The sequence below is a fragment of the Mytilus edulis genome, chromosome 7 (genome assembly GCF_963676685.1).
Source record: "Mytilus edulis chromosome 7, xbMytEdul2.2, whole genome shotgun sequence".
NCBI lineage: Eukaryota > Metazoa > Mollusca > Bivalvia > Mytilida > Mytilidae > Mytilus > Mytilus edulis.
Window position 1 is genome coordinate 91,648,063 of NC_092350.1, and position 562,834 is coordinate 92,210,896.

At 33.2% G+C, this 562,834-nt stretch overlaps 15 protein-coding genes and 5 long non-coding RNA genes across 39 annotated transcripts in view; 10 read left to right on the plus strand and 10 right to left on the minus strand.

The window, feature by feature from the left end:
* LOC139482458 (uncharacterized) overlaps positions 1–4,921 on the plus strand; it is a 7,086-nt gene extending 2,165 nt beyond the window's left edge. For both annotated transcript variants that reach the window (XM_071266357.1, XM_071266358.1), the window contains 2 exons: positions 2,186–2,352; positions 3,192–4,921. In XM_071266357.1, the coding sequence (XP_071122458.1) occupies positions 2,186–2,352; positions 3,192–3,412 (388 nt within the window). In that variant the 3' untranslated portion in view covers positions 3,413–4,921. The remainder of the gene's footprint in view (positions 1–2,185; positions 2,353–3,191) is intronic.
* The window catches only part of LOC139482471 (AP-2 complex subunit alpha-2-like), a 171,817-nt gene extending 152,077 nt beyond the window's left edge, over positions 1–19,740 (plus strand). Inside the window, exon 24 of the transcript XR_011654869.1 lies at positions 19,692–19,740. The gene's annotated coding sequence lies outside the window, so the exon portion shown is untranslated. The remainder of the gene's footprint in view (positions 1–19,691) is intronic.
* On the minus strand, positions 9,451–65,132 carry LOC139482473 (dihydropyrimidinase-like). Of its 16 annotated transcripts, none has more exons than XR_011654873.1 (17): positions 64,979–65,132; positions 61,296–61,624; positions 34,247–34,341; positions 30,784–30,857; positions 29,262–29,372; positions 25,971–26,135; positions 24,874–25,016; positions 24,431–24,499; positions 23,049–23,169; positions 19,389–19,545; positions 18,295–18,436; positions 17,808–17,891; positions 16,736–16,915; positions 15,617–15,703; positions 13,871–14,060; positions 9,728–11,951; positions 9,451–9,625 (listed from the first exon to the last, which is right to left on the minus strand). XR_011654873.1 is itself a non-coding variant. In XM_071266379.1 (16 exons), the coding sequence occupies exons 2-16, from the start codon at positions 61,608–61,610 to the stop codon at positions 11,866–11,868; spliced, it is 2,019 nt and encodes a 672-aa protein (XP_071122480.1). In that variant the 5' UTR covers positions 61,611–61,624; positions 64,979–65,132; the 3' UTR covers positions 9,451–11,865. The 16 variants fall into 16 exon arrangements, 8 of the variants coding, with proteins under 8 accessions (XP_071122480.1, XP_071122479.1, XP_071122484.1 ...); XR_011654872.1 differs by having other exon boundaries at positions 9,694–11,951; XR_011654871.1 differs by having other exon boundaries at positions 9,660–11,951.
* A 16,552-nt stretch (positions 65,133–81,684) lies between these two features.
* On the minus strand, positions 81,685–92,114 carry LOC139482476 (molybdate-anion transporter-like). Its single transcript, XM_071266387.1, has 2 exons — positions 92,018–92,114; positions 81,685–84,037 (listed from the first exon to the last, which is right to left on the minus strand). The coding sequence occupies exon 2, from the start codon at positions 83,979–83,981 to the stop codon at positions 82,617–82,619; it is 1,365 nt and encodes a 454-aa protein (XP_071122488.1). The 5' UTR covers positions 83,982–84,037; positions 92,018–92,114; the 3' UTR covers positions 81,685–82,616.
* Positions 92,115–92,347: 233 nt separating this feature from the next.
* On the plus strand, positions 92,348–106,365 carry LOC139482477 (tRNA (guanine-N(7)-)-methyltransferase-like). The gene is made up of 6 exons (XM_071266388.1): positions 92,348–92,518; positions 94,558–94,682; positions 97,730–97,914; positions 98,342–98,455; positions 103,439–103,540; positions 106,024–106,365. The coding sequence occupies exons 1-6, from the start codon at positions 92,406–92,408 to the stop codon at positions 106,171–106,173; spliced, it is 789 nt and encodes a 262-aa protein (XP_071122489.1). The 5' UTR covers positions 92,348–92,405; the 3' UTR covers positions 106,174–106,365.
* An 11,215-nt stretch (positions 106,366–117,580) lies between these two features.
* On the minus strand, positions 117,581–368,342 carry LOC139482485 (uncharacterized). The gene is made up of 2 exons (XR_011654881.1): positions 367,330–368,342; positions 117,581–118,789 (listed from the first exon to the last, which is right to left on the minus strand). It is a non-coding gene; the product is annotated as an uncharacterized lncRNA (long non-coding RNA).
* On the minus strand, positions 120,963–195,267 carry LOC139482551 (uncharacterized). The gene is made up of 18 exons (XM_071266464.1): positions 195,162–195,267; positions 194,142–194,240; positions 193,279–193,377; positions 192,394–192,536; positions 191,193–191,294; positions 178,307–178,396; positions 175,245–175,320; positions 166,723–166,965; positions 165,761–166,249; positions 163,344–163,450; positions 160,589–161,042; positions 132,993–133,765; positions 132,280–132,310; positions 131,131–131,402; positions 127,504–127,531; positions 124,496–124,822; positions 123,375–123,674; positions 120,963–122,375 (listed from the first exon to the last, which is right to left on the minus strand). Exons 1-18 carry the CDS (start codon positions 195,265–195,267, stop codon positions 122,041–122,043), a joined length of 4,074 nt encoding a protein of 1,357 aa, XP_071122565.1. The 3' UTR covers positions 120,963–122,040.
* LOC139482487 (uncharacterized) lies at positions 203,637–226,930 on the minus strand. The gene is made up of 4 exons (XR_011654883.1): positions 226,525–226,930; positions 208,114–208,254; positions 204,579–204,602; positions 203,637–204,169 (listed from the first exon to the last, which is right to left on the minus strand). It is a non-coding gene; the product is annotated as an uncharacterized lncRNA (long non-coding RNA).
* Positions 276,996–283,227, minus strand: LOC139482484 (uncharacterized). The gene is made up of 4 exons (XR_011654880.1): positions 283,155–283,227; positions 282,215–282,284; positions 281,413–281,458; positions 276,996–277,129 (listed from the first exon to the last, which is right to left on the minus strand). It is a non-coding gene; the product is annotated as an uncharacterized lncRNA (long non-coding RNA).
* Positions 288,071–295,535, plus strand: LOC139482481 (low-density lipoprotein receptor-related protein 4-like). Its single transcript, XM_071266392.1, has 5 exons — positions 288,071–288,162; positions 290,362–290,530; positions 291,952–292,167; positions 293,397–293,506; positions 294,062–295,535. The coding sequence occupies exons 1-5, from the start codon at positions 288,102–288,104 to the stop codon at positions 294,373–294,375; spliced, it is 870 nt and encodes a 289-aa protein (XP_071122493.1). The 5' UTR covers positions 288,071–288,101; the 3' UTR covers positions 294,376–295,535.
* LOC139482459 (very low-density lipoprotein receptor-like) lies at positions 305,004–319,133 on the plus strand. 3 transcript variants are annotated; one of them, XM_071266359.1, is made up of 6 exons: positions 305,004–305,370; positions 306,165–306,377; positions 311,943–312,052; positions 313,229–313,492; positions 316,006–316,077; positions 317,600–319,133. In XM_071266359.1, the coding sequence occupies exons 1-5, from the start codon at positions 305,297–305,299 to the stop codon at positions 316,053–316,055; spliced, it is 711 nt and encodes a 236-aa protein (XP_071122460.1). In that variant the 5' UTR covers positions 305,004–305,296; the 3' UTR covers positions 316,056–316,077; positions 317,600–319,133. The 3 variants fall into 3 exon arrangements, with proteins under 3 accessions (XP_071122460.1, XP_071122461.1, XP_071122462.1); XM_071266360.1 differs by lacking the exon at positions 305,004–305,370 and adding an exon at positions 305,403–305,434; XM_071266361.1 differs by lacking the exon at positions 305,004–305,370 and adding an exon at positions 305,489–305,498.
* LOC139482462 (tRNA (guanine-N(7)-)-methyltransferase-like) lies at positions 329,322–340,165 on the plus strand. Its single transcript, XM_071266362.1, has 6 exons — positions 329,322–329,422; positions 332,473–332,597; positions 334,492–334,676; positions 335,744–335,857; positions 337,326–337,427; positions 339,764–340,165. The coding sequence occupies exons 1-6, from the start codon at positions 329,343–329,345 to the stop codon at positions 339,905–339,907; spliced, it is 750 nt and encodes a 249-aa protein (XP_071122463.1). The 5' UTR covers positions 329,322–329,342; the 3' UTR covers positions 339,908–340,165.
* An 89-nt stretch (positions 368,343–368,431) lies between the features above and the next one.
* LOC139482478 (uncharacterized) lies at positions 368,432–422,174 on the minus strand. Its single transcript, XM_071266389.1, has 15 exons — positions 422,082–422,174; positions 421,076–421,177; positions 410,877–410,966; positions 406,604–406,679; positions 399,624–399,866; positions 390,299–390,787; positions 387,876–387,982; positions 382,360–382,813; positions 376,907–377,679; positions 376,230–376,260; positions 375,055–375,326; positions 374,221–374,248; positions 371,835–372,161; positions 370,370–370,669; positions 368,432–369,029 (listed from the first exon to the last, which is right to left on the minus strand). Exons 1-15 carry the CDS (start codon positions 422,172–422,174, stop codon positions 368,695–368,697), a joined length of 3,720 nt encoding a protein of 1,239 aa, XP_071122490.1. The 3' UTR covers positions 368,432–368,694.
* Positions 422,175–440,744: 18,570 nt separating this feature from the next.
* Positions 440,745–449,979, minus strand: LOC139482488 (uncharacterized). Of its 2 annotated transcripts, none has more exons than XR_011654884.1 (3): positions 449,826–449,979; positions 441,428–441,451; positions 440,745–441,016 (listed from the first exon to the last, which is right to left on the minus strand). It is a non-coding gene; the product is annotated as an uncharacterized lncRNA (long non-coding RNA). The 2 variants fall into 2 exon arrangements; XR_011654885.1 differs by having other exon boundaries at positions 449,809–449,979.
* Positions 449,980–480,143: 30,164 nt separating this feature from the next.
* Positions 480,144–492,250, plus strand: LOC139482480 (low-density lipoprotein receptor-related protein 4-like). Its single transcript, XM_071266391.1, has 5 exons — positions 480,144–480,383; positions 483,192–483,360; positions 484,732–484,947; positions 486,044–486,153; positions 486,746–492,250. Exons 1-5 carry the CDS (start codon positions 480,323–480,325, stop codon positions 487,171–487,173), a joined length of 984 nt encoding a protein of 327 aa, XP_071122492.1. The 5' UTR covers positions 480,144–480,322; the 3' UTR covers positions 487,174–492,250.
* A 1,719-nt stretch (positions 492,251–493,969) lies between these two features.
* On the plus strand, positions 493,970–498,646 carry LOC139482482 (low-density lipoprotein receptor-like). The gene is made up of 4 exons (XM_071266393.1): positions 493,970–494,382; positions 496,057–496,228; positions 497,065–497,277; positions 498,320–498,646. Exons 1-4 carry the CDS (start codon positions 494,322–494,324, stop codon positions 498,327–498,329), a joined length of 456 nt encoding a protein of 151 aa, XP_071122494.1. The 5' UTR covers positions 493,970–494,321; the 3' UTR covers positions 498,330–498,646.
* A 1,797-nt stretch (positions 498,647–500,443) lies between these two features.
* Positions 500,444–502,008, plus strand: LOC139482486 (uncharacterized). The gene is made up of 2 exons (XR_011654882.1): positions 500,444–500,557; positions 501,731–502,008. It is a non-coding gene; the product is annotated as an uncharacterized lncRNA (long non-coding RNA).
* Positions 502,009–516,643: 14,635 nt separating this feature from the next.
* On the plus strand, positions 516,644–521,555 carry LOC139482463 (tRNA (guanine-N(7)-)-methyltransferase-like). Its single transcript, XM_071266363.1, has 4 exons — positions 516,644–516,829; positions 517,257–517,370; positions 518,460–518,561; positions 519,686–521,555. Exons 1-4 carry the CDS (start codon positions 516,659–516,661, stop codon positions 519,827–519,829), a joined length of 531 nt encoding a protein of 176 aa, XP_071122464.1. The 5' UTR covers positions 516,644–516,658; the 3' UTR covers positions 519,830–521,555.
* A 5,570-nt stretch (positions 521,556–527,125) lies between these two features.
* LOC139482464 (uncharacterized) lies at positions 527,126–532,564 on the minus strand. The gene is made up of 2 exons (XM_071266364.1): positions 532,227–532,564; positions 527,126–529,267 (listed from the first exon to the last, which is right to left on the minus strand). Exons 1-2 carry the CDS (start codon positions 532,459–532,461, stop codon positions 528,933–528,935), a joined length of 570 nt encoding a protein of 189 aa, XP_071122465.1. The 5' UTR covers positions 532,462–532,564; the 3' UTR covers positions 527,126–528,932.
* A 1,346-nt stretch (positions 532,565–533,910) lies between these two features.
* On the minus strand, positions 533,911–550,168 carry LOC139483500 (uncharacterized). Its single transcript, XM_071267522.1, has 5 exons — positions 550,088–550,168; positions 548,376–548,406; positions 547,457–547,728; positions 546,629–546,656; positions 533,911–534,062 (listed from the first exon to the last, which is right to left on the minus strand). Exons 1-5 carry the CDS (start codon positions 550,166–550,168, stop codon positions 533,911–533,913), a joined length of 564 nt encoding a protein of 187 aa, XP_071123623.1.
* Between the last annotated feature and the right edge of the window lie 12,666 nt (positions 550,169–562,834).

Here is a 562,834-nt window from a genome sequence, read left to right on the forward strand (position 1 = left end):
TCTTATTTTGACGGCTCTGATTAAAATATCGTAAATGAAGCCGGCAAAATAGCTTATTTCTTATTTTGACGGCTCTGATTAAAATATCGTAAATGAAGCCGGCAAAATAGCTTATTTCTTATTTTGATGGCTCTGATTAAAATATCGTAAATGAAGCCGGCAAAATAGCTTATTTCTTATTTTGACGGCTCTGATTAAAATATCGTAAATGAAGCCGGCAAAATAGCTTATTTCTTATTTTGACGGCTCTGATTAAAATATCGTAAATGAAGCCGGCAAAATAGCTTATTTCTTATTTTGACGGCTCTGATTAAAATATCGTAAATGAAGCCGGCAAAATAGCTTATTTCTTATTTTGACGGCTCTGATTAAAATATCGTAAATGAAGCCGGCAAAATAGCTTATTTCTTATTTTGACGGCTCTGATAAAAATATCGTAAATGAAGCCGGCAAAATAGCTTATTTCTTATTTTGACGGCTCTGATTAAAATATCGTAAATGAAAATAAACTCATCATAGATAACAGGACTAAATTTTGTATATACGCCAGACGCGCGTTTCGTCTACAAAGCCGACATAATAGCCTATTTCTATAGAAATGGTTATTTGACCGGCACCAGCAATATATAGTGAATATGTTGTTGGTGCTGGAAAAAATAGAAAATAAGTCAGTAAGCAGAAGCAAAATTAAAAACTATTTAGTTTACACAAATAACTATAATATGTTAAATTTCACTATTCACAAATTAACAAATTCACTACATAGCTGGTGCTGGCAAACTAGCCATTTCTATAGATAAACTCATCATAGATACCAGGACTAAATTTTGCATATACGCCAGACGCGCGTTTCGTCTACAAAAGACTCATCAGTGACGCTCGAATCCAAAAAAGTTGAAAAGGCCAAATAAAGTACGAAGTTGAAGAGCATTGAGGACCAAAATTCCTAGAAATAGGCTATTTTTCTGGTTTGAATAAGGATATTTTAATCAGAGCCGGCAAAATAGCGACTGCAGTTAAATATGTTCCTGTTAGAACAAATATTGTTACATCCTGTAATCCGTTAGGAATATATATACTGTATTATCGGTCGTCCCACTGTCTATATCACTCTGTTCAGCTCTTAATATTATTCCGTATCATGTCTTTGTGACGTCAAATACGTTGACCCGGCCTTAATAACTTTGACCCGGACATATCAGCGACGTCATAATGTTTGAACCGACGTTAATAACTTTGACCCGAACTTATCAAGTCATCTTTTGTGTGCTGGTGAAACAAAGAAAACACTTCTGAAACACGCAAATATAGCCCGATAAATCGATTATCAGATTATCTGCATATTGATATTGTAAAATATCAGCTGCTTGACATTATATGAAGGCTTTTTGATCTCGTTCGCTACGCTCACTCGACAAAAAGCTTCATATTATGTCTCGCAGCTGATATTTTACGATATCAACATGCAGATAACCTGATAATCGGTACATATTTCTTCCGGTAATAAAATATTCAAGAATATTTATTCCTCTTGAAACTAATTTATAAGGTAAATTTATTCCATGGCAGTATCATTGCTAGTGAAATAGTAATCCACAAAAAAAGAATGAGGAATTAACGAGGAATAAAGGTGACACGGTAGTATTTGAACATTATGATTGAACAAAAAATACAGTACAAAATGTATCTACTGAATATATTTCCCCAAACTGAGGCATAGTGAATCAGGTGTAGAACAATAGAAATTTTACATACAGGTAAAAATGTGGTTTTTTTTTTAATTTCGTATTCACTGCGTGATAAAAAAAAAAGCCATAAAAGCACAAGTGGCCTTAGGTTTATAAAGATAGCAAAAAAGTAAACGGTCATCATACAAGTTATTTTCTGAACATTATAATGACAGTACTTCAGTTAACTGTGTATGTAGAATTTTGTGCAGTGGCAGAAAGTGATGAAAATTCTAAAAAGGTTATCCAAGGCTCCGTGTTGAAGGCCGTACATTGACCTATAGTGGTTTACTTTTTTAAATTGTTATTTGGATGGAGAGTTGTCTCATTGGCACTCACCACATCTTCCTATATCTATCATTATCGTTAGGGACCAGGAAATACTACCGTGCCACCTTAAAGAGGAGCCAAACTGAAATGAGGTAAACTTTTAAAAGATATTTCCTTTACATTTTCAGTTCTATTGGTGCTTTCGTAGGACTTATAATAGGCTCAATAATCTTCTTGGTATTTATAATTGGTGTCATTGTGGCAATTTGTGCTTCCTGTACAAAGACAGCTGGACAAAGAGGAAGGGTCGTGCATCCAAACAATGGAATAGCAGTGATACATGCTAATACAAATAGTACGTATATATTATTGTGTTCCACGTAAAATGCTAACCTACTCACACTACCACGGAAAATTGCAATTATAAAGCGTGTGCTCTTGTACTTCGACCCTCAATTTAGATATTATTAGTTACATAGTGTGTTAGTGACATAACATGATATATACGGGGGTTAGTAAATTCCATATGGGGTGAGAGCGAAGTACTATTACACGGTACAGGGCAATCAAAAACGTATATAATTAGAAAAAAAAACGGTCGACAACCGGGAATATTTTAAAACGAAAATTTGACATTCAACATACATGTGTTTCTTCGTCATAATTCCAACATTTACTAAATATGTTACCATGTTAGTTACTGCAAACTTTAATGCATTCTGATATGTATAAAGTATGTTTGGAGTAAATCACTCTTGACCAACTTTGTTGAGACTATTTTGATGAAATTGAGCGGTTATGAAATTTCAGCTCAAGTAAAGCTTGTTGAAAGAACATACACATTAATTTGAGTCAGGCGTTTGCTCGACGAAGACGAAGTCTCTATGGTTTTCAAGTACTTTTGATATTCATATTAACAAATTGGGGTCTTATTCTTTATATCAAATGGCAGACTCCATTATTATGGTAAATTATGTACAAGTACAAATGATGTAAAAGAAGTAAACGATTTTAGAGTGACTATAGTATATTGATTTTTATTGATTTTTTTTACTTTTATTAAGGACTTTGCAAGATCCAAAATGATAGTTATGAATACCTTGATACTAAAAAATAAATAAAAAAGAAACAATATTTGCAATTCCAAAATAAATGGTCGATTCTTAGTATATATATGTTGATTTTTAATTCCAGTTGGTGGACAACAAATGTACGCCACACCGAGTGCCCCGCCACCTTACATGTTTGGAGGCTATAGAATGGGATATCAAACTTCATCTGTATTAATGCCACCACCGCCACCAAGTTATACGGCTTTGGATCAGACCAGACCGCCACCACCACCAACTTATTCATCTTTAAATTCGTCAATCCCACCACCAACGTTACCACCAATACAACAAAGAAATAATTGATATACAACATTCTGTTTCCCTGACAACAGTAAACTGATCATAAAACCATTGGTTCATATGAACTTGTCAATGGTTTGTCGAACATTGCTACTAACTCCTAATTTTTCGGTATATTTAGTGTCATCGGCCATGAACTTGGTTTGTCGAACATACATACCAACACCTCATTCTTGTATAGAAAGTGTCATTGGTCTAAACTTGGTTTGTCGAACATTCGTACTAACAACTCATTCCTGTTAATCGGCCATGAACTTGGTTTATCAAACATACATACCAACACCTCATTCTTGTATAGAAAGTGTCATCGGTCTAAACTTGGTTTGTCGAACATTCGTACTAACAACTCATTCCTGTTAATCGGCCATGAACTTGGTTTATCAAACATACATACCAACACCTAATTCTTGTAAATTCAGTGTCATCGGTCTAAACTTGGTTTGTCGAACATTCGTACTAACAACTCATTCCTGTTAATCGGCCATAATCTTGGTTTGTTGAACATACATACCAACTTGTTAACAACACCTCATTCTTGAATAGTCAGTGTCAGTTTTCTACAGAACTAGTGTGTGTGTGTGTGTGCAAGTGTTATATGCCATCAACCCTACCGACTATAATTATTTATACATTTAAAATATGGCCCTAAATTTGCATGAAATAAAGGCAACTGAACATTAAGCAAGCGGCAATCAAACAAAACATTTGAAAAGACAAAAAAAATATTGTCAATCAAACGCAGACCGTTTACTAAACAGAGTGAACGAAATACAATGTAGTTTACTAAAGGAATGACTGTAATATTTTTTCTGTCTATGAAGAAATAATATAAAAAATTTGGTGCACACTGAATAACGCGCGTAGCGGGTTATTTAACAGTGTGCACCACATTTTTTATGTTATTTCGAATAGACAGAAAAAATATTACAGTCATTTCTTATAATTTAATTCTAAATTCCATTTTAAACCGTAGGAAACCATGAAAAAACGTTGATGACGTCACGGTCACATGACTTAATTATGTCTATGGGCTCATAACAAAATAACGTTAGCCAATCAGAAGACGCGTTACATCCAAAATTAAATTATTTTGTAATATTCATTTTTTCAGTGTTCTGGGCCTTTTTCACAATCCAAACACATCACGTCCTAAGTATCCAGGTGGTCTCAATTATAAGACGAACTACTATATCACTAGAATGTCAACTCAGGTTAATAGATTGAGTCCCGCATGTGACAGGTACCATCGGCTCTAAATGATGATTGAATAGGATTGTCAGTTTTCCTACCGAAGGAAGGTTCTCGGGTGATTACTCCCCCATTATAAACTGACCACCAAAAGATAGAACAATAGTGATGAAAGTGGCGTTAATCACCAATCATGCAATCAATCAATCAGTCGATCAACATAAACATCAACCAAATCATTCCTCAATCAATTTATTGTGATATTTCACGTTTTGATAAAAGTGTGCATTGTATACATTCAGTATTAAAGTTTTGAAGTTTTTATAGTTACGTTTGTGTCATCATCTGATTGGGCGGGGCTTATCTGTTGATTTGCATAAGGGCAGTCAATTTGAAGACTTGTCACGTGATAAGGAGGATTGTTGTGATAGTATACAATATATACAACATAAATGCATACTTATAAAAGAAGAAGATGTGGTATGATAGTCAATGAGACAACTCTCCAAAAGAGACCAAAATGACACAGAAATTAACAACTATAGGCCTTCAACAATGAGAAAACCCCATACCGCATAGCCCCGAAATGACAATGTAAAACAATTCAAACGAGAAAACTAACGGCCTTATTTATGTATACTGTATATCAATGTTTGTGTAAAAACAGAACAAAATAATGTTCAAGGACAATAACTCATAAAAGGAATTAATTGACAAGTATGGCCATGTTAACTTATTTGAAGACCTTATTGAGAAAAATATCTTGGTATTTTATGATATCTGTAAAAACAAGAGTGCACACACTGAAATGTCTCGCCTTATGTACTAATCATTGATATTATGTTGAAAGTCCTAAATATAAAGCTTTATTACAACTGTCACATAAACTTAACATTAACCAAGATAGCTAAACAAAGACCAATGAACCATGAAAATGAGGTCAAGGTCAAATGAACCATGCAAGGCAGACATGTACAACTAACAAAGCTTCCATACAACAAATATAGTTGACCTACTACTTATAGTTTAAGAAAAATAGACCAAAACACAAAAACTTAACACTGTGCAATGAACCGTGCAATTGAGGTCATGGTCAAATAAAACCTGCGGGACTGACATATAGATCATAATATATTTCCATACACCAAATATAGTTGACCTTTGGCATATAATATTAGATAAAAAGACCAAAACTTAAAAACTTAACTTTGACCACTGAACCATGAAAATGAGGTCAAGGTCAGATGACACCTGCCCGCTAGACATGTACACCTTACAATCATTCCATACAACAAATATAGTAGACCTATTGCATAAAGTATGAGAAAAACAGACCAAAACACAAAAACTTAACTAAAACCACTGAACCATGAAAATCAGGTCAAGGTCAGATGACACCTGCCAGTTGGACATGTACACCTTCCAGTCCTTCCATACACCAAATATACTAGCCCTATTGCTTATAGTATCTGAGATATGGACTTGACCACCAAAACTTAACCTTGTTCACTGATCCATTAAATGAGGTCGAGGTCAAGTGAAAACTGTCTGACGGGCATGAGGACCTTGCAAGGTACGCACATACCAAATATAGTTATCCTATTACTTATAATAAGAGAGAATTCAACATTACAAAAATTCTGTACTTTTTTTTCAAGTGGTCACTGAACCATGAAAATGAGGTCAAGGACATTGGACATGTGACTGACGGAAACTTCGTAACAGGAGGCATTTATATACAAAGTATGAAGCATCCAGGTCTTTCGCCTTCTAAAATATAAACCTTTTAAGAAGTTAGCTAACGCCGCCGCCGGATCACTATCCCTATGTCGAGCTTTCTGCAACAAAAGTTGCAGGCTCGACAAAAATGAAATGGATAAAAATCAATTCGCGCATATTGATCAATTTGCAAATCTTATTTTGCTGAACAAATTCGATTCTTATAATTTCTCTCCATCTACTATTGCTTCTTCCAAGGACAAGAACTCCCATCAGTGATAAAATTGACAATTCGTCCAGGGTTATGAATTTGCTCATTTTAAATGTCCATTTTGGTCTAGTTGTTCAAGTAAATCAGCAAAAAACTCAAGAGCCTGAATTGCTCACCTGTAATATTTTGCTTATATTTTTTAGCAATGATTATTTATGCTTTCAATATATATTCAAGATAATAACCGAAAACTGCAAAATTACCTTAAATGATAAATTAAGGGGTAATACACATTAAAATTAGTAAGATCATATTATAGAAAGCATATATACTAAGTATCAAATTGGTTATACTTAAACTTCATCAACAAGAGTGCACACGCTGAAATGTCTCCCCTTCTTTACTAATCATTGATATTATGTTGATAGTCCTAAATGTACAGCTTTATTACAACTGTCACATAAACTTAACATTAACCAAAAAAAACTAAACATTGACCAATGAACCATGAAAATGATGTCAAGGTCAGATTAATCATGCCAAGCATGCATGTACAGCTAACAATTCTTCCATACAACATGATAATAGTTGACCTATTGCTTATAGTTAAAGAAAAAATACCAAATCACAAAAACTTAACACTGACCAATGAACCATGAAAATGAGGTCAATGTCAAATAAAACCATGCAACTGCCATAAAGATCATAAAATATGTCCATACACCAAATATAGTTGACCTATTGCATATAGAATTAGAAAAAAAGACCAAACTCAAAAACTAAACTTTAACACTTATCTATGAAAATGAGGTCAAGGTCAGATGACACCTGCCAGTTAGACATGTACACTTTACAATAATTTCATACACCAAATATAGTAGATCTATTGCATATAGTATAAGAAAAAAAGACCAAAACACAAAAACTTAACATTGACCACTGAACTATGAAAATGAGGTCAAGGTCAGATGACACCTGCCAGTTGGACATGTACACCTTAGTCCTTTCATACACCGAATATACTAGATCTATTGCTTATAGTATCTGCGATATGGACTTGACCACCAAAACTTAACCTTGTTCACTGATCCATGAAATAAGGTCAAGGTCAAGTGAAAACTGTCTGACGGGCATGTGGACCATGCAAGGTACGCACATAACCAACTATAGCTATCCTATTACTTATAAAAAGAGAGAATTTTACATTACAAAAGATCAAGTAGTCACTGAACCATGTAAATGAGGTCAAAGACATTGGACATGTGACTGATGGAAACTTCGTAACATGAGGCATTCATATACAAAGTATGAAACATCCAGGTCTTCCACCTTCTAAAATATAAAGCTTTTAAGAAGTTAACTAACACTGCCGCCACCGGATCACTATCCCTATGTCGAGCTTTCTGCAACAAAAACTATATTGACCAAAAAATTTAACATGAAAGGGGACATACGGATGGACGGACAAACGAATGGAAGCACAGACCAGAAACATAATCCTCAAAAATGGGGCATACGAACTGCATTTTACCCCTGAGTTCTATTTTTAGCCATGGCGGTCAAATTTGTTGATGGATCAAAACTTCGGATACAATTGATAAACTAAATACCCTAAGGAACATTCAGTTAAAGTTTGAAGGTATTTGGTCAAGTAGTTTCAGAGGAAAAGATTCCTGAAATAGTGTATATGAACGACAGACGACGGACTCTAAGTGATGACAAAATCTCACTTGGGGACTTTGGGCTCAGTGAGCTAAAAACCAAGACATTCTATTGGCAAACTCCCCATTATTCTGATTTTTCTGATAATATCGCAAGAGATAGACCCTAACCTGCTTATCATTTTTTACCCCAGTCGGATTTGCTTTCACTGCTTTAGTTTTTGAGATGAAAACCAAAAACTGCTTTAACCAATGTTAGCAGCAGTTATATAAAAAAAGATATGGTATGGCTAATGAGAAAACTCTACATAAGAGACCAAATAAACTCATCATAGATACCAGAATTAAAATTTTATATTTACGCCAGACGAGTGTTTCGTCTACTTAAGATTCATCAGTGACGCTCGAATAAAAAAATGTTTAAAAGACCGAAAAAAGTATGAAGTTGAAGAGCATTGAGGTAATCTATTCCTGAGGTAGAAAAGCCTTAGTATGACACAGAAATTAACAACTATAGGTCACCGTACTGCCTTTAACAATAAGCAAAGCCCATACAGCAGTCAGCTATAAAAGGCCCCGAAATGACAATGTAAAACAATTCAAACGAGAAAACTAATGGCTTAAATTATGTACAAATGTAAAAATGAATGATTCATGTTAGATAAAATATTGAATACCCTAAGGAACATTTAGGGAAAATTTGGCTCAGTAGTTTCAGATATTTTTATACCCCTCCCCCCTTTCATTGGTTCCTCTGTCTGTCCTGCTTCAGGTTAAAGTTTTCGGCCAAGGTAGTTTTTGATGAAGTTTTGATGAGCAAGTCACTGAATCCTTGTTAAAACACTTTTCAGGTGACCTGTGATGAGGTTTAATTTTTGCTTCTATCCAAAATATTTTTATATGCGAACGGTCCAATCATCCAATGTTCTCACTTTTTATCTGGTTCAACCAATTCTGCAGAAATCACCTTTCAGATCTGAAATGTTTGTTTCTCTAGATGCCATTAACTGCAGACAAAGAATGAATAGATATAAAATATTTGTTGTCCCTAACATTTAAACTATTGCAAATTCAGAAATTAATGCAGGTATTTATTATTGCGATTTTGAGAAAAATCCTGTTTAATTCATATAAAACATTATAAAATGGGAGTTTAAATTATTTCGTTTACAACTCTGTCGCATTTTTTGCACAAATAAAAACCTCCCAATAATTTCTGAATTTACACTTCACAACACCCTTTATTTAAAAAGAAAACAAGATTTTCTCTTAATATATTTATTATTATTACTTGGTATAAAGAAGACAATAACAGATTGTAACATTTATAAACTGTAGGCAGTGTCAATACATCAAAAGCTGTCGTACAAATACCAGGTCATGGTAGCAACATCTTAAATATCAGAGCTTTTAAAGATAGCAACATAGTAAAAACAACTTACCATGATAGTAAAAATAGTTAGTTCCAGACCTTACCATGATAGTAAAAATAGTCAGTTCCAGACCTTACCAAGATAGTAAAAATAGTCAGTTCCAGACCTTACCAAGATAGTAAAAATAGTCAGTTCTAGAGAGTATAAAGATGGTAAAAAAAGTCAATTCAAGAGTTTATTAAGATAGTAAAAATATTTAATTCAAGAGCTTTTAAAGGTAGCTATATAGTAAAAACATGATGGGTTGTCCAGCAAATACCAGAGGTTCACGTGGTAGCAAGGGCATTTACCATATTTGTAGCTCCATAAAGCGAAAGGGCGAGGTGAGGGGACGAAGCAATCAGCCCCTAAATCTGCCTCTGATCAACATAGTCAATATAAGGACATTTAATGGTTACAAAATCTTTAATACCAGAGCTTATGGAGGTAGTGATATAGTAAAAACATAGTGGGCTGTGCTTAAAAATAACAGAGCTTCTCATGGATAGCCACAGTAGGCACAGTAGGCAAATTCCACAGCTTCTCATGGGCTTTTAAGACATATTCAGTATATTGTGATGTTGTTTTTAAGATTGATTTCAAAAAGTATTTCCTTATTTAGCTTCTAACAGAAATGCAGAAACTATGTCCAAGAATGATGCTTCCCTACTTCACTTTTACAATTCAACAGACAGTTAAAATTAAGAAATAATTCATGGGGGATGGAATATATCGTGATTTTACCACGGGTTGGCCCTGTATGACAAATATTTTACCCTGAGCGATAGTGTATTTTCCCGTAAAATGCTCATATTCTTACGTCATCGTTCTATGACGTCGGGTATCTCATTCATAAAAAAGCATATGACGTGGGAGTACGATTGGAACAGCTTGACAATGTATTCATATTTTACCACGGGTGTGTACTCAAAGCATTTGAAGGACGTCATGTTAGAATGATTTATAACAATTTTTCAACTTAGACAAACCACCATCTGTCAATAACTAATTCTATGTAAACCAAATGACATGACACGTGGACTTGACACAGGGAGATGACACAGGGAAAATAAAGTGAGGTAAAAGTATGTATCATTTATGTTGGACACCAGAAACCATGGAAACACACTTGAATACCTTAGCTGTAAATAGTTAGAAACCTGAGTAAAATATAACCTTTAACCTTACAAAATATGGTTCACCTTGAGATGGTTCATCTTGAGAATATTTTGTCAGACACATATAAAACATTTCAGAGGAGTATAGGTTTTTTTGACTGCATACAGAAGATTAGATTACCTAAGTACCTAAACATGTGCTAAACAAAAACATAAACTACATAATTTGCAACAAATGTCAAAAAATATAAATGGACTAAGTAACCATGCTGCATTAACGTAAAACATATACTACTGTTGCATTCTCACAAGACTCACAGCCATAATGGTGAGCAATGATTCTAACCCAACTATTTCACACATTACAATAATTTTATGATGACTACACCAGTTATTTATAACAGATAGTATTTGACATTCATAACGTAAATTATAAAAGAAAAAAAGTCATATTAAAAAATAATTACATTCATACTCAACATGATGTTTGCTGTATAACCCTAACCCTATAAAGATTAATGTCTCATAATTTAATATTTGATTTAGAGATTATTTTTCAAAAAGTTTGCAAAATCAGAGGTCCTAAATTGGGGGTATTTGTTTTTCTGTATTCTCAATGAGGTATATCTATTTCTTCTGGGTAATTTGCTGATTTAAAAACAAATTCTCTTTGTAAATGCAATCCTTTCCTGTGTATATCTAAATATCTTATATAGTCATAACATCTTGATCTGCATAACAATTGTGGCCTAGTTAAAGTAAGATCTAAGATAAACATATCCTTGTAAAACAGGTGTATTTTCTATGAGATACACACATTCTGGTAAAACAGGTGTATTTTCTATGCGATACACACATCCTTGTAAAACAGGTGTATTATCTATGAGATACACACATCCTTGTAAAACAGGTGTATTATCTATGAGATACACACATTCTTGCAAAACATGTGTATTTTCTATGAGATACACTCATTCTTGTAAAACAGCTGTAAACCAGATTATCATATTCTATGAGATGATGATAAACAGACAACTAAATATGGAGATACACAATGATAACAATGCAGCAAACTGAAGCAGTCTTCAAATGTTATAAATAAAAATGTCAAGAAAATGCTGTAGTTATGTCCCTTGATAAAGGGAGATCACCACAATCCTGATGATTTTCCTCCTGGAGGGTTTAATGACCTAGTTGTTGACCTTCTTGGTGATTTCTCATCAATTTGTTGACCTGAAAAAAACAAAAATAAATGCAGAAATTCTAAAATATACTAATGTTGCCTTTTAAGATAATTCTTAAATATTCTAAATTCTTGTTCTTCTGGTTACAAGGTTCTGGTGTTTACACTTTGGTAAAAATCTGTAGAAAATGATAGAATTTGGTTCAGTTGGAGAAGGAAGTAAAATTACAAAAATATTGAACTTCAATGAAAGTTCAAATGGAAAGTCCCTTATCACATGTATTAAATATCAAAAGCTCAAAGACAACCAATGAACAAAAAATAACTATTAAACTCCTGACTTGATACAGACATTTCCTAATGCAGAATATGGTAGGAGAGTTGGGAGATATTTTTTCAAAAAATCTATTTTAATTACTACAGCCTAACCAAAAAATGCTAAGTTCTCTGCAACGTTTTTGTGATTAGGTTGCTGTGTGATTGATAGGTTCCTATATCCCATATATATATGTAGGACTCTGAACCGCGATGGTTACACTGAGGTCAAATGGTTTGACTCTGAAATGCGATGGTGGCATTAAGACGCTAGCTTATTGGCGAAGTGCGATGGTGGTATTGCTGAAGTGCGATGGTCTACTCAAACTACATGTTCAATGCTTTTTATTTCAATGTAGAAGTCCATGTGTATGTAAGAAGTAGTTTTGCAGGTTTTAAGATGATGATGAGAGGCTTATAAAATTTAAATACTACGACAAATGTGAGGATTGGTGGATAGCTATAGGGTATAACGTAAACTTCTGTTGAGATTTTTTTCTCGAATCTACAAAAAGATCTTTTTAGCGTATGGTGAACCGCGATATTCTCTAAATACAAAAGGGTCCGCAGACAAACTCTCCGTATAATAAATTAATAATTAATAATATTACTGTAGGTAAAAAGAGGATATTATAAGAGGAAAAAGTTAAGATAAAATCTTCATGCTAAATTATGTTAAGTCCTACATATATATATAGTCAATATCCATTGAGAAACATCACTTATATACTGTGGATTACATAGGTTCCCATATCCCATATATATATATAGTCAATATCTATTGAGAAACACCACTTATATACTGTGGATTGCATAGGTTCCTATATCCCATATATATATATATATATATAGTCAATATCCATTGAGAAACACCACTTATATACTGTGGATCATAGGTTCAGGTAAACCATGAATTTAACTGTGCAAATTTTCTATAGGTTGTATGCCAACTTTGTCAAAACCAAAAATATCCATGAAAAGAAAATTTTTCCTTAATTTCAGAAAATTGCTTCCAAAGAAAAAAAAAGAAAAAAATAAATCTCTGTCCTATAATATGTGCTAGACGTGGTGTCATTTCTAATAATTGACTGAGGTAACAATAAACAATGATAAAGGTGAAAACATCGTGGAGTTATTAATCATAAAAAAAAAAGTTTTCCAGATCATTGAAATGTGAGAAAATAAGGATTTTGCCTATATATGGGTACATTTATATAAGGGCTATTCCAATAAAATGTATGAGAGAGGGTAGGAGGAAACTTCAAAATATCCCTACAACCAAGAATCAATTTTTAGATAATTTTGCATATATACTAGTAATAGGTGCATGTTGAACAAAGACCCATGACCAACATTCAATAATAAATTGATCGATTGATTGTTGGTGATTTAACACCACTTTGAAGTACAACTATTTTGTGGTCGCCAGTTTTTATTGGTGGAGGAAGCCAGATTGCCTGGAGGAAAACTGACAATTCTAGTCATTTAAGATTTGAGTCAATTGCACCCGCATGGGCAGGGTTCGAACTCACAAACTAAGTTTCGACTGGCTATTGATTACATTCTCAAGACCCATGAACCACATCCAATAATTAAACTTCCATTCCTACCCTCCAACATAGATTTTAATGGAATAGCCCTAATTGTTATTTACCACTTAAAGAGAAAGTGGAATCTTGTAAATTACGTGCTCCACTGCTGGTCATGGGTCGACCGTGAAATTCAGCATTGTTTGGTATTATTGGGTTGTCTGCTACTATCATTTTTTCTGACATCTGTGTGGCTGTAATCTTAGCCACTGGGCCATCATACGGTTCTCTTTCCACTTTACATGGCTTCGTAGTCTGAAAGGAAAATAGAAAGTCAATATTTAATTTTCAAGGTCATTTGTTAAAGTTTAACTAACATATTGAATGGGGGCCGGGAGGTAGAAAGAAGTAAAATTAAAAACGAAAAGTATTTTTGTGTTGCTTTGTGAAAAATATATTGTATTGGCAAAAGTGGTGACGAAAAAAATAATTGACCAAGGGGTAACCCTGGTGTTTGGCCCCTTTTCTCTTAAACGTTTGAACCCATAGCCACCAAAATCAATCTCAACCTTCCTGTTTTGGTAAACAACACTGTGGTCTAGTTTCATAGAGATCCATCTTCTTGTACTCATGTTTTTGTCAATCCTTGGTTTTGGCCCCTTATTCCTGTAGGGTTAGGGCGTAACCCCCAAAATCATACAAATATTTCTTTGAGGTATGGATCCTTGTGGTACATTTTTGTAGAGATCCATACACTTATACACAAGTAATTGTCTTGAAACCAGAAAATTGCTTGTTATAATTGGCCCCATTTTCCTTCTTTGAGCCTTGTTGTACTATTTTAAAGAGATCCATACACTTTTAATCAAGTTGTGTCTGAAAGTCAAACGTCTTTGGAAACAATGCAACGTCACCATACAATTATAAGGCTGCCAATATTTTGAAATCCTATAAAATTTAAGACATAACACTTTTTCTCTCTCTAATCCTACTGAACACAGTTTTAGAGTTACCTACCCTTTCTCTCTCTCTAATCCTACTGAACACTGTCTCAGAGTTACATGGAAGTGGTATAAATCTTCCCATTCCTTGTGTTACTAAGAGTTACCTACCCTTTCTCTCTCTCTCTCTAATCCTACAGAACATGGTTTCAGAGTTATCTACCCTTTCTCTCTCTCTCTCTAATCCTACTGAACACGGTTTCAGAGTGACCTACCCTTTCTCTCTCTCTTTAATCCTACTGAACACTGTCTCAGATATGGGACAATACCCCTAATGCGCCTTGAAATGAGGAACACAAAAGTCACATGTAAACAAAAAATCTCTGTGTAGTGATATTTGACACATTTCTATGATAAACAAATGACTGAGCTGAACCATTAGTGTTAATTTAGAAAGTAGGGGAACACAGAATAAATGTGTAAAAACCATGGAGCTATTAAATGTGTTCAAAGTATTAAAATTTCAAAGAACTTATTGTGTTAAAAATGGGATTTTTTACCATGAGGAGCCACATCGCAAAAGGATTCTCGGGGTTTGCTAAATTACGGAAAAATGAATCACACTTCGTACCCCGAAAATTTAACCACATATGTAAAAATGTCTCAGCTTCGAAACAAGCCATCATACATATACAAGTTTACGATATGGGCTGAGCAACAGAAGAAAACGTTACCATTACAGCCTATGGAGAAACAATTGCGCATATTGCCCCAGTTACATGGAAGTGGTATAAATCTTCCCATTCTTTGTGTTACTCAGAGTTACCTACCCTTTTTCTCTCTCTCTATAATCCTACTGAACATGGTTTCAGAGTTCCCTACCCTTTCTCTCTCTCTAATCCTACTGAACACAGTTTCAGAGTTACCTACCCTTTCTCTCTCTCTAATCCTACTGAACACTGTCTCCGAGTTACATGGAAGTGGTATAAATCTTCCCATTCCTTGTGTTACTCTCACCTATAAAAAAGTAAAATAAAGTGAATATTTATTGCATACAGAGAAATTATTCATGTGTTGTCAGACCATTGGCTTTGGGAAAACTCCTTTGAAGTATGAAATCTTTAAATGTACAATCATTTATATCAAGTTACATGTTTATCATATTTATATAAAAAAGAAGATGTGGTATGATTGCCAATGAGACAACTATCCACAAAAGACCAAAATGACACAGACATTAACAATTATAGGTACTGTGAATTCATTATTATTCGTTGGATACCAATTTTCGTGGGTTTCGTGGGTATAGGTGAACCACGAATTCAAATGTTCAACGAATAACATATTTTCAATAGGCTGTGCATACAGATATTAGTAAAACCACGAAATTAAACATCCACGAATATGCACGTTTTCAGCAATCCACGAAAATTGATACCCACGAAAATAAATGAATCCACAGTAACCGTAGTTTATTTTTATTTTTTTGGCTTTTCTAGGCCAGTTTATGAATACTGAAGTCAGTTGGATGTGATCTTATTCCTTTTTAGTCTGGAAAAATATGGTTTAATCAATAGCTGATATTGTTTTTGTACACATTTTCAGGTATTGCTGGTACTCTCAGATAATTACTTCATATATATATATATATATATATATACATATATTTGATTTTTCTCTTTATAAGTCTTTATAAAACTTGATACATGTTTAGACACACTATTGATAAGACTGTCAGTTGAAATCTAAATGTCTTCTGGTTATTGTGTATTGTTTCATTGATGCATTTCACATTTCACATTTCACAAAACATGTCATTCCCTCAAAGATATTGAAGTTTACAGCTTTATTGAATACTAACCTGTCCCTCATCTAAAACAACATGGCCTTTTATCATGACATACTCTGCAACACCATGACATAACATTCTCTCAAAGATATTGAATAATACTAACCTGTCCCTCATCTAAAACAACATGGCCGTTTGTCATGACATACTCTGCAACACCATGACATAACATTCTCTCAAAGATATTGAATAATACTAACCTGTCCCTCATCTAAAACAACATGGCCGTTTGTCATGACATACTCTGCAACACCATGACATAACATTCCTTCAAAGATATTAAAGTCTACAGCTTGATGATGTGTCTTAGCACTGATTGTTCTTGAAGCATTTGGATTCCACACAACAATGTCTGCGTCTGATCCTACAGCTATACGTCCCTATGATAAATAAGTTCTAGGTTACAATTAAAGTGTTTTGGGTATCTGTTGAGATAATATTGAAAATGTAAATGGGAAATGGGGAATGTGTCAACCTGACCAAAGAGCAGGAAACAGTGCACTGTCCCATTGGTAATCATACCACTTCTTATTCTTATATATTCTGTAAAGACAGAAATTTTCGTTGAGGATTTAATTTCGTTTATTTATTTTAAAGAACATAATTATCCATGAATTAAAAAACCTACAAAAATTGAACCTACATATATTCCTTCCATTTACTGGAAACCACGAAATTAAATCCCCATGAAATCATATACAGAGATAAAACCACAAAAATGTTTACCCCAACAAAAACTAATGTTTCTAAAGTATATAGATAAGTTTCATTTTAAAATTATTTGAGATTGGGTTATCTCCCTTTACACAGGCTAAAATTGTAAATTTCTTATTTTCCAAACAGAATTGTATGTGTTGCACTGACAAGTCGGAAAATCTTAACTATATGGTAGTGATCATCAATTATGCAAGGCTTAAGAAATAGTTTGAGAATGTGTCCATGGGACATTGATGATGCCGCTATTGCATAAAACATAATACAGTGACATAACTAGAGAACTGTTGTAATGACACTACCCAAATTCTAACTTAATCAATGTATTTATGTATAAGTTTCATAACATATTGGATAAGGGAATCTTTAGTTATAGCATCAAATGATGATAAACTTTAATGCCCACTCTGCTACAGGAGGGGTGTAATAAAAATACTTAATGCATAGGTCATATACATTGAATTCAGCTGATTAATTAAGTTTGTTTTTTAAAGTAAACCCCCAATTTTGCCATAAAGGGAAGTAAGTCTTGCTCTCATTGCATCAATAGGAACATACCTTTTGTGGATAAATATTAAATATTTTAGCAGCATTAGTACTAGTTACAGCTACAAATCTACATGGATCCATTTTACCAGTATGCTGAAATAGAAATATAATGTTTTCATAATGAATAAAAATATGCTCTGACATTACAAAAGTATACTGTAAATTCAGAAATTATTGCAACGTTTTTAATATTGCGAAATTTGTGACAGAGTTATAGTTGCAATATTTTATTTTTAAACTTGACTTTTAAATATTTTATATAAATTTAACAGGATTTTACTATAATCAATGTTTCCAAGGGGCATAAACTAAAAGTAAATGATTGACATTGATTTTCGAAACTCATCACTTTATATTCTGATACTGACTTCACCAGCTCTCGCTCTCTCTCTCTCACAGATACAAATACTGATCGAGGATGCAGAACGAGGTCAGCTTTATCTATTATCTAAATCTACAAATGTATGAATTGCTTTCATGGTAACATAGTACCTACCACACCCTTCTCCCAAATGACAGACATTCTATCTTCTACACCATTTACTCCATTCGGTATTTTTCTAAAATCGTCTTTTCCTAAAGCTTTCTGATCAGCATTAAATGTACAATTATCTGTCCCCGTAACTTGTAAATCATTACTGTAAAATAAATAAAAAACAAAACATTTGTTTGAAAAACAACCGATGAAAATCCCTTTTGTTTTTTAACACTTGCCTGTCAGACCAAATTTTTTCAAAAATAAATTTATGTCTTATACTTATATATCAAGTTGTTTTGCTGTATATTAGTGTTTTTGCCACCTTTCGGATACCTTGGATTTTTTTTTTTTTACTTTCAGGATATTTCTTTTTGTTGTTATATTACCATGATAACTAGCTCCTTCAGTTCAAAGTTACTAATAAAACCCCAAAACTTGGAAACTTAAAATGTAAAATTTATAATTAACCAAAGGAAGATCACATCAATAGATATTATAAACGATTCCCCAAAGTTCATGCAAATTGGTTAAAGTGTTTTTAAATTAATGTTCAACATGTTGACGACAGACTGACAAACAAACATAAGATTAATATATGGCATGGCCAAAATAAAACGCTGAACGTTGACCATTTATGGCCCTTTCTAGTCTGTTGGATTGGTAAGGGACATAACTCAAGAAGATAGTTAGAGATAAATTAAAGCCTTTGTTAAGGGACATAACTCAGGAAGATAGTGAGAAATTAATAAAATCCTTAGCCAAGGTACATAACCCAGGAAGAAAGTGACAAATTAATAAAAATCCTTGGCCAAGAGACATAACTCAGGAAGATAGTGACAGATTCATAAAATCCTTGGCCAAGGGACATAACTCAGGAAGAAAGTGACAAATTAATAAAATCCTTGGCTAAGGGACATAACTCAGGAAAATAAAGACATATTATTCAAATCCTTGGCCAAGGGACATAATTTAGGAAGATAGTAACAGATTAATAAAAACCTCAGCCAGGGGACATTACTCAGGAAGATAGTGACAATTAATTAAATCCTTAGCCAGGGGACATAACTCAATCTACATAAGATTCTTCATCCATTATCTATCTGAGTACTTACTTTGCTAACAAATCCATAAGATAGCCTGGTGTTGTAGGGTCCGGCCGGAGTGGTGGTCCCATCACATGACCAGCAGCGTGTCTCCAACATTTATTCCAATAGTGGGTTCCGTCTGTTCCTAAACTAGCAGCTATTGGTTCACCAAATACAACTTTACCTGTAAGATATTAAAGCTCAGGTTTAATTTTTTTATTACACTTAACCTTGCATCCCTCCCTCCAAAATGAAAACCAATATATATTGAATACAGTAGTTAATTTTAAACACTTTCTTGTCTACTGTGGATTCAGTTATATTCGTTAGTACCAATTTTCGTGGATTCATTTATTTTCGTTGGTACCAATTTTCGTTGAAAGAAATTCGATTGAGGAAAACTTACATGTTTGTGGATATTTAATTTCGTGGTTTTGCTGACGTATATATGGATACAAGCCTATAGAAATATTTGTATTCATTTAACATTTTGTTTTATGGTTCAGCTGTTCCCATGAAATCCACGAAAATTGGTATCCAACGAAAAATAATGAATCCACAGTATTAATATGCAATCTTTTTTCAGACATTTTTTGTTTGATTGAATTATAAAAACTGATATTACTTTTGGAGTGTCAGGAAATGCTGAATACAAATAAGAAAATAAGAGTTTAAACATTTGCAAAACCTTTCTCCCCAAGCATAATCTTGACAGGAACTAAAGCATCATAAACAAGAGTGCACACACTGAAATGTCTCGCCTTCTTTACTAATCATTGATATTATGTTGATAGTCCTAAGTATAAAGCTTTATTACAACTGTCACATAAACTTAACATTAACCAAGTAGCTAAACAAAGACCAATGAACCATGAAAATGAGGTCAAGGTCAGATGAACCATGCCAGGCAGACATGTACAGCTAACAAAGCTTCCATACAACAAATATAGTTGACCTATTACTTATTATAGTTTAAGAAAAATAGACCAAAACACAAAAACTTAACACTGTGCAATGAACCGTGCAATTGAGGTCATGGTCAAATAAATCTGCGGGACTGACATATAGATCATAATATATTTCCATACACCAAATATAGCTAATCCTTGGGAAAATAAAATTACATAAAAAGACCAAAACTTAAAAACTTAACTTTGACCACTGAACCATGAAAATGAGGTCAAGGTCAGATGACATCTGCCCGCTAGACATGTACACCTTACAATCATTCCATACAACAAATATAGTAGACCTATTGCATAAAGTATGAGAAAAACAGACCAAAACACAAAAACTTAACTATAACCACTGAACCATGAAAATGAGGTCAAGGTCAGATGACACCTGCCAGTTGGACATGTACACCTTCCAGTCCTTCCATACACCAAATATACTAGCCCTATTGCTTATAGTATCTGAGATATGGACTTGACCACCAAAACTTAACCTTGTTCACTGATCCATGAAATGAGGTCGAGGTCAAGTGAAAACTGTCTGACGGGCATGAGGACCTTGCAAGGTACGCACATACCAAATATAGTTATCCTATTACTTATAATAAGAGAGAATTCAACATTACAAAAATTCTGAACTTTTTTTTCAAGTGGTCACTGAACCATGAAAATGAGGTCAAGGACATTGGACATGTGACTGACAGAAACTTCGTAACATGAGGCATCTATATACAAAGTATGAAGCATCCAGGTCTTTCACCTTCTAAAATATAAACCTTTTAAGAAGTTAGCTAACGCCGCCGCCGTAGCGGCCGCTGCCGCCGTAGCCGCCGCCACCGCCGGATCACTATCCCTATGTCGAGCTTTCTGCAACAAAAGTTGCAGGCTCGACAAAAATTCAGAATTTACAGTAACATTTCAGATATTTACAGTAACATTTCAGATATTTTCTGGCAGAAAATTAAGAATTATTAAGAAACTGGTATTGCAGTTAATCAAGTCTCTTTCCAGAAGTAACACAAGATGACATTAGTGATTCAAATGTGGAGAAAATGTGTCTCCACGGTTGAACACTATCTGGTGACTTACACATAGATAGAAATAAGATACAAGTGGTCAAATCTGAACAGCAGTGAAAATTGCTGAATAATCATTTGTCTAAAATAAGACAGAACCATTTATCTTGTTGCTGACAAACAATAACCCAATTATAATTAATTAGTAAAAAGGACATTTATGAGTGATGGATGTATCACATAATCACAGGGAGGTTGATTCAAAATGTTAGAATGTCTCGATTTGTATATATGGCCCTTAAGGCCTTATGTGAAAGATAACCAGTATTCGTTAAACAGGAAACTAATGACCAATAAATCTAAAAATGCATTATACCTAGAAATACAAAAATGTGGTATGAGTGCAATGAGACAACTCTCCATCAAGGCTCAATGAATGAACATTTGACAATTATAGGTCAAAGTACAGCCTTCAACACCGTGCATTGGCTCACATAAACATTACTAGTATAGCTGTGCACATGAAGCTTGATACCAAATTTCAGGATTTGTTTTTAGATCCTGAGGAAAATCTTTCCAAAATATTGTAGGACAGATGGATGGCAGGAAAGACAAATGTAAACCCATAAACCCCAACCTTAGGAACAGGGGTATAAAAATTCACCGTTAGAAAATAAATAGTAGTTCAGTCTAGTTCTCTTTAGACAGGTTAAGCCCAAAACGGCCATGTTTTCCTCCCTTCATCTGTTACAACATCGACTGTTACCTTCTCTCCTCGCCTCATTGATGACCTTCCCAGCAGTTTTACTCATCACCTTGACGATATACAAAGGACAGTTTGCCTGATTTGCAATAGCTATTGCCCTCGATGCAGCTTCACCTTCAACCTAAGAGTCCAAGGTCAAAAGTTCAATTTTTATTGTAATACAGGATCACTAATGTGTTTAACCTTGTGGCAAGAGAAGTCTATTTTGAATCATTTTTTCCAAAATTAATTGTCTACTTAAAGCTTCTTGAAAGCCAAATGGTTTTGTTTGGTTTCATTTTATCTACAAAAATTAGCTCCAAAATAAACTTCTCTCAATTTCACCAATGCAAACAGGACTCATGCTATTATCAAAACCTTGTTACATTGCTGCCACCAAAATTGTTACATGTTTTAACATAATATCACTATAATATCGAAGAAGTAAAGAGTATAAAATACACTAAAGCTCAGATGAATATTCCATTTCTTCCTGCCTACCTTCATTAACCTGTTTCTTTCTACACGAATTTAGTAAAAAGACATTATGGTCCCAAAATTGTATTTTTTTCTCATTTAAAAGATAATGTATGTTAAAGTCTTATAAATAAAGACAATAAATGGTATGTCTAATCTATAGGATGGTTGCAAGGGTAAAAGAAGAAAAACGAAAAACCTATCTGAGCTGAAGTGTAAATAAGATTGCATGAAGACGATCATATTAAATTCAAGACGCCATTTTTAAAGTGCATTTTGGGTATTTTCAAAATCTAATTTTTAATCATGGCAATTAACAACTACAATTTTCATCTTTAAAGAAAATTAAATTCAGAGACAAAAAGGAATCTAAAATAAAATCACTGATCATGATTTGGCCTGGCAATCATGAAATTTTATTAAACTTGGCGGATAAAATTTACACCAATGACCATATTCGTGCAATCTTGTGTACAAGCATGCAAAGCTTGCTCACCTTGTCGACGAGCTTTAGTGACGACTTTAGCGGCAGATTTACTCATAACATGAACAATATATAACGGACAGTTAGCCTGATTGGCTAAAGTAATTGCTCGATTGGTAGCCTCTGCTTCAACCTAAACAAACAATAATCAAATAAAACAATAAACTAAATACATATAGAAGTGATACTGTAAATTCAGAAATTGTTGCGTGCATTTATTATTGTGTTTTTGTCATTTTAGTCTAAAATGCTATTTTAATTTTGCAACATTTAGAAAAAAACTGTTTTATTCATATTTAAGGCCCTTTAAAGCTTGCTGTTCCATGTGAGCCAAGGCTTGAAGGCCGTACCTTGACCTACATTGTATAATGGTCTACTTTTATAAATTGTTACTTGGATGAAGAGTTAGTCTTTTAATCACTCATACCACATCTTCCTATTTATATAGGAAGATGTGGTATGAGTGATTATGAGACTATAATATTATATAAATCTTCAAAATGCAAGTTTCAATTATTGCAATTACAACCATGTTGCATTTTTCGGAATAATATAATTATCACAATAATTTCTGAATTTACAGAACAAGCAATCAAAATAAAAACATCGAGTGTCAAATGAAAAGCACAGAAATGTATTAGTTGTTCATGTACGTTATTATGTGTTAAACTTCTAACTGAAGGATCTGGCATGCAAATAGATATACTAATATAACAAGAGGCCCTCAAAAGCATGAATCCCTCAACTGTACTTTGTTGCTTTAATCTTTAATTAATTACTATTTTTGCTTTTCCATATATATTAATGAGTGGCTTAAAAATGCCATTTGTCTGTTCTTTGAATCTCATAATTTTTTTAAGCCAAAAAAAAGTATTTAATCCCTATCTTTCATTATCATGATTATAGCCATGCATAGTGACCATGTTTCTCAACGTACAAGGAAATAAAATACAAAATTTATTCTAGAAACTCTGAAACTCATTCAACTTAAATTTGGCTGAAAACGAATTAGCCGTTTCTAAGAAGATTTTTTTAAAGTAAGCAATCAGCAGTTTCTAAGAAAAAGACTGTTTTAAAGTAAGCAAACTAGATGAACAAATTGTGAAAAATTGTCTTCATAGGATAATACTTCCTGAAGTGGTCTGTTGACAATTATTGTCATTGAACTATTTTGTAGATCTTAATTCGCTGAACATATTTTGAAGTTTGGACTGGTCAGATGTTCTGTTAAATTTTTACTTTTATTGGAATTAGTTTATTGTCAGCAAAGTTCTTTTTTTTTTGGCTTTCTATAAAGTATGGTTCTCAAGCATGTACCTGATGGAAGTTATCTGAGAGACATGTGTTGTTCTATATTTTAACCTTCCGACAGAGACATATTTTAACCTACTGACCTCTTCAGGACGGCACATCTCATGAGCTTCTGGACCTGTTATACCGTGCTGGATCATTTCTGAGGATTTCTGTAAAAAAAAAATACAATCTGAATTTCCCAATTGTCAAATTATTAATGTGCAAATATATATAAGATATTTATACCGCAACCATGCAGTCAAAAGTTTTTAGAAAATAACAGCATCGTATCAGGGTTAAAATTTTGTTTATTTCATTCCAGTAAATCTTGCATTTTTACTTGTTCTATACATCTAAGAAATAATTTCATTTTCTGAGACAAACTCTATTATTTTTTATATAATTTTACTGGTCATTCAGTCCAGCAATGCATAATATATCACTTAACTAGACCAAACCAATTTTTCCTGGCCTTTGACCTATGACTGGCAACCTTGTGATTGAGTGCTCATGATAAGCTTTTAAATGACTGATTCTTAATTACCTCTGCTATTAAATGTCCATTTTCAGCATGCACCATACCCAAGGCACCTAATTCTCGACATCTCTTAAATACTTCATATAGTTCGTTATCTTCTAACATAAACACATCTTTATATGCCAGGAACATTTTAAATGAATTTATACCTGAAAAAAAAAATCATTTAGATAAAATGAATTATAATGAAAGCTTTCTTATCCATTTTTGATATAGCAAATGTACACTAAAATTTACACAAGTCCTTTCAATTATAATTGGTGCTGGGCAAAGTTGCAGGAGAAAGCAGTTTAAACAATTGTGACTCCAACCTATTTGTGATGGGCACCAGTGAACATGTAAACCACCCAACATTGTGTTTGTTACAAGTCAGAAGCCTGTAATGCAGTGGTTGTCATTTATTGCTGAATATCATATTTATCTCTGACTCATTGTTTTAAATTGAGAATGGAAATGGGGAATGTGTCAAAGAGACAACAACCCGACCATAGAACAGACAACAGCAGAAGGTCACCAACAGGTCTTCAATGCAGTGAGAAATTCCTGCACCCGGAGGGGTCCTTCAGCTGGCCCCTAAACATATATACTAGTTCAGTGATAATGAACGCCATACTAAACTTGTACATAAATCAGCCGTTTCTTTTCTCATTCAATTTGATTTACATTTGTCATTTCATTGCCTTTTGTTACTTGTTGTGCAGTATGGGTTTAGCTCGTTAAAAATTTCTCCATGGCCTCACCTTACAACACTCCTTAGTTAGAACCCTGCAATAAGAGGTGGTGGATGTTTTATCTGTCATACCTATACTGAGGTTTTGTAACCTATTGTTATTTCATCTTTCATCAAACAGTACCACAAACTCTTAACATTTTACACATCAGATACCGAATAGCGGGTTATTTTTTGCGGGTGTAAAATTTTTGCGATTTTCATTGAAAAAGGTGTATAAAATATTTTGGCGGATTCAAATATTTACTAATACCTTTTGCATGTACACTTTTAAATTGGCGGAATTTATTTTGGCAATTTTGTTCAATCTCCTAAAATTAGCAAAAATTTACACCCCGCGAAAATAATCCGCTGTACGGTATGTTATAAATACCTTTTTCTTTACAAAGTATATCCATTTCTTTGGCGACTTCTGGACTCCACCATGTGACACATGAATGTAAGGCGTAGTCACAACATACTTTACTGTCGGCCCAATTCCTCCATTTATCATAGGCCTCTAATAAGGAGACATTCTTCTGGTCCAACACAAAATCAACTGAAAAAAACAGTAATTTTTTGTCACTGGACTCAAACTAAAGGCACTGTGAGCAATACATTCATAATGCAACACAACTATAATTTGAATTTGAAATTACATAAGCTGTTATAATTTTCAGATACAACATGTACAATGTATAACTCCAGAAAACTGACCAACTTTTTCCCTTTTAGTTTGAATGAAACAGGAATTTTCTATACTATCATGTTTGGATATTGGTTAATGAAAATATATTTCATAATTATCTTTGTCAAACAGAGGAATTATATGAATATATCGACAAAATTTATTATCAACAATTGAACATGTAAATTTTCCCTTTAATCCCTCTGCTTAATAGTTTTTAAGATCTGAAGAAGACAGGGTGTGATACTAAAAAAATAGGGCAATACACAACAATGCAATGACAAATGATTGGTGGTTAAACACGACTTTCAGCACTATTGTGGTTGGTTGATTTTTATAAGTGGAGAAAAAAGCATCTTATTATTAAACAAATTAATCTAAACATAATTGTTTTTACAATTCAATTATGTTTCTTCCTGCTTCAATGCCTGAGAAAGTTTCCTTTTTGATGGAGAAAAAAATTGTATGTCAAGATAAATATTTTTCCTATCTGCGTTATACTAGCAAAATTAAATCATTGCAATATTTAACCAATTACTTTCATTTATACTGCACTCGTTCTATTTGAGCAGTCAAAATGCTTTGACCGTATATTTCTATGTCATATACAGTCACTGACCTGATATCACTTTTCCTCGTGAATATTTAAATAGAAATTGTCGAAATTATGTTTAATTATTCATACGACCTCTTCAACCTGTTCTTGTTTTCAATGTAAACAACGATGATTTAACGACTCAAACTTGTTTCTTTTGCAATTTTTGGGAAAACATATTTCACTTTTTAATATTTTTTTGTTTACAACCTATAAATCATTATGTTTTATGTTTACTGTTGATATTTTAGTCTGCAACGAATTTGTTCACCATTGATTGCGGTAATGATCGATGTACATTTCATCGTGTTTTATATTTCTCCGTCTGTGTGATATGAGGCCTTTTTAAAGGGGAATTTTCCCAATATTTAAATTAAAAAAAATAACATTAACACAATAAACAACAATTGAAAATATTTTTTTTTTAGATTGCAGTATAAAGACAATAATTGTGCATTGACTTGACATATCAATGATATAAGGATTCGGCCCGAAACGGGGAAAATGCTCGGCACAGCCTCGCATTTCCTCGTTTCTAAGCCTCATCTTTATATCGTTGATATGTCAAGTCAATGCACTATTATTGTCTATCTAATAGCCCAAAGATTCAAGAATATACCATTTATTTCATTTAGTTGATTTAATGTCCATATAAAAGCCGGAAATAGAAAGCCTACACAGAAGGTATCCTTACAAAAATATTCTTTAAATGACATACAAAATATTGTTTAAATGACATAAAATAAACTTTAATCATTTCAGATTTCCAATAATACTCAATTTGAAAATCATTTAAGGTGTGTCATTATATCAAAAAGAAAATGTACAAAAATCACTTTAAGTCAAGTTAATGTGAGCACACTATGAACATGAACAAATGCTTGATGTTTAAAATTACACAAAAACAAATATGACTTGAAATTTTATGTACCATGGTTAATTAAGCATTTTTAAGGGAACATGCCCAAAAACTAAAGATGTCCTATAAGGCAAAATTAGTTCTGTTTTCTGTCTCTGTATATTATGTATATAAAAATAAAATAAGATGTGTTATGATTGCTTAATGTTTGGTTCAGCATTGTTGAAGTTCAGACTATCTCCCTATAAACATGACTTGAAAAATTAAAAAAAAAATTATTCTACCTAGCTACCCTTTTTATTGGGAGGATACAAGTGATTTTTTTTTAGGGGGGGGGGGGCTTTTGCATCAACATTATGTTATAGTAACAATACAAATATGTGTGTTCTGTATGCAATAAGATGCCAAAATGAAAAGATTTATATTGAGCGCTTCAAAAGAAAATTCATAGGGAATGCATGTTATATCCACATTATATTTGAACTTCTTTTGCTTTCTCAACCAATAAAAACTGCATGCTGTCACGAAATAGCTTGAAAGTGACTAACACCAACAATCTATCAATATATTTAAACTTTGACCAACAAACAATTGAGATCAAACACACAGTTGTAAAGAGGGCATAACCCTAGAACAGTAAAAATTATGTCACTAAAATTCATACTTGATCTGTGATTTGTGGTAATGAGCATTGTGTATAAGTTTTATATCATTGGGTTGAGGCAAACTAAAGTCAGAGAACGGAAACAAAAAAAATCACCAATTTTTCTATTTGTAAAGGGGCATTTCTCTGGAATGGTAAAAGTGACATCACCAAAATTCAAACTTTACCTGTTTTTTTGTGGTAATAAGCATTGTGTATAAGTTTTATAACATTTGGTTGAAGCAAACTAAAGTCAGAGAACGGAAACAAAAAAAATCACCAATTTTTCTATTTGTAAAGGGGCATTTCTCTGGAATGGTAAAAGTGACATCACCAAAATTCAAACTTTTCCTGTTTTTTTGTGGTAATAAGCATTGTGTATAAGTTTTATATCATTAGGTTGAGGCAAACTAAAGTTAGAGAACCCAAACCAAACATTCAGCAATTTTTCTTATAGTAAAAAGGAATATTACTTGAACAGTAAAAGTGAAGCCACCAAAATTAAAATTTTTTCTGCGTTTTGTTGTAATGAACAATGTGTATAAGTTTTATATCAAAAATATATATATAGCAAACAAAAACAATTTTGGGAACTGCAGGCCTAGTTACGGAAATACATGATGTACAGACAGACAAGCTAAGGATAAAACTTAATGCCCACTTCGCTATAGGCATAATAAATTAAAAACATATATATACAAGACTTATACATGTTATAAAGGCCCAAACTCCAAACAGCATTATCGTTTGGGTCATACTTCCCTTTTAAAGAAGTGTAGCCAGATGTCACCACTGTTTCAGAGTTTGATAAAGGCCAGAGGCTCCTGACTTGGGACAAGCACAAAAATGAGGCGGAAAGTTATGAATCAGTTTAGAATTATAGAATTCTACATGACTTACTGATCATGGTGGTACCTCCAGCCAAAGCTGCCTTTGTTCCACTGTAAAAGTCATCCACAGCATGTGTACCCATAAACGGTAACTGCATGTGTGTATGGGTGTCAATGCCACCTGTAAAATAAAAAATAAATATTGTAAATTCAGAAATTATTGCGATGTTGTATGGGTGTCAATGCCACCTGTAAAATAAAAAATAAATATTGTAAATTCAGAAATTATTGCGATGTTGTATGGGTGTCAATGCCACCTGTAAAATAAAAAATAAATATTGTAAATTCAGAAATTATTGTGATGTTGTATGGGTGTCAATGCCACCTGTAAAATAAAAAATAAATATTGTAAATTCAGAAATTATTGCGATGTTTTAATTATTGCAAAAAATGTGACAAAGTTATTAACGCAATACTTCAAAATTTCAAGTTTGGCTATTAAACAGTATTTCTTTTCAAAATCGCTAAAATTAAAATTGCATTTTTAATACATGTAGTCTTAAATGACAAAATCGCAATTTATAATGCAGGCAAATTTTTTTTTAATTTACAGTAGAAAAGGATCATGTGAAATGGATACTGATTGTTATGAATTCCTTGTATACACATGTTAGTTTTAAAACAAATTCTGGATTCTGAATGGTGTAATATTGGACATGTGACTATTAAATGGAGACAGGTAAATTCTGAACTTATTCTGAATGTCTTTTTGGGGGATTTTTCATCATAAAGCTAGAAATGCATTAATCATGTTTATAATATATATAGCAATCATAGAGCAGTGTAATTTTAATGACTAAATTATTCCGGCTAAATCTAAACAAAGGAGTAGGGTAAGGACCGATTTTTGCCTCAAATTTCAGGTTCATCTGACGAAAGATTTTGACCACTTTTTAAACACTTAAGTGTCTATTTCATTTGAATCAATTAGTTTATGTGAAAGATTTTAACTGATTTAGTCATTAAAAACGATCCGATTCAAGCTTAAATATTAAAAATCTACCAAATATGCCGATATGGTTTTTGTCAAAAATGAAAGTGGCCGCATCCATGTTCATCCTCAACCTTTATATATGTTATGTATTATCATGAAATACAACTTACATTTCAATATTAAGGATGAACACGAATGCGGCCACTTTCGTTTTACACGAAAACCGTCTAAAATTTAACTAAAATGCTAGAATTGTGAAGATTTCAGTAATTTAGCATGACTTAATGGTGCTAGTACCCGATATATGTGCATTGTATTGTCAAAAACAGCCCATATTTATGTAGCAGAAGCATTCTACTGTCCAATAAATAACTAAACGTTTACATTTTAACAATTTTGTAAAACTGCCATATTTGTGGGCCAAAATGGGGTCTTACCAGAACTATTGAAGCAAAGGGCAAACTTACTCCTTTCCATTAAACTTCAATGGTTCTGGCCCCTTACATGGTATAACAAGTTTGCCCTTTGCTTCAATAGTTCTGGCCCCTTACCTGGTATAACAAGTTTGCCCTTTGCTTCAATAGTTCTGGCCCCTTACCTGGTATAACAAGTTTGCCCTTTGCTTCAATAGTTCTGGCCCCTCCAGGTATAACAAGGTTGTTGCCAATTTGTCTAAAAAATAAATATATATATGTTATTCATGGTTATGGTTATGTTTACTATCTAGCTTAAGTTTAAGGGCACAGTAACCTTCTGTTCTTTTAGTGCACCCTCTGCCTTTTGAGTCCTGTCCTTTTGAGTGCAGCCATTTTGAATTCGGCCCTTTTGAATCTTGCCATTTAGAGTTTTAGCCCTTTTGAATCCTGCCCTATTAAGTTTTAGTGCAACTTTTGGAGTCCTACTCTTTTGAGTCCTGTCCTTTTCATTTTTACTTTGTAAAAAATTATTTAAAAAAAAAACAAATTTTACTTAACATGCTTAAAGAAAAAGATAATTAAAACACAAAAATACTTTAAATTGAGCAAAATATTCATTATCTATAAATATATGCACGACCAAGTTGTTCAACCAGATATTGTTTTAAATGAGGTGGAAAATGTCTAATTATCTCAGTGGATGAAAATAACTTGACCTTTTAATTTGATATTAAGGTTAAACAGTTTAAGTTGGCTCTAGTTTGACAAGACCACTGGATGTTTATTTTTCATAATTTTTCAAATGCCACAAAATTGTCTTCACACATTATAAATCTTGTAAAACAAAGAGATGTGGTCTGATCTACTAGTCTAATTGACATGAATTCAAGCAACTATAGCTCAGTGTTACACCCTTCAACAAGAGGAAAACCCACAGCCTATGGTAAGCTATAACCTGAGACATGTACAGGATTCGTGACATCATCAGAAGCTATCCAGGACAGATGGTTTTATTACTGTTGTGTAATATCATGAATATTGTCACTAAATCCCTTCAACTTGGAGGAAAACCAACACCCTATGGTAAGCTATAACCTGAGACAGAATTCATGACATCATGGGATGATATCCCTTCAACAATGAGGAAATCTCACAGCCTATGGTATTAGTTATAACAGGCCTTATAACCTGAGGCAGAGTCATGACATCATCATTGGACAATATCCAGGACAGATGGTTTTATTACTGTTGTGTAATATTGTCACAACATCCCTTCAACAATGAGGAAAACCCACACCCTACAGTAAGCTATAACCTGAGGCAGAGTCATGACATCATCATTGGACAATATCCAGGACAGATGGTTTTATTACTGTTGTGTAATATTGTCACAACATCCCTTCAACAATGAGGAAAACCCACACCCTACTGTAAGCTATAACCTGAGACCAGAGTCATGACAGATTTCATGACATCATCGGATGATATCCAGGACAGGCTGGTTTTGTTACTGTTGTGTACTATTGATTTTGAGTCATGTCTGTTATTCTACAGACAGACTATTGATTCAGACTGGAATAAAACTGCACAGGGATTCCATCCCATATATATATGCCAAAGATGTAACAAGTTCTTAAAATATGATATTGCATTCATTTGGTCAGCACAATTATAGACTAGAAATTTTTCTGAATATTATATATGTAGTAATTTTATTGCTCATTGCATTGAACATCAATAGCAACCAGCCTCCAGGTATAGATTATGATGTCATGAATATTTACATCTGGAAAGTTGGTTCACACAAATTATTTCCAAATTTTGAGGCATTTATTTAACATGCCTTTTGTACCATTCAAAATCATTATAAATTTGAGAATGGAAATTGAGAATGGAAATTGGGAATGTGTCAACGAGACATATGGTTATATATCATGTATACTATCAACTCATGTTATATTCCATATTTGAGCTGTAATTTTTTATGTTTGATCATTTACCCATAATTATGGATCCTCTATCTGGATAAGAAATGTTTGTAAATTGTAATTTAATTCTATGAAATAGATTATCTTAGAAAATGTGAAATGTTGAAAACACTTTTTCTATAACATAGGCTAATCCATAGGGACCATGCCCCTCTTTTATGGGGAAAATTTGGTGAATTATATAGGGAATCACTGAAGTATGACTGTAGCCAGTCCCCCCTTATGGAAATCAGTGCCCCTCTCTTATAATAAGTTCTGGAACTGCCACTATATAAACAAAGTATATATATATATGTACTTGACATTGTACACATGTCCCTCTAAGTTCTTACATGTTGGTTATTGTGGGGTTTATGTTTTACTTTGATATATGTACATGGTTTTTTTTTTATTACATATACATTTATACCTCTTTGAACTGTTTTATCTTTTACCATGATAAATTGAACTATTAAGATTGTAAATTAACTATGTGTAAATATTTGTTTTTGATTGTATAGTATATGACTGCTTCACAAAACTTATACTAACAACTATTTCTATTACAAAAAAAAAATTAAAATTTTCAAAAGAATGTGCTGTGCTGATCACAACACTATCTATACAAAATATATTGTACAGAACTTGTTATGCATTGATCAAAACATTATAATACAGAATAAACATGGACTTCATAAAAAATTTCAAGCATTAGAAATTATGAAAATTCCATACTTAAAAATTATAATTCCAAGTTGAAATAATAGCCTGTTCTTACTCTTTTTAAACAAAGAATTTAACATTATGATTGAATATATACAGATACACATTTCAGAATGAATCTCTTGAAGAATAATCAGTATTCAGTGAAAAATCACCAACCAGAATGATTTTTGGCCTTTAGTAAATTGTTGTCCTTTTTCTGCCTTAAGTATGTTAAGAGGATTGCAGTGAGAAAGAATTTTTCTCATTATTGAAGCTGTACGCCACGCAGCCGCCTTTAATTTCTTACATCCACTTCATTTGAACTTGAGTGGATAGTTGTCTCATTGGCAATCATACCACATCTCCTTATATTTATTTTGATTCTATGTGTACTCCGACATAAAATGTGTTCACAGAATATCATGCTACTAAAATTTTAAATAAGGAGAAACACTTTTTATAAAATCCTCTTATATATATATACAACTAAAGCCAATTGTCATAGTTTAAACCAGTTGGACTGAAACCCCAAACTATTTTAGATCCCAACAAACATATTTTGTCTTATGCTGTTGGCCAAATAAAGCAATATATAAAATAAGTTGCCAAAATGAGGTCCAAATTGGTCAGTTATCTATATTCTTTATGATAATAACTACATGATTTGTTTAGAACCTTATCCATCATGTCCATTAGAACCTTATCCATCATGTCCATTAGAACCTTATCCATCATGTCCATTAGAACCTTATCCATCATGTCCATTAGAACCTTATTCGTCATATCCATTAGAACCTTATCCATCATGTCCATGTGTTCCATATTTCTTATATGCATGTTCTTAAACAATAAGATGTGATAAGTCTAATTGGGTACAAATGTAGGTCATGTAGGTCTTACAAAGTCCCGCATATTATCAAATAAAGTTTAATTACTTATCTCCTACAACCGAAATTATTCAAATAGTCCTTACTTGATAATTCCATCTTCTATATAGATATCTGCATCAAATGACTGGTCATCATTGACAATACGGCCACCTTTTATAAATAGCCTGGACTGGGCACTCTGAAATAAGTAAATATATATTTAGTATATTTATAAAACAAATTTTCATCATTGACAATACGTCCACCTATAATGGATAGCCTGGACTGGGCACTCTTATACATATATTTATTAAACAACTTTTCATCATTGACAATACAGCCTGCTGCAGAAAATATAAAAGGAAAAAAATGTGTCCATGAAACACAGATGCCTTTGCTTGATAATTCTGTAAGTTTTTAATTTACAAAGGGACATAACTCATGATTATAAACTGCTAAAAAGTTTCATAACATTTGGTTAAAGCAAACTAAAGTTAGAGTACAGAAACAGCAAATTTTGCAACTTTTCCCATTCTAATTGGACACCACCCAAATTCATACTAGACCTGAGTTTGGTGCATGGTACATGTAATTGGTATTGTTTATAAGTTTCACAATATTTGGTTGAGACATAACTCACTAAGTGGTGAAAGGGACACCACCAAAATTCAAATTTGACTTGACAGTGGTGGATCCTGTGAGTGAGTGAGAACTTATCATAGAAAAGTGTGTGGTAATGCACATTGTTTATATCTTTAATAACATTTGGTTGACATAAACTAAAGTAAGTATTGCCAATGTCTCTATACAACTTTTTAAAAATTTGTCATTCGTTAAACATTTAATTTCGTTGTTCACCCAATGTTGTGAAATCCATGAAAATTGGTATCCAACGAATAATAATGAATCCACAGGATTATATATATATATATATATATAGATAAATGTAGATTATTTTTTATAATTCAGCACACAAACATTATTCAAGGGAGATAATCCAGTCCATAGATATGACTGCCATTTAATCAATGCCTTTATTTTGGATAGGATACACAATACATTGGAGTTACTACACCAATATTGACTTAAGTAATACCAATGTTTACAAGTCTGTCACAAGTTTGAGTAAATACAGGAATATTTAAATCTAAAATCCTTTGATAAAAGTTATACTGTAGAAAGTGATACATAATTTAGGGTCTAGGTGTAAAAGATTTCCTTCCTGAATAAACTTGCATTAAATGATTAACATTTACAAAAGAATGTCTGCTTAAAAGTCTGAAACTGAAGTATTTCAAATAACAAACTTGATTTTGGGAGAATTCAAAAGATTGCACAGGCTGTATTAATAAGTACTGTAAATTCAGAAATTATTGCACGGTTTTTATTATTGCGAAGAATGTGAAAGAGATGTAATTGCAAAATGGCATTTTGAAATATTATATATGAATTATTCTCAAAATAGTAAAAACTAAAATAGCATTAAAGTCTAAAATGACAAAATCGCACTAATCAATGCACGCAATAATTTCTGAATTTAGAGTTCTCTGTGCAGTCATGCAAACCATGGTGGTGGTTAAAAGGGAGTCAAACTCATTAAACCCTCCTTTTAAGGTCTGCTTTTCTCAATGTCCAGTGACATATATTTCATATATAAAAATTGAGAAAAGAAGATTTATGTTTTACTACATGCAGGTCACTAAATGACCTTGAATAGTTCTTTCATTTGTTTATGTTATAGAACCCTTAATGTGGCCTAGACATACAATGTTTTACAAAAGCTAGGTACATGTATAATTGTGAAATCCTTCATCAAGTGTGTAGGTTTGTTTTTTTAAATTGTTCAACAAAGAAAAATGAAGGGGTCAAGGTTGCGGAGGGTATTGTCACCAAAAAAAACACTACAGTGTACACCACAGTAAAATCATCAATGTATGTGTGTTGATGTAACTAAGTGTTGCTGTCGAAAAAGATAGAACAAAAATTTTCAAACAAATAAACCAGAAAGGTTTAATATTTAATTGCAGTAAAATGCATAATACATTCATAAATTTTCTTTTTATATTACTAGACAAGTAACTTGACCTTGACCTTTCTGAAACCAGGAAGCCATTACAAAAGTTGGGACTGCAGACAACAAAGACAAAACTTACAGTATGATGCTCACAGCCACAATTATGCCATGTGTCTGCTGAGCCTTCAGGGGCCTCTCTGGTGTGACTACACTCCATGTCGTCCTGACTCCCCAGACAACTGGGTATGTCAGTAAACTCTTTCCCACGATTGACAATTACTTTAAAGCAATGGGTGAAGTCCATTTCATGTCTAGAAATCCAATGCAACGTGATCCAGACTTGTGAATGTTACGTAATAGTTTAGCATAATGCATTGACATCTTCGGAACAAAATTATTGATTTAAATTCTCCGAGTTTCAATGAGACTTGCTGCTGAATCTGCCCACTACATGACAAAGATGGAGTTGTGGGAAATAACAACTTGAAATTGAAGTAGTTTACATGCATTAGTCATAGAATTAATAAAAAATAAATTAATCCATTCATGGCTACATTAAAGCTTTAAACAAATCAATATTTAACCATAACAGTAAGCTTACTTGTAATGCAGATTTCTGAACAATGCAGAAACTGAGCTGATCATTAGTCTTGCCTTTTTAAGACTAAAAGGTCAAAAGGTCAAATGATGTCAGAGAATGATTAAAATTTGATAGTATATATCCATCCTCTTTTGAATATTTTTTTTGGTTCTATTAATTATAAAAATCCTCTCTGATCAAGACACTCAAATTCCTCCAACCACCACCCCCATCCCCCCCAAAAAAAAATACCCTCTGAATAAAAAAAATCTTTTCCCCAAGTTCAGAAAAACAAATGTACAGACACTATCAAAGAACTTTTTAACTGGAAATTAAAAAAGATCAACCACAGACAAGATTGGGAACAGTTTATATGACCAAGTGAATAAATCCCTACCACTTTCATTATTGGTCAGTGGAAACAGCATATTAGTTAATATATATTTTGGTAGATTGTCTGTATAGCAACTTTTTTCATTTGATCAAAACTGATGGCAATGGAGGATTAGACAACAAAAAAGCCTCTGGCATAATAGTCTTAATTATAAGCATAGTGATTCTTTGGTGACATTTTTATGAAATATTTGCCACTGTACATCAAGCAACACATTATCAATTAATTGGTCTTAATCAGGCCATACTTGTTATATGTTCACTTAAATAGGATACATTAAAGTCACATAATTATCTGACTTAACATAGAAATTGACTGTAAAACTTATTCACTTGTAAATACATTTGTAATAGTAACCTGTATTTTGTAAACAAACCAAACATAAACGATATTTTATCCAGGTGACAAGATTTATATAAAACACTATTTTAGAGGTCCTCCTGTATTTAAACTTCCATTCAGCATGTTCAGTGTCATGTTTTATACAAGTTTGATTATGTACACTAGCTATATAGATTAAACAAGGTTCACTGAATAAATACTGTATAACAGACTGGGAACATCAACTCTATATTCTGAGGAACTCTAAATATCAGGGTTTTAATTGTGTCATCTAATATATTCAATGTCAGAAATACTAAAATAAATAATACCAGGCTGTTTCCCCTTAAAATAATGTCTGGTAAAAATATTTGCAAAATGTCCCGCTGTTCAAAATTTTCATTTATGTAGGTGTTTTGAATATAAAAAAAAGAAAAGAAAAAAAAGGTGATTGTCATAAGACAACTGTGCTTCACAAGAGACCAAATGACAAACAGTTTAGTGTTACATCTTTTTTTACTGAACCATAAAATTGAGAATGGAAATGTGGAATGTGTCAAAGAGACATCAACCTGACCAAAGAGCAGAAAACAGCGGAAGACCATCAATGTGTCTTCAATGCAGCAAGTAACTCCCACACCTCATGGCTTGCTTCATGTAGCCCCTAAACAAAAATGTATACATTTTTATTTACGGGCTAGCTAAAGTAGCATAAGTCTGCATCCTGGTACAGGATTTTCTCATTTGATCTGTTTCTGCGCTTTGGTCGAATTGTTGTCTCTTTTGACACATTCTCAGTTTTATCATAAATATGCATATGAGACAGGAACGCAAGTAATCAACTATATGAACTATGAGACACCAAAGTCTGATCATTTTTTCCATTTTGCATATACCCCCCCTTGATTAAGGTATCACAAGATAAAATAAGAATTCTGTTACTATTTTTGAAACCACAAATCATTTTGACATATAAATGTATAATATATAAATAAGTACAGTTTTGTGTCTACCTTGTATGATTTATAGGATGTATAAGCATGTCAGTCATGTCAGTCATATCGGTCAACCTACAAATCTGACCAACATTCAACAACATACAGTAATTACTAAATGTTCCAAGACTCTAGAACAGTAAACCCCCCCCTTTACCACCAAAATTCAAACTTGATCTGTGTTTTTTGGTTATTAGCATTGTCTTTTAAGTTTTATAACATTTGGTTGTGGCAAACTAAAATTCGAGAATGAAAACCAATTTTGGGATGTACAGACATATGAACATGCAGACGGACAAGGGTAAAATCCACTAGGGCATGGGCATAAAAAACAGAAAACATCAAAATATTGGGTGCATAATAACGTTCTGACATAAAAAAAAAAATCAATTTCAAACTTTAAATTACTGCTTATCCAAAACTCCTTCAAAATTGTAAAACTCCACCTCCCATTTCTTTAAATACTATTTGTATACCTCTTATCTCTTAGTATTACATAATTGACAAATATTTTCTATCTGCCTTTAATAATTATGACTCAGTCATTGTCAACTTCCATGGCAGATTATAAGAACACTTTGAAGTGTCTGCAGGGACAGGGTTTGGTGCACCTTGAGACTTTTTGAAGTTTTAGTGCCAAAAACCTACAACAATTATGATGCACAGACCTGCACTACTATTTTGGTGCATTTTAAAAGTCATGCTGTTTTAGATGGTTGAATTTAAATAATAGAGAAAATAAGTTGTTACACCATTTAATAACCCAAGTTGCATTGTTTTCGTCATAGGTTAATTTTTTGTGCAATGTTCTCTTAAAACTTACATTTGGTTGGATTTTCAGAGTTACCTTTAATAAAATAATGATGTATTCAGACCTAATTATTAACATTTTTACTTAAAGTTGTAAATTGCCTATATATGTAAGTTTATTCTCAAGTCGATGTTGATACATGTACATACACTAAAATCCAAATTTTCTTCTCTTTTTCAAAATTCTTTTCAAAGTAATCAGAAGTTAAAATATTTTGAAAAAGTAAAAACATAATAATAAATGCATTTAGAGTTTGTGGTCTTTAATCAGTCCAAACATCTGTATATTGAAGGATCAGATTTCATCTCCAAACTGAACTCTTTCTTTTCCAATGTCATATGAGTACACAATCAAACACATTTAAAATACATGCCATTACATATCTACAATCTTCAACCTGTCCAATTACCCGCCTAGTTTATTTCACTTGCATGCAATTTATGTAATTTAAAACAAACAATTATATTAAATGACCATTTAACTTTTTAAAATATTTGAATTGAAAAAACAGCTACCCGACAGGTGTAAAATGTTATCTTTATAACACATAGATTTTTAAAGGCCCCCTTACCTGTTCGTTTGTACCATTCTCTTCCTCCATTTTCGATAGTAAAAAATATTTGGTAGAAAATCGAAGCCACTTAATCAATGTACAGGTAGATAAAATAATTTCCCGCTTTTTATATATTCCACACTTCAGCAAACTTTCTAAACAACAAAACTATCTGGAAACTTGTTAAATGTCTACCTGTGATAGGGTACGACCTTGGGTGTACCATATATTCATTCAGTTAAAAGTATCAGTAGAGTAGAAGTCACCAATGTGTGACAACATGCCAAAGGCTAAACATAACTTAAATGAAGGAGATGTATAACTGATATCTTATGTGTAATCCAAAACTTGACAGGATTATAACTGTTCACCTCAGAGGACCAAAGAGGAAAACATCCACTTGTACTGAATAACTGGTTGGGACCACTGTAAATTTTTCTAGATATTCATTAACCATTACTTGTAAGCTAGGTGACCCAGGCCCATAGCCAGGAATTTTCCAAGGGGGGGGGGGGTTATTTGGACTCACAAACTCGACTTTAGCAGTCACAATTCAAACAAAACGTTGACTTTAACAGTGCTTATTTGTTTTCAAAAGGGGGGGGGGGGGGGCGTCCGAACCCCCCTGGCTACGGGGAAGGGGGCCCCTTCAGTATGTCAGGAAATCAAATTAAAAGATTGTTGTAGTGTTGATTCATTATATTAAAAATATTTCAGTAACTGTTCACATACTTTTTGAGGGATGCCAGATGCAGATTTAGCCTTCACACTGGATTTTCTATGTTTGCAACCTACTTGGTACATAATATACATTTTCAGGGCCTACATCCAGAGGATTTTCAGGGCCTACATCCATATTGGCAATATTAGCATAAATAACTAAATATAATATAAAGCAACAATTGTATAGTTACTTTTTTTCAAATTTCAACAGAATAGTTGTTTATCAATTAGTTTGCGTTGGTTATGAGTTTGTAATTAGATTTATAATATTTAAGTTCATATTTATAAAGTTTATTGAAAACTAGCTTTTCAATTATAATAAAAAGAAGATGTGGTATTATTACCATTTAAGAGACAACTCTGCACATGAGACCATTTATGACATAGAAGTTTACAACCTTCAACAATGGATAAAGCCTATACAGCTAATATAGCTATAATAGGCCAAGAAATGACAAATATAAAACAATTTAAAGGTGAAAACTATTACCCCTACACTACCCCGATTTATTCGCCTTAATTTATTACAGGTAATTTAATGCAGATGATTTGTCATGACATGGGGTTAATGAGGTCGTAATGAGGTGGTTATAGGTAGACATTTATATATATCTTACACCTGTGATCAATGATTAATTGTAGGTATTTAATGCTAACCTCCAGCACACTAGGTTGCAGTCTTGTTATTGACTGCTTCATTGGCTTATATGCAAAACAGCAAACAGAAAGTAGAAAAAAACATTTTAACATCAGGGTTTCTGAACTTTTTTTTAAATATAAATATATATTTTTAATTCAGCATTTAATAACAGATTAATTTGAGTCCAGCAAAAAATTGACTTTTTAATTTCACTACATGTTTTGACATGGAATTGTAATACATTTTTTGTACAAGACTGGTACCAATAGGCCATATCACTTCAGCCATGTTTTGTTGGTGGAGGAAGCTTGAAAACCAACTATCCAAGGTCATTTGTATTGACAAAGCTTTTGAGTTAGTTAATTAACACTGAAGATGGACTAGTTATGACAGACACCACTTGCCACTCAATGCCGGAAAAATAATAGGGTTTTATTATACCATACAACTTAACAATGATTCTTTATATTAATTTGAAATTATACATGCATATATATCTGACAAAAAGAAGGCATGACCATGCATTTATTACACCAGTCATCTTTGTGATGAGAAAACATTAATGCTAAATTCAGAGGAACATATACCTTGTAAAGATGCAGCTTGGGACAACAAGAATACACAAATTGTCCTGATAAGAATATATACATGTACATTATTGTACAATGATTATACATGTACCCGGACTCCTAATTCAAGTTATTATAGCTTGGTCATATTGCAGGCTACAATGTATTTTACTGCATGTAAAGACATCATATGTGAAACATGTGTATACACTCACTATGATGATAAATGTTAAATTTCTAAGACAACTCTGTCATTAAGGCTCCATAGAAACAAGAAACCCGATCTATTCCCATATATCTAAAGTTAGGCTCCATAGAAACAAGAAACCCTACCTATTCCCATATATCTAAAGTTAGGCTCCATAGAAACAAGAAACCCTATCTATTCCTATATATCAGAACTACAAGAATCATAAAAGTCCTGCCGTGAAGTACTTCCAAATAACTGAGATATAGATAACAACAGTGCACTTTAGATAAAGAAATAAAAACCTTATGTAAATAAAGGCATGTCTTTTGTAAACATTTAAAATGTGGATAGATTAAAACCTTTCTATAACCAATTTTAATTGACTTTTTGAGCCTATACTTATAAGAGTCAAATTTCACTTTTTAAATATTGTGTAGGATTAATATCTGATGTCATACAGCTGTTTAGTAATTTGACATTATTTCCAAGTTTTTAAAAACTTTAATAAATTATGAACAATTGAGTTTTAATCACACTAATATAATCTACAAAAGTTAAACTATATTGTAATTAAAAGCATTTGTATATCTGGCTATCAGTTCTTACATACTGAAGGTGTAAATTATGGTCTCAAAGGGAGATAATTAAAACAGAAAATCATTTTACCAGATGCTTTTTAGTTATACAAATTGTATAGCCAAATTAAATGGAGGTGCTCCTAATTAAAGGAGGTTCATATACTAAGAAGAAGAATCCAAATCAATTTGAAATTAAAAATTAGCCATACAAAGCTGTAACACATTTAGAAAAATATATCCAGAGCTTAATTAACAGATAGAAATATGAAATGAACTGTTCAAATAATAATAAGAGGCATGAAAGGGAACGAAATCTGTATCAAGTTTTTTCTTTTAATTCTAACATATTTTAATGCTAAAAAAGAAACAGAAATACCGTTACGTTTCCGATGTTAAACCTGTTATTAGGGATACTCAAAGTCTCATGACAAAAGAGACTAGAAGAAAGAGAGAGATATCTGCGAAAAATGCAGGAAAATAAAAAAAAATAACAATTTTGAGTTCATCAGTACATTGGAATTTATATATATTTTTTAAATTTATTTTTCTACTGTTATTGGGGACTTCATCTCTTTGTCAAGTCCCCTTATCAATTTATATGCAAGTACATCTGTACAATTCAACTTTTTAAGTCTTTTTTAAAAATCTCTACATGAAATATAAGAAGATGAGGTATGAATGCAAACTGTTATGCAATGAGACAACTTTCCACCAAAGCTACAATGTTGTAGATTCTAGCAAATATAGATTGCAGCTAGTAATAGCCAGTTCAACATGTTTTATTTATATCTGATATAAATAAATCTCTGACATCAGAAGTCATTTTAAGTGCTTTTAATTATTATTAACAAAGTTTTCCCTGTGCTATAAGAAACATTTTTTCAGATAGCATCTTCCTGTTCTAATCATGCTAATGGCTTTAACGTTAACAAATCCTATGAAATGAGATCTAAAATTTCTTGTTTTGGCAAGACTACATATTTTACACCTACATGTACATGTATTTACTCCCCTTTTTCTGTCCATGTACATGGTATTTATGCTTAACTAGAGTGACATTCTGAATGTATATATATATGCCTGTCCTACTTCAGGAGCCTACAATTCAGTTGTTGTTGTTTGTTACTGTGTTGCATATTTGATTTGCATCATTATTTTGTACTTAAATTCAGCTTTTGAATTGTTTTATAGTTGTCATTTCCTGGCCTTTTCTAGCTGAAAATGTGGTATAGGCTTTGCTTATTGTTGAAAGTCATATGGTGACCTATAATTTAATTTCTTTGTCATTTGGTCTCTTGTGAACAGTGGTCTCATTGGCAATCATACCACATCTTCTTTTTAATATTCAAAGGTACAAATAGTACAAATGTAGAGGCATCTTTCCCTATATAAAGTAGTTTACATCTTATTTCGACACAAGGTCGTCCCATTATCCATATTTATCTGGAGTAAAAAGGAGGGTTCTTATAATTAACTCACCATTGTTCCTGTCTGATCAGTATGATAACTCAGTGTACTGACATATTGATGTATATGTGTGCTTACATGTACATGTACATTATCAGGAAGTAGTCAAATGTAGCTACTGCTTATGTCTTGTCAGAAAACAAGGTCAATGTCATGGTTGTTTCCTAGCAAGTGTTTTATAAAAATCTTGATTATGTGCCTCCCTCCCTTTTGTGGTAAAAACTTGGTTGATTGTTTTTAGGGAATCACTGAAGCATAACTGGAGCAGGCCCCTTCTTAGACAGTCAGTGGGCCCCCTTATAAAAAATTCTCCACAGACACATGTATTTTTTGTACATATGTGGCTATGGTGAGCTAGATTCCCCAGGGCCTAAATGTACTGTATTTATAACTTCTTACAGGAAACAAAGCCCATATCGCATAGTCACCAAAAAATATTCAAATGAGAAAATTTATTACAAGTTTTATGTACAGAATAATGAACGAAAAAAAACAAATATGGAACACAGCAACAAACAACAACCACTTAATAACAGTATTTGTTCCTAAGGAAAAATGAGTATAGAATATTTGTTCAAATTATATATAAAAGGAACAGACATTGGCCTTGTTGAAAACAAAGTTTTCAAATGAACAAATATATGCTGACATGCAGCCCAAGATTTTTGTGGTGATTAAAATGAAGAGCATTAACACTTACTGATCATTTTAATTTGTTGATGTTATTGGCCTACTATCTTATTATAAATGTACTTGTACAAATGTATTCCATCCATATGGCATATATCACCTTTTTTCCATTTGTACATACATGTAATGTACATGCTGTTACATACTAAAACAAAATGTGAAATATCCAGCAGATTATGTAAACCAATTATCTTCTGCATAAACAAATCATTGAAATATATTTCTTATGAAGAAAGAATGCAGCACATCTGTTTATAAACCTACAGTACTCCACACTCCAGGGACACCCATCACGTGGTGTATACCAGATGTAATCTGACAGTATTAGTTCTGACAGTAACAATGGTGAACATGGCAGAATCCTACTTATTGTCTAGATAATCCACAGTTACAATATAGCAACAGGTACCACTGATATAAATAAGTCCTTGGAAAGTACAAATATAAACAGGTGTCAACAACAGAGTCTACACAGAGAATTATACTAGATTCTAAACACAATCGAAACAGGCTAATCTGTCAAATTCATTGGGTAAAGGGGGGATCAAACCGTGCTGTATTTCAATATAGAATATTTCCTGATTATTTTCACTTTATCAGTTTATCATAAAAAAAAATCTACATGTTACACATGTAACTGAGGTATTATTTAGTGCAATGACTTTAATCATATTCTACGCACCAGCTGTTTGCACCTTGACTCAAAATTCACATCTTGTATTATTTTTTAAATGAATGAATTCAGAATAATGAGCATAATTACTAATATTACATGTTTCATGTTTTGCAATATATAGAAAGTGTAAACTAATATTACAGTTTTATGAGTATACATGGTATATAATAGTATAAACTAGTGTTGTCAACGGTTAACCGGTTAACTGGTTAATCGGTCGAACGACCGAATACCGAATACCAAAAACGCTAACCGGTTAACCGGACTTTTTTTCAATTTTGATAGATTTTATATAAATTTGTATTGAAATTATTAAAAGGTTAGGTTTTACTTTATAAAATGTCGTCGTGGTAATTAATTTGACTGTAAATTGATTGCTATTGTTAATCCCATCAACATAAAATTAATTAGAATTTGTCTCTCAGCTCGGGGCAGGATCTTAAAGAAACATTATTAGTATACTTGTTTTTTTAGCAGTAACTCTAAATCAGTAATGCGATTAAATTTGACGATTCATTATTTCGTTTATGATCTAATATTGTGTAAACCTACATCTAAATGTGCAACCTCCGTCGTGCAAGGCTAAATCTTACTTTAAACGAAATTCTAACTCAAAAATTGTGAAATGCAAACCAATGTGAATGTGCTCAATGCATACGTGATAGTACGAGTAACATGCAAACAAAGTAAAGAAACAGGCCGTGAGGTGACCTATAGTTGTTGATTTCTGTGTAATTTTTATCTCTTGTGGAGAATTGTCTCATTGGCAATCATACCACATCTTCTTTTTTATAATTAATCACTCAAAATGAAACACTCCACATCATTTTCGGAGACAACAAGTGAAAAGGAAAGAATAATCATTTTCAAACATATTCAATTCCACGACAAGTAGTTGTTTTAATTTTATTTTTCAATCTGAGGTACAAACGCTATATATATAGTTGATACGGTGTAGTTGCTTATTAAAAGTCAAAGTTCGCAAGAATCCTCACAGACAAGCCTGATAATGCCAGAGGAAAAACTTCAATTCTAAAGCATAAATTTATGACTTGGATGACAGGTTGTCAAATTGACACTCATACAACATCTTATATCCATGTGTAGGGCACTATTGATAAGGCTTGCAAGCACCAACTCAAACTACCGGTTAACCGGTTAATCGGTCGAACGATTATCCGAGTAACCAGTTAGGCAAAAGTGTACGATTTGACAACACTAGTATAAACCAATGATATTAATACACCCCCAGACATGTATCCAATTTCACTTTATTTTCTATTTTGTTAGTTTGAGGCTGACTTTTGTCATGTGTGTACAGACATTAACATTTAAACTTGTTAAAGATGTAAACGTTTCTTCCTGAATTCACAGGAGCAAATTGACACTAGATCAAATTTCCATTGATGTGAAATTATTTGAAAACAGGAAATGAATCCTACTTCAAAATATAAATAAACTTCATAATTCATAACTTGTTAAAGGGTTGTATTTCATAATACCTTGAAAAAAAATTTAACCAAATTCAATAATTGAAACATAAAAAGTTTGAAATGCCATTTTTCACATTTAGTTACATGAGTAATAGAACCATGCAAATTTACCACCTTTAAAAAATATCAAGGTCATATTCATAAATTTATAATTGAACCAGTTTCCCAGATGATCCTACAGAGAAATTGATTACCCCATTACAATATTTAAATTATTTTGTATATTTATACAATCCTTCCCCTCATGGGGCTATTCACTGACTGGTATAAAACCAACATCAGAGAATATTGATTAAAGTCATAAAGTTACACAGGGGTTTAGATAACAGAGATATATACATAGCCTGGGGTCCTGGCCAATCTTGTCAGTATAGCCAGGCGTGTATCAATATACTGCCTGTCAATGATTGGTTAATACTAATTTTGTCCTCAATGTTTGTTTTACATCTGTATCCAATCAATTCTTATTTAACATCAATTAGTAAAAATTAGACTGTAATTATTTTTCTTTATGAATTGATGTATAGTGTTATCATATCTAATTAGTAGTATGATGATAATTAGTAAGCAGAAAAGGGTTAATTCTTATCAGCAATCGCCTGGTGAGAAAGTTAAAAGTTTAAGATTTCACATGTCCAAGGTGTCAATTGGATTCCAATTGTGCTGATTTACATCAAACATCAAAATTTATGCAAATATTTATTCAGCCTCACTTTAGATTCAGAGTCAACTGGCACTGAATCGATCACATGGTATTTGTTCCCCACCTGGCCCTTACGACGCACAGCTAGATTGGGCCGGATCCCAGGCTATATATACAGAGCTAAATTGGATGATTATCTATGCAATTTCATATATCCTGTGTATAAATAAAATAGAACAAATTTTTGTTTCTGGTTCTGGAAAAATCTGTATGTACTTAGAGAGTCCAGACTATTAAGAGGATTATAATTTTTTAGTGTACAGTCATGTTTTAGATCTTTGCAAAAATATAGAATTTGGACAGTGATTTCTGTTTCAATAAAATAAAAAAATAAAAGTCAGCATTTCTGCAATGTGCAATCTATATAGTTTGTGAATTTGAAAGTCTTGCATATTATGCATATAGAGTGACCTGCCGCCACATTTAACAACTACTCCATCATTTGTTCATGTTACTGTAGAATATATTGGTACTTTATTTTGTATTCATTACATGTAAATGTATACCTATATAACAATGACTTTCTTCTTTTAAAATCTTACATGTAAATGTACATGTATACATGTACTGAAAAATATACATGTATAACAATGAATTTCTTCTCTAATAATCTAACATGTAAATGTTTATCAAAATATTAAGGGATTTATTTACTCAAAAGTTTATCTTCATAAACTAATACCTGATTTTTAACTTAACAAAAAACTACAGTTTATTTAGAATAGGTATGGCTGTGTTGACATTTTTGTGAAAGATTAAATAGATAATACCGAAATAATGAAGTGTTTGATCGCAAGGAAAGGCTTAATGATTATCCGATTAATATACAGAAGTTAAGCTAAAATTACAACTAATTGTAATTTAATCGTTTTGGTCTTTAATCATATACAATATATGCCTATTTTTAAATTCTTAATTTAATTGTTCACTAGGTTGAATTCCCACAGTGGGTTTTAATATCATAGACATATTATTATTGCCTACATTTTCATTTTTAGTGAAAGTTTGAGAATCTACAGCAACTACTTTTTGATTTGGGTAGCCCTTTACCAAGCTCTTGTCTGGAATAATAGTCCTGAGCTCCATTCAAAAGTTACCTCTCAATATATCCCTGATTATTCGGGAGACCCAAAACAATAATTTGAACTGATACATTTTGTATTTTAATATTGTATTGTGTATTTTTGTATATATGTTATGTTTGTCACAGATCATGTTTTTGGTTTATATGGTAATAAAATTATTTGATTTGATTTGATTATTATTATTGCTTTGATTCCTCAAAATAGACTTGCTATTTTTGTTTGCCATCATAATATTTTCTCCTCCTTTTTCCAACTTGAGTAGAAATAGCGCACGTCATAATTAAGCATGCAGGATAACTACCAAAATGACATGCTTGCAATGTGCACTGTACATCTTGGAATCAAGGTATCACATATACAAATGTACATGTATATAAATTAATTGATAACTTTGATGAATAATATTATACATACATATATACATCCATCATTCGTAATAACATATATGCATCTGACATTGTAAATATATGTATTTTAATTTTGAATATTCAAATTACAAATACATGTAGAACAAACGATTGTGCATTGATAAAAGGAAACTAGAAGCTCTATTGATAGTCGACTTTATTATTTACAGATTTTTATAGATAGAACTTCTGATTCCTGTTTATATACATGTACATGTATATGCTTACCTCGTAGTGTTAAAGGAATATGTACATGATTATGCTGAAACTCCTGTACATGTATATATATATATTTGCATTGTTATGATATTGTAATTATTGTATTTATTTATGTTGGCCTGATTTGTGTTGTGTGGCCTGATAGTTGTTTACAGAATAATCTTAGAACTGTGCAGTTTAGAAATCACTGGAACAATTACAGAATGATTGGAACTTTCCAGAATGATCCTAATAAAAGATGCGTTATATAAACTTCTACATTTTACTAGAAACTTCCGTTGTAACTTTCTAGGATGTTCCCTTATAGACTGTTCTAGAATCTTCCATGACAACTATATATATACAGACACTAAAGTTAAACACACTCTTGGACTTGGACTTAAACATCAATAGACATTTATATTCATAGCATTTGGATTGACACTTTAATTCTACAAACAACATCATACTGGATTGTGACCGTAGTAGTGAACGTAATATTCAGATTGGATTCCGAAAGATATCGGGATACAGACAAAGATAAAAGATTGGACTCATATTTTGACAGTTAAGTTGACAGTAATATTTGTGTAATACTTCTTGTAAACTTTTGTATAATAAATATTGTTAAATTTTATTATTGATTTGTGTCTTTTGTTGGCTACAATTTAAAGGCGATTTCTGGCCGTAACAGCATGTTTTTATTAAGGCCAAATAAAAAAGTATGTGTGGTTCCAGTTACATCTGAAAAAAAGTTAGGGTAGGTAGGTAGGGATTTTTTTTTTGTAGGAGCATTATTCTGACTTAAACAGTGCTTGATGAAAAATGACAATAAAATCTTTAGGGTAGGCTATTTTTAAGCCGAATAAGCAGGGACGGTAGGGTTACTGGAACCACACATATATCTTTATTTGGCCTAAAGAAAAATACACCAAAGTAAAAAAATCAGCCAAATAAATATGATTTCTGGACTTTTTCTTCAAGCATGTGCATTATGCAACTACACAAAAAAAAATGTACAATGTAAAACCAATTATTCTGAAGGTGGAAACTTTAATATAAACACACACACACACACTCACTTGTTTAGTTTAGCCTTTAATATGACCAGGCATAGAATTACATATTCTTTGGAACTGTAAATTATTCAGACTAAAAGAGCAGTCAACATAAATAATTGTACATTTATTAGCATAAAACCTCTATCACTGAAATATGAAATGACATTAATTTCTGATAAATTATATGCTAATCAGCCAAAAAACCACTGTGTAAGTACAGTACAGTCATACACTGTGCAAATTTACTAATCAAATCCAATATACATTTCTGTACTAAACAATTAGCATTTTGATTGGCATGAAAAACTGGCAGCATCTAAAATTAAAACAATGATTCACTCCGAGATTCGCTCATGGTCTTGCATTGGTAAATAATCTTATTAATTCAAATTTATTTGAGCTCGAAACAGTAACCTACCTGCAAATGAATGGGAACTTTCTTTACTGGCGTCCGGTTCATTTCTTTCGCTTTCTGATGGAATGATGTAAATTTTAGGTCAACTATTTCTGATCAATAAACAAGCTAAGATGCTTTGTAACACGTGTGAGAAGATGTAAATTTCACAAAATCAATTCCATCAATAAATTAAAAATTCACAATTTTCCGCCACTATGTCTATGTACATGTGTTGTACAAATGAAACTTCCCTTTCATAAAATTAACATAAACACACACTTTTGTCAAACGATCTCATTAAATAATAATGTATCCTAAAGATTAGAACTACAGAATTCCAATCGCCGGTTTGTTGGCAGTTTATCTCAAACGTGAAAGCATCAGTCGATGGGAATTACTCATGCAACAGTTTCGGCCCGGCGACTAGCATAGAGAAAGTGTATAAAATCAGGAATGTCTCGGTGAATGGTTTTACGGAAATTATAAACGCGGACGTCCAAGAAGACACGCACCTGTTAACTTAACGGGATAATTGAATTGATTTGGACAATGACTTTTCTCTATTTAGACACCATGGGCGGATCCAGGTGGGGGGGGGGGGACTGGGGGGCCCGGGCCCCCCCTTTCGTGGGAAAAATTTGGTTGATTATATAGGGAATCACATATAGGCAGTCAACAGCAACCATAGAGCTGTGTCATGTGACAATTGTCAACTATGGGTTCACATCAAATGTGGTAACATTAGTCCAGAAGATTATAACAAACTGAGTAAATGTGAGAACATAACATGGTCATGTCCAAAATGTAAAATAATTTTAACTGGTACAACAATCGAACAAAATAAGCATACAGAAGCAATAGTAAACAGCAAAAACAACAGCTTAAACACCTCCAGTACATCAACCGGAAGTGATAGATCAGAGATGAATAATGAAAATGATAAAGGATTACTTACCATACTTACAATGAATTGTCGTAGTTTGCGAAGTGAAGCTAAACGAAACATGCTCCAGACAATAATTGAAACACATGAACCACACATAGTTCATCTGCAAGAAACACATCTTGACAAAACCATATCAACAGCAGAAATATTAGACCCAGAACAATATGAGATAGTCCGTAAAGACCGAATAACTGAAAAAGGTCATGAAGGCGGCGGCATAATTAATGCTGTACGTAAGAACATTGTATGCAACGGAGAAGACACACTAGACACTAACTGTGAAATAGGATGGACAAAGATACAACTGAAAGGATGTAAAGCCCTCTACACTGGCTGTTATTATCGTAAACCAGATAATGATCCTACACCATTACAGAACTTGAATACTTCAATTAGTAGATTAACGCATAATAATACTCTGCCTAACATAATACTTACTGGAGACTTCAATTTACCAGATATTGATTGGGATGAAGAAGACTCAAATGGAGGATACACCATCAAATCAAGCCATAACTATTCCAACGAAATAAACAAACTAGCATTAGACATTGTTGAGGAACACTGCTTGCAACAATGTGTCACAGAACCAACGAGGGAAAAGAACATTCTAGATCTTGTTCTCACAACTAATGAAAATCTGGTACAGAAAATGAGCATTACTGATGGAATGAGTGATCATCAGATGATAATTACAACTGTCAATGCAAGACCAAAGGTAATTAAGAACAAGCCCAGAAAAGTCTATCAATATAAGAAGGGAAATATGGAAAAAGTTCAAGAATATTTGAACAGCAAATATGAAAATTTCAAGGAGAAGATAACAGAAATGAACATCGAAGAGTACTGGACTCTATTTAAAACTCACCTTTTTCAAGCAATGGACCTACATATACCATCCAAAAATCTGACATCGAGATTTAACCTACCTTGGGTGAACCAACACATCAAGAAGATGATACGTAAAAAAGAACGACTATATAAAGTTGCAAAGAAATACCAAACTAAAGAGCACTGGGATAAATTCAAGCAATATAGAAAAGCAGTAAAGACAGAACTTGATATATCACATAAGAAGTATATATTTGATATGTTAGAAGTAAGTCCATCAACATCAGAAGCTTCAACAAACACACAAGACCAATACAGAATAGGGAAAAAATACTGGAAATACATCAAATCTAAAAAGAGAGAAACAGTGGGAGTATCAACACTCAAAGTTAATGGAGAAATATTAGACAACAGCAAAGGAAAAGCAGAAGCACTTAATGCACAATTTCAATCAGTGTTCACGATTGAAGACTTTCAAAGCTTCCCTAAGATAACTGAAAATGAAACATCAAAAATACCAAGTCTACACATTAGTATAGAAGGGTTAATCAAACTATTAAAGGGAGTGAACCCAAGCAAGGCAAATGGTCCAGACAATATATCGTGCAGAATATTGAAAGAGTGTGCAGAGTCAATATCACCATACTTACAGTTAATCTTCACCAAAACACTAAAAGATCAAAGCGTACCACAAGACTGGCTTATTGCAAATGTCATCGCACTATTCAAGAAAGGGGATAAGAGTCAACCAGTCAACTATCGACCAGTATCCTTGACATCAGTTCCATGTAAAATAATGGAACATATTATATTTAAACACATAATGAACCATCTTGAGAAGTATAATATACTTGTGGACTTCCAGCATGGCTTCAGAAGCAAAAGATCGTGTGAGTCACAACTAGTCATAACAGCAGAGGATATAACCAGAAATCTGGACAATAACCAACAGATAGATATGCTAATATTAGACTTTAGTAAAGCATTCGACACAGTACCACACCAGCGATTGTTGAAGAAACTAGCATCATATGGTATCGATGGAAACATACTTGCATGGTTAGAAGCTTGGCTGACACAAAGAGAACAACAAGTCACACTGGAAGGAGAAAGATCAAGTACTGCTAAAGTAACATCTGGCGTACCACAGGGAACAGTGTTAGGACCATTGCTGTTTCTCCTATACATAAACGACATCGGGAATGACATAACATCAAAAATTCGCCTGTTTGCAGATGATAGCCTACTCTACCTAGCAATCTCGTCAAAGGATGACTGCAAACATCTACAAGAAGATCTCGACAAAATGGTAAAATGGACAAAAATTTGGCAAATGATATTCAATCCTTCAAAATGCTATGTCCTTACAATAACCAAAAAAAGGAAAACCATCAACTTCAACTACAACATCAATGGTCATATCCTGGAATCAGTTGCATCAAACCCATACCTAGGAGCTGAACTCACCAACACCATGTCATGGGACAAACAAGTTAACAAAGTTGTCACCAAAGGAAATAAAGCACTAGGCTTCATACGAAGAAATGTTAGATCATGTCCAGAGGCAGTTAAAAAAACAAGCCTATCTTGCCCTTGTCCGACCGCACCTTGAATACGCTTGCAGCGCATGGGACCCTCACCTACAAAAACATATTTATCAGATTGAGATGGTCCAACGCCGTGCAGCACGCTTTATCAAAAGCAATTATTCAAGGGAGCCTGGAACAGTAACAACTCTTCTAGAAGAATTAAATCTAACACCACTAGAAATAAGAAGAAAAGTAGCACGTATAACACTCTTTCATAAAGCCATCCATGAAAGAGTTGCTATACCTATTCCAACGCACATTATAAAACCAAGAAGAACGTCGAGACTCCACCAACCGAACACTAAAAGATATGTACAAATCAGGCCAAACAAAGATATCTACAAATACAGCTTTTTCCCTAGGACCATCAGAGACTGGAATAAACTACCAGATGAACTATTAGAGATCGAGAGCAGTGAGGAATTCAAGACCAAACTCACCCAGCTCCTCTGTAGTGGCTAGCAACACAGACAGTCGATACTGGTAGAAAATGTTTTTAACCTGCACCTGTATATAAATTTTTAGCACAATTTTGGAACCATTGTTTGTAAATATAGAAGTTTATTGTCATGTTGGAGGACGTCAAAAGTTAAAACTATACTTGAGTGATGGGTCGAAGTACCCTTTTCGAGTGACGACATAGCTCCGCTATGTCGTAGATGTAGATGTAGATGTCACTGAAGCATGACCGGATCGGACCCCCTCTTAGGTCAGTCAGTGGGCCCCCCCTTACGAAAAGTTCTGGATCCGCCACTGGACACGATGTTTTTCTAAAACAATTTTTTAAAAAGACTCACATTATTCCAATTAAATATTTGAAAATGATTATGGATGTCATTTAACAAAATAAAAAAAAATAAAAAATCAGGTGAACTCTGAAACTAAAATTAGAATCTATACTCAATGTTAAAACTGAAATAACAATATTTCCACTATATTTAACTAGCCCTCGTTTAAAATTATTAAAAACATGACTGTTATAATGTCAAACTTGTGAAGAAGCTTGGGGCTCAATTGGGTTATTCTAAATTTAAGATTTTGAACAACTTTAAAATAATATTTTGGTGTTTAGAACTGCCGCGGGTAAGCGTCGCGGTTTTATGGATTTTCGCACCGTTTTAATGGTTTTAACACGGACATTTTTCAATTATGTAGACTCAAATTTGAAACCCGGGTAAATAAATAGCACCAATGAAAAACAGATGTTTATAATACGGTGACTAAAAAGCCGTTCAGGAACCACAAGAAGTCATCTAAGTTTTTTGGTTTTGTTTGCTACAATTCCATTTCTTTTATTTCTTTCATACTTACTTATCTGTTGACCGAAAAGCCAGCATACTGATTGCCCTTACTCTGCAGATGTCAATATATTATAATAAAAAAAACCTCTTAGTAATATTAGTAATAGCAAGGAAGTATTCATTTTACTTTCATGGTAAAAGCAGTGTAAAATTGTTAAAGGGGTAAAATTGAAGATTTTGTTTTAGGGGAGGGACATGTAGTAAGTCTACGAGTCATTTCAGGGGCGGATCTAGGATTTTGGAAAGGGGGCGAAGCTTTTGAATTTACCAAGCGGAGCGAGGCGAAAAAACATTGGGACCTTTTGGGGGCTAAAACATAATCGGTTCCTGACTTGGGGAATGTATATTTTATAGTTGCTGTAAGTGTAGGGACTGGATTGGATATTTTGTATTCCGTATTCTCCTTATTAATTGTCTATTATTAAAAGATAGTATGGATCCAAAGCTATGTACTGATATTTGATGTGGGACTTGTCAGTAAAAAATAGACATTGAAAATTCTTATCTGTTGTATGTTAAGTTTGATGAGTTTTATCACTTAGTTTTGCAATTTGAATAGGGACTTTTCGTTTTGAATTTTCCTCGGAGTTCATGAAGTATTTTTGTTATTTTACTTTTTAGCACATAGTCACAGTTTTGTAAACAAGATATAAGTCGGGCTATTCGATGAAATTTACAATACGACCGACACAAGTCAAGAAAGACAAACAACTAAAATGAATGAGTTTGAAATGACAACAGGTCTTGAAAAAAGTATTCAATATATCAGTTCGGCGAAACAGACATTCCAGTCAGATATGCAAACCCCCGGCCCCCCCAAAAAAAATGACGCCCATTTTATATTCATCATGTTTATTTAATATGCTAAATAATTCGGTTGGAAATTTTCGTTTCTTAAAATAGCAAAAAAGTGGACAAGATTATTGTTTTCGATACGGCCAGAATTTTTGTTCAAGGTAAAAATCAGAGTCAGATTGTTCTTCTCTCAAATATCTCAGACTGCCTCCTCGAATCAAATGGTTCATACCTTAGACTTTTGCTGAGTTCACACGTAATTCGAATTCGATTCGCATTAACTAATTCGAACTAGTTTAATTCGCATTCGAAACGTTTTACGTCCTAACGTCAATTCTAATTCGAATTACAATTCGCGTCAAATTCGCTCTACTGTCCAAACGACGCTAACTTTTAATTCGTATTAACAAAAGCGTATTTCTAATTCGAATTCGGTAATTCGAATTAGCCAATTGCGTATCAATTCGAATTTAAAAAAAGAAGAGTGTGTGAACGCGATTAGCGAATTCGATTCGCATTCGATTCGAATTCAATTCGAATTAAATGTCCGTGTGAAAGAGGCATTGAAATCTATCTAGAGCTTTTACTGACTGCATGGCGATCATTATTCAGCTAAATTATATTAAAATAGGCTGGGGCGTTTTGGGTTTAACATATTTTCGTGTGTAAAACTTATTGCTGTGGAACTTTTGTTCATGAGAGTGTAATAGAGTTGGTGGAATTGTGAAATAGAAGTCAATACGTTCTTGCTCCATCCTGAAGGTGTCATTATTGTCATCCTCAGCATAAGTAATGTGTTACTGTAATTTGAATTTTAAAATGAATGCACTGGTCAACTCCACAATAGCGAATCACAAGACTTTGACATAATCAATAATATATATTACAGTAAATACGAGCGAAAAATATCTGTATACAAGTAAAGAATTGTCGCATACAAATTAAATACACGGGAAATGGCAAACTTCACGAAGTCTTAGTCTGATTAATCATTAAATTTTACAAATAAAAAAGTCCAAGCAATGGGAGCGTTCGCCCTCTACGTCCCCTCTGACTCTGTCACTAATTTTACCACATGCTATTTCCGTTCTTTTAGCGGTATTCAATATATTTTTTCTGAGTAAAACAATATTCCTATAGATATGGAAGAATTTGGATACTCCTTATTGAAGGAGGAAGACATAAAAAAGACAATCGAACTATCGGACTTTCAAACGCACTAAATCGGAGCCTGAAAGACGGACAAAACCAATGACCAACTGATGATTGAACAAACCTGAATAGAGTCGGGCTCCTAAAGTTATCATATGCTCCGGGAGGGTAACTTGACAATTCAATATTCCTGCTACACTAGTTAAAAACAACCGTCACTGAATTATAAGTTTATCAAATGCAAATGGTTTGTATTCAAAATCAATCAAGTACATTTGTAAATAAGCATAGCTTTTTTTAAAAAGAAGATGTGGTATGACGGCCGATGAAACAACTCTTCACAGGAGACCAAATGATACAGAAATTAAAAACTATATGTAACCGTACGGCCTTCAACAATGAGCAAAGCCAATACCGCATAGTCATATATAAAAGGTCCCGAAATTATTCAATCGACTGTCTCGATTCTAATGGAACCTATGCAGTCAAATTTGTTTCCAATTTCATCGTCTCAATACCTAGGGAAAACGTTTTATTCAGTACATTTTATTATATAATAGTTAAATCAACTGAATCGTGAAACCAGCTTCAATAAACTTGTATATCCCATTACTATACTGGCAAAACACCTATTTAAAGGCCCAATACATGTGACACAAAACTGCCTGACCAAAACTATACACATGTATTTACATGAGTATAAACAATGCTCTTTTTTCTTTCTAGAAAAATGCCTCATGCATACAACACAAAACTGCCTGACCGAAACTATGCACATGTATTTACACGAGTATAAACAATGCATGTTATTTTAATTTTGATACAGTGTTAAATTAGGAGGTTTATCTCGAGGGAAAAAGATATCGAAACCAGATGTTCACACCTATCATAGCATGCTTCAATTGAAATGCAATCTTGATATAGACAAACAACCATTAAACACTTATAACTGTATATGAGCAATAAGTTTGTCAAAGAGAAACTAATTAGTTCCAAACGCATTCGTCTCATTCTGCAATTTGAGGCAAATTAACGCACATATTTATTATACACTTCAAGATTACGTAACAACGGTGCAAAGGATAATTAGTTCGTCTGGGTGTGTAGAAGTCTGGCCGTAGCTAAAAGAAAGTAGAGGCAGATTTAGGGGGCGGGAGGCTTTTGTTGAAAAAATTTGGTTGGTTATATAGGGAATCACTGAAGCGTGACGGGAGCGGGCCCCCTAGGCAGCCAGTGGGCCCTCACTTATGAAAATCTCTGGATCCGCCACTGGAAAGGTTTTCACCGGCTATAGACCGGCACAATTATAACCTTTAATGTCCACCCTTTCTAACAACAACCCAGTATCTACACAAACATAGGCAAATAAAGTACTCAAAGAATAGATTCAGAATATATGCGAAAATGTATGCCGACCTTTATCCTTAGAGCTGTTATTTTGCCTTATAAACCGAAGCCTTTATGATTCAGAGTAGTCTGAATACATGTAGTGGTCGTCGTTGGTTCATGTCGGACATATTTGTTGTTTGTAATTTATTTTGTTGTAAACAAGTAAGGCCTTTGGGCTTAACGTTTGAATTGTTGCACATTTTTCATGTCTGGTCCTTTTACAGCCGACTGTACCGTATAGATTTTTATTCACTTCATTTGAACTATGGCATTTATTGTGTCATTGCCAATCATATCCCATCTCCTTATTTTTATTATGACTATACAAAATCTAAACTAAAATTTCAAAGGAAAAGTATGCTATAAAAGGTCCTGGTTGATAAAATATTGTTTGTACCCCAAAATGAAAATAACGTCACGTCATTGGTTGAATTTCCATTGTTTAGGACGTTTTAACCAATCACGACGTTTTGGTGTACACTTTTGAAAATATTACCCAGAATGCATTAGATTCTGAAACGGCGTCTTAGAGAGAAAATCATCGATCTTATTTGTGCACACCTTAAAATCATTGTTACCACAGGGTTTAGTAGCGACACAATATTGGTATTTTGCAATAGAAATAGGAGATTTTCTTGAAGAACCATCAGGGAAAATGATTTCGAGAACTCTGTTTTCATTGTATGACGTTTCTGAATAATAACTAAGGGTATTTGCATACAAATGTCGAATCATTTACGTACATATTATGAAAGATTTAAAGGGCAATCTGGATCATGATATTTCAACGAAAAAGCAACGATTGCATGTTTTTTGTGTTTCCTAAATTTCCGCAAACGAAATATTGAAGTTGATTAAAACATGTGTTATATTGAAAAATTGTATAAACATAAAAACTAGGTTTAATTCGAGGCAACTTTTTCTGTTCAGAAAAGATTGAAAATATTTAGGAATTCTTGCTTAATTGAATACCAGATGTTACCCGTTAAAACATGTTCAATCACATTAATATTTGTTAAAGATTAGCTGACAAAATATAAATAAATATTTTCAAATCCTAACGATGAAGCAACTGACAATTGAAAACAGTTACCGCGGTAACGAACACATGTAGTTATCTGTAATCAGAATGAGATAATACGTTTTCAACGGGAAATTCAAACAAAGTGTAGTTACAATGCCAATCCACTATAGAACAGAACAGAACATAACAGAACAGAATTTTATTTCCAATTAAGGGGCATACAGAGCATACATGAATAAGGAAAAAGAATATTGATTTGCATAGATACATAGATACAAACATTTTTTTACATACAGTTACAATACAATTACTAACTCATATTCACTTTAATAAATTTACCAACAGCATTAAGGACCTGATTGTCTTCACAGTTTAATAAATAAATAAATTTATGCTGATTATCAATTATAGAAAAATTTGGAATTCTTTGACAACCAAAGTCAAAGAGAGCATCTCTATCTGATTCAAAATTTTCACAGTTAGTTAAAAAATGGATTTCATCTTCAACACAGCCAGAGGAGCATTTTTTCTTTCATTTCGTGGAATATTTGAAAAACGACCAACTTCAATTTGAAGCTTATGAGCAGAAATACTTAAATTGCATATAGATCTTCTTAAATCAAAGTTCTTAATTAAAGAAATATAAATTGTGTGCATTCGCAACACCCTTCCACCGGGTACCACCTTTATCAGGAATGATCAAATCTAAACATTTGAAAGTCATGAATCATTTATGCATTGATATGACGAAACAATATAACTGACAAAAAGGTCAAATTCAAAAATCATAAAATACGGACAAATCACTGCCGTATTGTTTATCATCTAGAATCTATAAACAATCCCGACGGTGCGGATTTGTCATGTAATTTACAACTTAATAAATCAGAGCTGACCACTTTTAACTGTTTTTTTTTATTGCTTATCTTTTCCTAAAATAATGTATGGCATTGTTTTGTACCTCCATTCTCGTGTAATTGTGTAACATTGCCGTAATAGTAACTGAGGTATTTATAAAATTTTCATAAAAACGTGTTCATCCAGAAAAAGAGGACTTTCAAATGCAACGAATAAAACCATCAAAACAAAGATGAGTATACATGTAACAAGAAGTCAGCCCATTGCCTTTTTTTCTAGGTCATTCATTGACATCACTGGCACATCCTTTTTATTTCAATGGAAAAAAACAGAAAAAAAAATAAATAAACAAATATCAAAGAAGAAAAAATTAAAAACAAACAGATAAATATATACACGGCGGGAAAGCGTTTTAGCAACGACAAATGTTATTTGGCGCGACAAAGCAACAAAAGTTTTAACCAAAGATTTACATGTTTGACCCGGCCATTGACATAAATTTCTTCCCATTGATATATTATCTCCGTGAAATTGCAAAACATTTATAAATTACCAATTCCCCCCCCCCCCCCCCAAAAAAAAATATCCATACCAACAGCATATGTGTATACCTTTATAATTATATATGTAATAGTGATACTATTTATACTGGACCGAGTCTGATCATGTATATATTTGACACATACATGCATGGTACAATAAAAAAAAATATGTAAGACTTACTCTGTCACTGGTATCCCACGCCATAGCTTTTACTTCACTGGCTACACTTGGCTTCATCACTTCTTCCACAGGAACGGGCTCTGGTTCTGTCTTCGTTTCTGGCTCAGGCTCTGGCGTTGGCGTCGCCGTGGCATCCTCTGTCGTCTTCTTTTGACGCCGTGGCGATTCCTTACCTAGTTCCAGAGTTTTCCCATCAAAAGCATCAGGAACACTGCCGAACATTGAATTAATTACCCTGACTTTAGTCGGGTGTGGGTGTGGCGCGAAGAAATCAAAATCCGGCTCTGGGGAGGGGATTTTTCTTTCTCGAGGCATTTTTCTTTGTGAATCTGAAAGTAATTTCAACATTGTAATCAGCATTATAATTTGTATTGACAGATTGGTGATTTTAAGACCAGTCCAATTCATAATTAGCGGATTATATAGTTTATTCCTGGGCCATAACATGTTCAATGTATTTAATTACATCAGTAAAATCGTAAAAAATCTTATTTTTCTCAAAAGCATGCAGTTGCTTTCATACAAATGTTGATGCCATATCAGGGCCTACTACTAACTTTCAGACAATTGAAAGCTTCTATACCAATGACATAGTGTCATCCTAACTCTCCTTCCAAGTCACGATTATAATAGTTAACCATTATAGGTCAATTATGTACGGTCTTTAACACGGATCCTTGGCTCACACCCAACAGCAAGCTATAAAGGGGCCCCAAAAATACTAGCACGGTAAAACCATTCATATGGGAAAACCAACGGTCTAAACTATATAAAAAACGAGAAACGAGAAACACTAATGAACAACATAAGCAAACAACAACTACTGAAAATCAGATTCCTTTCTTTATATTGATGTCAACATGAGAACTCTTAAAATGCCCGTCTCCGAGAGGCATAGAAAGAAAAAGATGGACTTATGTGTTGGCAGGTCCAACAAGTTTGAAGACATGAGTACGTCAATAAGGCAGCAACCCAACGTCGAGAAATTTCTTTTTTTCCCAAACGTTGTATACATATTGATTGATTGATTGTTGGTTACTTAACGTCAAGTGGCAAATATACCATGCATGTTCAGGAAGGGAACAAGTTAACAATAAATACAATAGGTAGGTCTTGTCACAATATAGGCCATTCAGGATGATGGTCGGGAAAATTTGGACTGCCACTGGAAAATGAGGGTATATTGGATAGGGACAGAAATTTTGCCGTTGTATAAATATGATTTATTATAAGTTATGATTGCTTATGATTATAAAGTAGGGTAGTGACATTTTTATATTTTTATTTGATATTTATGTTCTGACGCTGATCGTTCAGATATATCGATTTAGCCTAAGTTGTCAACAATCGGACGGTCCCCGATAAATATATACTACCATTTGATTTATAACAGATTATAATACCATGTGGTACGATCACGTGACCGTCCCTGACCGTATGGTGAACTTCCTGGATCGTAAGCAATGTTTGTCGTAAAGATGCATGAAATAATTGCCACTGAATGTTTAGCAAGCAACGATCAATCATTTTTAAAATTTTAAGTTTTACTTTTCTTGAATATTACGATTAAAAATCGAAATTTTAGAATAGGCAATCTCATCAGTCTTCTCGCATAACTCGAAATTCGAGAACAAACGAATCTTAAACTGGGATAATAGGATTTATAAAGTGCGTACAACTCTTGAAAGAATAAACAAAATGACGGATTTTCAAGTAATAGAATCGCGTCCTCTTGTTCTTCAAAATTAGAGGTAATAAGCGAAGCAAACTGCTGAATTTTTTTTCACAAATTAAACAAAAGCCCACGCATATTTACAGCAAAATGCCTTGAGTGTGCAGGCAAAGAATATCTTTGTTTAGCTTGCTTGCTATAGCTGAACCCTTAACTCATTGTTATGTTAGGCATACTACCCTCCTTTATGAATAGACTAGTCCGACAAATAACCAATCAATCTGTTTGTAGGACTACAATTCTCCAATAGTAGTTTACTGGCCATCTTGCTAGCCTACTGCAAGGTAGATGTTTAAGCCGAGAACGTGCATAACGTGACAACGTTATTTGAATATGTTTTAATCAGTGTAGGATTTAGGAGGAGGGCAGGTTGCCCGGTCCCCTTTTGTGGTTGATTTTATAGGGAACAATAATTTACCACAGGTCAATATAAGATATGTTATTCTCCCGATCTCAGCTATTACAACCGTATTATAAAGGATTAGGAAAGTGTTATTGGACTTTTAAATATTAGTTCTTAGAGATCTTAGTACTTTTGATCTGTATGAAATATTATTTTGCCACAATGCAATGTTTTCTCTTTATCCTTTTCTACTCGTGTACTAGGTTTGATACGATGTGTAACCTAGCTCTTTCTCAGGTTGAGATTTTAAAACAGAATAAAATAGTATTCAACAAGAATGTCATACTCGCACTACCATTGTCTATGTTCAAGTAAAAGAGGAAGAAAAAGTGTTTCTATAGAATAAGATAAAATGTAAACATGCATAATGCATGTGCATTTTCACTGAATCAATACAAAATTATGATTAAGGGCCATCTGAAGCCCGCCTCCGGATGCGGGATTTTGTCGCTGTGTTGAATACCCATTGGTGGCCTAGGGCTGTTTTCTACTCTTGGACACAGTATCCGTTTCCTTTCTCAACTTTATATATACAGTGTAACCTGCCTTGTTCGACACCTCAGTATTCCAAAATCCTGATTAAACCGACACATTAGAATGGTCCCAAAATATATGCCTTTCCTTGCAGAAAAAAAACTGAGTATATTCAACTGTACTAAAATATCAGTAGCTTTGCAATCATATGCATTTGAAACGTTTTTATTATACAACTAACTAATATGCCTCTTCAAAATGAAATTACTGTCACTATAAATTGAAGTAACTATAGTTATTTTCGTTTCATTTGAAAAATTATACCATTTTTTTAATATGCACACTTTCTGCAGGCGACGAATTTTGTTTGGGGGCATCGTGTCCGCTCCTGAATAAAGTAAACTGAATTGTATGAATATAAATACAGAACAATCTCTGGTCAGGGGTACATTTAAAGAATAAGAATAAGAACTTAATTAGTTTAAAATCCAAACAACAGGATTGTTACTTAATGAAAAGAAAAAAAACCCAAACATATAAATTACAAACTGAAGATAAATAGAAAACAATACAAACATGAAGCATTCACAGAGACATAAACCCAACAATACAAAAAAAGACAAAACACATGTAGTACTTCTCAAGCTGTATACCGTGTACTAGTATATGTAATGATAAATATATATTTGTTGTGATTATTGACCGTTTATACTGTTTGTGCAGCTGGTCGTTAAGAATTTGTAATATTGATAAATATATATATATCATTTTGACTTAGTAAATCATAGCTATCCTACTACGCCGTTTCGTAACATTTGGTAGTAGCTATGGTGATTTTTGTTTTTATAAAAAAAAAATACATTTACCATTTCGACTGCACGGTACATGTAAAGCTAGTGGGGTTAGGATTCTGGGGATGGGATAACTTCAGCGTAATGCATATAATTAAGATCAAAGATAGGAGTAACAATGTTTGGAAATATTTGCACTGGTGCCAGAGATATGTCATTGACTATTGTCGGTGGCTATTGTCTAGGACAAGTGACCAGAAATATAGAACCAAACAAAACTGACCTGACTCACTGAAGCTGTTGATAAGTGGTTGAAGTTTAATCTTCGTTCCAATCTATAGATGGATATTTGCTGTAGGACATGTAATGTTTCAAAACATCCGACTCATGCAATGCTTGATTCAGCTGTGAATATGCATGATAAGGGCCGAGTGATGCTGACTAACTGTATGCAATACACTCGATAAAATTACACAAAAATCAATAACATGTAATATATTCTTTTAATTTGCATAAAACGGGTCTAATTAATTGTTGTGCATCGCCTTTTTGAATTTATCTAGTTTTCATATTATCGGATTTTTAATAATAATTAATGCGATCTAATTCATTGTCTGGGAATGCAGGATGTTTTAACTGCTCGTTAGAGAAAACTGTTTGCCGACAGAACAGATGGCGCAGTCAATACAGTACTTATCGCGATGAAAATATATTTCCAGATGGTGCCCTCAATAATGCGGCAAATTTGAACGCGCCCATAATTAAGTTTTCTTTTCCTGTCTTTAATTGTTTACATGTTTATCATATACGATTCAGATTTGATATATGATCATATATATATATTTATATATATAAATTGATAACAAATTAATTTGGATAATGAATAATGAGGATCCCAATGTACTATTTGCATTTTATAAATATATAGAAGATACTAAGAATTGAAGGACAACTTAATCTGCAATAACTAATTCATTATAACTCTTTAATATGAATTTGGATACCCTGTTAAGCCTGCACAGATCATAAGAAGAATTTCAAATTCTCTGGCACCGTCCCTTGATGATCCTTGCTGGCTGGACACAGAATCTATAATCTTAAAATATGTTTTTAGAATATATTTTAATAATTTAGAAGTTTGACTCATCTGCATTAAGTACAAGTAGGGACTTCCCTTTAAGCACCGACTCTTGGTGCTTTCTGCAGATAAGTCATATTAAATATCCTTTATTAAATATACTTGTTATTTGCAGTATACCACATAGTCAAATGTGCGAGTGCTTAATTGTTGTTTTTTTTTTGTTGTTGTTGTATTTTTTATATTGAGATTTCTCCGCACAAACTACTAATCCCTCATGTTTGTCTTTTCAAAGTGAAAATACACTTACCGGGTGCACTTGAGTCAAGGTCAACATAGTATTCATTGAATAATAATACATTGATACTATTTTGTTGAGTGTATTTTCTGTGGTATATTATATTATTTTATTATTTTTATAACACTTGTTACATATCTTTTATTGTTTGTGTATTGCATATGTTATTGTTTATAATAATATTGTCTGTATGCTATATGCCCTCCTGGGGCCCTAATTTGGTAAATAAAAATATTCTATTCTATATACTAGTATCTCCGGGATGTAAATGTATGTATGTATGTGTTTGCCATGTATTTAAACTTCTATAACTAACTAAAAATTGAGATAATACAATTGAGATATTGTTCACGTGCATATTCAAATTCTACCTCAGGCAGGCCCGGTTGTACTTTTTGCAAATTACTTTAGAGTTAACTTGAAATAATGACAACCATTGCCTTGTATTATACCAAAATTTGGCTTCATTTAAGAATAACGGAGGGCGGTGAATTAAAACAATATCGTTTAAACAACGTTTTACTTATCAAAGCTTAAAATACAATACGGCTAATTACCTGTGTACGTTATTTCATTTGGCGACATTTTGTCAAACATTATATGGTTGTCTTTCTGACATTATTTTAAATCTCAATTAACCCCCCCCCCCCCTTTTTTTTTAAATTTTATTAATTTTGTATTTGCATTAATTGTGTCATAGATCACATGTATTCAGTGTAAAACTATGCATGTTTGCTTGTTTTTGACAATATATCTTTTGATTGAGCCATTCCAATTGATATTCATATACACACAGTATATGTCTTTCTATGTTGAGATGTTACTCTATTGTTTCAGGTAAGGGTGAAGGTTGGCGCCTATTAAGACGATTAAACCTATGGAACGCCGTAACTGCCTTATCTTAAAAACTTTTATAATATGATGGTACTTTGACAGTATACGAAGGTACTTTAACATTATATGATGGTACTTTGACAGTATACGAAGGTACTTTAACATTATATGATGATACTTTGATAGTATACGATGGTACTTTGACATTATACGATGGTACTTTGACATTATATGATGGTACTTTGATATTATACGATGTTACTTTGACATTATACGATGGTACTTTGACATTATATGATTGTTCTTTGACATTATACGATGGTACTTTGACATTATATGATGGTACTTTTTCATTTTGTAAAGACAAAAGGAATCATGGGAAATTAGAAAAAAACAAGAATGTGTACCCAGTACACGGATGCCCCATCCGCACTATCATTTTCTATGTTCAGTGGCCCGTGAAAATGGGAGAAAATCTCTAATTTGGAATCAAAATTAGAAGGATCATATCATAGGGAGTTTCAAGTTGATTGGATTTCCACTTCATCAAAACAACCTCGACCAATCTGAAGCGGGACGAAGGGACGAGCGGACGGACGCACGCACAGACCAGCAAACATAATGCCCATAAATGGGGCATAAAATCAAAATTCAAGAATCACTCATGTTGAGTGTTCTAAAGAAGGTTGATTTGAAGCATGCGTTTGTACATTTTGAAAGAGAAAAGATAACACCAAACATTGTGCTTATGCTTTCGAGCTTTTCAAAAGCTTACAAAACCTTTAAACAGACTTATTAAGAAGGGATATATCTTATCTTATCTTATCTTATCTTAAAGTTACGATACTGCTGTCAGGTCATTAAAGATTGCATATTTTGGCTTTAATATTGATTCACTTATAGGGTCTTTGCATCGAAAATAAACACATTTAAAAAATAACAACAGTTGTTGGCATGATACGGGTTATGTTCTTCTCATATATTTTATGATAGTATGATACTAAATCCCTAATGGGAGGGATTGTGCCTGATATTCATATGATGAAGACATAATCTTTCAATCAGTTTAATTGAGGTCTGGAGCTGGCATGTCAGTTAACTGCTAGTAGTCTGTTGTTATTTATGTACTAGTATTATTGTCATTTTATTTATTTTCTTTTGTTCCATCTTCTGACATCGGACTCGGACTTCTCTTGAACTGAATTTTAATGTGCCGTATTGTTATGCGTTTACTTTTCTACATTGGCTAGAGGTATGGAGGGAGGGTTGAGATCTCATAAACATGTTTAACCCTGCCGCAATTTTGCGCTTGTCCCAAGTCAGGAGCCTCCGGCTTTTGCTAGTCTTGTATGATTTTTAATTTTAGTTTCTTGTGTATAATTCGGAGTTTAGTATGACGTCCATTATCACTGTACTAGTATACATATTTTAAGGGGCCAGCTGAAGGACGTCTACGAGTGCAGGAGTTTCTCTCTACATTGAAGACCCATTGGTTGTTGTCTATTCTATGGTCGGATTGTTGTCGGATTGTTGTCGCTTTGACACATTTCCTTTCTCAATTTTATTCAGCATATGTTAATTGCCAAAGGCATTAGAGTACAGAGATGGCGTCCAAGAGACTCTATGCAACGTTAAGATTCATCTGGAGCTTAAACAAGGAAATCGGGAAGACGAGTTTATAATGTAATGGGGCTAAACCACTTGTGGCATATAGACACTAACCATAAGCTTGTACGCTGGCGATTCATAATAATACGTGGTGTTGATGGTTTAAGCATATTGACAATGTTTCTTAAATGCTGTGATAATAACACGTCTCTAACAGTCTTAAACTGTTTTTGTCAGGTGTCCCCAACTTCGGTGTGCCTCTAGGGGTTAGATCGGACAAGAGACTTGAAAAAGTGTCAGTTGCAGACTTTATAGTCAGTGAAAGGGGTGATGGAAGTATGATAACAGGCTTGAGTAACCACAATCAAGGGTTTGAGAGATTATGGAGGGACATATTTGAGGGTGACCTATGCTATTATTCTATTATATGGAAGATCAAGATATTCTATAACCATTCAACCTTCAGCATTTAGCAGCTCTACATTTCCTATATATAGGGGAGATAAACAGAAAGCTTCAACGGTGGAAAACAGCATGGGCTGGTCATAGGATGCGTACAGTTAAATCGTCTCCTTTGATTTTGTGGTCATCTGGCCAACTTCAAAATCGAGAAGGCATACAGCTTAGTGAAACCAAATTACTGGAGTATGGACTTGAATGACATATTAAATCGAATAACACAGAAGAAGGGGACCGACCAATATTTGCTCCAATTAGCCATTTCATCACAAGCATTGAGAGAAGTCAACCGTTCTCATGAAAACTTTGAACTAAATGACTATTTCAAGTTTTTTGGAAATTATTACAAGAAATTATTTGTTGATAAATTAATAACACAAGTTGATCTTTAAAATTTCAGCATCGTATAGTTTGTAATAGGCTGTGTTGGCCAGGATGCACTTGGTCAGAACCTTGCTATGAACATTTCTATGAACATTTTATTTTATTGTTAAAGATATTTTCCACAATATCGCTAACATAGATTGTTTTTACCTCAATTTTGACTGACAAAATCAGAGTATGGATTCACTCTATGTACACACTCGTGCTCATTTATGAGCATAATGTATAGCACATGAAAGCATACAAATACATGTACAACACTGTGTTCACTGAGTCTTCTACGATTACAGCAATCATATTACAAAGTGAACTACATTGTTTCAGAAAAAGGAGAAGGTTTGGTACCATTAAAACGTTTAATGCCGCTGCAAATGTTTGCATCTGTCCTAAGTCAGGAATCTGATATACAGTAGTTGTCGTTTGTTTATGTAATTTATACGTGTTTCTCGTTTCTCGTTTTTTATATTGATTAGACCGTTGGTTTTCCCGTTTGAATGGAACATGTGACACTAGTAATTTTGGGGCCCTTTGTAGTTTGTTGCTCGGTTTGAGCCAAGGCTCCGTGTTGAAGGCCGTACATTGACATTATAATGGTTTACTTTTATAAATTGTTATTTGGATGGAGAGTTGTCTCATTGGCACTCACACCACATCTTCCTATATCTATATACACCATTGTACATAAAGTTTAGGTTCATACATAATTTTTTGGTTTATATCAATCAACTCAAAAGTTGTTTGTTTGCATTTCCATTAAACGAAATCATCCCCTGCCACTATCTATGATGGAAGAAATTTGGCAAAGTTACAATTATTTTACACCATATGTGTAAAAGTCAACAAATATCTGAAGCCTAGGTAAAAAGATAGAAACATGCTTGAGACAAGTTAACACTAAAACGGTAATTTGACCTGACGGTCACGACACACATTCTGGCAATACACTCATGTGCCATACATCTAAAGTCTAGGCCAAACGACAAGTAAGGTGTGGCCTGGACAAGTGTCACTGAAAAGAACGAGAGAGACTAAAACAACATGTCTCTCTTCATCAAATGAAAGACATAATGGAAGTCAAGTTCATTGGGTCAAGGTTTTTTTTAGGTTAGGATAAGTGGTGATATAAGCTTACCCCACCTTTGCTTGTGATCTAAAAGCATACTCAAACATACAAAGTACAGCTGTATCTCTTTATTCAAGAAACTTTTTAACAACTTCAACTAAAGCTAATTAATACAAACAATCAAATATTGTCTATGTACAAATAATGTGCTCCCCAACAAATAAGGGAACTTCCATGAGAAGACTATACACAAACCTTCAATTTGTGTCCATAATACTATGAGGTAACTACATCAAAGACCCGATGATATTCAATTGGGTTCAGCAAACTAATTATAAATAGTGTAAAATAGATCAATCTAATTAAAAACCGATCTCTCATCGCTCCTGTTTCTGATATGTCGCGTGGGAGCCCAGATCTCTCATCGCTCCTGTTTCTGATATGTCGCGTGGGAGCCCACGCGACATATCAGAAACAGGAGCGATGAGAGATCGGTTTTTAATTAGATTGACAATAGATGCACTTGTTGACCCTATATTGCATGTAGGTTCTTCCTATCAAATTTTAAGTCTATTTATGACCATTGAACTCTGGTCTTGAAATTCAATAAGGTTTTCCATTTTTGTGTTCAAAATGTTGTTGTTCTGCATGTAGATAAGCTTTTTCATATTTTAGAAGCTACTCTAACATGCTAGTATGCCTGAAATGTTTTCATGTGTGCTTTATATATATTTTAGTTGTGCTTCAGCTTTTGTTTGTTTAGATATGTATTTTAGTAGTGCTTTGCATAATTTTCAATGTGCATATGCTAAAATCCTGTCTGCATGTTTGTGTGTTTAAATGGTGTGTTTATGTTATTTATATTCGGTAAAAAGCTCTTAAGAGCTTATGTTTGTATTCTAAAATCAAAATAAAACTTTCGTATTAGTATTCGTATTCGTATTTTCATGGAAAACAAGTTCAAGAGTATTAGACATTTCCGAGCGAGATAACCCAAGTTAATTGTTTAAGAAATTTATAAAAACTCTGATACATTTGTGTAGTTTTAAATTGCTCGCCGAGATATATTTGTATTATGACACATGATATCTCGTATGTGCATGTATTTAAATAAAGTCTTCATAATTTTGGTAAATTGTCATAACATTGGTTTTGCATGAATCTGTGTTATTCTATTGTCGATAGAACTTTCAATAAAAATTACCACTTTTTATTTCTAAATAATGAAAGTGGGCAAAGCAGAAACTTTCATAAAGTCAACCTTTCTATTATGTCGATTTATTTGTATACTGAACATACAACATCTGTCGAACGGAGGTTTGGAGTTTGCATTTAAAAATGCAGTTGACAACAGAAAACTTTAAAATCTATAAAAATTTAAACAATTAGATTATTTTCTCATTTTCCAATCTTATCTGCTATGGAAAAATTAACTGCGGCGGTAAATGGAATTTTTATGATTTTTTAAAGCATCAACCCATAGTCAAAGGTACAATATCCACAGTAGAAACATAAGGGAAAAAGAATGAAAATATGAATGTTATTTTTAAATGTCTATTGACAACAGTTAACGCTGACTGAAAATTATTTTTTTTGAAGAATGATATATTTGGAAATCCTTCTAAAAGTTCACTTACTATGGATTTTTTTTATCACATTTAAGGTTAAAAAGATATATTAAAAATCATAACAGGTTATAGGTGTTTCCCGTTTACATCAATGATAACTATTTATAAGATTTATCAATGATATAGCATTTGTACTGATTAATGTAAAAAAAAAGTTATAAATGTCTTTCATTCTTGTATGCTTGAATACCAATTTTGATGTTGATCTGGTGATATAAAAATGTAAAATCAAAATTTGCAGAGGACACCCGAGCTACTCGAAATTGACAAAGCAAAGGTTAATGTTATTAAGTACCATCGTATAATGTCAAAGTACCAGATAAGAGTGCTGAATACAATACTGGTACCCTCTGGTTGGTTCACCAGCAGTGACATCAACCAAGTGGTTCACTAATGATGGTCAGTGTGCTACGTATCGATTGGTTCACCAACAGTGGCATCAACCAAGTGGTTCACCCATGATGGTCAGTGTGCTACGTATCTATTGGTTCACCAACAGTGGCATCAACCAAGTGGTTCTCCCATGATGGTCAGTTTGCTACATAGTGGTTGGTTCACCAGCAGTGACATCAACCAAGTGGTTCACCCATGATGGTCAATTTGCTACGTATCGGTTGGTTCACCAGCAGTGACATCAACCAAGTGGTTCACCAATGATGGTCAGTGTGCTACGTATCGATTGGTTCACCAACAGTGGCATCAACCAAGTGGTTCACCCATGATGGTCAGTTTGCTACGTATCGGTTGGTTCACAAGCAGTGACATCAACCAAGTGGTTCACCCATGATGGTCAATTTGCGACGTATCGGTTGGTCCACCAGCAGTGGCATCAACCAAGTTGTTCACCCATGATGGTCAGTTTGCTACGTATCGGTTGGTTCACACGCAGTGACATCAACCAAGTGGTTCACCCATGATGGTCAATTTGCTACGTATCGGTTGGTCCACAAACATTGACATGAACCAAGTGGTTCACCCATGATGGTCAGTTTGCTTCGTATCGGTTGGTTCACCAGCAGTGACATCAACCAATTGGTTCACCAATGATGGTCAGTTTGCTACGTATCGGTTGGTTCACAATCAGTGACATCAACCAAGTGGTTCACCCATGATAGTCAGTTTGCTACGTATCGGTTAATTCACCAGCAGTGACATCAACCAAGTGGTTCACCCATTATGGTCAGTTTGCTACGTATCGGTTGGTTCACCAGCAGTGACATCAACCAAGTGGTTCACCCATGATGGTCAGTTTGCTACGTATCGGTTGGTTCACCAGCAGTGACATCAACCCAGTGGTTCACCCATGATGGTCAGTTTGCTACGTATCGGTTGGTTCACAAGCAGTGACATCAACCAAGTGGTTCACCCATGATGGTCAGTTTGCTACGTATCGGTTAATTCACCAGCAGTGACATCAACCAAGTGGTTCACCCATGATGGTCAGTTTGCTACGGATCGGTTGGTTCACCAGTAGTGACATCAACCAAGTGGTTCACCCATGATGGTCAGTTTGCTACGTATCGGTTGGTTCACAAGAAGTGACATCAACCAAGTGGTTCACCCATGATGGTCAGTTTGCTACGTATCGGTTGGTTCACCAGCAGTGGCATCAACCAAGTGGTTCACCCATGATGGTCAGTTTGCTACGTAGTGGTTGGTTCACCAGCAGCGACATCAACCAAGTGGTTCACCCATGATGGTCAGTTTGTTAAGTTTACTGCGTAGTGGTTGGTTCACCAGCAGTGACATCAACCAAGTGGTTCACCCATGATGGTCAGTTTGTTAAGTTTGCTGCGTAGTGGTTGGTTCACCAGCAGTGACATCAACCAAGTGGTTCACCCATGATGGTCACTTTGTTAAGTTTGCTACGTAGTGGTTGGTTCACAAGCAGTGGCATCAACCAAGTGGTTCACCCATGATGGTCAGTTTGCTGGAAACACTTCCCAAATCTTTTAATAATAAAAGTATCTATAATACTAAAATAACGAGGTCCAATATAACGAGGTCCAATTTGTCAGCCGTCATGGGGTAAAAACGACAAATCTAAGACTTCAACTTTCTTTATAGCGAATGGTGTAGATTTAAAATTACACCAATCCAGACCCTTTTGTTTTCCACATAATTAATCATTGCCAATAATTAACAAATTCCGGGTCGAATCCGATATCGATTCCAATAGTATATTCACCTGTTACCTATACCTTATCTGTACGTTCCGCATCTGACAGGCTAACCAAACGGTGTATTTAGGATTTTCCTTTATACACGGGTCATAATCACAGGGTTGTCTACTAAATTCAATCATGTCACGGACCCGCGATATCACGGATGTGTTCTAGTAAATATTTGTAATTTAGATATACTTGAAATGTCTGAAAATTGGTTTCATTTAACTTGAGGTATTTTTTCTCAGGAACACTTATCTCACTTTTATTAAGGGCCGCACGTAACTACATTGATGCAAATGCCTCGATCATGTAGGCAATTTCAAAACCAAATGCTTGTCTCCATATCAAATTGTGTTCACGGCAAGTGCCTTGCAAGAAGCAAGTTCTGTTCTCCCTTAGACACAGTCCCTGATTTTTCGGGATCAATGCGTCTTATTAATTTGTCTTTTGTTCATTGATTGCCCTTCTGTATTCTGTTATAGTGTGGCATTCCTTTTGTAATTTTGTAATTTTGTTATAAACTTGATCATAAGTTTAAAAAAAAAATCAGAAGCCACAGACTTAACTATGTGAATTACATTTTTGCTTTATCATGCATATTGGTCTTTTGAGGTTGTCCCTAGAAACTTAAGTCTTGCACTGAATCTATACATTTTGAGACCAAAATGTTGTCAAAAATTATTAATACAGAACTTTTCAACACCCAGGCGAGGCGAAAAATTTTTGGGACCCTTTAATGCAGAAAAATATTTTTTTTCGGTTTTCGGTCATAGGACGGTTTAAAGAGGAGCTACATGTAAACAATTGATGAACGTAAAACTATTAATACTTGAATCTTCTGAATAGAGTAAATCATGGTTAATTTAATACATAAACAACACATTTTTGAATTACAGAATTTATTCCACATTGACCAAAATCTGCTCTTCGGGTCTAAGCAGAAACGAACTTCTCTATTACTTTGTCAACATTCACACTGAAATCCCGATCAATATGCAGTAATGCTAGCGATGATAACCTGTCGTTGTTCATTGTTGATCGTACATTTGTTTTCAACAGACTTAATACACTGATAGATCTGCATGGCAGCACTCGCGAGATGTTATAAACCAGCGTGTTCTCCATCGAACGACCTCCCGATTGAAATTGTCCGCCAAATACATGCCAGGTCATTTTGTATGTCTCAGACAATATGGAGAATTATTCGTTGGTTAAATTTCCTACAACACGAGGAAGCAGATACGACACAAAGAAGCTATTTTCTGATAATACCAGACACCCTCTACTCTCCAATTCAATTTATCATATGGTCTACGTGTGTGAACGCAAACTATAATGAGACTTTCCAATGCTGTTTTGGCGTGTTTTCAGGGTGATTGGCTTTGGTAGTCTGTCGAATACATCGCCTCGGCATATTTTCAATAATATCAAAGAGGGGGGGGGGGGGGTAGGAGGGGTCCTGATCCCGAAATCCCGGATTTAAAAACACGAAATCCCAAAATCCCGGGCTTAAAAACACAAAATCCCGAGGTCCCAAAATTCGAAAAAAGAATTACCGGATCCCGAAAGGGTCAATCCCGAAATCCCGAGCTTAAAAAAAACACCCGATCCCGGAGTCCCGAGAAAGGTCCTATCCCCCCTCATCAAAGGGTTTCGATAAATCTAATGGTCGATTGGTACATCGCATCGCAAACAGATAAGCCATACTCTGTAAAATGTGCTCCGAAACTACACGTCTTAGACTGAGTATAATAAATTCAAATCTGGTAAAAGATACAAGTTACTGTCCAATTTTTACATGATCTCCAATAAAACGTTTATTTTGAAATGTCGTTATTTAATGACAGTTCATCAATTAAATAAGTGACAACATATGTGTTTCCTTTAACCATAATTAATTTATAAATTTTTATTTTGGCATTTTTTTTTTTGCTTGCCGAATCGATGTGCACGCAACTGCGTGTTGGCGTATAGGGAGCTACGCGCCTGTACAACCAAACTTTAATACTGTGTATGTATGCAATACATGTACATTTTGTGTATGTGCAGTTCGGAATATAAAAGATTCATTTCTGCAGAGGATGGTGATTAATTCTCATTACATGGTACATAATGACTTGACTATACAAGAGTTATTTATAATAAACAATCAATTTAAAAATAACTTATGACAACCACATCATTTGGTCTCTGATGGACAGTGGTTGCATTGCCAATCATACCATATCTCCTTATTTTTATACCATGACAACCACATCATTTGGTCTCTGATGGACAGTGGTTGCATTAGCAATCATACCACATCTCCTTATTTGTATACCATGACAACCACATCATGTGGTCTCTGATGGACAGTGGTTGCATTGCCAATCATTCCACGTCTCCTTATTTGAATACCATAACGACCACATCATTTGGTCTCTGATGGACAGTGGTTGCATTGTCAATCATACCACGTCTTCTTATTTGTATACCATGACAACAAAATCATTTGGTCTCTGATGAACAGTGATTGCATTGCCAATCATACCACATCACCTTATCTTTATACCATGACAACCACATCATTTGGTCTCTGATGGACAGTGGTTGCATTGCCAATCATACCACATCACCTTATCTTTATACCATAACGACCACAGCATTTGGTCTCTGATGGACAGTGGTTTCATTGGCAATCATACCTCCTTATTTTTATACTGTGACATCAACATCATTTGGTCTCTGATGGACAGTGGTTATATGGCAAATCATACCACGTCTTCTTATTTGTATACCATGACAACCACATCATTTGCTCTCTGATGGACAGTGGTTTCATTAGCAATCATACCACATCTACTTATTTGTATACCATGACAACCACATCATTTGGTCTCTGATGGACAGTGGTTTCATTGCCAACCATACCACATTACCTTATCCTTCTACCATGAGAACCACATCATTTGGTCTCTGATGGACAGTGGTTGCATTGCCAATCATACCACATCACCTTATCTTTATACCATGACAACAAAATCATTTGGTCTCTGATGGACAGTGGTTGCATTGCCAATCATACCACATCACCTGATCTTTATACCGTGACAACCACATCATTTGGTCTCTGATGGACAGTGGTTATATGGCAAATCATACCACGTCTTCTTATTTGTATACCATGACAACCACATCATTTGCTCTCTGATTGACAGTGGTTTCATTAGCAATCATACCACATCTACTTATTTGTATACCATGACAACCACATCATTTGGTCTCTGATGGACAGTGGTTTCATTGCCAACCATACCACATCACCTTATCCTTCTACCATGACAACCACATCATTTGGTCTCTGATGGACATTGGTTTCATTGGCAATCATACCACATCTCCTAATTTGTAAACCATGACAACCACATCATTTGGTCTCTAATGGACAGTGGTTTCATTGGCAATCATAACACATCTCCTTATCTGTTTACCATGACAACCACAGCATTTGGTCTCAGTAAAACAGACAGTATAAATAACTCTGATGGACAGTAGTTTCATTGGTAATCATACCATATTACATAATTTGTATACCATGGCAACCACATCAATTGGTCTCTGACGGAAAGTGGTTTCATTGGCAATCATACCACATATACTTATTTGCATACTGTGAAAACAACATCATTTGGTCTCTGATGGACAGTGGTTGCATTAGCAATCATACCACATCTCCTTATTTGTATACCATGACAACCACATCATGTGGTCTCTGATGGACAGTGGTTGCATTGCCAATCATACCACGTCTCCTTATTTGTATACCATAACGACCACATCATTTGGTCTCTGATGGACAGTGGTTGCATTGTCAATCATACCACGTCTTCTTATTTGTATAGCATGACAACAAAATCATTTGGTCTCTGATGGACAGTGGTTGCATTGCCAATCATACCACATCACCTTATCTTTATACCATGACAACAAAATCATTTGGTCTCTGATGGACAGTGGTTGCATTGCCAATCATACCACATCACCTTATCTTTATACCGTGACAACCACATCATTTGGTCTCTGATGGACAGTGGTTGCATTGTCAATCATACCACGTCTTCTTATTTGTATACCATGACAACAAAATCATTTGGTCTCTGATTGACAGTGGTTGCATTGCCAATCATACCACATCACCTTATCTTTATACCATGACAACAAAATCATTTGGTCTCTGATGGACAGTGGTTGCATTGCCAATCATACCACATCACCTGATCTTTATACCGTGACAACCACATCATTTGGTCTCTGATGGACAGTGGTTTCATTGGCAATCATACCACATATACTTATTTGTATACCATGACAACCACATCATTTGGTCTCTGATGGACAGTTGTTATATGGCAAATCATACCACGTCTTCTTATTTGTATACCATGACAACCACATCATTTGTTCTCTGATTGAAAGTGGTTTCATTAGCAATTATACCACATCTACTTATTTGTATACCATGACAACCACATCATTTGGTCTCTGATGGACAGTGGTTTCATTGCCAACCATACCACATCATCTTTCTTTCTACCATGACAACCACATCATTTGGTCTCTGATGGACATTGGTTTCATTGGCAATCATACCACATCTCCTAATTTGTAAACCATAACAACCACATCATTTGGTCTCTGATGGACAGTGGTTTCATTGGCAATCATAACACATCTCCTTATCTGTTTACCATGACAACCACATCATTTAGTCTCAGTAAAACAGTCAGTATAAATAACTCTGATGGACAGTGGTTTCATTGGTAATCATACCATATTACATAATTTGTATACCATGACAACCACATCAATTGGTCTCTGATGGACAGTGGTTTCATTGGCAATCATACCACATATACTTATTTGCATACTGTGAAACAACATCATTTGGTCTCTGATGGACAGTGGTTGCATTAGCAATCATACCACATCTCCTTATTTGTATACCATGACCACATCATGTGGTCTCTGATGGACAGTGGTTGCATTGCCAATCATACCACGTCTCCTTATTTGTATACCATAACGACCACATCATTTGGTCTCTGATGGACAGTGGTTGCATTGTCAATCATACCACGTCTTCTTATTTGTATAGCATGACAACAAAATCATTTGGTCTCTGATGGACAGTGGTTGCATTGCCAATCATACCACATCACCTTATCTTTATACCATGACAACAAAATCATTTGGTCTCTGATGGACAGTGGTTGCATTGTCAATCATACCACATCACCTTATCTTTATACCGTGACAACCACATCATTTGGTCTCTGATGGACAGTGGTTTCATTGGCAATCATACCACATATACTTATTTATATACCATGACAACCATATCATTTGGTCTCTGATGGACAGTTGTTATATGGCAAATCATACCACGTCTTCTTATTTGTATACCATGACAACCACATCATTTGCTCTCTGATTGAAAGTGGTTTCATTAGCAATCATACCACATCTACTTATTTGTATACCATGACAACCAAATCATTTGGTCTCTGATGGACAGTGGTTTCATTGCCAACCATACCACATCACCTTTCTTTCTACCATGACAACCACATCATTTGGTCTCTGATGGACATTGGTTTCATTTGCAATCATACCACATCTCCTAATTTGTAAACCATAACAACCACATAATTTGGTCTCCGATGGACAGTGGTTTCATTGGCAATCATAACACATCTCCTTATCTGTTTACCATGACAACCACATCATTTGGTCTCAGTAAAACAGACAGTATAAATAACTCTGATGGACAGTGGTTTCATTGGTAATCATACCATATTACATAATTTGTATACCATGACAACCACATCAATTGGTCTCTAATGGACAGTGGTTTCATTGGCAATCATACCACATATACTTATTTGCATACTGTGAAAACAACATCATTTGGTCTCTGATGGACAGTGGTTGCATTAGCAATCGTACCACATCTCCTTATTTGTATACCATGACAACCACATCATGTGGTCTCTGATGGATAGTGGTTGCATTGCCAATCATACCACATCTCCTTAATTGTATACCATGACAACAAAATCATTTGGTCTCTGATGGGCAGTGGTTGTATTCCCAATCATACCACATCTCCTTATTTGTATACCATGACAACCACATCATTTGGTCTCTGATGGACAGTGGTTTCATTGCCAATCATACCACATCTCCATATTTGTATACCATGACAACCACATCATATGGTCTCTGATGGGCAGTGGTTGTATTCCCAATCATACCACATCTCCTTATTTTTATACCATGACAACCACATCATTTGGTCTCTGATGGACAGTGGTTTCATTGGCAATCATACCACTATTTATTTGTTTACCATGACAAAAAAATGTTTTGGTCTCTGATGGACAGTGGTTTCCTTGGCAATCATACCACGTATACTTATTTGGATACCATGACAACCACATCATTTGGTCTTTGATGGACATTGGTTGCATTGGCAATCATAACACATCTCCTAATTTGCATATCATGACAACCACATCATTTGGTCTCTGAATGACATTGGTTTCATTGCCAATCATACCACATCTCCTAATTTGTAAACCATAACAACAACATCATTTGGTCTCTGATGGGCAGTGGTTTCATTGGCAATCATAACACATCTCCTGATCTGTTTACCATGACAACCACATCATTTGGTCTCTGATGGACAGTGGTTTCATTGGCAATCATAACACATCTCCTTATTTGTAAACCATGACAACCACACCATTTGGTCTATGATGGACAGTGGTTTTATTGGCAACTATACCACATCTCCTTATTTCTATACTGTGACATCTTCACCTTTTAATACTGCATCTTATGTCTAAACAGTTTAGTTTTAAGGAAAATGTAATTACACAAAATGTTTGTCAACAGGAAATCCTCCTCCCTTAATTAAGGAAGGTGTAATTTATGTATTCTTTTTTTAACTAAAAGCTAGCTTTTAAGCCACAGTTAACATGGATAAGGCAGAGTTCTTACATCAATTTCATAAAACAGCCTCAGAAGCCAGAAATTTGGAAATTCCATCTTATTTCTATAATGTATATATTTATAAGAAGATGTGGTATGACTGCCAATGAGAAAACTCTATATCTAAGTAACAATTTGTAAAAGTGAACCATTATAGGTCAAAGTATGGTCTAGCTCTTCAACACCAAACCTTGGCTCACACTGAACAGCAAGTTATAAAGGGCTCCAAAAATTACTAGTGGAAATCCATTCAAACTGGAAAACCGACAGCTGTCTCATGTCTAATCTTTATAAAAAACAAGAATCACTTGTGAACCATATTAACAAATGTTATGCATTGTATAGCATCAGATCCATATATAGCATCAGATCCATATATATCATCTGATCCATATATATCATCTGATCCATATATATCATGTATTCAACACAAATTAAATCTTAGAATTTTATTTGTTTACCTCATCACATTCAAGAAATACATTGTACTTATGGCATTATTATGATGCTAAAAATGTAGTAGGGAAAACACTTATATACATGTAGTGACTTAACAAATATATATTGAATATCTAAAACTCAAGTTTAAATACATAATTTATTAGACATATAAGTCATATACTTGTATATACATATTTACATGATGGTGTTTATGTAAATCAATAGCACTTAATTACAATGATAAATTCTTTCCTATTTAAATATAATATTATTTTCCTTTTGTCATTCTTTCCAAAAATACATTATTTGGTTAAGAGGAGCATTGAGGAGCAAGTCATGAGTTTTGTTGTAATTATATTCTGTTTTGTAAGAAAATCCTGTAAGGACCTAAGAGCTAGGGTTCCGCAGCTATTTCTTAACATGCTTACTTAATTAGCTGATTTATTTTTAGACTTTGGAATAGAGACCTTGACATATTCAATAGCATCCTTCTCGTTTGGACCGTAGGTTGATCTCTAGATGTTTTTTGGGGGGAGGGATTAGGTTGTTGTCTCACTGACATGTAGGTAGAACAACACACCTCATTTTTTACATACATTAGTCAACAATTCAGCGTTTCCTTTACATACATCTAACTATAGATCAAAGTCTTCTGAATTCAGTTTAAAAATAAAACGACATGATTTGAATTATCAATCTTTTTTTATTCATCATATTCATTATAACTAAACATTACCAAACTGCCTTCATTTTTAAATTAGGGATTTTTTTAAAGAAAAACTATGAAGACCAAATACCCTCTTAACTCATACATTTGTCATAAATATCATTTTATATTTCCCATTTCTAAGTTTTTGTTCTTGAGGCCAGACCAAAAAATATTTGTTGTTAGTCATAACACCTTTGAAGTCAAATTGACCAGACTTCAAAATATATTAACAATATGATCTGTTTCCAGCCAGGCCGCTTCCTGTTGTAGGCCATCATGATTTTTAGACAATGTATGCAATCTAAACCCACTTAAAATAGCTAGAAACAGTAAAATAACACAAATAACAAAGATCATTCGGTTTCCATGTTGGAAAACATCTTCATGAAGCAACATCAAGACAATGCAAGCAATGATATTGATCGGAACACGGAACCAGTTAATTATGCTCCATCTATGTGTATCTGGAATGATATGACTTCGGAGGAACCCCATGGATGGGAAGTACAATCCAACTCCGACCTGGAACAGAATCAAAGCCGCATATGATAAATCATACATCTGATGGCTAGGATTTGTCGATATCACTAAAATCAAATTGGCGATGAAAGCTATGAATATCGACGCTAATAATAAAATTGATACCGACAATTTCTTCTTGGCAATTGTGATTTGAAAAAACGCTTGCCCTATCAAAATACTTATCATAAAGCTTGAAAACACAAGACCCAATGATGGATTCCCCGGCTCTAAAATAGGAGTCCATAAGAAAATTGTTATGTAAATGACACTTTCATACAGCGATTCCACAGCCCCAATCATGAATATTTCCTCGACGGTAACAATTTTTCTGAATCCTTCACCACATTGTTTTCTAAATTTAACTTTTGTAACGGCACTATTTTCGTTCCAGTGAGTGAACACAATTATACCGGCCATAATGAGAAATGGAACAGCTAACATGTAAGGTGCTACTGGTCCTAGTCCAAACCACTCTGATACTACATTTGTTGTAATACCTGCAATAACAGCCATTACTCCATTCCAAAATGAGGCTTTAGCAAAAGTAACAGAAATCCATTCTTTAGGAAAATCATGTGTTTCTAAATGTTCATGCACATACCAAGCTTCAAATGCACTGAAGAGAACAGACGTCGCCAATCCTCCCAGAATTCGTCCGATTATCAAAACACCATAACTTCGAGAAAGTTTGAGGAAACAGGATAATGAGTAGATGACTGTGAAAAATAAACATAATTTCTTGCGACCAAAATTATCTGCCGCTATATGAGTCCAGGTACCGAAAATCACTGATGCGGCAAATCCAAACACATAAAGAACAGCAATCTGAGGTTCCTGGAACCCGTAATAAGAATATAATTTGTATAAATAAGGACCTTGTAACCAGTCAGCAAACATGGCCAACAAATAGGCAGCAAAGTACGTTCTCTGGAACTTGAGGAACTGAGGGTTGTTTCCCACAGATTCATCTTTCCTTGCTCTATGGGCCAAAATCTGTAACACGGTGCAGACCCCACACAATGCTAGGAATGAGAACGAGGTAAATGCCAACATAGTCATTGTTACACTTTTCAAGTCACTTCACCCTACGGTTGATATCTTACATCTTTACAAGTCTGAAAATAAATAAAATAGAAGATAAAAAATATAACTGTTTTTTTTATTTACAAGAAAACCTAGTTGGATACCAATTTTCGTGGATTTCGTGGTAACAAGTTAACCATGAAATTAAATGTTCAACAAATGTCAAATTATCCATATAGGCTTGTATGCAGACCTCAGCAAAACCACGAAATTAAATATCAACACACACAACTTTTCCTTTGAAAATTGGTACCCATGAATATAAATCATATATATGTATTTTGGTGATATTATACAAATATCATGCACGATCAGTAATAACTATTTCATAATATTACATGCATGTCCATTCAGAAAAAAAATCTGTAATAATTGTTGTATTTTTTCTTGCACTCTCCACACATCACACATTTGTCACAAGAGTATACAAATAACTGTCATTAACAAATGTATCAATGCATATATACATGTATGTTAGGGGTACCACAATTTCCTTAGGATTACAAGAACTAATTTTAAAATATCCAAGGACAAATTAATTTGTCCCAAAAACATGGTGTTACATACTCAAAATAATATTAAAGTATATAATTTTAAGATAATAGTAACTGCGGGAATAGATACATGTACTAATACGTGTTAGCTTGCTTTCTTTATGAAAAGTCATATATCTGAAAAATTTGGGCATGAATATGTTCGAGAGGGTAAATTCACCTGCAGCTGTGAAAAAAGGCAAATTCATTTGAAATTAGGAAAAAATGTTAGAATATAGGTTTATTGAATATAATGCACATTTGTACCCATATGGGTTGAAGGCATACATAAATCAACATATTAATTTTACAATACATCATACAGAAAAAACCAACAAACGAACCAAACATTATAGGCGAGTGGCTTATTTCAAAAAGACGCTTAGTTAACGACTTTAATGCACCCACCTAACACTCGGCTGTAATATATATCATTCGAAAGCTGTTAATCTGTACTTTCTGTTTTGCCCGGTCGTAAAAAAATCGTACGGTGCAATTTTTGTTAAATCAAGGTCAAAGGTCATGGAAAAACATTCCAATTTTTGCGATTACTAAATAAAACGCCATTTTTTAATTCTTGTACCATAAAATTTTCCAATAGATCATATGAACTTTATGGAACATGATACATAATTTCTAAATCAAACAAAAAATACGAGATTCGATGCGCAAAATTTCCCGAAAATTGAAATTTATCACAAATCCTAAAAAAATGAAAAATTATTCAAAAAGCAAAAAATATCTTGGGGAATCGATATTTGTGTGCTAAAAAAATAGATCAATGTATATGTTTTAGGTCAAGGAATATTTGTTTTGTAATTTTAAGATGCAATTATAAATTATTGTTGATGGAACAGCCTTCTATTGAAGTGTTTGCAGTTGCCCAAAAATCCGCCATCTGCAAATAGCGATCATTTTGTTAATCTATGTTAAAATAGCACATCGCTAATTGTGAATATCAGGGAGGAGAATGATTTTCTATAATAAAAGAAGGGGTATTTAAAGTAAGAAAAGAATATATGCGAGGTAATTGAGGTTAAAATATGTTTTTTACGAAGTCAAACTTTTTTACTTTTTGTAATCATGTTTAAATGCAAACATTACTTTGCGACTAAATCGTAGGCAACATTGAAATAAGTGACCTTGTTTAGAAACACTTGGTTGTCTAAAGCGGGATGTAAACAAACTAAATAAAATGCGGCTGCTTCTTATTTAGTTTAAAATCATGTTATAGTAAGTCATATTAAATGTGTTTAGAAGTTGAATCGTTTTAATTATTTGAATACAAGATGCTTTGAGTATTTTCTACATAAGCTTTAAAAATACAAATGCATGTCATTGTGTATGTAAAACACTATAAGCAGTTGTGAAATAACAAAATGAAAAAGTTAAATACCCTTCCTGACCTCATAAGATCATTCGCTGTTTTAGGAGTGTTCGTTTTCATGGTATGCTGTGTTTTTTGGATGTTGTTCGTCTCTTGGACTTTATTTTTATTTTGTTCATGGTTTTAATTAACTTTATTTGATTCATGGTTTGAGATGTTGATTGTCCCTTTGGTATTATTTTACTTTAAAGACATTAACTTGCAGTAATGAAAATCGGCCAAAAAAACACCTCAAAGTAAAGTGAAGAAGATTAACGCAATAACACAAATATCCGCGAGAATAACTTAATTTGCTCACGGTGATATATATATAGAACCAAATCGTTATCATGATACATTTAGCTACACTGATCTATAATTGTTAAACCTTTTACTACTTGAATAGTGACGAAATATATCAAAGGGACATCAAACAAATAATTAAAAACGAACTGACAAAGCCGGGCAAAAAACGAACAAGACAAGCAACAGTATGCAAAACACAACATATTAAACTACAGATTGAGCAACACAAACCCCTCCAAAAATTTTTTGAGTGAGCTCAGGGGCTCCCAAAGGGTAGGCAGATCATGTTCTACATGTGACACCCTTCTTAGTTTAAACATATTTATTTATAGTGGATTGGGAAACAAGTTTTGCAACTTAAATTATTCGCTTTCCACTTTGCGGGTGCGAGTGCTGCCTTGTAGCGGCATTAGCCTGCTCTTTTTCGAAATCTACAAAGGTGTGTTTAACGTGCAAGAGATATGGCTCTCTCTTAACACTGGTTAGCCTTTTATCGTCCCCTTCCGACGGACTTTCATCGTTTCCTCAAGACCATACTGACAAATGGTGTCAAGGAAGAGCCGAAAATTCAGTCCCTGAAATTTTCATCACGGAACGGGAATCGAACCAGGAACCTTTGTGTTAGTAGTCCGATGCAGTTACCACTACACCACGGCTCTCTTTTACCCGTCTTGTGGCTCATGTATTTCCTAACTCGGTGCCAAGCCTTATTCGGTTGGTGACATTCATGGCAGAATTGACGGCAATTTAGTTACGTCGATGGAACTTATCAGTCGTCATCTGGCGAAACAGATATCTCATAATTGTCAACCAACTCGTAGTGGCGTCCATGAAATTTTGAAAGGGATGATTTCAACTTTGCATTTGAACTCTGGTATAAAACATGTTTAAACCACCATTTTTCTTCAAATGTCCTGTACCAAGTCAGGCATATGGCAGTTGGTATCGAATAATCTGTTTCTTTGTATGTTGGCGTTTGTTTTTGTAGCAGTTCTGTGTTTCTGTTATATCGTTGTGATCCTCTTATAGTTGATGCGTTTTCCTAGTTTTTGCTTTGTGACCCGGATTTATTTCAGTTACTAGTAAATCGATTGATGACCATTGAATAGCGGTATACTATAGTTGCCTTTATTTCAGAGGAGTTGAGGCTCAATGAAATCGGTCTCCTCCTTTAGTAGTATAGATATGCAGGCGTTGCTATAATGTTGTTACATAGAAATGAAAAGTTTATAATTTGGTAGTAAGGGGTGTTTTTATGGGTTGTGTTATGCTCATCTCTTTTGTCGTAAAACTTGTTCTCAACCAACCCTCATCATCGATTTCAAGATACGTGATAGAGTAAACTATATTTGTTGAGTCTTTTATTTTAAATTTCAATGGAAAATACGAGTCCAACATTGTCACAAATTTTACACTATTCAGTGAGATGACATCATCTATATAATGGAAAGTGAAGTTTCAAGATAATGATAGCTTCTTGTCAGTCGTCATCAGAAACTTTTGCATGAAGTCATTCTCGTATGAAAAAACTAGAATCGTTGCGTATTAATTGATATTTTTTCTTCAGAATTATTCTTATTTGATGAATTAATGCATGTAAACAATAAACAACAGAATTTAAGCGATCAAGTAGTCCAGTTTTATAATGTGTTTACTATTTTTTGAAATTCTTTGAAATTTAAATTTTCATCAATTTATTTTCTTTTTATTTTGGTCTAGATTTTCAATTCACATTAAATAAATAAAAGGTCTTTTCACTACATCAATATTTATAATGAAGCTACAAATCAAACAATTAGAAAAGTCGAAATAATATTATGTTTATTTCAGTCTGGTAGTTACAATGCAGATTGCAATCTCTTGGTTTCACCCCCTTTATTTCAAGCAATAAGATGATTCGCGCACATATTTTTTATTCTAAATTTTTCAGATTCTTAAGAATTTGTTTATTAAATCTTATATTGACCACATACAACATGTACAATGTTTAAATAGGAAGAAATGCTTAAAAGCTGTTTTTTCGCAGATGGCGGTATTTTGGGCAACCGTATGAGTTGTTATGATTTGCTGTTTGATTAGAAGTAAGCATAATTTTAGGAAATTTTATGATGTCAAAAACTTCTTTGATAGTCATTACAGGGTTTTACTTAGTTTTAATTGATTAACATTTGCACCAGAAAGAAAAATTTGGGTTTTCACACATTTTGTTAACTTTTACTCGAATTTCAGGAAACATGTGCTCTCTGTCAAACATGTCAAAAACACGCTTTAAATATTAAAAAATGCATTTGAATAATGACTGTTAATCTCTCTGCTAAAAGTTTAAATTGTTTGCATATGTGAATTTAGTATATAAAAGTCATATTATGCAATCAGCTGAAATCTTAGAAAATATGCACTTATTCGTCCTTGACCTTTGATCTTGATTTGGCGGAAATTGCACCGTACGATTTTTTTACGACCGGGCAAAACAGATAGTACAAATGTGTAGCTTTCAAATGATATATAATTTAGCCGTGTGTTAGGTAGGTGCATTAAAAATTTAATTTTATGGTTAAAGTCACTCGCCTATTATATACATATATATATGTATCTATCATGCAGTTGTTGAGTCCACCCTCCTCAGTGACCATGACTTTTTAACAAATGAAGCAGCATACTGCATAATTGACAGACACGAAAGACATAAAACCAATTTATCCAAATTATCCATATTATCTATATCGGAATAGATATTTCTAACTTTTTGCAAAAATTCAAATCTCAAATCTTTATTTTTTGTACATGTACATTTTATGTAAATAAAAAATGCTCTTCATCATCTATTTTATTTAGACAACAATGTTGACATAAACGTTCTTCTCTTTTTATATTTTAGTATCTACCCCTTTCAATTTCCAAAATATGGTCACTCACCCTTATATACAGTATGCAAAAAATACACTGGCTAACAACCAATCAAAATCCGGCATTCTTATATAAGGTGTAATTAGGACAGACAAACTAGGATCTTTTAAGTTCTAGGAAACTGGGAATTCTAGTCAAATTGGCACCTGGTCAAATCAGCATCTAGTCAATTTGGCACCTGGTTAAATCAGCACCGATGAAGTCATTTCAGAAACCATGTTTAGATATATGTTTTTTTCAGTATTTTAAGCAAAAAGATTAAAATCAAGAAGGGGTTCAAATATTGATTGTTTTCATTTTTTGGGGTTTTTTGTATGGATTTTTTTTCCGTTCAACTAAAATGTGTTTTCAACATGTTCAAGGAGCTTCAAGGTATTGGATATTTTTGTGCATGTTTCAACCAGTTGAGCATTTTGCGGTTTAATGCTGTTTGATCATAGTGTTTACTGAAAAACCATATTAATTGCTAATTATTTCATGTATTTTGCATACGAGTTTGATAAGTGATGTGAGTGACTTGATCATACATGTTACGTAGTTTTCCCTTTTTCTAATTTTCTCATCTGACATAATTATGATAATTAAAGATCATTAAACAACAGATTGATTTTTGTTATTTCTTTGTAGAAAAACAGCAATAACTACCTGTAGTTAAAACAACAAAAATGTTATAATTACATAATGTATGTCATGTATGTTATTGATAAAAGTTTTAATTAATTGAAAAGAAAACTAATCACAACATGGATCATAGAACAGTGGCGGTCCAGGGGGGGGGTTCCTTATTTTTGGATGACCAATGCATTTGAATGGGGACATGTAGTTGGAACCCCCCTTTTTAAAATGGCTGGATCCGCCCCTGTAGAATATTGAGAAAACTTTAAACAATAAATAATGAATTCATTTTTAACAATGCAACAATGATTAAATCCAACCCCCAAAATAATAAAAAAAAAATATAGAATGATCTTTTATACCATTGTATACATCATTACATTTTTAAAATTATTATTATTTTTGTATGTATATAATTTCAGAGACATACATGTACATTTCTATGGTATATTATATCATATATTATTGGATGCTGAATAGACTTTAAATGAGTGTGGATTTGACTAGATGCTGATTTAACCAGGTGCCAATTTGACTTGTACCAGGAAAGTGGCTATGGCATGTGGATATTATGGGGACGAAGTCCCCTATTACAGAAGAAAATTAAAATAAAAAAAAAAATCGGGGAAAATTTCCCGAATTTTTCATTGTACTAATGAACTCAAAATCGTTTAATTTTTTTTTTGTCGCACAGAAATCTACTTCCGTTTCCCGTCTTGTTTACATGAGACTTTGAATAAAATGTATATTTATCAGTCTAAGAAAGGAACTAATACTAATTCATTTTAAATAAAATGTTTGTTATTAAAAAAACGTTACCTGATGACAGCGTTTCTTTGTTTAAATGTACATTGATGAATATGACGTCATAACTTAAATAACGTCACAACTAAAATCCCTAACAACAGAACCAAAATCAGAAACGTTACGGTATTTCTGTTTCTCTTTTTAACATTGTTGATTAAAAAAAAAAAATCATAGACTTCGTCCCCATACACCTTATCGCTATTTGTCCGCCATTACTGGATATTACACAGGTTCCCTTAAAAATTTGACGTCACAAAACAAAATATCTGACGCCACAATGGAAAAGTGATTGTTGTATGCGTCAAAAGTTCAAGCGGCTGGGTCAGCCAGGATTAGCAATAAGGTGTATTCACAGGTAATTCCTGCCTCATATTATACAATACATTGTGACGTCTTCAAAAGATAAGGGTCACAGCAAAAATAAAAATAAAAATAGGCTTTCACATCAAGAATATTTGGACTAGATCACCAGGGTAAAATAAATCATTGTCAAAAGTGACTTCAGCTGTTAAGTCCACAGGCACTTCCAATGGATAGAAACAAGTGCCTGTGGTTAAGACTTAACCACAGGCACTTGTTTCTATCCATTGGAAGTGCCTGTGGACTTAACAGCTGAAGTCACTTTTTGGTTAAGACTTAACCACAGGCACTTGTTTCTATCCATTGGAAGTGCCTGTGGACTTAACAGCTGAAGTCACTTTTGACAATGATTTATTTTACCCTGGTGATCTAGTCCAAATATTCTTGATGTGAAAGCCTATTTTTATTTTTATTTTTGCTGTGACCCTTATCTTTTGAAGACGTGACAATGTATTGTATAATATGAGGCAGGAATTACCTGTGAATACACCTTATTGCTAATCCTGGCTGACCCAGCCGCTTGAACTTTTGACGCATACAACAATCACTTTTCCATTGTGGCGTCAGATATTTTGTTTTGTGACGTCAAATTTTTAAGGGAACCTGTGTAATATCCAGTAATGGCGGACAAATAGCGATAAGGTGTATGGGGACGAAGTCTATGATTTTTTTTTTTTAATCAACAATGTTAAAAAGAGAAACAGAAATACCGTAACGTTTCTGATTTTGGTTCTGTTGTTAGGGATTTTAGTTGTGACGTTATTTAAGTTATGACGTGAATATGCTTTCACTTAAATAATCTGTAATCAGCAAACCATGAAACGCAGACTCATGGGAGGTTCAAAATCTAGGTTGTTATCAATACCAAGGGAAGTAATCAGGACGAGTTTTAATCGAAGGATCAATTCACGAGAGAAGCTCTACTGTGATAGTCGAGTTGACATATTTATAGACCCTCATTGATAGGATTTCAACCTCCTGTGGTTTTTTTAACTTAAGTCTGCACACAGCCACAGGAAATTGTCTTTTTCAAGTTTTTGATACAGAAAACAATATTTTTTTCTAAATCACTATTCGGTTAACTTTTATTGTGTTAAGATACGTGAACAATGGCTTACTCTGACAACTATGATTTGCTGGCAGATCTATTAAAGGGTAAAACATATCCTGCTGCTGGTTGCCAACAAAACGGAAATGAAACTATAATGTTCAGACAAAATTAAGTGTCAATAGTCCGACCATACATTATTCCGAACAAATAGTTTGTTATAAGTAAACAAACTTTTAGATTTGTATATTTCGTTTTATATAAAAATACGCACAACAAAATTTATATTTTTATTTTTAATATTCAATAATAATTGTATTATAATTTGATTTCTATAGTCATTTGATTTTGAAAAAAGTATGATCAAGAATGGAAGGCTTATTTTAGCATCACCACTAAAAACCAAAAATATAAACAAAAAAGTACCATAAACACACGTGGATTTCTAAACTTTTTACATGATTGACTGCTCTTCAAATAACACAACAAACATGACAGCCAATCTTCCAAAAAAGAAATTTTACAGACAAAGAGCACATTCTAATCCTATGTCAGATCACAGCGTTGAATAGTTAGTTCATAATTTAAGCTTTATCATGTACTCTGTAACTGTTTAAGAAAAGAATTTTATCATGTTTATGATAATATTTCAATAGGTTGTAAAAAAAAATTAAAAGTTATGCTCAATTGCCAAATTTAATTGGCTTTTTATTCAAGAAAACCCAGAGGTATTGAAAAATATTGCTATTTACATAAATAAATGTTTGGAACTGAGAAAACTATCAATATACATGATATAGTATAGCTATTGTTTTATTTAAGATGTTGAGAATATTCACCTGTTAATAATACATTGTAATAGATATATTGTTATGCCTTTTTTTTTTTTATGTATTTGGCTCTGATCTGGCTGTAGATTAACATCTAAGAAATACAACGTAGTTAAATTCATATTTATGATTTATGTCAACATTATTGTAAGAGGGGGGATAGGAGGGGTCCTGATCCCGAAATCCCGAACTTAAAATAACGAAATCCCGAGGTCCCGAATTTAAATAAAGTAAATCCCGACGTCCCGAATTCCGAAAAAAAGGATTCCCGGATCCCGAAAGGGTCAATCCCGAAATCCCGAGCTTAAAAACACCCGATCCCGGAGTCCCGATAAAGGTCCTATCCCCCCTCTTGTAACAAGTTATAAAAATCATTGTAATCATGTTAATTGGAATAAAAATATCTTATCTTATGTTGTGAAATTTAAATAGAGATATATATACAAAATAGTTTATGAGGCTACCTTACAGCATGTACAGTAAACCTGCGTTTAAGCAAAACTCTGAAACCCATTGTGGATGTGTGATTGTCATATGCTGCCCAGACTAGTTTAAGTAAAATTTGGAGTCCACTTCTACTGAGTCAATGAATCATCTTCCACGAAGATCTAGCAACACACAGTCACTGGTGTGGTTGAGTGGGCTTCCCTGAAAGTAGACATTAGGTGCGAGGTCTGGATAGCCAGTAAAGATCTTTAATAAAGTGACCCATCATCAAATGAGTGTCATAATGCACTAATTGGTGTACTTTCGTGATGAAAAACGGTTTAAATCTTACAAAATGACCTGAATGGTAATTTTATGCAATTGATCATAAAATGTTCACTTTTGTATCTTAGATACCTTTTATCAGTTTGCTTCACTAGTGCCTACTTCGATTTGTCCAACTTGAGTTGACTTGAGTTAAAATATCAGTGCTGATGTGCATGTGCACGACATTTCCAAATTGAAGTCAAAACTCTTCCATAGATTTGACTATCACAAGGGAGGTGAAAAAAATTGTTTCTACTGAGCGTTAAAATAAAAATAATAAAAAACATGTTTCAGACAGAAAAGTCCTGATCTTGTATGCTTTTGAAAGAAAAAAAATTGATAGTAAAAGAAATCGTGAGAAAAAAATGTTCTGAGTTAAAAATTTAACTTCTGTTTTCTGTTTTATTTATTAACATCTGACACCAACAGTTGATACACACATGAACATATCAGCAAAAATAAATTCCCCTTGACCATGTTGACTGCCTCTTTCTTTGGCTGTATTTTGTCAAAAAACAGTTATTTTGTATTAGTTTTAATTGTTGCAATAATTTGACACCACCTTGAAACTTGACTAAACCTTTCCCAACCCAGGGTTGATGTGAAGCTTACTCGGGTAGGTTCAAAAGGTAAAACTTAGGACGGAAAAGGGGGGATGTTTGGTTGTCAGTTGAGTAAACTAGACAGACTCTACTAATGGAGTTGGACAATCAAAGTAGGCCTAGATTTTATTTTGATTTTATTATTAATTTTATGACATAGAATTAAGTACACATTCTTAAAAATTACACGTGGTTGATCATGATGCTTCTTTTATAATTTGATTTATATTGTTAATCATGTTAGTTGTTGGTTCATAAATGTCCAGTGGTTTTGTAATTTTAGATAAATGTTTTATTATTATTATGATGTTTTGGGAGGCGACTTTCCTGATATGGAACTTGCGCCCTTAGATACATTTTGTATACCACGTAACTTATATATTGCACTTTGATATGTTTAATGTACAACTTGTTTTATTTTGTAGTCCTTTGAACCCTGAGAGTATGGACTGGTCAGACATTTACCCACAATTCTCTAGTAAAAATGGAGGTGATGAAAATAAATTGGTAGAATTTGCAGACATAGGTTGTGGATATGGTGGATTATTAGGTACTTAGATATAAATAAATTATAACCCAGTGGCAGATCCAGAACTTTTCACAATAGGCACTGACTGCCTAAGAGGAGGCCTGCTCCAGTCATGCTCCAGTATTTCCCTATATACAATGTAATTTTCCCCAGAAAAGGTAGGGCCAGGGCCCGCCCCTTGACACACACTCCCCCCTTAATCTGCCTCTGTAACCTATAGTTGAGTATGAAAACCAAGAGATGTGGTAAATATAACATTAATGGTACCAATTTTGCTGCACCAGATGCACATTTCGAAAAACTAAGGATTTTCTTATCCAAGGAATAGATTACCTTTATAGCCGTATTTGGCACAAATTTTTTGAATTTTGGGTCCTCAATGCTCTTCAACTTTGTACTTTTTTGGCTTTACAATTATTTTGATCTGCGCATCACTGATGAGTCTTATGTAGACAAATGCGTGTCTGGCATATTAAATTATAATCCTGGTACCTTTGAGGCCAAAATATCTTAAAATCCAATGCTTATTTAAAGGATGAAGAGCTATAAACCAAAAAGGTAAAAAAAAGTATAACCAAAGCCAGACAAGGAATCAGAGATTTGCATGAGGGAGATACATCATACATTCCTTAATTTTAAATAATTTCATAAATTTTGAAACCGCAAATTTTAATAACACAATTTTTTCATGTAAGTACCTAAGAACTTAGACTTAGCTACTCGTATAGCGGTTTATTTTCGAGGATGCAATTTTCATTGAATAAGGGAAATTTTTAAATACATTTTGTACTGTCAAGTTTTGGTAATCAAAGAGCAGATTGCTCTGAGGGATATGATTGCCATTGTTTCATTGACACATGTATGTATACATGTAGCTGGATCATATTATTTTCAAAACTAAGTCAACTGCACATGTATGTAAAATGTAATTTATGTAATCTGAATAGTTACAAAATAGTCAATTCCGGATAAAAGTGTATGAACAATGTACTTAAGCCTAAGTACTGTGTTTTATTTTTGAACTATCAATTCCAAGTTTACTTTCCACAGCAGTCACTGAGACTCAGAGTGAGAGAAGGTATTTCACTTTGTATCTTATAACCTATTTTCCTACGTAACGTTAATTCTAGGAGGAACCCCATTCCTAACTCTTTAAATATTTAATTTCCTTTGGGTTTATAATAGTGATCATGACTCCTTTCCGTACACATTCCTCGGTTTAAATTGCGATCGTTTTTAATATAATACTACGTTTATCGACAGAACGAGCTAATACTCGACGATCCTCGACGTGTGATTCAAAATTCAAGGGAGACAACTCGAAACGATAATATGGAAGACTCCATTTCGACTGAAGGGGTGTTCTCGTTACAACTTGACGATGAGGAATATATTTTTTTCATTTAAATGATGCATCTATAATACTAAAATAACGAGGTCCAATTTGTCATCCGTCATCGGGTAAAAACGACAAATCAGAGAATTCAACTTTATATATAGCTAATATAGGACAATGGTGTAGATTAAAAATTACACCACTCCAGACCCTTTTGTTTTCCAGATAATTAATATTGCCAATAATTAACAAGTTCCGGGTCGAATCCGATACCTATCAGTGGCGGATCCAGAAATTTTCATAAGTGGGGGCCCACTGACTGACCTAAGAGGGGGCCCGCTCCAGTCACGCTTCAGTGATTCCCTATATAAGCAACCAAATTTTTTCCCAAAAAGGGGGAGGGGGCCGGGCCCCCTGGCCCCCCCCTAAATCCGCCTCTGCCTATACCAATAGTATATTCACCTGTTACCTATTATCTTATCTGTACGTTCCGCATCTGAGAGGCGCACCACAAAAGTTTAACGGTGTATTTAGGATTTTGCTATATACACGGGTCATAATCACAGGGTTGACACTACTAAATTCAATCATTGTCAAATTGTTCCCTATTGTAGTATTTTAATCAGTAAGACTTTCTAAGATAACAATACGACTCTACTAAAAATCTGGACTTAATAAAGGCGTATAGGTACAGTTTTCAATTTGTAAGCGGGAATGACGTAAAACAGCGAATCAAAGAATTCAACTTATTTATAACTAATATAGGACACTGCTGTTGATTAAAAAATACTCCATTCCAGGACCTTTTGTTTTCCAAATAATTAATATTACCAATACTTGATAAGTTCAAGGTCGACGGGTTCACAAAGAAAGAGTTTGAAAGCAGAGAAAACTGTGTATCTTATTATAATCGGCATGACTTTATCAGATGACAATACCAATACTAAAATAAGGCTTACGCATAGTTATATACTTTAATCCAGTCACGGACCCGCGATATCACGGGTGTGTTCTAGTATGATTTAAAATTATGCAACAACAATAACTCGCAATAGCAGACATACATAGAAAAGATCCCATGATTTATAAATTAATAAATTGAGTGGGGAATCCAGAGCAACCATTCAATCTTATTAATATAATACCCCTTGAAGTCAAGAAAAGTATACGCATGCGCATAATTATCAAAACAAACCCTAAAAATGTTTATTAAACGACCTAGATGGTTCTCTTTTTATTTATGGAAGTAACAATCTCAAATATTAGTTTCATAACGGTAACAAATAAGAAAAACTCCACTTCAGTTCTTATATGACAGAAATAGATTGATTGGAATTCATAGAACTCTCGCATTTTTATCAAAACTGGGGAATTCCCTCTGACGTGTTTCTAAATTTATAAAAACACAATATATATACTGCTTAATTCTGATTTTCCGTGTTGTTAAAAACACGCACATAAGTCAAGAGAAATGTCAAACATGGAGATTATGAAAAGAACATTATAGTAAAGTTGTTAAAGTTCAATCCCTTTGTTTGCTTTTACCTTTTAAAGCAAGACGATCATAAGAATCTGAGATGTTCCTTAAGGTTTAGAATAAAACGATTGACGTGAGGGCAATGCTCTGAGCCACCGGTACAAGTCTATAGATTGCTTGAAAGCAATCGTATCCCAAAAAACTGTCATTAAAAACATTATTTATTTGAAAAAGGTTAAATTATTTTGTTTTCAGTCGATTTATCTCCCATGTTTCCTGACACTCTGATGGTTGGCATGGAGATCAGAGTTAAAGTTTCAGATTATGTTCAAGACCGTATCCAAGCTTTAAGAACACAAAACACTGAGAAGTACCAGAATATAGCATGTATTAGAACAAATGCCATGAAATATTTACCTAATTTCTTTAGAAAAGGACAAGTAAGTTTCTTTATATAAACTAGTTTCATTAAAACTATATATACATTGCACCTTAAAATTATATATTAAATAAATATAATTAAATATACATTGCACCTTTGAATTATATATTAATTTATAATTATAATTAAACATACATTGCTCGTTAAAATTATATATCAAATAATTATAATTATACATACATTGCATTTTACAGGACTATTATATATAACATACCGTATAGCAGGTTATTTTCAAAGGGTGCGAAATTTCAAGATTTTCATTCACAGTTTTTATTTTGGCAGATTAGAAACTTTTATCAATACCTCTGCATGTACACTTTTAAATTGGCGGAATTTATTTTGGCGATTTTATTTTATCCACGAAAATAAGGGAAAATTTACACCCCGCTATAAAGATCCACTATAAGGTATTCTTTATTTTATAGTTAAAGAAAATGTTTTTCTTGTTTCCTGATCCACATTTTAAAAGGACTAAACACAAGTGGAGAATTATAAGCCAGACCTTGTTAGCAGAGTATGCTTATGTTATAGCTGTTGGGGTAAGTGACTACTCACAGACCAATCACATTCAAGTATTTGTAAAAACGAAAAATTTGTAAGGGTTCCGCGGAACCCAGTGTCTCGCCTACTTTTGCTGTTAATCGCAGACTCAACAAAAATGATGAAAAACATCAATAAAAATTTCCCTCTTGATACTGTCTTTTGATTGAAAGAAGCTTCCAAGTTTGGTAAAAAATCCAGGATAGTTTATGAATCTAATAAATGTTTTATAAACTTTAACTGCAGACTGTATGTAATGTCAACTGGAAGAAAAACTAAGTCCATTTATAAGTAAAATACGGAAAAGTGGAAATTTATTTTTACAAAATTTTCTTCTTGATACTATCTTATGATCATAAACAAGCTTCTGTCAAAGTTTGGTACAAATCCAGGATAGTTTATGAAAGTTATTAAAATTTAAAAAACTTTAACCACAGAGTGAATGTAATGTTTCCTCGCAGAAAAACTAAGTCCATTTATAAGTAAAATACGGAAAAAATGGAATTTTATTTTTACAAAATTTACTTCTGGATACTTTCTTATGATCATAAACAAGCTTCTGTCCAAGTTTGGTAGAAATTCAGTATAGTTTAAGAAAGTTATTAAAATTTCAAAAACTTTAACCACAGAGTGAATATTTGTGGACGCCGCCGACGACGACTGAATGTAGGATCGCTTAGTCTCGCTTTTTCGACTAAAGTCGAAGGCTGGACAAAAATCATTCAATATTATAAATACAGTAATTATCAAAGAAATTGCAACTCTAAAGACACAAATCACAAGGGCATCTAGAGGGCAACATGCAGTCTTTAACAATTTACAGGTGTATTTGTCTTTACAATAATACCGTCATTGACCGTGTATAGTACACAGTTATGTATAGTACGCATCCCCTTTTAATCTAAAAATAATCTTGAAAAAAAAGTTAGTAAAAAAGAGGTAAAAAGATAAGATAAAATAAAATAACAGTAATCTCTTGTATGAAACATTCACTGATATTACAATTTCTCTAATTTTATGGAAATATATCCCTTTCCGAACCCGTTGTATAAAAAAATTTAATCAATGTGTGGTTGCCGATGATCTCAGAAGATGATTGGCTGAGTTTAAGGGTCATAACCTTTCTCAGCTCACTGAATGAATGTTCTAACAGGTGTTAATGAAATTGACAACTTCGTGGAAAGTGGAAGGCACTCTTAGGGGATTTTTGTTTAGAAAAAAGGAAAATTTATCTTTTAATCATTAGAGAAACAGATTATTACATAGTTACGCGTGGATTATCGGATTTAACCAATCAGACTTTAAAATTGATAATTTAACTATCTCGATTGGATAAATCCGATAATCCACTGGTATCAATGTAATACTCTATATTTATCTTACCTCCTATAGATTTATAGAGATATGATTGGTAAAAGGACTACACATAGTGACTATGTATATTTGATATAGGGTGTCCTAAAAATTATAGGGTTAGTTACCGTATAGGGCTAGTAAGGAGTTACTTGCCTTTCAACACAAAAAAAAAGATGCCACAACCCTTTATAAAAACAACACGGTGTAACCTTGTTGAGGAAAAATCTGAATGGATTCAACAGACGAAGAAATTGATGATGAAAGGTTGAAATAAGTTCATAAAACATAGTTAAAGCTAACAAGTTGTAATTGTTGGCATTATGGAGTTACTTCCCTTTCAAAACAAAAAATAAATCTGAAAGGATTCAACAGACGAAGAAACTGATACATGTAATGAATGATTGAAATAAATTCATTAAACAAATTTAAAGCTAAAAATTGTTATTGTTGGCATTTGTTTTCTGTATAGACAAATGGAAGTAGGATCTGAATACTTGTGTTGAAGACTTGATCACTTTGAAAGGCCGCTAGTTCAAATACAACATGTGAAGATAGTCATTAAGATAAATTTGTTACATGGTGTGCTAGTGACATCCCCATACGGAATTTACTGACCCCATATATATCGTATCAGGTCACTAACACCATCATGTAACTAATAATTTAATCTCCCATTTTTTTTTAGCTCACCTGGCCCGAAGGGCCAAGTGAGCTTTTCTCACCACTTGGCGTCCGTCGTCCGTCGTCGTCATCGTCCGTCGTCGTTAACAATTTACATTTTGAACTTCTTCTAGAGAACCACTGAATGGAATGGAACCAAACATGGCATGAATGTTCCTTATGAGGTGCTGACCAAGTGTTGTTACTTTGTAGCCAATCCATCATCCAAGATGGCCGCCAGCGGGGGACTTAGTTTAACATAGGACGCTATAGGAAATGCATACAAATGACTTCTTTTAGAGAACCATTGAATGGAATGAAACCAAACATGGCATGAATGTTCCTTATGAGGTGCTGACCAAGTGTTGTTACTTTGTTGCCGATCCATCATCCAAGATGCCAGGCCGCCAGCCGGGGACTTAGTTTAACATAGGACCCTTAGGGAAATGCATACAAATGACTTCTTTTAGAGAACCACTGAATGGAATAAAACCAAACATAGCATGAATTATCCTTATGGGGTGCTGACCAAGTGTTGTTACTTTGTAGCCGATCCATCATCCAAGATGGCCGCCAGCGGGGGACTTAGTTTAACATAGGACCCTATGGGAAATGCATACAAATGACTTCTTCCAGAGAACCACTAAATAGAATGAAACCAAACATAGCATGAATGTTCCTTATGGAGTGCTGACCAAGTGTTGTTACTTTGTAGCCGATCCATCATCCAAGATGGCCGCCAGCCGGGGACTTAGTTTAACATAGGACCCTATGGGAAATGCATACAAATGACTTCTTTTAGAGAACCACTGAATGGAATAAAACCAAACATAGCATGAATGTTCCTTATGGGGTGCTGACCAAGTGTTGTTACTTTGTAGCCGATCCATCATCCAAGATGGCCGCCAGCGGGGGACTTAGTTTAACATAGGACCCTATGGGAAATGCATACAAATGACTTCTTTTAGAGAACCACTGAATGGAATGAAACCAAACATGGCATGAATGTTCCTTATGAGGTGCTGACCAAGTGTTGTTACTTTGTAGCCCATCCATCATCCAATATGGCCGCCAGCAGAGGGTCTTAGTTTAACATATTACCATATGGGAAATGTATACAAATGACTTCTTCTAGAGAACCACTAAATGGAATGAAACCAAACATAGCATGAATGTTCCTTATGGAGTGCTGACCAAGTGTTGTTACTTTGTAGCTGATCCATTATCCAAGAACAAGGCCGCCAGCGGGGGACTTAGTTTAACATAGGACCCTATTGGAAATGCATACAAATCACTTCTTCTAGTGAACCACTGAATGGAATGAAACCAAACATGGCATGAATGTTCCTTATGTGGTGCTGACCAAGTGTTGTTACTTTTTAGCTGATCCATCATCCAAGATGGCCGCCAGCTTGGGACTTAGTTTAACATAGGACCCTATGGGAAATGCATACAAATGACTTCTTTTAGAGAACCACTGAATGGAATAAAACCAAACATTGCATGAATGTTCCTTATGAGGTGCTGACCAAGTGTTGTTACTTTGTAGCCGATTCATCATCCAAGATGGCCGCCAGCAGGGGACTTAGTTTAACATAGGACCCTATGGGAAATGCATACAAATGACTTCTTCTAGAGAACCACTAAATGGAATGAAACCAAACATAGCATGAATGTTCCTTATGGAGTGCTGACCAAGTGTTGTTACTTTGTAGCCGATCCATCATCCAAGATGGCCGCCAGCCGGGGACTTAGTTTAACATAGGACCCTATGGGAAATGCATACAAATGACTTCTTTTAGAGAACCACTGAATGGAATAAAACCAAACATAGCATGAATGTTCCTTATGGGGTGCTGACCAAGTGTTGTTACTTTGTAGCCGATCCATCATCCAAGATGGCCGCCAGCGGGGGACTTAGTTTAACATAGGACCCTATGGGAAATGCATACAAATGACTTCTTTTAGAGAACCACTGAATGGAATAAAACCAAACATGGCATGAATGTTCCTTATGAGGTGCTGACCAAGTGTTGTTACTTTGTAGCCCATCCATCATCCAATATGGCCGCCAGCAGAGGGTCTTAGTTTAACATATTACCATATGGGAAATGTATACAAATGACTTCTTCTAGAGAACCACTAAATGGAATGAAACCAAACATAGCATGAATGTTCCTTATGGAGTGCTGACCAAGTGTTGTTACTTTGTAGCTGATCCATTATCCAAGAAGGCCGCCAGCGGGGGACTTAGTTTAACATAGGACCCTATTGGAAATGCATACAAATCACTTCTTCTAGTGAACCACTGAATGGAATGAAACCAAACATGGCATGAATGTTCCTTATGTGGTGCTGACCAAGTGTTGTTACTTTTTAGCTGATCCATCATCCAAGATGGCCGCCAGCTTGGGACTTAGTTTAACATAGGACCCTATGGGAAATGCATACAAATGACTTCTTTTAGAGAACCACTGAATGGAATAAAACCAAACATTGCATGAATGTTCCTTATGAGGTGCTGACCAAGTGTTGTTACTTTGTAGCCGATTCATCATCCAAGATGGCCGCCAGCAGGGGACTTAGTTTAACATAGGACCCTATGGGAAATGCATACAAATGACTTCTTTTAGAGAACCACTGAATGGAATAATACGAAACATGGCATGAATGTTCCTTATGAGGTGCTGACCAAGTGTTGTTACTTTGTAGCCGATCCGTCATCCAAGATGGCCGCCAGTGGGGGACTATTGAATGAAATTAAACATGTTCCTTTCCTTATAAATGAGGTTGTGTTGTCACTTTTAGCCAAATTTTATATTTTTTTATATGATTTCAAAAACCCAAGTAGAATCAGGTGAGCGATACAGGCTCATAAATTGTTACAATAAATGCTACAAAGATTTCAGAATTTACAACATTTGAATTTTTTAAAGTACATGTTTTGGGCCTGTTTTACTTTTTAGGGTATAGTGTATACTATAACAGATGTTAAAGATCTACATGATTGGATGGTCAGCCATTTTGATGAGTTTCCATTGTTTGAAAGAATTCCTGATACTGAATTGGTAAGGTTAACTTTTAACTCAGTGCTAAAATTACATCTTCAAATATAAAAATCTGTTTTTTTGTAAGCAAATCCAATTATGTTTGATAGACTGTCCAATGTTTAATTTTGTTCCAGTGGCAAATAGTTCATGAATATTCAGGACAAGACACTAGTAAAAGAAAAATTTTATTCATGACAAGATACTAGTTTGAAAAATAAATTTTATTCAGGACAAGGTACTAGTTAAAGAAAAATCAATTTGAGATGGAAAAAAAACTCAAGAAAGATAACTGCTGAAAAAGACGGATCAAAAACAGTTACCTCTTCTTCCTATAAACTCATCATAGATACCAGTATTAAATTTTTTTTAAGCCAGACTCATGTTTTGTCTACAAAAGACTTATCAGTGACGCTCGAATCCAAAAAAGTTAAAAAAGGCCAAATAAAGTACGAAATTGAAGAGCATTGAGGACCAAAATTTCTAAAAGTGTTGCCGAATAAAGCTATAAGATTGTAACATAAATATATAGCAGGAGAATATAACTCTGACAGCAATTATAAATTATATTTTAAACAAAAAAGTAGGCATCTGAGAAAAATGTATAAATAGTAGCAATTTCTATGTTATAAGTTGTTTCAGGAACCATGTCTTATACCTGAAAAGATAGTGTATTTTATACGACCGCAAAAATTTAAATTTTTCGTTGTATATTGCTATCACATTGGCGTCGTCATCCTCCAAATACTTTTAGTTGAAATTTTAACACAAGGTTTATGACCACAAAAGGAAGGTTGGGATTGATTTTGGGAGTTTTGGTTCCAACAGTTTAGGAATAAGGGGCCAAAAAAGGGCCCAAATAAGCATTATTCTTGGTTTTCGTACAATAACTTTAGTATAAGTAAATAGAAATCAATGAAATTTAAACACAAGGTTTATAAACACAAAAGGAAGGTTGGGATTGATTTTGGGAGTTTTGGTCACAACAGTTTAGGAATTAGGGCCAAAAAGGGGCCCAAATAAGCATTATTCTTGGTTTTCGCACCATAACTTTAGTATAAGTAAATAGAAATCTATGAAATTTAAACACAAGGTTTATGACCATAAAAGGAAGGTTGGGTTTGATTTTGGGAGTTTTGGTCCCAACAGTTTAGGAATAAGGGGCCCAAAGGGTCCAAAATTGAACTTTGATTGATTTCATCAAAAATTGAATAATTGGGGTTCTTTGATATGCCAAATCTAACTGTGTATGTAGATTCTTAATTTTTGGTCCCGTTTCAAATTGGTCTACATTAAAGTCCAAAGGGTCCAAAATTAAACTAAGTTTGATTTTAACAAAAATTGAATTCTTGGGCTTTTTTGATATGCTGAATCTAAACATATATTTAGATTTTTGATTATGGGCCCAGTTTTCAAGTTGGTTCAAATCAGGATCCAAAATTATAATATTAAGTATTGTGCAATAGCAAGAAATTTTCAATTGCACAGTATTCAGCAATAGCAAGAAATCTTCAATTGCACAGTATTGTGCAATAGCAAGCAATTTTCAATTGCACAGTATTGCACAATAGCAAGAAATCTTCAATTGCACAGTATTGTGCTATAGCAAATATTTTCAATTGCACAGTATTGTGCAATAGCAAGAAATATCTAATTGCACAATATTGTGCAATAGCAAGAAATTTTCAATTGGAGTTATCTTTCTTTGTCCAGAATAGTAGTTGAATCATCTTAAATCATTGTTTTATACAATATACAATGTATATTCACTTTTACTACCAACTGATAAATTAAAACAATATTTACCATTCAGTGATAACAAACACTTTATTTTACATTTTAATATTTTATGATGTATTTAAATGAGTAGTTATTGTTGCAAACTTCATTAGGAATTTGAATTGAGATCAGTTTTGGAAAAAGGGAAAGGGGGATGTGAAAAAAAAATGGGGGGGGGGGGGGGGTTTAAATTTTTCTCATTTCAGATTTCATAAATAAAAAGAAAATTTCTTCAAACATTTTTTTGAGAGGATTAATATTCAACAGCATAGTGAATTGCTCAAAGGCAAAAAACAATTTTTAAGTTCATTAAACCACTTTCATTCTGTGTCAGAAACCTATGCTGTGTTAACTATTTAATCACAATCCAAATTTAGAGCTGAATCCAGCTTAAATGTTGTGTCCATACTTGCCCCAACTGTTCAGGGTTCAACCTCTGCGGTCGTATATAGCTGCGCCCTGCGGAGCATCTGGTGTGTAGTTTAAGATAAAAAAAATCACCTGTTTGCTCAACATGTGTTGGAATTGACGATGTCTATTGTTTGGTCACATGGTGATGGAAGTCACATGCCAGATTCAACTAATAACTGAAACTGGAATAATAATAGGAACTGGACTATTTAACCACAATTTTATGGAGGACTAGCTAGACATAGTTTGATATAATAAGGAATTCTATGTAATAATAATAGCTATAAAATTAAATTTCTATGAATGTTTTGCAGGAGTCTGACCAAGTTGTAGAAAAATTGTACATCAGCACAGAGGAAGGTCAAAAGGTGACAAGAAACAAAGGGGACAAATTCTTGGCAGTGTATAGACGAATTGTAGATCCTTATCAACAGACAGACAAAAATAACATGGATAATTCATAACAAAGGGAGATAATGGGACAGAAATATCAAATTATGAATACTTAATCGGTGTTATTACAGAAATTGTGTCATTAACATAAATTATTATGATTTACTGTCAACCTACAAATTGTAGAGAGTGAATTATTTCAATTACTTTGTAAGAAGGCTGAGAAGTAAAACATGTGAAAATAAAACATTCAAGTGAAGGTCCAACTTTGATCTTTGTATATATGCATACATCATAAGAGTAATTTAAGAGAACATTTTTAGAAATACAATTTGGTTAGAACTATTCTAGAGGCTCTCAAGAGTCTGTGTTGCTCACCTGTGTCTACTGTGATTTTGGAAATCATGTAATATAAGGTTAAAATCATAATAACTAGAATAACATACCCTAAAAATGATTGAGACCAAGTTTGGTTTAATTAGGCACAGCAGTTTAGTTATAGGCAGGTCATCACTTTGTAGTGTAATTAAAGACCCCTTATCATTATTTAAATTAGTTTTCAATTGAACATTTTAAATTTGCTCATAGACTTTTCTGGGCCAGAAGGAGTGAGGGAGTTTTTCTCATCAATTTTCAAAAGAGGGACGAAAGATACCAAAGGGACAGTCAAACTCATAAATCTAAAACAAACTGACAACGCCATGGCTAAAAATGAAAAAGACAAACAGAAAAACAATAGTACACATGACACAACATAGAAAACTAAAGAATAAACAACACGAACCCCACCAAAAACTAGGGGTGATCTCAGGTGCTCCGGAAGGGTAAGCAGATCCTGCTCCACATGCGGCACCCGTCGTGTTGCTTATGTGATTACAAATCCGGTAAATAGTCTAATTCGGTAGGTCAAATTCATGAAAGGGAAGGGGATTGTAGTTACGACGTGAGGAACATATCCGATATCATTTGTGAAATGGTTATTCCATAACGGTCAACCAACTCGTGATGGCGTCCGTAAAATTTACGAAGGGATGATTTCAACTTCACCATTTGGAACTCTTGATTTAATAGCTTCCTTGTGAGCAGTAACCCTCTATCAAGAAAATCATGATAGGAAATGCAAGCACGGGAATATCGTATCAATTGAGAGATATATACCCCGTATGCAGGTGCTGCTGGAATGTTGCTACTTAGAAATGGAAAGTTCACAATTGGAAAGCTGAAATCATCCCTTTTGTCGTAAAGTTTTGTCTTCAACCGACCCTCATTGTCAATTTCTAGATGTAAGTCAAGATATGAAGCTGACTTAACTGTATCTGTAGTATCCTTTATCTCCAATTCGATGGGATAGATGCGTTCCACATAGTCACCAAATTTTGAATTGTTTAGTGAAAGAACGTCATCTATATAGCGGAAAGTAGAGTTAAAGGATATTGCTAACTTCTTATCTTTCTTCCTAAGAAGTTCCTGCATGAAGTCAGCCTCATAATAATAAAGAAACAAGTCAGCAAGTAGAGGGGCACAGTTTGTTCCCATTGGTATGCCGACAGTCTGTTGAAAAACACGTCCTCCGAACGTAACAAATATGTTGTCAATCAAGAAATCAAGCATCTTGATAATATCGGTTTCAGAGAATTTTTTGTTTGAATCAGAGTGATTCTTTACAAAGTAGGATTTATCCCTCCCTAAGACAAGATACTTGTATCTACGTTGGCCATTCTTTTTTATGAAGCAAAGTAATACCAACTCTTTTAATTTGTCTTTAAGTTTGGAATGTGGAATACTTGTGTAAAGAGTAGAGAAGTCAAATGTTTTAATACTGTTACAAGATGAAAGAGAGTTAGATTGTATGTACTCTAAAAGATCTTTGGAATTTTTAAGTATCCACATCTGATTCACGCCACCTCTAGAATAGGCAGTTTCACAATAACTTTGAAGCCCGTCTTTGATTGCTGATAAAATGGATGTTAATAATTTAGAAAGAGGTTTTGTGGAGCACTTGGAAGACCCAGCAATATACCGCTGTTTGTAAGGACACTTATGTAGTTTAGGTATCCAATACAGTGATGGAAGATCCAGTTCTTCATCTTTGGTTGAAATACCAAAGGAACAAAGAACAGACCTATGATTATCCAGGATTTCCTCTTTGGTAAGTGTCGTGAGGGTATATGTTGAGTTTCCAAGTGAATTGTCTATACCTAATTCGTTTATCAAGCAATTAATGTAATGACTTTTACAGACAAAAACGATGTTATTTGGGGCTTTGTCTGCGGGGACAACAACATATTTATCATGGAGGTCGGATAGGTGTTTAGCAACATTTGGGTCTTTAAAAATTGACGTAGCATGGGCATTGATGGACCCATTCAGTTTCTTAATTCTGATTTGTATTAAGGACCTCACTGCCTTTATCCATTCGGATAGAGTGTCTACGTCTTCCTTCTCGCGCTTAGCCCATTGCCTGGCATAATCCTCGACTGAATCCATCAAAATTTTAAAGTTGTATTTCCAATTGATGGATTTAGGCTCACGATATTTCGGACCTTTCGATAACACGTTTCGTAGAGAAGTGTTATTAACAATGTTAAGGTCACCGGTAATAACGTGGCCAGCGGGATTATATGTGAATTGGGAACTAGCACAAGTGCAATCAGGAGGTTTAGACTTGAAGTCGTCAATATCGAGATCCTGCAAAACGCGTTTGTAATTGAAAATTTTAGTTGCAATAGGTTTGGTATAGGTATAAGAAATTATTGGTACAGACTGGTCTTTAAAATAAGGAGGTATTTTCGATTGAACTAATTTATGATGAAGGATATTGCCAAGGTTGACGCCATCGAGACCTTTGTTGGCAAAGGAAAGATTTAGAAAATATCTTTTCTCTTTTTCATCTTTTCCAATGCGAACTGGCTTGAAAAGTCTGTGACTTGCAATATCCGAAATTATAGCTTGAAGTTTGTATTGGTTTGAATGAGGGTTTGTAACAGTGGATTCCAAACATAAATTGAACAGAGAATGAAGTTTTGAAAGGGGTAATGAATAAAGTTTCGTGCGAATGTGATGAATACCTAACGGTTTTTGTATGAATGGCAGCAAGTCATTAATAGAGACATCATGCAGAGAGGGTGATGTATAATGACGATGACCATGACTGCGTCTACGTCGAAGAGTCGAGTTGAAAATATTCATCACATTCACCGAGTTACACGAAGGACTAGATAGAATACCTATACCATCAATTTTGTCATTGCAGCCATACGGTGTTGCAGTTCCCAATTGTCTAATCCAGTAGTCTTCTTTTTGTCTACGGAGAGTCGTTGAAAGATTAGGATTGTTAGAGCTATGGTATATCTTTTCGATAATGCGAACTGTCATAGAAACGATGGAATGATCGGGCTGATTGAAATGCTGGTATAGAATGTCGTTAGCATTGAGGTTAATGTCTGATCTATGACCGCACATCCGTTTGTTTAGCCTTCCTTTCGTTTCACCGACGTATACCAATCCGCAAAGGTTGCACTCTAATCCGTAAACGACATTTATCGATTTACAATTCAGATCATCGTAACTTCTGGTAAAATATGACTTCTTGGTCAAATTGCTAGTGAATTCAGCATCTGTAATTAAAATAGCACAAGTTTTGCAGCCTTTGGTCTCACATTTTGAAATGCGACAGTGTTGTACTGTGTCATCAAAATCCAAAATGTCTTTAAGGAGAACTGAACATGGCTGTATATGTGTAATGTTGCTGCTGTCACTAGGACGATGATCTGAATGAGTCGTGTTTGGGATATTTGTCATGTCTGGTGATGAGGGGACACCTGCCGTATCAGACGACACCGTGTCCATGGTGACGTCTGTTTCGGACCTTTTTATACTGGGCGACGTCCGAGCCAGTTTCCTGTTAGTTCTTCGTAAGTTCATGCAATTGTAGTTTTGCTACTGGGCGGATGATGTCCTCGGGGACAAAATGTCCACCAGCAGAGACATCGACCCAGTGGTAATAAAAGAGGGACGAAAGATACCAAAGGGACAGTCAAACTCATAAATCTAAAACAAACTGACAACGCCATGGCTAAAAATGAAAAAGACAAACAGAAAAACAATAGTACACATGACACAACATAGAAAACTAAAGAATAAACAACACGAACCCCACCAAAAACTAGGGGTGATCTCAGGTGCTCCGGAAGGGTAAGCAGATCCTGCTCCACATGCGGCACCCGTCGTGTTGCTTATGTGATTACAAATCCGGTAAATAGTCTAATTCGGTAGGTCAAATTCATGAAAGGGAAGGGGATTGTAGTTACGACGTGAGGAACATATCCGATATCATTTGTGAAATGGTTATTCCATAACGGTCAACCAACTCGTGATGGCGTCCGTAAAATTTACGAAGGGATGATTTCAACTTCACCATTTGGAACTCTTGATTTAATAGCTTCCTTGTGAGCAGTAACCCTCTATCAAGAAAATCATGATAGGAAATGCAAGCACGGGAATATCGTATCAATTGAGAGATATATACCCCGTATGCAGGTGCTGCTGGAATGTTGCTACTTAGAAATGGAAAGTTCACAATTGGAAAGCTGAAATCATCCCTTTTGTCGTAAAGTTTTGTCTTCAACCGACCCTCATTGTCAATTTCTAGATGTAAGTCAAGATATGAAGCTGACTTAACTGTATCTGTAGTATCCTTTATCTCCAATTCGATGGGATAGATGCGTTCCACATAGTCACCAAATTTTGAATTGTTTAGTGAAAGAACGTCATCTATATAGCGGAAAGTAGAGTTAAAGGATATTGCTAACTTCTTATCTTTCTTCCTAAGAAGTTCCTGCATGAAGTCAGCCTCATAATAATAAAGAAACAAGTCAGCAAGTAGAGGGGCACAGTTTGTTCCCATTGGTATGCCGACAGTCTGTTGAAAAACACGTCCTCCGAACGTAACAAATATGTTGTCAATCAAGAAATCAAGCATCTTGATAATATCGGTTTCAGAGAATTTTTTGTTTGAATCAGAGTGATTCTTTACAAAGTAGGATTTATCCCTCCCTAAGACAAGATACTTGTATCTACGTTGGCCATTCTTTTTTATGAAGCAAAGTAATACCAACTCTTTTAATTTGTCTTTAAGTTTGGAATGTGGAATACTTGTGTAAAGAGTAGAGAAGTCAAATGTTTTAATACTGTTACAAGATGAAAGAGAGTTAGATTGTATGTACTCTAAAAGATCTTTGGAATTTTTAAGTATCCACATCTGATTCACGCCACCTCTAGAATAGGCAGTTTCACAATAACTTTGAAGCCCGTCTTTGATTGCTGATAAAATGGATGTTAATAATTTAGAAAGAGGTTTTGTGGAGCACTTGGAAGACCCAGCAATATACCGCTGTTTGTAAGGACACTTATGTAGTTTAGGTATCCAATACAGTGATGGAAGATCCAGTTCTTCATCTTTGGTTGAAATACCAAAGGAACAAAGAACAGACCTATGATTATCCAGGATTTCCTCTTTGGTAAGTGTCGTGAGGGTATATGTTGAGTTTCCAAGTGAATTGTCTATACCTAATTCGTTTATCAAGCAATTAATGTAATGACTTTTACAGACAAAAACGATGTTATTTGGGGCTTTGTCTGCGGGGACAACAACATATTTATCATGGAGGTCGGATAGGTGTTTAGCAACATTTGGGTCTTTAAAAATTGACGTAGCATGGGCATTGATGGACCCATTCAGTTTCTTAATTCTGATTTGTATTAAGGACCTCACTGCCTTTATCCATTCGGATAGAGTGTCTACGTCTTCCTTCTCGCGCTTAGCCCATTGCCTGGCATAATCCTCGACTGAATCCATCAAAATTTTAAAGTTGTATTTCCAATTGATGGATTTAGGCTCACGATATTTCGGACCTTTCGATAACACGTTTCGTAGAGAAGTGTTATTAACAATGTTAAGGTCACCGGTAATAACGTGGCCAGCGGGATTATATGTGAATTGGGAACTAGCACAAGTGCAATCAGGAGGTTTAGACTTGAAGTCGTCAACCTTACCATAAACATGGCCGACATGGCTAACAAGCAGACCACCTGGAATGCAAGCTTTGTCTAATTTCTTTCTTATAAACAGAGAAAATCTTGACAGGAACAGATATGTTTAAATAATGAGATCTACCTATTGTCAGTTTCATAAAGACTGTTACACGACCTGTTACACTGATCTATGATGGAATAACCGTTTCACATATGATATCTAATATGTTCCTTACGTCGTAACTACAATCCCCTTCCCTTTCATGAATGTGACCTACCGAATTAGACTATTTACCGGATTTGTAATCACATAAGCAACACGACTGGTGCCACATGTGGAGCAGGATCTGCTTACCCTTCCGGAGCACCTGAGATCACCCCTAGTTTTTGGTGGGGTTCGTGTTGTTTATTCTTTAGTTTTCTATGTTGTGTCATGTGTACTATTGTTTTTCTGTTTGTCATTTTCATTTTTAGCCATGGCGTTGTCAGTTTGTTTTAGATTTATGAGTTTGACTGTCCCTTTGGTATCTTTCGTCCCTCTTTTACAAGAGTTATTACCCTTAAACAACTATTTTTACCAATTTCTTTTTTAAAATCTTGAAAATTTTAATAGATGAAAAGAAAAGTTTAACAACAACATTGATCAGCTTATATGCTCAACATGTTCAAAAGGAAGCATAATAAAATACCACATTTTTAACTCACCTAGCCTGAAGGTCCAAGTGAGCTTTTCTCATAACTTTGCGTCCGTCGTCGTTAAATTTTACAAAAATCTTCTCCTCTGAAACTACTGGGCGAAATCAAACCAAACTTGGCCACAATCATTATTGGGGTATTTAGTTTAAAAAATGTGTCCGGTGACCCGGCCAACAAAGCAAGATGGCTGCCATGGCTAAAAATAGAACATAGGGGTAAAATGTAGATTTTGGCTTATATCTTTTAAACCAAAGCATTAAGAGCAAATCTGACAAAGAAAGATTTTTGATCAGGTCAAGATCAATCTACCCTGGATTATTCAGATGAATCGGAGAACCTATTATTGGGTTGCTGCCCCTGAATTGGTAATTTTGAGGAAATTTTGCCGTTTTTGGTTATTATCTTGAATATTATTATCGATAGAGATAAACTAAACAGCAATAATGTTCAGCAAAGTAAGATCTACAAATAAGTCAACATGATCAAAATTGTTAGAGGACCACTTAAGGAGTTATTGCCCTTTATAGTCAATCTTGAACAACTTTTCGTCATTTTTGTAACTTGTACAAAAATCTTCTTTTCTAAAACTATGGTCCAAATTTAACCAAACTTGGCCACAGTCATTACTAGGGTATCTATTTAAAATAAAGTGTCTAATGACACCACCTACCAACCAAGATGGCTGACATCAGTAAATACAGTAACAGGTGAGCAACACAGGGCTGAGGCTCTTGAGAGCCTCTAGTTTGAATGCAAAAAATGAAAATTCAGTTTCAATGGATATGGTGCACCCCCTTTTTTAAATCAAGTTTTTCTGAATTATAAAATTGGTTGAAAAAATGAAAACTAGAGGCTCTAAAGAGCCTCTGTCCCTCACCTTGGTCTATGTGCATATTAAAGATTCATGACAAAATTGTGTTTTGGTGTTGGTGATGCGTGTGTAGATCTTTCTTTATTGAACAATCTTGCTGCTTACAATTATCTTTATCGATAATGAAATTGGCCCAGAAGTGACATTAGAATATATTTTGTAAAAGTTTACAAAAATTTGATAATTTATGAAAATTGTTAAAAATTTACTATAAAGGACCATTATTCTTAAGGGGTCAATTGACCACTTTGGTCAAGTTGACTTATTTGTAGTTCTTACTTTGCAGTACATTATTGCTATTTAAAGGTTATCTCTATCTATAATTAATATTGAAGATAATAATCAAAAGCTGCAAAATTTTCCTAAAATTACTAATTCAGGGGCAGCAGTCCAAGTTGCCCGATTGGTCTGAAAATTTCAGGGCAGATAGATCTTGACCTAATGAACAATTTTATTCCCGGCAGATTTTCTCTAAATGCTTTGGTTTCAGAGATATTAGCCAAAAACTGCATTTTACCCTATGTACTATTTTAAGCCATGGCGGCCATCTTAATTTACAGGCAGGGTCATGGGACACATTTTTTAAACTAGATACCCTAAAGATGAATGTGGGCAAGTTTGGTAAAATTTCAGAGAAAATTTTTGTAAAAGATTTACAAAAAATTGTATAAAGGGCAATTACTCCTTAAGGGATCAACTTGTCATGTTGACTTATTTGTAGATCTTACTTTGCTGAACATTATTGCTGTTTACAGTTTATCTCTATCTATAATAGTATTCAAGATAATAACCAAAAACTGCAAAATTTCCTTAAAATAACCAATTCAGCGGCAGTAACCTAACAACAGATTGTCCGATTCGTCTGAAAATTTCAGGGCAGATATAGATCTTGACCTGATCAACAATTTTACCCCATAAATAAAGGCGACAGTAGTATACCGCTGTTTAAAACGCATAAATTCATGGACAAAAAACTAAATTGGGGTAACAAACTAAAACTGAGGGAAACGCATTAAATATAAGAGGAGAACAACGACACAACATTAAAATGAAAAATGTCAGACTTGCTCTAAATGCTTTGGTTTCAAAGATATAAGCCAACATAAACATTTTACCCCTGTGTTCTATTTTTAGCCATGGCGGCCATCTTGGTTGGATGACCAGGTCATCAAACAGTTTTTTAAACCAGATACCCCAAGGATGATTGTGGCCAAGTTTGGTTAAATTTGGCTCAGTTGTTTCAGAGGAGAAGATTTTTGTAAAAGTTTACAGACGCTGTACGATGGACGCCATTTTCATTTACAATTAACAAAATTGTGGCACAAATGCATAATAAATGTAAGATTTGGGTCTATTAAGTTCAAGATTTTTTATTGTTTGCCTGTAAATAAACTGTGACAGGCATGCTAACCTTGCAAGGTATGCACATATATACTAAATAAAGTCACCTTAGTATGTATAATTAGAGAGAAAGTAACATTCAAAAAATAAAAAAAAAACTATTTTTCAAGTAGTCGCTGAATCATGAAAATGAGGTCTTTTGTATCTATGTTCGCTATAGATAGCAGATATTGTTGGCTTGTGGCAGACAGAAACTTTATAACATAAGACATCTATATACAAAGTTTTAATCATCCAGGTTTTCCACCTTCTAAAATATTATCTAAAACTGACACTATCAAGATACTTGATTTTTTGATTGACAACATATTTGTTACATTTGCAGGACATGTTTTTCAACAGACTGTCGGAATTCCAATGGAAACTAATTTTGCCCTCTTCTTGCCGACTTGTTTCTTTATTATTATGAGGCTGACTTCATACAGGAACTTCTTAGGAAAAATGATAAGGAGTTATCAATATCCCTTAACTGTATGTTCCGCTACATGTATATAGATGATGTTCTCTCACTAAATGATACAAAATTTGGTGACTATGTTGACCGAATCTATCCCATCGAACTAGAGATAGATGATGCTACGGATACAGGTAAGTCTGCATCATATCTTGACTTACATCTAAAAATTGACAATTAGGGTCGGTTGAAAACAAAACTTTACGACAAAAGACATGACTTCAGCTTTCTAATTGTAAACTTTCCATTTCTATGTAGCAATATCCCAGCAGCGCCTACATACAGAGTATATATCTCCAAATTGATACGATATTCACGGGCTTGTGTTTCCTATCATGATTTCCTTGATTGAGGATTGCTGCTCACAAGGAAGCTTTTAAACCAAGAGTTCCAAATGGTGGAGTTAAAATCATCCCTTCATAAATTTTATGGAAGCTATCACGAGTTGGTTGACCGTTATGGAATAACCGTTTCACAGATGATATCGGATATGTTCCTTATGTTTTAACTTCAATACCCTTCCCTTTTCACGAAGGTGAACTACAAAATTGGACTATTTACCGGATTTGTAATAACATAAGCAACACGATGGGTGCCACATTTGACGCAGAATCTGCTTACCCTTCCGGAGCACCTGCTATCACCCCCAGATTTTGGTGGAGTTCTTGTTGCTTTGTTTTTAGTTTTTTATGTTGAATATATAAACATGTTCACATAAATCCAATAGACATAGAAAATAAATAAGTTAAAGAATAAGTGGAAGAAAATGAAATAAATAGGAAAACACTGTTGATGTAGTGGGAGGCATGAGGGCTCACAATATAAAAAAGAAGATGTGGTATGATTGCCAATGGGACAACTATCCACAAAAGACCAAAATGACACAAACATTAACAACTATAGGTCACCGTACGGCCTTAAACAATGAGCAAAGCCCATACCGCATAGTCAGCTATAAAAGGCCCCGATAAGACAATGTAAAACAATTCAAACGAGAAAACTAACGGCCTTATTTAATTTTAAACAATTAACGGAAAACAAATATGTAACACATAAACAAACGACAACCACTGAATTACAGGCTCCTGACTTGGGACAGGAACATACATAAATAATGTGACTGGGTTAAACATATTAGCGGGATCCCAACCCTCCTCTAATCTGGGACAGTGGTATAACAGTACAACATAAGAACGAACTATAAAAATCAGTTGAAAAAGGCTTAACTCATCTAATGAACAAAAAATACAAGTGGCACAAACTTGTTTAACCCCATCACATTCTTTATTTGTCTGTCCCAAGTCACGAGCCTGTAGTTCAGTGTTTGTTGTTGTTTCATGTCTGTCTTATTTGTTTTTCGTAAATTATTTTGTTATGAATTGTGCCGTTGGTTTCTTCAATTGAATTGTTTCATTTTTGTCATGCCAGGGTCTTTTATAGTTGACTATACGTTCTTGGTTTTTATCATTGTCGAAGGCCGTACAGTTGCCTGTAATTACTTACATCTACTTTATTTGACTTTTGGCGGATAGTTGTTTAATTGGCAATCCAATCAAGTTTCCTGATTGTTATAATCATATGATATTGGCGATGAAAGGAAAAAGTTAAATTTTTCAAAAATGACAATGAATATTGAAATTTATTTTTTTACGCACTTGATTCCCCTAAATAAAACTAACGTACAACATAAAAAAAAATCTTATAGCTTAGTATTGAACCTCATTTTGTTCATCGTTTTACAAAAAAAATGAAATAACAAAAATACCGAAACGTTCCCTTATCAAGCTCATCAAATGGCAAAATCAAAAGTTCAAAGACACCAAAACAAATGGATCACAACTGTCATATTTTTGACTCGGTTCAGGTATTTTATTATGAAGAAATGGTGGAATAAACCTGGTTTTATAGCTAGCTAAACCTCTCAATGGTATGATAGTCACATACAGGAGCTTTTATATGGACAACTATGTTTTGAACAAAACAAACAGACTTGATAGATAAGAAGGTAAAAAAAAGGCAAGTACATTGTGTTATAATCTTAATCACTATAAAATAAAAAGAAAAATATGTCAACAAAGAAAAACAATATGGCATATAGACCAAAGCACATAAGCAAAAATGAAAGACATGCATACAAAAATGACAATAGCACAATAACACAATGTGCGATGTTTTAGTACCGAGCCACACCACAAGGATATAACCAAAACAGCATAAACATGATACATTAAAAGTAATTTACAAAGACAAATACAAGAACACTATCACACATATTTAGGATGATAAGCAAAATCAGTAACTAAAATCTATACTCCAAGACCACCATGTATTATTTGTGGAGTTGATAAGGAATATGTATCAAGAATGTCTTGGTATCTTAAAATTGATTTTAGAAAAAGACTCATTAATTAATGACAATCGAAAAAAATGTGTAAAGATAAATCAAGTAGGATGTTGTATAGCATTGCGCTAAAACACAAACAAACAACACATGGTGCAGATAGCATGACTTTGTAGATGCCCTACATTTGATCGGGTGTAGGTTCATAAATGTTTGTTTGACATTTAATATATTCTCAAAACACTTTCAAATATTTGATTATATTACATATGGTGTAGACTTCTCCTGTTTTCATTGGATATTACGATCATGTGCTACAAAGGTTGTTTTGTAAATCTGTTTCTATTTTAAAGTGTATTGATGGTGTTCAAAATTACTATACGTTATGACGTCACATATAACAACAATGGCAGAAGCACAACTGCAGATAAAAAGAAAATGTGCAAGTTTGTCAGAGGACAACATCTATGGTATGATGTTAAATGCTCACGCTAAAATATATATTCAATCAATTCAATTGAAATATATATTGTCATATAAACTCTGAACAATAAGTTTGTGACAAATAATAATAAACATACACAAAATACATTTAACAAACAAAACTATAAAAGCATAAAAAGAAGAATACAAGAATGCTAACGCACCAAGCTGTGAAGTTGTTGGAAGACTATTTATATTTTCACTGGCATGTTAACAATCTTTAAACAAACAACTTAAAATACACAGAAAAAAAACATTTGAGTCCATTTTCATAATACATTATTTAAATATGTGATACATTAAAAATTCGGTTTTCTGATAGATGAAAGATAGGTTCGTTGAACAAAACAGAGGCGTTATGTCAAATACAAAAAAAAGTTGTGAAATACCATGTTATGTAGAAAAAAACTATATTTACATAATAAGAAGCATGTCATTGCATTTTTGTTCAAAACTATATGTATGAAGAGCCCTTTTTATTTACAAATGTACAAAAAAAAGTAGCTGCCTGATAAACTCCATTCACAACAAGCTACTGTCAAAAATTCATAAACACTTTAAAGACACGAAAACAGTCTCTTAATTAGTTATTTCTTATATACATACTTTATAATTCATTAGACTTACAATTTAGACCTACATTCACTATTAAGGTAACATTTACCATCTTATGAGATAAACATAAAAAGCTATGACTGAAATTAAATTTGTAATAACCTAAATACAGTTATCACTAGTATATTGTATCAAGCTATGACATTACCTTGCACTTTGTAAATACATGTGTTTCACAAACCACGCCTCTTTTGGGATATATACTATTGCTAGATGTTTTGTTTACCAACTGGTTTCCAGATATGATATGTATGTTGCATCTCAAAGGAACACAACTTGCGAACTTTGCCAGTATGAATGCACCTAGATAGTGGCCAAATTGAATATGAGAAGGACCAAATGTTAAGTAAGAGGAAGTACATACTTTCAGTATAGGTTTAAGTTCTTGGAAGTTAGAGGCATATATGTAGGATTCAAATCTATGGCGGGTTCCAAATCTATGGCAGATTCCTAATCTATGGCAAATATGACGTTACAAACGCCAAACAACTCAAATCTATGGCAGATTTTTATTTTCTCCAAATCTATGGCAGATTTTTGTTTTCTCCAAATCTATGGCAGATTTAGTAATTGCGTAATTTTCTAGGAAAAGAGCAAAATATAACGTCACAATAAAATAACGCTGACTTCAGCAAAGTTGTTGGCTCTCCAAACTTTCCTGAAGTACTGTGTTTAAAAAACGCAGGAGAACAAACTTTCCGCTTTTCCCCTAGAACAATTTGCAGATGTGATGTTTTATCCATAGGAGGAACAATATTTAAGTGATATACCGTCCGAATCCCACGATCAAGAAAGGCACAGCTGCTTTTAGAAGTGGATATTTTGGAAAAGTAGTTATAGTAAACATCTTAAATGTAGCGTGTACGGCTGGGAAAGTATTCAAAGTGAGAAATTGAAATTACAAATCGTCAACAGTTAAAAAAGATTGATTAAAGCTGAAATAAATATTACGTGAAAAGTCAAACTGTTATTTTTTTTTTCTGATTTCTGTATTATAGGATTTTATGGTTGACATTACAATTTGGTTGGCCATTATGTAATTTGTATTTCCCAAATGATTATAGACATGCTCCCGTTTACGTACATTTTAACTTATTTAAGACAAGTCGTTGATTGTATATATATGTACTGCCTAGTTGTACCTTTGCACAAAATCTGCCATAGATTTGGAAACAACAAACATCTGCCATAGATTAGGAAACTACAAAACTTGCCATAGATTAGGAGTTTTTTAAATCTGCCATAGATGTGGGATAGCATGACGTCAAATCTACCATAGATTAGGAATCTGCCATAGATCTGGAATCCACCATAGATATGAGTCCTACATATATTTTATATTTATACCTGTCAACCTCTGAAACCTTCACAAAGAGGGAGATCTGCCCCTAAGCTATGACAGCTGAGTGGGATATTTTGCGCTAACGACATTTCATATGACCTGTTTATTTATTCATCTACAAAACACATATAAGAGTTAATAGATACACTTAATTTCTTTATATAAGGTTATATCTTATATTAGTTGTGTAGTTTGTTTCTTTACTTTTTTTTTTTTAATATTTGACATATGCCTCCCATCAGGACACCTTTGTAATAAGTTATCTCTATTTCAATTTTTCCATATTGTCATAGATGGTGCATTATGTGTATGCACATTCACTTTTCATTAATTTTGGTTCAATACATTTCTTATAAATTTCATTTCAAACATTTAATAAAAGTATAATTCTTTAAAGTGATTTTTAAAATATTATGATGTTGTGTCCTAAGGCATACAAATTTATTTAAGGTGGTACCTAACACTACAGGGAGATAACTCTGTAAAATCAGCTAAACGTTTTAATTACGTTGCGTTGTTAAGGGAACATTAAGCTTTTCAATGTTCAAAATTAGTGTTTTTGTCAAAGTGCTAAATAACCAGTGTAATTTTCCAGATCAAACGGTTGGTTAAAATGTTTTGAAATTTTTATATTTTTGTAAAAGGGTCAAAGTAAATACTTTGTCAAAATTTTATGAAAATTTAACGAGCAAAGGTGTTGGGTACCATCTTAATTGCCATTTTTTTGTTATTCTTTGTTCGATTTGTATTTAATTTATATTGCTTTATCAATTTACATTATTTTAAGAAGGATAACTAAAAACAGAATCAAACATGGGAAGTAACTAGAAATTTCTTAGAAGTGTTTTTAATAACACAAAGCTTAATTAGTACGATGTTTGACACCCTAGCTGTCAAGTGAAGCTATTTACTTTCACATGGTCTGTGATTTAAATGTAACATAACCCTCATCAGTGACACAAAAACGGAGTAAATGATGACTTGTCTTTCAAGGTTAAAATATCCAAAAGAGGAAGATTCTATACTCCCATACGGGAGATTTCCCGAATTTCGCCATTTGAGCGGGAATCTCCCGCTCAGAACCAGAGGGTTGGCAAGTATAAATATCAATATAAATATATATCGCACAACCAAATGTTATGAAAAAATAGTAGTGCATATGAACTTTCCAATTACTGGTTTCCAATAATCATATCAAAATACATTAGAATTATTTTCTTGAATAGAATATGTCATGACTGCTTCATAATTATCATATCTGTTTAGGAACGAACACTCGAAAGGGGATTCGTGTTTAGGAATGAACACTCGTAAAAGGGATTAGTACATATTTTTCCTTGCCATGTATGTCACTCAAACATGAAACATGAAACAGTAGTATACTGCTGTTCAAAAGTCATATATTGATTTAGATAAAATCCGTCTGAGTTACAAACAAGAACTAAGTGATACACATCAAGTTTAAGAAGAAACAACAGAAACACTGGACTGCAACAAAACTCCATCATACATAATATAATATAATATTAAAAATGTCACTACTATATTGTGATCAATTTTAGTATAATAGATGGTTTAAGCGACCAAATCATTGAACATTGGATCGACTATACCTCCTCCAAGAAATTGTTTACAGGTGTGTGTCCTAGCTGTCTTAACCTCGTTGTGTAGTGTTTTTTTTCTGAAGGTAATTACATTTATCTTATTTCAGGCATTTATAAAAGGTTGCCATATCTCTGCTCGTTACGTCAGTCTTTTCTATTTGATCTGCTAGATCTGCATAAACTTCGTCTTTTCGTAGGGCTTTGATATATTCATTAAAGCCCTGTTCATTTTTACGTAAAAGCATATCCATTAAATTCCTGTTCTTTTCTTGTGGGGTTTTACCAGATTCTATCTTCTTCCCATCATCAACTGACACCACCTCTTTTGTTATTAGATGATCTACTATGCTCTCATGTTGTATATCAGTGATAACCTTAAGGTAATTCTTCTGTAGTCGAACTTTATACAATGGAACATTCCAGTCTGATAAGCCTACAAAATATCAAGAGATTTTTTTTCTTTAGTGCTATTTACCTTTGATGACTTGTGATGAAGGTAAACACATGTACAGAAATACGATTCGGACACATGCTGTATTCATTATGGTTCACAGCACTGGATGGAAACCACAGATGGACTTTAAGTTACCTAGGGTATCATCAACGCATTCGTTAGTACTTCGGTACTGACATGATTTATTACAAACCTTTCTTAAATTTCATCAGAAGTCACATTTGACTGATTCTTACAGGTACTTAATGAACTGCGACTTCTTTATAACTGTAAAAAAGAATCTTCATCTCAATGTCTGAGATCATAGTGACATAACACAAACTGAAATTCGTCCTGAAAGACTCATATTATATACCAGTAAAAAATAGAAAACAACACGTTTAATAATTTCAGTCGTCCGAAGCGCTTTCTGGATTTATCTTTGTAAGGAAAGCTTAAAGCAAAACATTTGATATCCGAAGATGTACAAGTACCGAAACTGTTGAAGGGCTATGTGACAAAAATACCTAAAACAAATGCCAAATTCTTCTCAAGTTCCTTTTGTCTGAGTGTGTTGAAACCTTAGGTTCTTAATAATTTCAAAATTTGTAAACAGACAATTTTAGAAAGGTTTGTTGAATCATGTCACTACCGAAGAACTGACTACTGAGGTGCTGATACTCTCAGTAACCTACATTGGTATGCCAGAAAAGTGGTATACTTAAATAAATACGACGCATATGATCTGCTAGATAATCTTAAGAATTAGATACATCATATTTATTTTGAATGAATATGTAACACAATTCACAAATTAAATGATTTGAAAATGCCTGTACAAAGTCAGGAATATGACTGTTCGTTTGATGTGTTTTATCATTTGATATTAAGGGACTTTCCGTTTTCAATATGCTTCGGAGTTCAGTATTTTTATGATTTTACTTTTTCCCAGTATAAAACCTTGTTTTCTTGTGTTTATAATCAACCCTTCAGCCATACCTGCTATGTCAGTAGATGTTGATGTTGTATTTTGATTCATTTCGTCTGAATCACATTTCAAATCATGAGCGATATCTTCGTATCCATAAATACGTAATCCATCTATGAACACACTGTAAGCAGGTTCTCTCCGTTTGCTCACGATATCCAACAATGCTTTGTTCTGATCATCTTGTCCTGCATGCTGTTCAATACGGCGTCTGTCATCTACTGATATCACCAGATGTGTCATCATATAGTCTAAAATCTGGGTGCTTTGTATTTCTTGTATGATTCTGTTTTCGTGTTCTCTGATTCTATCTGTAAATGAACAGACCAGTTTAATAACAAAGAAGTTTCGTGGATCTTCAAGTAAAACAATGCTTACAATCATCCTACATTGCTTTTGTTTATCAGATGTTGTTGCCCAAAAAAATATCATTTTATATGAGAAAACTGCCACGAAACATATACACAGATTAAATTCGAAATTCAAAGTAAGGTGTCTGATCTATGGTTGGGTTGTTGTCTTTGGGACACATTTACGATATCCATTCTCAATTTTATTGCATAAGAGGAAAAACAAAAAAAATGTCAGTATATTATATTGATGTAAATCAATTTTGAAAGAATACATGTAAAATTATCAGTATATTATATTGATGTAGATCAGTTTTGAAAGAATACATGTAAAATTATCAGTATGGAGTGGACGGTTGACAAAAATACCCTTTCCAGTTAATGTATTTGTTTTTGTTTTTCCCCCTCCTTTTTCATGCAGCAAGTGATTTCGGAGCTGTCATCACTTGGCGTTATTGAGCAAGTATTATGCAATTAGTAACCAAGGTATGGTTTAGCAATAACTTAATACGTCAGACAATAACGGTAGAAAAGTGATTGTTGATTAACCATACGGTGAGGTACAATAGACCAACTTTGTTTTATACATTTCCCTGAGTCTATGTAATTTCGTTCAACAAACATAACGTCATGGTCATTGTATAATACTAGGCAGCACTATTTTAAAAATAGTGGTTTAGCACTGATTTTATATATTTCTGTTATGAATCTGTACTGAATACCTGATTTAAATCATACCTTATAGTGTATTTTTCATTTACAGACCGTTCATATAGTATTACCTGTAACAATTTCTACTTCTTTAAGTGTATTGGGATCAACATCCTTTACAACCTCCTTTAAACACCTTGCTCCTTTACCAATATCTACAAAAACTTGCTCAAGAACACGTAATGTTGGTTTCACGGTTCTGTCTTTCCTCCATGTAAACAACACTTCTTTAGTCTGTGCTGGCAAATCACGATCACATTTCTCTTTGATGGTCTCTAGCTCTTCTACAGACAGTCCAAGTTCTATTCCTAGTTGAAAGACTATCTTGCCAATCAGTGGTGCTAATCTATCTACAATTTCATCTGATGGAATACAGTCTAGAATATCGTCAGGAATACCTGGAATAAGAAATCAAATATATCTAAAGATAATTCGTTAAAACTAATCAAAGACACAAATTGCAGTGTTACCCTGAATGCTTTTTTAAACAATGGAATATTGTTTATCTTGGACAGTAAATGCGTGTTATGCTTGTGAGAACTGAAGGGTAGAACTCATAATTGTTTCTCAGTCACTCGATGTACGATGTTGTTCCATACTTAATATGCGGACCCGGTTTGTTTGCATTCAAATTCCAATGTCGTCAAAATCACGTGATGCATTGATTCGTTCTACCCAATCAATTTGCTCTATTGTCAATTAGGTGATTTTTTCTTTTTCTTTTTTTTTTTCTAAGTCAATTATATTATTTGTTTGTGTGATATTGCTTTGAAATTGTTTGCAATAATTTGGTGGTTTATTCAACAGGAAAACTCATTTTTAGCCATGACATTCGACATTAATCAGTGTCAATGGAATTTTGTATGAATATTTCACTACGGTCATCATTGTCAGAATATTGATCTTTTTATATTGCATCAATCTATTTTTTCTATATTTCTATGAAAAATAAATGTAAATCGTTTTTCATTAACCTAATCTATATTCCTGATAAAAATTATAGCATGAACATCGTTTTTTCATATTTTCCTTCCATTTTGGAGGGTTTTTTTTCGCGGGAAAATAGCGTAAGACGTAAGGTGCTTGTCATTTTTGAAGTTCATAAAAATACGACTTGCTTGACCTGTTTTGTCTGCCACCAGATCGATGACGCTGAATGGAATGTACACAAAGCAGTGGAGGCCGGAAGTGGGATTTTGCGAAGTTCTAAAATATTTTTAGGCATTAGGAACTAAGGTCTGAAACGGCCATTAGAAAATTGGCATTTTTGAGCGAATAATTTAGAATTACAATAAAAACAGATCTTAGTACACAGATGCCCCACTAGCACTATCATTTTACATGTTCAGTGGACCCTGCAATTGGGGTCAATACTTTAATTTGGCATTAGAATTAGAAAGATCATATCATAGGGAACATGATTGTGTACTAAGTTTGATTGGACTTGAACTTCATAAAAAAACTACCTTGACCAAAAACTTTAACCAAAACTTTAACCTGATCTTCGCACTATTTTTTCTTTGTTTAGTGGACTGTGAAATTGGGGTCAACACTCTAATTTGGCATTAAAATTAGAAAGATCATATCATGGGGAACATGTGTACTAAGTTTCAAGTTGATTGGACTTGAACTTTATCAAAAACTACCTTAACCAAAAACTTTAACCTGAAGCGGGACGAACAAACGGATGGACAAACGGACGCACAGACCAGAAAACATAATTCCCCTTCTACTATCGTAGGTGGGGCATAAGAACGTTGGAAGTAGCGTAGAGATGCCAATGCGTAGTTTCCCTTGTGATAAGTTCTAATAAATACCGCACGAACCAACAAGATTACTGATTTTAGACTACGGTAGGATGTCTGGAAAAATGTCCAATCATAAAGAATAACAAATTGAATGAACCCTGAAAATGAGATTAAGTTTAGTCAGACATGTATACGTTACATTCATTACACTTACCAAACATAGTTGTCTTGTTGCATAAATAGTATTTGAGATACGAACTTGACCAAGTAAGCATAAGCCTGCTCATTGATACATTAATAAAGGTCAAGGTCTGGTGATGGATGTCTGACTGACAACAAGACATTCAAAGGAACCAGTTATATATAGTATTACTTATCATAAGAGAGAATCATTACTGAAACATCCGTTGAGCAATGAAAATGAGGCAGATGACGATAAACATATACAAAACATGAACTTTGTAACCTAAGGAATCTGGGTCTTCTACTTTCTGAAATATTAAGCTTTACAAAATAGTTAAAACGTCACCAGATTGTCTCACATTCTTCAACTTTTGTCACAAGTGAGACAAAAATGACAAAAGACACATTACAGTACACAAAACACAATGTAGTATGATCATTAAATTCACAATTGCTTAGTTTATATGTTTGTGTTACAAAACACTAAGCTCCAAAGTTCGAAAAATTGGTAAACACATTTGGCCCATGTAATAGATTTGTCTATCTACTATTATTCAGGCTTTTAAGATTTTAAACAAAACAATTCATAGTAACCGTATGTTCTATAATTAGCCATATCAGCCATGCTTGTTGTCAGAACAACATTTATGCTGCATACTCAATGAAATATTCACACTAGGTTTTGTCAAAATTGGTTCAATAGTTTCTAACGATGTGAATATCTTTATGAAAGTAGTCGACGGACACAGAGAAACTTTGATTGTTTTAAGTAATTGGAATAAATTCAGGAAGGCAGTCATAACTTTTCATTTTTACAACCAAATCACGCATGGAAGATAAAGTTCTGTAAATATAGTGATTATGTTTTCATAAGTATGTGTTAACTGCTTTGTAATAAAAAAGATACATAACTATATGATAAAGATAATAAAATTATGATTACTTAATCCCATGAAATGTGAAAAATCCAGGTTGCACAGTTAGGTAAAAATGAACCAAGATAACCTTTTGTTTTTGTTAACTTCCCTTAATCCGATATTGTACCAAGGTAAGCATAATATTATGATTTTTTTACGATTCATAATAGTAAGATTGTTTTTTTAAATATAGCATGCATAAGCAAAGCCTTTAAATATCAAAATACTTACTAGATTTCACTTGTTTTCTCTGACGTACCTGGAAATATTATCATATTAAACATCAATTTATTTCAGGGTGGTGAGTTCAATCTAACATTGATCAATGTTATGTGGAAACAAGTTCCTACAGTTATAACAGAAGTAAATGGTCCATATCAGAATCTAAAGACATGTTCAAATTACTCATTGGGTATGACGGTTTTGATCAACGATTAGTATCATATAAACTTAATCAGAGCAAAGATTAATGTAAAAAAGTATAACAAAAATACTGAACACAAAGACAAATTCAAAAACAGGACGTTCATCAGAAATTTACATATTTAAACGATACTATTTAACTGAACAAGAGTGCACACGCTGAAATGTCTCGCCTTCTTTTCTAATCATTGATATTATGTTGATAGACCTAAATATAAAGCTTTATTACAACTGTCACATAAACTCAACATTAACCAAGAAAACAAAACATTGATCAATAAACCATGAAAATGAGGTCAAGGTCAGATGAACCATGCCAGGCAGACATGTACAGCTAACAATTCTTCAATACAACAAATATAGATGACTTATTGCTTATAAATTAAGAAAAACAGACCAAAACACAAACACTTAACACTTAGCAATGGACCGTGAAAATGAGGTCAAGGTCAAATAAAACCTGCGTAACAGAAATATAGATCATAAAATATTTCCATACACCAAATATAGTTGACCTAATGCATAAAGTATTTGAAAAATAGACCAAAACTCAAAAAATTAACTTTGACCACTGAACCATGAAAATGAGGTCAAGGTCAGATGACACCTGTCAGTTAGACATGTACACCTTACAATCATTCCATACACCTAATATAGAAGACCTATTGCATAAAGTATAAGAAAAACAGATCAAAACACAAAAACTTAACTATAACCACTGAACCATGAAAATGAGGTCAAGGTCAAATGACACCTGCTAGTTGGACATGTACACCTCAGAGTCTTTCCATACACCGAATATACTAGCCCTATTGCTTATAGTATCTGAGATTTGGACTTGACCACCAAAACTTAACCTTGTTCACTGATCCATGAAATGAGGTCGAGGTCAAGTGAAAACTGTCTGACGGGCATGAGGACCTTGCAAGGTACGCACATACCAAATATAGTTATCCAATTACTTATAATAAGAGAGAAATTAACATTACAAAAAAATCTGAGCTTTTTTTTCAAGTGGTCACTGAACCATGAAAATGAGGTCAAGGACATTGGACGTGTGACTATTGGGAACTTCGTAACATGAGGCATCTATATTCAAAGTATGAAGCATCAAGGTCTTCTAACTTCTAAAATATAAAGCTTTTAAGAAGTTAGCTAACGCCGCCGCCGCCGGATCACTATCCCAATGTCGAGCTTTCTGCAACAAAAGTTGCAGGCTCGACAAAAAGTGAAAAAAAGCCAACAGCGGCCATATTCATAACTCGGTACACGCATTTGTCAGGAGACGTAAGTGTGTTATAGCCAATTAAACCACTCACTTGTAAACAAAAAAATTAAAAACTAACAAAAATATTGAACTCCGAGGAAAATTTAAAGAGGCAAAATCAAAAGCTCAAACCCATCAAAAGAATGGATATCAACTGTCATATTCTTGTTAAGGACATTTTCTTATGTAGAACATGGTTGATTGAACCTGGTTTTATAGCCAGCTAAAATTCTCACTTGTATGGCACTCGCATCAAAGTCCATTATATTGACAACGATGCATGAACAAAACAACCAAACACAATCGTAAGACAGTTTTTTTGTAGTTAAAGTGACACCATTGGGTCAGTAACGGGACAGGTGTAAACAGTCACCTACATAAATATTCAAACAAAGATGCCTAGAAAAAAAGATAGTAGATACTAAATTTTAAGTTTCACAATAACAAAATGGGTTTAGTTATTTATAGCACATAAAGTATATAGAAGTTACCCCTTCTCGTAGGTAAAAACGAAGGAAATATAATTACATAAAAGCTTTTGTGTTGAAATAAAACCTCACGACCCTCCTGGACCAGAAATGTCCAACGCAAAAATCATTTCAAACATTCGTCAGGGAATCCAAAAAACCATTTGTCTCGGTTCCAATTGCTGCTAAGTGTCAAAGTGTAATGCTGACTTAATTAAACTCAGTCCATTTATCAGTGAAATACAGAATTTTTCGATTTTTTTTCTTTATATGCTACTTCTTGGTCAAGAAGTTTAACTTCTGTCTTAGTTTTATGAAGGCTTACACACTTAGCACGGTAAACAAAATCCCAAACTGTCTGTAAATGTTAACTGAAAAGTAAGACCATCTTTCAAAAGGATACTGAAAATGAAAATATATTTCCAAAAAATTGCATCAGACATTTTCTCTTACTGGTAATCACTTAACGCGTCTGCCAATGTTTCATAAAATTCTAGGTAGGTTTTACAATGTGATGTATCATGTTGATGTGAAACAAACTTTAACCCTAGACTCTATATACTTATTAACTGTTAAAAGTCTATTTATCATGACGCAGTGGGTGTCAAATTCATGCTTATCGATTTGATTCAAATTATAAAATATGATTTACAACTACTAATATGTATATTTAGATAATAAAAAAGTCCTAAATAAACAATTCACAATGCATGGAGTCGATAATATGTATAAGCCATTCGTGTGTATTCTAGTCTATATGCCATCTAATTAACAATTAAAGTGACCTTCTAAGATTGCTAACGTTGATATAACACCTTATCAACATAAGTAATGATATAAATAGAGAGATAGCAAACTTAAATAATTGTTTTTTCTGTCTTTTTGTAAAGGTTAAAATATATGATAATCATCGTTTTTACCTTTATAGAATAGGTCAATCAAATTATTCATTGTTTCATGTTGACATTATTTTCATTATAATAACTAAGAACGCATTATTAATGCAAAACCCATCTCTAGCTAATGGAATAAAAAAAGGTCAATTAAATACGTAATCCAATACGGGTCGAGTTATCCACAAGCGAATAATTTATTAGCTTTGTTTCTTAGCTTTTTTGACAAAATTGACCAACAATGGCTACTAAAAGCGAATAGTTATTTCACTCTTTCATTTTCATATGTATTCCCTCGTAGCTAAAGCCACTTTAATACATGGAACAACGAAAACAAAAATTTTCCAAATTTTGCTCTAGATACTGTATGTTGGTCATTTACAAGGATCTACACTTTATAATATTCCAGGACGGTTTGAAAAAGTTAATGATATCTAATGAAAAACTTTAAACACAGACTGAACTTTAATGCTTACGTTGCCACCGCCGCCTTAACCGGAATCTAGGACTGCTATGTTTCACGTTCACGAAATTAATTTTGTAGGCTCAACAAAAATCTGATGGTAGTATGTACAGAAAGTGAGTCATATCAAAAATCATAAGATCAAAGGAAACATGCTATCTCGAGATAAATAAAGGGAAACTGAAGTAAAATTAGATGATACACAATATCAAAACTAGAATCTATAATTTGAAATGACGTTGCATATGTCTCTATTAGGTCTATGTTAACCTTGAAACCATAGAATATACCAAATATATAGAAAGAAAAATACAATTGTGCCAGTCCATTGCAGTAGTTACTTACCACACATAATGTATGTGGTGTTATTTCCATTTCTCTCAATCCGTTTTCCAATTCTGTGAATGTTATGTCATCATTCTCTTTCAAATGCATCAGTGTGAAAAACTTTACAAGCTGTGCATTTCCTGGGTAGTTGTATTCCATATCACGCCATACGATCTCTCTCATTCCAAGATGGAGAGCCAAATCGTGAAGCATGCGTGTCTCACAATTAACAGACAGCCGGAGCAATTCTTTGTCACTTGGAATCTGAGATAATGCATCTTCACTCAAACCTAAACATGATTTAAAAAACATAAACTTTGTGAAGATAGAATGTTAGTATACTGATATATGACGAGATAAGTATTCAACATCAATAGTTATTGGGTACGCAATATTAGCAACATATGCAGTGACCTTATTCTAATTTCTGAGAAACTATGTTCACAAAATACACCTAAATATATTAATTTTAATGTTGCACATAAATCATTTTGTGACAGCAACCGTAGACAATTAACTTATAATTGTTCTGAGATATACTTTAATAATTTACAGCAATTAATCTTGTAAATCATATTTTTTTAAATTGAAAGTTACTAATACATGCACCTTTTGAAAAGGTTTAAGTGCCATAAAAACCTTTAATCCCGCTGCAATTGGTTGCACCTGTCCTAAGTCAGGAATCTGATGTACAGTAGTTGTCGTTTGTTGATTTGGTTCATAAGTGTTTCTTGCTTCTCTTTTTTTTATATAGATTAGACCGTTGTTTTTTCCTATTTGAATGCTTTTACACAGTCTAGCAATTTTTGAGGCCCTTCATAGATTGCTGTTTGGTGCAAGCCAAGGTTCCCTGTTGAAGACCGTACCTTGACCTATAATAGTTTACTTTTATTAATTGTGACTTGGATGTAGAGTTGTCTCATTGGAACTCATACCAAATCTAACTTTGGTAATTGTAAACTCAGATGGTAAAAACCCATTACTTTTCCACAGATGTTCCAATCTGATATATATGTGAAATATCATTATGTTGAAAACAATTATCAGCACTAACGCATGTCAGTAGCATGGTTTATGACATGAACTATGAAATTGGATATTTTCATAAGTTAAATGTTAACTCTGGTCAAAAATAAGCAAGTGCAGACAGAGAAATAATACATTTACCTGGACAATTGGCATCACACTGATTTTGTTCCTGTAAAATAGAAAATAACTCTACAATTCAAGTATTTGTATAATTCCATGTAAGCAACCTACTTGCTTATCGGTCCACAACAAATATTTCATTTTAGAGAATGTGTGAAATTAATGACAAAGCACACATGATAAACAAAAATACAATATTGTCAAATGCTAAAAGTTACCACAAGCAATGTCAGGTAAATATTACAAATATCAATCTGCTCCTCTATTTTACACTGAAAATGGTTTAAATAAAGAGATGTTATAGCAACATTAGCATCAGTTTGACCATCTGTCATTCGTCCTGTGCTGTTTAGTTACTATCATACCAACATCAACAAGTTTGTACAAATATAAATTTGTCTCTGAATGTATGAATAAAGGCAACAGTAGTATACCGCTGTTCAAAACATTTTTACATAACAACTTTTAGAGCTTGATATATATTTTTCTAATGGTTGAAGGCCTTACGGCGCCATATAGTCGCTGAATTCTACGTCATTTTGGTTTATGGTGGTGAGTTATCGCATTGACACTCATAAAGCATATCTTATTTCTTATAAAGAGTTGAAAGTTTGAATGTCTAACATTTGAAAGCAAATTCTGAAATACGGGAGCTTAACGACATATGCACAGGCTTAGAAATTAAATTATAAATTGCACTCATTGATGTACCAGTAAAAGTGAATACATACCCTTTTCTTGTTCCAGATACTCCAGCTATTTTTGATGTTTTCACCGTGTTCACAAATACATTCCTCAGTGTCTGAAGCCATCTTGTTTTCCGAAATGAAACATTTTAATTTCGAGCAGGAATACTCGGTGTGGAAGGGTAACTTGCTGCTGGCTTTACAATGGATGGAAGACTGATAAAATTCGGAAATTCTCTCTAAAGTAACAAACAAACAATCCCGGACACCAGTGGCTATATCAGGTATTATCAAACCCTTTGAGCGCTTGTGGACTAGGTGCAATATGATCTTATTGCCTTCTACACAGACAACAATATCATGCTCTTTATCAAATGATAACCCGATAAACCCAGAAAACATAAGTTTCCTTCCATCGTATTGCTTTAATGTCCACATACTGAGACAGGCGCATATGAGACGATTTGGTAAAGCTGGAGGTATAATGGTTCCTTTGAAAACAAAGGCCAAACTGAGAGTCCTTTCTGGCGTACATTCTTGTGTCAAGTAATCTGTCTCATTTCTTTGTGTTAGCATACAGGGTACAAAGAAGTTTTCTATTTGTAGGCGACTTCCGGTTTTTGTATCATATCTACGCTGTTCAGATACGATATCTAGATGTATCAGCATATCAAATATGTACTCTTTAAATGGTAAAATCTGACGGAATTCTTCTTGCTCCCAAATCTGGTAGAGGTCTACTTTTTGTATCATTCCATTTTCAGACATCTTTTTGAAGGTTTTCCTTGTTTTATCTTCTTTTGGCCAGAATTCCACATCTTTGTTATGAAAATAAACAAATGTTATCATAAGACATGAAATAAAAGTCAAATATATTGATAAGGCTCACCTAGCGCAGCACAGGAAAACAAACTAGTCTTGTTAATTGAATTAAATGTCCTATTGCAAAACAAATTTTTATTCCTTATTATGTATTCAAATCATTTGAGTATAAAACATGAATATTTTGCATTTGGAAAAATATTACCACAAACAATTTTGAAGGGTTCTGCGGAACCCAGTGTCTCGCCTACTTTTGCTGTTAATCGCAGGCCCAACACAAATGAGGAAAACAATTAATATAATATTCCTCTCGAAACTATCTTTTTATTATTAGAAGCTTCTGTCCATGTTTGATAAAAATCCAGTATAGTTTTAAAAAATGTTTTAAAAACTTTAACTGCAGACTAAGTTATGTTAACTGTAAGAAAAACTAAGTCCATTTACAAGTAAAATACAGAAAAGCAAGAATAAAATTTTAACAAAATTTTCTTCTAGCTACTATCTTTGGATAATAAACAAGCTTCTGTCAAAGTTTGGTATAAGTATAAATCCAGGATAATGTCAGATAGTTATTAACATTTTAAAAACTTTAACCACAGAGTGAATATAATTGTTTTGTGGCAGAAAAACTAAGTTCATTTGTAAAAAAAACAATGATCATAAAGAAAAAGTATTAAAATCACAAAAATACTAAACTTAGAAGAAAATCAATTTGGAAAGTCCATGATTACATGGCAAAATCAAACAATAAAACACATCAAAAACAAAAGCTTCTGTCCAAGTTTTGTAGAAATCTAGGACAGTTTAAGTTTTTGTGTGGACGTAGCGCGTCTGGTGTTTAAAAATATTTTCTAACCTGTTACCTTTGGATGGCTATTATTTGTTTGTTTCTCTGTCCTTTATTTTCTCCCATTTATCTGTTTATTTATTGTAACCCTGTCATGTAATGTTGTCATTTTAATGTTATAATTAACACTGCCATTAAAGCTCGTTTCTTTGTGTGTTACGTTTCGGTGTTGTTTCGGTGTTGTGTCTCTGTTGTGTCATTGTTCTGAATTTTGAATAGCGGTATACTACTGTTGCCTTTATTTATGAAAGTTACCGAAAATTCCAAAAACGTTTACCACAGAGTGAATATTTGTTGAGGACGACCACGACAACGGAATGTAGGATTGCTATGTCTCGCTTTTTCGACAAAAGTCCAAGGCTCGACAAAAAGGCATGCACATGTATTCAATAATGTGTGAACATGCGTTTTGCACGACCAACATAAATGACATTGACGGAATGTGGTTTGAATGTATCGTTCAATCAAAACTGCTCCTTTTCGTGATGGAAAATTGAATTTATTTAGTAATGAAGTCTCTAACCACCTTTTTGCATTTTTCTGATTGATTTTGTTGGGTTTAATAATCATTGTTCAGTCGGGGCACTTAGCGAACTCCATAATATTATGGAATTGGCTAAATTTGACTGCTTTATGAAAAGCCATAATATTATGAGATTAAATAATATTTCCAGTAATATTATGTGTGTCCATAATTTTGAATATTATTGAATTTCATAATTATGCATGAAAAAATAAAATTTGATGTGTCCGAAAAACAATGTTTTGGGTACTGCTAACAAGTTCCGTAATTTATTAATCTTGAAATGCTATTTTTATAATCATCTATTGATTATATTCATCCGACAATCGTCGCCTTTCTCGCGTCTTATTTAAAATGCTTTCGTCTTCAATGTCTTTTATCTAGAACAGTATTTTGTACAAGGGAGACAAATCGTGTCGTCTTATAAGCCATATTTTTGTTAAGTGTATTATCGTTCCTTAAACAATGAATAAATCGTGTTTTAGAAAATAAATGTAGAAAATAAGTGTGTCAGTTGACCTCGTTTTCAATACATAAGTTTTATCAAGGGGAAATGTTATAAAAAAATAGTACACATCCTTCAGACGTCTTTATAAATTATAAATGACTATGTACACAATAGGTATAGAAACACATTACTTTCACGTGTTTATATGTCTTGATTTGACGAAATTTAATTAATGGTCAGATCCACAAAAACTCATTACATGCAATTGTTATTGTTTCAAATTCAGTTTATGTTGCAGACCGTTTTAATGTTGCTTATGTGTATTTGTGTATATTGGGTAAGGTGGGTACATTAATTCGAATACACATGCATACAACGTATTTTTTCTGTCACCATCAAATTTGAAATGTTTCTTTTCAAATCCTTTAAAAATAAAATTGTGTCTGTAAAAGAAAAGTCTCTTGTGTTGTCTTACATGTAAATAAAAATTACATCTCGAGACATCAAGACAGAATTTAAATCATAATCTATAAACATAGGCAGGTAGAAATTAGATATTCATTTTGATGTATTACCAATAAATATTTATTTCGACGTCGGTCAATATTTGATGATAGATACACCTGAGTATTTAAAACAGCACTATGACATGTATGATTGTTATTTTCCTACATAACACGTTGCATATCAAAATTCAGTTATTGTCCATTTCACTTCTATATATCTGCAGAAAAAAATTCTTAAAAAATTAAAATAACATATTGGTTCTTGAGAACCACAAAATTAATTTATATACAAGTATAAAAACAGCAGAAGAAATAAATTGTAAATATTAAACTATTTCAACGCGAAGCAAGGTCATATGTAATACAATATTATTTAGTTCAGCAGTATCATTAATTGGTAAGAAACAGATGACATAATTTACGTTTGATATGAAAATTTATACACATTGCAGAATGAACTCATAATATTAATGTCTAGTTGAAATTATATCACAACGTACTAATGGGAGTGCAACCTGCCAAAATAATCTTTTGGAAATAAATTAAGATATAAGTACTGTATGAAATGTGGATGATGACTTATACATGACGACATTTATAATAGACTTTTATTTTTGTTTGTTAATATATAATATTAAAATCGAAAAAAAAATATTCTATTTCTATTTATCCAAATTTATTCGTTGACTTCTTTACACATCATACTAGTCAAAACACGAAGTTTGTTAGTCAAAATATAATATAGAATAATATAAATAAATATATTAAATATTTATAATATAGAGATTTGAACACTCCAAACAAATATCAATCACTACGTGTTAAACGCAATTCATTGAATGGTAAATCAGTTGATTCAAACAATAAAATATAATATAAAAGCTACGAGAAATGTTGTATAAAGGTTTAAAAATTGTTCTATTATCTCGGCTAATATTCTAAAACTATAACACCTGTATTCCTTAATTTCCGAATTAAGGAAATTTTTTTTTTTATTGAGAGTAATGACTTATTGCTCCGGATTCACAATAATATGTCCGAGTAGGACGTCATGTCTAATTACATAAAATTGAGATCGAAATAGGGAATATATGTAAAAGAGACAACTCCAGCCAGAGAGCAGACAACAGACTGACACTTTGTGAACTAGCAAGACTTGAATCCTGGTGAACATTTCAGACTAGTAAAAAGCCGGGTTGATATGGTATTATCGTGTTTTGTCGTAAGGAAACTGTTTGTTCTCCAATTTAAGTTTAAACGAGTGAATTCATATAAGATATATGACGACGTCCCATTGAATTGCTTTAAACTAATACAATAATAAATTACATATATGAATGTTACTACCTATTAAGTTTACAAAAATGTCGCGCTTACAAAATACTAAAACAATATAACCACTCTCTGTGAAAGATGGGCGACAGATTCCAGAGGGACAGTCAAACTTATAGATCGAAAATAAACTGACAAGGCTATGGCTAAAAACGAAAAGACAAACATTCAAATAATAGAACCCAATACACAACACAGAAAGGTAAAAACTGAACAACACGAACCCAAACGAAAACTGTGGATGATATCAGGTGCTCCGGAAGGGTATGCTGATCCTGATCCACATGTGGCACCCGTCGTGTTGCTCATGTTATTACAAACCCGGTAAATACTTTAATTCGGTATGTCATATACGTGAAAAGGAAAGGGGATTTTAGTTATGAAATAAGGAACATATCCGATATCATCTGTAAAACGGTTAATCCATAACTATCATTTATCATCTACAAAATACCACATTTAATAACATGCATACTCTATCGACACCATTCAAATTCTCGTTAATGGTCATCTTTGAAAAACTAAAGCTAATGATTGAAGAGTTTTGAAGAAGGCTTATTTTCTTTGGTAAAGTGCTAGTATTACACCATAACGAATATTATGGTACACCATAATTTAAGATATATTATAAAAATCAATAATATTATAAGATAGCATAATGTGTGGATTAATATTATGAAATCAAATAATTTTGGAAATGCTTATAATGCATCAAGAAATTAAAAAATCGATCATATCGTAATAACGATTTTATTGGAATATGTTTTTGTTTCGGTAGACATGTCTACCATGTGGTGATCTCATAAAATAAACACTGGCAATGTTTTGAATTTGACATAGGTAACAATTTATTTAAAAATAAACCATTTATCCTCCATTTCTTTAAAAAAAATCGTAACTAAAAAACAGGCAAATGATACCCAGAGGACATAAAAACCCACAAGTCGAAAATAAACTGACTAAGCCATGGCTAAAAAAGAAAAAAAAAACACTCTGAAAACAGTAAACATTACAGAAGAATAAAAAAACGTAGACAATTTCATCTAACATTTACAACATACCCAATTCAATAACCATTCTCTATCGATGTACTCTTCGATTCTATTATATAAGTGCATTAATTTTAAAGCAATGTACTGATTCGTTCATTCAAATAAAGCAGTCAATATAAAAGTTTCGACACTATTCAAACTCTGGTTCATGGACATTTTTATAAAACTTAAGCTTATGATCGAAGAGATTTGAAGAAGGCTTATTCTCTTTGGTAAAGTGCTACCCAAAGTATTTTTTCGTGAAAGCAGCATACCATCCGTATATACATTGGACATCCGTTCTGTCCGTACATCTTTTTTTTTCATCCGTTAGGCGTCCGTTCGTGCTATCCGGTAAGGTGTGATATGCAAAGTACGAGAAACGGAAATGTACCGGACAGAACGGATGTCGAACGTACATCCAACGGAAGAGTATCACATAAAACGCACACCTAACGGAAGCGTACCGGATAAAACGGATGAACAATATATACGGAAAAATAAAAGGCAACAATAATAATACATGTACATCGCATAAATATTCAAAATGTTTAGGTGTAACTGTTTTTGGTTTATATTTTTCAAAATACCGCATAAGGTCAGCGTCTGAAATAAGAGCTGCTTGATTGTGAAGAATCGTCCTTATTTTAAGGTTGATTATGAATAATAAGAATTCATGAACCTTAAGAAATCTGACATACCAATAATTGGCATTTCTGACACAAAAATTTCAATTGGCATATATCCGTTTCAGATCCGTTGATCATCCGTTTTATCCGTTATACGTCCGGTAGAAGTCCGTTTCTCATTCGTTCAACATCCGTTTTATCCGTTATACGTCCGGTTGAAGTCCGTTGGTGAGTTTATCATCCAGACCACCAACAGATGTATAACGGACACGTAACGTATACAAAATGGAAACGAAACGGACGAGTACCGTACAAAACGGACGCTTAACGGACGTTCAACGGACATTTTATCCGTTGGACGTCCGTTCAACGTTTTGAATATGCTCAAAATTTTCCACCGGACAGAACGGACGTCGACGGATAAAACGTACGCTTAACGGACATGCAACGGATATGGACGGACGTCTTACGAATAAGAACGGACGTCTAACGGATATGAACGGATTGAAAAAAGGTTTTCCGTTAGGCGTGGGTTCGAGCTATCCGGTAAGATGTGACCCGTGCTTTTCTTGCATCCTTATTTGCAACACACTATAAAACACGTTTTTACATTTCTAGCGATAGACTTTACATCTACAGCGCTTGAATTTACATCTTCAGTGCTACACTTTATACGGATTTGGCTATACTTTTTGGACCTTTTGTATTATAGCTCTTCATCTTTTTTATAAGCTTTGGATTTCAAATATTTTGGCCACGAGCATCACTGAAGAGACATGTATTGTCGAATTGCGCATCTGGTGCAAGAAAATTGATACCGTTAATTTTATTACTACCACTGGGTCGATGCCTCTGCTGATGGACTATTAGTCCCCGAGGGTATCACCAGCCCAATAGCCAGTACTTCGGTACTGGCATGAAAATACGGATTTTTTATGTGTTATTATTTGCTATTACAAAATGATAGAAATTGTTATAAATTAAGGAATGTATCTCCCTCATGCAAAGCTCTGATTCCTTTCACGGATTTGGCTATACTTTTTGGACCTTTTGGGTTATAGCTCTTCATCTTTTTTATAAGCTTTGGATTTCAAATATTTTGGCTACGAGCATCACTGAAGAGACATGTATTGTCGAAATGCGCATCTGGTGCAAGAAAATTGATACCATTAGACTTTACATCTTCAGCGCTGGACTTTACATTTCCAGCTCTTGACTTTATATCTCCAGCGCTTGACTTTACATCTAGATCTCCAGCGCTTAACTTTACATCTCCAGCGCTTGATTTTACATCTTCAGCGCTAGACTTTACATCTCCAGCGCTTGATTTTACATCTCCAGCGCTTGACTTTACATCTTGAGCGCTAGACTTTGCATATCTCTAGCGCTAGATATTACACAGCTCCAGCGCTAGACTTTACATCCACAGCGATAGACTTTACATCTACAGCGCTTGACTTTACATATCCAGCGCTAGACTTTAGATCTCCAGCGCTGCATGGAGTTTACATTTCCAGCGCTTGACTTTACATCTCCAGCGCTATACTTTATACCTCCAGCGCTTTACTTTACATCTAGATCTCCAGCGCTTAACTTTACATCTCCAGCGCTTGATAGTACATCTTTAGCGCTAGACTTTACATCTGCAGCGCTTGGTTTTACATCTGCAGCGCTTGACTTTACATCTCCAGCGCTAGACTTTGCATATCTCCAGCGCTAGATTTTACACATCTCCAGTGCTAGACTTTTCATCCCCAGCGCTAGACTTTACATCTTCAGCGCTTGACTTTACATATTCAGCGCTAGACTTTAGATCTTCAGCGCTTGACTTTACATCTCCCGCGCTATACTTTATATCTCCAGCACTTTACTTTACATCTAGATCTCCAGCGCTTAACTTTACATCTCCAGCGCTTGATAGTACATCTTCAGCGCTAGACTTTACATCTGCAGCGCTTGGTTTTACATCTGCAGCGCTTGACTTTACATCTCCAGCGCTAGACTTTGCATATCTCCAGCGCTAGATTTTACACATCTCCAGTGCTAGACTTTACATCCCCAGCGCTAGACTTTACATCTTCAGCGCTTGACTTTACATATTCAGCGCTAGACTTTAGATCTCCAGCGCTTGACTTTACATCTCCAGCGCTAGACATTACATCTTCAGCGCTGGACTTTACATATCCAGCGCTAGACTTTACATCTCTAGCGCTAGACTCTATATCTCCAGCGCTACACTTTACACATCTTCAGCGCAGGACTTTAAAAGACACTTTATAATCTGTGTGAGACCAACAGGACTTCGTACTTTAGAGCCTCTAGTTATTTATTATAAAGAAATCGCATGTATAGGCGCACCTGTATTCTGGTTGATATTCGAATGCGTTACGGAGAATATATCTCCCAATTGAAACTATATTCCGAGCTTGTATGACAGTTATGAATATTTTTATATTTTTCTCATAGTATTTGTTATATGATATATTTTATAACAATTGCATTAGGATTTTTTGTAATTTCACATTTAAATTTGCAAAAGTATCATCTCCTCTAAAGCAGTGACATCGAATGTTTGCTTATAACTAAATTTTTTATCCAATATTTACAACATTTATTATAATTTCACAACATTGTTTTCGCTGTAATAAAAGCGAACTGTTTACGTCTGCAACATTAGACAGAAAATTTCACACTAAGTTAACCTGATTCCCAGAGATGATAAAAACAATGTAATTAAATATCCACCAGCTGCATTTGCAGACGACTATTATTTGAACTCTTAATGACTAGACTGACCTACTGAAGGTGTCATAACATTTAGGAATCCCATTAAGATTAACGTTCAACTTTCTACACTGTAATAAACTATTTAAAAAATACTGTTATTTTTAAAAGAAATTGTAACTTTGTTTCAACATAATTCATATAGTACTGAAAAATAACGATTAGATTAATTTAACTTGCAAAATTATATTAAAGTAAAACTATAAAAACGAGTTCTACTCTACTTAAATTCAATCATACTCCTTAAAACTATTTAAAACTATTAACTATTGTTTTTCAATAATTTAAAACTACTTAAGTTAAGATATCTAATCGGTCCTACTAAAAAGCGTCGGGAGCGCCCGGATGAAGAAAAAGCGCCCGGGAAAAAAATTAGCGCCCGGGGAAAATATATAGAGATGAATGTTTCAATTTTAACAATAATATATGAATACTATTTCGAAAAGATAATAATGGATCACAGTTTATGCTGAAGATTTATAAATCGTTAAACACCAACAGATACGTTTCTCAAATTTCCCAGATTAATATTAATTTTATAAAATTAAAAGAGTTGCACATTATTTAAGAACGGTAAAAGTAATTGAACAAGTGTTCACCATGCAGTTGCGAATATTAGACCTCGGGCACTGATTTTTTTAAAACTAACTAAATATACGTTTTGATCGAGGACAATATCGTTCATGATTCTTCTATATACTTATATTTACCAACTTATATACAATTTTTAAATCTAAAATGTAAAAGTGCAACAACACTATCTACACACTTTAGATTTAGCATCGTAAATATCCCCATTTATACGGGTGAAACGCGGAATGTTTTTTTTTTTCATTCAGGAAATCACTTATTCTCCCGGGCCTTTTTTTCTTCCTCGGGCGCTTTTTCTTTTCTCGGGCGCTCTCGGGCGTTCCCAAGCGTTTTTTAGTAGGACAGATCTTATCGTATTATTTATTTATCGTAGGACATGTAGAAAAAAATCCGTCCTTTCGGATAAGTAGTTTTATACATATCACCCCAAGATTATCCTAGTAACGTGTCGAGTAACGAGTAGCAGCACAAAAGCAATTAAATGGTGGTGTCAAACTGTCAAATCCAATGTATCTGTGTTTTCCCCCAAAATGTTTTTATACGGAGCACTCAGGGGAGGACTAGATAACTTCTTGAACACCGAAAAATATATTAGAAAAAAAAATGAATAAATGATATGTTTTAGAAATTGTAATCACAATGACTGACATGCTTGAAATCCTAAATTGGATGCGAAGTTGCTTATTATTTTTTTTTCTTCAATTATACCCCACCCCCTTTTCTTTAAGAAATGAATATATTTCATAGATTAGACTACATCCATTTTTTGGGGGTAAAATATGGTTCTTTAACTCCTAACATTGGTAGAGCCTTCAAACACCAAACCCTGGATCAGTGCATTTAGTCTGTTATGATTATGACAGAAGACATGCAAAGAAATGACTAATGACCAGTGCATTATAGGATTTACATTTTTCCTTTTGGTCAATCATCTTGCAGGGTCCAAACGAGTTCACCTGTATGTGTGCCATTTGTTTTCTTAATTTCTTTATCAGCTATTGACTTGGTATCTTCTTATCAAATAATGTGTGTGAAATTTACATCTCTTTTAGATATATATACTTTTCTATGTTAAACTTATATAGTTAGGCACTTATGTTGTATGTTTATATCATTCGTGGTTTTTTTTTAGACATTTATTTCTTCCATTAGTTCACTGTTGTAGCCTAAACATATATTCAAAAGGCTTAGTCTAAAAAATCAAGTTAAACCCCATCATGAGTTGAAACATCAATATATATAGTCTTAGGTCTCTACTTTTTATATTTTGTTGTAAGAGATGTATAAATACTCTGTCACACCCGGTCTATGTTTAAGTTAGTTTTTTTTCTGTTTGTATCGATCTGATGAGATAAGCCATTTTCAACTGGCTTCTATAGTTTGTTCATATGTTAGAAGGTTGAGCGCTCACAAACATGTTTAAACCCGCCACATTTTGTATGCGCCTGTCTTTTGTCTAGAACCTGCAATTTAGTGGTTGTAATGGTTCATGTCATTAATTTTTGTTTTTCCCAATTGATTTGTGAATTATGCCGTTATTTTTCTCAATTTAATTGTTTCACTTTTTATTTATGTCGTGTACTTTCATAATCGACTTTAAGGTATCGGCTTTTGTCATTGTTGAAGGTCGTACCGTTACCTCTTATTGCTAACATCTACTTAATATGAACTTTGGTGGAAAATTGTCTCATTGGCAATCATACAACATCGCCTTATATTTATAATCTTAGGAAAGGTATAGGAAATTGGAAATATATATGCACGCCATTTAATAAAATTCATGCTAGTGCTTTATTACAGAAAATAACATGCAAAACATTAAACGTTTGAAGTTGTAAATTGTGTTAAAGCTTGCGGAAGAATATCTGAAAAACGTTTTACGACACTCCCGGTAAGGACCGGTAACTCTGTATTTTTTGCGGGAAAATATGAATGGCTTCTCATATCTAATCTTTCAGAAAAATCGATTTCTTACAAAAGAGTGTCCACCATGCACTTACACTGCACTATTAAAAGCATAGTAGAATATATTGATATACAAATGGATGAAGTATAAAAAAAGAAGATGTGAAGGTATGATTGTCAATGAGACAACTATCCACAAAAGACCAAAATGACACAAACATTAACAACTATAGGTCACCGTAAGGCCTTCAACAATGAGCAAAGCCCATACCGCGTAGTCAGCTATAAGAGGCCCCGATAAGACAATGTAAAACAATTCAAACGAGAAAACTAACGGCCTTATTTATGTTTAAAAAATGAACGAAAAACAAATTTGTAACACTTGAACAAACGACAACCACTGAATTACAGGCTCCTGACTTGGGACAGGCATATACATAAATAATGTGGAAATTATATATACAGCCCTTGGATGGTGTAAACTTTCCAAAAAAATTGTATAGTGTACTGGTGTAATGGTGTAATGGTGCTGTGGTGTATGATGTAAGGGGAATGGTGTAATGGTGTTTGAGGAATGGTGTGATTGTGTAACGTGCGATAGGGAATGGTGTGAATGATGGTGTACGACATCTCATTGGTTGAAACGAATTTCTTTTTATTTTATTTTTTCGAATTGTAAACATAAACAATAATAATAATCTTAATATTTGAAATTTAATTGCATTATGGGTAATTTCGGATCGTGTAGATAGAATGGGGAATGGTGCATGGTGTAATGTGAAAGGTGTATGGTGCAAAGGTGTAACGTGTATGGTGTAATGCTGTATGGTGTATGGTGTAATGGTGTATGGTGTAACGTTAGTGGGAAGTTTACACCATCCAAGGACTGTACATGTAACTGTTATATTAATAATAAAATAACAACAAACCAGTGCATACTCTGTGACGTTTATTATATTAGTATAATAGTCCCAGGTATACTGATTTGTATCTCAACAATATCATAGTTATTACGGTGCGGTTGAATTTCCTGTCATTTATTTATCATCCGCGCAAGAACTTGTCTCATAAAAAAATATACTCTGTACATTAAACTCAGTTTCAGGTATAGCAAATGTACAGAGGTGTGATCTTTTTCTGTGACATCTGCTTTTGACCATCCACAAGAACTTGAGTCATCCGATGTTCAGTACTTCAGTACTTTGATTAAGTTGGAAGTTTTCAGTTCAAAATCGATTCATGAATTTTTTTGGTGAAAATAAGATTTTTGAAATATCAATTATTGCAACAACAGAAATCGCGTAATTGTCTTCAATAGTTTTAATAAGAACATAACACTTTGTAAATATAGGACCAATTGGCCTATTATTTTCCTTATTACAGTGTATCCAATTTAATGATATACATTGCCTTGTATTGTTTCTTGTGTTCGTCCGGAACCATTCTTGAACTATTTGCCACTGGAGTCCAATCAAATCGTTTCCTTTGTTGACTAGTATATATAAATCGATTGAAGCTTGTTTATATCAAGTGACTAATTACATGTAATATTTTTTTTATAAACTGTAGTATCAAAGCTCCTCTATGCACACAAGACGTAATTTATAATAAATTATGGACTTCTTTCAGTAGTTATTTTATATCTATGTTAATCTTTGGTACACCATTCTTACATGTCAGTCCTCTCCCACCATAACACCACTCGATTTTGGTTAATAAGTTGAAAAGTTAAATTTCGTTTATTGTAAGTGTAATGTATCAAGAAAACAAAGACGGGTTCAAACAGAAAGGTTTTGAAATCAAAGATAACTGTGCACCTTAAGATCAGCATGGGTTTACATGTATTAGTCGTCAATACGTGTACTTAAAGTCCAGTCTAAAAATAAGCATACTAGGTATTTTGATTCAAAGACGAAACCACGATGTCTAGTCTTACTAAAAAATATAATCAATATTCAAACTCTACTTATGAAGATTAAAACAGATTATATACCCATGTCATATCTTTTACCACTTAATCATAAAAGAATCGAGTCTTGTCATTGCCAGTGGCGATCTATGATAGGGCGTGTGCAAGATGTTCACCCCCCTCCTTTCATCGAAATAGACAGAAAATAGTATGGTTCTCACAGTTATATGTATCTAAAGGATAAAGTTGTCCTTCACCTAGCTCCTCTCGCCGGTATGAATTGTCTTTTGGGATTTACACTCCCTTTTCACATTTCATGGATTCTCCCTGATTGTACCAACTATTGTACAGAAATGAGTTAAATCAGTCTAGAAAATACTTAAGGTGGTATGGGAGTCTAAATAAAAATGATAGAATTTGTTCGTTACTTTGCCAAAACGTAGTATCTATTGATACATGTCGAAAAATATAATAAGAATGATAAGTCAACGCGCATTTTCTCAAGCTACAGGACGGGACAAAATGACACATTTTGTATGGATTATACAGGAAAAAACACCATTTTGTGATTAGAAACTAAACAAAATGATAGAATTATTAAATACTTCAGGAAAATATAGTTTTCAGACACTGCTTTAAGAATATCAAAAGAAAAGATAGGGTCACCGTACTAAATACAAAATAGGAAAATTCCATGAATCCTTCAGAAAATGCACTGTTTTAGAGATACCTCCCCCTAAAATGCCAATTAAAAAAACCTAAAAACAAGCCAAAATAGTTAACATTTGCAAAAATATTAATATTTATAAGTTCTATTCTTATAAATTGGCTCTTATAAATGAAAATTCACATTAAATATCTGCATTCCTGCATCAAATTTTGCTATCTTGATGGAAAATCTAGATCTTTGGTTCTCTGTTTTTTACAATCCAAGATGGAGGAAGACACTAATACCACCTTAAGACTAGATCATATTTTATTTAAATTTTCTCAACTTGTAATTTTTTAAGAAAAATATGTATAAGGTTTTCAATCAAATTAGTATTATCACAACTGCATGTGACCATGATGACTTTGTGTACTTTTGAAAATATTACAATTACTGTTACACAGTAGCATATCAGATTCCTAACCATTTATATCTATAGATGAAGGCTATTCATTGGGGAACCGTCGTGTAATGCATTAAATTTTTGCTCGCGTAATTAACATAATTTAAAGAAAGATGTGATATTGTAATCAATGAGTCAATTTTTCACAACAGACCAAGTGACACAAAAATTAACAACGTAAGGTCACCGTACGGCCTTCACTAATAAAAAAATACCAAACTGCAAAATCAGTTACAAGGCCTCGAAATGATAGGTAAAACAATTCAAACAAGTTAACAAACAGCCTGACTTATGGTTTAATTGGTGAACGACAAAAAATGAATTATACTTCATATGAAAATGCAATATTTTGATGGCTGATACGAGGGTGTTAATTTACTCTATCACATGAGAGTGACAATTTTTTTTTAATGTTACCTTTTCGTCTAGAAAATCGATAGTTTAAAGGACAATGGGTTGAATATACATCAAGTAAATAAAAACAACGCTAAAGTTCCGCTACGTTTTGACTCAGATTTTATCATTTGACTGTCAATCCCCCCCCCCCCCAAAAAAAACCAATACCGTTCCTGTTTGTATGGTTTAACACTAGTAATTTTAAGGACATTTTATAGCTTGTTGTTCGGTGTTAGCTAAGGCTCCGTGTTGAAGGTCGTACCTTAACCTATAATGGTTTACTTTTATAAATTGATACTTGGATAGAGAGTTGTCTCATTGCCACTAGCACATGCCACATCTTCCTATATATATGTATACTATATAAATAGAAAAACTGATTACCAAAACAAGATGAATAAAAAATATCAAACAAGAATTACAAATACATCATTTAGTGAAATATTCCATGTGGAACACCTAATAAAATTATTATTTAGCGAAACAATATTGGGAGGAACATATATTATATTAATTTGCATATAGGAAAACACATCAACTTAACATTGAATACAATGTTTCTTTTAGGATTTTATATTAAATGGTCTTCAAGTGAAATGTGCCAATTTTCACCATTGAAGTGTTCTGTTAGGGGAACATACAAATATTACACTAAGAACACATTTACATTGTACAAGTTACAGTTTGGTAAATAATTATCTAGGGAACCCACACACCTTTTAAAAGACACATATTTATGGTAAACACATACATGTATCACTTAAAAATGAAGCGATCCCACATAACCCGTTATTTCCTGAGAGACGGACAGAGGTAAAGGAACATGGGAAGGGAAGCGGGGGTTAGCGGGCGGGCAGTTGGGGTCAAGGGATTAGGATCTGGATGAAGAGAAGAGGTAAAAGATGAGATATTCTGGTGAAAATGATTTGACGGATTTTCGTATAGGGGTTAAGAAAATTGAAAGTAGGAATCATCCCTCTTTTCTGTAACGCCAAACGTATTTTTTATAAATAATTTAACGACCGAAAATAGCAGATTTTATATAAACATGTACATACATGTATGTTATAAACATAAACATGTTTACCCCCGCCACATTTTTGCGCCTGTCCCAAGTCAGCAGCCTCTGGCCTTTGTTAGTCTTGTATTATTTTTAATTTTAGTTTCTTGTGTACAATTTGGAGTTTAGTATGGCGTTCATTATCACTGAACTAGTATATATTTGTTTAATAGGGACCAGGACCAGGTGCGGGAATTTCTCGCTACGTTGAAGACATGTTGGTGACCTTCTGCTGTTGTCTTTTCTATGGTCGGGTAGTTTTCTCTTTGACAAATTCCCCATTTCCTTTCTCAATTTTATGACTTCCTCAAGTTTTATAAACAAAATGGAAAACAATTTTCATGCAAGTAACTTTTGTAGATTTGTAAATTAAAATTTTACTACAGTTTGGGGATTCCGGAGTGGAGGTGGGTGAGGTTCTAGGGGTTGAAACCCCCTCCCCCTTTTTTTTTTTTTTTTTTTTTTAACTATTATTGCATTTGAATTGGGACATATGTTGGACCCTTTTTTTTTAAATGGCTGGATCCGCCTCTCAAGTATACGTTATGTTAGGTTTCATTGCAAATTTATTGTGTAGCATTTTAAAACAACATATTTTTTACAACCTTGATAATATATGTCAAAGTTCACCAATATTTACCGCAGATAGAAAAAGGCGCGTTGTTGAAACAATCAAATGTGATTATCAAACAAGATAGGAATGTTAAAGTTGGGCTTGTTGCTAATTAGAATAAACAGGCTGGGAGTTCCGATAATAAATCTCAGACAAACGCTCCAACTAGACTGTCAACAATTGAGATTTCCTGTCGAAATAATTATCCGCTATACTAAAGAAGAAATGCATGTGTTGGACGTTATAAAATGCGAGTTTCATTTTAGTATACTAGCTTTATACATTTTTTTTCTAAAACATTATTATATTACTACATATTACTTTTAACTGATTCGCTGTAATTGATTGTTATTTTCTTTACGTCCAGTCACAAATATTTCGAACATGTTCAGGACAAGAACAGATAAATCATAAGTACAACATGTAGGTCCTTTATGCAACTGTATGGAGTTTAAACATCACGATTTTAATTGTTGTGAAAAAATTCTGACTCTGACCATTTAGATATTGACAAATATAATGTCTATCAATATTAGATTAGAATAGTATAAAGCATGACATTATTCTCATTGGAAACTTTAGAACTTAAAATTGGGAATGAAAATTGGGAATGTGTCAAAGAGACAGTAACCCGTCCTAAGAGCAGAAAACAGCACAGGGCCACCAATTGCATGGTCTACAACACAGTGAGGAAATCCCACAAGTGAGGTTTTGCTTGCATCTAAACAGTATGTTTGTATCCAAGTTCAGCAAATATGAAATTTAATAAAAAAAAATCTCCGAAACATATAAAGGAACCAAAATAAGTAGTAAAAAAAACCCATACTAAACTAACATAGGCCAGAAAATCCCGACTTAGAATAGCCGCACAAATGCGGCATGTATATATATAATGGCAGTCAGCAGGGTTAAAGAACATCAGTTGTTCGACCTGTTAGTCAAATGCGTTTTGTTTAAATATACTTTTTCACTATTTTAGTCTTTTGGAAAATGTTGTTTGTGCTGTATTTAGACCTTTCTACAACGAAATTTGGTTTACATGCACGAGTATAAAAATTGCGGTTTTTATCCAACGCAATCATAGGTTTGAACGTAGTTTTGAATTTAGACTCGTATAAATCTATATAAGTATATATATATAACTCGTCTAAACATCAACCCAACAATGTTAGATCTGTAAACTTGCTTTCGCAAATTTTTTGTTCTTCCCTCGCCGGGACACCCAATCGCCCCACTGTTGCCGTCCTGCTAGACCTCAATTTATATATAACTTCTTTAGTGAAATCTGACCCCCCCCCCCCCCCCCCCCCCCCATGTATACATGTACATCTATTCTATGTGGAATCAACAAACACACAGCAATATGCAAAGTAAAAAGAAGTCCGGAACCGATCTTAGAATAGGTAACACAAGAATATTTTAAGACACATTCGAAAGGCGGCTATTGTGATTGTGTCAGCTCGACAGGGACACATTCAAATGTCTGAATGTTGCAAAACTGCACGAAAAACGTATCGCATGTAACACACCCACGAAGAGGCTGCCCATGACAACGGAAATAAACCCTGGTACTGAAATGTATAAAAACTACAAAAAGACAAAGAGTACACAAAACAACATTAAATACTGAGTAACAAAACACCTACAAAAAAAAACCAACAGAAAAGTAAACAGATGAATGCATCTCTCACTAAAAATTAATTGTTTAGCTCTACCAAGATTTATTCTGAAAGTTGTAGATTTTTTTTGGGAAAAAAAGATCGTGGATTAAGACTTGTGCCTGATCAAACATATAAATTGAAAATCAGTATTTGCTGCTTTTCCGCTTGACAGGTGTAAAAGAAAATCTTGTCTGCCAGGAGTCAGAATAATGTATTCGAGTAGAAACTCTTCAATTTCGAACTTTATTCGATCGTCACTGATGAGCCTTTTGTAGACGAAACGCGCGTCTGGCTCAAATACAAAATTTAAATCCTTGTATCTACGATGAGTTTATTAGGCTTACTGTGAGTACTCTCATATTTGTACTTAAGTGTCTATTTGGTTTTGTTTGGGATGTACAAGTACCTGGACACGTCCACGTGTATTTTCATGTAGTATTTGTATCTTTAATCATCTGTCGAGTTAAGACTTTCAACTGATTTTTATAGATCGTTCTTATGTTGTACTATTACACCACTGTTACATGTAAGGGAGTGGGTTGCGATCACTCAAACATGTTTGACCCCGCCACATTCAGTATGTATGTGTCTCTCCCAAATCAGGAGCCTGTAATTCAGTGGCTGTCGTTTGTTTCTGTTCCATATTTGTTTTTCGTTCATTTTTTGGTACATAAATTAGGCCGTTATTTTTCTCGTTTAAATTGTTTTACATTATCATTTTGGGGTCTTTTATAGCTGACTTTGCGGTATGTTGACCTATAGTTGTTAATTTCTGTGCCATTTTGGTCGTTTGTGAAGAGTTGATGCATTGGCAATCATACCATTTCTTCTTTTTTCTATATTTGCCTTGTGAACTAGCACGCTTAATAAACTGACCCAGTGCGTCATTGTAGTACAAAGTTTTGAAAATTTTCAAATCTCATATATCAATTTCCGTCATAAGACGGCATGCTGGACTCATTCGTATCTTGGACTGTTCGCATTCGGGATGCAATCTGGACTCAATCGGCAAAAAAACAGCAATGGTAAATCTTTCTAGATCATGCCCGTTCCACATGACACTGTCTAGAAAATAGTTATCAAAGACACAAGAATTATAGTTTTTTAAGGCAGACGCGCGTTTCGTCTACATAAGACTGATCAGTGACGTTCAGTTCCAAATAGTTATAAAGCCAAACAAATACAAAGAAGAAGAGCACTGAGGACCAACAATTCCAAAAAGTTGTGCCAAATACGGCTAAGGTGATCAATTCCTGGGATAATGAAATTCTTAGTCACAGATCATTGTTACGATTTTGATCATCGCGATACTAGAGAATTTGTCACGACATAATAACGATTGTAATTCGACTAGACAAAATTGATTGAGACTTCCCGAATGTTAAGGGATGCACCTAACTCTCGGGGTGCTTGTCCAAACTCTCCGATCCGTAGGAGTCTGAGTGTTACGAACGTATACTACAGCGTTCAGGCAATAACAGGACATTCCATATCATTGAGGATGGTAATCCAACTTTTTAACTTTTCGAGTCTTAGCGCAGTCTGATCTCAAACGGGAGCAATAATCGACACTGTGTAAACCCCGCTTTAAAGATCATAGAACGATTCTAGCACGCTCATGCCGTCCTAATAACGCACGTCTTACGACCTTTCTACGTTTATACTACGACCATTTTTACTTATAGCCATGCTCGGGCTCATTCTCATTGTCAAATAAAGCATGTAAATGCTCCCCAGGTTTTATTCGTCTGTATATAATTTGGATCTAATGTCGCTAGTCTCCAACAGCTCAGCCATGCTTGACACATTTGTATCATCCCACTATTAATTGTTCAATAAAATATCTTCATTTGATCTTGATAGATCAGCAATATACGTTGTGATAGGTTAATCCGACATCTCATCTGGATCAGGATTCGTATCAGAGGCCCCACTGACTCTACCTCTATCCATATCATGCACAAATACAAAATATTGTAGATTTTGGTGGCCTGTCTGTGTTGTTATCGAGAATTCTACGTATAAATGAAAATAAGGAGGAATGGAACAGTATTTATATTGACTCCGACAACATGATATTGACGTTATTATATTACCGAGAGCGTAGTAAAATCGCCATATGAACATGGTAAGATCGTGGAATGATCGTGATAAAATCGTTCTTTAATCGCAGAAGAAACGTGCTAAGATCGTTTTTTAATCGGATAAAGTGTGGTATAATCGTAGTAAGAACGTGATGAGCGTAGCAAGATCGTGATTATCGTAGAGAGGTCACAGAACAAGCGTGGTGAAAACGGGGTATACTCTTGGCGGAATCGTTGTAGAAAAGTAATGAAGTCGTAGTAGCATCGTGAACACATCCAAAATTTACATTTTCATGCCGCCCATACCGCGACCTCAACACGATCTGAATACTTTTTATATCGCGCTGATCGTGGTGCGATCGCGGTCTAGTGTGACTTGTTCATAAGATAACAGCGGGCAAGCTGAAGAGATGCCGTGCATTTACATTGATACATGCATGTATACATTGTATATTTAGTATTGACCATTTACTGAAATAACTATCTATTCTGTCTTTTTGGAACATTACCATTCAACTTTCATTGTAATTCTTTTGCACTATTGGGGAAGTTATATAATATAAAACATCGTAAAGCTTAAATTATAGCTGTTTTGATTTTAGCCAGTGGCTTTATCTCCGAAATCTAAAAATAACAGGAAAGACGAAAACACCTGTTATATTTACCTGAATGTGTGATCTTGGATTGGGTATAATTAAATAAAAAGACACTTTTCTATTATTACTGTTACTATTACAAAATAGAAAAGAAATGAATTTCATCTTCAAATTGGTTGCAGTTAATCTTTCTTCTATATATATTGGCATTCTAAGATATCTTCCTTTTTCTATTAATAAATTATGATCTCTTATTCTAGTTTTGTTATTAGTTTTCTAAATTAAAATTTTGAGTAAGTTAAATATTTTTCATTTGTATTATTTAGTCTTACAAGATTATAAATAGTGAGTTTGCTGTTATCCTTCATATCTTATCATTTACTATCTTTTCATAAAAATCCTTCAATTTTAATTTTATTTGTTCTCTAATAGTTTTAGTTATTTTATGAGAGGAATATTTCTTGAAAGTGTCTAAATCCATACCAGTTTCTTCTGATACATGTTTTACATATGAGAACCAACTGAAGAATAAATTCGCACATAGTCTAAGCTTTGAGACAAAATAAATTATTCCTTTACAAGAGGAAAAATGGCATGAGAATATAAACGTATACCATACAATATAGATTGAAATTTAATATGTAGCTCCAGGGGAAGTCTCTCAAGACCAGCTCTTAGATATAGGAAGATGTGGTGTTCAGTGCCAATGAGACAACTCTCCATCCAAATAACAATTTTAAAAAAAGTAAACCATTATAGGTCAATGTACGGACTTCAACACGGAGCCTTGGCTCACACCGAACAACAAGCTATAAAGGGCTCCAAAATTACTAGTGTAAAACCATTCAAACGGGAAAACCAACGGTATAAATTTGATGAAACTATGCTTAAGCCACGTGTATATTTACAAAATTGTAAGTGTGACTTTTTAAAAGGTGGTTTGACATGAAGTGAATCAAATTATCAAAGGGTATCAAATAGTTGCAGGGGCGGATCCAGCCATTTTAAAAAACGGGGAGGGGGTCCTAACCCAGCATGTCCCCATTCAAATGCATTGATCGTCCAACAAAAAAAGGGGTTCAAACCCCCGGACCCCCTCCCCCCTCTGGATCCGCGCCTGAGTTGCCACTGACACATTGAGTCATTTTAGTTTCATGCTCTCTTAATCAACTCAAGATCCAGAAAACTAGTAAATGGTACATATAAGACTGTACTTTGACCTTCAATGGTTTATCTTTAAAAAATATGACTTTAATGGAGAGTTGTCTCATTGGCAATCATATGTTATCTTCTTATATCTATAAAGGTCATGATACAACTTTCAACTATGAGTAAAATTCATGCAGCATAGTCTGCTATATGAAAGGCCCCGAAATTACAAATGATAAAACAATTCAAACGAGATGCATTATGATTAGTTTGGGTTTTTTTTCAATCCAAGAAAATATGTATAACTGTGTATATAAAATTTACAAATTGCAAATATCTCCTTTTAAGCTCACCAGACCAAAAGTGACAAAATGAGATTATTTATTAAACTTTTCTCATCAATTGTCGTCCTTCGTCCGTCGTTGTCGTCTGATAGCTTTTACAAAGATATTCCACTCTGAATCTGCTGGGCCAAATAAAACCAATTTCGGCCTAAATCATTATTAGGGTATGTAGATAAAAAATTAATTCCGATGCATATGACCACTCTTGTGCACCGAGATGGCAGTCATCGCTAAAAATAGAACATCGGGGTGAAATGCAGTTTTTGGCGTATAAATCTCCGAAACTAAAGCATTTATAGCAAATGTTCGTTCAGTCAAAAGTTATCTGCCAATGCATTAGACAACCCGTTGTTGTGTTGTTTCCCCTTGAACTGATAGTTGAAAGAAAATTTTGCAGTTTTTGGCTATCATCCTGAATATTACCATGCATGAAGAAAAACTGTTGACAGCAAACTTTTTCAGCAAAACAAGGTCTACAAAAAGTAGTTATTGCCTTTTACAGTTAATTTCCCACAATTTGTCTTACATTTCGGTAATCCTTTGCCAAAAAATTCTCCTCTGAAACTATACTTGTCCAAATTAAAACAAACTTTGCATAAACAATCCCTAGGGTATCTAGTTCAAAAAAATGTATCCATTGACCAAATATCAACCAAGATGGCAGAATGGCTAAATAGTAAATAAGCGGGATGCAGTGTTTGATTTATATCTTTGAAACTTAAGCATTTAGTCATAAATAAGATATAAATGAGAGAAACTGAACAGACTTAAATGACCGCCAATATAAGATAAAAAAAAACATATCTGTTTTTGTCATTAATACTTTTCTCGTCTACTATGTTGAAGTGTGTCTTTGTCTAATATGATATATACCAAGATGAGCAACACAGGCTATTTTGAGCCTCCAGTTATTATTAAACTGGCGTTTTTTTGGTTTGTTTTAACTCACACAATATTCCGGGACAGTAGTGAAAATAGAGGTAATTCGAATCTTTCATTACAGTGCAGACAATGAATGAATAAATAAAATTGAAAGACTTTGTCTAGCTGCAATATTCCTTTTTTTCCTCTTTCAGTATGCAATGCTAAAAACTCGACATGCAATATTAGTTAGGACTTCGATATGGGGAAAATATCACTCACCTCAAGTTCAAGAAAAACAATTTTCACTGTGTAAGTGATTCTTGATGTTGAAAGATCTCAGAAATCGTGAACTAAACTTTATCTTATAAAAAATATGTTGTATGATTGCCAATGAGACAACTCTCCACAAGAGACCAAATGACATAGAAACTAACAATTATAGGTCACCGTACGGTCTTCAACAATGAGCAAAACCCAAACCACATAGTCAGCTATAATAGGTTCCGAAATGACAAATATAAAACAATGCAAACCTAAATAACGTACAAAAATGAACGAAAAACAAATATGTAATACATCAACAAACGACAACCACTGAATTACATGATCCTGACTTGGGACAGCTTGTTTGTAGTTTTTTTGTGTGATGAATGCAATAATATTGAAGGTTGACTTGTTACTCATTTTTTTCCTGCAGGAAATATTAATTCTCTTCCGTATTATTAGAATAAAATTAAGCAAAAACTCCTAGAAAAGTTTCATAAATTAATTGAACATATGAACAATACTGCTTATGTTAAAAGAAGGATTACAATACATGTATTGCAATACAATTAAATGTGTCATGTCATGTTCAAACCGACCCGTCAGTTTCGTGCTGGCATAGACATCTTTCGTATGAGTGATATTTTTCGAGGCAATTAATAAGAACTATTACATTAGCAGATCCAGGGGGAGGGGGTCCGGGTGTTTGAACCCTCCTCTTTTTTTGCCGATCAATGCATTTGAATGGGAACATATAGTTGGACCCCCCCCCTTTTTTGTCCTGAGTTTAGGACCCCCCTTTTAATATGGCTAGATCCGCCCCTGTTTTATATGTCAGAGGAAAGACTGTGGTGCTCGCGGAGTCATATTAAGTTTTGTTGACTATTTAAATCTACTTGTACATTAGCACGTAAACAAAATACAGCGCTGCTTCCCAGTTTAGTTGAATATGCCATAACATTAGTCATATAATTCAAACAAACGCGAGAAGAAAAGAGTTCTAGTATTTCACAAGCTTTTAGCATTTATTATAAATTTAATTTAAATTCCAGCAACCTTTCACGTTGAAGTCCGTGAAAGTAAGAAGAAGGGGGATAGGACCTTTATCGGGACTCCGGGATCGGGTGTTTTTAAGCTCGGGATTTCGGGACGTCGGGATTTACTTTATTTAAATTCGGGACCTCGATCGGGATTTCGTTTTTTTAAGTCCGGGATTTCGGGATCAGGACCCCTCCTATCCCCCCTCTTAGAACATACGAAAAAAAAAACGAATTTAACATTCAAACAAACTCATAAATTTGTTGTGAGTGTTTTTCTATTATATAGACTTTTTCAAATGATTAATTTAGTTTTATTTTATTTTGTTTCGTCGATTAGTTTGTTTTCCTTCAGAAGCATATTAACAATTAAAGTTAAAACAAAAATAATAATTTATAACTAATATCTACGCTTGTGTATTGTGATGCGTTGTCTGTTTTCAAAGTTAATCTCTAAACTTTTATCACAAAATATTATATATTAAAGTGGCAAGTGCAATTTGAGGGATCAGCGTACCAATGTGACCTCTGTTTCTAGCTTAAGAGAAATGTCTAATCGTTGAACTATCACTAGATATAATGAGGTTTCCTGATGCACTAGAGCCATTAAAAATCAAATACCTTGTTACTGCAGCTTACAGTACACAGATGTATTAGTATCGTATTTCACTTCATTGATAAAACACAATATTTTGTAGCTTAGACGATTTATAATTACACAGTTTATATATCTCTGCAGATTATAATGTATTTATAGCACACATATGGAAACAGATACGCATACGTCAATGTGATTGCATCAACAATTTGTCAATAGTTGTATTTATGTCCTGCAATTATACTATCTAATATTTTTCGATAATTAAAATACGAATCGAATATTTCCGCTTAGCTCTCATTTAAAATTCTCCCAAACAGAGGTATGCCATGAACAAGATCAGTTTTCAAAATCTTACATTTTAAGCTAATCTAAGTCATTCCCTCACCATTTATACCGTCAGAGCATATATTTTCATCAGCAGGACTGTTAGTTACAAATAAAGTTGAGAATTAGCCTCATCCCAGGCACAGTTGTCAAGATACTACTTTTAGATCAGACAAATTCAATGCACCTTATGTAGACCCTCAGAAAATTATTAAAGTCATCAGTGATCATCAGTTAGTTCAAACATCACCCCTTTGCTGATTATTTTAAAAATGTGTTTTTTACCGTCCCTTAATACTGTTGTTTGAGTAATATTTTTTTCTATAGATATCACTTAATTACTGGATTAGATAGTTGTAAGTTTACATAATAAAATAAGAACATGTATGTCATGTATTAAATAAGCTTTTAATTATGATTTATATGGTATATAATTCATATTATCTAGTCCATTGTTATAATGTTGAGGGTTTTACGTTTATAAGTCCATCAATTCTTTATTGAAAAGAACTTTACGCCCATATGAGCCAATGGCTTAAAACATTATACATAATATACAGTTTACATATATAAAACAATGAAAAAGACAACGACCCACAATACATAAAATGGATATAATTTTGTGTTTCCATTTTGTAAATGTTTTACCGAGCGAGTACTCTTCACCGAGGTAACATCCCTTCATGTTATTATATATTTTTTTCCATTGTATTTAAGAAAACAATAAATAGATTTCATTTGTCTCCCTTTTTTTGTAGAGAATCAGTTTCAAAATATAGTTATCTCCCATCTTAAATTTAGCCTGTTAGTCAAAGGGAGACAACTTTAATTTTCCACAAAAATTACGGAATTCCATAATATTATGGAGTTCGCTAAGTGCCCCGACTGTTGTTATAATGTAAGTGATTGTTTATTTGAAGGCAGATAGTCGTTATTTAACCAATATATGGTTGTTTTCATTAAATTTCAAATTTCGTAAATATTCAATATATTGGGTAGAAGACAATCGTATAGCACTGATGCAAGTGATGACGAATGTGTTACCATTATCATATTATGGCATTTACCTTAATATATTATGCCAAGTTTCACTTCAGAGTTACAAAAGATGATATTTAGCAGTCAATTGTTGTCTTTGATACTAATGCTATGTTCATTTTTTTAGTTGTTTTTTGGGGTAAAGTTAATTACTTCAAGTATACTAGTATTCTAGTGGAAACTTTTTTTTAAGAGTTTGACTTGATCTAAATAAGACATTCCATTCTTTTTGGTAAAGTTCTAGTTTTATTTTACAGAAATTGTATGTGATATTTCAACAGCTGATTACTGGATTAATCGCAGGCAGTGTAATTCTAATAGATAAATAGGATATTAACTTTACAAGGAATTTATGTTCCATTGTTAAGGTTTAGATTTATGGATGAGATTTCTTTCCTCCAATACAACTAGAAAGTAAGTAGAGTTACATTTTTGACATTGGCAAACAATACTCCCTTAGGTGTAAGAGTTGCGGTATGAATATAACAACGACATATTGTCTCAAAACATAATTGTGTTGGTACTAATAATTTAAAACAGGGTAGGAATACTTGCATTCTAAAAGTTTGGTGAAGCATTGTTTTAATGAATTTTGAATTAATAAATTATGTAGTTCTATACTTATACCTAAATATGTTAGCATATTTATTATCTGTTTCAGTTTAAGCTAACAAAACTTTTTTTCTTCAAAATTTGCAATTGTGTTTTTACAAAACAAACGTTAAACATGTTAAAACAGATTTCTTTTTTCAAAATTTTTAACAACAGAATAAAACAAATGTGTGCACTTCAAAAAATATTAACGCTGTGAGGAAAAAAGTATAAATGTTTTTACTAATTATAACTGCTCATAAAAGCTCTGACAAACCAACAAGAACATTCGTACAGGGGTTTCATTATCTTTCATGTTGACCGGTACATTCCTATTTGTAGGTGGTACTTTTCAATGTATTCAATGAACATCTTATATAAAAATTCCTGAATTTAGGCGGTTCTTATCAGTAGCATAAGAGGGTAAAAGTACCAGGTACCGCCTCTTAGTGAATGGTCTGTTCGTATAGGGCACCGTTCAAGCGTCCCAAGTGCTTTTAAAAATGGCTGATAAACAATATTTGGACATTGTTTTTTTAACCAGCAATAGCATCACTACTCAATGAAAATATATACACACCTGTAATGAAAGATCTCATAACTTCCACCATAAGAAGGGGACTTATGATAACATTATCTCTCAGCTGTGGATTATCAAAATAAACAATCTTCCCAAGAGAGTGTTGATAATGAAGGAAATCAGTCAGCTGCTCAGGAGACAGGACAGACACCTCGCTGATGGCATTTAATTCTTCAACTTCAACCAATGACATAATTTGTTTTCCTTCTGCTACTAATTCGGCAATCTCGAGCTCTAGTGGTACACATGCATTTGGCATTCTCTCTCCCCAACATGGGTGGCTGAATGTTAGCTCTGTGATTGTTTTCTTTAGAACTTCTATTTCTGGGTCACCTTGATCTTTGGCATTGACAAATATTAGAGGCTTGAGGACCAGATGATGTTGTCCCTCGTGGTCTTTAAACAACTCCTCAATTCCACTGTAAAGTTCTTCACGTCGTGTATCAACATTCTCCTATTAAAACATAAAGAGTTGCCATATACATACATATAAATGAGGCTTAAAGAGTATGTATTGCACACGATGGAACAATCCAACTAGACTATCATTAGATTTATCGCAAATTTTCAGAATAGATTCTTCTACTCTTAAAAGGTTAAATTACTCTAGGAATACTTACATTCTCAAAGTTTTGTTAATCATTGTTTTAATAAATTTTCAATTAAGAAATTATGTAGTTCTATAGTTGTATGCTGGGTCAATGCCTCTGCTAGTGGACTGTTAGTCCCCGAGGGTATCACCAGCCCAGTAGCCAGTAAATCAGATTTTTTTGGTGTTATTAAAATTTGCTGTTACAAATTGTTAGAAATTATTATAAATTAAGGAATGTATCTCCCTCATGCAAAGCTCGGATTTGGCTTAACTTTTTGGACCTTTTGGATTATAGCTCTTCATCTTTTATTTAAGCTTTGGATATTTTGGCTACGAGCATCACTGAAGAGACATGTATTGTCGAAATGCGCATCTGGTGCAGGAAAATTGGTACAGTTAATGTCATTACTACCACTGGGTCAATGCCTCCGCAAGTGGACTGTTAGTTCCCGAGGGTATCACCAGCCCAGTAGCCAGTACTTCCGTACTAGCATGAAAATACAGATTTTTGTTTGTGTTATTAAAATTTGTTGTTACAAATTATTACAAATTATTATAAATTAAGGAATGTATCTCCCTCATGCAAAGCTCTGAATCCTTTCACGGATTTGGCTAAACTTTTTGGAACTTTCGGATTATAGCTCTTCATCTTTTATTTAAGCTTTGGATTTCAAATATTTTGGCTACGAGCATCACTGAAGAGACATGTATTGTCGCAATGCGCATCTGGTGCAGGAAAATTGGTACCGTTAATGTTATTGTATCTAAATGTAAATCTTTTAAAATATTAAATTTTTTTTTTGTTTAAACTAACAAGACTTTTTTTTGTGATTTTACAAAACGAACATTAACACAGACATCTTTTTCAATTTTTTAACAACAGAATGAAATAAATGTCTGCACTTCAAATTTTTAACGCTGTGATGAAAAAGGAACTATTTTGACTAACTGCACATAAAAGTTCTGACAAACCAACAAGATTAGTATAGGGCACTGTTCAACCTCTCTGATGGCATTTAATTCTTTAACTTTACCAAATGACATAATTTGTTTTCCTTCTGACACTAATTTGGCGATCTCGAGCTCTAGTGGTGCACATGCATTTGGCATTCTCTCTCCCCAACATGGGTGGTTGAATGTAAGTTCTGTAATTGTTTTCTTCAGAACAATCCAACTAGCATATCATTAGATTTATCGAAAATTTTCAGAGTAGATACTCTTCAATGTTAAATTACTCGTTTAACCTAGCTCTGATAGTTTTAAAGACAAAAGTCTGAAATTGTTACCAGTTGTTAAACATTTAATTCAAAGAGAAATAAAGTGATCTGACTACTATATTTGTTTGAAAAATAAACTTGCTATTGCATTTTTTGTTTGTTTTGTAATTTACACTGTATAACCAGCTTTTGGAAACACTAGTAAAAATAAGTAACATTATAATGAATCGTCAACAAATCTAAAACAGGGCTATTAATAGTATAGTACCCAGTACCCAGTATTTCGGTATTTGCGTGAAAATACGGATATTGTATATTTTTAAAATTGTAGTTATAAAAGATTAGACTTATTAAAAAAAAAAAGAATGTATTGTCCTCGTGCATTCATTCTACAGTTTTGGCTGTATTGTTGGTCTATTTTATTTGTGTATTATGTTTTGAACTTTTAAACATTTTGTCCTCTTGCATCCTTGAAATGTATTGTTGAAAAATGCATCTTTGCAGTACAACTAAATGCTAAAGTTTCTTACTGACAACATATTCGTTGAAATAAAACTTACTCAAATACAAACTAACTTTAACATATAAACTGAGCAATTGTTGTAGTCAATAGACCATTACTGAGAATGGTGTGGCCAAATGAGCTCCATGAAAATGAGATATATCAAATTGAATATTGATTATTTACCTATCTACTAGTGGTTCTTCATATTTTCTACTATATTTAATGGCCCCGTAATATGATCTTAAGTGTACTACCTACAAATCAATAGGGATCTTATTCTTTCAATTTGTAATTTCACAACAATGCAGGTCAAGTTGCTACATATGGTCATGACATCATTATATGTAAGCATAATATTTTATTAGGCAAATTTGTACACACTATTAAAGTATTACAAATAGCAATAACTCACTATTAAAAAGCTAACAAGATATTGCTTACCCTTGATACTTTATCCTTGTGAGTGGCAACAAACAAGATCTTAGGAATGCCTGCATATACAACCTTACAATAGGTCAGGATGGAATTAACCCAATATTGCAAGAATACTGCAAAATAAAATCAAATCGGTTGTAAAAGAAGTATAAAAAAGTATATACATTCTGCATTTTTAAAAGTTGTGATCCTACAAAAGTTTTGCATTGTCTTTTGTCTTGTAAACCCGTTATTGAAAAAAATAATGAAAAAATTAAAAAATTACACCTGCTATATCTAAAACATCTATAGCTCTACCTCAAATATAGAAAATGTCAGGTTAAGGTTCTATAATCAAATTTGACAGCTTTATTTGCATACATTAAATTTGACCTGTTCAAACTCGACCAAAACACTACATTACCAAAATGGATGTTCGAAATTATTTTTACATGTAATTTCATCCCCCTACTTACTTTTTTTATGCATAAAATATAAGGAAATAAATTTAACAGGTTGTATGGAAACCATTTCGAAGTTAAACACTGTCCATATTTGGGTCTATATTTAACTGTGTCCCTTGACTTGATAACAGATATTTAAGCAAGGTAATATAGTTGATAAGTTGTATATACATTTCCTAAGATTTTTTTTTTTTTTTTAAGAAGTCAAAACGGAAAACAAAAATATCAAGCATTTTTTCAAGAATTTGATTTTATTTAAATATTTCCTATTAATTTTGACTAATTTTAATCAGTTCTAAGAATGTAACATTGTATATAAATATTAAATTCTATGAAATAACTGGAAATATGGATACAGAATGTGGGTTTCTAACGATATATGTTGTTCAGTACAGATTCAATAATACTTAAATCATGTAGTGAACAAAGTTCCATAACTCTGGAATTATATCATTTGAAAATTATATAAATCAAAAAGAAGCTTTATTCGTTCAATTAAAACATGCGTAAAAGAACTGATAAAAAGAAAATTTGACTTTTTTATGAAATGTTGATGGATCAAACTACAATATTTCATATGCTATGATTTGTCTAAGACAGGTTAATATGAAAGTGTTAGGTTTTGGTTCAGGCAAAGCAACACCTTCAAAATACCAACGTAATGATCTTTAGTCTTTGGGTAGATATTTTGAGAAATCAGTATTTTTTTTAAAATTATCACCTTGCTGTTATAGAAAGATATAAAGATACCCTACTTGCATTATCGGTCAGTTAATATGGCCAACATTAAAAATATCTTTGTTTCCCCTCCCCGACTGAGGTTATCAGGGTATGGGTAGGTAGGTAGGCAAATTATTTTATTTTATTTCTTGATATAATTTTTCTATATTGAATTCAAAAGGCAAGATAAGTCAAGAAAAGTGGGGTATTCCCTGTATTCATTGTACACCCCAGTTTTTTGGTGTTAAAAACAGTATACAGGGACCTCCTTTTTCTTATGATTCATTTTATGGTATGAATTCTACAAAAACACACATTCTTCATGTGATAACAATGTTTAATGAAAGCAAGTATTTAATTGCTTAAAAATCAAGCTTATTTCAAGTCTAATTTGATGCATAACTCACAACAAAACAATTCCTGTGTTCACCAATTCATACCTTGATCATCAATTATGAGATGACAAAAAGATATGTTAATGACTTGGAAATTAAAATTTAATGAATGAAAATTTTCAATAGAAGTGAACATAATTCAGTTATGTTCAGTTACACCTGGATCATGCAGCTTGGTCAATTAATTCCTAAACAAAAGATTTGTATGTTTTTCGAGTTCTAGAAAAAACAAGGCTTCACATATATGTTTTGTTGTTCCTAGAATACTTGAAGTATTTACAAATTCAACTCATGCAGTTATAACTTAAAACGTGCCCTTTTGTAAATTTCATGCCATAAATTGAAAAGTAAAATCACATTTAAACTGGTCTTGTTTACACCAGAAATCAGGGAGATTCCCTGAAAGCAGGGAATTCACGTATCCAACATTTTCTGACTTGTGTCCAACCTGTTCGAAGTCGAAGACAAAGTAGATTGATTCAAAGCACGATTCAGACCATTTTTACTCAAAGATTTTATCCTTTAAACAGGAACAGAGGTAACAGACATAGCCAATCAAGGTGCACTCAGTTGGTTGAAAGATGCTTCAGATGTTTAATTTTCAAATATCAAATCGTGTGGTAAGGCATTATGTTTGTTATCTTCCTTGATTCCGAATCATATAGACGCTCCAATGCAAAAATGCCTTGATTTAAAACGCTTGTTGAATACAGCATCGGAAAGATATCACCAAAAACCAACATAGCAAAAAAAAAATTTGGACAAGAATGGCCAGTAATATTTTTCGAGTCGCGGCTATTTTTCCGGGTCGGTGGTGGAAGGGGAAACAAATAATATTTTATTTTTGGCCTAACATGCTTATTACCTGCTGGAGTTGGCGTCATGTGTTGCCCTGGAAAACACATCACATCAGGGACCTGTTCATGCAAATCTTTGCTCCCATCAAATACTACAAGAAACAATGCACGAAACGTCATAAAGGTCTGGTGTGTTGTTAGATAAACATATTGTCCACCAAAGTCCCAGAAGATAAGACGTCCAACTTTCATCTTATACTTTCCACTTTTGAGGACCTTTTCCATTTTCCTTCTTATTTCCTCTTTAGTCATTCTTGTTCTCATTTTCTTTTCCATCTGTTTTACCGTGAGAGGCACATTGGAGGATTTTTTAGGTGGTAGAGATTGTGCTGTTGCAGCCTGCTCTGAGTGCAAAGAGGAAAGTGTGGCTTTGGTATAACCAGTTGGGCTTGTATCTGAAGTTTTGTTGAATTTTACGGTTCGTTCACTTTCCTCCTCTTCTTCCAGAGAGGTCATTAATACTTTATTATACACAACATCCAGGGCATTATAAGAGTCTGAAATTATATTTAATACATCATGAGCAATCCAAAACAGCTGCAGACTGTCAAAACCAAGTAAAGAATGTAAGAAAATTAGAATTAAGATAAATCATATCGTATCAGGTGTAACACTCACATAATGCTATTAACATATTTCAAAGAGAGTCATAGTTTAACTGATTGATTGATGACACTATTGATTATGGAAAATAAATGTTAATTCATCGCATAATTCTAACATTTAAATTCAATTTCAATATATAAAATCTTAACATCCTTTTAATAAGATTAATACTGATGTTAAGATTTTCATACACAAATAAGATTTTATATTGAATTAATATGGTGCGTGAATAGAAGGCACAAAATAAATGGCTACAGTGTGCTACTATTAATTCAGTGCTTTAACATGTCTGCTGATGGTGCAGTTAACAAAGTAGCGCCTTTTTAAAATGTGGTCAGAAATTTCTACTGATGCCTTTTCTCACCTGGATCAATAAGAATCCACCCTTTCGTCTCAATGTCAAGGCCACAGCGACCTTCAACAAGAGAAATGCCGTCAGTTGGATGTCGACCATCTGGTATCATATCTCCAGTTAACAGCTTTACAAGACTCGATTTCCCAACGGAAAACTGGCCGGTTACCATGCATCTCATATCAAATGATTCATAGCTGCCCTTCCCTAATAAACGATTTAACATGGCAGACTGTTGCCATTTTCCGATGGATTCTGAAAAAAAAATTTAAATTTAAATTTCGTTATGTTTGAGAATGAAAATGTATGCATACACACACTCGAAGATAATTTGAAACTGGACAATGTCAAAGACAATTTTTCTTCATCTTGAAAAATGTTTTGTTTCAACAAATTTATCTTAAGGCGAAGTGTACATAATTAAACTACACAACAGATTTTTTTTTAAATATCACTTATGGATTCTGCTTGTAAAATTACACCAGAAAATAAAAATAAAGGGGGTAACCATTTCCATTTTTTAGATAGCCTTTGCAATTAACAGCATGACGCGTCAAAAATACAAAGGATATATAGGGAAAATCAGCAAAATCAGCAGATATTTTTACATTATCAAGATCTTCTATTTTGTTGGTCAATACATTTTTTTTAAAATTGATATACGTTTCAAAAATGAATGACGAATCCATCGGTGCAAAGAAAGTCCTTAGCAACCGTGCTACTTTTTACGCTACTCCTTATTGAAGTTTCTTTTTTTGGCCGGAACATTAAAATTATGGCGACGTCATTATCTACAGTTACATCGCCACAACCTCTACGTCGTAACTCTATTATACTGTGCAATGTCGTAGCAATGTGACTGCGAGTGTATTACCCATCTTCATATGTATTACAAATGATCTAGTGTTATAAATTGATAAGGAAATAAACTAACTAATTTTAATTAATATTTGCCAAAAGATGCAAGTTTGCAATTAAATATATCGCAAATTACTGTAGACTTTAACTTCATCTGTTCTATATTAGAGTGGTTTCCGCACCTTTTTTAATGCTTGCATGGATTGTTAAAAAAAATAATGAATCAAATATCGAGTTTGAATTTGTCCTGGTATACACAGTGTTGTCAGAATAAATTGATTGGTTTGAATATTAGGATCGGGTATACACCTCGTTTTAAATCTCACTTCTGCATGTTTGTATTTAAAAAAGTAGACCTATTTTCTGCATATTTTCATCTTCGTCATTCCTGCATGGTTTTAATTTGAGGATTTGGATACAATATATTCTACATTTTAAACCTATTTCATAAGTCTTGTTTACATGACGCACTTCTGCAAAAAAAATATTTTATTCTACAAAATTTCCCGTCTCGATCACTTTCCCTTTCTTTAACTAAATGACAAAGAATGATGCAATGTTTGCTGAATGGAGTTGTAGTAACATAAAAAAATATTTGTTTGTTCCATGCATTTTTTTTTAAATCCACATACACGGATTTAAATTGATTGATTAATTGTTGGTTGCTTAACACCCAGTAGAAAATATGTCATGCATGTTCAGGACGAGAACACGTTAACAATAAATACAACAGGTAGGTTTGGTCATAAAAGAAGTCATCCGGGGTGATGGTCTGGAAAATGCGGGTACATTGGATAGGGACAGAAACTTTGCCGTGCAATAGGCCACCTACGGCGGTACTCTCAAGGAGTTGTTGGAAGGGTTCTTTAAGTGCAAACAGCATGGCCTTCTCTTTACACAATGCATCCGATTTAGCATCCTCATTCTGACCGGACGTGACTGCAAACTTAATCCATCCTGCACAGTCAAACGGACCCCCACTTCGGCAAGTATTTCACTGCCGGTTGGGAGAAAACCAAAGTGACCATATTTCATTTCCCCAGTCATCCGTGGGGTAACACAGATTTAAACAATGTCTTTCAAATGTCCAGCCTTTAGTGTTCCTAAATTATCAAGGTTAATCCAGAGAAGCGCTTTTTATACTATATTCTATTCATTCATAATCTTGAATTGATACTTGAGAATAAAATGTTACTTCAGGCACAATAAAAGACAACAAATTTTGCTATTTTCTCAACATTGGAATTTGATAAAGAAGAAATGACATGTTATCATTTTATCTTACATGTGTACTTTCAATTTCAATTTGATTCTAAATTTAGATTTAGTTTTCCCATAAATTGCTGATGGAATAGAAGAGACCTTTTTATTTTCTACCCATGTAGAAAAAGTTGAAACCTGGGAGCAGAATAACTAAGTTTATACTTATTTTAAGATAAATGTATGATTGAGACAACTTTAACGTGACAGAGAAGTTATTTTTTTAGCTTATTTGTTTATTTTTTGTTTGTTTTTGTCTTTGTTCTTCGAACTTGAAAGTGTTGCATTAGTGGTCAAATTATTCTCTTGGTATCGTCTTATTTTTGTATGAATATAAATCATGTCCTAAAAATTTTAATTACACAAAAGACAAACATGTTAACATCTTTTTAATTCAACAATTAAATTCACATGTCCTTCATCAATTATTCGTAATATTTACCAAGTTTACGATGAGTACTGTGTGTTTTTCGTTCAAAACTATGGCTTTTTAATACGATATTGTAGGGTAAATACAGGTTTCATTTTAATTAATTTGATATCAATAGAAGTAGAATTATTACATGTTTATTTGTTTTTTGTTGATAATTTTGTTGTTAGACGTTTTTACTTTCTGTTGATATCATAAAAACGAAATGCCTTCTTCTACGCGTCTAAAACAAAAACAGTGTATTAAAGTCAGGCTGCACAAAACAATAGAATACTTTGATTTATAATTGGAGTAATTCAGATAATTTCTATGAGGTTTTAAGACAGCACAGACGTGTTGTTGGATTCATGATAGACCGCAAAAAATAGTTTCTCTTTCGTGTGTCCTTTCTTGGGAGTAAGGAAGATAACTTGCGTATCTAATGACGAACGTTTTTAATCCCGTATTCTGCCAGAGGCCTGCAATTACGTACACTTCGCCTTAAATAATACAATTAGATAATGATAAATATGTATTCTTGTGATACAGGAGATGTGTGATATACAGCAATGCCTTGTGACATATTATCTATAAAGCCACAGTGGTCTTATTCTTATGATACAGGAGATGTGTGATATACAGCAATGCCTTGTGACATATTTCCTATAAAGCCACAGTGGTCTTATTCTTATGATACAGGAGATATGTGATATACAGCTATGCCTTAAGATATATCTTCTATAAAGTCACAGTCGTCTTATACTTATGATACAGGAGATGTGTGATATACAGCAATGCCTTGTGACATATTTCCTATAAAGCCACAGTGGTCTTATTCTTATGATACAGGAGATGTGTGATATACAGCTATGCCTTGTGACATATTTCCTATAAAGTCACAATAGTATTATACTTATGATACAGGAGATGTGTGATAAACATCAATGCCTTGTGATATATTTCCTATAAAGCCACAGTGGTCTTATTCTTATGATACAGGAGATGTGTGATATACAGCTATGCCTTGTGACTTATTTCCTATAAAGTCAAAATAGTGTTATACTTATGATACAGGAGATGTGTGATATACAGCAATGCCTTGTGACATATATCCTATAAAGTCACAATAGTATTATACTTGTGATATACAGCAATGCCTTGTGACATATTTCCTTAAAAGTCACAATGGTCTTATTCTTATTGTACAGGAGATATGTAATATACAGCAATGCCTTGTGACATATATCCTATAAAGTCACAGTGGTCTTATTCTTATGATACAGGAGATGTGTGATATACAGCAATGCGTTGTGACATATTTCCTTTAAAAGCACAGTGGTCTTATTCTTATATCACAGGAGATGTGTGATATACAGCTATGCCTTGTGACATATGTTCTATTAAGTCACAGTGGTCTTAATAGCCTTAATTTGAAATTTGGTGCCAGTAATTTGTCAGTGTGACGATGTAGAAGTCTGTTAATGTGTTGATTTGTCAGTAAGATGATGTAGAAGTCTGTTAATGTGTTGATCTGTCAGTGTGATGATGTAAAAGTTTGTTAATGTGTTGATCTGTCAGTGTGATGATGTAAAAGTTTGTTAGTGTGTTGATCTGTCAGTGTGATGATGTAGAAGTCTGTTAATGAGTTGATCTGTCAGTGTGATGATGTAGAAGTCCGTTAATGTGTTGATCTGTCAGTGTGATGATCTATAATTATGTTAATGTGTTGATCTATCAGTGTGTTGATGTATGAGCCTGTTTATGTGGTGATCTGTCAGTATGATGATGTAAAGTCTGTTAATGTGTTGATCTGTCAGTCTGATGATGTAAAGTCTGGTAATGTTTTGATGTATGATCCTGTTAATGTGATAATGTGTCAGTGTGATGATGTAGAAGTCTGTTAATATGTTGATATGTCAGTGTGATGATGTTGAAGTCTGTTAATATGTTAATCTGTCAGTGTGATGATTTAGAAGTCTGTTAATGTGTTGATCTGTCAGTGTGATGATGTAGAAGTTTGTTAGTGTGTTGATCTGTCAGTGTGATGATGTAGATGTATGTTAATGTGTTGATCTGTCAGTGTGATGATTTAGAAGTATGTTAGTGTACGTGTTGATCTGTCAGTGTGATGATGTAGAAGTCTGTTAATGTATTGATCTGTCAGTGTGATGATGTAGAAGTCTGTTAGTGTGTTGATCTGTCAGTGTGATGATTTAGAAGTCTGTTAATGTATTGATATGTCAGTGTGATGATGTAGAAGTCTGTTAATGTATTGATCTGTCAGTGTGATGATGTAGAAGTCTGTTAATGTGTTGATCTGTCAGTGTGATGATATAGAAGTCTGTTACTGTATTGATCTGTCAGTGTGATGATGTAGAAGTCTGTTAATGTATTGATATGTCAGTGTGATGATGTAGAAGTCTGTTAATGTATTAATATGTCAGTGTGATGATGTAGAAGTCTGTTAATGTATTGATCTGTCAGTTTGATGATGTAGAAGTCTGTTAATGTGTTGATCTGTCAGTGTGATGATGTAGAAGTCTGTTAATGTATTGATATGTCAGTGTGATGATGTAGAAGTCTGTTAATGTATTGATATGTCAGTGTGATGATGTAGAAGTCTGTTAATGTGTTGATCTGTCAGTGTGATGATATAGAAGTCTCTTAATGTATTGATCTGTCAGTGTGATGATGTAGAAGTCTGTTAATGTATTGATATGTCAGTGTGATGATGTAGAAGTCTGTTAATGTATTAATATGTCAGTGTGATGATGTAGAAGTCTGTTAATGTATTGATCTGTCAGTGTGATGATGTAGAAGTCTGTTAATGTGTTGATCTGTCAGTGTGAGGATGTTGAAGTCTGTTAATGTATTGATCTGTCAGTGTGATGATATAGAAGTCTGTTAATGTATTGATCTGTCAGTGTGATGATGTAGAAGTTTGTTAGTGTGTTGATCTGTCAGTGTGAGGATGTTGAAGTCTGTTAATGTGTTGATCTGTCAGTGTGATGATATAGAAGTCTGTTAATGTATTGATCTGTCAGTGTGATGATGTAGAAGTTTGTTAGTGTACGTGTTGATCTGTCAGTGTGAGGATGTTGAAGTCTGTTAATGTATTGATCTGTCAGTGTGATGATGTAGAAGTCTGTTAATGTATTGATATGTCAGTGTGATGATGTAGAAGTCTGTTAATGTATTGATCTGTCAGTGTGATGATTTAGAAGTCTGTTAATGTATTGATCTGTCAGTGTGATGATTTAGAAGTCTGTTAATGTATTGATATGTCAGTGTGATGATGTAGAAGTCTGCTAATGTATTGATCTGTCAGTGTGATGATTTAGAAGTCTGTTAATGTATTGATATGTCAGTGTGATGATGTAGAAGTCTGTTAGTGTGTTGATCTGTCAGTGTGATGATTTAGAAGTCTGTTAATGTGTTGATCTGTCAGTGTGATGATTTAGAAGTCTGTTAGTGTGTTGATCTGTCAGTGTGATGATTTAGAAGTTTGTTAGTGTGTTGATCTGTCAGTGTGATGATTTAGAAGTATGTTAGTGTACGTGTTGATCTGTCAGTGTGATGATGTAGAAGTCTGTTAATGTATTGATATGTCAGTGTGATGATGTAGAAGTCTGTTAATGTATTGATCTGTCAGTGTGATGATGTAGAAGTCTGTTAATGTGTTGATCTGTCAGTGTGAGGATGTTGAAGTCTGTTAATGTGTTGATCTGTCAGTGTGATGATATAGAAGTCTGTTAATGTATTGATCTGTCAGTGTGATAATGTAGAAGTCTGTTAATGTGTTGATCTGTCAGTGTGAGGATGTTGAAGTCTGTTAATGTGTTGATCTGTCAGTGTGATGATATAGAAGTCTGTTAATGTATTGATCTGTCAGTGTGATGATGTAGAAGTTTGTTAGTGTGTTGATCTGTCAGTGTGATGATGTAGAAGTCTGTTAATGAGTTGATCTGTCAGTGTGATGATGTAGAAGTCCGTTAATGTGTTGATCTGTCAGTGTGATGATCTATAATTATGTTAATGTGTTGATCTATCAGTGTGTTGATGTATGAGCCTGTTTATGTGGTGATCTGTCAGTATGATGATGTAAAGTCTGTTAATGTGTTGATCTGTGAGTCTGATGATGTAAAGTCTGGTAATGTTTTGATGTATGATCCTGTTAATGTGATAATGTGTCAGTGTGATGATGTAGAAGTCTGTTAATATGTTGATATGTCAGTGTGATGATGTTGAAGTCTGTTAATATGTTGATCTGTCAGTGTGATGATTTAGAAGTCTGTTAATGTGTTGATCTGTCAGTGTGATGATGTAGAAGTCTGTTAGTGTGTTGATCTGTCAGTGTGATGATTTAGAAGTATGTCAGTGTGATGATGTAGAAATCTGTTAATGTATTGATATGTCAGTGTGATGATGTAGAAGTCTGTTAATGTATTGATCTGTCAGTGTGATGATGTAGAAGTCTGTTAATGTGTTGATCTGTCAGTGTGAGGATGTTGAAGTCTGTTAATGTGTTGATCTGTCAGTGTGATGATATAGAAGTCTGTTAATGTATTGATCTATCAGTGTGATAATGTAGAAGTCTGTTAATGTGTTGATCTGTCAGTGTGAGGATGTTGAAGTCTGTTAATGTGTTGATCTGTCAGTGTGATGATATAGAAGTCTGTTAATGTATTGATCTGTCAGTGTGATAATGTAGAAGTCTGTTAATGTGTTGATCTGTCAGTGTTAGGATGTTGAAATATGTTAATGTGTTGATCTGTCAGTGTGATGATGTTGAAGTCTGTTAATATGTTGATCTGTCAGTGTGATGATGTAGAAGTCTGTTAATGTGTTGATGTATGATCCTGTTAATGTGTTGATCTGTCAGTGTGATGATGTAGAAGTCTGTTAATGTGTTAATCTGTCAGTGTAATAATGTTGAAGTCTGTTAATGTGTTGATCTGTCAGTGTGATGATATAGAAGTATGTTTATGTGTTGATCTGTCAGTGTGATGATGTAGAAGTCTGTTAATATGTTGATCTGTCAGTGTGATGATGTTGAAGTATGTTTATGTGTTGATCTGTCAGTTTGTCGGTATATCCATGTGTTGATATATGAATCTGTTTATGTATTGAAATGTCAGTGTGATGATGTAAAAGTCTGTTAATCCGTTGAAAAATGAATCTGTTAATATGTTTATTTGTCAGTGTGTTGATATGTTTCCATGTTGATGTACGAGTCTGTTAATGTGTAGATCTCTTAATGTGTCCCTGTGTCAATGTGTATAAAGCTTTCAATGTATTAATATGTCAGATTATCAATTTGTTAACTGGTCAATATGTCGATATGTCTATGTGTCAATGTTTGAATTTGATACTCTTTTGATATGTTGATCTGCCAATTGATTATTATGTTGATTTTTTAATAGGTCAGCTGGTCAATGTGTCTATCCGTCTATGTGTCAATATCTTTATATTTATATGTCAAAAACTACTTATTCTGTATAATCCAGTTGAGCCAATGGCTGGATTTGGTTGTCAACTGAACAGGTTGAGAATGCTATATAAATCGAGCGAGAATGAATTTAAGTTTATAGTGATCTGAAATCAACAGGTTGAGGAAAGAATAAATAGGACGAGAATGAAAGATGTTCTTTTTTAGATTAATATGATCTGTACAATCTAATGATCTGTAATCAATCAATCTTCGTCAATTGCCTACTTTACTTTTCCCATTATTTTTTTTTATTTTTACATTATACGCAGATATCAAGGTTTCCATTCATTAGAATTAAGTAACTATAAATCATTCCAGTGTTCATATATTAGAAATAAGTAACTTTTAATCATTCCACCCAGTCTATACAACAATTAACATTAATTATAGACTTGTGTAATGAAACAGTAGGAATGATATTACCGCCATTGTAAACAGACATCGAGGTTTCCATACATTAGAAACAAGTAATTATTATTTCAGCCAGTATCTGAATAATTAATATGATATTATTACCTCCAACTACTGGTGCTGCAGGTTCATGTAAATGGGTGTCAGGAGTAACTTCTGGAGAGGTCTTTGACATGACGGTCTACAAAAGAAAAATATGCTATAGTTATCAAAGGTACCAGGATTACAATTTAGTACGCCAGACGCGCGTTTCGTCTTCATAAGACTCATCAGTGACGCTCATATCAAAATATTTATTAAGCCAAACAAGTAAAAAGTTGAAGAGCATTGAGGATCCAAAATTCCAAAAAGTTGTGCCAAATACGGCTCAGGTAATGTCTGCCTGGGATAAGAAAATCCTTAGTTTTCGAAAAATTCACAGTTTTGTTAACAGGAAATTTTTAATGACCACATTATTGATATTCATGTCAACACCGAAGTGTTGACTACTGGGCTGGTGATACCCTCGGGGACGAAACGTCCACCAGCAGTGGCATCGACCCAGTGGTGTAAATAGTTATCAAAGGTACCAGGATTATAATTTAGTACGCCAGACGTGCGTTTCTTCTACATAAGACTCATCAGTGACGCTCATATCAAAATATTTATTAAGCCAAACAAGTAAAAAGTTGAAGAGCATTGAGGATCCAAAATTCCAAAAAGTTGTGCCAAATACAGCTTAGGTAATCTATGCCTGGGATAAGAAAATCCTTAGTTTTCGAAAAATTCAAAGTTTTGTTAACTGGAAATTTGTAAAAATGACCACATTATTGATATTCATGTCAACACCGAAGTGTTGACTACTGGGCTGGTGATACCCTCGGGGACGAAACGTCCACTAGCAGTGGCATCGACCCAGTGGTGTAAATAGTTATCAAAGGTACCAGGATTATAATTTATCATGCCTCATGTGAAAACTTGTCAAATAGCTTTATTGAAGGATTTACAGTGACCTATTGTTGTTAATTTCTGTGTCATTTGGTCTCTTTTGAAGAGTTGTCTCATTGGCAATCGACACCACATCTTACATCTATCATAAAGTCCTTGTTTTGCCACTGACAATAAAGATTGTAAAAACAATTTCAAATTTTCCTTATAATTTGCATATAATGTTTGGAAATGCACAAGATCAAGAAATACACACGTCAGACAAATTATTCGGACAACCAGTCATTCTCGGGAAGGTGTGAATAAAAGACCACAGACATGGTTGTTACTGCGATTGGGATCATCAATCTGAATAACTAAAATAAGTAACGACAAATAAAATTTTACTAAAATTTTGTAATATTCTTTCTTTTTCAGATAATTTATATAGATATAGGAAGATGTGGTGTGAGTGCCAATGAGACAACTCTCCATACAAATAACAATTTAAAAAGTAAACCATTATAGGTTAAAGTACGGCCTTCAACACGGAGCCTTAGCTCACACCGAACAACAAGCTATAAAGGGCCCCAAAATTACATGTTTATTTTCTTTATTTATTTTGATTTCTTTCAGAAGCAGCTAGTGTCAAATTCAAAAACAGTAATGGTATCAACCAAAATCATAATGGAGAAAATGCATAATTTCTTAAAGTATGTGTTTCTATATTTCTTTTTATTTCTCCAATTGTTTAATTGCAAAAAAGCACAAATTCTGGTGTAAGGCTGTTTTCTGATTTTTGCGATACCATGTTTATTGCTTTAAAGGTGTCAGACCACTTATTGGAAATAGTTGTCTATTACAACAATTTTTTTCAACTTTCACAGCTATATAGTTATCAAAAGTACCAGGATTATAATTTTATACGCCAAACGCGCATTTCGTCTACATAAGACTCATCAGTGACGCTGAGATCAAAATAGTGAAAAAGCCAAACAAATACAAAGTTGAAGAGCATTGAGGACCAACATTCCAAAAAGTTGTGCCAAATACGGCTAAGGTAATCTACTCCTGGGGTAAGAAAATCCTTAGTTTTTCGAAAAATTCAAAGTTTTGTAAACAGAAAATGTATAAAAATGACCATATAATTGATATTCATGTCAACACCAAAGTGCTGACTACTGGGCTGGTGATATCCTCGGGGACGAAACGTCCACCATATAATATTTTTACATAAGTATAACCTCATAGAAAACAGGTGTATACTGAATTGTACATTATTATCTTTCTACCTGCCAATTCTAATTCATGCTTAATGTCTTGTAGTAAAATACCAAATACTAATGACCAAAGGTAACTACTAAACATAGCCCCTGGTTTTTCTGGAAATCTTAAATAAATAAAGTATGGAGCGCATTAATCCTAATTTTTTAAATGCAAACTCATAAGCAAGTATTGTAAATTATGTCTAAAAATGGTTTAAACATATTTCTCTTTCACCCAAAGTTTTATTTATGCAAATTTGTTGGTTAGTTTAAGCAAACAATGACATCAAAAGCACTATATTTTTTTTAGCGAAGGACTATTTTAATATAGAAATTTACAATCTACATTTGAGTGAATAAATTGGAGGTCTGACATCTTTACCATATGTTTAATCGCCATGCCCACAGTAATTGTTTTTCCTTCTATACATATCACACGTGAGTAAAATTTAAGCACACTGCCTATTTAATGATGATGTTATTTACTTGTTTTTGTATGTAATTTAAAAAGGTTGTGCAGGAAAGTTAACGTTACTGAGTTTACTCATTTCATAGAGGTTTTATCTATGTAGGCGAATTTGTCTACTTGCGTGATACTGAAAGGTTTAATATATATACAGGTTGAAAGCATACTAAACATTTTGTGAACAAGTGCTTTTTTAATAAATGATTATTATATATTTGCATAAACATGTAAATCAACCTTTCTGCACAGAGATACATAGTATGTCTACATAAAAGAAGATGATGTGATGTATATACCAGGAGACAGGAAACTAATGACACAAAAAAAAAACCCAGATGAGACACTGATTTCAAACATTTGTCTTTCAACATCTATATTAGGCAACAGGCTTGGAATTGTCAACTAACCAGGTACATTGTTAACTGACAACAAATACTACAATGACATTGAAAACTACAGGCAACCGTTGTGTCTCTAACAATCTGTGATTATTTGTAAATATCTCTTTTTAATTATGACAGAATATTTACCTTTAGGAAGTCCATTTCTTCTTTCTTCTTTCTTTTTTTCTCTTCAGAATCAACGCTATACATTGTTACCATATCATAAGGAGTCTTACCCTGGAATACAATCAAATAATCTTTCATCAATCATACAAATATACATCTTCTTTAAATAATAGGCAATTGTTGTACTAATTTTACCTAAACAATACTTGACATAAAACCAGTCAACCTAAACAAACAACAAATATGAAGTGACATAAGAAAGAGATAAACATGATAAATGAACAAATAATTGAGATTTTACTGTTTAAGAACATGAATAATCTAGACATCATTGAGATCGGAGCCATCTCTGTGGGTGAAGCTGTAAATAATGTGTCGTAAAAAATTTGTATATTTCCATAGGACATGGAGAGGTAAACTGAAACCAAATATTTAAACCTTGACTTTTAATCAAGGAAGTTGTACATACTTTATAACATATCATCTGGTGTTGGTTTAAATACATGTCAAGTATAAACTTTGAAATCATAACGGTTCTCAATATTTAGAGCGAACACAATCTTGACCATAGGACATGGAGATGACAACTGAAAGCAAAGTTTTTAACCTTGACTTTTAACCAAGGAAGTTGTACATACATTATAACATATCCTCTGGTGTTGGTTAAAATACATGTCAAGTATAAACTTTGAAATCATAACAGTTCTCAATATTTAGAATGAACACGATCTTGACCATAGGACATGGGATTGTCAACTGAAACCAGGTTTTGACCTTGACCTTTAATATAGGTAGTTGTTCATAGATTATGACACACCCTCTGGTGTTGGTTAATATACATGTCAAGTATAAAGTATTAAAATATAACCGTTCTCTGGATATATAGAGAACACAATTGTTATGGGCGGACGGACGGACAGACAGACGGTGGGACAGACAGACTGATCACTATAGGATGACCCGTCAATAGGCGGGGCCTACATTAGTGTAGTATGTAAATTATTACATTAGAACCAAACATACTGAAATAATATAGTTATATTTATTATAGTTCAACCATCTGTTTCAATTGACCCTATCCAACATGTTTAATCAACCAACCAACCAACCAACCAACCAACCAATCAATCAATCAAGCAATCAATCAACCAACTAATCAATAATTTGAGTGCATGTTTCCGTCTCGTGTGTTTATTATGGGGTCCAAGGTCTCATTTGTTTTTTCGCTTGTTTCAAGAGACCCTATCCCAAGTGTTTAAGTTATAAACCAACCAATCAATCAATCAATCAATCAATCAATCAATCTATCAATAGATCAATCGATTGGTCAATCAATCAATTAATCGTTCAATCGTTCAATCAATCAATCAATCTATCAATAGATCAATCGATTGATCAATCAATCAATTAATCGTTCAATCGTTCAATCAATCAATCAATCAATCAATCAATAGGTATGACAGTTTATTTATGATAATATATTTAAAACAATATGGAAGGAAAAAACTGAAGAAGAATTGAATTTTGATATTGATCTTACATCTCTTCTGAAAAAAAAACACATGTACTCTGAAACTACAAGTCCAATCGACCTCAAAATTTGCAGTCAGCAGAGCATACATGTACTAAAAGTTCATAAAACAACGTGGTGCAGCTACCTACCTGAAATCCTACAATAAAATGTCAGCTCCTAGATTGAAATTCTTATTTGTGTTACAAACTGGTGCTACAAAATGTACATTATAAGAAAATAATCCTTAAACGTGTTTTAAAGTTACAGCAAATCAATTAAATCCAAATCATGCACTGCTGGTGAACTGTGATCAAAATGTCATTTTCCTACAATCACAAAAGAAATGTCATTGTGTGCATTCCGTATCTATACATGTTGTCTATTCAACGTCCCCACCTAAAAAGGAATAAATATAGTTTTCGTTATCATAAACTCGCGTCACGTGATGTCTCCTCAATCTGGCACGAGAGTCGCACGCTGGATCTGAAATAAAACAAGAGGCTGTCACAACGACAGCAAACCAGATTTATTATCATTTATTTGTGTCCTTGCAATATCACAAGAACCATTACTGATGCATGGTGATAGTGAAAGTCGTAAATATCAAATTTGACCTCCATTTTGTCATCAGTATCAACATATTAAAATTTGAAAAGCTTAGATTGAATGGTTCGTGAGTAAATGCAACAACGTGAATGGAAACGCCATTTTACGATCATTTAAGAACCATAACTCCTGAACGGTAAAAGTCAAAATCGTCATTATTGAACTTGACCTCTATTTTGTCATCATTAACAACATGTAAAAATTTCAAAAGCTTTGGTTGAATGGTTCATGAGAAAATGCACGGACACGACTGGAAACACCCTTTTTCAATCTTTCAAGAACCATAACTCCTGAACGGTAAAAGTCAAAGTCGTCATTATGGAACATGACCTCCATTTTGTCATCAGTAACAACATATTAAAATTTGGGAAGCTTTGGTAGAACAATTCATGTGTAAATGCACGGACACGACTGGACGCTCCATTTTTAAATCTTTCAAGAACCATAACTCCTGAACAGTAAAAGTCAAAATCGTCATTATTGAACTTGACCTCCATTTTGTCATCAGTAACAACATATAAAAATTTCAAAAGCTTTGGTTGAATGGTTCATGAGAAAATGCACGGACACGACTGGAAACACCCTCTTTCAATCTTTCAAGAACCATAACTCCTGAACGGTAAAAGTCAAAGTCGTCATTATGGAACATGACCTCCATTTTGTCATCAATAACAACATATTAAAATTTGGGAAGCTTTGGTAGAACAGTTCATGTGTAAATGCACGGACACGACTGGACGCTCCATTTTTAAATCTTTCAAGAACCATAACTCCTGAACAGTAAAAGTCAAAATCGTCATTATTGAACTTGACCTCCATTTTGTCATCAGTAACAACATATTTAAATTTGGGAAGCTTTGGTAGAACAGTTCATGCGAAAATGCACGGACACGACTGGAAACTCCATTTTTCAATCTTTCAAGAACCATAACTCTAGAACGGTAAAAGTCAAAATCGCCATTATTGAACTTCACCTCTATTTTGTCATCAGTAACAACATACAAAAATTTCAAAAGCTTCGGTTGAATGGTTCATGAGAAAATGTACGGACACGACTGGAAACACCATTTTTCAATCTTTCAAGAACCATAACTCCTGATCGGTAGAAGTCAAAATCGTCATTATTTAACTTGACCTCTATTTTGTCATCAGTAACAACATATACAAATTTAGAAGGTATCTTGTAGTGTATGATTGATGGAAGGTATGTTGGTAGTGTATGATTGTGGAAGGTATGTTTGTAGTGTATGATTGGTGGAAGGAATGTTTGAAGTGTATAATTGGTGGAAGGTATGTTGGCAGTGAATAATTGGTGGAAGGCGTGTTGCACGTGTAAGATTGGTGGAAAGGTATGTTGGTAGATATATATAGTGTATGATTGGTGGAAGGTATGTTGGTATTGTATGATTGGTTGAAGGTATGTTGGTATTGTATGGTTGGTGGAAGGTATGTTGGTAGTGTATGATTGGTAGAAGGTATGTTGGTATTGTATGATTGGTGGAAGGTATGTTGGTATTGTATGATTGGTGGAAGGTATGTTGGTATTGTATGATTGGTGGAAGGTATGTTGGTATTGTATGATTGGTGGAAGGTATGTTGGTAGTGTATGATGGGGGAAGGTATGTTGGTAGTGTATGATTGGTGGAAGGTATGTTGGTAGTGTATGATTTGTGGAAGGTATGTTGGTATTGTATGATTGGTGGAAGGTGTGTTAGTAGTGTATGATTGGTGGAATGTATGTTGGTATTGTATGATTGGTGGAAGGTATGTTGGTAGTGTATGATATGGGGAATGTATGTTGGTAGTGTATGATTGGTGGAAGGTGTGTTAGTAGTGTATGATTGGTGGAAGGTATGTTGGTAGTGTATGATTGATGGAAGGTATGTTGGTAGTGTGTGATTGGTAGTAGGTGTGTTGGTAGTGAATGATTGGTGGAAGGTATGTTGGCAGTGAATAATTGGTGGAAGGCGTGTTGCACGTGTAAGATTGGTGGAAAGGTATGTTGGTAGATATATATAGTGTATGAATGGTGGAAGGTATGTTGGTATTGTATGATTGGTGGAAGGTATGTTGGTAGAGTATGATTGGTGGAAGGCGTGCTGCACGTGTAAGATTGGTGGAAAGGAATGTTGGTAGATATATATAGTGTATGATTGGTGGAAAGGTATGTTGGTAGATATATATAGTGTATGATTGGGGGAAGGTATGTTGGTATTGTATGATTGGTGGAAGGTATGTTGGTAGTGTATGATTGGGGGAAGGTATGTTGGTAGTGTATGATTGGAAGAAGGTATGTTGGTATTGTATGATTGGTGGAAGGTATGTTGGTATTGTATGATTAGTAGAAGGTTTGTTGGTATTGTATGATTGATGGAATGTATGTTGGTATTGTATGATTGGTGGAAGGTATGTTGGTAGTGTATGATTGGTGGAAGGTATGTTGGTAGTGTATGATTGGTGGAAGGTATGTTGGCAGTGTATGATTGGTGGAAGGTATGTTGGTATTGTATGATTGTGGAAGGTGTGTTAGTAGTGTATGATGGCTGGAATGTATGTTGGTATTGTATGATTGGTGGAAGGTATGTTGGTAGTGTATGATTGGGGGAAGGTATGTTGGTAGTGTATGATTGATGGAAGGTGTGTTAGTAGTTTATGATTGGTGGAAGGTATGTTGGTAGTGTATGATTAATGAAAGGTATGTTGGTAGTGTATGATTGGTAGAAGGTGTGTTGGTAGTGAATGATTGGTAGAAGGTATGTTGGCAGTGAATAATTGGTGGAAGGCATGTTGCACGTGTAAGATTGGTGGAAGGTCTGTTGGTAGATATATATATAGTGTATGATTGGTGGAAGGTATGTTGGTATTGTATGATTGATGGAAGGTATGTTGGTAATGTATGATTGGTGGAATGTATGTTGGTAGTGTATGCTTGGTAGAAGGTGTGTTTGTAGTGTATGATTGGTGGAAGGTATGTTGGCAGTGAATAATTGGTGGAAGGCGTGTTGCACGTGTAAGATTGGTGGACAGGTATGTTGATAGATATATATATAGTGTATTATTGGTGGAAGGTATGTTGGTATTGCATGATTGGTGGAAGGTGTGTTAGTAGTCTATGATTGGTGGAAGGTATGTTGGTAGTGTATGATTCGTGGAAGGTATGTTGGTATTGTATGATTGGTGGAAGGTATGTTGGTAGTGTATTATTGGTGGAAGGTATGTTGGTAGTGTATGATTGGTGGAAGGTATGTTGGTATTGTATTATTGGTGGAAGGTATGTTGGTAGTGTATGATTGGTGGAAGGTATGATGGAAGTGTATGATTGGTGGAAGGTATGTTGGTATTGTATTATTGGTGGAAGGTATGTTGGTAGTGTATGATTGGTGGAAGGTATGTTGGTAGTGTATGATTGGTGGAAGGTATGATGGAAGTGTATGATTCGTGGAATGTATGTTGGTATTGTATGATTGGTGGAAGGTATGTTGGTATTGTATTATTGGTGGAAGGTATGTTGGTAGTGTATGATTGGTGGAAGGTATGTTGGTAGTGTATGATTGGGGGAAGGTATGTTGGTAGTGTATTATTGGTGGAAGGTATGTTGGTAGTATATGATTGGTAAAAGGTATGTTGGCAGTGTTTGATTGGTGGAAGGTATGTTGGTAGTGTATTATTGGTGGAAGGATTGTTGGTATTGTATTATTGGTGGAACGTATGTTGGTAGTGTATGATTGGTGGAAGGTATGATGGAAGTGTATGATTTGTGGAAGGTATGTTGGTATTGTATTATTGGTGGAAGGTATGTTTGTAGTGTATTATTGGTGGAAGGTATGTTGGTAGTGTATGATTGGTTGAAGGCAGGTTGTTAGTGCATGATTGGTGGAAGGTATGTTGGTAGTGTATGATTAATGGAAGGTATGTTGGTAGTGTATGATTGGTAGAAGGTGTGTTGGTAGTGAATGATTGGTAGAAGGTATGTTGGCAGTGAATAATTGGTGGAAGGCATGTTGCACGTGTAAGATTGGTGGAAGGTCTGTTGGTAGATATATATATAGTGTATGATTGGTGGAAGGTATGTTGGTATTGTATGATTGATGGAAGGTATGTTGGTAGTGTATGATTTGTGGAATGTATGTTGGTAGTGTATGCTTGGTAGAAGGTGTGTTTGTAGTGTATGATTGGTGGAAGGTATGTTGGCAGTGAATAATTGGTGGAAGGCGTGTTGCACGTGTAAGATTGGTGGACAGGTATGTTGATAGATATATATATAGTGTATTATTGGTGGAAGGTATGTTGGTATTGCATGATTGGTGGAAGGTGTGTTAGTAGTCTATGATTGGTGGAAGGTATGTTGGTAGTGTATGATTCGTGGAAGGTATGTTGGTATTGTATGATTGGTGGAAGGTATGTTGGTAGTGTATTATTGGTGGAAGGTATGTTGGTAGTGTATGATTGGTGGAAGGTATGTTGGTATTGTATTATTGGTGGAAGGTATGTTGGTAGTGTATGATTGGTGGAAGGTATGATGGAAGTGTATGATTCGTGGAAGGTATGTTGGTATTGTATTATTGGTGGAAGGTATGTTGGTAGTGTATGATTGGTGGAAGGTATGTTGGTAGTGTATGATTGGTGGAAGGTATGATGGAAGTGTATGATTCGTGGAATGTATGTTGGTATTGTATGATTGGTGGAAGGTATGTTGGTATTGTATTATTGGTGGAAGGTATGTTGGTAGTGTATGATTGGTGGAAGGTATGTTGGTAGTGTATGATTGGGGGAAGGTATGTTGGTAGTGTATTATTGGTGGAAGGTATGTTGGTAGTATATGATTGGTAAAAGGTATGTTGGCAGTGTTTGATTGGTGGAAGGTATGTTGGTAGTGTATTATTGGTGGAAGGATTGTTGGTATTGTATTATTGGTGGAACGTATGTTGGTAGTGTATGATTGGTGGAAGGTATGATGGAAGTGTATGATTTGTGGCAGGTATGTTGGTATTGTATTATTGGTGGAAGGTATGTTTGTAGTGTATTATTGGTGGAAGGTATGTTGGTAGTGTATGATTGGTTGAAGGCAGGTTGTTAGTGCATGATTGGTGGAAGGTATGTTGGTAGTGTATGATTGGTGGAAGGTATGTTGGTAGTGTATGATTGGTGGAAGGTATGTTGGTAGTGTATGATTGGTGGAAGGTATGTTGGTAGTGTATGATTGGTGGAAGGTATGTTGGAAGTGAATGATTGGTGGAAGGTATGTTGGTATTGTATTATTGGTGGAAGGTATGTTGGTAGTGTATTATTGGTGGAAGGTATGTTGGTAGTGTATGATTTGTTGAAGGTATGTTGTTAGTGCATGATTGGTGGAAGGTATGTTGGTAGTGTAGGATTGGTGGAAGGTATGTTGGTATTGTATGATTGGTGGAAGGTATGTTGGTAGTGTATGATTGGTGGAAGGTATGTTGGTAGTGTATGATTGGTGGAAGGTATGTTGGTAGTGTATGATTTGTGGAAGGTATGTTGGTAGCGTATGATTGGTGGAAAGTATGTTGGTATTGTATTATTGGTGGAAGGTAAGTTGGTAGTGTATGATTGGTGGAAGGTATGATGGAAGTGTATGATTCGTGGAAGGTATGTTGGTATTGTATTATTGGTGGAAGGTATGTTGGTAGTGTATGATTGGTGAAAGGTATGTTGGTAGTGTATGATTGGTGGAAGGTATGATGGAAGTGTATGATTCGTGGAAGGTATGTTGGTATTGTATGATTCGTGGAAGGTATGTTGGTAGTGTATTATTGGTGGAAGGTATGTTGGTAGTGTATGATTGGTGGAAGGTATGTTGGTAGTGTAGGATTGGGGGAAGGTATGTTGGTAGTGTATTATTGGTGGAAGGTATGTTGGTAGTATATGATTGGTAGAAGGTATGTTGGTAGTGTATAATTGGTGGAAGGTATGTTGGTAGTGTATTATTGGTGGAAGGTATGTTGGTAGTGTATGATAGGTGGAAGGTATGTTGTTAGTGCATGATTGGTGGAAGGTTTGTTGGTAGTGTATGATTGGTGGAAGGTATGTTGGTATTGTATGATTGGTGGAAGGTATGTTGGTATTGTATGATTGGTGGAAGGTATGTTGTTTGTGCATGATTGGTTGAAGGTATGTTGTTAGTGCATGATTGGTGGAAGGTATGTTGTTAGTGTATGATTGGTGGAAGGTATGTTGGTAGTCTATAATTGGTGGAAGGTATGTTGGTATTGTAAGATTTGTGGAAGGTATGTTGGTATTGTATGATTGGTGGAAGGTATGTTGGTAGTGTATGATTGGTTGAAGGTATGTTGGTAGTGTAGAATTGGTGGAAGGTATGTTGGTGGTAGTGTATGATTGGTGGAAGGCATGTTGGTAGTTTATGATTGGTGGAAGGTATGTTGGTAGTTTATGATTGGTGGAAGGTACAGCCCATAACAGAGAAGTGATCGAATTGATGTTTCTTTACCGTCAAAATGAGCTATGTTATCGACAAACTTAATTGAGTAGTGACCGAACTATTGGTACTTTAACGTTAAAAAAATTGACAATGCTGACAAATTTCATGTGTCGATAATCAAGTTTAATACCGATAATATTGAAAAAAATTCTAATAATATGAAACAAAATGTGTCCATGCACCATTTCGATTGGGCGAAAACTAGTCATTTCTTCAAAGTCGGAACAGAAAAAAAAAGATTTATGGAAGGACGTCTTGATGATTTTATTTTCTTTACAATTTTACCCAAAACTAAAAGAAATATAGTGGTAAACAACTAAAAAGGTGTTTGATAGGAATGAAGTCCTTTATTTTTACGGACTACAATGTGTACCGTATGTGTGATGGATTTGAATTCAATCAATAACTTTGATTTTTTCTCATATGTATACACAAAAGGGAGGACTGGTATTTGTACTTCTGTTAGAATATGTCTTCGTCCGTTTCACATGCCAAACTTTTTTGGTCTGAAGCTTTATCAAGGTGAATCGTACCATTTCTCCCTTTTTCAGGTCTGTCATTCGTCTACTTCCTGTTTGGCGGGGGCATCTGTGTCTCAGACACATTTTTCTGTTTTCTATTACAGTTTATACAGGAAAATTTTGTTGACAATTTTTTTTTCATGACAAAATATTGAGGCAGCAAATTTTTTAAGTCAAAATCAGGGTCAGAATATTGTTTTCTAAAAACTACCAGGCCCCTTCCTCCATGAAAATTAAATGGTCCGTGGCAAAAATAAAATATTCCCACATGTTCAACTTCAAAATTTGATCAGATTCTATTCTTAACTGTCGGATAATATATACTAGGTCCTATCATGGTTTTAGTTTGATTGTATTCTCAGTTATGAATTCAACAATATAGATACAAAGAATAGGGTGGAATAGAATATTTTATTCACCAAAAAGGGCCTAAAGCATACAAACAATATAATACATTTTGTAATAAACAATAACGTATATAACAAAGGAAATAGAGCATTACCACGACGCGGCAAATTACATTGAAAAAAAATACAATTTATTTTTTACGCCAAATGTGATGCTATCCAACATTTCTGGGGAGAACACTGCTAGGATAACAAAAAAAATGTCCTGTATGGGACAATTCTGTACTCATACTTCACGCGTAGTTGAGTACAAGTGTCCTCGTAGTGAACGCACCCGACTACGCGTGCAGTAAAAAGTGTACTCTTACGTCGGATACCGGGCAGTTTCTTTGTTATATCTGTACTTTATCAAATACATGTACATGTTAATATTTACTTAGTATCAAATAGGTAAAAATTATTGCTGAAAGCCTGTTCAGGATTTCTTTCTTGTGTATGATAATATAATTTTTCACATGCCTGAACTCATTGACGATAATGTAAAGTGCTCTATTAGAAAAAAAATGATTCCTAGTTCGGGTTTGAAAAAGAAATTTCGTCGTTTCTTGAGCCTGTTTTGTACATTTAGTTTAACAGATATGATCCAATGGAAATTTTCACATGGAACCTTCGGTAAATAGGAAAATGAAAAGATATGGGGTAACTTACAGAGAGACCATACTCCATCCATGAGAAAAGCAGAGGGAATTTAAAAATCTAGAGGTCTTCACAAGGCTTTCAACAAGGGTGGAATCTCACTACATACGTTTGGTCATCAAAAGATTCTGGTTTCTATTTTTGTGTGTCATAAACATTCAATTCGGATTTGAATTCAATTTACCGAAACATTTCCGTACATTAAATCTTAGGACGGTCAGAACATGTTAAGGACGCAACAGATCTAAGTACAATTTTAAGTAGTACATAGATGTGCAATAATTCAGCTTCCTGTACATGTTCATGAAGTTTTAAATCTTGAATGTTGATTTCTTTAAAAAACACCATTTTTTTACAATAAAAAATCTCAAAATGTCAGTTAACAATGAAAAAGTTTGACCAAGAAAAATCACATATCTAAGAAAAGCAGTCGTTTAATTGATTATAAAAAAGTTTCAGTATATCATGTCAAATTTCTTTAATTTGAGAGTTTTCTTTAGTTACAAATATAGCTCCATGTCTGATGGTGAAATAAAAATGAATGTCTCAGAAAGTGGTGAATTAGTTTCCATAAATGACAGATGAATCGGGCGAAGCTTAGTAAGTTACAGTAAACAGACTACTGTAGCATTGACGCACTCATCGAACTGTTTAAAAGATTTGTGTTTATGGCCAAAAATGTATATACAACTTCATTTATAAATTAATCTGAATTTCATAGCGCGTCGTCACAATAATGAAAGTTATAAAAAAAATCTATAACCAGCAGATCTATACTTCTACAAAGAAAGTATTCTTGTACAAAAGGGTATTTATTATAAAATGGTCCTAACTACAGAATAGATAGTTTACTACAGAAATCTTAAACGGAAGTTTCGACAATTTTATACAGAAGAGATTTGAAAGTAGATTTAACTTTAAATAAACATTGAAATAATTTTAATACCTCGAAGGTGTAAAGAATAAACCAACAATCTCAATCTTTAAAAGTGGTTTCATTGCACTAACCGACGAGTTCATGTTTACAGTAGAAACAGTTGACAAAAATGGTTGATGTGACTCCAATAAATTCATTATATAAAAAAGAAGATTTGGTATGATTGCCAATGAGACAACTATCCACAAAAGACCAAAATGACACAGACATTAACAACTATAGGTCACCGTACGGCCTTCAACAATGAGCAAAGTCCATACCGCATAGTCAGCTATAAAAGGCCCCGATAAGACAATGTAAAACAATTCAAACAAGAAAAAAAACGGCCTCATTGTAGTCATGAATATTTATTGCTTATATTAAATTAATAAAGATTTTATTGAGGTCGCACCAACTGTTTCTACAGCTAAGATCTGTTACATGTAACATGATCTCGTTGATTCGCACGACGAAGCCATTGTTTATGACAGAACACACATTCTAGATCATGTATTTTTGTTTCCGTCAGTTCAAAGTAATTGATCATTTCAACTCCTGTGTATTTCATAATATGTGTCATGAACAAAGACATTTGTTCGATTGAATAATGATTTCCTCGTAACAAATGATAGAAATTTTGGAGATCCCGTATTTGATCCTTTACCGTTAAAATGAAAATGCCAATGACAGAGGTTGATTATAAAAAATGTTTTACTGTGTTAAAAAAACTACGACTTAAACAATGAAAACTTATACTTTGGACATGAAATATTTTGTCGATGAAGAAAATTAAATTATGTCACTTCTGAAATAAGTTTGTCGATAACGGTAAAGAAACGCGAATTCGATCACTACTCTGTTACGGGCTGTATGTTGGTATCGTATGATTGGTGGAAGGTATGTTGGTATTGTATGATTGGTGGAAGGTATGTTGGTAGTGTATAATTGGTGGAAGGTATGTTGGTAGTGTATGATTGGTGGAAGGTATGTTGGTAGTGTATGATTGGTGGAAGGTATGTTGGTAGTGTATGATTGGTGGAAGGTATGTTGGTAGTGTATGATTGGTGGAAGGTATGTTGGTAGTGTATGATTGATGGGTGGTGTGTTAGTGCATGATTGGTGGAAGGTATGTTGGTATTGTATGATTGGTGGAAGGTATGTTAGCAGTGTATGATAGGTAGGTGATATCTTGGTAGTGTATGATAGGTTGGTGGAAGGTATGTTGGCAATGAATGATTGGTGGAAGGTATGTAGGTAGTGTATAATTGGTGGAAAGGTATGTTGGTAGTGTAAGCCAACAAAAGACACACATCAATAATAAAATTTAACAAGATTTATTATGTATATACACAAGTAAACAATTTGATTGGTTACCATTCAGTTGAAAAGATTGTATTAGTTATCTTTGTGTTGATATTGTTTGAATTGTGGTTTATCAGTTTTACGACTTATGTTAATAATTGATAATCCCTACACCATTTTAAATACTTGGTTCACATCATATCAAGTGAATTTTTTGTTTTATATATGATTTCAAAAAGTATACATTCTTTGTTAATATAGTCCATCCATGTAAACGTGAAGCACCACACTGATTGCGTCATATTTAGTTTAACCGTTTATTATATAGGTATGTCATCATAAAGATGTACTTCATTTTATATAATTTTACATTATTGTACTGCATCTCTTTACACTTATATATATATATATTTGTATATACATTGTACTTTCTCTGATAGCTTGTATTTGTATTTATATTCATTTGTAATTCTACTTTCTTGGTCCACTTGTATTTAGAGAATAAAGTATCTGTCTAATAAGAATAAAACTGAATGTTACCCATTTTGTTTTCACCCAAGGACTGCATCCTTGATCTATTAGCCATTTTGTTACATCAATATGTCCTTTCCTAGCAGCATTATGTAAAGCTGTTCGTCCATCCTATAACAATATAAAATATAAACATGTTAACGGTGTGTGATAATAAATCAAGAGAGGAGTCAAACAATTTATCAAAATGTAAGAAATATAACATTGGGTAAAACAATAAATGTTAGATTAAAATATATAAACTAAAAAATATTTTCTGATTAAGGAGGGTCTGGAGGGGGGGTCTGTTATTCTGTAAACATTTAATTTCCCCCTTTTTTCTGCAATCTTCAAAAAATTAACCCCTTTTCTCTCTTATCTTCAAAAAGTAGACCACGCATTTCTCATGTTTCTCTAATCTTCATTTTCTGTGCCCGTTTTTCTCTAATTTTTTAAGAGCATTATTCTTTAATTATTTAACCCCATCCAAACCCTCATTAAGTTCAACAAAACAAGTAAACAAATAGTAACCTCTTAATTATTTAAGTATAACAAGTTAAATAAATAATAGCAAGTATGTGTTGTCCATTTAACATGTCTGATTAACAACCTGATTTTGTTTAGAATCAGTATAAAGATCAAAGTTGGAAAAAAAACTTTTTTTCAAGGAACACCAAAACGAGTTATATTTTCTAATTCAGTACGAAGAGACAAGAAAAATAAGACCCTACTTTATATAATTCTCTCAAATATTAGGTCTCCATTAAACCCGTCTGATTAACAATGATTCAGTAGAATAATCAAAGTGAGAAAAAAAAAAAACTTTTTTCAAGAAACATTATAACGAGTTATATTTTCTGATTCAGTACGAAGAGACAAGAAAAATAAGACCCCACTTTATATAATTCTGTCAAGTATTTGTTATTTTTAAAAGATGTTTTACATTAGATCTGTAGAATTAACATTATCTGACTAAAGAAGTTAACACAACTTGTTCTCATCAACTTCTCATTAAAATCAGATGTTAACAAAATAATTTTTCGTCAGGAAACAAAATAAAACCTTAACTAACTGATTCAGTTCTGTGTTACGAATAAAATGAGACCCCACTTTATATAATTCTAACACATATTTGTTGTCCATTAAACCTGTCTGATTAACAACATGATTTTGTGTAGATTCTGTATAAAATGGTGTTTTGTCAGAGTAAGGTGATTATATCTATCATTACCGGGTCTGTGGCCTCTAACTGACTGCCGTGACTGAAGAGGTACATCACTACCTCCAGGTGTCCTTCCTCAGCCGCCCACATTAATGGTGTCATTCCATACTGTAATATCAACATATAACAGACATCAAAACTTGTGTCATAAACTGGACAATGTTGTGTAATACATATAAACAAAATATATATCACATGAATCAGTGGTCAAAACTGAATAAAATGACCAGTCACACTTGTATTTATATTCTACATAAACAACAAATAAACAACATGTTTTATAGTGAGATGTTAGAACTTCCATCAGAACTGTCAGATTAAAAAAATCATTTCTAGAAACATAAACAATATTTATATCAATGGACTCAGCTGGACAAGACAATAAAAATGAGACCCCACTTTATATAATTCTAACAAATATTTTTTGTCCATTAAATCTGTCTGGTTAACATTGATTCAGTAGAATGATCAAAGTTAAAGAAAAACTTTTTTTCAAAAACATTAAAACAAGTTATATTTTCTGATTCAGTACGAAGAGACAAAAAAAGTAAGACCGCACTTTTTATAATTTTGTCAAATATTTGTTATTTGTAAAAGATGTTTTACATTAGATCTGTAGAATTAACATTATCTGACTAAAGATATTAACACAACTTGTTCTCATCAACTTCTCATTAAAATCAGATGTATATAAAATAATTTTTCGTCAGGAAACAAAATAACACCTTTACTATCTGATTCAGTTCTGTGTTACGAATAAAATGAGACCCCACTTTATATAATTCTAACAAATATTTGTTGTCCATTAAACCTGTCTGATTAACAACATGATTTTGTATAGATTCTGTATAAAGTGGTGTTTTGTCAGAGTAAGGTGATTTTATCTATTATTACCCCGTCTGTGACCTCTAACTGACTGCTGTGACTGACCAGGTACATCACTACCTCCAGGTGTCCTCTCATAGCCGCATACATTAATGGTGTCTGTCCCCACTGTAATATCAACATATAACAGACATCAAAACTTGTGTCATAAACTGGACAATGTTGTGTAATAAATATAAACAAAATATATATCACATGAATCAGTGGTCAAAACTGAATAAAATGACCAGTCACACTTGTATTTATATTCTACATAAACAACAAATAAACAACATGTTTTATTGTGAGATGTCAGAACTTCCATCAGAACTGTCAGATTAAAAAAATTACTTTTTTCTAGAAACATAAACAGTATGTATATCAATGGACATAGCTGGACAAGACAATTAAAATGAGACCCCACTTTATATAATTCTGTCAAATATTTGTTGTCCATTAAATATGTCTGATTAACAATGATTTAGTAGAATGATCAAAGTGAAAAACGAGTTATATTTTCTGATTCAGTACGAAGAGACAAGAAAAATAAGACCCCACTTTAAATAATTCTGTCAAGTATTTGTTATTTTTAAAAGATATTTTACATTAGATCTGTAGAATTAACATTATCTGACTAAAGATGTTAACACAACTTGTTCTCATCAACTTCTCATTAAAATCAGATGTTTACAAAATAATTTTTCGTCAAGAAACAAAATAAAACCTTTACTATCTGATTCAGTTCTGTGTTACAAATAAAATGAGACCCCACTTTATATAATTCTAACAAATATTTGTTGTCCATTAAATCTGTCTGATTAACAACATGATTTTGTGTAGATTCTGTATAGAGTTGTGTTTGGTCAGAGTATGGTGATTATATCTATCATTACCTCGCCTGTGGCCTCTAACTGACTGCCGTGACTGATGAGGTACGTCACTACCTCCAGGTGTCCTACCCCAGCCGCCAACATTAATGGTGTCCATCCATCCTGTAATATCAACATATAACAGACATCAAAACTTGTGTCATAAACTGGACAATGTTGTGTAATAAATATAAACAAAATATATATCACATGAATCAGTGGTCAAAACTGAATAAAATGACCAGTCACACTTGTATTTATATTCTACATAAACAACAAATAAACAACATGTTTTATTGTGAGATGTCAGAACTTCCATCAGAACTGTCAGGTTAAAAAAATAACTTTTTCTAGAAACATAAACAATATTTATATCAATGGACTCAGCTGGACAAGACAATTAAAATGAGACCCCACTTTATATAATTCTAACAAATATTTGTTGTCCATTAAATCTGTCTGATTAAGAATGATTAAGAAGAATGATCAACAACATGACTTTGTTTAGAATCAGTATAAAGAAAAGTCTGATTCAGTACGAAGAGACAAGAAAAATGAGACCCCACTTTATATAACTCTGTAAAGCATTTGTTATTTTTAAAAGATGTTTTACATTAGATCTGTAGAATTAACATTATCTGACTAAAGATGTTTACACAACTTGTTCTCTTCAACTTCTCATTAAAATCAAATGTTTACAAAATAATTTTCGTCAGGAAACAAAATAAAGCCTTTACTATCTGATTTAGTTCTGTGTTACGAATAATATGAGGCCCCACTTTATATAATTCTAACAAATATTAATTTGTTGTCCATTAAACCTGTCTGATTAACAGTATTTTGTGTCGATTCAAAATAATGATCAAAGCTTAGAAAGTATTTAGTGGTATTTCTGTGTAAAATGTTGGTGTATATCAGCTGCTTCATATCATATGAGCTGTTATAAGCAACAATGGTGTATGTTTGTGTTGAGTATAAGTGAAGAACTGCAATAAGCCATGTTTGTATTTGTTTCAAGTTTGCATTGCCTATAAAAGGTGTCACTCGTTTTAGATGAGCGTGAGAATGTCATTGCAATGTCATATGTTGGTGTTGAGTATAAGAGTGTCATTACTATTTCACATGTTGGTGTTGAGTAAAAGAGTGTCATTGCTAGGTCACATGATGGTGTTGAGTAAAAGAGTGTCATTGCTAGGTCACATGATGGTGTTGAGTAAAAGAGTGTCATTGCTAGGTCACATGATGGTGCTGAGTATAAGAGTGTCATTCTTATGTCACATGTTGATGTTGAGTAAAAGAGTGTCATTGCTAGGTCACATGGTGGTGTCGAGTAAAAGAGTGTCATTACTAGGTCACATGATGGTGTTGAGTAAAAGAGTGTCATTGCTAGGTCACATGATGGTGTTGAATAAAAGAGTGTCATTGCTAGGTCACATGATGGTGTTGAATAAAAGAGTGTCATTGCTAGGTCACATGATGGTGTTGAATAAAAGAGTGTCATTGCTAGGTCACATGATGGTGTTGAATAAAAGAGTGTCGTTGCTAGGTCACATGATGGTGTTGAATAAAAGAGTGTCATTGCTAGGTCACATGATGGTGTTGAGTATAAGAGTGTCATTCTTATGTCACATGTTGTATAAAAGAGTGTCATTGATAGGTCACATGATGGTGTTGAGTTAAAGAGTGTCATTACTAGGTCACATGATGGTGTTGAGTATAAGAGTGTCATTCTTAGGTCACATGTTGGTGTTGAGTAAAAGAGTGTCATTGCTAGGTCAAATGATGGTGTCGAGTAAAAGAGTGTCATTACTAGGTCACATGATGGTGTTGAGTAAAAAAGTGTCATTGCTAGGTCACATGATGGTATTGAGTAAAAGAGTGTCATTGCTAGGTCACATGATGGTGTTGAATAAAAGAGTGTCATTGCTAGGTCACATGATGGTGTTGAGTATCAGAGTGTCATTCTTATGTCACATGTTGCATAAAATAGTGTCATTGCTAGGTCACATGATGGTGTTGAATAAAAGAATGTCATTGCTAGGTCACATGATGGTGTTGAATAAAAGAGTGTCATTACTAGGTCCCATGATGGTGTTGAGTAAAAGAGTGTCATTGCTAGGTCACATGATGGTGTTGAGTAACAAAGTGTCATTACCAGGTCACATAATGGTGTTGAGTAAAATAGTGTCATTATTAGGTCACATGATTGTGTTGAGTATAATAGTGTCACTGCTATGTCCCATGTTGGTGTTGAGTATAAGAGAAATTTCTATGTCACATGTTGCTGTTAAGTTTATAAGTAATTGCTATGTCACATGTTGGTGTTGGGTTATAAGAGTGTCATGGTTATGTCAGAGGTTGGTGTTGGGTATAAGAGTGACGTTGTTATGTCATATATTGGTGCTTAATAAAGAGTGGCATTGCTTCATCACATATTGATTTTGAGCACATGATGGAGTTGAGATGGTGTTGGTTAAAAGAATATTATTGTTATGTTATATGATGGTGTTGAGTATGCAAGTGTCATTGCTATGTCACATCATTAGATTGAGTAAAAGAGTGTCATTGCTATGTCACATGATGTTGTTTAGATTGAATGTCAATGTTATGTCATATGTTTGTATGGGGAATAAGAATGACATAATTATGTCAAATGTTGGTGTGAGTGTCAAAAGTGTTATTGCTATGTTACATGTCGGTATAAAAGTATAAAAGTGTCATTGCTGTCACATCATTGTTGTATGATCAAGTCATGTTCAGTGAAAGAGGTAAATAAATGTTGAACGAGCAGGTGACACATGTTATGTTCAGAACAAGAGCGGTAAATTAGTTTTGTATGATAGGTGGCACATGTCATGTTCAGAAGAAGAGTGGTAAACGAATACTGTATGATCAGGTGTCACATGTCATGTTCAGTACCGGAGTGGTAAATGAATGTTGTATGAGCAGGTGTCACATGTCATGTTCAGTAGAGGAGGGGTAAATTCATGTTGTATGATCAGGTGTCACGTGTCATGTTCAGTACAGTAGTGGTAAATGAATGTTGTATGATAATTAGGTGTCACATGTCATGTTCAGTACAAGAGTGTTAAATGAATATTGTATGATCAGGTGTCACATGTCATGTTCAGGTCAAGAGTGGTATGTGTATGTTGTATGATCAGGTGTCATATGCCATGCCCATGATATTGGGTACAGGAGTGGTAAGTAAATGTTGTATAATCAGGTGACACATGTCATGTTCAATACAGGAGTGGTAAATCAATGTTTTATAATCAGGTGACACATGTCATGTTCAGTACAGGAATGGTAAATAAATGTTGTATAATCAGATGACACATGTCATGTTCAGTACAGGAATTGTTAATGAATGTTGAATGATCAGATGACACATGTCAAATTCAGTAAAGAAGAGGAATATGTATATTGTATGACCAATTGTCACATCATGACCAGTGCAGGAGTGCTAAATGCATGTTGTATGATCAGATGACACATGTCATGTTCAGAACAGGAGTGGAAAATGTATATTGTATGATCAGGTGTCACATGTCATGTTCAGCACAGGAGTGGTTGATGTATGTTGTATAATCAGGTGTCACATGTCATGTTCAGTACAGGAGTGGTAAATCAATGTTGTATGATGAGGTGTCACATGTCATTTTCAGTACAGGAGTGGTAAATAAATAATGTATAATCAGGTGTCACATGTCATGCACACTATAGGAGTGGTAAATGAATATTGTATGATCAGGTGTCACATGTCATGTTCAGTACTGGAGTGGTACATGAATGTTGTATGATCAGATGACACATGTCATGTTCAGTAAAGGAGTGGAATATGTATATTGTATGATCAGGTGTCACATGTCATGTTTAGTACTGAAGTGGTAAATGAATGTTGTATGATCAGGTGTCACATGTCATGTTTAGTACTGGAGTGGTAAATGAATGTTGTATGATCAGATGACACATGTCATGTTCAGAACAGGAGTGAAAAATGTATATTGTATGATCAGGTGTCACATGTCATGTTCAGCACAGGAGTGGTTGATGTATGTTGTATAATCAGATGACACATGTCATGTTCAGACCTGGAATGGTATATGAATATTGTATGATCAGGTGACACATGTCATGTTCAGTACAGGAGTGGAATATGTATATTGTATGATCAGGTGTCACATGTCAAGTTCAGTACAGGAGTGGTAAATGAATGTTGTATGATCAGGTGTCAAATGTCATGTTCAGTACAAATGTGAATGAATGTTGTATGAACAGGTGAACCATGCCATGTTCAGTACAGGAATGGTGAATGAATGTTGTATGATCAGGTGTCACATGCCATGTTCAGTACAAAAGTGGTAAATTAATGCTGAATGATCACATGTCAAATGTCATGTTCAATACTAGATTGGTAAATGCATGTTTTATTATCAGGTGTCACATGTCATGTTCAGTAGAGGAGTGGTAAAATAAATGTTGTATGATTAGGTGTCACATGTCATATTCAGCACAGGAGTGGTTTATGTATGTTGTATAATCAGGTGTCACATGTCATGTTCAGTACAGGAGTGGAATATGTTTAATGTATGATCAGGTGTCACATATCATGTTCAGTACAGGAGTGGAATATGTATATTGTATGCTCAATTGTCACGTCATGTTCAGTACAGGAGTGGTAAATGCTTGTTGTATGATCAGATGACACATGTCATGTTCAATACAGGAGTGGTAAATGAATGTTGTATGATCAGGTGACACATGTCATGTTCAGTACAGGAGTGGAATATGTATATTGTATGATCAATTGTCACGTCATGTTCAGTGCAGGAGTTGTAAATGAATGTTGTATGATCAGGTGTCACATGTCATGTTCAGTACAGGAGTGGTAAATGAATGTTGTAAGATCAGGTGTCACATGTCATGTTCAGTACAGGAGAGGTAAATGAATGTTGTATGATCAGGTGTCACATGTCATGTTCAGTACAGGAGTGGTAAATAAATGTTGTATGATTAGGTGTCGCATGTCATGTTCAGTACAAAAGTGAATGAATGTTGTATGATCAGGTGTCCCATGCCATGTTCAGTACAAGAGTGGTAAATGAATGTTGTATGATCATGTGTCACATGTCATGTTCAGTTCTGGAGTGGTAAATGCAATTTTTATGATCAGGTGTCACATGGCATGTTCAGTACAGGAGTGGTAAGTAAATGTTGCATGATCAGATGTCACATGTCATGTTCAGTACAAAAGTGGTGAATGAATGTTGTATAATCATGTGTCCTATGTCATGTTCAGTACAGGAGTGGTACATGGATGTTGCATGATCAGGTGTCACATGTCATGTTCAGTTCGGGGGTGGTAAATGCATGTCACATGTCATGTTCAGTTCAGGAGTTCAGTACAGGAGTGGTTCATAAATGTTGTATAATCAGGTGTCACATGTCATGTTCAGTACAGGAGTGGTAAATGCATGTTGTATGATCCAGTGTCACATGTACAGGTATGGTAAATCAGTATTAGTTTTTATTATTGAGGTGTAAAATGTTGTGTGCTTAGTATGACAAAGTTGTTAGTAAAGTGTTTATATGTTAAGAACAGAATTGGTTTACATAAGTATTGTATAAGGAAGAACTGATATATCTCATGTCTTGTGTTATGATGTATTGTGTAAGGAAGAACTGATATATCTCATGTCTTGTGTTATGATGTATTGTGTAAGGAAGAACTGATATATCTCATGTCATGTGTTATGATGTATTGTGTAAGGAAGAACAGATATATCTCATGTCTTGTGTTATGATGTATTGTGTAAGGAAGAACCGATATATCTCATGTCTTGTGTTATGATGTATTGCATAAGGAAGAACTGATATATCTCATGTCTTGTGTTATGATGTATTGTGTTAGGAAGAACTGATATATCTCATGTCTTGTGTTATGATGTATTGTGTAAGGAAGAACTGATATATATTCTGTCTTTGTTATGATGTATTGTGTAAGGAAGAGCTGATATATCTCATGTCTTGTGTTATGATGTATTGTGTTAGGAAGAACTGATATATCTCATGTCTTGTGTTATGATGTATTGTCTAAGGAAGAACTGTTATATCTCATGTCTTGTGTTATGATGTATTGTCTAAGGAAGAACTGATATATCTCATGTCTTGTGTTATGATGTATTGTGTAAGGAAGAACTGATATATCTCATGTCTTGTGTTATGATGTATTGTCTAAGGAAGAACTGATATATCTCATGTCTTGTGTTATGATGTATTGTATAAGGAAGAACTGATATATCTCATGTCTTGTGTAAGGAAGAACCGATATATCTCATGTCTTGTGTTATGATGTATTGTCTAAGGAAGAACTGATATATCTCATGTCTTGTGTTATGATGTCTTGTCTAAGGAAGAACTGATATTTCTCATCTTGTGTTATGATGTATTGTCTAAGGAAGAACTGATATATCTCATGTCTTGTGTTATGATGTATTGTGTAAGGAAGAACCGATATATCTCATGTCTTGTGTTATGATGTATTGTGTAAGGAAGAACTGATATATCTCATGTCTTGTGTTATGATGTATTGTGTAAGGAAGAACTGATATATCTCATTTCATGTGTTATGATGTATTGTGTTAGGAAGAACTGATATATCTCATGTCTTGTGTTATGATGTATTGTGTAAGGAAGAACTGATATATCTCTTGTTTTGTGTTATGATGTTTGCAATATTTTTAGAAATCCAAAGGGATATGTGTGTAGAGTATAGGAGTGCATGTGAAGTATAATGAAACACATTACAATTTATATAATTATGAAGTTTGGAGACAGCAACCTAGTGACATAAAAGTGTAAAGACATATTTTAAGTTTTTTTTAGCTGTTCTGTGTAGTGTGTAATGACATCTTTTATGTGTTTTTTTTAGTTGCTCTGTGTAGTGTGTAATGACATATTTATGTTTTTTTAGTTGCTGTGTGTAGTGTGTAATGACATATTTATGGTGTTTTTTAGTTGTTCTGTGTAGTGTGTAATGACATATTTTATGTTTTATTTAGTTGCTCTGTGTAGTGTGCAATGACATATTTTATGGTTTTTTTGTGTTGCTTTGTGTAGTGTGTAATGACATATTTTATGTTTTATTTAGTTGCTTTGTGTAGTGTGTAATGACATATTTTATGGGGTTTTTTTTAGTTGCTCTGTGTAGTGTGTAATGACATATTTTATGTTTTTTGAGCTGCTCTGTGTAGTGTGTAATGACATATTTTAAGGTTTTTTTTAGTTACCCTTTGTAGTGTGTAATGACATATTTTATGTTTTTTTGAGTTGCTCTGTGTAGTGTGTAATGACATATTTTATGTTTTTTTGAGTTGCTTTGTGTAGTGTGTAATGACATATTTTATGTTTTTTTGAGGTGCTCTGTGTAGTGTGTAATGACATATTTTATGTTTTTTTGCTGCTCTGTGTAGTGTGTAATGACATATTTTATGTTTTTTTGAGTTGCTCTGTGTAGTGTGTAATGACATATTTTATGTTTTTAAGTTGTTCTGTGTAGTGTGTAATGACATAGTTTATGTTTTTTTTAGCTGCTTTGTGTAGTGTGTAATGACATATTTATGTTTTTTGAGCTGCTCTGTGTAATGTGTAATGACATATTTTTTTGTTTTTTGAGTTGCTCTGTGTAGTGTGTAATGACATATTTTATGTTTCTTTGAGTTGCTCTGTGTAGTGTGTAATGACATATTTTTTTTTAGTTGCTCTGTGTAGTGTGTAATGACATATTTTATGTTTTTTAGCTGCTCTGTGCAGTGTGTAATGGCATATTTTATGTTTCTTTGCGTTGCTCTGTGTAGTGTGTAATGACATATTTTATGTTTTTTTGAGTTGCTCTGTGTAGTGTATAATGGCATATTTTATGTTTCTTTGACTTGCTCTGTGTAGTGTGTAATGACATATTTTATGCTTTTTTGAGCTGCTCTGTGTAGTGTGTAATGACATATTTTATGTTTTTTTTTAGTTGCTCTGTGTAGTGTGTAATGACATGTTTTATGTTTTTTTGAGCTGCTTTGTGTAGTGTGCAATGACATATTTAAGGTTTTTTTAGCTGCTCTGTGTAGTGTGTAATGACATATTTTATGTTTTTTTTAGTTGCTCTGTGTAGTGTGTAATGACATATTTTATGTTTTTTTGAGTTCTCTGTGTAGTGTGTAATGACATATTTTATGTTTTTTTGAGTTGCTCTGTGTAGTGTGTAATGACATATTTTATGTTTTTTTGGTTGCTCTGTGTAGTGTGTAATGACATATTTTTTTTTAGTTGCTCTGTGTAGTGTGTAATGACATATTTTATGTTTTTTAGCTGCTCTGTGCAGTGTGTAATGGCATATTTTATGTTTCTTTGCGTTGCTCTGTGTAGTGTGTAATGACATATTTTATGTTTTTTTGAGTTCTCTGTGTAGTGTGTAATGACATATTTTATGTTGTTTTGAGGTGCTCTGTGTAGTGTGTAATGACATATTTTATGTTTTTTTGGTTGCTCTGTGTAGTGTGTAATGACATATTTTATGTTTTTTTGAGTTGCTCTGTGTAGTGTGTAATGACATATTTTATGTTTTTAAGTTGTTCTGTGTAGTGTGTAATGACATAGTTTATGTTTTTTTTAGCTGCTTTGTGTAGTGTGTAATGACATATTTATGTTTTTTGAGCTGCTCTGTGTAATGTGTAATGACATATTTTTTTGTTTTTTGAGTTGCTCTGTGTAGTGTGTAATGACATATTTTATGTTTCTTTGAGTTGCTCTGTGTAGTGTGTAATGACATATTTTTTTTTAGTTGCTCTGTGTAGTGTGTAATGACATATTTTATGTTTTTTAGCTGCTCTGTGCAGTGTGTAATGGCATATTTTATGTTTCTTTGCGTTGCTCTGTGTAGTGTGTAATGACATATTTTATGTTTTTTTGAGTTGCTCTGTGTAGTGTATAATGGCATATTTTATGTTTCTTTGAGTTGCTCTGTGTAGTGTGTAATGACATATTTTATGCTTTTTTGAGCTGCTCTGTGTAGTGTGTAATGACATATTTCATGTTTTTTTTTAGTTGCTCTGTGTAGTGTGTAATGACATGTTTTATGTTTTTTTGAGCTGCTTTGTGTAGTGTGCAATGACATATTTAAGGTTTTTTTAGCTGCTCTGTGTAGTGTGTAATGACATATTTTATGTTTTTTTTAGTTGCTCTGTGTAGTGTGTAATGACATATTTTATGTTTTTTTGAGTTCTCTGTGTAATGTGTAATGACATATTTTATGTTTTTTTTAACTGCTCTGTGTAGTGTGTAATGACATATTTTATGTTTTTTTTAGCTGCTCTGTGTAGTGTGTAATGACATATTTTATGTTTTTTGAGCTGCTCTGTGTAGTGTGTAATGACATATTTTATGTTTTTTTTTAGCTGCTCTGTGTAGTGTGTAATGACATATTTTATGTTTTTTTGAGTTCTCTGTGTAGTGTGTAATGACATATTTTATGCTTTTTTGAGCTGCTCTGTGTAGTGTGTAATGACATATTTTATGTTTTTTTTTAGCTGCTCTGTGTAGTGTGTAATGACATATTTTATGTTTTTTTTAGTTGCTCTGTGTAGTGTGTAATGACATATATCATGTTTTTTCCTTATACTTTTGTAATTTTATTACCTCCTTGGTAATTTATCCACTATTTCCTCTGGTTAATAGGTGTGGTATACATCAATGTTTTGTTAATTAATTTACTTAGGTGTATTGCTGTTGTATTACAATGTTTCTTACTCCAGTCTTATGTACAATACAGAAATACCTGTAATAACCAATATTTTCTCTGTTTAACAATGAATCTCTCAGAACAAACAAGGGGAATTTATATATGATTCATCTTGTGTGTACTGTCAGTAAATACCTTTATATGTTTCAAATATTTCTACTTCACTTACACTAAGACTTGTATTTTCCAAATTAGCTCCATTCTTCAAAGATAATTCCACATCTTTAATGTTTCCATTGTAAGCAGCTGTACACAGTTTCTGTAAGTAAAACAAAGCATAAGCATTTCTTTCCTGCACATAATAATGTATGATAAATAAATAAATTCAAATAAACAAACTACTTGTTTATAGTTTTAGTTATTCTGCTTAAGATGTCCACTTTTACGGTTTGCTTTTAAAAATGCAACAACTACCAACTGACTAAGACAGTTAAACCGCTGTTTGTAATTTCTGAGTTTTTTGACAGAGAAGACTTGGTATCATTGTATAATATATCAGGTTTGCTCCTTTAAATTTTGTACATTGAAATTCTTATAGCTAGTGTCATTTTGATGTTTCTTCCATTTCCATCTATGATTATAATGAACTACACAGTCACGTGTATCTTTGTGTAGTCTATAGACAACATTAGTCACATGACCTATGAAATATAAGAACAAAATCTTACCTTATCCCAACTTGCCATTATATCCTACAAAAAAAGAAATGACAATTAATTTACAGGAGGTTTTAAATCTCAATAAACTATAAATATATTTCAAGCATTAAGTTACACAGCCAATTTTGCATAGGTACTATGTCTGTACCAAAAATCTGTAGTACTGGAAATCTACTTTTCATATTCAGTACTATTTTGTTACTCTTAAATTATTGTAATATTTAGGTACCTGTATTTTACAGTACTTGATTTGTACTTGAAAATTTAAGTACTACATATTTTTGGTTACAACGTTTCACTTTCAGCATTTTGATAGTATGTCTATTTCAAATCTCTTAAAATAATGATTTTCAAATACGGAATATTGAGATCGCTTTTGGTATTATTTCTGTACCAAAATTTTATGTACAAATCAAGTACTGTAAAATACAGGTACGTAAATAGTACAATAACTTTAAAGTAAAGAAATAGTACTAAATATCAAAAGTAAATTTTCAGTACTACAGATTTTAAGTACAAAAATAGTACCAATGCAAAATTGGCTGTGTAGGCATGATGTCATTCTTTTGATTGTTCTAATTTCTTCACCTTATTAAGTTTAATAAAGAACAGAGTTCCAATGTCCCCACGTTGCACTTATTTTATATTTCCAAGGGACATTACTCTTTTAACAAAGTCGATAGTCCACCATTTTAGAACTTGTCCAAGATACTGCTGATATTAACCTATAGTATAAGTTTTATAAAAATCTGGTTAGGATTGTACCCATGAGAGTGCTTATGCGACCATTTTCCATAAATTTAATATTTCCAAGGGGCATAACTCTTTAAAAAAAAGTAGATTGTCCATCACTATAGAACTTGTCTGAGATATTGCTAATATTAACTAATTGTATAAGTTTTATAAAAATCTGGCAAGAACTACACCTGTGACAGCGGTAACAAGTCCATTTTCCATAAATTTAACATTTCCAAGGGGCATATATCTTTAAAAAATAAATGGGGAATGTGTCCGTAGGGACACAGATGATGCTCCGCTAGCATATACAGTTAAAAAAAGGACATAACTGAGGAACTGTAAAGTGACACTACCAAAATTTGAACTTGAACTGAGTTTTGTGGTAATAAGCATTAAATATTAAAAAGGAGATGTGGTATGATTGCCAATGAGACAACTCTCCACAAGAGACCAAATGACACAGAAATTAACAACTATAGGTCACCGTACGACCTTCAACAATGGACAAAGCACATACCGCACAGTCAGCTATAAAAGGCCCCGAAATGAAAATGTAAAACAATTCAAACGAGAAAACTAACGGCCTAATTTATGTACAAAATATGAACAAAAAACAAATATGTAGCACATAAACAAACGACAACCACTGAATTATATATACATTTCATAAAATTTGGTTGAGACAAACTTAAGTTAGAGAACAGTAACGAAAAATTCAGCAATTTTTCCATTTGTAAAAGGGCATAACCCTCCAACGGTAAAAATGACGCCACCAAATTTCATTGATCTGTGTTTTGTGGTAATAATCATGGTGTATAAGTTTCATAACATTTGGTTGAAGCAAACTAAAGTTTGAGAACGGAAAAGAAAAATTCAGCAATTTTTCCTTTTGTAAAGGGGCATAACTCTTGAACTGTAAAAGTGATGCCACCAAATTTCAAACTCTATCTGTGTTTTGAGGTAATAAGCGTTATGTATAAGTTTCATAACATTTGGTTGAAGAAAGTTACAGTTAAAGAACACAAAAATAAAATTCACATATTTTTCCATTTGTAAAGGGGCATAACTCTTGAACGGTAAAAGTGACACCACTAAAATTTATACTGAAGAAAGTTGATTTGATTATCTCCCCTTAAACATGTTAGACCACCAGTAACAATATCTGTCCAGCTGTTATACTGACAAGGTACATGGACATAAGGACAGTATATTGAAGTAAGTTGATTTGATTATCCCCCCTTTAACATGTTAGACCACCAGAAACAATATTTGTCCAGCTGTTACACTGACAAGGTACATTGACATATAGACAGTATACTGAAGAAAGTTGATTTGATTATCTCCCCTTAAACATGTTAGACCACCAGAAACAATATTTGTCCAGCTGTTACACAAACAAGGTACATGGACATATAGACAGTATACTGAAGAAAGTCAATTTGATTATCTCCCCTTTAACATGTTGGACCACCAGACACAATATCTGTCCAGTTGTTACACTGACAAGGTACATGGACATATAGACAGTATACTGAAGAAAGTTGATTTGATTATCTCCCCTTAAACATGTTAGACCACCAGACACAATATCTGTCTAGCTGTTACACAGACAAGGTACATGGACATACAGGCAGTATATAGAAGTAAGTTGATTTGATTATCTCCCCTTTAACATGTTAGACCAGACACAATATCTGTCTAGCTGTTATATTGACAAGGCACATGGACATATAGACAGTATAGAGACGTAAGTTACTTTGATTATCTCCCCTTTAACATGTTAGACCACCAGAAATAATATATATGTCCGGATTTGTTTCCTAACAAGGCACATAAACATTTGTATCGTATATTGAAGAAAATTAATTTGATTTCTCCCCTTTTACATGATAAACATGGTATAATGCATTGAAAAAAGTATGTTGACTTATAGTGGGTATATAATTTGGTTGTCTCCCTTTTAACATCAGTCAGAGCTCAGACATTAACAAGTATTGTTTGGTTACTTACTTACAGAACTCAAGATATGTATTATAATAAATTTGTTAACAGTTTTGGACCTTACTTGTTGAGGTCAAGGATTTATTTATAAGTGGCTTTGAACTAGTTTTCAGTAACTGCATGCAAGTACTCTTATTTTGGTGCTTTGTATCTATTATTTTAATGTTAGTTATTGTTGTGCCTCGTAACGATCTTTTGAGTTTAAAAGCCCATTGCAACTTATCTTTACAGTGTGTTCCTATGTTGCTCTGTAACACCACTGTCCCAGAATAGGGGAGGGTTGAACACGCACCAAGATGTTTAACCCAGCCACATTCTTAACGTGCCTGTCCAGTCAGGAACCTGAAGTTCAGTGGTTGTCGTTGGTTCATGTATCTCATATTTGTTTTTTTGTAAATTGTTTTCTTATAAATCAGGCTGTCACTGTGTCAGTTTTCTCAGGTAAACTATTTCACTTTTTCATGTCGGGGACTTTTAAGGCAACTGTATAGTATGGGTTTTTCACATTGTTGAAGGCAGAACAGTTGCCTATATTTGCTTACATCCACTTCATTTTGAACTAATTATTTTTTTTGCTTAACAATAATTGACTTGTTTTATATATATATATGTCATCATTCCGTCATAGTTATATATTTTTCAATGACACAGATGATTGTGCTTTTGTTTTTAGTTCTTGGCATATATGCCATCAATGCTAATAAGATATTTCACCATACTTATAAAAAGACTAGACGTAGTGAATATCTTAAAAGAGACACTTACAGCTACACATTAGAAACATATACTCAACACAATTAAATACCCAAACGGAAATCTGATGGTTCTAGTTCTGAAACTGTCAATAACTACAAACTATCCTTCATCAAACTCCAATTGCAACTTCAGCTTATTTTAAAGGGTGTCATCATGGCGTTAATACCAGCTGCCACAGGTCAATAACAATCTGCAAATAAAGAATAACATAAAATTCAAATCATGTAAAAATATAAAATGTGAGATGAACGAGGGTGTTTTTTTCACTGGGACTTTTAAATTTCTTCTAAGAGAAATTCATCATGCATTGATTTATTAACCTGAAATTTTCTTACAAATAAAAACTGGAAAATGACGATGTTTAAATTACAGCCATCTTAAATGTACTCTATAATTAAACAAATAAAAAAAAAATGCAAATTACAATAGGAACAATGCCAAAAATTTTGTCCGAAATCAACTTTTTATGATTAAATCCGTGATTATAATGAACAGATTGAAAATTAAATTATTGATATTGATTTACTGAAACTTCACATGGAGTTTTGTGAGTAAAAAGCATGTACATGTATTTTCATCTTTTAGAAGATATTTTTTTTTACTCAGGTAAATTAATCAATGAGTGATATATTTCTCTTCTAAGAAGAAAGGAGTAGGTTCTGGTAAGGGCAAATTTCAGGTTCATCTAACGAAATATTTTTTACACTTTTTAAACACTTTAAAAGTCTTTATTTCAATTGATTCAATTAGTTTATGGGAAAGATTTTAACTGTCACAATTTAGTCATTAAAAACGCTCCGATTCAGGCTTAAATATGAAAAATCTATCAAATATGCAAAAAATCGTCACTTTTCAGATAGCTTTTGTCAAAAATGAAAGTGGCCGCATCCGTGTTCATCCTCAACCTTTATATATGTTATGTTTTATCATCAAATACAACTCACATTTCAATATTATGAATGAACACGAATGCGGCCACTGTCATTTAAGACGGACACCGTCTAAAATTTAATTAAAATGCTGAAATTGTGAAGATTTCAGTAATATAGCATGACTTAATGATGAAAGTACCTGATATATGTGCATTGTATTGTCAAAAACAGCCCATATATGTGTAGCAGAAGCATTCTACTTTCCAATAAATAGCTAAAAGATTACATTTTCACAATTTTGTAAAACTGCTATATTTTGGGACCAAAAAGGGGTCTTACTGAACCTACTCCTTTAAAGGTCCCAGTGAATGTTGGCAGAGCTTATACATGTTATAATTATGAAAGACGAACAAGTAAGTGAAAATGAACACATTATTTGCAATATCCCACAAATCATTATAAAGCAACATATGATTTTTTTTTTAAAGGGGTACTAGCTACGAGATATATAAAAAATTTAAAGTAAGATTTTTTCTGTTAAATCAATAATGAAAGTGAAATAGTGAAATAATAATTCGCTTTTAGCAGCCAAAATAGACCGTGTATATTTACGCCAAACATTTTTCATTTTAAGCTGAACAAATAGATTTTGAAAATACCCTACAAATTTTAAAATTAATTGGTTTGATAAATGTAACAAACATCTGTTGAAGTCACTTCTGAAAAATCATTTTCGTTATGAGAATTGAAATTAGTAATTTTCATGACATTACATTATTTAATTTCACGAGGATAATATTAAAAGTAATGATAAGTTTGTCTTAAAAGATTTCATCTTATCAACAGTTTGAATTAATTAAAACATTTGAATTTGATTGTTTTAGAAAAGAAACAAATTTCAATCTCCTTCTTAAGGACAAAATATTGAAATTGCTAACCTTAAGCATTTTTCAATTTGCCATAAAATATTGAAAAATGAAAAATGCTAAAACGTGGAGCATTTTTCAATTTGCCTTTAAAAATTGAAAAATGAAAAATGCTCCAACGTGGCGCATTTTTCAATTTGCCTTCAAAAATCAAAAAATGAAAAATGCTCCAACGTGGAGCATTTTTCAATTTGCCTTTAAAAATTGAAAAATGAAAAATGCTCCAATGTGGAGCATTTTTCAATTTGCTTTGAAATATTGAAAAATGAAAAATGTTGAATTTTCATCTTTAATTTTTTTTTCTCAAAAATGAAAATGTTTTTTTTTGTGTTGAGGATTTTTCAATTTGTTTAATCAAAGTTTTGTTTTTATGCTTTAAATATAATACACATATGTGTATGTGTGAACCCGTGTATACACATACCTTACCCCGAAAAGATAGGAAAACAACAACGCACCAGCAAAATTTTGTGATGTGGCGCAGGATTATTATGCAAAAAATTATTGTTATTTCCCTTGCTTAAAACCCTTAACTTTGTATTTCCCTATTTTGTTATTCACATTCAGGTTAACTACATATTCTCGTTATATCTGTTAAATCAAATGGATATTGGTTTGTTTAATTCATTGATAGAGATATTTATTTTTACTCCAAAGTTTAGTATTTGCACCGTTGCAAAACATTTGTAAACTTCTTTAAAAAGTTAATATACATTTAAGATAACATCTGAGCAATACGGACACGCATAGATCAAGGCATCTATAACCCTGCTCGTAACAACACGGTTCGGTTATTACCATTAAAGGATTTAGCATAGCGGAAAGTAATTACAATATGCCCTATAAAACCCTCAACGACAGAATAGCTTCACCAAAGCTGAGAGCTGTTCATCAATAAATAGTAAATGAAAAATATTGTAACATAAGATTTCGTACTTTCATGCAATTGCTACGGATTTGGTGATACCATCGTTGACAACCTAGAAAATATGTAAAGATAAAAACAACACCTAGGAAAGCTGTTCTGTTCCCAGTCTCTCTGTATAAGGTTGATTAATATGCCATTTTCCTTCTAAATACCGCTAATTTTGGAAGTCATTGACTGCTCCCTTTCTTAACTTGATAAAATGAATTAAATAATTTGATCACTGGGTTTTTTTTTGGTTTTTTTCGGGGGGAGGGGGTGGGGGGGTGGGGGGGGGGGGTAGTATTACTTAGCTATTTTAATACCAATAGTGCTTTAACATTTGGCATCCGTCGTCTCTGTTTACAACTAGAACAAGTTGTGGTTTACATCTCCGAATCTCAATCAGAATTACTAATGCTAAATGTTGGTCCCGCGAGGTTGATGTTGAATTTTACAGCGATTTTTCTGTTTTTAACTGAAATACATTATTTTGGGAAAACTAATCAGAAATGAAGCAGACATTTGAGTCAGTGCTCGGTGGAATTAGATACGACTGTCTTTAGGAGACAAGTTTTGAAAATGTAGGTGTATAATTGTTCCTGTGGTCTTTTATTTTTATAGTATGGTTTATTTGGTACATTTTGTGTCAATGTATAGTCAAAATATGTTTAATGTTGTCAAGACTGATATTGCTGATTACTTTGTTAAAGTTTGTTCATTTTTAGACAGATTTTCTTTTATTTGGAATGAATGTGCGGTGGCATTTTAGCTAAAAATTAACTTCAAATGTGAAGCTAGTTTACATTTCTCCAGATATAAGAAGATGTGGTATGAGTGCCAATGAGACAGTTTGCCTTCTAAGTCACAATTTTTAAAATAAAAACCATTATAGGTCAAAGTACGGTCTTCAACACAGAGTCATGGTTCACATAAAACAATAAGCTATAAATTGTTCCCAAAATGACTAGTGTAAAACGATTCAAGCGGGAAAAACAGCGATATAATCTATATACAGAACGAGAAACACTTATGAATCACATCAACTAACGACAACAAGGAACATTATAGAAGATAAAAAAAAAACCCTGTTAAACAGACTTAGGAAGAAGGGATATAGTACGATTCTGTTGTGGTTGTCAGATTATTAAAGTTTGCATATTTTGGTTTTAATATTGTTTCACTTATAGGGTCTTTACATCGGGATTAAACATATTTTTTAAAAACCAGTTGTTGGCATGACACGGGTTATGTTCTTCTCTTAAATATTTTATAATTTGTATAATACTGAACCCCTAACGGGAGTTGCCTGATATTCCTATAATGAAGACGTAATCTTAAAATCAGTTTAATTAAGGTCTGGAGCTGTCATGTCAGTAACTTCTAGTAGTCTGTTGTTATTTATGTGTTATTATCATTTTGTTTATTTTCTTTTGTTACCTCTTCTGACATCGGACTCGGACTTCTTTTGAACAGAATTTTACTGGGTGTATGGTTATGCGTTTACTTTTCTACATTGGTCAGAGGTATCAGGGGAGGGTTGAAATCTCATAAACATGTTTAACCCCACTTTTTTTGCGCCTGTTCCAAGTCAGGAGCCTCTGGCCTCTGTTAGTCTTGTATTATTTTTAAATTAGGTTTTTAGTTTTTAATTTGTTTAGTATGGCGTCCATTATCACAGAACTAGTACATGTATATATATATTTGTTTAGGGGCAAGCTGAAGGACGCCTCTGGGTGCGGCAGTTTCTCGCTGCATTAAAGACCTATTGGTGACCTTCTGTTGTTGTCTGCTCTATATATATGGTCGGGTTATTATCTCTTTGACACATTCCCAATTTCCATTTCTCAATTGGATTGTCTATTTAAAAAAATAGAAGATACAAAATTATTATGTCTGAAGCTGTCAGGGAGAATCATAAAACCCTTGACATAAAATTATCCATATTTTGAGTCAGAGATGGGAGATCTTCCTATGATGCCCGCCCGTCCTCCCCCTAAAAAAAAGTAAACAACACTAAAATCTTATTCTGACATTACAGATGGGATTTCATTTCATTCACGTGAATGAGGTTGGAGGGACTCGGTGTGCGCCTTTTCCTTAATTCATCTTTTTTGTTTGTTCTCCAGATCCCACCTTTGGTGTCCCCTTGATTTCATTACCCACATTTTAATAATCCTATATCCGACCATCCCTTTTTGTAACCTCAATAGCACCCCCTCTCTATATCTCACTTCTGGGGCTACTTGCAAAATTCATTTTGATCAAGATGGATTGTATGCTCAGAATTATCAGCCTGATATGGATGAGGATAAAAGTTTCGTGATCCCTGTAAAAAAACAAAACAGTTGTGACTTTCTGTTTACATAACGAATATAAAAGGCAGCGGACGAGCTACAAAAAATATAATAGTATCAACAAAGAGGCAATTTCGATAAATGTTCAAATTATTTAAAATTTCTCAAATTTCGAAAAGAGTGCACACGCTGAAATGTCTCGCCTTCTTTACTAATCATTGATATTATGTTGATCCAAAATCCTGGACTTAAAAACATGAAATCCCGAGGTCCTGAATGAAAAAAAAAATCCCGGGTCCCGAAAGGGTTAATCCCGAAATCACAAGCTTAAAACCACCCGATCCTGACGTCCTGAAAAAGGTCCTGCCCACCCTCTATGTTGATAGTCCTAAATATAAAGCTTTACTACAACTATCACATAAACTTAACATGGTCAAAGAAAATTAGGACAAGGTCATATAAACAAAACAAGAAATACATGTACACCTTACAATAAATCACTAAGTATAAATGACCCATGCTAATAGTTTTTTTTAAAAAAACAGACTTAACCGAGAAAACTAAACACATGAACCACGAAACTAAGGTCAAGGATCTGAACCATGGCAGGCAGAAGTGTACAACTTACAATTCCATACAGCAAGTAAAGTTAACCTATTTCTTATAGTTTAAGAAAATCAGAACAAAACTAAAAAACTGAATACTGTGCAATGACAGTGAAAATGAGGTCAAGGCCAAATAAAACCTGCCAGACTGACATGCACATCATTAAATATTTCCATACACCAAACAAAGATTACATATTGCATATAGTGTTAGAAAAAAAGACCAAATATCAAAAACTTAACGTTGGTCAAGGTTTGATAAGCACAACCATGCTTGACACATCTATATCATTTCCTCTATTGTTCAATAAAATATCGTCATTTGATCTCGATGGATCAGCATCGCGTTTTGACTCAGATTGGATTGGTTGATCTGACATGCATATATGTCTACTGGATCAGAATTCGTATCAGAGGCTCCTCTGATTCTACCTCTATCTCTACCATCACGCTCACTAGTTCTGGTATATTTTGGTGGTATGTCTGTGTTGTTTGCGAGAATTCTACGTATTTTAAATGACAATTAGAAGAATTAAAGGGAACAGTATTTATAAACAGTATGTATATGCAATATGATGTTGATGATAATGACGAGAGCGTAGTCAGATTACGTTTTGAAAGTGGAAAGGACTTAGACCGGTCGATGTAAGAGCGGTCTATAATCGCAGAAAAGGTGTGTTAAGATCGTTTTGCAATCGAATAAATCTTGCATGTATTGTCGTTATGAAAACGTGATTAGCGTAATAAATCGTGATTATCGTATTGAAGACTCAGAATAGGCGTGATGAGAACGTGACCCGTAGCGGGATCGTAGTAGCATCGTGAAAACAATGAAAATCCAAACTTTCATCCTGCTCGTACCGGGACCTCACCTTTTAGATCGCGGTGAGCGTGGTGCAATAGTGGTCTAGTGTGACTTGGGCATAACACATGCTCCTTGTTTCTCTACCTTTCCTATTGATCAAAATGAGCAACTGGTTCTTGTCTTGAATTGTTGATACCGTACGTTTCCTGCTTTCATCGTGTCAGAATGCATTTTTTAATAATCGTGAAATATATATCACTTATTGTTCAGTAATTTCAACTGTTGTTATTATTGTTATTGGTCGTAACGTAATCAATAAACATAATCAATACCGAAGAAACTGTGCCATCTTATTTTTTCTTAGTTTCCCAGGTAGCAAGTACAAAAAACATCACCAATTGATACATGTACATTTATAAAAATTCATATATGTATAGCAGACTTGGGGTAATTGTAATTGTAATCGTTAATCAGCTGTAATTGATTACAATTTTTCAAGTAATCATTGTAATCATTAATCAGCCAAAAATCTGATTACATGTAATTTAATTTAATCAATTACTTTTCAAAATACCCTGTAATCCTGATTACTTTTTGATTACATTCTGATTACAATGGAAAAAAAATCTTAAACTGTGTTTATGGTCAATAAATGAACAATTTTGTTATTCTTATTTAATAAATATTTACATGTTAAGATAGTTTGATTTACTTTATAAAGCATGTTAATTGATTTGTATACTTCAGTAAAAAATAAACTGTAACAGTATTGAAAAGTCATCATTTATAGCCTAAGAAGAGATATATAATACAATTAGTAAAATATATTGTACTAGCCTTAATAAAAGATATTGTACATATATTCACAATTTAAAGATGTACATATATTATATATTTGATAATAACTGTTATATTCAAGTAATATTATACTTTTCTTTAATCCTGAATTATGATCTTTTGTTAATATTGTGATTTTTGTCAACTTTGAATTGACAGGTAGGAAACCAATTAAGGTTTGTTTTTATTGCAATTTCCAATTGAGTATAGCTGTAGGACAATGTATATGATAAAAGATTAATCAGACATGTGAAAATTTATCTAATTAGCACAAACTAAATTAAATCTTGTTCAAGATATTAAAGCAAATTTGTATTTTCTTTAATTGGACATGTAAAATGCAATGATTTATAGGACTTGTATTTTGTTTACAATTTGATTAAACAATTCTATTAAAATTTTACATAGTTTTTAACTGGTAACTTTATTTCATCCATATTTTAACTTCCATAAACTGCACCTTGAAATACATATAAAGTCTCAAAGAGGTCAGAAGACAAACAGCAAACTCTTTATAATGCCATATTCAATTGAAGTGAAAATAATTCCGAGATCAATGCTGATAAAGTGTAATGGGTCATAACCAGTGACACAATGTTCATGTATGTATGTTGTGAACCTTTGTGGTTTATTAAATAGATGAAGTTTGAAGTTATCATTTTCTAATATATAAAACAAAATCCTTTCTAAAAAGCGCTTTAGTTGTATCAAATGTTAATTCATTCATATCATTCAAAATGTGTGTTTTTTTTAAATTCATTGTAATCAGATGTAATCATGATTACTTTGCTAATGTAATCATTAATTTAATCAGACACTTTCAGAAATGATGTAATCATTAATTTAATTTAATCGTACAAATGACAAAGTAATTGTAATTTAATCAATTACATTGAGAGTAATCGGACCCATCTCTGATGTATAGCATGTATGGCACATGAAAATAAACAACGCTGCGCTCTCCATGTATTCATTTACTCAATTCGTGAATGGAATGCTCTATAACTAAATTGACGAATACTAGTGATAAACTTTGTTTTATTCATAATTTCACAAAAAAAAAAGATGTGGTATGTTTGCAAGAGAAACAATTTTTCTAACGGATCGTTGTTTTTTTCCTGAAATTTTAGTGGAGTGTTCTTGAAACAGTACTTGATTGATTGCAATTGAAAACAATTGGGGTCCATGTGCTTGTTTTTTCAATAAAAGCCATACATCTTTATTTTTTACGACGTCTGTCAGTATGGCGCTAAATTACGTTAGATTAAGTTTTAATCACAACAATTAACGTCGTGTAATCATTCCCGCCGTACACGAGTTCGCTGTCAAGTTTATGCAGGTGTTTTTCAAAGCGTTGATACTTAATATAAATGAAGGATTCTAGCAGATTGCTTTGTCAGATGTAGATCTGCTAGAAGTATAAATGTGCATCTCCGTCCGACATTAGTTCTAAATTGCTTGATTTACTGTAGGATGATAGACAACATTATTGACATGACAAAATGTGAACCAACTATAAATTAAGTGAGGCGATCATACCATATAACCGTCAACAATGACAAAACCGATACCGTATCGTCAACTTTAAAAGGTCCCGACGTACTTTGATTTTATTTTTTTTTACACTCAAAAGATAATTATCTTTCAAATTTAAATTATGAGCAGTACTTCTTGTTTTATAATAAGAGCTGTTTTGTGCAATTTAACTCATGCCATTATTGCATCAATCGACCGAAAATGAAGTTGTAATATAATATTTCATAGGAAGTACTGCAGCCGGTATAAGAGAATGATATTGAACGATGTCGTTATCAATAGATAACTTACATAACATTGTTTTACGGCGTATACGTATGAATATTTGCATACTTGTTTGTCTAGAAGAAGAGCTATATTGAAAACACTTTGTTCGTCTGTCTGATCGTCTAACTACACGACGAGTTTTAACGTGTGTACACTTTCTGATCTGTCTGTCTGCAGTTAGTGTACATTTGCCGATACTTCAATTTTTATCTCTCAATACATTGAAGTAAAAAATGTACAATAGGGACATGCGTATACAAATAAGAAGACAAATGACTAAACGACTATAGGACATCGGACGGCCTTCAACAAAGAGTAAAACCCATACCGCATAGTAAGCTATGAAAGGCACCTACATGACAAATGCAAAAAAACTCAAACTTACGGCCTGATTTAAGTACAAAACAATGAACAACATACAAATATGATGAACAATAGCAAAAAACACCGTTAATTACAAGCCCTTTTAACAGCATGTGAACGGGCGTTTTCTTGTTTTGGTCTATTACATCCAGTTTCATATACAAAAAGAATACATGTACAACCAATTAAACAAACTAACGTGTGACATTGCTGCATCTATTGGTAATATTTTGCTTAAATTCAAACCAAAAACGACACCAATAAATTTTTTGAAATCTTTTTAACGGATTTTTATTGACAGTTTTTCTTCATACACATACAATATTATATGTTTTTAAAATATCAATTAAAATCGGCTTTTTTATGTACCAATTTTAAGTCCAGAATAGGATGAGACACTCTCTTTACTTATTATTCTATTTACGAATAAAGGTGTTATACGAACTTGTCCACCAATGAGGGTCTCGCACATGCAAACAAGAAAAGAATTCAAGATAGTATTATTTACTTCGAATTCATTATCAATAAATGAAAATAACTGTTCTCGTCATGAAAAATATTGCACAGCTGTACAACACGCCGTAGTAATGACTTTTGTGTATGGATTTCAACACCAGACCAGATTCGGCTACCCTACGCGCCATAGATTTTCTTAAATATTTCTCATTAATTACGGGTTCAAACGTTTTCTCATTTCTTTAAGGTTCATTAAAATAACATTTGGATGTCATAAATGTGCAAAAAAAATTTGCCGCTGTACGTTAAGCAGCTACCAATACTCATAATTAGCTATTGCAGGTCGTTTTGTTCCGAATTTTGTTTTTCAGCATGTTACAGTTTAAGCAACGAATAGTAAGATAGATCCCAATTCCTTGAAATATTTCTTTCTCTACGCTGAGCAGATTCCGCTGGGCCGTGCAGCGTTTTGCAGTTATTCAGTGCCAGACTTAAAAGCTCCACAATTATTGTTCCGTCTTTCCATGTTATACTGTCAGTACTCTCTTTTGTGTCTATCACCATTTCTTAAATTTCGTCATGCAAAATTTCCTTGACCGTTTCCGACATTTTGTCAGAAGAAAAAATTCCCAAAACTGTACAACATCAAATCAGAAATTATATAAAAATCAAAAGGGTACTTAGTTTAATTATTAGATATATTAACTAGTCACCATAGTCTAATCATTAAATGCTGAAAGCATTTGTGATTTATTATCCGAAAAACTGGAAAAAAAGCCTCATTTTTTTATGAATAAAAACTCCATAACTCCAAAAATGTAAATGTTTCATAAAAGTTGGTAAAAGCGTGTTTGAGTTATTCATGTTATTGTCCAAAAAACTGGAAAAAATCCCCTTTTTTCAATATAAAAATTCATAACTAAAAAACGTAAAATCTGAAATTTAAAAAAAAATTGAAAGGTAGCTCAAGTCAACAGATTTAAACAGTTCACTAAACTGTCATAAAATTTTGTTTAAGTGTTTATGAGTGATTGTCCGAAAACTGGAAAATCCCCCCTTTTTTAAGCATAAAATTTCATGACACGGAAACGTAAAATCTGAAATTTATAAAAATCAGAGCATACGTCAATAGATTTAAACAATTCACCAAAGTCTCATTAAGTTGATGGAAGCATTTTAGAATTAGTCTCCGAAAACTCGAAAACTCCCCCCCCCCCCCTTCATAACATGGAAACGAAAAATTTGAATTTTATAAAAATCGAAAGGGATCTTACGTCAATAGATATAAACAATTCGATAAAGTTCCATAAAAGTTGGTGGAAGCGTTTTTTATTAATTGTCCGAAGTGTGGACGACGGACGGACAACGGTATACCATAATATGTCCCGTTTTAGACGGGCGTATACAAACAAAGAAACAAGTTATAAAAAATGCTAAACATATAGTACAGATACAAGCGTGGTCGATGTTTGTGTTTATCCAAAATCGATTTTACATATGTCCGTTTTTTACAATCAATATTTCACAAATTAAGTTTAGAATAAGGAATCAGTGAAAAAACTATGTAAATTAAGTATTTTTTTATTATCCTACATTGAACTTTTGATGTTGTCCCTTACTTTGGCTTTGTGGAAGCGTCGACCATGTGCATTATACGCTATCATCATTGCAGAAGTTGAAACACTATGTATTTCAGTTGGTTCCCCCACCCTTTTTTGGGGAAAATTTGGTTGATTATATAGGAAATCGCCGAAGCATGACTGGACCCCCTTAAGGTCAGTCAGTGCCACCCCTTATGAAAAGTTCTGGATCAACCACTGCTGCTGTCGTAAATGATGGTAGCGAGGGTTAACTATCGCTAATGCTTTACCAACTCTAGCTTCACACACGTTGATTCCTTTGCTTGATAAATGTAACTACTAGTATTTGTTCCATGTACATGATGCATACGGTTTGAAATTCGATCATTTGTGTCGATCTGTGTCGATCTGTTATTTTTTCCTTTTTGTATTTCAAAAGAAGATTGTCACTGACTGAGACCCCTTTTTTGTGTCGACATATTTGTCCTATAATACTCGTTTTGCTTTCACATATTGAAGATGTAAAATCATATTAAAGACATGATAATAGAATGTACATAATACAGAACCTCGGGGGAACTGTTTCATGTTTGTTGAAATACTATTCACATAATTATTATATATTCTTTGCTACATTTTGTTTTCGGTAAAAGCAAATATAAGAAGTCTTTCATTCTTCGAAATATACATTTACCACACATACATGCATGCAAGTTAATTTCATATTTTCTTTTATAAGATGATTGCTTATTTGAAATTCTGCGAATGAAATTGTGAATATCATAAGCTTGGGAAAAACAAGTTTGTATTAAACAGATTCAAAATTAGGAAACGCTGTACAATGTAGAAAAATACAAAATTGAAAACATATACTAGCACAGTAATCAGAATAATTTAACATCTACACCCATCCCTCCCCATCCCTTTCGAATCGCGAACCCTGCTCCTTGAGCATGTACAGAAACTGACATGGACAATATCTAATATTCTAATATTTTCTCTTCTTTTCTAACATGTTTGACACATTCAGCCACGATATGGTTCAATGCAACTTCGTCTACTCCGCATCGCCTAGTAATTCCATTTTCAGAACAAAAACGACTTACGGAAGAAAAGACAAAGAAAAACAAAAGTCAGATAGATAGACAGATAGCAAGATATATACAATGAATGACAGATTGATAGATCGAAAGATAGATATAAACACGTAGCTACAAAGACAGCTATATACATTGTAAATAGATAAAAAAAAAAGAATGATTCTTTGTGGTCATTATCGTACTTGTCAGTGTACTATTCTTGTTCGGAATTTGTTGATACCACACATAGTTCACACACACACACACAAACACACCTTAAAAAGATCTTCAAGACATATTGCGCTTAAAACAAGACAAAAATTGGAAATAGTAAAACATTTAATAAAAAGGGACAACAATTTAAACATTTAAAACGCCTACATTGAAATAAATTACATTTCGTTCCCATTATTAGACATTTAAATAATGAACATTTTTCAAATTTGAATATTGCACAGTAAAATGAAAATTGAAAAATTGGAGCATTTTTCATTTTTCAATATTAAACGTCAAATTAAAAAATGCTCCACGTTGGAGCATTTTTCATTTTTCAATATTTGAAGACAAATTGAAAAATGCTCCACGCTTGAGCATTTTTCATTTTTCAATATTGTAAGTCAAATTGAAAAATGCTCCACGTTAGATCATTTTCCATTTGTCAATATTGTAAACTAAATTGAAAAATGCTAAAGGTCAGTATTTTCAATATTTGCTTTTAAGAATGAGATTGAAATATGTTTTGTTTTCTAAAGCAAGCAAATACAAATGTTTTAATAATTTTAAACTTTTGACAAAATAAAATCATTTTTAACAGAAAGTTATTGTTATTTGTTTCAATATCTTCGTTAAATCAAAAATATAATTTCATGAAAATAACAAATTTCAAATCTCATAGAGAAAATGGTTTTTCGAAAGTGATTTCTATAGGTTTTTGTTACATTTTTCAAACCAACTACCTTTAAGATTTGCAGAGCAATTTGAAAATTTATTTTTCATTTTAAAATGAAAAATGTTTGGCGTAAATGTACACGGACGCAAAATAGTTCAATTTTATCAAATTAAGCGAAGAAACATTGATATTTGCTAATTCACTTGCAAGTGAATCTGTCGTCCTCATTAAATCCGTATTCATGTGAACTTCAGTTTAACCCCTAGCTAGAGATTGACAACGCATGCATTGTACGTGTACTGGTTATTTTTAAAGAAAAAAAATGTCAACAATGAAAGTGAAACTACGATAAACCATTTGATTACTTATTCGATCCATATAAAATCATTCTTATACGGTTAAAAACAATGAGAAACATATATGTTTAATCTATAAAATAAAATCAAACAGACCTATAAAAATCTAATTGCACGTGTTGGTTTAATCTATTCATATCTTTATTATGTTTACATCGCTTATATGGTCATTTGAGGTCAAATCGATAGTTAATTAGATGGCGTCTGGACTAAAATTCACACGAAACGAACCTTTATATTCTCTACCCCATGCTCTGTAAACTGTTTCTTTTGGACTTTTGGTAGTTTGGATAAATGTTTTACATTGTTATAAATCAAATATGAGAATTTAAAACAAATCTGTGACCATGAATTTGACAGCCAGTGCCCCTTTAAATCTTCGTTTCTGATTATTTTTTCAGAAAACTCAAATCTACAAATTTAAAATCCACAAATATGTTACTTTTGCTCAAACCACTAAAATTGATACCTAACATGCCTAAGAAATAAAGTCCTTTCACGGTAACCAAAATACAAAATTCTGCTTGTAGACTTTGTATCAAAGTCAATGAACCATGATCATGATGATTAGGGGGGGGGGCATATAATCTCCATGGAAATAATGCCAATAGACCTACCACTTGTGGTTGCCCATAAACTGACCAGTGACCTAATCACAAACTATACATGACCCCGGATAAATAAAAAGTGTTTATTTATTGTATTATTCAAAATATATTAACAAATATCAACCTTTTTGGTTTTTAAAATCATTTTTTTAAAATGAGCCATTTAAGGGGAGATAACTCTTTTAGTACAAAATTTATACTGGGCTAATAGGGAAATTTTTTATTTTTACTTGTGGCAAGAAAACAAGTTCGGTGACACCAGGTTTTCTTTTTATTTTCTTCAAACATATTATGAAGCCTATCTTCTCACAATTTATTTCAAAATTCTATCTCATAGAAATTTTTTTATGAATTCTTATGTGTTTTTTCATGAACAAGCTAACCAAATTTAGGCAATTTTCAACGACTCATAGCTTGAAAAATAGCACGGTGACCCATACTTTTTATTATATTTTTGAAAAAAGCATAGTAAAATCTTCATTTTGGCAAATTATAAGAAAATTCTGTCTCAAAAAACATTTACTTATGATCTACCTTAATTGCCTTGAATCAAGACGAGTGTTGTGGTGTATCTTGTTGCGTTGTTCTGTATTGCTGATTTTCGTTGAATCTTTTCTTGTATAACGGAAAGAAAACGTAAAAGAAATCTAATAGGAACTGGATAATGGTGTATGGACAAACTTCGATATATGGAAACCAGGGAACTAGAATAGAAACTTGTATATATATATACTTTAATTTTATGAAAAAATAGACAAATTTCTCACTATACAAAGCCTTTCTCGCCCTTTTACAATACTCAAGGATTTGTATAGTAAATCCTTGCAATACTGAAGTATGCTGTTTGGTATTTACATAGGAAAAGCATTATATCTCCTAGAATTTCAATCAATAAATATGAATTGGTGTGCAAAAACTGGGCTAAAAATTAGTAGCCTACATGGATATATACGATTTGCACAGTGCCCTTACCATGTCAGTAGTCGTCGTCATGTCCTAAGGTTTTCAAAATCAAATTGTCTACGCTGCTTCAAATATTATGCCACTTAAGTCTTCTCTGAAAATTCAATTCCCCTCAATTTTGCATAGTCAGCTATAAAAGGTCCCGAAATGACAATGTAAACAATTCAAACTAGAAAACTAACGGCCTTATTTATGTACAAAAAAAAAACTGAACGAAAAACAAATATGTAACATATATAAAACAAACGACAACCACCGCTGAATTACAGGCTACTGACTTGGGACAGGCACATACAAACAGAATGTGGCGGGCTTAAACATGTTAGCAGGATCCATATATACCCTCCCCTATCCTGGGACAGTGGTATAACATTACAACATAAAAACGAAGTTACTATAAAAATCCGTTAAAAAGGCGCAACTCCTCAGATGGACACAAATACAAGTGGGCGTGGCCGAGTACTTGTACATCCCAATAACAAAAAGACACTAGGTACAGATCAAAGAGTACTCACAGTTAACTGACATCTTTTTCAAGGCCACTAAGGCAGCAACCATTTGATTTTCTTCGGCTATGGATTTTTTTTCTGGACAAACTTTTTTTTCACCTGCGGCGAAAAACAATCTATTTTTTTTCTTTCAATTTTAGCATTACATATAGTGGCAGCTGAGGGGGAAACAAACAATATTTTTTTTCTGAGAATCAAAAACAAATTATTTTTTTCTCCAAAAACTGGAAATAAACTTTTTTTTGGATGTAACGGTTTATTTAGTGGTACATATTTAGATGGTTACAACTCTCCACAAAAGACCAAATGGACATTGAAGTTAACAACTAAAGGTCACCATATGACTTTCAACAATGAGCAATGCCCATACGGCATAGTCAACTATTAAAGGCCCCGATATGAAAAATGTAAAACAATTCAAACATGAAAACATGAAAACTAACATTCTAGTCTTGAACAAAATAATGAATGAAACACAAATATGTTACACAGCAACAAACGACAGCCACTAAATTACAGGCTCCTGATTTGGGACAGACACATGCAGAATTATTATAGAAAAGGAGATGTTGTATGATTGCCAACAAGAGACCAAATGACACAGAAATTAACAACTATAGGTCACCGGTTAAACCTATTTTAGACTGTTTATCCTCCCAATAAAATGGGAGTACAACATAAGAATAAACTATAAAAAACAGTTGAAGGGGCCGGCGAATTATCTCTTCAAATGGGATGAAAGAGTACACATGGTCGGCTACTTATGCATCCCAACAACAAAGAAACTAAGTACATATATGAGAGTACTTGTACATGTAGTTACTGAAAGGTTGTTCAAAGCCAATAAAAACTTAATTAAAAAACATGCTTCTAAGACTTAAATTTTATATTATATTCCATGTTTGATGAAACTTCAATTAAACCTACTATCAGAAGTCCACTACTAGTGGACTTTTGCTACTATGTACAAAATAAAATATGAAAATATAAATTTTTTCATGTTTTTTTCTTCATATTTTTATATTTTATAAGAAACATTGATTAGTAACCTGTAATTATCGTCTACTAACTATGAATATAAGTTAATCACTATCAAAACAATTCCCAATTGTCCAACAAGCATGTGTCCGAATATCCCACAAATCTTAATCATTACTTTTTTACCTGTAATTTCAAAAAGTGGGACAATCGGGAAGACACCATTTAGTTGATGTCTTCTTAGTTGATACAATTATAGTGAAAAGTTCATTCAATGTTTTTGCTCTGTCATGGTCGTTTTCTGTTGGTACTAAGACCTGTTTTAGTCTTTAGTGGTATACTTTGCGAGAGTTCTTTTTTATCTGACCTGGCCCTGTTAAGTGAGCTTTTCTCGTTTTTTGGCGTTCGTCGTCCGATTTCGTCTTTGTTAACTTTTACAAAATTTCTCAGTCTCTGAAACTACTGGGCCAAATGTTATTGAACTTAAATATGTCTTTTAGGGAGTTGCCTGATAGTTTGGTTAAACTTTGCAACAATTACCATTGGTGTTTCTAATTTAAAAACTGTGTTGGATAACCCTGCCTGTCAGACAAGTTATCTGACATGGCTTAAACTAAAGCATAGGGATAAATACAAGTGCTGTTTATTAAGAAGCGCTCAGTATGAATAACGAAAACCTGATGTGAAAAACATGTTTAATCTGACATCGGACTGGGACTTCTTTTAAAATGAGTTTTACTGTGTGTATGCTTCATATGTGTTTCTTCATTCTACATTGGCTAGAGGTATTGGGGGAGATTTGTGATCTCATATAACATGTTTAACCCCACCGCATTTTTGCACCTGTCCCAAGTCAGGAAACTCTGGCCTTTGTTAGTCTTGTATATTTTTAAAATTTATTCTCATTTATATTTTCTGGAGTTTAGTGTGACGCCCATTTTTACTGAACTAGCACATAATTTATTTAGGGGCCAGCTGATACGACCTCAGGGTGCGGAATATTCTCGCTGCGTTGAAGACTTCGGATGTTGTCTGCTCTTTGGTAGGGTTGTTGCCTCTTTGACATATTCCCCGTTTTCGTTCTCAATTTTATGAAAATGTTGATCTATACCTAATGTAAATTCACGTAAAAACAGTCAAATGACTTCTTACAGGAGTTATCGACCTCATATGACGGATTTTCTCACTTGCATGTTCGCCTGTTATATTAAAATATATGGTAAATAGATAAAACTTTTAATAGAAAAATTAACAGCAAGACAAAATCTATTGATTTTCCTAGTTCTTTATTTCCCGCTTTAATTCCGTCTTCCGTGACCGTTTCCGTTCCGTTTTCCATTTCCGCCGTTTAGCAACACCCCCCAAATTCATACTTGATCTGCGGTTTGTGGTAATGTGCATTGTGTATACCACAGTCAGAGGACTTACCTAAGGATGTTGACCTTGTTAAAGGGAAATAACTCTTAAAATCATCAGTACATTTGTGTCAACCATTTTCATAAATATATTCTAAGCTTCAGGTCCAGGTGCCATAGATTATTTCCAATCTGTTTCATGTAAATGCTTAAATTAAATACATTGATGCAAATAACATATAATACAAATGTATTATTAAAAGTAAATGTCAAACCTTTTGAAGACACAAAAAGGTTGTAAACTATCAATAAATCTGCAAAGTTCATAAATTCCGTCGTCTTGCTCGATTTCAGGAAGTTGATTAATTCGGTAAGCCCTAGAAACGGTATGCTGATCCCGGGAATGTCTTTTTATGTCGTTTGTCACTAAGAGCTCTAAATCACGTTTGGCGCCATTGAAACCGGGTGGAAATGGGCATCATAAAGACTCGGTTGTAAATATGTATGGATTCTTTATTAAAGGTCTAAGTAATCAGTTGTCTCGTATAAAGACCCTACAAAACATAATTATAAAATACTATAAATACTGGTGCAAAGATAGATAACTCTGACATGTTTATGAACAAGTACATTGCACTGTATAACATTTTAAGTAAAATAATATTATCTTTCACATCTATAATTCTGTCTCAAAGACTCAACTTAAGACTTCCAGAGTACCTGAGATCACCCCTAGTTTTTTGGTGGGGTTCGTGTTGTTTATTCTTTAGTTTTGTATATTGTGTCATGTGTGCTGTTGTTTGTTTGTCTTTTTTCATTTTTAGCCATGGCGTTGTCAGTTTGTTTTAGATTTATGAGTGTGACTGTACCTTTGGTATCTTTCGTCCCTCTTTTAAACATTGTTTAACTTGCGTCTTACATGTATTAATTTATGCATCTCATAAACTGAATTGCAATAAATATTCTGTTACCATGTAAATAATATATTCTAGATGAATTCCATCAATCGTAAGAAAACTTAGCAAAACAGTTAAACATTAAAACATTAGAATTTGTACATGCAGCAACTCAGCAACGCAAAGTAAGCAAAATAAGCAAATAATTAACCAAACTAGATATCATTAAGATGGGAGCCATCTCTGTGGGCCCTACTGTGAATAATGTGCATTAAAAAATTGTATCTTTACCGTAGGACATGGGTTTGTCAACTGAAATCAAAGTTTTTGACCTTGACCTTTGACCTAGGAAGTTGTACATAAATTATGACACACCCTTTGGTGTTGGTTTATATACATGTCAAGTATAAACTTTGAAATGATAACGGTTCTCAAAATATAGAGCGGACACGATCTTTACCATAGGACATGGGGTTGTCAACTGAAACCAAAGTTTTTGACCTTTAACTTTGCCTTAGGCAGTCGTTCATAAATTATGACACACCCTCTGGTGTTGGTTCATATACATGATAAGTATAAACTTTGAAATCATAACGGTTCTCAAGATATAGAGCGGACACGATCTTCACCACAGGACACAGGGTTGTCAACTGAAACCAAAGTTTTTTTACCTTGACCTTTGATCTAGGAAGTTGTACATACATCATGACACGCCCTCTGGTGGTGGTTAATAAACATGTAAAGTATAAAGTATGAAATCATAATGGTTCTCTAGATTCGGACGGACCATAGGACATGGGGTTGTCAACTGAAACCAAAGTTTTTGACCTTTAACTTTGCCCTAGGCAGTCGTTCATAAATTATGACACACCCTCTGGTGTTGGTTCATATACATGTCAAGTATAAACTTTGAAATCATAACGGTTCTCAAGATATAGAGCGGACACGATCTTCACCACAGGACACAGGGTTGTCAACTGAAACCAAAAAATTTTGACCTTGACCTTTAACCTAGGAAGTTGTACATACATCATGACACGCCCTCTGGTGGTGGTTAATAAACATGTAAAGTATAAAGTATGAAATCATAATGGTTCTTTAGATATGGAGCGGACACAAAGTTAAAGTGTTACGGACGGAAGGACGGACGGACGGACGGACGGACAGACTGATCACTATAGGGCGACCCGCCTTTGACCTAGGAAGTTGTACATACATCATGACACGCCCTCTGGTGGTGGTTAATAAACATGTTAAGTATAAAGTATGAAATCATAATGGTTCTCTAGATTCGGACGGACCATAGGACATGGGGTTGTCAACTGAAACCAAAGTTTTTTACCTTTAATTCTGCCCTAGGCAGTCGTTCATAAATTATGACACACCCTCTGGTGTTGGTTCATATACATGTCAAGTATAAACTTTGAAATCATAACGGCTCTCAAGATATAGAGCGGACACGATCTTCACCACAGGACACAGGGTTGTCAACTGAAACCAAAGTTTTTTTACCTTGACCTTTGACCTAGGAAGTTGTACATACATCATGACACGCCCTCTGGTGGTGGTTAATAAACATGTAAAGTATAAAGTATGAAATCATAATGGTTCTCTAGATTCGGACGGACGGACAGACTGATCACTATAGGGCGACCCGCCTTTGACCTAGGAAGTTGTACATACATCATGACACGCCCTCTGGTGTTGGTTAATAAACAGCTAAAGTATAAAGTATGAAATCATAATGGTTCTCTAGATTCGGACGGACGGACGGGGCCCTTATTATAAAACAACATAATCATTATAATACAACTCTTTGTTTTACCTCAAGTGCTTATTTGAAGGTCACGAGACTTCATATGTTTATTGGCTACATCAAATATTAACCTGAAGATAAATATAAACTTATAACTAATGTGTTCCATGTCTATACAATGACTTCATAATATGAACACATACCAAAAATAAGAAAATCTGTTCCCTTAGATACTAAAACATAATCATGATAATAATCTAGGTTTAAAATGAATATTTTACTATTTAATTTACTTCTTATTTAAAAATATACACAATAAAACTCTTTCTTTTTATTTAATATCATTTCCCTCCAATGCTCTATTATAATCTATTATTTAGAAATTATTTAATATTTTAATCATTTATCAATCTTAAATGATTAATTAAGTGTATTTATCATTCATAAAGGTCATATTCATACTACAGATTCATTTCTCCATTCAATCCAATCAATCTAATCAAATCTTGCATACTCTGTTAAAAAACTCTAGGACTATTAAAATAATGTGAGAAAAGTATATACATTTGACCTGTAAAGTAGTAATAGGGATTCCCAAAAGATTCAGCAATAGCTATAACAATTTATATAAGACAATTTGCAAACTCCAGAATTGTGAAATATATCTGCTCAGTATAATGACAGTTGAAATAAGAGTGTCCAGAACAATGGAAATTTTCCTCCAAAAAGAACATGTGACCAACATCATTATCCATAAGAAATATAGTCTTAATTAAGATTCTAAATATAGAAATCAAGGTAACATAGACAAACAGGTACACTGGTCAGTTTAACAGTATTCAGACTTGACAAATCAAATACCATTCAATTTGTAACTAATAATATCAATAGTATGAAAATCATTTTATTCCAATATATCTAATCAATATATTCAAATTTACATTTACAAAAATATGCTAAATTCTACTCTACCACACACAGTCAGTGTGGTGGTTGTTTTCTGCAGTAGGAGTGACTGGTCTGCAAAGAAGAACAGCAATTCAGAAACTGGGCCAAGCAGCAGAGAAAGCATCTTGCTGGATATGGATGAAGAGAGACAGTGGTAGCTGGAAACACACCACCAATGCGCAGTGATTGATCACCACTGTGGACCCCCCATCCTAAGAGTGTACCGAGCTAGGGGTCGAAACACATGATGATTGACGGATGGCCTTGGCTGAGGATATTGATGGTGTTTGCAGTAATTCCACCAGTACTGTATGTAAGTAACAAGTTATCACAATTCTTTATTTTTTTAGTCCACAATAACAAATGTCTGCTGTGAGGAACCAAAGTTGATGTAAATAATCAGTTCATAACTTTTATATAATTTTCTAATCAAAAGATTTTATAGTGTATGCACATTTTTGATTCTACACGCATACAAAATTTATATGAGTTTAAATGAGGTTTAGACTTGTTCTTGTCTCCGTATGAGCGTCCTTTAATTAGGAGCACCATCATGAGTTATGACATATAAAGGAAGACATTTGGAGTCTGTATCGGTACAGAATGTGAGCATTTGCTTACCCAGTTCCTCAGCCAGGCCGTGATGGGTCTTACTACCAGAAAGTTAACCTTCCCCAAATGTATTTCAAGGCTTTTATAAAAAAATTACTTGGTCTACAAAACTAAAGGCTCTAAAAGCCTGTGTCGCTCACCTTGGTCTATGTGCATATTAAACAAAGGACACAGATGGATTCATGACAAAATTGTGTATTAGTGATGTGTTTGTAGATCTTACTTTACTGAACATTCTTGCTCCTTACAATTATCTCTATCTATAATGAACTTGGCCCAGTAGTTACAGTGGAAAATATTTTGTAAAAATTTACAAAAATTTACAAAATTTATGAAAATTGTTAAAAATTGACTATAAAGCGCAATAACTCCTTGAGGGGTCAATTGACCATTTTGATCATGTCGACTTATTTGTAGGTCTTACTTTGCTGTACATTATTGCTGTTTACAGTTTATCTCTATCTATATATTCAAGATAATAACCAAAAGCTGAAAAAAATTTCTTAAAATTACCAATTCAGGGGTAGCAACTCTACAACGGGTTGCCTGATTGGTTTCAAAATTTCAGGGCAGATAGATCTTGACCTAATGAACAATTTTATCCCAGTCAGATTTGCTCTAAATGCTTCAGTTCCAGAAATATGAGCCAAAAACTGCATTTTACCCTATATAGATGTACTATTTTTAGCCAAGTCGGCGATCATGGTTCACGGGCGGGATCATCGAACACATTTTTTAAACCAGATACCCTAATGATGATTGTGGATAATTTTGGTTAAATTTGTCTTTATAGTTTCAGAAGGGAAGATTATGGTAAAAGATTACAAAAATTTACCAAAAAGTTTTAAAAATTGACTATAAAGGGCAATAACTCCTTAAATGGTCAACTGACCATTTTGGTCATGCTGACTTTTTTGTAGATCTTACTTTGCTGAACATTATTGCTGTTTACAGATTATCTCTATCTATAATAATATCCAAGATAATAACCAAAAAACGGCAAAATTTCCTAAAAATTACCAATTCAGGGGCAGCAACCCAACAACGTGTTGTCCGATTCATCTGAAAATTTCAGGGCAGATATAGATCTTGACCTGATGAACAATTTTACCCCCATGTCAGATTTGACCTAATTTTACTTTATGCCAGATTTGCTCTAAATGCTTTAGTTTCACAGATATAAGCCAAAATCTACATTTCACCCCTATGTTCAATTTTTAGCCATGGTGGCCATCTTGGTTGGTTGGCCGGTTCACCAGACACATTTTTAAACTAGATACCCGAATGATGATTGTGGCCAAGTTTGGTTAAATTTTGCCCAGTAGAGGAGAAGATTTGCGTTACAGTTTACTGACGAAGGACGACGGACGCCAAGTGATGAGAAAAAAAGTGACGAACATCAGCGCCGTCCGGTGTCTAAAAACTCTTCAATAGTTCAAATGCAACGCACAAAGTTTTATTGTACTGTCTTTTAACTTTCAAATTTGGTTTCACATATACTTTAACCTTTAAAAAAATAAAAATACTCAGTTAAATGTTCAATTGAAAATTTCTTCTCAGTCCTCGTTTAGAAAATTACGTCCAAATGCAAAGAAGAGATTTATAAGCGGAAATATGTCCATCGACCTGTTGCTGAGTTCAAAATGTAAATATTTTTTTTTAAATGAGTATGTCATTTCTTCACATGACTCATGAGTCAGATATAGCAGAAATATTTAAAACTTACCCTTTAAAGTCATTGACATGACATCTTCTTGGTAAAAAAGAATATTGTTTCAGGTAGTTTGTCGATAGCCGAGTACAGGAAGTTTGTCAACTTCCAAGCAAGGACCGAAGCTCATAAACTCGGTTAAACGCAGGACTTCGGGAATGTCCGGAGAGCCGACAACCTTGCTTCGGAAGTTGGAAGTTTGTGTCAAAACGAGACACTGAATAACGGGATTGGGACAAGTCGGACCAAGAATACTCGGACCAGTTGTAAAGAAACTAGGATTAGACAGATCGGACTAGTTTGGAAAACTGATAGGGCCCATTTAAGGGCGATTGATCATTCTATTAATAAAATATTTCCAAATCAGGTACCATCTTTAGTCTTTAGTCTTTAGAAGTGTCAACTTGACACTATAATCTCTCTGTAATTTGAATCACACTGGTAAATTTACGTCACTTTTGTATAAAACTCATTGGTACATTTGTATTTATGATGTGGCACTGCAGAAAAAAAAAAATATATATATAACTAAATAAAAAATTAAATAATTAATTACCAAAAAAAAAATTAATTAAAATTGAATAAATATTTAACCCTTATAAAACCTTAACTATCTATTTTGTGAACCTTCCAGTATCTTTAATAAAGACCCCTAACAAATGTTGAATATCTATGTGATGTTTCTAAAATTTTATCATTTTCTGTTGTTGCTTACAATACTTCAGATTCAAGTGTTAGTTTTGCTGTTATGAAGTAGAGTGCTGAGCGGAGTTTTTCTCTAGCCTCCTCATAATTTTTACAATCCAGTAGGTAATGGTCAACTGTTTCTACTTGTCCACAGCTGCATTTGTCGATGAGTGCTGGGCATATTGTTGATTTGTAAAAGTTTAAATTGCAATATCCTGTTCTTAAACTAGTAGTTATTCTATATATTTCAGTTGACGGCTTATCTTTTGGAAGTGTATTTTTTACATTTTGTTGAACATGTTGAAAGGCATAATATCTTCTTCCTTTATCACTGGTGTCCCATCGGTTTCACCATTTTACCATTACACTGTCTTTTGCTCCTTTTTGTATATCTTGTTTTGTAAATATTGGAATGCTTTGTATTTTTTCTGCCTCCTGTGCTGCTTTTTTAGCTAGTTGGTCTGCTAGTTCATTACCTTGTATGTCAGCGTGTCCAGGGGTCCATTCAACGGAAACAATGATTCCTACAGATTTAAGTGCCAATATACCAATTTTAATATCATGAAGAGTTTTGCCATAATTATCTGATTTCCAATTTAAAGTTAAAATTCCAATTGCTGATTGGCTGTCTGAGAAAATTGGGATGGATTCAGTGTTTTTTCTGTTATATTGAATTATAAGAAAATCTATTACTAGCTTGATAGCTACTAATTCCCCTAATAAAATAGATCCTCTAATGGAAACTGGCTGGGTTAACTCCACATGTTCTGTGCTGTTTGATATTAAAATAGCTGCCCAAGCACCACATGGACCTGGATTTCCTTTGCAGGAGCCATCAGTGAAAGGTTTTAAGTTGATGTATTTTTTCCAAAATAATATTTTTTCCCTGAAATGCTTGTTCCTCTGATCTAGACTTTGAACTTCCGAGATTTTTCCAATACTCTGGTGGTGATTTTGAGGCTGCTAACCCTCTGAATTCAAATTGAGACTCTATACAGTCAGAATCAATCTCTGTTGACCTTTTCATGTCTTCAGCCTGTAATACCATTCTTCCAATTGGTGAGATTATTTTTTCAGGTTCATTTATATTTTTCCAATCTTCAAAAATTTGTTTAATAGGGATAGTGATTTTATATGATTTTATTTTTGCAATTTGTCTGATACCGGCTTCTTCTCTTTTGAGGTCCAGTGGTAGTATTCCTGCTACTACTTCTTAGGCTTCTATACTAGCTGTTGTTGGTTGGTTGAGACATAAGGCTAGTCCTTTTCTTTGAATAGCATTAATTTATTTATATGGGTGTTGTTGTTGATTTTCCATACACTGCTAGCATATAACATTGTAGATAGCACTATACTTTGATATATTTGTATTAAAATTTTTGTAGATACCTTTGCTATTCCCTTGATGTTTCTGATTATCCCTAAGGATTTTTGTGCTTTTTGCTCAACAGTGTCTATGTGTTTGTTGAAATTACATTTTTCATCTAAAGTAAGGCCCAAAATTTTGGGGTTTGGATTGTATTTTAATTCCTTTCCTTGTAACATTATCTTGATGTTTTCCTTTGTCATACCATTTCTGGAAAATGCACAAAATTCTGTTTTTTCTATACTAAGGTTTATTCTCCATTTTGTTGACCATTCATGGATAGAGTTAATATCTTTTTGTAACTCCTTTACTAGTTCACGTTTGTCTTTGCCTGTTTTCCAGATTGTCCCATCATCAGCAAATTTACATTTGTTAGAGGAAATTTTGGCAAAAATATCAATAATAAAGATGTTGAAAAGTAAGGGGGATATTACTGATCCTTGTGGAAGCCCAATTTGAGTTTTAAACCATTGTCCCTGATGCTTGTTTATATTACATCTTGCTTCTCTATCTTTTAAAAAATTTTCTATCCACATCCAGATTTTACCTTTTATTCCATATCCATGTAGTTTTGTTAAAAGTCCTTCTCTCCAAATACTATCATGGGCTTTTTCTAGGTCAATCATTAATGCGATAGTACTTTCATCTTTATTAAATCCATTAAAGATGTTTTGAACAAATGTTAATAAAGCATTGTCGGTGGAGCGGAAATGTCGAAAACCTTCTTGTTCTTTATCTAATATAAATTTTGACTCTACATAACCTTCTAACCTTGATGTACTATTCTCTCCATTAGTTTACCTATAGTCGCCGTCAGCTGAAATTCGTAGCGGTTATCGGTAAAAATAATCTAAACTATCAATCGCGTTCACTCGAGATATAGTTTTTCACATTCCATTCATAAATCGCAAAAAGAAAAACCACTACTGACCTACCTTTTAAGTGATCGCACTGTAATAATCCTGACCTTCACATTTTCCAGAATATTTTCCATTGTAATTCCGCCATCTTCGTTTCTATGAGGATCATTTGTTTACATATGACATTCGTCACTGTACGCAGTTTCCTGAAATGTTCCTTTCATTGATGTGATAAGGTTTCCCGCGCTTTATGCAAATTTTATGAAATTGAACTCCACGGAAACACTTCCGGTAAAAACAATGGCTGATTCCACCATTCAAAATCGTCTATGAAAAAGTGAAGGTCAGGATTATTACAGTGCGATCACTTAAAAGGTAGGTCAGTAGTGGTTTTTCTTTTTGCGATTTATGAATGGAATGTGAAAAACTATATCTCGAGTGAACGCGATTGATATCTTAGATTATTTTTACTGATAACCGCTACGAATTTCAGCTGACGGCGACTATAGTATTCTTGTTAAGCTAATTGGACGATATGATGAGGGATTATTGTAGTGTGGTTTACCAATTTTTTTGATGAACTTGACATTTGCTTGTTTCCATGATTTTGGTAAGGAACCTTCATCCCATGATTTGTTCATTATATATATGAATGCAGAACTTAAAAGGGTATGCACTGAAACCCGGACCGGACCGGACTCCGAACCCGGACTTTGGTATGAAACCCGGACCCGGACCGGACAATGGACCCGGACTAAATGCTGGACCCGGACTGGGTTAAAATTATAGGGATGTGAATATTCTTACACTATTACTCAGCGGAAGGAAGATACTGTAACAAGATGCATTAGAATAAAAAAATCATACATACAGTATAAATATTTAAAAATGACTTTAAAACGCATGGTGTATAGGGGTTAAAGTGAATTTTCCTAGAATCATTCATTTTTTCCTTTTATATTTATAGAAGAAAGTTATTTTTTGCAGAAATATACAAGATGCATTGCATGTATGATAATTATAAAAATAAGTCAAACCTACAGTGTGTTTAATGTTTATGCGTCCTTGAAGTGGTATTTAAATAATAATAATAATATTTTATTCAATAAAATATCAAGCATATTTATAATTACAATACACAATATATATATATATATATATGATACATAGACAATACTTACACATAATATGGTAAAATATACTGGCATTTTATTAGTGCAGTATCCTTAAGTGTATGAAACAATTTGCTGATATTTTATCAGGGATAACCCATGAAAGCTCTAAAGCTTGTTTCCAATGGGGTCCCTTCATGTAAACGGCTTATAGTGTACGGCATACAAAAAAAGATAACCCACAAATTAATATGACCAAAAAATTCATATAAAAAGAAATTTATATAAAAATATGATTAATAATATAAAAAGGAGTCTGATGAAACCGCACTATAACTTTTGGTTAAGTGCTCTTTGACACTAATTTTGAAATCTTTTATTTTCTTTATTTTTTTAACCTTAATTGGCAACATATTCCAATCTTGTATGCCATTAAAATAAAATGTGTCTTTTTGTTGACTTTTTACTGGAGGAACCAAGAAGTTATATTCACTATTTCGTGTGAAATGGTGATGTAAATATCTCACCTTTGTAAAATTTGAATACATATAATTTGGACAATGGTGGTAATAAATATTATGTATATGGTTTAATCTCAATTGTTTAACACGATTTTCAATGTTAACATAACCAATACTATTCAATACATTATGGTCAACTTTTGATCTATATCCAGTGTTTTTTATAAATCTAACACATTTGTTTTGTAATACTTGTAACTTATCTTTATATTTTTTGCTGACACCAGCATACCATGCAGAACAGGCATAGTCAAAAGGACATTGAATTAAAGCTGTTACTAAAGTCTTTCTTGATTGTTCTGATAAACATTTTGCCTGTCTGTATAGGAACTTCAATCTTGAATTTATCTTTTGAATAATATTATTTATTTTTTTTTCTCCAGAAAGAGAATTATCTATATTAAGGCCTAAATATTTCACACAATTTTGCGAGGAAATTGTGTGATTATTACAAGTAACATCAAAGTTACGAATTTTAGATAATTTACGTTTTGATCCAAACAGAATAGTTTCTGTTTTCCCCAAATGAAGTGATAATTTATTATCAATCAGCCATTTGCTACAAGATTCAAGTTCCTTACCCAGTTTCTCCGATATAACTTCTGGGTTCTTATGAGAGTAAAAGAGGGACGAAAGATACCAAAGGGACAGTCAAACTCATAAAAGTATGGTACTATCATCTGCATATAATAAAATTTTGCAGTCTTTACTAATACTTATAGACATGTCATTAACATAACATAGAAATAAAAGTGGTCCTAAAAGACTCCCTTGTGGTACTCCACATGTAATATATCTTAAATCAGATTCAGTACCATTAATACTAACTTTTTGTATTCAAATTGCCTACGCGTATGAGTTAAGAAATGTTTCGTGTATGACTATCACTGTCGGACTCAAAACAAACAAAATGTATACATAATGTATATTACACCATTGTTTCTACGATTTCCATTTTTATAGAAAAAGCTCTGTTTTATGAGATGGTGTAGTCGATCTTTCAACTGAGCATGGGGAATAGTAGTATATAGCGTAGAAAAATCAAAAGTTTTTATGTTGCTGCAAAATTGCAAAGATTGTGATTGAAGGTTAAGCAGTAGATCTTTCGAATTTTTGAGAATCCACATCTGGTTAACACCACTGGTAGAATATATCTCCTCACAATATTTTTGAAGCCCATCTTTAACTGTCGAAAGAATAGTAGTCAGTACTTTAGAAAGATGTTTGGTTGAACATTTTGAAGACCCAGCTATGTATCGTTCTTTATATGGAGTTTTGTGTAATTTGGGTATCCAGTATAATGAAGGCAAGTTTTCTTCGTTTTCTTTGATGTTGATACCAAAAGAAAGAAGGACAGATTTATGATTTTGTAAAATTTCGTCCTTGGTAAATGATGTTAAAGAATATGTAGGATTACCAGTAGTTTTATCAATTCCAAGCTCTGTAGTGAGACATTGCAAATAATGTTTTTTACATATGAAGACAATATTATTGGAGGCTTTATCTGCTGGAACAACGACATATTTGTCATGCAAAGAGGATAAAGCATCCACAACCTCCGGATTCTTGAAAGGGTTAGAGACTTTAGTACTCATATTACATCGTAGTTTTTGTATGCGCCTCTGAATGTATGATCGAATAGCTTTGATCCATTCAGACAAAGTGTCCAGTTCTGGTTCGTCTGGTTCGCGCTTTACCCATTTTCTTGCATAGTCCTCAACTGCATCCATCAGTAACTTGAAATTCTTTTTCCAGTTGATGGGCTGGGGATTCTATATTTTGGTCCCTTGGCTAACAACTCTCTTAGTTGTTCATTGGTAACGATGCCAAGGTCTCCAGTAATAATATGACCAGCTGGACTGTAATTGTATTGTGACGATGCACATGAGCAATCCGGAGGCTTGGATATTGTATCTTTGAGGTTAAAAACCTCTAAAACTCTCTTGTGGTTGAAAATCTTGGATGCAATAGACTTGGTGTAAGTATAAGAAATAACAGGTGTAGCTTTATTTTTGAAGTAATCAGGTATAGTTTTTTGTACAGATTTTTGATGGAAAATATTGCTAATATTTATAGCATCTAAACCTTTATTGTATTGTGACGATGCACATGAGCAATCCGGAGGCTTGGATATTGTATCTTTGAGGTTAAAAACCTCTAAAACTCTCTTGTGGTTGAAAATCTTGGATGCAATAGACTTGGTGTAAGTATAAGAAATAACAGGTGTAGCTTTATTTTTGAAGTAATCAGGTATAGTTTTTTGTACAGATTTTTGATGGAAAATATTGCTAATATTTATAGCATCTAAACCTTTATTGGCGAATTCTACCTTAAAAAAATAACGTTTTTCCTCACTATTGGATGTAGTCGATACGGGTTTGAATAGTCTATGGTTAGCAATGTCCATGATAATTGCAACTAATCTATACAAAACAGAACGAGAATCAGTAACGGAAGTATTTTGGGCATCTTGAAATAGTAAAGAAAGTTTTGACAATGGAATGGAGTATAATTTAGTTCTAATATGATGAATTCCTAAAGGTTTTTGAACAGACGTTAATAGACTATCAATTGTCACGGTGTGTACAGCAGATGGTATATATTTTCTGTGACCATGACTTCTATTTCGTCGAGCAGAAGTATTAAACAATTGTAATGTATTGACGGTACTACACCTGGGACTAGACAAAATACCTACACCATCAATTTTGTCATTGCATCCATAGGGAATGGCTGTTCCCAACTCTCTTATCCAAAAGTCTTCTCTTTGTAAACGATATGGTGTACTCAATATGGGGTCATTTGTTGGATGATATATTTTCTCTATAATCCGGACTTTCATTGAAACAATAGAATGAATAAGTTCGTTTTATCAAATAATTTGTGAAATTTTATATCTCTAACGATGTCTATAGTTTGCGAATACATCTAGTCCGGGGTTACTTCAGGTCACCATCCGGACTCGCCTATTACAATTGATTCTTTCGCTAAATGTCGGATAAATATCTTATAAATTTCCTATTTATTACTTGCTTGATCATATGTCCCGTCAATATACTTTACGACAGTAAACAGTTTACACACAGTTATAGTTACACGCAGGTATAGTAAACTTCAAGTTAGTCCGGGGTCATGTCAGGTCACAGTCCGGACTCACCTGTTCAAGAATGTGTATGACATGGTTGATCGCTGCTTAAATGTCGTTTATTGATTACTCCGATGACAATCGAATAATTAACAATGATTAAAGAAAGAGAGAAATAAATAAAGGAAAAGCAAAAAGAGATAAAAATCTTTCATTTAAACAAATAGTTCAGTATATTTATATTCAATCCGTATACTCCTGGTCCGGGGTTACATCAGGTCACATTCCGGACTCACCTAATATTACTTTATTGATTATCGGGTGAACGTCTTTTTTTAATGTTTCCGACGACAATCCAATTGAAGGAAACAGTCGAATGAATAAAAATGAATAAGTTCGTTTTATCAAATAATTTGTGAAATTTTATATCTCTAACGATGTCTATAGTTTGCGAATACATCTAGTCCGGGGTTACTTCAGGTCACCATCCGGACTCGCCTATTACAATTGATTCTTTCGCTAAATGTCGGATAAATATCTTATAAATTTCCTATATATTACTTGCTTGATCATATGTCCCGTCAATATACTTTACGACAGTAAACAGTTTACACACAGTTATAGTTATCGTAATGCAATACACGCAGGTATAGTAAACTTCAAGTTAGTCCGGGGTCATGTCCGGTCACAGTCCGGACTCACCTGTTCAAGAATGTGTATGACATGGTTGATCGCTGCTTAAATGTCGTTTATTGATTATTCCGATGACAATCGAATAATTAACAATGATTAAAGAAAGAGAGAAATGAATAAAGGAAAAGCAAAAAGGGATAAAAATCTTTCAATTAAACAAATAGTTCAGTATATTTATATTCAATCCGTATACTCCTGGTCCGGGGTTACACCAGGTCACAGTCCGGACTCGCCTAATATTACTTTATTGATTCTCGGGTGAACGTCTTTTTTTAATGTTTCCGACGACAATCCAATTGAAGGAAACAGTCGAATGAATAATGAGTTCGTTTTATCCAATTCTTTGTGAAATTTTATATCTCTAACGATGTCTATAGTTTTGGGGACGGTGTCAAAACATTGATTATAGATAAAAAATTAAATCATGTGCGTCTTGGTGAATTCAAATCACATTTACGTAACATCCTAATATTATGACAATTGCTTTTCTGATATTGTTGACTATCATGATACGACTTGAAAGTTGTACGCGTGCAATAGTGGGTGAGATAGAAAAAGGGAGGCTGAGAGTTATACAAGTTCATTCGATTCTAGATTGATTATATATACATAGTAAGCCAGTTAGATAATAATTTTATTGTTGTATTATAGTTCCTGAAAAAGTTTAATGTATGGCTTTATTAATCCCACATAACGCTCTATTGTCTGATTGATTTCTTCTCTCGGGTGTCTCCATAAGCTTCCATTGACTCTGAATGTTTTGAAGCGCCTTATATCGTGTTCGACATATACCCGCCACTCTGATATACGCAAATTCATTTTTTTTTTTACATTTTCTTCTTTCTGCTCGTCGTTTAGCTCTTAGTTGATGCCTTTTTCAAATCTAATCCTAGCCCCCTCCCTCTACCTAAAAAACCAACTGGTTAGTACACATCTATAAAAATGCCATAATAATTATTTTAGGAAACCTCTAGCATTGTTAGCTTATATAGAGGAAAGACCCATCGGCCATCGGTGTTAATTTTCCTATTGTCATTTTCTTATGAAACGGTAGGCAAATATCAACCAAACTTTCCAGGAATTTGTAAAATACAAAATATCTGCATAAGGTGGTGTTAAGGTGTAAAAGCAAAGTCATTATGTAATGCTTTTGAAACTCTGCGGGAATGTTCAACTGATGAGTAGTGAGTCATATTTTACACAAACCTCTTATCGTTCTAAACAGACATTAAATATTTGCCACTGAACGTTATGCAACCAATAATCAATCAATCACAAACACCTTACAAAGAAAATACGTAAAACTGTTTAAATTAAGACAAAGTTGGAAGGAAATAAAGGAAGAAAAGTCATGCCCTCGAAGCTATGTGACCGGGAGTATAAATTTTCTAAACTAGAATGCAACATGATTCGAGTTGAAATTGTATAAAACTCATGTCTATGTGTTTTAAAACAGACCCCGTCAGATAAAAATTCAGGTGGCAAACAACTGGATCAAAATACATACACTTCTTTGTGTGCTTTTCATACCTATATAAAAATGACAGTTACATATATATATTCACAAGCAGGTAGAACGAAATTCAAAACAGTGTGGCTGTGGCCATTGATTGACACATTAAATTCATCCATTGACTGGGACAATTTAGGTGAACGTTTGTATATGTAACGATCACTGCTCACTATGTACTTTTTAAAGACACTTAAACTATGGGGTCACCAAAGGTTCTCAACACCTTAATAAAGTAATTCGAAAAATTAATCAGAAATAACACGATGTTTTGATTTATAACAATTATATAAATCAAAACATAAAGGTTATTCCTGATTAATTTTTCGAATTATTTTATAATTAAAGGCGTTAAGAAACCTTTGGTGACCCCACAGTTTAAATGTCTATCGTAGGTACGTCGTGAACAGTGGTCGTTACAGACAAACGTTCACGTAAATTGTCCGAGTCAATGGATGAATTTAATGTGTAAATCAATGGCCACAGCCACACTGTTTTGAATTTCATTCTATTTGAAAATCAGATTATAATACTTTTATTTGCAACTTCTATTAATTTTGCAAGGGCTCGTCCAAAATATTTACACACGCATGAAACCCGTGTCTCCGTTGCATTTACATGACCGCTTCCCTCCCCCCCCCCCCCAATCTTTTGCATTAGAGTTTCTTAAAAATATTATGGAATTTTTTAATATCTATTTCTTATATTTCTTATGGTAAAAATGTTTCTGAATATTCTGAATATTCGTTCCATACGGCGGAATTGCTTCAAAAAGTGTCAATGGAGTTTTTAAAGAATATTCAATGCATACACAGGTAATCTCTTTTGTGTTTCGACACAGTCCCCACATTTAAAGTGTAATTTGTCAACCTCAGCGTCGTGAATATACCTTTTCGTAACATGTCTATTAATACATTGATTGAACTATAACAAGTGTGCAGAGGTGCAAACATTTTTATTTGGTATCCCTTTAACAGAAGTCATGAATAAATCCGATATTAAGATAAACATTTAAAAACATATCGTTCTGATCAATTTAAATTCTATAACTATTGTATCATATTCGTCAGTTAAAGATGACATTTGACCTAAACGATGTAAATAACTTAAATTTGTAAAGCATTTAAATTTTAACAATCGTATCATTTACTTCTATCGTTCAGGGTCAAGGGTCATATGGACCTATTATCTAGTAACCATGTCTTCACAATGATTAAAAATAACAATTGTTGTAGAAAAATAAACGACTACCATACACATCGTATTAAGTTTTACAAGGACAAAATTAGTTAAAATATTTAAGATATTTCACTGACTTCTTAGGTCAGAAGTATATGACAAGGAATTAATCACACGTTTTGAATTTGATGTTATCGTTAGCTTTTAAACATTATTGTAAACCAAACCAAAAATCCAATAAAGTATCAGAACATGTATACGTGAAAAGCTATATGAGAAAAAGATTTTGTACTAGGTTCTTGAAACCTAACCATGGTTACTTGATATATCAACTGATGTGTATGTTTGTGTGTTTACTAGGTAGCTAGGTATATTTGTTTGTAACAACAATTAGGCATTCAAAACAAGTTGTTGCCTATAGAAAGTCAACAATCCAATGCCTTTAAAGATTGTATTCTCCCTCTTTTTTTCTCAAACTGAAGAATACGGAAGTTGACGTAAAATTACTGCCTTTCAATTATATGATGGAACCAGACAGTTTTTTTATATAGTTTAATGCATACTCTAGAAATTGTATACATTACAAATATATTGAAAATAGCTATTAAGTTTAAGAGGTATGTTTACAAGACCTGTTATTCTATGCTCTGTTGTTCAAATTTTAAATTAAGCTCAGTAAAATGTGTACTGTCATTTTTGTTTCGTTTGACAAAACAATGAGGTAATATATGTTTAACGTCTACAATGTTTTATTGAATGTAATACCCATAGGAGTTCAAATCTTTTCGAACAGGACATATTTCTTTCTTTACTATATTTGTCTTTGTATTTTAGAGTCTATTCAATACTGTGTACAGGGAACAAAAAGAAATAAAAAATAAATATTTCGGGTCTTTTAATAGCTGACTATAAGGTATGGACTTTGCTCATTGCTGAAGGCCGTACGGTGACCTGTAGTTGTTAATTTCTGTGTCATTTTGATATCTTGTAGAGAGTTGTCTCATTAACATTCATACCACATATTCTTTTTTTTTAAATTACAACGTTATTTTCTTATGTTTTATACCTCATTTTGCCAAAACGTACAAATATGTGTTGTTTAATGTTCACAAACACCAAGATATGACATACGATGTTTGGGACGTGATATACTGTTCTAGAAAGGTGGGTGGTGGATCATATGATTGATTTTACGGCATTCAAAATATGTTGTTAATTATATTATCATCATTTTGTATTAATGTTTGGTTTGTAAAAACATTATATCAATATATTGATCAAATTACAGTCTACATGTAACAATGTTGCAGCAGTGCAACATAATGGTTTTTTTTTAATTTTAGAATCCTTTAATCAAAATTCATTTCAATAATTAATCCAATGTTCTGTATAAACTTTGCAAAATGTGCCGTACTGATTAATTTAAAGTTCTATTGTCGCAGTATTATATTCTTAAGCACTAGATGACATTTGACCTTAACGATATATTTGTAAAACAGCTGAAATGTCTAAACAATACAAGGTAATCATTAAATAATATCGCCCATAGTTCAGGGTAATGTAAACCCTTTATATATTTGCCCTCTGCGCTCAATTCATTAAAGTGTCAATTGTTTCAGAAAAATAAAAGACTACAATGAATAACATATAATGTTACACACAAACAAATAAGTTAAAGAATTGAGAAAATAGTCTCTAGTACATACACATGATTTAAGTCCTTTGGCTTGATTTGCTATCAAAGTTGTTTTTTAATTTTTCAATTTCCAAGTTAATATATTATTCTTAAACAATTGCACATATATACAATCGAACATGCTTTTCCTGTATTGAAACATTGTAAAAGAGGTAAAATGTCTAGTGAATTCCATATGCATAAAGCTTTTTTCGTTCAAGATTGGTAGCTCTATTTCGAATTGATTGTCTAAATTATGTATACAACAAGAACCCAAAGTTCAAATCGTTACAAACTATGAGTGACAAAAAGGTTAATGAAAGTCAAATGTTGAGAAGAAATGCTATTCAAAAATGTCTTAGTCTATTTTCAACGCATTTGTTGTTGCCTGTCCTGACTATAAAATTATCCATAGATGACAAACAATTCATTTTTATATTTGGATCGATTAAGGGCGTCGCAAAATATATACAACTTTGTTGTTTAATACATCTAGTGATATTGAAATATTGACGGAAGCTCTTTTTCGTTAGGATTGACGCTGTTGACATGTTAACTAACACATCTGTTGGTTATTCATAGAAGGGAAATTGTATACAGGTAAAGTTGAACAACCTACAATACCACGTTTGAGACATACATTCGTTGCCAAATCAGGATTTACCACATTTGAAACATGATTCCATACGTTTTTTTTTTGTATTTATATAAAGTTTAAGGTCAGTGAAAGAAAAAGAAACTGTACTCACTTGACTCTGTCAGAATCTTCTATCGATTCCTAATATAACTCTTCTCAACGGTAACTGAAATAAAAATGGATTGTAGAAGGGGTGCTATAAACATAGTAAAAGTCCATTAAAAAGAAATGAATAACAGTTTGAACAAATAGTATCTTATGAAAATATAAACACGTTCACAGAAAAAAAAACTGGAAAGAAAACATTAACATTACATTCGAACTGATTTATTTCCTCTTTTTATTTGACCAAGCATAACACAAAATAAAACATTTATTCGTGACTTGGTACAGGACATGTTTTAAAGAAAAATGGTGGGTTGAACCTGGTTGTGTGGCATGCCAAATCTCCAGCTTTAATTGCAATGTTACATATAACATTAAACATGTTACAATGACATCATACCAACATACTAATATGGTATCTAACACTATTTTGTTGGTGAAAATTTATAAAAACCAAGACACGACATACTGTGGTTTGATGTCATATAGTGTTCTAGAAAGGTGGTCGATCGGTCATTTTATTTTATTTTACGACATAAGAAAAAAGTAAAAACACAAAAATACTGAACTCCGAGGAAAATAAAAAAAAAAAATCAAAAATCAAAAGGCAAAATCAAAAGTCCAAACACATCAAACGAATGGATAACAACTGTCATATTCCTGACTTGGTACAGGCATTCTCTAATGTAGAAATTAGTTTTCAAGATAGTATTAGTGTTTTGCAATACTGTGCGATTTGTAAGGATACTGTTTCAATACATTAATTAAATAACATTTTGAACGATTTTGCAGCAGTTCACTATTTTGTTTGTTATATTATGTAACCCTTAAATAAAAAGAAATCTATCAATCCAATTTTTTCTCATAAACACTTCGACATATGCCGGACTGATCAATGTAAAGTCTATAAAGTTGTAGTATTTTATTTGTCAGCTGAAGATGACGTCTGACCTTATCTGAATATATACCTTGCAGGGTCGATATAATGCATCAATGGCAACAGAAGATTGGCGCTGGTAAATTAGTTCAACGAAGTGAGAGGAACAAAAGTTTTTAAACGTTCAATTGTTTTGGAACACCTGAGATTTAAGCCTAGTAGTCTATCGCAATCGGAAATTAATCTTACAAAGAATGACTGTAAATTTTATTCTGATTTGCTAGGTCGAATTGTGAAACACTGGCTGTCGGTTTGTACGAATTCATCTAGCATATTTATTGTATCAATAAATTGTTTAAATTCAATTTGTTATTTTTGATCTCTCCCTTACTCTTCTGGGATAGCTGGTACTAAGTCTCCGGTAATGAAAAGCTAGTCTACTGTGACGACGTCTGTTTTAAACGTTTTGTTCGTTTATAGGTTGCCTTATACTATATTCCTATCAAAATGTAAAATCCCCACTGACATCGTGACTCTGAACCCATTCTAGTGCATTACTATCATTGATTAATAAAGGTCCCAAGGGATAGATGTGTATTTTGACAACGACTTGAAAAGTTCTATATATGCGTGTGTTTAGCAATCCTTTGGACAGTGGCGGAGGTTTCGTGTCAAGAAGACTAGAGTGGAATTTTACCTTGATCATGTAGATAGCTTTATAAGACAACTTATTTGTTGTTTACAATCGTATCTTTAACTTCTATCGACCACGATCAATTTTCATACCAACCTTATATATAATCACCTGTTGTTCATTATACTTAAGAATGACATTTGTTATAATACACACGGAAAAATTAGTTAAAGAATTTAGACAATTATCTCCAGTTTGTACAATATGAATAGCTCAGGGTAATATTATTCCACAATGCTTCCCTCTTAGTTTACAATATCGCGTGACAAGTATTTAACCATTTTCATAGTCTTGTTATAATATCGGATTTGAATTAGGTGTTTTAAAATTAATTACAATATAATTGAGGCCCCATTGTTTTATTTTCTTTGTTAACCTCTGACTTGTTTCAAGCATTGCTAAGTGTGTTGTCTAATGTTGAAATAAGATGACAGTCATGTTATGTCTACAATATTCATCATTCTTTCCATCAAATATAAGAGGGCACTGGCTACCGAATGTATACAGCTAAGAATTATGCCGGTTTTTTTTCTCATTTTTTGGTATGCCTACATAGGATTAAAAATGATCAAAATCCTTGCGCTTTCATTTTATTTCAATGTTTCCAAAGATGTTTTCTTTTTCATAGAGTTCCAGTTATGCGCAGGAGATATTTTATTAAAAGTGTTTTATTGTCTGTGTGTTTTTTTTCTAATGAAATAAGTTGGTTTTCATTTATGAATCCCTTTCTGTTTTCAAATATAATTTTCAACAAATGTTCATGTTGATAATAGTACATCATAATCTTTGAGTTAGTTCTATCTGAATAATATTTTTTGGATTGATTTTGTAGCTTATTTCTGATATACTTTTTACATATTATCATCATGTGAGGTTTTATTATTGAAAAGAAATGTTATTTCAATACTTTTATCTTTTATTCCAGTTCCATCCTACATTTAACTAACTGTCCTGAATTGCAAATATTCAGTAGATGGCAAAATATTATTCTTAGATAATGAATTATTTATAACGTGGACATATGCACAGATCTTTGTCGAAAAAAAACCATAGAAATGATATTTTGATCTATATATTTATATCAAATTGAGAAAGGAAATGGGGAATGTGTCAAAGCGAAAATCGAAAAAAAGCAAATACACAATTATAAATGTTGTCGTTTTTGGTCTCTCCTTTTCTCCTGTGGGAAACAAAAATTCCCCAGTGATGCTTGTCTACTGTGACGACGTATGTTTTAAAAGTTTAGTTCGTTCATAGGTTGCCTTATACTAACTTCCTCTCTACATGTAAAATACCCACTGATTAATAGGACATCTTGTTTCTGGACGCATCCTAGTGCATTAATATCATTGATTAATAAAGGTCACATACGATAGATGTGTATTTTGACAACGGCTAGAAAAGTTCTATACATGCGTGTGTTTAGCAATCCTTTGGACAGTGGCTGATGATTCATGTCATGAAGACTAGTGTGAAATGTTACCTTGATCTTTTAGATTACTTTGTAAGACAACTTATTTGATGTTTACAATCGTATCTTTAACTTCTATCGGCCAAGATCAATTTTCATACCAACCTTCTATATAATCACTAGGTGTTCGTTAAACTTTAGAATGACATTTGTTATAATACACACGGAAAAATAGTTAAAGAATTTAGACAATTGTCTCCAGTTTGTACAATATGAAAGCTCAGGGTAATATTATCTCACAATGCTTCCCTCTTCGTTTACATTATAACGTGACTAGTATTTAACCATTATCATAGTCTTGTTAAAATATCGGGTTTAAACTATGTGTTTTAAAATTAAAAACAATGTAATCGAGGCCCCATTTATTTTTCTTTGTTAACCTCTGACTTGTTTCAAGCATAGCTAGATGTGTTGTATAATGTTGAAATAAGATGACAGTCATGTTATGTCTACACTATTCATCATTATTTCCAACAAATATAAGAGGGCACTGGCTACCGAATGTATATAGCTAAGAATTGTGCCGGTTTTTTGTTCATTTTTGTTATGCCTACATGGGATAAAAAGTGATCAAAATCCCATCGCTTTTATTTTATTTCAATGTTACCCAAGATGTTTTCTTTTTCATAGAGTTCCGGGAGCTATTTCATTGAAAGTGTTTCATTGTCTGTATGTTTTTTTTCTGTCGCAATAAGTAGGTTTTCATTTGTTTATCTCTTTCTGTTTTCGAATATAATTTTCAACAAATGTTCATGTTTATGATAGAACATCAATATTTGTCTGATTACATTTTGTGGATCTGTTTTCTTTTAGCTTTATGTTTGATATACTTTTTACATATTTCCAGCATGTGAGGTTTAATTACTGAAAAGAAATGCTATTCCAATACTTTAATGTTTTATTCCGGTTCCATCCTACATTTTACTAACTGTCCTGAATTGCAAATATTCAGTAGATGGCAAAAATATTATTCTTAGATTAGGAATTATCAAAAGCGTTGATAAATACACAGATCTTTGTCGGAAAAAAAACATAGTACTGATATTCTGACCTATATATGTATATTGTAGGTTTCTAGTATTTATGTAACTTAAATATAGTGCACTTCTTCTTTGTAACTTCGTACTTTTTTTGGCCGTTTAAACATTTTTTAATTCAAGCCTCACTGATCAGTATTTTGTAGACGAAACGTGCTGCTGTAGTAAATATAAAATTTTAATCCTGGTATCTATGACGAGTTTTATTGTTTAAAACGTTCAAATAAAAAAAACAAAACATCTGAATGCAAGGAAGCTGCCGTCACAAAAACTTGATGTAGTTGAATCCTACTGTAAATAAATAAAACTCATTTTTGTGGATACTTTATGCTTTAAGCAATTTCAATCAACTTCGCGGCGATTTATTTACGCTGTTTACTCATTTTTTGTAATGTTGTCCTATATGTCTATTCCAAATGTCATGCTTGTAGCAGGATGTGCACAATGGGACTTAAAAATGTAAGATAAGTTTGAATTTCCCTTTTGTAATGTTCGCCTCTCTATGATAAACTTATCCTCAAACGATGATATTCTTATGTAGTATACAATATAAAGTATAAGGAGCACAGACATTTGTTATCATATATTTATAAATACCCAGACTTGTCATAGTACACCTGAGACGAAAGGCAAGCGATTGACAGTTGAATTTTGTTTAAGTCATGCTAAATTTTGTACCAATATGTGCTTTATGTGAACGCTATATCAATACATTGATTGAACTAGAACAATTGTGCAGAGGTGCAACATTTTTATTTATGTAACCCTTGAACAGAAGTCATGAATAAATCCGATATCAACATAAACATTTAAAAGTATATCGTTCTGATCAATTTAAAGTTCTATAATTATTGTATCGTATTCGTCAGTTAAAGTTGACATTTGACCTTAACGATGTAAATAACTGAAATTTGTGAAGTCATTTACTTATATCGTTCAGGGTCAAGGGTCATATAAACCTTTTATCTATTATAGTGTGTGTGATAACATTGTGTGAGGGAATTTGACGTTTGCTGTACCACTGTTCACTCCAGCGCAATTGATGACAATACCACTGCATCAATCAGAATGATTGTTTTTGAAGCGTTTCAAGAAATGATTTTACTTTGTTGCCACGTATTATTTATGAAACATTCAATGTTTTAAAAAGGCGAATTTTTCTGTATAAAGTCAATGATTATGTTGACTTTTGAAGGCCAAACTTTCTACAGCCTTAAATACGCAAATTAAAGATCCAAAAACTATACCAATACAGCAGGACATGTTTATGAAATTATAGCAAATCTATTGGTTAACAAATTTTTATTCTTTATTGCAAAATAATGAACTTAAAATATTTGACATTTTCTCCCTACCCAGTTTACCCCTATACATTTGTATGATGTTATTGAATCGTAGGCAATTTGATTGGATTAACTTGCTATTAGTTTACCTTCAAACTTGTGCATGCTTTTCATACATGACTATTGATTAATTAGAACGTGCATACATGTGTACGGTACCTAAAATGACCTTCAAACTTGACACTGGACGAGTCAATATTATGTTTTATCAATGAAAGTTAAGGTATGAAAGGTAAGAATTGCCACTTATTCTATTTTCACAAAATGTTCTAAATACACAGTTGGAAGATTATTTTTTAAAAGCCTATTGTGGAGATAAAAGAGAAAGTTTACAAATAAGACGTTTTGTTCCATTAAACATGTCATTTTCTTAAGAGAAATGCCGAAATATATTTTACGCACGACTACGGCAGGTAAATTATTATTTATCATAACAAAAAAAAGCATTTTTCAGTCTCATTAGAATATGTTAATTACAATTAATCCCAAACTTAAGAAGTAAGTAAATAAAGTCTAAATATGTCCGATCTGCCTATTTCTGGACATCAAAAGTCAATACGATCGTTTTAAAGTCAATTTAGTCTACCTCACAAAATCTTGTTACGCACTATAACCATGTCTTCACAATGATTAAAAATAACAATTGTTGTAGAAAAATAAACGAATACCATACACATCGTATTATGTTATAAAGGAAAAAAAATTGTTAAAGTATTTGACATATCGCACTGACTTCTGAGGTCAGAAGTATATTAGAAGGAATATCACACGTTTTTAATTTGATGTAATCGTTAGCTTTTAAACAACAAAATGGTTAACCAAACCAAAAATCAGATAACCGATACTGAGTCAAAAAATGTATAAGCTATATGATAAAAATAGTTTGTACTCGGTTCTTGAAACCTAGCTATTCTTTACTTGATATATACACTGATGTGTATATGTAAGTGTTTACTAGGTAGCTAGGTATATTTATTTGTAACAACAATTAGGTATTCAAAACAATTTAAGTTATTGCTTATAGAAAGTCAACAAATCAATGCCTTTAAAGATGTATTCTCCCTCTTTTTTTCTAAAATTGAAGAAACCATTAGATGCATTAGTGTTTTTCTTGACGTAATATAACTGCCTTTTAATTATATGATGGAACCAGAATGTTTTTAATATAGTTTTATGCAAACTCTAGAAATTGTATTAATACATTCCAAATATTTTGAAAATAGCTATAAAGTTTAAGAGGTATGTTTTACAATACCTGTTATTCTATGTTCTGTCGTTCAAATTTCAAATTAAGCTTAGTAAAGTGTGTGCTATAATTTTTGTTTCATTTGACAAAAAGTGAAGTAATAATATGTTTAACTTCTACAATGTTTAATTGAATGCAATACCCACAGTAGTTTAAATCTTTTCGAACAGGACATATTCATTTCTTAACTACATTTGTCTTTGAACTTTAGAGTCTATTCAATACTGTTTAAAGGGAACAAAAAGCAATTAAAAATAAACATTTCGGGGCCGTTTATAGCTGACTATGCGGTATGGACTTTGCTCATCGTTGAAGGCCATATGGTGACCTGTTGTTGTTGATTTCTGTGTCATTTTGGTATATTGTGGAGAGTTGTCTCATTGACATTCATACCACATCTTCTTTTTTTTATAATAACAACGTTATTTTCGTATGTTGTATACCCCATTTTTTTTCAAATTTAAAGAGTACAAGTATTTGTTGTTTAATGTTAACAAACACCAAGAAATGACATACGATGTTTGGGACGTGATATACTGCTCTAGAAAGGATGGCAGTGGAGCATATGATTTATGTTTACGGCATTCAAAATATGTTGCTTACTATATTATCAGCATTTTGTATTAATTTTTTTGGTTTGTGAAAACAGTATATCAATGCATTGATCAAATTACAGTCTAACAATGTTGCAGCAGTGCAACATATTTTTTTTTTTTAAATTTTGGAATCCCTTTATCAAAATTCATTTCAATAATTAATCCAATGTTTTGTATTAACTTTGCGAAATGTGTCGTACTGAATAATTTAAAGTTCTATTGTCGCAGTATTATATTCTTAAGCACAGGATGAAATTTGACCATGACGTTATATTTGGAAAAAACAGCCGAAATTGCTAAACAATACAAGGTAATCATTAAATACTATGGTCTATAGTTTAGGGTCATTTAAAACCTTAATATATTTGCCATTGGTGCTCAATTCATTAAAGTGTCAATTGTTTCAGAAAAATAAAAGACTACAATGAATAACATATAATTTTACACACAGACAAATAATTTAAAGAATTGAGAAAATAGTCTCTAGTACGTACACATGATTTAAGTTCTTAAGCTTGATTTGCTATCAAAGTTTTTTTTTTTTATTTTTCAACTTCCAAGTTGATATATTATTCTAAAACAACTGCACATATATACAATCGAACATGCTTTTCTTGGGTTTAAACATTGTAAAAGAGGTAAAACTTCTACTAGTGAATTCCATTTACATAAAGTTTTTCCATTCAAGATTGTTAGCTTTATTTCGAATTGATTATCTAAATTATGTATACAATAACAAGGACCCAAAGTTCACATCGTTACAAACTATTAGTGACAAAAAGGTTAATGAAAGTCAAATGTTGAGAAGAAATGCTATTCAATAAATGTCTTAGCCGATTTTAAACGCATTTGTTGTTGCCAGTCCTGCCTATAAAATTTTCCATAGATGACAAACAATTTATTTTTAGATTTGAATCGATTAAGGGCGTTGTAAAATATGCACAACTTTGTTGCTTAATACATCTATTAATTTTGAAAATAAATACATAACTTTTAATTTGGATTTCTATTACATTGAAATATTGGAGGCAGCTCTTTTGCATTAGGATTGACGCTGTTGACATGTTAACTACCACATCTTTTGGTTATTCATAGAGGAGAAATTGGATACAGGTAAAGTTGAACAACCTACAATACCATGTTTGAGACATATATTCTTTGCTAAATCAGGATTCACCACTTTTTAAACATGATTCCATACGGTTTTTTTTTGTATTTATATAAACTTCAAAGACAGTGAAGGTAAAAGAAACTGTACTCACTTGAATTTGTCAGAATCTTCTATCGATTCTAAATACAACTATTCTCAACGGTAACTGAAATGAAAATGGATTGCAGAAGTGGTGCTATACACATAGTTTAAGTCCATTAAAAAGAAATGAATAACAGTTTAAACAAATAGAATCGTTTGAAAATATAAACACGTTCACAGAACGAAAAACAAATTACAGAAAACATTTACTTTACATTCGTACTGATTTATTTCCTCTTTTCATTTGACCAAGCATAACACAAAAAAAACCATTTATAAAACAAAAAAGCTGTCTTTAATACTGGTACATGTATCAGGTGTTTCAATGTATTCACGTTTATGCATGCGAAAAATGTAGACGTCTACGAAATTTTGTACAATCACAAATATACTGAACTCCGACAAAAATTCAAAACGGAAAGTCCCATATCAAATGGAAAAAATCAAAAGCACAAACACATCAAACGAATGAACAACAATTATCATATTCCTGACTTGTTACTTATGTAGAAAATGGTGGATTGAACATGGTTATATAGAAGACACGATTGCCTGGTATTTTGTTAAGCAATTTGATTGCAGTAAATATTATTAAAAACATAAACACAGTAGTTTCAACGCATTAAATGGAGTAAAAACAATTAGAAATTCTTCATATTAGTATATGTAGTTTGTCACAAAATCTTAGAAAGGTATAATCGAAAAGAAATACACAATTATAAATGTTACTTTATGATCTTTAAATAATGGCAACAGTAGTATACCGCTGTTCGAAAGTCATAAATTGATAGAAAGAAACAAATCTCGGTTACAAACTAAAACTGAGGGAAATGCATTAAATATAAGAGAACAACGACACAACATTAAAATTTAACTAACACACACAGAAACGAGCTAAGCATTAGACAAAATCCGACGAGAATACCAAATTTAACATTAAAACTAAATACACGAATTTGGGATAGAACAGTATCGTGAAAGGTCTTATAAGAGATTTCTTACAAATTGACGAAAGGTATGTATGATTGACGAATCATACGTAAAACTCGTTTTAGGTATCCTTTATTTTGACATATTTAGATAATAGTCGTGAACTTCGGACAATTATCGTGCATGCAACAACACTTATTAAATCGGATTTTTTTTTAGATATATTTAGGATTTCGGGACGTACGATAGGTTATAATATGATTATTGATACCATCAGGTCGAAGGAGATAACACTACAAAATATTCTAAATTGATGAGACTGTCATCAAAGTGAGAGGGTTAGCGCTATAGAACCAGGTTTAATCCACCATTTTCTACATTTGAAAATGCCTGTACCAAGTCAGAAATATGACAGTTCTTGTCCATTCGTTTTTGATTCGTTTTGTTATTTGATTTTGACATGTGATTATGGACTTTCCGAATTGATTTTCCTCTAAGTTCAGTATTTTTGTGATTTTACTTTCTAAATATAGAGTAGTCAGACGAGAAAATGCTCCCAGAAGTCTACAAACCGGCGGCCCCTCCCTCACTCTTCAATATTACAATGCTGCACTGTTTAACCTAAGAAAATTTCAAAGCAAATACAATGTCTTCTTACCTAACAGAATTACAAATACTTCCTTGATTCAAAACTTGCAACGCTCAAAATAATAAAATTAAAATGAATAAAAAAAGATCTTCATACTATGCCATATGCTGATGCTCGTTTCATAACTTCTGAATTACCGCCTCTCCCCCGGTAATATTCATTGCCCCCCCCCCCCTAAATGTGTATATATGATACACCGGAGCAATGGAACGGTTATTTTAGCGTATAACTACGTTTTGCCTTTAGTCCTGAACATTCATGAAATATTAGATACTGGACGATAAGTGACAACTTCGCGTCTATCTCCCAAACATGTGTACTGATAAATTGTCATTATAAAATCCACAATATACAATATATATGGTGCAAAATTGTAGATTCATTTTTTTGATATAAAAAGACTTTTTTTTTATAGATTTATTCAACATTACGTTTTAAAAACATTGTAGCATAATTTTTTTTTAGCAAATCTCGATATTCCACTTTGACAATTTGCTGAAAGTGTACTGTAACAAATAAAAATAAATGTGAATCTTGTCGTTAATTTTAGACTAACATACTTCAATAATGTCATTGAAATGTTAATCGTGAATCTCGTACTTAAAAAAATCCCGCGGAAATGATTTACTCATGGTTTACGTAAGTAACGTTTCGGACGTAAGTGTATTTAACACTATTTTTCTCTGTTTGAATATATTAAAATCGTGTATTATTTGCGATATTTTTTTTTTCAAATAAACTTGATTTGGAAAAGAATGTTGTTTTACTGGATAAAAGAAAGACTCTTTGGACTGTTATTGCAGAAATGAAATGCGTGCTCCCTTTAAGTTCGTTCGTACCTTTCGTCAATTTGTAAGAAAGCTCTATTGTAACGTAAGTTCACACTCTAATATAAGAGGAAACAAACGACACAACAGAAACACATCGTTAAAACATAACACACACAGAAACAAACGATAATATAACAATGGCCATATTCCTGACTTGGTACAGGACATGTTTTAAAGAAAAAATGATGGGTTGAACCTGGTTGTGCGGCATGCCAAATCTCCTGCTTTAATAGCAACGTTACATATAACATTAAAATGACAACATACCAAAATACCACATATGGTATCGTACCAATATTTTGTTGGTCAAAAATTTATAAAATCCAAGACACGAAATAATGTGGTTTGATGTCACATAGTGTTCTAGAAAGGTTCAATACATTGATTCAATAACATTTCGAACGATTTTGCAGCAGTGCAAAATTTCGTCGGTTACATTATGTACCCCTTAAATTAAAAGAATCTATTAATCCAATTGTCCTCATAAACACTTCGACATATGCCGGACTGATCAATTTAAAGTTCATATAGTCGTCGTATTATATTTGTCAGCTGACGATGACTTTTCTTATTGAATATGTGCCTTGCAGGGTCGGTATATATAATGCATCAATGGCAACAGAAGAATGGCGTGGGATAATAAGCCATCAACGTGAGCGAAACACAAGTATTTAAACGTTCAATTGTTTTAGAACACACGAGATTTAAGCCTAGTAGGCTATCTCATTCGAAAATTAATCCGACAAAGAATGACTGTGAATTTTATTCTGATTTACTAGGTCGAATTTTGAGATACTGCGTGTTGTTTTGTACGAATTCATCTAACATATTTGTTGTATCAATAAATTGTTTAAATTCAATTTGTTGTTTTGATCTCTCCCTTACTCTTCTGGGATAGCTGGTACTAAGTCTCCGGTAATGAAAAGCTAGTCTACTGTGACGACGTCTGTTTTAAAAGTTTTGTTCGTTTTTACTATATTCCTATCAAAAAATTTATCAAATATGTTTGTTGTATTATAGTCAATAAATTGGTTTAATTTGATTTGTCGTGTTTGGCCTCTTCCTTGTGTGATATCTGGTACAAAGTCTCCGGTAAAGCTAGTCTACTGTAACGATGTCTGTTTTAAAGGTTTACGTCGTTCATAGGTTGCCTTATACTATATTCCTCTTTACATGTAAAGTACCCACTGATTAATAGGACATCTTGTCTCTGGACGCATTCTAGTGCATTACTATCATTGATTTATAAAGGTCCCATACGATAGATGTGTATTTTGACAACGACTTGAACAGTTCTATATATGCGTGTGTTTAGCAATCCTTTGGACAGTGGCGGAGGTTTCGTGTCAAGAAAACTAGAGTGGAATTTTACCTTGATCATGTAGATAGCTTTATAAGACAATTTATTTGATGTTTACAATCGTATCTTTAACTTCTATCTGCCACGATCAATTTTCATACCAACTTTATATATAATCACCTGTTGTTCATTATACTTAAGAATGACATTTGTTATAATACACACGGAATAAACAGCTGCGCCATGAGCGCATGATACGCCCGACGTCTTATGTGGAAGTCTTATGCAATAATCATAAATAGTTTATGAGAAAGTTTTAAGCAATAACCATATATTGTTTAAGAGACACGGCGGGACATGTGAAACAACCCACCCTGGTTTTTTTTACAAAAACTAAATATTACCAAAATAAAATTTTGAATCAAAACCAAAAAGTATACAGATCTTTAGATTAATATATCAAAGAAGTGTGTAAAGTTTTAAGCAATAATCATAACTTATTTTTGAGATACGGCGCGACATGTAAAAAACCCTCCCCTGTTTTACAAAATACTCAATAACTCAAAAATAAAATTTTGAATAATCACCAAAAAGTATACAGATCTTTAGATTAATATAACAAAGAAGTGTGTAAAGTTTTAAGCAATAATCATAAATCGTTTTTGAGATACGGCACAACATGTAAAAAAAACCCTCCCCCTTTTTTACAAAATACTAATAACTCAAAAATGAAATTTTGAATCATCACCAAAAAGTATACAGATATTGAGATTAATATAACAAAGACATGTGTAAAGTTTTAAGCAATAATCATAAATAGTTTTTGAGATATGGCGCGACATGTAAAAAAACCCTCCCCCTTTATTACAAAATACTCAATAACTCAAAAATGAAATTTTGAATAATCACCAAAAGGTATACAAACATTGAGATTAATATAACTAAGAAGTGTTTAAAGTTTTAAGTCATAATCAAGAATCGTTTTTGAGATACAGTGCGACATGTGAAAAAAACACACCCCTGTTTTAGTTATAAAGTGCCGTAACTCAAAAAGTTTAAATCTTATTTTCACCAAAAAGTATACAGATCATTTGACCATCATAAGAAACAACTATATTAAGTTTCATGAAATTTGGATAAGTCGTTCTCAAGTTACGGTGCGACATGTTTACGCCGGACAGACGGACAAACGGACGGACGGACAGACGGACGGACGGACGGACGGACAGACACCGGACATTTGTATACCATAATACGTCCCGTCAAAATTTTGAAGGGCGTATAAAAATTAGTTAAAGAATTTAGAATATTGTCTCCAGTTTGTACAATATGAATAGGTAATATTATTTCACAATGCTTCCCTTTTCGTTTACATTATCGCGTGACCATTATCATGATGATGAAGATAGCTTTATAAGACAACTTATTTGATGTTTACAGTCGTATCTTTAACTTCTATCGGCCACGATGACGTTTGATACCAACCTTCTATATAATCACCAGGTGTTCGTTAAACTTTAGAATGACATTTGTTATAATACACGCGGAAAAAATAGTTAAAGAATTTAAACAATTGTCTCCAGTTTGTACCATATGAATGCTCAGGGTGATATTATCTCACCATGCTTCCCTCTACGTTTACAGTATCGCGTGACTAGTATTTAATCTTTATGATAGTCTTGTTATAATATCGGGTTTAAACTATGTGTTTTAAAAATAAAACTAATATAATTGAGGCCCCATTTTTTTCTTTGTTAACCTCTGACTTGTTTCAAGCATTGCTAGGTGTGTTGTCTAATGTTGAAATAAGATGACAGTTATGGTATGTCTACACTATTCGTCATACTTTCCATCGAATATAAGAGGGCAATGGCTACCGAATGTTAAAGAATAGTTCCGGTTTTTTTATGTTTTTTTCCTGCACAATATAATCTTAGAAGCAATACGTTAAAACACTTTCTAATTACCCTCCCTACAAAATAGGTTTATTTAAGTACAATGTCCGCCATGCTGAATTTTACCGAAAGTCAGGTTTTTAAAGACATCTTATCTATATAATATATTCAAAAGTAGTACATAACTAAGGTTTTTACCAAATATTATGATAGTAGCATAATAATAACACCTTTTCACATACTAGTTTTCTATATTGGACTGATTTAAGTATGATGTCCGCCATTTTGGATTTTATTGGAAGTAAGACAATTTTTCAAATGCATGATGTATGAAAAGAGTAATAATGGAGGAAGGTCTATGCCAAATTTCATGCTTGTAGCAGGATGTGCACAATGTTTCACAAAGCCGCCTTACTAGTTGAAATGACAGTCGATAATGTCAAAAGGACAACAAATACACATTTTTAAATTTTACAGCTGCAATTACGAGTTTGTTGACCGTTAAGACATATCTGTTGTAAAGATGACGACGTTTGCGTTCCATGAAAGTAAAATAGTAAAACTACTGATATCGAAGAAAATATTTAATACAATTAATTTATTAAATGTCGGAATCAAAAGCTTAAACACATCAATCGAATGAAAAACTATTCCTAAATTGAAACAGACATTTTCGTTAGTAGAAAATGAGGATTTAAACATTTAAAATAAGTTTGAATTTCCCTTTTGTATTCTTCGCCTCTCTTTGATAAACTTATTCTCAAACGATAATGTTTTTATGTAGTATACAATTTAAAGTATATATTCAAGGAGCACAGACATTTGTTATCACATATTTATAAATACCCAGACTTGACATAGCACACCTGGGACGATATACACTATTTAAGAAGGCAAACGATTGACAGTTGAATTTTGTTTAAGTCATGCTTAATATGCTAAAAATAAATCATGTTTTATTATTTTTATCGTTATTTTGCACCAATATGTGCTTTATGTGAAGGCTATATCAATACATTGATTTAACTAGAACAAGTGTACAGAGGTGCCACATTTTTATTTTGGTATCCCTTTAACAGAAGTCATGAATAAATCCGATAGCAACATACACATTTAAAATTATATCGTTATGATCAATTTAAAGTTCTATAATCATTGTATCATATTCGTCATTTGAAGATGACATTTGACCTAAACGATGGAAATAACTTAAATTTGTAAAGCATTTAAATTTTTACAATCGTATCATTTACTTCTATCGTTCAGGGTCAGGGGTCATATGAACCTATTATCTATTAACCATGTCTTCACGATGATTAAAACTAACAATTGTTGTAGAAAAATAAATCGACTACCATGCACATCGCATTATGTTTTACAAGGGAAAAAATAGTAAAAGTATTTAAAATATTGCACTGACTTCTTAGGTCAGAAGTAAAACAAGGAATATCACACGTTTTGAATTTGATGTAATCGTTAGCTTTTAAACAACATCATTGTTTAACAAACTAAAAATTCGATAACCGATAATGTGTCAGAACATGTTTACGTGAGAAGCTATATGAGAAAACTAGTTTTTACCAGGTTCTTGAAACCTAACCATCGTTACTTGATATATCAACTGATGTGTATATGTATGTGCTTACTAGGTAGCTAGGTATATGTGTTTGTTACAACAATTAGGAATTCAAAACAATTTAAGTTGTTGCCTATAGAAAGTCAACAATTCAAAGATGTATTCTTCCTTTGTTTTTCTTAAACTGAAGAAAACGTTAGCTGCAATAGTATTTTTTCTTGACGTAACATTACTGCCTTTCAATTATATGATGGAACCTGATTTTATTTTATAGTTTTATGCAAACTCTATAAACGGTATTAATACATTGCAAATATACTGAAAATAGCTATAAAGTTTAAGAGGTATGTTTTACAACATCTGTTGTTCTATGTTCTGTTGTTCAAATTTCAAATTAAGCTTATTATAGTATGTGCCATAAGTTTTGTTTCATTTGACAAAAAGTGAAATAATATATGTATAACTTCTACAATGTTTTATTGAATGCAATACCCACAGTATTTCAAATCTTTTCGAACAGGACATATTTCTTTCTTTACTACATTTGTCTTTTAACAAGTACTTTATAATCTATTCAATACTGTTTAAAGGGAACAAAAAGAAATAAAAAAATAAACATTTCGGGGCCTTTTATAGTTGACTATGCGGTATTGACTTTGCTCATTGTTGAAGGCCGTACAATGACATGTAGTTGTTAATTTCTGTGTCATTTTGGTATCTTGTGGAGAGTTTTCTCGTTGACATTCATATCACATCTTCTTTTTTCATAATTACAATGTTATTTTCTTATGTTTTATACCCCATTTTCTCAAAGAGTACACATATTTGTTGTTTGATTTTCACAAACACCAAGACATGACATTAGATGATTGGGACGTTATATACTGTTCTAGAAAGATGGGTGGTGGATCATATGATTTAATTTTACGGCATTCAAAATATGTTGTTAATTATATTATCAGCGTTTTGTAATAATGTTTGGTTTGTGAAAACAGTATATCAATACATTGATCAAATTACAGTATAACAATGTTACAATTGTTACAACATATTCACATATTGGGTTTTTTAATTAATATTTTGGAATCTCGTAATCAAAATTCATTTCAATAATTAGTCAAATGTTCTGTGCGAAATGTAGTCGTACTGATCAATTTAAAGTTCTTTTGTCGCAGTATTATATTCTTAAGCACAGGATGACATATGATCTTGACGATATATTTGAAAAAAAAACCAGCTGAAATGTCTAAACAATATAAGGTAATCATTAAATAATATCGCCCATAGTCCAAGGTCATGTGAACTCTTTATATAGTTGCCATCTGTGCTCAATTCATTAAAGTGTCAATTGTTTCAGAAGAATAAAAGACTACAATGAATAACATATATGATAATGTTGCACACAGACAAAGAAGTTAAAGAATTGGGAAAAGAGTCTTTAGTACGTACACATGATTTTAGGCCTTTAGCTTGATTTGCTATCAAAGTTGTCTTTTAACTTTTTAATTTCCAAGTTGATATTTTATTCTAAAACAACTGCACATATATACAATCGAACATGCTTTTCCCGGATTGAAGCATAGAAAAACAGGTAGAACTTCTAGTGAATTCCATTTGAATAAAGCTTTGTCCATTCTAGGATTTTAGCTCTATTTCGAATTGATCATTTAAAGTATGTATTATGTATTATGTAACAATAACCCAAAGTTCAAACCTTTACAAACTATTAATGACAAACAGGTTAATGAAAGTCAAATGTTGAGAAGAAATGCTTATCAAAATATGTCTTAGTCTATTTTCAACGCATTTGTTGTTGCCTGTTCTGACTATAAAATTATCCCTAGATGTCAAACAAATCATTTTTAGATTTGGATTGGTTAATGGCGTCTTAAAATATGCACAACTTTGTTGCTTAGTACATCTAGTAATTTTACAAATAGATACATTACTTTTAATTTAGATTTCTATTACATTGAAATATTGGAGGCAGCTCTTTTTCATTAGGATTGACACTGTTGACATTTTAACTAACACATCTTTTTGATATTCATAGAGGATAAATTGGAAACAGCTAAAGTTGAACAACCTTCAATACCACGTTTGAGACATACATTTTTTGCCAAATTAGGATTTATCAAATTTGAAACATGATTCAATACGTTTTTTTCTGTTTTTATATAAACTTCAAGGTCAATAAAAGAAGAAAAAAATGTACTCACTTGAATTTGTCAGAATCTTCTATCGATTCTGAATATAACTCTTCTCAACGGTAACTGAAATTAAAATGGATTGTAGAAGTCGTGCTATAAACATAAAGTCCATTAAAAAGAAATGCATATAGTTTGAACAAATAATATCGTTTGAAAATATAAACAAGGCTTCAAATACTATTAATATCATATTAGACTCCGTTCACATAGCAATTTCTGAATTTCTCAAAACTCGATTCAGATATATACACGAGTCCACACGCCAAAAGCTCCTACAATTAAGCATTTAAGTGTGGGCTACTTCAATTTCTGTTCTTTTTTTTTATGTTGGCTACAAAATTTAAGCTGTGGGCTACAATGCTAAAATTGTAACTTCTATCCCTGATGCTATTTATTTCAAGAATATTTTATTGAGTTATTAGTCAGTCAATTTATACAATGTAATAATAAACAAAACCTCCCCCCCCCCCAGGTTAAAAACATTTAGGCCAAATAAAAAAATATGTGTGTTTCCTATACCCAATTTACCCTATGTTTAAGGTTACAAATAGCTGCCTGATTTGAAGTTTTTTTTGGTCATCTTTTCAATAAGCATTTTTAAAGTCAGAATATACTCATAGACTCAATGTAAAAAAAATAATGTTGAATAGAATAAATTCCCTAACTACCTAAAATATTTCTATCATATTTATTAATTTTTTGGCCTTATATGAATATATTTAAATGTAAAGATTTGCTATCAGCAGAAAGAAAACAGTCATAAAATTATTTTGCAAATGCATTATTATTGTGCAAACAGGGTTAATAACCAGATTTCAAAATTAATACACTATGTTCACTTTCAGTGGAGGATTTCATGCATAAGATAATCCAGTATTATAACCGCTTTTACTACAATGACATTTATTTTTGTCCTAAATTTGATGTTAAAATAAATATGGCATAAATTACCATATGAGAAATTCAAGCTCCATGTAGCTTCCAGTTTTGGTTGTCAAGCCTGCTAGTTGTGTCGCAGAAAGCTCGATGTAGGGATAGCTAGCTTCTCAAAAGGTTTATATTTAAGAAGGTGGAAGACCTGGATGCTTATTACTTTGTCAGTCACATGTTCAATGTCCTTGACCTCATTTCTATGGTTCATTGACTACTTAAAAAAGAAAGATTTTTTGAAATATTAAATTCTCTCTTATTTTAAGTAATAATATAATTATATTGGTATTTGCGTATCTTGCAAAGTCCTTATGTGGTCAGACAGTTTTCGCTTGACCTCGTTTCATGGATTAGTGAACAAAGTACAGTTTTGGTGGTCAAGTTCATATCTCAGATACTATAAGCAATAGGTCTACTATATTTTATGTATGGAATGATTGTAAGGTGTACATATTTAGCCGGCAGGTGTCATCTGACCTTGACCTCATTTTCATGGTTGAGTAGTCAAGGTTAAGTTTTTGAGTTTTGGTATTATTTGTAATTCTAAATGCAATAGGTCAGCTATATTTGGTATATGGACAATGATGGAAATACGTTATGATCTGTGTGTCAGTCGTGCAGGTTTAATTTGAAGTTGACCTCATTTTCACAGTTCATTTGTCAGTGTTAAATTATGTGTTTTGGTCTGTTTTTCTTAAATTATAAGCAATTATATAGGTCAACTATTTTTATAGATATGGAATTCGAAGAATTGATAGCTGTACATGTCTGCCTGGCATGGTTCATCTGTCCTTGACCTCATTTCATGGTTCATTGGTCAACGTTAAGTTTTCTTGGTTAATGTTACGTTTATGTAACAGTTGTAGTAAAGCTTTATATTAAGGACTATCAACATAATTAATATTAAAATTATGAGATGTGTTGGTTGCTAGTGAGACAAAACTTTAGCAGTGACACAATCAGACAACTGGACAACTGGACCAGAGTCCTCTTCAACTTGAAATATTAGCAATTGATTTACAGTACACATTTCATCATCACTGGTTTAATGCACACAACTACATTAGCAATTATTGTTAATGCCAAGAGTATCAGGACTTAATTTGGGTGTAACAGCTACCAAGGTATCTGTTAGCTTAAAACCCAGTCCCCAATCATGTATATTAAATAATTGATATTGGTTAATGTGCAGTAAAAGTAAAGAGTATATGTAAGAGAGAAGGGTCAAGATAATGTTTGGCTCACCTGGCCCAATGTTAAATTCTATACACCCCTAATTACACCAATATAACTAATAATATCAGTTGAGCTACACTGGAAACTTGTTGCCTTTAGTTTTGATGAGCAGTTATAAAAAACATAATAAACATTTATGCAGCAAGTTTTAAAATTTTAGAGAATTATTTCATAGCTGTCTAGGTAAAATGCTTAAACAATGCTATAAATTTGTGGCTGTATAGTTGTATGGTGATGTCATCTTCAGAAGAAACTTAGTTTCTAGACAATAACTAAAGTATAAGTTAACAGATCTGGTCCAACCAGTTCAAAATAAAACTTTTTATTTCTTTTTTTTAAATTGAATACTTTTCTTGTTATGCTGAATATATTAATCTAAGAAAACCATGAATTTAGTTTTGAGCCCCATTATAACATTAGTGTGCATTGAAGTCCTAAGGGTCAAAAACTAAACTTAATTAGTTTTCCTCAATCGTGGGTTAAATTCTCATGGTTCTTTGATATGCCGAGTCTCACCATATATTTATATTTAGGATAGTATATCATATTTCATGTACATGTACATATTAGAGAAATATCCAGTTTTAAAATTTAAAGTTCTTGGTCAATATTCCTTATGTGCCAGAAATCAAGTTGTGTCAAATATATAATAACAATCCAAATGAGAGCTGTGCTATGCTTGAATGTTGTGTCCATTTTTGTTCAGGGTTCCACCTCTGGGGTAGCATCTAGCTGCACCCAACCATGCCAACAGAGCATTTTATTTTGGAAGGAACAAACTTTTGAAAAAAATTGGTATAGATACAATGTAAATAAACACTGATTTCATGGACTTTCATGTTGTATTTCACCTGTGTCATGATTGATGAAATGAATGACAGACCATATATTCATACTTGATGATGTAATAACAAAATTTAAGCCTGCAATAATTCTTGGATGGGTGGATGTTCAAAAATAAAATAAAATTGAATAAACATCTGGAATAAATGTGAAAATTTGTCATTTTGTACGGCTTGACATAACAAAATGACTGAGATTACTAAATAAGATTGAGTAATTGCAGACTGCTGCACATGCAGTTTATAGTATACTACCTATAGTTGCTTAAATCAATATCATTTGAACTTTGGTAGATAGTCACATTAGCAATCATACCTAAACTCCATAATTCTAATCATCATGATTATACATGTATATAACACATAAGGTGTAGAAGTTCTGTTCCAATAATTGTGTAAAAATCAAATGGCTGATACATTATGTGATTAATCTGGTTAATGAGAGTTATTACATCACAAGTTAGGGAACACATTGAAAAAAAAGTTAACCTGGTCATTTGTTAATTAGTCATAAAATGTGTGAAGTTAAAAGACTGCAAAAATGCCTTTCAATGGCATATTTTTATATTATTTGCAAAAACTCTTCCAAGCATGAGAACCATACTTCTATCTGGTATTTTTTACTATAAGTTTTAAACCTTGAATGTAAATGATATGAACTTACAAAGTCTTATATTAATATAGGAAGGGGATACTAACTGACCTAGGCTAAAAAGAGGAAAAGTGGAGAGGACTCAAGTCATGCTTCTGTGATGCCCTATATATAACAACCATTTTCCAGGGAGGGGGCTGGGCCACCCTTGATCCGACTATGAACTGATTAAAGGATAAAAGATTTCCATTTATGTTCATAATGTTGTGTGAGAAAAGCAAAAGAGGAAACATGAAAAGGCTTGCATAACTTTGTAGACCAAACTTTCTCTGTTGACAACCGCATATTCAAATAAAAATCATGTGTACCTGTTCATGGAAATGTTGCAGCGTTTGGGCTTGTTTTCCCTTTGGAGTCAGGAGGGAACATACGCCTAACATACATTTCAATTATATTTCTGATTCACGTTTCCCTCCATGTTTACTTTCCAAAGGGTTGTGGAGGATAACTTAGATTAGAATGCACACATAATAAAGGTCCGGTCGTAGACGTAAATTTAATGCTCATTTTTAAAATCTAGGAAAAGTTGTTTAAATTTTGGGAATATATTAAAAAATTGACGTTTTTCAAACCGGTAACTAATGGTTCTGAGGAAATGAATTGCGTAGATAAACGTTCCAAAATTTGGAACGAATTTCGAAAGCAGGTGGCAGTGATTGATGGAGTAAAGGATAATAGTTCCGGAACGAAAACGATCACTTTCCGGAGTTTGCAATCGTAACACAAAATATAACATTTACAAAACAAGAATAAAATTAAGAATGGAAATGGGGAATGTGCCAAACAGACAACAACCCGACCATAGAAAAAAAAAGAACAGCAGAAGGTCACCAGCAGGTCTTCAATGTAGTGAGAAATTCCCGCACCCGGAGGCGTCCTTCAACTGGCCCCTAAACAAATATATACTCGTTCAGTGAAAATGAACGCCATACTAATTTCCAAATTGTACACAAGAAACTAAAATTAAAATAATACAAGACTAACAAAGGCCAGAGGCTCCTGACTTGGGACAGGCGCAAAAATGCGGCGGGGTTAAACATGTTTGTGAGATCTCAACCCTCCCCCTATACCTCTAGCCAATGTATAAAAGTAAACGCATAACAATACGCACATTAGAATTCAGTTCAAGAGAAGTCCGAGTCTGATGTCAGAAGATTTAACCAAAGAAAATAAACAAAATGACAATAATACATAAATAACAACAGACTACTAGCAGTTAACTGACATGCCAGCTCCAGACTTCAATTAAACTGACTGAAAGATTATGATTTCATCATATGAACATCAGGCACAATCCTTCCCGTTAGGGGTTTAGTATCATACCATCATAACATATATGAGAAGAACATAACCCGTGTCATGCCAACAACTGGTTTTTGAATAAATGTGTTTAGTTCCGATGCAAAGACCCTATAAGTGAATCAATATTAACGCCAAAATATGCAATCTTTAATGACCTGACAACAGTATCGTAACTATATCCCTTCTTAATAAGTGTATTCAAAGGTTTTGTTAGTTTTTGAGGTGAATACTGACACCTTTGTGCTTTATAAAGAACATTTCCATAAAAAATTGTATGTGAAATACCTGAACGTATAAGAAGTCTTCATGTTGAGCTATATTTACGAATGATGTCTTTATACCGATGATAAAATTTAGTAAATGTTTTGACTAGTTTGTGATATCGAAAACCCTGGTGTAATAATTTTTCAGTAATACATAAATTTCTCTCGTTAAAATCTAAAACATTGTTACATACACGAGCAAATCGTACAAGTTGAGATATATAAACACCGTAAGATGGTGACAAGGGAACGTCACCATCTAAAAATGGATAATTAACGATAGGAAATGAAAAATGATCTCTTTTATCATAAATTTTAGTATTCAGCTTTCCGTTAGTGATATAGATATCAAGATCGAGGAAAGGGCAGTGGTCATTGTTAGTATTAGCTTTATTTAAAGTAAGTTCAACAGGATAAATTTCTTTAATATACATACTGAAGTCGTCATTATTGAGAGCCAAAATATTATCCAAATATCTAAAAGTAGTATTAAATTTGTTTATCAGATGTTGTTTCGATGGGTCTTTGCTTATTTTTGTCATCAATTGTAACTCATAGCAATACAAAAACAGGTCCTCAATAAGTGGTGCACAGTTAGTCCCCATTGGAATTCCGATAATCTGACGTTATACGGAATCCCCAAAGCGAACAAAAATGTTATCTAGTAAAAATTCAAGGGCATATATAGTATCAAAGCATGTCCAATTGACATAGACTTTAAAACTGTCTTTGATACTGTTACGTGTGTCAGGTGTTTCAATGTTCCACGCTTATGCATGCGAAAAATGTAGACGTCTACGAAAAAAGTAAAATCACAAATATACCATGTATACTGAACTCCGAGAAAATTCAAAACGGAAAGTCCCATATCAAATGGAAAAATCAAAAGCACAGACACATCAAACGAATTGACAGCAACTATCACATTCCTTGCTTGGTACAGGCATTTTCTGATGTAGAAAATGGTGGATTGAACCTTGTTATATAGAGGACACTATTCCCCGGTATTTTGTTAAGCAATTTGATTGCAGTAACATATTAGAAACATATACACATTAGTTTCAACGCATTAAAAGTAGTACAAACAATCATTTGATATGACTGTAGAATTTAATTTTCTACATTGTAGTAGGCAATCAAATCCACAAATGTGAAAACCAAGGATATGAAAACCCGCGAATATTTGATATGCAATATGAACAAAATCCATTGCAGAAAGATCATGAAACCTTACTTTCGTTATGAATAATTAATCAGATGATTTAAGAAACCAAGTAGGATAAAATTGAGAATGGAAATGGGGAATGTGTCAAAGAGACAACAACCCGCCCAAATAAAAAACAACAGCAGAGGGTCACCAACAGGTCTTCAATGTAGCGAGAAATTCCCGCACCCGGAGGCGTCCTTCAGCTGGCCCCTAAACAAATATATACTAGTCCATTGATAATGAACGCCATACTAATTTCCAAATTGTACACAAGAAACTAAAATTAAAATAATACAAGACTAACAAAGGCCAGAGGCTCCTGACTTGGGACAGGCGCAAAAATGCGGCGGGGTTAAACATGTTTGTGAGATCTCAACCCTCCCCCTATACCTCTAACCAATGTAGTAAAGTAAACGCATAACAATACGCACATTAAAATTCAGTTCAAGAGAAATCCGAGTCTGATGTCAGAAGATGTAACCAAAGAAAATAAACAAAATGACAATAATACATAAATAACAACAGACTACTAGCAGTTAACTGACATGCCATTCATAATTGTTTTGTTTGTGAATTATATAATAAAGGAGCAAAGATTGGCGTCCAGAATATGAACCAGCATACAATAATTGAAGTATATAAAATGGGATAAATTTGTTCGGCTAAAAATGTCAAACGCCATCAGTATTAAATAGTAGAATGGAGCTGAATATTGAAATACTACTTTTTGATAAATATTCCTAAAGAAAATAATTAGAGCAGTTCTCGCTCGGACACACACTCCATAATCTAGTATATTATAAGAGCATATATATAGGATATATATATAAAGTACTGTGTATAAGTGTATTGATTTCTATGTTGCTAAAAACTTTGCTGGGCTAACACAATTACAAAATTCTACATAATTATGTAGTTTGTCACAAAATCTTAAAAGTGTATACTCGAAAAAAATAAATACACAATAATAAATGTTTGTCGTTTTTGGTCTCTCCATTACTCTTGTGGGATAAAAAGTCCCCGGTGAAGCTAGTCTACTGTGACGACGTTTATCTTAAAAGTTTAGTTCGTTCATAGGTTGCCTTATACTAATTTCCTCTCTACATGTAAAATCCCCACTGATAAATAGGATTTTAGTGCATTAATATCATTGATTAATAAAGGTCACATACGATAGATGTGTATTTTGACAACGACTGGAAAAGTCCTATATATGCTTGTGTTTAGCAATCATTTGGACAGTGGCGAAGGTTTCGTGTCATGAAAACTAGAGTGGAATTTTACCTTGATCGTGTAGATAGCTTTATAAGACAACTTATTTGATGTTTACAATCGTATCTTTAACTTCTATCGGCCACGATCAATTGTCATACCAATCTTATATATAATCACCTGTTGTTCATTATACTTAAGAATGACATTTGTTATAATACACACGGAAAAATTGGTTAAAAAATTTAGAATATTGTCTCCAGTTTGTACCACATGAATAGCTCAGGATAATATTATCTAACAATGCTTCCCTCTTCGTTTACAGTATCACGTTACTAGTATTTAACCATTATTATAGTCTTGCTATAATATCGGTTTTAAACTATGTGTTTTAAAATTAAAAACAATGTAATCGAGGTCCCATTTATTTTTCTTTGTTAACCTCTGACTTGTTTCAAGCATTGCTAAATGTGTTGTATAATGTTGAAATAAGATGACAGTCATGTTATGTCTAAAGTATTCATCATACTTTCCATCGAATATATATAGAATAAAGGACTTTTTGTTTTTGATACTGACTTTATCACAGTAAAATATCAGGTGAACCCGAAGGTAATTAAAAAAAAAATCACTACAATAATAGAGAAAACAACAAACGAACTTCTTTTTCGCGTCGAATCACGGCGAATCACACTTGACGTCACAGGCTGCATTACGTCATTTGAAATTTTGTCAGAGTGCAGTAAACATTGCGTTCTCTTGCACTAAGTATTAAAAAGGAATTATTGCATGCGTTTCATTAATATTCTGCTTTGGACATGACACTAATAATGGCAAATATAATGGTAGCATATTAGTAAGTCAAGTTTCTTTGTTTTACACAAAGCATCATCAAAGTGTTAGTCCGAAATAAGAATGATACGATATGAATCAGCAGATTTTTCATCGATCATCATTTTGAGTTCAACGACAAGTTTTAATTATATTTTACTTAGTTTAGTGGATAAAATTACATAATTTTGTCATGATTCGCCCAGTGTTCATCATGAAAACGATCACATTGATTTCAAATAATTTTAAGAACGCACTATGAGGAGACATTTATACAGAAGCCCCCCCCTTTTCCCCAAGGCAATGTAAGCTGACTGTAAATTATCTGAACATGCTCATTTCCTGTCGACTTCATAATTATTTCAAACATTTTAATAGACGTCACTAATCTTTTAGCTTATAATTCTTGCTTTTTCAAAGTCATGGTTATTTATTTATCAACACGGACCAGAAATATGAAACGTAAGAGTTTAAAGGCCCTGCGGTTACCTTTAATTTCAGAAGTGAATTTAGAGGAAGGCGACCCGGGTCAAAGTCACCCCTTATAAAGGCTTTAATTCTGGTCAAAGCAGACTTTTATAGTTTGGTGCCCCCGGTTAAACCCCACCCCCTTTTTAAAATTTATCCTAGATCCACATACATGAAGATACTATGCATATCTGTTATATTGACAAGGAAACGACATATTTTAAATTTGTATATGATGGTCCCACAAAAATGTCGAAAATGCGTATAAAATTTCATTTTATTCTAGCTTCTCTGACGCGATAGCAGTACCTTTTTGGTCACTATTTATGTGGTGCGTTTAAATATGAATTGCAACACTTTATAGTGACTGAACAGGTAAAACAAATGCTTCTCAAGAAAAAGAAAACTACTTGGAACAGCACCAGGCTATGTATTGGTATTGTATGAATAAAAACTCGGATTGGAATCATTGACGGTATGGTATGTTAGTTGTACTTCATATATATCAATTATTCTTTTTTATTTTAAGTCTTTTTTTCATGCATTTTATGTTCACATTTTCACAACAATCGTTTCAATCGATGTCAAGTGTTTTTTTCGCCAAAAATACCGTGCGTTTCTGCGAAAAAAAAATACGCGCAATTTTGTGAATGAAAGGGGAAAGTAGACCCTTACGCGTTGCATTCGCGCATGTCATTTGCGTACTAACCTACTAATTTTTATATCACGGCAAGTCCACTGACACTGACTATATCAGCGAGTACCCATCAAAGGAAAAATGTACAAATTACCGATAAAAGAGGGCCCTGGTTACCGAATGTTCAAGAATTATTCCGGGTTTTTTAATTTTTTTTATGCCTACCTGGGATCAAAAATGATCAAAATCCATGCGCTTTAATTTTATTTCGATGTTACCAAAGATGTTGTCTTTTTCATAGAGTTCCAGTTATGCGCAGGAGCTATTTTATTGAAAGTGTTTCCTTGTCTGTATGTCATTTCTGTCGAAATAAGTGGGTTTTTAATTGTTTATCCCTTTCTGTTTTCAAATATAATTTTCAACAAATGTTCATGTTTATATTAGTACATCATTAGCTTTGAGTGACTTTTATCTGAATAACATTTTGTGGATCGTTTTTTTTTAGCTTTATGTCTGATATAGTTTTTACATATCTGCAGCATGTGAGGTTTTATTACTGAAAAGAAATGTTATTTCAATACTTTTATCTTTTATTCCAGTTCCATCCTACATTTTACTAACTGTCCTGAATTGCAAATATTCAGTAGATGGCAAAAATGTTATTTTTAGATTAGGAACTATTTATAGTGTTGACTAATACACAGATCTCTGTCAGAAAAAAAAATCCCATAGTAATGATAGTCTGACCTATACAGGTTTATAGTAGGTTTTTAGTATTTGTGCATTGATGTAGCTGAAATATAGTGCACTTCTTCTTTGTAACTTCGTACTTTATTTGACCTTTTAAACATCTTGAATTCGAGCGTCATTGATGAGTCTTTTGTAGACGATACTCGCGTCTGGGGTAAATATAAAATTTTAATTCTGGTATGATGAGTTTATTTGTTTAAATCGTTGAAATAAAAAAAAACATCTTATTGCACGGATACTGCCGTCATAAAACCATGATGTGTTTGAATCCTACTTTAAATAAATATAACTCATTTTTGTGGATACTTTGTTTTGAGTAAAGCAATTTCAATCAACTTCGCTGCGATTTATTTACGCAGTTTAATCATTTTTTTTAATGTAATCATATGAGAGAAGTTTCAAGTGAAATGCATACGCAACGATTAATGTTTGCGATATTTTTCAATTCGCACAAGACACGAAAAGGAATTCCCCGCCAAAATGTGTTTGTTGTATTATGAAATGGTAACTTTCTAGCACAAATATTCCTTCTTAAACTCAGAAACAAAACATTTTTTTTTAATCTTCTTTTTATATTCATATCAACTTAGAGGTCAGCACGATCATAGAATAGAAATCAAACTACTTACTTGAATTATTCAGAATCTGTCATCATTCGACCAATGAAAAAAGGTTTAAACGAAATATATCCTGTTAAATATACACAAACGTCTGTAGGAAACATTATGAATGAATGAAATAAAACATTTAATTAACCAACTTTTTATACCGGTTTTTGTCCCCTTGTCACGTGATCGATCATAACACAATTGTCTATAAACCATTTGAATAAGAAAAGTCATTGTTCGGAACCATCATGTGTGTCAATGTATTTAAGCGGATTTTTCTTCAAATCTTTTTAAAAAAGTTCTTTGTTCCATTAAAATATTTAGAAAACTGTAAAAACAAATTATGCGAATGTGTAAACTCAACATATTCCTCTGTGCACGCGGATCAGTAACTTAAACAAACAAACATCAGATCAATCGGTGTTTTTGACGAATCTTAGCATCTTAAACACCTTATTTTTCGTTACCGAGGTCTACCGATTTTTCGATATAGTTCTGTAAGGAATTAAATCGATATTTATGTCGTCATATATTAAAAAGAAGAAGAAGTGATAAGATTGCCAATGAGACAACTCTTCACAAACGACCAACTGACACAAATATTAACAACTATAGGTAACCTTACGGCGTTCAACGATGAGAAACTCAAGCCAAAATCCAATTGAAAGCAAACTTTACGGGATTGTTTGTTTTTCTCAGGCTGTACATTTTTTTATATTTACAAACATCGACCTGATTTGATTAGTTTGTAACCCGGATTTGTTTTTTCTCTATCGATTTATGAATTTTGAACAGCGGTATACTACTGTTGCCTTTATTTTGTGTATAGTTGTCTCATTAGTTTTCTCGTTTGAGTCGTTTTACATTCGTTATAAATTAGCTGTCGACTTTAACATGTATATTATGATAAATAAACAGTCGGTGCAAATGTAGGACACATGTAAACAAGAATAATAGAGAAAATACATTTTAATAATAGCACATTTAAAGCGAACGCAAACAATGGTGTTATAATGCATTCGAAATTACATAGAATTAAATCATATACGTTAGGAAACACTATCCCTATAAAACAAAATGCAAATGAACTCTTTTTTAAATGACAAGTTAGTGACAAATTTAAATGCTATTTTTCACTTTTCGACATGAGTTCAACATATCATTTTCATTTTTTTTAAAGTAATTATAAACTATTATAATAATACCTGGACATTTAGGATAGCAATAAAACCAACAATCTATATCAATTTGTGATAGTATTCACTTTACAATCAAATTGAATTAGTATTTATAAACTCAATTCGTCGAATCAGTTCAGTTTTCTTGGATCTATTCACATATTGTTTTTATCAAATCATCATCACCACCAACAATTTGACATTAAAATATTTTAATTTGATTCGACTCATGTAAAAACTGAAATCACAAAAAAATACTGAATTTCGAGGAAAAAACAAAACGGAAAGTGCCCAATCAAATGGCAAAATCAAAAGCTCAAAAACCTTTTCATACAGTTAAAAAAGAAAGTGCTGATGCAACAGTAGTCTTACAAAATTCAGAATGGATATGGGGAATGTGACAAAAAAACAACAACCCGATCAAAGAGTTTGAGACCTGTATTAACATTGACTGGAATTGTGTTTTTTTCGTATTCAATAACTGAACAGATTGATGGTGCTGTTTATTCTTTAATTTACATGTTTTAAATGCTCCTATATTTCTTGAATTGGTCATCAGATATTGACAGTTCGGACGAAGGACTATTTGATGATACATGTTTTCAAATCGTCTGTTAGGGGGTAAGAGTAGCGTTTACAAGGACTTCTTTCATTGACTAATATAAACGTACTTAAAAATGTGTCTTTATTCATTTCAAAGTTGACTAAAATATTATGATATTAAAATATTATTAGGGACTCTGTAAGATTTTTTTTAGAGGGATTTCATTATTAATATATATATATGTATTATTTGAATGTACACTACGGCAGAAGAAATTTAACGTACATAGTTTCAGACATTCATCTGACCTTTGACCTCTAGCTCGTAGCAGAATTTGAGGACAATGCAATTTTTTTCTACCAAATTTCTGTCCTCAGTGCATAACTATACTTGTATGTACAAAATTTGTAAAATGTTGATCACTTGAATATATTGACTATAAAACATTTTTATCAATTTACCAATACCCCAAATTGTTGTCATCAGTTTTTTTTTTAAATATGATCAATGATTAAAATATGACACATAGAGAGACTATGAAAATGAAAATGGAAAAAAATATAGAAAGCCATTTTAAAAACTTGACCACGTTTAGCAGGACAGTGGTTGATTAACTGCTTGAAAATTTAAAGTATGGTAAAAGACTGTAACTGTTTTGGTGCAAAACAACACAATTCCAATCATTATTAAACTTGAGATCAAACAGGGGAAGGTATTACAGGAGTGAAAAGGGGAAGTTATTCAATGAAACACAGTTGACCATGAATGCCGTATTTGCCATGGAAAGATAACATCATACACAAATATCACACTGAAATGAATTTATTTTAGTTTTTTGTTGTCTTTACACCACATGTACAAATAAATGTCTTTAAAAATCTGTAATGGTCAACATTTCCTCTTGATAAAACAAAGTTCCACCACCAACAGCTAGGTCCATCTTATTGCTCAGCGGCACCACCTGAAAGTATAAAATAGACGAGTAATTACCATTTGTTCTGTACTAATTAATTTAACAAACATATATTATGTTTATCATATTGTATACATCATATCTATAATAACAGGAATAGTATCTTGCCAGAAATATAGATTGGTTGCTTTATGTCCATTGGCAAATATTTCATGTGAATTCAGGCTGATGAAAGGATATATACAAATGTTCTTGTTTATTGCTGATAAATACAAAATTTTAATGACATCTGTTAATTTTTGTAATGTAAATTTGTCAATATTACAATGTAATTAATTCAAATTTGTAAATCTTAAAATATTTTTTTTATAAAAACTACATAACAAACTAGCTGAGTTTCATTTAAGACAAAAACATCAACAAAGAAACACTCAAAAATAAATACTGAAAGATTTATTGAAATGTTTAGAATAAAATATTTAAAGCCATTTTTTTTACAGTAAGTTTCTGAAAAATACAATTTATTTTATTAAAGTTGTGTAAGCTTTTGGTAATAAATTATTCTAAACTTTCAGAAACGTTTTTTTTTTTTATGAACAGAAATGATTAACCAAAATCATGTCAATCCTCAGCGATAGTATGTTCCAAGATCTGAGTAGGAACTGCTGCATTACCTAGTTTTTTCATCAATGTTTTCAAGTTTTTTGTCAACTGAGAAATTGTGACTGGCTTTTTGTTCACCTGAGAAACCTATAACAAAGTTTTTTCTCCAGGTTGTTCTAGAACAAGTTGCCTAAATATTATTTGAGTTTTTGAAATCTCTCTTTTGTTCTTTATAAATTTAGTTTTTGTCAATTCCTGGTCGACCTTTCGTGCATTGTCCCAAAGTCCTAATTTTAGAATGTGTTCTACAAGTGGTTTTTTTCGTTACACTTCTTTATCAGTATCCTTTTTGCTTTTTCTTCTTTCTCTCGACTTATTCTTTCAAGTTCATGTTTCAAATCCAGCAGTCTTTGTTTTTCAGTAATTTAAATATCTTTAATTTTTAATTTTGATCTGTTAATAAGTTCCTGTACACTTTGTTCTGTCTGCTGATTTAGCCATGCACCAGTTTTATTTACATTGTAAACTATGTGGGCCTCATTTGCTAGGCGAGATGAATTGGGTCTGTGTTTGATTAGCCAATCTAAATGATCAAAAATAAATTCTGTTAATTTATTATGGGGCAAAACAGAATTGCAAGTTTTGCTGCGATCGATACCATATTGTGTATGTTGGCCATCTTCTAAATGATCTTTAACTTTTTGTAACAAAGCCTTGCTAGTAGCAAAACACATATGTATCAAAAAGGCAGCGCATTGTTCATCATTGTGATTGCTAACAAGAGATGCCCAAATGTCATCCTTTTTCACCTCAAAAGATGGAAATGGTACGAGTTCTCCTGTTATGAACAATTTAATTTTCTCAACATCAGTTGAAACATCTTCCAGAAATTGAACTAAATGTTGGTATTTCTGGTTCATGTGCAATATATGTATATCCCCTTCAAGTATTTTCCACAATGGGGAGGTAAAAAATTTATTGAATAGACCAAAAGCCCGACATCCTACAATTATTGTATCATTCTGCAAATAAGAGAGTAAGGCTTTAAGTAGCTGATTTAGCTTGCCTGGTGTTCCTTTGCCTACATTTTTTAAGAAATTAGTGATATAACTTCTCAAGTGACAAATTGCTCCAGCATTGTGGAATACAACATTAAAGCGGTTTCCAAGGAAAGGTTTGATTTCATATTTATTGATTTGTTGACGTTGTAAGTATGTTTTGAATTCCAGATAAACACCGTTTTTCTCATCTGCCCCGGATGCTTTACTTGCAATTCTAACAGCATTTAATACGGAGGACTCACCTTTCAGACTTATTTCAGGAGGTTCAATGACTTCGGGGGGATCTTTGTGGAAATTATTGAACACGCTGTTCATTAATTCAGCAATATTAACTAGGAGATGTAAACCGCAGATGAAATTGTACATTTTGCTAAGTAACATTTGGTCAGGTGATTGCAACAGGTGATCATTTTCAAGATGTTCTTGTAACACGGATGATCTATAGGATTCTAGGTGTTGGTTAAATGATACCTGGGTAGCAGCTCTATCTGACGTGGTACATTTTATATTTTATAAAATTTTGATGGATAATAGATTATTTACGTCATAAGTTGTCACCTGATAATATTGCAACTCGATATCACCTAAGATTTGCTTAAATACATCTAGTTGTGTTTGGGCAGCCTTGTCCGACATTTGACGTAACCCTAAAAGAAATGGCTTCTTGTTCTCATTTGTCGTAACGAAAACCCCATATGGTTGCCCATTCTTCTTTGTTTCGTCAGTGTATACAGTCTGCTTTTCCTGTTTAGAGCATACAATTGCTGCATGAGCCTGACTTACAAACAGTCTTGTTGAACTGATGGTTGAGACATAGTCTTTCTTTGGAAAAATGTTATTTCTGCAGTCAACATTACATAGTTTCATGACACTTGACATGACACAAGATACCTTCTCAAAGGCGACATTTGCATTCAACAATTCTATGATGCATAAATTAGTATCTGTTGACAACGTATATTTCCCATTAGGTGCCGGTAGAGTCAGGTCTACCTGGGTTTTTTTTTTCATTTAAATTATCCAACAAGAAATGCAACTCATCTTTAGTTTTATTTATTTCATGTTTGTTTGCCTTTTGTTCTTGTCTCATATTAAGTATCTGCTCTTGCAACATTTTTACTTCAGTCTCATGTTTTGCTTGTAAATGATCTTTTATGTATCTTGTTTTTTGTGCAATGTTTTCCCAATATTTACATTTCTCTATTGTTCTTTTCTTTCCCATCCGTAATAATATAACACGGTGATCCGTATTTTTTCATTTTGTTAACATTTTTGCATTGCTTTCATACCTGTTTCTGCATTTTTAGCTGAATTCTTCAGTATTTTGTTTGACTTCAGTAACTTTACTTCTGTTTTTGATCTGTTTGCTAATAAAATTAACGGTACCAATTTTCTTGCACCAGATGCGCATTTCGACAATACATGTCTCTTCAGTGATGCTCGTGGCCAAAATATTTGAAATCCAAAGCTTATATAAAAGATGAAGAGCTATAATCTAAAAGGTCCAAAAAGTATAGCCAAATATCTGAAAGGAATCAGAGCTTTGCATGAGGGAGATACATTCCTTAACTTATAATAATTTCTAATATTTTGTAACAGCAAATTTTAATAACACAAAAAATCCGTATGTTCATGCCAGTACCGAAGTACTGGCTACTGGGCTGGTGATACCCTCGGGGACTAATAGTCCACCAGCAGAGGCATCGACCCAGTGGTAGTAATGAAATTAACGGTACCAATTTTCTTGCACCAGATGCGCATTTCGACAATACATGTCTCTTCAGTGATGCTCGTGGGCAAAATATTTGAAATCCAAAGCTTATACAAAAGATGAAGAGCTATAATCCAAAAGGTCCAAAAAGTATAGCCAAATCTGTGAAATGAATCAGAGCTTTGCATGAGGGATATACATTCCTTAATTTATAATAATTTCTAATATTTTGTAACAGCAAATTTTAATAACACAAAATATCCGTATGTTCATGCCAGTACCGAAGTACTGGCTACTGGGCTGGTAAACTATTCTTTAAGTCAACCAATTTTCTGTTCATACTAAATATATTTTGAATACTGTTTCTGTAAAATTTCTGTAGTAGAGTGTTTTGTTTCATTAAGCCGTTACAATTATTAACCTGTTTTGTCAATTCTGTCTTCAAAGGTTTAGTTGCAGAGACTTTGTGATGTTGCTCATTCAGCTATTGCGAAAACTTGCCTTGCAGAAATTTGCCAAGTTTATCTTTCCCAAAACTATTTGCTGATTTTTGCAATTTTTGTTCTTTATTTTTAATATATTTTATAGATTTGTTCATTTTTGTTATACTGTTTTTAGATTTGTCCAGATCTCTACCCAGAAGTTGACAACACCAAACATAAACAAACTTGTTTGTAACACTCAGTGACTCCTTAAGTTTACTCAATTCAAGAACCATGCCATTAGTAAGGCATTGTCCTTGAGTTCATTCTTTTCTTTTAGATTCAACTCATTGAATTAATTTGTTAAAACTTTTCTAAATGATTATTTCACTCCTAGAAATGTTGTTGAATTTTGGCTTTTCACTTTTGAAAGATAGATTTCTTGGTTGTAGCAGTTGTCAATCTTTTATAAGACTGCTTTCTTCAAATGTCAAAATACCACAAATAATTCAGACATTTAAAAATAATATAAACCTTGTAGAATAATGCTTCTTTTGATTTACTTTTTCAACTTTGTTATCTGAAAGTAAAATAACAGCTCACTTCATATTGCAATCATGGTGAAATGTATGCCTAGCTATTACAAACACTAGGTGTGTGTGTGCTTATGTTGATTTTAGGTGTTTGGCCTAATGAATTGGTCCAACAAAAAAGGGTGTGACATTTTATAAACTACAATGTAACTGTTATGATAAATAAAAGATTGATTGAATAAATGATTGGTGTATTTAAAGTCTAGTGTCAGTTATTTCATTTGTGTTCAGGATAGCAAACTAGTTGAAATGTGAAAATCATACTACTGTCATAATAATTTGGTAAACAGAAAGTTGATGAGACCTAAAAAAAAAAGTCACACAGAATAGCAAGCTCATATGAAGTCTCATTACAGATTTCAGGAAGCATTGATTTTAATTTTATACATAGTGCTAGGTGATACTTAAATAATTGTTGAACAGAATATGATAACTAAGCAATCATTCTTAAAATGTTGGATAAATGACAAAACATTTTCTTGTTAGAGACCAACAATAGAAATGTAATGACTTATTGCAAGGATTTTTAAATATTCAAAATGCAAATCAATTTCCTATCAATTCATCATAATTAAGTTCTCCATTCCAACTGGACGTGACTGTGTATTCATACATCCAACACAGGTAAAAAGACACGTCACTTTTAAAGAGGATTTTCCTTATGAAACGGTAGTAATCTAGGGATAAAAATATTTTAATGCTGCAGTCGACCCTTAGGTCGTAAACAAAAATCAAAGTCTTACCTCACTGCATTAATTGAGTCTTTCATTATTAAAAGTTATGATTACTTTATAGCTGATTTCAACTTGTGACCTGCAAACATAACAGTATATGTATGATAAAGTAATTAACACTTATTCAAAGGAAAAATACAGTGTGTGTCTTGCATGATTTTTTCCACAATCTAACTGCTTTGCTCACCTCATTTACAGACATTATTTCAACTTGTTGTATTTACTGGAAGTGTTACCGTTTTTAGTTAACTAGTTTTAAATTTCAGTGGATGTGCTTTAAAAAAAATATACAACAGAAGTACCAATTCTTTTTACCAAAATGCAGAATTGACCACAGTAATCATTATCACATTTAAATATATTAAAACTTATGAAGCGTATATATTATTTATTATCCGGCATAGTGCCTTAAATAGTGTTTACCTGGAAAGGGAATTAACCCATATTGGAATAATAAAATACCAGGATTCTATCGATATTATAAAAATCATCCAATGTGAAGAGTCATACTATAGTGTTCTCCGTGTAAGACGACAAAATTGAAACACAATAATGGATAAAAAATGATTATAAAACATAGTTATTAATCTTATGAACAAGGAAAACACTTCTATGAGGCACCGATTGCATTGTTTATGCTAAACTTGAATCTACGGAGAAAAACATTTCATGAACTTCTGTGTAACGTCGTAAACGCTCACGGCTACCTTTATTCTCCTTTTCTTTGACGAAACATACCATCTTTACCAGGATCACGCCTTGCATATGTAGAACAGATCAACACATTTTCGACATGATTTTAAGCAGAAAGAATTCTAGATTTAGAAAAAGTATAGATCCCCGGGTTATTTTTAGAAATAACAATTATTTTTTACAAAAAACATAGAAAAATGTGGTTCTCATAAAAAAATTCCTTACCTTCTTATACACTTTTACACGAGATACTTACAAATTTGCATTCCTGGTGCATTCCTGCACTTGTGGGTGATTTCTCGTCGTCTTTTTACCTTTCTATAAATAGCACGAGGAACGGAAAGGGAATTTATTTGTCTGTCTCGATAGCTGAAATTTGACGTTGACGGCAACTCTCATCATAGTTCAACGTTTTGCTGCAAGCTTATAAAGCATGTTAAATATTACTGAAATTAAAAGTGGAGATACCGTAGTTTATCAAGCTATCTTTATTTATTTTTTACAGTGATGGAAATGTTGTTTTATTTGCAGTTACAAAAACGTTGCAAATGCAAAAAATTTACAGAGTCCATTTATTATAATATAAAGTTAAATAATTTTCTATATATTTCATTTCTAAGTTGTTTTATTTATTTATTCAATTGTACGTGATTGTATTTTGTAATTTACCTCTTGTTTAACATGTCAATGTGACGGAGTGTTTTTGAAATAAAGCATATTGTATTGTATTGTATTGCTAGTTGATATGATCTACTATCATACTCATATAGTTGATATCTCCTAGTTTTGTGCTGTAAGGTTGCTGTCATATTGTCGTATATATTCTTTATCTTTTTGCTTTAAGAAAAATATATATATAGTTGTTAATCTTATAACTCGTTGATCATTGAGAATTGGTCTGTTCTGTAAATCAGAATAAAAAGAAAATCTTTCAGTTTTATGTTAATGTATTTGATAAATATATCATAGATTGACTATACAGATACTGTTTTATGTTAATGTATTGTATAAATATATCATAGATTGACTATACAGATACTGTTTTATTTTAATGTATTTGATAAATATATCATAGATTGACTATACAGATACTGTTTTATGTTAATGTTTGATAAATATATCATAGATTGACTATACAGATACTGTTTTATGTTAATGTATTGTATAAATATATCATAGATTGACTAAACAGATACTGTTTTATTTTAATGTATTTGATAAATATATCATAGATTGACTATACAGATCCTGTTTTATGTTAATGTATTAAATAAATATATTATAGATTGACTATACAAATACTGTTTCATGTTAATGTTTTGATAAATATATTATAGATTGACTATACAGATACTGTTTTATTTTAATGTATTTGATAAATATATCATAGATTGACTGTACAGATACTGTTTTATGTTCATGTATTTGATCAATATATTATAGATTGACTATACAGAAACTGTTTTATGTTAATGTATTTGATAAATATATTATAGATTGACTATACAGATACTGTTTTACGTTAATGTATTTGATAAATATATCATAGATTGACTATACAGATACTGTTTTATGTTAATGCTGTGTATAAATATATTATAGATTGACTATACAGATAATGTTTTATGTTAATGTATTTGATAAATATATCATAGATTGACTATACAAATACTGTTTTATGTTAATGTTTAGATAAATATATCATAGATTGACTACAAATACTGTTTTATGTTAATGTTTTTGATAAATATATCATAGATTGACTATACAGATACTGTTTTATGTTAATGTTTTGATAAATATATCATAGATTGACTATACAAATACTGTTTTATGTTAATGCTGTGTATAAATATATCATAGATTGACTATACAGATACTGTTTTATGTTAATGTTTTTGATAAATATATCATAGATTGACTATACAAATACTGTTTTATGTTAAGGTTTTTGATAAATATTTCATAGATTGACTATTCAGATACTGTTTTATGTTAATGTTTTGATAAATATATCATAGATTGACTATACAAATACTGTTTTATGTTAATGTTTTTGATAAATATATCATAGATTGACTATACAGATACTGTTTTATGTTCATGTATTTGATAAATATATCATAGATTGACTATACAGATACTGTTTTATGTTCATGTATTTGATAAATATATCATAGATTGACAATACAAATATTGTTTTATGTTAATGTTTTAGATAAATATATCATAGATTGACAATACAAATACTGTTTTATGTTATGTTTTAGATAAATATATCATAGATTGATTATCCAGATATTGTTTTATGTTAATGTTTAGATAAATATATCATAGATTGACTATACATATACTGTTTTATGTTAATGTTTTTGATAAATATATCATAAATTGACTATACAAATACTGTTTAATATTAATGTTTTTGATAAATATATCATAGATTGACTATACAGATACTGTTTTATGTTCATGTATTTGATAAATATATCATAGATTGACTATACAGATACTGTTTTATGTTAATGTTTTTGATAAATATATGATAGATTGACTATACAGATACTGTTTTACGTTAATGTATTTGATAAATATATCCTAGATTGACTATACAGATACTGTTTTATGTTAATGTTTTGATAAATATATCATAGATTGACTATACAAATACTGTTTTATGTTAATGCTGTGTATAAATATATTATAGATTGACTATACAGATACTGTTTTATGTTAATGTATTTGATAAATATATCATAGATTGACTATACAGATACTGTTTTATGTTAATGTTTTGATAAATATATCATAGATTGACTATACAAATACTGTTTTATGTTAATGTTTTTGATAAATATATCATAGATTGACTATACAGATACTGTTTTATGTTCATGTATTTGATAAATATATCATAGATTGACTATACAGATACTGTTTTATGTTAATGTTTAGATAAATATATCATAGATTGACAATACAAATATTGTTTTATGTTAATGTTTTAGATAAATATATCATACATTGACAATACAAATACTGTTTTATGTTAATGTTTAGATAAATATATCATAGATTGACTATACAGATACTGTTCTATGTTAATGTTTTGTATAAATATATCATAGATTGACTATACAGATACTGTTTTATGTTAATGTTTAGATAAATATATCATAGATATACTATACATATACTGTTTTATGTTAATGTTTAGATAAATATATCATAGATTAACTATACAGATACTGTTTTATGTTAATGTTTTAGATAAATATATCATAGATTGACTGTACAGATACTGTTTTATGTTAATGTTTAGATAAATATATCATAGATTGACTATACAGATACTGTTTTGTGTTAATGTTTAGATAAATATATCATAGATTGACTATACAAATACTGTTTTATGTTAATGTATTTGATAAATATATCATAGATTGACTATACAGATACTGTTTTATGTTAATGTATTTGATAAATATATCATAGATTGACTATACAAATACTGTTTTATGTTAATGCTGTGTATAAATATATTATAGATTGACTATACAGATACTGTTTTATGTTAATGTTTTTGATAAATATATCATAGATTGACTATACAGATACTGTTTTATGTTCATGTATTTGATAAATATATCATAGATTGACTATACAGATACTGTTTTATGTTAATGTTTTGATAAATATATTATAGATTGACTATACAAATACTGTTTTATGTTAATGTTTTTGATAAATATATCATAGATTGACTATACAAATACTGTTTAATGTTAATGTTTTGTATAAATATATCATAGATTGACTATACAGATACTGTTTTATGTTAATGTTTTTGATAAATATATCATAGACTGACTATACAAATACTGTTTTATGTTAATGTTTTGTATAAATATATCATAGATTGACTATATAGATACTGTTTTATGTTAATGTGTTGTATAAATATATCATAGATTAACTATACAGATACTGTTTTATGTTAATGTGTTGTATAAATATATCATACATTGACTATACAAATACTGTTTTATGTTAATGTTTTTTATAAATATATCATAGATTGACTATACAAATACTATTTTATGTTAATGTATTTGATAAATATATTATAGATTGACAATACAAATACTGTTTTATGTTTCCATTTAATTCTAATACTGTCCCTTGTCAGTTTTTGTTTTCCATTTATTAGTTTGACTGTTCCTCTGTTTCTCTAGTATATTTCGTCCTTCTTTTATCAAGGATATACAATTTAAATGTACTTAAAGGGTGTAAACTAAAAATAAATCTTTCGTACATTTACTAGGTAACACCTGTTCCAGGAAAACATAATGTTGATAGTTATACAAAAGTATGCATTAACAATACAATACATATCATATGACCTCAAACTATTAAAATATTTTACTTAAAGGAAAGTTTAGTTATGCGTTTATTTGACTGACATTGGTAAATTATTTAAACCAACTTTTGTTACAGCATCGTCTGTCTTTCTACCAGTTATATTAGTTACACAATGTGATAGTGATCTTATAAGATATATAATAGCGCACTGTGTAACAAATAAATCTTATATACTCAAAAATGGATAACAATAAAGGCAATCATACCAGATCTTTATTCTATATATTTCCGTTTATGACTATGAAAAAATAGCATGTGACTTATGAACGAATTTGTACTTTTCATCAGAAAAAATATTTGTTGACTTCTATAACAATTTAAAATGTTTCCTGCTTTCGTGAAATTCACGATACTCTACTAAGAAATTAACATTCCAGTTGATTTAAAATGTTTTTTCCTGTAATCAAATCAGAGAAAACAGCAAATAGGAAAGTTACAAAGACATATAGAAAGCGTGAGGCAAACCAGGTGTCAGCGTAAAGTTGATACGTACAGTTCATTGACATGGACGTTCCGGCTCAGTGCGATGTTTCAAACTAGTTTAAATTGGTCATTTTCAATTTTGTATTTGTTCATTTTACTTCGAAAATGAAACTTTAATACCATCTCACCTGTTGCAAAATGTACAATTTATCTTAACACGAGACTGAATATAAGGCTACGACTGTTTTTCTATTGTCGTATCTATAATAATTTGATACCAGAAAATGTGAATTTGAAACTTTGTTGATTTTACCTGTTAAACGACATCATAGGCATTTGTTTCGTACCTTATACGAGGATGAATGTACAAATTTGGCTTGTCTTATCCTTGGAGTTTTATTTTCTGTCTATGATTCAATGTAAGTATTAAAAAATATGCATAGAAACACATGCTTTTTTATCAGTCTATTTCTATTTCTAAACATTCTTAATTGATACAAAACATAGTTTGACTAAGGTAAGATAAAATTATAAAACCCAGATCAGAATGGATTTATTGTGCGAACTCGACATCAGTTATTTAATGTTATATCAGAGATATAAATTTAAACAGAAAAAGATTACAAAGAATGGTAGGTTTCGGAAAAGAGTAATTAGTATTTGAAGAAACATAAATCGGTACTTTTCACCTCTGCTTTCTGAAAGATTTGTGTACTCCTCAACATAAAAAGGACAATTCTTCGATCTTCGACATCTCCTTTAGATATATGCAATAACGAGTCAAAACGAAAACAGATAGATTCTATTGTTTAAAAATTTACCAATGATAATATAAACGCTACGTTTTGTAACGTTATACATGAGTGTGGTCAGTGGATTTCTTGTTTATTGTCGTAAGTTCTATTTCTCCCATGTTTTTCTTGCGTTTGTTTGTTATGTATTCCTGACACGTACTGTTGTCATTTTATAGGTATTTTTAACATTGTCATATAAGCGGGAGGTTTGGCTTGCCATGCATTAAGGTTCTACTGACTATATTTTCTCAAATTTCCTGTACCAAGTCAGTTATTAAAGATAGTCCATGTCTATGTATGTTGGCGTTTGTTTTTATTGAATTATAGTGTTTCTGTTGTTCAGTTGCTGTCCTTTCATAGTTTATGTGTTTCCCTCGGTTTCTGTTTTTACCCGGAATTTGTTTCTCTTAACATATCTATATCACTGTTGCTGCTTATCGTTTATCTGAAATCATAACAATCATATCAACGGGAAGAAAAATAGAGCAGAGGGACAATTTTTTGACGAGGTAAAATTCTTCAACCAGGAACCACGGAGAATGTTTTACCGGGCTACCGCGGGTCCATTGACGTACGTGTCAGTAAAAGTCTACGGTTTTACGATCTAGACATAACCATAAGTGACTATATCCAAACATAGGCCGAAACCAATCTCGATTTGACAGAAAATACATAACACCAAAGTAATTTAAAAAAAACACACCGCACAAAATGACACGCTCGTCTAGATAAACCAACAAAACGAATGAAAACAGTCATATTTCTGGCTTGGTACAGATTTTTCAAAAAAAATATTGATGATCGGTAACTGCTGATCGAAAACACAGTTTCCAATCAATGATCTGTTTCTTCATTTACATTTCTAGACAGGAAAAGATATGTTCTATAAATGAGAAAAAAAATGTGTTGATAATTGAAATCACTGCATTTTTCACGGATTTTTGTAGAAAGTCACGCATCTGTTCGCATCGCAATTTATCAATCGGATTATTCAATTAGTGTGGTTCTTGATAAAATACATATGTGTGACCTTCTACACGAAATACTTAGATGCTTACTTTACGGGACAAAATGGCCATGTTTAATTACAATTATATCATTTGCACAGGCATAATGGCATTTAAGAGCGTAGAACAATAACCCACCCAATGACATATTTTCTAAATGTGTATTGATTGTATTTAAGAATGTAGAACAATAACCCACTCAATGACATAGTAGTTGAGTATAAACTTTCAGATGCAGGTATCCTTTAATGTACAAGTGGTATACAATCAATATTCCTATCTTGGTACCGGCATTTTATTTTAACAGTTAGATATACCTCCCATTGTATTGCAGTTGTTTATTGTTTGGTTATATTGACAAAATTGGATGAGAAACCCAAATGGACATCATTGGTTAACTTAATGTGACAAGATTGGGGTTCAAACAGTTAAAACAAGGTAAACATACAGCAACACAGACTAAAGAATTCCAACAACCATACACATTAATTTCCACCTGCAATCCATGACTCCAGACTATTTTGTATTATGTGTAGAGTAGACATTGAATAACTTATTAGGTATAAACATTTCCCTATGGAATTTTGACAAACAGGACGATCTATAACAAACTCCTGGCTCATTAGCCTTTTGCTCAGACACAAATGACGTTTTACAAATTCTAAGCAGCAGCTACAAGCTCTTGAAAATCGTACTATAAGGTAACAAATGTATAGACCATACGCTATTGAAGTTGGATTATTGCTCCTAAAGTGAGGCAAATAAATCAACATTTGCAAATTATATTTTAATTACAATTAAGCGATATCTTTTCAAGGTACCAAAGTTTTATTTGGAACCAAAGTTCAGATTAAGGAGATTGATATCGATACAGGCAATGTCAAGATACTTGTTGGCGATGCCCGTGGAGAAATGTATGGTATGGACTACGATCCCAAATATAAATACATGTATTTTACAAGATATAATCATCGTACTATAATGAGGTATGTATATTGGTTGATATAGACATAATAGATATAGGAAGATGTGGTATGAGTGCCAACGAGACAACTCTCCATCCAAATAACAATTTATAAAAGTCAACCATTATATGTCAATGTATGGCCTTCAACACGGAGCCTTGGCTCCAATCGAACAACAAGCTATAAAGGGTCCCAAAATTACTAGTGTAAAACATTTCAAACGAGAAAATCAACGGTGTAATCTATATACAAAAACGAAAAACGAGATAGCTTGATAAAAGATAAATGTTGAGAATCCGCTACAATTGATAAATTTAGTTTGATAATCGATTTTGAGAACTCGTTATAATTTTTTAATTCAGGTTAACTGTTGGTCATATATCTTTAGAACAAAACGTATGCATACAATTTTTCTGTGAGGCAAAATTGGTAAATGTTGACAGGTTGATGGTGCCATAATGAATTACAAGTGACCGTTCTTTGCTCTTCATTTATTGAGAAAGTAAACATAATTGAATAAATGTACTATATTTGAAATAATAGGAACTCAATCACGTCTCTGATCATACCGTCTCCCTTTATATTTAAAATATAAAATATTTAAGAAATCTTTTAAATAGGAAATACTAGTACTTCAAGACTTCAAGGTAGTCAATTGAAACAATGTTAAAACTTTATCTGCTTTGAACCGACATCAATTTTCCGTTTCAGAATCTAAAAGACCAGGGATAATCTCATTATTTGTATCGAACAATCAGAAACAAACGTCAATTTAACTATTGAATGTATATTGTTAAGAATAATGCTAGCTGCTCAAAACGTTTTGGTGTACGATTTTGAACATACTGCAAAGAATTCATCATATAATAAAGTGTTTAACGCATTAAAAAGCAATATAAGATAAAACAATCTTGAATGACCTATAGTTGTTAACAGTAACCTCCTTTGCGCATGTCCTAATTTCAAGGAGCCTGGCATCAATACCAAATATATCATACGTACCGTACTTTGGCCTATAATGGTTTACTCTTACAAAAATTGTGACTTGGATGAAGAGGTGTCTAAATGGCACTCATACCACAATGTCTTTACCTGTAAACCAACTTATTTTCGCGAATACTTTATTTCGCGTGTTTCCTTTTCTAGTCCAATTCGCGACTTCTTGATTTCGCGTGTTTCCTTTTCTAGTCCAATTCGCGACTTCTTGATTTCGCGATTTCGTACAGTTTGATTTAGAGAGACCAATTTTTTAGACATGCACGACGATTTATAATTCGCGTTATTTTTCTAATCGCGGAAGTCGTGAATATGTTGGGTAACAGTATCGTCATACCTCGTAGGTCTCTGGTAGACAATGGTCTCAATACCTATGATAGCATACCTACTTATTGTGTATAGAGACTTTAATTCTAATTCAAACTATTGTATATTTTTACATATAGATTTCCTTATCCATCTGACAATCAAGTTTTGGAAAAATTTATCGACACCGGCAAGGGTCCAGCAGGTTTAGCGATCGATTCCGAAAGTGGACATGTTTACTGGACAGAGTATGACTGGCATAGACTGAGACGGTGTGATGTTAACGGAATAAATACAGTTATTATATCGTCCAATCTACAAAACCCATTTTCTATACGACTCAGCTTAGTTAACAGGTACTTTTTTTGTATTTTCAACTTAAAAAATATTGTGGACTGGTTGAAAGAAGAAATGTTTTAAAAACTTACGTACCAACTCACTGAGGTCAATGATTTTCCAGAAACAAACAGTCCACAAGTATCTTTCTTAGTATCGCAGCTTTTAACTATACTTTTTGGAACTTTTGGATTATAGCTCTACATCTTTTATATAAGCTTTGGATTTTACATATTTTGGCCACGAGCATCACTGAAGAGACATTATATGTCGAAATGCGCATCTGGTGCAGACAAATTGGTACCGTTAATGTTATTTTAACCTTGCTACGTATTTTTACATTCCTGACTTTCACATTTCCGTTTGAGAGTCCTGATGGAGGTAGATCTATTAAATGTTCTCCAGACACACGAGGTTATAATTGTTTTAAATTTTTTTCTACTTATCACTGTGGTTTGGACGAAAACCGACAATATTACTACAACACTTCACAAATACACAAATGCGTTAGTAAAGAAAACACACCGTTGATTTATTTATAAAAACACACATATTTTTTCACGTATTTTAAATATCTAAGACCTTTTCGACAGTTTTTATGATAGCATATTTCGGTTAAACATTTTTCATTTTCATTTTGTTGAAACTGTACGTGTTCTTAATTTACAAGGCTTACTTGTTATTCCTGAAAAAAAATGAATGAAAGGTTTCACTCACTTGTCTTGCTCATATATCAACATATAAATAAAAAGGTGTATGAACTTGATGGAAAATTTATACATTAGGCAGCTCTATATATAAGTTTTGACAAAGTGATGACTGTTGTACCCCTATTTTGAGAATTTTATCTATTATGTCTGTTTTGTTCACGCATCGTTGTAAACATGTTGGAATTTGATGCGACTGTCATTCAAGTGAGAGATTTAGCGCTATAAAAATAGGTTCAATCCACCGTTTTCTTCATTTGAAAATACCTGGACCAAGTCCGGAATTTGACAGTTGTTGTTCATTCTTTAAATGTGTTTAATCATTTGATTTTACCTATTGATTAGGGACTTTCCGTTTTGAATTTTCATTAGATGTATAACACAACGTTTGTTATCGACAAGAATGGGCTTGAATATTTTAAATCTATAAGGATATAGTTGTGTGTGTTTTTGTGTGTGTTTATGTCTGTGTGACAACTACAAAGTTCTAACCACTCGATCTATCTATTAAGAGACACATATTTTCACATATATTTTTATAGGTGGATGTATGTTGTTGAACGATTTAAAAGAATTATAAAAGCCAGATTTAATTACAGTGAAGCTCATGGAATTATAGACTTAAACACACGAGTTGATTACATGGATTTAGGTTTGTTATCATTATAATAAAGTATCGATATATTTAAGGAATGACTTTAATATTTTTTTTCTGTCAATTTCTAGATTTTAAATTAAGACTTAACTATATTTGTTTTATAATTTATTGCATGTTCTATGGAATAAATGTGTATTAGCGGAAGGAGAATTTAAAAATAATGCTAGCTTCTTTTAACATGTTTTATTATTCTGTTTGTTTCTTTTAATTTATCTCATAGGATTTTAGAAACAATTCATCGAGAAGGAACAGAAATACTACTTTCGTAAGAGTCAAAACCAAAATAATGCAAGATTGTTTGATGATATTATTTATAAAAAAAGAAGATGTGGTACGATTGTCAAAGTTACAACTCTCCAAAAGAGACCAAAATGTCACAGAAATTAACAACTTCATGTCACCACAAGGCCTTCAACAATGAGCAAAGCCCAAACCGCATAGTCAGCTATAAAAAGCCCCAAAATTACCATGTAAAACAACTCAAACGAGAAAACTAACAGCCTTATATATATAAAAAATGACTCAAAAAAAAAATAATGATTGTTTTAGATAAAAATGAAGAAAAGTTATACTGGACAACTTACTACCACGGGGATTTTAAATCAGCAAGTGTAAGAGGTTGTGATGTTAAAACTATTTTTCAAACGGGGGTCACAAACTATTACCAGCCTATTGATGTCTATGGTAGTTCCATATTTTTTTCCAATAACAAAAAGCTGTTAATGATGAATACAACCCAAGGAACTACATCTACTGCATTGTATACAGACGCATACAGAATATTTAGTATTTATGTGCATCACCAAACAGGTAATACACGTGTTTATGTTTTGTACGTTGAAGTTATGTTAATAACATTTTGACGGCGACACACATTGGCGTATAGACCGGCGTGCAGAGAAAATTGACAAAGTCCGTTTACGTGAGTTGCTCGCCAGAAGATCGCGAAGCAATCGTAAACCGTGCGTTCCATAAGTTTGAAGTACGTCGAAATTCAAAGGTATACGCTAGGTGAACGCTATAACACCCGGAAATTTTCATGCAGCATAAATTTTCATCTAGCCCAAGCGTTAGTCCATCGTATACCTGTACGCTACACGCACGTAATACATACGCTACAAGTGCGTTGAAGCGCTACAGATAAGTTTGAGACACGTTTAAGACACGTTTTATACGTTTTAAGATCGTTCAATTTTTACTAAAACGTATGCGACAAACAACCCATAGTTAAACGTCGCAGATACGCCGAAAGCACGGATTATCGTCCCAGATACGACCAGGACGCGTCTCAAAAACCTTTAGGGGAATTTTTTTTCTTCGTAGCGTGCATTCCATCTATGTAAGACAAACGCCAAGCATACTTAAACATACGTGACTTGAACGCCCGATACATGCTTATGTACGCTTCTCGTACCCCCAATACACGCTTTATTCTCGTTGTTCAAACGATACATATATGATTGAAAAGATGAATGCATGAAAAATTACTAACGTATTGGCAGCTTACATGATTTTTTACCACGTTCGGCGTACGTCGGAGCTATACGCTGATGTGTGACGCCGGTATAACAACTTATGTATTTTCCATGCGTTTGCGTCTGTGCCGTTGTTGTTGTCCGGGTCTGTAACGACTTTGAGACGAAACGTAACTTATGTACACTGGGAGCAGGATTTTCATTGAAAAACATAACATTCAACCTTAACTGAAATTTATCATATATGCAAATTTTATTTTTAAAAATAACTGTCAATGACGGCTAAATACTTAATTTGCAAACAGTGTTTTGATTGACATTCCAGTTTTGTGAAAAACAGTTTTTGCTCATAACCTAAATATCAGGCTTCGAATGATTTTTTGACAACTTATACATCTAGTATCTTCATTGTAGCGGTACTTTGGAACTTATCATTTACTATACTTTGGTGCCTATCTGTTTTGTTATTTGACGTTCTAAACACAGCATTAGTAGAGTCGAGTCCTGTCGTACCGATTTTTCCTACGATGTTTGAGGTTGTGGTAAGGGATCCTTTATCATTTATGACCTTACCACATTCTTTATTCGTTGGTCTAAAGTCCTTTAATCTATTAGGAATCATCTCCTATAATTGATTTTTTGTAAATAATAATACGAATTAGTACATTAGTTTGCTCTTTTGCTTGACATTTTGTTATTTCGACATCTTTTATATCTTAATATACGGTATAGGATTTGCCAACTCTTCAAGGCCGAATGTTGACCATTGATTTTCACATGTCTTTCGTTTATTCTTAACAATATTTTTACTTTAGATAGAAACATGAGGAATAGCACATCTCATAATATATTTGATAGTGTCAGTTGTACAACAGCAACAAATAGAAACCCTGATTAAAAATAATTGTTCCAAACAAATTAAGTGCTCTATAGTTATTAATAAGCTATTTGGACTGATAATTTGAATTTCACTTTTGTTACTTTATACAACAGATATGAGGCAACCAAAGTAGACTGATATGCTACAACTTTTTAAAGGTCAACATAAGAAATGGCAATGCATTTCTGTTAATACATCAGTTTATGAAAAAGATCAGCGTGAAAGATTGTATTTTTTGTCTGAAAGACCAAAATCAGTATTTCTTTTATTAATTCGTATTATCATTTATCAATATATAAAGGCAATGTCATCATGAAAATCTTAATGTCCGGAATCACTGCGTTGTTCTGTGCAATTTTATTATTTTTAATCATTTATTTGGGTGAAATTTTTTAGTTGAAATCGTGTTAACCATTGACAAGTAATCATGTTCTATATTTTCTTTTCATTAATCACTACTTATGCACAGTGAACATCAAATATTTTTTCTCGCAACAGTCCTGAAATATAAGCGTAAATTTTCCGATTGGAAGTGCGAAAAGTACTTGTTGATGGCTTAGAACGATTTTATTGATTGCGAAATTTGATTGTTTATTAGAGCTTCTAAACATCCGTGTTATGCAGAAAACATTTTTTAAGGACATTTAAACAATATCTGTAATATCATTTATTATTTAATCTTCATTCTTAAATAGTAGGAATTATTGTAGCAACATTGTTGTCGTATTTTATCAAAGCTTATTAGTATTCCAAGCATATATAGCCTAGCTTCTTAGTATATATTCAAAATTCATATACATTTGCCTTTTTGTTTCTTTAATATCAATTGCTTTGTTTGACATATTGAATATAAAATAAAAATCATAAATGACTATATTTCCTGTATATGTCAATTTATAATTGAAACGAATTTAAAAAAATGATAATATAAACCTTGATTATCATGATAATAGTAAGCTATATTGATTGAAATTTATAAGTAACAAATTTGTAACAGATATGAAAACATCAATAAAGTTCACGTATTAATTATATAGATTGTAAATATGGTTAATAATATGTAGATATATGTTTAATGATATGCAAATTAATGTTGATTATATGTATTTTCATGTAGTTGTATTGATGTTAATGTTATGTTAGTTCATATTAATGATACATTTTTGTTGATGATATGTAAAGTATTAAGTATTATTCTTTATTTTCTTAGTGTAAAAGGAAGAAAGAAACATTTTATATTTTTTAGTTTTTCTTATATTATTTTTGTATGAATTTTCTGTTCCATGATGATCGTAACTTTAAAACCTCGGGTTGATAAGAAGTTAAGACACTTTAAAGTAGTATACACAGTTTCACCGCGGAACCTATTCAACTTTGAGATATAATCTAAATCAAGTCACATTTCCTTAGAATTCTATTATATTTTCTAGTGGCTATTACTGTTCAACTTACAATCTATATCTATATATAAATGGACTTATTTGTAGTTGAAGCTTTTTCCTCGAGAATTTTCGTTGGGATTTGTATTGGACTTAAAAGAGAAACGTCAGATACCTACTGTAGCCTCTTCTTAATTTATTTTTTCAGCTTATACTGAATAAATTCTTGTTCATAAGTTATTTCAATGAAGCAGAACTAACTTCAATAACAAACGTGACTGGAGGGCACTATCTATAGCACTTATGGTACAAATACTACCGGGATCTCGCTCTATGGTAAGGAACCTAGGAAATCAAGACAACATTGAAAGGTACAAAGACAAAAAATGTAAAAATTAACCTTATAAAGACCTTATATATGTATACACATGGTATAGGATACTGTAGACAATTATTAATAATTTGATGTTTCCCGAGACCGGTGCGTAATTTGACGACCATAAATGCATTATATTTTCAATATCAAGTCATCAAAATCAGACATAAGAGAAAGTATATTCTGGCCTCTTACAATAAAAATCGAGCGGTTTTGCTATGTTTATTGCAAACGAAACGCTTGTCTGACGTTCATAATGTTAAGCCTGGTATCTAATAAAGATAAAGAGCTATATTCAAGTAAGAATCCACACAAACTGATTTGACAGACGAAAAGTGAAAATTGCAAATAACAATATACACAGTGTATTTATTGTGTAAAAAAAAACACTTCCTGCGATGTAGCACACATAAGTTCAATGAAGGTTATATATAGTATAAAAAATGTTAATCATGAAGACGACAAGACTTTGGTATAATCATTTTGTTAGTTCAGTTGTAAAAGAGGGGCTAAAAAACAAGTCATTTGTAATGAGCTAAATATGTCTTGAATTTGTCTGTAAGGAGCTTTAACATGTTCTACGATGCTGTGCACTTTTAAATATAAAAAGGAATAAATGACAATCGCGATCGTTCAGTTGGAAAAATTGTTAATACATAGTTATGTCATTAAAAATAAGGGTAGAGAAATATTGTGTGGGTAGACAAGCAGCAAATGGAAAGAATTGATCAAACATGTCATAGAAATTAATTATATACACATGTCTTTTAATTTTGAATGTAACGCGTCTTCTGATTGGCTGACATTGTTTTGTTTATCAGCTCATAGACATAATTTTGTCATGTGACCGTGACGTCATCAACGTTTTTCATAGTTTACTCCGGTTTAAAATGGAGTTAAGATTTAAATTATAAGTAATATTTGTTCTGCCTATTCGAACTAACATAAAAATGTGGTGACCACTTTTAAGTAATCTGTTCCGCAGGTTATTTAGTGTGCACCACATTTTTGATGTCTATCAGCTGATATATGCTTATTATCATTGAAAAATATCTTTATTTTCAGTATTTCTCATTCTATTTAAAGGGTAATACTTTTCTCCATGGTGAATAACAAATCAAAAGATAATTGTTCCAACAACTGGATGTGATACAGACATAATAAAACATAAGCAATAAGGAAGTATTTACATTGTGTACCCATTTATTACAAATTGTGCACTGAAAATGATAGTTTGTTGTGTTAAAAAGAATACCAATGGATAGCAAAGACATCAAGAACAGAGTCGGAAAATATATCATGGATCAATTTCAATCATTTTAACTTAATGTAATCTTTCATGGTAGAAAAAGTAACATGTAATGTTTGTACACTTTTTATTACTCACGGTTCTTTTTATCATTATTTAATCATTCTGTTGGTTTTTTTTTATTATTGTTGAATGCAATTTAAAAGGACTATGAATGTAGACGAAACAATATTTAAAAAAGTCTTTTATCTTTTGTCTATCACTTTTTCTTTATCTAGAGTAACTTATGAGTTATATGTAGACTAAACGGCCGTCTGGTATACTAAATCATAATGCGCGTATATTTGGGGAGTTTTCTAGATGCCACTGCTGATGGAGTTTTTATTCCCCGAGGGTATCACCAGCCTAGTATTCAGCACTTCTATGTTTACATTAATTATCATTTATATGGTCATATTTTAAATAAACTTTTTACTAAACTTTGAAAATTTGAAATACAAAAGTTTGTCTCCTGAGCTGGTATTTGGCAAAACTTTAAGGAATTTTTGGTCCTCAATGCTCTTAAACTTCGTACTTTATTTGGACTTTTTAAAATTACTCTTGATTCGAACGTCACTGATGAGTATTTTGTAGTCAAAACGCACCATGACGCTATTATATATTTATTTTTTTGAGAATTGTTTTTTGTTACCGATGTTTACTATATTAAGCATAAGCAATGAAATTTTATTACAGTAATCTTTTAAAATGCAAATATATCCCTTTATGTAAAGGAAAATCGGCTTACCCTTCCAGCACTCTAGATCTTCCCAGGTTTTTTTTTTTGTAGTGGTTTTTGTTTGGAATTCGTGTGGCTTATTCTTAACTTTTATTATCCATGTTATATTTTGAAGACTGTTGTTTGTCTTTCGGCCGATTTTTTGTCTATATCTTTAGCATGACATTGTTAGTGTGTTGTTCGAGTTGGAAACTACTTTTGGTATCTTTTACCTCTTTTACATAGTATATTGGTATCAGAGATACACATGAGTGATACAATTGAAAAAGAAATGTGGAATTTGTCAAAGCGACAACAACCTGATCATAGAGCAGACAACAGCCGAAGACCACCAATGGGTCTTCAATGTAGCGAGAAACTCCCACACCCGTAAGCGTCCTTCAGCAGGCCCCTTAAAAATATGTATACTAGTACAGTGATAATGGACGTCATACTAAACTCCGATTTATACACAAGAAACTAAAATTAAAAAACATACAAAACTAATAAAGGCCAGAGGCTCCTGACTTGGGACAGGCGCAAAATTGCGGCGAAGTTATACATGTGTATGAAATCTCAACCCTCCCCTGTCAGAAGATGTAACAAAAGAAAAGAAATACAATGACAATAACACACAAATAACAACAGACTACTAGCAGTTAAATAACATGTCAGCTCCAGACCTTAATTAAACTGATTGACAGATTATGTCTTCATCATATGAATATCAGGCACACCCCCCCCCCCCTCCCACGATGTATATGAGAATATTGTCCATAAAATTTAGATAATACAATACAGTAGATAAGTTTCGAAATTATATTAAAATGATATCACAAGACTATCCAGTGACGCTCTGATGAAAAAAGTTCGAAAGCCAAAACAAGTACAAATTTGAAGAGCATTGAGGATCAATCGTTCCCAAAAGCTGTGCCCAATACATCTAGGGTTTTTTGCCAGGGATAAGAACATCCTTATTATATAGAATAATTCATACTTTTGCAAACAGTATTTTTTTTTTATATAAAATGATTATATAATTAATATAAATGATATAACCGGTGACCAAACAAAGCCAGATCAATTGTAACAAAGGAACTCAAAAATGCATATAGACAAAGCACAATAGAAATATAAAAGACAAGAATACATCATATTGTCCAATTGCTGTAACCAAACTCCCATTCTCTACACCTCGAAAAAAAACCTGTTTATAATTAAGCTTATCACTGGGTTTGAACTTACATAGTAACAATACAACCGATTCCTCATACAGTACAGGATCTGCTTATTCTTGTCATAATTTTCATGTTCACTATGAGGGAAACAAATAGATTCTTTAAAAATGTCCTGTACCAAGTCAGGAAAATGGCCATTGTTATATCATGGTTCGTTCCTGTGTGTGTAACATTTTTACGTTGTGTTTCCGTTGGGTCGTTTGTTTTCTCGTATATTTGAGTGTGAATTCACATTACTATAAGACGTGTCACGGTACTTTTCTATCCCAAATTCATGTATTTGGTTTGTATGTTATATTGGTTATTCTCATCGGATTTTGTCTAATGCTTATTCCGTTGCTGTGTGTGTTACATTTTAATTGTGTGTCGCTGTTCTCCTCTTATATTTAATGTGTTTCCCTCAGTTTTAGTTTGTTATCCTGATTTTGTTTTTTTGTCCATAGATTAACGAGTTTTGAATAGCGGTATACTACTGTTGCCTTTATTTGATACAATCAATGATGAGGTCTTAACATTGATACCTATAGCGGGTGATTTTCTCGGGGCGTAAAATTTTGCTTATTTTCGCGGATAGATCTCAATCGCCAAATTAAATTCCGTCAACTTAAAAAGGCACATGTAAAGGTATTGATAATAATTTTGAATCCGCAAAAATTAATAACCGCCAAAATATTTCGTATACATCATGTACATGTACCGTTTTGCGAAATTTTACACCCGCGAAAATAACCCGCTATAATGTATGTCAATGGCATTTGAACAGCGTTGTACAGAAATCGACCTTATGCAAATACGTGTCAATACAGCTGTTCATCTATTTCGGGGTATACACATGACATATATAACATGTGGTATCGTAAAGATTAAGAAAACAGAAGAAATAAATAGTTTCGCGCTATTTTGTTAATTATTTATCTTGATGTTACAGACGAACCCCTTTAAAGAAAATGCAGTATGTAGCACTTTTGCTATCTTATTATTTGTATTCATATAAAAAAAAGAGTAAAATCACAAAAATACTGAACTTAGAGGAAAATCTAATCGGAAAGTCCATAATCACATGGCAAATTCAAATATAAAAACACGTCAAAAACGAATGGACAAGAACTGTTTTAAATATATTTGTCCTAAATCCAAATTGATTCGAAATATATTTGTCCTAAATCCAAATTGATTCGAATATTCATTGATGGCCATTAATTATGAAATACATTGCACTTGAGATCAGCCCCAGTTTTTGGGGTTCGTGTCGTTTTTTTAGTTTTCTATGTTATGGGTTTGAATGTCCTACTGGTAACTTTTTACGACATATGGGTTTGAATGTCCTTCTGGTAACTTTGGTCCCTCTTTTACGACATATGGGTTTGAATGTCCTTCTGGTAACTTTGGTCTCTTTTTTGTTAAAACATATGGGTTTGAATGTCCTTCTGGTAACTTTGGTCCCTTTTTTGTTACGACATATGGGTTTGAATGTCCTTCTGGTTACTTTGGTCCCTCTTTTGTTACGATATATGGGTTTGAATGTCCTTCTGGTAACTTTGGTCCCTCTTTTGTTACGACATATGGGTTTGAATGTCCTTCTGGTAACTTTGGTCCATCTTTTGTTACGACATATGGGTTTGAATGTCCTTCTGGTAACTTTGGTCCCTCTTTTGTTACGACATATGGGTTTGAATGTCCTTCTTGTAACTTTGGTCCCTCTTTTGTTACGACATATGGGTTTGAATGTCCTTCTGGTAACTTTGGTCCCTCTTTTGTTACGACATATGGGTTTGAATGTCCTTCTGGTAACTTTGGTCCCTCTTTTGTTACGACATATGGGTTTGAATGTCCTTCTGGTAACTTTGGTCTCTCTTTTACGACATATGGGTTTGAATGTCCTTCTGGTAACTTTGGTCCCTCTTTTACGGCATATGGGTTTGAATGTCCTTCTGGTAACTTTGGTCCCTCTTTTGTTACGACGTATGGGTTTGAATGTCCTTCTGGTAACTTTGGTCCCTCTTTTTTTACGACATATGGGTTTGAATGTCTTTCTGGTAACTTTGGTCCCTCTTTTACGACATATGGGTTTGAATGTCCTTGTGGTAACTTTGGTCCCCCTTTTGCAACATTTTTGGGATCACATAAATCCATTTGAAAACGAATCCTGTGATGTTTCATTTAAATGTAATGATATGATTTAAAAAATAAAAATTCTGCGCTACGCTAATTTGCACAATTTGAACTCAACAACTGCATTTGTTGCAAATATTTAAATGCTGAATATTATCTTTGATATACACCATCGAAGTTGAGAAATTATAAATAATTAACCGCTACGAAGACAATAACAATCAAAACCAAGGAGTAAACAACGACTCACAAATCAAAAGACATCACTCATATAGCTTGACTAAAAAAAAGCAACGATAAAAACATCCTGTTTACAGTGAAGAAATGTTGACGTTCCGGGTGAATTAAGGTTTCGCATTTCTTTTGTTCATCGTGTTTCAATATAAAACTGGTTTATATTCCTATGTAAGTTAACTCTTTATTGTTAATTTGTTTTTTAAAAGACAACACACGTATATATGTTTTACATTCATGCAGAGATGGATGTACAAATGTTGATCTTTATATCCTTTGGATTTTGTTTTCTGTCCAGGATTCTATGTAAGTATCATGTTTTACATTGTATATGTATATTCAAATAAATCATACAATGTTTTTTTTTTTTATATCAGGTTGATTTTTTTCAAAATTGTGATGCATATAATACAATATTATAATATTACAAATGAGCATTCAATGTAAAATTGGAAGTTTTGGTAAAATCACCAATGAGAAATTATTCCATCAATGGCCAAATTACGTAGAAGTTTACAGCCATAGGTCACCGCACTGTATGAAAGTATGAACAAACCCCTTACCGCATAGTCCGTAATAAGAGGCCCCGAAATAGCTATTGAAAGAAAAGTTCAAACGAGAAAACTAACAGCGTGATGTATGTACAACACAATGAACGAAAAAGAAATATGACATACAGTAACAAACGACAATTACTGAATTACAAGCACTTGTTTTTGGAATGGCAAGTTCAGAATTTGGTGGAGTTTAATTAGTTTGAAGGCGCAAACTCTGTCCATAACCTGAGACAATGGTGTAACAGTACATCAGAACAAACTATAAAAATGCCTTGAAAAGGGCTTGATTCATTAAACTGAATCAAAAAAGAAACACATCTAACTAACTTAGAAACATACGACTGGATATGGTAATAACACGTCCCAAGAACAATACGAAAACACCTAGTACAGATTTTGAGTAATTACAGTTACTAAAAAGTTAAATAAATCACAAAAATACTGAACTCCGAGGAAAATTCAAAAACGGAAGGTCCCTCATCAAATTTCAAAATTTAATGATAAAACACATCTAACAAATGGATAACAACTATCATATTACTGACTTGGTACATGCATGTTCAAATGTAGAAAATGGTGGATTAAAGCTAGTTTGATAGCCCTTAACCTCACACTTTTACGACAGTTGCATCACTTTACATTATATTGACAATGATGCGTGAACAGAATGCCACAAAAAGGGGTACAAAAACAACATGGACGCCACCAAAAGCTAGGATGATTTAAGGTGGTGCTCTTGAATGGGAAGCAGATCCTGCTCTACATATGGCACCCGTCGTGTTGCTAGTGTGGTTACAAAACCGATTAATAGTTTAATTTGGTTGGTCACGTTCTGGGAATGGGAAGGGGATCGAAGTTACGACATAAGGAACATATTTATCCGATATCATATAACGAATATTTCATAACGGTCATCCAACTCGTGATGGCGTCCGTAATATTAACGAAATTCAACATTTGGATCTCTTGGGTTTAAAAATGAAAAGGTCTGAACTAGGCAGCAAGAATCATCTATTGTGTCGTAAAGTTTTGTTTTCAACCAACCCTCATAGTCAATTTCTAGATATAAGTCCAAATAAAATGGCAAAATCAAAAACTCAAAAACATAATACCTAATTATAGCAGGCATCTTAGACTCATAAGAAAGAAAAAGATGTCTTTTGTCACTCGGTACTAAATTCTTGATAAAAACAAAATATGTAGTTGTTGTGCCACATTCTAAAAAGATTTGAGTAAATACAATGATAGTGATCTGCTTGTTCCAAAGAATATGATAAATATTTATCACAAATTGAAGGTAGAATTAATACTAAGCCAGGTGGTTTTTTTTCTTGATGTTCATTTTGTGTTTTTAACAACGGCCTTTAAAGCAATTTGTTTTTAAGAAATTATATTCAAACATAAAATTCGATGATTTAATTTCTTTAAGGTACCAATATAAAAGTACTGTTTGGAACTAAATTCCATATTAAGGAACTTGATGTTGATACCGGCAATGTAAAGCTACTTGTTGTGAATCCGGAGATAATGTTTGCCATGGATTACGATGATAAGAACAAGCATATTTACTTTACACAATACGATCATCGTAAAATAATGCGGTATGTATAACGTCTGATATAGATATATTAACTTTACACAATACGATCATCGTAAAATAATGCGGTATGTATAACGTCGGATATAGAAATATTAACTTTACACAATATGATTATCGTAAAATAATGCGGTATGTATAACGTCTGATATACATGTATTAACTCTCCTTCCCGGATACATAATAAGAATAATAAATGTCCGGGTCTTCATGATGTTCGACTAAACATCTTTCTTTAGTAACTATCACCATATTATCGACAATAAAAGACGGTCTTCAGAAGTATTGTGTATATTCTATCAGAGATGGTAATCAGATCTCAGAATCTGCTCCAAGATATTGACTCGTAAAAGAGTCGTAGGCGAGAGTTGATATCGTCTTACGTCAGTTATGCTCTGGAGAGTTACAATTTACGTTTCTGTATATTTAAAACATATATAAACTCTGACATATTCTTTAGGTGACATTTTAAATTTAAGAAAGTTCTGAACATAAAAAGATAAAGATGTGATATGATTCTTAATGAGACAACTCTCAACCATAGACCAAATGACATAGAAATTAACAACTATAGTTCACGGCCATTTATACTGAAATTTGATGTAGTAATACAAAAAATCTTTTTGTTATGCTTTAAATTGACATAAATGCATACAATGCATGACGAAAAATAAACTATGATGACTGATAACTGTTTAAATCCTCCTCTGTTTGTGTTTCATTGTTACCATACCATGTAACCGTATTCATTCCATATACAACTTATCAAAACAAAATATATCATTTTACTTCAAATAGATTTCCTTATCCAGCACAGAATGCAGTTATAGAAAAATTTGTCAACACAGGCAGTGGTCCAGCAGGTATTGCAATCGATTCCGAAAATGGACATGTTTACTGGACTGAATATCAGAGTAACAGGCTCATGCGATGTAGTGTAGCTAGATCCAATGAAGTCCATATAACAACTCTGACAAGCCCTTTTAGTGTACGAATCGATGTATTAAACAGGTATATTTCATACACCACCCTCGAACATAACGATATCAAGAGTGCCAAACATACTTACCTTGGCACTTGTGTAGTGGTCAAAACAGACCTTATGACATGTCCGTCTTGTTCGTATGTAATATAATATTTTACATGTTCCATTAGGAGTCGCCCCAGTAATTATCGAGTTCAATTTACTCAAGTCTATATGGAACCCATTTACTCGTGTATCCCGTAGCCGCACTGTATGTAAGCGGCAATTAAAATAATTATACAATAGGTCTAAAACTTGATTATTAGGTAGTTCTTAGGCATTAAGTAATAGCCTGTAATTTTTCAGTTTATTTCCTGAAATCTATTTTTTATAGAATGGAAATTTAAAAAGCTCAAACACAACAAACAAATTTAATACAATTGGCATATAACTGACTTTGGAATTAAGGTGTGTGTGTGTGTGTGTGTGTTTTGGTTGTACGTCGTATACTGATCAAATTAGGATGCTTATCTTCAGCCCCATCCATCCTCAACAATCCATTCTATGTCTTGCATCTGATGACTGCCATAATGGTTGCTGAATGTTGCCAAAACCAAGTCGTCGTAATGTTACCGCTCCTACTATGTCTATATGTCTCTATGTCAAAATCTTTAACAGTACTATTGGTCGCCTATTGTCGTCCTGCCATTATTCATATAAATAAAGCCAATAGTAGTATACCTCTGTAAAATAGTTTTTCGTTTTTTACTAGTACTAGACACGATAAAAAAAAATTCGACAATATGAAATTGATACGACACAATGAATAGTATCAGATTCAAAAATATGAAACTGAGACTAGCATCAAATCTGTATTTTTCCTCGTTTTTGTTGTCTCATGTCATCATGACAATGAATCCGTGGCTTTTTAAATATTTATATTGGTATCATTTCCTCAGATTTGTGTTACGTGATGTCATGACATTTTCTATTATATAATAGGGTCGTATCTCATATTGTTTGTTTCACAGATCTATATGACGACACAGAATGACACACACATTAGTGGTTCTTTGTTTATTACGGTCCACGTTCTATCACAGAATGACACACACATTAGTGGTTCTTTGTTTATTACGGTTCACGTTCTATCACAGAATGACACACACATTAGTGGTTCTTTGTTTATTAGGGTCAACGTTCTATTTATTTATAGAAGATACTGAAAGAAAAATTAAAACTCTGAAATGATGTCATCCCCATTTATGAAAAAGACGAGCAAGTCTACAAAACGCTATATAGGGAACAATAAGATAGATTTTGAGAAAACAAGTATAATTTTTTTAAACAACCAACCCTTCACCTAAATAGGAACAGTGGTGTAGCTACATAACATTAGATTTAACTTAGTTGAAGAAGGCTTGACTCATATATGTGATCAACAATCAAAGAGACAAAAAGGCAAAGACACTAATCATTGATCTGCAAATTATTAACATTTTTTTTTCCATTTTGCATCAATGGCGTTGTATCTTTTTCAAAAAGCTCCTTAAAGAGTTTATGATTAATGTGTTAATAAATTAAGAGAAAACATATTTATTGTGTCTTCTATTACTGTAATGAATATGATTTGTTGATAACGTTTGATTTTGTCGGTTTATAGACATTGTTATACATTACTGTAATGAATGTGATTTGTTGATAACGTTTGATTTTGTCGGTTTATAGACATTGTTATACATTACTGTAATGAATATGATTTGTTGATAACGTTTGATTTTGTCGGTTTATAGACATTGTTATACATTACTGTAATGAATATGATTTGTTGATAACGTTTGATTTTGTCGGTTTATAGACATTGTTATACATTACTGTAATGAATATGATTTGTTGATAACGTTTGATTTTGTCGGTTTATAGACATTGTTATACATTACTGTAATGAATATGATTTGTTGATAACGTTTGATTTTGTCGGTTTATAGACATTGTTATACATTACTGTAATGAATATGATTTGTTGATAACGTTTGATTTTGTCGGTTTATAGACATTGTTATACATTACTGTAATGAATATGATTTGTTGATAACGTTTGATTTTGTCGGTTTATAGACATTGTTATACATTACTGTAATGAATATGATTTGTTGATAACGTTTGATTTTGTCGGTTTATAGACATTGTTATACATTACTGTAATGAATATGATTTGTTGATAACGTTTGATTTTGTCGGTTTATAGACATTGTTATACATTACTGTAATGAATATGATTTGTTGATAACGTTTGATTTTGTCGGTTTATAGACATTGTTATACATTACTGTAATGAATATGATTTGTTGATAACGTTTGATTTTGTCGGTTTATAGACATTGTTATACATTACTGTAATGAATATGATTTGTTGATAACGTTTGATTTTGTCGGTTTATAGACATTGTTATACATTACTGTAATGAATATGATTTGTTGATAACGTTTGATTTTGTCGGTTTATAGACATTGTTATACATTACTGTAATGAATATGATTTGTTGATAACGTTTGATTTTGTCGGTTTATAGACATTGTTATACATTACTGTAATGAATATGATTTGTTGATAACGTTTGATTTTGTCGGTTTATAGACATTGTTATACATTACTGTAATGAATATGATTTGTTGATAACGTTTGATTTTGTCGGTTTATAGACATTGTTATACATTACTGTAATGAATATGATTTGTTGATAACGTTTGATTTTGTCGGTTTATAGACATTGTTATACATTACTGTAATGAATATGATTTGTTGATAACGTTTGATTTTGTCGGTTTATAGACATTGTTATACATTACTGTAATGAATATGATTTGTTGATAACGTTTGATTTTGTCGGTTTATAGACATTGTTATACATTACTGTAATGAATATGATTTGTTGATAACGTTTGATTTTGTCGGTTTATAGACATTGTTATACATTACTGTAATGAATATGATTTGTTGATAACGTTTGATTTTGTCGGTTTATAGACATTGTTATACATTACTGTAATGAACATGATTTGTTGATAACGTTTGATTTTGTCGGTTTATAGACATTGTTATACATTACTGTAATGAACATGATTTGTTGATAACGTTTGATTTTGTCGGTTTATAGACATTGTTATACATTACTGTAATGAACATGATTTGTTGATAACGTTTGATTTTGTCGGTTTATAGACATTGTTATACATTACTGTAATGAATATGATTTGTTGATAACGTTTGATTTTGTCGGTTTATAGACATTGTTATACATTACTGTAATGAATATGATTTGTTGATAACGTTTGATTTTGTCGGTTTATAGACATTGTTATACATTACTGTAATGAATATGATTTGTTGATAACGTTTGATTTTGTCGGTTTATAGACATTGTTATACATTACTGTAATGAATATGATTTGTTGATAACGTTTGATTTTGTCGGTTTATAGACATTGTTATACATTACTGTAATGAATATGATTTGTTGATAACGTTTGATTTTGTCGGTTTATAGACATTGTTATACATTACTGTAATGAATATGATTTGTTGATAACGTTTGATTTTGTCGGTTTATAGACATTGTTATACATTACTGTAATGAATATGATTTGTTGATAACGTTTGATTTTGTCGGTTTATAGACATTGTTATACATTACTGTAATGAATATGATTTGTTGATAACGTTTGATTTTGTCGGTTTATAGACATTGTTATACATTACTGTAATGAATATGATTTGTTGATAACGTTTGATTTTGTCGGTTTATAGACATTGTTATACATTACTGTAATGAATATGATTTGTTGATAACGTTTGATTTTGTCGGTTTATAGACATTGTTATACATTACTGTAATGAATATGATTTGTTGATAACGTTTGATTTTGTCGGTTTATAGACATTGTTATACATTACTGTAATGAATATGATTTGTTGATAACGTTTGATTTTGTCGGTTTATAGACATTGTTATACATTACTGTAATGAATATGATTTGTTGATAACGTTTGATTTTGTCGGTTTATAGACATTGTTATACATTACTGTAATGAATATGATTTGTTGATAACGTTTGATTTTGTCGGTTTATAGACATTGTTATACATTACTGTAATGAATATGATTTGTTGATAACGTTTGATTTTGTCGGTTTATAGACATTATTATACATTTTTACTGTTATCAAGAACAACAATAAACAGTTAAATTTTGATGATTAGACTTAACTCTATCGAAAAAATAAGAATAAAGTGTGTTCATATTTTGAACTGTAAATTCCAATGTATATATACTTCAGTATTCAATAAATTCAATTGCCTAAAGTTGAAATTCATTCCTTGAAAGGTAACAGATGTCACCACTAGATAATTTGCCATAATGATGATTTATGTCACTTTGTTTTCTCAAAGAGGTCTGCGGAAATTTCCATGAACAAATAAATAGATATAAATTCTGTGATGAATGTTTACACAGTTTTCGCTGTTGTGTCCTGAATGTTGTGACATAAGCCTAAAGTGTTTATGTTATGGTTGCGTATCCAAAACATATAACGGAACCATAAGTATCTATCATACAAGTGGGAGGTTTTGCTACCTATAAAATCAGGTTTAACATACAATTTTCCTCGGACAATGTTTCTACCAACTAAGGAATATGGTTTTCACTTGTTTCGTTGATTTATAGCGTACGATTGTTCAGTTTTTATGGGCCTCCAATCTAGCTTTGGGTTCGGTATTTTAGTTTTACTTTAATACGACCAGGGAAATGTTCGAATTGTCATGTTTTTACATCCTAGTTTATGACACCACCAAATTATATTTATCATCAAATTTGTATTTAAATGAGCAACATCACAATTAAGGTAGGATAAGCTTCTCCATCAGGCTCTCCTAGAATTATTGGATATAGTTTTTGGCTCGCGTCGCTCAGTCTCCAATTTCTACGTATCATGGTTGAAAATGTTTTTTTTTTCTTCGTCTTTCATGTTTCACCTCAACTTTGAGTATGTTATGTTTCCATGGTATCCTACACTTTTTTTTACTGGAAAGAATGCAGCTTTTTTTATAATAAACAGAGGACACGAATCCACCTTAAATCAAAATATGGAATTGGTATTAATATGTATTTGCATTCGAACATTATTTTAACTTAAAGTCAGTTACATATACTTTTTGTTGTAGTATGATAATATTTAAGTTGATTTACAAAGTAAAAAGCAGCATATACATGTATTGATGATTAAAATCAAAGCCTATTATTCTTATATATACCGATTTTGTCTGGCCATTATATAGATGCATGAAAATGAACTTTCTAATATATGATTTGTCAAAAGCTAAGATTGTCTATTCCTGGATAAGACATTTTCAATAATTCGACTTAACAGTTAATTTGTGATGGAATGAAGACGCATTACATTTAAATTTGACCAAGGTTTGCCGCAGAGGTAGATTCTTTATTGATCAATATGTTCATTATACATTATAGAATTATTACATTAAGGGCTAAAACAATTTTCCACGGTTGTAACAAAATTCTAAACATGTGGATTAATATAACCCGTTATTACAGGTGGCTGTACGTCGCTGAACGTTTTGCGCGAATAATAAAAGCAAGATTTAATTATAGTGAAGCTCATGGTATTGTAGATTTAAAGACACGTGTTGACTATATGGATTTAGGTATGTTTTCTTTATCAATGTAAGCAACATAATCCAATATCTGTTCATACGTCATTTTATATGAACTGCTGAGTATATCCATGTTAATTAATCTGATAAAAAACCTATAAAGCTTTGGTTTGTCATTTGAATTGGCCATGTGATTAGGGACTTTCCGATTGAATTTTCCTCGGAGTTCAGTTTTTTTGGAGGGATTTTACTTTAAATTAGTTAGTTAATATTTTCAATTTACCACCCAAGAGTAAAATGAACGACTTGGTTCTGACAATGATGCCGAGAACTTAAACAATCTAAAGTACAAAACATTGACAACTCTATGGCCAAAAAAAGTAAATATCGACGATCGTCTACAAAACAATTCACTGATTTCTAAAGACTGTGTAACATGCATTGAAAACAATTAACAAGACCTTCTTAAATAGCCTATATCAAAAACTTTCAACGTTTTATGCAGAAACATTTCAGCAGCACCTGCATATGGACTGCCGTTTCCTATAATGCTTTCTTTGACATGTTTGATAAATGTTTGCTTCTCACAAGAAAGCTAGTAAACCAGATCTTCCAAATGGCGAAGTTGAAATCTACATTTCGATCATTTTACGGACGCGATCAAAAATTGGTTCACCGCTATGGAATACGTGTTTCACAGATGACAACGGATATGTCCCAATATCGTTGAAGCAATTCTGTTTCCCTCTTTCAAATATTACCCACCGAATAAGACTTATTAACGCGGTTGTACTTGTATGAGTAATACGAGGGGTGTCACATGCTGACGAGATCTCTTAACTTTTCGATTCACATGATATCATCCCGGCTTTGGATGGGGTTCTCTAGCTTGATCTTTAAATTTATATGCTGTATTTTGTACATGTTGTTTGAGTATTTTGTCTTTTACAATTTTTGCAATGGCGTTGTCGGTGTTCTTTTGAATGTCTCTTTGGTATTTTTCGAATGTCTCTTTGGTATCTTTCGACTCCCTTAACAATTAGATTTTGTTCGGTATTATACTTCTGATTGTTGTTAACAAATGCAGTTCTTTGATAAAGTCATTTGACGAATAGTTTAGACGTCGATTTACTAGGCGTCATCTTAGTTAATGTTATTGATTATTTTTTGTATGTCATGCTGGAAGAAAATAAAGAGAATGTTCTGTGATATTAACGTTTTTGTTAGACAGGAATGAAGACAAACTATATTGGACAACTTTTCATTACCCTGGTAACTTAAAATCAGCAAGTGTCAGAGGATGTGATGTTAAAACACTTTATACAACGGGGCATACAGATCAGTTCTGTCCTATTGGTGTTTATGGTGGTGCAATATTCTATACCAGTAATAAAAACCTATTAATGTTGAATAAAACTGAAAGACATTCACCAACTAGTGTGTATACCGACAGTAACAACATATATAGTATATATGTGTATCACCAAAGGGGTAATATATTTTTTTTAGATCATTATTCGATATTTGTCATCACTTTTTATGCTCAGTTACAGAAAGCAAAATTCTCTTCATATACAATGAGTTCATTTTTCAATTTATTATGATTTCCTTTATAATAATAATTCATTTAGTATGATTGATTGTTTGTTGTGTGTACTTTCTTGCTGTAAATTATGTTTGCTTTTTCCAAATAAGCATGTCTTACTTTTTTTTTATTTGATCTTGATTACATATATACATGTATCTGTCTTGATTACATATATACATGTATCTGTCTTGATTACATATATACATGTATCTGTCTTGATTACATATATACATGTATCTGTCTTGATTACATATATACATGTATCTGTCTTGATTACATATATACATGTATCTGTCTTGATTACATATATACATGTATCTGTCTTGGACGACTATTATAATACGTTTAAATGGTTGTTTGTTTATCATTTAACTACGATATAAAGTATGCGGAAAAATTATTTAGCAAAAACACAGATATAAAGATATGAACAACTTTTTATTAATTTTATGAAAGATCTCATCAATGACAATGTTCATTTTTGAATAGCGTTTGCATGTAAAACAGATGTAAATGTAAAGAACGTACTGGTCATTGACACGTCAAACTGACGGTTTGTCTATTTCAGATGCATCAGTGGCGGTAGAATTAAAACAATTGGTTTATACTGCAACTCTGAATATTGTTTTGTTAAAATATTTATAATTCTTTAGAGAAATTTATCTCATAAAATTGTTGCCGTAGAGGCTTACTAAATAACAACTCGCATTGTTCTGGGAGTAGTGTATCCAACGTCTGTACACGTCCATACGCTTATTAAACGCTTATTTAACGCAATTCGCTTTATTGATATAACGTATATGATACTCGAATTATTGCTGTTGTTTTCAACATTATGTATATATAAAATTGTGTGCTTTTAATTCGACAGATTCGTATAATAAACATATATCTTTAAGATAGCTAATTTGCTACAGTGAATACTTTGTCACATGTCGATGATATGCAAATGATATTTGAAAATATTACACAGTTCTTGGTGCATTTTTTTCATTTTCTAAGAGGTACGTAACATATATTAGTTTAAATACTTCTATCATATTCAAATTATTTTGCATTTAAGTATCAGAACACGAAGACTTTACTTCCAATTTATGAAAGAGGGGCGAAAGATACCAGCGGAACAGTCAAACTCATAGATTGAAAATAAACTGATTACGCCATGATAACGCCATGGCTAACAAATAAAAAGACAAACAGAACAATAATAGTACACAAGACACAACATAGAAAACTAAAGACTTAGCAATACGAACCTCACCAAAAACTGTGGGTGATCTCATGTATTTCGGATGGTAAGCTGATCATGTACAACAATCACATCAGACTTTTTTTATTCGTACGACAGCTATCAATTTCACAAAACAATCTCGCAGTATATGTAAACAACAGATGTAAAGAGATCAATGATTAGAGATAGACAAATACATTCGTTAAAGCAGCAAATACTTTCATCTTAAACGGTTAAAACATATCTTAATGTGCGTGTGATTAGATATAATTAGATGTGGTATGAGTGTCAATATGTCTCAACTCTCCATCCAAATTAGATATAATCAGATGTGGTATGAGTGTCAATATGTCTCAACTCTCCATCCAAATTAGATATAATCAGATGTGGTATGAGTGTCAATATGTCTCAACTCTCCATCCAAATTAGATATAATCAGATGTGGTATGAGTGTCAATATGTCTCAACTCTCCATCCAAATTAGATATAATCAGATGTGGTATGAGTGTCAATATGTCTCAACTCTCCATCCAAATTAGATATAATCAGATGTGGTATGAGTGTCAATATGTCTCAACTCTCCATCCAAATTAGATATAATCAGATGTGGTATGAGTGTCAATATGTCTCAACTCTCCATCCAAATTATATATAATCAGATGTGGTATGAGTGTCAATATGTCTCAACTCTCCATCCAAATTAGATATAATCAGATGTGGTATGAGTGTCAATATGTCTCAACTCTCCATCCAAATTAGATATAATCAGATGTGGTATGAGTGTCAATATGTCTCAACTCTCCATCCAAATTAGATATAATCAGATGTGGTGTGAGTGTCAATATGTCTCAACTCTCCATCCAAATTAGATATAATCAGATGTGGTATGATTGTCAATATGTGTCAACTCTCCATCCAAATCATAAAAGATGAAAGTACGGTCTTTAACACACAGAGTTGGCTCACACCGAACAGCTTGGTAGGTTGTATTCAAATATGGTATTCGAGTGTACAAGATTGTCATCCTAGTGGTGCCTTTAATTTTATTTTAGTTTATTTTAAATTTTCCAGAAAAATTGACCAGCAGTAAAAAAAGCTTAAATTTATTAAAAATATTTCACATGAAATTACTTGAATAAATTAGAATAGCATGATTTAATCGGAAAAATCTATTTTTTACGACAGATGTGTTGAGAAACAAAATAAAGACAACTGCAAATGCAAAGGAAAAATAACTTCAAGAATAAACATGTTAAGGCAAGTATACAAGAAGCATTCTACAGATTTATGTTCAACCATACATATAAACATGTTAGGGCAGGTATACAAGAAGCATTTTACAGATGTTTGTTCAACCATTCATATTAACATGTTAAGGCAAGTACACAAGAAGCATTTTACAGATGTTTGTTCAACCATACATATAAACATGTTAAGGCAGGTATACAAGAAGCTTTTTACAGATGTTTGTTCAACCATTCATATAAATATGTTAAGGCAGGTATACAAGAGGCATTCTACAGATGTTTGTTCAACCATTCATATAAACATGTTAAGGCAGGTATACAAGAAGCATTTTACAGATGTATATTCAACCATTCATATAAACATGTTAAGGCAGGTATACAAGAAGCATTCTACAGATGTATATTCAACCATTCATATAAATATGTTAAGGCAGGTATACAAGAAGCATTCTACAGATGTATATTCAACCATTCATATAAACATGTTAAGGCAAGTATACAAGAAACATTCTTCAGTTGTATGTTCAACCATACAAATAAACATGTTAAGGCAGGTATACAATAATCATTCTACGGAAGCATGTTAAACAATAACTTTGACCAAAAAACTTTGTTCTCCCTAGTCTAAAACTGTTGTATTGTTCAGTCGTGAAATGAAGTATTTCTATACCATGCCACCAGAAACGGTGCAGTTTAACAACACTTTGAAAAAGTAAGTTCTGTCATTGAATAGATAGCTCTGCGAGTAAATTTCTAATGTACGAGAGTAACACGTGTCTAGTAGCCAGCATTTCTTTTAAGGAATCAAGATACTGATATTGTATTCTGACATTGACAGTGTTTTGAAACTATATAGTATTACGAAATGTAAAGCTGCTCTTATTTCTGGCTATACATGTACTTTTATTCGTTTTTGGTTTGATCAGCTCCTCGGTTATTGATAAGTTTCGGATTTAATCAGCTCCTCGGTTATTGATTAGTTTCGGATTTAATCAGCTCCTCGGTTATTGATAAGTTTCGGATTTAATCAGCTCCTCGGTTATTGATTAGTTTCGGATTTAATCAGCTCCTCGGTTATTGATAAGTTTCGGATTTAATCAGCTCCTCGGTTATTGATAAGTTTCGGATTTAATTATAGTTGGGCCTCGATCATCACTATAGAGATATGTGTAATCGATATGCGAATCTGATGTTGGGAATTGGTACCGTTTGTTTTTGCAATTATTTCCATTGTTTAAAAGAGAAACGAAAGATACCAGAGGGACAGTCAAACTCATAAATCGAAAATAAACTGAAAACGCCATGTCAAAAAAGTAAAAAGACAAACAGACAAACAATAGTACACATGACACAACATAGAAACTAAAGAAAAAGCAACACGAACCCAACTAGGGGTGATCTCAGGTGTCCCGGAAGGGTAGGTAGATCCTGCTCCACATGTGCCACCCGTTGTTTTTAACTTTTATTTAAATTTATGATATATGAACGACATCTAAAAGGTCTTTAAAATGTATTCGTTTTTTAATTAACAGGAACATAGATTGATGCCACAGACAATGTTAAAAGTCGTGCAAAAACAAGAGATAGACTAGAAACCGATATTGACTCAATAGTAAAGTTAGGGTTGTGATATTTAATGGTTACAGGAAACAGAATATCCAAAAAAACAAGAGATACAGATATTGACTCAATGGTAAAGTAAGGATTGTGACATATAATGGTTACAGGAAACGGAATATCACTATATAACAATTGTTATGTCACGAAGCTTAGACATAACGATTGAACCATTCTAAAGAATCCATCTCTATTCAAGGCAAAGACTCTATTCCTAAAAAAACATCTATCTTTGGCCTTTCAACTGTTGTGATTGGACCGCAATTTTGTGATTGGACCGGCACCTTTTGATTGGACCGCCACTGATTAGTCTTCTGTAGACGAAATGTGTCTGTCTGTTTGTTCGTTCTTTCATGAAGCTCACCGAATAGGAACAATAGGAAAAGTGAGCTGTGATATTTTATGGTTATAGGAAACAAAATATCCCTAAAACAAGAGATAAACTAGAAACCGATATTGACTCAATAGTAAAGTTAGGATTGTGACATTAAATGGTAATAGGAAACGGAAAATCACAAAACAAGAGATAGAATAGAAACAGATATTTATATGTTACGAACATGTATCATTACTCGTAACGATCTAGCGCCCTCGTTAGAAAGTTTTTTTGGCTAATATCTAGACGTTTTATACATTATGAATTGTTTAATGGTTTAATGTTAGTGTAAAATCATGATCAACTCTGAAATTTTTAAAAATATACAGAGAGGGAAAGAACGTGTTTTGTTTATCATGCACTCCAGCAGCACCTGCATACGGGATATATATCTCCCAATTGATACGATATTCCCGTGCTTGCATTTCCTATCATGATTTTCTTGATAGAGGGTTGCTGCTCACAAGGAAGATATCAAACCAAGTGTTCCAAATGGTGAAGTTGAAATCATCCCTTCGTAAATTTTACGGACGCCATCACGAGTTGGTTGACCGTTATGGAATAACAATTCACAAATGATATCGGATATGTTCCTTACGTCGTAACTACAAACCCCTTTCCTTTTATGAATGTGACCTACCGAATTAGACTAGTTACCGGATTTGTTATCACATAAGCAACACGACGGGTGCCACATGTGGAGCAGGATCTGCTTACCCTTCCGGAGCACCTGATATCACCCCTAGTTTTTTTGGTGGGGTTCGTGTTGTTTATTCTTTAGTTTTCTATGTTGTGTCGTGTATGCTGTTGTTTGTTTGTCTTTTTTCATTTTTAGCCATGGCGTTGTCAGTTTGTTTTAGATTTATGAGTTTGACTGTCCCTTTGATATCTTTCGTCCCTCTTTTACAAGTCATTATATTTTTTAAAGTGTTAAATTTATAAGTTAAGCTACAATGTATACCATAGGTGTTTTTGTTGCTGTTGTTATATTACTTTATATACGTCTATTATTTACATGTGTGTAATAGTAGATTAATTACGTTTATCCATATTGTTAACATTGTATGTAGAGAGCCTTATTAAAAATTGATTTAATCTAAATGAGTTACTCTCTTTAAATAAAGATATTATTAGTATTATTAGGTCTTTCCACTTTTTAAGGAAAGACCTTTTGTTTTTCTTCTGATTATTTGGCTTCTTCTTTTTTTTCTTCTGTCGTCTGAGATGCTTTTTTGTTTTACAACATATTGAATGGATGTTTGGCCAATGATGTTGTACAGTAATTAGGGTTTCAAAACTCACCCTGTGTGACCGAACACTTATTCTTATAGGAGTTATATCCACGCGTCCCCTTTTCTTGTTATTCCTATATCTTTAAAACGGTAGAGATTTTATCAAACTGTTTTCACCAAATTGTTCTTTTACTCTTAAGAATGATTTGGTTAATTTTTACTGGAGTGGTCGGAAGACATCTAATGGGAGTTATACCCCTTTGAAAATATAAGATAGGATGGATAAATTCATACGGTATAAGTCGTAGAGGCATACTGTCTTTTCATATGAAGTTATTGGTCCATTTGAAGAAAATTGAGGTCAAGGTCAAAGGTCAAGGCCATGTTATAAATTTTGAATGTTGCTTGTTATCGTAATTCAAAAGAGACTGGTACAGTTAATGATATGACGTGTTTGCCAAATAACTGTTTGCAATAAGGCGCAACTTCAACCTATTTCAGTCGAAGTGTTTTGATTAACCCTTATAGGAGTTTTCTCCCCTTATGTATTTGAAATCAGTATTTCTCCACAACCATACAAGTGATTGACCTCGAGTTTTCCGATTTGAGTTCACTGACCTTTGACTTTGAAATTAAGGTCAAGGTCAAAGGTCATGTTGACGTTCTAGATTTTGACCTGTGTAAAAGAAAATATTGTTCATTATAAAACAATTAAGTGTCCTGCATATACCTATTAATCTAATTTTTTTATGTCAGTTTGAAGTACCAAATCACATCGACAAGGAGTGACATTTTCTAACATCGTTTTTGAAATGTCATTCTTATTATCAAGGTGGAAAGACATTCAATAGTTCTCTGAAGAATTGGTTTTTGGTTATCATTATTATCATTATTATATATTATCGTCATATACAACGATCCGCCCCTAAACTGAGACAGTGGTGTAACAGCACATCATTAGAAACAAGCTATAAAAATGAATTGAAAAAGACTTAATTCATCAGATGGATACACAAATGGAGATACATCTAACTAAAACACAGACTGGATTTGGCAAGTTCAGGTCCCTTTAATGGTCCTATCAAACGGTTCTGCGCTTTAAAACCAGGTTAAATCCACCATTTTCTACATTTGAAAATGCATGTACCAAGTCAGGAATATGACAGTTGGTGTTCATTCGTTTGATATGTGATATCATTTGATTTTTGTGATTCTACTTTTTACATTTCAACTACAAAAACACACTTCATACAGATCTGAAAGTATACTCGCAGTTACCTTAATTCAAAGTCAACAACATCAAATAAAAAAAAATCACGCATCTTAGAAAACAAATTGGCCTTTTAAAAAAAATTAGTCAGGCATTCCATAGAAATATCAGTAAAATGGTCCAATAGATACAATGGGGAAAATGTATTGTTACGGCCAGAAATCGCCTTTAAATTGTAGCCAACAAAAGACACAAATCAATACTAAAATTTAACAATATTTATTATACAAAAGTTTACAAGAAGTATTTTACAAATATTACTGATAACTTAACTGTCAAAATATGAGTCCACTCTTTTATCTTTATCTGTATCCGGAAATCTTTCGGAATCCAATCTGAATATTATGTTCACTACTAAGGTCACAATCCAGTATGATGTTGTTTGTAGAATAAAAGTGTCAATCCAAATGCCGTGAATACTAATGTCTATCAATGTCTAAGTCCAAGTTTAATTATGAGAGTTTAACTTTAGTGTCTGTATATATAGTGTTGTCATGGAAAATTCTAGAACACTCTATAATGGAACATTGTGGAAAATCCTGGAAAGTTACAACGGAAGTTTCTGGAATAACGTAGAAGTTAAAATTACGCATCTTTTATAAGGATCATTCTAGAAAGTTCCAATCATTCTGTGATTGTTCCAGTGATTCCTAAACTGCACAGTTATAAGATTATTTGGTAAACAACTATCAGGCCATACAACACAAATTAGGCCAACATAAATAAACATAATAATTACAATATCATAACACCTCCCCCCTTAAAAGAAGTTTTAGTGTAACAAAAACTTATCATGAATAATATGAACAAAAATACATAATATATACAAAGTGATTTAATAAGCTCTAGATAAAGCATCAGCTATTACATAATGTTTTACAATACATCATATTCCTGTAACAATAAACTCCACCTAGTCAACCTCTGATTCTTGTTTCTCATTTTATGCATGAAGGTGAGAGGATTATGATCAGTATAAACAAGAATAGGATATACAGTGGGATTCAAATATACATCAAAATGTTGAAGTGCTGACAACATTGCAAAACACTCTTTTTCAATAGTTGAATAATTTTTCTGATGTTTATCTAATTTCTTAGAAAAAATATGATATAGGTTTTTCAACATTATCATCTGTCTCTTGATATAAAACAGCTCCAATTCCTACATCGCTTGCATCAACGGCAAGTTTAAATTGTTTTTCAAAGTCTGGAGTAATCAGAACTGGACTATTAATTAAAAGTGATTTGCTATTTTCAAAAGCGTTTTGACAATTTTCACTCCAGATAAATTGAGAATCTTTTCGTAAAAGATGAGTCAATGGTTGAACCACAGTAGCAAAATTTGAACAAAATTTTCTGTAAAATCCAATCATGCCTAAATATCTCATAAGTTGTTTTCTATTTGTATGAGGAGGAAATTTGGAAATAGCTTCCACTTTAGCCATAATAGGTTTCACTTGACCTTGGCCAACTGTATGCCCTAAATAATCAACAGTGGCCTGACAAAATTCACTTTTACCAAGATTAACAGTCAAATTTGATTGTGACAATCTATCAAAAGTATCATACAAATGTGTTAAATGTTGTTCCCAGCTATCACTACATACAATTAGATCATCAATATAAGCATAACAACAGTTTAAATCTTTTATAACATTATTGATCATTCTTTGAAATGTAGCTGGTGCACTTTTCATGCCAAACGGCATTACACTATATTGAAATAAGCCATCTGGTGTAACAAAAGCTGATATTTCACGAGCTCTCTGTGTCAGTGGAACTTGCCAATAACCTTTCAATAAATCAAATTTGCTCACAAATTTTGCTTGACCAATGTTGTCAATACAATCGTCTATCTTTGGAATCGGATAGGAATCAGATTTTGAGACTGAATTTACTTTTCTGAAATCAGTCACGAAACGAAAGGTTTTATCTGGTTTTGGCACAAGGAGACAAGGAGAGCTCCATTCACTGTTACTCGGCTCAATAATATCATTGTCAAGCATATATTTAATTTCTTTTCTCATAGCTTCAAGTTTGAGTGGATTAAGCCTGTAAGGATGTTGCTTAATTGGAGAAGCATCTCCTACATCAACATCATGACAAACAGCAGTGGTTTTGTTTGGCACATCTGGAAAAAGATTTTTAAAAGAAAATACCAAATTTTTTATTTCTTCTCTACGATCAAAAGACAGATGTGCAAGTTTTGAATCTAAATTTGACAAAATTTCTGAATTTTTCAATCTAACTGTCTCTTCCATAGTTTTACAACTAAAAGTTGGTTCAATTACATCTGGTTTGTCATGATTGTTCTCAAATTTAACCATGCCTAAAGTGGCAACTGGTTTACTATCACATAGTACATTAGTACGCTCAAAATATGGTTTTAACATATTAATATGACACACTCTATTTTGTTTGCGCCGACCTGGAGTTTTTACAATATAATTCAAATCATTAATTTTACTCTCTATTGTATAAGGACCACAATATTTAGCCTGTAAAGGATGTCCAGGGACAGGCAGAAATACAAGTACCTTATCACCAGGCTCAAAAACTCTGTCCCTGGCATCTTTATCATACCATATTTTCATCTTGTTCTGTACATTTTTTAAGTTTTTCTGAGCAATTTGACAAGCAGTATACAATTTTTCTTTAAATCTAGATACATAGTCTAAAAGATTCAAGTCAGTATGTTCAGTAAGCCACTTTTCCTTAATCAATTTTAACGGTCCCCTTACAGTATGGCCAAATACCAACTCAAAGGGACTAAATCCAAGGGATTCTTGAACAGCCTCTCGGACTGCAAAAAGTAGAAAGTGAACTCCATCATCCCAGTCTCTGTCAAATTGAAGACAAAAAGTTCTAATCATGTTCTTCAATATTGATGAAAACGTTCTAAGGCACCTTGAGATTCTGGATGGTACGCACTTGATCTATACTGAGCAATCCCTAACTGGTACACGACTTGCTGGAATAAACCTGACATGAAATTTGATCCCTGGTCGGACTGTATAGACTTAGGAAGTCCTACTAATGTGAAAAATTTGATCAAAGCTTTGACGATAGTAGGTGTCTTGATATTTCTGAGCGGAATAGCTTCAGGAAAGCGGGTAGATGTACACATGATTGTCAATAAATATGCATTTCCAGTCTTGGTCTTTGGTAAAGGTCCAACACAGTCAATTAGAACTCTGCTGAAAGGTTCGTCAAAGGCTGGAATAGGCAGAAGTGGTGCTGGTGGTATTTTCTGGTTAGGTTTACCAACAACCTGGCATGTATGACATGATTTGCAGTATTCTGCAACATCATTTCTAAGTTTAGGCCAGTAAAAATGCTGCAAGATCTTAAGGCAAGTCTTCCTTATACCTAAGTGTCCAGCCAAGGGGGTGTCATGGGCAAGACCAATAATTTCTTGTCTATAAACTTTAGGCACCACCACTTGGTACACCACTCTCCATTCCTCCTCTGGGGGAGCATCAGGAGGCCTCCACTTCCTCATTAAAATGCCGTCCTGATGGTAATAGCATTCGGCCACTTTGTCTGCTTCCTCCTGTGGTTGAGCTCTCTGGCTGAGCTGAAGAACCTCAGGGTCTTTATGTTGTTCTTCAGATAAATTCTTTCGGTCTAATGAATGGCTGTTTACATCTGGCCATGGCATAATAACATTTTTGTTAACACTAGGTGGTTTTATAATTGCCTTTTCTGAGTTACCAGGACCTTCAATGTCAGCTATGAAAGTGTCAGAGAGGTCCATATAATCAAACTGGTTTTCTTGCAAATCCTCATCTTGTTGTTTTCTAGCCATCGCCCTAGTGACAGCACAAGCTGGATACAATTCAGCATCATCTTCAGGTAATTTAACATCCACCACCGGTTCACTGGTAACAATTGGTTCAGCAACCACTTTGTTCCTAGCTAGATCATTTCCTAGCAATAACGTAACACCCTCAATGGGGAGATTAGGACGAACACCCACAATAACTGGTCCAGTTATCAAATCTGACTTCAGATAAATACGATGGAGAGGAACATCTATACAACCTAACTCTACACCTTGTAACAAAACGGAGGCACCAACAGAAGTCTTCTCGGACAAAGGAAACACACCTTCTAACAATAAAGACTGAGAAGCTCCAGTGTCTCGTAAAATCTTAATAGGCTGAAGAGTGGTATCCTCAACAATAGAAATAAACCCATCAGACATAAAGGGTTTATATTCCTCCATGTAATCACAAAAACTGGACTTAAAAGCCTGACTCGCAGGACATTCCAATGTACTGGTAATATAAGGTGTCGTACAAGCACTGGTCTTTGGCTTATTATCTCGTTCATTCTTCTTCTGGAGTCTAAAACAATCAGCCATCAGGTGACCAATCTTCTTACAATAAGCACAAGTCAGTGACTTCTTCTCAAAAGTATCAAATTTTGGACTAGACATATTATAACTGGACTGACTCTTATTCTGTGGAACAGGCTTACTATCAGTACGCTCAGTGCTTTGATTTTTGTAATTTCCACTGGAAGTATTAACATTTTGACTCTTGAAACTTCTTTTATGTGAAAGGGTATAATTATCTGAAATTACAGCTGCATCATGTATTGTCCCAACCGTTTTGTCGTCTAAATGTGTTTTTAAGTCTAAATGAACACATTGTTTGAACTCTTCTAATAACATCAATTGTCTTAGGTTATCAAAATTGTTATCTGTTTTCTTTGAAGTAAGCCATTTATCAAATAAATCTTCTTTTTCCCGAGCAAATTCCACATAGGTTTGCGAATCAAACTTTTTATAAGATCTAAATTTCTGTCTATATGCTTCTGGTACTAGCTCATAAGCTTTCAAAACTTCCTGTTTCAACGTGTCATAATCGGAACTTTTTTCTGATGGAAGTGCGGAGTATATTTCAGCTGCCTTACCCTCAAAAACACTTTGCAGCATCGTAGTCCAATACGGCATTGGCCATTTCAAATTATTAGCAATTTTCTCAAACTGTGGAAAATATTTATCAACTGTTTTTTCACAAAATTTCGGAACCAAACGTATATTTTTTGCTGCATCAAAATAATCTGATTTCGACTGGACTTTAGTGTTGCTTTCTTCTTTGACCATTTCAATTTTCAGTTTTTCCATCTCTAGCCTTTCTCTCATTTCAAGTTCTTTTAATTTAAATTCATCTTCTTTTTCTTTTTTCTCCATTTCTAACCTTTCCTTCATTTCCAGTTCTGCCTGTTTTAATTTAAATTCATCTTCTTTTCTTTCTCCATCTCCTTCAAATTCATTTCCAGTTCTTTTAGTTTGAGTTCATGTTCTAATTCAAGCTGTTTTAATAGATACTTTAAAAACTAATTTCAGTTCTTTAGCAAGCAACACTAATTCCTCTTTCTTTAAATTATCAAAACTCTCCAGGTCTGGCGTTTTCAAAAATTTACCAGCATCAAATGCCATTTTGTAGAATTTTGTTGGCTAGTAATAAAAAAAATACTAAACAAATTTTGAATATAATATTTTAAGATCCCGGACGAGCCCCCAATTTCTGTTACGGCCAGAAATCGCCTTTAAATTGTAGCCAACAAAAGACACAAATCAATACTAAAATTTAACAATATTTATTATACAAAAGTTTACAAGAAGTATTTTACAAATATTACTGATAACTTAACTGTCAAAATATGAGTCCACTCTTTTATCTTTATCTGTATCCGGAAATCTTTCGGAATCCAATCTGAATATTATGTTCACTACTAAGGTCACAATCCAGTATGATGTTGTTTGTAGAATAAAAGTGTCAATCCAAATGCCGTGAATACTAATGTCTATCAATGTTTAAGTCCAAGTTTAATTATGAGAGTTTAACTTTAGTGTCTGTATATATAGTGTTGTCATGGAAAATTCTAGAACACTCTATAATGGAACATTGTGGAAAATCCTGGAAAGTTACAACGGAAGTTTCTGGAATAACGTAGAAGTTTAAATTACGCATCTTTTATAAGGATCATTCTAGAAAGTTCCAATCATTCTGTGATTGTTCCAGTGATTCCTAAACTGCACAGTTATAAGATTATTTGGTAAACAACTATCAGGCCATACAACACAAATTAGGCCAACATAAATAAACATAATAATTACAATATCATAACAGTATGCAGGGGGATATCTTGGTATCTAATTAGATTTATCCACGAGCAAGTACAAAAAGAGAAGCATTTGTAAAGAGTTTGAAAATTAACTTCGTTATTGACAAACACTTTCCTTTTTTTTCACATAATACTACAATTAAGTTATGCCTATGATTAAAGTGTTAACTGATTTTTATTTTTTTGAGGAAGTAGTTATAGATGAAAAAGGTTACTAACCGTTTCCAATAATTGTATTTATTGCTCTGCAAATATATAATGTAGCTTTTAGCGGAAAATAAAACTTTCACCTGGCAAATTAAAAAATAACGTATTCTACATAAATCTTCCCTATCAGAAATTTAATCGTTATGTCTCTTATTACAATTGTATGAAGTACATTCACAGACGTATGTTATTACATTAAATGTGACATTCGTCTCAAACCTTAAAATAAATTCATTATATGGATGATGTAACAATGTATAAAGAAATAATTTAATTTCCTGTATGCATCATAAAACGCTGACACTCCTGATTCCGGTGGGTTTCAAGTTGCTCAGTCTTTAAATTATGACGAAGTGTTTTGTAAATACATGTAGTTATAAGTTGTTTTCATGTTTTATTTTAGTTTTATCTTGGTACCATTGATAACTTTCGCTACCACCCCATTTTTACAGTTGCTGAATGTCAGTCAACGTCTGGTTATATGGGAGATAAAGTTCATTCTAAATTCTTATACATTTGTAGATTTTAAATGTTCATGGTGAACGCAAATCCAGAAAGGCGTTTCAAACCCATTGAATTAATAACAATAAGTGTTATTTTTTCTTGTCTGACACTGAACTGGTAACAGGATTGTGTTAAATACTCTGAGGATTAGATATAGATGATTTAAGAAAAAAAAAACAAGTTTGTAATGTATCCATCTAATTTTAAGCGCCCTCGAGGAAGAAAATTACAAAGAACTGTGTCGGACTAACTACATTTCTAAACAGTTATTTTCATTTGCACATGTTGTCTTTTGTTTCTATGTTCCTATAAGGCATATTGCAACTAGTGTATTCAAATGCATGTTTAACATGCACGACTTTCAGTTTGTTTTTTATCTTTCCTTTCCAAAGAGGGGCGAATGATTCCATAGGGACATTCAAACTCATCAATCTAAAATAATCTGATAACGCCATTGCTAAAAAGATAAAAAAAAAAAAAAAAAAAAAAGTCAAACAGACAAATAATAGTACAATTGACACAACATGGAAACTTTAGACTAAGCAACACCATCAAAAACTAGGGGTGATTTTAGGTTCTCAGGAAGAGTAAACAGTTCCTGCTCTACATGTGGCACCAGTGTTGTAGCTCATGTATTAGAGTATTAACCCGGTGATAAGTTTTATTCGGTGGGGATCATTTGGGGGAAAGCGGTAAGGATGTAGTTACGATTATTGGAAGATATATGTCGTCATTAGTGAAACAGACAACCCATAATGGTAAACCAACTCGAAAAAACGTCCGTAAAATTTGCGATTGGGATGAATTCAACTTTACCATCTGGAACTCTTGGTTTGTAAGCAGCAATTTTCTTTCAAGGCAATCATTATAGGAAATACGACCTTCGGAATATCGTATTAAATAGATATATGTTCATTACGCAGACTGTTCTGGAATGTTGTAACATAGAAATGATACGAGGCAGACTTAACTGTATATAATGTATCCTTTATTTCAACTATGATGGGATAGACGAGCTCTACAGTCACCAATTTTAAATATTTAGTGACAAAAAATCATCTAAATACAGGTAATTGAACGGATAAGACTAACTTCTTTTTTTTTCTTCGTGAGAGGTTCCCGTATGACGTCAGCCTGATATCAATAACGGAACATGTCGACAAGAAGAGCAGCACAGTTGGTCGCACAGGAATGCCGTTTATTTGTTGAAAAACAAGTCTTCCAAAAGAAACCAAAATATCATCAATCAAACATCAAGCATCTTGATAATGTAAGTGTGTGACGTTTAATTTTAATCAGTTTATTTTTCACAAATATTTAAAATACCTCCCTAAGACCAGATTCTTTTATTTGCGTTGTCAATTCTTTTTTATAAAGCAAACCTAAAACAATTCCTTCGGTTTTTCTGTTTGGTTTGAACGGGGAATAATTTTATATAGTCTAGAAAATCAAATGTGTTTGTACTGTTGCAAGATGAAATTGTGTTAGTGTGTATTTTCTTAAAAAACATTTGGATTGCTCATAGAGAAATTCGCTTCAGATGCAACTTTTTTTTTTTTGGGGGGGGGGCATAATTCAAATATATTTTAAATATGGAGGCTATAAATATTTTGTTATCGGATTTTACTTTGTATCAGTTAATATAATTCAACGAAAGCACAAATTTTACACTATTAATTATATTATATCTAAATAGCAAGCCTTATGCGATGTTTCAATGCATCATGATTTTATTGTCATATTGGTTTCTGAACCTTTGTTGACATTACCAGTGTTTTATACCTTTAACTGCTAATTGGTTATATTTAATACAATTTGAATCTTTTTGAGTACTAGATTGTTTGTTGATGAATTAAATAATGTCTATCGAAATTCTTTTAAAAACGTTCATTATGAAATACAGACTGCTCTTCAAATAACACACCAAACATGACATCCAATCTTCCAAAAGAGAAATTTTACAGACAAAGAGCACATTCTAATCCTATGTCAGATCACAGTGTTGAATAGTTAGTTCATAGTTTTAGCTTTTAATATCATGTGAAATTTAAACAGATATACAAATTTATGTATGCGTATATATGTGTGACGAGATTGCTTCGCTTAGAAAACTTAGTAGATACCTGGTCAGCCGTAGGCGGCTGAGCTAAGGAAGTACTTCTTTAGCTCAGTCGGTTAACGCGCTGCCTTGTAACAAAGAGGTCCCGGGTTCGAGTCCCGGTGGAGACCAATCCGGGTCCATTCGCCCTGGTACCTGTTCGCCTTGATACCTATTCGCCCAGGGTCCATTCCCCTTTATTTTTATTTTTTCTAATTGTTGTCTAGTCGCATTATTTCAAGTATTTGAACAAAATATGTTCAACTTTGTTGAAAAATTGACAGAATATTTATATTGGCACAAAAATTTATCATGTTCCCTTTGATTTTCAGAGTAGAAAATTCTGAAATACAATGTATTTATCTTTATTGATATTTGTTAACAAAATGATTGTATTCAGTCAATCACGAATGTATGCAGTACTTATGTCTAGTCTTAGAGTATAAATAAATGAACTTGTAAATCAGTTTTATAATTTACAGTTCGTAAACATTGTTTGAAATAATTTCAAGCTGAATATTTTATCAAAACAAAATGTTTGTTTTTATTATCAATCCATCTAGTCCAAATAACTTACTTCAGGCGTAAAAAAAATGATAATAGCCTTTCAAGACGTCATAATTATTTGGACTACAATCCAATATGATTCAAAAGACAAGTATCACAATAATCAGTGATCCGAATTATTTTGTCAATGAACAATTAATGATCCTCAACAAGCCGTAAACTTTTGAATATTTCAATGTTTTCATAAATTTCAAGAATATAAAGGATACACATACGATAGAAATATCTGAATATTAATATTTGTATAGTAGGGCGAACGGACTCTATGGGCAAACGAACTCAGAGCGAACGGACCTAGGAGGAACATGTTATTAGGGCGAACAGTCCCGATACCGGTGGAGACAAGCAATTAATTTTTAATGAAATTCATGCTCTCTGGTTACATTGGCGCCCAACAATAAAAACCCATGGTTAGAAGAAATACCTAGCCAGGATAAAATATAGATATAAAAAAGATGAATATATCATCATTATACATGTTATAGAGTATAATGACTCTTGAGGTGGGGGAGTGTGACGGGATTGCTTCCCTTAGAAAACTTGGTAAATACCTAGTCGGTTGAGCTAAGGAAGTACTTCTTAAGCTCAATCCGTTAACGCGCTGCCTTGTAACACAGAGGTCCCTGGTTCAAGTCCCAGTGGAGACAAGCAATTTTGTACTGAAATTCATGCTCTCCGGTTACATATATGTCTCATTTGAAGTAAAAAAGAGAGAGAAAAAGAAAGAGAGATAAATTTGTTAGTGTTTAATTTAAAATAAACTGTTCTCTTTGTTTTACGCCAAATGAGGGATTAAAGTAAAATGAGCAATACATTTTGTTTTCAATATTTTGAATCTGTATCTCACTCTGTATGAGTTAATCCTCAGCAGTAAAATCGTGGTATCCCGTCCTCAGTCACGTCTTACATGTAGTCATTACAGCTGAAAGGACATGCTGGATCAACTCCTGATAATCTGTTAACAACAAGATGTTAGGCTGCTCAGATGATTCAAAGACAAAATAGTTTATGAGGCTACTGTACAGTAAACCTGCGTAAGCAATATTCTGAAATCCATTGTGGATGTGTGAGTGTCATATGCTGCCCAGACATCTGAGGGCTAACTGTATCAGTTTAAGTAAAATTTGCAGTCGTATACTACTGAGTCAATGAATCATCTACCAGCAACACATTGGCGTGGTTAGTGGTCTTCCTAGCTGATCAACTTGGCCCTGAAAGCAGACTTTGGGTGCGAGGGTTGGATAACAAGTAAAGGTCGTTAAAAACTCTTATCATCAAATGAGTGTCATAATGCACTAATGGTTGTACTTTCTTGATGAAAAATGGTAAAAAATCTTACAAAATGACGTGAATGGTAATTTTATGTAAATGACCATAAAATGTTCACTTGTGTAGCCAAAAATAACAGTAACAGATAAGTATTTGAGACCTCTGACGAATCACAATTAGGATATTTTGTTGAATCACAAATAAAATTTCTTTCAATATATATTTATTGTATTTTAGATACCTTTTATCAGTTTGCTTCACTAGTTGTCCAACTCAGGTTGACTCTAGTTAAAATATCAGTGTTGATGCGCATGTGTGCGACCTTTTCAAATTGAAGTCAAAAATCTTATATAGAGATGACTATAGATCATAAGGGAAGTGAAAAAACTTTGTACTGAGTGTTAAAATAAAAATAATATCATGTTTCACAGAAAAAGGCCTGATACTGTACATGCTGTATGCTATTTGAAGAAAAAAAGTTTGTTAGTCATGTTAGTAAAAAAAATCGTGAGAAAAAAAAATGTTCTCAGGAAAAAATTTAATTTCTGTTTTCTGTTTAATTTATTATCATCACCAACAGTTGATACACACATGAACAATATTTGTTGATTCCAACAATTATTGGCAAAAAAAAATTCCCCTTGACAGCCTCTTTCTTTGGCTGTATTTGTCAAAAACAAGTTATTTTGTATCAATTTTCATATTTTAATTGTTGCAATAATTTGACACCACCTTGAAACTTGACTAAACCTGTCCCAACCCAAAGTTGATGTCAAGTTAACTAGGGTAGGTTCAAAAGGTAAAACTTGGGGGGGGGGGGGGGAGGGTGATGTTTGGTTGTCAGTCTACACTCTACTAACGTAGGTGGATGAATCAGAGTAGGCCTAGATTTTAATTTGATTTTATTATTAATTTTATGACATAGAATAATTAAGTACACATTCATTTGACATTCTTAAAAATTACACTGATCATGATGCTTCTTTTATAATTTGATTTACATTGTTAATTGTTGGTTCATAAATGTCCAGTGGTTTTTTAATTTTAGATAAATTGTAGTTCCAAGTAACTTATATATATATTGCACTTTTACATGTTTGATGTACAACTTGTTTTATTTTGTAGTCCTTTGAACCCTGAGAGTATGGACTGGTCAGACATTTACCCACAATTCTCTAGTAAAAATGGAGGTGATGAAAATAAATTGGTGGAATTTGCAGACATAGGTTGTGGATATGGTGGATTATTAGGTAATTAGATATAAATAAATTATAAACCAGTGCCAGAACTTTTCACAATAGGCACTGACTGCCTAAGAGGAGGCCTGCTCCAGTCATGCTCCAGTATTTCCCTATATAATTTTCCCCAGGAAAGGTAGGCAAGGGGCCCTTGACACCCCCCCCCCCCCCTAAATCCGCCTCTATAACCTATAGTTGAGTATAAAAACCAAGAGATGTCGTACATGTATGATTGCAATAACATTAATGGTACCTATTTGTCTGCACCAGATGCACAATTCGACAACCAATGTCTCTTCAAAATATCTTAAAATCCAATGTTTATTTAAAAAATGAAGAGCTTTAAACCAAAAAGGTAAAAAAAGTAAAGCCAAAGCTGAGCAAGGAATCAGAGATTTGCATGAGGGAGATACAGCATACATTCCTTAATTTTAAATAATTGCAAAAGTTTGTAACCACAAATTTTAATAACACAAAATCGATATTTTTCATGTAAGAACCTAAGAACCCGATACCGAAAGTGTCGATCCCAAAATCCTGAGCTTAAAAACACTTGATCCCGGAGTTCCGATAAAGGTCCTTTCCCCCTCAGCAGAGGAATTGATCAAGTGGTAGTACTATCATAAACAGTACCATTTTTTTTCTGCAAATGACAGAGTGTCAACCTGAAACTGAGGGATAAAGATCATGAAGATGTTAACATCTATAGGTCACCTTACAGACTTTGTCAATGAGCATTTATAGCAAACTATCAAACCCTCTGGTATAAGGGACGACATCAAAAGTTCAATATAGGATAAAAAAACCTTATTCTTTTAGTTTTTTCATTTACCCCCTACCCCCCCCCCCCCTCTTAACTTAATTTGGGAAAAATTGATATAGCAATTAGTATATATGTAAAAAGGATGTCAATTAAACAAAACTTGCAGCAATTTTGACCTGCCCCCCAAAATTATTTGAATTAAGTTTTTTATCTTTCATTGATTTTTTGATGTGGTCCAAAATTATTTGAATTAAGTTTTTTTATCCTTCATTGATTTTTTGATGTCATCCCTAACCATTCTTAAATGTACCTTTTGCAAAATAATTGAAACGAGAAAACCAACTGTCCAATTAATGCCATAAACAATAAATGATAAACAAACATGACAGATAGTCACCAAAGACAACCACTGAACTACAGGCTCATGACTAAGGTAAAATACACTGGGCTAACACTAAGGTAAAAGAGAGAGAAAAGATACCAAAGGGACATTCCCTCATAAGTAAAAAATGAACTGACAATGACATGACAAAAAACATAAAAATTTACCAAAGGACAAACAGCAGTTTGCAACATAGAAAACAAAAGACTTATCAATCTGAACCAAAACAAAAATCAAGGTGTGATTTCATTCAAGTTGAGATATCATTCAAACTGACTTTCAATTAGCCTCCATAATTTTAACATTAATAAGTTTTTATATACTTTTTTACATATATATCATAAAATTGAGAATGGAAATGGGGAATGTGTCAAAGAGACAACAACCCGACCAAATAAAAAACAACAGCAGAGGGTCACCAACAGGTCTTCAATGTAGCGAGAAATTCCCGCATATCATGTATGTATGTATATGTTAGTTGATTTTTCATTCAGCATGTTCAGTAACTATTTATCTGGATGGAAAATTGATTTTATATTTTTTAATCAATGCAAAATTAAGTCAATAAGGAATGACTAAAATATTCAGAATTTCGACAGATACTTAATCAAGTTAATGAGGAGAATGAAATAACAAACGAAAGAATGCCAAGGTCAATCATTAACCATGTTTTAAATACATTTTGTACTGTCAAGTTTTGGTAAAAACTGTCATTAAAAACATTATTTATTTGAAACAGATTGAATTATTTTGTTTTTCAGTTAATTTATCCCACATGTTTCCTGACACTCTGATGGTTGGTATGGAGATTAGAGTTAAAGTTTCAGATTATGTTAAAGACCGCATCCAAGCTTTAAGAACACAAAACCCTGAGAAGTACCAGAATATAGCATGTATTAGGACAAATGCCATGAAATATTTACCTAATTTCTTCAGAAAAGGACAAGTAAGTTTCTTAAAAACTAGTTTCATTATAACTATATATACATTGCACCTTAAAATTATATATTAAATAATTATAATTATACATACATCATTGTACATTGCACGTTAAAATTTTATATTAAATAATTATAATTATTATACCGTACATATATTACAACCAATTCTATTGGATAACAACTTATCACGTGACATGAAATAATTCGGTTAATTTTCATTTAATTGCAAGGGAGGACGAATTACCTTTAAAATTTACACCAGCGGTGAATAACCCTATAATTCACCGGCGAATAACCTTTTTATTGTCTAGATTTGCACTTGAGTTACCTCCCATGAAAATGACGCCACAGACGTAAATAAACAAGATGGCAGCGTTCACGTTACACTGACAGCCCATCGAGAGATAAGGAAATAAGGCTTTAGAAATGAATAGAGTGCCAGCAGACGATGATTTCTCTACCAATTTCTCTTATCAAAAGGTCCTTTTCAGGGCCATAAATATTTTACAAAAAGATTCTAGCTTTGTTGTACATCCGAGAAATTCTTGAACACAAACATGACCAATGTATTTTCTTGAGCTATTTTCAAACGTCAGCTTGTGTTTGTTATGTAAAAAATATGATAAGTGTTCAAAAGGCCCTTACTGTTAGTTCGGTATAATAAAACAATTGTGGCCCCTTAGAATCGATGAATATTCAAAATTGTCAACCCTTAAAATTTATTTCACTTCGGGCTATGCCCTCATTGAAATAACCTTCTCTTGTTGACAATTTTGGATATTCACCTTTTCAACGGGCCATATTTGTATATTATACATACATTGCATTTTACAAGACTATTATATATTACCTACTGTATAGCGGGTTATTTTCGAGGGTGCGATTTTAATTGTATAAAGTAAAGAAATATTTTGGGCAGTTATTATTTTGACGGATTAGAAACTTTTATCAATACCTTGTACACTTTTAAATTGGTGGAATTTATTTTGACGATTTAATTCTATCCGCGAAAATAAGGGTAAATTAACACTCCGTGGTAAAGATCCACTATACGGTATTCTTTATTTTATAGTTAAAGAAAATGTTTTTCTTGTTTCCTGATCCACATTTTAAAAGGACTAAACACAAGTGGAGAATTATAAGCCAGACCTTGTTAGCAGAGTATGCTTATGTTATAGCTGTTGGGGTAAGTGACTATTCACAGACCAATCACATTCAAGTATTTGTAAAAACGAAAAATCATTCAATATTATAAATACAGTAATCATCTAAGAAATTGCACCTCTAAAGACACTAATCACAAGGGCGTCTAGAGGGCAACATGCAGTCTTTAAAGTTTATGGTCACATATTCGCCGTTTTTACACATCTATTTAAAACCAAAAAAACGCAGCTTTAAACAACATTGATCAAATCAATTTCATTATCGATAAATAGCAGACATTTCAAAGGTGTTAAAAGAACTGAAATTTAGGGCATTCAGTCAAAGAATTAGTTAGAAATACTTCTTTGAATTCGTGTTTTTCTTTAGGAAATTGGCCGAAAATTGTTGTCCGTTTTTCGGTCCTTTTCAGTAGGTGCCGCAATTTTGTCTCAGTTTTAAAAAATAATCATATTTGTTATATAATATCAATTACCGGTATATGTCTTCCATTGCAGCCATCCATTGAAGTTTTTACACCTCAAAATCATAAAACCGCGAAATTGTGTCCCCGGCGAATATGGGCACCCCACTCTATTTGTCTTTACAATAATACTGTATTTGGCCATGTATAGTAAGTATAGTACGCATCCCCTTTTAATCTAAAAATAATCTTGAAAAAAAAGTTTAGTAAAAAAGAAGAAAAAAGAAAAGATAAAATAAAATAAAAGAGATCTCATGTATGAAACATTTACTGATATTACAATTTATCTGACCTCCTGTAGATTTATAGAGATATGATCGTTAAAGGAGTTCAGTTAGTGACTTGATATTTGATATAGGGTGTCCTAAAAAATATAGGGTTAGTTACCATACATGGTTAGTTACCATATAGGTTAAGTAAGGAGTTACTTCCCTTTCAAAACAAAATAGATGCCACAACCCTTTATAAAAACAACACTGTGTTGAGGAAAAATCTGAAAGGATTCAACAGACGAAGACATTGATGATGAACGGTTGAAATAAGTTAATAAAACATAATTAAAGGTAACAAGTTGTAATTGTTGGCATTACAGAGTTACTTCCCTTTCAAACAAAAAAAAAGAAATCTGAAAGGATTCAACAGACGAAGAAATTGATATATGTAATGAATGATTGAAATAAATCCACAAAACAAATTCAAAGCTGAAAAGTTGTTATTGTTGGCATTTGTTTTCTGTATAGACAAATGGTGGTAGGATCTCAATACTAAGTATTTAAATAGACTTGATCACTTTGATAGGCCACTAGTTAAAATACCACATGTGAAGATAGTAAGATAAATTTGTTATATGGTGTGCTAGTGACCTAATATGATATATATGGTATTAGGTCACTAACATATCATGTAACTAATAATATAATCTCATACTTGTTTTACATTCTTCATAAATTGTTACAATAAATGCTGCAAAGATTTCAGAATTTTGATTTTTTTTGTAAGTTCATGTTTTTGGACATTTTTACTGTTTTAGGGTATAGTGTATACTATCACTGATGTTAAAGATCTTCATGACTGGATGGTCAGCCATTTTGATGAGTTTCCATTGTTTGAAAGAATTCCTGATACTGAATTGGTAAGGTTAACTTTTAACTCAGTGCTAAAATAACATCTCTTTTTTGTAAGCAAATCCAATTATGTTTGATAGACTTTTCAAATGTTTAATTTGGGTCCAGTGGCTTCTATTTCATGCATATTCAGGACAAGACACCAGGGATCTCCATGACCTGTTTAATGATGGCGCCCCGCCATCGTTCAAATATCTTCCGCCATCGTCAAATGACCCGCGCCATCGTTAAAATGTCTTGCGCCATCGTTAAATGTCTTGCGCCATCGTTCAAATTTATTTCGCCCGACGCCATTTTTTTTAGCAATTATAATCAAATGCATGTAATTGCATAACCCTTAGGCTGTTTGTATTATAATCCAATACAGTTCTAACGCCTGAGGGATATCCGGATTAAGATCGCTAATCACTTGTACCTGAGCTTGTACAGGTAGATCGACTAACCTGACAGGAGAACACTTTCTGAAGATAGACGATTAATTTATCGAAGTATTCAACTAAGTTTCAGCAAATGCTAATGATAATTTAGATTAAATAAATAAATTTATAATCCAGTTACAAAGAAAACAGTTAAACAAGTCGAACACGTGCTTTTATATTGACTAACGCAATCAGCATCCCCCTTTTTTAAGAAGTACAAAATAAGACGTAAAACATTAACATTATTTCATCGCAAATAATTCGAGTACTGATGTAACGATAATATAGAATTACTTTAAAAGTTAAAAAGTAAAAACTTTTAAAAATATTTACTGTTCACCCAAAGAAATAACGTATCGTAATTCCGAATGCATTTCGTAGTTTACAATCAAATTGATACATCCGGTTTACATTCAGACTCGAAAGATGCATGTTACATAGCATCAACTTGCTAGATAGTCATTAAAAACCTTTTCATTTGTCAACTTTTGCCCTAAAAATCTTTCAACCTTTTACATAACACGTAGGAATCGTTTTGTTGTTGCTGCAAATCAGCAATACTGGTAATGGGTTCATCATCATGACTTCTGAATTTGACAGTGTCCGTGAAAAATAAGCTCCACATGATTTTTAACCCCCATAACAATTACCAAAAATAGCAAGAAAACTACATGGGAACCTTCATGACAGCTTTTGGTCATTCTCGACTAAGGGGGACCATGAAGGCTTGGCATTTGAATGGTTACAAATGGCAATTAATGAAAATATTGATACTTATGAAATAATTTAAATAAGCAATGTATGAGTCTGTTTACCATCCCTTATATGCATTCCTTACAGGGAGGGATGAAATACTTTCGATCACGCTACACTGTACGGCGTAGACACAGTTTGTGATGGTGAAAATTCCTCCATGGAGATCCCTGAGACACCAATTTTTTTTTTTCATTCAAGACAAGATACTAGTTAAAGAAAAATCAATTTGAGATGAAAAACCCCAAAAACTCTAGAAAGATAACTGCTGAAAAAGACAAATCAGACATTCAAACACAGTTAAATTCCCTTCCTATAAACTCATCATATATACCAGGATTAAATTTTGTTTTTAAGCCAGACTCATGTTTCGTCTTCAAAAGGCTCGATCAGTGACATTCAAATCCCAAAAAGTTAAAAAGGCCAAAATATAGTACGAAATTAAAGAGCATTGAGGACCAAAATTCTAAATAAAGGCAACAGTAGTATACCGCTGTTCTAAATTCATAAATTGATAGAGAAAAAAACAAATCCTTGTTACAAACTTAAACTGAGGACAACACATCAAATATAAGAGAACTACGACACAACGGAAACACAACATTAAAATTACCATTTTCCTGACTTGGTACAGAGCATTTTAAGAAAAAATTGTTGGGTTGCACCTGGTTTTGTGGCATGCAATACCTCCCGCTTTAATGACAATGTTAATTTTAACATTAAAATGACGACAATACATTACCTAAATATTTTGCGGAATACAGCTATAAGATTGTAACATAAATATATAGCAGGAGAAGATAACTCTGACAGCATACATTATATTAGAAACAAAAAAGTAGGCATCTGAGAAAAATGTATAAATAGTAGAAACTTCTATGGTATAAGTTTCTGGAACCATGTCTTATACCTGAAAAGATAGTGTATTTTGTGTACTATAAGATAAAAAAAAAATCACCCTTTTGCTCAACATGTGTTAGAATTGACAATGTATATCTTTTGGTCATATGATGATGGAAGTCACATGACATATTCAACTAATAACCGTATTCTTGGAACTGGACTATTTAACCACAATTTTATGGAGGACTAACTAGACATAGTGTTATACAACAAGGAGTTTTATGGAATATTTTTTTCTTCAAAAGTAAATTTCTATGAATATTTTGCAGGAGTCTGACCAAGTTGTAGAAAAATTGTACATCAGCACAGAGGAAGGTCAAAAGGTCACAAGAAACAAAGGGGACAAATTCTTGGCAGTGTATAGACGAATTGTAGATCCTTATCAACAGACAGACAACATGGATAATTCATAACAAAGGGGACAAATTCTTGGCAGTGTATAGACGAATTGTAGATCCTTATCAACAGACAGACAACATGGATAATTCATAACAAAGGGGACAAATTATTGGCAGTGTATAGACGAATTGTAGATCCTTATCAACAGACAGACAAAAATAACATGGATAATTCATAACAAAGGGAGATAATACGACAGAAATATCAAATTATGAAAACTTAATCTGTGTTATTACAGAAATTGTTTCATTAGCATTAAATTATTATGATTTACAATATGTCACACACAAATCCCCAAACACTCTGGGAATGTTTATTGGAATTGAAATTAGTTTATTCCAGCCAATTTAGATATTTTACAGACACTGTTGCACTTTTAAATGGAAGATGTCTGTAAAGAAACAAATTGTAGAGTGTGAATTATTTCAATTACTTTGTAAGAAGGCAGAGTAGAAAAAATGTGAATATAAAACATCAAGTGAAGGTCCAACTTTGATCTTTGTATATATGCATACATCATAAGAGTAATTTGAGAGAACATATTGAAAAATAAAATTTGGCTAGAAAAGGTTTAACTATTCTAGAGGCTCTCAAGAGCCTGTGTTGCTCACCTGTGTTGACTGTGATTTTGGAAATCATGTAATATAAGGTTAAAATCATAATAACTAGAATAAGATACCCAAATAATGATTGAGGCCAAGTTAGGTTTAATTTGGCCCAGTAGTTGAATAAAGGCAGTTAATCCCATTGTAGTGTCATTGAAAAACAAAATCTAAAACATTTTAAATTGTTTTTTTTTACAATTTTCTGATAGACTTATCTTGGCCAGAAGGGGTGAGTGAGCTTTTCTCGTCACTTCACAACCAATAGTAAATGCTCAACATGTTCACAAGAAAGCATAATAAAATACTACTTTTTTTTCTTTAAACAAATTTAATAATTTAGAAAAACTTTATTAAAAAAAGGGGGGTGCACCATATCCATAAAAATGTTTCGTTCATTGCATTCAATGAACCTCATCAATCATATATTTTCATTTACAGTTAACAAAATTTTGGCACAAATGCACAATAAATGAAAAAATTGTAGTTGACAATCTCTTTGTCAAGCTTTCTGCAACAGAAGTCACAGGCTTGACATTAAATTAATGTAGTTATCAGATTGTTAATTTAATTGAATGTTTTTCATCAGATGGTTAATTTAATTGAATGTTTGTCAAATCATTTATTGAGAATTTTCACTCATGGAAACCACAGTAATCAAAAGGGACATTTTGGTAGGGAGTGTACTATTATTTTGGTAGGGAGTGTACAATTATTTTCATGCAGTCAAAATATAACTACTATGTTCATTATGATCACTATCTGCTATCTATGGCGAACGTAGATACAAGTATCTTGTCTTATGGAGGTATTAATCCTACTTTGTAAAAAATCACTCTAATTCAAACTAAGAATTATCTGAAACTGACATTATCAAGATGCTTGATTTTTTGATTGACAACATATTTGTTACATTTGGAGGACATGTTTTTCAACAAACTGTTGGATTTCAAATGGGAACCAATTTTGCCCCTCTACTTGCCAACTTGTTTCTTTATTATTAAGAGGCTGACTTCAATCAGGAACTTCTTAGGAAAAATAATAAGGAGTTAGCAATATCCCTTAACTTTATGTTCTGCTACATGTATATAGATGATGTTCTCTCACTAAATAATACAAAATTTGGTGACTATGTTGAACGAATCTATCCCATCGAACTAGAGATAAAGGATGCTACAGATACAGTTAAGTCTGCCTCAAATCTTGACTTACATCTAGAAATTGAAAATGATTTTCGGTTGAAAACAAAACTTTACGACAAAAGAGAAGATTTCAGCTTCCAAATTGTGAACTTTCCATTTCTATGTAGCAATATCCCATCAGCCCCTACATACAGAGTACATATCTCCCAATTGATACGATATTCACGGGCTTGTGTTTCCTATAATTGAATTCAATAATTGAGGATTGCTGCTCACAAGGAAACCTTTAAAACCAAGAGTTCCGAATGGTGGAGTTAAAATCATCCCTTTGTAAATTTTAAGAACGCTATAACGAGTTGGTTGACCTTTATATGGAATAACCATTGCACAGAAAATATGGGATATGTTCCTTATGTCGTAACTACAATACCCTTCCCTTTTCACGCATGTTACATTTGTACCTACCGAATTGGACTATTTACCGGATTTGTAATAACATAAGCAACATGACGGGTGTCACATTTGAAGCAGGATCTGCTTACCCTTCCAGAGCACCTGATATCCCTAGTTTTTGGTGGGGTTTGTGTTGCTTAGTCTTTATTTTTCTATGTTGCGTCTTCTGTACTAATATTTGTCTGTTTGTCATTTTATTTTTAGCCATGGCGTTGTCAGTTGATATTCATTCTATGAGTTTAACTGTTCCTTCTTGTATTTTTCGTTACTCTTTTACAAGGTGTAGGTATTGAAAATAAAATAGATCTGCTAATTTATCGATTACAGTTTGAAAACAAAATGTATAAGGATTAAAAAATGTTGTCTAATCGACAACTAATCAGGCATACTGTTTTATATAAACGTTTGGGGTGATCTTATATCTGACAACATATAATCACTTGAATATATAAACATGTTCACATAAAACCAATAGAAATAGATAATAATGGAGTTAAAAAATAAGTGGAGGAAAATGAAATAACTAATACAACACTGTCCGATTTAAGGGGAGGCATGAGCGCTCACAAACATTATTAACCCCAACACATTCTTTCTATGCCTGTCCCAAGACAGGAGCCTGTAGTTCAGTGGTTATCGTTTGTTTATGTGTTACATAATTAACCCCGCCACACTCTTTATTTGCCTATCCCAAGTCAGGAGCCTGTAGTTCAGTGGTTGTCGTTTGTTTATGTTTTACAATATTAACTCCGCCACACTCTTTATATGCCTGTCCCGAGTCAGGAGCCTGTAGTTCAGTGGTTGTCGTTTGTTTATGTTTTACAATATTAACTCCGCCACACTATTTATATGCCTGTCCCGAGTCAGGAGCCTGTAGTTCAGTGGTTGTCGTTTGTTTATGTTTTACAATATTAACTCCGCCACACTCTTTATATGCCTGTCCCGAGTCAGGAGCCTGTAGTTCAGTGGTTGTCGTTTGTTTATGTTTTACAATATTAACTCCGCCACACTCTTTATTTGCCTATCCCGAGTCAGGAGCCTGTAGTTCAGTGGTTGTCGTTTGTTTATGTTTTACAATATTAACTCCGCCACACTCTTTATATGCCTATCCCGAGTCATGAGCCTGTAGTTCAGTGGTTGTCGTTTGTTTATGTTTTACAATATTAACCCCGCCACACTCTTTATATGCCTGTCCCGAGTCAGGAGCCTGTAGTTCAGTGGTTGTCGTTTGTTTATGTGTTACATAATTAACCCCACCACACTCTTTATTTGCCTGTCCCGAGTCAGGAGCCTGTAGTTCAGTGGTTGTCGTTTGTTTATGTGTTACATAATTAACCCCGCCACACTCTTTATATGCCTGTCCCGAGTCAGGAGCCTGTAGTTCAGTGGTTGTCGTTTGTTTATGTTTTACAATATTAACTCCGCCACACTCTTTATATGCCTGTCCCGAGTCAGGAGCCTGTAGTTCAGTGGTTGTCGTTTGTTTATGTTTTACAATATTAACCCCGCCACACTCTTTATATGCCTGTCCCGAGTCAGGAGCCTGTAGTTCAGTGGTTGTCGTTTGTTTATGTTTTACAATATTAACTCCGCCACACTCTTTATATGCCTATCCCGAGTCATGAGCCTGTAGTTCAGTGGTTGTCGTTTGTTTATGTTTTACAATATTAACCCCGCCACACTCTTTATATGCCTGTCCCGAGTCAGGAGCCTGTAGTTCAGTGGTTGTCGTTTGTTTATGTGTTACATAATTAACCCCACCACACTCTTTATTTGCCTGTCCCGAGTCAGGAGCCTGTAGTTCAGTGGTTGTCGTTTGTTTATGTGTTACATAATTAACCCCGCCACACTCTTTATATGCCTGTCCCGAGTCAGGAGCCTGTAGTTCAGTGGTTGTCGTTTGTTTATGTTTTACAATATTAACTCCGCCACACTCTTTATATGCCTATCCCGAGTCATGAGCCTGTAGTTCAGTGGTTGTCGTTTGTTTATGTTTTACAATATTAACCCCGCCACACTCTTTATATGCCTGTCCCGAGTCAGGAGCCTGTAGTTCAGTGGTTGTCGTTTGTTTATGTGTTACATAATTAACCCCACCACACTCTTTATTTGCCTGTCCCGAGTCAGGAGCCTGTAGTTCAGTGGTTGTCGTTTGTTTATGTGTTACATAATTAACTCCGCCACACTCTTTATATGCCTGTCCCGAGTCAGGAGCCTGTAGTTCAGTGGTTGTCGTTTGTTTATGTTTTACAATATTAACCCCGCCACACTCTTTATATGCCTGTCCCGAGTCAGGAGCCTGTAGTTCAGTGGTTGTCGTTTGTTTATGTTTTACAATATTAACTCCGCCACACTCTTTATATGCCTGTCCCGAGTCAGGAGCCTGTAGTTCAGTGGTTGTCGTTTGTTTATGTTTTACAATATTAACCTCACCACACTCTTTATATGCCTGTCCCGAGTCAGGAGCCTGTAGTTCAGTGGTTGTCGTTTGTTTATGTTTTACAATATTAACTCCGCCACACTCTTTATATGCCTGTCCCGAGTCAGGAGCCTGTAGTTCAGTGGTTGTCGTTTGTTTATGTGTTACATTATTAACCCCACCACACTCTTTATATGCCTGTCCCAAGTCAGGAGCCTGTAGTTCAGTGGTTGTCGTTTGTTTATGTTTTACAATATTAACTCCGCCACACTCTTTATATGCCTATCCCGAGTCATGAGCCTGTAGTTCAGTGGTTGTCGTTTGTTTATGTTTTACAATATTAACCCCGCCACACTCTTTATATGCCTGTCCCGAGTCAGGAGCCTGTAGTTCAGTGGTTGTCGTTTGTTTATGTGTAACATAATTAACCCCACCACACTCTTTATTTGCCTGTCCCGAGTCAGGAGCCTGTAGTTCAGTGGTTGTCGTTTGTTTATGTGTTACATAATTAACCCCGCCACACTCTTTATATGCCTGTCCCGAGTCAGGAGCCTGTAGTTCAGTGGTTGTCGTTTGTTTATGTTTTACAATATTAACTCCGCCACACTCTTTATATGCCTGTCCCGAGTCAGGAGCCTGTAGTTCAGTGGTTGTCGTTTGTTTATGTTTTACAATATTAACCCCGCCACACTCTTTATATGCCTGTCCCGAGTCAGGAGCCTGTAGTTCAGTGGTTGTCGTTTGTTTATGTTTTACAATATTAACTCCGCCACACTCTTTATATGCCTGTCCCGAGTCAGGAGCCTGTAGTTCAGTGGTTGTCGTTTGTTTATGTTTTACAATATTAACTCCGCCACACTCTTTATATGCCTGTCCCGAGTCAGGAGCCTGTAGTTCAGTGGTTGTCGTTTGTTTATGTTTTACAATATTAACTGCGCCACACTCTTTATATGCCTGTCCCGAGTCAGGAGCCTGTAGTTCAGTGGTTGTCGTTTGTTTATGTGTTACATTATTAACCCCACCACACTCTTTATATGCCAGTCCCAAGTCAGGAGCCTGTAGTTCAGTGGTTGTCGTTTGTTTATGTTTTACAATATTAACTCCGCCACACTCTTTATATGCCTGTCCCGAGTCAGGAGCCTGTAGTTCAGTGGTTGTCGTTTGTTTATGTGTTACATTATTAACCCCACCACACTCTTTATATGCCTGTCACAAGTCAGGAGCCTGTAGTTCAGTGGTTGTCGTTTGTTTATGTTTTACAATATTAACTCCGCCACACTCTTTATATGCCTGTCCCGAGTCAGGAACCTGTAGTTCAGTGGTTGTCGTTTGTTTATGTGTTACAATATTAACCCCACCACACTCTTTATATGCCTGTCCCAAGTCAGGAGCCTGTAGTTCAGTGGTTGTCGTTTGTTTATGTTTTACAATATTAACTCCGCCACACTATTTATTTGCCTATCCCGAGTCAGGAGCCTGTAGCTCAGTGGTTGTCGTTTGTTTATGTGTTACAATATTAACTCCGCCACACTCTTTATATGCCTGTCCCACGTCAGGAGCCTGTAGTTCAGTGGTTGTCGTTTGTTTATGTTTTACATTATTAACTCCGCCACACTCTTTATATGCCTGTCAGGAGTCAGGAGCATGTAGTTCAGTGGTTGTCGTTTGTTTATGTTTTACAATATTAACTCCGCCACACTATTTATATGCCTGTCCCGAGTCAGTAGCCTGTAGTTCAGTGGTTGTCGTTTGTTTATGTTTTACAATATTAACTCCGCCACACTCTTTATATGCCTGTCCCAAGTCAGGAGCCTGTAGTTCAGTGGTTGTCGTTTGTTTATGTTTTACATAGTTAACCCCGCCACACTCTTTATTTGCCTATCCCAAGTCAGGAGCCTGTAGTTCAGTGGTTGTCGTTTGTTTATGTTTTACAATATTAACGCCGCCACACTCTTTATTTGCCTATCCCGAGTCAGGAGCCTGTAGTTCAGTGGTTGTCGTTTGTTTATGTTTTACAATATTAACTCCGCCACACTCTTTATATGCCTGTCCCGAGTCAGGAGCCTGTAGTTCAGTGGTTGTCGTTTGTTTATGTTTCACAATATTAACTCCGCCACACTCTTTATATGCCTATCCCGAGTCATGAGCCTGTAGTTCAGTGGTTGTCGTTTGTTTATGTTTTACAATATTAACCCCGCCACACTCTTTATATGCCTGTCCCGAGTCAGGAGCCTGTAGTTCAGTGGTTGTCGTTTGTTTATGTGTTACATAATTAACTCCACCACACTCTTTATTTGCCTGTCCCGAGTCAGGAGCCTGTAGTTCAGTGGTTGTCGTTTGTTTATGTGTTACATAATTAACCCCGCCACACTCTTTATATGCCTGTCCCGAGTCAGGAGCCTGTAGTTCAGTGGTTGTCGTTTGTTTATGTTTTACAATATTAACTCCGCCACACTCTTTATATGCCTGTCCCGAGTCAGGAGCCTGTAGTTCAGTGGTTGTCGTTTGTTTATGTTTTACAATATTAACCCCGCCACACTCTTTATATGCCTGTCCCGAGTCAGGAGCCTGTAGTTCAGTGGTTGTCGTTTGTTTATGTTTTACATTATTAACTCCGCCACACTCTTTATATGCCTGTCCCGAGTCAGGAGCCTGTAGTTCAGTGGTTGTCGTTTGTTTATGTTTTACAATATTAACTCCGCCACACTATTTATATGCCTGTCCCGAGTCAGTAGCCTGTAGTTCAGTGGTTGTCGTTTGTTTATGTTTTACAATATTAACTCCGCCACACTCTTTATATGCCTGACCCGAGTCAAGAGCCTGTAGTTCAGTGGTTGTCGTTTGTTTATGTTTTACATAGTTAACCCCGCCACACTCTTTATTTGCCTATCCCAAGTCAGGAGCCTGTAGTTCAGTGGTTGTCGTTTGTTTATGTTTTACAATATTAACCCCGCCACACTCTTTATATGCCTGTCCCGAGTCAGGAGCCTGTAGTTCAGTGGTTGTCGTTTGTTTATGTGTTACATAATTAACCCCACCACACTCTTTATTTGCCTGTCCCGAGTCAGGAGCCTGTAGTTCAGTGGTTGTCGTTTGTTTATGTGTTACATAATTAACCCCGCCATACTCTTTATATGCCTGTCCCGAGTCAGGAGCCTGTAGTTCAGTGGTTGTCGTTTGTTTATGTTTTACAATATTAACTCCGCCACACTCTTTATATGCCTGTCCCGAGTCAGGAGCCTGTAGTTCAGTGGTTGTCGTTTGTTTATGTTTTACAATATTAACCCCGCCACACTCTTTATATGCCTGTCCCGAGTCAGGAGCCTGTAGTTCAGTGGTTGTCGTTTGTTTATGTTTTACAATATTAACTCCGCCACACTATTTATATGCCTGTCCCAAGTCAGGAGCCTGTAGTTCAGTGGTTGTCGTTTGTTTATCTTTTACAATATTAACCCCACCACACTCTTTATATGCCTGTCCCGAGTCAGGAGCCTGTAGTTCAGTGGTTGTCGTTTGTTTATGTTTTACAATATTAACTCCGCCACACTCTTTATATGCCTGTCCCGAGTCAGGAGCCTGTAGTTCAGTGGTTGTCGTTTGTTTATGTGTTACATTATTAACCCCACCACACTCTTTATATGCCTGTCCCGAGTCAGGAGCCTGTAGTTCAGTGGTTGTCGTTTGTTTATGTTTTACAATATTAACTCCGCCACACTATTTATTTGCCTATCCCGAGTCAGGAGCCTGTAGTTCAGTGGTTGTCGTTTGTTTATGTGTTACAATATTAACTCCGCCACACTCTTTATATGCCTGTCCCAAGTCAGGAGCCTGTAGTTCAGTGGTTGTCGTTTGTTTATGTTTTACATTATTAACTCCGCCACACTCTTTATATGCCTGTCCCAAGTCAGGAGCCTGTAGTTCAGTGGTTGTCGTTTGTTTATGTTTTACATTATTAACTCCGCCACACTATTTATTTGCCTATCCCGAGTCAGGAGCCTGTAGTTCAGTGGTTGTCGTTTGTTTATGTTTTACATTATTAACTCCGCCACACTATTTATTTGCCTATCCCGAGTCAGGAGCCTGTAGTTCAGTGGTTGTCGTTTGTTTATGTGTTACAATATTAACCCCACCACACTCTTTATATGCCTGTCCCAAGTCAGGAGCCTGTAGTTCAGTGGTTGTCGTTTGTTTATGTTTTACAATATTAACTCCGCCACACTCTTTATTTGCCTGTCCCGAGTCAGGAGCCTGTAGTTCAGTGGTTTTCGTTTGTTTATGTGTTACATTATTAACCCCACCACACTATTTATTTGCCTATCCCAAGTCAGGAGCCTGTAGTTCAGTGGTTGTCGTTTGTTTATGTTTTACAATATTAACTCCGCCACACTCTTTATATGCCTGTCCCGAGTCAGGAGCCTGTAGTTCAGTGGTTGTCGTTTGTTTATGTGTTACATTATTAACCCCACCACACTCTTTATATGCCTGTCCCGAGTCAGGAGCCTGTAGTTCAGTGGTTGTCGTTTGTTTATGTTTTACAATATTAACCCCGCCACACTCTTTATATGCCTGTCCCGAGTCAGGAGCCTGTAGTTCAGTGGTTGTCGTTTGTTTATGTGTTACATAATTAACCCCACCACACTCTTTATTTGCCTGTCCCGAGTCAGGAGCCTGTAGTTCAGTGGTTGTCGTTTGTTTATGTGTTACATAATTAACCCCGCCACACTCTTTATATGCCTGTCCCGAGTCAGGAGCCTGTAGTTCAGTGGTTGTCGTTTGTTTATGTTTTACAATATTAACTCCGCCACACTCTTTATATGCCTGTCCCGAGTCAGGAGCCTGTAGTTCAGTGGTTGTCGTTTGTTTATGTTTTACAATATTAACCCCGCCACACTCTTTATATGCCTGTCCCGAGTCAGGAGCCTGTAGTTCAGTGGTTGTCGTTTGTTTATGTTTTACAATATTAACTCCGCCACACTATTTATATGCCTGTCCCAAGTCAGGAGCCTGTAGTTCAGTGGTTGTCGTTTGTTTATGTTTTACAATATTAACCCCACCACACTCTTTATATGCCTGTCCCGAGTCAGGAGCCTGTAGTTCAGTGGTTGTCGTTTGTTTATGTTTTACAATATTAACTCCGCCACACTCTTTATATGCCTGTCCCGAGTCAGGAGCCTGTAGTTCTGTGGTTGTCGTTTGTTTATGTGTTACATTATTAACCCCACCACACTCTTTATATGCCTGTCCCGAGTCAGGAGCCTGTAGTTCAGTGGTTGTCGTTTGTTTATGTTTTACAATATTAACTCCGCCACACTCTTTATATGCCTGTCCCGAGTCAGGAGCCTGTAGTTCAGTGGTTGTCTTTTGTTTATGTGCTACATTATTAACCCCACCACACTCTTTATATGCCTGTCCCAAGTCAGGAGCCTGTAGTTCAGTGGTTGTCGTTTGTTTATGTTTTACAATATTAACTCCGCCACACTCTTTATATGCCTGTCCCGAGTCAGGAGCCTGTAGTTCAGTGGTTGTCGTTTGTTTATGTGTTACAATATTAACCCCACCACACTCTTTATATGCCTGTCCCAAGTCAGGAGCCTGTAGTTCAGTGGTTGTCGTTTGTTTATGTTTTACAATATTAACTCCGCCACACTATTTATTTGCCTATCCCGAGTCAGGAGCCTGTAGTTCAGTGGTTGTCGTTTGTTTATGTGTTACAATATTAACTCCGCCACACTCTTTATATGCCTGTCCCAAGTCAGGAGCCTGTAGTTCAGTGGTTGTCGTTTGTTTATGTTTTACATTATTAACTCCGCCACACTCTTTATATGCCTGTCCCAAGTCAGGAGCCTGTAGTTCAGTGGTTGTCGTTTGTTTATGTTTTACATTATTAACTCCGCCACACTCTTTATATGCCTGTCCCAAGTCAGGAGCCTGTAGTTCAGTGGTTGTCGTTTGTTTATGTTTTACATTATTAACTCCGCCACACTATTTATTTGCCTATCCCGAGTCAGGAGCCTGTAGTTCAGTGGTTGTCGTTTGTTTATGTGTTACAATATTAACCCCACCACACTCTTTATATGCCTGTCCCAAGTCAGGAGCCTGTAGTTCAGTGGTTGTCGTTTGTTTATGTTTTACAATATTAACTCCGCCACACTCTTTATTTGCCTGTCCCGAGTCAGGAGCCTGTAGTTCAGTGGTTGTCGTTTGTTTATGTGTTACATTATTAACCCAACCACACTATTTATTTGCCTATCCCAAGTCAGGAGCCTGTAGTTCAGTGGTTGTCGTTTGTTTATGTTTTACAATATTAACTCCGCCACACTCTTTATATGCCTGTCCCGAGTCAGGAGCCTGTAGTTCAGTGGTTGTCGTTTGTTTATGTGTTACATAATTAACCCCGCCACACTCTTTATATGCCTGTCCCGAGTCAGGAGCCTGTAGTTCAGTGGTTGTCGTTTGTTTATGTTTTACAATATTAACTCCGCCACACTCTTTATATGCCTGTCCCGAGTCAGGAGCCTGTAGTTCAGTGGTTGTCGTTTGTTTATGTTTTACAATATTAACCCCGCCACACTCTTTATATGCCTGTCCCGAGTCAGGAGCCTGTAGTTCAGTGGTTGTCGTTTGTTTATGTTTTACATTATTAACTCCGCCACACTCTTTATATGCCTGTCCCGAGTCAGGAGCCTGTAGTTCAGTGGTTGTCGTTTGTTTATGTTTTACAATATTAACTCCGCCACACTATTTATATGCCTGTCCCGAGTCAGTAGCCTGTAGTTCAGTGGTTGTCGTTTGTTTATGTTTTACAATATTAACTCCGCCACACTCTTTATATGCCTGTCCCGAGTCAAGAGCCTGTAGTTCAGTGGTTGTCGTTTGTTTATGTTTTACATAGTTAACCCCGCCACACTCTTTATTTGCCTATCCCAAGTCAGGAGCCTGTAGTTCAGTGGTTGTCGTTTGTTTATGTTTTACAATATTAACCCCGCCACACTCTTTATATGCCTGTCCCGAGTCAGGAGCCTGTAGTTCAGTGGTTGTCGTTTGTTTATGTGTTACATAATTAACCCCACCACACTCTTTATTTGCCTGTCCCGAGTCAGGAGCCTGTAGTTCAGTGGTTGTCGTTTGTTTATGTGTTACATAATTAACCCCGCCATACTCTTTATATGCCTGTCCCGAGTCAGGAGCCTGTAGTTCAGTGGTTGTCGTTTGTTTATGTTTTACAATATTAACTCCGCCACACTCTTTATATGCCTGTCAGGAGTCAGGAGCCTGTAGTTCAGTGGTTGTCGTTTGTTTATGTTTTACAATATTAACCCCGCCACACTCTTTATATGCCTGTCCCGAGTCAGGAGCCTGTAGTTCAGTGGTTGTCGTTTGTTTATGTTTTACAATATTAACTCCGCCACACTATTTATATGCCTGTCCCAAGTCAGGAGCCTGTAGTTCAGTGGTTGTCGTTTGTTTATCTTTTACAATATTAACCCCACCACACTCTTTATATGCCTGTCCCGAGTCAGGAGCCTGTAGTTCAGTGGTTGTCGTTTGTTTATGTTTTACAATATTAACTCCGCCACACTCTTTATATGCCTGTCCCGAGTCAGGAGCCTGTAGTTCAGTGGTTGTCGTTTGTTTATGTGTTACATTATTAACCCCACCACACTCTTTATATGCCTTTCCCGAGTCAGGAGCCTGTAGTTCAGTGGTTGTCGTTTGTTTATGTTTTACAATATTAACTCCGCCACACTATTTATTTGCCTATCCCGAGTCAGGAGCCTGTAGTTCAGTGGTTGTCGTTTGTTTATGTGTTACAATATTAACTCCGCCACACTCTTTATATGCCTGTCCCAAGTCAGGAGCCTGTAGTTCAGTGGTTGTCGTTTGTTTATGTTTTACATTATTAACTCCGCCACACTCTTTATATGCCTGTCCCAAGTCAGGAGCCTGTAGTTCAGTGGTTGTCGTTTGTTTATGTTTTACATTATTAACTCCGCCACACTATTTATTTGCCTATCCCGAGTCAGGAGCCTGTAGTTCAGTGGTTGTCGTTTGTTTATGTTTTACATTATTAACTCCGCCACACTATTTATTTGCCTATCCCGAGTCAGGAGCCTGTAGTTCAGTGGTTGTCGTTTGTTTATGTGTTACAATATTAACCCCACCACACTCTTTATATGCCTGTCCCAAGTCAGGAGCCTGTAGTTCAGTGGTTGTCGTTTGTTTATGTTTTACAATATTAACTCCGCCACACTCTTTATTTGCCTGTCCCGAGTCAGGAGCCTGTAGTTCAGTGGTTTTCGTTTGTTTATGTGTTACATTATTAACCCCACCACACTATTTATTTGCCTATCCCAAGTCAGGAGCCTGTAGTTCAGTGGTTGTCGTTTGTTTATGTTTTACAATATTAACTCCGCCACACTCTTTATATGCCTGTCCCGAGTCAGGAGCCTGTAGTTCAGTGGTTGTCGTTTGTTTATGTGTTACATTATTAACCCCACCACACTCTTTATATGCCTGTCCCGAGTCAGGAGCCTGTAGTTCAGTGGTTGTCGTTTGTTTATGTTTTACAATATTAACCCCGCCACACTCTTTATATGCCTGTCCCGAGTCAGGAGCCTGTAGTTCAGTGGTTGTCGTTTGTTTATGTGTTACATAATTAACCCCACCACACTCTTTATTTGCCTGTCCCGAGTCAGGAGCCTGTAGTTCAGTGGTTGTCGTTTGTTTATGTGTTACATAATTAACCCCGCCACACTCTTTATATGCCTGTCCCGAGTCAGGAGCCTGTAGTTCAGTGGTTGTCGTTTGTTTATGTTTTACAATATTAACTCCGCCACACTCTTTATATGCCTATCCCGAGTCAGGAGCCTGTAGTTCAGTGGTTGTCGTTTGTTTATGTGTTACATAATTAACCCCGCCACACTCTTTATATGCCTGTCCCGAGTCAGGAGCCTGTAGTTCAGTGGTTGTCGTTTGTTTATGTTTTACATTATTAACTCCGCCACACTATTTATTTGCCTATCCCGAGTCAGGAGCCTGTAGTTCAGTGGTTGTCGTTTGTTTATGTGTTACAATATTAACTCCGCCACACTCTTTATATGCCTGTCCCAAGTCAGGAGCCTGTAGTTCAGTGGTTGTCGTTTGTTTATGTTTTACATTATTAACTCCGCCACACTCTTTATATGCCTGTCCCAAGTCAGGAGCCTGTAGTTCAGTGGTTGTCGTTTGTTTATGTTTTACATTATTAACTCCGCCACACTATTTATTTGCCTATCCCGAGTCAGGAGCCTGTAGTTCAGTGGTTGTCGTTTGTTTATGTGTTACAATATTAACCCCACCACACTCTTTATATGCCTGTCCCAAGTCAGGAGCCTGTAGTTCAGTGGTTGTCGTTTGTTTATGTTTTACAATATTAACTCCGCCACACTCTTTATTTGCCTGTCCCGAGTCAGGAGCCTGTAGTTCAGTGGTTGTCGTTTGTTTATGTGTTACATTATTAACCCAACCACACTATTTATTTGCCTATCCCAAGTCAGGAGCCTGTAGTTCAGTGGTTGTCGTTTGTTTATGTTTTACAATATTAACTCCGCCACACTCTTTATATGCCTGTCCCGAGTCAGGAGCCTGTAGTTCAGTGGTTGTCGTTTGTTTATGTGTTACATAATTAACCCCGCCACACTCTTTATATGCCTGTCCCGAGTCAGGAGCCTGTAGTTCAGTGGTTGTCGTTTGTTTATGTTTTACAATATTAACTCCGCCACACTCTTTATATGCCTGTCCCGAGTCAGGAGCCTGTAGTTCAGTGGTTGTCGTTTGTTTATGTTTTACAATATTAACCCCGCCACACTCTTTATATGCCTGTCCCGAGTCAGGAGCCTGTAGTTCAGTGGTTGTCGTTTGTTTATGTTTAACATTATTAACTCCGCCACACTCTTTATATGCCTGTCCCGAGTCAGGAGCCTGTAGTTCAGTGGTTGTCGTTTGTTTATGTTTTACAATATTAACTCCGCCACACTATTTATATGCCTGTCCCGAGTCAGTAGCCTGTAGTTCAGTGGTTGTCGTTTGTTTATGTTTTACAATATTAACTCCGCCACACTCTTTATATGCCTGTCCCGAGTCAAGAGCCTGTAGTTCAGTGGTTGTCGTTTGTTTATGTTTTACATAGTTAACCCCGCCACACTCTTTATTTGCCTATCCCAAGTCAGGAGCCTGTAGTTCAGTGGTTGTCGTTTGTTTATGTTTTACAATATTAACCCCGCCACACTCTTTATATGCCTGTCCCGAGTCAGGAGCCTGTAGTTCAGTGGTTGTCGTTTGTTTATGTGTTACATAATTAACCCCACCACACTCTTTATTTGCCTGTCCCGAGTCAGGAGCCTGTAGTTCAGTGGTTGTCGTTTGTTTATGTGTTACATAATTAACCCCGCCATACTCTTTATATGCCTGTCCCGAGTCAGGAGCCTGTAGTTCAGTGGTTGTCGTTTGTTTATGTTTTACAATATTAACTCCGCCACACTCTTTATATGCCTGTCCCGAGTCAGTAGCCTGTAGTTCAGTGGTTGTCGTTTGTTTATGTTTTACAATATTAACCCCGCCACACTCTTTATATGCCTGTCCCGAGTCAGGAGCCTGTAGTTCAGTGGTTGTCGTTTGTTTATGTTTTACAATATTAACTCCGCCACACTATTTATATGCCTGTCCCAAGTCAGGAGCCTGTAGTTCAGTGGTTGTCGTTTGTTTATCTTTTACAATATTAAGCCCACCACACTCTTTATATGCCTGTCCCGAGTCAGGAGCCTGTAGTTCAGTGGTTGTCGTTTGTTTATGTTTTACAATATTAACTCCGCCACACTCTTTATATGCCTGTCCCGAGTCAGGAGCCTGTAGTTCAGTGGTTGTCGTTTGTTTATGTGTTACATTATTAACCCCACCACACTCTTTATATGCCTGTCCCGAGTCAGGAGCCTGTAGTTCAGTGGTTGTCGTTTGTTTATGTTTTACAATATTAACTCCGCCACACTATTTATTTGCCTATCCCGAGTCAGGAGCCTGTAGTTCAGTGGTTGTCGTTTGTTTATGTGTTACAATATTAACTCCGCCACACTCTTTATATGCCTGTCCCAAGTCAGGAGCCTGTAGTTCAGTGGTTGTCGTTTGTTTATGTTTTACATTATTAACTCCGCCACACTCTTTATATGCCTGTCCCAAGTCAGGAGCCTGTAGTTCAGTGGTTGTCGTTTGTTTATGTTTTACATTATTAACTCCGCCACACTATTTATTTGCCTATCCCGAGTCAGGAGCCTGTAGTTCAGTGGTTGTCGTTTGTTTATGTTTTACATTATTAACTCCGCCACACTATTTATTTGCCTATCCCGAGTCAGGAGCCTGTAGTTCAGTGGTTGTCGTTTGTTTATGTGTTACAATATTAACCCCACCACACTCTTTATATGCCTGTCCCAAGTCAGGAGCCTGTAGTTCAGTGGTTGTCGTTTGTTTATGTTTTACAATATTAACTCCGCCACACTCTTTATTTGCCTGTCCCGAGTCAGGAGCCTGTAGTTCAGTGGTTTTCGTTTGTTTATGTGTTACATTATTAACCCCACCACACTATTTATTTGCCTATCCCAAGTCAGGAGCCTGTAGTTCAGTGGTTGTCGTTTGTTTATGTTTTACAATATTAACTCCGCCACACTCTTTATATGCCTGTCCCGAGTCAGGAGCCTGTAGTTCAGTGGTTGTCGTTTGTTTATGTGTTACATTATTAACCCCACCACACTCTTTATATGCCTGTCCCGAGTCAGGAGCCTGTAGTTCAGTGGTTGTCGTTTGTTTATGTTTTACAATATTAACCCCGCCACACTCTTTATATGCCTGTCCCGAGTCAGGAGCCTGTAGTTCAGTGGTTGTCGTTTGTTTATGTGTTACATAATTAACCCCACCACACTCTTTATTTGCCTGTCCCGAGTCAGGAGCCTGTAGTTCAGTGGTTGTCGTTTGTTTATGTGTTACATAATTAACCCCGCCACACTCTTTATATGCCTGTCCCGAGTCAGGAGCCTGTAGTTCAGTGGTTGTCGTTTGTTTATGTTTTACAATATTAACTCCGCCACACTCTTTATATGCCTGTCCCGAGTCAGGAGCCTGTAGTTCAGTGGTTGTCGTTTGTTTATGTTTTACAATATTAACCCCGCCACACTCTTTATATGCCTGTCCCGAGTCAGGAGCCTGTAGTTCAGTGGTTGTCGTTTGTTTATGTTTTACAATATTAACTCCGCCACACTATTTATATGCCTGTCCCAAGTCAGGAGCCTGTAGTTCAGTGGTTGTCGTTTGTTTATGTTTTACAATATTAACCCCACCACACTCTTTATATGCCTGTCCCGAGTCAGGAGCCTGTAGTTCAGTGGTTGTCGTTTGTTTATGTTTTACAATATTAACTCCGCCACACTCTTTATATGCCTGTCCCGAGTCAGGAGCCTGTAGTTCTGTGGTTGTCGTTTGTTTATGTGTTACATTATTAACCCCACCACACTCTTTATATGCCTGTCCCGAGTCAGGAGCCTGTAGTTCAGTGGTTGTCGTTTGTTTATGTTTTACAATATTAACTCCGCCACACTCTTTATATGCCTGTCCCGAGTCAGGAGCCTGTAGTTCAGTGGTTGTCTTTTGTTTATGTGCTACATTATTAACCCCACCACACTCTTTATATGCCTGTCCCAAGTCAGGAGCCTGTAGTTCAGTGGTTGTCGTTTGTTTATGTTTTACAATATTAACTCCGCCACACTCTTTATATGCCTGTCCCGAGTCAGGAGCCTGTAGTTCAGTGGTTGTCGTTTGTTTATGTGTTACAATATTAACCCCACCACACTCTTTATATGCCTGTCCCAAGTCAGGAGCCTGTAGTTCAGTGGTTGTCGTTTGTTTATGTTTTACAATATTAACTCCGCCACACTATTTATTTGCCTATCCCGAGTCAGGAGCCTGTAGTTCAGTGGTTGTCGTTTGTTTATGTGTTACAATATTAACTCCGCCACACTCTTTATATGCCTGTCCCAAGTCAGGAGCCTGTAGTTCAGTGGTTGTCGTTTGTTTATGTTTTACATTATTAACTCCGCCACACTCTTTATATGCCTGTCCCAAGTCAGGAGCCTGTAGTTCAGTGGTTGTCGTTTGTTTATGTTTTACATTATTAACTCCGCCACACTCTTTATATGCCTGTCCCAAGTCAGGAGCCTGTAGTTCAGTGGTTGTCGTTTGTTTATGTTTTACATTATTAACTCCGCCACACTATTTATTTGCCTATCCCGAGTCAGGAGCCTGTAGTTCAGTGGTTGTCGTTTGTTTATGTGTTACAATATTAACCCCACCACACTCTTTATATGCCTGTCCCAAGTCAGGAGCCTGTAGTTCAGTGGTTGTCGTTTGTTTATGTTTTACAATATTAACTCCGCCACACTCTTTATTTGCCTGTCCCGAGTCAGGAGCCTGTAGTTCAGTGGTTGTCGTTTGTTTATGTGTTACATTATTAACCCAACCACACTATTTATTTGCCTATCCCAAGTCAGGAGCCTGTAGTTCAGTGGTTGTCGTTTGTTTATGTTTTACAATATTAACTCCGCCACACTCTTTATATGCCTGTCCCGAGTCAGGAGCCTGTAGTTCAGTGGTTGTCGTTTGTTTATGTGTTACATAATTAACCCCGCCACACTCTTTATATGCCTGTCCCGAGTCAGGAGCCTGTAGTTCAGTGGTTGTCGTTTGTTTATGTTTTACAATATTAACTCCGCCACACTCTTTATATGCCTGTCCCGAGTCAGGAGCCTGTAGTTCAGTGGTTGTCGTTTGTTTATGTTTTACAATATTAACCCCGCCACACTCTTTATATGCCTGTCCCGAGTCAGGAGCCTGTAGTTCAGTGGTTGTCGTTTGTTTATGTTTTACAATATTAACTCCGCCACACTATTTATATGCCTGTCCCAAGTCAGGAGCCTGTAGTTCAGTGGTTGTCGTTTGTTTATGTTTTACAATATTAACCCCACCACACTCTTTATATGCCTGTCCCGAGTCAGGAGCCTGTAGTTCAGTGGTTGTCGTTTGTTTATGTTTTACAATATTAACTCCGCCACACTCTTTATATGCCTGTCCCGAGTCAGGAGCCTGTAGTTCTGTGGTTGTCGTTTGTTTATGTGTTACATTATTAACCCCACCACACTCTTTATATGCCTGTCCCGAGTCAGGAGCCTGTAGTTCAGTGGTTGTCGTTTGTTTATGTTTTACAATATTAACTCCGCCACACTCTTTATATGCCTGTCCCGAGTCAGGAGCCTGTAGTTCAGTGGTTGTCTTTTGTTTATGTGCTACATTATTAACCCCGCCACACTCTTTATATGCCTGTCCCAAGTCCGGAGCCTGTAGTTCAGTGGTTGTCGTTTGTTTATGTTTTACAATATTAACTCCGCCACACTCTTTATATGCCTGTCCCGAGTCAGGAGCCTGTAGTTCAGTGGTTGTCGTTTGTTTATGTGTTACAATATTAACCCCACCACACTCTTTATATGCCTGTCCCAAGTCAGGAGCCTGTAGTTCAGTGGTTGTCGTTTGTTTATGTTTTACAATATTAACTCCGCCACACTATTTATTTGCCTATCCCGAGTCAGGAGCCTGTAGTTCAGTGGTTGTCGTTTGTTTATGTGTTACAATATTAACTCCGCCACACTCTTTATATGCCTGTCCCAAGTCAGGAGCCTGTAGTTCAGTGGTTGTCGTTTGTTTATGTTTTACATTATTAACTCCGCCACACTCTTTATATGCCTGTCCCAAGTCAGGAGCCTGTAGTTCAGTGGTTGTCGTTTGTTTATGTTTTACATTATTAACTCCGCCACACTCTTTATATGCCTGTCCCAAGTCAGGAGCCTGTAGTTCAGTGGTTGTCGTTTGTTTATGTTTTACATTATTAACTCCGCCACACTATTTATTTGCCTATCCCGAGTCAGGAGCCTGTAGTTCAGTGGTTGTCGTTTGTTTATGTGTTACAATATTAACCCCACCACACTCTTTATATGCCTGTCCCAAGTCAGGAGCCTGTAGTTCAGTGGTTGTCGTTTGTTTATGTTTTACAATATTAACTCCGCCACACTCTTTATTTGCCTGTCCCGAGTCAGGAGCCTGTAGTTCAGTGGTTGTCGTTTGTTTATGTGTTACATTATTAACCCAACCACACTATTTATTTGCCTATCCCAAGTCAGGAGCCTGTAGTTCAGTGGTTGTCGTTTGTTTATGTTTTACAATATTAACTCCGCCACACTCTTTATATGCCTGTCCCGAGTCAGGAGCCTGTAGTTCAGTGGTTGTCGTTTGTTTATGTGTTACATTATTAACCCCACCACACTCTTTATATGCCTGTCCTGAGTCAGGAGCCTGTAGTTCAGTGGTTGTCGTTTGTTTATGTTTTACAATATTAACTCCGCCACACTCTTTATATGCCTGTCCCGAGTCAGGAGCCTGTAGTTTAGTGGTTGTAGTTTGTTTATGTGTTACATAATTAACCCCACCACACTCTTTATTTGCCTGTCCCGAGTCAGGAGCCTGTAGTTCAGTGGTTGTCGTTTGTATATGTGTTACATAATTAACCCCGCCACACTCTTTATATGCCTGTCCCGAGTCAGGAGCCTGTAGTTCAGTGGTTGTCGTTTGTTTATGTTTTACAATATTAACTCCGCCACACTCTTTATATGCCTGTCCCGAGTCAGGAGCCTGTAGTTCAGTGGTTGTCGTTTGTTTATGTTTTACAATATTAACCCCGCCAGACTCTTTATATGCCTGTCCCGAGTCAGGAGCCTGTAGTTCAGTGGTTGTCGTTTGTTTATGTTTTACAATATTAACTCCGCCACACTATTTATATGCCTGTCCCAAGTCAGGAGCCTGTAGTTCAGTGGTTGTCGTTTGTTTATGTTTTACAATATTAACCCCACCACACTCTTTATATGCCTGTCCCGAGTCAGGAGCCTGTAGTTCAGTGGTTGTCGTTTGTTTATGTTTTACAATATTAACTCCGCCACACTCTTTATATGCCTGTCCCGAGTCAGGAGCCTGTAGTTCAGTGGTTGTCGTTTGTTTATGTGTTACATTATTAACCCCACCACACTCTTTATATACCTGTCCCAAGTCAGGAGCCTGTAGTTCAGTGGTTGTCGTTTGTTTATGTTTTACAATATTAACTCCGCCACACTCTTTATATGCCTGTCCCGAGTCAGGAGCCTGTAGTTCAGTGGTTGTCGTTTGTTTATGTGTTACATTATTAACCCCACCACACTCTTTATATGCCTGTCCCAAGTCAGGAGCCTGTAGTTCAGTGGTTGTCGTTTGTTTATGTTTTACAATATTAACTCCGCCACACTCTTTATATGCCTGTCCCGAGTCAGGAGCCTGTAGTTCAGTGGTTGTCGTTTGTTTATGTGTTACATTATTAACCCCACCACACTCTTTATATGCCTGTCCCAAGTCAGGAGCCTGTAGTTCAGTGGTTTTCGTTTGTTTATGTTTTACAATATTAACTCCGCCACACTATTTATTTGCCTATCCCGAGTCAGGAGCCTGTAGTTCAGTGGTTGTCGTTTGTTTATGTGTTACATTATTAACTCCGCCCAGTCTTTATATGCCTGTCCCAAGTCAGGAGCCTGTAGTTCAGTGGTTGTCGTTTGTTTATGTTTTACATTATTAACTCCGCCACACTCTTTATATGCCTGTCCCAAGTCAGGAGCCTGTAGTTCAGTGGTTGTCGTTTGTTTATGTTTTACATTATTAACTCCGCCACACTATTTATTTGCCTATCCCGAGTCAGGAGCCTGTAGTTCAGTGGTTGTCGTTTGTTTATGTTTTACATTATTAACTCCGCCACACTATTTATTTGCCTATCCCGAGTCAGGAGCCTGTAGTTCAGTGGTTGTCGTTTGTTTATGTTTTACATTATTAACTCCGCCACACTATTTATTTGCCTGTCCCAAGTCAGGAGCCTGTAGTTCAGTGGTTGTCGTTTGTTTATGTTTTACAATATTAACTCCGCCACACTCTTTATTTGCCTGTCCCGAGTCAGGAGCCTGTAGTTCAGTGGTTGTCGTTTGTTTATGTGTTACATTATTAACCCCACCACACTATTTATTTGCCTATCCCAAGTCAGGAGCCTGTAGTTCAGTGGTTGTCGTTTGTTTATGTTTTACAATATTAACTCCGCCACACTCTTTATATGCCTGTCCCGAGTCAGGAGCCTGTAGTTCAGTGGTTGTCGTTTGTTTATGTGTTACATTATTAACCCCACCACACTCTTTATATGCCTGTCCTGAGTCAGGAGCCTGTAGTTCAGTGGTTGTCGTTTGTTTATGTTTTATGTTTTACAATATTAACTCCGCCACACTCTTTATATGCCTGTCCCGAGTCAGGAGCCTGTAGTTCAGTGGTTGTAGTTTGTTTATGTGTTACATAATTAACCCCACCACACTCTTTATTTGCCTGTCCCAAGTCAGGAGCCTGTAGTTCAGTGGTTGTCGTTTGTATATGTGTTACATAATTAACCCCGCCACACTCTTTATATGCCTGTCCCGAGTCAGGAGCCTGTAGTTCAGTGGTTGTCGTTTGTTTATGTTTTACAATATTAACTCCGCCACACTCTTTATATGCCTGTCCCGAGTCAGGAGCCTGTAGTTCAGTGGTTGTCGTTTGTTTATGTTTTACAATATTAACCCCGCCACACTCTTTATATGCCTGTCCCGAGTCAGGAGCCTGTAGTTCAGTGGTTGTCGTTTGTTTATGTTTTACAATATTAACTCCGCCACACTATTTATATGCCTGTCCCAAGTTAGGAGCCTGTAGTTCAGTGGTTGTCGTTTGTTTATGTTTTACAATATTAACCCCACCACACTCTTTATATGCCTGTCCCGAGTCAGGAGCCTGTAGTTCAGTGGTTGTCGTTTGTTTATGTTTTACAATATTAACTCCGCCACACTCTTTATATGCCTGTCCCGAGTCAGGAGCCTGTAGTTCAGTGGTTGTCGTTTGTTTATGTGTTACATTATTAACCCCACCACACTCTTTATATACCTGTCCCAAGTCAGGAGCCTTTAGTTCAGTGGTTGTCGTTTGTTTATGTTTTACAATATTAACTCCGCCACATTCTTTATATGCCTGTCCCGAGTCAGGAGCCTGTAGTTCAGTGGTTGTCGTTTGTTTATGTGTTACATTATTAACCCCACCACACTCTTTATATGCCTGTCCCAAGTCAGGAGCCTGTAGTTCAGTGGTTGTCGTTTGTTTATGTTTTACAATATTAACTCCGCCACACTCTTTATATGCCTGTCCCGAGTCAGGAGCCTGTAGTTCAGTGGTTGTCGTTTGTTTATGTGTTACATTATTAACCCCACCACACTCTTTATATGCCTGTCCCAAGTCAGGAGCCTGTAGTTCAGTGGTTGTCGTTTGTTTATGTTTTACAATATTAACTCCGCCACACTATTTATTTGCCTATCCCGAGTCAGGAGCCTGTAGTTCAGTGGTTGTCGTTTGTTTATGTGTTACATTATTAACTCCGCCCAGTCTTTATATGCCTGTCCCAAGTCAGGAGCCTGTAGTTCAGTGGTTGTCGTTTGTTTATGTTTTACATTATTAACTCCGCCACACTCTTTATATGCCTGTCCCAAGTCAGGAGCCTGTAGTTCAGTGGTTGTCGTTTGTTTATGTTTTACATTATTAACTCCGCCACACTCTTTATATGCCTGTCCCGAGTCAGGAGCCTGTAGTTCAGTGGTTGTCGTTTGTTTATGTTTTACATTATTAACTCCGCCACACTATTTATTTGCCTATCCCGAGTCAGGAGCCTGTAGTTCAGTGGTTGTCGTTTGTTTATGTTTTACATTATTAACTCCGCCACACTATTTATTTGCCTGTCCCAAGTCAGGAGCCTGTAGTTCAGTGGTTGTCGTTTGTTTATGTTTTACAATATTAACTCCGCCACACTCTTTATTTGCCTGTCCCGAGTCAGGAGCCTGTAGTTCAGTGGTTGTCGTTTGTTTATGTGTTACATTATTAACCCCACCACACTATTTATTTGCCTATCCCAAGTCAGGAGCCTGTAGTTCAGTGGTTGTCGTTTGTTTATGTTTTACAATATTAACTCCGCCACACTCTTTATATGCCTGTCCCGAGTCAGGAGCCTGTAGTTCAGTGGTTGTCGTTTGTTTATGTGTTACATTATTAACCCCACCACACTCTTTATATGCCTGTCCCGAGTCAGGAGCCTGTAGTTCAGTGGTTGTCGTTTGTTTATGTTTTACAATATTAACTCCGCCACACTCTTTATATGCCTGTCCCGAGTCAGGAGCCTGTAGTTCAGTGGTTGTCGTTTGTTTATGTTTTACAATATTAACTCCGCCACACTCTTTATTTGCCTATCCCGAGTCAGGAGCCTGTAGTTCAGTGGTTGTCGTTTGTTTATGTTTTACAATATTAACTCCGCCACACTCTTTATATGCCTGTCCCAAGTCAGGAGCCTGTAGTTCAGTGGTTGTCGTTTGTTTATGTTTTACAATATTAACTCCGCCACACTCTTTATATGCCTGTCCCAAGTCAGGAGCCTGTAGTTCAGTGGTTGTCGTTTGTTTATGTTTTACAATATTAACTCCGCCACACTCTTTATATGCCTGTCCCGAGTCAGGAGCCTGTAGTTCAGTGGTTGTCGTTTGTTTATGTGTTACATTATTAACCCCAACACATTCTTTATATGCCTGTCCCAAGTCAGGAGCCTGTAGTTCAGTGGTTGTCGTTTGTTTATGTTTTACAATATTAACTCCGCCACACTCTTTATTTGCCTATCCAAAGCCAGGAGCCTGTAGTTCAGTGGTTGTCGTTTTTTTAGGTGTTTCATTATTAACCCCGCCACTCTCTTTATATGCCTGTCCCAAGTCAGGAGCCTGTAGTTCAGTGTTTGTTGTTGTTTCATGTCTGTCTTTTTTGTTTTTCGTAAATTGTTTTGTTATGAATTGTACCGTCGGTTTCTTTAATTGAATTGTTTCATTTTTGTCATGTCGGGGCCTTTTGTAGCCAACTGTATGTTCTGGGATTTCTCATTGTCGAAGGCCGTACAGTTGCTTATAATTACTTACATCTAATTGAATTTGGATGGATAGTTGTTTAATTGGTAATCAAATCAGGTTTCCTGATTGTTATAACCAAATGATATTTGCAGTGAAAGGAAACAGTTAACTTGTAAAACTGACAATGAATATTGAAATTTATTTTTTACACACTTGATTTCCCTAAATAAAACTTACGTACAACATAAAAATAAAAATAATAAAATATTCTGGGCTTAATCATTGTAAACGTCATTGTGTTCATCGTTTACAAAACAAAAATGAAAAACAAAAATACCGACAATTTTTTTTTATCATACTTACCGAATGGCAAAATCAAGAGTTCAAACACACAAAAACAAATCGATCATAACTGTCATATTTTTGACTCGGTTCAGGCATGTTATTATGTAGATATGGTGGAATAAACCTGGTTTTATAGCTAGCTTAACCTCTCAATGGTATGATAGCCATATGCAAAAAGAGCTTTTATAGGCTGTGCCTGTTGCTCAATCCTTTTCATATCTTAATGAATAAAATATGTTTAAAATCAAATAGCCATATGCAATTCCATAAAATGGACAACAAAACAAACAGACATGATAGTGCAGTACATTGTATTATAATCTTAATCACTATAAAAAAAAACAAAGATGTCAACAAAAATGTTGTAAATTTACAATTTTTTTTAATAAAAAAATATCTCACAAACAGGCTTTGAAAATTCTACAACGGTTTTCAAGTTTTCATACAACATCTTTGAAGCAAACTTTACAAACAACTGACATTGGCAATTGTGTAATATGTCTTATTTCACACATTTTGATTGGTCTAATTGTATGCTATTTTGTAATACCAAAGATTTCCTCCTGCCCAGACCATTGGTGTCAAAAAGTATTTTTCGCCAAAAAAGTCATATTCGACATTTTAGAAGCCCAGCGACGATAATCAAAAGTTAAACATGTTAAAGACATGCATACAAAAATGACCATAGCACAATAACACAATGTGCGATGTTTTAGTACCGAGTCACACCAAAAGGATATTACCAAAACAGCCTAAGCATGATACATTAAAAGTAATTTACAAAACATCATAAACATGATACATTAAAAGTAATTTACAAAGACAGCATAAACATGATACATTAAAAGTAATTTACAAAGACAGCATAAACATGATACATTAAAAGTAATTTACAAAGACAGCATAAACATGATACATTAAAAGTAATTTACAAAGACAGCATAAACATGATACATTAAAAGTAATTTACAAAGACAGCATAAACATGATACATTAAAAGTAATTTACAAAGACAGCATAAACATGATACATTAAAAGTAATTTACAAAGACAGCATAAACATGATACATTAAAAGTAATTTACAAAGACAGCATAAACATGATACATTAAAAGTAATTTACAAAGACAGCATAAACATGATACATTAAAAGTAATTTACAAAGACAGCATAAACATGATACATTAAAAGTAATTTACAAAGACAGCATAAGCATGATACATTAAAAGTAATTTACAAAGACAGCATAAACATGATACATTAAAAGTAATTTACAAAGACAGCATAAACATGATACATTAAAAGTAATTTACAAAGACAGCATAAACATGATACATTAAAAGTAATTTACAAAGACAGCATAAGCATGATACATTAAAAGTAATTTACAAAGACAGCATAAACATGATACATTAAAAGTAATTTACAAAGACAAATAAAAGAAAACTATAGCACATAACTAGGATGATAAACAACATCAGTAACTAAAATCTATACTCCAAGACCACCATGTATTATTTGTGAAGTTGATAAGGAATATGTATCAAGAAGGTCTTGGTATCTTAAAATTTATTTTAGCAAAAGACTCATTAATCAATGACAATCGAAAAAAATGTGTAAAGGAAAATCAAGTAGGATGTTGTATAGCATTGCGCTACAACACAAACAAACAACACATAGTGCAGATAGCATGACTTGGTAGATGCCCTACATTTGATCGGGTGTAGGTCCATAAATGTTTGTTTGACATTTAATATATTCTCAAAACACTTTCAAATATTTGATTATATTACATATGGTGTAGACTTCTCCTGTTTTCATTGGATATTACGATCACGTGCTACAAAGGTTGTTTTATAAATCTGTTTCTATTTTAAATTGTATTGATGGTGTTCAAAATTACTATACGTTAAGATGTCACACATAACAACAATGCAAGAAGCACAACTGCAGATAAAAAGAAAATTTATAAGTTTGTCAGAGAAAAACATCTATGGTATGATGTTAAATGCTAACGCTAAAATATATATTCAATCAATTCAATTGAAATATATATTGTCATATAAACTCTGAACAGTAAATTGGTGACAGATAGTATAAACATACACAAAATACATTTAACAAACAAAACTATAAAAGCATAAAAAGAAGAATACAAAAATGCTAACGCACGAAGCTGTGAAGTTGTTGGAAGACTATTTATATTTTCACTGGCATGTTAACAATCTTTAAACAAACATCTAAAAATACACAGGAAAAACATTTGAGTCCATTTTCATAATACATTATTTAAATATGTGATACATTAAAAATTCGGTTTGATGGGTTCATTGAACAAAACAGAGGCAAATACAAAAAAAAGTTGTGAAATACCATGTTATGTAGAAACAACTATATTTACATAATAAGAGCATGTCATTGCATTTTTGTTCAAAACTATATTTATGAAGAGCCATTTTTATTTACAAATGTACAAAAAAAAGTAGCTGTCTGATAAACTCCACTTACAACAAGCTACTGTCAAAAATTCATAAACACTTTAAAGACACGAAAACAGTCTCTTAATTAGTTATTTCATATGTACATATTTTATAATTCATTAGACTTACAATTTAGACCTACATGTACATTCACTATTAAGGTAACATTTACCATCTTATGAGATAAACATAAAAAGCTATGACTGAAATTAGATTTGTAATAACCTAAATACAGCTATCACTAGTATATTGTATCAAGCTATGACATTACCTAGCACTTAACTTTCATATGGTCTGTGATTTAAATGTAACATAAACCTCATCAGTGACACAAAAACAGAGTAAATGATGACTTGTCATTCAAGGTTAAAATATCCAAAAGAGGGACTAAACATACCAGAGGGACAGTCAAACTCATAAATCTAAAATAGACTGACAACGCCATGGCTAAAAATGAAGAGGACAAACAGACAAACAATAGTACACATGACACAAAATAGAAAAATAAAGAATAAACACGAACCCCACCAAAAACTAGGGGTGATCCCAGGTGCTCCAGGAGGGAGATTCTATACTCCCATACAGGAGATTTCCCGAATTTCGCCATTTGAGCGGGAGTTTCCTGATCAGAACGGGAGGGTTGGCAGGTATGAATATAAATATAAATATATATTGCACAGCCAAATGTTTTGACCTTTGAAAAAATAGTAGTGTATATGAACTTTACAAATACTAGTTTCCAACAATCATGTCAAATTACATTAAAATTATTTTCTTGAACAGAATATGTCATGACTGCTTCATAATTATCATATCTGTTTAGGAACGAACACTCGAAAGGGGATTCGTGTTTAGGAATGAACACTCGTAAAAGGGATTGGTATATATTTTAGCTTTTTGACACTAAACCATGAAATATGTTTAATATAAATGAAGGCAACAGCAGTGTACTATTGTTTAAAAGTCATACATCGATTTAGATAAAATTGGTCTGATTTACGAAATAGAACTAAGGGATACACATCAAGTATAAGAGGAAAACAACAGAACAACAGAAACACTGGACTGCAACAAAAACGAACTCCAACATACATAATATAATATCAAAAATGTCACTAGTATATTGTGATCCATTTTAGTATAATAGATGGTTTAAGCGACCAAATCATTGAAAATTGGATCGACTACACCTCCTACTTATAATTGTTTACAGGTGTTTGTCTTAGATGTCTTTACCATGTTGTGTACAATTTTTTTTCTGAAAGAATATATTCATCCTATTTCAAGCATTTACGGAGGGTTGCCATATCTCTGCTTGTTATGTCAGTCTTTTCTATTTGATCTGCTAGATCTGCATAAACTGAATCTTTTCGTAAGGCTTTGATAAATTCATTAAAGCCCTGTTCAGTTTTACGCAACATTATGTCCATTACATTCCTGTTCTTTTCCTGGGTGGTTTTACCAGATTCTATCTTTTCCCATTCATCAACTGACACTACCTCTCTTGATATTAGATGATCTACTATATCCTCATGTTGTATACCAGTGATAACCTTGAGGTAATTCTTTTGTAGACGAACTTTATACAATGGAACATTCCAGTCTGATAAGCCTACAAAATATCAAGAGTTTTGTTTTTAGTTTGAAGCTCAATAGTTGGTACTTTGGTACTGACCTGATTTAAAACAAACCTTTCTTAAATTTGTGTTTATAGATTTTAAAATTATGAAGGAACTAAGGTTTCAACTCAGTCAAAAAAATGTGGCCTTTAATGGATTTGGCTATTTTGAAGCTCCGTTTTAGGTACGTACCTCTTCTACTGTTTCGGTTTTATTCATCATTGTCTTTAATCTAATGTTTCATTAAACAGATATATGCCCATATTGAATGTAGTATTGATTGATCATACATTTCTTCAAATGACTTACATATACAGAATTGAGAAGCTGTTAAACATACATACTCCATATTTGTAGTTAATTGCCATTTTTTGTTATTCCTTTTTCTTTTACTTTGATTTTTTTTGTTGACAAAAACTAATGCCTTTGCATTATATATGTTCACGCTACTTTTCTGTAGTTGAATCTAAGAAGCGAAACTCATCTGAGATCATATTTGCCTGCTTACAGGTACTTAATGAACTGCGACGTCATTATAACTGTAGAAAAGAATCATCTTAATGTCTGAAATCATGATTACTCAATGTCAAAATGTCGAAGATCAAAGTTACACAAACTCAAGGTGAAATTCATCCTGAAAGACTCATCTTATATAGAAGTAAAAAAAAATGAAAACAACTTCATTCGTCCGAAAGCGCTTTTCTGGATTTACCTACGTCAGGAACGCTTAAAGCCAAAGGATGTATAAGTACAGAAACCGTTGAAGAGCTTTATAACAAAAATACCCTAAACAAATAACAAATTCATCTCAAGTCAACTTTGTCTGAGGGAGTTGAAACCTTAGTTTTTTTAATAATTTAAAAATTTATAGCCGGACAATTTTTGACAGTTTTGTCAAATCATGTCAGTACTTAAAGCCAAAGGATGTATAAGTACCGAAACCGTCGAAAAGCTTTATAACAAAAATATGAAGTACTGACTACTGAGTTGATGATACCCTCAGTAACCACAATTGGTATGCAAGAACAGTGGTATACTGATGATAAATTAAATATGACACAAATGACCTGCTAAATAGTCTTTAAAACCAAAACATTATATATAATTTGAATGAATATGTAACACGATTTAGAAATGATATGAAAATGCCTGTGCCAAGTCAGGAATATAACAGTTGTTGTCCATTCATTTCATGTTTTTCCTCATTCGATTGTACCATTTGAATAGGTTTTTTCGTTTTAAATTTTCCTAGGAGTTCAGAATTTTTGTGAGTTGACTTTTTTCAGTATAAAACCTTCTTTTCTTGTGTTGATATTAAACCCCTCAGACATACCTGCGGTTTCAGCAGATGTTGATGTTGTACTTGTATTCATTTCATCTAAATCACATTTCATATCGCTAGCGATATCTTCGTATCCATAGTTACGTAATCCATCAACAAACACACTGTAAGCAGGTTCTTTCCTTTTAATCACAATATCGAGCAATGCTCTGTTTTGATCGTCTTGTCGAGGATAATGTTCAATATCACGTCTGTCGTCTGCTGAGATCACCAGATGTGTCATCATATGGTCTAAAATTTGGCAGATTTGTATATCCTGTACGATTCTGTTTTCATTTTCTCTGATTCTATCTGTAAATGAAGAGATCTGTTTATTAACAAAACACAAATGTTGTAGATCATCAAGTAAACAAAACACATTCTTTCTTGTTTATATATCTTTCTGTTTTTCTGTTTTGCATTTTCATTTTTATTTTTATTGTTGTTTTTTTACTTTTTCTTGCAGCAAGTGTTTTCGAAGTGCGGTAGCAACAACGTCAGACAATGGCGATAGAGAAGATATGCTTAACCATATGGTGCGGTATAATAGACCAACGTTTTATATATTTTTCTAATTGTATGTAATTTCGTTCAAAAAACATAACATCAGGGGCATTGTGATATACTAGACAAAACTATTTTACAAATAGTGGTTTAGCACTGATTTTATATATTTCTGTTATCAATCTATGATATACATATTTCCTGTAGTAAATGCATAATATCTAATAGTGTTTTTTTTACTTAGATCGTTCATAAATATGTTTTGATATACAACAAGAAGATACATGCTCGGTGTGAGCGAAGTACCTTACTATGACCTATAATGGAAAGTAAAATCACAAAATACTGAACACCGAAGACAATTCAATCGTAAAGTACCTAATCAAATGGCAAACTAAAATCAAATGACAATACACATCAAACGAATGGACAGGCATTATCAAATGTAAAAAATGGCGGACTGAACCTGGTTTTATAGCGCTAAACCTCTCACTTGTATGACAGTCGATCAAATTCCGTTATATATATACATACATCGATCCGTGAACAAAACAGACATAATGAATAAAAGTCAAAATATGCGTACAGCAGTCATCACTGTGTTAAAATCTCCAAAACAAACAATCATTTACAAAAAAGGCAAAAGAGCATCTATCAAATTGATAAAACATATTCGTTGCTTTGTCTGACGTCAGAAAATGTTAACGTCACAGGAAGACTTTTTTGTTGTTCAAGGTTTATTCAAAACAATTATAAATTCACATTGGGAATGGTGGTATACAGGGTTAAAAAATCAAAAGTTATATTAGAATGGTTCACTATTACATATTGTGACTTGAATGGAGAGTTGTCTCATTACCTATAGCACTCATAATAACAGATGTCTACCCTGCTGTCTTTGATTTTCCATATAAGTGATGTTTTTGAAAGGCATTGTACGAACAGTGTGTTTTATTTGTTCATTAAGTGTTACCTGTAACCATTTCCACTGCTCTAAGTGTCTTGGGATCAACATCTTTCACAACTTCCTTTAAACACCTTGCTCCTTTACCAATATCTACAAGAACTTGCTCAAGTACCCGTATTGTAGGTTTCACTGTTCTGCCTTTCCTCCATGTAAACAACACTTCCTTATTCTGTGCTGTCAAATCACGCTCCCATTTCTCTTTAATGCTCTCTAAATCTTCTACAGACAGTCCAAGTTCTATTCCTAGTTGAAATACTATTTTGCCAACCAGTGGTGCTAATCTATCTAAAATTTCATCTGATGGAACACAGTCTAGAATATCGTCAGGAATATCTATACAGAAGAAAAAATAAAATATACCTATCAAAACTGATTAAACACTCAAATTTTAGTGATACTTTGAATGCTTTTTAAAACAACGGAATAATTGTTTATCCTCGAAAGATAAATGTGAATGAGAACTGACGGGTTAAACTTTACATTTATATTTCAAGCTGGTACTAACAATCAAATATGGTTTAAGGGTCATGACCGGCATTTAAGAGAGTATTACAGATTGATCGTTATTAGTGCAATTTCATTCCCTTGCTGGTTAAAATCGAAAATGAAATTTAGACAATTCACTCAGACAATCATCCAACATATTCATTTCAGAATACTATTATCAGGAAAAGAGGCTAACCACCAAAACTTTACATTTAACAATAAATCCTGAAAGTTATATAAGCATGAATATGAGGTCGGGGTCAGGAGAATCAAGCCAGATGGACATTTGTATTTTTGCAATAATTTTATACCTAGATATAGGTGACGTATTTCTAATAGTATCTCAAAAAAATGCCCGATCATAAAAAAGAGCGTTGGCGAATCAAATGAACCAAGAGCATGATTAGAATGAGGTTAAGTTCAGTCAGACATGTATACGTTATATTTATTACATGCACCAAATGTAGTTGACTTTTGAGATACGAACTTGACAATGTAAACAGAACCTGAATCATTGATTCATGAATTAAGGTTAATTTCAGGTGAATTTTGTCCAATCTAAAATATAAAGCTTAATCAATGTTAAAAGAATAGTTTAACGTCCCACATATCTCACATTCAGCAACTGTTGTCACTATTCTGACAAAATATGACATAAAAAACCCAACAGTATGCAGACCACAAAATAGAAAAATAAATAGTACGATTCATAAAATTCACCATTGCTTATTTTATGCATTTGTGTTAAAAAACGACGTAAGCTCTAAAGTTAGAAACATTTGCAATAAATGTTTTGCCCCTGTAAGTGTTATAGTTTTTTTCAATCTGCCAGTACAATGTATATTTAGAGTCATTAGTCAATGAACTGTTTTGAAACAGAGAAACTGTGAATGTTTTGCAGACAGATCCATTAAATGTATCCTTTTGTTAGGATTTTCTAGATTGGACATACATTTGACCAAAGTATCATGGACTAGTTATAATAGCAAATTTAGATGATCTCAGTTAATTTTCACAGGTAAAATATCTAAACATAAAAAAATTAAAACAAAAGTGTATGTTCTGTTTGGTGTCGACTTGGAACGTAGATTTTTAAGATGAGATTTAAAATGACAGATCGGCAAATGATGCAAACTGTTAACAATTGCATACATCGACTATATGAAAGAACACAGACATAAAAGTTACGGATATGAACTACAAAAAAGGCAGCTAATTATTGCCTCTCTAAATAAAAGTAACAGTAGCACACCTACACTCGAAAGTCAAAAATCGATTAAGAGAAAACAAAAACGGGTCACAAACCAAAATCTAGAAAGAAAAAAAACCACCAACTGCAATAGGAAACAACGAAACAACAGCAACATATAAAAGTTATAACAAATTAATTGGAATGAATTCAGGGAAGCAGTCAGAAGCAGAAATATTCATGGAAGAAAAATAGCATCTGTAAAAGAGGGAAGAAAGATACCAGAGGGAGAGTCAAACTCATAAATCAAAAATAAACTGACAACGCCATGTAAAGATAGTGTTTATATTTTAAAAAAAGTTCTTACTGTTTTATAATCAACAAACTTATCGAGTTCGAAAGAAGATTACCTGCTTATTAATTGAAGGTTTGTGCTTACTGTTTTTGTTTTATCAAACAAGATACATGCATCCAAATGATAAAGACGATAACATTATGATTGCTGGTCAATCCTAGAACATGCGAAGATTCCAAGTTGCATTATTACATGTATTATGTTAAAAGGAAAGATACATATTCTACCTTTAATCAGATAAATTACCAACATAACATGCTCCAGAACAGTAAAAACAAAACCTTTTATAAGTATACCATGTAAAGACCTTTAGATATCAAAGTATACCATGTAAAGACCTTTAGATATCAAAGTATACTTACTAGATTTTACTTGTTTTCTACAACGAACCTGCAATATATAAATATCATCACTTTATTTCAGGTTGATGAATTAAATCCTACATGCATGTTTTATGAAAATAAGTTATAACAAAAGTAAATGGTCCAGACCAGATGCAACATACATGTTCAATGCATGAGCTTCACAACGTTTAAGACACATTCAATACTAATGAAATTCCTATGTAAGTGATCTTTAAATTCTTCAATTGACCCCGTAGATTGAAATGAGTTTCACATGTACTAGTCGTTTTCAGCTATGAAAAAAGGATATAAAAACATTGAAATTGAAATAAAGGTAAACCATTTGGTTGATGGTTTTGATCCATAAAAATCATTTTTATACAGGAACATTGTAGCAACAATCAACTTTAAGTATATTTTTTTCAACTTGATATACGTTTTAGTAAATTTTAATCAAATATAATATGAGTCAAATTGGGGAACATAAATTTGTCAGCTAACGTCTTTCAAAAACTTAACCATATCGACCTTTCCTAGCATAATATAACATACTGAAAAATATGAAAACAACACGTTATCTAAATGTCAAGCGTCCGAAGGGATTTTCTGGGTCTATTTTCATGGCGAACACTCAAAGTAAAATATTTGAAATTCAAAGATTCATAAGAACCGAAAATTTAATAGCTATATAACCAAATAGAATCGAATAAAGTAGCCAAATTCATCTGTCTGGCCTGCGTTACGTATCTTGATCCCATTTATGTTGACCATGTTGTTAAAAACACACTATATGCAAAATATAACATAAAAAGATAAATACAATTGCAACAGTCCATTGCAGTAATTACTTACCACACATAGTTTATGTGTTGTTATTTCCATTTCTCTCAATCCCTTGTCCAAATCTGAGAAACTGATTTCATCATTCTCTTTCAAATGCATTAGTGTCAAAAACTTGACCAGCTGTATATTTCCTGGGTAATTGTATTCCATATCATCCCATACCATCTCTTCCATTCCAAGATGGAGAGCCAAATCGTGAAGCATGCGTGTCTCACAATTAACAGACAGACGAAGCAACTCTATGTTACTTGGAATCTGAGATAATGCATCTTCACTCAAACCTAAACATGATTTAAAAAACATAAACTTTGTGAAGATAGAATGTTAGTATACTGATATATGAGGAGATAACTATTCAACATCAACAGTTATACGGTACACAATATTAGCAACAAATGCAGTGACCATATTCTAATTTCTGAGAAACTATGTTCACAAAATACACCTAAATATATTAATTTAAATTTTGCACATACTTTATGTTTTGACAGCAACCGTAGACAATTAACTGATAAAACATCTAGGATATACTTTTAATAGTAATTTACAACAATTAATCTTGTAAATCATATTGAAAGATACTAATACATGCACCTTCGGTAATTGTAATTGTAATATAAAGGAGAAGGTTTAGTGCCATTAAAACATTAAATCCCACTGCAATTGGTTGCACCTGTCCTAAGTCAGGAATCTGATGTTCAGTAGTTGTTGTTTGTTGATGTGGTTCATAAGTGTTTCTCATATCTCTTTTTTTTATATAGATTAGACTGTTGTTTTTTCCCGTTTGAATGGTTTTACACTTCTAGTAATTTTGGGGCCCTTTATAGCTTGTTGTTGGGTGTGAGCCAAGGCTCCGTGTTGAAGACCATACCTTGACCTATAATGGTTTACTGTTATTAATTGTGACTTGGATGGAGAGTTGTCTCATTGGAACTCATACCACATGTAACTATATATATATTTGGTAATTGTAAACGCAGATGGTAAAAATCCATTACTCTTCCACAGATGTTCCAACCTGATATATATTTGAAATATAATTATGTTGAAAACAACTATCAGCACTAAGGCATGTCAGTAGCATGGTTTATGACATGAGATATGAAATAGGATATTTTCATAATTTAAATGTTAACTCTGGTCAATAATTGATGCAAGTGCAGAGAGATACATAATACATTTACCTGGACAACTAGCATCACACTGCTTTTGTTCCTGTAAAATAGAAAATAACTCTACATTTCAAGTGTTTGCACAATACCATGTAGGCAACCTACTTGCTTATTGGTCCACAGCAAATATTTCATTTTGTAAAATGTGTGAAATTAATGACAAGGCACACATGATAAACAAAAATACAATATTGTCAAATGCTAAAAGTTACCACAAGCAATGTCAGGTAAATATTACAAATATCAATCTGCTACTCTACTTTACACTGAAAATGGTTTAAATAAAGAGATGTAATAGCAACATTAGCATCAGTTTGACCCTCTGTCATTCGTCCTGTGCTGTTTAGTTACTATCATACCAACATCAACAAGTTTGTACAAATATAAATTTGTCTCTGAATGTATGAACATTTTTAGATAACAACTTTAAGAGCTTGACATGTCACATATATTTTGCTAATTGTTGAAAGCCTTACGGTGCCATATAGTTGCTGAATTCTACGTCATTTTGGTTTATAGTGGTGAGTTGTCGCATTGACACTCATAAAGCATATCTTATTTCTTATAAAGAGTTGAAAGTTTGAATGTCTAACATTTGAATGCAAATTCTGAAATAAGGGAGCTTAACGACATATGCACAGGCTTAGAAATTAAATTATAAATTGCACTCAGTAAAAGTGAATACATACCCTTTTCTTGTTCCAGATACTCCAGCTATTTTTGATGTTTTCACCGTGTTCACAAATACATTCCTCAGTGTCTGAAGCCATCTTGTTTTCCGAAATGAAACAGTTTAATTTCGAGCAGGAATACTCGGTGTGGAAGGGTAACTTGCTGCTGGCTTTACAATGGATGGAAGACTGATAAAATTCGGAAATTCTCTCTAAAGTAACAAACAAACAATCCCGAACACCAGTGGCTATATCAGGTATTATCAAACCCTTTGAGCGCTTGTGGACTAGGTGCAATACGATCTTATTTCCTTCTACACAGACAACAATATCATGCTCTTTATCAAATGATAACCCGATAAACCCAGAAAACATAAGTTTCCTTCCATGGTATTGCTTCAATGTCCACATACTGAAACATGCGCATATGAGACGATTTGGTAAAGCTGGAGGTATAATGGTTCCTTTGAAAACAAAGGCCAAACTGAGAGTCCTTTCTGGCGTACATTCTTGTGTCAAGTAATCTGTCTCATTTCTTTGTGTTAGCATACAGGGTACAAAGAAGTTTTCTATTTGTAGGCGACTTCCGGTTTTTGTATCATATCTACGCTGTTCAGATACGATATCTAGGTGTATCAGCATATCAAATATGTACTCTTTAAATGGTAAAATCTGACGGAATTCTTCTTGCTCCCAAATCTGGTAGAGGTCTACTTTTTGTATCATTCCATTTTCAGACATCTTTTTGAAGGTTTTCCTTGTTCTATCTTCTTTTGGCCAGAATTCTACATCTATGTTATGAAAATAAACAAATGTTATCTTAAGACATGAAATATAAGTCAAGCATATTGATAAGGCTCACCTAGAGCAGCACAGGAAAACAAACTAGTCTTGTTAATTGAATTAAATGTCCTATTGCAAAACAAATTTTTATTCCTCATTATGTATTCAAATCATTTGAGTATAAAAAATGAATATTTTTCATTTGGAAAAATATTACCACAAACAATTTTGAACCCAGTGTCTCACCTACTTTTGCTGTTAATCGCAGGCCCAACACAAATGAGGAAAACAATTAATATAATATTCCTCTCGAAACTATCTTTTTATTATTAGAAGCTTCTGTCCATGTTTGATAAAATTCCAGTATAGTTTTAATAAATGTTTTAAAAACTTTAACTGCAGACTATGTTATGTTAACTGTTAGAAAAACTAAGTCCATTTACAAGTAAAATACAGAAAAACAAGAATAAAATTTTAACAAAATTTTTTGCTAGCTACTATCTTTGGATAATAAACAAGCTTCTGTCAAAGTTTGGTGTAAGTATAAATCCAGGATAATGTCAGATAGTTATTAACATTTTAAAAACTTTAACCATAGAGTGAATATATTTTTTTTGTGGCAGAAAAACTAAGTTCATTTGTAAAAAAATAAAACTTCTGAATACTATGTAATGATCATAAACAAAAAGTAAAATCACAAAAAATACTAAACTTAGAAGAAAAGCAATTTGGAAAGTCCATAATCACATGGCAAAATCAAACAATAAAACACATTAAAAACAAAAGTTTTGTAGAAATCTAGGACAGTTGAAATTTTTGTGTGGACGTAGCACGCGTCTGGTGTATACAAATATTTTTTAACCTGTTACCTTTGGATGGCTATTATTTGTTTGTTTCTCTGTCCTTTATTTTTTCCCATTTATCTGCTTATTTATTGTAACCCTGTCATGTAATGTTGTCATTTTAATGTTATAATTAACACTGCCATTAAAGCGGGAGGCTTGGCATTCCACAAAACCAGATTCAACCCACCATTTCTTCATAAAATGCCCTATACCAATTCAGGAAAATGGCCATTGTTACATTATAATTCGTTTATGTGTGTGTTACGTTTCGGTGGTGTGTCTCTGTTGTGTCGTTGTTCTCTTATATTTGATACGTTTTCCTCTGTTTTAGTTTGTAACCGTATTTGTTTTTTTTCTCTATCAATTTATGAATTTTGAACAGCGGTATACTACTGTTGCCTTTATTTAAGAAAGTTCTCGAAAATTCCAAAAACGTTTACCACAGGAGAAATATTTGTGGAGGACGACCAAGACAACGGAATGTAGGATCACTATCTCTCGCTTATTCGACAAAAGTCCAAGGCTCAACAAAAAGGCATGCACATGTATTCAATAATGTGTGAACTGCGTTTTGTACGAGCAACATAAATGACAATGATGGAATGTGGTTTGAATGTATCGTTCAATCAAAACTGCTCCTTTTCGTGATGGAAAATTGAATTTATTTAGTGATGAAGTCCCTAACCACCTTTTTGCATTTTTCTGAATGATTTTGTTGGGTTTAACAATCATTGGTATACTGTAAGTGACTGTTTATTTGAAGGCAGATAGTCATTATTAATTCTGATTGATTTTGTTGGGTTTAATAATCATTGGTATACTGTAAGTGACTGTTTATTTAAAGGCAGATAGTCGTTATTAATTCTGATTGATTTTGTTGGGTTTAACAATCATTGGTATACTGTAAGTGACTGTTTATTTGAAGGCAGATAGTCATTATTTAACCAATATATGATTGTTTTTTTTATTAAATTTCAACTTTCGTAAATATTCAATATATTGGGTAGAAAACAATCGTATATCAATGATGCAAGTGATTACCATTATGACAATAACCTTAATATATTACGCCAAGTTTCACTTCAGAGTTACAAAAGATGATATTTAGCAGTAACTCATGATGACACTTTGTCAGTCAATTGTTGTCTTTGATCTTAATGTTATGTTCATTTTTTTAGTTGTTTTTTGGGGTAAAGTTGATTACTTCAAGTATACTAGTATTCTAGTGGAAACTTTTTTTTTTAAGAGTTTGACAGTTGATCTAAATAAGACATTCCATTCGTTTTGGAAAAGTTTTAGTTTTATTTCACAGAAATTGTATGTGATAGTTTAACAGCCGATCACTGGATTAATCGCAGGCAGGGTAATTCTAATAGATAAATAGGATATTAACTTTAAAAGCAGTGATACTGTTGGCTTTTTTCAAAACTACCTCTACCCTTTTTTATTGGGAAAATATGCATCGTTTTCATCAAATTGGGAAATTTAAAATAAACCATGAATATGACTGAAACTTCAATTTATAGACCCATTTCCAAGAGTCAAACCCTGCTTTAAAATAAGACCCTGTGATGATACATAAATAGACCCTCAAATGTGCACATATAGTCATTTTAGGCAAGAAAATTGTTTAAATGAGTGTTTTTCAGTTTGAATTCATGCACAATTACTACTGAGACCGCACTGTTTGGGAAAAAAGTTGTCTTTTTGGGAATAATTTTAAGCCATTTTTTTCAAAATTGGGATTCTTCTCCAGGGGGAAAAGCCTTTATTCTCCACTAATTTAAGGCAAACAATATGACTGCCTTTACCAGGAATTTATGTTCCATTGTTAAGGTTTAGATTTCTGGATGAGATTTCTTTCCCCCAATACAACTAGAAAGTGAGTAGAGTTACATTTTTGACATTGGCAAACAATACTCCCTTAGGTGTAAGAATTGCAGTATGAATATAACAACGACATATTGTATTGGTACTAATAATCTAAAACAGGGTAGGAATACTTGCATTCTAAATGTTTGGTGAAGCATTGTTTTAATGAATTTCAAATTAATAAATTATGTATTTCTATACTTATACCTAAATATTTTAGCATATTTATTATCTGTTTCAGTTTAAGCTAACGAAACTTTTTTTTCTTCAAAATTTGCAATTGTGTTTTTACAAATCGAACGTTAAAACAGATTTCTTTTTTCAAAATGTTTACCAACAGAATAAAACAAATGTGTGCACTTCAAAAATATTAACGCTGTGAGGAAAAAAGTATAAATGTTTTTAAAGCTCTGACAAACCAACAAGAACATTCGTATAGGGCACTGTTCAATTGTTCCAAGTGCTTTTAAAAATTGCTGATCAACAATATTAATTTTGGACATTTTTTTTTGACATTGGCAAACAATACTCCCTTAGGTGTAAGAGTTCCGGTATAAATATAACAACGACATATTGTCTCAAAACATAATTGTGTTGGTACTAATAATTTAAAACAGGGTAGGAATACTTGCATTCTAAAAGTTTGGTTAAGCATTAACAGAATAAAACAAATGTGTGCACTTCAAAAATATTAACGCTGTGAGGAAAAAAGTATAAAATACATGTTTTTAAACATGCTAAAGCTCTGACAAACCAACAAGAAGATTCGTATAGGGCACCATTCAATTGTCCCAATTGCTTTTAAAAATGGCTGATCAACAATATTTGGCAGGGTCCTACTAAAAAGCGCCCGGGAGCTCCTGAGAGCGCCCGGGAATAGAAAAAGCGCCCGGGGAAAAGAAAAAGCGCTCGGAGAAGGAAAATTAGCGCCTGGAGAAGAAAATTATAATATAATAATATTTTATAACAATATTTTTTTTCCTGAAAAAAATATTCATTGCTTGTTTTTTCCTTAATATAAATGGGGATATGTACAATGCTACATCTAAAGTGACTGTGTTGTTGCACTTTTACATTTTGATTTCAAAATGGTATATAAATAAATATAAATAAGAGTATTTACAAGAATCATGAACGATATTGTCCTCGATTAAAACGTATATTTTGTTATTTAAAAATAATCAGTGACCGAGGTGTTATATTTTCGCAACTGCATGCATGGTGAACACTTTTTTATGCAGATACTGATACAGATTTATTATATCTTTTTATATATATACTTCATGAATATAAAACTTCAACTGTTTCAATGGATTTGCTTATCAGGGTTTTAATGCTAAGTTTTAAATTTAAACCAAACTCCTGCTCTTTGTCCCCTTGTTTTAACTACGGTACATGTATAGTACTGCTTTATTTGCTGATTTATTATGTGTAACTCTTTTAATTTTGTTTAAATTAATATTTTTCAGTGAAATTTAAGTTGTTTTTTACATTTTTCATTTTGATATCGTTTTTGAAAAACATGTCTTTTGATGTCTTATATTTAATAAATCTTCCGCATAAACTGTGATCCAGTATTGTCTGTCTCTCGAAACAGTATTCATATATTATTGTTAAAATTGAAAATTCATACTTGTTTTTGTGCTTTATTACAAATGTCTATTATCTGAATTTGCAAAATACTTGTCTAAAATAAAAAAATAAAAACAATGTTCATAACTTATTTCATCCACACAAAATTGTCTCGTGCCAATAAAATATTTTTTATATTTTCCCCGGGCGCCTTTTCTTTTCCCCGGGCGCCTTTTCTTTTCCCCGGGCGCCTTTTCTTTTCCCCAGGCGCTATATTTTCTTCCCTGGGCGCTTTTTCTTTTCCCCGGGCGCTCCCGGGCGCATTTTAGTAGGACCCATTTGGCATATTGTTTTTTTAACCAGCAATAGCATCACTACTCAATGAAAATATATACACACCTGTAATGAAAGATCTCATAACTTCCACCATCAGAAGGGGACTTATGATAACATTATCTCTCAGCTGTGGTGTGTCAAAATAAACAATCTTCCCAAGAGAGTGTTGATAATGAAGGAAATCAGTCAGCTGCTCAGGAGACAGGACAGACACCTCGCTGATGGCATTTAATTCTTCAACTTCAACCAATGACATAATTTGTTTTCCTTCTGCTACTAATTCGGCGATCTCGAGCTCTAGTGGTACACATGCATTAGGCATTCTCTCTCCCCAACATGGGTGGCTGAATGTTAGCTCTGTGATTGTTTTCTTTAGAACTTCTATTTCTGGGTCACCTTGATCTTTGGCATTGACAAATATTAGAGGCTTAAGGACCAGATGATGTTGTCCCTCGTGGTCTTTAAACAACTCCTCAATTCCACTGTAAAGTTCTTCACGTCGTGCATCAACATTCTCCTATTAAAATATTAAGAGTTGCCATGTAAATACATATAAATGAGGCTTAAAGAGCATGTATCGCACACCATGATTCATGTGCATCTTCAATGATGGAATAATCCAACTAGACTATCATTAGATTTATCGAAATTTAGATAAAGGTTAAATTTCTTTAGAATACTTACATTCTCAGAGTTTTGTTAATCATTGATTTAATAAATTTTCAATTAAGAAATTATGTAGTTCTATAGTTGTATGCTGGGTCGAAGCCTCTGCTGATGGACTGTTAGTTCCCGAGGGTATCACCAGCCCAGTAGCCAGTAAATCAGATTTTTTTGGTGTTATTAAAATTTGATGTTACAAATTATTAGAAATTATTATAAATTAAGGAATGTATCTCCCTCATGCAAAGCTCTGAATCCTTTCAAGGATTTGGCTAAACTTTTTGGACCTTTCGGATTAAAGCTCTTCATCTTTTATTTAAGCTTTGGATTTCAAATATTTTGGCTACGAGCATCACTGAAGAGATGTGCATGTATTGTCGCAATGCGCATCTGGTGCAGGAAAATTGGTACCGTTAATGTTATTGTATCTAAATGTAAATCTTTTAAAATATTAAATTCTTTTTTTAGTTTAAACTAACGAGACTTTTTTTGTGATTTTACAAAACGAACATTAACACAGACATCTTTTTCAAATTTTTAACAATAGAATGAAATACATGTCTGCACTTCAAAATTTTTAACGCTGTGATGAAAAAGAAACAATTTTGACTAACTGCACATAAAAGTTCTGACAAACCAACAACAAGATTAGTATAGGGCACTGTTCAACCTCGCTGATGGCATTTAATTCTTTAACTTTACCTAGTGACATAATTTGTTTTCCTTCTGACACTAATTTGGCGATCTCGTGCTCTAGTGGTACATATGCATTTGGCATTCTCTCTCCCCAAAATGGGTGGTTGAATGTAAGTTCTGTAATTGTTTTCTTCAGAACAATCCAACTAGCATATCATTAGATTTATCGAAAATTTTCAGAGTAGATACTCTTCAGTATTAAATTACTCGTTTAACCTAGCTCTGATAGTTTTAAAGACAAAAGTCTGAAATTGTTACCAGTTGTTAAACTTTTAATTCAAAAAGAAATAAAGTGATCTGACTACTATATTTGTTTGAAAGATAAACTTGCTATGCATTTTTTTTTTGTAATTTACACTGTATAACCAGCTTTTGGAAACACTAGTAAAAATAAGTAACACTATAATGAATCGTCAACAAATCTAAAACAGGGCTATTAATAGCATAGTACCCAGTACCCAGTATTTCGGTATTTGTGTGATAATACGGATATTGTATATTTTTAAAATTGTAGTTATAAAAGATTAGACTTATTTTAAAAACCATATGCTCCACAGGGCGCAGCTTTATACGACCGCAGAGGTTGAACCCTGAACGGTTGGGGAAAGTATGGACACAACATTCAAGCTGGATACAGCTCTAAATTTGGATTGTGATTAAATAGTTGACACAGCATAGGTTTCGGACACAGAATGAATGTGGTCTAATGAACTTAAATTTTTTTTTTGCCTTTGAGCAATTCACTATGCTGTTGAATATAAATCCTCTCAAAAAAAATGTTTAAAGAAATTTTCTTTTTATTTATGAAATCTGAAATGAGAAAAATTTAACCCCCCTCCTTCTTTGTTTTTCACATCCCCCTTTCCCTTTTTCAAAAACTGATCTCAATTCAAATTTCTAATGGAGTTTGCAACAATAACTACTCATTTAAATACATCATAAAATATTAAAATGTAACAAAAGGTGCTTGTTATCACTGAATGGTAAAGATTGTTTTAATTTATCAGTTGGTAGTAAAAGTGAATATACATTGTATATTGTATAAAACAATGATTTAAGTTGACTCAACTACTATTCTGGACAAAAAAAGATAACTCCAATCAACTGAAAATTTCTTGCTATTGCACAATATTGTGCAATTAGATATTTCTGGCTATTGTGCAATACTGTGCAATTGAAAATATTTGCTATTGCACAATACTGTGCAATTGAAGATTTCTTGCTATTGCGCAATACTGAGCAATTGAAAATTTCTTGCTATTGCACAATACTGTGCAATTGAAGATTTCTTGTAATTGCTGAATACTGTGCAATTATAAATTTCTTGCTATTGCACAATACTTAATATAATAATTTTGGATCCTGATTTGAACCAACTTGAAAACTGGGCCCATGAACAAAAATCTAAGTACATTTAGATTCAGCATATCAAAAAAGCCCAAGAAATCAATTTTTGTTAAAATCAAATTTAGTTTAATTTTGGACCCTTTGGACTTTAATGTAGACCAATTTGAAAACGGGACCAAAAATTAAGAATCTACATGCACAGTTAGATTTGGCATATCAAAGAACCCCACTTATTCAATTTTTGAAGAAATCAAACAAAGTTTAATTTTGGACCCCGATTTGGACCAACTTGAAAACTGGGCCAATAATCAAAAATCTAAGTACATTTTTAGATTCAACATATTAAACAACCCCAAGGATTCAATTTTTGTTAAAATCAAACTAAGTTTAATTTTGTACCCTTTTGGACCTTAATGTAGACCAATTTGAAAACGGGACCAAAAATTAAGAATCTACATACACAGTTAGATTTAGCATATCAAAGAACCCCAATTATTCAATTTTTGATGAAATCAAACAAAGTTCAATTTTGGACCCTTATTTCTAAACTGTTGGGACCAAATCTCCCAAAATCAAACCCAAGCTTCCTTTTATGGTCATAAACCTTGTGTTTAAATTTCATAGATTTCTATTTACTTATAATTAAGTTATGGTGTGAAAACCAAGAATAATGCTTATTTGGGCCCCTTTTTGGCCCCTAATTCCTAAACTGTTTGGACCTCAACTCCTAAAATCAATCCCAACCTTCCTTTTGTGGTCATAAACCTTGCGTTTAAATTTCACTGAAATCTATTTACTTATACTAAAGTTATTGTGCGAAAACCAAGAATAATGCTTATTTGGGCCCTTTTTTGGCCCCTAATTCCTAAACTGTTGGAACCAAACTCCCAAAATCAATCCCAACCTTCTTTTTGTGGTCATAAACCTTGTGTCAAAATTTCATAGATTTGTATTCACTTAAACTAAAGTTATAGTGCAAAAACCAAGAAAATGCTTATTTGGGCCCTTTTTGGCCCCTAATTCCTAAAATGTTGGGACCAAAACTCCCAAAATCAATCCCAACCTTCCTTTTGTGGTCATAAACCTTGTGTTAAAATTTAATAGATTTTATAAAAATCTAAGTATATGTTTAGATTCAGCATATCAAAAAAGCCCAAGAATTCATTTTTTGTTAAAATCAAACTTAGTTTAATTTTTGAACCCTTTGGATTTTAATGTAGACCAATTTGAAAACGGGACCAAAAATTACATACACAGTTAGATTTGGCATATCAAAGAACCCCAATTATTCAATTTTTGATGAAATCAAACAAAGTTTAATTTTGGACCGCGATTTGGACCAACTTGAAAACTGGGTCAATAACCAAAAATCTAAGTACATTTTTAGATTCAGCATATCAAAGAACCCCAAGAATTCAATTTTTGTTAAAATCAAACTAATTAAGTTTAATTTTGGACCCTTTTGGACCTTAATGTAGACCAATTTGAAAACAGGACCAAAAATTAAGAATCTACATACACAGTTAGATTCGGCATATCAAAAAACCCCAATTATTCAATTTTTGATGAAATCAAACAAAGTTCAATTTTGGACTCTTTGGGCCCCTTATTCTTAAACTGTTGGGACCAAACCTCCCAAAATCAAACCCAACTTTCCTTTAATGGTCATAAACCTTGTGTTTAAATTTCATAGATTTCTATTTACCAATACTAAAGTTATGGTGCGAAAACCAAGAATAATGCATATTTGGGCCTCTTTTTGGCCCCTAATTCCTAAACTGTTGGGACCTCAACTCCCAAAATAACTCCCAACCTTCCTTTTGTGTTCATAAACCTTGTGTTTAAATTTCATTGATTTCTATTTACTTATACTAAAGTTATTGTACGAAAACCAAGAATAATGCTTATTTGGGCCCTTTTTTGGCCCCTTATTCCTAAACTGTTGGAACCAATACTCCCAAAATCAATCCCAATCTTCCTTTTGTGGTCATAAACCTTGTGTCAAAATTTCATAGATTTCAATTTACTTAAGCTTAAGTTATAGTGCGAAAACCAAGAAAATGCTTATTTGGGCCCTTTTTGGCCCCTAATTCCTAAAATGTTGGGACCAAAACTCCAAAAATCAATCCCAACCTTCCTTTTGTGGTCATAAACCTTGTGTTAAAATTTCATAGATTTCTATTCACTTTTACTTAAGTAAGAGTGCGAAAACTAAAAGTATTTTCGGACGACGACGCCAACATGATAGCAATATACGACGAAAAATTAAGATTTTTGCGGTCGTACAAAAAGAATGTATTGTCCTTGTGCATTCATTCTACAGTTTTGGCTGTATTGTTGGTCTATTTTTTTTGTGTATTATGTTTTGAACTTTTAAACATTTTGTCCTCTTGCATCCTTGAAATGTATTGTTGAAAAATGCATCTGGTGCAGTACAACTAAATGCTAAAGTTTCTTACTGACAACATATTCTTTGAAATAAAACTTACTCAAATACAAACTAACTTTAACATATAAACTGAGCAACTGTTGTAGTCAATTGACCATTACTGAGAATGGTGTGGCCAAATGGGCTCCATGAAAATGAGATATATCAAATTGAATATTGGTTATTTACCTATCTACTAGTGGTTCTTCATATTTTCTACTATATTTAATGGCCCCGTAATATGATCTTAAGTGTACTACCTACAAATCAATAGGGATCTTATTCTTTCAATTTGTAATTTCACAACAATACAGGTCAAGTTGATACATATGGTCATGACATCATTATGTAAGCATAATATTGTATTAGGCAAATTTGTACACACTATTAAAGTATTACAAATAGCAATAACTCACTATTAAAAAGCTAACAAGATATCGCTTACCCTTGATACTTTATCCTTGTGAGTGGCAACAAACAAGATCTTAGGAATACCTGCATATACAACCTTACAATAGGTCAGGATGGAATTAACCCAATATTGCAAGAATACTGCAAAATAAAATCATATCGGTCGTCAAAGAAGTATAAAAAAGTATATACATTCTGCATTTTTAAAAGTTGTGATCCTACAAAAGTTTTGCATTGTCTTTTGTCTTGTTAACCCGTTATTGAAAAAAATAATGAAAAAATCAAAAAATTACACCTGCTATATCTAAAAAATTTAAAGATCTACCTCAAATATAGAAAATGTCAGGTTAAGATTCTATAATCAAATTTGACAGCTTTATTTGTATACATTAAATTTGACCTGTTCAAACTCGACCAAATCACTACTTTACCAAAATGGATGTCCGAAATTATTTTTACATGTAATTTCATCCCCCTACTTACTTTTTTTATGCATAAAATATAAGGAAATAAATTTAACAGGTTGTATGGAAACCATTTGCAAGTTAAACACTGTCCATATTAGGGTCTATATTTAACTGTGTTCCTTGACTTGATAACGGTTATTTAAGCAAGGTAATATAGTTGATAAGTAGTCTACATTTCCTAAGATTTATTTTGATTTTTTTTAATAAGTCAAAACGGAAAACTAAAATATCAAGCATTTTTTCAAGAATTTGATCTTATTTAAATATTTCATATTAATTTTGACTAATTTTAATCAGTTCTAAGAAGGTAACATTGTATATAAATTTTAAATTCTATGAAATAACTGGAAATATGGATACAGAATGTGGGTTTCTAACGATGTATGTTGTTCAGTACAGATTCAATAATACTTATATCATGTAGTGAACAAAGTTCCATAACTCTGAAATTGTATCATTTGAAAATTATATAAATCAATAAGAAGCTTTATTCCTTCAATTAAAACATGCGTAAAAGAACTGATAAAAAGAAAATTTGACTTTTTTATGAAACGTTGATGGATCAAACTACAATATATCATATGCTATGATTTGTCTAAGACAGGTTAATATGAAAGTGTTAGGTTTTGGTTCAGGCAAAGCAACACCTTCAAAATACCAACGTAATGATCTTTAGTCTTTGGGTAGATATTTTGAGAAATCAGTATTTTTTTTTAAAATTATCACCTTGCTGTTATAGAAAGATATAAAGATACCCTACTTGCATTATCGGTCAGTTAATAAGGCCAACATTAAAAATATCTTTGTTGCCCCTCCCCGACTGAGGTTATCAGGGTATGGGTAGGTAGGTAGGCAAATTATTTTATTTTATTCCTTGATATAATTTTTCTATATTGAATTCGAAAGGTAAGATAAGTCAAGAAAAGTGGGGTATTCCCTGTATTCATTGTACACCCCAGTTTTCTGGTGTTAAAAACAGTATACAGGGACCTCCTTTTTCTTATGATTCATTTTATGGTATGAAATCCACAAAAACACACATTCTTCATGTGATAACAATGTTTAATGAAAGCAAGTGTTTAATTGGTTAAAAATCAAGCTTATTTCAAGTCTAATTTGATGCATAACTCACAACAGAACATTTCTGTGTTCACCAATTCATACCTTGATCATCAATTATGAGATGACAAAAAGATATGTTAATGACTTGGAAATTAAAATTTAATGAATGAAAATTTTCAATAGAAGTGAACATAATTCAGTTATGTTCAGTTACACCTGGATCATGCAGCTTGGTCAATTAATTCCTAAACAAAAGATTTGTATGTTTTTCGAGTTCTAGAAAAAACAAGGCTTCACATATATGTTTTGTTGTTCGTAGAATACTTGAAGTATTTACAAATTCAACTCATGCAGTTATAACTTAAAACGTGCCCTTTTGTAAATTTCATGCCATAAATTGAAAAATAAAATCACATTTAAACTGGTCTTGTTTACACCAGAAATCAGGGAGGTTCCCTGAAAGCAGGGAATTCACGTATCCAACATTTTCTGACTTGTGTCCAACCTTGTTCGAAGTCGAAGACAAAGTAGATTGATTCAAAGCACGATTCAGACCATTTTTACTCAAAGATTTTATCCTTTTAACAGGAACAGAGGTAACAGACAAAGCCAATAAGGTGCACTCAGTGGGTTGAAAGATGCTTCAGATGTTTAATTTTCAAATATCAAATCGTGTGGTAAGGCATTATGTTTGTTTGAATCTTCCTTGATTCCGAATCATATAGACGCTCCAATGCAAAAATGCCTTGATTTAAAACGCTTGTTGAATACAGCATCGGAAAGATATCACCACCAAAAACCAACATAGCAAAAAAAAATTTTGGACAAGAATGGCCAATACAAATTTTCGAGTCGCGGCGATTTTTCAGGGTCGGTGGTTGAAGGGGAAACAAACAATATTTTATTTTTGGCCTAACATGCTTATTACCTGCTGGAGTTGGCGTCATGTGTTGCCCTGGAAAACACATCACATCAGGGACCTGTTCGTGCAAATCTTTGCTCCCATCAAATACTACAAGAAACAATGCACGAAACGTCATGAAGGTCTGGTGTGTTGTTAGATAAACATATTGTCCACCAAAGTCCCAGAAGATAAGACGTCCAACTTTCATCTTATACTTTCCACTTTTGAGGACCTTTTCCATTTTCCTTCTTATTTCCTCTTTTGTCATTCTTGTTCTCATTTTCTTTTCCAACTGTTTTACCGTGAGAGGCACATTGGAGGATTTTTTAGGTGGTAGAGATTGTGCTGTATCAGCCTGCTCTGAGTGCAAAGAGGAAAGTGTGGCTTTGGTATAACCAGTTGGGCTTGTATCTGAAGTTTTGTTGAATTTTACGGTTCGTTCACTTTCCTCCTCTTCTTCCAGAGAGGTCATTAATACTTTATTATACACAACATCCAGGGCATTATAAGAGTCTGAAATTATATTTAATACATCATGAGCAATCCAAAACAGCTGCAGACTGTCAAAACCAAGTAAAGAATGTAAGAAAATTAGAATTAAGTTAAAAATCATATCGTATCAGGTATAACACTCACATAATGCTATTAACATATTTCAAAGAGAGTCATAGTTTAACTGATTGATTGATGACACTATTGATTATGGAAAATAAATGTTAATTCATCGCATAATTTTAACATTTAAATTCAATTTCAAAATAGAAAATCTTAACATCCTTCTAATAAGATTAATACTGTGACAAAAATGCAGTTTAGGCATAAGACAATATCTATAGTTTATCGTTTAATTGTTATCTATAATAAATTACCCGTTTGGACAATGCGTTAACGATATATGCATATGGAATCATTCTTTTATCCTTGGTTGTTATGAGACGCGTTAATTGTTACTAGGGTGCTCTCTTCGAGGTCCGCGCTCTTGGTATATAAAGACACCGATTCATTGTGTATTTTTGTCATTTGTAATCTGGCTGTCGACGGATAATAATCGCTTCTGAAGGAATTGAAGAATTGAAATTTGAAGCTGGAAAGTAAGTTTATAAACCTAGTTGAGTTGAAAGCGTTGTAGTTTTGAAGCAAGCGGTTTTTAAAGGTATTACAATTATTGCAAGCTACCGCGTTGTTCCGAAACTGTAATTTCCCTTGGGAATGGTCGCAGTCCCTCGAACAGATAGCTTGTAATAATCTGGTAACTTAGGTGCTTCAGAGACTAGTCATTTCAGGACTAGGTGTTTTAGAGACTGGGTGTCTCAGAACTAGGTGTTTTGGAAACCTATGATTTTTGAAGATTGTTCTTAATTAAGTTTAATATAATTGTTTGTCAAATCAGTTGGGACCTCGGAGTCAGTGAAAGGATCAAGGATAAATTGAGGTTATAGTTTTCAGGCTACTTTTTGATATACAGTTATTTGTGTGAATATTATTATTTCTTTATTAAGTTTCAAAGTTTAAATACTGGTCTTGAAGTTTTTAAGGAAAGCCTCCAAGTTGTAGTTAGGTTTTCGAGTTAATTAAAATATTGATATTGGAGTATCTCAGATTCTGTGAAAACGGATACGAACATATAGTTTATAAGCCAAACACGTTACAAAATTGGTTAGCAGGGTGGGATCTGAGAAACTTCAGTATTATATGTAAATAATCACATTGTTTTATTGTCATTATTTCCTATTTGTCATTACTTGCAAGAAGCAACACACTGTTTTGTAAATACATTGATTGTCAGATTGTTAAATAAAATATATTTGAAAACTTGTTAAATTATTCTTCAAAATATGTCCCGAGCATACAGAGAAGATAAAATGTTGTATGACCCTTACAGTGTCGAAACAAGAAATTTGACCAGGGAATTAGATAAATTAAACAAGGAAATAGAGTGCTTAAGAAATAAGAGTTTTGAAAATACCCCAGACTTTGCTCAGTCAACTCCTATTAGTCAAGCAACACGTCCAAGACAATCTGACTCTGGAATTGCTTCTGCTAGAATTCCAGACCCAGACTCTGGTACAGGCAGCAACATACTCCAAAGTACACACGTTGGGGTAGGGGCTAAGACAAAAGTTATGCCACGGCCTGAAATACATAATAAAGATATTCCCGATTCTGTAAAATTAACACCAGAAATGAGAACTTATTCATATTCTGTTCTTGAGACAAATTTTGTAACTGAGAGACGAAAGAAAAGTCTACAAAAACCACAAGACAAATTAGGTGCATATAGGGGAGACAACAAAAAACAAAAATATTATAAAACCCGCTACGTTTGATGGGCAGGGCTCATGGATAGATTACAAATCTCATTTCGAAGCTTGTTCAAGTATAAATGGATGGACAGATACAGAAAAGGGTTTGTATTTGGCAGTTTCATTGAGGGGGCAAGCTCAGGGGGTACTAGGAAATCTACCCACAGATAAAAGACAAACTTTTATAGAACTTGTTAGGTCTCTTGAAGAGAGATTTTCGCCTGCCAATCAAACGGAGTTGTATCGAACACAACTACGGGAGCGTCGTCAAAAAGCTTCAGAAAGCCTTCCTGAATTAGGTCAGGACATAAGACGCTTGGCGAACCTTTCATATCCAACAGCCCCAAATGACGTTAGGGAAACTCTAGCTAAAGAGCAATTTATAGACGGGCTCATGAGTGTGGACATGAGACTTAGAATTAAACAAGCTAGACCTGCCGACCTGAATGACGCAGTTCGGCACGCTGTTGAACTAGAAGCTTTCAATAAGGCTGAAATAAAGCGGGAGGAAGGGAAAGGTTATTTAAGAGCTACAAATACAGATGTAGACACTACTGTCACCAGCGACAAAACAGTAGAGCTACTTAAAAACATGCAGACAGCTTTGACTGATCTGCAACAAGAAGTAAAAGCTTTGCAAAAATCTCAGGGAAAAGGGTGGTTTCCTTTTAAAGGTAATTCACAATTCCAGAATCGTAAGAAACGTGGATGCTTCAACTGTGGCAAATTTGGACATTTCAAAAAAGATTGTCCCGAAAGTAGTGTGAAAACGGGACATCCAAACTCCGAAAACGGAGCCGAAGTTTCACATGAAAAACAGAACGGTGTAATAAGAGTTAACAAATTAGCAAATGAGGCTGGAATGTTTATAGAGGTTAAAGTCAATGGTCGTAAAGCAAAGATGCTTATAGACACAGGGGCGACAGTATCCCTTATTTCCAAACAAATATTTGACAGTATGCATTCTCATGTTCTGTCACCAATGGGCAGAGAGATATTGACTGCAAATGGTTCTCCCTTAGTTCTGTTTGGGAAAACTATTATTGACATTGAATTAAATGGATATGTTTGTTCAATTATTGCTGTAGTAGCAGGCCTTCAAATAGATGGCATATTGGGAATAGACTTTCAAAGAAATCAAGATTGTGTTATCAATCTTACCAGAGGTAGTATTTGGGTAAACGGACGAGAAACGCGTTTACATTTTGAAGGTCAGATAGGCTGTTATCGCGTATCAGTAGCACAAACTGTACAACTACCTCCTCGTAGTGAAGTTATGGTACCTGGCACTGTCAGAGGTCCAGTTCTACCAAATCAACAAGTTGGTATTGTTGAACCAACACAAGAGTTTGTAGACACAAATAAGGGTCTTTTAGGTAGAATATTGGTTAAGAATCAAGAGAAAGTTCCACTCAGGTTTATGAATTTGTCTGATGAAACTCAAACAATTCATGAAGGTACAATAGTAGGACAGTTGAGTCCAGTCGAGATGATAATAGTATCAGAACCTAGTGAAACAATGATTGAAAGCTCACTACCCGAACATATGCAGCAATTGTATAAAGACACAGTTAAAAATATGCCAGAGAATAAAAGGGAATTGGTTAAAAATTTTCTTTCTAAATATTCAGATGTATTTTCAGAATCGGATTCCGACTTGGGCCGGACGACTGTTGTTAAACACAGCATTAATACGCATGAAAACATGTCACATAAAGAACCTCCAAGACGTATACCTTTTCATTTACAGCCTGAGGTTGATAAAACAATTGATGACATGTTAGAAAAGGGCATCATTGAGCATTCAAGCAGCCCTTGGGCTTCAGGGGTAGTTTTAGTAAGAAAGAAAGATGGTTCTACGCGATTTTGTGTGGACTATCGCATGCTCAACAGCTCGACAGTTAAGGACGCATATCCTCTACCTAGAATTGATGATTCACTAGAACAGCTGTCGGGTGCGAAGTTGTTTTCTACGCTAGACATTTGCTCTGGATACTGGCAGGTAGAGGTTGAAGCATCAGATCGGTTCAAAACTGCATTTGCTACAAGAAAAGGGTTGTTTCAGTTCAGAGTACTCCCTTTTGGATAATGTAACGCACCAGCAACTTTTGAGCGTCTGATGGAGATGGTATTAGCAGGGTTGCAATGGGAGTTATGCTTGATATACCTAGACGATATAATTGTTTTTGCAAAAAGCTTTGAAGACATGTTGAAAAATCTAGCTACCGTTTTTGACAGATTGCGATCTGCTAATTTGAAACTTAAACCCCGAAAATGTACTTTGTTTGCTACTGAAGTAGAATACTTAGGCCACATTATTTCTGAGGATGGTGTTGCTACAGATAAAAAGAAACTAGAAATTGTTCAAAACTGGCCAACACCATCAAATGTTTCTGATGTAAGATCATTTTTAGGATTCTGTAGTTACTACAGAAGATTTGTAGAGGGTTTTGCAGCTATTGCTAAACTTTTACACAAACTTACTGAAAAAAATAAAAAGTACGATTGGTCGCATGAATGCAATGAAGCTTTCTTAAAACTTAAAATGTGTCTCACCACAGCCCCAGTCCTTGCTCATCCCGATTTTACAAAACCGTTCATACTTGACACAGATGCTAGTGGAACAGCCATTGGTGCTGTACTTTCGCAGATTCAAGACGATACAGAAAAAGATATTGCATATGGTAGCAGAAGTTTGACGAAATCAGAGCGCAAGTACTGCGTTACAAGAAAAGAACTGCTTGCAGTGGTTCACTGCTCAAAGTATTACAAAAACTATCTTTACGGCAAAAAGTTTAAAATTCGTACAGACCACAGTTCACTTCGCTGGCTCCTAAATTTCAAAAATCCCGAAGGACAGATGGCGAGATGGTTGGAGGTGTTGTTATCTTACGATATGGAAATTGAACATCGACCAGGTGTCAAACATAAGAATGCTGATTTTTTAAGTCGCCTGCCATGCAAGCAATGCAATCATTGTAATATAGAGAAAGACACAGCGGTTGGTTATTCACAGAACATTCAATCTAAAAATATAAATGAATCCAACAAAGTCAGTGTTATTACTGAGATCCAGGAAGCTCAGAATGCCGATACAAATATAAGTAAGGTCAGAGAATTGCTAGAAAAGGGTGAAAGACCATCCTGGGAAGAAGTTTGTGGCAGTTATTTCATGCGAAGTCTTTGGAGTCAGTTCAACCGACTCTGTATCGAGAATGAGCTGGTATGTAGGACTTGGGAAATAGGAAGTACAAATATTACATACTGTCAGGCTGTTGTACCTTTGTGTGAAAGACGAAAAATTCTTGAATATTGTCATGATGTCCGAACATCAGGACACTTGGGAGTCACCAAAACGTTAGGTAAAATAAGACAGAGATTTTATTGGCCTGGTCAACAAGATGATGTACGGAGATATGTTGCAGGCTGTGATAAATGTACCAGACGTAAGCGGCCTTTGCAAAAGAAACGTGCTCCCATGCAGGTTGTTCAATCAGGAGTTCCCATGGAGAGAATTGCAACAGACATTCTTGGTGAACTTCCTGAAACAGAAAATAACAACAAATACATAGTAGTTATATCAGACTACTTTATTAAGTGGACAGAGGCTTTTCCTATGCCAAATATGGAGGCACGAACTGTGGCAAAGATACTCGTTGAGGAAGTTGTGGCTCGATTTGGAATACCATATACGATTCATTCAGATCAAGGAGCACAGTATGAGAGCAAGTTGTTTTCGGAGATGTGTAACCTCTTAGAAATTGACAAAACAAGAACTACTCCATACCATCCTAAATCAGATGGTATGGTGGAGAGATTCAACCAAACCCTAGAAGTTATGCTCAGTTCATACGTTCAGGAGCATCATAGAGATTGGGATGTGCATTTGCCATATGTAATGATGGCTTACCGAGCCGCTGAGCATGAAACAACAGGTACGACTCCGAACTTACTCATGCTTGGTCATGAGACAACAATGCCCCTTGACTTAATTTATTGCATGCCTACGAGTGTGAAACCAGTTCCCACTAATCAGTGGGTATGGGAACTTAAAGAACGTATAGAAGATGCTCACACATTTGTAAGGGGACATATAAAACAAGCCATACTTAGACAGAAAACATATCATGACAAGAAATTATCCTGGCGAAAATTTGAAGAAGGGGATGAAGTATATATATTTTTCCCACAGAAAAAGATAGGGTGTTCCTCTAAGCTAACATCATTTTGGAGGGGCCCTTTTACAATTTGGAGGAAAATGTCTGATGTGTTATATGAGGTTAATTGTGGCAGAAGTGGCAAGCCACAAGTTATCCATTGTGATAGGATTAAGAAAAAAATCTCACAAATGTTAAGAGAAGAAGACGTTGATTTAGTTATACATGATCGAGTAATAGAAGATGTCGAAAACGAGATTGATACACACACTGATGAGTTTACTGATGCTGATGTTTCTTTAAGAGACAACATTCGCCCCAGACGCGAAGTAAAACGTCCTGAGCGATACCAGGACATCATTTGTGATTTTGGATAGAATTAAGTTGTATTCTACAGAATGTTGTATATATTTGATATATATATATATATATGTAAATAAATAAAAAAAAAATGTGTTTCGAAGAGGATCGAAAATTATAATGTATATTTTAATGTTTTGTAGGTAATGGTTAAAACAAAGACCACACCAAGACTGACAAAGCAAGTGATGCTAGTTATGAAAGAAACTTGTCCATTATGCAAGGAGGAATACAGCGACACTGATAAGCTGAAAAATCATGTTTTAACATGTGCACAAGACAAGAGTAGATTGACCTGCTACCAGTGCAACCAAATGTTCAAGAAGAAGGTATATTATGCGCGTCATATGAAAAAGTATCATCAACATGAAGATGTTAAAGTAGTTGAGGTACCTCTTGATAAACAGGAAGAAAAGAAAGAACAGAATGTTCAATCCAAGGAAAAAGATAACAGTTCAGATGAGTCAGATTCATTTTCTGATGACAGTGAATCCTCCTCAGGAAGTGGAAAAGAGTTTTCCGATCCCGGAGAGTTAAAAAACCTGATAGGAGACATCTCAGGTGGAGAAAGCTTCGATGATGAAAATGTCAGTCCGGGACCAGAAAAGGATAAAAATCCGCCTGAAACAGCTAAGATTTGTGATAAAGTTTGTCTGGAGGGAAGAATCACAAGAAAGCCAACCAGACCAGATAAAGTGTTGGCGCCAAAAAAAGAGAAGTTACTTGCACTATTGAAAGAGTCATCGAACAAGCAAGAAATAGATGGAAAAGTTCACAGTCCAGATTTAAACAGTAAAAGTGAAACTGAACCAGAGGAACATTCAGAGGAGACAAAGTCTGAGTCGCAGGTGACTAGTGAAAATGGAAAGAACAAGAGAGAAATTGACAGTACTTTTCAAGATAAGGCTGTACAGGTCGAAGGATTAAAACACAGAAAATATATCAAGACCGTTACCAGATATGTTGAGAACAACAGAGAGATTAAAGAGACAGTGTTTGAAGAATTTCTTTCTTATGATTAAACTTTGATCTGTTATTGCAGGCAGCAAAAACAGTAATAAAAAGAAAATATATATTATTTCATGCAGAGTTTTGTATACAATATGCGAGTCCGTCGGAAGGGGACGTTAAATCCGAGGCCCCATGTACAGGAACATGTCTCGCCCTGTGCATGTAAAAGACCCCTCCTGCAGATTTCGTTAAGAGTAGGCTCCTTGGGGCCGCTGCAGAGGCAAAATTTGTTAGGGACATTTAAAACTTATTCTTTTGCAGTTGCTTTGTGTAAATACAAATAGGAAATAAAAGTATGTTAGTCATGCGAGGACGCATGAAATCGGAGGCGTGGGTAATGTGACAAAAATGCAGTTTAGGCATAAGACAATATCTATAGTTTATCGTTTAATTGTTATCTATAATAAATTACCCGGTTGGACAATGCGTTAACGATAAATGCATATGAAATCATTCTTTTATCCTTGGTTGTTATGAGACGCGTTAATTGTTACTAGGGTGCTCTCTTCGAGGTCCACGCTCTTGGTATATAAAGACACCGATTCATTGTGTATTTTTGTCATTTGTAATCTGGCTGTCGACGGATAATAATCGCTTCTGAAGGAATTGAAGAATTGAAATTTGAAGCTGGAAAGTAAGTTTATAAACCTAGTTGAGTTGAAAGCGTTGTAGTTTTGAAGCAAGCGGTTTTTAAAGGTATTACAATTATTGCAAGCTACCGCGTTGTTCCGAAACTGTAATTTCCCTTGGGAATGGTCGCAGTCCCTCGAACAGATAGCTTGTAATAATCTGGTAACTTAGGTGCTTCAGAGACTAGTCATTTCAGGACTAGGTGTTTTAGAGAATGGGTGTCTCAGAACTAGGTGTTTCGGAAACCTATGATTTTTGAAGATTGTTCTTAATTAAGTTTAATATAATTGTTTGTCAAATCAGTTGGGACCTCGGAGTCAGTGAAAGGATCAAGGATAAATTGAGGTTATAGTTTTCAGGCTACTTTTTGATATACAGTTATTTGTGTGAATATTATTATTTCTTTATTAAGTTTCAAAGTTTAAATACTGGTCTTGTAGTTTTTAAGGAAAGCCTCCAAGTTGTAGTTAGGTTTTCGAGTTAATTAAAAGATTGATATTGGAGTATCTCAGAGTCTGTGAAAACGGATACGAACATATAGTTTATAAGCCAAACACGTTACAATACTGATGTTCAGATTTTCATGCACAAATAAGATTTTATATTGAATTAATACGGTGCGTGAATAGAAGGCACAAAATACAGTGTGCTACTATTAATTCAGTGCTTTAAATAAACAAACTAAAACCGAGGGAAACGCATTTAATATAAGAGGAGAACAACGATACAACACTAAAATGTAACACACACAGAAACGGACCAAGCATTAGACAAAATCCCACGAGAATAACAAATATAACATCATTAACATGTCTGCTGATGGTGAGGTTAACAAAGTAGCGCTTTTTTGAAATGTGGTCAGATATTTCTACTTATGCCTTTTCTTACCTGGATCTATAAGAATCCACTCTTTTGTCTCAACGTCAAGGCCACAGCGACCTTCAACGAGAGAAATGCCGTCAGTCGGCTGTCGACCATCTGGTATACAATCTCCAGTTAACAGCTTTACAAGAGTCGATTTCCCAACGGAAAACTGGCCAGTTACCATGCATCTCATATCAAATGATTCATAGCTGCCCTTCCCTAATAAACGATTTAACATGGCAGACTGTTGCCCTTTTCCGATGGGATCTGAAAAAAACAAGAGTGCACACACTGAAATGTCTCGCCTTCTTTACTAATCATTGATATTATGTTGAAAGTCCTAAGTCTAAAGCTTTATTACAACTGTCACATCAACTTAACATTAACCAAGATAGCTAAACAAAGACCAATGAACCATGAAAATGAGGTCAAGGTTAGATGAACCATGCCAGGCAGACATGTACAGCTAACAAAGCTTCCATACAACAAATATAGTTGACCTATTACTTATAGTTTAAGAAAAATAGACCAAAACACAAAAACTTAACACTGTGCAATGAACCGTGCAATTGATGTCATGGTCAAATAAACCTGCGAGACTGACATATGGATCATAATATATTTCCATACACCAAATATAGCTGACCTTTGGCATATAATATTAGATAAAAAGACCAAAACTTAAAAACTTAACTTTGACCACTGAACCATGAAAATGAGGTCAAGGTCAGATGACATCTGCCCGCTAGACATGCACACCTTACAATCATTCCATACAACAAATATAGTAGACCTATTGCATAAAGTATGAGAAAAACAGACCAAAACACAAAAACTTAACTATAACCACTGAACCATGAAAATGAGGTCAAGGTCAGATGACACCTGCCAGTTGGACATGTACACCTTCCAGTCCTTCCATACACCAAATATACTAGCCCTATTGCTTATAGTATCTGAGATATGGACTTGACCACCAAAACTTAACCTTGTTCACTGATCCATGAAATGAGGTCAAGGTCAAGTGAAAACTGTCTGACGGGCATGAGGACCTTGCAAGGTACGCACATACCAAATATAGTTATCCTATTACTTATAATAAGAGAGAATTCAACATTACAAAAATTCTGAACTTTTTTTTCAAGTGGTCACTGAACCATGAAAATGAGGTCAAGGACATTGGACATGTAACTGACGGAAACTTTGTAACATGAGGCATCTATATACAAAGTATGAAGCATCCAGGTCTTTCACTTTCTAAAATATAAACCTTTTAAGAAGTTAGCTAACGCCGCCGCCGTAGCCGCCGTAGCCGCCGCCGCCGCCGGATCACTATCCCTATGTCGAGCTTTCTGCAACAAAAGTTGCAGGCTCGACAAAAATTGAAATTTAAATTTCGTTATGTTTGAGGATAAAAATGTATGCATACACACACTCGAAGATAATTTCTCCACTTTTTGTCCATGAAACTGGACAATGTCAAAGACAAATTTTCTTCATTTTGAAAAACGTTTTGTTTTAACAAATTTATCTTAAGGCGAAGTGTACGTAATTAAACTACACAACAGATTTTTTTCAAATTTCACATATGAATTCTGCTTGTAAAATTACAACAGAAAATGATGTTTTTTAGATAGAAATTAACAGCATGACGTGCCAAAAATACAAAGGATATATAGGGAAAATTATCAAAATTAGCAGATATTTTTACATTATCAAGATCTTCTATTTTGTTGGTCAATATATTTTTTTTAAATTGATATACGATTCAAAAATGAAAGACGAATCCATCTGTGCAAAGAAAGTTCTTTGCAACCACGCTTAGTCTAGTTTTTACGCTACTCCTTATTGAAGTTTTTTTTTTTTTGCCGTGTGTATTACCCATCTTCATATGTATTACAAATGATCTAGTGTTATAAATTGATAAGGAAATAAACTAACTAATTTTAAAGAATATTTCTGTCATAAGTTTGTAATTAAATTTACCGCAAATTACAGTAGACTTTAACTTCATCTTTTCTATATAAGAGTGGTTTCGGCACCTTTTATAATGCTTGCATGGATTGTTAAAATAAAATTATGAACCAAATATCGAGTTTGAATTTGTCCTGGTATACACAGAATAAATTGGTCGGTTTTAATACTAGGCTCAGGTATACACGTCGTTTTCAATCTCACTTCTGCATGTTTGTATTTAAACAAGAGTGCACACGCTGAAATGTCTCGCCTTCTATACTAATCATTGATATTATGTTGATAGTCCTTAAAGTATAAAGCTAAGCTTTATTACAACTGTCACATAAACTTAACATTAACCAAGATAACTAAACAGAGACCAATGAACCTTGAAAAGGGGTCCAGGTCAGATGAACCATGCCAGGCAGACAGGTACAGCTAACAATGCTTCTATACAACATATATATTTGACACATTACTTATAGTTTAAGAAAAATAGACCAAAACACAAAAACTTAACACTATGCAATGAACAGTGAAAATGAGGTCACGGTTAAATAAAACCTGCTTGACTGACATAAAGATCATAAAATATTTCCATACACCAAATATAGTATAATTTTCTTCATTTTGAAAAACGTTTTGTTTTAACAAATTTATCTTAAGGCGAAGTGTACGTAATTAAACTACACAACAGATTTTTTTCAAATTTCACATATGAATTCTGCTTGTAAAATTAAACAGAAAATGATGTTTTTTAGATAGAAATTAACAGCATGACGTGCCAAAAATACAAAGGATATATAGGGAAAATTATCAAAATTAGCAGATATTTTTACATTATCAAGATCTTCTATTTTGTTGGTCAATAGATTTTTTTTAAATTGATACACGATTCAAAAATGAAAGACGAATCCATCTGTGCAAAGAAAGTTCTTTGCAACCATGGTTAGTCTAGTTTTTACGCTACTCCTTATTGAAGTTTGTTTTTTTTGCCGTGTGTATTACCCATCTTCATATGTATTACAAATGATCTAGTGTTATAAATTGATAAGGAAATAAACTAACTAATTTTAAAGAATATTTCTGTCATAAGTTTGTAATTAAATTTACCGCAAATTACAGTAGACTTTAACCTCATCTTTTCTATATTAGAGTGGTTTCTGCACCTTTTATAATGCTTGCATGGATTGTTAAAATAAAATTATGAACCAAATATCGAGTTTGAATTTGTCCTGGTATACACAGAATAAATTGGTCGGTTTTAATATTAGGCTCAGGTATACACGTCGTTTTCAATCTCACTTCTGCATGTTTGTATTTAAACAAGAATGCACACGCTGAAATGTCTCGCCTTCTATACTAATCATTGATATTATGTTGATAGTCCTTAAAGTATAAAGCTAAGCTTTATTACAACTGTCACATAAACTTAACATTAACCAAGATAACTAAACAGAGACCAATGAACCTTGAAAAAGAGGTCCAGGTCAGATGAACCATGCCAGGCAGACAGGTACAGCTAACAATGCTTCTATACAACATATATAGTTGACACATTACTTATAGTTTAAGAAAAATAGACCAAAACACAAAAACTTAACACTGTGCAATGAACAGTGAAAATGAGGTCACGGTTAAATAAAACCTGCTCGACTGACATAAAGATCATAAAATATTTCCATACACCAAATATAGTTGACCTATGGCATATAGCATTAGATAAAAAGACCAAAACTCAAAAACTTAACTTTGACCACTGAACCATGAAAATGAGGTCAAGGTCACATGACATCTGCCCGCTAGACATGTACACTTTACAATCATTCCATACAACAAATATAGTAGACCTATTGCATATGGTATGAGAAAAACAGACCAAAACACAAAAATTTAACTATAACCACTGAACCATGAAAATGAGGTCAAGGTCAGATGACACCTGCCAGTTGGACATGTACACCTTACAGTCCTTCCATCCACCGAATATACTAGACCTATATTGCTTATAGTATCTGAGATATGGACTTGACCACCAAAACTTAACATTGTTCACTGATCCATGAAATGAGGTCGAGGTCAAGTGAAAACTGTCTGACGGACACGAGGACCTTGCAAGGTACGCACATACGAAATATAATTATCCTATTACTTACAGTAAGAGAGAATTTTACATTACAAAAAATCTGAACTTTTTTTCAAGTGGTCACTGAACCATGAAAACGAGGTCAAGGACAATGGACATGTGACTGACGGAAACTTCATAACATGAGGCATCTATATACAAAATATGAAGCATCCAGGTCTTCCACCTTCTAAAATATATAGCTTTTAAGAAGTGAGATAACACCGCCACCGCCGTAGCCGCGGGATCACTATCCCTATGTCGAGCTTTCTGCAACAAAAGTTGCAGGCTCGACAAAAAGTACCTTCACCAAAAACTTTAACCTGAATTTCGCACTATCATTTTCTATGTTCAGTGGACCATGAAATTGGGGTCAAAACAATTTCGCACTATCATTTTCTATGTTCAGTGGACCATGAAATTAAGGTCAAAACTATAATTTGGCATTAAAATTAGAAAGGTCATATCATGGGGAACATGTGTACTAAGTTTGAAGTTGATTGGACTTCAACTTCATCAAAAACTACCTTGATCAAAAACTTTAACCTGACGCGAACGGACGCACAGACGGACGAATGAACGAACCGACGCACAGACCAAAAAACATAATGCCCCTCTACTATTGTAGGTGGGGCATACAAATGTAAAATAAAGTGCTTGCTATCACTGACTGGTAAAGATTGTTTTAATTTATCAGTTGGTAGTAAAAGTGAATATACATTGTATATATATTGTATAAAACAATGATTTAAGTTGATTCAACTACTATTCTGGACAAAGAAAGATAACTCCAATTGAAAATTTCTTGCTATTGCACAATATTGTGCAAATTAGATATTTCTTGCTATTGTGCAATACTGTGCAATTGAAAATATTTGCTATTGCACAATACTGTGCAATTGAAGATTTCTTGCTATTGCACAATACTGTGCAATTGAAAATTTCTTGCAATTGCACAATACTGTGCAATTGAAGATTTCTTGCTATTGCTGAATACGGTGCAATTGAAAATTTCTTGCTATTGCACAATACTTAATATAATAATTTTGGATCCTGATTTGAACCAACTTGAAAACTGGGCCCATAATCAAAAATCTAAGTACATGTTTAGATTCAGCATATCAAAAAAGCCCAAGAATTCAATTTTTGTTTAAATCAAACTTAGTTTAATTTTGGACCCTTTGGACTTTAATGTAGACCAATTTGAAAACGGGACCAAAAATTAAGAATCTACGTACACAGTTAGATTTGGCATATCAAAGAACCCCAATTATTCAATTTTTAATGAAATCAAACAAAGTTTAATTTTGGACCCCGATTTGGACCAACTTGAAAACTGGGCCAATAATCAAAAATCTAAGTACATTTTTAGATTCAGCATATCAAAGAACCCCAAGGATTCAATTTTTGTTAAAATCAAACTAAGTTTAATTTTGGACCCTTTGGACCTTAAATATGTAGACCAATTTGAAAACAGGAGCAAAAATTAAGAATCTATTCCTAAACTGTTGGGACCAAAACTCCCAAAAATCAAACCCAACCTTCCTTTAATGGTCATAAGCCTTGTGTTTAAATTTCATAAATTTCTATTTACTTATACTAAAGTTATTATTATTTTTACATTAAACGCAGATATCAAGGTTTCCATTAGAAATAAGTAACTATAATTCATTCCAGTGTTCAAATGACAAATATTAGAAATAAGTAACTTTAAATCATTCCAGTGTCCATATATAGAAATAAGTAATTTTAAATCAATCCAGTCAGTATACATAATAATTAACATTAGATGATTGCCTTGTGTGATGAACCAGTAGGAATGGTTGTACCGCCATTGTAAGCAGACATCAAAGTTTCCATACATTAGAAACAAGAGTGCACACGCTGAAATGTCTCGCCTTCTATACTAATCATTGATATTCTGTTGATAGTCCTAAATATGAAGCTTTATTACAACTGTCTCATAAACTTAGCATTAACCAAGATAAATAAACAAAGACCAATGAACCTTGAAAATGAGGTCAAGGTCAGATGAACCATGCCAGGCAGACATGTACAACGAACAATGCTTCTATACAACATATATAGTTGACCTATTACTTATAGTTTAAGAAAAATAGACCAAAACACAAAAACTTTGCATATAGTATGAAAAAAACAGACCAAAACACAAAAGTTTAAGTATAACCACTGAACCATGAAAATGAGGTCAAGGTCACATGACATCTGCCCGCTAGACATGTACACCTTACAATCATTCCATACCCCGAATATTCTAGCACTATTGCTTATAGTATCTGAGATATGAACTTGACCACCAAAACTTAACCTTGTTCACTGATCCTTGAAATGAGGTCGAGGTCAAGTAACTATTGTCTGACAGACATGAGGACCTTGCAAGGTACGCACATATCAAATCTAGTTATCCTATTACTTATAATAAGAGAGAATTCAACATTACAAAAAATCCGAACTTTTTTTTCAAGTGGTCACTGAACCATGAAAATGAGGTCAAGGACATTGGACATGTGACTGACGGAAACTTCGTAGCATGAGGCATCTATATACAAAGTATGAAGCATCCAGGTCTTCCACCTTCTAAAATATAAAGCTTTTAAGAAGTTAGCTAACGATGCCGCCGTAGCCGCCGCCGCCGGATCACTATCCCTATGTCGAGCTTTCTGCAACAAAAGTTGCAGGCTCGACAACAAGTATCTATAAATCATTCCAGTGTCCATATATAAGTAACTTTAAATCATTCCAGCCAGTATACATAATAATTAACATTAGATGATAGACTTGTGTGATGAAGCAGTAGGAATGATAGTACCACCATTATAAGCAGACATCGAGGTTTCCATATATTAGAAACAAGTAATTATAATTTCAGCCAGTATCTGAATAATTAATATTAGATTATTACCTCCAACTACTGGTGCTGCATGTTCCTGTGATTGGGTGTCAGGAGTAACTTCTGGAGGTGTCTTTGACATGAGAGTCTACAAAAAGACCCATCTATTAAACTATCATGTCTCATGTAAAAAAGGGCTGCGCTTTAGCGCATGATACGCCCGTTGCTCTTTTAACTTGTCTTTTATGCTTTAAATGAATTTATATGATCAACTAGAAATATATATACAAATCAAAAGGGATGTTACATTAATATATTCACGAAAGTTTCATAAAATCCCCCTTTTTTAAGTACATGTATAAAAATTCATTACTTAAGAAAATGTAAAATCTAAAATTTATAAAAATGGAAAGGGAGCTTATGTCAATAGATATAAACAATTTATCAAAGTTGCATAAAATTTTGTGAAAGTGTTAGTTATTGTCCCAAAATTGGAAAATCCCCCCTTTTTTAAACATAAAAATTCATAACACGGTAATGTAAAATCTGAAATTTATAAAAATTTAAAGGGAGCTTACATCAATAGATATAAAAAATTCACCAAAGTTTCATGGACATTGGTGAAAGCCTTTTTGAGGTATTGTCCGAAGTGTTGAAAATCCCCCTTTTTTTATGAATAAAGCCCCATAAATCCAAAACTTAAAATCTGAAATTTATAAAAATTTAAAGGGAGCTTACATCAATAGATATAAAAAATTCACCAAAGTTTCATGGACATTGGTGAAAGCCTTTTTGAGGTATTGTCCGAAGTGTTGAAAATCCCCCTTTTTTTATGAATAAAGCCCCATAAATCCAAAACTTAAAATCTGAAATTTATAAAAATTGAAAGGGAGCTGACATCAATAGATATAAACAATTCACCAAAGTTTCATGGACATTGGTGAAAGCCTTTTTGAGTTATTGTCCGAAGTGTTGAAAATCCCCCTTTTTTATGAATAAAGCCCCATAAATCCAAAACTTAAAATCTGAAATTTATAAAAATTGAAAAGGAGCTTACATCAATAGATATAAACAATTCACCAAAGTTTCATGGACATTGGTGAAAGCCTTTTTGAGTTATTGTCCGAAGTGTTGAAAATCCCCCCTTTTTTATGAATAAAGCCCCATAAATCCAAAACGTAAAATCTGAAATTAAAAAAAATTGAAAGGGAGCTTACATCAATAGATATAAACAATTCACCAAAGTTTCATGGACATTGGTGAAAGCCATTTTGAGTTATTGTCCAAAGTGTTGAAAATCCCCCCTTTTTTATGAATAAAGCCCCATAAATCCAAAACTTAAAATCTGAAGCTTACGTCAATAGATATAAACAATTCACTTAAGTTTCATGGAAATTGGTGAAAGTGTTTTTGAGTTATTGTCCGACGTGTGGACGACGGACGGACGGACGGATAACGGTATACCATAATACGTCCCGTCTAAAAGACGACGGGCGTATAAAATCGTGTCAAATAGCTTCATTGAAGGATGCACAGTGACCTATCGTTGTTAAATTCTGCGTCATTTGCTCTCTTGTGAAGAGTTGTGTCATTGGCAATGGATACCACATCTTACATCTATTTTAAAGTCCTTTTTTTTGCCACTGACAATAAAGATTGTAAGAACAATTCAAAATTTGCCCATAATTTGCATATAATGTTTGGAAATGCAGAAGATCAGACAAAGCAGTCTTTATGGAGAAGGTGGGGATAAAAGACCACAGACATGGTTGTTACGGCGATTGGGATCATCAATCTGAATATCTAAATTAAGGTTCGACAAATAAAATTTAAATAAAATTTTGTAATATTCCTTCTTTTTAAGATAATTAATATGTTTATTTTATTTATTTATTTTCATTTTTTTCAGAAGCAGCTATTGCCAAGTTCAAAAACAGTAATGGTATCAACCAAAATCATCATGGAGAAAATACATAATTTCATATTGTTTTTTTATTTCTTTCATTGTTTAAATGCAAAAAAGCACAAATTGTGATGTAAGGTTGTTTTCTGATTTTTGTGATATCATGTCATTGCTTTTAATAAAGGTGTCAGACCTCTAATTGGAAATCCCTGTCTATTACAACAATTTTTACAACTTTCACACCTTTATAATATTTTTACATAATTATAGCTTCATAGAACGTAGGTGTATACTGAATTGTACATGTATCATATATCTACCTGCCAATTATAATTCATGTTTAATGCATATGTCTTGTAGTAAAATACCAACGACCGAAGGTAAATACTAAACATAGCCTCTGGTTTTTCTCGAAATCTTAAATAAATATAGTATGGAGCGCATTAATCCTCATTTTTTTTAATGGAAACTCATGAACAAGTAAATTATGTCTAAAAATGCTTTAAATATATTTCTTTTTCACCAAAAATTTCATTTCTGCAAATTTTTTGGTTAGTTCAAGTAAACAATAAAATCAAGAGCACTACATATTTTTTAGGGAAGGACTAACTTAATATAGAAATTTACATTCTAAATTTGAGTGAATAAATTGGTGGTCTGACATCTTTAACACATGTTTAATCGCCACAGTAATTGTTTTCCCTTCTATGCCATATCGCACGTGAGTAAACTTTACCGCACACGGCCTATTTAATGATGATGTGATTTATTTGTTTTTGTATGTAATTTAAAAAGGTTGTGCAGGAAAGTTAACGTTACTGAGTTTACTCATTTCATAGAGGTTTTATCTATGTAGGTTAATTTGTCTACCTGCGACATACTGAAAGGTTTATAATATATACACAGGTTGACAGCATACTAAACATTTTGTAAAGATGTGCTTGTTTTAATACATGATTATTAAATATTTGCAATCAGGGGTGTGGAAATGCTATGCCCGACTCGCCCGACTCGTACATTTGAACAACCGGACAAGTAATTATTTTGGTCTGGGTTGCCCGTGGACAAGTAAAATAATATAAAAGACAAAGTTTAAATCCAACAGAAATATAGAACTAATTTCAACATGATCAAAATATATAAAGATGTTCAATTTATGTAAACGAAACCAATGGTTCATGACGATAAATATAACATCATACCGAAAATAGATAGATTAACAAAATAAATAAAAATAAGTATGTGAACCCGAGTTGCGTAACATTGCATTGGTTTTGTCCATTGACACGGGATGGTCGATTAGGTTTTATCCATCATGTACCGGAAGTGTCATTTATATGATTTTGTATCGATATTCAGATTGATAAATACTTTATAAAACACCGGGCAAGCAAGACAAAAAGAGTAATGAGTCGAGTAAAAACTCTAAAACGCAAATGGAGGATAAGGAGTATTAAAAAAAAATACGGAAGCTAGAATTTCAGACATCGTAAATATCAGATTGCACCTGACTATCTAGGATGGAAATTCGGAAAATAAATATTTTTTTTGTCTTTATATTTATAGATCAAAGATCAACATTATTTGTTGTCAGAGTGGTAAATGGAAGGGACGGTTTAATTGTCCATCAATACAATTATAAAAAAAAAACACAAAAAAAAAACCAAGTGTGTTGATCAGTTGAGAGAAACAGCAAAACAGTCAATAGTTTATCCATTATTTAATTTCCATTTCTTCACTCACTGTCCTCTAAACTAGTATATCATTATATGTACCTACTGGCTACAATTTTTATTCCAAAACTGCTGCAAAAATTACCTTTACATGTTATTTCATTGGTTGGTTTGCTGTAAGGTTTTTGTCCCATAGATGTTGACCTACTTTACTAATTTTTTACACATAATAAACAAATGGATTTCACTTGTTTGTGATGCAGTTGTACCAGTGCTAAGAATCATATATTAACTTCAATGAAATACTTCAATATTTATTGGGACCATCAGGGCAAGTAACTTTTTTTCCGGACAAGTGAACTTTACAGTTTTACTTGCCCAGGGACAAGTGCCCACAGCGAATATTTCCACACCCCTGTGCATAAGCATGTAAATCCCATTTTTCGCACAGAGATACATATTATGTTTACATATTAAAAGGAGATGACGTGATGTATATACATAGGAGACAGGAAACTAATGACACAAAAATACCACAGATGTCAGACACTGTTTTCGAACATTTGTCTTTCAACATTCTATATTAGGCAACAAGCTTGGAATTATCAACTTACTGGGTACATTGTTAACTGACAACAAATACTACAATGACATTGAAAACTACAGGCAAACGTTTTATTGTAACTTCAATGTACCAAGTCTGTTATGTCTCTAACATTATCTGTGACTATTTGTAAATATCTCTTTTTAATTATGACAGAATATTTACCTTCAGGAAGTTCATCACTTCTTTCTTCTTCCTTTTTTTCTCTTCAGAATCATAGCTTTTTATTGTTACCATATCATAAGAAGTCTCACCCTGAAATACAATCAAAAACTCTTTTATCAATCATACAAATATACATCTTCCTTAAATAATAGGCAATTGTTGTACTAATTTTACCGTAACAATACTTGACATAAAACCAGTCAACCTAAACAAACAACAAATATGAAGTGACATAAGCGATACATGAACAAATAATTGAGATTTTACTGTTTAAGAACATGAATAAACTAGACATCATTGAGATCGGAGCCATCTCTGTGGGTGAAGCTGTAAATAATGTGTCGTAAAAAAATGTGTATATTTCCATAGGACATGGAGATGTCAACTGAAACCAAAGATTTAAACCTTGACTTTTAACCAAGGAAGTTGTACATACTTTATAACATTTCATCTGGTGTTGGTTAAATACATGTCAAGTATAAACTTTGAAAGCATAACGGTTCTCAATAATTAGAGCGAACACGATCTTGACCATAGGACATGGGTTGTCAACTGAAACCAGTTTTTGACCTTGACCTTTGAGCTAGGTAGTTGTTCATAGATTATGACACACCCTCTGTTGATGGTTAATATACATGTCAAGTATAAACTTTGAAATCACAACGGCTCTCATCTCAAGATATAGAGTGATCACAATCTTTACCATAGGACATAGGGTTGTCAACTGAAACTAAAGTTTTTGACTTCCAACTTTGACCTAGAAAGTTGTACAAACATAATGACACACCCTCTGGTGTTGATTAATAAATGGTCAAGTATAAAGTATTAAAATATAACCGTTCTCTGGATATATAGAGGACACAATTTGTTATGGGCGGACGGACAGACAGACGGTCGGACAGACAGACTGATCCCTATAGGGTGACCTATCAATAGGTGGGGCCTAAATTAGTGTAGTATGTAAATTATTACATTAAAACCAAACATACTGAAATAATAAAGTTATATCTATTATAATTCAACAATCTGTTTCAATTGACCCTAACCAACGTGTTTAATCAATCAACCAACCAACCAACCAACCAATGAATCAATCAATCAATAAATCAATCAATCAATCAATAAATAAATCAATCAATCAATAAATCAATCAATCAATCAACCAACTAATCAATCATTTGCGTGCATGTTTCTGTCTCGTGTTTATTACGGGGTCCAAGGTCTCATTTGTTTTTTCGCTTGTTTCAAGAGACCCTATCCCAAGTGTTTAACTTATAAATCAATCAATCAATCAATCAATCAATCATTCAATCAATCAATCAATCAATCTGTATGACAGTTTATTTATGACAGTATATGATCAGCAGCGCATACATGTACTAAAAGTTCATAAAACAATGTGGTGCAGCTACCTCTCAAGAATTTTCCTAGAGAAAAGAAATGGCAATGCCGTAAAAATCGCTTGCTAGGTCAGTAAATCTCAGTGAAATCCTACAATAAAATGTCCGCTCCTAGATTGAAATACTTATCTGTGTTACAAACTTGTGCTGAAAAATGTACATTATAAGAAAATAATCCTTAAACGTGTTTTAAAATTACACCAGATCAATTAAATCCAAATCATGCACTGCTGGTGAACTGTAATCAAAATGTCATTTTCCTACAATGACAAAAGAAATTACATTGTGTGCATTCCGTATCTATACATGTTGTCTATTCAACGTCCCCACCTAAAAAGGAATAAATATACTAAGTTTTCGTTATTATAAACCCGCATCACGTGATGTCTCCTCAATCTGGAGCGAGAGTCACACGCTTGATCTGAAATAAAATAAAAACTTTCCAAACTAAACATGAAATTTCTCAGGTAACACAATAATATAGACCCCTAAAACAAACAAACAAACAAACACACACATATATCAAACAATCAAGTTTCAAAGGGGGGAAAGACCGTTTACAATTGCTTTTTAAAATCAATTGATTTATATTGTAAAACGGCAATTTTAACAATTATGTTCCGTTTATATACAGAAAAAAATCTCCCTGGGACCCCCTTTTGCCCCCCCCTTTTTTTAACCCTCCACTTACAAATGCATGTAGCTTTTGTGGTATCCATCCTATCAAAGGAAAAGAACGACAACTCCATTTTTTTCCCTATTATTAGGTCTTTCAAACTTTCGGTTGGTAGAAGGTATGTGAGTAGTGTATGAGTGGTGGTAGGTATGTTGATAGTGTATGATTGGTGGTAGGTATGTTGATAGTGTATGATTGGTGGTAGGTATGTTGGTAGTGTATGATTGGTGGAAGGTATGTTGGTAGTGTATGATTGGTGGAAGGTATGTTGGTAGTGTATGATTGGTGGAAGGTATGTTGGTAGTGTATGATTGGTGGAAGGTATGTGAGTAGTGTATGAGTGGTGGAAGGTATGTTGATAGTGTATGATTGGTGGTAGGCATGTTGATAGTGTATGATTGGTGGTAGGTATGTTGGTAGTGTATGATTGGTGGAAGGTATGTTGGTAGTGTATGATTGGTGGAAGGTATGTGAGTAGTGTATGATTGGTGGAAGGTATGTTGGTAGTGTATGATTGGTGGAAGGTATGTTGGAAGTGTATGATTGGTGGAAGGTATATTGGTAGTGTATGATTGGTGGAAAGTATGTTGATAGTGTATGATTGGTGGAAGGTATGTTGGTAGTGTGATTGGTGGAAGGTATGTGAGTAGTGTATGATTGGTGGAAGGTATGTTGGTAGTGTATGATTGGTGGAAGGTATGTTAGTATTGTATGATTTGTGGAAGGTATGTGAGTAGTGTATGATTGGTGGTAGGAATGTTGATAGTGTATGATTGGTGGCAGGTATGTTGATGGTGTATGATTGGTGGTAGGTATGTTGGTGGTGTATGATTGGTAGAAGGTATGTTGGTATTGTATGATTGGTGGAAGGTATGTTGCTAGTGTATGATTGGTGGTAGGTATGTTGATGGTGTATGATTGGTGGAAGGTATGTTGGTAGTGTATGATTGGTGGAAGGTATGTGAGTAGTGTATGATTGGTGGAAGGTATGTTAGTATTGTATGATTTGTGGAAGGTATGTGAGTAGTGTATGATTGGTGGTAGGAATGTTGATAGTGTATGATTGGTGGCAGGTATGTTGATGGTGTATGATTGGTGGTAGGTATGTTGGTGGTGTATGATTGGTAGAAGGTATGTTGGTACTGCATGATTGGTGGAAGGTATGTTGGTAGTGTATGATTAGTGGTATGTATGTTGGTAGTGTATGATTGGTAGAAGGTATGTTGGTATTGTATGATTGGTGGTAGGTATGTTGATGTGTATGATTGGTGGAAGGTATGTTGGTAGTGTATGATTGGTGGAAGGTATGTTGCTAGTGTATGATTGGTGGAAGGTATGTTGGTAGTGTATGATTGGTGAAAGGTATGTTGATAGTGTACGATTGGTGGAAGGTATGTTGGTAGTGTATGATTGGTGGAAGGTATGTTGGTAGTGTATGATTGGTGGAAGGTATGTTGGTAGTGTATGATTGGTGGAAGGTATGTGAGTAGTGTATGATTGGTGGAAGGTATGTTTGTAGTGTATGATTGGTGGAAGGTATATTGGTGGTGTATGATTGGTGGTAGGTATGTTGGTAGTGTATGATTGGTGGAAGGTATGTGAGTAGTGTACGATTGGTGGAAGGTATGTTGGTAGTGTATGATTGGTGGAAGGTATGTTGGTATTGTATGATTTGTGGAAGGTTTGTGAGTAGTGTATGATTGGTGGAAGGTATGTTGGTAGTGTATGATTGGTCGAAGGTTTGTTGGTAGTGTATGATTGGTGGTAGGAATGTTGATAGTGTATGATTGGTGGCAGGTATGTTGATGGTGTATGATTGGTTGTAGGTATGTTGGTAGTGAATGATTGGTGGAAGGTATGTTGGTAGTGTATGATTGGTGGAAGGTATGTTGGTAGTGTATGATTGGTGGAAGGTATGTTGATGGTGTATGATTGGTGGAAGGTATGTTGGTAGTGTATGATTGGTGGAAGGTATGTTGGTACTGCATGATTGGTGGTAGGTATGTGAGTAGTGTATGATTGGTGAAAGGTATGTGATTAGTGTATGATTGGTGGAAGGTATGTGAGTAGTGTATGATTGGTGGAAGGTATGTGGGTAGTGTATGATTGGTGGAAGGTATGTTGGTAGTGTATGATTGGTGGAAGGTATGTTGGTAGTGTATGATTGGTGGAAGGTATGTTGGTATTGTATGATTGGTGGAAGGTATGTTGGTAGTGTATGATTGGTGGAAGGTATGTTGGTAGTGTATGATTGGTGGAAGGTATGTTGGTAGTGTATGATTAGTGGTATGTATGTTGGTAGTGTATGATTGGTGGTAGGTATGTTGGTATTGTATGATTGGTGGAAGGTATGTTGGTAGTGTATGATTGGTGGAAGGTATGTTGGTAGTGTATGATTGGTGGAAGGTATGTTGGTAGTGTATGATTGGTGGTAGGTATGTTAGTGGTGTATGATTGGTGGAAGGTTTGTTGTAGTGTATGATTGGTGGAAGGTATGTTAGTAGTGTATGATTGGTGGTAGATATGTTGATAGTGTATGATTGGTGGTAGGAATGTTGATATTGTATGATTGGAGGAAGGTATGTTGGTAGTGTATGATTGGTGGAAGGTATGTTGATGGTGTAGGTATGTTGGTAGTGTATGATTGGTGGTAGGTATGTTGGTATTGTATGATTGGTGGACGGTATGTTGGTAGTGTATGATTGGTGGAAGGTATGTTGGTAGTGTATGATTGGTGGAAGGTATGTGAGTAGTGTATGATTGGTGGTAGGAATGTTGATAGTGTATGATTGGTGGCAGGTATGTTGATGGTGTATGATTGGTGGTAGGTATGTTGGTGGTGTATGATTGGTAGAAGGTATGTTGGTATTGTATGATTGGTGGAAGGTATGTTGCTAGTGTATGATTGGTGGTAGGTATGTTGATGGTGTATGATTGGTGGAAGGTATGTTGGTAGTGTATGATTGGTGGAAGGTATGTGAGTAGTGTATGATTGGTGGAAGGTATGTTGGTAGTGTATGATTGGTGGAAGGTATGTGAGTAGTGTATGATTGGTGGAAGGTATGTTTGTAGTGTATGATTGGTGGAAGGTATGTTGGTGGTGTATGATTGGTGGTAGGTATGTTGGTAGTGTATGATTGGTGGAAGGTATGTGAGTAGTGTACGATTGGTGGAAGGTATGTTGGTAGTGTATGATTGGTGGAAGGTATGTTGGTATTGTATGATTTGTGGAAGGTATGTGAGTAGTGTATGATTGGTGGAAGGTATGTTGGTAGTGTATGATTGGTCCAAGGTTTGTTGGTAGTGTATGATTGGTGGTAGGAATGTTGATAGTGTATGATTGGTGGCAGGTATGTTGATGGTGTATGATTGGTTGTAGGTATGTTGGTAGTGAATGATTGGTGGAAGGTATGTTGGTAGTGTATGATTGGTGGAAGATATGTTGGTAGTGTATGATTGGTGGAAGGTATGTTGATGGTGTATGATTGGTGGAAGGTATGTTGGTAGTGTATGATTGGTGGAAGGTATGTTGGTACTGCATGATTGGTGGTAGGTATGTGAGTAGTGTATGATTGGTGAAAGGTATGTGAGTAGTGTATTATTGGTGGAAGGTATGTGAGTAGTGTATGATTGGTGGAAGGTATGTTGGTAGTGTATGATTGGTGGAAGGTATGTTGGTAGTGTATGATTGGTGGAAGGTATGTTGGTTGTGTATGATTGGTGGAAGGTATGTTGGTAGTGTATGATTGGTGGTAGGTATGTTGGTAGTGTATGATTGGTGGAAGGTATGTTGGTAGTGTATGATTGGTGGAAGGTATGTGAGTAGTGTATGATTGGGGGAAGGTATGTTGGTAGTGTATGATTGGTGGTAGGTATGTTGGTATTGTATGATTGGTGGAAGGTATGTTGGTAGTGTATGATTGGTGGAAGGTATGTTGGTAGTGTATGATTGGTGGAAGGTATGTTGGTAGTGTATGATTAGTGGTATGTATGTTGGTAGTGTATGATTGGTGGTAGGTATGTTGGTATTGTATGATTGGTGGAAGGTATGTTGGTAGTGTATGATTGGTGGAAGGTATGTTGGTAGTGTATGATTGGTGGAAGGTATGTTGGTAGTGTATGATTGGTGGTAGGTATGTTAGTGATGTATGATTGGTGGAAGGTTTGTTGTAGTGTATGATTGGTGGAAGGTATGTTAGTAGTGTATGATTGGTGGTAGATATGTTGATAGTGTATGATTGGTGGTAGGAATGTTGATATTGTATGATTGGAGGAAGGTATGTTGGTAGTGTATGATTGGTGGAAGGTATGTTGATGGTGTAGGTATGTTGGTAGTGTATGATTGGTGGTAGGTATGTTGGTATTGTATGATTGGCGGACGGTATGTTGGTAGTGTATGATTGGTGGAAGGTATGTTGGTAGTGTATGATTGGTGGAAGGTATGTGAGTAGTGTATGATTGGGGGAAGGTATGTTGGTAGTGTATGATTGGTGGTAGGTATGTTGGTATTGTATGATTGGTGGAAGGTATGTTGGTAGTGTATGATTGGTGGTAGGAATGTTGATAGTGTATGATTGGTGGAAGGTATGTTGGTAGTGTATGATTGGTGGAAGGTATGTTGGTAGTGTATGATTGGTGGAAGGTATGTTGGTGGTGTATGATTGGTGGAAGGTATGTTGGTACCTATACACTCAATAAATGTGTTCGTAGATAGTAGATGTTTTTGTGTTCTGTTAAATTGTTCCTTTTAAAATTGTTAAACGATGATGACTGATGTACCCATATTTTGACTATTATATTTATTGTGTCTGTTTATTTAACGCATCAATGTAAAAATATCGGAAATTGATGAGACTGTCATTAAAGTGAGAGGGTTAGCGCTATAGAACCAGGTTTAATCCACCATTTTCTACATTTGAAAATGCCTGTACCAAGTCAGGAATATGACAGTTTTTGTCCATTCGTTTTTGATGCGTTTTGTTATTTGATTTTGCCATGTGATTATGGACTTCCACCAATCATACACTACTCACATACCTTCCACCAATCATACACTACCAACATACCTTCTACCAATCATACACTACCAACATACCTTCCACCAATCATACACTACCAACATACCTTCCACCAATCATACACTACTCACATACCTTCCACCAATCATACACTACCAACATACCTTCCTCAACATACCTACCACCAATCATACACTATCAACATACCTACCACCAATCATACAATATCAACATTCCTACCACCAATCATACACTATCAACATACCTGCCACCAGTCATACACTACTAATATACCTTCCACCAAACATACACTACAACAAACCTTCCACCAATCATACACCACTAACATACCTACCACCAATCATACACTACCAACATACCTTCCACCAATCATACACTACCAACATACCTTCCCCCAATCATACACCACTCACATACTTTCCACCAATCATACACTACCAACATACCTTCCACCAACCATACACTACCGACATACCTTCCACCAATCATACAATACCAACATACCTACCACCAATCATACACTACCAACATACCTACCACCAATCATACACTACCAACATACCTTCCACCAATCATACACTACCAACATACCTTCCACCAATCATACACTACCAACATACCTTCCACCAATCATACACTACTCACATACCTTCCACCAATCATACACTACCAACATACCTTCCACCAATCATACACTACTCACATACCTTCCACCAATCATACACTACCAACATACCTTCCACCAATCATACACTACCAACATACCTACCACCAATCATACACTATCAACATACCTACCACCAATCATACACTATCAACATATCTTCCTCCACTCATACACTACCAACATACCTTCCACCAATCATACACTACAAACATACCTACCACCAATCATACACTATCAACATACCTACCACCAATCATACACTATCAACATACCTGCCACCAATCATACACTACCAACATACCTTCCACCAATCATACACTACCAACATACCTTCCACCAATCATACACCACCAACATACCTTCCACCAATCATACACTACTCACAAACCTTCCACCAATCAAACACTACAAACATACCTTCCACAAATCATACACTACTCACAAACCTTCCACCAATCATACACTACCAACATACCTTCCACCAATCATACACTATCAACATACCTACCACCAATCATACACTACTCACATACCTTCCACCAATCATACACTACCAACATACCTTCTACCAATCATACACTACCAACATACCTTCCACCAATCATACACTACCAACACACCTTCCACCAATCATACACTACTCACATATCTTCCACTAATCATACACTACCAACATACCTTCCTCAACATACCTACCACCAATCATACACTAACAACATACCTACCACCAATCATACACTATCAACATACTTACCACCAATCATACTCTATCAACATATCTACCACCAATCATACACTACTCACATACCTTCCACCAATCATACACTACCAACATACCTTCTACCAATCATACACTACCAACATACCTTCCACCAATCATACACTATCAACATACCTACCACCAATCATACACTATCAACATACCTATTACCAATCATACACTACTCACATACCTTCCACCAATCATACACTACCAACATACCTTCTACCAATCATACACTACCAACATACCTTCCACCAATCATACACTACCAACATACCTTCCACCAATCATACACTACTCACATACCTTCCACCAATCATACACTACCAACATACCTTGCTCAACATACCTACCACCAATCATACACTATCAACATACCTACCAATCATACAATACCACTTTACCTTCCACCAATCATACAATACCAACATACCTACCACCAATCGTACACTACTCACATACCTTCCACCAATCATACACTACCAACATACCTTCCACCAATCATACAGGTATGTTGGTAGTGTATGATTGGTGGAAGGTATGTTGGTGGTGTATGATTGGTGGAAGGTATGTTGGTAGTGTATGATTGGTGGAAGGTATGTTGATGGTGTATGATTGGTGGAAGGTATGTTGGTATTGTATGATCGGTGGAAGGTATGTTGGTAGTGTATGATTGGTGGTAGGTATGTTGGTGGTGTATGATTGGGGGAAGGTATGTTGGTAGTGTATGATTGGTGGAAGGTAAGTTGGTAGTGTATGATTGGTGGAAGGTAAGTTGGTAGTGTATGATTATGGGAAGGTATGTTGGTAGTGTATGACTGGTGGAAGGTATGTTGGTAGTGTATGATTGGTGGAAGGTATGTTGGTAGTGTATGATTGGTGGAAGGTAAGTTGGTAGTGCGTGATTGGTGGAAGGTTTGTTGGTAGTGTATGATTGGTGGAGGTTATGTTGTTAGTGTATGATTGGTGGAAGGTATGTTAGCAGTGTATGATAGGTGGGTGATATGTTGGTAGTGTATGATAGATTGGTGGTATGTTGGCAATGAATGATTGGTGGAAGGTATGTTGGTAGTGTATAATTGGTGGAAAGGTATGTTGGTAGTGTAAGCCAACAAAAGACACACATCAATAATAATATTTAACAAGATTCATTATATATGTACACAAGTAAACAATTTGATTGGTTACCATTCAGTTGAAAAGATTGTATTATTTATCTTTGTGTTGATATTGTTTGAATTGTGGTTTATCAGTTTTACGACTTATGTTAATAATTGATAATCACTACACCATTTTAAATACTTGGTTCACATCATATCAAGTGAATTTCTTATTCTATATATGAATTCAAAAAGTATACATTTTTTTGTAAATAAAGATAGTCCCTCCATGTAAACGTAAAGCACCAGACTGATTTCTTCATATTTAGTTTAACTGTTTATTATATAGGTATGTCATCATAAAGATGTACTATATTTTACATTATTGTACTGCATCTGTTTATACTCAACTATTGTATTTGTATTTATATTGTACTTCTCTGTTGACTTATATTTGTATTTATATTCATTTGTAATTCTACTTTCTCTGTTGACTTGTATTTATTATTTAGAGAATAAAGTATCTGTCTAACAAGAATAAAACTGAATGTTACCCGTTTTGATTTCACCCAAGGACTGCAACCTTGATCTATTAGCCATTTTGTTACATCAATCTGTCCTTTCAGAGCAGCACAATGTAAAGCTGTGTATCCATTCTATAACAATATAAAAATATAAACACATTAATGGTGTGTGTTAACAAATCAAGAGAGGAGTCAAACAATTTATCTAAATGTAAGAATATAACATTGGGTAAAACAATACATGGTAGATTAAAATATATTAACTAAAAAACATTTTCTGATTAAGGAGGGTCTGGAGGGGGGTCTGTTATTTTGTTAACATTTAATTTTCATCCCTTTTTTCTCTAATCTTCAAAAAGTAGACCATGCGTTTCTCATGTTTCTCTTATCTTCATTTTTTGTGCCCGTTATTCTCTTATCTTTATTTTTTAAGGGCATTATTCTTTATTCATTTAACCCATCCAAACCCTCATTAAGTTCAACAAAATAAGTAAACAAATAGTAACCTCTTAATTATATAAGTATAACAAGTTAAATAATAGCAAGTATTTGTTGTCCATTTAACATGTCTGATTAACAACATGATTTTGTTAAGAATCAGTATAAAGATCAAAGTTGAAAAAAAAACTTTTTTCAAGGAACATCAAAACGAGTTATATTTTCTGATTCAGTACGAGGAGACATGAAAAATGAGACCCCACTTTATATAATTCTGTCAAGTATTTGTTATTTTTAAAAGATGTTTTACATTAGATCTGTAGAATTAACATTATCTGACTAAAGATGTTAACACAACTTGTTCTCATCAACTTCTCATTAAAATCAGATGTTTACAAAATAATTTTTTGTCAAGAAACAAAATAAAACCTTTACTATCTGATTCAGTTCTGTGTTACGAATAAAATGAGACCCCACTTTATATAATTCTAACAAATATTTGTTGTCCATTAAACCTGTCTGATTAACAACATGATTTTGTGTAGATTCTGTATAAAGTGATGTTTGGTCAGAGTAAGGTCATTATATCTATCATTACCCCTGATGTGTCCTCTAATTGACTGCCCTGACTGATGAGGTAAGTCACCACCTCCAGGTGTCCATTCCAAGCCGCCAACATTAATGGTGTCATTCCACTCTGTAATATCAACATATAACAGACATCAAAACTTGTGTCATAAACTGGACAATGTTGTGTAATAAATATAAACAAAATATATATCACATGAATCAGTGGTCAAAACTGAATAAAATGACCAGTCACACTTGTATTTATATTCTACATAAACAACAAATAAACAACATGTTTTATTGTGAGATGTCAGAACTTCCATCAGAAATGTCAGGTTAAAAAAAAAAAAACTTTTTTCAAGAAACATAAACAATATTTATATCAATGGACTCAGCTGGACAAGACAATTAAAATGAGACCCCACTTTATATAATTCTATCAAATATTTGGTGTCCATCGAACCTGTCTAATTAACAATGATTCAGTAGAATGATCAACAACATGATTTTGTTTTGAATCAGTATAAAGAAAAGTTAAAAAAAAACTTTTTTTCAAGAAATATTAAAACGAGTTATATTTTCTGATTCAGTACGAGGAGACATGAAAAATAAGACCCCACTTTATATACATCTGTCAAGTATTTGTTATTTTTAAAAGATGTTTTACATTAGATCTGTAGAATTAACATAATCTGACGAAAGATGATAACACAACTTGTTCTCATCAACTTCTCATTAAAATCAGATGTTTACAAAATAATTTTCGTCAGGAAACAAAATAAAACCTTTACTATCTGATTCAGTTCTGTGTTACGAATAAAATGAGACCCCACTTTATATAATTCTAACAAATATTTGTTGTCCATTAAACCTGTCTGATCAACAGTGTTTTGTGTCGATTTAAAATAAATGATCAAAGCTTAGAAAGTATTTAGTGGTATTTCTGTGTAAAATGTTGATGTATATCAGCTGCTTCATATCATATGAGCTGTTATAAGTGTAATGTAACAATGGTGTATGTTTGTGTTGAGTATAAGTGAAGAACTGCAATAAGCCATGTTTGTATTTGTTTCAAGTTTGCATTGCCTATAAAAGGTGTCACTCGTTTGTGATGAGCGTGAGAATGTCTTTGCAATGTCACATGTTGGAGTTGAATAAAAGAGTTTCGTTGCTAGGTCACATGATGGTGTTGAGTAAAAGAGTTTAATTGCTAGGTCACATGATGGTGTTGAGTAAAAGAGTTTCATTGCTAGGTCACATGATGGTGTTGAGTATAAGAGTGTCATTGCTATGTAACAAATTGATGTTGAGTATAATATTGTCACTGCTATGTCACATTTGGTGTTGAGTATAAGAGAAATTTCTATGTCACATGTTGGTGTTGAGTATAAGAGTGTCATTGCTTTGTAACAAATTGATGTTGAGTATAATAGTGTCACTGCTATGTCACACATGTTGGTGTTGAGTATAAGAGAAATGTCTATGTCACATGTTGCTGTTAAGTTTATAAGTAATTGTTGGGTATAAGAGTGTCATGGTTATGTCAGAGGTTGGTGTTGGGTATAAGAGTGACGTTGTTATGTCATATGTTGGTGCTTAATTAAGAGTGGCATTGCTTTATCACATGTTGATTTTGAGCATATAATGGAGTTGAGATGGTGTCACATGTTGGTGTTTAGACAAATGTTAGATGGAGTGTCATTTTTATGTCACATGATGGAGTTGAGATGGTGTTGGGTAAAAGAACAATATTGTTATGTCATATGTTGGTGTTGAGTTTGCAAGTGTCATTGTTATGTCATATTATAAGATTGAGTACAAGAGTGTCATTGCTATGTCACATTATTAGATTGAGTAAACGAGTGTCATTGCTAGGTCACATGTTGGTGTTTAGATGGAGTGTCATTTTCATGTCACATGATGGAGTTGAGATGGTGTTGGGTAAAAGAATGTTAATGTTATGTTATATGTTGGTGTTGAGTTTGCAAGTGTCATTGCTATGTCAATTATTAGATTGAGTACAAGAGTGTCATTTTTATGTCACATGATGGAGTTGAGATGGTGTTAAGTAAAAGAACGTTATTGCTATGTCATATGTTGAAGTTGAGTATGCAAGTGTCATTGCTATGTCACATCATTAGATTGAGTAATATAGTGTCATTGCTAGGTCACATGTTGGTGTTGCGTATATAAATGTCAATGTTATGTCATATGTTTGTATGGGGAATAAGAATGACATATTTATGTCAATGTTGGTGTGAGTGTTAAAAGTATTATTGCTATGTTACACGTCGGTATAAAAGTAGAAGAGTGTCATTGCTGTCACATAAATGTTGTATGATCAAGTCATGCTCAGCGAAAGAGGTAAATAAATGTTGAATGAGCAGGTGACACATGTAATGTTCACAATAAGAGCGGTAAATTAGTGTTATATGATCAGGTGTCACATGTCATGTTCAGTACAGGAGCGGTAAATGAATGCTGTATGAGCAGGTGTTACATGTCATGTTCAGTAGAGGAGTGGTAAATAAATGTTGTATGATAAAGTGTCACATGTCATGTTCAGTACAGGAGCGGTAAATGAATGTTGTATGAGCAGGTTTTACATGTCATGTTCAGAAGAGGAGTGGTAAATTCATGTTGTATGATTAGGTGTCACATGTCATGTTCAGTACAGTAGTGGTAAATCAATGTTGTATGATAATTAGGTGTCTCATTTCATGGTCAGTACAAGAGTGGTAAATGAATATTGTATGATCAGGTGTCACATGTCATGTTCAGGTCAAGAGTGGTATATGTATGTTGTATGATCAGGTGTCATATGCCATGCTCATTATATTGGGTACAGGAGTGGTATGTAAAAGTTGTATAATCAGGTGACACATGTCATGTTCAGTACAGGAGTGGTAAATCAATGTTGTATGATCAGGTGTCACATGTCATGTTCAGTACTGGAGTGGTTAATGAATGTTGAATGATCAGATGACACATGTCATGTTCAGTACAGGAGTGGAATATGTATATTGTATGATCAATTGTCACGTCATGTTCAATGCAGGAATGGTAAATACATGTTATATGATCAGATGATACATGTCATGTTCAGTACAAGAGTGGTAAATGAATGTTGTATTATCAGGTGACACATGACATGTTCAGTACAGGAGTGGAAAATGTATATTGTATGATCAGGTGTCACATGTCACTTTCAGTAGAGGAGTGGTTTATGTATATTTTGTATGTTGTATAATCAGGTGTCACATGTCATGTTCAGTACTGGAATGGTATATGACTATTGTATGATCAGGTGACATATGTTATGTTCAATACAGGAGTGGAATATGTATATTGTATGATCAGGTGTCACAGGTCATGTTCAGTACAGGAGTGGTAAATGAATGATGTATGATCAGATGTCACATGTCATGTTCAGTACAGAAGTTGTAAATGAATGTTGTATGATCAGGTGTCACATGTCATGTTCAGTACAGCAGTGGTAAATGAATGTTGTATGATCAGGTGTCGCATGTCATGTTCTGAACAAGAGTGAATGAATGTTGTATGATCAGGTGTCACATGTCATGTTCAGTACAAGAGTGGTAAATGAATGATGTATGATCATGTGTTACATGTCATGTTCATTACAGCAGTGGTAAATGCATGTTGTATGATCATGTGTCAAATGTCATGTTCAGTACTGGATTGGTAAATGCATCTTTTATGATCAGAGGTTGCATGGTATGTTCAGTACAGGAGTGGTAAATGCATATTGTATAGTCAGATGTCACATGGCATGTTCAGTACAGGAGTGGCAAGAAAATGTTGCATGATCAGATGTCACATGTCATTTTCAGTACAGAAGTGATAAATGCATGTTGTATAATCAGGTGACACAGTCTTGATCAGTGCAAAAATGTTAAATGAATGTTGTATAATCAGGCATCACATGTCATGTTCAGAAGAGGAGTGGTAAATAAATGTTGTATAATCAGGCATCACATGTCATGTTCAGTAGAGGAGTGATAAATGTTGTATAATCAGGCATCACATGTCATGTTCAGAAGAGGAGTGGTAAATAATTGTTGTATAATCAGGCATCATATGCCATGTTCAGTAGAGGAGTGGTAAATACATGTTGTATAATCAGGCATCACATGCCATGTTCAGTAGAGGAGTGGTAAATAAATGTTGTATAATCAGGCATCATATGTCATGTTCAGTAGAGGAGTGGTAAATAATTGTTGTATAATCAGGCATCACATGTCATGTTCAGTAGAGGAGTGGTAAATAAATGTTGAATAATCAGGCATCACATGTCATGTTCAGTAGAGGAGTGATAAATAAATGTTGTATAATCAGGCATCACATGTCATGTTCAGTAGAGGAGTGGTAAATAAATGTTGTATAATCAGGCATCACATGTCATGTTCAGGAGAGTGGTAAATAAATGTTGTATAATCAGGCATCACATGTCATGTTCAGTAGAGGAGTGGTAAATAAATGTTGTATAATCAGGCATCACATGTCATGTTCAGTAGAGTGGTAAATAAATGTTGTATAATCAGGCATCACATGTCATGTTCAGTAGAGGAGTGGTAAATAAATGTTGTATAATCAGGCATCACATGTCATGTTCAGTAGAGGAGTGATAAATAAATGTTGTATAATCAGGCATCACATGTCATGTTCAGTAGAGGAGTGGTAAATAAATGTTGTATAATTAGGCATCACATGTCATGTTCAGTAGAGTGGTAAATAAATGTTGTATAATCAGGCATCACATGTCATGTTCAGTAGAGGAGTGGTAAATAAATGTTGTATAATCAGGCATCACATGTCATGTTCAGTAGAATAGTGGTAAATAAATGTTGTATAATCAGGCATCACATGTCATGTTCAGTAGAGGAGTGGTAAATAAATGTTGTATAATCAGGCATCACATGTCATGTTCAGTAGAGGAGTGGTAAATAAATGTTGTATAATTAGGCATCACATGTCATGTTCAGTAGAATAGCGGTAAATAAATGTTGTATAATCAGGCATCACATGTCATGTTCAGTAGAGGAGTGGTAAATAAATGTTGTATAATCAGGCATCACATGTCATGTTCAGTAGAGGAGTGGTAAATAAATGTTGTATAATCAGGCATCACATGTCATGTTCAGTAGAGGGGTGGTAAATAAATGTTGTATAATTAGGCATCACATGTCATGTTCAGTAGAATAGTGGTAAATAAATGTTGTATAATCAGGCAACACATGTCATGTTCAGTAGAGGAGTGGTAAATAAATGTTGTATAATCAGGCATCACATGTCATGTTCAGTAGAGGAGTGGTAAATAAATGTTGTATAATCAGGCATCACATGTCATGTTCAGTAGAATAGTGGTAAATAAATGTTGTATAATCAGGCATCACATGTCATGTTCAGTAGAGGAGTGGTAAATAATTGTTGTATAATCAGGCATCACATGTCATGTTCAGTAGAGGAGTGGTAAATAAATATTGTATAATTAGGCATCACATGTCATGTTCATTAGAGGAGTGGTAAATAAATGTTGTATAATTAGGCATCACATGTCATGTTCAGTAGAGTGGTAAATAAATGTTGTATAATCAGGCATCACATGTCATGTTCAGTAGAGGAGTGGTAAATAAATGTTGTATAATCAGGCATCACATGTCATGTTCAGTAGAATAGTGGTAAATAAATGTTGTATAATCAGGCATCACATGTCATGTTCAGTAGAGGAGTGGTAAATAAATGTTGTATAATCAGGCATCACATGTCATGTTCAGTAGAGGGGTGGTAAATAAATGTTGTATAATTAGGCATCACATGTCATGTTCAGTAGAATAGTGGTAAATAAATGTTGTATAATCAGGCAACAGATGTCATGTTCAGTAGAGGAGTGGTAAATAAATGTTGTATAATCAGGCATCACATGTCATGTTCAGTACAGGAGTGGTAAATAAATGTTGTATAATCAGGCATCACATGTCATGTTCAGTAGAATAGTGGTAAATAAATGTTGTATAATCAGGCATCACATGTCATGTTCAGTAGAGGAGTGGTAAATAATTGTTGTATAATCAGGCATCACATGTCATGTTCAGTAGAGGAGTGGTAAATAAATATTGTATAATTAGGCATCACATGTCATGTTCATTAGAGGAGTGGTAAATAAATGTTGTATAATCAGGCATCACATGTCATGTTCAGTAGAATAGTGGTAAATAATTGTTGTATAATCAGACATCACATGTCAAGTTCATTAGAGGAGTGGTAAATAAATGTTGTATAATCAGTTGTCACATGTCATGTTCAGTAGAGGAGTGGTAAATAAATGTTGTATAATCAGGCATCACATGTCATGTTCAGTAGAGGAGTGGTAAATAAATGTTGTATAATCAGGCATCACATGTCATGTTCAGTAGAGGAGTGGTAAATAAATGTTGTATAATCAGGCATCACATGTCATGTTCAGTACAGGAGTGGTACATAAATGTTGTATAATCAGTTGTCACATGTCATGTTCAGTAGAATAGTGGTAAATAAATGTTGTATAATCAGTTGTCACATGTCATGTTCAGTACAGGAGTGGTAAATAAATGTTGTATGATCCAGTGTCACATGTCATGTTCAGTAGAATAGTGGTAAATAAATGTTGTATGATCCAGTGTCACATGTACAGGTATGGTAAATCAGTATTAGTTTTTATTATTGAGGTGTAAAATGTTGTGTACTTAGTATGACAGTTGTTAGTAAAGTGTTTATATGTCAAGAACAGAATTGGTTCACATAAGTATTGTATAAGGAAGAACTGATATATCTCATGTCTTGTGTTATGATGTATTGTATAAGGAAGATTGATATATCTCATGTCTTGTGTTATGATGTATTGTGTAAGGAAGAACTGATATATCTCATGTCTTGTGTTATGATGTATTGTGTTAGGAAGGACTGATATATCTCATGTCTTGTGTTATGATGTATTGTATAAGGAAGATTGATATATCTCATGTCTTGTGTTATGATGTATTGTGTAAGGAAGAACTGATATATCTCATGTCTTGTGTTATGATGTATTGTGTAAGGAAGAACTGATATATCTCATGTATTGTTTTATGATGCATTGCATTAGGAAGAACTGATATATCTCATGTCTTGTGTTATGATGTATTGTGTAAGGAAGAACTGATATATCTCATGTCTTGTGTTATGATGTATTGTGTTAGGAAGAACTGATATATCTCATGTCTTGTGTTATGATGTATTGTGTAAGGAAGAACTGATATATCTCATGTCTTGTGTTATGATGTATTGTGTTAGGAAGGACTGATATATCTCATGTCTTGTGTTATGATGTATTGTATAAGGAAGATTGATATATCTCATGTCTTGTGTTATGATGTATTGTGTAAGGAAGAACTGATATATCTCATGTCTTGTGTTATGATGTATTGTGTAAGGAAGAACCTATATATCTCATGTATTGTTTTATGATGCATTGCATTAGGAAGAACTGATATATCTCATGTCTTGTGTTATGATGTATTGTGTAAGGAAGAACTGATATATCTCATGTCTTGTGTTATGATGTATTGTGTTAGGAAGAACTGATATATCTCATGTCTTGTGTTATGATGTATTGTGTAAGGAAGAACTGATATATCTCATGTCTTGTGTTATGATGTATTTTGTAAGGAAGGACTGATATATCTCATGTCTTGTGTTATGATGTATTGTGTTAGGAAGAACTGATATATCTCATGTCTTGTGTTATGATGTATTGTGTAAGGAAGAACTGATATATCTCATGTCTTGTGTTATGATGTATTGTGTTAGGAAGGACTGATATATCTCATGTCTTGTGTTATGATGTATTGTGTTAGGAAGGACTGATATATCTCATGTCTTGTGTTATGATGTATTGTGTAAGGAAGAACCTATATATCTCATGTCTTGTGTTATGATGTATTGTATAAGGAAGATTGATATATCTCATGTCTTGTGTTATGATGTATTGTGTAAGGAAGAACTGATATATCTCATGTCTTGTGTTATGATGTATTGTGTTAGGAAGGACTGATATATCTCATGTCTTGTGTTATGATGTATTGTATAAGGAAGATTGATATATCTCATGTCTTGTGTTATGATGTATTGTGTAAGGAAGAACTGATATATCTCATGTCTTGTGTTATGATGTATTGTGTAAGGAAGAACCTATATATCTCATGTATTGTTTTATGATGCATTGCATTAGGAAGAACTGATATATCTCATGTCTTGTGTTATGATGTATTGTGTAAGGAAGAACTGATATATCTCATGTATTGTGTTAGGATGTATTGTGTTAGGAAGGACTGATATATCTCATGTCTTGTGTTATGATGTATTGTGTAAGGAAGGACTGATATATCTCATGTCTTGTGTTATGATGTATTGTGTAAGGAAGAACCTATATATCTCATGTATTGTTTTATGATGCATTGCATTAGGAAGAACTGATATATCTCATGTCTTGTGTTATGATGTATTGTGTAAGGAAGAACTGATATATCTCATGTATTGTGTTAGGATGTATTGTGTTAGGAAGGACTGATATATCTCATGTCTTGTGTTATGATGTATTGTATAAGGAAGATTGATATATCTCATGTCTTGTGTTATGATGTATTGTGTAAGGAAGAACTGATATATCTCATGTCTTGTGTTATGATGTATTGTGTAAGGAAGAACTGATATATCTCATGTATTGTGTTAGGATGTATTGTGTTAGGAAGGACTGATATATCTCATGTCTTGTGTTATGATGTATTGTATAAGAAAGAACTGATATATCTCATGTCTTGTGTTATGATGTATTGTGTAAGGAAGAACCGATATATCTCATGTCTTGTGTTATGATGTATTGTATAAGGAAGAACTGATATATCTCATGTCTTGTGTTATAATGTATTGTGTAAGGAAGAACTGATATATCTCATGTCTTGTGTTATGATGTATTGTGTAAGGAAGAACCGATACATCTCATGTCTTGTGTTATGATGTATTGTGTAAGGAAGAACTGATATGTCTCATGTCTTGTGTTATGATGTATTGTGTAAGGAAGAACCGATATATCTCATGTCTTGTGTTATGATGTATTGTGTAAGGAAGAACTGATATATCTAATGGCTTGTGTTATGATGTATTGTGTAAAGAAGAACTGATATATCTCATGTCTTGTGTTATGATGTATTGTGTAAGGAAGAACTGATATATCCCATGTCTTGTGTTATGATGTATTGTATAAGGAAGAACTGATATATCTCATGTCTTGTGTTATGATGTATTGTGTAAGGAAGAACCGATATATCTCTTGTCTTGTGTTATGATGTATTGTGTAAGGAAGAACCGATATATCTCATGTCTTGTGTTATGATGTATTGTGTAAAGAAGAACTGATATGTCTCATGTCTTGTGTTATGATGTATTATGTAAGGAAGAACTGATATATCTCATGTCTTGTGTTATGATGTATTGTGTAAGGAAGAACCGATACATCTCATGTCTTGTGTTATGATGTATTGTGTAAGGCAGAACTGATATATCTCATGTCTTGTGTTATGATGTATTGTGTAAGGAAGAACTGATATATCTCATGTCTTGTGTTATGATGTATTGTGTAAGGAAGAACTGATATATCTCATGTCTTGTGTTATGATGTATTGTGTAAGGAAGAACTGATATATCCCATGTCTTGTGTTATGATGTATTGTATAAGGAAGAACTGATATATCTCATGGCTTGTGTTATGATGTATTGTGTAAGGAAGAACCGATATATCTCTTGTCTTGTGTTATGATGTATTGTGTAAGGAAGAACCGATATATCTCATGTCTTGTGTTATGATGTATTGTGTAAAGAAGAACTGATATATCTCATGTCTTGTGTTATGATGTATTGTGTAAGGAAGAACTGATATATCTAATGGCTTGTGTAAGGAAGAAATGATATATCTCATGTCTTGTGTTATGATGTATTGTGTAAGGAAGAACCGATATATCTCTTGTCTTGTGTTATGATGTATTGTGTAAGGAAGTACTGATATGTCTCATGTCTTGTGTTATGATGTATTGTATAAGGAAGAACTGATATATCTCATGTCTTGTGTTATGATGTATTGTGTAAGGAAGAACCGATATATCTCATGTCTTGTGTTATGATGTATTGTGTAAAGAAGAACTGATATATCTCATGTCTTGTGTTATGATTTATTGTGTAAGGAAGAACTGATATATCTCATGTCTTGTGTTAGGATGTATTGTGTAAGGAAGAACTGATATATCTCATGTCTTGTGTTATGATGTATTGTGTAAGGAAGAACTGATATATCTTATGTCTTGTGTTATGATGTATTGTGTAAAGAAGAACTGATATATCTCATGTCTTGTGTTATGATGTATTGTGTTAGGAAGAACTGATATATCTCATGTCTTGTGTTATGATGTATTGTGTAAGGAAGAACTGATATATCTCATGTCTTGTCTTGTGTTATGATGTATTGTGTAAGGAAGAACTGATATATCTCATGTCTTGTGTTAGGATGTATTGTGTAAAGAAGAACCGATATATCTCATGTCTTGTGTTATGATGTATTGTGTAAGGAAGAACTGATATATCTCATGTCTTGTGTTAGGATGTATTGTGTAAGGAAGAACTGATATATCTCATGTCTTGTGTTATGATGTATTGTGTAAGGAAGAACTGATATATCTCATGTCTTGTGTTATGATGTATTGTGTAAGGAAGAACTGATATGTCTCATGTCTTGTGTTATGATGTATTGTGTAAGGAAGAACTGATATATCTCATGTCTTGTGTTATGATGTATTGTGTAAGGAAGAACCGATATATCTCATGTCTTGTGTTATGATGTATTGTGTAAGGAAGAAATGATATATCTCATGTCTTGTGTTATGATGTATTGTGTAAGGAAGAACTGATATATCTCATGTCTTGTGTTATGATGTATTGTGTAAGGAAGAACTGATATATCTCATGTCTTGTGTTATGATGTATTGTGTAAGGAAGAACTGATATATCTCATGTCTTGTGTTATGATGTATTGTGTAAGGAAGAACTGATATATCCCATGTCTTGTGTTATGATGTATTGTGTAAGGAAGAACTGATATATCTCATGACTTGTGTTATGATGTATTGTGTAAGGAAGAACTGATATATCTCATGTTTTGTGTTATGATTAAATTGAGAATGGAAATGGGGAATGTGTCAAAGAGACAACCCGACCAAATAAAACACAACAGCAGAGGGTCACCAACATTTCTTCAATGTAGCGACAAATTCCCGCACCCGGAGGCGTCCTTCAGCTGGCCCCTAAACAAATATATACTAGTCCAGTGTTAATGAACACCATACGATGTATTGTGTAAGGAAGAACTGATATATCTCATGTCTTGTGTTATGTTGTATTGTGCAAGGAAGAACTGATATATCTCATGTCTTGTGTTATGATGTATTGTGTAAGGAAGAACTGATATATCTCATGTCTTGTGTTATGATGTATTGTGTAAGGAAGAACAGATATATCTCATGTCTTGTGTTATGATGTATTGTGTAAAGAAGAACTGATATATCTCATGTATTGTGTTATGATGTATTGTATAAAGAAGAACTGATATATCTCATGTCTTGTGTTATGATGTATTGTGTTAGGAAGAACTGATATATCTCATGTCTTGTGTTATGTTGTATTGTGTAAGGAAGAACTGATATATCTCATGTCTTGTGTTATGATGTATTGTGTAAGGAAGAACTGATATATCTCTTGTCTTGTGTTATGATAAAATTGAGAATGGAAATGGGGAATGTGTCAAAGAGACAACAACCCGACCAAATAAAACACAACAGCAGAGGGTCACCAACATTTCTTCAATGTAGCGAGAAATTCCCGCACCCTGAGGCGTCCTTCAGCTGACCCCTAAACAAATATATACTAGTGCAGTGTTAATGAACACCATACGATGTATTGTGTAAGGAAGAACTGATATATCTCATGTCTTGTGTTATGATGTATTGTGTAAGGAAGAACTGATATATCCCATGTCTTGTGTTATGATGTATTGTGTAAGGAAGAACTGATATATCTCATGTCTTGTGTTATGATGTATTGTGTAAGGAAGAACAGATATATCTCATGTCTTGTGTTATGATGTATTGTGTTAGGAAGAACCGATATATCTCATGTCTTGTGTTATGATGTATTGTGTAAGGAAGAACCGATATATCTCATGTCTTTTGTTATGATGTATTGTGTAAGGAAGAACCGATATTACTCTTGTCTTGTGTTATGATGTATTGTGTAAGGAAGAACTGATACATCTCATGTCTTGTGTTATGATGTTTTGAGTAAGGAAGAACTGATATATCTCATGTCTTGTGTTATGATGTATTGTGTAAGGAAGAACCGATATATCTCATGTCTTGTGTTATGATGTATTGTGTAAAGAAGAACTGATATATATCATGTCTTGTGTTATGATGTATTGTGTAAGGAAGAACCAATATATCTCATGGCTTGTGTTATGATGTATTGTGTAAGGAAGAACCGATATATCTCATGTCTTGTGTTATGATGTATTGTGTAAGGAAGAACTGATACATCTCATGTCTTGTGTTATGATGTTTTGAGTAAGGAAGAACTGATATATCTCATGTCTTGTGTTATGATGTATTGTGTAAGGAAGAACCGATATATCTCATGTCTTGTGTTATGATGTATTGTGTAAAGAAGAACTGATATATATCATGTCTTGTGTTATGATGTATTGTGTAAGGAAGAACCAATATATCTCATGGCTTGTGTTATGATGTATTGTGTAAGGAAGAACCGATATATCTCATGTCTTGTGTTATGATGTATTGTGTAAGGAAGAACTGATATATCTCATGTCTTGTGTTATGATGTATTGTGTAAGGCAGAACTGATATATCTCATGTCTTGTGTTATGATGTATTGTGTAAGGAAGAACTGATATATCTCATGTCTTGTGTTATGATGTATTGTGTAAAGAAGAACTGATATATCTCATGTCATGTGTTATGATGTGTTGTGTTAAGAAGAACTGATATATCTCATGTCTTGTGTTATGATGTATTGTGTAAGGAAGAACCGATATATCTCATGTCTTGTGTCATGATGTATTGTGTAAGGAAGAACCGATATATCTCATGTCTTGTGTTATGATGTATTGTGTAAGGAAGAACCGATATATCTCATGTCTTGTGTTATGATGTATTGTGTAAGGAAGAACTGGTATATCTCATGTCATGTGTCATGATGTATTGTGTAAGGAAGAACTGATATATCTCATGTCTTGTGTTATGATGTATTGTGTAAGGAAGAACCGATATATCTCTTGTCTTGTGTTATGATGTATTGTGTAAGGAAGAACCGATATATCTCATGTCTTGTGTTATGATGTATTGTGTAAGGAAGAACTGGTATATCTCATGTCATGTGTCATGATGTATTGTGTAAGGAAGAACTGATATATCTCATGTCATGTGTTATGATGTATTGTGTAAGGAAGAACTGATATATCTCATGTCTTGTGTTATGATGTATTGTGTAAGGAAGAACCGATATATCTCATGTCTTGTGTTATGATGTATTGTGTAAGGAAGAACCGTTATATCTCATGTATTGTGTTATGATGTATTGTGTTAGGAAGAACTGATATATCTCATGTCTTGTGTTATGATGTATTGTGTAAGGAAGAACCGATATATCTCATGTCTTGTGTTATGATGTATTGTGTAAGGAAGAACCGATATATCTCATGTCTTGTGTTATGATGTATTGTGTAAGGAAGAACCGATATATCTCATGTCTTGTGTTATGATGTATTGTGTAAGGAAGAACCGATATATCTCATGTCTTGTGTTATGATGTATTGTGTAAGGAAGAACCGATATATCTCATGTCTTGTGTTATGATGTATTGTGTAAGGAAGAACCGATATATCTCATGTCATGTGTTATGATGTATTGTGTAAGGAAGAACCGATATATCTCATGTCTTGTGTTATGATGTATTGTGTAAGGAAGAACCGATATATCTCATGTCTTGTGTTATGATGTATTGTGTAAGGAAGAACCGATATATCTCATGTCTTGTGTTATGATGTATTGTGTAAGGAAGAACCGATATATCTCATGTCTTGTGATATGATGTATTGTGTTAGGAAGAACCGATATATCTCATGTCTTGTGTTATGATGTATTGTGTAAGGAAGAACCGATATATCTCATGTCTTGTGTTATGATGTATTGTGTAAGGAAGAACCGATATATCTCATGTCTTGTGTTATGATGTATTGTGTAAGGAAGAACCGATATATCTCATGTCTTGTGTTATGATGTATTGTGTAAGGAAGAACCGATATATCTCATGTCATGTGTTATGATGTATTGTGTAAGGAAGAACTGATATATCTCATGTCTTGTGATATGATGTATTGTGTTAGGAAGAACTGATATATCTCATGTCTTGTGTTATGATGTATTGTGTAAGGAAGAACCGATATATCTCATGTCTTGTGTTATGATGTATTGTGTAAGGAAGAACTGATATATCTCATGTCTTGTGTTATGATGTATTGTGTAAGGAAGAACCGATATTTCTCATGTCTTGTGTTATGATGTATTGTGTAAGGAAGAACCGATATTACTCTTGTCTTGTGTTATGATGTATTGTGTAAGGCAGAACTGATATATCTCATGTCTTTTGTTATGATGTATTGTGTAAGGAAGAACTGATATATCTAATGTTTTGTGTTATGATGTATTGTGTAAAGAAGAACTGATATATCTCATGTTTTGTGTTATGATGTATTGTGTAAAGAAGAAAGTTCTGATATATCTCATGTCTTGTGTTATGATGTATTGTGTAAAGAAGAACTGATATATATCATGTCTTGTGTTATGATGTATTGTGTAAGGAAGAACCAATATATCTCATGGCTTGTGTTATGATGTATTGTGTAAGGAAGAACTGATATATCTCATGTCTTGTGTTATGATGTATTGTGTAAGGCAGAACTGATATATCTCATGTCTTGTGTTATGATGTATTGTGTAAGGAAGAACTGATATATCTCATGTCTTGTGTTATGATGTATTGTGTAAAGAAGAACTGATATATCTCATGTCATGTGTTATGATGTGTTGTGTTAAGAAGAACTGATATATCTCATGTCTTGTGTTATGATGTATTGTGTAAGGAAGAACCGATATATCTCATGTCTTGTGTCATGATGTATTGTGTAAGGAAGAACCGATATATCTCATGTCTTGTGTTATGATGTATTGTGTAAGGAAGAACCGATATATCTCATGTCTTGTGTTATGATGTATTGTGTAAGGAAGAACTGGTATATCTCATGTCATGTGTCATGATGTATTGTGTAAGGAAGAACTGATATATCTCATGTCTTGTGTTATGATGTATTGTGTAAGGAAGAACCGATATATCTCTTGTCTTGTGTTATGATGTATTGTGTAAGGAAGAACCGATATATCTCATGTCTTGTGTTATGATGTATTGTGTAAGGAAGAACCGATATATCTCATGTCTTGTGTTATGATGTATTGTGTAAGGAAGAACCGATATATCTCATGTCTTGTGTTATGATGTATTGTGTAAGGAAGAACCGATATATCTCATGTCTTGTGTTATGATGTATTGTGTAAGGAAGAACCGATATATCTCATGTCTTGTGTTATGATGTATTGTGTAAGGAAGAACCGATATATCTCATGTCATGTGTTATGATGTATTGTGTAAGGAAGAACCGATATATCTCATGTCTTGTGTTATGATGTATTGTGTAAGGAAGAACCGATATATCTCATGTCATGTGTTATGATGTATTGTGTAAGGAAGAACCGATATATCTCATGTCTTGTGTTATGATGTATTGTGTAAGGAAGAACCGATATATCTCATGTCTTGTGATATGATGTATTGTGTTAGGAAGAACCGATATATCTCATGTCTTGTGTTATGATGTATTGTGTAAGGAAGAACCGATATATCTCATGTCTTGTGTTATGATGTATTGTGTAAGGAAGAACCGATATATCTCATGTCTTGTGTTATGATGTATTGTGTAAGGAAGAACCGATATATCTCATGTCTTGTGTTATGATGTATTGTGTAAGGAAGAACCGATATATCTCATGTCATGTGTTATGATGTATTGTGTAAGGAAGAACCGATATATCTCATGTCTTGTGTTATGAGGTATTGTGTAAAGAAGAACCGATATATCTCATGTCTTGTGTTATGAGGTATTGTGTAAAGAAGAACCGATATATCTCATGTCTTGTGTTATGAGGTATTGTGTAAAGAAGAACTGATATATCTCATGTCTTGTGTTATGATGTATTGTATAAGGAAGAACTGATGTATCTCATGTCATGTGTTATGATGTATTGTGTAAGGAAGAACTGATATATCTCATGTCTTGTGTTATGATGTATTGTGTAAAGAAGAACTGATATATCTCATGTCATGTGTTATGATGTGTTGTGTTAAGAAGAACTGATATATCTCATGTCTTGTGTTATGATGTATTGTGTAAGGAAGAACCGATATATCTCATGTCTTGTGTCATGATGTATTGTGTAAGGAAGAACCGATATATCTCATGTCTTGTGTTATGATGTATTGTGTAAGGAAGAACCGATATATCTCATGTCTTGTGTTATGATGTATTGTGTAAGGAAGAACTGGTATATCTCATGTCATGTGTCATGATGTATTGTGTAAGGAAGAACTGATATATCTCATGTCTTGTGTTATGATGTATTGTGTAAGGAAGAACCGATATATCTCTTGTCTTGTGTTATGATGTATTGTGTAAGGAAGAACCGATATATCTCATGTCTTGTGTTATGATGTATTGTGTAAGGAAGAACCGATATATCTCATGTCTTGTGTTATGATGTATTGTGTAAGGAAGAACCGATATATCTCATGTCTTGTGTTATGATGTATTGTGTAAGGAAGAACCGATATATCTCATGTCTTGTGTTATGATGTATTGTGTAAGGAAGAACCGATATATCTCATGTCATGTGTTATGATGTATTGTGTAAGGAAGAACCGATATATCTCATGTCTTGTGTTATGATGTATTGTGTAAGGAAGAACCGATATATCTCATGTCATGTGTTATGATGTATTGTGTAAGGAAGAACCGATATATCTCATGTCTTGTGTTATGATGTATTGTGTAAGGAAGAACCGATATATCTCATGTCTTGTGATATGATGTATTGTGTTAGGAAGAACCGATATATCTCATGTCTTGTGTTATGATGTATTGTGTAAGGAAGAACCGATATATCTCATGTCTTGTGTTATGATGTATTGTGTAAGGAAGAACCGATATATCTCATGTCTTGTGTTATGATGTATTGTGTAAGGAAGAACCGATATATCTCATGTCTTGTGTTATGATGTATTGTGTAAGGAAGAACCGATATATCTCATGTCATGTGTTATGATGTATTGTGTAAGGAAGAACCGATATATCTCATGTCTTGTGTTATGAGGTATTGTGTAAAGAAGAACCGATATATCTCATGTCTTGTGTTATGAGGTATTGTGTAAAGAAGAACCGATATATCTCATGTCTTGTGTTATGAGGTATTGTGTAAAGAAGAACTGATATATCTCATGTCTTGTGTTATGATGTATTGTATAAGGAAGAACTGATGTATCTCATGTCTTGTGTTATGATGTATTGTGTAAGGAAGAACTGATATATCTCATGTCTTGTGTTATGATGTATTGTATAAGGAAGAACTGATATATCTCATGTTTTGTGTTATGATGTATTGTGTAAGGAAGAACTGATATATCTCATGTCTTGTGTTATGATGTATTGTATAAGGAAGAACTGATATATCTCATGTCTTGTGTTATGATGTATTGTGTAAGGAAGAACCGATATATCTCATGTCTTGTGTTATGATGTATTGTGTAAGGAAGAACTGATATATCTCATGTCTTGTGATATGATGTATTGTGTTAGGAAGAACTGATATATCTCATGTCTTGTGTTATGATGTATTGTGTAAGGAAGAACCGATATATCTCATGTCTTGTGTTATGATGTATTGTGTAAGGAAGAACTGATATATCTCATGTCTTGTGTTATGATGTATTGTGTAAGGAAGAACCGATATTTCTCATGTCTTGTGTTATGATGTATTGTGTAAGGAAGAACCGATATTACTCTTGTCTTGTGTTATGATGTATTGTGTAAGGCAGAACTGATATATCTCATGTCTTTTGTTATGATGTATTGTGTAAGGAAGAACTGATATATCTAATGTTTTGTGTTATGATGTATTGTGTAAAGAAGAACTGATATATCTCATGTTTTGTGTTATGATGTATTGTGTAAAGAAGAAAGTTCTGATATATCTCATGTCTTGTGTTATGATGTATTGTGTAAGGAAGAACCGATATATCTCATGTCTTGTGTTATGATGTATTGTGTAAGGAAGAACTGATATATCTCATGTCTTGTGTTATGATGTATTGTGTAAGGAAGAACCGATATATCTCATGTCTAATTTAGCTAGGTGTATTGCTGTTGTGTTACAATGTTTCTTACTCCAGTCTTATGAATAATACAGAAATACCTGTAATAACCAATATTTTCTCTGTTTAACAATGAATCACTCAGAACAAACAAGGGGGATTTATATATGATTCATCTTGTGTGTACTGTCAGCATGGTCAGTAAATACCTTTATATGTTTTAAATATTTCTACTTCACTTACACCCCAACTTGTATTTTCCAAATTAGCTCCATTCTTCAAAGATAATTCCACATCTTTAATGTTTCCATGGTAAGCAGCTTTACACAGTTTCTGTAAGTAAAACAAAGCATAAGCATTTCTCTCCTGAACATAATAATGTATGATAAATAAATAAATTCAAATAACAAACTACTTGTTTATAGTTTTAGTTATTCTGCTTAAGATGTCCATTTTTACAGTTTGCTTTTTAAATGCAACAACTACCAACTGACTCAGACAGTTAAACCGATGTTTGTAATTTCTGAGTTTTTTGACAAAGAAGACTTGGTATCATTGTATAATATATCAGGTTTGCTCCTTCAAATTTTGTACATTGAAACTCTTATAACTAGTGTCATTTTGATTTTTCTTCCATTTCCATCTATGTTTATAATGAACTACACACGTGTATCTTTGTGTAGTCAAAAGACAACATCGGTGACATGACCTCGGAAATACAAATGTATAAGAACAAAATCTTACCCTATCCCAACTTGCCATTATATCCTGCAAAAAAGGAAATAAAAATTAATTTACAGGATGTTTTAAATCTCAATAATCTATAAATATATTTCAAGCATTAAGTTAGGCATGATGCCATTCTTTGGATTGTTCCAATTTCTTCACCTTGTTAAGTTTAATAAAAGAACAGTTCCAAATTCCCCACGTTGCACTTATTTTATAATTCCAAGGGACATTACTCTTTTAAAAAAGTCTATCGTCCACCATTTTAGAACTTGTCCAAGATACTGCTGATATTAACCTATAATATAAGTATAAACCAGGTGATCCGCAGGGCGCAGCTTTATACGACCGCAGAGGTCGAACCCTGAACAGTTGGGGCAAGTATGGACAAAACATTCAAGCGTGATACAGCTCTGAATTTGGATTGTGATCAAATTTTTGACATTACATGGTTTTTTTTTACACAAAACAAATGTCAAGATTTTACAAATCAATTAAAGATTTCTTCTTCAAACTTTTTAAATCTAAAATTAAATAGTTGACACAGCATAGGTTTCTGACACAGAATGAATGTGGTCTAATGAACTTAAAAGGTTTTTTTTTGCCTTTGAGCAATTCACTATATAGATGCTGTTGAATATTAATCCTCTCAAAAAAATGTTTGAAGAAATTTTCTTTTTATTTATGAAATCTGAAATGAGAAAAATTTAAACCCCCCCCCCCTTTTTTTTCACATCCCCGCTTCCCTTTTTCCAAAACTGATATTAATTCAAATTTCTAATGGAGTTTGCAACAATAACTACTCTTTTAAATACATCATAAAATATTAAAATGTAAAATAAAGTGTTTGTTATCACTGAATGGTAAAGATTGGTTGGTAGTAAAAGTGAATATACATTGTTTATTGTATAAAACAATAAAAAAAACTTCATCAGCAACATTTTATATTGGCAAATTTCCAATGAAGTTATTTACATAAAGTTATTGGCAAATAAAAATAGAAAATGACATCATAGTCATGTCTGGCAAATGTCCAACATACATTATCTAAAAACATTTTAGATAAGATAAGGAAAAAAAGCTTCATCAGCAACATTTTATATTGGCAAATTTCCAATGAAGTTATTTACATAAAGTTATTGGCAAATAAAAATAGAAAATGACATCATAGTCATGTCTGGCAAATTTCCAATATATATTATCAACTACTATTCTATACAAAGAAAGATAACTCCAATTGAAAATTAATTGCTATTGCACAATATTGTGCAATTAGATATTTCTTGCTATTGTGCAATACTGTGCAGTTGAAAATTTCTTGCTATTGCACAATACTTGATATGGAATCCTGATTTGGACCAACTTGAAAACTGGGCCCATAATCAAAAATCAAAGTACATATTTAGATAAAGCATATCAAATAAGCCCAAGAATTTAATTTTTGTTAAAATCAAACTTAGTTTAATTCTGGACCCTTTGGACCTTAATGTAGACCAATTTGAAAACTGGACCAAAAATTAAGAATCTACTTACACAGTTAGATTTGGCATATCAAAGAACCCCAATTATTCAATTTTTGATGAAAACAAACAAAGTTTAATTTTGGACCCCAATTTGAACTAACTTGAAAACTAGGCCAATAATTAATCAAAGTGATGGAAATCACTCATGGAAAGATTAGAAGAGTAGTTTGAATTATCTAGTAAATGTTACCAACTATCCTTGTAAAACATAAATCTGGACCAACAGATTAAAACTTTAAAATGTCAACCCAAAAAAAAAATGAAAAATGTTGTTTTGGGGCATTTTGTCAGTTGAAACAGAGGTTATATGGCATTGAAGATTATAAGTTTTAGAGTGCCTTTTGGTCAATTTTTAAGTATTTTTCAACACAGGGCATTGAAAATGTACCTTTTCAACGTAAACCAATTAAAAAACTTATCTTATTGAAATGTGGATTCTTTCTTTGATTGCAAAAATATATATTCACTTCTAAAAAAAATTCAAATGACTAAAATAGACATAATGATTGATGGGAAATAAACTAATAAACAATGGTTTGTTATAATTAAAAGTTTTAAAATTTTTATACTGTTTCAGATAAAAAAAAAGTGTACTAATTTAATTGTTGATTAATTACAGATGATTATTGGAAATTTATCAAGTAAATTATAGGCCTTACTTGAATACCTTTTATTTATTCATAATTTTATTTATATTCATATTTCATTTTCTTAAGATCTTGTTAATCCATTAATCACTTATCTTTCAGATATAATTTACAGAATCACTTTATGTAATGTAGATCAAAAGTAATTGGCAATACATAAATCTATCATCATTATAAATATCAAACATCTAATATACACATTTGTGTATTCAATTATGAGGTCAAATACTTGTGTATTAAGAAGTATATGTACATTGATTGGTCTGTAGAATTATGTAAGACTGAGGTTGATAGGTAATGTGGTCAATTTGATTGGCAGTTTAGGAGGTGGGGCATTGTAATTAAAGGTCCACCTTGTCTCTGATTGTTTAGTGATAATGACAGTTGTCAATCATACTAGTTGAATCAATACCCAGTTACCTAATCAAAATGTTTTTTAAAATGCCTGCACATCAACACACCTTAATGACATACATTCTTGAATGAACTGCTCCAATAATATACCCAGTTTTTTCAGTGTATATGTGTATTATGTGCACAAACATGAGAACTATAGGGAACTATATTTCAGTGTGAATACATTTAGTAACAGTAGCTAACCTGTCCTGTTGTTAGGGAGGTCGGTGCCTAAGTAAAGATTTAGAACAAGTTCTAATCTTTCCAAAAATCTAAGTACATTTTTAGATTCAGCATATCAAAGAACCCCAAGGATTTAATTTTTGTTAAAATCAAACTAAGTTTAATTTTGGACCCTTTGGACCTTAATGTAGACCAATTTGAAAACGGGACCAAAAATTAAGAATCTACATACATAGTTAGATTCGGCATATCAAAGAACCCCAATTATTCAATTTTTGATGAAATCACACAAAGTTCAATTTTGGACCCTTTGGGCCCCTTATTCTGTTGGGACCAAAACTCCCAAAATCAATACCAACCTTCCTTATATGGTCATAAACCTTGTGTTTAAATTTCATAGATTTCTATTTACTTATACTAACGTTATGGTGCGAAAACCAAGAAAAATGCTTATTTGGGTCCCTTTTTGGCCCCTAATTCCTAAACTGTTGGGACCTAAACTCCAAAAATCAATACCAACCTTCCTTTTGTAGTCATTAACATTGTGTTTAAATTTCATTGATTTCTATTTACTTAAACTAAAGTTATTGTGCGAAAACCAAGAATAATGCTTATTTGGGCCCTTTTTTGGCCCCTAATTCCTAAACTGTTGAAACCAAAACTCCCAAAATCAATCCCAACCGTTCTTTTGTGGTCATAAACCTTGTGTCAAAATTTCATAGATTTCTATTAACTTAAACTAAAGTTATAGTGCGAAAACCAAGAAAATGCTTATTTGGGACCTTTTTGGCCCCTAATTCCTAAAATGTTGGGACCAAAACTCCCAAAATCAATACCAACCTTCCTTTTGTGGTCATAAACCTTGTGTTAAAATTTCATAGATTTCCATTCACTTTTACTAAAGTTAGAGTGCGAAAACTAAAAGTATTCGGACGACGACGACGACGACGACAACGCCGACGACGACGCCGACGCCAACGTGATAGCAATATACGACGAAAAATTTTTCAAATTTTGCAGTCGTATAAAAAAACTGGCAAAAATTGTACCTGTGAGAGCGCTAATGAGACCATTTTCCATAAATTCAATATTTCAAAGGGGCATAACTCTTTCAAAAAAAGTCGATCGTCCACCACTATAGAACTTGTCTGAGATATTGCTGATATTAACCTATTGTATAAGTTTTATAAAAATCTGGCAAGAACTACACCCGTGACAGGGCTAACAAGGCCATTTTCCATAAATTTAACATTTCCAATGGGCATAACTCTTTAAAAAATAAATGGGGAATGTGTCCATAGGGACACAGATGATGCTCCCGCTAGCATATACAGTTATAAAGGGACATAACTCAAGAACTGTAAAAGTGACACTACCAAAATTTGAACTTAAACTGAGTTTTGTGTTAATAAGCTTTATATATAAAAAAAGAAGATGTGGTATGATTGCCAATGAGACTTCTCTCCACAAGAGACCAAATGACACAGATATTTTAAACAACTATAGGTCACCGTACGGCCTTCAACAATGAACAAAGCACATACCACACAGTCAGCTATAAAAGGCCTCCGAAATGACAATGTAAAACAATTCAAACAAGAAAACTAACGGCCTAATTAAATTTATGTACAAAATATGAACAAAAAACAAAAATGTGTTTACACATAAACAAACGGTAACCACTGAATTATATATACATTTCATAACAATTAGTGGAGACAAACTTAAGTAAGAGAACAGAAACGAAAAATTCAACAATTTTTCCATTTGTATAGGGGCATAACCCTAGAACGGTAAAAATGACGCCACCAAAATTCATACTTGATCTGTGTTTTGTGGTAATAATCATGGTGTATAAGTTTCATAAAATGTGGTTGAAGCAAACTAAAGTTAAAGTCATATGAAACGAGTGAGTGGTGAAAAATAATGTTTTTCCAATTCTTGAACCAATGCATGTATATATCACAAACTAAGTCCTCTGTGCACGATTTTATCATTATTTACGCAAACATATCGTATAATCGTCAATTTTTTTTTCTCTCTGTCTGTTATGATTTAACAAATATGGCTGCTCATTAAATGCCGTGTTTTGAAGCCGAAGTTTACCGATTGTCACCTTATAGTAAACAAATAACAACAAGAGGCTGTCACAACGACAGCAAACCGGATTTATTAATATTTATTTGTGTCCTGGCAATATCACAAGAACCATTACTGATGAATGGTGAAAGAGAAAATTGTCAATATCAAATTTGACCTCCATTTTGTCATCAGTATCAACATATTAAAATTTGAAAAGCTTAGATTGAATGGTTCATGAGTAAATGCAACAACGTGAATGGAAACGCCATTTTACAATCTTTCAAGAACCATAACTCCTGAACGGTAAAAGTCAAAATCGTCATTATTGAACTTGACCTCTATTTTGCCATCAGTAACAACATATAAAAATTTCAAAAGCTTTGGTTGAATGGTTCATGAGAAAATGCACGGACACGACTGGAAACACCATTTTTCAATCTTTCAAGAACCACAACTCCTGAACGGTAAAAGTCAAAATCGTCTTTATTGAACTTGACCTCTATTTTGTCATCAGTAACAACATATTAAAATTTGGGAAGCTTTGGTAAAACAGTTCATGTGTAAATGCACGGACACGACTGGAAACTCCATTTTTCAATCTTTCAAGAACCATAACTCCTGAACGGTAAAAGTCAAAATCGTCATTATTAAACTTGACTTCCATTTTGTCATCAGTAACAACATATTAAAATTTGGGAAGCTTTGGTAGAACAGTTCATGCGTAAATGCACATACACGACTGGAAACTTCATTTTTCAATCTTTCAAGAACCATAACTCCTGAACGGTAAAAGTCAAAATCGCCATTATTGAACTTGACCTTCATTTAGTTGTCAGTAACAACATATTAAAATTTTAAAAGCTTTGGTTGAATGGTTCATGAGAAAATGCACGGACACGACTGGAAACACCATTTTTCAATCTTTCAAGAACCATAACTCCTGAACGGTAAAAGTCAAAATCGCCATTATTGAACTTGACCTTCATTTAGTTGTCAGTAACAACATATTAAAATTTTAAAAGCTTTGGTTGAATGGTTCATGAGAAAATGCACGGACACGACTGGAAACACCATTTTTCAATCTTTCAAGAACCATAACTCCTGAACGGTAAAAGTCAAAATCGCCATTATTGAACTTGACCTTCATTTAGTTGTCAGTAACAACATATTAAAATTTTAAAAGCTTTGGTTGAACGGTTCATGAGTTAATGCACGGACAACATTTGATTGCCGCCCGCCCGCCCGCCCGCCTGCCCGACCGCCCGCCCGCCCGCCGTACATCCCCAAATCAATAACCGACATTTTTGTCACAAAAATCCGGTTAAAAAGCATGGGTATTGAGCACGTGTTTAACATGTACAATCAGATAATTGTTTATTTTAATGACAGATTCATGCGTATTGCGATCACCGGATTTTTACGAGGAGGGTTACGCTCAGGTCACTATGCATATGGAAAATATGTCGGCGAATTGCTTCCTGGAAGCAAGCAATTAAAAATAAGTAAACTTCTTCTAAATGTGGACAAATTAAAGAATTTTCCTCAGAAAAAAGTATATGTACAAAAAATTTATAATGAAAACTATCCATTTAGTTATAAAAAACAGATGCATATTTTTTTTTAATTTGAGGTTTCATATGACTTTAAAGAACGGAAATGAAAAATTCAGCAGTTTTTTCCTATAATAAAAGGGCATAACTCTTGAACTGTAAAAATGATGCCACCAAATTTCAAACTCTATCTGTGTTTAGAGGTAATAAGCATTATGTATAAGTTTCATAACATTTGGTTGAAGAAAGTTACAGTAATAGAACACAAAAAAAAATTCATGAATTTTTCCATTTGTAAAGGGGCATAACTCTTGAACGGTAAAAGTGATGCCACCAAAATTCAAACTCGATCTGTGTTTTGTGGTCAATAATGAGCCATGTATATAAGTTTCATATCATTTAGTTCAGACAAACTAAAGTTAGAGAACAGAAACGAAAAATACAGCAATTTTTCCATTTTTAAAGGGGCATAACTCTAGAATGGTAAAAGTGATGACACAAAAATTCAACCTTGACCTGTGTTTTGTGGTAATAAGCATTGTTTATAAGTTTCATAACAGGTGCTAAAGGCAAACCAATTTTGGGACGTACTGACGTATGTACAGACGAACAAGGGTATAACTTAATGCCACCATTATAGTGCTTACAAGTCAGACATATTGCTGATATTAACCTATTGTATAAGTTTTATAAAAATCTGGCAAGAATTGTACCCCTGAGAGTTCTTATGAGGTCATTTTCCATCAATTTAATATTTCCAAGGAGCACAACTCGTGAGAGTGCTAACAAGACCAGACAGACGGACGTCCTGTATTTCCATGTCCCCTGCAACGCGTTTCGCGGGGGGAAATTAATATTCATCAAGTTGTTAAGCAGGAGATGTCCTAACAGGGCATAGACATACAGACAGTTTAATCAAGAAACAACGACAAGGCACATGGACATACGAACAGTATACTGAAGTCAGTTAATTTGATTATCTCCCCTTTAACATGTTTCACCACAAGCCACAATATCTGTCCAGCCGTTACACTGACAAGGTAAATGGACATACGGACAGTATATTGAAGAAAGTAAATTTGATTATCTCCCCTTTAACATGTTAGACCAGACACAATATCTGTCCAGCTGTTACACTGACAAGGCACACAGACATATGGACAGTATACTGAAGTAAGTTAATTTGATTATCTCCCCTTTAACATGTTAGACCACCAAACACAAAATCTGTCTAGCTGTTACAACGACAAGGCACATGGACATACGAACAGTATACTGAAGTCAGTTAATTTGATTATCTCCCCTTTAACATGTTTAACCACAAGACACAATATCTGTCCAGCCGTTACACTGACAAGGTACATGGACATACGGACAGTATATTGAAGAAAGTAAATTTGATTATCTCCCCTTTAACATGTTAGACCAGACACAATATCTGTCCAGCTGTTACACTGACAAGGCACACAGACATATGGACAGTATAATGAAGTAAGTTAATTTGATTATCTCCCCTTTAACATGTTAGACCACCAAACAAAAAATCTGTCTAGCTGTTACAACGACAAGGCACACAGACATATGGACAGTATATTGAAGTGAGTTAATTTGATTATCTCCCCTTTAACATGTTATACCACCAGAAACAATATCTGTCCAGCTGTTATGCTGACAAGGCACACAGACATAGGGACAGTATATTGAAGTAAGTTGATTTGATTATCTCCCCTTTAACATGTTAGACCACCAAACAAAAAATCTGTCTAGCTGTTACAACGACAAGGCACACAGACATATGGACAGTATATTGAAGTGAGTTAATTTGATTATCTCCCCTTTAGCATGGTCGACCACCTAAATAATGTCTGTCTAGCTCTTGCACTGACAAAGTTTTTATTTATTGGCTCATGCCATCAAAGCTAATAAGATATTATATAATTATTACTTATATAAAGACTCGATGTAGTGAATGTCCAAAAAGAGACACTTACACCTATACATCAGAAATATATATATACCGAGTATGATTAAGTACCCAAAGTCCCAAACAGAAGTCTGTTGGTTCTAGTTCTGAAACTGTCAATAACTACAACATGTACAAATTATCCTTCATAAAACTCCAATTGCAACTTCAGCTTATTTCAAAGGGTGTCATCATGGCGTTAATACCAGCTGCCACAGGTCAATAACAATCTGCAAATAAACATTAACATCAAATTTGAATCATCTTATTCTAAAAATAATAGATTATTAGATATCGTCATATGATCATATGATGCTGGATAAACCAATCAAATTAAATCAGTTTTTGTATTACGTTTTTCGTATCTTACTCCTTGCAGTGTGATACAGGATATATCTCTTAAAAAGATAACAGGCCACAACTATAAGAGAGTCATTTATATTTGATATTTCTTTAAAAGCATATTTTTAAATATTGTTTAGGGGCGTCTTCACTTCCATTCCTATGTTGAGCGATTGGTTGAAAAAAATGATAAACCAGACCGCCACTGATTATCCTTAAATAAATAAGAATTGCGTGAAATTTATGAATGGATGCATAAGTACAAGGCTGTTTTTTTAAACAACCTTGACTACACACGAGGGTCTTGCAAGAACGAAAAAATTAATTTGTATCGACGACGAGGACAGTTTAGACATCCTTAACTATACTCATGACGGTCTAGCACGATGACTTGTATATCAACAAGGGTAGTTTATATATCGAAATTGACTACCCATTGTTTTCAATGTTTATTCATACCCATAAGCGTAAAGTTCTAAATTTTGGTAAATCAAAAATCTAAATATTTCAAATCAAAATAGACAATAAATAACTGAATGTTGATAAATATTTTTTAAAACTAAATTATACATACTAACTATCATGCCGATATAAAAATTGACAAAAACCATCCAAGCATTAAACAAATTGAGAAGAACAGAATAAATAAAGAAGAACTATAGTTTTTACACCAGTAACAGATGATTTTGTCAATAAACAGATAAACAAATTAAATGTAAAAAAGTCTACAGGGTATGATGGTATTTCTTCTAAAATCATAAAGCTAGCACAATCAGCTATATTGCAAGTCCTATTAAATTGTTTATTAATAAATCTTTTGAAAACTCAGTCTTCACAGAAAAACTTAAATCTGCCCAAGTGGCCCCAATTTTCAAAAAGAACAACACCCTAGAAAAAGGTAATTACCGTCCTGTAAGTGTGCTGCCAGCTATTTCAAAACTTCATGAGCGAGCAATTCACGATCAAGACCATCAAGTATTAAATGGAATTTCTAAAAAAAACATTTTAATCCCCTTTTGTCAGCTTTTCGTTCTGGTTTTGGTTGTCAAACAGCGTTATTAAAAATTATAGAAGATTGGAAAAAAGCTCTCGATGAAAATAAATATATTGCTGCCATACTAATGGATCTATCAAAAGCCTTCGACTGTTTGCCCCACGATTTACTTCTATTAAAATTAGAGGCTTATGGCGTCTCTGAAAGCTCGTTAAAATTATTTAAAAGTTACCTTGAAAATAGGAGGCAACGTATATAAAGATCGATTGGCAACACTTACAGTGACTGAGAAATACTAATAAAGGGGTCCCCAAGGGTTCAATTCTTGGCCCAGTGTTGTTAAATGTCTTTATAAATGATATTTTCTACTGTGTTCAAGACATTACAATATATAATTATGCAGATGATAATACCCTGTCTTACTGTGACAATAATGTAGATAATTTAGAAAAAAATACTTAAAAATGAGTGAAAAAATGATAAAATGGTGTTCACAAAATTTAATGAAAGCAAATCCGGATAAGTTCAAGGCCCTTGCTATTGGCATGATTGGGGAAAAGACTAAAAATTATAATTTAACTTTTAATTTAGAAGGCAATACAATTTCATGTGATGACTTGGTGCAACGGTAGATTTTGAACTGAATTTTGATAAACATATATCTCACAAAATTGTAAAAAAGCTTGTAAACAACTAAACATTCTTAAACATATTGGCAAATATCTTAACAGGTTGGGACGTCTAACAGCTTACTACTCTTTCATTGTTTCAAATTTTGATTATTGTCCAGTAATTTGGCATTTCTGTAGTGAAACTAGAGGCTCTAAAGAGCCTGTGTCGCTCACCTTGGTCTATGTGAATATTAAACAATGGACACAGATGGATTCATGACAAAATTGTGTTTTGATGATGGTGATGTGTTTGTAGATCTTACTTTACTAAACATTCTTGCTGCTTACAATTATCTCTATCTATAACAGTACTTTCTGTGGAAAATGTTATTGAAAATCTTCAAATTTTAAGAAAATTGTTAAAAATTTACTATGAAGGGCAATAACTCCTAAGGGGTCAATCGACTATTTTGGTCATAAGTGACTTATTTTTAGTTCTTACTTTGATGTACATTATTGCTGTTTACAGTAATATTCAAGATAACAAAAAAAAACAGCAAAATTTCCTCAAAATTACCAATTCAGAGGCAGCAACCTAACAACCTATTATCCGATTCATCTGAAAATTTCAGGGCAGATAGATCGTGACCTGATCAACAATTTTACTTCCTGTCAGAAATGCTTTGGTTTTTGAGTTATAAGCCAAAAACTGCATTTTACCCCTATGTTCTATTTTTTCTAGTTTGGATTAATTTGTCCCAGTAGTTTCAGAGGAGAAGATTTTTGTAAAAGATAACTAAGATTTACGAAAAATGGTTAAAAATGGACTAAAAAGGGCAATAACTCCTAAAGGGGTCAACTGACCATTTCGGTCACGTTGACTTATTTGTAAATCTTACTTTGCTGAACATTATTGCTGTTAACAGTTTATCTCTATCTATAATAATATTCAAGATAATAACCAAAAACAGCAAAATTTCCTTAAAATTATCAATTAAGGGGCAGCAACCCAACAACGGGTTGTTCGATTCATCTGAAAATTTCAGGGCAGATAGATCTTGACCTGATAAACAATTTTACCCCTGTCAGACTTGCTCTAAATGCTTTGGTTTTTGAGTTATAAGCCAAAAACTGCATTTTACCCCTATGTTCTATTTTTAGCCATGGCGGCCATCTTGGTTGGTTGGCCGGGTCACGCCACACATTATTTAAACTAAATACCCTAATGATGATTGTGGCCAAGTTTGGATTAATTTGTCCCAGTAGTTTCAGAGGAGAAGATTTTTGTAAAGGATAACTAAGATTTACGAAAAATGGTTAAAAATGGACTAAAAAGGGCAATAACTCCTAAAGAGGTCAACTGACCATTTCGGTCACGTTGACTTATTTGTAAATCTTACTTTGCTGAACATTATTGCTGTTTACAGTTTATCTCTATCTATAATAATATTCAAGATAATAACCAAAAACAGCAAAATTTCCTTAAAATTATCAATTCAGGGGCAGCAACCCAACAACAGGTTGTCCGATTCATCTGAAAATTTCAGGGCAGATAGATCTTGACCTGATATACAATTTTACCCCATGTCAGATTTGCTCTAAATGCTTTGGTTTTTGAGTTATAAGCCAAAAACTGCATTTTACCCCTATGTTCTATTTTTAGCCATGGCGGCCATCTTGGTTGGTTGGCCGGGTCACGCCACACATTTTTTAAACTAGATACCCCAATGATGATTTTGGTTAAGTTTGGTTAAATTTGGCCCAGTAGTTTCAGAGGAGAAGATTTTTGTAAAAGTTAACGACGACGGACGACGGACGACGGACGACACCGGACGCCGGACGCAAAGTGATGGGAAAAGCTCACTTGGCCCTTCGGGCCAGGTGAGCTAAAAAATACGCAAACCAGATGCTCCGCAGGGCGTAGCTTTATACGACCGCAGAGGTTGAACCCTGAACGGTTGGGGCAAGTATGGACACAACATTCAAGCTGGATTCAGCTCTAAATTTGGATTGTGATTAAATAGTTGACACAGCATAGGTTTCTGACACAGAATGAATGTGTTCTAATGAACTTAAAATTTTTGTTTTCTCTTAGAGCAATTCACTATGCTGTTGAATATTAATCCTCTCAAAACAAGAATGTGTCCTCAGTACACGAATGCCCCACTCGCACTATCATTTTCCATGTTCAGTGGACCGTGAAATTGGTGTAAAAACTCTAATTTGGCATTAAAATTAGAAAGATCATATCATAGGGGACATGTGTACTAAGTTTGAAGTCGATTGGACTTACACTTCATCAAAAACTACCTTGACCAAAAACTTTAACCTGAAGCGGGACAGACGGACGGACGAACGGACGAACGAACGGACAGACGGACGGACGGACGGACGCACAGACCAGAAAACATAATGCCCCTCTACTATCGTAGGTGGGGCATAAAAATGTTTGAAGAAATTTTCTTTTTTATTTATGAAATTTCAAATGAGAAAAATTGAACCCAATTTTTTTAATCACATCCCCCTTTCCTTTATTCCAAAACTAATCTCAATTAAAATTTCTAATGGAGTTTGCAACAATAACTACTCATTTAAATACATCATAAAATATTAAGATGTAAAAAAAACTGCTTGTTATCACTGAATGTTATTTATTATAATTTATCAGTTGGTAGTAAAAAGTGAATATACATTGTATATTGTATATAACAAAGATTTAAGTTGATTCTGGACAAAGAAAGATAACTCCAATTAAAAAAAAATCTTGCTATTGCACAATATTTTGCAATTAGATATTTCTTGCTTACTATTCTGGACAAAGAAAGATAACTCTAATTAAAAAAAAAATTGCTATTTCACAATATTGTGCAATTAGATATTTCTTGCCATTGCGCAATACTGTGCAATTGAAAAGACTTGCTATTGCACAATACTTAATATAATAATTTTAGATCCTGATTTGGACCAACTTGAAAACTGGGCCCATAATAAAAAATCTAAGTACATTTTTGGATTCAGCATATCAAAGAACCCCAAGATTTCAATTTTTGTTGAAATCAGACTAAGTTTAATTTTGGACCCTTTGGACTTTAGTGTACAAAATGTAGAGTCTAGACCAATTTGAAAACAGGACCAAAAATGAAGAATCTACATACACAGTTAGATTTGGTATATCAAAGAACCCCATTTATTCAATTTTTGATGAAATCAAACAAAGTTTAATTTTGGACCCCGATTTGGACCAACTTGAAAACTGGGCCAATAATCAAGAATCTAAGTATATTTTTAGATTCAGCATATCAAAGAACCTAACTGATTCATTTTTTGTCAAAATCAAACTAAGTTTAATTTTGGACCCTTTGGACCTTAATGTAGACCAATTTGAAAACGGGACCAAAAGTTAAGAATCTACATACACAGTCATGACAGTTAGATTCGGCATATCAAAGAACCCCAATTATTCAATTTTGATGAAATCAAACAAAGTTTAATTTTGGACCCTTTGGGCCCCTTATTCTGTTGGGACCAAAACTCCCAAAATCAATACCAACCTTCCTTTCATGGTCATAAACCTTGTGTTTAAATTTCATAGATTTCTATTTACTTATACTAACGTTATGGTGCGAAAACCAAGAAAAATGCTTATTTGGGTCCCTTTTTGGCCCCTAATTCCTAAACTGTTGGGACCTAAACTCCCAAAATCAATACCAACCTTCCTTTTGTAGTCATTAACATTGTCTTTAAATTTCATTGATTTCTATTTACTTAAACTAAAGTTATTGTGCGAAAACCAAGAATAATGCTTATTTGGGCCCTTTTTTGGCCCCTAATTCCTAAACTGTTGAAACCTAAACTCCCAAAATCAATCCCAACCGTTCTTTTGTGGTCATAAACCTTGTGTCAAAATTTCATAGATTTCTATTAACTTAAACTAAACTTATAGTGCGAAAACCAAGAAAATGCTTATTTGGGCCCTTTTTGGCCCCTAATTCCTAAAATGTTGGGACCAAAACTCCCAAAATCAATACCAACCTTCCTTTTGTGGTCATAAACCTTGTGTTAAAATTTTATAGATTTCCATTCACTTTTACTAAAGTTAGAGTGCGAAAACTAAAAGTATTCGGACGCCGGTCGTATAAAAATTGAAAAAATACAGGAAAGAGCTCTCTGCTTCATATATGAAGACTATATGTTTAACAGAATTTTATCTGAAAGTTACATTGTAAGGGACCCAGCTTAAAATCTAGGAGCCATGGGCGACTGGGCTCCCTTTAAGTTTTGTCCCTGGCAGTTATGAAATTTTACTTTTAACTTCTGAACTTCCATCTTTAAAAATTCGCAGACTTAGAACCATTTGAATTGACACATTTAAAATTGTACACAAAAAATTCCCAGTTATCTTCATGACCTAATAGATATTAAAACTCAACGTTATAATTTTAGATCTATTAAAGGAAACAGCTGACATACCGAAAGTTAAAACTACAAGATACGGGTTAAAATCATTTCGTTTCAGTGCTGCACAATTATGGAATGAGCTGCCAAACCACATAAGACAGGAAAATTCCTTAACTCAATTCGCCAATCTAATACAGACCTGGAATGGCAGCTGATGGCAATGTAATGCATGCCATAAGTGATTGGAGCATATCTTTGCTTCCCCCCTTTTGTTAAATACTTAAATTAGCTAGGTATGATTTTATTTTTTATCTGCATGAACAGTATTATTTTATTTGCTTACGTCATGTTTGGGCTTTTAATATCCCAAATATTCTGTAATGTATGTATGCCAGGGCTGCCACTCAGCGTGAAGACTGGGCCACACTTAAAAATATTTTGGTTTGACCAAACCGTACCCAAAGGTTGAGGCAGTGGGTAGGTAGGTAGGCATTTTCTTTTTTTTTTTTTCGAAAAAAGAAATTGATGTACATGTATCAGATGTTTATTAGTCTTCATGCCTATTTGATTAAAAAAAAATCTTCAAATCAGGACAATAAAAGAATTTGATAAGGCAACTTTTTTCTGGGTAGGTACAGAAAAAAATGTAGCGTTTGGGCAAACAAACCTAATATTTATTATGGCTATAGGTACATAAGTTTTATGAAGAAAAAAATTGCAGTATCTGGATTTGGGTACCAATGCGAAAAAAATAAATAAACCCCATTTGATGATATTTTATGAAAATACTATTTGACCAAACTATACGAAAATAGTCTTATTTTAAGGTTCATCATAACAAACGGACAAATATGGCTGTATTTACATGCCAAAAATTACTCTGAGTACAGACTTACCTGTTAAGTTGGAAAAGTTTTAATGCCTAGCATCCACTAGATATAATACAGTTAAATGCATTTTGTGTTTCAGAAAGATAAAATCTCTTTTGGATTTTGATGGGCATTTTTTTTCCTTCATGCGAAAGGTGTGAAAATTGACTAAGTTGTGGTACAACTATGAGATGCTCCCTCAGGTAAAAAACCGGTTTGTATTGTTTTCATTGTCCTTAATTGAAATGGACACCAGGTATCTTCACAACTATAGGTGAGTTAAAGAGTTTATCTGAGTCAGTGAGTGGACAGTATCAAAGTAATTCAGGTGTTTGTTTATTTTTGCACCTTCTGCAGAAAGGAAAAAAAATGCCCATCAAAAACCAAGAAATATTTTATCTTTCTTAAACACAAAATGCATTTAACTTTTATATACCTAGTGGATGCTAGGCATTAAAACTTTCCAAACAGCACAGGTAAGTCTGTACATAGAGTAGTTTTTGAGGTAAAAATACGGCCATATTTGTCCATTTGTTATGATGAACCTTAACGGGATAATAATCGGGAGTAGAATAACACTATAAAATTGTATATACAATCGTAAATTTCTCAGTTTTATGAAAAAAATTGGTGGACCACGCCGGTTCTACAGCAACAAAGAGGGGAATCTGAATGGACCGAATTTAAATTTGTCTGCATTGGATTATTATCGTCATCTCAGCACATTATAGTATAATAAAATTAGTAGTATTAATAAAATGAATCTTTTGATTATACTTACATGCTTTAGCTGTGAAAACAATGGACATAAACGATAAAATAAATCTTAGAGCGTGTCGTCTCTTTTTGCAACAATGGCGGAATTTGCTTATCTTCATCCCAGGTCACATCATCATCCCAAGCACTTCCGGTAGCCTAGTGATTGCATTGGCCGTTATATAGACTCTACTAGAGTTGCCAATCTCTTGTATTATATGTCTCTGATGATATATTTTTATATTATCATTCTACATATATTTGAAGGATCGAAATAATCAGTTCTACAAATGGATGTTATTTAAAGACTTAAAATTTTACAATTATCAAGTGCATCCATGAAATTTTTATCGACGCACCAAACTTTTCCCTTTCATCGTGCATAGCTCATTTTCCGATTCACTTAAGATTTCTAACGATCTTCTTACTTGTTCATTGCATTCTAAAATTAAAATCCTACACATAGTCCATCAGCTGGTAAGGTAAAATTTCAGTTCTGTGTTACACCCCAGGGTACCGCAATTTTTTGGCATAAATCTAAAGTGTAATGTCTGAAGAATATTTTAAGAGGTGTTAGACTTTTGAAAAAGTGTCCAAAAAGGGTTAAAAGGGGTCTTATTTAAGAGTATATCAAAAAGTTTGTTTAACACATATATACAGAAAAAAGAAAAAAATAACCAAGTATTCGGTACTTTTTCTCTTATTAAATTGAACAAATCATATCTTATTAATACGGAGGGTAATTTTTACTTAATTTTTAAATCGTATAGGATCAAGAAAAAAGGGGGAGGGTTATATCTAAAATCCATGATTTTGAATGAAACAAAGCATACATACTAGTTTTCTTGATCAAAAAAGGTATATTTTTTACATTGAACAGCTGAACAAAATTCAAAGGTAAGATAGGAAAAAAACATGGAATCAATGACAAACACAAACATAAGCAATGTACATCACAGTCATTAAAAAACACACATAGTACTAAAAAAATAAAAGAACTGTCAGGGTTTCAAGATCTATATTAAAGTTCTTTTAACAACAGAATCACCACATTTTAAGGTCATGAAGAAGGTCAATCCATAGAATCATCCTCAATTTCGTCAACACCATCTACCGAATTATCATCACCATCATCTTCGTTATCTTCGTCGTCATCGCCAGCCTTATCAACGATTTGATTATTCTTGTTGCTATAAGCATTCGTACATTTGCAGCCATCTGTACAGGATAAACATTGTCGAAAAAATGAACATCATTTGGTGGCACAACCAGTTTTACATGAACAGCTTATCAGTATCAATAAAGCATCTAACGCTGGCTGTTGGTCTAGCCAATTGATGCTGATCAAATCGTTCTTAACAATCCAACCATGGTTGTTTGGCGATGGAACAGTGTTATGTTGAAAAGCAAATTTCCAAATTTTTGCCTGAAAGTTGGTTCGTTTGATATGCTTTAACTTTGCATCCTTTGTTGGGCGCAGTAGATAACAATGAATGTTTTTTGCATTGCAAAAAATTCTGAAGGTTAATTCATTGATGTTATTATTCTCGTAGCACACAAAAACCTCTCTAGCGTTTTTGACAGTTCTTCGCCTATCTCTTCAAAAGTTTCACCAAGACGGGATAGACCTTCTGAAAACTCCACAAAACGTATTCAAAACGCCGAATGCTTTGCTTTTTCCTTTACAGAAAAAAGCACTAACGGAATCACAACCATTAAAAGCGTGAAATCCTGGCAGTGCTCTACAAACGTTCTCCCCCAATTTTGCGCACATTGATTGCACATTAATAATCTGCATTTGGAAGACGTACCTGTAGGAAGAATGATATTTGAACTGATGCCCATTCTGAAGATAGCAGGCCAATACTTCTACATCAGTGTCAGGAGATTTTAATACAATGGAATCGTAACCTTTGTCAGCTGCGTGTTTTGCATGAAGAAACATTTTTGTGTCGGCATTTCCTTAGAAGCTCAGTGCCTTTTACACTTGTCACTATTTCATTTTCAACAGAAATTTTGTGGCACATACTTCCATGTGATACAAATAAATCAATTCCTTCAAGTGTAACTCTATAGGATTGTTTACTCAATTCCGACACAAAGAATTCAAAAAGAGCAACTTTGTTTCTACCAACTGACACGAAGTTCTTACATTGCCGAGGACACGATTGTGACGGTCTCGAAATTATTGTTATGATTTGCCCTCCCAAGGACCTGCGATCCCGTTTTAATTTTTTTATGGATATTGTAAGATACTGACCAGTGACAAAATCAATGCGGGGATCTCTTTTTGAAACTGAAATAATGGTTTTAAAAACAACATTTGCCAAATCAGAAAAAGTACTTGGTATCCTTGTGATGGATTGAATGACTGCCATGCCATCAAATAACCAAATGCTTTCCTCAGGAATAGCTTGCATTTGTTCAACGCCCTTTTCTAAAAGACCAGCCAGGACAGATTTATTTGTCTTTACATGTTAACCATCAACGTTTGTAAGAGACCATGGAAGAAGACCTAATTCAAAAACTGGAGGACCTCTTGTATATCCAACTGTCTTGTCTGGGCTATTACAAGCATTCAGGCGACCAAAATATTTCTTTCTACTTTTAATGTGTCATTGTCCTTATCAGCCATTAACTTCTTACCTTGTATTTCCTTTGTTGAAAATGTAAGCAATGATTGTCTTTTGATTGGTTTGAAAATGTCGATTGACTTTTGAACAAGCCGTCCACTGATGAAATTGTCTGATGCCAACTTTCCCCTTTCATACGCGTTCAGAAGGTCACACATTAATTCAGAAGAAGCAACAGTACCCGAAGACAAGCCTGATAACTGCTCAGATGTCTCAAATGGATTTGTCCAGCTTTGCAGTGTTTAAACCAATTTCAAAACGTCAGTTTTATCTCGCTTCATTCGAGTTTTGCCAAGTTCTTTTTGTGTGGATGTTTCAGGGTTAACTATTCCTGCCAAATCTCGACATTTTGATGATATTAAAGCTCTTTCATGTGCATTAAACAACCAACAATTAAGAAAACTTTTAATTAAATTGAAACCAACAATGCCCCTCTTGTTTTGGTATCTCTGTTCAATTTTTACTCGATTATTTGGTCAACTGGAGATCTGGAAAATCCATGAGAGCTTCTCTGAACACAAAAAAACAACTAGATGAAAGATATTGATGCGCATCAGGATTGGTATTTGGCATATTTTGCATGAAGCAAATAGACTGACATAATTTTGTGCCAAAGAAAGTAAAAAGGTCTGAACAAATTCCCCAACTGACTATTAGACCTTCGTTCAAAGCAATGTTTGTCAATTGAATGACTTAACAATCTTAACTCAATCACCACATAGCTAAAACACAAAATGTAAACAAGCACACCTTTATTGAGTTCGATAGAGTGCACCCTTTCAGAACGCTAAAATTTAACCTTAATCTGTCATTTTTTCATAAAAATTTTGTTACACATTTACTTTATAAAATAATTTGTCTCACAAAAACAACATAATCGGCAATTTAATGTGTGTTTTCAGTTGCAAATTGATAAGCTTGAAGTGTTGATGTGTGCACTCAGGTATGAATATATTGTCGACTGAATCGAAGACGGTAATGTGATGATTTCCGGTATTTCACGATTATTTACACGTACATGTGTTTTATTGAATAATTCATATTTTAGACGATATATAAATACTGCAAATAGTTTAAACATTGCATACTGGTCAATTCTAAAGTTTTATTCACGAATACGGGTAATTGTATTACGAATTTCTTTATGAAATGAGAAAATATGCATTAATTTTAACCCAAAAAATCGGAATGTTTGTAACGTAAATAAACATTTTTTTAAAACAAAAAATCTTCAGTGTTACATTAAATAGGATAGTTTTATATCTGTGTTAGTTGTTTATACCTATACTTTATTTTTTTTTAATCGCTTTATATTAAAAATTTTAAACCAAAATTACTTAGTCGTGATAGCTAAATGAGGGGACCATTGAAAGGGACGTTTTTAAACTTCTTTTGGACACTTTTTTTTTAGTCTAACACCTTTTATTTTATCAATAAGATAATGAAGTTGAATTCTATCAAAAAAAATCGCGGTACCCTGGGGTGTAACACAAACTCCTTAACTAGAGCGCTTTTGAAAACTAGCTGATGGACTAACAAATTGCAAACACTTTTATTCTCCGGCTAGACTGCGTAAAAGATCAATATTGCTTTGTTTGTGTATACACAATGTTTTGAAGGCCGATATCCAGTTTGGCTAAAAAATAATTAATTTGCGCCACAAGTTAATTACGCGAATTCTTTTTTTTTTGTATCACTTTATCATAAAAACTGCAACATTCATTTGCGCCAATAAAACAATCATTTAATTGTGCAAATATTATAGACTTGTTTTCAAATGTTTCTTCTTAGAGCACTGAGGAGGTCCTTTTCGGTATTTACATGTAGGTTCAGAATTCGCAAACTGAAAGGGCCTCCTTAGTGCACTTAGACTGACAAAAAAAGTGCACAATGGACCTTATGGAAAGATAGAATTGACACAAACAACATGGCATACGGAAGGAGAAGTACATAATTTCGAATTTTAGTAATTATAAAGTTATTTAACAGTTGAAGTAAGTATTCTAATGTTACATGTACGTGTAAATATGTTAATAGTTTGGGCAATAGTTTCGAGGTAAATATGACACAATTAATAAAATTAAGAATGGAAATGGGGAATGTGTCAAGTTCCATTTATTGGCGCAATTAATATTATAAAACAGAAGAGATGAGCGCTATTCAAACGTTTACAATATGACAAATTACACCTAACTGTTTTCACAAATCAGTATTTTTTTGCCCGGGGATATACACCTGCCAGTAATCTAACTTCAGTAACTTTACAATACCCAGCCGTGTCATTTCCGTATATTGTACATGTAGATATCACGTGTTATACATGTATATTATTAATTCGTATATTTTAACAAATTTGATTCGTTTAGGGATAGTCACATGTTAAACTATATTTTCGAAGGTAGAGAGAAAACGGCGGATAGCAAAACGCATATTGACCGGCAAAAAGCATATTGCACGGTTATTTTTAGAATATCTAAAAACCAATATACTTTGTGACGTCATGTAATGAATTTCAGGATATTGTTTAACGTTTTGAAACACATATATCTGTGATCTATTATTTGACGAAAAAAATCTTCAAATACATATAAGATGTCCAAAAAAAAAAAGTAAATGAAATAACAACTAATATGTTGTTATTATCAAGGAGACAATGTAATATCTATAAAATTCCAACAAACCTAAATGACGATTTTGATACAAATATGGTCAGAAATTAATAATATAACAAATATAGCCTTTGTATGAGGTCAATACGGGATATATTGACCCAAAGAAGTATATCGACCTCGGACTTCGTCCTCAGTCAATATACTTCTTTCAGGTCAATATATCCTTGTATCGACCTCATACAAAGGCTATATTTGTATAATATTATTAATCGAATATTTTTAAGAATTTGTGATTCGTTAAAACTTGATAACATGTACATTTGTATTTACTCAGATTGCACGCCAATACTGTAAGGTTAAGCTTTTCGTAGGTCAAAAACATCATATTGCACAGGGCATACAGCATGTTACTTAAAATACATTCTAGAAATCCCCAATTTTACATTGTTCATGCCATAGTTGTTGATTAATAATATAACAATTGTAGCCTTTAGTAGAAAATTCACTATAATTTCACTTTTTTTAAATGACAACTTGTAATTACCGGAAGATTTGCAGATATTGACACCTGTGCGTTTGGATTAGCATTAAAATGTTCCTGTATTTTTATAAGAAATACTTTATAACACAATCTTGGACTTGTACAAGTATATATATGCATCTATAAGTCCAAGCATGTGCATACAATAATGCATGTATGTATACGCATGAGTTTCTCGCTACATTGAAGACCCGTTATATAGGCCTTCCTCTTTTGTCTGCTCTATAGTCGGGTTTTTGTCTCTTTTACACATTCCCCATTTCCATTCTCAATTTTTGTAATATACGACGCTATATTGGGGAGCGTCTAAACACCACCTCGGCCGCCTTGGTGCACTGTCAGTCTAAGCTCAAGAAACTGCACTAAGCCCATGATGGGATGGTGCTATGAATGTAAAAAAGATACCATCGGACGCTGTTTTTCATGAAGATAATGTATCTGATTTTTTTAGTCATTAGAAATTGTAGTTAAGTCGTAATTTGATTTTTTCCGGTACGTCTAAACACTGCTGAGGACTCCTGAGTGCACTAAGGACTTTACAATGCCACTAAGGACTAGAAGGAGTGTTGTTATGTGTATTATTTTTACAAATTATGTTAGAGATCGATATTTAATGCATAAATTTCAAATTTTATAGAAAAATAATCATAAATAAACAAGATATTCAACATTATTTAGGCACATGCCCGTTTTTCTTTGATATGCCGAAAATCAATGAACCGTTTGACACTGGCCAATAACATAACAACTGATTAAACAATCATAATCTTTTTATTTAGTAATAAACAATAGTGTTGAAAAGATTTATGCTTAATATTTATAATTATATGTTATTCTTATCAAAAATGATTAAAAGGACAAATAATTTTGTTTTTGTTTTATTTCTTTTCCAACAAAGTTATTTGCCATAGGTGCACGACTTTGATGTGTGCCAACTAAATGACTGATAAGTTGAAGGGTGGTTAGCTTGCTATGTAAGATAAACGGAGACAAAAAGAATAGATATATTTATATTTTTTATAAGTGTTTTGATTTATTTTGATTTCGACAAAGATGCGTGTATATACAAATGGTTTGAGTAAAAAAAATACGATTGAATTGAGAGAAATAAATTCATGTGGCGTCCTTGGGTTTATCATAACAACTTAGCTTTCAACCAGTTTAATATCTGTTTACAAAGGCTTCATGCGGTACTTATTTGTGTGTATATGTTCGATTTTTTTTTCTAAAAGTAAAAGAAGTTGAAAAAATCATTTCCAGATTTTTAGTCAGATTTAGTTCATTTTCAAATATATAACAAAGACATTTTTTTAAATGTTCCACAGTTTTTAGTGCATTATTCACGAAAAAATTTCAGTTTGTGTTAATTTAGAGCTAAAATTATAATTTTGACGATAAAGAGATTGCTTCGTATGAACGCCTTGAAAACATGTCTTTACCCCATGATGTGTAAACAGTGTATATAAAGTGCGAATTCATCTAGTTCATTTTTACTGTCATATGCGGGTATGTCTATTGTAGAATAAAGGATCATGGGAAAACTGTATTTGTTTACGTTTTAAAAATACCACGCTTATACCCCAACGCGACCCACTAATCTATACTCTTTTCTGACTCATATTAAGCCCATTATAAATATATTAAAAAAAGGGTGTTTTTTATCCCTTTTTATCCCGTCTCGTTTCGGTTTGAGCCATAGATAGATAAGATGTCTTATGTGACAATGAGACAACTCTCCATCCGAGTCACAATTTATAAAAGTATACCTTTAACGTCAAAATACGGTCTTCAACATGGAGACTTGGCTCACACCGAACCGGGCAAGTTATAAAGGGCCCCAGTGTAAAACCTTTTAAACGGGAAAACCAACGATTCAATCTATATCAAGATGTACGTAATTAGTGGTGAAGTGTCATGGAAATGGATAAAAAAACAAGGAAGGATATGGAAATGGATAAAAAAAAACAAGGATAAAGATCCCTATACGATTTATAAGAAATTAAATGGAATACATTTGAAATAAATGTTATTTCTATTGAATTTATTTAGAGTGTTTTAAAACCAAACTTTCCTCCGCAAGTTAAATTTTATCAAATCCGTCTCTTACTTTATCTATAATTGTTTCTGCAAGTCGGCTAAATTAAGGCTTTACAGCTAATTTCCTAATGCATGTAAAGCAAAACTTTGGTTGACTTGCTTGCTAAGTTTGTATATTTTTTTTATACAAACTTTGTAAGTAAGATTGACATCTTTAAACCATATGTATCGGCATAGTTTAACCTGTATTTATATTTGAATTAAATTGGGTGGTATCATAATGATTGTACAAAAAAACCTCAAAGCAAGCACGCTAACTAAAGTCTTGCTTTACATGCTTAAAAAATACGCTGTAATTGATAAAAAAAGAATATATATAATACAGTGAAAATGCGCCGCATATACAAAAATAATGAATCGCTCTACAGTGAAAATGAAAGAATAGTATCATTATTCGACAGTAAATATGACTCGCATAAAGAAAGCATCTAAGTGGAATTCAGTTCAATATAAAGAAACTGAAAGACAAATTCTATTCTACGTTATACAACTTTAATAATTGTGTTGAAATGAATATTTTTTCTGCAACAACATCTTACCTGTTAGTTATAAAACACCTGCACGATCTGTTCGTGAAATGTACTAAATATTCTCCTATTTTGGTATATATTTCACAGCTATTTGGATTTAGGCGCGAAAAAAACCCGTTCGCATCTCTTACTTTGTTTTATTAGTATTATGTGTTTCTTAACATATACTTTTTAACTATATTTCTTCATTTTCTTCAAAAATAAAAAATAAAAAGTCGTCTGTTTATTTATCATTCTACATCAAAAATTTCTGTCATATACCGTGCAAATGATATTTTAGGATCCGCACTTTACATACACTGTGTAAATAATATTTTTTGTAATACAATATAATCTGAATATTTAAAGCATGAAAAAATGAAAATTTTCAGCCGACAGAAATATTTTCAACTATAATTTCTTTAAATCTGTTTTTCTTAAAGAAGAACAAGTATGTCAGAAGATAATCCGATTTGCATTTTTTTTTAAATTGTATGCTTAACATATTGTATGAAATAATTTATTAAATAATAACTATGTGGTATGTGCTTTTAAATAACGCATTTAAGATAATCTCTGCCCAAACAGGTCATATATAGACTAAGTGGGATTGCATGTAGTAAAAATGTATTATCTTATTGGTTTCGTTTTGTCCAGCAATACAGTGCTTAACGTCTTCATATATGAACTTAAATTTTGAAAAGTGCACCACAAGAAACAAACTTAAGTGTTCCAGTTACATAATAAATACTGTCTATTGTTCGAACGCATGTCTGTCGTCGCCTGTCATCACAATAAAACACGCTTGCAAGAAAAATAAACAGTAGAGAGATACGTGTACAAAACACATCATAGGTCATGTGGCCGACCACCTGATAAATAAAATAATTTCCAACGACAAAGAAGGCTACGAAATATAAGATTCAATTTTAGGTTTTACCGGACTTAAGGCAGCCAAGATCAAGATGAGTTTAATGAAAAAGCAACAAATATCTCTGCCGGCTATCCAAACTTCAACACGTACTTTTACAATATATATATGTGAATTAAAAGATTTAAAAAAATATATATTTCAGTCACTTATTAATATGAACATGATCATGATGATGGTCATCAAATAAATAAAAATCGCAAAAACGTTGCACGGAATATAAAAATTGGAAAAAACGAAGCACGAGAAGTAAAATCGTAAATATTTATGGAAAAAGTAAAATAATATATTTATTAGTCGTTCTAAGAAATCATCTTTTCATTATTAAATGGACATGATGACCCTGCAGTCACTTTTAAGCGTCCGCTAGTTGCAACCAGAGACATCTCTGTTGCAACTGATTTGAAAGAAACATATTATTCATAATAATTAATTTGATAGCAATTTTAAATATTCTGGGAACACGTAATTTAAAACAATTTAGTCCCGTCAAATAGTGCTGTTGGTTTCTGCCGAAAGAAATCATTCAAACAGTTGTAACCTTTGGAACTTTTTCAGATAATTTGACCACATGACAAGAAATTATACAATATACATTGGTCACGCACGATAGATTCTGATGTAAGACATGTACCTAAACTGGACCCCTGTTGTGTTCACTTATCGCTACACTGAAAGCTTTAGATAGAACGGCGGACCAGTTTAGACATGTACCGTTACAATACCCAGTTAACACGCATCAGCGCACACAGGTTTATCGAATAGGCCAGTTGATTGGAGGAAAGTTACCAAAAACCACGCCTACCTTTAACTATTATCCAATCAAACGCCTTTGACATAAACATAAATAATACATGGGTAATATTACAGAGATTTTGAAAAAAGTTGAGACTCTAAATTCTAACTTAAAAGTATAGATTAATGCTCGTAATTTCGCAATTTACATTAAATTTTATTCATACTTTCACCTAGTGAGGAAAAAATTAAAATTTAAAACAATTGCAAATTACAACTATAATGCACAGCAAGGACGTATATTAGTTATCCGTCCTTGTGCACAGTTTGTGATAAATGGGTGTCAAAATGTATTAAACAAAAACCCAAATACCAGTTTCAAGAAGAATTCTTTGCTTTTATTGCAGAATCGCATAAAACATAATGTTGTCGTATTTTCAAAAAGAATTATCAATTTGAAAACTACTTTTCCTTTTTACCTTTCTAAATTCATATATTACGCAGATATAGATGTGGTAGTTGCCGATTGAGTCTAGAAGGTGTAAGGATTTACACAGAGAAGACAGAATATGCCGTCTCTGTGACACAAACAACATTGATGACGAGTACCATTACATTATGAATTGTAAAACATTTAAACTATAGAAAAAGAAGGAAATGTTTAAGGAACTACTGTTAGTCAAACCCTTATATCTTTAAAGCTGTTCAACAGTTAAACTCATCAAATATTGTAATATTAGAAAAACCAGAGACATATATGTGTATATATGTCTCTGGAAAAACTATGTAAAAGTTATATATGTGAAAGTCAGTACTCCAAGTTAATTTAATTGTATCGTTTACACATGAATGTACTAATTTTACCTTATAGTTATGTTTATGCATGTTCTTGATAACTAGTAATTGCAGTTTTATGAGAAATAAAGTAGTCGTATTCCTTTAAACCATAAATTACAGTACACGAAGACAGCCTACGGGTAAAGTACAAGTGAATATATCACAAAGATCATCCGTACGCGTCCTTGTAAATGCAAAACTCTGGATTTTCTTTGATAATTACCCGAGAGGTTAGAAAAGGTGTTTGCCAAAAAAATAATTGAAATAAAAGATTTTTGTGTAGACGAGTTACAACATTGCATAAGCATAATTAGGAAATTTGAACAAAAAATGTAAGTGCACATCTTTCTAGTGGCGAAAAACACGCATATCGAGTTACGTAGACGAAAAAGAATAAGTACATTCATAATGATTATGATGTAAATTCACGAAATTATAAGGTTATAATTAGAAAACAATCTAAAACACGATTCGTCATTCCCCATGTGTATAGATTAAAACAGAATTATAATTTTAATTCTTAAATTAAATTCTGAAATTCAAAAGACATGTTTCTGATACTTGACAGTTCAGCGAACACTATTACATGAAATGCACGATGATATTGACCGAAAACAAAGGTGAAAGATTCAAATTGTAAAATCAGCCGCTGAACGGTAGAATTTCTATCAATCATTCAACGATATAAAAAGACTTTTGAGTGTAAAAGTATGATAGAAATACTTTTATATTGAAATGCCTGTTAAATTAATATTGTTCCAGTCATTGGTTACTAGTGATTGTCAGTCCATTTCGATATTTCATAGCACTTTTACAAATTCTGAAAAAAAAAAAAAAAGAAAAAACTAATATTCCCATGGGAAAAATATATCTTCCCATGAGAAGAAATTTGTCCCGCACAGTGTTCAACTCCCAAAAAAGGGAGTCTAACCAACAAAGAAATACTTTATCATCTGTAGATTGATTTTTATATATGAAACGATGTGTATTACTTGGTTCAATGTTCAGTGGCAAGTATTTTATGTATGCACAGGTCCAGAGACAGAAAATCAAATTATTCATTCACTTATGGTCTTCAAAAATAACGATTGCGGGATGACGGACAGGAAGACTTCAAACGTAACAGTGTGAACTAGCTGTCAGAAACTTAAGTACTCTTAGATCCTTTCGTGCTATTGTCGTTTTGTTCTTCTGGTAAACAAGTGATTCTTTCATTGTTGAAGACCCTCTAGCGACTATAAAGATGAACAGGAATAAAACGCTGACCATTGATAATTTGTATTTTTGTTAAGCTCTGACTTTGTGTTCGATTTAAGGTCCCGTGTACTTTTACTCCATATTCCTTTATTTTCTATAAAGGCGTCTGTCTTGACAGTAAGTTGACACGACTTAATACAAGTTAAACCCTTCAATGTAAAACACCAGATGGAAATACTCAAAAAGGAGAGCCAGTTTGGTATTCTGTAATGTTAGAGTTCAATTCTTCATGAAGAAACGACTATATGTTTTCTGTATTCAGCATATAATCATATCTTCTAAACTATATTTTTTCGCACAATGTATGAATATTGGTGGACATGCATCATTGCGAAACCAGACATTTACAAATGAAAATTAACACTTATACTATAGCCATTTAGTAGGAAAGTAAATGCACAAAAGACAAGTAATTCAGAAACATGCATGATCATGCATGGATCACGCAAAATTATGCAGGGGCGACACCGGAGTAATGGGAGTTTTCTTCTTGCAAGACATTCGCCGTGAAAACAATTTGATATGAAGACAAGCCTTTATTTCAACTTTGTTTAAAATTTTCAAACATGAGGCTGTTACGGCCCAGGTCAATGTTCTTAAGCAACACATATTTTCCTTTCATTTTGCTGTTAGCTTTCTGATATAAATTTTTACATATTATACTCTATTATGATTCTTTTTTTTTCAATTTCAGTTAAACACTATTTCTGATTTGCTTTTAAATAAATTTTAACATGTTTAAATGTCTTTTTCTTTTTCTTCATCTTTTTGAAACCCTGGTTTTGTATTACCACTGACCAGTTCAGTAAAGAAACAGCTGCTTCATGTTTGCATAAATGTGTTTGTAACCAATCTAACATGCTATTATTTCCTTATTTTTTATTCCGTGTCTATAGATAGTCTTCATCGGGGAGGCAAGATTTATTTTGTCTGTTGGTTGCTTGCTAGCGTAAACTACTAGTAATCGATTTACCTCACATTTTGAAGTTGAATGGAGACTGTTTTTAAATAAATGCCGTACCTTTGTACTTTGGTTTCCTGTCGGATTTTTCTCAATTTTAAATTGGGAAGTTTTATCATTTGTTTTGCATAATTATTATTTTTGACTTACAAATGAACGATTAATAAATCTAGTCCCATGTGTGCTAGCGACATGTCTTTAGTGTAATCTCGGAGTGTAATTTTTATTTCAACTTTTACGTTTGCATCAGGAGGACCTAAAACACGAAAACTTTCTTTTTTTTAAGAATAACATTCTTTACTTCAAACAAAAATCGCTTTTATCTTTTATTTTTTGCAGTAAAAGACCGGTTTCTTTAAAAAAAAACTTTCATACAATCGACTGAACGAAGTATAAGCTTCGGTAAGGTCAAGGATTATAACATATTTTTCGTCATTCTGAAAAAATCAATGGTCGAATTGAAGCTTAATACCTACAAAAAAAATCTCAATGAGCGAAAAGACTTTCATTTTAGTAATCTCTGGTGTATTTATGATGGCTTGGTTTGAAGCGAGAACAGACGAACTATGCTTACTAGTGCTGCATAAAAAAACATGAGGATATGGTTTGTCCTTTATTACAAATTTGACTCCAATAAGGATAATTTTTGTCTCATAGAAAAATCGGTATTTTTTACCGATAATTTATTTTTCGATTTTTATCGGATATAATAGTTATTTGGAAAAATACAAACCGGATAATTATTTATTAAAGTTTCGTATGCATCATAAATCAAGCTCCGGCAACTTTTGACTTGTTCTAATATAAATAGTAATGATTTTCATCGGAGAAAAAGATAGATATTTTTGTCGTGATTGAAAGAATCGTAAAAGTGTTATTTTTCTAAATTCTGTTTGTTTAATCGGACATCGTAGAGTCTGAATTTGATTTCTTTTTGCCGAACTGGACTTCATATTGTGTATTGATTTGAAACATGAACGCGGACCTCGATGAGAACACCTGGATTGAAAGTTTGCAAACGTTCCGACCAATGAAATTCATTTTAATATGTAATGAGAGAACTTCAACGAGAGCACCTAGATGAAATATTTTAACTATACTACAATCAGTTTTAACTTAGAAATTTCCGCTCAAATATATAGGAAATAAAATTATATGAAAGCAACAATGCAGAATGTTTCTTTTCCATTTTTTGTTTTTTTTAACAATGTATATGTTCATTTCAATTTGGTAAGTAGACTTATATTAAATGCCCAAAACGTAAATGTATGTTTTCTTTAAAACATTAAAAAACGTAAAAGTATGCCGACAAATAGCCTGTCAAGGTCGTTAAACTTAAATCAACTTACCCATCTTTGTCGTAGACTAAAATTTATCTCATATATACAGAATACATGTTCATTTATTACAAGTACGTCAGGGTGCATGACAGCACAATAATCTTTTTACAGAATCGTAAGAACAATATTTTTGTTTGGTATTTGTTTCTCTTCCACAATTAACGCCCGATTTGGCCATTGACCGGTATTACAATTTAACACAGTTTTAAAAGTTCAGTGGGCTGCTACTTCATTTAGAATTTTCAGCATGCCTTTCTGTTTATCATATTCAACGTCAATATTATCTTCGTCAATTCTATTATTCAACAATATCTTGTTTTTCATTAGAAGCTTTTCCAAATATCAATATACAGCAAGAGAATGCATATATGTTGCTTCCCGGAAATATATGACACATCGATTTAAATTATGTACACAATAAATAATTTCTGTGTAGTTTTCCGTGTCTACATTTGATTTACGAGTACAATATAGTAAACAGAAAAAAAGAGAAACGGTAAATATACAGGAATACATAAAGTTTCGTAAATAGTTGCAAAGGACCACACGTTACTTACGATAGATACATCGAGGTCGTTTTGCTTGAGTGATTTACCTGTAAAAAGCCCGGGTCTCATCAATGTTTAAAACGAATTAATGCATGTTTGAAATAGCTTAACAGGGGCGTGGCCTATTAGTTTGACGCAACTAACCACTAACTTGATTTCAATTGATCGACTGCAGAGAAATCTATTTGACTGGCGTTAAAATGAATTGATATGAATTGAAATGAATTAAATATTATTTTTAATTTTTGTCAATCTTTATCAAATAACGATCAATTTCATTTAAATAGCGTTAACACGTTTTTGTCCGATCAAGTTAAATTCGGGTTACTAGTGCATGACAGGTAATAAAACTCCCCGAGACATAGTCATGAAAGGTTATAAAACTCCCCGAGACAAAGTCATGAAAGGTTATAAAACTCCCCGAAACATAGTCATGACAGGTAATAAAACTCCCCGAGACATAGTCATGAAAGGTTATAAAACTCCCCGAGACATAGTCATGACAGGTTATAAAACTCCCCGAGACATAGTCTTGACAGGCTATAAAACTCCCCGAGACATAGTCATGACAGGTTATAAAACTCCCAGAGACATAGCCATGACAGGTTATAAAACTCCCCTAGACAAAGTCATGAAAGGTTATAAAACTCCCCGAGACATAGTCATGACAGGTTATAAAAATCCTCGTTATGAAACTCCCCGAGACATAGTCATGAAAGGTTATAAAACTCCCCGAGACATAGTCATGAAAGGTAATAAAACTCCCCGAGACATAGTCATGAAAGGTAATAAAACTCCCCGAGACATAGTCATGACAGGTTATAAAACTCCCCGAGACATAGTCATGAAAGGTAATTAAACTCCCTGAGACATAGTCATGACAGGTTATAAAACTCCCCGAGACATAGTCATGACAGGCTATAAAACTCCCCGAGACATAGTCATGAACGGAAATAAAACTCCCCGAGACATAGCTATAGTCATGACTGGTTATTAAACTTTAAATCATACACACAATAAGTTGGTTTGTCAGTTATCTATTATATCTATTATCATTGATATGGTAATATTTATAAATTAACTGTTTACAAAATTTTGAATTTTTGAAATACTAACTTAAAGGCTTTTCTACCTCAGGCATAGATTACCTTAGGTGGATTTGGCAAAACTTTTAGGAATTTTGGTTCTCAATGCTCTTCAACTTCGTACTTTATTTGGCCTTTTTAACTTTTTGGATTCGAGCTTCACTAATGAGTCTTTGGTAGACGAAACGCGCGTCTGGCGTATATACAAAATTTAGTCCTGATATCTATGATGAGTTTATTAAACATGATAAAACATTTGTACAGCAATGTGTCATAAAAAGTGTTTCCCTTCATTTATCAAATGTGGACTTGGTTTTAAATAACTGTCGGACATTTCGACCTTTTCCCACCCCTTTTGATTGATTCCGCATGCAATATCATTAAACCTGCTGATAACAAACACAATTCACAGTATCCCTGTGTGATCAAGTAAGAAATAAGCATTAAACATTTTGGTTACTTGTTTTTGAATGTACAGTTCAAGATTTAATTACTTTTAAAACTCCTTATACATATACGAATATGTTCTGTGTATTTTAGTTCTTGTAGACTGTACTGCACTATTGAAGCAGAAACTGATTCACCATCAAGTTGTCACACAACTCGTTTAAGATGAACCTATGTTTTCTGTCAACCTGTTTTTTATATTGTCTCATTGTATTTTTTTTAACTGTATGAACTTATTTTCTCCCAACGTATGGATTTTGGTTCTACATGTTCTATCAGCATTGTTTTCATTTCTTTATTTTTGGGTAAATTTAATCAGTAAATATACGTCATCAAGAACCAAACTTAAAGGGGAAAGCATTCTGTATAACTCTGAAGTCCTGTGCTATTTTTGTTTGTAACTGATGTTTGTAATATATATGTATATGTGAGCCCTCCAACAAGGAACAAACAAAAATTTCATCCCTCACTGCAAGTTTAAGACGGTCTAACTAGGCAACACATTATGATTTTTTTAGCTAATTCGAGCATTAATTTTGGTTTTGTTTGGTTAGATCTGAAAATAAATATTGTGGCATTACAAATACACTGAATATAAATTACCTTGCTCTAAATAGAATGAAAATTAATATGTTACCCAACAGAATGTAGAATAGAATAATTTCATTGTTTATCAGATCAAGAAGGAACTTTGAGTGGGATGTCGGAAATGGAATTTTCTGCATGATTCGGAATTAACACATATCGGGAATTGGTATTCAATATATATAACTGTGTTAAATTCAAAAATCTTGGGATCCCCAGAGCTCATGAGCCGAGATAATTAAGAGTCATCAGCTAATGCTTATCTATACATTAATTTTGCTCCCCGATTTATACAGGACATACAACAAAATTCGTAGTACATATTTATATATGTTTTGTGATTGTACATTCTCTATTGTTAACATCTATTTTATGTTATCTTTCAACTGTTTTTGTCGAAATATTAAATCTATGAATGCATCAACAAGCGAAAATGAATGTAACGCCAGTATCCTGTGGGAACGAATTTGACTGTTTGTGTACTGGGCTTCTAGCTTATCTTCCACTTGATGGGCAGATATTTAATTTCTTCCACGTTTAAAGATATCCTGGCCCAATTGAGCTTCTTTCATCACTACACATCCGTCATCCATCGGCTTCATCGTCATCTGGTAATGTTTATAAAGATATACTTCTCTAAAACTACTGGGCTTAATTAAACCAAACTTGGCCCCAATCAGACTTTAAAAAGGGACTGATGAACCCGTCTGTCAACCATGATGGGCGAAATAGCTACTTAGTATATGAAGAAAAGAACATCAGGGTAAAATGCAAGTTTCATCTATTATTTTTAAAAACCAATATGAATAAACGACTTAAGATAAAATTACCCAGTACACCTACCTGTTTCCGTATAGATTAATCACCCAGTAGTTTATACTAGTCGGGAAACTGTAAAAGAAATCACTGTTGCATATTAATTTGTCTCTGTCTGTGAAAGAGGGGCGAAATATACCATAAAAACAGTCAAACTCTTAGATAGAAAATAAACTGACAACGCTATAGCTAAAAACGAAACAGACAAATAATATTATTCAAGACACAACAGAGAAAACTAAAACCTAAGCAACACGAACCCCATCATCATCTGGGGTAGTTTTCGGGTGTTCCGGAAGGGTATGCAGATCCTTCTCCACATATGACACTCGTCATGTTGCTCATGTTATTACAACCAGGTAAATAGTCGAATTCGGTAAGCCAAATTCGTGATAAGTTAAGGGGATAGTTACGACATCAGGAACATATCTAATACATTGTATCATCTGTGATATTCCATAACGGTCAACACACTCGTGATGGCGTCCATAAAATTTAAGAAATTGATGATGACAACTTCACCATTTGAAACTCAAGGTTTATAGCGTCCATGTGAGCAGCAACCCACTATCAAGATAATCATGAAAGGTAATACAAGCCCGGGAAACTAGTATCAATTAATCGATTAAGAAGAAATATAAAAATAACTAGGGTACATGTAGTACATTAGTTGTGCCCTTTATTAGGGTTATTGGTGACTTAAAATTTAACTCTTCAAGATTACACTTTCAAGCGTGGCTTATTTCATATTATATTCCTAATGCTAGGTACTGTAAAGATTTACTTGAATATGGGATTTGTTTTACATCTGAATTGTGTTGTTGAACGTCAACATTTTTGTGTATGTTATCTAAAGTTCGACCTTTATTTTGGGTTTACGATAGTGTTGTCTGTCATTTCGATGTAAATTCACTTAGGATTTTTTTTAAATGTCATCTGTTTTTTTACGACAAAAGTTACAAGAAAAACATGTTGTTTCTGACAACATTCAAATCAGAGAGAAGTCATCGAGAATAGGCTTAATACTTTGGTCCTGTATCTTGTCGATACTAAATTTTCCAACTGCACACAATCTTGCATGTTTCAGGCTGGTTCTGACGTACTGACACTTACTCTGTTGATTGAACACTTTTTCCTTTGTACTTATTACTAGTCATACAATTTTTTGAGATAGTGTTAAGTAAAGTCGAGTATATTTAGATTGATACTGAATGTGTTCTTTTTATGGCACCCTCAACGGAGTTGGGGTGACGTATTGTTATTCTATGTTTCTTTTTTTTTCTTATTTTTATTATTCTTACACACATTTTGTCCATCGTGTTTCTAAGAATTGAGTGATCCAATAATGTTGAAACTATAACATAATGAGGACCCCCATGTGAAGTTGTGCATCTGACTCTGGAATTTTTTTTAATGGCCGCCGTTTCCATGGAAACTGCAAAAAAGTGAAAAAATTTCAAAATTCTAAATCTTTCATTATAAGACCTAGCTGGATGAAACTTTATGGAAATATTCCTTGGTATGCCTAGATGTCAAGACAATATTTAGAAATTCCAAAATGGCCGCCATTGTCATGGAAACAGGTCAAATGTTTAACATTGAGCCTATAGACAAATACATAAAAGCTGCATTTTCTTTAAGAATATTGCATAGAGATCAATGAACTGTATTGATATACAACATGACATATGGCAACGAGATGCCTGCTTTTAGAATTTTGGAATTATCTACTGTAACCATGGAAACAGTAGAAATATCAAAATTTTCAAAAAATTCAAAATGCTGCAAACTAGATGAAACTTTACAGAAATGATAAATGGCATGGGCAGAATTGTATTTTGGAGTTAGAAGTTTCAAAATGGCCGCCGTAACCATGGAAATGACTAAAATGTCAAAAATTTCAAAATGCTCCAAACTTAATCAAACTTTACAAAAATCATAATTTCCATGTGTAGATACGCTCTTTGACTTTGGAAATTTCAAAATGGCTGCCTTTATCCTGGCAATTGGGGGACGAGGGCGCCATCCGTTATTGCTAGCAATTACAAATCTAATTTTATTTGTTTCCGTATTCAGTTCCGATCAGATGAGTGAAGTATTTTCAAGCTGACATATACACTCTCTACGTTGTGTTGTTACATATGTGTCTCATTTTTAGGAAATTATGATAGCTCCAATATAGAAATAAGAAGGTGTGGTTTTATTCTGTTGGAATTTGACGACTTTTGAAGTAGTATGTTTGTCATAACTATAATAAATAGTGCGAAAGAAAAAAAACTGAAGGATAAATAAACAGATAGTTTTTGGTAGGACAAATGTAACAGAATAAAAGAGAAATAAACTCATCATAGATACCAGGACTAAATTTTGTATACACCCCAGACGCACGTTTCGTCTACAAAAGACTCATCAGTGACGCTCGAATCCAAAAAAGTGTAAAAGGGCTAAATAAAATACTAGAGAAAACACATGTTGGTGATAAGATATTTAAAGCGAACGCAAATGATGATATTATGCATTCATATATTCACATAGAATCATGGACATACGAAACATTATCCCTATAAAACAAACTAATTTGAAAATCAACTCTCATTTAAATGACAAGTTAGTGACAAAGTTAAATGCTCTCTTTCTCTTTTTTACGTCAGAACAACATATCATTTTTTTTTTTTTTAAGAAATTTAAAACTTTTATACCTGAACATTTAGGATAGCAATAAAACCAACAATCTATATATTAGTGTGTGATATTATTCACTTTACAACATGTACAATCAAATTGAATTACAATTTATGAAGTCAATTCGTCGAATCAGTTCGTTTTCTTCTTACAAAAAGCAAAAAAATAATTCAAACTTTATTTGTATCAAATCATCATCACCACCAACAATTTGATATCAAAATATTTTATTTTAGTCGACTCATGTGAAAATTGAAACAACAAAAATTCTGAATTCCGAGGAAAATACAAAACAAAAAGTCCTCAATCTAATGGCAAAATCTAAAGCTGAAATACCCTTTCATACAATTAAGAAGGAAAGTGTTGATGCAACTGTTATCTAACAAAATTCATAAAGGAAATGGAAAATTTGTCAAAGAGACAACAGGCCGACCAAAGAGTTTGAGACCTGTATTAACATTGACTGGAATTGGGTTTTTTTCGGTATTCAATAACTAAACTGATTGATCGTGGTGTTTATTCCTTTTATTAAAATTAACATGTTTTAAAATGCTCCTATATTTCTTGAATTGTCCATCAGATAATGACAGTTTGGACGAAGGGCATGAATGCGTCGACATGAAACGCATTATATATTGATTCATATTTTATAATATTTTCTTGAAAAGGGGGGGGGGAGGGGGTAGGAGTAGTATTTTGTAAGTTGATAAGATCTACTATACTCATATAGTTGATGTCTGCTCTAGTGTTTTTGCTGTTGGGTTGCTGTCATATTATCGTATAAAAACAGATATATTGTTTTTAATTGTGATTTTTTGTTGATCATTGAAAATTGGTGTCTGTTCTGTAAATCAGATTAAAAAGAGAATCTTTCAGTTTTTTGTTCAATTATTTGATAAATATATCATAGATTGAATATATAAATACTGTTTTATGTTTCCATGCAATTCTTATATCGTCCCTTGTCAGTTTTTGTTTTCCATTTATTAGTTTGACTGTTCCTCTGTTCCGCTAGTATCTTTCGCCCTTCTTTTATCAAGGATATACAATTTAAATGTACTTAACAGGTGTAAACTAAAAATAAATCTTTCGTACATTTACTAGGTAACACCAGTTCCAGGAAAACATAATGTTGATAGTTATAGAAAAGTCTGCACTAACAATACCATACATATCATATGACCTTAAACTGTTAAAATATTTTACTTAAAGGAAAGTTTAGTTATGCGTTTATTTGACTGACATTGCTAAATTATTTAAACCAACTTTTTTTAAAGCATCGTCTGTCTTTCTACCAGTTATATTAGTCACGCAATATGATAGTGATCTTATACGATATATAATAGCGCACTGTGTAACGAATAAAACTTATATACGCACAAATGGATAACATTAAAGGTAATCATACCAGATCTTTATTCTATATATTTCCGTTTATGACTATAAAAAAATAGCATGTGACTTTTGAACGAATTTGTAGTTTTCATCAGAAAAAATCTTTGTTGACTTCTATAACAATTTAAAATGTTTACTGCTTTCGTGAAATTCACTATACTCTACTTAAGAAATTAATATTCCAGTTGATTTATATTGTTCCTTCCTGTTAATCAAAACAGAGAAAACAGCAAATAGGAAAGTTACAAAGACTTGTAGAAAGCGTGAGGCAAATCAGGTATCATCGTAAGTTGATACGTACAGTTCATTGACCTGGACGTTCCGGCTCAGTGCGATGTTTCAAACTAGTTTAAATTGGTCATATTTCAATTTTGTATTTGTTCATTTTACTTCGAAAACGAAACTTTAATACCATCTCACCTGTTGCAAAATGTACAATTTATCTAACACGAGACTGAATATAAGACTACAACTTTTTTATATTGTCGTATCTATAATAATTTGATATCAGAAAATGTGAATTTGAAACTATGTTGATGTTACCTGTTAAACGACATTATAGGCATTCGTTTTGTACTTTATACGAGGATGAATGTACAAATTTGGCTTGTCTTATCCTTGGAGTTTTATTTTCTGTGTATGATTCAATGTAAGTATTAAAACATATGCATAGAAACACATGCTTTTTTATCAGTCTAATTATAATTCTAAACATTCTTAATTGATACAAATATACTTTGACTAAGGTAAGATAAAATTATTAAACCCAGTTAAGAATTGATTTATTGTGGGAACCCTACATCAGTTATTTAATGTAATATCAGAGATAGAAATTTAAACAGAAAAAGATTACAAAGAGAGGTAGGTTTCGGAAAAGAGTAATTAGTATTTGAAGAAACATAAATCGGTACTTTTCACCTCTGCTTTCTGAAATATTTGTGTACTCCTCAACATAAAAAGGATAATTCTTCGATCTTCGACATCTCCTTTAGATATATGCAATAACGTGTCAAAACGAAAACAGTTATATTCTATTGTTTAGCAATTTACCAATGATAATATAAACGCTACGTTTTGTAACGTTGATACATGAGTGTGACGCACAGGTCAGATGTATTCCTGACACGTAATGTTGTCATTTTATAGGTATTTTTAACATTGTCATATAAGCAAGAGGTTTGGCTTGCCATGCATTAAGGTTCTACTGACTATATTTTCTCAAATTTCCTGTACCAAGTCAGTTACTAAAGATAGTCCATGTCTATGTATGTTGGTGTTTGTTTTTATTGCAGTTTAGTGTTTCTGTTGTTCAGTTGCTGTCCTTTCATAGTTTATGTGTTTCCCTCGGTTTTTGTTTTTACCCGGAATTTGTTTCTCTTAACATATCTATATCACTGTTGCTGCTTATCGTTTATCTGTCACTATAACAATCATATCAACGGGAAGAAAAATAGAGCAGAGGGACAATTTTTTGACGAGGGAGAATTCTTCATCGAGGAACCACAGAGAATGTTTTACCGGGCTACCGCGAGTCCATTGACGTACGTGTCAGTAAAAGTCTACGGTTTTACGATCTCGACATAACCATAAGTGACTATATTCAAACATAGGCCGAAACCAATCTCGATTTGACAGAAAATACATAACACCAAAATAATTTAAAAAACACACCGCACAAAGTGACACGCTCGTCTAGATAAACCAACAAAACGAATGAAAACAGTCATATTTCTGGCTTGGTACAGATTTTTCCAAAAATTTATTGATGATCGGTAGCTGCTGATCGAAAACACAGTTTCCAATCAATGATCTGTTTCTTCATTTACATTTCTAGACAGGAAAAGATATGTTGTATAAATGAAAAAAAAAAATGTGTTGATAATTGAAATCACTGCATTTTTCACGGATTTTTGTAAGAAGTCACGCATCTGTTCGCATCGCAATTTATCAATCGGATTATTCAATTAGTGTGGTTCTTGATAAAATACATATGTGTGACCTTCTACACGAAATACTTAGATGCTTACTTTACGGGACAAAATGGCCCTGTTTAATTACAATTATGTCATTTGCACAGGCATAATGGCATTTAAGAGTGTAGACCAATAACCCACTCAATGACATGTTTTTTAAATTTGTATCGATTGCGTCTGAATATCATCATGAAATATCTGGATAACTTTGACGTTTGTAGAATTGACAACAATGCATGAAATACGAGTAGTTGAGTATAAACTTTCAAATGCAGATATCCTTTAATGTACAAGTGGTATACAATCAATATTCCTAACTTGGTACCGGCATTTTATTTTAACAGCTAGATATACCTCCTATTGTATTGCAGTTGTTTATTGCTTAGTTATATTGACAAAATTGGATGAGAAACCCAAATGGACATAATAGGTTAACTTAATGTGACAAGATTGGGGTTCAAACAGCTAATAGTTATCAAAGGTACCAGGATTATAATTTAGTACGCCAGACGCGCGTTTCGTCTACATAAGACTCATCAGTGACGCTCATATCAAAATATTTATAAAGCCAAACAAGTACAAAGTTGAAGAGCATAGAGGATCTAAAATTCCAAAAAAGTTGTGCCAAATACGGCTAAGGTAATCTATGCCTGGGATAAGAAAATTCTTAGTTTTTCGAAAAATTCAAAGTTTTGTAAACAGGAAATTTATAAAAATGACCACATTATTGATATTCATGTCAACACCGAAGTGTTGACTACTGGGCTGGTGATACCCTCGGGGACGAAACGTCCACCAGCAGTGGCATCGACCCAGTGGTGTAAATAGTTATCAAAGGTACCAGGATTATAATTTAGTACGCCAGACGCGCGTCTCGTCTTCATAAGACTCATCAGTGACGCTCATATCAAAATATTTATAAAGCCAAACAAGTACAAAGTTGAAGAGCATAGAGGATCCAAAATTCCAAAAAAGTTGTTGACCGAAGTGTTTACTACTGGGCTGGTGATACCCTCGGGGACGAAACGTCCACCAGCAGTGGCATCGACCAAGTGGTGTAAATAGTTACCAAATATATCATACGTACCGTACTTTGGCCTATATAAAACAGGGTAAACATACAGCAAAACAGACTAAAGAATTCCAACAACCATACACATTAACTTCCACCTGCAATCCATGACTCCAGACTATTTTGTATTATGTGTAGAGTAGACACTGAATAACTTATTAGGTATAAACATTTCCCTATGAAATTTTGACAAACAGGACGATCTATAACAAATTCCTGGCTCATTAGCCTTTTGCTCAGACACAAATTACAAATTCTTAGCAGCAGCTACAAGCTCTTGAAAATCGTACTATAAGGTAACAAATGTATAGACCATACGCTATTGAAGTTGGATTATTGCTCCTAAAGTAAGGCAAATAAATTAACATTTGCAAATTATATTTTAATTACAATTAAGCAATATCTTTTCAAGGTACAAAAGTTTTATTTGGAACCAAAGTCCAGATTAAGGAGATTGATACCGATACAGGCAATGTCAAGATACTTGTTGGCGATGCCCGTGGAGAAATGTATGGTATGGACTACGATCCCAAATATAAATACATGTATTTTACAAGATATAATCATCGTACTATAATGAGGTATGTATATTGGTTGATATAGACATAATAGATATAGGAAGATGTGGCATGAGTGCCAACGAGACAACTCTCCATCCAAATAACAATTTATAAAAGTCAACTGTTATATGTCAATATATGGCCTTCAACACGGAGCCTTGGCTCCCATCGAACAACAAGCTATAAAGGGCCCCAAAATTACTAGTGTAAAACATTTCAAACGAGAAAATCAACGGTGTAATCTATATAAAAAAAAACGAAAAACGAGATAGCTTGATAAAAGATAAATGTTGAGACTCCGCTAAAATTGATAAATTTAGTTTTATAATCGATTTTGAGAACTCGTTATAATTTTTTAATTCAGGTTAACTGTTGTTCATATATCTTTAGAAAAAAACATATGCATACAATTTTTCTGTGAGGCAAAGTTAGTAAATGTTTACAGGTTGATGGTGCCATAATGAATTACAAGTGACCGTTCTTTGCTCTTCATTTATTGAGAAAGTAAACATAATTGAATAAATGTACTATATTTGAAATAATAGGAACTCAATCACGTCTCTGATCATACCGTCTCCCTTTTTATTTAAAATATAAAATATTTAAGAAATCTTTTAAATAGGAAATACTAGTCCTTCAAGACTTCAAGGTTGTTAATTGAAACAATGTTAAAATTTATCTGCTATGAACCGACATCAATTTTCCGTTTCAGAATCTAAAAGACCAGGGATAATCTCATTATTTCTATCGAACAATCAGAAACAAACGTCAATTTAACTATTGAATGTATATTGTTAAGAATAATGTTAGCTGCTCAAAACGTTTTGGTGTACGATTTTGAACATACTGCAAAGAATTCATCATATAATAAAGTGTTTAACGCATTAAAAAGCAATATAAGATAAAACAATCTTGAATGACCTATAGTTGTTAACAGTAACCTCCTTTGCGCATGTTTAAATTTCAAGGAGCATGGCATCAATACCAAATATATCAACGTACCGTACTTTGGCCTATAATGGTTTACTCTTACAAAAATTGTGACTTGGATGAAGAGGTGTCTAAATGGCACTCATACCACAATGTCTTTACCTGTAAACCAACTTATTTTCGCGGATACTTTATTTCGCGTGTTTCCCTTTTCTAGTCCAATTCGCGACTTCTTGATTTCGCGATTTCGTATAGTTTGATTTAGAAAGATCAATTTTTTAGACATGCACGACGATTTATAATTCGCGTTATTTTTCTAATCGCGGAAGTCGTAAATATGTTGGGTTACAGTATCGTCATACCTCGTAGGTCTCTGGTAGACAATGGTCTCAATACCTATGATAGCATACCTCCTTATTGTGTACAGAGACTTTAATTCTAATTCAAACTATTGTATATTAGATTTCCTTATCCATCTGACAATCAAGTTTTGGAAAAATTTATCGACACGGGCAAGGGTCCAGCAGGTTTAGCGATCGATTCCGAAAGTGGACATGTTTACTGGACTGAGTATGACTGGCATAGACTGAGACGGTGTGATGTTAACGGAATAAATACAGTTATTATATCGTCCAATCTACAAAACCCATTTTCTATACGACTCAGCTTAGTTAACAGGTACTTTGTTTGTATTTTCAACTTAAAAAATATTTGGACTGGAAGAAAGAAGAAATGTTTTAAAAACTTACGTACCAACTCACTGAGGCCAATCATTTCCTAGAAATAAACAGTCCACAAGTATCTATCTTAGTATCGCAGCTTTTAACCTTGCTACGTATTTTTACATTCCTGACTTTCACATCTCCGTTTGAGAGTCCTGATGGAGGTAGATCTATTAAATGTTCTCCAGACACACGAGGTTATAATTGTTTTAACTTCTTTTCTACTTATCACTGTGGTTTGGACGAAAACCGACAATATTACTACAACACTTCACAAATACACAAATTCGTTTGTAAAGAAAACACACCGTTGATTTATTTATAAAAACACACACATTTTTTCACGTATTTTAAATATTTAAGACCATTTCGACAGTTTTTATGATAGCATATTTCGGTTAAACATTTTTTTTATTTTCATTTTGTTGAAACTGTACGTGTTCTTAATTTACAAGTCTTACTTGTTATTCCTGAAAAAAAAATGAATGAAAGGTTTCACTCACTTGTCTTGCTCATATATCAACATATAAATAAAAAGGTGTATGAACTTGATGGAAAATTTATATATTAGGCAGCTCTATATATAATGTAAAGTTGTGACAAAGTGATGACTGTTGTACCCCTATTTTGACAATTTTATCTATTATGTCTGTTTTGTTCACGCATCGTTGTAAATATATTGGAATTTGATGCGACTGTCATTCAAGTGAGAGATTTAGCGCTATAAAAATAGGTTCAATTTACCGTTTTCTACATTTGAAAATACCTGGACCAAGTCCGGAATATGACAGTTGTTGTTCATTCTTTAAATGTGTTTAATCTTTTGATTTTACCTATTGATTAGGGACTTTCCGTTTTGAATTTTCATTAGATGTATAACACAACGTTTGTTATCGACAAGAATGGGCTTGAATATTTTAAATCTATAAGGATATACATGATATAGTTGTGTGTGTGTTTGTGTGTGTGTTTATGTCTGTGTGACAACTACAAAAGTGCTAACCACTCGATATATCTATTAAGAGACTAATATTTTCACATATATTTTGTAGGTGGATGTATGTTGTTGAACGATTTAAAAGAATTATAAAAGCCAGATTTAATTACAGCGAAGCTCATGGAATTATAGACTTAAACACACAAGTTGACTACATGGATTTAGGTTTGTTATCATTATAATAAAGTATCGATATATTCAAGGAATGACTGTAATATTTTTGTTTCTGTCAATTTCTAAATTTTAAATCGAGATATGAGGCAGACTTAACTATATCTGTTAAATAAATGTGATCAACAGAGTCATCAAAATTTAATCAATATAATTACAGAGAGATCATCGTATATTAGCGGAAGGAGAATTTAAAAATAATGCTAGTTTCTTTTAACATGTTTTATTATTCTGTTTATTCTTTTAATTTATCTCATAGGATTTAAGAAACAATTCATCGAGAAGGAACAGAAATACTACTTTTGTAAGAGTCAAAACCAAAATAATGCAAGATTGTTAGATGATATTATTTATAAAAAAGAAGATGTGGTACAATTGCCAAAGATACAACTCTCCACAAGAGACCAAAATGTCACAGAAATTAACAACTACATGTCACCACACGAACTTCAACAATGAGCAAAGCCCATACCGCATAGTCAGCTATAAAAGCCCCCAAAACGACCCTGTAAAACAATTCAAACGAGAAAACTAACGGCCTTATTTATATAAAGAATGACCGAAAAACAAAATAATGATTTTTTAGATAAAAAAGAAGAAAAGTTATACTGGACAACTTACTACCACGGTGATTTTAAATCAGCAAGTGTTAGAGGTTGTGATGTTAAAACTATTTTTCAAACGGGGATCACAAACTATTACCAGCCTATTGATGTCTATGGTAGTTCCATATTTTTTTCCAATAACAAAAAGCTGTTCCTGATGAATACAACATTAGGAACTACATCTACTGCATTGTATACAGACGCATACAGAATATTTAGTATTTATGTTTATCACCAAGCAGGTAATACACGTGTTTATGTTTTGTACGTTTTGGTTATGTTTATGACCTGTAATTCCGGCGTCACACATTGGCGTATAGACCGGCGTGCAAAAAAAATTGACAAAGTCCGTATACGTAAGTTGCACGCTAGAAGATCGCGAAGCAATCGCAAACCGTGCGTTCCATAAGTTTGAAGCACGTCGAAATTCAAAGGTATACGCTTGGTAAACGCTATAACACCCGGAAATTTTCATGCAGCATAAATTTTCATCTAGCTCAAGCGTTAGTCCACCTTATACCTGTACGCTACACGCACATAATACATACGCTACAAGCGCTTGGAAAACGCTACAAATAAGTGTGAGACACGTTTAGGGCACGTTGTATACATTTCAAGATCGTTCAATTTTTACTAAAACGTATGCGGGTTTGTTTATTACAAACAACCTATAATTAAACGTCCCAGATACGCCAAAAGCACGATTATCGTCCTAGATACGACCAGGACGCGTCTCATATACGTTTAGGGGACTTTTTTTTCTTTCGTAGCGAGCATTCCATCTACGTTAGACAAACGCCATGCATACGCCAACATACGTGACTTGAACACCCAATACGCGCTTATGTACGCTTCTCGTACGCACAATACACGCTTAAAGCTCGTTGTACACACGATACATATATGATTGACAAGTTGAATGCATTCAAATACCCATATATGCAAAGTTTAGTTTTAGAAATGACTGCCAATGACGGCTAAACACTTAATTTGCAAACAGTATTTAGATTTGACATTTCAGTTTTGTGAAGAACATGTTTTGCTCATAATCTAAATATCAGGCTTCGAATGATTTTTTTACAACTTATACATCTAGTACCTTCATTGCTCTACATTGTGACTTATCTTTTTGTCATTTGACATTCTAAACACAGTATTAGATGAATCGAGTCCTGTCGTACCGATTTTTTCTTACGATGTTCGAGGTTGCTTTAACGTTGTAAGGGATCGTTTATCATTTATGACCTGACAACATGCTTTATTTATCGGTCTAAAGTCCTTTAATCTGTTAGGAATCATGTCCTATAATTAACATTTATAGTGTCAGTCGAACTACAGCAACACAGAGACCCCCTGATTCAAAATAGTGTTCCAAACAAATTAAGTGCTCTATGGTTTATTAGCTATTTGGACTTATAATTGGAATTTCACTTTTGTGATTTCATACAACAGATATGAGGCAAACAGATGCTATCACTATTTAAAGGTCAAGATAAGAAATGGAAGTACATTAGGTTATGATATAAGATCAGCGTAAATGATATTTTTATTGTCTGAAAGACCAAAATCAGTATTTTTTTTATTGATTCGTATTTTCATTTATAAATATGTAAAGGCAAATGTCATCATGGAAATTTTCATGTGCGGAATCACTGCGTTGTTCTGTGCAAATTATTTATCACTATTTGAACCATAATCAGTTATTTGGATGAACTATTTTTGTTTCAATTGTGTCAACCATTTGCAAGTATTCATGTTCTATATTTTATTTTACCATTACTTATGCACAGTGTACATCAAATGATTTTCTCGTAACAATTCTTAAATGTAAACATAAACCAATGACTTATGTGCAAAACGTATGTATTGATGGCTTAGAACGATTTGATTGATTACGAAATTGGTATATTGCAGCTTCTAAAAATCTGTGTTATGCAGAAAAAAAAGTCTTAAGGACTTTTAATTTTTAATCAATATCTGTAATATCATTTATTATTTAATCTTCATACTTAAATAGAAGGAATTATTGAAGCAATATGTTTGTCCTATTTTATTAATGCTTATATGAATATTCCAAAAATATATAGCCTAGCTTTTTATTATATATTCTAAATTCATATACATTTACCTTTTTGTTTCTTTAACATCATTTGCTTTGTTTTACATATCAGATATAAAACTAAAATCATACGTGACCATATTTCATGTATATATCATTTTTTTTTAAATTTACAATGAAAACGGATTAAAATAAACAATTGACAGTATGAACCTAGATTAGCATGATTATGGTAAGCTATATTGATTGAAATTTATAAATAATTCGAGTTGTTACAGATATGAATTCATCAATAAGGTTCACGTATAAGGTTGTAACCATGGTTTTATATGTGTAGTGATATGCAAATTAATGTTGATTATAAGTGTTTTTTTTCATATTGACTATAGATGAATTAATGTTAATGTTATGTTAGTTCCTATTGATGATAGAAACATTTATGTTGATTATCAGTAAATTATTTAGTATTATTCTTTTTTTTCCTAGTATAAGAGTTAAGAAGTATCTTATACATTTCATTTCTTATCATATTGAATAACTTTGAATTTAATGTTCCATGATGATCGTAACTTTAAACCTCGGGTGGATCAGAAGTTAAGACACTTTTAATTGGTAGAAATAGTTTTACCGCGGAACGTGTGTCTTCATTCTGTCTGATTGTTATCTTGTTTGAAGTAACCAAAGAAATATTGATTCAACTTTGTGATATAGTCCAAAGCAAGTTGCATTTCCTTAGAATAGTATTATGTTTTCTAGTGGCTATTACTGTTCAAGTTACAATCTATATATATCTATATATGTATGGACTTATTTGTAGTTGAAGCTTTATCCTCGAGATTTTCGTTGGTATTTTAATTAGACTTACAATAGAAACGTCAGATACCTACTGTCGCCTCTTATTTATTTATTTTTTTAGCTTATTCTGAATGAATTCTTGTTCATAAGTTATGTCAATGAAGCAGAACTAACTTTAATAACAAACGTAACTTGAGGGCACTTATGGTACAACTACAACCGGGATCTCGCTCTACGGTAAGGAATCCAGGAAATCGAGACAACCTTCAGAGGTAAAAAGATAAAGTAAATATATACACATGCTATAGGATACTGTAGACAATTGATAATAATTTGATGTTTCCGGAGACCGGTGCGTAATATTCTGGCCTCTTAAAATAAAAATCGAGCGTTTTTGCTATGTTTATTGCAAACGAAACGCTTGTCTAACGTTCATAATGTTAAGCCTGGTATCTAAGAACAGTTTATATTGTACTTGTCTCCTTACATTGATATGATCAATCAACAAGGTGTCCCCGGATTTTTGATACGTAAATTGTAGCGAACATTAAGATGTTTGGATTATTTCCTCTTGCATATGTGGGCATTAACCTTCTACAATTAACCTTTTCTATGTTGTGTCTTCTGTACTATTATGTGTCTGTTTGTCTTATTGTTTTAAGCCATGACGACGTTGTCCGTTTATTTTCAATCTATGAGTTTGACTTTCCCTCTGGTATCCTTCGTCCCTCTTTTAGATCTTATCATAGTATTTAATTTAAAAACCTGTACTGTGGTTTGCAATGCATAGTATATAATATTTCAATGGTAAAATAAAAGAAATAGCTTATCCATTGAATATCCAAGAGGAGGTATTAAGGTAAAGAGCTATATTCAAGTAAGAATCATCACAAACTAATTTGACAGACAAAAATTGAAAATTGGAAATAACAATATAAACAGTGTATTTATTCTGTCAAAAATAAAACAATTCCTGCGATGCAGCACACAAAAGTTCAATGAAGGGTATATAGAGTATAAAATATTAATCATGAAGACACCATGACTGGTATAATCACTTTGTTAGTTCAGTTGTAAAAAGGTGGCTAAAATACCAGTCATTTGTAATAAACTAAATATGTCTTGAATTTGACCGTGAGGAGATTTAACATGTTCTACGAGGCTGTGCACTTTTAAATTTAAAAAGGAATACATGGCAATCGCGATCGTTCAGTTAAAATAATTGTTTGAACATAATTATGTCATTTAAAATAAGGGTAGAGAAATATTGTGTGGGTAGACAATCAGCAGCAGCAAACGGAAAGAATTGTTCAAACATGTCATAGGAATTAATTATATACACATGTCTTTTAATTTTGGATTTAACGCTTCTTCTGATTGGCTGACGTTGTTTTGTTTATCAGCTCATAGACACAATTGTGTCATATGACCGTGACGTCATCAACGTTTTATATAGTTTACTCCGGTTTAAAGTGGAGTTTAGAATTAAATTATAAGTAATATTTTATCTGCCTATTCGAAATAACATAAAAATGTGGTGCACACTTGTAAATAATCTGTTCCGCAGGTTATTCAGTGTGCGTCACATTTGTTTATGTCTATCAGCTGATATATGCTTATTATCATTGAAAAATATCATTATTTTCAGTATTTCTCATTCTATTTTAAAGGGGAATACTTTTTTTTCAATTGTGAAAAAAAAGGAAAGATAATTGTTCCAACAACTGGGTGTGATACAGATATAATAAAACATAAGCAATAAGGAAGTATTTACATTGTGTACCCATTTACTACAAATTGTGCACTGAAAAAGATAGTTTGTTGTGTTAAAAAGAATACCAATGGATAGCAAAGACATTGAGAACATTGAGAGTCGGAAATATACCATGGAACAATTTCAATCATTTTAACTTAATGTAATCTTTCATGGTAGAAAAAGTAACACATAATGTTTGTACACTTTTTATTACTCACGGTTCTTTTGATTTTGATCATTATTAAATCATTCTATTGGTTTTTATTTTTGAATTCAATTTAAAAGGACTATGAATGTAGACGACACAATATTCAAAAAGTAATCTGATGTACAATAGTTGTCGTTTGTTTATGTTGTCTCATTGGCTCTCACACCACATCTTCCTATATTTATTCTATCTTTTGTCTATCAATTTTTCTTAATCTAGAGTCACTAATGAGTTATATGTAGACTAAACGCCCGTCTGGTATACTCAATTATAATGCGCGTATATTTGGTGAGTTTTCTAGATGCAACTGCTGATGGAGTTTTTATTCCCCGAGGGTATCACCAGCCTAGTATTCAGCACTTTAAAAAGGCACATGCAAAGGTATTGATAAAAATTCTGAATCCGCAAAAAATAATAACAGCCAAAATATTTCGTTTACATGTACCTTATTGCGAAATTTTACACCCGCAAAAATAACCCGCTATATGGTATGTCAATGGCATTTGAATAGCGTCGTGCTGCAATCGACCTTATGCAAATACGTGTCAATACAGCTGTTCATCTATTTCGGGGTATACACATGACATATATAACATGTGGTATCATAAAGATTAAGAAAACAGAAGAAATAAATAGTTTCGCGCTATTTTTTTAATTATTTATTTTGATGTTACAGACGAACCCCTTTAAAAAATGCAGTATGTAGCACTTTTGTTATCTTATAATTTGTATTCATATAAAAAAAAGAGTAAAATCACAAAAATACTGAACTTAGAGGAAAATCTAATCGGAAAGTCCATAATCACATGGCAAAATCAAATATAAAAACACATCAAAAACGAATGGACAAGAACTGTTTAAGTATATTTGTCCTAAATCCAAATTGATTCGAATATTCATTGATGGCCATTAATTATCAAATACATTGCACTTGAGATCAGCCCCAGTTTTGGTGGGGTTTGTGTTGTTCAGTCTTATGTTTTCTATGTTGTGTTTTGTGTATTATCGATAGTCTGTTAAGTCTTATATGTTGTAGTCATTGTGTTGTCTTTTGTTACGACATATGGGTTTGAATGTCCGTCTGGTAACTTCGGTCCCTCTTTTGTTACGACATATGGGTTTGAATGTCCTTAGTCCTTCTGGTAACTTTGGCCCCTCTTTTGTTACGACATATGGGTTTGAATGTCCTTCTAGTAACTTTGGTCCCTCTTTTACGACATATGGGTTTGAATGTCCTTCTGGTAACTTTGGTCCCTCTTTTACGACATATGGGTTTGAATGTCCTTCTGGTAACTTTGGTCCCTCTTTTACGACATATGGGTTTGAATGTCCTTCTGGTAACTTTGGTCCCTCTTTTACGACATATGGGTTTGAATGTCCTTCTGGTAACTTTGGTCCCTCTTTTGTTACGACATATGGGTTTGAATGTCCTTCTGGTAACTTTGGTCCCTCTTTTGTTACGACATATGGGTTTGAATGTCCTTCTGGTAACTTTGGACCCTCTTTTACGACATATGGGTTTGAATGTCCTTCTGGTAACTTTGGTCCCTCTTTTGTTACGACATATGGGTTTGAATGTCCTTCTGGTAACTTTGGTCCCTCTTTTGTTACGACATATGGGTTTGAATGTCCTTCTGGTAACTTTGGACCCTCTTTTGTTACGACATATGGGTTTGAATGTCCTTCTGGTAACTTTGGTCCCTCTTTTACGACATATGGGTTTGAATGTCCTTCTGGTAACTTTGGTCCCTCTTTTACGACATATGGGTTTGAATGTCCTTCTGGTAACTTTGGTCCCTCTTTTACGACATATGGGTTTGAATGTCCTTCTGGTAACTTTGGTCCCTCTTTTGTTACGACATATGGGTTTGAATGTCCTTCTGGTAACTTTGGTCCCTCTTTTGTTACGACATATGGGTTTGAATGTCCTTCTGGTAACTTTGGACCCTCTTTTACGACATATGGGTTTGAATGTCCTTCTGGTAACTTTGGTCCCTCTTTTGTTACGACATATGGGTTTGAATGTCCTTCTGGTAACTTTGGTCCCTCTTTTGTTACGACATATGGGTTTGAATGTCCTTCTGGTAACTTTGGACCCTCTTTTGTTACGACATATGGGTTTGAATGTCCTTCTGGTAACTTTGGTCCCTCTTTTACGACATATGGGTTTGAATGTCCTTCTGGTAACTTTGGTCCCTCTTTTACGACATATGGGTTTGAATGTCCTTCTGGTAACTTTGGACCCTCTTTTGTAACATTTTTGAGATCACATCAATCCATTTGAAAACGAATCCTGTGATGTTTCATTTCAATGTAATTATATGATTTTAAATAAATTAATTTCTGCGCTACGTTAATTTGCACAATTGGAACTCAACAACTGCATTCGTTGCAAATATTTAAATGCTAAATATTATCATTGATATACACCATCGAAGTTGAGAAATTAAAAATAATTATCCGCTACGAAGACAATAACAATCAAAACCACGGAGTAAACAAAGAGTCACAAATAAAAAGACATCACTGATATAGCTTGACTAAAAACGCAACGATAAAAATCATCCTATTTACAGTGACTAAATGTTGACGTTCCGTATGAATTAAAGTTTCGCATTTCTTTTTGTTCATCGTATTTCAATATGAAACTGGTTTTTATTCCTATGTAAGTTAAATCTTTATTGTCAATTTGCCTTTTAAAAGACAACACATGTATATATATTTTTCATTCATGCGGAGATGGATGTACAAATGTTGATCTTTATATCCTTTGGATTTCATTTTCTGTCTATGATTTTATGTAAGTATCGAGTTTATTTACATTGTATATGTATATTTAAATAAATCATGAAATGTTTTTTTTATCAGGTTGATTTTTTCAAAATTGTGATGCATATAACATGTATAATATTATATTATGATAACAAACGAGCATTCAATGTAAAATTAGAGGATTTGGTATAATCACGAATGAGAAATCATTCCATCAGTGGTCAAATTACGTAGAAGTTTACAGCCATAGGTCACCGCACTGTATGCAAGTATGAGCAAACCCCCTACCGCATAGTCAGTTATAAGAGGCCCCGAAATGACAATTGAAAAAACAGTTTAAACGAAAAAAACTAACAGCTTAATGTATGTACAACACAATGAACGAAAACGAAATATGATATACAGTAACAAACGACAATTACTGAATAACAAACACTTGTTTTTGGAATGGCAAGTTCAGAATTTGGCGGAGTTTCATTAGTTTGAAGGCGCAAACCCTGTCCATAACCTGAGACAATGTTGTAGCAGTACAACATCAGAACAAACTATAAAAAATGCCTTGAAAAGGGCTTGATTCATTAAATTGAATCAAAGAAGAAACACATTTAACAAACTTAGACACAGGATGGATATGGTAATTACATTCCCAAGAACAATACAACACCTAGTACGTATACAGATTTGGAGTAATTACAGTTACGAAAAAGTAAAATCACAAAAATACTGAACTCCGAGGAAAATTAAAAACGGAAAGTCCCTCATCAAATTGCAAAACTAAATGATAAAACACATCAAACGAATGGACATCTGTCATATTCCTGACTGGGTACAGGCGTTTTCAAATGTAGAAAATGGTGGATTTTATCTGGTTTAAAAGTCCTAAACCTCTCACTTTTACGACAGTCACATCAATTTCCATTATATTGACAATGATGCGTGAACAAAATGTCACAAAAAGGGGTACAAAAAAACAACATGGACGCCACCAAAAACTAGGGGTGATTTCAGGTGGTGCTCTTGAATGGTAAGTAGATCCTGCTCTACATATGTCGTGTTGCTCGTGTGGTTACAAGACCGGTAAATAGTTTAATTCGGTATATCACATTCGTGGAATGGGAAGGGGATCGAAGTTACGACATAAGGAACATATTTATCCGATATCATATAACGAATATTTCATAACGGTCATCGAACTCGTGATGGCGACCGTAATATTAACGAAGTTCAACATTTGGATCTCTTGGGTTTAAAAATGAAAAGGTCTGAATTGGGCAGCTAGAATCATCTGTTTTGTCGTAAAGTTTTGTTTTCCACTGACCCTCATAGTCAATTTCTAGATATAAGTCCAAATAAAATGGCAAAATCAAAAGCTCAAAAACATAATACCTAATTAAAACAGGCATCTTAGACTCATAAGAAAGAAAAAGATGTCTTTTGTCGGTCGATAATAAATTCTTGATAAAACAAAATATATAGTCTTTGTGCCACATTCTAAAAAAAATTGAGTGAATACAATGGTAGTGATCTGCTTGTTACAAAGAATATGATAAATATTTATCACAAATTGAAGGTAGAATGAATACTAAGCCAAGTGGTTTTTTTTCTTAATTTTCATTTTGTGTTTTTAACAACAGCCTTTAAAGCAATTTGCTTTTAAGAAATTATATTCAAACATAAAATTCGATGATTTATTTTCTTTAAGGTACCAACATAAAAGTACTGTTTGGAACTAAATTCCATATTAAGGAACTTGATGTTGATACTGGCAATGTAAAGCTACTTGTTGTGAATCCGGAGATAATGTTTGCCATGGATTACGATGATAAGAACAAGCATATTTACTTTACACAATACGATCATCGTAAAATAATTCGGTATGTATAACGTCTGATATAGATATATTAACTTTACACATTACGGTCATCGTAAAATAATACGGTATGTATAACGTCTGATATAGATATATTAACTTTACACAATATGATTATCGTAAAATAATGCGGTATGTATAACGTCTGATATATATATATTAACTTTACACAATATGATTATCGTAAAATAATGCGGTATGTATAACGTCTGATATAAATGTATTAACTCTCCTTCCCGGAAACATAATAAGAATAATAAATGCCAGGGTCTTCATGATGTTCGACTAAACATCTTTCTTTAGTAACTACTACCATATTATCGACAATAAAAGACGGTCTTCAGAAGTATTGTGTATATTCTAGCAGAGATGGTAATCAGATCTCAGAATCTGCTCCAAGATATTGACTCGTAAAAGAGTCGTAGGCGAGAGTTGATATCGTCTTACGTCAGTTATGCTCTGCTTAAAACATATATAAACTCTGACATTATTCTTTAGGTGACATTTTAAATCTAAGAAAGTTCTGAACTTAAAAAGATAAAGATGTGATATGATTCTTAATGTGACAACTCTCAACCATAGACCAAATGACATAAAAATTAACAAATATAGTTCACGGCCATTTATACTGAAATTTGATGTAGTAATACAAAAAATCTTTTTGTTTTGCTTTGAATTGACATTAATGCATACAATGCATGACGAAAACAAATAAACTATGATGACTGATAGCTGTTTAAATCCTCCTCTGTTTGTGTTTCATTGTTAACCATACCATGTAACCGTATTCATTCCATATACAACTTATCAAAACAAAATATATCATTTTACTTCAAATAGATTTCCTTATCCAGCACAGAATGCAGTTATAGAAAAATTTGTCAACACAGGCAGTGGTCCAGCAGGTATTGCAATCGATTCCGAAAATGGACATGTTTACTGGACTGAATATCAGAGTAACAGGCTCATGCGATGTAGTGTAGCTAGATCCAATGAAGTCCATATGACAACTCTGACAAGCCCTTTTAGTGTACGAATCGATGTATTAAACAGGTATATTTCATACACCACACTGGAACATAACGATATCAAGAGTGCCAAACATACTTACCTTGGCACTTGTGTAGTGGTCAAAACAGACATTATGACATGTCCGTCTTGTTCGTATGTAATATAATGTTTTACATGTTCCATTAGGAGTCGTCCCAGTAATTATCGAGTTCAATTTACTCAAGTCTATATGGAACCCATTTACTCGTGTATCCCGTAGCCGCACTATATGTAAGCGGCAATTAAAATAATTATACAATAGGTCTAAAACTTGATTATTAGGTAGTTCTTAGGCATTAAGTAATAGCCTGTAATTTTTCAGTTTATTTCCTGAAATCTATTTTTTATAGAATGGAAATTTAAAAAGCTCAAACACAACAAACAAATTTAATACAATTGTTATATATTTGACTTTGGAATTAAGGTGTGTGTGTGTGTGTTGTACGTCGTATACTGATCGGAGTAGGATGCTTATCTTCAGCCCCATCCATCATCAACAATCCATTCTATGTTTTGCATCTAATGACTGCCATAATGGTTGCTGAATGTTGCCAAAACCAAGTCGTCGTAATGTTACCGCTCCTACTATGTCTATATGTCTCTATGTCAAAATCTTTAACAGTACTATTGGTCGCCTATTGTCGTCTTGCCATTATTCATATAAATAAAGCCAATAGCAGAATACCTCTGTAAAATAGTTTTTCGTTTTTTACTAGTACTAGACACGATAAAAAGAAATTCCACAATATGAAATGGATACGACACAATGAATAGTATCAGATTCAACAATATGAAACTGAGACTAGAGTCGAATCTGTATTTTTCCTCTTTTTGTGTCTCATGTCATCATGACAATGAATCCGTGGCTTTTTAAATATTTATATTGGTATCATTTCCTCAGATTTGTGTTACGTGATTACGTTTTCTATTATATAATAGGGTCGTATCTCATATTGTTTGTTTCACAGATCTATATGACGACACAGAATGACACACACATAAGTGGTTCTTTGTTTATTACGGTCAACGTTCTATTTATTTGTAGAAGATACTGAAAGAGCAATTAAAACTCTGAAATGATGTCATCCCCATTTAAGAAAAAGACGAGCAAGTCTACAAAACGCTATATAGTGAACAATAAGATAGATTTTGAGAAAACAAGTATAATTTCTTTAAACAACCAACCCTTCACCTAAATAGGAATAGTGGTGTAGCTACATAACATTAGATTTAACTTAGTTGAAAAAAGCTTGACTCATATATGTGATCAACAATCAAAGAGACAAAAAGGCAAAGACACTAGTCATTGATCTGCAAATTATTAACATTCTTTTTTCCGTTTGGCATCAATGGTGTTGTATCTTTTTCAAAAATCTCCTTAAAGAGTTTATGATTAATGTATTAATAAATTAAGAGAAAACATATTTATTGTGTCTTCTATTACTGTAATGAATATGATTTGTTGATAACGTTTGATTTTGTCGGTTTATAGACATTGTTATACATTACTGTAATGAACATGATTTGTTGATAACGTTTGATTTTGTCGGTTTATAGACATTGTTATACATTACTGTAATGAATATGATTTGTTGATAACGTTTGATTTTGTCGGTTTATAGACATTGTTATACATTACTGTAATGAATATGATTTGTTGATAACGTTTGATTTTGTCGGTTTATAGACATTGTTATACATTACTGTAATGAATATGATTTGTTGATAACGTTTGATTTTGTCGGTTTATAGACATTATTATACATTTTTACTGTTATCAAGAACAACAATAAACAGTTAAATCTTGATGATTAGACTTAACTCTATCGAAAAAATAAGAATAAAGTGTGTTCATATTTTGAACTGTAAATTCCAATGTATATATACTTCAGTATTCAATAAATTCAATTGCCTAAAGTTGAAAGTCATTCTTTGAAAGGTAACAGATGTCACCACTAGATAATTCGCCATAATGATGATTTATGTCACTTTGTTTTCTCAAAGAGGTCTGCGGAAATTTCCATGAACAAATAAATAGATATAAATTCTGTGATGAATGTTTACACAGTTTTCGCTGTTGTGTCCTGAATGTTGTGACATAAGCCTAAAGTGTTTATGTTATGGTTGCGTATCCAAAACATATAACGGAACTATAAGTATCTATCATACTACCTATAAAATCAGGTTTAACATACAATTTTCCTCGGACAATGTTTCAACCAACTAAGGAATATGGTTTTCACTTGTTTCGTTGATTCATAGCGTACGATTTTTCAGTTTTTATGGGCCTCCCTTTTCCAATCTAGCTTTGGGTTCTGTATTTTAGTTTTACTTTTATACGACCAGGGAAATGTTCAAATTGTCATGTTTTTACATCCTAGTTTATGACATCACCAAATTATATTTATCATCAAATTTGTATTTAAATGAGCAACATCACGAGTGCCACAATTAAGGTAGGATAAGCTTCTCCATAGCTCTCCTAGAATTATTGGATATAGTTTTGGGCTCGCGTCGCTCAGTCTCTAATTTCTATGTATCATGTTTGAAAATGTTTTTTTTCATCGTCTTCATGTTTCACCTCAACTTTGAGTATGTTATGTTTCCATGGTATCCTACACCTTTTTTACTGGAAGGAATGCAGCTTTTTTTTATAATAAACAAAGGACACGAATCCACTTTAAATTAAAAAATGTAGTTGGTAATAATATGTATTTGCATTCGAACATTATTTTAACTTAAAGTTAGTCACATATACTTTCTGTTGTAGTATGATCATGTTTAAGTTGATTTACAAAGTAAAAAACACATATGCATGTATTGATGATTAAAATCAAAGCCTACTATTCTTATATATACCGATTATTTTTTGTATGTCTGGCCATTATGTAAATGCATGAAAATGAACTTTCTAATATATAATTTGTCAAAAGCTAAGATTGTCTATTCCTGGATAAGACATTTTAAATAGTTCGTCTTAACAGTTAATTTGTGATGGAATGAAAACGCATTACATTTAAATTTGACCAAGGTTTGCCGCAGAGGTACTTTCTTTATTGGTCAATATGTTCATTATACACTAAATAATTATTACATTAAGCCTAAAACAATTTCCGACGGTTGTAACAAACTTCTAAATATGTGGATTTATAAAGTATAAACCGTTATTACAGGTGGCTGTACGTCGCTGAACGTTTTGCGAGAATAATAAAAGCAAGATTTAATTATAGTGAAGCTCATGGTATTGTAGATTTAAAGACACGTGTTGACTATATGGATTTAGGTATGTTTTCTTTATCAATGTAAGCAACATAATCCAATATCTGTTCATACGTCATTTTATATGAACAGCTGAGTATATCCATGTTAATTAATTTGATGAAAAACCTATAAAGCTTTGGTTTGTCATTTGATTTGGCCATGTGATTAGGGACTTTCCGATTGAATTTTCCTCGGAGTTCAGTTTTTTTTTTGGATTTTACTTTAAACTAGTTAGCTAATATTTTCAATTTACCACCCAAGAGTAAAATGAGCGACTTGGTTCTGACAATGATGCCGAGAACTAAAACAATCAAAAGTACAAAACATTGACAACTCTATGGCCAAAAAAGTAAACACCGACGAACGTCTACAAAACAATTAACAGATTACTAAAAAACTGTGTAACATGCATTGAAAACACTTAACAAGACCTCCTTAAAAATCTTATATCAAAATGTGAACTTTCCTATTTTTATGCAGAAACATTACAGCAGCACCTGCACATGGACTGCCATTTCCCTATAATGCTTTCTTTGACATATTTGATAAATGGTTGCTTCTCACAAGACAGCTAGCAAACCAGATCTTCCAAATGGCGAAGTTGAAATCTACATTTCGATCATTTCACGGACGCGATCAAAAATTGGTTCACCGTTATGGAATACGTGTTTCACAGATGACAACGGATATGTCCCAATACAATGCAATATCGTTGAAGCAATTCCATTTCCCTCTTCCCAAATGTTGGCCACCGAATAAGACTTATTAACGCGGTTTTACTTGTATGAGTTATACGACGGGTGTCACATGCTGACATTATCCCTTAACTTTTCGATGCACATGAGATCATCCCGGCTTTTGATGGGGTTCCATGGCTCTATCTTTAAATTTATATGCTGTATTTTGTACGTGTTGTTTGAGTTTTTGGTCTTTTTACATTTTTTGCAATGGCGTCTTCAGTGTTCTTTTGAGTGTCTCTTTTGGTATCTTTCGACTCCCTTTAACAATAAGATTTTGTTCGGTCTTATACTGCTGATTGTTGTTAACAAATGCAGTTCTTTTATAAAGTCATTTGACGTATAGTTTAGCAGTCGAGTTACTAGGCGTCATCTTAGTAACTGTTATTGATTATGTTTTGTATGTCATGCTGGAAGAAAATAAAGAGAATGTTCTGTGATCTTAACGTTTTTGTTAGACAGGAATGAAGACAAACTATATTGGACAACTTTTCATTACCCTGGTAACTTAAAATCAGCAAGTGTCAGAGGATGTGATGTTAAAACACTTTATACCACGGGGCATACAGATCAATTCTGTCCTATTGGTGTTTATGGTGGCGCAATATTCTATACCAGAAATAAAAACCTATTAATGTTGAATAAAACTGAAGGACATTCACCAACTAGCGTGTATACCGACAGTAACAACATATATAGTATATATGTGTATCACCAAAGGGGTAATATATATTTTTTAGATTATTATTCGATATTTGTCATCACTTTTTATGCTCAGTTACAGTAAGCAAAATTCTCTTCATATACATTGAGTTCATTTTTCAATTTATATTTTCTTTATGATCATAATTCATTAAGTATGATTGATTGTTTGTTGTGTGTACTTTCTTGATGTACATTTCGTTTGCTTTTTCCAAATAAGCATGTCTTACATTTTTTTATTTGATCTTGATTACATATATACATGTATCTGTCTTGATTACATTTATACATGTATCTGTCTTGATTACATATATACATGTATCTCTCTTGATTACATATATACATGTATCTGTCTTGATTACATATATACATGTATCGGTCTTGGACGACTATTATAATATGTTTAAATGATTGTTTGTTTATTATTTAACTACGATATAAAGTATGCGGAAAAATTATTTAGCAAAAACACATATATAAAAGATATGAACAACCTTTTCTTATTTGTATGAAATATCTCATCAATGACAATGTTCATTTTTGAATAGCGTTTGTATGTAGAACAGATGTAAATATAAAGAACGTACTGTTCATTGATACGCCAAACTGACGGTTTGTCTATTTCAGATGCATCCGTGGCGGTCGAATTAAAACAATTGGTTTATACTGCAACTCTGAATATTGTTTTGTTAAAACATTTATAATTCTTTAGAGAAATTTATCTCATAAAATTGTTGCCGTAGAGGCTTACTAAATAACAATTCGCATTGTTTTTGGAATAGTGTATCCAACGTCTGTACACGTCCATTCGCTTATTAAACGCTTATCTAACGCAATTCGCTTTATTGATATAACGTATATGATACTCGAATTATTGCTGTTGTTTTCAACATTATGTATATATAAAATTGTGTGCTTTTAATTCGACAGATTCGTATAATAAACATATATCTGTAAGATATCTAATTTGCTACAGTGAATACTTTATCACATGTCGATGATATGCAAATAATATTTGAAAATATTACACAGTTCTTGGTGCTTTTTTTATTTTCTAAGAGGTACGTAACATATATTAGTTTTAATACTTCTATCATATTCAAATTATTTTGCATTTAAGTATCAGAACACGAACACTTTACTTCAAATTTATAAAGGATGGGGCGAAAGATACCAGCGGGACAGTCAAACTCATAGATTGAAAATAAACTGATTACGCCATGATAACGCCATGGCTAACAAATAAAAAGACAAACAGAACAATAATAGTACACAAGACACAACATTTAAGACTAAGCAACACGAACCCCACCAAAAACTGTGGGTGATCTCATGTATTTCGGATGGTAAGCAGGTCATGTACAACAATCACATCAGACTTTTTTTATTCGTACGACAGCTATCAATTTCACAAAACAATCTCGCAGTATATGTAAACAACAGATGTAAAGAGATCAATGATTAGAGATAAACACATACATTCATTAAAGCAGCAAATACTTTCATCTTAAACGGTTAAAACATATCTTAATGTGCGTGTGATTAGATATAATCAGATGTGGTATGAGTGTCAATATGTCTCAACTCTCCATCCAAATTAGATATAATCAGATGTGGTATGAGTGTCAATATGTCTCAACTCTCCATCCAAATTAGATATAATCAGATGTGGTATGAGTGTCAATATGTCTCAACTCTCCATCCAAATTAGATATAATCAGATGTGGTATGAGTGTCAATATGTCTCAACTCTCCATCCAAATTAGATATAATTCGATGTGGTATAAGTGTCAATATGTCTCAACTCTCCATCCAAGTTAGATATAATCAGATGTGGTATGAGTGTCAATATGTCTCAACTCTCAATCCAAATTAGATATAATCAGATGTGGTATGAGTGTCAATATGTCTCAACTCTCCATCCAGTTTAGATAAAATCAGATGTGGTATGAGTTTCAATGTGTCTCAACTCTCAATCCAAATCATAAAAGATGAAAGTACGGTCTTTAACACGCAGAGTTGGCTCACACCGAACAGCTTGGTAGGTTGTATTCAAATATGGTATTCGAGCGTACAAGATTGTCATCCTAGTGGTGCCTTTGATTTTTTTTTAGTTTATTTTAAATTTTCCAGAAGTATTGACCAGAAGCAGTAAAAAAAGCTTAAATTTATCAAAAATATTTCACATGAAATTACTTGAATTAATTGGAATAGCATGATTTAATCGGAAAAATCCATTTTTTACGACAGATTTGTTGAGAAACAAAATAAAGACAACTGCAAATGCAAAGGAAAAATAGCTTCAAGAATAAACATGTTAAGGCAAGTATACAAGAAGCATTCTACAGATGAATGTTCAACCATATAAATAAACATGGTAAGGCAGGTATACAAGAAGCATTCTACAGATGTATGTTCAACCATTCATATAAACATGTTAAGGCAAGTATACAAGAAGCATTCTACAGTTGTATGTTCAACCATGCAAATAAATATGTTAAGGCAGGTATACAAGAAACATTCTACGGAAGTATGTTAAACAATAACTTTGACCAAAAAACTTTGTTTTCCCTAGTCTAAAACTGTGGTATTGTTCAGTCGTGAAATGGAGTATTTCTATACCATGCCACCAGAAACGGTGCAGTTTAACAACACTTTGAAAAAGTAAGTTATGTCATTGAATAGATAGCTCTGCGAGTAAATTTATAATGTCCGAGAGTATCACCTGTCTAGTAGCCAGTATTTTATTTAAGAAATCAAGATACGGATATTGTATTCTGACATTGACAGTGTTTGGAAACTATATAGTATTACGAAATGTAAAGCTGCTCTTATTTCTGGCTATAGATGTACTTTTCTTCGTTTTTTGGTTTAATCAGCTCCTCGGTTATTGATAAGTTTCGGATTTAATTATAGTTGGGCCTCGATCTCGGTTATTGATAAGTTTCGGATTTAATTATAGCTGGGCCTCGATCATCACTATAGAGATATGTGTAATCGATATGCGAATCTGATGTTGGGAATTGGTACCGTTTGTTTTTGCAATTATTTCCATTGTTTAAAAGAGGAACGAAAGATACCAGAAGGACAGTCAAACTCATAAATCGAAAATAAACTGAAAACACCATGGCAAAAAAGGAAAAAGACAAACAGACAAACAATAGTACACATGACACAACATAGAAAACTAAAGAAAAAGCAACACGAACCCAACTAGGGGTGATCTCAGGTGCCCCGGAAGGGTAGGCAGATCCTTCTCCACATGTGCCACCCGTCGTGTTTAACTTTTATTTAAATTTATGATATATAAACGACATCTAAAGGGTCTTTAAAATGTATTCGTTTTTTAATTAACAGGAATATAGATTGATGCCACAGACAATGTTAAAAGTCGTGCGAAAACAAGAGATAGACTAGAAACCGATATTGACTCAATAGTAAAGTTAGGGTTGTGATATTTAATGGTTACAGGAAACGGAATATCAAAAAAAAAAACAAGAGATAGAATAGAAACAGATATTGACTCAATGGAAAAGTAAGGGTTGTGACATATAATAGTTACAGGAAACGGAATATCACTATATTACAATTGTTATGTCACGAAGCTTAGACAAAACGATTGAACCATTCTAAAAAAATCCATCTCTATTCAAGGCAAAGACTCTATTCCCAAAATACCTTCTATCTTTGGCCTTTCAACTGTTGCAATTGGACCGCAACTTTGTGATTGGACCGCCACCTTTTGATTGGATCGCCACTGATTTCTGTAGACAAAATGTGTCTGTCTGTTTGTTCGTTCTTTCATGCAGCTCACCGAATAGGAACAATAGGACAAGTGAGCTGTGATATTTTATGGTTATAGGAAACAGAATATCCCCAAAACAAGAGATAAACTAGAAACCGATATTGACTCAATAGTAAAGTTAGGATTGTGACATTAAATGGTTATAGGAAATGGAATATCACAAAACAAGAGATAGAATAGAAACAGATATTTATATGTTACAAACATGTATCATTACTCGTAACGATCTAGCGCCCTCGTTGGAAAGTTCTTTGGCTAATATCTAGAGGTTTTATACATTATGAATTATTTAATGGTTTAATGTGAGTGTAAAATCATGATCAACTCTGAAATTTTAAAAAATATACAGAGAGGGAAAGAGCGTGTTTCGTTTATCATGCACTCCAGCAACACCTGCATACGGGGTATATATCTCCCAATTGATACGATATTCCCGTGCTTGCATTTCTTATCATGATTTTCTTGGTAGAGGGTTGCTACTCACAAGGAAGATATTAAACCAAGAGTTCCAAATGGTGAAGTTGAAATCATCCCTTCGTAAATTTTACGGACGCAATCACGAGTTGGTTGAATGTTATAGAATAACCGTTTCACAAATGATATCGGATATGTTCCTTACGTCGTAACAACAAACCCCTTCCCTTTCATGAATGTGACCTACCGAATTAGACTATTTACCGGATTTGTTATCACATAAGCAACACGACGGGTGCCACATGTGGAGCAGGATCTGCTTACTCTTCCGGAGCACCTGATTTCACCCCTAGTTTTTTTGGTGGGGTTCTTGTTGTTTATTCTTTAGTTTTTTTATGTTGTGTCGTGTGTGCTGTTGTTTGTTTGTCGTTTTCATTTTTAGCCATGGCGTTGTCAGTTTGTTTTAGATTTATGAGTTTGACTGTCCCTTTGGTATCTTCCGACCCTCTTTTACAAGTCATTATATTTTTAAAAGTGTTAAATTTATAAGTTAAGCTACAATGTATACCATAGGTGTTTTTGTTGCTGTTGTTATATTACTTTATATACGTCTATTGTTTACATGTGTGTAATAGTATATTAATTACGTTTATCCATATTGTTAAAATTGTATGTAGAGAGCCTTATTAAAAATTGATTTAATCCAAATGAGTTACTCTCTTTAAATAAAGATACTATTATTATTATTATTAGGTCTTTCCAGTTTTTAAGGAAAGACCTTTTGTTTTTCTTCTGATTATTTTGTTTCTTCTTTTTTTTTCTTCTGTCATCTGAGATGCTTTTTGTTTTACAACATATTGAATGGATGTTTGGCCAATGATGTTGTACAGTAATTAGAGTTTCAAAACTCACCCTGTGTGACCGAAGACTTATTCTTATAGAAGTTATATCCACGCGACCCCTTTTCTTGTTATTCCTATATCTTTAAAACGGTAGAGATTTTATCAAACTGTTTTCACCAAATTGTTCTTTTACTCTTAAAAATGATTTGGTTAATTTTGACTGGAGTGGTCGGAAGACATCTTATGGGAGTTATACCCCTTTGAAAATATAAGATAGACGATATTTTGGATAAATTCATACGGTATAAGTCGTAGAGGCATACTGTCTTTTCATATGAAGTTCTTGGTCCATTTAAAGGAAATTGAGGTCAAAGGTCAAAGATCAAGGCCATGTTATAAATTTTGAATGTTGCTTGTTATCGTTATTCAAAAGAGACTGGTACAGTTAATGATATGACGTGTTTGCCAAATAACTGTTTGCAATAAGGCGCAACTGCAACCTATTTCAGTCGAAGTGTTTTGATTAACCCTTATAGGAGTTTTCTCCCCTTATGTATTTGAAATCAGTATTTCTCCACAACCATACAAGTGATTGACCTCGAGTCTTCTGATTTGAGTTCACTGACCTTTGACTTTGAAATTAAGGTCAAGGTCAAAGGTCATGTTGACGTTCTAGATTTTGACCTGTGCAAAAAAAATCTTGTTCATTATAAAACAATTAAGTCTCCTGCATATACCTATTAATCTAATTTTTTTATGTCAGTTTGAAGTACCAAATAACATCGACAAGGAGTGTCATTTTCTAACATCGTTTTTGAAATGTCATTCTTATTATCGAGGTGGAAAGACCTTCAATAGTTCTCTGAAGAATTGGGTTTTGGTTATCATTATTATATATTATCGTCATATACAACGATCCGCCCCTAAACTGAGACAGTGGTGTAACAGCACATCATTAGAAACAAGCTATAAAAATGAATTGAAAAAGACTTAATTCATCAGATGGATACACAAATAGAGATACATTTAACTAAAACACAGACTGGATTTGGCAAGGTCAGGTCCCTTTAATGGTCCTATCAAACGGTTATGCGCTTTAAAACCAGGTTAAATCCACCATTTTCTACATTTGAAAATGCATGTATTAAGTCAGGAATATGACAGTTGGTGTTCATTCGTTTGATATGTGTTATCATTTGATTTTTGTGATTCTACTTTTTACATTCCAACTACAAAAACACACTTCATACAGATCTGAAAGTATGCTCGCAGTTACGTTAGTTCAAAGTTAACAACATCAAATAAAAAAAAATCACGCATCTTAGAAAAACAAATTAGTCGGGCATTCCATAGAAATATCAGTAAAATGGTCCAATAGGTACAATGGGGAAAATGTATGCAGGGGGATATCTTGGTATCTAATTAGATTCATCCACGAGCAAGTACAAAAAGAGAAGCATTTGTAAAGAGTTTGAAAATTAACTTCGTTATTGACAAACACTTTCCTTTTTTCACATAACACTACAATTAAGTTATGCCTATGATTAAAGTGTTAACTGATTTTTATTTTTTTGAGGAAGTAGTTATAGATGAAAAAGGTTACTAACCGTTTCCAATAATTGTATTTATTGCTCTGCAACTATATAATGTAGCTTTTAGCGGAAAATAAAACTTTCACCTGGCAAATTAAAAAATAACGTATTCTACATAAATCTTCCCTATCAGAAATTTAATCGTTATGTCTCTTATTACAATTGTATGAAGTACATTCACAGACGTATGTTATTACATTAAATGTGACATTCGTCTCAAACCTTAAAATAAATTCATTATATGGATGATGTAACAATGTATAAAGAAATAATTTAATTTCCAGTATGCATCATAAAACGCTGATACTCCTGATTCCGGTGGGTTTCAAGTTGCTCACTCTTTAAATTATGACGAAGTGTTTTGAAAATACATGTAGTTATAAGTTGTTTTCATGTTTTATTTTAGTTTTATCTGGGTACCATTGATAACTTTCGCTACCACCCCCTTTTTACAGTTGCTAAATGTCAGTCAACGTCTGGTTATATGGGAGATAAAGTTCATTCTAAATTTTTATACATTTGTAGATTTTAAATGTTCATGGTGAACGCAAATCCAGAAGGGCGTTTCAAACCCATTGAATTAATAACAATAAGTGTTATTTTTCTTGTCTGACACTGAACTGGTAACAGGATTTTGTTAAATACTCTGAGGATTAGATATAGATGATTTAAAAAAAAAAAAACAAGTTCGTAATTGATCCATCTAATTTTAAGCGCCCTCTAGGAAGAAAATTAAAAAGAACTGTGTCGGACTAACTACATTTCTAAACAGTTATTTTCATTCGCACATTACATTATGTTACATTTTGAAGAACCCGCAATATAATTATAAAGGCCAAATAAGAATAAAATCATAGGGTGAAGTGGGAAAAGATTTTTATTAACAAAATAAAATGCACAAATTCTGAAAATGAAGAAGACATTAAATAAATAACAGGAACTGTCCCTGTCCATATACAAAGCGATATAAACCTCTTATTCTCAAAGCAGAAAGACTTTATTTTCAACTTTACACATATCTGTAATAACATTAACGGTACCAATTTTTCTGCACCAGATGCGCATTTCGATAACGATAATACATGTCTCTTCAGTGATGCCCGTGGCCAAAATATGTGAAATCCAAAGCTTATATAAAAGATGAAGAGATATAATCCAAAAGTTCCAAAAAGTATAGCCAAATCCGTGAAAGGAATCACAGCTTTGTTAGTATGATTTTTCTTAAAAAAAACATCAAATACATTTTGAAATAAACGTATTATCAATAACCTTGCACTACATCTGCGAAGCCATAACATAAGTTTATATAAATCTATGTCGTACACAAGAGCTAATCTTTGAACTTACGATGAGACAGATGCTAGAACACTGTTGGTTTTTTCTTTGGTAAATGTGCAAAGGAACATCATAACATAACATAACAAATCATAATTACATATTATTGACTATACATACTTTCCATGTGATGTCTGATAACAGATTCAGAGAATATGTAAAATAATTAGATTCTAATCTCCTAAACTGGAAAGTTACTGCATGTTGTCTTTTGTTTCTATGTTCCTATAAGGCATATTGCAACTAGTATATTCAAATGCATGTTTAACATGCACGACTTTCAGTTTGTTTTTTATCTTTCCTTTCCAAAGAGGGGCGAATGATTCCAGAGGGACATTCAGACTCATCAATCTAAAATAATCTGACAACGCCATTGCTAAAAAGATAAACAAAAAAACAAAAAAAAACAAAAAAAAACCACTCTAGACTTAGCTGCACCATCAAAAACTAGGGGTGATTTCAGGTTCCAGAGAAAAGTGGGGCGAAAGATACCATAGTGACAATCTAACTCATAGATCGAAAATAAACTGACAACATCACGATTCAAAAATAGAAAGACAAACAGGCAAATAAAAGTAAAAAAGAAACAACATAGAAAACTATAGAATAAGCAACATGAACCCCATCAAAAACAAGGAGTTATTTCAGGTTCCCGTAAGGATTAAGCGGTTCCTCCTCTGCATGTGGCACCAGTTGTGTAGCTCATGTATTAGAGTATTAACCCGGTGATAAGTTTTATTCGGTGGGGAACATTCGAGGGACAAGTGGACAGGCTTGTAGTTACGGTAATTGAAAGATATATGTCGTCGAAACAGACAACTCGAGAAAGTGTCCGTAAAACTTACGATGGGAGTGTTTTCAACTTCACCATTTGGAACTCTTGGTTTGTAAGCAGCAACTTTCTTTCAAGGCAATCATTATAGGAAATACGACCTTTCGAATATATATGTATCTTTTATTTCAACTTTATTGAGATAGAAGAGTTCTACAGTCACCCAAATTGAAATATTTAGTGAGAGAACATCATCTATAAACCGAAAATTGAAGTTATAGGATACGACTCAATTCTTTTTTTTTCTTCATGAGAGGTTCCTGTGTGACGTCAGCCTCATATACATATAGAACAGGTCGACAAAAAGAGAATCATAGATGGCATAGGGATTACGTTTATTTGTTGCAAAAACACGTCGTCTAAACGTAACCAAAGTAGGGTCAATCAAAAATCGAGCATCTTTATATTGTAAGAGTCTAAAATTTAATTCTAATCAGTTTATTTATTACACAAATATTGATATATTCCTCTCTGAGTCCATATTCTCTTATCTACGTTGGCCAGTCTTTTTAATAACAATTCTTCAATTTGCCTGCTTGGTTGGAACGGGGAATACTTTTGTATAATCTAGAAAGTCAAATGTTTAATACTATTGCAAGATGAAAGTGTTTAAGAGTGTATCTTTTTAAAAAGAACTTTCCAAAGGGTGAAGTTGAAATCATCCCTTCGTAAATTTTACGGACGCCATCACGAGTTGGTTGACCGTCATGGAATAACCGTTTCACAAATAATATCGGATATGTTCCTTACGTCGTAACTGCAATCCCCTTCCCTTTCATGAATGTGACCTACCGAATTACACTATTTACCGGATTTAGGCAGTGAGGTCGTTAATACAAACCAGAAACTGAATGGGTCCATCAATGCCCATGCTACGTCAATCTTTAAAGACCCAAATGTTGCTAAACACTTATCCGACCTCCATGATAAATATGTTGTTAACCCCGCAATTAAAGCCCCAAATAACATCGTTTTTGTCTGTAAAAGTCACTACATTAATTGCTTGATAAACGAATTATTAGGTATAGACAATTCACTTGGAAACTCAACATATACCCTCACGACACTTACCAAAGAGGAAATTCTGGATAATCATAGGTCTGTTCTTTGTTCCTTTGGTATTTCAACCAAAGATGAAGAACTGGATCTTCCATCACTGTATTGGATACCTAAACTACATAAGTGTCCTTACAAACAACGGTATATTGCTGGGTCTTCCAAGTGCTCCACGAAACCTCTTTCTAAATTATTAACATCTATTTTATCAGCAATCAAAGACGTGCTTCAAAGTTATTGTGAAACTGCCTATTCTAGAGGTGGCGTGAATCAGATGTGGATACTTAAAAATTCCAAAGATTTTTTTAGAGTACATACAATCTAACTTTCTTTTATCTTGTAACAGTATTAAAACATTTGACTTTTCTACTCTTTACACAAGTATTCTACATTCCAAACTAAAAGACAAATTGAAAGAGTTGGTATTACGATGCTTCATAAAAAAGAATGGCCAACGTAGATATAAGTATCTTGTCTTAGGGAGAGATAAATCATACTTTGTAAAGAATCACTCTGATTCAAACAAAAAATTCTCTGAAACCGATATTATCAAGATGCTTGATTTTTTGATTGACAACATATATTTGTAACGTTCAGAGGACGTGTTTTTCAACAGACTGTCGGCATCTCAATGGGAACAAACTGTGCCCCTCTACTTGCCGACTTGTTTCTTTATTATTATGAGGCTGACTTCATGCAGGAAATTCTTAGGAAGAAAGATAAGAAGTTAGCAATATCTTTTAACTCTACTTTCCGCTATATAGATGACGTTCTTTCACTAAACAATTCAAAATTTGGTGACTATGTGGAACGCATCTGTCCCATCGAATTGGAGATAAAGGATACTACAGATACAGTTAAGTCGGCTTCATATCTTGACTTACATCTAGAAATTGACAATGAGGGTCGGTTGAAAACAAAACTTTACGACAAAAGAGATGATTTCAGCTTTCCGATTTTGAACTTTCCATTTCTAAGTAGCAACATTCCAGCAGCACCTGCATACAGGGTATATATCTCCCAATTGATACGATATTCCCGTGCTTGCATTTCCTATCATGATTTTCGTGATAGAGGGTTACTGCTCACAAGGAAGATATTAAACCAAGAGTTCCAAATGGTGAAGTTGAAATCATCCCTTCGTAAATTTTACGGACGCCATTACGAGTTGGTTGACCGTTATGGAATAACCGTTTCACAAATGATATCGGATATGTTCCTTACGTCGTAACTACAATCCCCTTCCCTTTCATGAATGTGACCTACCGAATTAGACTATTTACCGGATTTGTAATCACATAAGCAACAAGACGGGTGCCACATGTGGAGCAGGATCTGCTTACCCTTCCGGAGCACCTGAGATCACCCCTAGTTTTTGGTGGGGTTCGTGTTGTTTATTCTTTAGTTTTCTATGTTGTGTCATGTGTACTATTGTTTTTCTGTTTGTCTTTTTCATTTTTTGCCATGGCGTTGTCAGTTTGTTTTAGATTTATGAGTTTGACTGTCCCTTTGGTATCTTTCGTCCCTCTTTTAAATTGCTGATAGAGTAAAGCGTATTAGATGCATAATATTTTTTATATCATATTCAAACATTTTTAATATAAGCGGGACTATATATTTTGTTATCGGATTTTACTTGTGTATCGGTAAAAACAATTAAACGAAAGCACCAATGTTACATTTGACAATTATATCATATCTAAATAGCAAGCCTTATGCGATGTTTCAATACATCACGATGTTATTGTCACATTGGTTTGTGAACCTTTGTTGATATAACCAGTGTTTTATATCTTTAACTGCTCATTGGTTATATTTAATGCAAATTGAATCCCTATTTAGTACTGGATGGTTTGTTTATTAATTTAATAAGGACTATCGAAATTCTTTTAAAAACGTTCATTATGAATTATGAACAAAAATTCGAGAATATCAAACTCAGATGAATGATTCACTTCAAAATCCAAAAAAAAGAAAAAAGATGTGGTACAATTGCATATTGGACAAATTTCAAACCAAATGACATCTGTTAGGCTGTTACACCAATGTGACAGGTTAGGGAAGGTTCATGTGTAAGCATATGTATGCAGCAATAGTTATCAATGCAAAGGTGCGAGGCTTATACTTTAATACGCGCGTTTTGGGTTACATAAGACTCATCAGTGACGTTCAGATCAACATACTAGTAGCCATATAAGTACAAATAAACTCATCATAGATACCAGGACTAAATTTTGTATATACGCCAGACGCGCGTTTCGTCTTCAAAAGACTCATCAGTGACCCTCGAATACAAAAACATTTAAAAGGCCAAATAAAGTACGAAGTTGAAGAGCACTGAGGACCCAAAATTCCAAAAAAAAAATGTGCAAAATAATGCTAAGATAGAATATGTCTGCGATAAGAAATTAGTTTGTTTTTCGAATACTTTTGCAAATGTCCACATAAGTGATATTCATATCATGACCGAAGTGATGACTAAATAAACCCATCATAGATACAAGGACTAAATTTTGTATATACACCAGACGTGCGTTTCGTCTACAAAGCTGGTGATACCCTTGAGGACGAAACATGCACCAGCAGTGGCATCAACCCAGTAAATACTGTGGATTTATTATTATTTCTTTTGATACCATAAATGTTCAAAAGGAAATTATGAAGACTTTGCCAAAACCACGAAATTAAATATCCATGAGTTTTACTTAATCCTTGAAAATTAGTGCCCACGCAAATAACCGAATCCACGTATACGTCTGACTGCTTGGTGTTATACCAACACAAGATATGGTAGTATTAAATAGTGTTTTAATGCACACTTTCCTCCTTTTCTATTTAGATTTGGTATGAGTGCCAATAAGACAACTATCTATCCAAGTCACAATCTATAGATATAAGAAGATGTGGTATGAGTGCCAATGAAACAACTCTCAATCCAAGTCATCTGCCAATCTTAACCATGAGTTCTGATAGTACAACTACATGATAACTAACGAAATTATCCTAGAACCAGTAGGTTAATCGTTAGTTTGAACGAAGAAATAAAATATGGTTCAAACTTATAGGTTTCATACAATACTTGCATATTTGTGCGGATAATCTATAGATTTATGAATGACATGCACAGTACACAAATTGCTATCAAAATTATCTTAAAATGGAGAAGCTGTTGTTTTGAAGCCAGGTATTTTGTTAAGTGTCGGTATAATTTCAAGCTTCTGAGAAGACATACATTTCTTCTTACATTCTATAATGTAATTCTCATTCCATTTATATTGAATATTATAAAACAATTGCATATTTTGTATGAAGTTAAATTTGAAAAGATTTTAAAGATAACGATAATAGGTTTGTATTTATTATATTTTTTCAGGCTATTACTGAGAACGAGTCAACGTTAAATTATTGTATAATACTGGAATAAGGTCTTTACTTGTTTAATAATTTTTTTATTTTGTTAAATTTGTGTAAGTACTTATATTTTACTTTAAATCATTTTTAAGTGAAGGGCTTGTTTGCTACATGCTAGACCTACTTTTATTTCATTTTAAATCATGTTTAGGTGAAGGGCTTCTTTGCCACATGTTAGATCTACTTTTATTTGTTTTTGTTAATGTCATTGATGACTTATTCTTTTCTTGGAACATCAAACCAACAAAGTAATAATTATTGTTAAACTGAAATTTACAAAAAGTATAGCTATCAAATATTCTGAACTCCAATGTATATTCAATAAAGAACTGTGACATGAACGCATAAGACCTGCTGGTTCATACCATCAAAAAAACATACACATACATTAGTACTAATAGACCCTGATTTCTTAAATAGTACAACTCTGTTTCCATTGTAATGTGCGAAAATTTTACATTATAATGATTGTAACCAACACAGCTATGTCAGGTTTAGAAAACCCCTTAACTAGGATACCAAAATCGAAAATATATATAAATCACCAATATAAATAAACATATCCCCATAGCTTCATAAAAATGGATGAAAGTGGGTTTTTTTTTTGGTTCTTGTTCGAATTGTTGACAACGTACAATCAGACGGACGGAAGGATGAACAATCCTTTTTTTTTATGAAAACGGACAAAATCTAATGTTATCAACCAAGAAAAATTTCATTTTTTAAAGAACATCAAAGGTCATTGAAGGATGATACAGATTTGATTATTTCTCATGTATCTTTATTATATAATTAAAAAGAAACATTACAACGCATCACACTTGTGTGAATATCTTCTAGCAAGCACCTGTCGTCTTTTATTACTATTTTCTTTTGGTATAAAAGTAACCTACAATTTAATCCTTTGTCATCGTAATAAAGTACATAACTGAAATACAAACACATTCTTTTATATTAATCATTGTTAATATTAACTTAAGCTGACCTGTCAGTCACACCATATCGAATACCAGGTAAAAGATATCTCTTTGGCACATTCCCCATTTCCATTCTCAATTTTAAAATAAGGAATGACTAAAATATGCAGAATTTTATAAGATAATAAAGAATGAAATAACAAATGTAAAGAATGCCAAGGTCAAACATTAATCATGGTGTAAAGAATGCCAAGGTCAAACATTAATCATGGTGTAAAGAATGCCAAGGTCAAACATTAATCATGGTGTAAAGAATGCCAAGGTCAAACATTAATCATGGTGTAAAGAATGTCAAGGTCAAACATTAATCATGGTCATTTTTAAATACATTTTGTTCTGTCAAGTTTTGGTAAAAACTGTCATTAAAAATATTTATTTGAAAAAGGTTAGATTATTTTGTTTTCAGTCGATTTATGTCCCATGTTTCCTGACACTCTGATGGTTGGTATGGAGATCAGAGTTAAAGTTTCAGATTATGTTAAAGACCGTATTCAAGCTTTAAGAACACAAAACACTGAGAAGTACCAGAATATAGCATGTATTAGGACAAATGCCATGAAATATTTACCTAATTTCTTCAGAAAAGGACAAGTAAGTTTCTTCTAAACTAGTTTCATTATAACTATATATACATTGCACCTTAAAATTATATATTAAATAATTATAATTAAATATACATTGCACATTAAAAAATGTTATTAAAAAAATATAAATATACATACATTGCACCTTAAAATTATATATTAAATAATTATAATTATACATACATTGCATTTAACAAGACTATTATATATTACCTACCGTATAGCGGGTTATTTTAGAGGATGCAATTTTCATTGAATGAGGTAAAAGACATATTTTGGCAGTTATTATTTTGGAGGATAAGAACTTTTACTAATACCTTGTACACTTTTAAATTGGTGGAATTTATTTTGGCGATTTTATTTTATCCACGAAAATAAGGGAAAATTTACACTCCGCTATAAAGATCTATTATAAGGTACTCTTTATTTTATAGTTAAAGAAAATGTTTTTCTTGTTTCTTGATCCACATTTTAAAAGGACTAAACACAAATGGAGAATTAAAAGCCAGACCTTGTTAGCAGAGTATGCTTATGTTATAGCTGTTGAGGTAAGTGACTACTCACAGACCAATCACATTCAAGTATTTGTAAATATGAAAAATCATTTGATAATATAAATACAGTAATTATCAAAGAAATTCCAACTGTAAAGACACAAATCACAAGGGCATATAGAGGGCAACATGCAGTCTTTAATAATTTACAGGTGTATTTGTCTTTACAATAATACCGTATTTGGCTGTGTATAGTACGCATCCCCTTTTAATCTAAAAATAATCTTGAAAAAAAAGTTAGTAAAAAAGAGGTAAAAAGAAAAGATAAAATAAAATAACAGTAATCTCTTGTATGAAACAATAATTGATATTAAAATTTATCTTACCTCCTATAGATTTATAGAGATATGATTGGTTAAAGGAGTACACTTAGTGACTTGATATTTGATATAGGGTGTCCTAAAAAATATAGGGTTAGTTACCATACATGGTTAGTTACCATACATGGTTAGTTACCATATAGGTTTAGTAAGGAGTTACTTCCCTTAAAAAACAACATAGATGCCACAACCCTTTATAAAAACAACACTATATTGAGGAATAATCTGAAAGGTTTCAACAGACGAAGACATTGATGATGAACGGTTGAAATAAGTTAATAAAACATAATTAAAGGTAGCAAGTTGTAATTGTTGGCATTACAGAGTTACTTCCCTTTCAAACAAAAAAAAAGAAATCTGAAAGGATTCAACAGATGAAGAAATTGATATATGTAATGATTGATTAAAATAATTCCACAAAACAAATTCAAAGCTGAAAAGTTGTTATTGTTGGCATTTGTTTTCTGTATAGACAAATGGTGGTAGGATCTTAATACTAAGTATTTAAATAGACTTGATCACTTTGATAGGCCACTAGTTAAAATACCACATGTGAAGATAGTAAGATAAATTTGTTATATGGTGTGCTAGTGACCTAATATGATATATATGGTATTAGGTCACTAACACATCATGTAACTAATAATATAATCTCATATTTGTTTTACATTCTTCATAAATTGTTACAATATATGCTGCAAAGATTTCAGAATTTTGATTTTTTTTTGTAAGTTCATGTTTTTGGACATTTTTACTGTTTTAGGGTATAGTGTATACTATCACTGATGTTAAAGATCTTCATGACTGGATAGTCAGCCATTTTGATGAGTTTCCATTGTTTGAAAGAATTCCTGATACTGAATTGGTAAGGTTAACTTTTAACTCAGTGCTAAAATAACATCTGTTTTTTGTAAGCAAATCCAATTATGTTTGATAGACTTTTCAAATATTTGATTTGAGTCCAGTGGCTTCTATTTCATGCATATTCAGGACAAGACACCAATTTAATTTTTTTTTATTCAAGACAAGATACTAGTTAAAGAAAAATCAATTTGAGATGAAAAAACCCAAAAACTCTAGAAAGATAACTGCTGAAAAAGACAAATCAGACATTCAAACACCTTCCCTTCCTATAAACTCATCATATATACCAGGATTAAATTTTGTTTTTAAGCCAGACTCATGTTTCGTCTTCAAAAGGCTCGATCAGTGACGTTCAAATCCCAAAAAGTTAAAAAGGCCAAAATATAGTACGAAATTAAAGAGCATTGAGGACCAAAATTCTAAATAAAGGCAACAGTAGTATACCGCTGTTCTAAATTCATAAATTGATAGAGAAAAAAACAAATCCTTGTTACAAACTTAAACTGAGGACAACACATCAAATATAAGAGAACTACGACACAACGGAAACACAACATTAAAATTACCATTTTCCTGACTTGGTACAGAGCATTTTAAGAAAATATTGTTGGGTTGCACCTGGTTTTGTGGCATGCAATACCTCCCGCTTTAATGGCAATGTTAATTTTAACATTAAAATGACGACAATACATTACCTAAATATTTTGCGGAATACAGTTATAAGATTGTAACATAAATATATAGCAGGAGAAGATAACTCTGACAGCATACATTATATTAGAAACAAAAAAGTAGGCATCTGACAAAAATGTATAGATAGTAGAAACTTCTATGGTATAAGTCGTTTCTGGAACCATGTCTTATACCTGAAAAGATAGTGTATTTTGTGTACTATAAGATAAAAAAAAAATCACCCTTTTGCTCAGCATGTGTTAGAATTGACAATGTATATCTTTTGGTCACATGATGATGGAAGTCACATGACATATTCAACTAATAACCGTATTCTTGGAACTGGACTATTTAACCACAATTTTATGGAGGACTAACTAGACATAATGTTATACAACAAGGAGTTTTATAGAATTTTTTCTTTAAAACTAAATTTCTATGAATGTTTTGCAGGAGTCTGACCAAGTTGTAGAAAAATTGTACTTCAGCACAGAGGAAGGTCAAAAGGTCACAAGAAACAAAGGGGACAAATTCTTGGCAGTGTATAGACGAATTGTAGATCCTTATCAACAGACAGACAACATGGATAATTCATAACAAAGGGGACAAATTCTTGGCAGTGTATAGACGAATTGTAGATCCTTATCAACAGAGATACAACATGGATAATTCATAACAAAGGGGACAAATTCTTGGCAGTGTATAGACGAATTGTAGATACTTATCAACAGACAGACAACATGGATAATTCATAACAAAGGGGACAAATTCTTGGCAGTGTATAGACGAATTGTAGATCCTTATCAACAGACAGACAAAAATAACATGGATAATTCATAACAAAGGGAGATAATACGACAGAAAAATCAAATTATGAAAACTTAATCGGTGTTATTACAGAAATTGTGTCATTAGCATTAAATTATTAGCATTTTCAATATGTCACACACAATTCCCAAACACTCTGGGAATGTTTATTGGAATTGTAATTAGTTTATTATAGCTCATTTAGATATTTGACGGACACTGGTGCACTTTTAAATGGAAGATGTCTGTAAAGAAACAAATTGTAGAGTGTGAATTATTTCAATTACTTTGTAAGAAGACTGAGAAGAAAAACCTGTGAATATAAAACATCAAGTGAAGGTCCAACTTTGATCTTTGTATATATGCATACATCATAAGATTAATTTAAGAGAACATACATTTTATTTAGAATTAAAATTTGGCAAGAAAAGGTTTAACTATTCTAAGAGCTCTCAAGAGCCTGTGTTGCTCACCTGTGTCTACTGTGATTTTGGAAATCATGTAAAATAAGGTTAAAATCATAATAACTAGAATAAGATATCCCAATAATGATTGAGGCCAAGTTTGGTTTAATTAGGCACAGTAGTTTAGTTATAGGCAGGTCATCACTTTGTAGTGTAATTAAAGACCCCTTATCATTATTTAAATTAGTTTTCAATTGAACATTTTAAATTTGCTCATAGACTTCTCTGGGCCAGAAGGAGTGAAGGAGTTTTTCTCATCACTTTACAACCAACAAAGTCTTGTATGGGTGAAACTACTCGGCAACCAAACGTTTCCAAAATTGTCATTATAGTATCTACTACAACAATGGGTCCACAGATTCCACCTTGCAGCAAACATGGCCGACATGGCTAACAAGCAGATCATTTGGATACAATGCAAGTTTTGTCTATTATCTTTCTTATACTATTAAAAACTAACTATAAGCTATAAACAGAGAAAATCTTGACAGGAGCAGATATGTTAAAAATGATGGCATCTACCCATTGTCAATTTCATAAAGACTGTCACTCAACCTATTATTGCCCTTAAATGACGCATTTTACCAATTTCTTTTGTAGTAGTCTATAATCTTGAAAATTGTATTAGAGAATGAGAAATGTTAAACAACAACATTGATCAGCTTATACGCTCACAAGGAAGCATAATAGAATACCAAATCATTTATTTGTCGATAAGGCGGGATTCATATCCAGAGAAAATTTTGTGTCCAGAATGCACAATAAATGGAAGATTTAAACTTATTAAGTTGACAATTTTTTATTGTTAACCTGTATGTAAATTGTCTAGCCATGAGGATCTTGCAAGTAATGTACATAAATTGGGGACTTGAAAAAAATAACCAATGAATCGCTGCAAAGGAACTTTTATTTTCATCAGATCTTCTTCTTCTTAAAATGAATGTTTCTACTGATAAATATGAAGTTTAATCAAAGTATACCCCGTTCATTGTTCAATGTCATTGTAGTTTTTTATGTTGCATTTTGTAAACTGTTGTTTGTATTTTGCCCGGAGTTTTCAGCTTGTCTTCCACTTATGAGTTTAAATATGACTTAGGTATCCTTCACTTCTGGTATATTTTGTGGATGGTTTGACTGTCGGGCTCACCGTGTCAATGCTGCTTTGGTTTCTTGACAAAATGTATGTAGTTTTGTTTTACCTTTAAGGATAGTAGAGTGCACAAACAGTTTATACATATATGAAAATATAAGATACTTCCTAAACACATATAGTGCCACAATAACCACATCAACAACAAAAGAAACAACTTTATCATAACTTATTAAAATTGTTAATTTACAAGGTATTTAAGGTAGCACAATAAAAGATTTTTTACCTCCAATACCCCAGTTTTAAAATGCTGTAACTTTCTTTATAATGCTTGAAAAAACATAAAAGTGGTATTTGTGGATAGCTATCAAATAACTCTTTCAAATTAATGCAATGTTAGTATTATACAACAATTATGTAATCAATTATAATTTTAACTGTGTCTACCAAATTTTACAAGAAATTTCCACTTTCAATTGAAATTAGCTTTTTCATGGATACCCTGAGAGGTTTGATTTTATAACATGTTGTTCCTAGTGCTATAATCTACAAAAGGGTATCTCAGATTTTGGATAGAATGTATAGATAAAATTTTACACCTAATCAAACATTATCTACGATTAAGTGGTAAGGATGTTTACATTAATTACAGATTTATGAGACAATGGAATACGATACAGATAATTTGAGACACCCTTTTGTAGCTCCTGCTCTGTTGATTAAGATAACGTTAAAATTTCTTATTTTTTTAGTAGAGATGTCAGAGCTTAATTTATTCAAATGAACTGACCAAGATTTTGCCATTAATTGCATAATAATTGATTACATAATGATTACATAACAACTATATTGTATTCATTTAAATGATAAATCTATCTTTATATACCTCTTTTATTAATTTATGTGCAGTCATAAGAAAGTAACAGTAAGGATAGAGATTAGAAGTAAACAATCTTGTGTTGTTCTACCTTAAAATAAAACAGATTTGCAAATTTAATGATTACAGTTTGAAAACAAAATGTATTAGCATTGGAAAAGGTTGACAAATTGATGAATAATCAGGCATACGATTTTATATACACGTCTAGGGGTTTGAGTAATAGGAGAAAATTATCAAGCTTGACTATTATTGCGATTGCAAAATCTAATCACAATTGAATATTATTGAATATTTAAACATGTTCACATACAACCAATAGACATAGATAATAATGAAGTTAAAGAATAATAAGAAGAAAATGAAATAACTAATAAAACACTGTCCCAGGTTAGATGAGGCATTTGCGCTCACAATTATGTTTGACCCTGCCACATTCTTTATTTGCCTGACCAAAGTCTGGAGTCTGTAGTTCCGTGGTTGTTGTTTCACGTCTGTCATTTGTTTTTCGTAAATTATTTTGTTATGAATTGTGCCGTTGGTTTCTTCAATTGAATTGTTCAATATTTGTCATGCCGGGGCCTTTTATAGCCAACTATACATTCTAGGTTTATTCATTGTTGAAGTAGTTACAATGTATCAAAGGTATTATAATAGTTTGAAGTAGTTATTAGGATTATAATTAAGTACGCCAGACGTGCGTTTTGTCTTCATAAGACTCATCAGTGACGCTCAAATCAAAATATTTATAAAGCCAAACAAGTACAAGACTGGACAGTTGCCTATAAATTACGTCATAGTGTTCATCGTGTACAAAAAAAAGTGAAATTACAAATATACCGACAAGTTTCCTTAACATGCTTATTAAATAGCAAAATCACAAGATCAAACACACCAAAACAAATGGATCACAACTGTCATATTTTAAACTTGGTCCAGGCATTTTATTATGTAGAAATGTTGGAATAAACCAGGTTTTAAAGCAAGTAAACCTCTTAATGGTATGATAGCTGCATATAATTCCATTATATGGACAACTATGTTTTGAACAAAACAAACAGACATGATATTGCAGTACATTGTGTTATAATCTTAATCACTATAGAAAAAGACAAAGATGTCAACAAAGAAAAACAAAATGGCATCTAGACCAAAGCACATAAGCAAAAGTCATACAAACGGACATATTGATAAGAAGGTGAAAAATAGGGCAGTACATTGTGTTATAATCTTATAATCACTATATAAAAAGACAAATATGTCAACAAAAAGATAAAATGGTATATCGACCAAAGCACATATTAAGTAAAAATTAAAGACATTAATACAAAAATAGCAATAGCACAATAACACAATGTGTGATGTTTTAGTACCGAGCTCCACCAAACAGATACTATCAATTCTAATGCAATTTTTATGTAACAATTTTTTTCATTGGCTAAAAGTTGCCGTCAAATCGACAGTTGACCAGGCGTAACAAAGGAGGGACCCGCCATTTTGAATTGATTGAATCAACAAATGCTCGAATACTGCTATATAATCGAAAATAAAACAACACCTACCTCGAATACGCAGTTTTAATGTATTAATTTTAATCGAATTTGAATCGTACAGGTACCATAATATCTTCCAGTTTTCATTTGTATGACGTCACGTTTACCCATGACGTCTTTGCGCCAAAATCATTCATAAAGTTTCGCGGATTTTTTTGTTATTTGTCTTTAGACATTTTATCAAAAAAATCGTATTATTTCTTTTTGTAATGCATGAGAATCCGAATAACAGTACTGTAGTTGAAGAGTTGCCACCGTCAATTTTGATTAGACGGTCGCAAATCTCGGTTTTACTGTCTCCACTATGTGTCGCCAGTAAAATTGCATTTGCGACCGTCAAATCTACAATTGACGGTGGCAACTCTTCAACTACAGTACTGTTATTCCTTAAACAGTCTGAGCATGATACATTAAAAGTAATTTACAAAGACAAATAAAAGAACACTTTAACACATAGTTAGGGTGATAAACACCATCAGTAACTAAAATCTATACTCCAAGACCACCATGTATTATTTGAAAAGTTGATAAGGAATATGTATCAAGAATATCTTGACATCTTATAATTCATTTTAGCAAAAAGACTCATCAGTGACAATCGAATACAAGAATGTGTCCAAAGTACACGGATGCCCCACTCGCACTATCCTTTTCCATGTTCCATGGACCGTGAAATTAGGTAATTATCTAATTTGGCATTAAAATTAGAAAGAGCATATCATAAGCAACAAGTGTACTAAGTTTCAAGTTGATTGGACTTCAGCTTCATCAAAAACTACCTTGACCAAAACTTGAACCTGGACGGACGAAAGGACGGACGGACGAAAGGACGGTACGACGAACGGAGCCACAGACCAGAAAACATAATGCCCCTTTACTATCGTAGGTGGGGCATAAAAATGTATAAAGGCAAGTCAAGTAGAATGTTGTATAGCATTGCGCTAAAACATTAACAAACAACACATAGTGCAGATAGCATGACTTGTTAGATGCCCTACATTTGATTGGGTGTAGGTCAATAAATGTTTTTTGACATTTAATATATTCTCAAACACTTTCACATATTTGATATTATTGAATAGCAATATAATATTTCCCACAGTAAGTAACCAAAAGTTAGCTATATCGCTATACAATTAAAGGGTTATTGCATGAATATTGGGGAATATTGTCCCTTGTAGAACATATATTGCACTCGCAAGCTCATACAATATAAAATTCTACTCGGGACAATATTCTCCATATTCATGCAATGACCCTATAATATTACACATGATGTAGAATTCTCCTGTTTTCATTGGATATTACGATTACGTGCTACAAAAGTTGTTGTCTGAATCTGATGCCTGGTTTCTATTTTAAAGTATATTGATGGTCCGAAATTGTTATGATGTCACACATAAAAACAATGGAGGAAGCACCACTGTAAATGAACAGAAAATTTGCAAGTTTGTCAGAGGAAAATATCAATGGTATGATGTTAAATGCTGCCGCTAAAATATGTAGAATTCAAGAATGCTAACGCACCAAGCTGTGAAGTTGTTGGAAGAATATTTATATTTTCACAGGCATATTAACAATCTTTAAACATACAACGAAAAAAAAAAAACAACAGAAAAGACATTAAAGTCCATTGTCATAATACATGTACATTAATTAAATATTTGATATATAAATCAAGAACTTTCACTCAGTCAGTATGTTATATATTGGCCTGTTCACTCGGTCAGTACGTTATATATTGACACTCGGGACTTTGTGTTTGGTCAATGTAATCTATACAGGTCCATACATTACATAAAGACCTCGTCAAAAGTTGTTTATAATTGATGAATATAATATAACAAAACAATTATCACTGGTATGTTTGGATTAAAAATTCTGCTTTCTGATAGATAAAGATGGGTTTGATAAACAATACAGTGGCATTACGTCAAATACAAAAAAAAAGTTGTGAAATACCATGTTATGTAGAAACAGCTATATTTACATAATAAAAGCATATCGTTGCATTTCTGTTCAAAACTATATTGATGGAGAAACATTTTTATTTACAACTGTACAAATAAAAGTAGCTGTCTGATTAACTCTATTTACAACAAGCTACTGTCAACAAGAGTGCACACACTGAAATGTCTCGCCTTCTTTACTAATCATTGATATTATGTTCATACTCCTAAATATAAAGCTTTATTACGACGGTCACATAAACTTAACATGAACCATGAAAATGAGGTCAAGGTCAGTTGAACCATATGCCAGGCAGACATGTGCCTGTAGCTAACAATGCTTCCATACAACAAATATAGTTGACCTATTGTTATAGTTTAAGAAAATAGACCAAAACACAAAAACTTAACACTGAGGAATGAACCGTGAAAACCAGGTCAAGGTCAAATAAAACCTGCACGACTGACATAAAGATCATAAAATATTTCCATACACCAAATATAGTTGACCTATGACATATAGTATTAGATAAAAAGACCAAAACTCAAAAACTTAACTTTGACCACTGAACCATGAAAATGAGGTCAAGGTCACATGACATCTGCCCGCTAGACATGTACACCTTACAATCATTCCATACAACAAATATAGTAAACCTATTGCATAAAGTATGAGAAAAACAGACCAAAACACAAAAACTTAACTATAACCACTGAACCATGAAAATAAGGTCAAGGTCAGATGACACCTGCCAGTTGGACATGTACACCTTACAGTCCTTCCATACACTGAATATACTAGACCTATTGCTTATAGTATCTGAGATATGGACTTGACCACCAAAACTTAACCTTGTTCACTGATCCATGAAATGAGTTCGAGGTTAAGTGAAAACTGTCTGACGGGCATGAGGACCTTGCAAGGTACGCACATACCAAATATAGTTATCATATTACTTACAGTAAGAGAGAATTTAACATTACAAAAAATCTGAACTTTTTTTTTCAAGTGGTCACTGAACCATGAAAATGAGGTCAAGGACAATGGAATGACAGAAACTTTGTAACATGAGGCATCTACATACAAAATATGAAGCATCCACTTCTTCCACCTTCTAAAATATATAGCTTTTAAGAAGTGAGCTAACACCATCCCTATGTCGAGCTTTCTGCAACAAAAGTTGCAGGCTCGACAAAAATTAATAAACACCTTAAAGACACGAAAACGGTCTCTGAAGTATTTTAATATGTACATAGTTATAATTCATTAGACTTACAATTTAGACCTAAATTGACTATTAAGGTAAATTTAACCATCTTTATGAGATTAACATACAAAACTATGACTGAAATGAAATTCGTAATAACCTTAATAAAGCTATGTAGATTATTAAAAATTTATAAAAAAAAAGGTACATATAGTATATTGTATCAAGTTATGCCATTTCATTTAGGTTGCACTTTGTGAATACAACTGTTTGAGAAGGAACAAATGTTAAGTCTTTCAGTATACGTTTAAATTCTTTGAAGTTTGAGCCATATACTTTATATTTATACCTGCCAATCTCTGAAACCTTCAAAGAGGGTGACCCCCCTCAGCTATGACAGCTGAGTGGGATACTTTGCGAAAACGACATTTTCAAGTGAAATATATATGACTGGTTTATTTATTCATCTACAAAACACATATTAGAGTTAATAGATATACTTTTTTCTTTAAATATGGTTATATTATATACAAGGTGTGTAGTTTGTTTCTTTACTTTTTCATCATCTTTGACATATGCCTTCCATCAGGACACCTTTGTAATAAGTTATCTCTACTTCAATTTCAACCATATTGTCATAAATGGTGCATTATGTGTATCTGTATTCACTTTTCATTAATTTAGGTTCAATACCTATCTTATAAATTTCAATTCAAACATTGAATATAAGTATAATTCTGTAAATGGATTTTTAAAATATAATAACTTTTTGTTTCTTAAGGCATACAAATACATTTAATTGCCATCCTTTTGTTATTCTTTGTTCGATTTGTATTTAATTTATATTGTTTTATCAATCCACATATTATTTTAATAAGGATAACTAAAAACAGGACCAAACATGGAAAGTAACTAGAAATTTCTTTGAAGTGTTTCTAATATAACACAAAGCTTACTTAGCACGAGGTTTTACACCCTAGCTGTCTAGTAATTTCATGGTCTGTGATTTACATGTTACATAACCCTCATCAGTGACACAAAAACCTAGTAAATGTTGACTTGTCATTCAATGTTAAAATATCCAAAAGAGGGAGATTCAATACTCCCGTCCGAGAGATTTCCCGAATTTCACCATTTGAGCAGGATTCTCCCATTCAGAACGGAAAGGAGGGCAGGTATAAATATAAATATAAATATCTATCACACAGCCAAATGTTTGGACCTTTGAATACAATAAAATTATTTTCTTAAACAGAAAATGTCTTGACTGCTTTATAATTATCATACCTGTTTAGGAACGAACACCCAAAAGGGGATTTGTGTTTAGGAATGAACACCCTTATAAGGGATGAGTATATATTTTAGCTTTTTCCTTGCCATAACATGAACTATGTTTAATATAAATGAAGGTGACAATAGTATACTGTTGTCTAAAAGTCTTACATTGATTGAGATAAAATCAATCTGAGTTACAAAAAAGAACTGAGGGATAAACATCCAGTTTAGGAGGAAAACAACAGAACAACAGAAACACAGGACTGCAACAAAAACAAACTTCAACATACATAATATAAAATAAAAAATGTCGCTAGTATATTGTGATCCATTTTAGTATAAGAGATGGTTTAAGTGGCCAAATCATTGAACATTGAATCGACTTTTCCTCCTCCTACAAATTGTTTACAGGTGTTTCTTCTAGCTGTCGTAACCTTGTCGTGTACAGTTTTTTTCCTGAAAGAAAATACATTCATCCTATTTCAAGCATTTACGAAGGGTTGCCATATCTCTGCTCGTTATGTCAGTCTTTTCTATTTGATCTGCAAGATCTGCATAAACTGAGTCTTTTCGTAGGGCTTTGATGAATTCATAAAAACCCATTTCATTTTTACGCAACATCATGTCCATTAAATTCCTGTTCTTTTCCTGTGGTGTTTTACCAGACTCTATCTTCTTACTATCATCAACAGACATTACCTCTTTGGATATTAGATGATCTACTATGCTGTCATGTTGTATATCAGTGATGACATTGAGGTAATTCTTCTGTAGACGAATTTTATACAATGGAACATTCCAGTCTGATAAGCCTACAAAATATCAAGAGATTTGTTTTTACTTTAGTGCTATTGACCTTTCATGACTTATGATGAAGTTAAATACATGTACAGAAATACCATTCAGACACATGCTGTATTCATTTTATTTTACAGCTCTGGATGGAAACCTCAGCTGGACTTTCAGTTCCCTATGATATCATCTGCAGCTCAATAGTTCGTACTTCGGTACTGACATGATTTATAACAAACGTTTTTTTTATTAATTTGTGTTTATAGATTTTAAATTTATGAAGAAACTACAGTTTCAACTCAGTCAAAAAAAGTTGGTCTTAGATAGTATATTATATTATGTAGGTTCTTTATAGGTACTTACCGCTTCTATTGTTTCGTGTTTTTTTTAACCATTGTCTTAAATCTAATGTTTCATGAATAAGCTAAATGTCCACATAGAATGAAGTATTGATTGATCATACATTTCTTTAAAAAAAAATAGCATGTATTGAATTGGGATGTATGCTCTGAATTTAGCAATATGATAGGCATTTGACATTTTGAAGGGAGCTGGTAAACATACATATTCACAATTTATACTTAATTGCCAATTTGTTTGGTATTCTATTTTCTCTCACTTTGATTTTTTTCATAGTTGACCAAAACTAATGCCTTTGCATTATATATGTTCACGATTCGTTTCTACAGTTGGATCTACAGGTATTTACTTAACTGTGACGTCATTATAACTGTAGAAAAGAATCTTGATCCCAAGGTATGAGATCATGATTACTCAATGATAATGTCTGAGATCATGATTACTCAATGATAATGTCTGAGATCATGATTACTCAATGATAATGTCTGAGATCATGATTGCTCAATGTTAATGTTTGAGATCATGATTACTCAATGATAATGTCTGAGATCATGATTACTCAATCATAATGTCTGAGATCATGATTGCTCAATGATAATGTCTGAGATCATGATTGCTCAATGATAATGTCTGAGATCATGATTGCTCAATGATAATGTATGAGATCATGATTGCTCAATGTTAATGTCTGAGATCATGATTACTCAATGATAATGTCTGAGATCATGATTACTCAATGTGTATGAGATCATGATTGATCAATGATAATGTATGAGATCATGATTGCTCAATGTTAATGTATAAGATCATGATTACTCAATGATAATGTCCGAGATCATGATTACTCAATGATAATGTCTGAGATCATGATTACTCAATGTGTATGAGATCATGATTGATCAATGATAATGTATGATATCATGATTGCTCAATGTTAATGTATAAGATCATGATTACTCAATGATAATGTATGAGATCATGATTACTCAATGATAATGTCTGAGATCATGATTACTCAATGTTAATGTCTGAGATCCTGATTACTCAATGTTAATATCTGAGATCATGTTTACTCAATGTCATTGTCTCAATGTCAATATGTCTGAGATCATGATTACTCAATGTCAATGTCTGAGATCATGATTACTCAATGTCACAAGATCATAGTTACATAACACAAACTGAAATTCATCCTAAAAGATTCATCTTATATACCAGTTAAAAATTGTTTATAACACGTTTCATTCGTTCGAAGTGCTTTTCTGGATTTACCTTCGTCAGGAACACTTAAAGCCGAACATTTTAAATCCGAGGATGTATAAGTACCGAAACCGTTGAAGAGCATGAAGAGCTATATGACAAAAATACCTTAAACAAATAGCCAAGTTCATCTAAGGTCAACTTTGTCTGGAGGAGTTGAAACCTTAGTTTCTTAATAATTTCAAAATGTATAAACGGACAATTTTAGAAAGGTTTGCTAAATCAGGTCAGCACTAAAGTACTAACTACTGAGCTAATGATACCCTCAGTAACCTACTTTGGTGTGCAAGAAAAGTGGTTTACTTATGATAAATTAAGTACGATGCAAATGATCTGGCAAAAAGTCTTTAGAATCAAAAACATTTTTTTTTCAATTTTGAGTTTATTTACTACCACTGGGTCGATGCCACTGCTGGTGGAGATTTATTTCCCCAAAGGTATCACCAGCCCAGTAGTCAGCACTTTTTGTGCTGACATGAATTATCATTGATATGGTTATACATTGTATTTATAAATTATATGTTTACAAAATTTAGAATTTTTCAAATACTAAGGCTTTTCTACCTCAGGCATAGATTAGCTTAGCTGGATTTGGCAAAACTTTTAGGAATTATGGTCCTCAATGCTCTTCAACTTCGTACTTTATTTGGCTTTTTCAACTTTTGTGGATTCGAGTGTCACTGATGAGTCTTTTAAAGACAAAACGCGCGTCTGGGGTATATACTAAATTTGGTCCTGGTTTTTATGATGAGTTTATTTACTACTACTGGGTCGATGCCACTGCTGGTGGAGATTTATTTCCCCGGGGGTATCACCAGCCCAGAAGTCAGCACTTTTTGTGCTGACATGAATTATCATTGATATGGTTGTATTTATAAATTATATGTTTACAACATTTAGAATTTTTGAAATACTTAGGCTTTTCTACCTCATGCATACTTAAGCTGGATTTGGCAAAACTTTTACGAATTTAGGAATTTTGATCCTCAATGCTCTTCAACTTCGTACTTTATTTGGCTTTTTTTGTTTTTTACTTTTTTGGATTCGAGCATCACTGATGAATCTTTTGAAGACGAAACGCGCGTCTGGCGTATATACAAAATTTAGTCCTGGTATCTATGACGAGTTTATTTGAATGAATATGTAACAAGATTTTGAAATGATTTGAAAATGCCTGTAGCAAGTCAGGAATATGACAGTAGTTGTCCATTCATTTGATGTGTTTTATCATTTGATTGTGCCATTTGACTTGGGTTTTTCCGTTTTGAATTTTCTTCTGAGTTGCGTATTTATGGGAGTTGAATTTTTTCAGTATAAGACCTTCTTTTCTTGTGTTTATAATAAACCCTTCAGCCATACCTGCCGTTTCAGTAGATGCTGATGTTGTACTTAGATTCATTTCGTCTAAATCATATTTCAAATCATTAGCGATATCCTCGTATCCATAATTACGTAATCCATCAACAAACATACTGTAAGCAGGTTCCCTCCTTTTAATAACAATATCCAGCAATGCTTTGTTCTGGTCATCTTGTCGAGGATAATGTTCAATATCACGTCTGTCGTCTGCTGATATTACTAGATGTGTCATCATATGGTCTAAAATTTGACTGATTTGTATATCCTGTACGATTCTGTTTTCATTTTCTCTGATTCTATCTGTAAATGAACAGATCGGTTTATTAACAAAACAAAAATTTGGTAGATCATCAAGTAAACAAAACACACCCTTTCATGTTTATGTATCTTTCTGTTTTGGATTTTTGTTTTCATTTTAATTATTGTTTTTCTACTTTTTCCTGCAGCAAATGATTTCGATTTCTGGTAGCAACAACCTAATACGTCAGACAATGACGATAGAAAAGATATGCTTAACCATATGGTGAGGTATAATAGACCAACGTTTTATATTTCCATTAAAAAAAACATAACGTCAGGGGCCTTGTGATATACTAGGCAAAACTATTTTACAAATAGTGGTTTAGCACTGATTTTGTATATTTCTGTTATAAATCTATGATATACATATTTCCTGTACTAAATACATAATACCTAATAGTGTTTTTTACTTAGATCGTTCATAATTATTTTTTTGGATATACACAACAAGATAAACATGCTCGGTGTGATCCAAGTCTGCATCTTGAAGACCTTACTATGGCCTATAATGGAAAGTAAAATCACAAAAATACTGAACACCGAGGAAAGTTCAATCGTAAAGTCCCAAATCAAATAGCAAATTAAAATAAAATGACAATACACATCAAACGAATGGACAGACATTTTAAAACGTAGCAAATGGCGGACTGAACCTGGTTTTATAGCACTAAACCTCTCTCTTGTATGACAGTCGCATCAAATTCCGTTATACTTACAACGATTTGTGAACAAAACAGACATAATAAATAAAAGTCAAAATAATGGTACACCAGTCATCATTGTGTTACAATCTCAAAACAAACAATCCTTTACAAAAAAGCACAAAAATATCTATCAAATTTAAAAAAAAACCCACATGCATTGCTTTGCTTGTCTGACGTCAGAAAATGTTAACGTCAAAGGAAGAATTTTTGTTGTTCAACGTTTATTCAAAACAATTATAAATTCACATTGGGAATGATATACATGAGTTATATTAGAATGCTTCACTATTACAAATTGTGTCTTGAATGGAGAGTTGTCTCATTAGCACTCACAATTACAGATGCCTACCTTGCAGTTTTTGACTTTTCCATATAGCTGATGTTTTTGACTTTTCCATATAAGTGATATTTTAGAAAGGCATTGTACTAACAGTGTGTTTTATTTATTCAGATCGTTCATTAAGTGTTACCTGTTGTACTAACAGTATGTTTTATTTATTCAAATCGTTCATTAAGTGTTATCTGTAACCATTTCCACTGCTCTAAGTGTCTTGGGATCAACATCTTTCACAACTTCCTTTAAACACCTTGCTCCTTTACCAATATCTACAAAAACTTGCTCAAGAACACGTAATGTTGGTTTCACGGTTCTGTCCCTCCTCCATGTAAACAACACTTCCTTATTCTGTGCTGTTCTCTTTAATGCTTTCTATCTCTTCTACAGACAGTCCAAGTTCTATTCCTAGTTGAAAAACTATCTTGCCAACTAGTGGAGCTAATCTATCTAAAATTTCATCTGATGGAATACAGTCTAGAATATCGTCAGGAATACCTATATAGAAGAAGAAATAAGATATATCTATCAAAACTAATTAAACACTCAAATTTTAGTGATACTTTGAATGCTTTTTAAAACAATGGAATATTGTTTATCCTCGAAAGATAAATGTGTATGAGAACTACAGGGTTAAACTTTGCATTTATATTTCAAGCTGGTACTACAATCAAATATGGTTTAAGGGTCATGCCCGGCATTTAAGAGAGTATTACAGATCGATTGTTATTAGTGCCATTTCATTCCCTTGCTGGTTAAAATCGAAAATGAAATTTAGACAATTCACTCAGACAATCATCCAACATATTCATTTCAGAATACTATAATCAGGAAAAGAAGCAAACCACCAAAACTTTACATTTAACAATAAATCCTGAAAACAATATAAGCATGAATATGAGGTCGGGGTCAGGAGAATCAAGCCAGATGGACATTTGTATTGTTGCAATAATTTTATACCCTAGATATAGGTGACGTATTTCTAATAGTATCTAAAAAAAATGACCGATCATAAAAAACAGCGTTGACGAATCAAATGAACCAAGAGCATGACGAGAATGAGTTTAAGTTCAGTCAGACATGTATACCAGGGATGGGGTAATTGAAAATGTAATGGTAATTAAGTGTAATGCATTACAATTTTCCATGTAATTGAATGTAATGTGTAATTGAGCATTTTTTTAATTACATGTAATGGTAATTTAATTAATTACATTGAAAAAAGCATGTAATGCTCAATTACTTTTGAATTACATTTCAATTACATGTACTTTTATTGTGTTAAAGATAGGGATTTGTGATTAATAATATAAATTATTAAATTATATTTATTTTTAAAATATTGATATCACATACTTCTTTAATATATGAAGTCTGTAATTTATTCTGAAGTTTTTATATTATTTATTTGACCTACAGACTGAATAGTCTTATAATTAAAAAAAATGTGAGAATATTTATATATGTGTTGTTCAGTTTTTTAGAAAGATTTTTGTTAACTAAATAGATTTATAAGTTATTAACCACCTTGTTAACCAAAAAAAAATGTGTCGTAGTGATTTTTTTTCTTATACAGGTAATTAGAATTTGAAATCATTGCACACAATCATTTTGTCAAATTAGTATACACAAAAGGATTATAGAAATAAAAATTAATAGCTGTAAAAACAAACAGCAATTAATCAGATAAAAATGTCAAGGGACAATGCCACTTTTACATGTATTTTTATCTAATTAGTGAAATACATGTATTGCTAATATTTAGACATTATGTACATTGTTTGTACTAAAAATTATTTTCAATATTGTGAAAAGCACACTATTTAATATTTTTAAAGTAAAAAAAAACAAACTTTTAATTTATTTATAATTTCTTTATTTATATTATGTTTTATTTAAATGATTTCATTTCTGAGATGTCAAAATACCCCTTAATGTATTGGCAAGTAATTATGAACAAATTCCCTCTCCTATCAACACATCTTCTTATCATGGAGCTTCCATGTTCTGATCAAGCAATATCTGCCACATAAGCTCCTGTAGAAAAACTTTAGAATCACTGTCAAAGTGTTCAGACAAAAGATATGCAGACTGACAAAACATTAAAATTACTAATGATTATCAAATGCAACGCTTCAACTATGCTTATCGGTACGTCATGCATATTTTACACATGGATTTTATATACATGTATAATATTGTTAAAAAAATATTATGATAAAATGTAATGTGTAATTTAATTAATTACTTTAGTAAAGTAATTGTAATTTAATTAATTACATTTCAAAAACTGTGTAATGTGTAATTAGTGTAATTGATCATTTTTGCAATGTAATGTGTAATTTAATTAATTACATTCCAATGTAATTGACCCCAAGTCTGATGTATACGTTATATTTATTACATGCACCAAATGTAGTTGACTTTTGAGATACGAACTTGACAATGTAAACAGAACCTGAATCATTGATTCATGAATTAAGGTTAATTTCAGGTGAATTTTGTCCGATCTAAAATATAAAGCTTTATCATTGTTAAAAGAATAGTTCAACGTCACACATGTCTCACATTCAGCAACTGTTGTCACTTTTCTGACAAAATATGACATAAAAAACCCAACAGTATACAGAACACAAAATAGAAAAATAAATAGTACGATTCATAAAATTCACCGTTGCTTATTTTATGCATTTGTTAAAAAAAAAACCCGATGTAAGCTCTAAAGTTAGGAAAATTGGCAATTCATGTTTTGTCCCTGTAAGTGTAATATTTTTTTTTACAATCTGCTAGTACAATGTATATTTAGACAAACGAAATCATTGTAACCGTATGTCTGTTTTTAAGTCATATCAGACATGTTTGTTGACAACACAAAATTTATGCTGCATACTCTATAGAATTTTCTCTCAAAGAAGTTTTTATATTGGTCCAATAGTTTCTGACGTGGTAAAGATATTAATACAATTAGATGACACACATAGTCATTAGTCAATGAACTGTTTTGAAACAGAGAAACTGTGAATGTTTTGCAGACAGATCCATTAAATGTATCCTTTTGTTAGGATTTTCTAGATTGGACATACATTTGACCAAAGTATCATGGACTAGTTATAATAGCAAATTAAGTTGATCGTAGTTAATTTCCACAGGTTAAACATCTAAACATAAAAAAATTAAAAACAAAAGTGTATGTTCTGTTTGGTGTCTACTTGGAACGTAGATTTTAAAGATGAGATTTAAAATGACAGATTGGCAAATGATGCAAATTGTTAACAATTGCATACATCGACTATATGAAAGAACAGAGACATAAAGTTACGGATATGAACTACAAAAAAGGCAGCTAATTATTGCACTTAGTGCCTCTCTTAATAATAGTAACAGTAGCACACCTACACTCGAAAGCCACAAATCGATTAAGCGAAAACAAAAACGGGTCACAAACCAAATTCTAAAAAAACAAACCACCAACTTGAATAGGAAACATCGAAACAACAGCAACATATAAAAGTTATAACAAACTAATTGGAATGAATTCAGGGAAGCAGTCAGAAGCAGAAATATTCATGGAAGAAAAATAGCATCTGTAAAAGAGGGAAGAAAGATACCAGAGGGAGAGTCAAACACATAAATAAAAAATAAACTGACAACGCCATTTAAAGATTATATTTAAAGAAAAGTTCTTACTGTTTTATAATCAACAAACTTATCGAGTTCAAAAGAAGATTACCTGCTTATTATTTGAAGGTTTGTGCTTACTGTTTTTGTTTTATCAAACAAGATACATGCATCCAAATGATAAAGAGGATAACATTATGATTGCTGGTCAATCCTAGGAAGTGTGAAGATTCCAAGTTGCATTATTATGTTAAAAAGACAGATACATATTCTACCTTTAATCAGATAATTTACCAACATAACATGCTCCAGAACAGTAAAAACCAAATCTTTTATAAGTATACAATGTAAAGACCTTTAGATATCAAAGTATACAATGTAAAGACCTTTAGATATCAAAGTATACAATGTAAAGACCTTTATATATGAAAGTATACAGTGTAAAGACCTTTAGATATGAAAGTATACCATGTAAAGACCTTTATATATGAAATTATACCATGTAAAGACCTTTAGATATCAAAGTATACCATGTAAAGACCTTTAGATATGAAAGTATACCATGTAAAGACCTTTAGATATCAAAGTATACCATGTAAAGACCTTTAGATATGAAAGTATACCATGTAAAGACCTTTATATATGAAAGTATACAGTGTAAAGACCTTTAGATATGAAAGTATACCATGTAAAGACCTTTATATATGAAAGTATACCATGTAAAGACTTTTAGATATCAAAGTATACCATGTAAAGACCTTTAGATATGAAAGTATACCATGTAAAGACCTTTAGATATCAAAGTATACAATGTAAAGACCTTTAGATATCAAAGTATACCATGTAAAGACCTTTATATGTGAAAGTATACAATGTAAAGACCTTTAGATATCAAAGTATACAATGTAAAGACCTTTAGATATAAAAGTATACAATGTAAAGACCTTTAGATATAAGACCTTTAGATATGAAAGTATACCATGTAAAGACCTTTAAATATCAAAGTATACAATGTAAAGACCTTTAGATATCAAAGTATACAATGTAAAGACCTTTAGATATGAAAGTATACCATGTAAAGACCTTTATATATGAAAGTATACAGTGTAAAGACCTTTAGATATCAAAGTATACAATGTAAAGACCTTTATATATGAAAGTATACCATGTAAAGACCTTTATATATCAAAGTATACCATGTAAAGACCTTTATATATGAAAGTATACAGTGTAAAGACCTTTAGATATCAAAGTATACCATGTAAAGACTTTTAGATATCAAAGTATACCATGTAAAGACCTTTAGATATGAAAGTATACCATGTAAAGACCTTTAGATATCAAAGAATACAATGTAAAGACCTTTAGATATGAAAGTATACCATGTAAAGACCTTTATATGTGAAAGTATACAATGTAAAGACCTTTAGATATCAAAGTATACAATGTAAAGACCTTTAGATATCAAAGTATACAATGTAAAGACCTTTAGATATCAAAGTATACAATGTAAAGACCTTTAGATATCAAAGTATACAGTGTAAAGACCTTTAGATATCAAAGTATACAATGTAAAGACCTTTAGATATCAAAGTATACAGTGTAAAGACCTTTAGATATCAAAGTATACAGTGTAAAGACCTTTAGATATCAAAGTATACAATGTAAAGACCTTTAGATATGAAAGTATACCATGTAAAGACCTTTATATATCAAAGTATACCATGTAAAGACCTTTATATATCAAAGTATACAATGTAAAGACCTTTAGATATGAAAGTATACCATGTAAAGACCTTTAGATATCAAAGTATACCATGTAAAGACCTTTAGATATGAAAGTATACAGTGTAAAGACCTTTAGATATGAAAGTATACCATGTTAAGACCTTTAGATATCAAAGTATACCATGTAAAGACCTTTAGATATGAAAGTATACCATGTAAAGACCTTTAGATATCAAAGTATACAATGTAAAGACCTTTAGATATGAAAGTATACCATGTAAAGACCTTTATATATGAAAGTATACAGTGTAAAGACCTTTAGATATCAAAGTATACAATGTAAAGACCTTTAGATATCAAAGTATACAATGTAAAGACCTTTAGATATCAAAGTATACAATGTAAAGACCTTTAGATATCAAAGTATACAATGTAAAGACCTTTAGATATCAAAGTATACAATGTAAAGACCTTTAGATATGAAAGTATACCATGTAAAGACTTTTAGATATGAAAGTATACCATGTAAAGACCTTTAGATATGAAAGTATACCATGTAAAGACCTTTATATATCAAAGTATACAATGTAAAGACCTTTAGATATCAAAGTATACCATGTAAAGACCTTTAGATATGAAAGTATACAGTGTAAAGACCTTTAGATATCAAAGTATACAATGTAAAGACCTTTAGATATGAAAGTATACCATGTAAAGACTTTTAGATATGAAAGTATACCATGTAAAGACCTTTAGATATGAAAGTATACCATGTAAAGACTTTTAGATATCAAAGTATACAATGTAAAGACCTTTAGATATGAAAGTATACCATGTAAAGACCTTTATATATGAAAGTATACAGTGTAAAGACCTTTAGATATCAAAGTATGCAATGTAAAGACCTTTAGATATGAAAGTATACCATGTAAAGACTTTTAGATATCAAAGTATACCATGTAAAGACCTTTAGATATCAAAGTATACAATGTAAAGACCTTTAGATATCAAAGTATACAATGTAAAGACCTTTAGATATCAAAGTATACAGTGTAAAGACCTTTAGATATCAAAGTATACAGTGTAAAGACCTTTAGATATCAAAGTATACAATGTAAAGACCTTTAGATATGAAAGTATACAATGTAAAGACCTTTAGATATGAAAGTATACCATGTAAAGACCTTTATATATCAAAGTATACCATGTAAAGACCTTTATATATCAAAGTATACAATGTAAAGACCTTTAGATATGAAAGTATACCATGTAAAGACCTTTATATATGAAAGTATACAGTGTAAAGACCTTTAGATATCAAAGTATACAATGTAAAGACCTTTAGATATGAAAGTATACCATGTAAAGACTTTTAGATATCAAAGTATACCATGTAAAGACCTTTAGATATCAAAGTATACAGTGTAAAGACCTTTAGATATCAAAGTATACCATGTAAAGACCTTTAGATATCAAAGTATACCATGTAAAGACCTTTAGATATCAAAGTATACAATGTAAAGACCTTTAGATATCAAAGTATACCATGTAAAGACCTTTAGATATCAAAGTATACCATGTAAAGACCTTTAGATATCAAAGTATACCATGTAAAGACCTTTAGATATGAAAGTATACAGTGTAAAGACTTTTAGATATGAAAGTATACCATGTAAAGACCTTTAGATATCAAAGTATACCATGTAAAGACCTTTAGATATGAAAGTATACAATGTAAAGACCTTTAGATATGAAAGTATACCATGTAAAGACCTTTAGATATCAAAGTATACCATGTAAAGACCTTTAGATATCAAAGTATACCATGTAAAGACCTTTAGATATGAAAGTATACCATGTTAAGACCTTTAGATATCAAAGTATACCATGTAAAGACCTTTAGATATGAAAGTATACCATGTAAAGACCTTTAGATATCAAAGTATACAATGTAAAGACCTTTAGATATGAAAGTATACCATGTAAAGACCTTTATATATGAAAGTATACAGTGTAAAGACCTTTAGATATCAAAGTATACAATGTAAAGACCTTTAGATATCAAAGTATACAATGTAAAGACCTTTAGATATCAAAGTATACAATGTAAAGACCTTTAGATATCAAAGTATACAATGTAAAGACCTTTAGATATCAAAGTATACAATGTAAAGACCTTTAGATATGAAAGTATACCATGTAAAGACTTTTAGATATGAAAGTATACCATGTAAAGACCTTTATATATCAAAGTATACAATGTAAAGACCTTTAGATATCAAAGTATACAATGTAAAGACCTTTAGATATCAAAGTATACCATGTAAAGACCTTTAGATATGAAAGTATACCATGTAAAGACCTTTATATATCAAAGTATACCATGTAAAGACCTTTATATATCAAAGTATACAGTGTAAAGACCTTTAGATATCAAAGTATACCATGTAAAGACCTTTAGATATGAAAGTATACCATGTAAAGACTTTTAGATATCAAAGTATACCATGTAAAGACCTTTAGATATCAAAGTATACAGTGTAAAGACCTTTAGATATCAAAGTATACCATGTAAAGACCTTTAGATATCAAAGTATACCATGTAAAGACCTTTAGATATCAAAGTATACCATGTAAAGACCTTTAGATATCAAAGTATACCATGTAAAGACCTTTAGATATCAAAGTATACAATGTAAAGACCTTTAGATATCAAAGCATACCATGTAAAGACCTTTAGATATCAAAGTATACCATGTAAAGACCTTTAGATATCAAAGTATACCATGTAAAGACCTTTAGATATGAAAGTATACAGTGTAAAGACCTTTAGATATGAAAGTATACCATGTTAAGACCTTTAGATATCAAAGTATACCATGTAAAGACCTTTAGATATGAAAGTATACCATGTAAAGACCTTTAGATATCAAAGTATACAATGTAAAGACCTTTAGATATGAAAGTATACCATGTAAAGACCTTTATATATGAAAGTATACAGTGTAAAGACCTTTAGATATCAAAGTATACAATGTAAAGACCTTTAGATATCAAAGTATACAATGTAAAGACCTTTAGATATCAAAGTATACAATGTAAAGACCTTTAGATATCAAAGTATACCATGTAAAGACCTTTAGATATCAAAGTATACCATGTAAAGACCTTTAGATATCAAAGTATACAATGTAAAGACCTTTAGATATCAAAGTATACAATGTAAAGACCTTTAGATATCAAAGTATACAATGTAAAGACCTTTAGATATGAAAGTATACCATGTAAAGACTTTTAGATATGAAAGTATACCATGTAAAGACCTTTAGATATGAAAGTATACCATGTAAAGACCTTTATATATCAAAGTATACAATGTAAAGACCTTTAGATATCAAAGTATACAATGTAAAGACTTTTAGATATCAAAGTATACAATGTAAAGACCTTTAGATATGAAAGTATACCATGTAAAGACCTTTATATATGAAAGTATACAGTGTAAAGACCTTTAGATATCAAAGTATGCAATGTAAAGACCTTTAGATATGAAAGTATACCATGTAAAGACTTTTAGATATCAAAGTATACCATGTAAAGACCTTTAGATATCAAAGTATACAATGTAAAGACCTTTAGATATCAAAGTATACAATGTAAAGACCTTTAGATATCAAAGTATACAGTGTAAAGACCTTTATATATCAAAGTATACAGTGTAAAGACCTTTAGATATCAAAGTATACAATGTAAAGACCTTTAGATATGAAAGTATACAATGTAAAGACCTTTAGATATGAAAGTATACCATGTAAAGACCTTTAGATATCAAAGTATACAATGTAAAGACCTTTATATGTGAAAGTATACCATGTAAAGACCTTTATATATCAAAGTATACAATGTAAAGACCTTTAGATATGAAAGTATACCATGTAAAGACCTTTATATATGAAAGTATACAGTGTAAAGACCTTTAGATATCAAAGTATACAATGTAAAGACCTTTAGATATGAAAGTATACCATGTAAAGACTTTTAGATATCAAAGTATACCATGTAAAGACCTTTAGATATCAAAGTATACAGTGTAAAGACCTTTAGATATCAAAGTATACCATGTAAAGACCTTTAGATATCAAAGTATACCATGTAAAGACCTTTAGATATCAAAGTATACAATGTAAAGACCTTTAGATATCAAAGCATACCATGTAAAGACCTTTAGATATCAAAGTATACCATGTAAAGACCTTTAGATATGAAAGTATACAGTGTAAAGACTTTTAGATATGAAAGTATACCATGTAAAGACCTTTAGATATCAAAGTATACCATGTAAAGACCTTTAGATATCAAAGTATACAATGTAAAGACCTTTAGATATCAAAGTATACCATGTAAAGACCTTTAGATATCAAAGTATACCATGTAAAGACTTTTAGATATCAAAGTATACCATGTAAAGACCTTTAGATATCAAAGTATACAGTGTAAAGACCTTTAGATATCAAAGTATACCATGTAAAGACCTTTAGATATCAAAGTATACCATGTAAAGACCTTTAGATATCAAAGTATACAATGTAAAGACCTTTAGATATCAAAGCATACCATGTAAAGACCTTTAGATATCAAAGTATACAGTGTAAAGACCTTTAGATATGAAAGTATACCATGTAAAGACTTTTAGATATCAAAGTATACCATGTAAAGACCTTTAGATATCAAAGTATACAGTGTAAAGACCTTTAGATATCAAAGTATACCATGTAAAGACCTTTAGATATCAAAGTATACCATGTAAAGACCTTTAGATATCAAAGTATACAATGTAAAGACCTTTAGATATCAAAGCATACCATGTAAAGACCTTTAGATATCAAAGTATACCATGTAAAGACCTTTAGATATGAAAGTATACAGTGTAAAGACTTTTAGATATGAAAGTATACCATGTAAAGACCTTTAGATATCAAAGTATACCATGTAAAGACCTTTAGATATCAAAGTATACCATGTAAAGACCTTTATATATCAAAGTATACCATGTAAAGACCTTTAGATATCAAAGTATACAATGTAAAGACTTTTAGATATCAAAGTATACCATGTAAAGACCTTTAGATATCAAAGTATACAGTGTAAAGACCTTTATATATGAAAGTATACCATGTAAAGACCTTTAGATATGAAAGTATACCATGTAAAGACCTTTAGATATCAAAGTATACAATGTAAAGACCTTTAGATATGAAAGTATACCATGTAAAGACCTTTAGATATCAAAGTATACCATGTAAAGACCTTTAGATATCAAAGTATACCATGTAAAGACCTTTAGATATGAAAGTATACCATGTTAAGACCTTTAGATATCAAAGTATACCATGTAAAGACCTTTAGATATGAAAGTATACCATGTAAAGACCTTTAGATATCAAAGTATACAATGTAAAGACCTTTAGATATGAAAGTATACCATGTAAAGACCTTTATATATGAAAGTATACAGTGTAAAGACCTTTAGATATCAAAGTATACAATGTAAAGACCTTTAGATATCAAAGTATACAATGTAAAGACCTTTAGATATCAAAGTATACAATGTAAAGACCTTTAGATATCAAAGTATACAATGTAAAGACCTTTAGATATCAAAGTATACAATGTAAAGACCTTTAGATATGAAAGTATACCATGTAAAGACTTTTAGATATGAAAGTATACCATGTAAAGACCTTTATATATCAAAGTATACAATGTAAAGACCTTTAGATATCAAAGTATACAATGTAAAGACCTTTAGATATCAAAGTATACCATGTAAAGACCTTTAGATATGAAAGTATACCATGTAAAGACCTTTAGATATCAAAGTATACAATGTAAAGACCTTTAGATATCAAAGTATACCATGTAAAGACCTTTAGATATGAAAGTATACCATGTAAAGACCTTTAGATATCAAAGTATACAATGTAAAGACCTTTAGATATGAAAGTATACCATGTAAAGACCTTTATATATCAAAGTATACAATGTAAAGACCTTTAGATATCAAAGTATACAATGTAAAGACTTTTAGATATCAAAGTATACAATGTAAAGACCTTTAGATATGAAAGTATACCATGTAAAGACCTTTATATATGAAAGTATACAGTGTAAAGACCTTTAGATATCAAAGTATGCAATGTAAAGACCTTTAGATATGAAAGTATACCATGTAAAGACTTTTAGATATCAAAGTATACCATGTAAAGACCTTTAGATATCAAAGTATACCATGTAAAGACCTTTAGATATCAAAGTATACAATGTAAAGACCTTTAGATATGAAAGTATACCATGTAAAGACCTTTATATATGAAAGTATACAGTGTAAAGACCTTTAGATATCAAAGTATACCATGTAAAGACCTTTAGATATGAAAGTATACCATGTAAAGACCTTTAGATATGAAAGTATACAATGTAAAGACCTTTATATATGAAAGTATACAGTGTAAAGACCTTTATATATGAAAGTATACCATGTTAAGACCTTTAGATATCAAAGTATACCATGTAAAGACCTTTAGATATCAAAGTATACAATGTAAAGACCTTTAGATATCAAAGTATACAGTGTAAAGACCTTTAGATATGAAAGTATACCATGTAAAGACCTTTATATATGAAAGTATACAGTGTAAAGACCTTTAGATATCAAAGTATACAATGTAAAGACCTTTAGATATCAAAGTATACAATGTAAAGACCTTTAGATATGAAAGTATACAGTGTAAAGACCTTTAGATATGAAAGTATACCATGTAAAGACTTTTAGATATGAAAGTATACCATGTAAAGACCTTTAGATATGAAAGTATACAGTGTAAAGACCTTTAGATATGAAAGTATACCATGTAAAGACCTTTATATATGAAAGTATACAGTGTAAAGACCTTTAGATATCAAAGTATACCATGTAAAGACCTTTAGATATGAAAGTATACCATGTAAAGACTTTTAGATATGAAAGTATACAATGTAAAGACCTTTATATATGAAAGTATACAGTGTAAAGACCTTTAGATATCAAAGTATACCATGTAAAGACCTTTAGATATGAAAGTATACCATGTAAAGACTTTTAGATATCAAAGTATACAATGTAAAGACCTTTAGAGATCAAAGTATACAATGTAAAGACCTTTAGATATGAAAGTATACAGTGTAAAGACCTTTAGATATGAAAGTATACCATGTAAAGACTTTTAGATATGAAAGTATACCATGTAAAGACCTTTAGATATGAAAGTATACAGTGTAAAGACCTTTAGATATGAAAGTATACCATGTAAAGACCTTTATATATGAAAGTATACAGTGTAAAGACCTTTAGATATCAAAGTATACAATGTAAAGACCTTTAGATATCAAAGTATACCATGTAAAGACCTTTATATATGAAAGTATACAGTGTAAAGACCTTTAAATATCAAAGTATACAATGTAAAGACCTTTAGATATCAAAGTATACAATGTAAAGACCTTTAGATATCAAAGTATACCATGTAAAGACTTTTAGATATCAAAGTATACCATGTAAAGACCTTTAGATATCAAAGTATACCATGTAAAGACCTTTAGATATCAAAGTATACAATGTAAAGACCTTTAGATATCAAAGTATACCATGTAAAGACATTTAGATATCAAAGTATACTTACTAGATTTTACTTGTTTTCTACGACGAACCTGCAATATATAAATATCATCACTTTATTTCAGGTTGATGAATTAAATCTTACATGCATGTTTTATGAAAATAAGTTATAACAGAAGTAAATGGTCCAGACCAGATGCAACATACATGTTCAATGCACGAGCTTCACTACGTTTAAGACACATTCAATACTTTTTAAATCCGTATGTAAGTGACCTTTACATTCTTCAATTGATAGAAATGAGTTTCACATGTACTAGTCGTTTTCAGCTATGAAAAAAAGATATGAAAACATTGACAATCAAACAAGGGTAAACCATTTGGTAGATGGATTTGATCCATAAAAAATCATTCGTATACAGGAACATTGTAGCAACAATCAATTTTTAGAATATGTGTTTCTAATCTTGATATACGTTTTAGTAAATTTTAATCAAATATAATATGAGTCAAATTGGGGAACATAAATTTGTCAGCTAACGTCCTTCAAAAACTTAACCATATCGTCCTTTCCTAGCATAAAATAACATACTGAAAAATATGAAAACAACACGTTATCTAAATGTCATGCGTCCGAAGGGATTTTCTGGGTCTATTTTCATGGCGAACGCTAAAAGTAAAATATTTGAAATTCAAAGATTCATAAGAACCGAAAATTTAATAGCTATATAACCAAATAGAATCGAATAAAGTAGCCAAATTCATCTGTCTGGCCTGCGTTACGTATCTTGATCCCATTTATGTTGACCATGTTGTTAAAAACACACTATATGCAAAATATAACATAAAAAGATAAATACAATTGCAACAGTCCATTGCAGTAATTACTTACCACACATAGTTTATGTGTTGTTATTTCCATTTCTCTCAATCCGTTGTCCAATTCTGAGAAACTGATTTCATCATTCTCTTTCAAATGCATTAGTGTCAAAAACTTGACCAGCTGTATATTTCCTGGGTAATTGTATTCCATATCATTCCATACCATCTCTTCCATTCCAAGATGAAGAGCCAAATCGTGAAGCATGGGTGTCTCACAATTAACAGACATACGATGTAACTCTGTGTTACTTGGAATCTGAGATAAGGCCTCTTCACTTAAACCTAAACATGATTTAAAAAACATCAACTTTGTAAAGATAGAATGTTAGTATACTGTGATATGACGAGATAATTATTTAACATCAATAGTTATTTGGTACGCAATATTAGCAATATATGCAGTAACCTTATTCTAATTTCTGCGAAACTATGTTCACAAAATACACCTAAATATATTAATTTAAATGTAGCACATACTTTATTATGTTGACCTCAACCGTAGACAATTAACTTATAAAACATCTAGGATATATTTTAGTAATTTACAGCAATTAATCATGCAAATCATATTTTTTTTAATTGAAAGTTACTAATACATGCATCTCTGGTAATTGTAACTGTAATACAAAGGAGAAGGTTTAGTGCCATTATTTTTTCCGTTCGAATGGTTTTACACTAGTCATTTTGGAGGCCCTTTGTATATTGCTGTTCGGTGCGAACCAAGGCTCCGTGTTGAAGACCGTACCTTGACCTATAATGGTTTACTTGTATTAATTGTGACTTGGATGGAGAGTTGTCTTATTGGAACTCATACCACATCTAACTATATATATTTTTGATTTTATTTTATAATTGTAAACACAGATGGTAAAAATCCATTACCTTTCCACAATAAAATGGAAGTGCGGAGAGATAAATGATACATTTACCTTGACAATTAGCATCACACTGCTTTTGTTCCTGTAAAATAATTCTAAAATTCAAGTATTTGTATAATTCCATATAAGCAACCTACTTGCCTATCGGTCCATAAAAAGTATTTCATTTTGTAAAATGTGTGAAATTAATGACAAAGCACACATAATAAAGAAATACAATATTGACAAATACTGATAGATACTACAAGCAAAGTCAGGTAAATATTATAAATATTAATCTGCTCCTCTAACTTACAAAAAAAGGTTTAAACAAAGTGGTGTCATAGCAACATAATCATCCTTTGTCCCTCTGTCTGATACATTCGTCCTTCGCTGTTTAGTTACTATCATACCAACATCAACAAGTTTGTACAGATATAAATTTGTCTCTGAATGTATGGACATTTTTACATAACAACTTTAAGAGCTTGGTATGTGGCATATATTTTGCTAATTGTTGAAGGCCTTACGGCGACCTATAGGCGTCATTTGATTTAAGAAGGTGAGTTGTTGCATTGACAATCATATATCATATCTTATTTCCTACATAGAGTTGAAAGTTTGAATGTCTAACATATAATGCAAATAAAGCACCTATCTTATGCAATAAGGGAACTTGGCGACATATTGGTAGGCTTAAAAATCACTTCTAAATTTCTCGCAATGATGTACATAAACAAGTATTTATACTGCAATCAGCTATTTTACTATACAGATAAAGCTATACGTATAAACGTTAGCTTTATACGTCAATGACCTCAACTAACCTATAAGCCCCGCCTTCTTACCGGAACTACTATATTTCACCAACAACGTCACGTCACAACCCTGACAACGTGTAGTAACAATGGTCAAACTTTTATGAATACAAAATTGTTATGTCTTCAAATAGGTAATTTATACCCTATTACAGTAGAAAATTCAATAAAAAAAAAAAAAAAAAAATCGGGAAAATTTCCCGAATTTTTCATTGTACTAATGAACTCAAAATCGTTCAATTTTTTTTTTGTCGCGTTTTTGAATTTCCAGATCTGCGCAGAAATCTACTTCCGTTTCCGGTCTTATTTACATGAGACTTTGAATAAAATGTATATTTATCAGTCTAAGAAAGGAACTAATACTAATTTATTTAAAAAAAAATGTTTGTTATTAAAATAAACGTTACCTGATGACAGCGTTTCTTTGTTTACATTGAATATGACGTCATAACTTAAATAACGTCACAACTAAAATCCCTAACAACAGAACCAAAATCGGAAACGTAACGGTATTTCCGTTTGTCTTTTTTAAAACATGTTTAATTTTTAAAAAAATCATAACAGACTTCGTCCCCATTTACAGGTAATGCCTGCCTCATATTATACCATGTTTATTAAATGTCATTAATTAAGTTCATTTTTCCTTTCTAATTCCTTACAATGTCAATGTCCTGCCAACTGGACTACGGTCATAGGAAAATACCCCAAAAATGGTACCCGAAGAGGGAAATTCCAAACACTTTTTTTAACAATATTTGTTACATATTTTTTTTAATTTTTTAATTTTTTTATCGATTTCAGTATAAAAACAATATACGTATAGTGTCTTGAAATATGAAATTTATTTATATTCGGCACGAAACAGGGGAAATGCTCGGTAGAACCTCGCACTTCCCCCGTTTCTAAGCCTCATACCAATAAATTTCATATTTCAAGATACTATACGTATATTGTCTAATTAAATACCCTTTTCTTGTTCCAAATACTCCAGTTATTTTTAATGTTTTCTCGGTGATCACAAAGACATTCCTCAGTCTCGGAGGCCATCTTGTTTTCTGAAGTGAAACAGTTTAATTTCGAGCAGGAATACTCGGTGTGGAAGGGTAACTTGATGCTGGCTTTAAAATGAATAGAGAATAGATAAAATTCGGAGATTCTCTCTAAAGTAACAAACAAACAATCCCGGACACTGGTGGCTATATGAGGTATAATCAAACCCTTGGAGCGCTTGTGGACTAGGTGCAATAAGATTTTATTTCCTTCTACAAAGACAACAATATCATGCTCTTTATCAAATGATAACCCAACAAACCCAGAAAACATAAGTTTCCTTCCACCGTATTGCTCCAATGTCCACATACTGAGACATGTGTATACGAGACGATTCGGTAAAGCTGGAGGTATAATGGTTCCGTTAAAAACAAAAGCCAAACTAACAGTCCTCTCTGGTGTACATTCTCGTAACAAGAAATCTGTATCATTGCTTTGGGTAAGCATACAAGGTACAAAGAAGTGTTCTACTGGTAGCCGACTTCCTGTTTTTGTATCATATCTACGCAGTTCAGATACTATATCAAGGTGTATCAGCACATCAAATATGTACTTTTTAAATGGTAAAATCTGACAAAATTATTCTTGCTCCCAAATCTGGTAGAGGTCTAATTTTTGTATCATTCCATTTTCAGACATCTTTGTGAAGGTTTTTCTTGTTTTACCTTCTTTTGGTCAGAATTCAACATCTATACAAAGAAAATAAAATCAATCTTAAGACTTGAAATATAGTCAAAATATACTTATATTAAAAGGTATTACTTATCTATAAAAGCTATGTTGCTCATCTTGATCAGCACAGGAAAACAAGCTTATCTTAATAATTCTATAAAATGTCCTATTTTAGAACAAATTAACTTTCTTTATCAAGGCATTTGATGATCAAAATTGAATCCTTTCTCATTATGGAATAAATTTCTTCGCTGAGCGTAGCTGGATACGACCGCAGAGGTTCAACCCTGAAAAATTGGGGCAAAACTGGACACAATATTACACTATGATGTTGCAAAATGACCCCCCTTTTTTGGCAAATAGTTCAAAATCTGGCATTTCTTTATACATAATTTACAGGTAGTGTAAGGGAGGTAAATCCAAATATACACAAAATTGTATTTTAAATGTGTTTGTATTACCTCCCTAACACTACTTTTAAATTGTCTTAATTGTCCATTTAAAAGAAAAACCTAGTTTTCCCCTTTTGTTCCCCTAATTCCTAAATGGTTTGAGCCATAACCTTTTCCCCCACAGGTCAATCATAACCATCCCTTTGTGGTATGGAAACTTTTGGTATATTTTTATAGATATTTATACACTTAAACACAAGTGATTGTCTGGAAACTACAAAAATTCTTATTTCAGCCCCTCATTCCTAAATTGTTGGGACCATAACCCCCAAAATCAATCCCAACCTTCTTTTAGTTGTATTGAACCTTCTGGTAAAAATTTATAGAGATCCATTCACCAAACCTTAAGTTATTGTCCGGACACTAAATGCGTCTTCGGACGACGACTCAGACGACGACGACAACAACATGTTAGCATTATACGACGCAATTTTTTTTTGCGGTAGTATAAAAACGTTACCCTATAAAATATATTCTATATTTATAAACCATGAAGTTCTATATTTATACCTATACCTTGATAACTATAACATATCAGTTTCAGTTTTAACAAAAAAAATGTTTTTTATCATAATTTGCCATTATGTTTTTACAAAACGTAAGTTAAAACTGATATTCTCTCCAAAGTTTCACAGTACAATAATTAGCTATAATTCAACAGGTATTGAAACTGAATTTTTACTAATTGTATAATAAAAAGTTCTGAAAAACCAAATAAAAGATTAGTTAAGGGCACCATTTAACAGTCCCAAATGCTATTATTGGCTGGTAAACAATATTTTGGTATGTTTTTTTTACCAGCAAAATAATCATTACTCTATGAAAATATATACACACCAGTAATGCAAGATCTCATTACTTCCACCTTAAGAATGGAACTTATTATAACGTTATATCTCAGCTGTGGGGTATCAAAATAAACAATCTTCCTTAGAGAATGTTGATAATGTAGGAAATCTGTTAGCTGCTCAGGAGACCGGATAGACACGTCACTGATGGCATTTAATTCCTTAACTTAAGCCAATGACATAATTTGTTTTCCCTCTGCCACTAATTCAGCTATCTCAAGCTCTAGTGGAACACAAGCATTGGGAATTCTTTCACCCCAACACGGGTGATCGAATGTAAGTTCTGTAATTGTTTTCTTCAGAGCTCCTATTTCTGGGTCATCTTGATTTTTTGCATTGACAAATATTAGAGGTCTAAGGACCAGATGATGATTTCCCTCGTGGTCTTTAAACAACTCCTCAATTCCTCCGTAAAGCTCTTCACGTCGGGTCTCAATATTCTCCTATTTGAAATAAAAAGTTGAAAGAAAAATTCGTAAGGGTTCCGCGGAACCCAGTGTCTCGCCTACTCTTTCTGTTAATCGTAGGTTCAACAAAAATGAGGAAATAAATCAATAAAATATTCCTGTTGATATTAAGCTTATGTCCAAGTTTGGTAAAAAATCAAGGATAGTTTATGAATCTAATACTGTTTAAAAACTTTTAACTGCAGACTAAATGTAATGTTAACTGGAAGAAAACTAAATTTCCTTCTAGATACTAGCTTTTGACCATAAACAAGCTTCTGTTCAAGTTTGGTACAAATCCAAATTAGTATAAGAAATTTAAGTTAAATTCTAAAAAGTTTAACTACAGAGTGAATGTGTTGTTTCCTGGCAGAAAATCTAAGTCCATTTTAAAGTAAAATACAAAAAAATGAAATTTTATTTTTCCAAATTTCCTTTTAGATACTAGCTTTTGATCATTAACAAGCTTCTGTCCAAGTTTGGTACAAATCCAAAATAATATAAGAAAGTTATTTAAATTATAAAAAAAAATAACCACAGAGTGAATGTGTTGTTTCCTGGCAGAAAACCTAAGTTCATTTAAAAGTAAAATATGGCAAAAATGGAATTTTATTTTTACAAAATTTACTTCTGGATACTATCTAATGATCATAAACAAGCTTATGTCCAAGTTTGGTGCCAACCCAGGATAGTTTAAAAAAATTATTAAAATTTTAAAAACTTTAACCACAGAGTGAATATTTGTGGACGCCACCGACGAAGGAATGTAGGATCGCATAGTCTCGCTTTTTCGACTAAAGTCGAAGGCTCGACAATAATACACTGTAAAGATCTTGTATCGGACACCTGGTGATGTATATGCATCTTCAATGGTGGAATATTCCAACTACAATTAGATTTATCTCAAAGGAGTAGGTCCAGTAAGACCCCTCTTTAGCCCCAAAATAAACCAGATAACGGTTTTGATCCCGAGTGTTCATTATAATGTGAACTTTTTAGATGATATAGCAGATAACGGTTTATAAAGTGAACTTTTTAGATGATAAAGCAGATAACGGTTGGTTTTAAACCCGATTGTTCATTATAATGTGAACTTTTCAGATGATATAGCAGATAACAGTTTTGATCCCGATTATTCATTATGGCGTGAACTTTTCAGATGATATAGCAGGTAACGGTTTTGATCCTAATTGTTCATTATAATGTGAACTTTTTTTATGATAAAGCAAACAACGGTTTTTATCCCAATTGTTCATTATAATGTGAACTTTTCAGATGATATACCAGACAACGGTTTAAATCTCGATTATCATTTTAATGTGAACTTTTCAGATGATATAGCAGATAACGGTTTTGATCCCAATTGTTCATTATAATGTGAACTTTTCAGATGATATAGCAGATAACAGTTTTGATCCCGATTATTCATTATGATGTGAACTTTTCCGATGATATAGCAGATAATGGTTTTGATCCCGATTGTTCACTATAATGTGAACTTTTCAGATGATATAGCAGATAACGGTTTTGATCCCGATTATTCATTATAGAGTGATCTTTTCAGATGATATAGCAGATAACGGTTTTAACCCCTATTGTTCCACTATAATGTGAACTTTTCAAATGATAGAGCAGATAACGGTTATGATCCCGATTGTTCATTATAATGTGAACTTTTCCGATGATATAGCAGATGACGGTTTTCATCCCGATTGCTCATTATGATGTGAACGTTTTAGATGATATAGCAGATAACGATTTATGATATGAAATATTTAGATGATATAGCAGATAACGGTTTATAATGTGAACTTTTCCGATGATATAGCAGATAACGTTTTGATCCCGATTGCTCATTATAATTTAAATTTTTCATATGATATAGCAGATAACGAACTTTTCCGATGATAAAGCAGATAACGATTTTGGTCTCGATTTTCGTTAAAATGTGAACTTTTCTGATGATATAGCAGATAACGGTTATGATCCCGATTGTTCATTATACTGTGAACTTTTCCGATGATAAAGCAGATGACGGTTTTCATCCCGATTGCTCATTATAATGTGAACTCTTCAGATGATATAGCAGATTACAGTTTGGACCCCGAGTGTTCATGATAATGTAAACATTTCAGATCAATAGCAGATAACAATTTTGATCCCTATTATTCATTATGATGTGGACTTTTCCGAAGATATAGCAGATATCGGTTTTGATGTCGATTGTTCATTGCAATGTGAACTTTTCAGATGATATAGCGGATAACAGTTTTGATCCCGATTATATATTATGATGTAAACTTTTCTGATGATATAACAGAAAACGGTTTTGATCCCGATTGTTCATTTTAAGGTGAACTTTTAAGATGATATAGCAGATGATGGTTTCGATGCCGATTGTTTATTATAATGTGAACTTTTAAGATGATATAGCAGACAACGGTTTTGTTCACGATTGTTCATTATAATGTGAACTTTTCAGATGGTATAGCAGATGACGGTTTTGATGCCATGTGTTCAGGATAATGTGAACTTTTCAGTTGATATTGCAGATAACGGTTTTGATCTAGATTATCATTATAATATGAACTTTTTAGATGATATAGCAGATAACGGTTTTGATCCCAATTATTCATTATAATGTGGACTTTTCAGATGATATAGCAGATGACGGTTTTCATCCCGATTGCTCATTATAATGTGAACTTTGCAGATGATATAGCAGATTACGGTTTGGACCCCGAGTGTTCATGATAATGTGAACATTTCAGATCAATAGCAGATAACAATTTTGATCCCTATTATTCATTATGATGTGGACTTTTCCGAAGATATAGCAGATATCTGTTTTAATCCCGATTGTTCATGATACTGTGAACTTTTCAGATGATATAGCAGATAACGGTTTTGATCCCGATTATCATTATAATGTGAACTTTTCAGATGATATAGCAGATAACGGTTATGATCCCGATTGTTCAATATAATGCAAACTTTTCTGATGATATAGATGACGGTTTTGATCCCGATTGTTCATTTGAATGTGAACTTTTTAGGTTATATAGCAGATGACGGTTATGATGCCGATTATCATTATAATGTGAACTTTTTAGATGATATAGCAGATAACAGGTTTCATCCCGATTGCTCATTATAATGTGAATTTTTCAGATGTTATAGCAGATAGCGGTTTTAATCTCGATTATCATTATAATGTGAACTTTGCAGATGATATAGCAGATAACGGTTTTGATCCCGATTATTCTTTATAACGTGAAATTTTCAGATGATATAGCAGATGACGGTTTTGATGCCGATTATATATTATGATGTAAACTTTTCTGATGATATAACAGAAAACGGTTTTGATCCCGATTGTTCATTTTAAGGTGAACTTTTAAGATGATATAGCAGATGATGGTTTCGATGCCGATTGTTTATTATAATGTGAACTTTTAAGATGATATAGCAGATAACGGTTTTGTTCACGATTGTTCATTATAATGTGAACTTTTCAAATGGTATAGCAGATGACGGTTTTGATGCCATGTGTTCAGGATAATGTGAACTTTTCAGTTGATATTGCAGATAACGGTTTTGATCTAGATTATCATTATAATATGAACTTTTTAGATGATATAGCAGATAACGGTTTTGATCCCGATTATTCATTATAATGTGGACTTTTCAGATGATATAGCAGATGACGGTTTTCATCCCGATTGCTCATTATAATGTGAACTTTGCAGATGATATAGCAGATTACGGTTTGGACCCCGAGTGTTCATGATAATGTGAACATTTCAGATCAATAGCAGATAACAATTTTGATCCCTATTATTCATTATGATGTGGACTTTTCCGAAGATATAGCAGATAACGGTTTTGATCCCGATTATCATTATAATGTGAACTTTTCAGATGATATAGCAGATAACGGTTATGATCCCGATTGTTCAATATAATGCAAACTTTTCTGATGATATAGATGACGGTTTTGATCCCGATTGTTCATTTGAATGTGAACTTTTTAGGTTATATAGCAGATGACGGTTATGATGCCGATTATCATTATAATGTGAACTTTTTAGATGATATAGCAGATAACAGGTTTCATCCCGATTGCTCATTATAATGTGAATTTTTCAGATGTTATAGCAGATAGCGGTTTTAATCTCGATTATCATTATAATGTGAACTTTGCAGATGATATAGCAGATAACGGTTTTGATCCCGATTATTCTTTATAACGTGAAATTTTCAGATGATATAGCAGATGACGGTTTTGATGCCGATTATATATTATGATGTAAACTTTTCTGATGATATAACAGAAAACGGTTTTGATCCCGATTGTTCATTTTAAGGTGAACTTTTAAGATGATATAGCAGATGATGGTTTCGATGCCGATTGTTTATTATAATGTGAACTTTTAAGATGATATAGCAGATAACGGTTTTGTTCACGATTGTTCATTATAATGTGAACTTTTCAAATGGTATAGCAGATGACGGTTTTGATGCCATGTGTTCAGGATAATGTGAACTTTTCAGTTGATATTGCAGATAACGGTTTTGATCTAGATTATCATTATAATATGAACTTTTTAGATGATATAGCAGATAACGGTTTTGATCCCGATTATTCATTATAATGTGGACTTTTCAGATGATATAGCAGATGACGGTTTTCATCCCGATTGCTCATTATAATGTGAACTTTGCAGATGATATAGCAGATTACGGTTTGGATCCCGATTGTTCATGATAATGTGAACATTTCAGTTGATATAGCAGATATCTGTTTTAATCCCGATTGTTCATGATACTGTGAACTTTTCAGATGAAAAAGCAGATAACGGTTATGATCCCGATTGTTCAATATAATGCAAACTTTTCTGATGATATAGATGACGGTTTTGATCCCGATTGTTCATTTAAATGTGAACTTTTTAGGTTATATAGCAGATGACGGTTATGATGCCGATTATCATTATAATGTGAACTTTTTAGATGATATAGCAGATAACAGGTTTCATCCCGATTGCTCATTATAATGTGAATTTTTCAGATGTTATAGCAGATAGCAGTTTTAATCTCGATTATCATTATAATGTGAACTTTGCAGATGATATAGCAGATAACGGTTTTGATCCCGATTATTCATTATAACGTGAAATTTTCAGATGATATAGCAGATGACGGTTTTGATGCCGATTGTTCATTACAATGTGAACTTTTCAGACGATAAAGCAGATAACGGTTTTGATCCCGATTATTCATTATAACGTGAACTTTTCAGATGATATAGCAGATAACGGTTTTTATCCCAATTGTTCATTACAATGTGAATTTTTCAGATGCTGTAGCAGATAACGGTTTTGATGCCGATGGTTCATTACAATGTGAACTTTTCAGACGATATAGCAGATAACGGTTTTGATCCCAATTATTCATTATAATGTGAACTTTTCAGATGATATAGCAGATGACAGTTTTCATCCCGATTCCTCATTATAATGTGAACTTTTCAGATGATATAGCCGATAACGGTTTTGATCCTGATTGTTTATGATAATGTGAACTTTTCAGATGATATATTAGATAACGGTTTTGATCCTGATTGTTTATGGTAATGAGAACTTTTCAGATGATATAGCGGGTAACGGTTTATAATGTGAACTTTTTAGATGATATTGCAGATAACGGTTTTGATCTAGATTATCATTATAATATGAACTTTTTAGATGATATAGCAGATAACGGTTTTGATCCCGATTATTCATTATAATGTGGACTTTTCAGATGATATAGCAGATGACGGTTTTCATCCCGATTGCTCATTATAATGTGAACTTTGCAGATGATATAGCAGTTTACGGTTTGGATCCCGATTGTTCATGATAATGTGAACATTTCAGTTGATATAGCAGATATCTGTTTTAATCCCGATTGTTCATGATACTGTGAACTTTTCAGATGATATAGCAGATAACGGTTTTGATATCGATTATCATTATAATGTGAACTTTTCAGATGATATAGCAAATAATGGATATGATCCCGATTGTTCAATATAATGTGAACTTTTCTGATGATATAGATGACGGTTTTGATCCCGATTGTTCATTTGAATGTGAACTTTTTAGGTTATATAGCAGATGATGGTTATGATGCCGATTATCATTATAATGTGAACTTTTTAGATGATATAGCAGATAAAAAATTTCATCCCGATTGCTCATTATAATGTGAATTTTTCAGATGTTATAGCAGATAGCGGTTTTAATCTCGATTATCATTATAAAGTGAACTTTGCAGATGATATAGCAGGTAACGATTTTGATCCCGATTATTCATCATAACGTGAAATTTTCAGATGATATAGCAGATGACGGTTTTGATGCCGATTGTTCATTACAATGTGAACTTTTCAGACGATAAAGCAGATAACGGTTTTGATCCCGATTATTCATTATAACGTGAACTTTTCAGATGATATAGCAGATAACGGTTTTTATCCCAATTGTTCATTATAATGTGAACTTTTCAGATGCTGTAGCAGATAACGGTTTTGATGCCGATGGTTCATTACAATGTGAACTTTTCAGACGATATAGCAGATAACGGTTTTGATCCCAAATTTTCATTATAATGTGAACTTTTCAGATGATATAGCAGATGGCAGTTTTCTTCCCGATTCCTCATTATAATGTGAACTTTTCAGATGATATAGCCGATAACAGTTTTGATCCTGATTGTTTATGATAATGTGAACTTTTCAGATGATATATTAGATAACGGTTTTGATCCTGATTGTTTATGGTAATGAGAACTTTTCAGATGATATATCGGGAAACGGTTTATAATGTGAACTTTTTAGATGATATTGCAGATAACGGTTTTGATCCCGATTATTCATTATAATGTGGACTTTTTAGATGATATTGCAGATAACGGTTTTGATCCCGATTATTCATTATAATGTGAACTTTGCAGATGATATAGCAGATGACGGTTTTCATCCCGATTGCTCATTATAATGTGAACTTTGCAGATGATATAGCAGATTACGGTTTGGATCCCGATTGTTCATGATAATGTGAACATTTCAGTTGATATAGCAGAAATCTGTTTAAATCCCGATTGTTCATGATACTGTGAACTTTTCAGATGATATAGCAGATAACGGTTTTGATCCCGATTATCATTATAATGTGAACTTTTCAGATGATATAGCAGATAACGGTTATGATCCCGATTGTTCAATATAATGTGAACTTTTCTGATGATATAGATGACGGTTTTGATCCCGATTGTTCATTACAATGTGAACTTTTCAGACGATATAGCAGATAACAGTTTTGATCCCAATTATTCATTATAATGTGAACTTTTCAGATGATATAGCAGATGACAGTTTTCATCCCGATTCCTCATTATAATGTGAACTTTTCAGATGATATAGCCGATAACGGTTTTGATCCTGATTATTTATGATAATGTGAACTTTTAAGATGATATATTAGATAGGTTATATAGCAGATGACGGTTATGATGCCGATTATCATTATAATGTGAACTTTTTAGATGATATAGCAGATAACAGGATTCATCCCGATTGCTCATTATAATGTGAACTTTTCAGATGTTATAGCAGATAGCGGTTTTAATCTCGATTATCATTATAATGTGAACTTTGCAGATGATACAGCAGATAATGGTTTTGATCCCGATTATTCATTATAATGTGAACTTTTTAGATGATGTAGCAGATAACGGTTTTGATGCCGATGGTTCATTACAATGTGAACTTTTCAGACGATATAGCAGATAACTGTTTTGATCCCAATTATTCATTATAATGTGAACTTTTCAGATGATATAGCAGATGACAGTTTTCATCCCGATTCCTCATTATAATGTGAACTTTTCAGATGATATAGCCGATAACGGTTTTGATCCTGATTATTTATGATAATGTGAACTTTTAAGATGATATATTAGATAACGGTTTTGATCCTGATTGTTTATGGTAATGAGAACTTTTCAGATGATATAGCGGATAACGGTTTATAATGTGAACTTTTTAGATGATATTGCAGATAACGGTTTTGATCTAGATTATCATTATAATATGAACTTTTTAGATGATAAGGCAGATAATGGTTTTGATCCTGATAATCATTATAGTGTGAACTTTTCAGATGATATAGCAGATGACGGTTTGATACCGATTGTTCATTATAATGTGAACTTTTTAGATGATATAGCAGACAACGGTTTTGATCCCGATTGTTTTTTTGAATGAAAACTGTTTAGATGATATAGCAGATGACGGTATTGATGTCAATTGTTCATCATAATGTGAACTTTTTAGATGATATATCAAATAACGGTTTTGATCCAGATGATTCCATTATTATGTGAAATTTTCAGATGATATAGCGGATAACGGTTTTGATCCCGATTGTTCATTATAATGCGAACTTTTCAGATGATATAGCAGATGACAGTTTTGATCCCGATTGTTCCATTATAACGTGACATTTTCAGATTGTTATATATTTAGATATATAATATAATGTATTATATATGTGTAATTCAGTTTGATATGTTTTACGGAATTGTACAAGTGATGTCCGGAAATGCATTTTTGTTTTACGCTCTCTCTTATAAAATGTCTTAAAAACGTAAGATGTGTTTTTATTCATGAGCTAGTCGCATCCCAAACACTAATATTATTAAGACGAGGCGATATCGTTACATGGTGGAGTGACCCTAAAAAGATTACTAGGAGACTTTTAACAATTTTATGAGAAAATTTGCTGTTTTTAAGAGACATTTTTATTATTTTTGAAAATGTGACTCCCATTGATAATACATGTAGACCCCATACACGAGGACGACAAACGTGGTTGATTCGAATTTTACTTAGGATAGTTGAAGATTGCGAAAATAAAGATTTATTATAGTATGCATTGCCTGTATTTATTTTCGTTTACGTAGAATGTGCAATTTATCTCATTTCTGCTCGTCTACTGACTTACAGCTGAGCGTACAGTATGTGAGATTTTCCTCATTACTGATTTTTCCTTGTGATATATATAAAACATTGTATTTTTATTGGGTAAATGTCGGAATCTGACAACGAGTCTGTATTTACAGATGATTTTCTGTTGTATAATCAAATAACAGACGACATAGAACCTGATATTGGCTGTTTATTACAACCTTCTCCACAACAGTTGAATGATTCATTTAGTTTGCCAAATGTAGAGACACCAGCTAACCCTGCCTGGACACTATTTAATAAATTTCAAACCTCAGATTTCTAGTACGCAAAATACCGTAGTTTCGTCAATACCTGAAAACGAAGTTCGACCTTCCACATCAAATTTTAAACATAATTCTTTTCAAAAAATGGAAAAGTTAGCCAATTGTCGTAAATTTGGGGGATACCCACATTAAAGTGCATTCCAGTTTTTGAGTGAGTTTGAGTCTTACGCCGTGTTACATCATATATTACCAATTGTTCATTATAATGTGAACTTTTCAGATGATATACCAGATGACGGTTTTGATCCCGATTGTTCATTAAAATGTGAACTTTTCAAATGATATAGCAGATGACAGTTTTGATGTTGATTGTTCATTATAATGTGAACTTTTCAGATGATATAGCAGATAACGGTTTTGATCCCGATTGTTCCGTTATAATGTGAAATTTTCAGATGATATAATAGCAGATAACGGTTTATAATGTGAACTTTTCAGATGATATAGCAGATAACGGTTTATAATGTGAACTTTTCAGATGATATAGCAGATAACAGTTTATAATGTGAACTTTTCAGATGATATAGCAGATAACGGTTTATAATGTGAACTTTTCAGATGATATAGCAGATAACGGTTTATAATGTGAACTTTTCAGATGATATAGCAGATAACGGTTATGATCCCGATTGTTCATTTTAATGTGAACTTTTTAGATGATATAGCAGATAACGGTTACGATGCCGATTGTTCATTATAATGTGAACTTTTAAGATGATATAGCAGATGGTGGTTTTGATGCCGATTGTTCATTATAATGTTAATTTTTCCGATGATATAGCAGATGACGGCTTTGATCCCGATTGTTCATTTAAATGTGAACTTTTTAGATGATATAACAGATGGTGGTTTTGATGCTGATTGTTCATTATAATGTGATTTTTTTAGATGATATAGCAGATAACG

Excerpts from the sequence above, each read along its gene's own strand:
- LOC139482473 (XM_071266379.1), bottom strand. The coding sequence starts at position 61,610 with ATGCCTCGAGAAAGAAAAATCCCCTCCCCAGAGCCGGATTTTGATTTC. Across the intron at positions 16,916-17,807 it reads TTAATATTTATCCACAAAAG|GGACGTATAGCTGTAGGATC; the intron begins GTATGTTCCTAT and ends TATTTATCATAG. Across the intron at positions 14,061-15,616 it reads GGATTAGAGAGAGAGAAAGG|ACTACGAAGCCATGTAAAGT; the intron begins GTAGGTAACTCT and ends TTTTCCTTTCAG.
- LOC139482476 (XM_071266387.1), bottom strand. The coding sequence starts at position 83,981 with ATGACTATGTTGGCATTTACCTCGTTCTCATTCCTAGCATTGTGTGGG.
- LOC139482477 (XM_071266388.1), top strand. The coding sequence starts at position 92,406 with ATGATTGACTGCTCTTCAAATAACACAACAAACATGACAGCCAATCTT. Across the intron at positions 94,683-97,729 it reads TGGATATGGTGGATTATTAG|TCGATTTATCTCCCATGTTT; the intron begins GTACTTAGATAT and ends TTTTGTTTTCAG. Across the intron at positions 103,541-106,023 it reads GAATTCCTGATACTGAATTG|GAGTCTGACCAAGTTGTAGA; the intron begins GTAAGGTTAACT and ends AATGTTTTGCAG.
- LOC139482551 (XM_071266464.1), bottom strand. The coding sequence starts at position 195,267 with ATGACACTCTTTTACTCAACACCAACATGTGAAATAGTAATGACACTC. Across the intron at positions 178,397-191,192 it reads CTTGGGTGAAAACAAAATGG|GGTAAGACTCCTTATGATAT; the intron begins GTAACATTCAGT and ends ATTGTATTCCAG. Across the intron at positions 131,403-132,279 it reads GTGTGATGCCAATTGTCCAG|GTTTGAGTGAAGATGCATTA; the intron begins GTAAATGTATTA and ends AATCATGTTTAG.
- LOC139482481 (XM_071266392.1), top strand. The coding sequence starts at position 288,102 with ATGAATGTACAAATTTGGCTTGTCTTATCCTTGGAGTTTTATTTTCTG. Across the intron at positions 288,163-290,361 it reads TTTTCTGTCTATGATTCAAT|GTACCAAAGTTTTATTTGGA; the intron begins GTAAGTATTAAA and ends TATCTTTTCAAG. Across the intron at positions 290,531-291,951 it reads AATCATCGTACTATAATGAG|ATTTCCTTATCCATCTGACA; the intron begins GTATGTATATTG and ends TTTTACATATAG.
- LOC139482459 (XM_071266359.1), top strand. The coding sequence starts at position 305,297 with ATGTTTGCCATGGATTACGATGATAAGAACAAGCATATTTACTTTACA. Across the intron at positions 306,378-311,942 it reads CGAATCGATGTATTAAACAG|GTGGCTGTACGTCGCTGAAC; the intron begins GTATATTTCATA and ends CCGTTATTACAG. Across the intron at positions 312,053-313,228 it reads TGTTGACTATATGGATTTAG|ACAGGAATGAAGACAAACTA; the intron begins GTATGTTTTCTT and ends CGTTTTTGTTAG.
- LOC139482462 (XM_071266362.1), top strand. The coding sequence starts at position 329,343 with ATGACATCCAATCTTCCAAAAGAGAAATTTTACAGACAAAGAGCACAT. Across the intron at positions 334,677-335,743 it reads ATTTCTTCAGAAAAGGACAA|TTAAAGAAAATGTTTTTCTT; the intron begins GTAAGTTTCTTA and ends TTTATTTTATAG. Across the intron at positions 335,858-337,325 it reads CTTATGTTATAGCTGTTGGG|GGTATAGTGTATACTATCAC; the intron begins GTAAGTGACTAT and ends TTACTGTTTTAG.
- LOC139482478 (XM_071266389.1), bottom strand. The coding sequence starts at position 422,174 with ATGACACCATTAATGTTGGCGGCTTGGAATGGACACCTGGAGGTGGTG. Across the intron at positions 382,814-387,875 it reads ACAAGGATAAAGTATCAAGG|GAGAATGTTGATGCACGACG; the intron begins GTAAGCGATATC and ends ATATTTTAATAG. Across the intron at positions 376,261-376,906 it reads GTATCTGGAACAAGAAAAGG|GAACAAAAGCAGTGTGATGC; the intron begins GTATGTATTCAC and ends TCTATTTTACAG.
- LOC139482480 (XM_071266391.1), top strand. The coding sequence starts at position 480,323 with ATGAATGTACAAATTTGGCTTGTCTTATCCTTGGAGTTTTATTTTCTG. Across the intron at positions 483,361-484,731 it reads AATCATCGTACTATAATGAG|ATTTCCTTATCCATCTGACA; the intron begins GTATGTATATTG and ends ATTGTATATTAG. Across the intron at positions 486,154-486,745 it reads AGTTGACTACATGGATTTAG|ATAAAAAAGAAGAAAAGTTA; the intron begins GTTTGTTATCAT and ends ATGATTTTTTAG.
- LOC139482482 (XM_071266393.1), top strand. The coding sequence starts at position 494,322 with ATGGATGTACAAATGTTGATCTTTATATCCTTTGGATTTCATTTTCTG. Across the intron at positions 494,383-496,056 it reads TTTTCTGTCTATGATTTTAT|GTACCAACATAAAAGTACTG; the intron begins GTAAGTATCGAG and ends ATTTTCTTTAAG. Across the intron at positions 496,229-497,064 it reads GATCATCGTAAAATAATTCG|ATTTCCTTATCCAGCACAGA; the intron begins GTATGTATAACG and ends TACTTCAAATAG.
- LOC139482463 (XM_071266363.1), top strand. The coding sequence starts at position 516,659 with ATGTTTCCTGACACTCTGATGGTTGGTATGGAGATCAGAGTTAAAGTT. Across the intron at positions 516,830-517,256 it reads ATTTCTTCAGAAAAGGACAA|TTAAAGAAAATGTTTTTCTT; the intron begins GTAAGTTTCTTC and ends TTTATTTTATAG. Across the intron at positions 517,371-518,459 it reads CTTATGTTATAGCTGTTGAG|GGTATAGTGTATACTATCAC; the intron begins GTAAGTGACTAC and ends TTACTGTTTTAG.
- LOC139482464 (XM_071266364.1), bottom strand. The coding sequence starts at position 532,461 with ATGATGACACATCTAGTAATATCAGCAGACGACAGACGTGATATTGAA. Across the intron at positions 529,268-532,226 it reads AGCATCTACTGAAACGGCAG|GCTTATCAGACTGGAATGTT; the intron begins GTATGGCTGAAG and ends GATATTTTGTAG.
- LOC139483500 (XM_071267522.1), bottom strand. The coding sequence starts at position 550,168 with ATGGCCTCCGAGACTGAGGAATGTCTTTGTGATCACCGAGAAAACATT. Across the intron at positions 546,657-547,456 it reads CAACACATAAACTATGTGTG|GTTCGTCGTAGAAAACAAGT; the intron begins GTAAGTAATTAC and ends TATATATTGCAG. Across the intron at positions 534,063-546,628 it reads TAGAAAACAAGTAAAATCTA|GTATTCCTGACGATATTCTA; the intron begins GTAAGTATACTT and ends TCTTCTATATAG.